General features: G+C 41.4%; 13 protein-coding genes, 1 long non-coding RNA gene, 9 other non-coding genes and 2 pseudogenes across 46 annotated transcripts; 14 read left to right on the top strand and 11 right to left on the bottom strand.

Annotated features, from left to right (window-relative positions):
- Positions 1–1634: 1634 nt before the first annotated feature.
- TMEM53 (transmembrane protein 53) lies at positions 1635–18650 on the bottom strand. The gene is made up of 3 exons (XM_006200559.4): positions 18465–18650; positions 7265–7386; positions 1635–2353 (listed from the first exon to the last, which is right to left on the bottom strand). The coding sequence occupies exons 1-3, from the start codon at positions 18541–18543 to the stop codon at positions 1700–1702; spliced, it is 855 nt and encodes a 284-aa protein (XP_006200621.2). The 5' UTR covers positions 18544–18650; the 3' UTR covers positions 1635–1699.
- Positions 18651–18787: 137 nt separating this feature from the next.
- ARMH1 (armadillo like helical domain containing 1) lies at positions 18788–72827 on the top strand. 10 transcript variants are annotated; one of them, XM_072974563.1, is made up of 15 exons: positions 18930–19008; positions 23125–23237; positions 31987–32138; positions 36911–36979; positions 38962–39128; positions 40222–40418; positions 42801–42885; positions 54390–54458; positions 60761–60883; positions 60983–61055; positions 61175–61304; positions 61387–61464; positions 61742–61823; positions 61903–62034; positions 72617–72827. In XM_072974563.1, exons 2-14 carry the CDS (start codon positions 23160–23162, stop codon positions 62019–62021), a joined length of 1422 nt encoding a protein of 473 aa, XP_072830664.1. In that variant the 5' UTR covers positions 18930–19008; positions 23125–23159; the 3' UTR covers positions 62022–62034; positions 72617–72827. The 10 variants fall into 10 exon arrangements, with proteins under 10 accessions (XP_072830674.1, XP_072830669.1, XP_072830665.1 ...); XM_072974572.1 differs by lacking the exon at positions 23125–23237 and adding an exon at positions 29099–29428 and having other exon boundaries at positions 18932–19008; XM_072974566.1 differs by lacking the exon at positions 23125–23237 and adding an exon at positions 29099–29428 and having other exon boundaries at positions 18932–19008; positions 31921–32138.
- LOC116283141 (U4 spliceosomal RNA) lies at positions 53019–53158 on the top strand. Its single transcript, XR_004192693.1, has one exon. It is a non-coding gene; the product is annotated as a U4 spliceosomal RNA (small nuclear RNA).
- LOC140700668 (uncharacterized) lies at positions 55811–100997 on the bottom strand. 2 transcript variants are annotated; one of them, XR_012079152.1, is made up of 7 exons: positions 100949–100997; positions 90558–90734; positions 84101–85316; positions 78843–78940; positions 75617–75643; positions 57628–57743; positions 55811–56122 (listed from the first exon to the last, which is right to left on the bottom strand). It is a non-coding gene; the product is annotated as an uncharacterized lncRNA (long non-coding RNA). The 2 variants fall into 2 exon arrangements; XR_012079153.1 differs by lacking the exons at positions 90558–90734; positions 100949–100997 and adding an exon at positions 85721–86168.
- Positions 66167–66284, bottom strand: LOC116283142 (U5 spliceosomal RNA). Its single transcript, XR_004192694.1, has one exon. It is a non-coding gene; the product is annotated as a U5 spliceosomal RNA (small nuclear RNA).
- Positions 76168–76274, bottom strand: LOC116283128 (U6 spliceosomal RNA). The gene has a single exon (XR_004192680.2). It is a non-coding gene; the product is annotated as a U6 spliceosomal RNA (small nuclear RNA).
- KIF2C (kinesin family member 2C) lies at positions 81041–98574 on the top strand. 2 transcript variants are annotated; one of them, XM_006200396.3, is made up of 21 exons: positions 81041–81217; positions 82103–82197; positions 84817–84918; positions 85098–85146; positions 87524–87646; positions 88993–89115; positions 89289–89389; positions 90015–90110; positions 90595–90649; positions 90741–90903; positions 92028–92118; positions 92373–92436; positions 92514–92605; positions 93386–93528; positions 94325–94529; positions 94634–94744; positions 95566–95633; positions 95973–96078; positions 96173–96286; positions 97688–97811; positions 97921–98574. In XM_006200396.3, the coding sequence occupies exons 1-21, from the start codon at positions 81154–81156 to the stop codon at positions 98001–98003; spliced, it is 2172 nt and encodes a 723-aa protein (XP_006200458.1). In that variant the 5' UTR covers positions 81041–81153; the 3' UTR covers positions 98004–98574. The 2 variants fall into 2 exon arrangements, with proteins under 2 accessions (XP_006200458.1, XP_072830663.1); XM_072974562.1 differs by lacking the exons at positions 81041–81217; positions 82103–82197 and adding an exon at positions 84566–84655.
- Positions 100998–101004: 7 nt separating the features above from the next.
- Positions 101005–103784, top strand: RPS8 (ribosomal protein S8). The gene is made up of 6 exons (XM_006200395.4): positions 101005–101112; positions 101516–101622; positions 102039–102138; positions 102672–102847; positions 103073–103202; positions 103635–103784. The coding sequence occupies exons 1-6, from the start codon at positions 101109–101111 to the stop codon at positions 103742–103744; spliced, it is 627 nt and encodes a 208-aa protein (XP_006200457.1). The 5' UTR covers positions 101005–101108; the 3' UTR covers positions 103745–103784.
- Positions 101352–101431, top strand: LOC116283134 (small nucleolar RNA SNORD55/SNORD39). Its single transcript, XR_004192686.1, has one exon. It is a non-coding gene; the product is annotated as a small nucleolar RNA SNORD55/SNORD39 (small nucleolar RNA).
- LOC116283139 (small nucleolar RNA SNORD46) lies at positions 101857–101960 on the top strand. The gene has a single exon (XR_004192691.1). It is a non-coding gene; the product is annotated as a small nucleolar RNA SNORD46 (small nucleolar RNA).
- LOC116283137 (small nucleolar RNA SNORD38) lies at positions 102910–102975 on the top strand. The gene has a single exon (XR_004192689.1). It is a non-coding gene; the product is annotated as a small nucleolar RNA SNORD38 (small nucleolar RNA).
- LOC116283136 (small nucleolar RNA SNORD38) lies at positions 103450–103518 on the top strand. The gene has a single exon (XR_004192688.1). It is a non-coding gene; the product is annotated as a small nucleolar RNA SNORD38 (small nucleolar RNA).
- Positions 103785–106492: 2708 nt separating the features above from the next.
- Positions 106493–110039, bottom strand: BEST4 (bestrophin 4). Its single transcript, XM_006200394.3, has 9 exons — positions 109888–110039; positions 109701–109795; positions 108886–109119; positions 108558–108712; positions 108082–108159; positions 107609–107794; positions 107427–107507; positions 107162–107316; positions 106493–106996 (listed from the first exon to the last, which is right to left on the bottom strand). The coding sequence occupies exons 1-9, from the start codon at positions 110037–110039 to the stop codon at positions 106723–106725; spliced, it is 1410 nt and encodes a 469-aa protein (XP_006200456.1). The 3' UTR covers positions 106493–106722.
- A 6794-nt stretch (positions 110040–116833) lies between these two features.
- On the top strand, positions 116834–122107 carry PLK3 (polo like kinase 3). Its single transcript, XM_031684109.2, has 15 exons — positions 116834–117484; positions 117644–117751; positions 117846–117962; positions 118102–118231; positions 118314–118401; positions 119201–119296; positions 119386–119584; positions 119688–119814; positions 120012–120103; positions 120344–120437; positions 120575–120658; positions 120752–120914; positions 121057–121186; positions 121360–121473; positions 121591–122107. The coding sequence occupies exons 1-15, from the start codon at positions 117263–117265 to the stop codon at positions 121780–121782; spliced, it is 1956 nt and encodes a 651-aa protein (XP_031539969.2). The 5' UTR covers positions 116834–117262; the 3' UTR covers positions 121783–122107.
- Positions 121949–123422, bottom strand: DYNLT4 (dynein light chain Tctex-type 4). Of its 2 annotated transcripts, XM_072974578.1 has the most exons (3): positions 123338–123422; positions 122870–122941; positions 121949–122804 (listed from the first exon to the last, which is right to left on the bottom strand). In XM_072974578.1, exon 3 carries the CDS (start codon positions 122778–122780, stop codon positions 122121–122123), a length of 660 nt encoding a protein of 219 aa, XP_072830679.1. In that variant the 5' UTR covers positions 122781–122804; positions 122870–122941; positions 123338–123422; the 3' UTR covers positions 121949–122120. The 2 variants fall into 2 exon arrangements, with proteins under 2 accessions (XP_072830679.1, XP_072830678.1); XM_072974577.1 differs by having other exon boundaries at positions 121949–122941.
- Positions 123423–124026: 604 nt separating this feature from the next.
- BTBD19 (BTB domain containing 19) lies at positions 124027–131159 on the top strand. 5 transcript variants are annotated; one of them, XR_012079150.1, is made up of 9 exons: positions 124030–125010; positions 126287–126500; positions 126589–126642; positions 127799–127858; positions 127959–128027; positions 128105–128236; positions 128361–128486; positions 128619–128903; positions 131018–131159. XR_012079150.1 is itself a non-coding variant. In XM_072974561.1 (8 exons), the coding sequence occupies exons 1-8, from the start codon at positions 124925–124927 to the stop codon at positions 128751–128753; spliced, it is 957 nt and encodes a 318-aa protein (XP_072830662.1). In that variant the 5' UTR covers positions 124027–124924; the 3' UTR covers positions 128754–130768. The 5 variants fall into 5 exon arrangements, 4 of the variants coding, with proteins under 4 accessions (XP_072830662.1, XP_072830660.1, XP_072830661.1 ...); XM_072974561.1 differs by lacking the exons at positions 126589–126642; positions 131018–131159 and adding an exon at positions 126661–126758 and having other exon boundaries at positions 124027–125010; positions 126287–126519; positions 127781–127858; positions 128619–130768; XM_031684185.2 differs by lacking the exon at positions 131018–131159 and having other exon boundaries at positions 128619–130768.
- Positions 131160–132593: 1434 nt separating this feature from the next.
- On the bottom strand, positions 132594–132713 carry LOC116283143 (U5 spliceosomal RNA). The gene has a single exon (XR_004192695.1). It is a non-coding gene; the product is annotated as a U5 spliceosomal RNA (small nuclear RNA).
- A 2400-nt stretch (positions 132714–135113) lies between these two features.
- PTCH2 (patched 2) lies at positions 135114–149653 on the bottom strand. 5 transcript variants are annotated; one of them, XM_006200403.4, is made up of 22 exons: positions 149029–149644; positions 148400–148592; positions 143265–143454; positions 143087–143156; positions 142801–142892; positions 142045–142240; positions 141322–141443; positions 141026–141173; positions 140817–140948; positions 140574–140729; positions 140398–140490; positions 139957–140082; positions 139744–139862; positions 139291–139639; positions 138830–139142; positions 138571–138713; positions 138304–138484; positions 137902–138182; positions 137674–137811; positions 136492–136634; positions 136305–136404; positions 135114–135901 (listed from the first exon to the last, which is right to left on the bottom strand). In XM_006200403.4, exons 1-22 carry the CDS (start codon positions 149098–149100, stop codon positions 135638–135640), a joined length of 3621 nt encoding a protein of 1206 aa, XP_006200465.1. In that variant the 5' UTR covers positions 149101–149644; the 3' UTR covers positions 135114–135637. The 5 variants fall into 5 exon arrangements, 4 of the variants coding, with proteins under 4 accessions (XP_006200465.1, XP_072830657.1, XP_072830658.1 ...); XM_072974556.1 differs by having other exon boundaries at positions 143286–143454; XM_072974557.1 differs by having other exon boundaries at positions 148400–148541.
- A 5682-nt stretch (positions 149654–155335) lies between these two features.
- On the bottom strand, positions 155336–260515 carry EIF2B3 (eukaryotic translation initiation factor 2B subunit gamma). 3 transcript variants are annotated; one of them, XM_006200404.4, is made up of 12 exons: positions 260359–260515; positions 257522–257678; positions 253266–253411; positions 225640–225799; positions 214673–214784; positions 192821–192910; positions 179342–179469; positions 178054–178244; positions 175925–176002; positions 175270–175418; positions 162882–162985; positions 155336–155558 (listed from the first exon to the last, which is right to left on the bottom strand). In XM_006200404.4, the coding sequence occupies exons 2-12, from the start codon at positions 257667–257669 to the stop codon at positions 155506–155508; spliced, it is 1359 nt and encodes a 452-aa protein (XP_006200466.1). In that variant the 5' UTR covers positions 257670–257678; positions 260359–260515; the 3' UTR covers positions 155336–155505. The 3 variants fall into 3 exon arrangements, with proteins under 3 accessions (XP_006200466.1, XP_072830656.1, XP_072830655.1); XM_072974555.1 differs by having other exon boundaries at positions 260307–260419; XM_072974554.1 differs by lacking the exon at positions 260359–260515 and adding an exon at positions 259891–259958.
- TRNAT-UGU (transfer RNA threonine (anticodon UGU)) lies at positions 169984–170055 on the top strand. The gene has a single exon. It is a non-coding gene; the product is annotated as a tRNA-Thr (tRNA).
- A 9650-nt stretch (positions 260516–270165) lies between the features above and the next one.
- Positions 270166–278326, bottom strand: HECTD3 (HECT domain E3 ubiquitin protein ligase 3). 2 transcript variants are annotated; one of them, XM_031684187.2, is made up of 21 exons: positions 277830–278326; positions 277507–277667; positions 277181–277273; positions 276966–277101; positions 276579–276694; positions 276383–276496; positions 276165–276247; positions 275552–275717; positions 275249–275330; positions 274430–274612; positions 274225–274277; positions 273979–274043; positions 273730–273833; positions 273352–273471; positions 273152–273241; positions 271969–272175; positions 271562–271691; positions 271405–271479; positions 271198–271279; positions 270990–271061; positions 270166–270819 (listed from the first exon to the last, which is right to left on the bottom strand). In XM_031684187.2, exons 1-21 carry the CDS (start codon positions 278196–278198, stop codon positions 270735–270737), a joined length of 2586 nt encoding a protein of 861 aa, XP_031540047.1. In that variant the 5' UTR covers positions 278199–278326; the 3' UTR covers positions 270166–270734. The 2 variants fall into 2 exon arrangements, with proteins under 2 accessions (XP_031540047.1, XP_072830654.1); XM_072974553.1 differs by lacking the exon at positions 271405–271479 and having other exon boundaries at positions 270565–270819; positions 277830–278322.
- A 2124-nt stretch (positions 278327–280450) lies between these two features.
- UROD (uroporphyrinogen decarboxylase) lies at positions 280451–283999 on the top strand. The gene is made up of 10 exons (XM_006200407.3): positions 280451–280615; positions 281234–281346; positions 281466–281545; positions 281622–281684; positions 281907–282104; positions 282231–282392; positions 282741–282878; positions 283033–283133; positions 283215–283281; positions 283758–283999. The coding sequence occupies exons 1-10, from the start codon at positions 280596–280598 to the stop codon at positions 283917–283919; spliced, it is 1104 nt and encodes a 367-aa protein (XP_006200469.1). The 5' UTR covers positions 280451–280595; the 3' UTR covers positions 283920–283999.
- Positions 284000–284783: 784 nt separating this feature from the next.
- ZSWIM5 (zinc finger SWIM-type containing 5) lies at positions 284784–421377 on the bottom strand. Its single transcript, XM_006200408.3, has 14 exons — positions 420524–421377; positions 335981–336337; positions 326286–326434; positions 324871–325021; positions 319454–319633; positions 314374–314550; positions 311089–311235; positions 310442–310579; positions 308820–309080; positions 308469–308604; positions 307478–307635; positions 288952–289115; positions 288371–288452; positions 284784–287642 (listed from the first exon to the last, which is right to left on the bottom strand). Exons 1-14 carry the CDS (start codon positions 421119–421121, stop codon positions 286780–286782), a joined length of 3561 nt encoding a protein of 1186 aa, XP_006200470.3. The 5' UTR covers positions 421122–421377; the 3' UTR covers positions 284784–286779.
- Positions 402722–403099, top strand: LOC140700842 (large ribosomal subunit protein eL31-like; annotated as a pseudogene).
- An 11133-nt stretch (positions 421378–432510) lies between the features above and the next one.
- On the top strand, positions 432511–433091 carry LOC102530681 (large ribosomal subunit protein eL19-like; annotated as a pseudogene).
- The last annotated feature ends 7552 nt before the right edge of the window (positions 433092–440643 follow it).

Genomic DNA, 440643 nt, shown 5'->3' with positions numbered 1-440643 from the left:
GGGTGCTCAGGCAGGTGCTCAAAGCTGCAGGTGAGTCCTCACCCAACACACAAAGCCGTTTTGAAAAAACAGGATTCTGCTAAAATTAAGACCCCAGAATATCTTCGTAACTCCAGACTCCTTTCCTTCACACATTTGCACACACCAGGCCCACCCTCCATCTTCCCAAATGTTAGACACCCATCTCTTGGATACCACAGCAGTAAATATTACAGAATCGGGTCCAGCTGGCAGCTCCTGTCCCTCCCTGCACCCAGATAAATCACCTTGGTTGGAGTCCAGCGAAGGCCCTTCAGAGCCCCAGGATCCTCGGACCCAAGATTCTAGGGGATGTATGTGGCCTGTCGACATAGGGCAGCCCTGGTGGTGGCTGAGGGTTTGGAAGAAAAGGTAATGCCCAGTTCCCATCGAGCTGGCTCCTTTCGGATTGCCACTGTCCCCTCTCCTTGCCTTAGACTCAGTGGCTGGTTACTTCCACCCTGGGGGCCATATGCTGTCTAATAGGAGACATTAACCCAGAGTGAAGGGTATGAAACTTGCCCGACTCGGATCCTTCAGCTCCCTCGCATGGCAGAGGCAGCACTGCCACCTGTTGGTCATGGCTAGGAATGCAGCCACAGCACAAGAATTGGCTGCCAAGGTAGCAGGGAAGTCCCAGAGGGCGGAGGCAATGTGGGGAGAGCTTGGCTCTGGAGGACAGAGGGTCCATCAGCCCTGAGACTATCAGGGGTCAGCTCCTACCCAGAGCTTCTCCAGCCATCTCCTCTGCTGCCTGTCCAACTTTCAAAGTCTATCCCTGCCCCCCAAGTCCCTTGATCACAACAGTAAGCTCATTCAATCAACAAGTATTTATTGAATACCTACTATGTGCCAGCATTGTGCAGCAGTGATTTGTAAACGACAGCTGATACAGAAATCTAAGGCTGAAGCCACCTCTCTTGCCTGGAGAGGATCTGAGTGGGTCTCCCTCAAGGAAATGAAGTTTGTTTCAGGCAAATGGTGCTCGTTCTGACTCAGCTTATCCCAGCTCTCGTATGGCACTGCCATCTTTCTGCTTCCCACTCCATCTGCCCGTTATACATGCATCTTGCAACTTTCATGGATCCAGTGGCTTCCTGGCACTGTGTGGTGGACCCTGGCAGGCCTCCCACCTCTGCATCCTCTGCTCTCTTCTGGCTTCCACCTCTGACTCCCTGGCAATGAGGAGCCTCTCTGAGTGAACTGCCAAGCGGGATCCATGGGGATGGTGCTCCAGGCTGTGGGGCTTTGCCCTTCTGGGACCTGGGAGCAGAGATCACAATCCAGCCTGACCCTACCCTCTGGCACCTCCCTGTAAAGCTCACCTTCCATTCAAGGAATCAAAGATCAACGCTGGGGCTCATCTGCACCCCCACTAATCTTTTACAGCCTAAACACCACAGAAAGCAGCAAGCCTGATTGCTGCACTTGTCCAAACACAACCACTACAAGGTTCCTGCAGAGCCCGGGCACTCCTGCCTGCTGGGATCCTGGGATGAGCAGAGACCACCACAATCCCCCAGGACAGAGGATCATGGGAATTCTCTACTTGGAGGACCACAGAGTCCCAGAGGGCGTTGGGGAGTTGAACCAGAAGAGGACGCCACCCATGGATGTAGGTTGTGGGGAGCTGCCAGGCATTTATTTCTGTAACAGAGATGAGGTGGGTAGGGCAAGGAGCTCAGCAGTGGACACAGCTGTGCATAAAGTTGACACAGAGGCTCGTGTAATAAGTAGGGTAATCACGAAGGTGGCTGACATGTGCAGATGACACAAAGTCCACAGAGCGCACTGGGACCCGGTGTGCCAGGCGTGCTTCCACCATGCGCTCCACATCCCTGGCTAGGACCACCTCGTCGGCCCTTGAGTAGAGGTAGAGCTCAGGCCAGCAAGAGGCTGCATCGAGCAGCCTGTCATAGAAGTGGGTGTGGAAGAGGGCAGTGAGTGGAGCGAGCAGGATGTGGAACAGGATTGCCACCAGGGCAAAGGCCACCAGGAGCAGCAGGCGCAGCGCAGCAGGCCGGTGCTCCAGGATGACCGCCAGGGCCCGCAGAGACCCTACCAGATTCCTGTCACCAGGACCGCTGTCAAAGATGGTGCCCACCACACGCAGGTGGCAGAAGCGCCGGTGGGTCTGCAGGAGCTCCAGCACGTATCGGTACAGCATGACGCCGGCGTTGCTGAAGACGTGGAAGAGCAGGGGCTCCTTCTCCACTTCGTAATCAAAGAGCAGCTCAAGGAGCTTCTGGGCCAAGACACGAAGTGAAGGGATGCCCAGGGACTCAGAGAAGAAGACCATGTGCCATGGGGCTGTGTATCGGATCACGATGCAGCCCTGGGGAGAGGAGAGAGGCCTGGTCGGTCCTCAGGGGTGCGGTGGGGAGGTGGAGACAAGCTAAGGGCAGAAGGGCAACAGCTCCAACTTCCATAAACCTGGCAGCACTCCAGGCCCCGCTGCAGCCTGGGCACCAGCTCACCACTCACAAGTCATGGGTGCCTCCCAGAGGCGAAGATTCCTCCATTTGTCGGGTAATCACTTCATGCTGGCCAAGCCCCCTCAGCCTGGGATGGTCTGTGAAGCCTGGAGCCCAGAGCTCATCTGGAGACATCTGGGCTCACCAAAAGGAAGTCTCACTCTGTCCAGTCCACTCCCTGTCTCCCTCCCATCCCAACCTTGCACCGTCATCTGCTCAACTCTGCCACAAGTAAGGCCTCACTGCTTGCCTACACCCTGCTGCAGCGACTCCGCTCTGCACTGTCTCCAAGCAGGTATCCCTCCTGCCCCTGGACCCTTCCCACAAGACCCAACACCCAAGACATAGCCTGCAGGCCCAGCCTTGACCACCAGAGGCCACTCGTGAGCCAGGCCCACAGCATGTCGGTCTCTGGCCACTGCCACCTTCCTGCAGGACCCTGAGAGCAGAGTCCATAATCTCTGGCATCAGGGGCTTGGCACCCAGATGTCTGGTTCCAAGTCCTGGGATCTTTCTTCCCACTGGCCTGGAAATTCCAAATACAGTAAACACTGTTTTTCCTCAAATTCTGAAATCTTCACTGAACTCTAGGCCTTTGTACCCCTCAATGCCTGGGTCAAGTACATCTCAAGAACACCTAGAAGAACCCCTTCTAGGCTAGTTAGAAAAGGCAGCCAAAGCCACCCTGAGTCCTACTCTTCTCTCATTAACATGTGCCAGAGACAAGGGACCCTTTGTCAGGGGAACCTGAATTAGGCCAGCTCAGGGGTCAGACAGTTCCGGCCTCAATTTCTAGCACCACCACTTACTTATTAACAGTGTGGATGGATAAAGAGCAACTTACTTCATCTTTTTGAGTCTGTGTCCCCATCTATAAGTTGGGATGACATCCATCTCATAGGATTATGGTGAAAATTAAATGAAAAATGCGCCCAAAACAGCATTTGGTACAAAGTTCTCAACTGAGAGTAGCAGTAATTAGTGGTGGTAGGGTACTAGCAGGAGGAAATGAAATGGGCACAGTACTTGAATGACCCACAGCCAAACTGGGGTGGTCAGCCGAGGGAACCCTGCCATTAGCTCCCTGACTTCGTCCTCTCCCTCAGACTCCCCTGTGACCTCTGCCCCAACTCCTCCTGGCTCTGCTCTTACCAGGGCCCTAGTGGACCTAAGCACCCCTCCCAAGACTCAGCAGAGTGGGTAACTGATGCCACCTGGCCCCTCAGCTCTGGCAAATTTCACAAAGGGCTCCACTCTAACTCCCCAGTGGGATATGAAATGTCTTTCTACCCTCCCTCCACCTACACGCAGCACTGCCCACGAACACACACACACTCCACGTCACCCCCCCACACATACACACACACAATTCCTTGAACTAAACACAGCCTGTCCACCTCACACCTCTCAGATGCCGATGCCCACGGCACCTACCACTCACTAGGGTACCCACTGCACCATCTGCTAAGTGCACTAAAGACCACATCCACAAGGACACATACCACTGCAGGTACAACCTCCCAGAGTGCATGTATGCACACACATACACACACTCCTCCCCATGGAGTTCCCATGCAGAACCACCTGCTGGTGCAGACATAAACTCAGCAATTCCTGTGAGCTCACCACCTCTGGGGGCCCGGGGCCTCTACCTCCACATCACATGTGAGTGCATCCAAAGAAATCACCTTGTGAACAGCCAGCATTCCCCGTGAAGCTCCTCTGGGCCTCACTTTTTTTTTTTTTAACATTTTTTATTGATGTATAATCATTTTACAATGTTGTGTCAAATTCCAGTGTAGAGCACAATTCTTCATTTATACATGAACATATATATATTCATTGTCACATTCTTCCTCTGTGAGCTACCATAAGATCTTGTGTATATTTCCCTGTGCTATACAGTATAATCTTGTTTATCTATTGTACAATTTTGAAATCCCGTCTATTGAGGTTTCCAAGGTGCCTGTTGCCACCTCTGCAGTCAGATGCCCCTAGAAGCCCCTGCGCCAAGGACCAGGGTCTCACTGCCTGGCAGATCCTTGTCTCCTCTCTCTCCCCAGAAGCCAACCATCTCTCCATCTCCGCACATGCCTGGTCCCAGCCTGCTCCGCCCATCCTCGCCTCACTCTCCTGTATTCTCAGTCTCTTTCTCGCTCCAGATTCCTGCTCAAACCAATCTCACTTTTAAAAAATGGGGGGGTATAGCTCAGTGGTAGAGCACATGCTTAGCATGCATGAGGTCATGAGTTCCATCCTCAGTACCTCCATTAAATAAATATATCTAATTACCTCCCTTACCCCTCCAAAAACAAAAAAAAGCCTCTGCCTTTACACCATGTTCCCCGCTAACTCTGTCCCACCCTTTCTTCACCTTCCTAGACAAACACTGGCACCCGCCCTCCCCACCTGATGGCCTCCCGCTGACTCCACTCTGACAGCTGAGCTGCTCTTACCAGGCTCTTTCCAATTCTCCCAAGTGGCCAAATCCCATGACACCTCTCAGTCCCCATCATACTTTCCTCCCAACAGCATTTGGGATCACGCATTCCTAGAAATACTCTCCAGTAGCCCTGGCACCAGATAGTATCCGGGAAAAAATGGACTGTTCTAGATTTAAAAGAGGCTTAAGGGACAAAATAGGTAGGTGCAACAGGTGATCCTGGACTGGATTCTGGTTCAGGAAAATCAGCTATAAAGGAGACTTTGGCACCTATTAGAGACTCTCAATAAGGACTGGCAACTAGATGAGATTAAAAATGTATTAACATGGGACGGTGGAAATCATAGTCTGAAAAATAAAGCAGGGCATAAAATAGTGTACTCAATAGATCTTATTTAGGTAAAAAAAAGAGATGCACACACAGAAAAAAATTGCTAAAAGGATATATATTAACATGGAAATAGAGGTAATATCTAGGTGGTAGAACACAGTACTTTTATTTTCTTTTAAATGATAAAGTATTAAGAGTCCGGAATTAGAAAAATCTTTTCTCCACCCTCATCTTATCCTCCTGACCAGAGGGTAAAGGCACCCTTTCCTTTTCCAGACAAACCCTACCCCCACCAGCCCTGCCACCTCAACCCCTCTGCCTGCCCGGGGGTGACTTCCTCCCCCGACTCCACCACTTCCTCCCCGTGCCTTCTGCCCCAAGAACATCTTTCCTGTCTCCCCTACAGCAGCCCATTTCCCTAAGACTTCCTGTGGACTCTGTCACACTCCCCTAGGTTTTCTGGTCCATCTGCAGCCACTCCGCGTGGGACCCTCTTCGTCTTCTTTAAGTTTGGGTTCTGTCCTGGGCCTCTTCTCCCTGCCTTCTACACACTCCCTGGGGGCACCTCATCCACCCTAGAGCCCATGGCTTCTCTTCTAGTGCTCCTTGTTTCAAAGAACACACCCGCCTCTACCCAGGATCTGCTGCAGCCAGAAACCTGGCATTACCCTGGTCCCCTCCCTATCCCTGCACCCACACCCAATCTCTCATCAAACTACCACTCTGCCTCCTGATAAGCTTCTTATCCATCAACTTCCCTTCACCGGCACCACTAGCCCCAAGGTCCTGACCACCACCACAAACGCACTTCCTGGCCCGCAGTCCTGGCCCCCCGACACTTTCCCCACCCTGCAGCGAGGGACTTGCAGAAGCACAAGTCAAACGTCACACCCCTGCTTAAATCCCCTCAGGACCCTCCCCAGCCTCATTTCTTTTGACACCTGCCCTTTCTTTCACCCTCTGTTCTAGCCACACTCACCCACTCCTAGTCCTCTGCCTGCCCTCCTGGATCTTCATCTTTGAAGCCAGACAAGCTAGCCTAGCCCAGTGAGTGGAGTTCAGCAGCAGCTGAAACTCCTTAAGGAGTAAGGCAATCTGTAAAAAGCGATGCCAGAGGACCAGGCTTGTCAGCTGAGGGGAGGCCTCAGGCTGAGAACTACACTAGTTCCTCTCCCACTGCAGGGCCACCACACGCCTGGGGCACAGAGCAGACGGGGGTCAGGGGAGGGAGGCTTGGCGGGGGGCACCAGCTGGCCTTTCTCCCAGGTGACTGCCATCCCTCCTGCATCCAGAGCTGGCAGCTGGCAGCTGGCAGCTGGGGGTCTGTACTGACACCTCCCTGCTTTGGGAGTTCTGGGCTGAGGAGGGCAGGGCAGGGCCAGGCCAGTGGCCAAGGCCATGAAAGAGGCTTCCAAGATATAACCACACCCTCCCCAGGCTCTTTCCAATTACCACAACCTCGACATCCAACTCTTGATGCGACCTGAGATGAAGCAAGGGACCCTCAGGCTTGAATCTCTCTTCCAAGAGGCCCTTCTAGTCTGGAAACATGAAGGTGCCAATGTCAACCCTAAGACAGAAACTCACCTGGTCAGAAATGGAGAAAGTCCTACGAGTCCAGACTATGCCCAGCACCCCGGCCCAGGCTCTTGCTGCCCAGAGAGGCAGCACCGGCCAACGAGACCTGAGGTCTGGGCTGACTCCACAGCAGGGAGCACATCTGGGATGGGCTGCCCACTGCGGGGCTTGGGGAGGAAGGAAGAGGAAGCAGGTCGGGGGCTGAAGGGGACAGATCAGGCCACAGAGATGGCAGCCAAGGAGGGTAATCCTACCCAGTCCCCACGGGCCCAGCATCTTCCTCGCAGGCCATTCATAGTGCCAGTCCCAGGCCTGTCACACTGGTGGTAGGTCAGCCGGGAGAGGAGGGCAGCCAAGGCTGGGAGAGCCCCTACAGAGCGGCCCCAGCCAGCTGGCTGTCCTCATGCCTGCAGTACTCACCCTTTTGTGGTAGATGGCGCTGTACTTGGCCAGGTTCTTGTCAGTGCAGCCACCCCAGCCCAAGAGAATCACCAAAGGCTGCCGAGTCCCCGCATCCTTCCCACCTTGGTTGGGGCTGTTCTCTGAAACACAAACAGTGGGACTGTCAGCCCCGACTTGGGGTGAGGGGTGGGGGTGACTGGCCAATCCAGAGCCAGCCCCACGCTGGCCGCAGGCGCCAGGCCCAAGCATCCCACCAGCCCCCGAACCTCAGGTTCCCACCGGGCGCCCTCCCCTGTCGGCTTCAGACAGCTTTTAGGCTTCTCAGGAGGCACTACAGGGTAGCTGCAAAAACCCACGTGAGGGCCCCTTTCTTTAATGATTCCAAGACAGAGCCCAGGTGAGAAAAGTGAATAAATACTTCCTCCATGCAATTTCACCTTCTAATCCAGGGATCAGCAAACTATAAGCCATGGGCCAAACTCCGCCCATGATCTGTTTTCATATGACCTTCAAGCTAAAAATAAAAATGTTTTTTACTTTTTAAAATAGTAAGAAAAAGAAAGAAAAATCAAAAAAAGAATATTTTGTGAAAACCATATGAAATTTAAATTTGAGTATCCACAAATAAAGTTTTATTGGAACACAGCCAAGCTGCTTGCATACTAAAACACCAGAGCTGAGTAGCTGCAACAGGGACCATATGGTTCACAAAGCCTAAGGCACATAGTGGCCCTTTACAGAAAACGTCTGCCAGCTCCTGTTCTAACTCTATGAGCAGATGGAAGAAGAGGGTTTTAAAAGAAGGAACAGATAGGACAGTGTAAGCAGGACAGTGAAGCAGACGGACTCTGAGGGCCCCTATAAACCACCCACCTCATTCGGACAGAGAATAGTAACGGCTAGTATTTACTGAGGTTTAACCCTCACAACAACACTACCAGGAATAGTATTACAGATGAGGAAATTGAGGGGTTAAGGCACAGAGTGGTTAAGTCATTTGCCTCAAGTCACACAGGAAGTATAGAGCTGAGAATCTGGTCCCCGTTCCCCATCCTAACTAAGCCACTTGAGACCTTCTGTGCCACCAGCCCACAACTAGAAGCATGTCCTTCGGTGACGTGCCAGGGCACAAGCCAGCTGCCTCTTCCAGGGCTGCTTTAGGAGGCTTCCCTGCAATCTTGTTGGTTAGACCTCCTCTCATTTCCCCTGCCAAATCAGTACCCACCCCCTGAGGGCGACTTCTGTGCAGGGACCGTCTGTTGCTAGTTATCTGCCCTCTGGAAAGAACCAGGATGTACCCTTCCAAGAATAAAGCCACTTGGCTACGCTCAGCTGCCACCCCAAGATTTATGTATGCTGCTGGTGACCTGGCAACAGTAAATTTCAAGGCTAGTTAAGAGGATGGTAAATATAAATCACTAACCTTTGGACAAAAGGAAGACAACAATTTCCTGTGGAAATTAATGTGATTGAAAAGTTCAATGTTCCTGCTCTCCAGCAGTGGCGACTCTGGCCTTTGGAGATTAACTGCCCGCACCCATGGGGATCCCATGCTGGGTTGCTACTCAGCCTGGAGCAGGAACTGCCAGCACCTCAGTCCCTTGCTGACACCTGCCAGCCCTCCCAGGCTCCCCTGATGCTGGCCTTAGCCTCTGATGAGGGGGACAGTCCCACAGTCTAACTCAGGCCACTCCAAATATTCTCACCACCTTTCTTTGCCTGGTGGCCCCCTGTCCTTGGCCAGGGCAGCTCTTTGCCTGCATTGGCCCTTCTAGTGGAGAGGTTCTATCTGGGATTCACTGGGGCCCCACCTTGCTGGGGGTGACTACCCCTGAAGTTCGGGCCTTGGCTGCCTCATGGGTGGTAATCAACAGCTACTGTTTGGATCTAATTTGACCCTCTGAGGTCCAGCAGCTGGATTTCTGCCCCAGGGAGGCTCCTTACCTCTGTGTGGCTGCCTGAGCATAGGCTCCCCTCCTCCAGCCCACAGTGCTCCCCTCCACGTGCCATAACCAAGACACCAGCAAAGGGTTTGGGGATTTATTTCAGAACCAGAGAAGGCATCCAAGGGAGGTCACATCCCCTGGAGGCCACCCCGATCAGCAGTAGGGGTGCATTCCCAGTCAGGGAAGGTTCAGACCCTTCTGCTGGGCCTCTGAGCTGCCCCACCCCTACGGCTGGGATCTGTAACACCATGTTGCCCCACTGCAGGTTTTCCTGGTGCCCTTGGCTTCACCAACTCAGGTAGGAATGACTCTTCACCAAATAAGCATCTCCAGGAAGAAATTCAGAATACGGACACCCTGGACACCCTGCCTCTTCCCAGAGCCCAGGCTTTCCGTAATGTTCCTAAAAGGAGGGAACTGGTCCTACTCCAGCCAGGCACTGGAGGCAGCCCCACTCTGAGCCACAGAGTGCTCCTCCTATCCACAAGCATCTCCCAGGGCCCTCCTCCCCGTGCCCACTCCTAACTCGCAGCCTTCAGCATCACCTCCTCCCCCTGGAGCTACGCTGCCCATTCTGATTCTCGACATGAAGAGCTATAATCCACAAAAGCCCAAGGTGCTCTGGGAACAGGGCTGAGAGAGTGAGGGTGACCAGGAAAGGCCTCCCAAAAGAAGACATGCTTGCTGCACTGGCCCTGAAGGACCAATAGGAGCCATGCCAGGTGGAGAGAAGGTATAAGCAGGGCAGGGAGCGATGGAGATAATAAGTCGGTCTGGGGCACAGCAAGCAGTCCTGGGTGGCTGGAAGCCTGGGTGAGGGAGCAGCGGTGAGCAGGAGAGCTGCCGAGGGTGGGACTGGGGACTGATCCTGCAAGGCCTCCAAGCCATGCCTAGGAGGCAGGATTTTATCCCAAGCAGAGGAGAGCAAATGAAGATTCTGGAACTCAGGGAGTGCCAGGATCCAATCTGTATTGCACAATTATTTGTCTAACCTCTGGTTCTGTCTGTGTCTTCCCTCAGCCACAGGCTCCATGAAGGCAGGACGGGGTTTGTCACATTGATCGCCACCTCCCTGATGCCCAGCACCGAGGCTGGCCCATCCAGGCACTAGCAGAAATGTGCTGAATGAATGAACACGTGGCTGCAAAGTGAAGGATGGATACCATTGCCCTCTCCAGAGTAATAAAAGTAATGGCTAAAGCTATTGTTATTTATTGCCACATCCAGATCATGATTCCTCCCTCCTCTGTAAAAAAAAAAGCCCCTGCTCCTTTTATGCTCAGTCCACTGGTCATCACCCTCTCCCCTTCCCACTGCTGACATCTCCCAGCTCTGGCCACTGCCCCTCGGGCACTGAAGACCAGGGTGCTGGCTCAGTCTCCCACTTGTACTCTGGGGTGGACCATGGCCCTGCGCAGACAATCAAACCCACCTTGGTCCTAAACCATCACAAACCTCTCTGAATTCCACATCTCCTTTGGCTCCTACCTCCCTCTTTCCCATCACCCAGAAAAACAGTAACAATATCAACAAAAGGAGCATTGTGGCAGGCACTGTTCTAAGCACTTTACATATCAACTCATTTCATCTTCACAACAATACTATGAACAAGGTTCTGTTACTATTCTCATTTTACTGATAAAAACTAAGCCACAGGGAGAGTAAATCATTTGCTCAAGGTTACAGAACTAATAAGTAGTGAAGCTGGGATCCAGGTAGTCTGACCCTTAGGGACCAGCTCATCACCACTCTCCCAGCTGGCTCCCTGGGAAAAAACCTTAAGCACCTGGTCTTAACCAAATCTCTACTGGCTCAGCTCCAAACCTGGACACATGGCTAACTCAGTATATCAACAGATCCAACACTGACCTCTTCCACCTGCTCCTCCTCAGGGACTGGCACCAGAGCCAGAACCTCAACTTATGCTGCCTCTGTCCACAACCATCCTAGGAGTCAGGTGCTATCGCTATCTCCATTTTACAGATGAGAAAACAAAAACACAGAGAGGGCAAGTCCCTTTCCCCAAGAAGACCTAGCCAGGAAGTGGCAGAGCCAGCATCCATCTCTGGTCCACCATGCCACACTGCCCCGCCTCCAGGACCTTGATCACGCTCCTCACTCCCAGCCCAGGACACTGATGCTCCATGTTTATGCTTTGCTAATGCCCACTCCACCTGCTGAGTCAGCTCACTGTCCACGTCCAGGAAGTCCTCCCTGATGCCCTTCCCAACCCCTTCTCGCCCTTCCCACCCCAAATCACCAGACTAGGTTAGATGCCCCTCCTCTGTGCTGTCACAGCATCGCCATCACCGTGCCCCTGCGCTTACCCACTACACCAAATGGGTCCATTAGGAACAGGTCGGAGACTGCTGTAACATGCAAGGCTAGCAGGGGCAAAGGCCTGAGCCAGAGCAGTGGGAGACAGGTAGGAGCAGGGAGGGAGATGATAAGGAGGAGAGAGTCACAACAATTTTGGTACATGTATCAAAAGCCTCAAAAACATGCAACTTTTGACTTAGTAATTCTACTTCTATGGAATAAAAATGTTTATCATACGGAAATACTCAGTAATACATCAAGCAGGTCATGGACATAAAGATAAGAGTTAAAATTATAAAACCCTTAGAAGAAAATCTAAGAGCAAATCTTTGTGACCTAGGATTAGGGAATGTTTCCTTAGTCATGATCAAAAGTACAAGGAATAAAAGAAAAAGTAGATAAATTGGGACTTCATTAAAATTGAAAACTTTTGTACATCAAAGGAGACCATCAAAAAGCGAAGAAACCCACAGAATGGGAGGAAATATTTGCAAATCACATATCTGATAAGGGGTTTGTATCCAGGGTATATTGAAAAAAACTTGTCACAATTCAACAATAAAAAGACAAATAACCCAAATGTAAAACGGGCAAAGGATCTGAATAGACATTTCTCCAAAGAAGATGTACAAATGGCCAATAAGAACATGAAAAGATGCTCAACATCACAGTCATCACGGAAATGAAAAAACCACAATGAGACAGCACATTATACCCACTCAGATGGCTATAATCAAAAAGTCAGATGATAACAAGTGTTGATGAGGATGTGGAGAATTCAGAACCCTCATACACTGCTGGTGAGTATGCCAAAAGTTGCAGCCACTTTGGAAAATAGTTTGGCAGTTCCTCAAAAAAAATTAAACATGGAACTACCATATGACCAAGCACTACCACTCTTGGGTAGACATCCAAAAGAACTGAAAACATATATCCACACAAAAACTGGTACACAAATGTTCACTGCAGCATTATTCATGACAGCCAAAAAGTTGAAACAATCCAAATGTCTACCACCTGTAAATGGACAAATAAAATGTGGTATATCTATTCAATGGAACATTATTTGGTCACAAAAAAGAATGAAGCACTGATACAGGCTACAATATGGATGAACCTTGAAAACATATGCTAAGTGAAAGAAGCCAGATGTTAAAGACCATATGTTGTATGATTCCATTTATATGAAATGCCCAGAAGAGGCAAATCCATGGGGCAGAAAGTAAATTAGTGGCTGCCAGGAGCTGGAGGGAAGGGGCAATGGGAAGTGACTGCTAATGGCTCAGGGTTTCCTTCTGAGGTGATGAAAATGTTCAGACATTAGATAATGGTGATGGTTGTACATTTCTGTGAATATACTAAAAATCAATGAATTGTACATTTTAAAAGGGTGAATTTTATAGTATATGAATTATATATCAATAATGTGATTATTTTGAAAATTAATAGTAACACATTAAGCAAAAAAGTGAGCTGCAAAGCAGTATATATAACAGAACACCTATCTACACATATACACATATATTTATGCATAGAAAAATATATGTCAAATATTAATATAGCAATTGTTTCTGGGATTAGAGGCAATTTCTTTTTCATGAATATTTTTACTCATTTTCTAAAATCCGTATGTGTCACATTTGCAGTGAGAGTTAAAAATGTTATTTTTTTAAAAGGCGGGGGGCCGGGAAGATGTCTAGCAGTGTCAACAGCAGCTGAGACATCAAAGAGATTATGGATGCCCAGAAGCCCCTCGGCAAGGCAGAAGAGTTCTTTTCAAACCTAGCACTTACTGAGTACCCTATAAAACAATTTAATCTCACGGACTCTCTGTCATCTGGACTTTTCTCAACAAACAACGCTGACATCGATAACACAAGAATTACAGATATATACTTTATCGTACAACAGTTCAAGTCATAAAAGTAAAGCATAAATTAGATTGTGTATATCCCAGGAGCATATGGGGAAGACAAAGGAAGGCATAAGGATCTGTGGAACAATACGTGCTTTTCATCTGCAAGCCAGAATCAAAATACAAAGAACGTATGTTTTCTTCTAAAAATGCGAAGAAGAAAAGGATCCTCACTTTCCTCTACTCCCAAGAAATACTATCTAGTCTCACAGTTTCTATATTTAGAGACTTTTTTTCCTTCTTTTTCACTTTTCGGAATCACGGCATAGGCAAGTAGCATGGTATCGAAGAGTACATACTGTATAAAATCATATCTGGGTTCAAATCTCCAGCTCTGCCACTAATTACTATGAAACAGACCTTAAGCCAGTTCTCTAAGCTCCAATTTCCTTATCTATGAAATGGGGATAATAATTCAAATGATTAAATAAGCTAGTGACTACTGAAGGCCTAGCATGTTACCCTGGCACAAAGAAAGAGTTCAATGCATTGAGGTTATTATTACTTCATGAGGAATACATGCTCACTGTAGAAAAAATAGAAAATGAATATCTCATAAAACTGAAATCAGACTGTTTTGTAATCTGCTTTATTCCATTTAGCAATATATTGTGAACATCTCTCCCTGTCAGTTTGTATATTTCTACACCATTCTTTGCAGTGGCTGCAGAGTGGCTATAGAGTATTTCATAATTTATGGTGACCAAGTTCCCAGTATTGGACATGATACTGTTTCCAATCTTTTGCTGTTATAGAAATATTTTAATGGACACCTCCTTCTTCATGCATGTCCTTAACTGGATCTGTATTCGGGCAGCACTTCCTAATGGCACCTGAAATCTGCATTGCACAAGCTTCAGAGTGAGGTTACCAAGTTGAAATCTGGGATAACTTGGAGCCAGATGCTTCACCTCCTCATAAGAGTACTCCCCACTTCACAAGACGGTCGTGAGTAGTAATAAAATCACGCGAGGCGCTTTGGCCTCCCTGGCGTGTGAGCAGGGCATGGTCTACAGTGTAAGCGCGACAGAAACCCCGGAGACCTCAGACAAAGGGGGCCTGCAGAGGGCCCTTCAGGTCTAGAGCTCAGATACAGGGCCCAGCAGAGCACCTGCTATAAAGCAGACAATCTAGGAAGAACTTTTGCTAATGCATGAGAAAAAAGAAATCACGATTCAAAAAATAAACAAAACTCCTGTTTTTTGTTTTTTGTTTTTTAAAAAAAGCACCTCTGGGGTCCCCACAGACAAAAATAGGGTCTAGTTAAAGTCACTCTTCATCTGGTATCTGAGGCCTCTCTGGTGTGAAGGCTCTTGAGGTTTTATCTCACTCCCGGCTCCTGGAAGCACACTGGCCTCTGACCAGGGCCCCGCTCTCTCCGTCCACTCTCAGTCCTCGTGGCCCCCTTACTTCTGCACTTCCTGCTGCTCCCCAGCACCTGTAAGCCCTCCGAAGAAGCTCCAGGTCTAGCTCAGGTCACTCTTCTCCAGGAAGCCAGACGACCCCTGGGGCCACCATGGTGGTCCAGACTGTGGTCCACTCCAGACTGTTTCCCCAGTGCCACAGAAAACCTCCTGGGGGTTAAGATGATGTCTACATTTCTTTGACCCCAGTCAGTGCTCAGCAGAAGAGCAGACTGGCAATTAAGCCTGGGTTCACAATAAACTCATCACTTCCCTTCTCTGTGACCCCTGGAAGGCTTTCTTTGTACTCTAAAAACATGCCCATTGTCCCAGCCCCATTAATTTCTGTGAATCAGTTATTTCTAAAAATGTTTACTGAACATGAGAGCAACAGGGTGCCTTTAAGAAGGCCTGCTGGCCGGCCAGCGAGCCGCAGAGGGGCCCTGGGGCGGGACTTGGCTGACCCTGCTCTGGCTGGGAGGAGGGGCAACACAGCCCTGGCCTGGAGGGCAGAGCAGCTCGGCTCCAGCCCACAGCGCTGTGCCACCAAGTGATTCCTTTCAGCTCATTTGGCACTTCATCCTTGCCAAGCACCAGCAACAGTGAGCAAAATCCTCAAAACAACACGACAGGGATCCCTGCTGCGGGAGCCCCGAGAACAGAAGCGTCCCCCAGGAAATGAGATGAGTCAGGTATTAGGAGAGTGAGGGGATCACTGATCAAAGAAGAGTGGGTGAGGTGGCGGGAAATGCCAGGTCAAGCATCGGCTTCAGCAAAGGACCAGGTGGATGACCCTCGTTCGTCACAGACAGCCATGGATTCTTGAGGGTGGGAATCCCAGCAGCAGGATCCTGGGCTCTGAATGACCCCAGATCTGTAGCTGCCTTCCAGCAAACTCATGTGCCAGCAGCAGCTGCTCGCCTCTCTATCAACGCACAGGAGTGCTGGGCTCTGCGGCTTCAATGTTCAAATATGGGGGAAAAGCAATTCCAGAAACCAAATGTGACTGTCCTACACACTTCTCCACCATTAAACAGTAACTGCAAAAGAGAGACAATCTCTGGGGCCCCCAAAGATCGCCACTCTGTGAGGTCATGTCAGCCTGGAGGGGAGCTCTCCACAGACAGGAAGCAAACAGATCCAGGGGATCCCAGTGCTGTCACCTCCTTCTGGAGTTCCTGCAGCCTCCAGTTCAGCTCCAGGGTATGCATTTTGAGAGCGAAAAGCATGACAAACCAGTGCGGAGGAGCAATCAGAAGGAGAAGGTTATGAGAACTGCACCAGACGGGGAGGAGCCGAAGGCCCTGGAGGTACTTTTCCTGGAGAAGAGATGAAGCTGTCCTCTTGAAAAGAGAGAAAGAAGGATTACCTTGTTCTGTGTTGTACCCACAACCCCCTAGCCCTGCAATTACCACATCGTTGTGAAACCACCTGCTTCTAAGCCCTCAGCCCTCCCCAGAACCACAGCTCCTTGAAGGGAGCCTGTGTGTGAGTCACTTCTGAGGCACAGGCAACCAGTCCGTGGCCAGGACACAGCAAATGCTGAACTGAAAGCAGAAATGGCAGGAAGGCCTATTGTGGCTCAAGAAAGGGAAATGCTTTCTAACAATCCGAGTGTCCTCTAACAAGCCAGAGTATTTGGGAGGGAGCGTCCTGTCAAGGGAGGATCTGGTAGCAACAGAACGCTCTCATGCTAGTAGAAGGATACAGCACAGAATGGCACCCTGAGATTTCTTCCAATTCCAGGACCCTGAAGCAGGGAGGGGAGCCACTTGGGGTGGAAATACACCAACAGAGCACCTGTTCCATGCCAGGCACACCCGTCCAGCCACTGTCTTGTTAACATTCACAATCCTGTGCAGAGGCACTCTTATTACTCCTACTTTGTGGTGGAAGAATCTGAGGCTCAGGGAGGTTGGATAACTTGCCAAAGCCACAGAACAGTAGGAGGTGGAGCTGAAATGCAAACCAACACCACTAGGCTGCCCGTCTGGTCTAAGGGAGAACTTTGTCTTTCCCACCATGCAGAAGGCAGCTCCAGCCCTTTGCAGCTGCAGGCTCTCCAAGGGCAAAAATATTAACTGGCTTCATCTCCCGCTGAGGCCAAAACTTTTCAAAAGCATTTCTACATCTATAAGCCCAAGAGTCCTCGACTAACAGATCTAGCTCTAGGGAGATACAGCTGGCCTAAAGCCAGCTGTTCTATGAGGGCCTAGGGACTGCCCTTCCATCCCAGACCCCACCCACGGAACACAAGGTGCTACAGGAGGGGTCTAGGAAGGCTCTCCTGAAGGAGGTAACATCTGAGCTAAGCCTTAAATGATGAACCAGACAAGCTAGGGGACAGTGTGGGGCAGCAGAGGGGAAAGGGCATTCCAGACAAGACAAAACAGCAGGAACAAAGGCAGAGAAGCAAGAAGTGTGTGGAGAATCACAAGTAGCCTGGGGTTGCCAGAGCATAAAACTCAAATTGAACAGTGGAAGGACATAGTGATCAACGAGGTAAGCAGGGGCTGCTAAATTATGAAGAACTTTGAATGCCAGGCTAAGGAATCTGGACTTGATTTATCCTGAAGGCAATAAGGAGCCACTGAAGGGTTTAACACAGAACAGTGATAGGAGACTTTGCATTAGGAAGATTGCTGTGCTGGCAATGTAAGAGGTTGAACTGCTGCTGGCAGTGAGACTGGACATGTGAAGGCAAAGTGGCGTAATGCAGGCAAGACATGCAGCCCAAGCTAGGGTGTACTTCAAGGCTCCTCCTCTACCATACCTCCCAATCAGGACAAAACTTTCCAACCTCTGGGCCCCCGATTCTATTTATACTGCCAAGGATCCAGACCTGCTCTACAGGCTACTAATTTTGTGGGGCCTCCCACACACCTTTTTGCTAATGATATGACTATAGGGATGAAAACAGTGCTAATCACTAAACTCATTCATTTCCAGGCACTAGGCTGGATCCTTTACACAAACAATCTCAGCTGTGCAACCAACAACTCTGTGAGGAAGGTTACTATTGGTACCCCAGTTTTGCAGATGAGAAAACAGAAGTTCAGAGTTGGAAGTCTCTGCCAAAGGTCATCCAGCTACTAAGGGGAGAAGTCAGGATTTGAACTGACTTCTATCTCATAGCAGCAACTGCTCTGTTAACCACTGCCAAGGAGAGTGGAGAGGAGGCATGAAGGTTCTGTGTCCCAGGCTTCTGCAAGGGCCCCAGGGAAAATAGTGGGTCGGACCCCCTAACCACAACCACCGAAGAAAGGCTAGCAGTGGGAAGCCTGGCCCCAAACAAAGGAATCAGGAGGGCCCCTGCCCTCGACAGCCTTCAGCTACCAGTAGAGAAACAGGGGGATGGACTCCAGAACTCCAGCTAAAGAGGCAGAAAAAAAGGCCCCCAACCTCGGTTGGGGGTGGGAGGAGACGCGGGGGGGCGGGGCTCGAACCGGGAGAGCGCTCTGGGGGCGGGGCCTACCGGGGGCGGGCCTCTCCGGGCCTGACCAGGACCAGGAGCTGCGGGACCCTAAAGGGGCCGCGAGAGGGCGGGGCCGTGAGGGGGCGGGGCCACAGCTGCGCTTGCGACACAGACTCGTTAGGTCACCTCCCCACGACTGGACCCAACCCTTGTTCCATACCCTGGCTCCGGCAGGACTGATCCGGGATCTCGATAGTGTAGTCCAGCTGGGCCGAGGCCATGGTGAAAGCGCCTGCCATCTGTACGGGCCTCCTGCAGGAACTCCCGCTTGCGCGCCCGCTCCTCGCCCGAGCGACTCCTGGGCACCGCCCAATCACCACCCACCTCCCTCGACGCTGCCCAATCCGGGAGCCGCACTCCGTGACCGCCCGCCCTAGCAACCACCGAGTCTCTCTCCGAGCCTCTCGGCGCACCCCACTAGCTCGGCCGTAGCAACCATGCCCCGCCCCGCTCTATCTCTGGCCCTCAGCCATTGGATAACTTGTTTGATCTGGGTCAGTTATTGGCCAGCCAAGACGCCGGTCAAGAAGAGTCCCCACCTTCCTGTGTAGGTAAGAGGGTCTGCGAGAGTTGTATTCTCGGGATGAGGAGGGTCTCCCTTCCCAAAGGCGTCTTATTCTACCTAGTGGACAGCAATGCTCTTTGATTTACATCGTCTAGCTACCTCTACCATCCTCTACCAACCGCAGCTCCGAAGGCTGGAGGTAGAAAATCCGTATAAAACGGCCAAGGGGGTGCTTGCCGGCCCATCCTCCGCCCAGTGGGTTGAGGCGTCTTCTGGCTGGTGGGATGGGTGGGAGGCAGAGGAGGTGTTGTTTTATGGGGGGAACTTTAGAGAATGCCCTGTTCGCGCGGGACATAAAGGGGTTAGGGGTTTATCCACGCATTTAACGTATATTTACTGAGCACCTGTTATGTAGGTGGACTCTAGTGAGGATTAAGTTTTTGACTCTGACTTCCATAAGTCTTAAAACGAGAGGGAGGGGAACCATGCATTAACCAACTCTAATTCTATGCAAGGGATAAATACTACAGAAGAGCAGGCCGTAAGGATTTTAGGAGCTCAGAATCAGAAGGGACATTTATGGCAGTGCGATGGCTCTTGTGCTGGGCTTTGAAAGACTTGTAGTGACATGGGGCTTTGCAGGGCTCAGAGAGGGGAAGTAAAGGGTTAGTGTCAGAAATTAGGAGCATCTTCTGGCCAGAGGAGAGACTAATGGGAGAGCAACCTTGGAAGAATAGATAGACCCAGATCCTGGAGGGTCTTTGATGTCTAGGTCAGCTCTGATCTTATGTAGTAGTAGATCTTACTGATGGAAAAATTTTCCAGTGCATTTTACACCAATGAGTGCAAGAGCTTAGTCCTAATCCTGAGGACAATATGGAGTCATTGGCAGGGCTTTAAGCAAAGGAGTAACAAGCAGATTTGTGTTTTAAGATCAGTGAAGAGAATGGATTGGGGATTGGGAGGAGGGAGACCAGTTAGAAAGTTGTTTCAGTAATGAGGAAGAATTATGGAGGCCTGAAGCCTGGAGAGGTAACAGGAATGAAGAGGAGAGGATGGATTCCTTAGACACGAGTTTAAAAGAACTGGACTTGGTGACTGGTTGGATATGGGGCAAGTAGGAGAAATGAAGAATGACTTCCAAATTCCTGGCTTGGGCAAACAGGAGAGTTTTTAGTAGAGGGTCAGCTCTGGGCATGGAGAGTTTGAGGTGCCAGCGGGACATCATCTAAGTGGAGGTTTCAAGGAGGCAGTTAAATATGCCTGACTGGAGTTTGCTAGATAAGTCTAAACTGGAAATTAAAATGTGTAGTCTGTAGTGCCTTACAGATGGCAGCCACATTAGTGGATTGATTTGTCCAGTTTGCTCAGAGAGTCCATGTAGAATACGAAGAAAAGAAGGCCTAGCTCAGAGCCTGGGAAGCACCTAAGTTTGAGGTTCTGGCAAAGGAGGATGAATCTGCAAAGGTGATTGAGATGAAGGGTCTAGAATGGTTAAATAATCAGTAGTAGAACGTGGTTTTCCACAAACCAAGGGAGGAAAGTGTTGAAGGCTGATGACTAATAAAATAAGGTCTGAAAAAGTCCACGGCTTTAGAAACAAGGAAGTGGTTGATGACCTTTGCAAAGGCAGTTTCAGTGGAGTGGTGGAAACGGAGGTCAAATTACAGTGAGTTGAGAAGTGGGTGGGAAGGTGAAGAAGAGAAGACTATACGTTTAAGGAGTGTGGGGTAGGGGAAGGAATAGCTCAGTGGTAGAGTGCATGCCTAGCATGCATGAGGTCCTGGGTTCAATCCCCAGTACTGCCACCAAAAAAATAAATAAATCTAATTACTTCCCCCCCTGAAAACAAAGGTTTGGCTCTTTAGGAGAAAAATAAGGGAAAGCAATAGCTAGAAGGAGACAGAGGTTTTTATTCAGATGGGAGAAAGGCTGTTGGCATGAATCCAGCAAAGAGGGAAAATATACTACTATAGGGAGAAGGAGATAACAGAGTGGAGCCCCCAGGAAAAGAATAAAGTAGGGGATCCAACGCATTGGTGGAGAAATTCACTTAGAGGGACATTTGCACTGTGACAAAAAAGAAGCATGTGAGGTTAGTACATTAGTAGATTCGGTGGCAGGAAGTCGAGAGAATTCTTGTTTGGTAGTTTCTATTTTTTCTTTGAAATAGGGACATGACATCAGCCAGTGAGAGAGAGATTGGAGATGGTGTGCAAGGTTTGAGACAAGCAGAGGAGGGATGAAGTAGCTGCAATGGAAAATGGGAGGAAGATGACTGAGTAGCATTTCTGGGCAGTTATGAGACCTGTTGTGGATGGTGACCATCAGTTTGTAGTAGCAGCGGTGTGCATGGTTGTGTGCTGTGTATTTTCCCCTCATATTCAGCCATCTGAATGGTGCAGAGAGGTGGATTGAATTGATCTAGGTTTGAATTTTATCAGGTGGATGAAATGGAAGGACAAAGGACAAGAAAGTTGAGGATCCTGGCAAAAGAGTGGTTGAGATGATGGACCTTCAACCCTAAACTGCGTAGGAGAGGGTAAAAGTGTCATGGACCAGGGGTCCCAGTGAAGTCTGAGAACCCATGTCTTAGAAGTAGTTGAATGAGAGAGTTATGATCAAAAAGTGGAGTAATGAAGTTTGAGTAGTTCTAGCTGATGACAAGGCCCAGGGTATGGCCACAGGAGTGGGTGGCCAAAGTGGAGTACAGAAGACAGCCAAGATGTTGACCTGGCCGTTGAAATCCCCCCAGCCGAGGGCAGGACTTGAGGAGGGAAAAGGGAAAGAGGATGTTTGTGACCTAGATACCCAGGTCCTTGATGAGTGAAGCAGGTTGTTCTGGAGTCTGTAGGTGACAGCAGGAGGAGGGGCAAAAGTCAATATAGCTGAATGGCATGACCCTAAAGTATCAAGGGTTTTTACAAGGAGGAAGTGGAATAAGGGACTGGTTGGGCTTTGGTGAGGAGACACTAGCCCCTCTCCCAGCCCTGAGATCCCTGGGGTTTACGAGTACAAGCCACCTCCAGTGGGGTTGGCTATGCAGAAGTGGTGCCCTGAGGTAGAGCCAGCCTTTGGTGCAGGCTGGAGGTGGGCAGAGCAGGTGTGGAGACGAGACTTTGATGATCAGGAACAAAGGTTTTCCAGGGCAGAGTAATAAAACTGGGAAGGAAGGGCAGGAAATCAGGTCAAGGAAGATGAGGCACAGAGCAGTGAAGCAGTGAGGAGAATGTGGGTAGAGAGATGAGGGTTGACTTAGTTACATTTTGCGGGGAGAGCGTGAGGGCAGGCCTGTGGAGTGGAGCTGGGGGCAGAAGTGAGTCTAGGGAGAGGAAAAGGGGCTCTGTGGGTAGAGAATGAGGATCAGTCTGGGGAGGTGGTGAAGGCAGTGGGTTCTGCGGGAAGGAGGTGGGGAGCAATGGTATATGGAGAGAGTATGTGAGGAAAAGATGGTGGCAGATGGAGTCTGTGGGGAACTGATGGGTGGTAGGAGGGGTCTGTGAGGAGGATATGATAAAATAGATAAATAATAAAGGCCTACTGTTTAGCACAGGGAGCTGTATTCAATATCCTGTAATAACCTATAATGGTAAAGAATATATATATACGTATGTATATATATATATATGTTTAACCAAATCACTGTGCTGTACACCAGAAACTAACAGAGCATTGTAAATCAACTAAAAAAAAAAAACCCACAATGATGAGATGTTGTGCCCTGGAGGTCTCTATTTCCAGGGTGACTTAAAGCAAAAAATTTTTTTAAAAAGGAAGGTATGAGTGGGGAGCAGAAAGGACATCTATGAGAACTGTGACAAATTGTAGTGCATATGGCCCTGAGGTGGAAGTAATGGCCAGGTTGCCCTCTTTGGCTGGGCCTGAAGTTTGGAAGGAGAGTGTTTCTCTCTCGGCCTCTCTCTTCTCCCCCTCTCCCTCCCCCTCTCCCTCTGTCTCTGACTGAGGAGCTGAAAGTGAGGAGTAAGGTTGGGAGAAGACGTCAGTCCCATTCTGCAGGTGGAACCAGCAGGAACAGGAGACAGTGACTGCCTTGTTGTCTCTGAGGCCATGTGGGGACAGTGAGCCCAGTGAGCCAGCAGGCAGCCCATACCCTGGAGGCTTCTTGCTTTTAGAAACGTGTCTGAATATAGGGAGAAAAAAAGCCCTCTGAGAAATTTTATTTAGAAACAAGACCTAGTGACCTTTTCATTTTTAATACCTCTTCTCACTTGCTCCTCATTGCTAAGGACCTTTGGCTCAGTACAAGAGCTGGGGTTTTTTGAGATTTTTGTTATTTTCATTTCCCGGCATGAAGAAGAACCATTTGGCTGCTATAGAAGTGATTTGTGGATGAGTCCAGATTTATTAATCACCTCTGAAGATGGAGAGGAAATTAAAAACAAAGAGTCACTCTGGGCCGGAGACAAAGTAGGTTTGTCATCCTTGCAGAAGACCTTGCCAAGGTTAGAAGGCCACAAACAAACCAATTTGGACTGGGATTCCTAATCTGGAATTTAATTTCATGTGCTTTGATTTTTTCAGACCATTTTCTCTCCAAGGTAAAGTAATGGCAATTTTAATTGGCTGCCACTTACAGAAAGATTCCAATAAGCATGATGGCATAAGTATATTTTTCTCTGGCATTCCGGGTGTGCTCTGCTTCTTATGATCAAGCTGGTGAAACTGACTTTTACTGCATGCTGCAAGCCACGATCAGTTGATTATAAATTAAATCCCCTTTTCCAAAAGCCATTTTCCATTAGTGCTAATTTGTTTGCTTCTCATTTCTACTGATCATTAGAGTCTCTGGTTGTGAGCACCAAATTGGAAATAATTTCTTTGACATTTCAAAAAATTTCCTCCCCTCCTTGAATGCCATTTGGCTGCAGCTAAAGCACATTATGGTTTGCAGAGGAACAGTTCACTCCAATTACAATTTAACTGACCGTTCATGGCGCTGAATCCCTGTCCTTAGTGTCCAAAGATGACACCGCCGCTGACATTGCTATTTCCTGGCACAGCTGTAAAATGCCTCATAGACTCTGCACTGGCCTTCTTGGATGGAGATTCTGCCACTCCGCACATGGCAGCTTTGGGAAGTTGGTAGTTTTATGGACCTACATATCATGGACATTCAGATATAACCATCGAAACAGGCACTGGCTGTTTTCTTCACTCATTCACCCAGTGAGCATTTATTAAACATCTATTTTGTGCCAGGCATTATGCCAGGCCCTACGGACACTGAGATAGGGAAGACCAACCCCTGCCGGGGAGGAACTCACACTCTAGTGGGAGGGGTGGTGGCGTTTTACAGCACAGCAGGGGAAGAGGTGGCATGGAGGGGACCGTAGAACCGAGAACTCCTAGTTGTCCTGGGGAATTAACAAAGGGCAAAAAGGGGGCTGGCCATTCCTGATGGCAGAGCAGGGTTGAGATACAGGAGGGCCCTGGAAGAGTCTGGGGAGTTGAGAAGTCGAGGTCTGTTGTAATGTGGAAGTGACTGCAGATAAGGTGAGGCTGGGGCCAGGTTTTGAAGGACCTTGTATGCTCCACTGAGTTCAGACTTTATCCTGTAGGGCAGAGGGAGAAGTTTGGAGGTGGAGAGGGAGGAAGTGCTGATGTGGGGAGGTTAAGAATGGTGGGGAAAGAAGAGACTTGCGCCCGATGGGCCTGTTTTCTCTGTGAAGTAGGAAGCGAGGTTATCTGGGCATCCTCCTTGACTGGGCGCCCTTCCATCCTCCACAACCAGACAGTCACCAGGTCCTGTTGCTTCTCCCTATGAGGCATTTCTACTTCTCTCCAGCCCTAGTGGCATCAGCATCTTTTGCCAAGATTATGGGAACAGCTTCCTAACTGGTGTCCCACCTCTATTCTTGCCCCCTTCTGATCACCCTTCTGCACTGCAGTCAAGATGATATTTCTAGAACAAACTCTTTCCTTGTCACTCTTGACTTAAAAGCCCCCAATACCCTTGCGTTGCCCTCAAGGTAGAGTGCAGACCCTGCCGCAGAGCATCAAGGCCCTGCGTTCTCTGGCCTCTACCCCTTTCCCCAGCCTCATCTCCTGCCCCTTCCAGCTGCATACTGTGCTCTAGCCATTCTGAACAATCTCAGCCATGAAAATAAGACCTAAGCTTTACTGAGGATTTTCTGTATAGTTTGTTGACCCTTGTGAGGTATTACTGTCACCTCTTCTCAGGTAAGAGAACGGAAACCTGGAGAGATTAAATAATTTGCATAATGTCACACAGCTGGGAGGGATAAGCGCCTCCAACTCCAGTGTCTGTGTGTCTAACCACTACACTGCACTGCCTTCCACTTGCAATTCTTTAAATACACCTTACACTCTCACACTCTGAGCCTCTGCGTATTTTATTCCCTCTACCTGGAATACAGCCTCCTCACCTCTTCACCTGGCTAGCTGCAGATGCCTTTCAGCTGGGATGGCATCTCCTCCAGAAATCTTCCATAACAGCCGCCACTCCAACTAAGGCTGGGTTGGGTGTCCCTTGCTCACATTTCCAAAGTATCCCGTGCTTGCCCCATCCTAGCACTTACCACACCATGAGACTTAAAAAAAAATTGCTTATTTACAAGGCTCTGTGCCACCCCCAAACCATACCCCTTGAGGGCAGGAACTGTCTTTTGGAGGGGGGGTAATTAGGTTTATTTATTTTAATGGCGGTACTGCGGATTGAATCCAGGACCGCAGGCATGCTAAGCATGCACTCTACCACTGAGCTATACCCTCCCCCTTGGGAACTGTGTCTGTTTCACAGTTATCCCTAGAGGCCCAGCACAAGGATGGGACACACTTGTCTCACTATTTGTTGAATTTCACGTTGAATGGAATTGCTGATGGAGAGGTTTGTAGGGGGAGCGGGGTTGGGGGTGCTCCTAGTCTTATCCGAGACCATTTTCTGAGGATTTACCTACAGTGTGACAGATGCTGGAGACTGAAATGTGGGGCGGCAGCCAGGGATGCAGGCTGTCCAAGAGAAGATGTCAGGGTGGAGAGGCATCAGGAAAGAAAGCCTGTTGAGCCGGTGGGATGGTCAGTGATGTTGTTGCAGCAACAGGATAAGTGAGCGAAGGACTAAGATGTCCTCATTGAATTGGGCAATTAGGAGGTTATCAGACACATGGCTAAAGTGTGCAAGTGAGGGGGTGGGGGTGACAGAGAAGCGGAATTGCAGTGGGTTGAGGAGTGAACTGTCAGTGGAGGAACAGAGAAGGGCATGTAGACTGTTTTTAAGAAGCTTTGCTGTGAAGTGAGAAAACCAGAGAGGTGGCTGGAGGGGGACAGGAGGTTGAAGTCAGTGGCTTTTGTTTTCATTTTTGCTCATCTTTGCTTTAGGATAGGCAAGAATTAAGTAAGTTAAGGAAATGCCTAATTAAAGAAATATGTTGAGGATCCAAGGGAAGAGGCACTCATGGTTGGGGATGGGTGGATGTGTAGCTCTGGTAAAGGGGTAGAGGTGGAGAAGAGAAGGACGGGCGTGGATACATGTAACATGGGCGGAATGAAGAGACAGTGAGGACGTTCTTTCCACTGGCCTTTAACTTTTTTGTTAAGCCCAAAAGTAGATCTCCTGAGAGCAGAGGGAGGGTAAGGAGCTTGGAACTGTAGACTTCATAAGCTATTCACAAAGTTTAGTGTGTAAGGCGAACGTGCTGACCACTACACTACGGAAGCACTACAAAGTTTAGTGTGGGTCATGAGTGTGAATGCTAGGTTGGTTGGAGGTTCCTGAAGTCTAGATTTTGTGCCTCTCCTATGAGCCCCAACAGATCCTTTTCGCTTTTCATTAAAATCACCTGGTTACCTTTAGGTCCCACAGTCTGTAAGCACCTCGAGGGCAAAGAATATATTTGTTACATTAACCAATTCCAGTTCCAGTGCTTGGCTAGGAGTGGCCCCCAGGACATCTGTTTAATTACTGTGTGGAGTTAAGGAAATTAAAGAGCTCATTATGAGCACAGTGTGTTGGATGTCAGTTTAAACAACACTTGTTGGATACCCATTGTGTGCCAGGACGATACTGGCCAAATGACGAAGATGGAATGTGTTGTTGAAACTGCCTAGCAGCTGGTAAGTAAACAGGAAGACTTAGGTACAGGAGGGAGTGGCCAGTAAATCAGCACCAGGACGAGGGAGAGGGGAAAGGACAGGAGGACCTCAGAGGAAAAGAAGTGATCGAGAAACTGTGAGAAGGTATGAGGACTTTAGAGAATGTTTTGTGAATTGAGGGGAAGCTGGCAGCTTCCTCTTAATTCCCACTGGAGGCAGTGGCATGGCAAGGCTGTGCGGATGAGAGGGACAGTCAGATTTCAGTTTTGGCAAAATTTAGATGGAAGCTGTTTGGCTTGAGATGTTTGAAACTTTATCTTGTGGGTAATGGGAAACAACTGAAGAGTTTTAAGCAGGGAAATCTGCCTGATTTGCATTTTTAAAAGAATCTCACATCACTACACAAGAAGTATAGCCAATGTTTTGTAATAACTGTAAATGGGGTGTAACCTTTAAAAATTGCATTAAAAATTTAAAAATAAAGCACGTTTTATTTTAATGATTCAAAAAAAAGGATCTCACATCACTGTGGAGATTAGGATGGGATAAACCAGAAGATCAGTTAGCAGGCAGTTGCAGTGACCCATGTGAGGGTTGAGGGGGAAACTGAAATCATAGCAGTGGAGGTGAAGATAGACTGAGCTGAGGGAGACTGAGGTGGTGTAATTGGCAGAACCCAGCAACAGTTCAGGTAAGGAGGGCAAGGGAGAGGAATACATCGAAGCTAGCCCTTGAGTGACTAGGAGGGTGGGAACAGTCACTGCAATAGGACCAACACAGGGAAAGGAGCAGGTGTGAGGGCCTGATGAGTTCACTGCAGGACTTACTGATTAGAGGAGTGTGTGAAACATACCCAGGAAGATGTCTGTAGTCACTTAGTCATATTCTCAGCCTGGAGGGAGGCCCAGGCTGAAAATATGGATTTGGGAGTCATAAAGCCTGCAGGTGTAATGTGAACTCTTGAAATTGACACATTTCCCCCCTTTTCCCACCGTTCTCCTCTTTAAATTCTTTTTAAAATTATACTTATTGGTTGTTTGGTTTTTGTTTTTGTCCAATCATCATCAAATCTTATTTTGAAGAGAAGTTGAGATTAAAAAAAAATAAGTGGCTGGAGTCTCTTGATTAAACGTGACTGCCCCAGTTTATTTCCCCCTTACCTCTCAGAACCTCACTGGCTTAACATTGAAGAAATGTATTAGATAGAAAAGATATCAAGTCACAAAAGCTCAGAGAAGGAGGCAACAGCAGATGAAAGTCAACCAGTATTTGGAAGGTAGAAGGCAGGTGGGGGAGTGTCACCTGGCTTGAAACATCCTAAGAAATTACTAACCAAGTGCCAACCAGGGTCGATTACCAACAAGAAGCAAGTAGGTTCATCAAGTTTGACCTCCAAGAGGCTTGATGCCTTGGAAGCACAAGTTACCCTAGAAGGTCAGGAATGAGGTATAGGGCTAAACGTGGCGGACTGGCTGAGTCTGTCTGCCGATCACTCCCTGCCTCTCCCCACCTCCATCCCCCACTCCATCCCAGAGCTCTGCTCTCAAAAGCCAAACAACTACTCTAAACTCTCTTACTGCATCAGGAGGAACGCTGGAGGCCTCCATACTCCGGGACCTCAGGCAGGGTTTGAAGGGCAGGGAAGAGATACAGGAAGGAAAACTGAGGGATGGAGGGAAGATCTATACACATTGCATGTGGCAGCCCCCGCTCCTCCCCACCCCACCCCCAGAGGCCAGCAGCCAGGCATTGAGCACCCCCACCCTCTCACCCTCCCTGCGAGGGTGGAAGACTCATCTCCAGAGGCCCTGAGAACCCCAAGTGGGAAAATTTTAAAACCACTGCCTGTCGTTTATGAGTTCCTCAATGAAAAGTCTAGCCTGATAAAGAAATTTCCAAAAACTGAAGGACACAGCATCTGATTAAAAGAGCCCACCAAAGGCACAGTATAATCACTGAAAAGGACCTGCCCCAAGGCATGCCATCATACAATTTCAGAACAGGTTTTAAAGCCTCAAGAGTGAAAAAACCAGCCACAGACAAAGGCCCAGGAATCAGAATGACTTGGGACTTCTCAACAGCCACCCTGGGGAGGCTCAGCTGAGGGAAGCTTATTTCTAACCTGGACTTATACACCCAGCCAATCTAACATGAGGTCGAAATACTTGCAGACTTTCAGAAACACAGGGAAAAAAACATGTTTTTTCACTTCTTAGAAAGCTGCTGGAGAATGTGCTTCAACAAAACGAGTCAGTAAACAGAGGAGAATGAGGTGGATCCAGGAAATAGGGCGATGGACTTAGAAGACTAGCCAAAGGAAACCTGAGGACAACATTTGTGCACCAGGCATAGCAAGCAGCCAGTCTGACCTGCAGCAGAAAGACAGAGGTCTGTGGACAGAGGTCTCCAGGGAGAAGATGGCCCTGAGCAGTTAGGGGCTGAACCTTTGGGAAAATCGTTGCTATGTATTTGGAATATTTGGAAGAAAAGAGCTCTAGTACTTAGAAAATTAAACAATTGGAAAAAGAAACAATTATGAACTCCAGGTAAAACCAACTTGTAAGAGAAGGAAAATGTAATAGTAGTTTACAGCTTGAGTGAACAGTGTTTATTCACTTGGTCAATAATGTAAGCAACTAACTATTGATTTAACCATAAATTGTGGAAAACCATATTGTGAGAACGAGGAGAGAAAATGGGGGTTAGAAAGGGGCAAGAGGACTGATTCCTCAGAATTAGAAATAAATATTGCCTAAAACTGATCAGTCGAGTAATAGTAATGTATTAGTCTGCTCAGGCTACCATGACAAAGGGCCACAGACCAGGTGGCTTAAACAACAAATTTATTATCTCACAGTTCTGCAGGCCTCTGACCAAGGTGTCCAAGGTCAAGATGTATCAGGGTTGGTTTCTTCCGAGGCCCCCCTCCTTGGCTTGCAGATGGCCACCTTCTGGTGTCTCACACAGCCTCCCTCTGTATGTGTCCATATCCTGATCTCCACTGATAAGGATACCGGTTATACTGGATGGGGGCCCACCCTGATGACTTCATTTTAACTCAGTTACCTCTTTAAAGACCCTATCTCCAGAGTCGCATTCTAAGGCACTGGGGATTAGTGCTTCTGCACATGAATTTGTTGGATTTAGTCCATAGCATGTAGTATAAATTCATTATTTGGACATATAGAGGTAACACCAGACAAAAAGTCAAAAGAGTTGAAAGTGGTTACCTCTGGACTAAGACTGGAGGGTGGCAAAGGGGAAGCCAGGTACTATTACTTTTTCACTTTTACTGGATAGTAAGTGGGCAGCTGGGCCTTGAGCCCAGTCGGCCTGTAAACCCCATGTTCTTCCACTCCACGGGGCGATCCGGAGCTCCTCCAGGCCGGGCCATGCTGTGGACCCCTCCACATCTCCCCCCAGCACCTTGCCCAGCACTGATTTATGGCTGTGTCACTATGACCGTTAAGGCTGCCATTTGTCAATTTTCTTTTCCTGGTTTAAATGAAAAGAAGCTGATAGGGAAAGACTGAGATCCAAAGAAACCTCGAGGGGCTATAATATGGAGTTTCCCACCCTTGGTAATCCAGAATCGCTGGGCGCCTTTCTGACAGCACTTTGAGTTTTGATCCTAGAAAGGGTCCATCCACTGCAGGGGATAGGCACAGGGTGCTTTCCTGCTCATGGTGGTGTCTCAGCCCCTCCTTCCTGGGGTCTAGAACAGCCCACTCATCCCCATTTTCTTGAGACCAGTTTGGCTGTTAAAGGCCATGGCCTCTGTAAGTTATTCTTGGACTGAGGGCTGTAATGTCATTCACAGTGATTGATGCCTGACCCCTTGAGGGGGTGGGGTCGTTTTTGTGTTCAGGTTGATCCACAGTTATTCACCTGGCTGTTAAGGCTGACAGGGTTTCGTGGTTGTCTGCATCCCTGAGGCTGCGTGGCCGCCCTTCCTGGGAGCACACACCCAGTGTCCTCTGGGAGCAGAGGAGGTTGGTGTGTATGTATGTCTGTCTTAGCATGCCTCAGATTATTGCTTACTAATAAAATTCTGATAGCGGGGCCCCATCAATATCTCAAATACATGTGAGGAAACGTTAATTTAGAATCAATTTTAGGATGTTTCAGACTGTAAAGTCCTTTTAACTAGATCTCTGGCGAAGATGTAGAAGCACTTTATGGGACTGTAAATTTCATGTTGAACAGTCTTCATGAAATACACATCCCCCCTACACGCAAGCTGTTCTCTCCATATCAATCATGGCCCTGCAAGTAATGTTTCACAAATATTCTGTAAATCACAGAAAACCCCATGATAATGTGAAATATGACTTTCACTTGTCTGTTAGACAAAAGAATCACACATGCCTCTCTCCCATCAGCACCAACATTTGTTATGGATAATAACACTTTCAATCACAACTATTTTTGGAAAACGGGTTTATTTTAAACCTTCCCTCCCCCACTGAAAACACTCTCCCAAGGACACACACTCCTACAAACCACAGCCCATTAATCCAACTATGGAATGAGAACTTTTTCTTCCCACTAACTTTCTTTTTTTAAGGTGTTTTTAAGAGAGTTAGTCCAAAAGTCCAAGGTACAAGACTACTGGACCATTTTACCTTGGCTGATTGGCCTGAGCGGGGGCTGGGTCTCTAAAGACCTGATCTCTGATGCTGTGAGGTGAGGGGGGAGACAGGACCAGGTTTTTAGCCAGCATCATCATTTCAGGTGGAGCCTGTGGTCCTTTTAGTTGCCAGCACCAGCAGAGAAGCTAAAGGGCTAAAAATTTAGCTCCTAAGCATGGATATTCTTAATTCCATGACAACAGAGCTAGGTCTTCCCCGTTCGAGTAGCAGGTGACCAGTCCAAAAGGAGTATTCTGAACGTCACTACATCCACATGGGTGACAGAGGCTCACCCTGCCTCCAGATGATTGCTGGCAAAAGAAAACCCATAGAGTGAGTACATGCGTTATGTGCTTCTGAATGCTTTGGTAACCTGTTTGTTTTCCCTCCTCTGTACCCAACTTCAGGACTGATTGATCATGACTTCTATAAAGGAGCAGGCAGCAATTAGCCGGCTCTTGAGTTTCTTACAGGACTGGGACAATGCTGGCACAGTTGCAAGGAGTCACATCCTCAACAATTTCATTGAAACCAACCAAGGCAAGACTGCCCCTGAACTGGAACAGGAGTTTTCCCAGGGAGCCAGCTTGTTCCTGGTCCGCTTGACCACCTGGCTTCGACTCACGTATCCTTTACTGAACAGAAAAACAATTAGGCAATCTTCAAAAGAAAAAAGGGATGAAGATGGTCAAGGGAGCTCTTCTCTTGAGTCTAAGATTTTTGAACAGAACATCTGGTGATTGAAATATCATCCCTGAAGTCAAGAACTCCCTCAACTTCCTGTCTTCCCAACCTGTAAATGTATCTTCATTCTCACTCCTAACCTCCTTTGCCCCCATCAGAATTAAAGTAGGTATTCCAGATAGACTGATCCTGTAATCTGCACTGCACTTGAATCCTCTCCCAGCTCCCTAAGGACTTTGTTCATTCTGTCCTACAGTCTTCACTTTTGCCTCATTACCAGTTTTTTCATCAGTATTTACATATGCTCAAATCTCTTCTACCTTAAAACTTTTTATTAAATCCTTGTCTGGAACCTGTATCCCACCTTGCTCCTGCCCTTCACGTTGAAGCTTGTTGCAAAGGCTGTTGACCTTCCCTGTTTCCACCTCCCCGCCTCCCCTTCTCCTCCACCCACTGCACTCTGACTTCTGTCCCTTCCGCACCACTGATGCAGGTCTCACCAAGGTTACCAATGATTTTCTAATTGTGAAACCCAGTGACCGCATCCTCAGTCCTTATACATGACCTCTCAGTGGCATGTGTCAACCAATCAATTCTCACTTCTCAAAACAATCTTCCCTGAAACTGTATAATGTTGTTTGGTAATTATACCTCAACAAAAGAAAAAAAGAAAGGAAAGAAAAAGAAGACCATAGACCAAACACACACACACTCTTCTCTTGGTTTCTGTGATACCAGTTCTCTTGGTTTTCTCCTTTCTTTCTGTCCATCCTGCTGTTCTTCCGTCATCCCTTAGATGTTAGTGTTTCTTGGGACTCTAGCCACAGCCCTCTTCTCTGCTCACTCTCACATTCTCCAAGTGATCTAACCATTGTCATATGTCCACACCACTCCCACATAACGACTCTCAAATGTGTACTCCTGCCCACATTTCTCTCTGGAATCTGAGTTCCATGCCTGTTAACCCATCTACCACCTCCACTTGTCCCCCACAGAAGGTCTCTCACGTTTTTGGCTTGGGAAACTAGGCAAATGGGGTGTTGTTAAGTGGGAAAAGTGTACAAGAAAAGGAGCAAATTTGGGGGTAGACGAGTTTGATTGGGGACATGTCTTATTTAAGGCACCTGAGCCCCTGGGGGCAGACTGGAGATGAAGACAGATTTGGTGACCATCAAGATACTAGTTTGAGTTGTGGGTGGATTTGAAGATATTCCTGTTCCATAAGCCCATAGCACTCTATGGAGTCATCTCAGACCCTTTTATTACTATTTTTCTCTGCCTAAACCCTCTCCCCTTCCTGAAACCTCCTCTTTATTTGACTAAGTCAAACTCCATTATTCAGGACTCAATTCAAGCATCACTTCCTCAGGAAGCCTTTCTCTGAGCCTCAGGCTGGCTTAGATTCCCCTGTTAAAGAACTCATAGCACTTCCTCTATCTGAATAGTCTTAACATTTTATTGTTATTGCCTGCTTAATCTCTCTCTCTTCCCCTACTGATTGTAAGCTCTGTGAGGACAGGAATTACATCTGTTCTGCCCATCTCTGTATTTCTAACACCTGGCACATACTGGGTGCTCAGTACATGTTTGTTGAACAAGGAATGAAAGGAATGAATGAAGCAGAGGGTCTGCAGCTGGTAGACCTAAACGCTTAAGTAAACACAGCTCTCTTTTTCTTATGATTAATCATTGATAAAATTATTAATCAGACTCAGGCCTAGAATACAGACCAAAGGGAATCCACTGAATAAATCTCTAGGTTAACCCCAACATTCTCAGACATTAACTGTGCAAAAAAAGAGTTTTAAAATGCAGATAAGCAGTCTACTTCCCCACCTCACCCCCAGGATTTTGCTTTAGTAAATTAAAGGTGGGTCCCTTGTCTGTACTCTTCACAAGAATCCGGGTGACTCTAATGCTGGCAGTCCACAGGTGATACTTTGAAAAACATCAGCGCCTATAATCTGGCCTTGTCCCCACAACTCATGACACTTATTGACACCACCAAGGTTGTCATTAACTTGGCAAAAGTTTCCAATCAACCACAGGGTGATGTGAGTGAGGTAGGGTCATACACATGCAGGGTCAGATCCTGCCTTTGTTTAAAGCTTTGGTATTTTATTCATCACGGATTTTTTTGTTTGTTGGTTTGGGGGTTTTTTGGGGGGACAGTAAATTTATTTATTTATTTATGTAACCAGGTATACTGGGGATCGAACCCAGGACCTTGTACATGCTAAGCAGACACTCTACCACTGAGCTATACCCTCCCCCTCATCATGGACTTTTATATTAATTTTTCTTTTTTATTAGTGCAGGAAATATTATTTAGTTACTGAGTTTTTTGGTGCCCCCTTAAATACCAGGAAGCAAGTGAGTCACTCACCTCACCCCAGCCCCGGCCGTGCTTGACCACAGCCCCTTCTAAAGCTCTCGTCTCCCCTTCCTTCTCCCATGGTTGTTCCTCTGACACTGTTGCACCCACCCCTTAAACGTTAGTGTTCCCAAAAATTCTGTATTCAGCCCTCTTCTCTTATGACTCAGTCACTGCACTTGTTAACCGAGCCATTGTCTGTTCTTCTCCATGTCCTGAGTGCCAATCAGAGGGCCCAGCACTTAGTGGACACTCAGTCAGTGCTCACTGAATGAACCATGCTTTTAATATACAGTGGTATAGGCAGCCTCTCCCCCTGAAATTATTCATAACTCCCTAACCTTTTGTGACCTTGTCATACAACAGAGAAAACAGACTGGCTGAAGGGACAGAGCACTTTGAATCAGGGAGCCCCACATCTCCTCCCCAGCCCTCCAGTTACGGTGGATTTTGAAGGGAAACCAATATAGCATCATTATGTTTGGTAAAATTGCCAAACCTAATCCCACATTAGCTTCAAACTCCTTTTTTAAACTTGAACTTTCAGAATGGATCAGTAAACCTAAGGATTTATATATTATAGTGAAAAAATTATCAGTTACCATATATCACATCTTTTTATGCTCTAGGCACTGAACTCTATGTACTATACAAATATCTCATTTGAGCCTAACACCAAACCTAACAGGCGATTGGTATTGTCCCATTTTATAGATGAGAAAGATGAGCCTTGAAAAGGCTGAGTTTACTAGTAGGTGCAGAGATAGGGAATGAAACGGGGGTCTGGCCCAAAGCCGAAACGCCATCCACTCTACTTCGGTGTCTCCCTGGCACAGTCCCACCTCCTACCCCATATAAGGAGACCATCTGCATCAGTGGCCCACTCCCTCTGCTTTTCTATAGGCAGGAAGGCCTGCCTGTAAGAACTTGGACGCTGAGTTAGGCTGCCTAGGTGCAAACCCAAGTACTATCACTTTACATGGGGACCTTGAACAGGCCATTAATAAAACTGTCTGAGATTGTTTCCTTATGAAGTAAGCGGAAATACTAACAGCACCCACTGCGGGGTGCAGTGAGGATTAAATGAGACAAAGCAAACAAAGCACAGCGCAGTGCCTGGCACACAGTAAATGCTTGGTATTTTTGGCTACTCTGATGTTGTGGCAAACTTCTGGAACTAACTGCTGGAAATAATAGACTAGAAATATATATCGTGAGTGGCTATGAGAAAAAGGCTAGCCTGGGACAGAGGAAAAAAAAGGTAACAAAAGTGGGTCAGCCTCACCAGTAACTGAAGAAGAGGCACTGAGGAGGCACTGAGGCAGGAAGGGAGCTGGGGTTCGGGGGGAGCAGAATGGTAGGCTGATGGCCTGGCCCCGGCTCTAACGGCAACAGGCAGGGGAGCCTGGCTCCAGAGCAAACACTGCTCTTGCAGTAAAGAGCCTTTCCTAATGAGCCAATCTGTCTCTACTTCTATTGGCATCCTGGGAACCAGGGTGCAGCCGAGATAATTTGCCTCATGCACCCTCCCCCTCAACAAAGCACCATTACCTCCAACCCATTACATTAGCCTTTATCAGTCTTGGAAGCTCTCAGTCATCCTCCATGAGCTACAATAATTTCAGCTAATTTCTTAAGTGTTCTAAGAGCCTGTGATGTGTTATGAGCCTAGTAATTGTTGACTGGTTCCTTTTCTGTTGTGGCTTGATTTCATACCTTGTATCTAAGCTGATGCGTGCTCTGGGTGCTTTATTACAATGAAGCTTTTTGCAAAAGCTCACATTAAAAAAAATAAATAACACTAAATACTGAGGTTGTTTTAAATCAGAGTTTAATTTTTCCACCATCCCCTGTTCTTATGAGGAAGACACACGATTCTTCATAAAGATAGTGACCTCCAGTATAAAGCTTTGAGCAAGACAAAATTGAGAATTAATGATGAAGCTGATTGTTTTTAGAGAATTCCAAGAGTGAGGCAGAAAATAATGAACTGTGCTGAGACCTAAGGGCAATGGTCTTGGCATAGAGAGGCTTGGAAAACTGACCCCTAGCTTCCTTTGTGCACCTTTTATTCATCAGAGCCTCTTACTCTCTAGAGAGCTTGTTGGAGTCAGTGGCTGAACTACCCCAGAAGAGCTTCCTAGGAAACCATGACATGCCTCCCAGCACCTCCCCCCCACCCCCCCACCCCCGTGTGTGTGTTGTCCCTTCCCCTCCAATCTAGCGGCCCCTCTCAGGTAAAGGACATGCAGTTGGTCATCCTGGGCCGTAAGTGGTATGAGGGATCAGACACAGGATGGAAAACCACCCTGAAATTCACTCTTTAACTTGTCGTTCAGCTATATGACTGGCTCGTGTTTAGATAAGCTGCTAAGGTCCATTGGCGTCTTTTTATCGGCCGTCAGCAGGTGAGTTCTGTTCTAGAGAGGTTCTGGGATCTCGGTTGCCCACTGGGCTCATGGTGTTCTTGGCATTCATACCACATGGGTCTTTTTTTGACTTCTAGTTGTCAGTGGGTACCTAGTAGCCCTCAGGATGGACCCAGAGGTAGTGGCAGCTGTAGTCCTGGTCTAGTTTCTCCTCCATACCATGTTCTCCATTGACACATTGTTAGCAGCCTCTTGGTTATGAATTACAGAAAACCAACTCATACTGAACAAGTGAAAAGTGGAAATTATTAGCCTACTTAACTGAAATGCCCTGAAGGTGGAAATCCATATTACAGGCCTGACTAGATCCAGGGGCTCAAAAAATGTCATCAGTCCTTGGTGTCTCCCTCTTTTTCTCCATTTCTCAGCTCTGCTCTCCCTTGTACTTGTAGGCCTCCGTGTGCTGTGGTCCTCAGAAGCCCAAGACATGCGTCTTTCTAGCTCAGTCAAACCAAAAAGGGAGCACGTCTTTCCCAGGGTTCCCAAGAAAGTCCTGGGTTTTGAGCTTCATTGGACCAACTTAGGTCACATGCCTGGCCCCACACCAACTACTGCATTCGGAAGGATGACACACTCTGTCCCCTGCTCACCCTACCAAAACCACATGGCTCGTGAGTGGTGGAGGGGTGAATCCCCAAGGGACAGTTAAGGTGCTCTTTCAAGAAGAAGAAATACACTTTTTGAATTAATGTTTTTGTTTTTCTGGGGTGTATGCCCAGGAGTGGAATTGCTGAGCCATATAGTGATTATGTTTGGGGGGTTTTAAGAAACCTCCATATTGTCTTCCATGGTGGCTGCACCAATTAACATACCCATCGACAGTGTGCACGGATTCCCTTTTCTCCACACCCTTGCCAACATTTGTTATTTGTGTTCTTTTTGATGATGGCTATTCTGACAAATGTGAGATGGTGTCTCATTGTGATTTTGATTTGCATTTCCCTGATATTGGTGATGTTGAGCAGCTTTTCATATGCCTGTTGGCCATGTGCATTTCCTCTTTTGGAAAAATATCTGTTCAGTTCTTCTGCCCATATTTTAAATGGGTTGTTTGTTTGTTTGTTTGCTCTTTAATTGAAGTATGGTTGATTTAAAATGTTGTATTAGTTACAGCATGGATGGACTTGGAGGGCATGATGCTAAGTGAAGTAAGTCAGACAGAGAAAGACAAACACTGTAAGATACCACTTACATGTGGAATCAAAAAAAAAAAAACAAGAAACTAGTGAATATAGGAAATATACACAAAATGTTATGATAACTCACAGAGAAAAAAATGTGACAATGAGTGTGTATATGTCCATGAATGACTGAAAAATTGTGCTGAACACTGGAATTTGACACAACATTGTAAAATGATTATAAATCAATAAAAAAAGTTAAAAAAAAAAAAGAAACTAGTGAATATAACAGAAAAGAGACTCACAAATATGGAGAAGGAATTAGTGATTATCAGTGGGGAGAGGGTGGGGGAGGGGCAAGATGAAAGGGGAGGATTAAGAGGTGCAAACTATCAGGTATAAAATAAGCTACAAGGATGTGCTGTACAACATGGGGAATACAGCCCATATTTTATAATAACAATAAATGGAGTATAACCTTTAAAAATTGTGAATCACTATATTGTATACATGTGACATATAATATTGTACTTCAACTATACTTCAATTTTAAAAATATGATACTGTAGAATAAATACATAAATGAAGTTAATAAAAAATAAAAATAAATTTAAAAAAGAAGAGATACAGATGCTAGAAAGCCAAGCACAAGAAATGTCCATTGTATTCAACTTTTGCATTTCCTGCTGGGAGGAAGAATTTCCAAACTACCGTGTCACATTACCCATGAATATTTCCTGGATAGGAGAAATATATGAAGATCCTTGAGATCCCTTAGAAAGGTTAGTGCCAAGGAACTTGACAAGTGTCTTATTTCTACTTTTCTATCCCTCCGAACAGTAATCACTACCTTATAGAGTTTCTTGAGGTTGGAGGTGTCCTAACACTCTTGGAAATACTTGCATTGGAGAAGATCAAGGAGGAGGGCAAGAAGGAGTCCATCAGGCTACTTCAGGTTATTGCAAACTCCGGCAGGAAGTACAAGGAGCTCATCTGTGAAAGCTACGGTGGGTACCGTAGATGGCAAGGGTGTCAATTCCCACATCTCCCTCCAGGCCTGGGTGAAAGGGGGGCTGCACCCAGCACTGCTGTAGGGAAACGCGTTGTGGAACTGGTTGCACCGGAAGCATTTTGTAGAGTGGGCTTAATTAGCTCCTGTCTGACTCACCACCAGCAGACCCAGATTTATGATTTTCCTAATTCATCATTTGCTCAAATCTTGCCATGGTGGTTTTGGAAATACCTGTTCATTTTAAATATATCCTCTTTCATGCATCCATTCAAGAAAAATTTATTGAGCCGTTGGTGAATAACTCTAGAACTGAAATTGAAGTAAAATCATTGACTATGTGGTCTAGGTGTACGCTACGGTCCTGGGAATACAAAGATGAATAAAATACAATCCTTGTCCTCAAAGAGCTTACAGTGTGGTGAGAAAAGTAAATAATCCAGTAATTTCAGTATGTCCTATCAAGGGCTCCGATGGAGGCATGTACAGGAGATGCCATCCCCCACACATCCTCTTTGAAGCCCCTCCCTCACTGCTTTTTCATCATGGTTCTTCTATCTGTCTCCTCCTTGGCCTCTCTGAGCCTCAGTGTATTTATCCATAAAATGGGACTAACACCTCCCTCTCAGTGTAGTTTCCAGGACTAAAGGAGGTAGTATTTGTCAAAACATATAGTGCTAAGTGCTATCCATGTATTATCATACAGCAATCAAAAATGCGTGTTCACTGAAAAGAATCTGAAAAAACACATATGTCTAACTGAATCAATTTGCTATACACCTGAAACAGAATATTGTAAATCAACTACTCTTCAATTTTTTTAAATGCTTGTTTGTGCATTTGGCAGAGCCACTTTGAATTTTAAAACAGATTTTGACAAACTGACATGCCTATGTTGAAACAAAATCCTCCGGCCACACAGCCACGAGGCGGAAAAGACCGCAAGGCAGCATGAGACCAAAGCCTCGCTTTTGCTTTGAATGGGCTTGGTTCAATACATCTTAATCCTATGACCTCATATTACGTAACCTTGAATGAGGACTGGTTCACAATTCCCTTCCAGCTTAGCATTTCCTCTCTCCTCTGCTCAGGTGTACGATCCATAGCAGAATTTTTGGCAAAGTCTAAGTCAGAAGAGACCCAAGAAGAAGTGCAGGTTCTGCTGGATTCTCTGGTCCACGGCAATCCCAAGTACCAGAATCAAGTGTACAAAGGTCTAATAGCGTTGCTGCCCTGTGCATCCCCGAAAGCTCAGCAGCTGTCCCTGCAGACTCTCAGGACTGCCCAGGTGAGCCCGGGCTGCGTGCTCCTGTGCGGCTGATCCCAGAGCGGTAATCTGACAATTACCTTCCGCAGTCACACTGCACGCAGGCATGAGAAACAGGGCTCTGCTCCCACTGCACGTCTGCTGTTCAATCAGCGTTAACTTCCAGAAGGCCAAGGCAGGGCAGAGTTCACATCTCCCAGCAGAGTGATTTGTCCTGTTTACTTAAGGATCAGAAAGATGCTGGCAGATTTAAAAGTGGTTGAGACAAGCAACAAGGATGATGAAAGGACTGTAGGAAAGATGAAAGGAGTCAATTTGATAGGGAAAGAATCATGGGGCATTTGTGGACAGCATGTAAAGTGAAGAAGCCAGATCTCCAATGCTTGGGAAAGCTCCGTTTCTCTCACTGGCTTCTGCCTTCCTCTCGGAGCCCTAGACTGCGGCAAAGACAGCTTCGAGGCGTGGTGTCCACACAAAGACACTATGCCTAGTCAGGAGGGAATAAAGGCTCCAAGAGTGGTTTTGAGATGAACCATCAAAAGCTCTCAAAACAGCTCAGGGACAATAAAAAACAATTAAAAGATCAAAGAGATGATACAGCCTGAACAGTGGGAATCGAGGTGACCAGGTGACAGACATTTCGGAGGCAAAGTGCATGGGACTTGGGGCAGTAAAAGAAAAGGAGTCAAGAAGACACCCAGCTTTGGACTCAGGCAACGGAGTGAGTTGTGTGCCACGTGAGAGAGCAGGAGCAATGATCTGACTTGGGAGGAGTTAGGTTTTGACCCAGTACACCTGGATCTCAGTGGCTCCCGAGTGCCCATCAGAGGAACAGGCCAAGCTGGTTGCGGAATATGGAGACGGATCACTTGTGCAAAAAATGCTGAATCCTGAACTCTCCCTTCTATAGAATCTGACCGCCTTCAAGTGGCCATTAAGCTCCCCAGGCAGTTCTGATTCCTAGCCTGATTGAGGAATCACTGCTCAGGACCCCTTGAAGAGATGCCCACTGGACAATAGACAGTAAGTCTGAGGCTCCAGAGAGAGACCCCAGGTGAAGATGGCAGTTTGGATTTCATGAGCAGAGAAGTAATATCCTAAACAGTGAGAGTAAATAAGATCACCCAGGTAGAATGTACCAAGGAAGTTGAGAAGAACACTGCCAGTATCTAAGAGGTGAGCTGAAAAAGAAGGGCAGCAAAGCAGATCTGATTATCATCATTATTTCCAGTTTCCACTTACTAAGTGCCTCCTACTTGCCAGGCACTGTGCTGGGGGCGTGCTTACACTATCTCTCTTAGTCTTCACAATGGCTGGTGGAGGCATGTGCTATCAACCCATTTTAAACATAATGGGGAGGGTATAGCTCAGCGGTACAGCACATGCTTAGCACGCACAAGGTCCTGGGTTCAATCCCCAGTACCTCCATTAAAAAATACATTAAAAACCCCTAATGACCTCCCCCCCCCAAAAAAATAATAAAAATAAAAATAAATGAAGATGGTGGAACTGAGCCTTAGGAAGGTGTCTGGTGACTTATTCAAGGCCACACACCAAGCAGAAGATATTTACTAGGCACACTGAACTCCACCTCTAAGTCCAGAGTCCTTACTCTTTCCATATTCCACCGTTCTGCCTCTTTGAAAATGAATGATGAAAGACAGAAAAGGAGAACAGGAAAGAAGAGGACCATGAAAATGAAGGGAAAAGAGTTTCAGCACGGAGGGCATGATCAGCTGGGTCAAATACAGCAGAGAGATTGAGGATGGATAGAACAGAAAGCTGGGCCCAGTGGGAAAAGTTTTGGTGAATTAGGGGACTGTTCTATGGCAGACCATCAAAGGATGCACAGAGGATGAAGACAGGGCTTCCCCCGGGAGGCTTAGGTGTAAAGGGGGAAAAGTAGTAGCCAGAGAAGACGAAATTGAAGGACAACTGTGTTCAACCTGGGTGAGCGTGAGGACGTCGAATGCTGAAGGACAGGAGCCAGTGCTCGGGTGGAGGCAGAAGATGCAGACAGGGGGCTTTGCCTGATTGGGTGAGGTCCTGTGAGAGAGAAGATTCAGGCTCTTGGATGAGTTTCACTCTCCCCAGCCTGTGCCCATCCAACCCCCAGCCAAGATAACCAACCTGTTGTACCCACCTCTAGCAGTGGCCGCCTGGCCTTGACTGAGCGCTTCCTGAGCCAGAAGGTTCAGTGGCAACCTCAGCAGATCCTCAGTCTGGTTCCTGGCTGCCCCTGCCCCTCCACCCCTCCTCTCCAGAAGAAATTTACCTCTGGGTTTGGGGGCCAAGGCTCAGGGACTCACCACTGCCCTCCCTCTCCCCATTCAGCTTTTCACTTGTCCTAGGTGAACTAAACCAAAAGAGTAACCACCTTGTCCCTTTTGTCTGTCTTGCCAGTCGATCGTCAGGACCACACACCCCAGCATCGTGGACAACGTGCTCAAGGTGCTGAGCACCATGCACCTGGAAGTCCAGTATGAAGGTAGGGGAGAAAGCCGGGACTGCTCCAGATCACAGAAGGTGGCGATGAGAATTGGGCAGATTCACTCGGAAACATTTTCTTTTACTCACAAAGAGCCTTGTGGAGTGTTCTGGATGTAGATAGCCTCGGCAGATGGAAGGTGTTGGCTCAGTATTGATGGGCAAGTTATTCAGAAAATGACAGTCATGTTCTGTGCCTGGAATCAGCCACATGGTGCTCTCACAGTTGTTAGAGTCTGCCTGGGTCCAGAGCTGGCTCTGGTTCTCAGTCCTATGTGGTGATTTCCCTCCAGACAGAAATCACCCTGAGGACTGTTCTTCTTAGAAACTAGATTGGACAATGGTAGCATGAATCAGTTTTCATTTACAAGTACACCTGTGTGCCAGCCACTTTCCATGCATCATTCCATTTAATTTCCAAAAAACCCACAAGACTACAGATTCTGGCACATATTAGCTATTCAAATGTTCAAATGAATGAATGCTGGGGATCAGCATTTTTGTGTTTTTCAGGCTACAGCACTGAAGCACCAACAGATTAAGTGTGCTTCCCACGGCTACACAGCTAACTAAACTCAAACCAGAGCTGTCTGACTCCAGAGCCTGTGCTTTTAACATGCAGCACGTGGCAGGTGCTTCCAGGATGTTACATCCTTCCCTGCTCCTACGGTGATTCAGAGATGGGAGAACCTGTTTGCAACAGGAAAGATCAAGGAAGGGTTTGCTGAGGAGGTGGTGTTTGAGCTGAGCCTTGGAGAATGGGAAGGACTTGGGAAGGTAGAAAGTGGAGGAAGGCATTCTGGAGAGGGAGATGGTATAAATGAAGACCCAGACATAGGGAAGTACAAGATGTGTCTGGAGAATCACAGGGAGATCATTTGGTGGAGGTTTGGTAGAGGTCTCCATCCAGGAAGACCTAGAAAGGTAGGCTAGGACCAGATGGCAGAGCACCCTGAACGCCAGATGGAGTGGTGGGCACTCCTTCCAGTAGGCGGTGTGGGGCCATTGGAAAGTGACCCAGGAACAGGCGAATGGGAAAAGGAAAGCCCCGCCTCTGGAAGACTGCCCCGGGACTAGGGTGCTGGGCGGGCCAGAGCCACAGGGAGGCTTGAGGCCGGAGGCCAGCTGGGAGGCCCTTAGGGTTGTTCAGACAACAGAATGGAATGTGCTGATCCAGCTGGATAGAGAGGCCCCAGAAAGAGAGAAAAGGGACGGGACTAGGAACCCCCTGGGTGTGGAGAGTGGGATGGCACATGGCAGGGTGCACAGGCCCACCGAGGAGGCCAGAGCAGAGAGGCCCAGCAAGCAAGATGGGTCTGGGTGTCACTACATATGGTGACTCCTGTGTCCCGGATTGCAGGCTGAGCTCCAGGTCCAGGAAGCCTGGGAGAGGCCAAAGGAGGAGGCAGGTACAGGGTTAAGGTACACAAGCGAGATTCTGAGGAAGATCACCAAGGGCCTGGAGGCTCACTCCCAGTCTGGATTGTTTTTTTGAAGGCAGTGTTGAAATTGAAAGCCAGCCTTATCTTTCCTTATCTTTCCTGTCAACTTTGTATTTGTTTGACCCCTGCAGGGGGTACGTGGCCAGCCATGTTGAGAAGTTGTTGGAATTGATTTCCAGTGGGAACAATGCCTCCTAGCTGGGGAGGAGTCGCCTGTGAGGGGATGGAGTGTTGGAGGCACCTAAGTCAAGGTCAGGCCCAGCTGCCGAGTTGTTACTGGCATTGGAGTAGGGGGTGACCTGGTGGTGGAATCATGTCAGAGACTTAAACAAACAACCCAGAGGAGACTGGATTGGATGGCGCCGAGACCTCCAGCCCCTCGCCCCACCTCCACGTGACAAAGTGAGCATTCCTTCTCATCATCACACCTCAGTGTCAGCATTTCTTCTCTAAGTCCATCCCCGACCTGACTTCAACCCTTGCCCAAATACCAGCCTCCTTCCCTTGGTACCTCCTCCTGCGCCCTCCTCCCCTCCAGTAGCTCCTTCCACTGGAGCCATCATCTCCAGCATAGTAACCTCCCTGCATGCAGACTGTGCACAGTTAGGGTGCAGCTCTCATAGTTTTGTAACTTGTGTCCCCAGCACAGTGCCCAGCATGGGTTAAGTCCCCGGTACGTGTTTGTTGAGTGAGGGAGGGAGGGATGGAAGGAGTGAGGACCGCACATACATGCTGTATTAGTGACCACTTGCCTAAATGCCTTTCCCTCTGAGCAGCTCCAGGGCAGCAACTGGGTCTGTCTGATTCATCTTTTTGCAGTTCAGGGCGTGGCATATAAAGGGCAGTGCTCAGTAGAAGGTTGTTGAAGAGATTTATGAAAAAATGCCTCAGCCTCAGTTTTGCTGATGAACCCTTCCAGAGTTGAACGGGCTCAGCGTCCTCCCACATCGGGTCCAATCCCCTCTGCGTTTTACATAACAACCAGCACTGGCAGAGGCGGCAGGAGCATGAAGCTTTGTCTCTTCCTTTTTGGCTTAATGTCTCTGGTGTGATAACCGTGAAACTGTGCACCTTAAAGTCATTTCAGATATGCCAGATTCATAACAGGTGTTCAGGAAATGTCTGTTGAATGAAAGAAATTCGTTCTTACCAGGCGCTTCAAAATAGTCTCCGTGTGACTGGGAATATAGAGCATGCATATGCAGCGATCGTCCACTAGGGGAGACTATTTCACACGATCGGTGGAGTGAAAGTGAAGGGCGGGAATACGGGGCTCAGTTTCCACTGAATCTGCTCCAAAGGCGGGGGAGGGAAGGTCTCACAGCTCTTAGATGTCCTAATGGGGGTGACCGGAGAGAATTAGAGATGAATTTCTCTGAGTCTGAGGACACCAAATTGCAAGACCAAAGTGAAGCCCCCAACCCCCAGGACGATGGCAACAGTCAGGGGCAGCGGGTGATATAACGGAAGGGACTGATTCTACAGGCGGAGTTGGTTTGTTTTTTTAAAAACAAATACTGATTGAACAGCTGTGGTGTGCCAAGTACTATGCCTAGTCCTGGAGTTTTGTCTGTGTTTGCGTTTGAAGAGAAAAAGGAATGGTTTGGAAGGAGGAAGGTACGGAGGCTGTGCCCTCTACCCCTCAGGCTGCGTGTGTGTGGTGGTGGTGCTGGTGGGGGTGGGCTGTTGTCCTTCCCCTGAGAAGGATGCAGGGAAAGTGCGACCTTCAGGGGCAGTCTGGGGGAAATAGGCGGCAGAGAGTCTCGGCAGCCCTGGCGACCCTTCCCCTTGCAGTGGGGCTTGTGGTTGGAGGAGCCAGGAGACGACCCCACCTCCTTTTTTATGGAGAACTCCTTCCTACCTCCAAATGCCACCCTGCCCGACGTCACCTACGTCCTCTGCCCTCTTTCCCATTACAGCGCAGTGTCCCTGCTCCTGGCACAACCACCTCCTCTACTTCTGCTTATCCTCCGAAGTTCGCTCCCGCAGACCTCCCGCTCCCTCCTTCTCTGGTGATTCATCTCCGCTGACATGCAAATATGCTCCATATCTCCCAGCTTCAAAAAGAGCCCCTCTTTGGTCATGTTATGGATTAAAAGAGATTTAAAAGACTGTCCCCCTCAAAAAACATAAAAGTAAATTACAGTGTTTAGGCATGCACAGCCCTCCTTGACCCCAAGTTCCCCTCCAGCACCTCATTTTCCCACTTTCTCCCTACGTGATCTCTCAGCTGCTTTTGTCCCAGTTGGTCAAAAAGCAACTCGCTCTCTTCTCTTGCTTCTGTGACACCGCTTCTGGTGTTCCTCCTACCGGCTGGTGTTGCCATGCCTCCTTTACTGGTTTCTCTTATTTCTCCACCACACTGTGGAGTCAGCCTATGTCCTGTCTCCTTATCACCTTCTCCCTGGGTGATTTCGTCTAGCCGCATTGCTTCCCATTCCACATGTGTGTCACAGATTCAGCTGCCAAGTCTGTTTCTCTAGTCTTGCTATTTCCATAAATGTCTAATAGGCATCTGAAATTTCTAGCCGAAAACAGACTATTTGATTTTCTTTCCGAAACGTGTTCTTTCTCCTATTTTCAGTAAAAGGTACCACCGCCAACTCAATTGCTCAAGTAAAAAGCGTAAGACTGATACCAGACGACCTGCTTTCTCTCACCTCCCACCCCATCCCATCCTTACCAAGTCCTCTAGGCTCTACCCTCACTGTGACCACCCTAAACTAATCCACCCTCCTGTCCTGTCTCCTAATTTATCTTTCCGCTTCTACTCTGGGTCCCTGTAATCCACTCTCCCATGGCAGCTAGAATGATCATTTTTGAAATACAAACTAGACGTCACTCCTTAGCTTCCCAGTGCACCTAGACTGAAATCTAAACACCTGCTATGGCCTGCTTCTAGAAGGTGCTTCCCCCAGACCTCGGGTTGATGGTTAACTTCTCAAATTTCAAGTGTCAGCTCAGACATCACCTCTGAGAGAGGCCTTCCAACCACTCTCTATAAAGCTTCCCTGTCCCTCCCACCACCCTCCCAGGTCTCCCACCATCACATCACATCATGACACTTACCTCCTTCGGAAATTACCTTATTTATTTGTTTATTGTCTGTCCTCTGTTAGAAAGTCAGCTCCAGGAGAGCTGAGAAGTCATCTTCTTTGTTCGCCATTGTATCCCTAATGCCTAAAGAACACTGGCAAAAGGAGGCTCTTAAATATTTGTTGAATGAATAAATTGGGATGACTGAATTATATGTACCCTAATTTGTACTGACAGTCATCATATTGGGAATAAAATTTAAAATATCATGTTTTACGGGGGTGGGGGTGGTATAGCTTGTGTGAGGTCTTGGGTTCAACCCCCAGTACTTCCATTAAAAAAAAAAATCTAAAAAAATCCCTACAAACCTAGTTTTTCAGCCCAGATGGCCAAGTGGAGGCTGTGTGTCTTAAATGACTGTTTATTTCCTGAGCGTTCTTAGGGCCAAGGCAGAGGGTTCAGAGGAGGAGGGAAAAGAGAAGCAAAGTAGGAGATGGTAAAGCCTCTCGAGCAGAGGGTGGGCGTTCTGGTTACCTATTGCTTATAACAAACCACCCGAATCAAAACTCATAAAACTGCCACTGCTTTACTCACATAGTATGTCGTTCAGGAATTTGAATAGGACACAGCAAAGATGGATTATCTCTGCTCCAAGATGCCTGGGGCCTCCCCTGGAAGACAGCAGGGGCCACAGCGGGAGCAGAGGGAGGCTAGTGAGGATCACTCTTACTGACTTTTCTTTTTGTCTCAGGCTTCAGTGTAGCTCCACGTGGCACTCTGACTGATCCTGTTCGTATTTAGCATTTTGATAGGTTGTTCATCATGAATATTTTTTGCATTCGGTTTTTAAATTGCATTAAAATGTATCCATCTCAATTACTGAATTTCTTGGCCCCTTCATTAAATTTTGCATCAGGGGTAAACGCCCCACCCAGGCGCCCGCCTTGAGCAGCACAAGGCAGCTGGAATCATCTGGGTCTTGAAGGTGGGACTCACAGCTGGGACTGTGAGCTGCAGCACCTACCCGTGCCCTCTCCCTGTCACTTAGGCTTCTCTCAGCTCCGTGGCCGGATTCTGAAACCGGGCAGCTGAGAGCGAACTCCCAAGACATTCCAGACCAAAGCTGCAGGGCCTTTTTTGATCTACCCTCAGAAGTTACAGCATCACTTCCTGCCCAGATTCAAGGGAAGCACGTAGACCCTGCATCTCGATGGTGGGGAGGGTCAAGTAATTTTGTGGCCAAGTTTTAAACCCACTACAGTGGGGCGTGTGTGCAGCAGTGGCTCTGTGTCTGTCTAAGTAAGATAAGCTTCTCTTTCTTCCTTTTTCTCCCCTGTCTCAATGTTTTCATGCAGTTACCTGAAATATGTTTGCCTGCCAGAGCTGGGTTTCCTAACATGACACCTCCTGCACACCCATGCAGGTGGCCCTGGAAGAGGGGTGGGTCAGGGAGCCCCACGTCAAAGATCGTGGGGAACGCCTGCCCTTCCAGCTTCTTAAAAAAGAGTGGAAGAGGAAACCATGGCCAAGTAATGACTTTCTAGTCCCCACTGCGGCAGAAAGGGTTTTGAGGCCTACGTCTGCAAATTTCTGAGGGTTTTGTTGTGTGTTTTATTTTCATAGACTTAAGATTTCAGAATTTCTTTTAATGATGATCCCATTTAACCTAAAAGAGTCAAAATTAAAAGTAAAGGAGGACTTCTCCAAAGTGATCCTGCCTGGAATTTATCTCCATTTATAATTGCTGTGAAGTGAAAAATGGCAGTTTCCTCCCAGGGAGGACTGCTGTTCCAGGAATTAGTGGCAGGCAGGGACTTAATCATGACAAGCAGTCTAAAGCCACAGAAGTATTCACTTACTGCTCTCCCTCCCCGGAGGAAAGAAATGTCAAAGTCACAAAGTTTTTTGAAAGGAGAAATTAGTTCTGATGGGAATTTGAAATACGTGTGTGTGTGTGTGTGTGTGTGTAAATATGTTAGTATCTGTTACGAATTACTACCTTAGGAACATAAAAATTACTATGTATGACAATTAGAAGCAGGCTAATCATTGTAAATTAATTTGCCAAATGTATGCGTGCCAAAAATCAAGTGGCTGAATGACCAATTTGCTGAGTGCCCAATTCGCCAAATTACCAATTTACTGAAAATGTTTCCTTTAAAAACTTAAGTGTATGCAGTTCCTCTTGGTTGTATTGGTAGGGCCTAGGAGAGCTGGGAGAAGCTACAACTTCAGCATCCTCAGGGATATCAGCCTCTCTCTGCCCCTCAGTACCCACTTTCTGCCCTTCGTTGGCCCCCTTTTCTGGCCCTTACCCTCCCTTTCTCTGCCCCACCCCCTCCCCATCCCCTCCTCCCAAGGATGGGTAGGCGGTCTAGGCCACGCAGGACCAGAACCCCCTCCTTGCTCCCACTCCCACCCCGGCAGCTACAGACAGCTTGGGCAGAGATAAATGAAGATTCCTTAAAATGCTATGAAGACAAAAATGAAAGCCATTATATTCAAACTTTGCAGAAATCTACAAAAGCAGTTAAATCAGTCCATCTATATTCATTACCTATTGCTTATAACAAATTACCCTAAAACCTAGTGGCTAAAAAAAATAAACATTTATTATCTCCCCCAGTTTTTGTGGGTCAGGACTCTGGGAGCAGCTTAACAGAGTGCTTCTGGCTCAGGGCCACCCATTTGTGTCATGAGGTTGCAGTCAAGTGGTCAGCTGGGGCTGTGGGCATCTGAAGGCGTGGCCGGGCCTGGAGGACCCACTTCCAGGGCAGCTCATTCACCCGCCTGGCAAGTTAATGCTGAGTATTGACAGGAAGCTTCAGTTCTTCCCCACGTGGACCTCTCTGCAGGTCTGCTTGAGTGTCCTCACAACATGGCTGTGGGCTTATCCCAGGGTGAGTGATCCAAGAGCGAGCAAAGGGAGCTCAATATCTTTTATAATCGAATCCCAGAAGTTGCACTTGTCACTTCTGTTTCATTGTGTTCTTTAGAAGCTGGTCACTGAGCCCACATTCAAGGGGAGGAGAGAATTGGGCTCCACCTCTCGAAAGGAAACCTCCTAAAAACTTTGTGGACATATTTTAAAACCCCTGTACCATCCAATAAACATTGCTGAAAATTTAACAAATAGGTATACAAAACAATTTTATGGTAAAATGAAAATGTGAATTTGGAAAAATGGTCATTTGGAGACTAATTTTTTTTTCTAATGGACCTAGAACCTATGATTAACTTGACTTGCTCATGAAATGATCGTGTTTCCTATTGTGAAGTTGGAAGTGTGGCTTATCAGGCATGAAGCACCACAGCAGGATTAATGGCTGAGCAAACTGCATTCACTCATGTGGTGGAATCCACTAGAAATGTTAGTGCAGGGAAACAGTGGCCCTAAGTGACCAAACAGTACACACACTGACAAGTCTTTGAATGTGTGACGTCTTTTCCCCTGTCCCCCAGAGACCTGGAGAGACGCGCAGTGGGCACGAACATCATTGTTAATTCTCCTGAGGCTGTTGGATCTGTGAAGTTATGTAGATTCCTACTATTAAGAAATATGATTTATTTAGAAATTGATCACAGATTCGGTTTACTTCTTTTTTTTTAATCATTTTTTATTGAGTTATAGTCATTTTACAATGTTGTGTCAAATTCCAGTGTAGAGCACAATTTTTCAGTTATCCATGAACATACATACATTCATTGTCACATTCTCTTTCACTGTGAGCCACCACAAGATCCTGTATATATTTCCCTGTGCTACACAGTACAATCTTGCTTATCTGTTCTACATTTTGAAATCCCAGTCTTTCCCTTCCCACCCCCTCCCCCTCTGGCAACCACAAGTTTGTATTCTATGCCTATGAGTCTGTTTCTGTTTGTATTTATGGTTTTTTTTTTAGATTGGTTTACTTCTTTTTTCTTCACAAAAGCATTTTTCAATTGAGGTGAGAGTCATATAACATAAAATTAACCATTTTAAAATAAACAATTCAGTGGCATTTAGTATACATTCACAGTGATGTGTAACTACCACCTCTGTGTATCTCTAAAACATTTTTGTTACCCCCAGAGGATACTCTGTACCATTAAACATTTGCTCACCGTCCCCTCCCCTCCGCCCCTAGAAACCACCAATCTTGTCTCACTGGATTCACCTATTCTAGATACTTCAGATAAATGGAGTCATACAGTATGTGACCTTTTGTATCTGGCTTCTTTTGCTTAGTCTGTTTTTGAGGTTCATCTATGTGTAGCATGTATCAGTACTTCATTCTTTTTGTGGGTGAATAATATTCCATTGTATGCATATATCACAATTTGTCTCTCCACTCATCTGCTGGTGGACATTTGGGCTATTTCCCTCTTTTGCCTATTGTGAATAGTGCTGCTATGAACATACATGTCCATGTATTTCAGTGCCTGTTTGCACTCTTTGAGATGGAATTGCCAAGTCATATGGTAATTCTGTTTAACCTTTTGAGGAACTGTCAAACTGTTTCCATAGCAGCTGAACCATTTTACATTCCCACTGGAAATGTATGAGGGTTCCAGTCTCTCCACATCCTTGCCCATACTTGTTATCGTCCTTTTTTCATATATTTATAGCCACCCTAGTTGGTATGGAGTGATGGTACCTCATTGCGGGTTTAATTTACATTTCCCAAATGACTAAAGATGTTGAACATCTTCTCATGTGCTTGTTGGCCATTTATGTTTCCTTCTTGGAGAAATATCTATTCAAGTCCCATGCCCATTTTAAAAATTGAGTTGTTTGTCTTTTTGCTGTTGAACTGTGAAGAGTTCTTTATATATTTTGGATACTGGAATGGTTTCTCCCATTCTGTTGTTTTCTTTTCCCTTTTTTGATAATTGTCTTTGTTGGTTTACTTTTAAATTATTTAAGTTTTTAACTTATTCATTTACTTATTCGACAGAAGCAGGCACGGGGCTGGGCACTGAGTATATAGTGACAAATGAAACTAATTCCATGCCGTCCTAGAGCTTTGTTCCAGCACCAATAATACTAGTAATAATAACTAGTAACCACTACCAGTGACTGATGCTGACTATGTGCCAGGCACTATTCTCAGCTATTCATCATCTCCTGGGATTCTCAGAACAATTCTGAGAAGTAGGTACTATTATCATCCCCAGTTTGCAGATGAGGAAATTAAGGCATGGAGCAATTAAATAACCTGTCCAAAGTCTCAAAGATGCTAAGTGGGAAAGTTATGGATCACACCCAAGCATTCTGACTGCTGCTCCCATCTCCTCACTACCACACTATCCTGTCTCTCCAGTGTTACGAGAACAAGACTCTCTTAGTTTTTACCAGTTTCGTGCAGCAGTCAAAACCTGAAGTTACACAACATCATTATTAATACAATAAAATATATTTTTAAAAATTATGTTTTCTCAGCTTCATGCCCTTCACAGAGTCAAGAAAATACTACAATATCTCATTTTTAAACCTACAGCTTTTCCCCCTAGAACTTTGTGCCTTTGCTTTCCTCCTCTGCGCTGCCATGAGTGGTCTCAGCTGTCCCTCCTGTGGAAGAGGCACAGGTCCTGGGTAACTTCACTGCACAACAGTCGCAAGGCTCAGACACCAAAGGATAGTCTCACATAAAAATTTACTGAATTTTTTTTTAGCTTTGCGCAGTGGCAGTATCATGGCCAATGAGGTTTATCCGAGCGCGATTATTGCTAATTGAAAATTTTTCCTAATACCCCACCATGATGATTTCTAATAGAGTCGGCACTGGCAATTTTTGACAGTCTCTACAGAGACTGAAAAAAAAGAAGAAAAGAAATTTACTGAATATTTTTAAAAGATACATTTCCCCAAAATTATATGAGCCCTTCAACCCCAACACTCTATTTAGCATTTATAAGCTTTATTATACAGCCATCCAGAGTTTTGTTTTTTTTTAAAATACCAAGTCCTGGAGGGAGGGTATAGTTCAGTGGCAGAGTGTGTGCTTAGCAGGCACCAAGATCCTGGGTTCAATCCCCAGCACCTCCATTAAAAGTAAATAAATAAATAAACCTAATTACCTCCCCCCAAAACAAGCAAACAATTAAAAACATTTTTTAATACAAAGTCCTTGGGAAAAACTTGTTTCTTTTTTTTTTTTTTAAGTGAAAGCAAGTTTATTTAGAGAGATACACATTCCACAGACAGAATGTGGTTTTCCTCAGAAGGGAGAGCAGCCAGGAGCAACTTGTTTCTAATTGTCTCATTTGCCTGGCCCTAAACACCTGTGTCTGCCCGGGGCCTGATACTGTCCCCCCACGCCCCACCCTTGCACCTGGTACAGAGGTGTTCCAACTCTGGTGACAGGAACACTTTCAAGCGCTGGCACACAGGCTAATTGGACTTGGTGAGACTGGCCCAGAAGAGCAGATACCAGAGGAAGACACACCCTAGTAATCATTGATTCAGCAACACTTATACCACCATAGCACATAACATTAACTGCTTTGTTGCCTGGCTTTTTAAAATAAAATATATTTGTAACGTTTCAACATTGGGCTTTGAATAGGATTTGGTAAAAAGAGGTGACAGAATGTACAGGAATCAGAGACAGAATGTGGTTGGTCAGGAAGATGCCTGACTGGTCTTTTCCTCACCACATGTGACTTGCCCAACTTACTTATACTACAACTCTAGAAAAGCAAGCAAAACTGTGTATGGACGGTACTGAGGCACACTTATCATCTGTGGCCAGCAGGTGACAGTCTTGTCTGGATGTGAACAGAAAGAACAGGGACACTGGTTTTCCCAGGCTCTAGGAGCAGAGAATTGTGAAACAAACCTGGTGAGTGCTGAGCGTCCTGGAAATGGCTGCATGACAAAACCACAGTTCCCAGGTGCAGCGCCATTTCTGAGGCATGTCTGAATACTAAGCCAGCTGCTGCTGCTCCGTCTCCTATTCTCTGCAATTCCCTGGGCAGTCTTCATGCTGGGTTTCCTCATTGTTAGACACGTGATCATGGAGCTTTCTCCCTGTGCTGACAGGCTGTGGGCTCCCTGGTTCCTCTTCAGACGGGAGGACTCTTTCCGCTTGCACTGCAGTTTCCATCGCGGGTCAGTGGCCCGCTCCTGGCATCTGTTTTGTTTACTGCTGTCTCAGTCGGCACCAGCACTGCAGCCTTACAAGTACCCAATGGATATTTGTCCAATGAACGGGCGCCAAGCTGCTTCTCAGCCTCACTGGTCGTGAACTCTCACCTGCAAACCCGCCTGATCACACTCTCCTCCCTGAATACTCTGGTCCTGTCCTTCCCAGACCCCACATTCTCTCCTGGCTTCCTCCTCTCTCTCTGGAAGCTACTCCTCAGCCCTTTGTTCATTCCTAGTCCTCCACCAGTCCCTCATCCACTCCCAGGGTTTTAATTACCACCTATGATGCTAGAAACAACAAATGCCCACCTTTATAGAGTATGGACTGTATGCTAAGTACTGCTCTAGCTCTTTACTCATTTAATCCTCACAATCAGCTGATTAAGTGGGCACCGTTATTACTCCCATTTTGTGGATGAAGGGCAGAGTGGCTGAGTGACTGCGCTGCAGCTCAGACCTCTCTCCTGAGCCTAAAAGCCTGACCCTGACATCCATTTGCCTTCTAAACATCTCCCTTTGGATGTAACTGGACATGTTCAGAATTAGGCTCCTGATATCCCTGCTCCAAGCCTTTCATTCTCCGAGGTCCCAATCTCAGCAAAAAGCAGCTAATCACCCAGGAGAGACATGTAGGTAATCATCACTGCTTCCTGCTTCCCACCTTCAGCCAACTTCTAACAAGACCAGTCAACCCTGCCTCCTTAACATTACTCAGATCTGTCCCCACCACTCCATTCTGTCTCCACCACTATAATTCGGATCTTTGTATTTCTCACCTCGATACCCACCTCCATCTCTCCAGCATGATGCCCACACAGTCTGTCTCCTAGTCCTCCCCCAGACTGGAGGCAGTAGAGCTCATTCTAGTGGTGAAGAATATGAGTTTTGGAATCCAACAGAATTATTCCTCTACTTAGCTGTTTGACCTTGGGCAAGCTAGTCAACCTTTCTGAGCCTTTGTTTTCTCTGAAAAGAAAGATGAGAAAACATCTGCTCTGTAGGGTAGTTAACAGAAGGGTAGAAGCCAGAAGCTGCGGCTGGCCCACCTCCACAGGCTTAGCTCTCACTCCATGACCCACCACCCTGTGTCCCAGCCGACTCCCTGCTTGCCTGGCCACAATGGGGCACACACTATTCAACATGGCACTCGCCACATTCTTCATTCCAGTCCCTCTCGTCTCCCCATGGCTTTGCCAGTTCACGTGCCACCATCTCCAAGGAAGCCTTCTCCGGATTCGCCACCCCCACCCCCTCAACTTGCCCTCACCCCAGCCTAGCTTCCTTCGAGTTCCCGTGGTTCTTTCAACACTACTTCGTACACACCACTTTGTTTACTGGTAATCCCCATTAGACACTGTCATCCCGAAGGGGCAGGGATTGTATCTTCGTCTTCCTCATAGCCCTAGCACAGGGATCTGGCACAGAGAAGATGCTCACTAACTATGATGCTAACGAATGAATCAATCAATAAATAAATCAGTGACTGCTTCCATTTAGGACGGTTGCGGGTTGTCAGCATCACAGGCTTCAGGCAAAGCTGCCAAAGGTGGCAGTCTCCTTTGCTTTCTGAATGAGTCCACTCACTGAGTAACTAGGGCAGTGCAGAGAGCTGGCGCTGGCTGTGGTTCCTGTGGAGACATTTGGGCAGGGACTAGCACTTCTGCTTTGGGTGTAAACAGTGACAGCTGTGAATTTTAAAACTCGATCAAAAGTGACTCTGTGAGTAAATTTTCATTTTTCCAAGGACCCCCATACATAATCAAGGAGCAGGCAAATAATCAATGAAGGCTCAAGTATTTAGGACAGTGTGAATACGCAGAACCAGATATTTGTCTCCTGGAGCACTTGGTCCCATGTGGGCAGAGAATGCCATTGGTGGTCAGGGAAATTTCATTAAAATACCTACATCCATTCATTTTTACTCTGAATGTTCACCAACTCACTTTCTGCTGCAGGCATTTTCCCCAGGGCATCCTGGCACTAAGGTACTGCCAGCTTGTGCCTGGGAAGAGCCCAGCTACTACTGAGAGCTGTGCGGCAGCTGACCGGGCCCCTATAGTCAGATATGAGGAGGAACCAATCACTCAGACCCCAAAATCAAGCGGCACTAATTCAAGAAAAAGGAAGAAAAGGTTTCACAACCAAACAATAAGAGAACAAGTAAGAAAGACTTGGAGGTTGCAGGCACCAGGCTATGGCTGCCAAGTGCCAGAGACACCTTAGGCTGCATTTTTGTCCAGGTGGGAGTGTTTGGGGGAAGCCAGGGAGGCTCAGTGTGCTGGTCCCTTTCCCTCCAGAATGTTGCTGGCTCTGTGATTCCAAATTAGAACCATACCTGAGCAATCAGAGGTTGGGGTGGGTAGCTGGGATTGCAAGGGCTACCCGGGAAGATGTGGATGAATGAGAAGCAGTGGCCCAGAAGCACTAGCCAATTGTTTCTGAATCAGACTGGTCCACAGAGGAAAGGGGCTCCCCCAGGAGGCCTGTCCCCAAAGTGCCAAGCACCAGAAGGGGTAGCACCAGGATCTTTCTCCTGGGAGAGTGACTCTGATTCTGTGATTGGGAAGAACAGGCTGAGACCAAGTAGGCTCATTCCAGGAATGCAAGGCTGGATCGATTTCCAAAAATCACTCAATTTAATCCACCAAATTAACAGGCTAAAGAAGAAAAATCACATTATTATATCAATCAGTGCAGAAAATTCCTGTGTCAAAATTCAACACCTGCTCATGATTACAAATTCCCAGAAAAATAGGTCTAGAGAAGAACCTCCCCAGCCTGATAAAAAGCATCCACACACACACACAAATCTACAGCTAACATTATATATTAACACTATTATATAATATTATTAACAATATTATACAATTAACAATATAGCAACAGACTGAATGAATGCTTTCCCCCTAAATTTAAGAACAAAGCAAGAATGTCTGCTAAAGGATTACCTCTAACAAAAGAAAGATAATCCTAAGACACAGTTCTCTATAGGTCGCTCACATTTCTGCCTGTCTTGTAAATGAAATACTAACTGCTTTTTGTTTCAGACTATCTTTTCAAAAATGTTTTTAGCAAACAGCTTCAGAAAATAAAGGTCGTTTTTCCCTTTACAGCAAAGGGTAGGCATGCTTACTGACTACTATGTAACATTCAGGTTCTCTGAAATCAGGGCTCCTCTTCATAATGCAATCCACTGCATAAACAGGTATCCATCTGTGTTACTCTCATGGGATTTGGATGCAAATGGAACTGATACAAAAACAAAAAAAGCCATATAATCAATATGAAGAATATAAAAGGAGACATTATAGATGCTAATTCATTAAAATGATTTTTTAAATGATTTTTACATGATATAATGAAAACTTTTTCAGTATGTTTGAAAGTTTAGATGAAAACTGCTAGAAAATATAATTTACCAAAATAGACTCAAGAAGTAGAAAACTGAAATAGTCCTCTAAGCATTAAACAAATGAATCAATAATTTTTCCCATAAGATCAGAAGCTTCAGAGAAGTCTATCAAACATTCAAGAAAAAATTCTAGTCTTACACAAGCTCTCTCAGAGATTAGGAGAAGAGAGTACACACCCCAATGTATTTTCTAAGGTTAGTGTAATCTTTTTTTTTTAACCTTTTTTTTATTGGGTAATAGTCATTTTACAATGTTGTGTCAAATTCCAGTGTAGAGCACAATTTTTCAGTTATATGTGAACATATATATATTCATTGTCACATTTTTTCCACTGTGAGCTACCACAAGATCTTGTATATATTTCTCTGTGCTATACACTATAATCTTGTTTATCTATTCTACATTTTGAAATCCCTTCCCACACCCACCCCCTTGGCAACCACAAGTTTGTATTCTATGTCTATGAGTCTGTTTCTGTTTTGTATTTTTTTTTTTTTAGATTCGACATATGAGTGATCTCATATGGTATTTTTCTTTCTCTTTCTGGCTTACTTCACTTAGAATGACATTCTCCAGGAACATCCATGTTGCTGCAAGTGGTGTTATGTTGTCGGCTGTGTTATGGCTGAATAGTATTCCATTGTATAAATATACCACATCTTCTTTATCCATTCATCTGTTGATGGACATTTAGGCTGTTTCCATGTCTTGGCTATTGTAAATAGTGCTGCTATGAACATTGGGGTGCAGGTGTCTTTTTGAAGTAGGGTTCCTTCTGGATATATGCCCAGGAGCAGGATTGCTGGGTCATATGGTAAGTCTGTTCCTAGTCTTTTGAGGAATCTCCATACTGTTTTCCACAGTGGCTGCACCAAACTGCATTCCCACCAGCAGCGTAGGAGGAAGGTTAGTGTAATCTTAATATCAGTGACAGCATGCCAACGAGAAACCAATCTTATTCATGAACATAGATGCAAAAATTCTATACTAAATATTAGCAAACTGAATCTACCAGTATATAAAAAGAAAAATGTGCCATCTAGGAATGCACATATATTATCTTAATAGGAAAAAAGTTTGAAACATTGAATCTCAATCTGATAAGAGCTAGCTATAAAAAAAACTATAGCAAACTGGAAACTTTCCCTTTTAGATGAGAAATAAGGTAACCTCACACATATTCCTCTCCTTGAAATGTAAAAGGCAAAAGACGTGAGATCTGAAGAGAAACCAGAGTACACTTGGCTATGTTTGCCACTCTTTCCTTAACTGACTGCAACGGTCCAAGGCTGCTGCTGTCTATTCCTGTGCTACGGCCCCTCTGCCAGAAAATCTGTGAAAGGGATTTTTGGAAGAATGTACATTTACCCCAGGAAACAGGGAAACATGCAGTTTTAAACTGAAGTGAAGTGTTGAGTGCAGCGCCCTGCAGGGATGCCCACGAACCTTCGAGCCTTCAAAACTTCGCTTAGTGCATCAGTAAAAAGGTTAGCTGCCCCAGTATCCTGTCCCCAGCCACGCCTCTGACTGGGAGCAGATCCAAAACAACCTCTCTTAAGGTGTCATCCAACTCTGGGAGACCTAGAGGATGGACCAATGTGCCATGCAGGCTCTCCTAGCTTTGCGGTGGTAAAGTACCCGGGGCAGGGTAGGAGGAAAAATGACCAACTGAACTTCCCCAATTTGATAAGAAACACCTAAAAAAAAAAGTCTATAGCTTACATTACACTTAACAAGAACTCTTTCAAAAAAATATAAGTTGGCCATAACTATTACTTCCTAGTTAGGGACCCATTTGTATTTTTACACACAAGAAACCTCTTTGAAAAAATCAAACATTTAGCTCTACATAAGGCCTCAAAAAAATTCACTACCAATTTTTAAGTGTTTCTTCTCCATGGAAACTTTTGCTAAAATATAAAAGATTTCAACAAATTGGATAGAAACTCAGATGTGCAGTCCTTCTGTGCCCATCTTCCCAGGTACTGGTGGATCTCCCAACACTTGCAATGCCTTTGTAACTACCAACAAAAGCTTTCCTTCCGTTATAGAGAATTACCCCTAAACATGTTCTTACTGGGGAAAATCACCTGACATGAAAATAAAAGGTTCATTTTCGTTGTTCAAACAGGTAATACTGTTAATATTTCTAATGTAATCTACTTTGCATTCTGGTATGCAGATGATCTAGTCAGGGAAACATCTTGCCCTCGGAGTGAGTGTAGATGGGCGGCCTTGACTCTCCAGCTGGGGAACAACTGGTTTCTAAGTTCTGCCTTTCAGTGTAGCAGTGTGTTTAGAACAATATTTACCCCGGTGTGCCATCTCCTTACCATCTGATCCTGCCCTCTTCTAGCTCTGCCTCTCTGTGTTTCCTTTCTCTTTACACCGGGGTAAATGTTGTTCTGAGCACACTGTTTGCTACACTGAATTGCAAGTGTTGGGAGATCCACCAGTATCTGGGAAGATGGGCACAGAAGGACTGCACATCTGAGTTTCTATGCAATTTGTTGAAATCTTTTATATTTTAGCAAAAGTTTCCATGGAGAAGAAACACTTGAAAATTGGTAGTGAATTTTTTTGAGGCCTTATGTAGAGCTAAATGTTTGATTTTTTCAAAGAGGTTTCTTGTGTGTAAAAATACAAATGGGCCTCTAATTAGGAAGTAATTGTTATGGCCCTCCCGTTTAACCACAAGCTTCAGGAGAGCAGGGCTGAGGTGCCACCAGCCCAGCTCCCCCCACGCCTGGCACAGTAAGAGGTGCTAAGAAAGGTCGAGGAAGAGGACAGGGATAAACGGCAGCAGTTGGTTCAAGGGGCTCTTCGCTTCCTTGCGCTCTCTGCCCTCCCCAGCCATCGAGCTGATCAAGGACCTGGTCAACTACGACGTGTGCCCGGCGCTGCTCAAGGGCCTCGTGGCGCTGCTGATACCGTCCTTCAAGGAGACCAGCAAACTGCAGCCCAAGATCCTCAACGGTAGGGATCCGCCGGGATTGGAGGTGAGCCCTGGGCGGGAAGGCGGGGGAGGGGAGGGGAGGGGGCCTCGGGCTTCACGACAGCCGCTCCCTCCGCCAGACACGTCGGCCCTTCAGCTCACGGCCCACCTGCCCGTGTTCCTGCAGCAGGCCGCGGCCGCCAAGGCCATAGGGTAAGCGGGCAGCGGGGATTGGGCGGAGACGGCTAGCCCGCGGGTCCCGGGTGTCCTTCGGGCGCCAGAGGGTCCCACGGGGCCTCCGCAGCCCAACCCCCCGCTCCCTGCCCACGCAGGATCCTGGCGCACCGCAACAGGAGCCTCGCGGAGGAGATGCTGCACCTGCGCGTGGTGCACAGCCTGCTGGCCGCCATGGGCAACACGGACCACAGCAACAGCCAGCGGCAGGCCAGCCTCACGCTGAAGGTGCGCGGGGCGGCGGGCGGCGGGCGGCGCCGCGGGCACCGCGCGAGGGCGCAGCAGTCACGCTCCCGCCGATTCGCCGCAGTGCTTCGTGCAGCTGTTCCCGGTGGTGGAGGAGCACGTGCGCAAGTCCATGGGGGAGGAACTCTACAAGCTCTTCTTCGTGAGTGCTCCCGCCCCGCCACGTCCTTCTGAGCTGCGGGCCGGAATAGAACGGTGCCCCTGCGCCCCGCCTCGCCCCTGGTATCCCCCCTCAAGATCTGGCCTGACGGCCACCGGCAAAAAACTACCAGACTGGGGCCTTTCCACCTGGCGTCTTTCCTGCCCTTCCAGTCAGGCTGAGAGCCCGATCCCAGCCTACCACCTCCCTTTGCCCACGCCCAACTCCAAGTGCAGACCGCCCTGGCATCCAGCCGGGTTCCCCTTGCTCCTGTCCTCAGAGCAACGCCGGGGACCTGTATATGAAAATAGATAGCATTCAGGCGGACATCTTGGCGGCCAACAAAGTCAATGTCACCAAAGGTGAGTGGGGAGTGAGGGAGCCTGGAGTGGAGGTGCGGCGGGCACCCAGACTCAAGCCCATCTCTCTCCCTGCCCTCAGCCCTGTACCTCAGTGACCTCTCCCACAGCAACGTGAGCTTTTACTTTGGCCATCGTAATCAGGATCCTGTGGCCTACAACACACACTTCCAGAAGGAGGATGTGGAAGGCAAGGAGTAACAGAGCCTCTGAGGCAAGCCGGGAAGCCAAGGCTGTGTGGCAGGAGAGTCTGGCAGAAGGAAGGAGCCTGCGGCCAAGCTCAGGGCAGCTCTTCTTGGCCCTTGGTGGGAGGCTAGGGGTTCCCCAGGCCAGTGGGGAAGAGGGAGAGCTGACTGTGAAGGGTTCAATAAGCAGTCTTACTGTCTATCTGGTGTCTATGTGTGGAGGGCAGAGGGAGATGGAATGAGACCTATGATGATGCGCTGGGGGGCCTCTGCTCACCAAGGGAAAAAGCTGATCTGAAGGGAAGGGCCACCAACATCCTGGAGGATTCAAGAGCGTAGCCTGAGGAGAGGGTCTCACCTCAGCTCCCTGCTGGCTCCTGCCCTCTCCCCTCCAGGACATGGAACCTGCCTGTTTTTTCTCCGACTCCTTGGTTGCTTCCTCTCACTCCTTTTTCCTGATTCCTCCTCTTCAACCCAGCTTTTTTAAAGTTGGAGTGAGGAAGGACTCTGACCTTGAGCCTCCTCTCTACCTTTACACCCTGGTGATCTCATCCTGTCTCAGAGCCTTAAGTACCACGGATCTGCAGTGACTCCCACATTTCTATTTCTGACTAAACATTTTTACTTTATTGTGTTGCCGATGAATAAATTAGTCAGTCTAAGAAAGAAATGGAAGATTTTATTCGAGCCAAATTGAGGATTATAACCTAGGAACAGCCTTTCAGAAAGTAGTCAGAGCAAAGTTATATAAGTTTTTGAGACGGAGGCTGTACATTAAATGACATACACAGTGACATTCACACAATCCATATCTACAGGTACAAAGCAGTTACTAGTCGTGGCCACTTACAAGATTAAGAAGGAAGGTTATCTCCTAAAGAGTTAATCTTGCTAATGCTAGAAGAATACTGCTCTTCATGGTTGAGCAGGAATTTGCCTATCGGGAAGTTTGGATGACGCATAATGCAGATACACAGTGCACAGGAGAGGGGAGAGAGGAGGTCAAAGGGCAGAGGAAATTTTTTATGTTCACATTTTCCTTGACTTGCCTTAGAATATGGATTTTTATTTCATCTGTGTCCAAAACTGAACTGAGGGTCCCATGCCATCATCCCCAACTCAACTGATTACAACTCATCCTTCCTACCACTCAGAATAAAATAGTGGAGTTCTCCTTGATGTCTCTCTTTAACATCTGGATCCATTCTGTCTGTTGAGTCTACCTTCCAAATATATCCGGAATCCAACCATATCTCACTTCCTCCTTTGCTAATACTCTGATCTGAACCAGCATCATCTCTCCTCTAGGTGACTCTGCTTTCTGCTTTCACTACAGCAGCCAGAGTGGTTCTTGTAAACTTCAGATTCTGTCACTCGGCTCAGAACCTTGCAGGGTTCTCCATTTCACTGAGAGTAAAGCTCAAGCTCTTATTATTACAGCCCCCAGGGCCCTAGGTGATCTAGTCTCCCATGACTTCAGAATGCTCTCCTACTTCTCTGTCTGTCCTTCACTGGGCTCCAGACACATTGGCTGTGTGTTTCTTGAAATTGACAAACAAGCTCTTGCTTTAGGGCTTTTGAACAGACCTTTTGCTTCTAGGTTGTGTTCCTAGAAGCTCTCAGCCCAGATATCTGCATGGCTAACCCCCTCACCTCCTTTCAGCGCTTTACACAAAAGTCACCTTTTCAATAAGGGTTACTTTTTTAAGTCACAACCCACACTACTATTTCTTGTACTCTGACACACACCCCCCACGCAGTCCCCCCACACTGCTGTTTTTTCCATAGCACTTATTTATGTGTTATTTATTTATTGTCTGTTTCTCCACAAGAATGTAAGCTCTGGGGAGGGATATTTGTGTTCATTACTGATATAGCCCAAACACAAGGTCTGGCACACAGGAATGAATGAATTATTGTGAGGGAATTGTCCCTTCTAGTGGGAAAAAAAGTCAGATGGCAGTAATTCTCCAGACTGCCACAAGAGGGCATCACCAGCCCTGATACTGATGGTCAAAGGCAGCCCAAACTGGGATTTTAAGCCTCAACTTTCCTCTAGTGTGGCAGAGGGAGGAGAGAAAAGTTAACAAAATATTGGCATGTTTTCCATAAAACTAAATGGATTTCCTATTCTAAATAAGTGTCCTGTCCTTTGGTGTCAAGTAATTCTTACTGTTTTTAGTCTTGAAATGGCTTCTCTTTTTGCAGAATTACAATTTTTTAAAAAATAGTACCTTAGAAATTTTTTGGAAAATTTAATTGAAAAATCCAAAAATCTGGAAACCACTGATCTAAGATGATCATAGTTTAACAACAGTGGAGCTTTTAAAATGAAATCTTAAGTATAATACAAATATCTAAAACAAATACACATTACATAGAATTTATTAACATATATTTATTTTCCTCCAACTTTTTATTTTCAAAAGTTCAAAGCTACAGAAGAGTTGAAATAATACAATGACTATCTATATACCTATACCCTTTGACACATTTGCTTTCTGTTTACTGAGCTATTTGAAAGTTTCAGATATCATGACATTTCACTTCTAAATACTTCATATTATCTTTTTACTAAAAATGAGGACATTCTCACACATATTTATGATATCATGATTGTGGTAGTCTGAGTAATTGGCCTCCAAATATGTCCACATCCTAATCACAGGGACCAATATATATGTTACCTCACAAGGTAAAAGGGATTTTGCAGGTGTGGTTAAGGATCTTGGGATGGGGAGATTCTCCTGGATTATGTAGCTGGGCCCGAAGTAATCACAAGGGTCCTTATAAGAGGGAGGTAGGAGGATCCAGAGTTAGCAACAGGAGATAACGAGATGACAAGACAGAAGCAAGAGGGTTGGAGTGATGCAGGCAAGGGCTCAGGAGCCAAGGAATAAAGTTGTCTTTTTGGAAGCTGAAAAAGGCAAGGAAACAGATTCCCCCCACCCTGAAGCCTTTAGAAAGAGTGCAGCCTTGATTTTAGACTTCTGGCCTCCAGAACTGTGAGAAGAATAAATCTATGTTGTTTCAAGTCACTAAATGGGTAGTAATTTGTTACAGAAGAAATAAAATACAATTATCAATTCAATAATATCTCAAAGAGAATACATATTAAAAATTCCACAAAGGTATCGAAAACATACCTTGTTTTCTTCCTGTCTTCCTTTTTTTTGGTATGTTTTTGGGTTTTGATTAGTATCCAGTTAAGGTTTGCATACTGCTCTTGATTGTTATGTAGTATAAGTTTATTTTTAAAGTTCAAATTTATAACAATTGGTTGCTGTCTTAATATAACATAAAAATTGGAAATCACAGATACAACCTATTTTTAACAGTTCTAGTTTTCAGGCTAAGTTACCTCATAAAGAAAATACGTATATAAATGTGTGATACAAAAAGCAGCCAACTATACTTTGATTTTTAAAGTTTTTTTTAAAAAGCCAAGTTACCCGACTGCACTGAGAACCAGAGCCCCAGAGAGATGCACCTTTCCTGAACTGCTCAGGTACTGCCTTGAAAAATGTCTGTAAACAGATATATATGCCCAAGTCTGAACTTTAAAAGTTTAATTCAAGACCTAAAAACAAAAACAGGTTAACGGGATAGTCCACAGGTAACAAACACCTGTTGTTGCCAAGCACAGGAGGCAGTTCAGAATTTTATGCTTGGTGGTCCCCAATGTGTGAGCATAAAATCGAAGCCCTGGGGACAAAGTGTATCCACCTCCTCTGTGAATGTACTTGAATTTCTAATAACGGCTTGGTTCCTGAGAGTAAGAGGCCAATGGCGCCCTTCCCTGAACTGGCTCCTATCTCCTTGAGGAGAGTGCAGGTCCACTCTTCCTCCACCATGCCACCCACTGTGACCCTCCAGATACAAGTATTTCACACACGTTAGTTAAATTTATGAAAACAGAACAGAAAGGACTACCCAAGCTCACTTTGAAGGTCTCTCAACTCACTCTAAATAACACACAAAAGAATAAACCAGCACAAACTACACAATGGCCAAAAAAAGACAAAAAAATAACAAAGCAGTAAGTTGACAAGTTCAGTGGTACATTCTATCAAAACAACTTGGGATTATAAACCCCTTCTGAAAACACTCCAAACAGAATCCCGTATAACACTTAAGATCTATTCTTTTAACTTCTTTAATAGCCTTGCTTAAAAGCAAGGCCTCAAAAAATTGGGTAAAAACTCAGAATTGTTCCTCTCCACGGAAATCTTTAGTAAAAGGCGAAAGATTTATACGATCTGAAGAGAAACCAGAGTATGCTACCGTGACGGCTCACATAGTTCTCGGATAACTGTCACTCCTAGATCAGCAATGGTAACTATTTATCCCAAACAGCTAGTGAGTTCTGCCTTTATCGCTGACAATTCTCTGAAAATATTCTCATTATCGGGGGGGGGGGGGGGAGTCAAAATAAAAAGAAGAATCTAGCTGTTTTAAAGTAAGAACAATCCTGTGTGCAATGCCTTGTGGGTATGTAAATAAAGGCGTCCTCCACCTCCGGTTTCGGAAATACCTTAAAAGGATCCTTAGTTTTCCTGCTAAGCCTAGAGCCACCACCAGGGGACGGAGCAAAAGCCAGACTGGCAGGAATAGACAGCAGACCAACTAGAAAGTGTGATTTTGTTTTGTTTTGTTTATGTAATATATTTTATTTACAATATTATGTTAATTTCAGGTGTATGGCAGAGTGATTCAGTATTTTTGCAGATTATACTCCGTATAGGTTATTACAAGATAATGACTGTAATTCCCATTGTGCTATACGGTATAACTTTGCTGCTTATGTTTCATATGATTTTATTTTGGAGTCCCAATTAGGACTCCAAATTAAAATTTCTCTTGAACTAAAAATTGTAAATTGAATTTTTTTTAAAAAGGCTTGAACATACTTGTCTTCATACATTCCTTCAACAAAATATATTGAACACTGTGTCAAACCCTGTGCTAGGCCCTAGGAGACAGGTATGTGTGTTGAGCACTGATCTGAATGTTCAGTGAAGTGTAGGCAGAGCATTAAAGGCTTCATAGAAGAAGGGTGATGACGGTGTTCCAGGCAGAGAGGAACAGTGTCAGTCTGAGTGGTGAAAGGGCAAGTGGCTAAGTAGTGGTGACCAGATTTTGATGGGTCTTCAGGGCCAAACTAAGACCTTAGATTTACCTTGAGAGCAATGGGGAGCCACTGAAAAGCTTTAAAGGAGAATAATATGATCAGATTAGTGTTTTGAAGCAGCATTAGCATTACCTGCTGTTATTGGTATTATGAGTTGAATGGTGTCCCCTTCTCCTCCAAAATCATATGCTGAAGTGCTAACTCCTCCCCAATACCTTAGAATGAGACTTCATTTGGAAATAAAGTCATTGCAGATGTAATTAGTTAAAATGAGGCCTCCAGAGCTGTGAGACAATAAACTTAAGTCACCCCATTTGTGGTACTTTGTTATGGTACCCTAGAAAACACACCTAATCTACCCATGTACTGCTTAGAAATGCAAATAATTAGGCTCCATCCCTGACCTACTGATTCAGAAACTCCCAGTGGGACCCAGGTGTCTGAGTCTAGTTTTAACGAGCCTCCGAGTGATTCTTATGCACGCTAAGCTGAAAGCCACTGGAAAGCCATTCTTGCTAAAGTATGGAGACTGTATGCCCAACAGGAAGTTTGGGAGATGATTTAGGACTCTGAGCAGCAAAGCCAGAGAGAAATAAATGGTGGCCTGGAGCAAGAGATGCCCTGGCTTGCCAAGAAGAAAGAGCACACAGTGAGGAGAGAAAAGACATCTAGGATAGGTCCCTAGAGAACAGTGGCCTTAGGGAGGGGCACGGCAGAAGGAGCAGTGAAATTAGGAAGGTCAGAGGAACAAGAGCAGTGTGGACAGCACAGATATCAAGGGCAGAAAAGAAGTTTCCAGCAGGGAGCAGTCAGTTCTGTCAAATGAGTGATCAAGTGAGGTGGGAACTGCGAAGTCCATTGGATTCAACAACAGGGCAGTTGTTGGTGACCTCGGCCTGAGCCATTTCCAACGAGTAGGGGGTGATGGAAGCCCAACTGCAGGGAACTGGGAGGGAGGTGGGAGGTAAAGACTGCAGGCAACTATTTCGAGACGTTTGGTCCTGAAAAAACCAAATAAGGAAACATTGTAGCTGGAAGGGTTGTGGGAGTAAACGCAGCCTCCCTCTGCCCCCTTTGTTAAAATTGGGAGAGTTAAAATTAGGAGAGTGTCAAACATGCTTAAACACCACTGGTAGAAGCCATTACAGGTGGAGAGAGTGACCATACAGGTATCCAGGAGAGAGGAATTAAAGTACAGATGAAGGGGGCTGGGGAGTGGGAGGGGAGGAGGATGGGGGTCCAGTTAGGTAAGAGGAAGGACCCGGGCTCCGACTCCGTGATGGTGGGAGAAAGACGCGGGAGATGGTGCGGTAGAAACTCCCCCACAGTGAGGACTGTGGGGCAACCTATCCTCCACTCTGTCACTCCTCGGCAGTTTCTCTCTTGCCCTCCATCTTCCTCTCCCTTTTCAGCATCTGCCCTGTAGCAGCTGAACTGCTGGAGAAAACAGACATCTGACCAAACCTTATGACTAAGGCCCCGCTATCACTTGATCGGCTCTTGCGGGCTCTGCTGCCCACTCTGGGGGCACCCACTTTGTACCTTCTTCTCTCACCGAAACCATCCCACTCCTCCCCAACTCTCACTCTCAGCAGATAACGTCACAATAGATTTCGCTGAGAAAGCAGAGCCATTTCCTTCTCTTCCCACCTCCCAACCTCGCAGCCCCCTAGCATCTGCCCCCTCCTCTGCCCTCCTCCCATCAAAGGCCATCCCTCCACTGCCGGGTGCCGCTCAGTGCCCCTTCATCCCTGCAGACCAAGTAGCCTCCATTGTCTCCCAAGTGAAAAAGAAAGGGAGAGAGTGGGAGGAAGAAAAGGGAGGGGAGACAGGGGAAGAACTCTCTAGACCTACACCACCCTGCAGCCGCGGGCTCCTTATGGAATATGGTGATCAACCACAACAAAGAAAAAACTTCACTTCGCATTTTTGTTTCAGGAAAAATATTCTCACAGAGATCTCCTTATTAAAAACAAACTTTCCTACAACCGCAAGGGAACAAATGAAACTTTCGTTCTAAACAATTAGTTTCCACTGAGCGTCACCTCTAGGTTTGTGGGCCAACCGGTACAATTTGGAATTAATTTTCATACTAAACTTTTCAAAATGACTTTTGTAATTGTATAAACAAGGCTTCGCAAACCTTGAAATTGATTCAAACAACAGAGACTTCAGGATATATTTTTTATGAAGTGAAACAACTCCTATAGTAAAAGAATTCTTAGTTTTCTCCTTATCTCTACTTCCTCACTTCCCATTCCTTATTATTTTCAAAATTCATCATGAACTATTTCTAACTCCACAGAAAAGTCTAGAGGACAAAAACACATCTGATACTCAGGCTTAATAGATATGAACATTTCTTGAGATGTGCTTTAGTTAAGCTCAAAAAGTAAGCAAAACCTTCTACAGCTCCCTTTCTTCCATTTTGGAGCCTATGGAGGCCTGCTGGAAATAGGACTTTAAAATAGTAAATGTATCTGGAATCAGAGGGAGCACAAAGCTCTTCTGAAAACCGGAGGTATTTATGCTTGTGACGAAACTGAATTCTACCCAGACAAGAGAGGTGTTTATGCAAACAGAGCAAAGAACAACACAGTGACTTCTGGTGGTAAACCAAATAAGAGGAGAGTAATCTGGGGAAAGGTAATTCGTGCCCACGGAAAGAGTGGCATGGTTCCCGCCAAATTCAGAAGCAGCCTTCCTGCTAAGGCCATTGGACTTAGATTCTGTGTGGTGCTATACCCCTCAAGGATTTAAACTTATTAAAAAGTAAATAAATAAAAATATGGTTGTTCTTTTGTTAAAAACAAAACAAAAATAAAAGCCTTATATATACAGTTGTAGCCAGTATTTGTCCCCCCAATCCCATTTGCTCCCACTCTGTCCAGTGATACCCACTATTCTGAAGTTGGTATGTCCTCCAATCACCGACAGTATCAGTCATGTGTTTTTTGGTTTTGTCTTTTTTTTTTTTTTTTTGCTGGGGAGGGGGTATAATTAGGTTTACTTATCTATTTTTTTTTTTAATGGAGGTACTGAGGATTGAACCCAGGACCCTGTGCATGCTAAGCACGTGTTCTACCACTGAGCTATACTCTCTTCCCCTCAGTCATGTGCTTTTAAAATGTATATAAATATCATACCTTATCCATCCATCTGTAATTCCTTTTTTATTCAACATTACATTTCAAGATTAATTTGTGTTCGTATCTGTAAATCTAGTTTCAGTTCATCCATTTTATTTTCTGCACAATAGTCCATCATTTGAGCGTACCACAGTGCCGGGGATGTAAAAACCATCTGGGACATCCAACAAAGGGGTATAAAACTAAAACAAAAACAGAAAAACCAAAAAAGCAAAACTCTCCAATTCCCATCTATTTATTTATTTTAAGCTTTCTCAGCTCTTTCATTTGTAGAAACAAAAATAGGAATAGAATTGGCAACAAACTGTTTCACTCTATGTAAACCAATTGAAAAATAAAAATGCGTCCATCTCATTAGGAGATGCATTTCTAATAAATTTTTACTTTTTAGGTTGAAAATTCTTACCTTGTTTTGACTGATCATGTACTTAGAATGATAATTATTCAGCCCAGAAGATGTGTTTTAACACTCAGAGACTTAAGGTAACATCAGACAGATTACCTAACCAGCGCTGATCAGGCGATTCCTGATTGGCTGGTTTAAGATTCCATTTCTGGGAGGGCTGAAACTAGTTAAGCCTCCACTCTGTGAAGTGGGGCTTAGCATAAGCAACTCTATTTGTGGTTTTTCAAGCTTCTCAACATGACAGATGAGGATGTTTTCTCCTTCACACCCTCTCTTCCCTATTTCATTGTATTTCAATATTGTTTGAGCCAAGCCAAGTAGAATTCTATGATTTCCTTTCCTATCATGTAAAACTTTTCTTTTCCTGGAGTTAAAGTGCCACGTCTTAAAAACCTTCTTATTTCTTTATTTTAAAATTTATGTATTTCATACATAAAAGAGTATATGGGTGGAGGGTATGGCTCAGTGGTAAAGTGCATACTTAGCATGCATGAGGTCCTGGGTTCAATCCTGAGTATTTTCGTTTAAATAAATAAATAAATAAACCTAAGTACCTCCCCACCCCCCCAAAAAAAATTTTTAAGAGTATATGGAATGTAATTTTTTTAAAAAATAGCTAAATATCCCAAATCCAATTAAGAAACAGAACTTGACTTGTTCTCTTAGCATTATTCCCTGAGCACTCCTCTCCAAACTGCCTCCCGGGCCCCAGAAGGAATCACTATCCTGAAGTTGAATTTTCCTGTCCAGTGTCACCCTGTTTTAATTAATGTGTCTTTCTTAATCTTTTTTTCTCCTATTTACACAGATATTCATGGATCTTATTTCTCCATGTAAATATTGAAATAACTTTATGAAGTTCCTTAAAAGATTCTGCTGGAATTTGGATGGAAATTGCATTCAATTGTTGGAAATATTTAGAGAGAAATAACATCTTTACCATGTTACTACTATCCATCAATATGTATTTTATACCATTTGCTCGATCTCTTTAAGTCCTTAAGAGAATTTAATTATTTTTCCTCTATAAAGGTCACTTTTTTAGGTTGGTTTCTAAGTACTCTATAGTTTTGTTGTTATTATATCTTACTTTTGCTATTACTAGTTGGTTATTATTGGTGGCGAGGAATACTAATTTGCATATTGATTTCATTTGGAGCAATCTTGCAGAACTCTTTTTTAGTTTATTTATATATTGGCGTTGATTCTCTTAGCTTTTTCTATATAGGGAACCACATCATCAGCAAATACTGAGTTTTGTCTCATTCTTTGTGTTAGTGTTGAGTTTCTCAGTGAGTGACAAAGACTCCCCAAAGAGAACCTTTAACAAGCAAGAAGTTTACTTTCCTTCACATGAAGGAAACCAGGAGCAAGGAAATGCAGTTATTATTGAAGCTCAATGGCAGTCAAAGACCCAGAATGCTTTTGTGGCTGCACACAGATACCAGTGCAGGGCCACCACCCCGGGGTACCAGGGCATGGCCCGAGCCAGCTACTTCATGGGTGCATCTCTTCCCACCTCCATCCTCAGTGACTTCAAGGTAGTAGCCTGAAACCAGCCACAGTGGGGATATTTACACCACAGAAATCAGCAAGTGCTACAAATCATGGCTTCCCCCAACCCCTCCACCTCCAGAGAACTTCTTAAACACCAACCTCTGCTTCTGAGATAGGAAGACAAGCGTACAACCATTTTGGAAAAGGACTGGGGAACGGCCTTGGGCAAAACAGTCCTTGCACACTAAAGAACAAAGAGGGCCTGAGTCCCAGAGACCGAAAAACAGGCTTAAAAGATTAACTTTATCTCTGTTACACTAACAAGTATAATACTTGCCACAAGACAAGAAGCTCAACTATACGTTTTAACCTTATCTATTTCTGTGCTTTCTTGCAGAAAATTCTCATACATTTCTTTCCCCTCACAGAAGCACTCCCTATTCCTGATGGCCACCATGGAGCCACCTGCTGCTGATCAAAGAAGTTTGAGGATTTCTGGAAATTATCAGTGATCATGAGACAAACCCTCCCTATGTTATAAAAGCAAGTCACCCCTTCTCCTGAGGAACTGGCACTTTTATTCCGCCTTTTCCTTTGTGCACAAGCTCTTTTAATAAAAAGCTTTGGTTGTTTGCCTAAGAGTCTTGTGGAAGCGATTTTCATTTCTATGGTATGGCTGTCCAAGAATCTGGAAAGGGCCCAGTAACACTTCCATTCTCACACAAGGATGGTTGCTGGGGCTACAGCCATCATCTCCACATTCTGGCAGCAGGAAAGGGAAAAGGGGATGGAGAAAGTTGCTGCTCCATCCTTTTTAAAGAGAAGTCTCAGAAGTAATTTATACAGGCTTAGGATACTTTCATGTACATGTACTTGTACTATTTCCACTTCTACTTCAACTTGAACTTAGTCACATGGCCATACCGAGCATCAAGAGAGGCTGGGAAATGCAGTCTTTCAGCTGGCGGCCATGCTCAGGCAAAAAAACGGAGGAAACACTACAGGTAGGCAATTAGCTGTCCCTAAACACTGATTTCAGTTCCAGGTTCAACAGCAGTGGGGACAGTGGCAATCCTTTTCTCTGATCTTAAACAGTATGTGTCTTTAAGTACGATGTTTGCTGTAAGTTTTTGGCATGTAGCCTGTATTATGCTAAGGAAGTTCTCTTCCATCACCAGTTTCCTGAGTTTTTATCAAAAACAGGGGCTGAACTTTCTATCAAGTGCTTTTCTGATTCTATTGAGATAATCATATTATTTTTTCCCTTTAGTCCACCAATATGGTGAATTATAATTGCTAGATTTTTGTGTGTTAATCATCTTTACATTCCTGAGTGAAGCCCTATTTTAGCCATGATATATTTTTATTTGGTTTTACTTTTTAAATCATGTAAAAGATTTATGAGATTCAAAAATCAAAACTATAAAAATACATAAACTCAGAGAATTCTTACTTTTGTCCTTTTCCTCTGCACCTCATCCCCCAACCCGACCCTGTGCTCATTAGTTTCTGGTTTAATCTTTCTGTGTTTCTTTTTGCCAAAAAAAATCATCATCAGCAGCATATGTTTTATTTCCCTCAACAAAAGTAACATACACTTTACTTATTTCACTTAACAATATATTCTGGAAATAGCACCATATCAGTTTATAGAGATCTTCCTCATTCTTCTGTGGCTGCATAGTTCTCCATTGTGTTGATCTAGTCAGTCCCTATAGGTGGGAATTTAAGTTGTTTACAGAACTTTGCTATAACAGATAATACTGCACTAATAGTTTTGGGCATTTTTTTCCCATATTTGTGAGTATGTACTTTGGGTGAATTATTGGATCAAAGAGTAAATTCATATGTAGTTTTGTTAAATATTGCCAAATTACAGGTTTTACACAACATGTGCAACCTATGAGGGTGTCCTCCACAGCTTTGCCAACAGGATGTTGTCAAGTTTTAAAATTTCTACCCATCTAAACGGTGAAAAACAGCAGGGAGGATACAGCTCAGTGGTGGAGCACGTGCTTAGCATGCATGAGGTCCTGGGTTCAATCCCTAGTGCCTCCCTTAAAATGAATGAGTAAGTAAATAAACCTAGGTAGGAGGTAATTACTGCCCCCGAGCAAAAAATGTTGAAAAATAGTGTTTCAGTGTAGTTTTAACTTGCGTTTCTCTTTTTTATTTTGTAAGTAGAGTATTTTTTCATATGTTTAAGGGCCATTTTTGTATTCTTTGTGTGTGCATTTTTCTGTTTACATCTTTTGTCCATTTTTCAGTTGGGTTTTTGCTCTTTCCCTATCCCCTCAATTTCCTCTGGAAACCTGCATTGCCACCTTTCAACCATGCATCAGAGAAAGAAAAAGTTTCCTTCAGTTTTAAAGAGCTCTTGATCTGCCATGTAAGTTGCTAATATTTTCTCCCAGTTTTTCATCTTGCCAAGTAAAAAGTTTTTTTTAATGGAGTCAAAATCATAAATCTTCTATTTCTTCTCGATTTTGAGTCATAGTTCAAAAGGTTTTCTTCAATGCGTATTATTAGGAAAAACTCACTCATGTTTCCTACTACTACTTCCTGTAGTTTCATTTTTTTACATTTGAGATCCCTGGTCTGTTTGAAGTTTATTCTGGTATATGGTGTCACCTATACATCTAATTTTGTTTTCCCAAATGGCTGAAACTACTGGTATAAGATAGGAGTTAATTACTTCTGGAAAGCTTCGCAAAACTTACCTATAACCACTTCAGCTTGGAGCTTTGGAGATGGAAGATTTCTTATAATTTCAATTTCTTTATTGCCTATTGGCCTATTCAAGTTTTTCTTTTTTTTTTTTTTCCTTGTGCCAGTTTGGATATTTTACCTTTTTAGACTTTATCTATTTTATCTAAGCTTTTAAACTTGTTGATGTAAAGTTGTTCATTAAATTTTGAACATATTTTTTACCCATGTTTTGTCTGTATTTATTTCCCACTTCCCCTTTTCATTCTGCATCTTTTTCATTTGCGTATTTAAAAAATCACTCTCACCAGGTTTGTCTAGCTTATTAAGATTTTTAAACAACTAACTTTTAAAAATTCTTTTTAAAATCCCTTTTTCACTGATTACTCCCTTACCCCCTTTCTCTTATTTCTTTGAATCTCAACTCTGTAGCTTTTTCCAAATTATTGAACAGGGCAAAGCATCAGTTAGGAATATTTTAGTTATGAATGTTTTCAGTTGCTAGTTAAAGAAAACATGAATAAAGGTGGCTTGAATAAACAAGTGGGTTTTTGTTTTGCTTCGTTTTGTTTTGTATTTCCACAACGAGGAGCCTGAATGTAGGTGTTTGCTGGCATTAGTTCAACTGTTAAGCCACCAAGAACCTACTTGGGCTCTTCCTACCTTCCTACTGGCTGTCCTGAGTGTGTTGGACTTTATTGATCTGATGTCTATCAACCTACCTCATGATCACAAGACAGCTGTCATAGCTCCAGAGAAAACATCCATGTCCAAAGGAAGAAAAAAATAAGGAGATATTATAAGCAAAGGATCCTCATACAATTTCCCTTCTATTAGAAAACAACACATCCTCCCAGAATCCCCCCAGAACAGTCCTGTTTATATCTCGTTGGCCAGAACTGTGTCACATGGCCAGCTCCAATTGCTTGGGGATCTTGAAAAGCAAGTGCTTAGGTTTTTCAGCCTCCAATGTGGAGATGAGTAAGGAAAAAGGGGGCTGGGAATTGTTGTAGGATTAGCCACCAACAGTGTGTGTCACAAACAACTAGCTCATTTGTTTTCAGTCTTCCTTGTTTTCTTTATCCCTTCCTGATGCCTCTTAGATGACTGCTCGCTCTGGTCTTATTGCTCACTGTTTCATTTTGGCTGTAACCATTCTGCTATTGAATCCATGTATGGATTTCAACTGTTAAATTGTTCATAGCCAGTATTTCCAACTTACTCTTTTTTAATTTTTTAAAAAAATTTTTCTGTTGAAGTATAGTTTTTTTTTTAAAATATGGAACACTTCACGAATTTGCGTGTCATCCTTGCGCAGGGGCCATGCTAATCTTCTCTGTATCGTTCCAATTTTAGTATATGTGCTGCCGAAGCGAGCACTGAAGTATAGTTGATTTACAATGTTTCAAGAGTACAGCAAAGTGATTCACACACACACACACGCATACATATAAATATTCTTTTTCAGATTCTTTTCCATTATAGGTTATTACAAATTATTGAATGTAGTTCCCTGTGCTATACAGAAAGTCCTTGTTTATCTGTTTTATATATAGTAGTGTATTTCTGTTAATCCCAAATCCCTAATTTATCCTTCCCCTCCTCCAACTGATTCTTCTTATTTGTTCCTACCTTAGGTTAACAATATCCTCCCTTATCTTTTGAGGATATTTATTATACTTATTTTAAACTTGAACAGGTCTGCTAAGTCAGCTTCATGTAATATTAGTTTCTCAGCCTGTTGTTTTTCTTTTATTGAAAATATGTTCCCTTTTGAGTTCCTATTACTTTAAGGGTGTCAGTGAATTTTGGGGAATGCTGAAGCCCAGACTCTGGCATATGAAGAAGGAAGTGGGGAAGTAATGTTTAAGGTCCCCTGGTCTAGCCCTACCTACTCAGGCTGGAGTGCTGGGATGGTTTACAGCCTTGTGAGGCAATGGGATAGGTAATGATCCACCCAGGGCCCTGGAGAGTGGGAGTGAGGAGGGCAGAGACACTGGTGAGCACAGCTGAAATATCTAGCCTCATTCTATCTCAAGGCAACTGACCCTCTTCCACTCTGGCTATAGTCAAAGTCTCCCCACAACTGACCCCCAACTACCTTCTGTCTCCTCACAGATTTCTCTGTTTTTACTTTAGTTTCTCAAATCCTTAGTCTCACTTCATTTCTTCTTTGTTGTTGTTAAACAGAAAATTTCAAGCAAACAAAAGTTGAATGCAAGGACATCGTTTCCCATCACCCTGAACCCACTATCATCAATTCATGGCCATGGTTATTTCCCGTTTCACCCTCACCACTGGCCCATTGGATTAGTGGATTATTTTAAAACAAATCTCATTTCTAGATATGAAAAGTTTTAGGGATTTATTTCTAATTTACTTAGGTATTATCATAATACTGTAATTATGTGGGAGAATGTTCTTATTCTTGGAAGATTAATGCTGAAATACTTTGAGCTAAAGAGTCAAGATGTTTGCAACTGTTAAAGAGAAAAACCACAGGCCCAAAATGGAATCACTTGTTAAAGCCCATGATACCAATCCTAGATTTAATACCTAGCCTACTGCAGTTTCCACCTTCACCAGAAATGTAATCTTAGCAGCATTATATACAGTAGCCAAGACATGCAAGCAACCTAAATGTCCATCAACAGATGACTGAATAAAGAAGTTGTATATTTATACAATGGAATGCTACCCAGCCATAAAACAGAAAAAAATAATGCCATTTGCAGCAACATGGACGGACCTAGAGATCATCATTCTAAGTGAAGTATGCCAGAAAGAGAAACAAAAATACCATATGATATCACTCATATGTGAAATCTAAAAATAGAGGGAAAAAAGGACACTATGAACTCATCTACAAAACAGAGACAAACTCGCTGACATAGTAAATAATCTTATGGTTATCAGGGAAAGGGGGTGGGAAGGGATAAATTTGGGAGTTTGAGATTTACCAATGTTAGCCACTATTTATAAAAATAGATTTAAAAAAAGTTTCTTCTGTATAGCACAGGGAACTATGTTCAATATCTTACAATAACCTTTAATGAAAAGAATATGAAAATGAATATATGTATGTATATGCATGACTGGGACATTGTGCTGTATACCAGAAACTGACACATTGTAACTGACTGTACTTCAATTAAAAAAAAAGAAGAAATGTAATCTTAATCAATCAATCTGGAATTTTCTGGTCAGCACCAATGAGGTAATATGCCATCTGGGCCCTCATCATTCCCCAGAGGAAAAAGAGGCAATCTGTGTAATAAATCTTTCCTGGTCCCTTCCCCTCCCCAAAAAGATGTCCTGGCCTAAAAATAATCCTTTCTTCTCTTTGGCTGATGGCTCCCTTGCCCCACCTCCTTCCTACAAGAGATATTATATTGTACAAGCCCTTAGAGCGAGCGCCTTTCTAGTTGCTAGATGGGATGGTGCCCCATTCATGAATCACCTAATAAAACCAATTAAATCTTCACATTTACTCAGTTAAATTTTTTTTTAACACAACTTGCAAGTAGTTCAGAAAAAAATAATGAAGAAAACCTAAGTCTAGTGGTTGGACTGGATTTAGGTTACAGTGAGTTTTGGCAAATCTCATTTCTGAGGCATCTCTAGGGTCTGGAGGAAGGAGCTACCACTATCAGTCTAGATTAGTTCACTGTCTTATCTGATTCATTTAGTAATTTCCCCAACTTTATAATGAAAAATTTCAAACATACCATAAGGTTGAAGGACTAGTACAACAACCACCTGGTATGTAGACCCGGGTTCAATATATCTCAACATTGTGCCATCTTTTCTTTTTAACTTATATTTGCATGTGTCTGTGTGTGTTATTGGAGGGGAGGAAAAACCTTTATTTTGTCTACCTTTCTAGGTTCTCAGCTGGGAATCTGTAACAAAAGACAGATTAACAAGAGAAAAAAAGAAGTTCATTACCATGTGTATCTTCTATATAAATAGGAGAAGCTCAGGGATGAGTAACTCAAAGGCTAAAACTTAGGCTTATGCAGCATCTTCAACAAAGAATGATACATCTGTAGAGAAATGAGGACAAAACAGGTTTAGGCTTCTAGTCATCTTGCCTGTCCTCTCTGCAGCTCTCCAGAGTTACCTCCTCCTTCACTCCTTCCTCTGCTTCCACTCTCTGGTTTTCCTCATCCTTTCAAACCACTCTAATCTCGTCTCCTTTGCTCCCTCTCCTCTGCCTTATCTCAAAATGCTGGCATGCCCTTTGGCTCAGTTATGGTTCTTCTCATCTCCATCTAGACTCTCTCCCTAGGAGATCAAATTTAGTTTCAGGACTCTGAATACACCTACCTTAAAGACCGCCAAATCCCTATCTCTGGCCTGGATCTCTCTCTGAGCTCCTAACTTGCATATCCAACTGCTCACTTGAAGTCTTGTAGATATCTCAGACTCAACATGGCCAAAGTGAAACTTTTGACCTAACCTTTCCAATCTGTTTCCTTCATAACCCCACTACCCTATTTCAGGAAATGGTCCACCACCCACCCAGCTGCTCTAGCCAGAAACCAGGAGTCATCCATGTTACACTTTCTCCTTAACTCCTACATCAAACCTGTCAACCAAAATAGAGGTAAACCAAGGCAAACTCAAATTACCAGAAATTGAGTTGCAATTTGAGAAAGATCTGCTGTAGCAAGGTACAGGTAAGTCCACTGAGGGTTTTGGTGAGTTGTATTTATGGGCAAGGAGTACAAAGAGGGGGAAGTCTGGACAGAGTCCAGAAGTAGTACTTTCATAGGCTTGAGGATGGGGAGTAATTCTTGGTGGATATTCACAGGTCGTAAGTCTCAGTTTTCTGTTAACTAGGCAATTACGGGAAATCAGTCTTTAAGTTCTTAAGATCCATTCTTTGGAGGGGGTGCATGTGAGATTCTTCATTTCATATCCTCCTGTTTCATTTTAGACTGAAATCCTTTCATAAACCCATCAGCAAGAACCATTCACTTCATCTTTCCACCTCTGAAACAAGGTACACCTTAATCCATCCTCTTAGCCACATTTCCAGTGGACCCATCCTAGGCCAGCAAAACCTCTTACCTACTAAATGGTCACCTCACTTCTTCAGTCTTGCCCCCTTCAAATCAGTCCTCCACACAGCAGCAAGCCCGATAAACATAAAACCAAACCTAATTCAGATCTTATGACTCTTCTGCTTAAAGTTCTTCAATGATTTCTCATTAGAATAAAAGCCAAAATTATTACTATGGGCTAAAAGATGCTAAATGGTCTCATTCCTGTCTCTCACCTTCTGCCTTCCAGCCACACTGGCTTCTTTCAGTTCTTCAAGACCAAGTTCTTTCCTACCCCAGGGCCTTTGCACATACCAGTCTTAGATCTTAGTCTGGAAGTCTCTCCACCTCCCTGCCCTTCATTTTGACATTCCTCCTTGTTCTCTAGACTCAGGTTAAGTATCACTTCAAAGATTTCTCCCCTGGCCACTTTATCCAAAATAGGTTCCTCCATTATTGTCTATTCCAGTTCTTAGTTTCCCTCAGAGCATTTACCACAGTTTGTAATTTGCTTGTTGTTTACTTCTTTTTGTCGCCTGTTCACATTAGAAACGTTAGATCGAGAGCAACAACTACGTGTCTTGTTCACTATCTCTGGCATCCAGTACTATGCCTAGCACGTGGTAGACACTCAATAAGAATCTAATGAATCTGATCTTCCATGCACTGTAAACAAAGTCCCTCATTTAAATTTAGCAATAATTCCGCGAGAGAGGAAACACGCTTCTCATTATGCAAAGAAGCAAACCAAGTCAGGTTTCTAACTTCTCAGAGGTCGCTGAATAGGCAACTGAAGAAGCTGGGACTGGAACCTAGGACTGTAGGACCCCAGACCCCTCACTCTCAGACACAATCCTGAAGCTTCTTAGTTCAGGGAACCCCAGCAGTACTGGAATCTTCCCACTGGATGCCTGGAACCTGGCATCCCAGGTCCTCGAAACTCCCAACAAGCCCTGCGCTCGGGGGTGTGGCCAGACGAGTGGGAGGTCCCAGGCGCCGGAAGACCCGCAGGAGACTACGTATCCCAAAAGGCCACGCAGGGCGCCGCTGATTGGCGGAAGCGAGACCGGCGACTGCGTGATGACGTTCAGGGACGCTGGCGCGCGGGATTTAAACTGCGGCGGTTTACGCGGCGTTAAGACTTCCTAGGGTTAGCAGAGTTGTGTTTTCTTGGTGTTTTGCGTTTCTCTTCCCGGCGCTCTTGCCTGCCCATGGACTCGTCGCTTCAGGCTCGCCTGTTTCCCGGTCTCGCTATCAAGATCCAGCGCAGTAATGGTGAGGGGCGGGATCTCCAGACCTAGGGGACCCGGGGCCTGAGACAGCGGAAATTACCGTCCCTCCCCAAACGGCAGGGCCTGAAACTCTGTTGGGGATTCCCTCCCACCCCCCCAGGTCCAGGTCTCCGCATTGGCAGTCAGTCTTCCCTACCCAGGGCCAGGGGCCTCTGTACTGGCAATGGGTCTCCACGCCATCCTCCAGGAGTGGGCGGGGCTCCTCTATGTCAGCGGACCTCTCCAGGAAGTCGGGGTTGCTGGATTCACTTCCCCTCCAAAATTCTCCCCTGAAACTGCCCTGCTCTTGCAGGGACCTCGGCTTCCTGGCCCCTCTACTCACCTATAAACACTGCGCACTTGCAGTATGTCAGGCAGTGGGATTCAGGGTAACCAGAGAGACGAAGTCCCTGTTCTTCAGGAGCTTGCAATTCTCCCGTCTGTCTCTCTCTCTCTTTTTTAAGTAGCTACCTCAGCTCTGGCAGGTCTAATACCCGTATCATTAGAATGGTCAGACATAAAAGTCAAGAGTGAGATAGGGAAACCCGAGGATGCTAGAACCTCAGTGCTGTGTTGAGGAACAGTTTACCTAAGCAGTAGAGTGATTCCCTTGCCTAAACATATCTTCACCCCGCAGTAGGCTCTCTTTTGAGTCCTTATCCCCTACAGCTCAGTTTTAAGACCTGTTCCCTGCCTATGTCACTGTGGAATATTCTATGGATGAAGTGCCAGGAGGTTTGTCTCTTGGTGTTAGAAAAAAAGTCAGGTGTCCCTTCCTTCCGGGGGTCCCTTCTTTCAACCTGTCCCTTCTTTCAACCCTACATTAAGAGAGTGTCTGTGGGATCCTAAAAGTGAAAAATATCGGTAATCAGGCCTTTTCATACTATAGGCTTAATTCACAGTGCCAATGTAAGGACTGTGAATCCAGAGAGATCCTGCGTTTCAGTGGAATGGACAGAAGGAGGAGCCACAAAAGGCAAAGAGGTAGGTTTTGTGAGTATGCCTCTACCACATTGAATAACTTCCTATCTAAAAGATGTGTGTGGAAATGGAACTTGTGCCAGCCCTTGTTTTTGATGCTAACTTGTCCTCCCTAATCTTAAATGTGGTCTTCTTTGGATGTATTGGGATTTTATTTAGTCAGGCCTGTTCTAAATTGAAGCAATCAACAGTTCCTGGTGTGTTTGTAGAAAGCAAACTGCATTCTAAAACCATGCTCACCCAAGCTAGCTTCTGAGTGCATATTACCTATAATATTGATTTGGGGAGCAAAATTGATAATCTAGTTGAGGAAACAAAGTATGTTTATGAAACACCAAATAAGAGAAGGTAACTAGAGATGAATAGTGCTAGAGCAGCTTGGAGGCAGAAACTCATTGAGGATGAGAGGATGAGCTGGGCTTGTGGAGGTAGGGCTGGGGACAGGCTGGAACAGATTAGCAGAAACAGTGATATGGCCCTGATGGGGACTGGTGAAGAAGCTGGCTCCAACAGCGCAGAAGGCTAAGGATGCTTGGCAGCAGCAAAAAGGCTGAAAGAGAAGACTAGAGGGTCTTTACCTCTGGCACTAAGATGTTTAAGATTTTATTCTGTAGGCAGTGGGGTGCCTTGGAAGGATTTTGGGAAGAGGAGGGTGTGTGTAAGACATTTATATTTTAGACACATTGTGATGTGGTGTGGTGAAGAGGTCACCAGGCTAGGAGTGTGAACACCCCAATTCTAGAGTCTGGCTCTGCCACCACTTAATGTGTTCTCAGGCATGTTTCTGCCCCTCTTAGAAACTCAGTTTCCTCATTTATAAAATGAGGATGATAATAATATCTACTCATAGGGTTATTTTGAGGATTTATTCAACATATCCTTTTATGCTGGTTCCAAAATGCCAGATGCCAAATGGTGCTGGGGATATAGAGGTGAATAAGGCAGGCCTGGATCCTCTTTTGTGGAGCTTAATGAGACAATGCATATATAAGTCTTGCTTAGCATAGTGCCTTTGGTAGGTATGCAGGTATTTAGGTGGTATATTTGAAAAATAGAAGGACTGAATTCTTTACATCTGTCCTTGAATTAAGAGGTTCCTAAAATTCCTTTCAACCATCTATTAGCAGTTCCTTGCGATTTATTTTTGTTTTTGTTGTTTGTTTAGAAATACAGCTCTTGTTGGGTCTCACTCCAGCTCTAACTCTTGTTCCTTCCTCCTGAATCATCAATGTGAGAATCAGTTAATGTCAGAACTCAGGTTAGAACACTCTGGTCTCCTGTATTGCTTATGCTCTCTGTAGTTTAGGGATTGGGACTGGGAGGAGAAGAGGTAGTAGTAAGAGTCCGTAGCCGTCCAAGAAAAGTGAATAGAAGTGTGGTTACTAAAGAACTTCCCAGCTTTTGCACTGAGTGATTCTGTCCTCTTCCTCTATCCCGTGCTTCAGTTTCTAGCCCTTTGTGCATATGGCTTCTCCCCCAACTTGAATGTGAGTTCACTGAAGGCAAGGGCAACACATCTTTTTTTTTTTTTTTAACTTTTTTTATTGAGTTATAATCATTTTACAATGTTGTGTCAAATTCCAGTGTAGAGCACAATTTTTCAGTTATACATGAACATACGTATATTCATTGTCACAATTTTTTTCACTGTGAGCTACCACAAGATCTTGTATATATTTCCCTGTGCTATACAGTATAATCTTGTTTATCTATTCTACATTTTGAAATCCCAGTCTGTCCCTTCCCACCCTCCGCCCAACACGTCTTAATTCATATTTGAATACCTTCCCCCTACTGTCTTACTCATGCCTGATAGGTGTTTGAATGAGCTGGTTAATACATACAGGTTGCACATATAAGAGGCAAAGCTCAAAAAAAAAAAAAAAAAGAGAGGCAAAGCTCTTACCTTGGAGTACCTTCTTCAGCTCTGTCACATTCTGAAACACAAATAACCAAGTTGGTACTATTTTCCTGTGTTTGAACCTGCTGTGAAGTATGCTGATGAAGTCTGAGTTGTACCTAGAGGGTTTCAGGACTCTGGTGATGTAAACCTAGAATTGTGACTTCATTGCAGGCATGAGCAGGAAGTAGGGAAGGCATGAGCAGGACACTGTGACTGGGGAAGTAGTTTCCGGGCCCAGTAGAAAATGTAGGTAGATTTAGGATTAGGTAGCAGCTCTTGGGAACTTGTCCCTGCCTATAAGATCCTAGGGCCCTCCATTTGACTATCAGCGGGACAGTTAGAACTTGTTTCCTCCTCTGTGTCAGCCAGCAAGAGGTGCCCAGGGGGCTGTCCTCAGCAGGACCCCACTGCCTTGTAGAACAGTAAAGGAGCCGAGTGGCCTAGATCTACTGTGGACTACCTGACTGTTTGCCTGCCTGTCTGCCTTCCTCGTCACTTATTCTCATCACTGACATCTACCATTGGCTTGGAAATCAGAAACCAGTATTCATCTAGATGGTAAAACATGACTAGAGAATAAATATTTGTTTATAGCTATTAGGACTTGGTGGAACTTAAAGTTTATAAAGTCTTAATCTAGGGGTGGCCTTGTTTGCAGAGATGCAATTGGATTAAACAAGCTATGTTGTTCCACAGAAACTTTTATTTGCTCCTTGCAGATTGATTTTGATGATGTGGCTGCAATAAACCCAGAACTCTTACAGCTTCTTCCCTTACACCCAAAGGACAATCTGCCCCTGCAGGAGAATGTAGCGGTTCAGGTAGGTGCCTGTCATCTGGCGCAGCCAGTGCCCCAGAGGATTCTCTTGGCTATTTGGTTCTCTGCTGTTTTGTTTTCTGGGACTGCTTAGGACTTCAGCACAGCACATAGATTGGCCCAAGATAGGCCTTTAAGAATTGATAAGAGCCATATATTGTGGTGGTTTGTTTTGTTTTTCAGAAACAAAAACGCCGATCAGTCAACTCCAAAATTCCCGCTCCAAAGGAAGGTAAATGGATTTCTACTGGCTTACTGTCATGGGTTTGTGCCAGGAGTGATGTTCCTGGGGCTCAGGAAGCTGAGAAGCAGACTCATTGCTCCAGTTTAGCAGGCAGCTTCTGTGTTAGCTGAGTCCTGTCCTGTCTTCCAAGTGTCTTTCTCAGTGACAAAGAATCCAACCTACAGGGAGGAGAAAATGGGGAGGTGTTGGTCAAAGGGTATAAAGTTTCAGTTATGCAATATAAAGAATTTCTGGAGATCTAATGTACAACATAGGGCTTGTGATTAATAATACTGTATTGTACACTTAGAAATTTATGATGAGCGTAGCTCTTATGTTAAGTGTTCTTACCACAAAAGGCAAACAACAAAATACAAAATGAAGGGAGCAAGAGAAAACTTTTGGAGGTGATCGGTTAAGTTTATAGCACTGGTTGTGGTGATGCTTCTGTGGGTCTATACTTTTCTCCAAACCCATCAAGTTGTACACGTTAAATATCTACAGCTTTTTGTGTGTCAATCATACCTCAGTAAAACAGTTTAAAAGCAAAAAAAAAAAAAAAGGATTCAACCATCCAACTCACAGCTCTTATGTCAACCTCTCAGGAACCTGGTGTATTTGGGAAATTTGCTGACTGGACTGGAAGCCTTTCTTGTGGAATCCAGAGCAGTTATGAGCCATTGTGGGCTTGTTTTCTCTCCCCAGGGGAACAACCTTGGGGTGAGTGGTAAGCAGGCTGTGAAAGAAGTTAGGTTGGGCCATTTAGAAGCAGAGCTGATGATGCTGTGGGATCTGGAAGAATAACAGCAATGCCTCGCACTCTAAAAGGAGATTGGGCTTTTTCTGCAGAAGGAGTCAGCATAAACCTACTTTGACACAATAGTCTGTGACCATAGTGGGTCACTGTAAGCACAAACTGCCCAAGAATCCCAGCTTATGACTCAGAGCCAGCAATACCTCACAACCTGCACAGCCTACCCCAGTCCAGAGGGTAGCACTGCCTCAACATAATCCAGCTACCTCTGGCCCAGAGCCTGTGTGGCTGGAGCTTCAGGTTCCTGGGGGCCCAGGGTGAAAGGTGGTAGACTTTCAAGCTTGAGCTGGGCATGAGTGGTGTGGTGCTGGCCCTTTTGCTGGCTGTACCACCATAAGGGCTTGCAGGAGAGATGGGAGTGGCAGTGGGCTCACTCCACGTGCATAACCTGAAAGGCTATTGCCACTGCTCCTTTCAATGGAAAAAAAAAATCTTAAAATGAATGTGCATATTAAACAGTAGACATGAAACACAAGATTATAAATCTTTTGAGAAATAGAAAAAGTATAATAATTCATTGCTCTTTATGAAAAATTTGGATTATATACAACCATCAGATCAGCTTAAACTTAGGAAATTCAGAAATTCTGTACAAGTTGATATATACCTATATGACATCAGTGGTTTTTTGTTTTCATTTTGTTTGTTTGTTTTGTGGGGTTTTTAGGGGTGGGTAATTAGGTTTATATTAATTATTTTTTTTTAATGGAGGTACTGGGGATTGAACCCAGAACCTTGTGTGTTCTAGGCATGTACTGTGCCACCGAGCTATATCCTCCCCCTAACACCAGTGTTTTATTTCCAAATTTATTACCTTTATTTTATAGGTGAATTTTTTTTTCTTATGGAGGGAAACTATATAGATGGGTAGAAATTGACAAGAGTTCAAGTATAACTCAGTTGTTTCTCTCAGTTAAGCATTCTTTTAAGATTCCAGAAAATTAATGTAGCTGATCCCATGGTTTCTGGATGATGTGGCCCAAGCCTGGCTCTAAAAAGGATCTTGGAGCAGTGGGAAAAGCCCAGACCTTGGAATCTGTCAGTCTGGGATTCACATCCTGGCTCTGATGCTTACTAGTTGAGTGACATTGGGCAAGTTGCTTAATTTCTATGTGCCTTAATGTCCCCTTCCAACCATTGGGAATACTGATATTACCCTATAATGCTGTTTTGAGGTATGGGAAGATTATAGAATAGTAGGTGCTACTACTAAGATTAATAATGCTTTTTTTCAGGGATTAAGTCTGTGTCTCCAGAAATGATTTCAGATTTGCTGTAGGTTCCTCCATTTACTCAAAATAGATGCTCTTGTGAGAGATATCCTTGCCCTCAGGAGTTCTCAGATTGCAGAATATGAACAAATTAGTTTTGGGGCCACTAGTACTTGGCCTTTCTAATTTTTCCTCTCCTTGGTTGGAAGGAATGGGAAGTTGGTGGGCTCCTTTACTGGTGATCAGGACCCATCTCACCCTGTATAGAATCTTGGAGGGTTGCCCCCCCTGCCCCCTCTATCATGCCCTTTGGCTCTCCTGATCATGCTGCACTGACTGGCTGCTGCCCTTGGTTCTTCAGGTCTCCGAGGCCGCTCCACTCGCATGTCCACAGTCTCAGAGCTTCGCATCACCACTCAGGAGAATGATATGGAGGTGGAGCTACCTGCATCTGCAAATTCTCGCAAGCAGTTTTCAGTTCCCAGTGAGTAATGAATCTGTTCTCCCTGTTTGAGACCCTAGAATAGCTCCTCATGCATTGTCCTGAACCTGTCCTGGAATATCCTAGGATTCTTATACTCTCTGGTTTTTGTCCTGTTCTGCTCCTGCCCCACTGCTCCCTTATCTGGAAACCATCTCACTTTACTTTTTAAACATTATTTAAACAAAATATATATACAGAAAAGTAAACATATCATTGACTGTATAGTTAACAAAGTGAACACATTCATGTAACTAACAACCAGATCAAACGGAGCGTTACCAGCATCCCCAAAATCCCCCCTCAGGCCCTCTCTCAGTTCCTCAGCCCCCAAAGATACCTGTAATCCTGATTTCTGATAGCATAAATTAACTTTTTCTCTTTTTAGACTTTATATAAGTGGAATTTTAAAAATATTTTAATTGTCAACTTTTATTAGTTATTAGTATATAAATAGGCACAGATTTTGTAATCATATTTTATGTGTATCAACAGCTCTAATAAAGTGAAAGTAAGCACAACATTGTAAGTCAACTATACTTCAATTAAAAAATTAGGGAGAGGGTATAGCTCAAGTGAGAGCTTGCTTAGCATGTGTAAGGTCCTGGATTCAATCCCCATTATCTCCTCCAAAAATAAATAAATAAGCCTAATTCTCCCTCCCACAAAAAAAAGCAAAAACAAATTAAGGGGAAAAAAATCAAAAATGGGGAGTAGGGTATAGCTCAAGTGGTAGAGCACACGCTTAGCATGCACAAGGTCCTTGGTTCAATTTCCAGTACCTCCTCTAAAAGTAAATAAACCTTAAAAAATAATAATAATAAATAAATAGAAAGTAAACAAAAGGGTCACTACCAGGTATGGGAAGTGATGAGTCGCCGTGGGTTGTGCCTTTCTGGGTTGAATCAGTATGGTTGGTTGTTGCTCAGATTCCCGCTATTCCTGACTTTCAGTCCTTGTTCCTGTTAACCACCTGGGTTCTGAAGTTGGAAATTTCTCCCAAATGAGTAGACAGGCCCAGCCTGGACTGAGAATCCATGCTTGGTTAAACCTAAACAGTTCAGGCCTTTAAAGGCTTTTCCCTTTATGGCAAAGCCCATTCTGAGCTACTCACATACTCTTTAAGATTTCTTGACCCCAGGAGCCAGCCACTGTGGGGGAGATATGTTGGGTTCAGGGTCTGGGTCGAGATGAAGGGAAAAAGCCCAAGCTCTGCTCACATGGTAGGAGCCTGAGCCTTTACTGAGCTGGCAGTCAGTAGCCCTCCTGGCCTGTGACCCACTAGGGCTGAGATGAACATAGGTGCCGTGTGCCTGCCTGCTTCTCAAATGACTCTTGTTCCCCTACAGCCGGCCCCCCTAGGCCCTCCTGCCCTGCAGTAGCTGAAATACCATTGACGATGGTCAGTGAGGAGGTGGAAGAGCAAGTCCATTCGATCCGAGGCAGCTCTTCTGCAAACCCTGTGAACTCAGGTAGACACACTGAGTTGTCTGCTGCCCTGCTCCTAGTGCACAATACGTAGTTACATCCTGCCCCAAACCTGGCCTAGTCCTGGGAAATGCCCAGGACTCAATACAAAAGCCAGAGAGGAGCAAGCTGGCCTAGACCAGTAAAGAGAGGGCTTCTTTTTTTTTTTTCTCCCTAGTTCGGAGGAAATCATGTATTGTAAAGGAAATGGAAAAAATGAAGAACAAGCGAGAAGAGAAGAGGGCCCAGAACTCTGAAATGAGAATAAAGCGAGCTCAGGTATTTTTCTTGGGAAGTGAAGGTAAGGGTTTTTGCACAGATATCCCTAACTGCAGCCTTGCCTGCAACGGAGATATGGTTCGGCCCCAGCGTTTCTGAGGCTCCAGTTCTGATATCCAAGAAGTTTAACTGGTTTCTCATCAGGATTCAGAGGACAAATAATTAAGATGTTTTTCTGACGGCCTCAGATGAGGAATATTTAATGCTGATTGTCCAAATGGGCACCCCCATCACACTGTGCAATGGCCAGTGGGCTTCTGGGCAGAGTTGCCTGCTTCCCCCAACCTCCTAGCTGTGTGTATGTGGAGGTGCCCCAGTGGAGTTCCAGTTTGGATTATTTCCCTTTAGTTAGGTTACTGGCATGGGGGAATCCTAGCCTACTGGGCTCTTAAAATGTGGGACAGTGCCTCTTGCTCCAGTACCTAGAGTGGGTGATGCATGCCTAGGTGCCCCACCAATCTCTGTTCCCATGACTTTGTTCCTGGGTTCTCGGCCCAGAGCCAGGGTTGGTGGGAATGAGACCGTGTTGGGGGCTTTGGCAGCAGTGCGTGCACATGAAGAGCTGTTGTTGCTGCTGAGAGCACTTGCATCTTAATTGGTCCTTCTTTGCTCTTACCCCAAACAGGAGTATGACAACAGCTTTCCAAACTGGGAATTTGCCCGGATGATTAAAGAATTTCGGGCTACTATGGAATGTCATCCACTTACTGTGACTGATCCTGTAAGTAATCCCAAAGGCTTCTACCTGTGTAGGTGCACAATTGAAAGAAAGAAAACCTGAAAGAAAGAAAACCTCTTAAGGGAATGAGAGCCTGCAGGAATCTTAAATTACCCTCAAGGGGTTTTTTAATACCTTTTGGCAGCCTGGATCTACTGAGTCCTGGATGGGAGAGTCTGATCTTTATAAACTCCTTCCACCCCCTATTCCTACCCTCCCTGCTTTGATGGGTTGGCTAGATTCTTATCACTAATCATGAAAGTGTGCTGAAACCTCCTGTAGGGATCAGAGTGAGAAAACTGGGAATAAAATTCAGAGCTACCTTCTTGTGCTCTAGAGTAACTGTGGCCACGGTGGGTCCTAGTGTTAAATCTTGACCCCTGACTGGGCCAGGCACAGTGTTAGAAGAGGAGGGGTTCTGGACACGCTTTCTTTCAATATTGCTCTGACCTTTTGCTGATGGTTGTCTTCTCTCATCCTCTTAAAGATCGAAGAGCACAGGATATGCGTCTGTGTGAGGAAACGCCCGCTAAACAAACAAGGTAAGCCCCGTTCAGTCAGAATGAGGCTTTGGACTGACTGAGGGTTCCTCCATGTCCGGGGAGCATCCTCTGAAACACTCTCCTTCTGCAGAATTGGCCAAGAAAGAAATTGATGTGATTTCCGTTCCTAGCAAGTGTGTCCTCTTGGTGCACGAGCCCAAATTAAAAGTGGATTTAACAAAGTATCTGGAGAACCAAGCATTCTGCTTTGACTTCGCATTTGATGAAATGGCTTCAAATGAAGTTGTCTACAGGTTAGTCCCTTTCCTCTTTGTTTCCCATCCTTCCCCCCACACTTTCCTCTTTTCGATGTGGGACATTGTGGTAATATTCACTCACAGATATGCTGACTCTGAAGCCTTTCCTGGCTTCCTCTTGTGTTTTCTTTGGATCAGCCATGACCCAGAGCTGGCTCTGGCTCCCAGCACCAGGAAAGCCCTGTTGGGGCTGTCTCATCCCATTTTGCAGCTTTAGGAGCCCATGCTTGAATGGGCAGAAGTGAGATATTACCCATTGTGCTCTCTGAGGCTGGGCTGGGCAGGCTAGGCTCTGGGGGTTCTTCCTGTGTCCTGTGCAGCCACTCATTACCCACTGGGCTTAGCCGACTCAGCAAACTTTAGAACTGTTCTGTCCAGTGCTGTACCCACTAGCCTCAAGTGACTGTTTAAATAAAAGTTAAATAAAATTAAAAAGTCCGTTCTTCAGTTACACTAGCCACATTTCAAATGTTCAGTAGCCACGTGTGGCAGTGGCTACTGTTGGACAACACAGATAGAGAACATCTTCTGTATCCATCATCATAGAAAGTTCTAATGGACAGCATTTTTTGAACCAGAGGTTGATAAACTATAGCCCATGGGCCAAATTTGGCTTGCAATCTCTTTATATATGGCTCTCCAATTAAGAATGGATTTTGTGTTTTTAAAGAATCAATAAACATATGTAGGTATAATTATTTATATATATATGTAAATATATTTATGTATATATGTGTGTATGTATATATATATGGCAGAGACCTATGGGGCCCACAAAACCTACGATAGTTTAGGCTTTGATCTTTGTAGTGTATCTTATGCTGAAAGTTGGCTGCTAAGCTTGGGCTTTCATCTTGTGTCGCCAGGGTAGAAGAGGTACTGATGGCTCAGTTAGTGTGGGCCATCAGCCTGCTCCTGGCAGGCAGGTCCAGCCGTCCCCAAGTGGCTAGGAGAATTTCAGATTTGTGAGTGGGGCTGGGGTCAGGTAGGACTACTTTGCTTGAGAGCAGTAGTCATGCTTGGAAGGAGGTCCTCTGGAGTCCTGCAGTGGAAAGCAGCAGGACCATGTTCCGGGAAGTGTTTGAAGAGAGATATACACTCTTCGGTATCCTTTCTTCTAGGTTCACAGCAAGGCCACTGGTACAGACTATCTTTGAAGGGGGAAAAGCAACCTGTTTTGCATATGGCCAGACGGGAAGTGGCAAGACTCATGTGAGTATTCAGGCCTGGCAGAGAGTGAGCCTGCCCATAGAACAACTGTGGGTCTCTGAGAAGGAGGACAATGAGTTTCTTACAGAAAGCCCCCTCGGTGCAGGTGCTCTTGCTGTGCCAGGTACAGGAAGGGTCCTGAGCAGGCCCAGCCTCCCCTCTCGGCTTTGGTGCGGCCCACTGCAGTGGGGGAGCCATGGGTGCTCTGATCTCAGCCAGGGGCCCTTCACCACAGCCTCTGTCCCTTCCCTTTGCAGACAATGGGTGGAGACCTCTATGGGAAAGCCCAGAACGCATCCAAAGGGATCTACACGATGGCCTGTAAGTAGTGTGACCTCCCGCAGTGGGGTTGGCACAGAAAGGCAGGTTGCTTACTTAATCCAGGCTCTCCCCCACAGCCCGGGATGTCTTCCTCCTGAAGAATCAGCCCCGCTACCGGAACCTGGGCCTGGAAGTCTATGTGACATTCTTCGAGATCTATAATGGAAAGGTAGCTGACACGGAGCCCTCAGTTTATGCTGTTGCGGCCCCTGAACTTTCTAAAACCTTGAGGTCGGCTAGAAATTGCAGAAGCCAAACAGCCTGTGGGTTGTCAAGCCTTTGGGCCACTCTGTCCTGACATGTGTGGGAGGTTTCATCTGATGGTGGGATGGTACCCAGGTTCAACAAGTGTGGCAGGAGTATGCCCCCGGGCTCACTCCCAGGTGGGAGGTCTGCTTGTGTGTGCCCTGTCCTCCCTCTACCCACCTCCCTCATCACTCCCTCTCTTCTTCCCTGGGTCGTGCACATTCATTCTCATACTCCTATTCTTTCTATGTGTCTATATCTAGGTATCTTTCTACCTCTCTGTTTTTGTAGAGTCTCCTTCCCTGGAGCAGGATCTAGATAATGATAATAATAACTGATGTTGCTTATTAGTATGTTACTAGGTGCTAAGTGCTATTCTAAACACTTTACTCGTCTCAACTCATCACCACAACCCTACTAGGGAGTATTACGATCACTGCTGTACAGATGAGAAACAAGGCTGGGGGGCTAAGTACTTGACCAGGCTCACACGGCTAGTGAAGTAGCAGTCACACCAAACTGAGGCAGCCTGGTTCAGCTCCCAGATGGACTGCCTGTTGCTAGTCTGACGTAACCCAGCTCAGCCTCCTGCCTTTCCTGCTCCCAGCCCCTGCCTAAGCTGGGACAGGTCCTGAAGGAGGGAAGAGTCAGGTGGGGTGCCTGGCACCTGAAGGCCTTATCCTTGTTCCCCTGCCTGGCACAGCTGTTCGACCTGCTCAACAAGAAGGCCAAGCTGCGCGTGCTGGAGGATGGCAAGCAGCAGGTGCAGGTGGTAGGGCTGCAGGAGCACCTGGTGAGCAGTGCTGACGATGTCATCAAGATGATCGACATAGGCAGTGCCTGCAGGTCAGAGTTCCGGCGAGGGGTGGGGGCCACCTTCTAATGCCCGGTTCAGGTGAAGAGACTAGCACCAAGCCCTTTGCAGTTTTCACAGAGCTCTGCTCCTCCCAGTTTGGTGAAGGCTCTGAATTCCTCTGCCTTAAGTGGTCTCAGTGGGGCAGATGACCCAGGCCCAGGGGCTCATGAGGAAATCAGGGTGTCTTGAATCTGACCAAGGCAGGCTTTATTCCCAGGCTCTTACCCAAAGGCATGCTTCCTGACTGCTCTAGGTTTCTCCTTGCTGTTCCCTCCCTCTGTGGTGAGAGACAAGAGCCCTGGGTTTGCTCTAGGCTGGAAGTGATGGAGCCTAGACCCTGTAGAGACAGGGATGTGCGCTTCTACCAGGGCCCTAGGCGTGGTACGGTGGGTGCCAGGCAGCTTATGGAGGCCCAGGGAGGGGTGCCTTCCCCAGGGCCTTCAAGTTGCAGCAAGTGGTTCATGACAGCTCTTCCTTCCCTTCGTGCCCTGCAGCACAGGCACCTCATGCTTCCCCATGTCCTGTGGGTCCCCCAGGTCTGGCCAAGGCCCTTGCACAGAATCTAGTACTTTGGCTGCCTGGAAGATCTACTAGGTCCACAGCTGGAGAGAGAGCTGCTGCCCAGGCAGACAGGACAGAAGTCTGGGACAGGATGACACAGGACTTCTTAAGAGTCCTGACCTGTGTCCCTCTCCTACCAGAGAACTGACAGCTGTGGACCCAGGGGTGCCATGGTGGTTGGTAACCCTGGGAGCTCATAGCCCTTCTTTGTCCCCTTTGCCACAGGACCTCTGGGCAGACATTTGCCAACTCCAACTCTTCCCGCTCCCACGCCTGCTTCCAGATTCTTCTTAGAGCCAAAGGGAGAGTGCATGGCAAATTCTCTTTGGTCGATCTGGCAGGGAACGAGCGAGGTGCAGACACTGCCAGTGCTGACCGGCAGACCCGCATGGAGGGTGCAGAAATCAACAAGAGTCTCCTGGCTCTGAAGGTAGTGGAACCAAGATAGAGGGGGTTGGCCTGGAGGGCTTCTGGGGGAAGGAGGGAGTGGCATTGTGAGAAGGAGGAGACCTCAGTTGCCCCGCTGCCTCACAGGAGTGCATCAGGGCCCTGGGACAGAACAAGGCTCACACTCCGTTCCGCGAGAGCAAGCTGACACAGGTGCTGAGGGACTCCTTTATCGGGGAGAACTCGAGGACCTGCATGGTGAGTAGGGTCGCTTTGGAGGGATGCAGTCCTCTCCCTGGGCAGGTGGCTTGGTGCTCTTGGCCACCTGAGTGTCCAGGCTCTCACTTGAGTGGGCTTCACCCCCTGCCTTTGGGCTCCTCTGTCTACCCAAGAGGGGAGTAAAGGATCTCCCCTTTTACTGTATGGCCATGTAGCTTTTGGTTTGGGGGAGGTCATTCCTCCCATACCTGGTGAAAGGGGGCCCCAGAATTCAGGAGGAGGACCTCTGGGAAGGAGAGGGCAGTCTTCATCACTTCTGTGGCTTCCCTCAGGGTTCACGGACTCCCAGCCTAAGAAATAGGAAAGGGCTACAGCCTTTAAGGACTTCTGTCCTCTTGTTTTATCCATAAGCGCTTCTAGCTCAGATCTGCCCTCCTTCCTCTCCGGGGAATATCCTCTCCCTTGCCTGCTGGGGTGGGTGGGAATTTCTGACAAAGCTCTACACTCCTCTCCCTGAGGCAGTATCCCTAAGCCTGGGTGCACTGAAGTTTCCAGCGGGAATCACAGAACCGTGAGATGTGACCTTGGTGAGAGGAATGGGTCAGTAAAGAGATAAAGCAGCAGGATTGGAATTAGATGTTCCTCCAAAGGCAGGGAACCAATTTTTAAGGTGCCTTAATTTGCAGGACCCATGGGGCAAGTTGCCTGGCACAGAGCGGGTGCTTAGTGAGCTCTCCCCCCAATTCCATGTGGGGATCAGCGCCCTGAAGAGGCTCCTCCCAGCAGCCTCTCCAGACAGATGGTCTAGCACCCTTACTCCATGACCTTTAACCTTTAGCTGCCTGTTCCCCCTTTTGCAGATTGCCATGATTTCACCAGGCATAAGCTCCTGTGAATATACTTTAAATACACTACGATATGCAGACAGGTAATAGTACCTATACCAGATGGGATGGGGTGTGGGCTGACAAGGGGGGAGGGAATGGCAGCTGTGAGGGAGGGGAGGAGGCTTTGGGGCCTCAGTGCCTGTTGTCTACTTTTCAGTGACTCGGGGAATCTGAGGCTTGGGGGTTCACATATAATGCTACAAGGTTTTTCTCGATCCCTTTCAGGCCATGGTGGGGAGGCCACGAGTATGAGGGTCTTCTCCTAGGCCAAAGCAAAGCTGCCACTCCATCTCCTTGAAGCCTTGCAGTCTGAGTGGTGCTGCACTCTTGTGAGTGCCAAGGAGGCTGCTGTGGGATCTGAAACCTTCTTGTTTTCTCAGGGTCAAGGAGCTAAGTCCCCCCAGTGGGCCCAGTGGGGAACAGCCAACTCAGATGGAAACAGAAGAGATGGAAGCCAGCTCTAACGGGGCCCTGAGCGCAGGCAATGTAAGGAGCAGGGTGGGACCAGGCAAGATAGAAACGAGGCCTGCTGAGATGGGAACTGGGCCACACTATTGTGTCTCTCCTTTGGCCCCCCTAGTTCTCCAGGGAGGAGGAGGAAATGTCTTCCCAGATGTCCAGCTTCAATGAAGCCATGACTCAGATCAGGGAGCTGGAGGAGAGGGCCATGGAAGAACTCAAGGAGATTATACAGGTGGGGAGCTGGCCCTGGCCAGGGAGGGACTAGGTATCCTTCTTAGCACAGGCCCTCAGTGGCTCTCAGTGCCCTTCCTTGAACATGGCCCCAGCTTTGCTCATATGGGTCTTCAGGCTGGGATGGCAAGAGGCAACCCTCTATAACAGCATTCCTCATTTCTCACTTATTTATCCAGTACTGCACCTCCTCTAGCTGGCACACACAGGCTTCCCTCCATCTTCCTAGCTGGAGCTAGTTTCTCTCCTCCATGCTCCTGACGGATGGTCTGGAGGGTAACCTTGTCATGTGTGTTCAGTGAGTACTCTGCCTGCTCAGGGCCAAAAACATGACGTATGGATAATAGGCCCTAAAGTAAGACTTGATCAATCCTGACTCTTCTATTTATAAACCAATTTCCTTGTGAAAGACATTGAGTCTCATTAGGACTGTTTCTTCATCTCTAAAATGAGCAAGACAAGATGGGTACATGTGAGGATTAAGTGATAAATGCTTTTAAAGCACTCAGCTATACACAGCATGTGGTTAGTGTTTGGTAGTGGTAGATGCTGCCACTGCTGTGGAGAGGCAGGTGGGGGAGAGGCCTGAACAGGCATTCTAACAATAGTGCGCTCAGGGCAGAGCAGAAGGGAAGAGCTTGGGGCACTTAGAACTGAGGAGGGAGTGTGCAGGATAAGTGCTTACGCACGTCTGCCCTTCCTGGAGGGTACCAATTTTTGAAAGGATGTGGTACTTTGAGCAAGAGTGAGAGGTTCCCTCTGGTCAAAGCAAAATGTGAGACCAGATGAAGCAGGGAGATCAAGGCTGTGGACAGGCCAGCGCGGACCTGATGCTAAAGGGCCTTATGGTTCACACCAAAGGCCCAGACTTTGTTTTGAGGGCAGTGGATGCCTTTGAAGGAAGTAAAGCAGAGTGGTGACCAGGTCACATCAGAGCTTTAGGTACATGAGTGTGGAGCCTGGTTTTGGGGTGTGGGGAGAGCATGAGTAGAGGTGCTTAGGAGTTAGAGCAGTCAGGAGAGTGTTGGAAAGAGTTCAAGAGAGATGTTGGTGCAACTGTGACTGTGGCCATGGGATTGCAGTGAGGGCATGAGATTCAAGAACCACTTAGTGGGGGAATTGCTAGGGCTGGGGGACAAGCAGGGTGAACAAATAAAAGTTCTTGCTCAGATTTCTGGCTTGGGCATCAAGACAGATGCTAACATTCGACATAAGGGACAGGGACAAGTTTGGAGTTGGGAAGAGGATGAATTTAAGCTGAGAATTTCTGGGAGAAGGTCAAGAGGCAGGCCATGGCTAGAGGAATGGGCATCTGCACTGCAGATGGTAGAGCCCTAGGAATGATTTGCTAAATTGGTTTAGTCATTACTGACCTGACAAGGTCCTCCCTGTGTTACTGCAGCAAGGGCCAGACTGGCTGGAGCTCTCCGAGATGACTGAGCAGCCGGACTATGACCTGGAGACCTTTGTGAATAAAGCGGAGTGTGCCCTGGCCCAGCAAGCCAAGCACTTCTCAGCCTTGCGAGGTGGGTGCGGCTGGAGGATGGGGCCTCTGTGGACAATGACAGCTCTGCCTTAGGGAACGGAGCTTCTGAGAGACCCACTAACCCCAAGTGCACCACCCCTTCCTTCCAGATGTCATCAAGGCCTTGCGTCTGGCCATGCAGCTGGAAGAGCAGGCCAGCAAACAAATCAGCAGCAAGAAACGGCCCCAGTGACGACTACAAATAAAGATCTGTTTGGTGTCACACCCAGCCTTTCCCCCTCCCCCTCCCTCTTCAGCCAATTCTGGGCACCTAGTGGGTCTTGTCTGAGCTGGGACAGGCTTTGGTAAATGACAGGGAGGGAGGCATCTGGGCCTGGGGAAGCTGGGGAGGGGTCAGAGTGCATGGGACACTACTTTCCTTTTCCTCAATTATAGCCCTGAAGAGAACAAAGATGGAAGGAGGGAGCTTTTAGTTCTCCTGTGCGCTGCCCTTCTCTCCAGGAGGGGAAGGCTCTCTGGTGTAGAGTTTTCCCTCGGGCAGCACTCTGCCCATGTGGACTGGCTGCTGGTGGAGGGCTCCCTGGGGTTGTCCTGGCTCTGGGGAGAGGGAAGGAGCCTTTAGTTCAGCTCTGCTGGCCCTGGCCAGCTTTCCACACCCTTGGTGGGGCACCAATATGTCTTGTACTTTAAAAAATGTTTCTGGGACCTCTTTCTTAATGTTATTTGAGGCACAAGAGGATCCCTGCTGTTTTCTGTATTTATACATTGTGTCTAATAATAAAGAGAAAAATTCAGCCTGTTGAGTGGTGTGTGGGAAGAGCCTGGAATGTGTCTGAGCCTTCTGGGACTTAGGACACAACTGCACCTTGGAGTAGTGTTTCTCTGCTCTGCACAGGAGGGCAAATCCACACCTACAGTTTCAGTGACATAGTGAAGACCTCTGCCTTGTTCAGTGCTGACAAGGTCCCAGGCCCCCTCCTGGGCACAGGAGCTAGAAGCAGGAAGGAGATGGTATTCTGTCAACTACAGTCTGCTTAAGGCATGTTGAAAGATTCTGTGGGAACACTGACAAGAAAGCACTTCCTTGCTAGACAGGGAAGATTTGAGTACCATTCAAATATTTATTGTTTCTTAAATGCCAGGCATTATGCTAGCTGTTGGAAATACAGTAGTGCACAACACAGTTCCTACTCTCATGCTTAGTATATTTTAGTGGGGAAGACACATAATGAGCATGTAAAAACAATGTTAGCATTGAGTGGATAGAGAAAGACAAGGGTTGCTACTTTAGAAAGCAGTCTCGGAAAAGGCCTCCCAGCGTGTGTGTGATGGGGGAGAACAGTGTGTGCATGTGAGATTTTAAGCAGAGACTTGAAGTGAGGGAGGAAGCCATGCTAAGACCTAGGAGAGGAGTATTTTCTCTGAGCATGGAAGCCTGAGGCAGGAACAGCAGGGTCTGAGTGCCTGGAGTTGAGTGAGTGGGATAGGTAGGAGTTAAGAGGTCAAGTTGATAAATCAAAGAGATAAGCAGAGGTCTGACATTCCTGGGTCTTCTAGGCCATAAGGAATTCATACATATATTTTAAAGCAACTTGTTGCATTTGTTTTATGATGTATCAAATGGGCTTTATAAACATTTAAAAACATTTTAATTCCGTAATCTGTAGGCTATTTAACAATCACAAACATCTCCAATGTTACACTGGATTCATGAGACAGGAGACATTCCCACCTTATTCTTCGAAAAAGTTTGTGTAAAATTGATATAATAGTCTTAAATGTTTTTAAGAATTCACTAGTGAAGCCATGTGGACATGAAGTGATTTTTGTTTGTTTTTCTGCCAAAAGGAATTTAAGATTTTTACTCTGAATATGCTGGGAAGCCAGTGGAGCGTTGAAAGCACAGCAGAAAGGATAATGTTGGGAGAATCCTTTCCCAGGGATCGGAAAGGATCTGGAGCCAAGGGGGAAAGGGTCTATCCATGAGGCAGTTCACTTCTTTAAAAAACTGCCCCCTGCTTTGAGTTTCTCACCAGCCACCAGGCTAACTCCTCTCTAAAGTCAGACTTCTCAAAGATTATCTACACATACAGTATCTTATCTTTTTAACTTCCCTTCCTGTTTAAAATTTTTGAAAAAACTAACCCAGTTTTTGCCTATTCCACTGCACAGAAATTGCTGTTACCAATGCCACTCAATAATCCAATAACCACTTTTCAGTCCTCCTTTTAATTAGACTTTTGTCACAGTGAGCATTAAATTATGCCATCACCCTGTGCTGGCCTTCCTTCAGCCACTAATTGCTCCCTCTGGCTCTTTATCTTACCATTGCTCAAACCTTGGTCCTAGGCCCTCTTGTATTTCTTTGTGCCAGGGTTTGGCACACTACTGCATGCTTATGGGGCCCGTGAACTAAAGAATGGTTTTCATGTTTTAAATATTTGAAAAAAAATCAAATTCATGTTTCATGACAGATGAATCCCAGTATCCATAAAATTTTACTGACATACAGCCTCAGTCAATTGTTTACTATTGTCTATGGCTGTGTTCACACTACAGCAGCAAAACTGAGTGGTTGTGGCACAAACCCTACAGCCCACAAAGGCTAAAGTATTAACTTACCCTATGCAAGAAAATGGTCCCTAGGTTCTGTTCATTCGGGTAGCTTCGATTACCATTTATATGACAACGATTACCAAGGTCACAACGGCCGCCCAGATCCATTCTCAGGATAAGCATCCAGCTGCCTGTCATCCCCACGTGCAAGTCACCAAGAGCTCAAAATGAACACGTCCAGAGCAGCTCCCACCTTAGCCTACCCCATCTCACTAAATGGCGCAGATAGGCATCCAACGGATCCCGGATCCCGAGAGGAATTTGGAATACTTCACACACCTCCCTCTCCCGAAAACAAACCCCAAGTCTACCACACGTTTCCACCTCTACTGCCTTCCACCCTTCTCCAACGCACTCGCATACACAACTCTCATCCTGGGCTACTGCAGCAGCATCTAAAACAGGTCTTTTCAGAACGTAAACAAAGCTGGACACCCACCCGTCCCCGCCCACGGGGTGCTCTAGAGCCCGCACTTCTCCGGGAGGCCAGCACCGGGCCTGACTCCGCTAGACCCTCGCCCGGCCCCTCGCCCCGGAGCTTCCGCGCGCTCAGGAACCTACCAGGCCCGAGGCTTCGGCGCCGCGTAAAAACGTCAGCACCGCCGTCCTCCAACCCCAGGACGCTCTCCGGGCGCCCGGAAGATACGTAAAGGGGCGGGGCTGCGTTTTACAAACCGAGCCGTGACGCGCCGTGTTTTCTCTTTCTAGCCAGCGCCGAGCGATGGGTGAGTGGCACCCTGCGTCGGGGCCGGGGCCGGGGAGCGAGCTCAATCCGGCGCCATCCTGCCTTGCGGCCCAGCAGGGAGTGCGGGCGCCCGGCTCCCGGGCAGCGAGCCGCAGTGAAGAGGGTGATGCTCGGGCTTGGGCCGCCCGGGCCGCTCCGGAGGCCGCAGGGTTCGGGGCCGCGAGCCCCACCGTCATGGCTGCCGCGGGCCGGGACGGGAAGGGGCCGGGCCGGGCCGCACGTGCATGATGACACTTAAGAAATGCTGTGATCACCCGAGTGCGCAGTGGGGGAACCAACCTTGGAGAGCTGAGCGTGCGGTCGCCGGCGCGGGGCGCTGGGCTGGCGGTGCCCTGGCTCCGGGTGCCCTGGCTCAGGCTTCCACCCTCTGCTCGCACACGTAGGCATCTCTCGGGACAACTGGCACAAGCGCCGCAAGACCGGGGGTAAGAGAAAGCCCTACCACAAGAAGCGGAAGTATGAACTGGGACGCCCCGCAGCCAATACCAAGGTGCGTGCGGGGGCGATTGGATCTTTGCGGGGCTCTGCGTTTTGTTGTAGGGACTGCGTAGCCTCTTCACCTTTTCGTGTTGACTAAATACTAAGACTGCACGGACACAGCCTCTTTGTCCTGGTAGCAGCTGAAGGCGCCTGAGGGGAATGGGCTCAGAATAGAAACCTGGTATTCTTGTTGCACGGAGACTTAATTTTCAGCGTTTGGAATCAGGCTTTTCCTCTTAGAGGTAACTGGAGTGATGAAGAAGTATCCTTAGGCGTGGTTGTGGCCGTCTTGGTCACTTGTGTGCCACTTGCCAATGCTAGGACTTGTCATAGTTACACTGACTGTTACCTCCATCCAGCCCGGTTTCCTTCCCTCTCATCTTGCTCTCTCTGATAACCTAGTTCCCGTCTCCTTGTGTTTTCTAGATTGGCCCTCGCCGCATACACACAGTCCGTGTGCGGGGAGGCAACAAGAAGTACCGGGCCTTGAGGCTGGACGTGGGGAACTTCTCCTGGGGCTCCGAGTGTGAGTGAGCCCCTCCAGGCTTGGGTGGGAACTCAGCACCTAAACCTTTCTAAGCTTCAGTAAGTCTTCAGTAAGTGCTTTTAGCAGGAAGTCCATGGCCTGGATACTGAAGTTTCTTCTGCGGAAAGACCTTGAGGTTGTGGAGAGTTCTCTCCATCCTGTCCTGCCTCTTAACTCTTGTAGCCTCAGGGATTGGGGCTGAATCTAGAGAATGTGGTTGCCAGTCACCTCTGGAAAGATGGGTTTATGGAAGATGAGCTGATTCCCCATGGCTGGGTAAAGGCTTAGAGTTTCTTTCTCCTTAGGTCCTACTAGGGTGAGGGCGGTGGGCAGCTGGCCTCTGGTCTACATGACTTCATTCTGGGGGGAGGGTATAGCTCAAGTGGTAGAGTGCATGCTTAGCATGCATCCCCAGTATCTCCTCCAAAAATAAACCTAATTACCTTCCCCCTGTCGAAATAATTTAGTAATACAATAAAATGTAGAAAAATTAAGATGAATACATGACTTCATTTTGAGTTTCTCTTGAGCAGGCTGTACACGCAAGACAAGGATTATAGATGTTGTCTACAATGCATCCAACAATGAGCTGGTCCGCACCAAGACCCTGGTGAAGAACTGCATTGTGCTCATTGACAGCACACCGTACCGACAGTGGTACGAGTCCCACTATGCACTGCCCCTGGGCCGCAAGAAGGGGGCCAAGCTGGTGCGTGCTTGGGAAGCCAACTTCCCTGTTGGGGTGGGGGGAGGCCGACCTGATTCCAGCCTTCTTGTGATGAAAACTGTCCAGTTCTGCTACTGAAGGGAGAGATGAAAGCCTTTAGTGCTGAGGAAGGCGGCAGGGAGTTGGGGTGTGCAGGGTTTGACATTCCTTCCCTGAGCTAGGGTTTGGGGGAGCCCTTGCTTACCTGTCTGTATTTCTTTTATTCAGACTCCTGAGGAGGAAGAGATCTTAAACAAAAAACGATCAAAGAAAATTCAAAAGAAATATGATGAACGGAAAAAGAATGCCAAAATCAGCAGTCTTCTAGAGGAGCAGTTCCAGCAGGGCAAGCTTCTTGGTGAGATGGCTTTTGCATTTAGGGGAGTGGGGTGGGAGGGTCCCAAGATACGATGTGCCCTCAGTGGTGTAGTGGGTTCACTAGGAGGATTTGATAGCAGCATACAAGCACAAATCAGAATGTTTGATCATCCTGTTAGTATGAAGCCAAAATGTAAAATAGGCAGGAGCCCATGGGCTGGGGCTTAGCCTCTGCCTCTGAGTTTTCAGGAGTATTTTGATTAGTCTGGGTCCAGGCTGAGGGGTTGTCTCAGTGATGAAAACTTTGTCCAGTTCTGCTACTGACTTTCAGTGACGATAAAGTATATCTGAGCAGACAGTGGGCTTCATGCCTGCCCCCAGGATACCTGGACCAACATAGACACTTCAAGGGATACATAGATGTGGGTAAGGCCACACTGTCCTTTTGCTAAGAACCCACCCTCTCTTGCAGCATGCATCGCTTCAAGACCGGGCCAGTGTGGCCGAGCAGATGGCTATGTGCTAGAGGGCAAGGAGCTGGAGTTCTATCTGAGGAAGATCAAGGCCCGGAAAGGCAAATAAATCCTCCCTTAACCCCTGTAATAAAGGTGTTTATTCTGTGTCCTGTGTTTGTGTTCTTGGTAATATTTGATTGCCTGGCACACTAGAGTGCCCCAGTTCCCTCTCACTGAAGGTCAGGTCTATTACGTGGGGACTATTTCGGTAGCAGGAGAAACATTTCTCTCCCCAAAGGCTGGGTTTCATTGGCAACAGATGTAGTATGAGGGCTGAGCAGAGGGTATATGAGGGAGGTGTCCCCAGCACAGGTAACCCCAACTGTATTGGGTGTTGACTAGACCATGATTGGAACCAGAAGCCATGCTTCCTCTGTAAAGCTCTCTTGGGGTTCTTGTATGTGTTTCCTCTGTAGACCTTGGTTTTAAGGTTTAGTAATGTTTTCAACATGGGTTCATGGATGGCCTAGAAAGAAACATTGAAATTGTGTTCCAAATTTCTTCATTGTTGAGAGCAAGTTAAACATACATACCTGTACCTTGTCTGCTTTTGAATGGCTTTCTGAAGTTAATTTTTTCTTGAGCCCTATTCCCTAACCCTCTAACTAAAATGTAAGATTACCACTGTTGTGTTGCTTAATCTCTTAAGGATCAGCTGTCTTCATACCACTGCTTAAATCAGTTTGCTCTTGGGTCATCTTGATTCTTTTAACTCCCACATCTAACATCACCAAATCTGAGTTTGACTTTTACTACCGTCTCTATACTGTTCTGGTCCCTTTTTTTGCCTATTTCCTCTCCCTGCTACTTCTGTTGACCCTAACACAAAGTTATAAGTGATCATTTTAGAAGGTCAGATTTTTTTGACACCATCCCATCCCAAAATTTTTACCAGGTGCTGTGACTCTCAATAGGACCTGGTCCCTTCTATAGTGACTACCATCTTGGCCTTGCTAACATATATACTTGTTACTCCCTTTGTTGGGAACACTTTCCTTCATATATATATATATATACACACACACATACATATATATTCACACACATACACAAAAACACACACACGGCTTACTAAGGTCTTTGCTGTCAAGCCTAGTGTGTTCTTCCCTAGTCAATATTTTTTTCATCTGATCACAGAATTTTAAATTGCATTCCCTTCCATGCCACAACCTTTGCCCCTGTTTTTTCTCCTTATCCCTTAATCTAGCATAAATTTTGCTCATTTTATTTGCTTTTTTGCCTCCTTTTAGAATATATCTCCAAGAAAACAGGGATACTTGTTTCCTCCTTTATCTGGGAAAAGAATATGGTAATATACCAGGCACTCATGTGCTAAATGAGTTCTCAAAAATTTTAACCAGTTTAGAGTTGTACATGTCTTAAGAGCTAAAGAAGTACAAAATCCAATTTGTTTAGTTTGGCTAAATTGTAGACTGAATAAGCAATTGGGAAAGGTAAATGAGATAAACCTTTTCTAGTACAAAACCTTAAGGACAGACATATTAGCCCAACCCTCTGAAACCTTGTAATTGGCTCTGGGGAGACCTAGCCTCCATGTTTCTACCCAGTGATGTTCCTGTACCACCTGAACATTAGGTAATGTTTGCTGAGAGCTGTGTGTTGGGCTTGCCAAGTAACACTGCCTTTATTTTCTAATTTGAGATCTGCAAGGTGTTGATCTTTATTCCTTTCCTCCATAACTTCACCCCTACTCAATCCATAGGACCAGTGGGTTCTTTAAAGATCCTTGAATCCATCCACTGTCACTACTGCCCTAACAAATGACCATTCTTACCCTGGAGCAAGGCTACCTTCCCTGTAATCTTTTTTTCCCTTGGGAGAGGTAATTGGGTTTATTTATTTTACTGAAGGTACTGGGGATTGAACCCAGGACCTCGTGCATGTTAAATACACACCCTACCACCCCTCTGTAAACTCAGCAGAACACCTCAGGTCCATTCAGAATGGATGGCCATCACCAGGCGCTTTCACATTGTAGATCTGTCAGTAGTGCCAGAGGCTGCGTGTCCTCTCGACCTCTACCTCTGCTCTTTCATGCCTCCCTTCCGAGTTCTGGCATTTGTCTTCCTTTGGCCCTCACATTCAGTTTTGGCATTCACCAATTTCTTTAGCAGAGGCTGAGGAAGAATCTTAGAGAAACTTGAGTTTAGCAACAACTCCAATCTAGAGCTCTGTGGGGCTGTCTTCCACAAGGCCCCTCTCACCACCATGGAGACGGACCTGCAATTTTCACCCCTTAAATTGTCCTTTCTCCGTGTTTGGTGGAAGCAGAGAAGTGTTTGCTCCAAATGCTGGAAGTCCAGGCTGGGTAGTGTATGACTGCTTTCACATCTCAGTTTAATCAGCTTCCAGGGCAGACTCCTAAACCTCATCTTTATCCCACTGCAGAGCATGCCAGTCCAGTTTTAAGCAATTTTAATTGCATAAGTAGTAAATGAATATATTCTCATTGTAAACAAAAACTTGAACATGACAGATCAAGCAAAAGTCCCCCAGCACACACTTTGACCCCTCTTCAGAGTGAGGTTATCAGAATTATCCTAAACATCTTTTTATGTATGACTCAAAAATTGTGATCCCTGAACCAGCAGCAGCACAGCCTGGGGACTTAATAGAAATGCACGTTCTTGACCTCCATCCCAGATCTAATGAATCAGAAACACTGGGAGTGGTACCCACCCAAAACTTTTCAACCAGCCCTTCAGTGATACTGATGTTCTCTCAAGTTTAAGAACTGGCCTGGACCCCATTGTGGAGAAAATTAACGATGCACCTGGGCTCTAATCCTCTATGCTTCGCCCTTGTATCCTAGCTTCACCTACCCCAAGCCGAAGTGGACGCATTCCCAGCCCTGGCTCAGGCCCTTCCTGCCATCCCAGGGGCTGTCCCTAAATGCTCCCGCTCAGAGCACATGGAAGTGCTGCTCTAAACAGCTCCAGAAGGCCCGGAAAGGGCGGGGGCGGGAGTGGGTGGCCAGGCGGGCCTGGAGAAGGCAGCAGGATGGCCAGGCCCGGTTCCCTCTGCTCAGGGTTCCTGGGCTTCATCCCCTGACCCCGATGCCTCTTCATCGATGCGGTCCGCGGCCTCAAGGTCGCCGCCCTCCTCCGCCCGGAAGCGCAGCAGATGAGGGGTCCGAGGGGGTCCCCGTATGCGGCCGAAGTTCCGGAGGCTGATGGCAGGAGAGGGCGCTCCAACTCCCAGGAAGCGGCCGAGCAGCGGGGTCTGCGCGGCAGGAACCGGCCGGGCGGGCCCGGGGGACACCTCCACCTGCAGATTCTGCTCTGGGTCGTCGCTCATGCTGTGGGCCGGCAGAGGGCGGCATGAGCGGGCCTCCAGCGGCCGGTGGACCAGCGCTCCAGATCCAGGCGTGAGGGACCGAGTCCTCGGTGCCCCACAGGGTGAGCAGGGACCTGGGGCCCGCGTGCCAGGTTAGGTCCTGCCTCGGCCTGAGTGGGCCACTCACCGCAGGTTGAAGGTGGAGCCCAGGAAGGAGGGCCGCATCGACTCGCCCACCGTGGCCACAGTGTAGGGTGGCTGCGCCGAGTCTTCGTCCCAGTACAGGTCCTTCTCTGCGGGAGGTAGGTTCTGGTACATGTCGTCCACAGACAGCAGGGACACCTGGGGCGGGCAGCAGTTCACCAGGATCCCCCTCTCCTCTGCATACATACCTGGGCTGAGAGCTGGCAGGAAGGGAGAGCCGGAGGAGCTGCCCCCAGACCTCAGCTTACCTGCAAGTTACGATCTATGAGCTGGTTGGTTTCAAAGTCGTCATCATCCTCACCAAAGGGATTGATGATCTGTTCCGCCACCTGCAGGTGGTAGGAGAGTTTTCTGGACTCAGAGTCCAATTTTCTATCCCCAGAGTCTGGGTGGACCCTGGGCCCATATCTCCATCACTCAAAATGCCCACCTTGAGCCAGCCAGCGTAGAAGAAGAACTGCAGCAGAGTGGTGAGAGGCACATACATGTCCAGGTCCCCCAGGGTGGTCCCTGGCTCCAGAGGCTCCTGAGGTTTGGCAGCCCCTGCCTCTGGCTCCACAAACTGGCGGCCAACCAGGGAAAGGGCAAAGAAGGAATACACTGCTATGGTCACCACCTGGAGAAGGGGAAGCTGGGCTGAGTGGGACGGGGAGAAATGCTGTCCCTGCCCCGAGGGCTGGTGGCAGATCTGACAAGTAGTTAAAACATTGTAGCAAGGTGTCCAGCATCAGAAGAGATGGGGTCATCTAAATGGGGATCTAGGGAGGCTTTCAAGATGAGCCCTTGGCTGTTCAGTGTCTCATTGGACCGAACTGCCCCAGAGCAGGTACCATCTCTAAATCTTCTCAGTGTCACATACAGCACACAGCATACAGTGGGACTGGGGAGGTGAGAGGCAGTTACTTGGGTGTAGACGAGGGGGATGCTGATCCAGTCATAGTGGAACAGCATGCTGCACTTGGCCCGGTACTTGTTCAGCTCCTGGTGGAACAGCAGGAAGAGAAAGTCAGTGGAGGTGAGGGAGGAAGGCTGCGGAGAGAACAGGGGAGCCCAGCACACACTAGGCCTGGGCCAGGTCTGCAGATTCATTCTGCTTTCAGAGGTGTTGTCAGGCTGGGATGCCTGTGATGGAAAGCAGTTTAGCAAAGTAGCTGCAAGGACAGACCCTGGAGCCAGAAGGTCTGAGAATGAATCCCAGCTCTACTAACAAGCCGTGTGACTTGGCAAGTTTCTTTTTCACTCTGTGCCTCAGTTTCCTCACACTTGCAACGGTGCGGCACATAATTGGCACCATGTAAGTGTTAAGGCCTACAATTATTATTCCAGTTTGCAAAACTAGGGAGAGGAGGGCAGATGGGCCTGCTCCCAGGCCGACTCACTTCCAGGAGCAGGCAGAGAGCAATATCATCACGGATTCTCCCATCCCTCCGGGCCTGGGCTGCCAGGTTGGTGAACCAGACGCAGGGGACCCAGTACTTGTTGAAGTCAGATTTCAGGCTCTCAAACTTTTTCCTCTCTTCCTGCGACATGAAACCTGCGGGAATAAAGTGGGTAGGGTGCAGACGCATCCCGGGCCCCTAGGACTCACCGCCATGGGGCCCTGGAGCTCACCCTGATGGTCAGACCTCCCCTCCCAGGAGGCCGTGGGGCAGGTCCGGTCACCGCCCCAGGGGTCCCCCAGCGCGCCACCTGCTGTGGACCGCGCACCTGCATCCACCACGTGCTCCATGGTGGGGAAGCGCTTGAGCACGCGGGTGCTGACCGAGCGCAGCACCAGCACCGACGCCAGGTTGGCGTAGCGGATGAGGGTGCGGCGCAGCAGGCGGCCGCGCTGGTCCACGCCGTGCACACTGGCCGAGATGACGCACATCAGCTGGTCCGGCAGTGGAATACTTGTGTACTGGGCCCACCAGCGGTTCACCACCAAGGTCACGTAGAAACCTGGTCGCCGCCATGGGTAGAGGGAAGGAGAGGGAAGACAGAGGGCTCAGAGTCAGTGTGCCCTCTCCCCCAAAGCCCTTCCTGCCAGAGCGCCTGGTCCAGGTCAGGTTGAACCAAGGCAAGGGGAGGGACATATTGGCTCCAGCATCCTGCCTCACTGTCAGGCGGACAGCCACTTCCTCTGGTCTCAGCCTGACGTGCCAGACCAGGCAGGGAGGAAGGAAGAGTGCAAACCTCAGGTAGAGGAGGAGTGATGGTCCAAGGTCAGGCAATGGTAAACTCAGCCCTGCTTCCTGTGAGGGTGGGGAGGGAGGTGTCACCTCTCTCCAGTTCCCCTCCAGTACCCAGAGGCTAGCAGGTGGCTTGGGCCTTGTTTAAAGTGAGGGTCCAGCACGTGATAGGCAAGGCCTAGCCCTGTGGAAATCCTGGACCCCACACAGCTCCCATGCCTGCTGAGCCTGCACTGGCTGACCTCCAGGCTGTGTCGCTGGGGTGATTCTGACCCTCCGAGCTATCAACTCAACCCAAAGGTCAGGGGAGATGGTAAGGAGGATACCAGGGAGAACTAGAGGGAGACTTACCCAGTACAAAAGACAAGGGGATGAGGTCTGCAGAGCGGTTGCAGTATCGGGCCACCTGAGCATAGACATGCCTCTGCTCCTGGGTCAGCAGCAACCTGGGGAAGGTTAGGTAGAGGCCTGGGTTAGAGGGAGGTGGGCAGCCTAGTTCCCCCAGGCCAGCCCTGAGACCCTGCCCTCCCCCTCGCACCGGTAGGTGATGCTGAGCAGAGCATACAGGGCGATGAACAGGAGGAACTCCTTGTAGAGGAGCTTGTAGATGCTTCCCCTCCAGCGGAGAAGCAGGCCCGAGAAGCCTCCAAAGCGGGCCTCCGCCACTTTGAGGGTGTATGAAACCGTCATGGTGCTGGGGGCCTGGGGCAGAAGGTCACAAAAGCTGCCCCCAGAGCTGTCCCTCTCCCCCAGCAAGGCTTCTCCTTAGCCAGCCTGCTCATCACCAACCTTAGATCCCCAAGCTTAGATCCTTCAGCTCTGGTCACACACATAACCCCGCTCCAGCCTTCGCCCTGTGTCCGCAGACAAAGGGGAGGAAGCTGCCGAGCAGACAAAGCACATCCCCTCCCCCTAGAACCCAGGGGTGCATGAGTCAAGTCAGGATAGGGGGTGGGGAGCTGAGATCTACACCCTCTCATGCAGGAGGCTTCTGCTAGCAGGGCTAGGAGTCACCGGGTCCTGAACTGTTGAGGACAGGAGCTCCAGCTCTAGCCCAGACCCACCCACCTTGGGGTTTGACCCTCAAGGCTGATAGCTGGTCTCCGGAGGCCCAGGGCACTCTCTCCCCTCCCCACCTGCCTACCTGCTCTGGGCAGCAGCCTGTGCTGAGGAAGGGGAACTGGGCTAGACTTCACCCACAACACTTAAGTACCTTCTGGGCCCATAAAGGTTGGCTGGACTGAGGTTATCATTGATGGATTGAGGCTGTCACCCAGCTTCCCCTGGTCCTGGGAACTGGATGTGTCTCCCTTCGCCTGTAGGGCTGGGCTGGCCTGTGAGTGGCAGAAATGCCATCTGCATTGACCCCATCACTCACACCATGTCCTTGAAGCCAGGGTGACAGAGATTACTGTCCCACGATCCAGATGAAAATACAGTTGCATGATGAAGTGTTATAACAGCTGCTGATCACAGAGTCCTGACTAAGTGACAGGCACTGTGCCAGAGCACCACTGTTTCACCCTCTGACCCATCTTGGGAAGCTCCTTCCTCCACACTGTGAGCTGGTTCTCAGGAAGAGTATTTCCTGAAGCGAGAAGGCATGGAGCAGTGGTTAGGAGCGCAAGGCTGAGAGTCAGACATCCTGGGTTTCAATTCTCGCTCTCTGTAACCTTGTCTAAGTTACCTAATCTCTCCAAACCTCAGTTTTCCCTCTGCAAAAGAATATCAATAGCTCCTTCCTCACAGGGCAGTTGGGGGAATGCAGAGAAAATGCCTGGAGCCCGGAGTATCCAGGCATTTCTCCTGGGCTGCTGTTACCAGGAAAAGCCAAGTCTGCTCCTTTTGGTTTCCACCTACTGTCCACTGTTGCATCCCAGAAGCAGGCAATCCTTCAGAGATTAAGAGGCTGAGACCCTTCCCTTGAGGCCTTGCCTGCTTGTCTCCAAGCCAGATATTGTCAGATCCTGGCTTTTAAGCTGGATCCAAGACCCTCTGACTCCCCACGTCCCCCAGCCATCAACAGCCTCTGGCCTAGCTCCTTTTCATTGCTCCTTCAACATCCTCTCTCGCAGTGTTTTGGCGTTGTTTTTTTTTTTAACACCTTTATTGTGGTATGGTTCCTGTACAGTAAACTACACATATTTCAAATGTACAATTTGATGAATTTTGATAGATGTATTCACCAATGAAGCCACTACCACAATCAAGATAGCTAACATTTCCATCACTCCCCAAGAGGTATAAATTTCAAATTCCCAATTTGTCCCTTCCTACCCCCTCTACCCGCTGGTAACCATAAGTTTATTCTCTATGCCTGTGAGTCTGTTTCTGTTTTGTAGATAAGTTCATTTGTGTCCCTTTTTTAGATTCCACATATAAGCATTATCATATGACATTTTTCTTTGTCTTTCTGGCTTATATCAGTTAGAATGACGATCTCCAGGTCCATCCATGTTGCTGCAAATGGCACTATTTTGTTCTTTCTCATGGCTGAGTAATATTCCATTATATATACATATATACATACATATGCACACATACACACACACACCCCACAACTTCTTTATCCAGTCATCTGTTGCTGGACATTTGGGTTGTTTCCATGTCTTGGCTATTGTAAATGGTGCTCGCAGCAGTTAATCATACTGGCCTATGATCTGTTTACAAAGAGATCTCCCTACAGCCCATGAGACCCTTGGGGACAGACTGCATCTGATTCATTTCAATAAAGCTAGAGAGGACTTGAAACAGGCAGGCTTTTCTCTCCTTTTCTCTTTCTTTCTTTTCTTTATTTGTATTTTTTGTCTCTTTTAACCTGAAAGACACCAGGTCCCCCTCCCCACTTTTTGTAAGAAACTCCCCAGATGAGCAAGATCTCGAAACCAACTCATGTCTGACAAGTTATGTTCTCCTTCCAGGGCCCAGGTGAGATGTCAATATGAGGAAAGAACAGGACTCTGAGGATGTGTCCTGAGGTCAGGAAGACCCAGGGCCTGACCTGGGGAGGGCAAGATACCAGCTCTGGGCCTCAGCCCACACAGCCATGCAACCCCTTCCCAGGCTCCAATCTGTGGCTTACCTAGAGCATTCTGGGCTGCTTACAACTTAAAGAGTTTCTTGTACCTGGAAAGCCAGACCCTGGTTCTGGAGGAGCTCAGGCCCTGAGGTCCTGGGAGCTTCTCTCTGACGCTGCTCCCTGAGCTCCCAGCTGGCCACACTTCAGTCCTCAGCCCCCATCCCCATCTATGGTCCTCTCACATCTGCCTGTTACCAACTCTCTGGATCCCTGGGCTGTGAATTTCCCACAGAGCCATGGGTAAAGGTACAGGACATGAAGCCTTGCACCAGGAGGGAGCAGTCCCCAGGCCCCACCCAGCCCCTCCTTCCTGAGTCATTTTATCTCCCTTCCCAGCTGCTGACAGGTCCCTTTGGTTTATGGTCCAGGAGAGGGAACCACTCCACCTGTAAATCATTTTCCCCACCCTTCTTTATCCTCCTCTAGCTCTTGCCTCTCTCTCTGTTCTGATCCTAACCACCAGTGCCCTCTCCCCTTCTCACAGGTGAGAGCTGGATATATGGCTTGGCTGTTTATAGCATGGAGTCTGGAGCCAGACTGCCTAGATTTTAAAATCCAGACTCCACTGTAAACTACCTTCATGACCTTGAACAAACTGTTTAACCACTCTGTCCTTAATTTCCCCATGGGGAAACAGAATGATAATACCTATCTCACAGAGTTAGTGGTGAATATTAAGTGAATTAATATTTATAAAGTGCTCTGTAAGCATGAAATGCTACTGTAGTTATTCGCATCGCTATTCTCTCTGGTTCAGCTCTTGTACTTCCTCCTCTGTCCCCACCAAGGACACCTGAGATCTCCTTACTGCTGAATCCAATAGGGCCCTCCTGAGTCCTAACCTTATTTGGCATCTCTCATTCTTGAAAGACTCCCCTGATGCCTGTGACCTGACATTGTCTACAGATTCTGATTCTGAGCTGCCAAGGGGACAAGGAGTGTGGAATATGTGCTCAACTTGTAGCAGGGGCCTGTTGGCATCCTGGATAGAGACCCAGAGAGCTCAGAAAAACCTCAGCTTGAGCAGAGGCTGTGAGAGTCCTGGAGGGAGAAGAAAGGGCACTAGTGAGAGAGACAGGAAGACACAGAGCAGTGTAGGAGGACAAATACATGGACAGAGAACTAGCGACCCCCAGAAAAGTCAGGCAGTAGTAAATAGCGGAGTCAGACATCTTGGGTTCAGATCTTGTCTCTGCCCCTTGGTAGCCATATGACTTTGGGCAAGAGGCTTAGCCCCAAGAGCCTCAGTTTCCCCATCTGTGAAATGGGATAATCACATCCACATCATAAGGTTGCTGTAAGCAGTCCATAAGATAAATGACCAGTGGGGGAGGGTATAGCTCAGTGGTAGTGTGTGCTCAACACGTGTGAGGTCCTGGGTTCAATCCCCAGTACCTCCATTAATAAACAAACAAACAAACAAACAAACCTAATTACCTCCCCATAAATAAATGAATAAAATAAATTGTAAAAAAAAAAAAGATAAATGACTGGTGTGTGGCAGGTGCATAAGACCCATTAATGGCAGCATATGTTACACTGAGGGAGAAGGCAGAACAGGCTGCCAGGCCCTTCAGTTACAGCATCCAGGAGGACCTACTCCTGATGTCCCGGCTCCCAGAGAAGGCTCAAGAACTTTGTTAACCTCCCAAGGGGAGAAGACAGTGGTATATTGATTATTTTCAGCTGTAGGCACTTGAAAAACAGCAAATGCAGGGAGAGGCTTTCTTTGAACTCCCCTTGTCTGCCTAAAGACAGATCCTCCAAAAGGAACTCAACGGTCATAAAGCCCTTTCCTGGGAGTTTCATCTCATATCACAGGCAAGGAAATTAGAATTGTGTATGACATCCAGACAGACTTTGTCATAAACCATCATACCTCCCATCCATTCTTCTAAGGTCCCATTCGTCTTTTCCAGAAATTATTTACTCTCCCTTAAGAGGCCTACATTCCCCTCCCACTTTCTCTATTCAGGTTGGATTTAAGCCTCAATTCTAAGCCACATGGGAGAGTTACTCATTTTTCCTCAGTATCTCCCATGTACACATAAGCTATACATGTTGATAAACTTCTTTATTTTCTGTATTTGTTGTTATTGTTAATCTCTTTGTCGAAAAGTCCTGTATGGGTTAATTTGACGAGGGAATCCAATTTTAGATAGTGTGGTTGGGGAGACCTTTCTGAGGAGGTGACATGTGAGTTAAGCCAGAAAAGATGAGAATGAACGAGTAATAAGTAAAGACGTGGGGGAAAGTATTCCAGGCAGAGGGAATAAATGTGCAAAGGCCCAGAGGCAGGAACAGTTCTGTTCTGTGTGAGGAAGAGAGGAGGCCTCTCTGGCTGGAGCAAAGTGTGCAAGAGGAAATTGCTTGGAGTGGTAGGCAGGGCCTGATCATGCAGAACTCTGTAGACCATCACAAGGATTCTGGATTTCATTCTCAGAGCAATGGGAAACCACTGAAAGTTACTTGTAAGAAATGTAAGGTACTAACATAAGATGATAATAATAGGGGAAACTGTGTCTATGTGTGTGTGTAGTGGTGGGGGAGAGTATATGGGAACTCTGTATTATCTGTTCAGTTTGTCTAAAACATCTAAAACTGTTCTAAAAAATAAAGCCTACTGATAAAAAACATAAAGCTGGAGAAAAAAAAAAATAGAGTCCTATATGAATGCCTAAGATGGGTGGAGTTTTGACTCCTCTACAAAGTCCTAACCCCCAGTACCTTAGAATGTGACTATATTTGGAGATAGAACCTTTAAAGAGGTAGTTAAGATGAGGGCCTGAGGTAGGCCCTAATCTGATCTGACTAATGTCTTTAAGGGAAGAAGTGATTAGGACACACTGGGGAAAAGATCATGTGAACTCAGAGGGAAAAGACCTCCATTTACAAACTACGAGAGAGGCCTTGGAAGAAAGCAACCTTGTCAATACCTTGATCTTGACTTTCCAGCTTCCAAAACTGTGAGAAAATTAATTTCTGATGTTTAAGCCACCTAGTCTGTAGTATTTTTTATGACAACCCTAGCAAACTCATACAAAGACATTTTGCTTTATTTTACAAATATAAAATGTCAGTATGAAACATGCCTTATCAAACTATACACGCCTCAGTCCCATTTCCCCTGTGGATATGTTTTTTCTGGCCTTACCCCTACCATGTTCCCTCTGGAAAACTGTTGACCTGCAGGATAAAGACCAAAGTCCTAAGTATGGCATATAAGGCCTTCCTGCCCATCCCCCACCTCCCCTTGCTCATCAGAGCTACTAGTATTTCTCCACAGCTCAGGCGGGTTTTGTTCTCCCTTCAGGGCACATGGAGGGCAAAGTTGGAGACTGGGCCTGATGAGGCATGGGGTGGGATGGTCATATGGCACAAGAATGAAATGGAGTTGAGACTAAGGGCAAGGAGACCAGGAAGGTGCTGTAGCAATAATCCCAACCTGACAGACAGTGACCTGGATTAGAGTGCTCAGGGAAGATGGAGCGAAGTGGATAGATCTCAGAGATGTTTGGACATAAAACTGACAGGAATTGGGTACTCAATAAATTGTATTATTTGTTGACTTTCCTGGCTACTCTTTCTAAAGTAGGCTCTTTGGTTACTTTTCTATTTACTTCCTTCTAGCCCTTTTCACAGCCTTCAATTACCTTGTTTATATCCTTGTCTATTGCCTTGTTTCCATCAAGCAGAATGTAAACTAAATAAAGGCTGCAATTTGACCAGTCTTACACAGACAGTGCTTGGCGCTTACCAAGTGCTCTCAAATCTTTGAGGACTGAAGAGCTTAATAATTTGACTAGATAGTACAGAGTGAGCACAAAGAGGTGAGAAGGCCAAGACCAGGAGGAAGCCTGTGACCCTGGGATCCAGAGGGGTTAAAACCCCACCTCTCTCTGTCTCTGGCCCTGGGAAGGGTAGGCATGGACCAGAGGTCTAGGGGTTCAGATGGCCCAGGGACCACCTCTTCAATTGTCCATTGCTAGATTTGAGAAAATAGAATTCTAATTCTTCACTTTCTGGCCTCTGGCTGCAGACTCCGGGCAATGGATATTTTCAGGGAAAGGGAATAGGCACTCCGCCAGAACCTGAGATCTACCCCTGAAAGGTGTGGAAGTGGGTAGCGGAAGACGTGACCTGGCTCATGGCAAATGCCTCTAATGCCCCAAAACTCAGCATGAGAGCCCTGGTCTTCCTCATTCCCCAAGTCCGGCTCGAGAGTCTGCAATTCCTCCCAGGCCCTAAAGGGGGCAGCACTGGCCAGAGCCCTCAGGCGTGGGATGAGCGCAAAGTCCCGCGCACTTAAAGGGGTTTGGTAGTGACGTGCCCAGGCAAAAGCGAGCGCCGCCCCTGCCCCTTCCTTTCCAGCTAGAACGCTGGTCCATCTAGTTGTGGGGAAGACTCCCCAGATGTCCAGGACCCTCGAACTTCAGCATAAGCCCCCAAGGATGGGGAAAAAAAGGACCCTCATTAGCGGGATTCTCAGTCACCAGGGCGGAGTAGGGGGGCGGGAACAAGGCTGGCCCCTACGTCCCGGTGGCATCCGCAAGATGACTAGCAGTAAGCCTGGGCCTCGGGGTGCGTGAGTGGGAGGAAGAGCTTCTTGTTTACGTAAGTCCTGAGGAGGGGCGTGGCTTTTCGGTGTCTCGCCCCTAAGGAGGGGGCGGGCTCTTAATGACGAGACGCTGGGGAGGGGACAGGCGTTCATTGATAAAAACGCCGGGCTCCCTCGGGCGCGAGTGCCGCGTAGCAAATCCAGGCAGTGCCACGCGCGGCCGGGGCCGGGCGGAACCAAGAACAAGCAGCGCCCGCGCTGCGACGCACTGCCCGCATGGAGCCTGCCGCCGGCTTCCTGTCTCCGCGCCCCTTCCCGCGTGCGGCCGCCCCGCCAGCGCCCCCCGCCGGGCCCGGGCCGCCCGAGAGTGCCATGCCGGGACCTGAGCCGCGACCCGAACCGGAGGTGCTGGCTGGGCCGCCGGCGCCGGACCCTGGGCGCCTCATCATGGATCCGCGCACGGGCCGCACCTACTTCAAAGGCCGCCTGTTGGGCAAGGTGAGCTGGAGGGTGGTGCCAGCGAGCGTGGAAGGGGCCCTGCCCGCCTCTTTGCCTGCCCAGGGCGGGACGGGGGAGGGCCTGGCCTCGGCTGGGGGATGTCTGCGGGCCAGACCCGGCCTCCCCTGGAGCACCCTACCTGATGTCCTCTCCTCACAGGGGGGCTTTGCTCGCTGCTATGAGGCCACTGACACAGAGACCGGCAATGCCTACGCGGTCAAAGTCATCTCGCAGAGCCGCATTACCAAGCCGCATCAGCGAGAGAAGGTGGGCCCGTGCCCAGGCCCAGCTGACGACAGGTGGGGTGGGGACAGTGGCGTGGGAGTCCTTGATGGATGATAACCACGCGCCCTCATTGCAGATCCTAAATGAGATTGAACTGCACCGTGGCCTACAGCACCGCCACATCGTGCGTTTCTCGCACCACTTTGAGGATGCTGACAACATATACATTTTCCTGGAGCTCTGCAGCCGAAAGGTGAGGGATGGTGGTGGAGGTGGGGAAGGGAATAGGGACCTTAAGACCCAAAGTCAGAGCCCTGTTCTTACTCAGCAAGCACAAATGGAGGGAGGGTCAGCGAGGGTGTACCAGGGGCTGAGGCAGTGGCTCTTTGCAGTCCCTGGCCCACGTCTGGAAGGCCCGGCATACCCTGTTGGAGCCAGAGGTACGTTACTACCTTCGGCAGATCCTTTCGGGACTCAAGTACTTGCACCAGCGGGGCATCTTGCACCGAGACCTCAAGTTGGGTGAGACTCCTAGGCCAGCAGGATGCGGGGTTGGGGAGGCAGTGAAAGGCATCTGACACACCTCTCTACTGCCCCCGTCCAGGAAATTTTTTTATCACTGAGAACATGGAACTGAAGATGGGGGATTTTGGGCTGGCAACCCGGTTGGAGCCCCCGGAGCATAGGAAGAAGTGAGTGTTTGAGGAGGGGGGTGGCCACAGCCTGTGTGACACAGATGATTTGGGTGACAGACACTGAGTATGTATGTGGGAGGCGCGATGACTACCTGATGTGTGTATGAGATAGATGGGGAAGGGATGGTGGGCTGTGTGTGTCTGTGTGTATGTATTTGTGTGTGTGTGTGTGTGTGAAGGTGGTGGTGGCAGCCTGGGTTACAGAGACTGGTGGAGAGGCTATGTGTGTCTGAGTCCCTGAGTAAGAATTCTTGGAGGTGTATGACTGATCCTGTGTGTGAATGTGGAAGGTGAATAAGCAGTGTGTGTGTGTGAGACAGACTGAGAGTGTGGGAATGGTGGGACACCCTGTGTGTATGTGTGTGTGTGTAAGAAGACCCTGCTATGGCCACAAAGACTGGGTGTGTAACACAGCATGTGTGGCACATAAGTGTTTATGGGGGATGTGACAGCTGGTGTTGGTGTGTGTGGCACAGACCATAGGAGGTGACAGCCTGTATGGGTGTCTGACAGACACGGTTGGGGTAAGGAGGAAGGGATCAGTGATGTACCCTCTGTTGACCCTGGGGGAGGTGTCAGGGCCTCCCCCTGTCCTGCAGAGCAGCTGAGCAGCTGGGCCAGGCGGGTGGGTGGGGATTCAGCTGCCATCCCCTCCATCCATTGTCCCAGGACAAGCAGGAGTTCTCTGGCCTTTGGTGACAGGCAGCTGCTTTGTCTGGACTCACAGTGGGGGCAGGGACAAGGCGCCGGCCAGGCTGCATCTGAACCTTGCCCTTTTCTCCCCACCCCCTTTCAGGACCATCTGTGGCACCCCCAACTATGTGGCTCCAGAAGTGCTGCAGAGGCAGGGCCATGGCCCTGAGGCAGATGTGTGGTCCCTGGGCTGTGTCATGTGAGTCCTGGGGTCATGCTCACACAGAGGTGCCACAGGGGGGGCATCCATTCCACTTTACTCCTGACCCCCTTTTCTCTGTCTGACAGGTACACACTGCTATGTGGCAGCCCCCCTTTTGAGACAGTTGACCTGAAAGAGACATACCGCTGCATCAAACAGGTTCACTACACTCTGCCTGCCAGCCTCTCATTGCCTGCCCGGCAGCTCCTGGCCGCCATCCTTCGAGCCTCACCCCAAGACCGTCCCTCAATTGACCAGATCCTGCGCCATGACTTTTTTACCAAGGTCGGTAGCTCATCAGACACCCACGTCCAGGCTGCGTGTTTCCAGGGGATTGACTGGGGGCAGGTGACAGGCTCTTCTCTGCTCACATGGCTTCTCCCCTCAGGGCTACACTCCTGACCGGCTCCCTGTCAGCAGCTGTGTGACAGTCCCAGACCTGACACCCCTTAACCCAGCTAAGATTCTATTTGTCAAAGTTACCAAGAGCCTCTTTGGGAGGAAGAAGAACAAGAGTGAGTCTGGGATGTCAGTGGTTTTGAGGGTGGAGAGCGACAGGGGGGCTTGTCACATGAAAGTGGAAGTGTATGAGTCCCTCTGAACCTCTAGGGAGAGTATGTGTTACACAGGCACTTGGGTGTGCCTATCTGTCATCCCTGCGGGAAGCAGGGGGGCTGGGCAGCATCCTGAGGGCTCTATCTCCCCCACCCAGATAAGAACCATCCCGAGGAGCGGGATGAGGTCTCCTGTTTGGTGAATGGCCTCACTCGGACGTCCATTGGTCATCAGGATGCCAGGCCCGAGGTGAGGTGCTCATGTGGACAGTGTTCCCCTGACTCACCCCCACCCTAGCAGCTGTGGGAAGCCGGGGATAAAAGAGGCTGCTGAAGCATCTAGCCTCGTGGTGGCCTAATTGGCTGTGTCTCATCAGCTGGGCGGGGCTGACCTGGGTTGCCCCGGGTGCCAGGACAGGACTGGGCCATGGACTCTCAAGGATTTGGGTCTTGGGCCTGTTTCATTCCCTTTCCCTACCCAACCCTCCAGGCTCCAGCAGCTTCAGGCCCAGCACCCCCAAGCCTGGTAGAGACACCACCTGAAGACAGTTCACCCCGTGGGACACTGGCGAGTAGTGGAGATGGTGAGCAGCCAGGAGGATGAGGGGTGCTGAATGTTGCTGGGGCTGAGACCAGGGCTCAGAGGAAACGAATGGGCGCAGGGTTACTCTCTAGGTCTTGGGGGCCTGTTGCCTAATTCCCAGTGCCCTGTTCCCTTCAGGGTTTGAAGAAGGTCTGACTGTGGCCACAGTGGTGGAGTCAGCCCTCTGTGCTCTGAGAAACTGCCTGGCCTTCATGCCCCCAGGTGAGGCTGGGGTCTGGTTTGTGTGAATGGTGGTGGGAGTTCTTTGGCTGGGAGGCTGAGAACAGATCCACATTCCTTCCTCTTCCACAATAGCTGAACAGAACCCAGCTCCCCTGGCACAGCCAGAGCCTCTGGTGTGGGTCAGCAAGTGGGTTGACTACTCCAACAAGTTTGGCTTTGGATATCAGCTGTCTAGCCGCCGTGTGGCTGTGCTCTTCAATAATGGCACACATATGGCCCTGTCAGCCAACAGAAAGTAAGTGCTGTTATGGGGCTGATATACCCAGCAGGGCTGCACCTTGGTGTGTGCTTATGGGCTTGGGGGCCTGGGGTCTCTTAGGGGAGGGATGTGGGTACAGGTCTCCCTCTGACCTCTGTCTACATCTCCTCCCCTCCAGGACTGTGCACTACAACCCTACCAGCACTAAGCACTTCTCCTTCTCTGTGGGTGCTGTACCTCGGGCCCTGCAGCCTCAGCTGGGTGTTCTGCGGTATTTCGCTTCCTACATGGAGCAGCGCCTCATGAAGGTTTGTCGACTGCGGTGGGGCACATTGAGGACTAACACATCCTGATCCCTTCCTATTCCCCTTTGGGACAGGTTGGGGGCAGGGGGTTTGAATCTAAAATCTGAACCTCTAAGGGAGACATGAATGGGGAGAGGCCTGACTCATGTCAGACAAGTGACCTGCCCTGCTCCTAGGGTGGAGATCTGCCCAGTGTGGAAGAGGTAGAGGTGCCTGTCCCCCCACTCCTGCTGCAGTGGGTCAAGACTGATCAGGCCCTACTCATGCTGTTTAGTGATGGCACCGTCCAGGTAAGAGCTCCACCTGGAATTTTGGGGGAAGATCTAGGGGGTGAGGAGAGTCCAAGGTGCTGGGGAAAAAATGATCTGGCGCCTAGGCCTTGATCAATGCCATCTTCCTGTGCACAGGTGAACTTCTATGGAGACCACACCAAGCTGATCCTCAGTGGCTGGGAGCCCCTACTTGTGACTTTTGTGGCCCGCAATCGCAGTGCTTGTACTTACCTCGCTTCCCACCTTCGGCAGCTAGGCTGCTCCCCAGACCTGCGGCAGCGGCTCTGCTATGCTCTGCGCCTGCTCCGGGACCGCTGCCCAGTCTAAGCCCCAGCCTGCAGGGCTGGCCACCACTCAACCACTTGGGCCTGAGGCCCATGCCTATAAGGCTTTGGTCCTTGCCTTTGTGGCCCTCCCTGTTCCTTTGGTGCCTCACTGGGGGCTCTGGGCCGAATCCTCCTGGGAATCAGGGACCAGCTTTACCGGGGTTGGAGGCTGCCTCCTACCCCTTCTCCAAGAAAAGCCTGAGCCTTAGCCCCCAGCTAGGGGGTGTTATTTATGGACCACTTTTATTTATTGACATACTTTTATTTATTGGGATGTGAGCCCCAGGGAGGGTCTCCTCCGGGGATAATAAACCATTTTTGTAGAATTTGGAGGCCTCTTCACTCACAGTAGAGTCCGTGGACCGTGGCCACGGCAAACAGCGAGGCGTTGGTGACGACTGCCGAGGCCAGTCCATCGTGCTCCGCGTCCCAAAGCGCGCGGCTGACCACAAGCACGCCTTGGCCAGCGCGCGGCCCCACCACCACGCTGCACACCAACTTGTAGCGCGGCGGGCTCAGCTCGCGCACGCGCACGCGCACTAGCTCGCACAGCTCCCGCGCCAGCCGCCCGGCCTCCGCGCCCACGTAGCACGCATCGCGCAGCCCCTCTGCCAGCGCCGCCTCCAGGGTCCGCTGAGTGCGCGCGGCCTGCCAGTGCTCCCCCGGCGCAGGCTCCGTGCGGTACGAGGGCACTGCCCGGCAGGCAGGCACCGGGGGCAAGCCCGAGAAGCTGACTCGTGAGCCTAGAAGAGGCGTTGGGCCCAGGGATGGGCGCCGACCCCCAGGACCCACGCCTGGTCCGGCCAGCGAGTTGCAGCGTGAAAAGGACGAGGCTGGACCCAGCACAGAGCCACGGCGGGAGGCTGGGCCGGGGCCGGCTGGTCGGGTCTCATCAATGCTGGGCAGGCGGCCTAGAGGCCGCGCCGGTGCTAGTTTCAGCCCAGGGTCTTTGGCAGTCTCTTCCTCCTGGCTTCCGGGAGGCACAGGCCTGCCAGCCATGTACCTGCGGCTAGAAGACCCACACTTGGGATGGCCTTACGCACTTCTTACTAAGTGATAAAGGTTTTTATCCCCAGACCCCTTATTACCTGTGTTTTTGGGACAGGTGAATCAAATAGTCCGGGGCTGTGTGGATTCCTGGGTGCTTAGAGGGTTAAGGGCTGTTAGGGACACAATAAGGGAAGAGATGCTGCTCAGTCTGTCATCTTGGGCTATCCCTGCCTCCTAAGCTCCACTTTCCCTGGGCACTATGGAGGTTAGCTAAGTGAACTTGAAGTACGCCTCCTTTTCTCCCTTCCACTGACTCCCGTAGCAGAAGAAGTGGGAGAGGTATCTGCCCTCCACTTCAGCCTAGATAATGGGGCCTCCACCCCCTAATCAGAGGGAAGAACAGACAGAAACAACTCCTTACAGTCCTGTGGGTCTTGAATCCACACCTCCTCCACCCCTACCTGCTCTTAGGGTGGCTGGCACAAAGATTCCCACAACTGGCCGAGGCTGGGGCCAGCTGATTCAGAATGGTCCTTCCACCCTCTGCTTTTCTCTTCTGGCCATACCTCCAGAAACAGTTTTGGGACAGCTGCGCTCTTCTCCCGAAACTCCTCAGGCACCTGAGTCACCTGCAGCCTTTGGCCTCCAAGCTGTCTCCTAATAGCCCTTGCCCAGCTGGCCTGACTGGCAGGCGGGAGGGTAAGGGCCCCTTGTCTGTGTTGTGGAGTTGCCATGGGTTGCTGGGCAAGCACTCCTCTCTTCCTGGTTCCCTCCCTCCAGTCCTAGCTCTGGCTTAACCTGGAAGTGTTACTACTATAAGCACGTGCTGAGTGCGAGGTGCCTGAGTCATCGGAGAGAGGGGACAACAGGGGCTTAGAGCCTAAGGGCATACAAGTATGACTGAAAGGGCAGATGTAGAGAGGGGCTCTGGTCACAAAGGTGTCCTGCTATCCCAGGACTCTTGAGCTATCCCAGGGCTCTTGAGCCAATTTCTCCCCTTGTGAAGACTGGCTCTCCATTTGTGAACAAGTCACAGAGGCTTGGCATATGGGGAAATCTTGAGACTGTGGGGGTGGGTGGCTGCTTAGGAATCAAGACATGGGCCTACAGGAAGGAGCACGTCATGGCCCTGTCGTCATGGCTCTATCATCTCCCCATCAGCCTCAAGAAGGACAAACATTTCCGTTCCCTCTGCAGAGCTAGGGTGTGTCTTGGATGACTTCCTCAGTTCAGGGCTGGGAGGCGGGGGGAGACCCATCAGGACCCAGACCTGATGCAATAGTGGTGACTCCATTTGGCAGTGAACCCTGCTGACCTAAGTGCCCTGGGGCTTGTCCCCAGCTGTCGGCACCTCTTGTGTGCTCTAGTGTCCAGATTGTGCCTGCTCTACCCCTCCCCACCACTGCGGTTGCATTTCAGGGATGCCAGAGACCACAATGCCTCTGTCAGAGCTGAAACCTCCTCACCTGACCCCTCTTTGGGAGGGACAGGGCTGCCTCCTCCCAGACAACCCAGCTCTGGACCCTGAAAACGATCCATGGGGGCAAAGACTTTTTCCATGAAGGGGGGTTCCCCAGGCCTGGTCCTGACCCTGTGTGCACAAAGGGGGAGGGTCGGGGGGCAGGGAGTTTGAATTCTGACAGACGGACAAGCAGGAGCCAGGGTGCTAGGACCCTCTAACTCTGCTTAGGGCCCCTCTGAGGGCTGAAGTTCTCCCTGGGCCTGTGGGAGGTGGGCGGGGCCTCCTCTCAGGCCTGGCTCTAGTTTCTGTGGAAACCCACAGGCTTCCCACCCCAGCGCTGCCTGGGCAGGCTCCCAGCTGGGGCCTCATCGGCAGCCAGCCTCTCCGCCCCAGTCCAGTCTGCTCCACCTCGGCGTCTGTTGGTCCCCTCCCTGAGTCCCCATCCCTAAGCTGAGCCTCTGGCCTTCTCCGCTGGCCTCTGATGCCTTCAGGAACCTGGGCATTCCATTCCAAAACTTTTAGCTTTTCAGCAAACAGGCCTCCCAAGCTCCTGTTCCTCCCTCTCAGGCCTTTCTAGCTCCTCACCAGCTCAAGGGCCTGACCAGGCCTCCTGCCCCTTCCACCTACCGCCTCCCACAGACAACAGGCCTCCCAAGCTACTCCTCCTGCCTACTCCTGCCCCAGCCCACCCATGGAGACGCCAGGACTGGTTGTGCACGGGGAGGCTGCATCCTTCTCCACAGCACTCCGAAGCCTCGTCAACAACCCTCTATACAGGTGAGGGAGTGGGCCCTGTCTGTGGGGTTTCCCTAGCGGGCTCTGCTGTGCCCGATGACTCTGGGGAAGCCCTGGGTTCGGAAGAGGTGGGGAATTAGGACTTCACCCTCCTCCCTGGTAAACTCAGTCTGGGGAAGTCAAGTGGAAAGGATGGCTACTCGTCACTTAGTGTCTACGATGTCCTGAGAGCCAGAGAGGTGGGGGCTGTGGGGACTTTGGGGGCTGGAGCTCAGAGCGGCTATGTGACCTCAGGGAAAGGCCTTCCTTTTTTGGATCTTGAGTTTCTGGCAGAGAAAAGCCCTCTGCCTTCTAGATCCTGAGAAATAGGATGTAACTTGAGTACCTCCCTGGGGAGGCAGAGGAGCAGATGACTGTTCTGGGAACTGGGGACTCACAAGAGGAACAAAGCTTAAGAGATTGAGCCAGAGTAGGCTGCAGACAGGAAGTAGTTCAAGGGTGCTGCCTAGGGCACACTGCCTGCCCAGGATGCGGGCGGTGTCTGAAACCAGGGATAGAGAGAGTATGGGGGCAGGGCTGGTCAGGAGCACTAGAATGCAGCTTTCTGTCCCCACTGCTGCAGAGCTAGGCTCCTCCCCAAGGATCAGTCACTCCCATTACCCTACTTTGAGCATCACAGTCTGGTCTGAGCAATGGGAACCCCCAGGCCTTGGACCTGGGACTAGGAGGTTCCAGGATGCTCAAGCTTCATCTCCTGCTTCCTACCCACTATGCTGTTCGGCAGCTCAGCGGCTGGGGCCGGAAGTGATCACGAAGATGGAAAATGTGGTCTGGCCTCATGATGGTGCATCACTGACTTGTCTGTTTGTAGCCAGTACACTCTGCAACCCACCACACCCCTATCCCTCCTGTCTGGAGGAGGTTGAAGAAGCTGAATTTACAGTCTGTGGAGGAGAAACCAAGAAAGGCTTCCCCTCCCACCAAGACTCAGGCTGGGAGGAGAGCGGTATTGGGATCAACCGTGCATCAGTCCTGTTGCCCCCTCAGTGATCAAACAACCTCCTAGGGTTTGGGATTGACATCCCGTTTCAGGGGTGAAAAACCTGAGAGTCAACGGGTAGGAAAGTCTCTTGCCTGAGGCACTATAAGGTGGAACTGGGATTAGAACCCAGGCCTGTGTGGCCCAGACCTTCAGCTGGAGGGACTGTCTCTTATATAGCTGATAAGGAAATAGAGGCCCAGAGTGGGCAAAGGCAAAGCCTAGAGTGGCACTGAGACTCTAGCCTCTTCTCCCTGCTCTCTTCCATCTCTTCCATAGTGATGTTCGCTTTGTGGTTGGTCAAGAACGGCAGGAGGTGTTTGCCCACCGATGCTTGTTGGCATGTAGATGCAACTTCTTCCAGCGACTTTTGGGCTCAGAGCTGGGCCCTGGGGTGACTAGCCCCGTGGTGCTAAGCGCAGTGCCAGCTGAGGCCTTCCTGGCAGTACTGGAGTTCCTGTACACCAACAGTGCCCAGCTGCACCGCCACTCTGTGAGCCCACTGGGCAGGGGTCTGGGCGGGAACGGGGCAGATGGGTGGGTGAGACTCCCTTCCACTCCCCCAACCACCCACTCTGCAGGTGTTGGAGGTGCTGACAGCAGCTGTGGAGTATGGGCTGGAGGAACTGCGAGAGGTGAGTTTATGTGACAAGCCCCTGTCTCGTTTCCCCTGCCTCTTATGGGCTCAGTTCACACACTGTTTCACATACCCACTAGCCCAGAGAGGAATGTGCACCAATACAGAAAGAATATGGGTGTCTCTGTGTAAACAGGCATATATGTGTGAAAGGATATGTGCACACCCTGTGTGTGCTGGGGGTGGGGGACGTATGGGGTGTGTATGGCTGGTGCTGTAGATACCAGGATAAGTCAGCCTTGATCCCTGTTCTTCAAAGAGAGAGAGACACGATAAAACTCTTAACCCTGTGGCATAAGAAGTGTGAGAAATGAGGGCAAATGGTGCTGAGACAGTATGGAGGGTCTCTCTAGTCTCACCACCAGGGAGAGAGAAGGGAAGACTTCCTGGAGGGAACATTTGTGCTAGATCAGGTAGAATGGGTAGGAGTTTGTTCAGAGTGGGAGAGGAAAGATGGCATTCTAATTACAGAGGTACAAAAGAGCTGGTGAGACATTTAGCATGGCTGGACCAAAAGTGAGAGAGGAGAGAGATGAGAACAGGGTTCCTGCAGGACCTTCAAGAATTTGGGTTTCTTTTACCCAGAGAGCTGTAGAGATTCATGGGAGGTTTCAGGTAAAGGAGTAAGGATATGGAAGCTACGGAGAGAAAGGATTGGGCGGGATGAGAAGGGTTCACCAGTCAGGTAGGGATGAGGGTGGGAGTGGGAGCCCAACAGAGAGGTGCATGGCTTTGAGAGAAGTGGAAGCATGACCCAGTGCTTTTCTCAATGTGGGGGTGAGAGGGAGATGAAATTCAAGTTTATGGTTAAAACAGAAGTGTGTTTTAATCAGGATGGGGACACGTGGAGAAAGATAAGCATCCTGAGAGAAAGGGAGAGTGGAATTTTCACATGGCTCTTAACTAGTCTGATTAGTGGGGAATGTACTAAAAGGTAGGTTGCTGGGCTTGGCTTTGCCAATTCCTAGTCCCTTCAGGCTTGCCAAGTCTCAGGCCCTGGTGATTCTCTGCCTCCCTTGGCCTGGGAGGTCTACATGGGCCCAGGGCTGCTAGAAGCCTGGGTGGCTCACTGCTCCAAGCCTGCTTACTGCTTCTGGGGTGGGGTCTTAGAACAGAGACACTTTGGCACAACCCACATTAATTTCTGTTCCCAGCTATGCCTAGAGTTTGTGGTGAAGGTGCTGGATGTGGAGCTGGTTTGTGAGGCCCTGCAGGTGGGTATTGCTGGTCAGGCTTGCAGGTAGTCCCGATGTAGAGGGCCGGGCTCCATGGCCTCTTGAGTCTCCAACCTGACCTCCCTCACTCTGCTCCCAGGTTGCCGTAACCTTTGGCCTGGGACCGTTGCAGGAGCGTTGTGTAGCCTTCATAGAGGCTCACAGCCAGGTACAGCTCCCCAGCTCCATACTCCCAACCCCACACGCTTCATCCTGCTCCACCTTGACCCAATCGCCGGCCCACAGGAGACCCTCCGCACCCGCGGTTTCCTGGAGCTGTCGCCGCCCGCATTGCTGCCTCTGCTGCGTAGCGACAAGCTCTGCGTGGACGAGGCCGAGCTGGTCCTGGCAGCCCGGAGTTGGGCGCGCGTGGGCGCGGTGAGCCGGGACAGAGGGGAGAGAGGGATGGGGGCGCTGACGGGGGCTCAGGCCGCAGGAACCCGGCGAGCAGACGGCTGGACAGGTGCCCTCGCCCGCCCGGGCTCAATGCTGGTGTCTGCAGGCGGTGCTGGAGCGGCCTGTGGCCGAGGTGGCTGCCCCGGTGGTGCGGGAGCTGAGACTGGCCTTGCTGGCCCCGGCAGAGCTGAGCGCCCTGGAAGAGCAGAACCGCCAGGAGCCTCTCATCCCGGTGCGGACGCGGGGGACGAGGCTCAGATCCCCTCCGCGGCGTGGGAGGAAGCACGCGGGTGGGGGCGCGGCCCAGGGTCCGCGGGGTGAGGTGAGCATTGAGGGACTCCGCGGTGACCAGCCTCTCCCGCAGGTGGAGCAGATCGTAGAGGCGTGGAAGTGCCACGCTCTGCGGAGAGGAGATGCGGCTCCGGGCGCCCCGTGCCGCCGCCGGAGGGGCACTCTGCCCCGGGAGCATCACCGCTTTCTGGACCTGCCCTTTAAGTGACCAAAGGCCGCGCGACTTGCGAGGAATTTTGAGCCCCGCCCAAACTACAAATCCCGATACGCTGTGCGCTCGGAGCGGACTTCCGCTCCCAGAATGCCCGGCGAGCGGGTCGCTGGAGGGATGGCTGTGGGCCACGCGCAGGCGCTGTGGGTGAGGCTCCGGGGGAGGGCGGGCCAGAGTGGCGTGGTGTTGTGCTGGGTCTTGTCCTGCAGGCTCGCGCAAAACCCCAAAGCGGCTTCTTTCACGCGGTGCTCTGGCTCTACAGCGGGTCCCTAGGCACTCTCGCCCGCCCGGTTTACTCTCGTAACCCCCACATAACTTTTCTGCTCGTCCGCTCTTTAATTCCAGACCTGCCTTTTGGAGATCTCTCTCTCTCTAAATGCCTCACAGACACCTCAGACTCAGTCCAGAATTGACCCCCTCTTCATCTCTCCCCAGTTCTGTCCCCATCGTGTTTCTCATCTCCTTGGGTGCCCAAGCCAGAAAGCGAGAGTTCATCCTTGCTTTATTCCTCTTCTTCATGTCTGCCTCCCGTGGTTTCTAGTTTTTAAGAGACTGAAAGGTAGCAAAATATGCCACCACAACGTGTGCCTTTATGGCATAGGATTATTTTAAACTGGTTATTTTGAGAAAAAGGAGAAGCTCTTAAAGCAGAGAGCTTTTAAACCTCTTTTGTAAGGGAAATTTTATAAAGGAAATCTCCATTTGTAAGGGTGTCTCCTTCTCTGTACCAGGAGAAGGATGACTAAACTCTCAGGAAAATCTTAAGGTGAAGTCACCCACTGAGATCTGCTTAATAAACCTTACCCTTGCTTTCGGTGCTTTTTCCTGAGGGCCTTCCCATAACTGGCCTCCCCACGCTTTCCTCTCTTTTGTCTTTAGCTGAAGGTGGTATTTAAGCAGGTATTTTAGGCCATCTCAGGGAATTACTAATTTTCCCCTGGGTATCCCCCATGTATACATGAGACATACATTTTAATAAACTTTTTTTTTTCTTGTTAATCTGTTTTATTACAGAGGTCCCAGCCAAGAGCTTAGAGGGTAGAGGGAGAATTATTTTTCCTCCCCTACAAAATCCTCCCACTTGGTTCAGTTCTCTCAGCCCGCTTCAGCCAGTCCTATCTGTGGCAGGAATTACTGCAGCAGGCTCTTAATAGTCTTCCTGCCTTTGCTTCAGAGGCACCCCTCCCAACTATTTGACCATTCCCACACTGCTGCTACACTTGCCTAAGATTGTTAGCCTTACTCTTGTTAAATTCTTCAACATCCCCACTGCCCTCAGGAAGAAATATAGTCGATTTCACTTTCAGGGTACTCAAGATTACTAGTGGTTCCAAACATTAGCAACTCTTCTCCCAACTACTACCTTTGCATAAATTTACTGGTCCTGAAGGCAATGGTCCTCTAGCTTGGATTTACACTCTTGGCTATTGAAGACTCCCCATGTTCCCTCTTTCATTTGTTATGCGTTTTGTTTTCCTGAGGATCTGAATGTCCCTGGAGAAAGATCTGTGGGTCCTGGAGTGGTGCCTTATTCGTTTCTGCTTTCCCAGTCCCTGTCACATGATCAGTGCTCTGTAAATGTTCAGTGACGACTTTATTTATTTATTTTTTCTTTTAAATGTTATTGAGTAGTAGCGAATGCATGAATAATGAGCACTTTAGTTTCCTTTTTTTAGAGGGGGAGTTAATTAGGTTTATTAATTTTGTTTTTCAATGGAGGCACTGGGGATTGAACCACTGAGCTATACCCTCCTCCCTGTTTTCTTTTTCTTTTTCATTTAAGTATAGTCAGTTACAATGTATGAATTTCTGGTGTACAGTTTTATTTAAATGCTATCTTATTTTGTAAAGAGTTTAAAGGAGCTGTAAAACAAGATACTATCAATGTAAAATTAGGGACAACTATTTGAAAAAAATAGTTATTCTTCTGTCTCAGGGGTTTTATGCAAAAATATGTTACACATGGATTAAAGATAGTTATTTGGCATTATCTCTCAAGACTGAAAATGTGATTACCCTCAGTACCACGTTATGACAGCTTTGTTTGGATAATGAAAATTGAAAACAAACTAGATGTCCTAGAGGACTGGTTTAACCTAGAGGATTGGTTAAATTAACTATGGTATATGCCCATGGTGATATTAAAAAAAAAAACTGTGATCTTTGGTGAAAAAAGCACAATGCAGACCAAATAGAGCATGATTCCTTTTGTTAAAAGAAAAAATAATGTTTCGAGGAAGACGTTTCCTTCCTCCTCTTAGAGTCCCTGGCTGGGCCCGAAGATTAAATTGACAAAGAAAGAGTGACAGAAGAAATGCATACATTTTACGTTACACTGGAGACTTCAAAAGGAAATGAAGACTGGAAGAAACAGTTAAACCCGAGAATTTTTATTCCAGGTTAGAGTATGAGGTAAATGTGGTAACCTGGGGGGATTTAGCAAGGTTTATTCCTTGGAATTCTTCTCAGAGTCTCTGTCCTTGGAGAAAGGTTGCTCCTTCCCTCCTGATATAGGAAGGGCACCTCTCACAGGTGCCTATTTTATGACCTGTTTCATGGAAGAGGGGAGGGGATTGGGGGAAGGTCAGAATGACTTTCCTGTTTTCTCAGATTCCTTCAGTTTAAAATATTCAGTTTGTCAAGATGCCATACTTTGGGGTAGAAGTCCTGAACCCCACCAATAGCACAGTGATTAAGAGTATGTCTCTTCTGGAGCCAGGCTGCCTGGGTTTGAATCTCAGCTCCACCACTTTCTGGCTTTGTGACTTGAGTAGGGCTATTTAACTTTCTATGAGTTTCCTTATTTATAAAATGGAGATAATAATAGAATGTATTTTGTAGAGTTCTTAGGGAGATTAAGTTAATTTTGTAAAGTGCTTAGAAATGTAGTGGGACAGATTAAATACTGCACGTGTGTTTAGGAAACACAGGGAGTGGTTTGCGCGCTGAAGAAAAATAAAGCATGTTAAACAGATAAACAGAGTGGTGGCAGTGGGACTGTTTCACACAAAGTGGTGAGTGTAGACCTCTGACAACAGTGGACTAGAGACCTGAAGGAGGAGGGGCATGAGCCATGTCCTAGGGAAAGGCAACTGGAGGTGTTTGTGTAGGAGAGTGGTGTGTATGATGTGATTTACATTTTAAAAAATTATTTGGCCTTTATGTGGAGGATTGAGACATAGGGGGAGGATGGTCTAGGGAGACCAGTTAGGGAGGGGCTATTCCAAGAATCCAGGGAGAGCTCTTGGACCAACATGGGAGCAGTGGAGAAGGTAAAATGTGATTGGATGAAGCATATGCTTTGAATACAGGAGTCAGTGGGACCTGCTGATAGCTGTGAATTTGGAGGTCACTATTGAACTAGATGAGCTCTCCCACGGAAAGAATGCAGATTTAAGACCCAGGGACAAGACGGTTCAGTAGCTACCCCTGGCCTTTTCATTATGCTCTTTCTGCAGGGCACTTCTCCCTGAGATTGTGTATTTTCTAGGGCTCCAAGTCAGGCTCCTTGAGGGAAGGAACCTTGTATTTTCAGCATGAAAAACTGGTGTTAAGCGGGGAACGATCAGAGGGGGAGTCACACCAGACTACCTCAGCAAGCCTTTCGCTTTTTGCTCGTTTCTCTCCACGTCCGGCAAAAAAGAACATGCAGAAAATGGGAAAAACCCGCGTTTGCAACGTGGGAGTGATAGTCAGGAGAACACACTTACTTAAACCCAAAACTGACCACACTTTCTATCCCCAGAATTTCTCAAGACCATTGGGTAACCGCAAAAGAAAAAAAAAAAAAAGCAGCAATAACAGAAAAACTAGTTTCTACACTTTAACTTTGAAAATAGCCCCGAAGAAATAACCGAGGCCTCAAAAAATTGGCTAAAAACTCATAACTGTTTCTCTCCACGGAAATCTTTAGTAAAAGGCGAAAGATTTATACGGTTTGAAGAGAAACCAGAGTATATTTGCTTATTTCCGCTTGGATCCTCCCAGAGTGATGTAACGCTTAGCACACTCATGGTTGCTCAGCTCCTGCGCGGTTTGCACTCCCTGCGTGGAATTTACACAGCCCATATATTTCTGACAGGCACTCTGCCCTCCATCAGTGGATAGACCCCCGTGGGGCTAGAACTCAAGCATTGTGAAACTGGCTTCCGTGGTGCACCATGGGTATGTAAATCACAAACGACTCTGGGCCAGTAGGTGACACCAGCGGCGCGGCTCGGGTGGGTGGGGCGGCGGCGCTGTGAGGATCTCCTGGACCGCAATTCTCTCCTCTCTGCGCGTCCGCCAGGGAACCGGCCCCCGGTTTGGCCGGAGAGGTAAGGGAGCTTCCCGCTGATGCCGAATGCCGAGTCCCTTACCCGGGGTTAAGTGTTAGTCCCAGTCGCTGTGGTTCTGTCCTATCATTTCATACCCACAGGGACGCCTCCCCCTCGCCCCCCATTCTAGGGACAGAAGCGGAAACGGTGGGGCACAGACACTCAGGGACCTTGGGACTATGTAGGAGGCACATCACCACCCCCCCGGAGGAGGTGTCATCCAGTTTATCTGGAAGGATGTTTTGGTCAAGAGGAGGCGGAAACGTGTTCTGAGCAGATGGAATGTCCTATGTGAAACTATGGGAGGGGAACACCCAAAGTAATTTACCCTGTTTGGAGTGGAGTGTGGTGTGTCTGAATGAGGGTGTGAGTCTGGCAGGTCGCTGTCCCCCAGAGAACTGAGGTGATTGGTGGAGCTACATTGAGTTAGTCCTGGAAAGGGCTTGGCTTTTATTTTGTCAGTGATGGGGAGTGGTGAAAGGATGTTGAAGTCAGAGGGCTGAGTAGTGTGTGGTGCCACACAGGGTGGGCTGCCCTGCAAATACTGGGGCTTGTCCCCAAGACTGGATGTGGTCAGTGCCCCGGGATTGACCATTCCTGGGGTGGACCAGCTCCAACTGGCTGGAATTCTTCAGTTGCTGCCACACCACAACACCGTTCAGTGTTTTAGGGTTATTTCTTAAGCATGCAATCAGCAGACTTTCAGCATAGCTAACAACTTATAAACTACACAGAGAGAGCACCTATGAGATGCCAAGTCATTTCTTACATATTTCATTTAAAATTCTGAAAGGAAAAACTCACACCTTACAAGATAGGCTCTAATCTTCTCAATTCACAGCTGAAATCATTGAGGTTCAGTGAGGTTGGCTGACTTTTCCAAGTCACTCCACTGGTAAGTGGCACGGTGGGCACTCTTGCACTATTCCAGGCCAGTGAGCTCTCCTGCTCTACCCCAAAGCCCCTGCATAGTGACCCAAACACTCCTGGACCCAAATCCAGCATGCATCCCTTAGGCATTCTGGCTGCACCCCCTACTCAAGGTTCCAAGCCAACTGCCTGCTTATCTTAAGTCTTCTTAAGCAATATAGTGTTGCTTCCGCTGCATTAGACTTTTTTCCCCCTTTTTGGTCAGAACATGATTTTCTGGCTTTTGTCCTGGTGGGGTGGGGTGGTTTGTAAGAAGGCAATGCTCTGGGGGTGGGATCATTCCTGGTGAGTGGGTGACTGGAACCCAGGGTATGTATGAACCCTGGGATAACTTGGGAAGGGCAATAAGAGACCTCCCCCTCCCCATCTGTCAGGTGAGACTCTATACCCAGAGGTGTGGCCAGAATCTTCCAGGCCTCTGTACAGTGGGGCTGTCCAACTTTCGCAGAATAAGCAGCTTAAATACAGCACCTCACTGGTTGCTAGCGCAACCTGTTTCTGGAGATTGCCTCCACCGATCCCCTAGCCGTCTGGTCAGAGATACCTCTGCGACATCAGGCTGACTGCTGACTTGCAGAAGCCTCTGTCTTGGAGGGCACAAAACTAAAACATCTCTCCAGACCCTGCTGTTCCCATCTCTGTTCAACTGGTCACTTTCTCTGCTTCCACTTCACCTCCCACCTATTGTATGGCTGTGTCCCTCTGCCCATCGCCCCCGCATGCCACTGAAACAGGAATGTGGGAGATGAGTCTGGAGAGGTGCACAGGGCTGGATCATGATGGCTCTGAAAGCCACACAGTGGGGTTTGACACCAAAAAAGTTTGTATCATTTTGTGTACTAAACACTTAACCCAGACTCTGTTATCAAGTACGTGACCAACGTATTTGCTGAACATCTTCTTCACTTGCCAGATGAATAAACAGACCAAGGACTAGAGGCCCTCAGGCCCTGACACCTCTACTTGCAAACTTACAACTCTGTCCCAAAGAAAAGCACCAAAGTGGGTGGGAATAGCTCAGTGGTAGAGAGCTCCTGCTTAGTACGCACAAGGTCCTGGCTTCAATTCCCAGTCCCTCCATTAAAAAAAAAAAAAGGTGCCAAAGTAATTTGAAATGAATTCATATAGAATATATTTTACTCTTTAAAAATAAAACTTTCAGCATAGCTAACATCTATACAAACTACAAAAATAAACATCTTCATATAAATAATTTATGTGGTGGGAGGTAAGCAGGTATAGAGAACCTACCCAGGAGTCACCAAGCAGTGGGGGACCAGGACCTGCAAAGGGTGCTGCAGGATCCCTCAGGCTTGGTCTGCTGGGGGCAGCAGTCTGGGCTGGGGTGGGGGGAGTACAGGGCTGCACTGCAGCCTGAAGTGCTGGCTTTTACCCCACCCAGACACAGGCACAGAGGACCCAGGGGTGCAAGGTTGCTCACAGCCTAGAGGGTGGTGGTTTTGCATGGATATCAGGGAGGTCTGTGATGGCCGGTGGTGGGGGGAGGGGATGCAGGCAGGCAGCAGGATCAGCAGGGCTCTTCAGGAGTCCACCCTACATTCAATAACCCACCCATGGTTTCCCAGTGACTTCATTTGGCCCAAACAAGGTCTCCATGCTTCAGCTGCTGTTTCATCAGGTGGCTGGACATTGTCCCCTAGAACTGAGGTTGCTGGAGCCATTGCCAGCTGGTGTGGCAGCAGGGGACCAAGTAGGCTCATCAGAGGCTGGGTGGATGTAGGCACCAGGCAGTGGGGGTGGGTGGAAGGCCACGGTCATAGAGGTAGTCACTCTGGCAAAGCTTCGGGGCTGGGTGGGGGATACCGACCATCTGAGCCCTCCTCCCTGTGGAGCTGGGGGGCTCAGGACCTCTGGGCTCTCCTTGTACATCTGTACCACCTGGGGGGAGACACAAGCCCCAGTGAGCTCCGCCCCCTTCAGCACCTCCCTGGTGCAGCACCATGACTGGTGGGAAGCTGGGGTCCTTGTTGGTCTCTAGCAGGACATGAGAGCTGACGTGGGACAGGATGTCGAGCCCTGAGACAAACCCTGCACCTTGTCCTGGACCCTAAAAGGCTAAGGTGGGTCCCATGAAGAAGTCAGGAGGGCTGAGGGGCAGGGAAGTTAACGTCTGGGCAAAGGGGGAGGTTGCCACCTTCAGTTGGTGGCACCTCATCTAGAGGGGTCCTTGTAAGTTAAGCCCTGTCTGTTGACCACTGAGGGCATTTTGTCCTGGCTCTGTCCTTCCCTTGCCTGTCCCACCCAGTCCCCTGGGCTGGGAGTAGAAGGAGGGTGTGGTCACCTCTGGTGGGGGGCCCAGGATGGACAGCAGCACAGGCAGCAGCACGAGCCCGTGGAGGAGGCCCACAAGTGTCAGTACTGTCAGTACCACGAAGAAGTACCTGGGGGTATGTGGGGGTGGTCAGCCCTGGCAGGTCCTGTGGACAGCGCAGGCCAGCCCCACTTCCTTGCCCCAAGCCTCCTCCTACCTTACAATGAAGTCAAAGTTGGAACCAGCAAGCATGAGCAGACCCAGCAATGTGGAGACGGCCCCATCAGTCACCGGGGCAAATGTGTGCTCTAAGGCCCGGGCAGCCCGCAGGTTCCGGCTACCCTGGGCGGTCAGGAAGCCCTGGGGGAACAAAGTGGTCCTGGAGCTACTCTCTGCCAACCATGGCCAACTCATCTGTGTCCCCAGGGCTCACCCATGCTTCGGCCCACAGAAGGCCAGGTGAACTGAGTTCCTGGAAACCATCCAGGACGCAAGCACAAGTCCATATAGGTAACACGGCATAGATGTGTCTGGTGAGACACAGAGAAATGTCTTGAATAGGCTGGCAAACTAGACTGTTGCATGTGTTTTGTACATGTTTTGTCATAACACAGCCACACTCATTCATGCAGATATTATCTACAATTATGCTACAATGGCAGGGCTGCCACAGAGACGATGTGGCCTGCCAATCCTGAAATACTTGCCATCTGGTCCCTTATAAAAAAAATTTGTCAACCCCTGGTCTGGAAGGATGGACACCAAAAGTTCTAGTTTATGTCTCAGGGGTGGCATTTCAGAGAATTTCTAATTCTTTCTTGGTACTTTTCTGTATGTTGACTTTTTTTGGTCTCCCAAGCAGTATATACTGTTCTTATAATCAGAAAAATAATAAGGCTTTTATGGGGGAAAAAAGAAGGGAGCTGTTTGTGGGGTCTGATCAATGGCCTCCACCCAACCCTCCTCTTCTCCTCTGCCAGAGAACACCAGGCTGTGGGAGAGGCCTGCCTGCCTGTGTTTGGCTGTCTCTGTCTTGGTAGAATCTCTCCTTTATCCACCACACAGCATCCAGCTGCCACCCCATTTCTTTGATCCCCTTCACAGTAAATCCGTCCAAAAAACATTGTTGGTTCCCATTTTCTCACCTTCCATTCTGTCCTCACCTCATTCTGGTCAGGGCTTTGTCCCTCCTTTCTACTGAATTGGCTGCTTACTTGTTTGTTTACTTGTTTACTGTTGATCTCTATACTCTAGGATAAAATCCTTGAGGATAAGGCCTGTTTGTATTGCTATTATCTCCCCAGCTCTTAAACAGTACCCAGCACATAGTAGGTGCTTAATCAATATTTGTTGAAGACTGAATCAGCTGGCCCACCCCTCCCCCAGTGCCTGTGCTCACCAGAGCCACGTGGACGGTGAACTCGACACCAATTCCCACAGAGGCCACAAGGATCACCACGGGGATGGCGCTCAGCTTGATGCCCAGGAAGCCCATGATGCCAAAGAGCTCCACAGTCATCACTGCCAGGACCAGCACCTGGGGAGGGCAGGGATCACCCAGGGCTCCTGGGAGCCGCAAGGTGTGAGAGTGATGGATCTCTCCAGCCCCACCCCTGCAAGGACTCACTATAAGGACTGCTGTCCAGGGGTTGAGCAGCAGTAGGGCACAGACGAGGAAAGTGCACACCAACAGGATGCAGACCGCCAGCAGGAAGCAGCGCCGCAGGCCCAGATACTGCTCCCAGAAGAGGAAGGGGGAGCCGCTGGGGTAGGCACGTACCCCAGCCTGGCCTGCCTCGGCACACGCTGCCCGGGCCCCCTCGATGGCCTCCATGAAGTCTGCAGTCTTCTGGAGGCCGTGCAGTAGAAAGGGGAACTGGGCAAACTCCAGGGGCTGGGCCGCCGGGACTGTGGAGAGGAGGGGGTGAGGGGGAGGGTGGCCAGTGAGCACAGCAAGGAGTGGGCAGGGCCTTAGGGTGGGGCCTGTGTGGGCCCAGGCCTAGGCTTTTTGGGCTCCCCTGGGACTCACTGCGAAGGTTCTCCCCGGTGGTGTCGTACTTGTCATGCAGCCACTCGGGAGGTGGTGGGTAGAAGTTGGCCTGTGAGGCTGCCAGACCCAGGGGGTCACTGCTCACCCACACAGTCAGCCCTATGTAGAAGAGCTCAGGTGGAATCAGCCCCTCCTTGTCCACCAGCTTCCTTGTGGTCAGCTGCAGAGGCAGAGAGGGCTGAAGGCCTGGGCCTGTGAGGCCTGGAGCCGCTCTGTGCTCCCTGACCCTTCCAGTCCTCTCCCAACCTGGCTGAAATCCAGAGGCTCCTGGGCATCCCCGGTCTGGATGAGCAGCTTATAGGCCAGGGCTCCATCCTCAGAGCCATTGCGGTACGAGTGGCGGGTGATGCGTCCAGAAGCCCAGTCCTGGTCAAACGCCGCCTGGATTCCTGGGAGAGAACATGGTTGGGTAGGGTACGGTTGGCCTGGGTAGGGTATGGTTGGCCTGGGGCTCTGGGGGCTTCTGCCGGCAGCAGCCCTCCCTGCCAGTCTCCTTGCCTCTCACCCTGTAGCCAATTGCGGTAATAGTGCAGCCAGGTGCGGGGCGCCTGGGTGGCTGGTGGGGGCAGCACGGCCTTGAGGGAACTGAAGCGCTGGTGCAGATCAAAGAGGGCGCGTTGGGAGTGGGCGTAGTCAAAGCCACCCTGTGTCACCAGGGCCACCTCGTACAGAGAGAAGTACCTGAGCTGGGCGCTCAGGAAGGCATGCTCCTTGGTGCCCCGAGGCACAACATCTGTCAGGGCCAGCCCATCTTGCACCAAGGTCGCTCCATAGAGGCTCAAGCCCAGAAGAGCCCCAAAAAGTACCAGTACCATGGCCTGTGGGAAACAGCAATTAAGCTGGAGGCCCAGGGATACCTCCAGGCCCTCAGGTGGTGGGCCAGGCCTCTGCCCTTCTTCGGGCCCAGAGACACCTAAGAAGCCTCTGCCCTGTCCCACCTTGACTTGCCCGGGCCTGGAGCCTTACCTTGGTGTGGGACTGGAGCAGAAATGGTGCAAACTGAGAGCGGGCAAAATGGGCAAGATTCCAGCGGGCACAGGGCAGGGACCTGCAGACTGCCTTCTGCCTTGTACCCTCCTCCTGGCCTAGAAGGTCCCGTGTAGACCCTCCTGGGCTGAAGAGCTCAGAGCCCAGTGGGTCAGAAGGTGGGGGCACCAAGTGGGCTTGGGGAGGCAGGATGGTGACCACATGCTGGCTGCTGGCTTCACAGTGGGCAAAGGCTTGAACCGTGGCAGTCAGGTGGGCAATGCCCACTGGAACTGTCCTATCCCCCAGCTCCTGGGGCAGAATTTGAATCACACGAGCAGAACAGGGGCTGGAAAAGGCAGAGAGAGGGGTGACAGGTTGTGCCTGGAAATGCTGCTGACAGGACAGGATGGGATGGGGCCGAGGGAGGATGGCCTGGTGGGGTAGGGGTACCTAGAGAAGCAGCAGAGCACATCAAGGCGCTGGCAGTGGCGCCGGTGCAGGTCCAGGCTGAGGACCGCTGGGAAGACAAGCATCACGGCTGCAAAGTTGCAGCCAACCACTATGGCCGCCTGGGGGATGGACAGGAGGGGCACAGAGCCTGGATGAAGCCTGTCCCCGGCTCCATGCCCACCCTGAGCCCAGACCCTACTCGTGAGGCCTCACTTGCAAGGAGAAGGCCCGCAGTGCAGGGATGGGAACCACAGCGGCCATGAAGAAGGCGACCATGTTGTTGATGGATGTGAGTGCGACGCTGGTGCCTGTGCGCTGCAGACACTCTCCTGTGCGCTCCTGCCAGGACAAGGTAGAGTGAAGGGGAGGCTCGGGAACTTGGGACAGCATAGGAGCGACAGGAACAACACAGCAGGTAACGTTTGCTGAGTACCCGTATGTGTCATGCACTGTTCTAAGCACTGGACTTGAATCACCTCACTGAGCCTCACAACAACCCTTATGACACAAGCACTACTATTACCCCTGTTCATAGATGAGGAAACTGAGGCACAGAGAGGTTAATTACCAGCCCAAGATCACTCAAACCAAGAGGCTCTTAACCCCTATGCAGAACTGCCTCAGATGAGCCCAGATCGGAGGATGAGGCCTCACCTGGAGAGGGGTGCCAGGTGGAGCCTCTGTGAAGGCATGTGCCATCAGGAATATGTCATCCACACCAATGCCCAGTGCCAAGAAGGGCAGCACCTGGAGGGGCACAGGGGTGGACAGCTGGAGGAGCTGAGCAGCCTGGGTGGCTGGCACCCATCTGCCCTGCAGTGCTGGTGTACCTGGGTAGTGGCGGCATTGAAGGCTATGCCAAGCAGGGCGCAGAGCCCGAGGCCCGAGGCCACTGCCAGGGCCACCAGCAGCACCCCGGCAAGGCCCACAGCACCCTGGGACTGGGCACAGTCCCATCGCAGCATCGTCACGCAGGCGTAGGCTAGCTGTGGGGAGAAAGGGCAGTCTCGGGTAGGGGCTCCTAGGGTGGGCTCCAGTGGAGGTGGGGGCAAGGCACATGGAGGAGGACCCACCATGAGCAGGTAGCCTCCCACCACACGAGCAGTGCTGACTTCAGAGAAAGCATGCAGGATGTCATCCAGGGTGGTGGAGGAGAAGGCGTGGATCTGTTGGGACGCATTCTCAGGCAGGGCCTCCTGGGCCAGCTGGAGAGATGGGGTAGTGTGAGAGGCAGGAGGAGGGAGTGGCCGCAGGGCACCACCCTCACCATCTCCACACTGACCTGCACGAAGCGCCGCTGCCAAGCCTGCAGCACTGTGCCGGCCTGCTCCTCGCTCCAGCCGATGTCGTGTGTCTGGTAGTCGCCCCGGAAGTGCTCATACAGCTGACGGGGACTCATCAGCAGGAAGGTGCTCTGCAGGGCCTCTGCCCTGGCGGGGGTACAGGAGAGCTGGGGGTCAGTGCTGGCCTGAACACCCAGGAGGGGGTGTGCAAGGGGCTTTTGCTAGAGCTGCATGGACCCAGGGTGTGTATCCCCACATGTGGGGTGCCCTTGCCAACCCCTAGGGGAGGCCCTACCTCAGCAGCTGTCCTTGGGAGTCTCTGGCCATGCCTCCCAGCAGTAGCTCCTCCTGCCAGTGCATGAACTTGTGGGAGAAGCCGTGACAGCCCCCCCTCAACTCCTGAGCCACATTGGGAGCCTGGAGGGGGAAAGGGGAGGGGTTTATTACCTAAGGTCCTGGTTGTGGATAACTGGGTGTCTCTGGGCTGATACCTCCAGGAACCACGCTTGCCACAGAGCTCTGTAGGCCTGAAGTGTAGATAACTATTTTCCTGAACCTCTTACCTATTCTGTAAGGGAACAGCTGGTGTCCTGCAGAGAGGAGGCCACAAGAGGGAGCAGAGGCCTAGCAACAGGCCGCTGGGAGGAGCTGGCATAACTGGTGGTTTTGGAAAAAGGGCCACACTCACAGGACCACACAGAGACTTAGCAAACTAGGTAAGATACCATGCTTAGCTAATTTGTCCTGTTTCCCTGTGCATGTTTATCTGATGAAGTCCAGCCTTTCTGGGCTTAGAAAACGACAAAGAGATCCACATACCACTTAAGGGTCACTTAGGAGAACTGAATGTGAATGGAACACTGTGGGTGTCCAGCACAGTGGGGGCAGAGTAACAGTGTCAAGGAAATGGGGGGCAGAGCACAGAGCACAGTCTACTCTCTCCTAGAACAGGGGAACATACCAGGAGGGGAAAGGGAAGGAAAATAGCCTTCCTCTGGCAGATCTGGCTGGAACCCACCTGCCTGCTGTGATGGTTAGGAGCACTAGGTGGGCAATGGAGGTCGTCTGGGTGCAGACAGGGCCGCCCCACGTAGGCCTGGCCCACCTGTGCCTTGTCTAGCAGCTCCCGGAAGCCCTCAAGGGAGGCAAAGGGGCCCAGCTCCTCCAGCAGCTGCTCTGGATCCAGGTTGGTCCATTGGATGTCGGGGCGGCCCCTGCAGGGAGTCCATGGTTAATGAGGATCAGGGATCAATTCTAACTTTCTAAACTAATGCAGTGGGACCGAGGTGGTACCCCACCCTTCTCCTAGCTCCTCATCTGTCCCTCTATATGGACAGTATGCAAGGCTCAGCCCATCAGGCTGCTGCAGTGAGCTGTGGACAGATATAAGGGACTGAGATGGGGACAAGAGGACAGACGGTACATAACAGAAGGAAAAGACCCCGAAAAGCCTCACTGCGTCCCTTTTCAAGTCATCTACCCTCGGTTCTGATACATACCCATACAGGTACCTGCCCGTAAAAGGTTTTCTTCTGGCCTGGGCAACAGCTGAGCTGACACCTAGCTAACTCTCCCTGGCAAAGTCTCTCTCTGGGGATCTCCTTTGTTCAGATCTTACAGATCTTTGTGTTTTATTTTGTCTATATAAGACAGGTCTGCCTTTCCTTCTGAGGTGAGGATTTGATCATCATCTTTACTCCCACCCCTCTTTTCTGCTGGGGAAGTCCCAGCAGGGGATGAAGCAGGGCCCGGGAGCAGCTGTGGTGGCACTCACGGCAAGTAGGCAGAGCCCCCTTGGAGTTTGGCTCCCTCCCAGAAGCAGTCGAGGGGGGTGAGGATCACGCACGGAAACAGCTTCTCAATCATCTGCCAGGGACACCCCAGGCCACATCAGTCCTGTCCCTGGGCTCTTTTCTCCATGGACTTTGTAAGATGCCCTCTGCAACATCCTCACCCCACAACTTTTAGCAACCCCCGACCCTGAGTCTCTCCAAGTCCTCCCCTACTGCAGAAAAGGTCCCACCTCTACCTAGTCTCAGGGGACAGCTTGAGATACTCACCCGCTCAATCATTCCATTCTCAATTAGGGGAACTCCTGACTTGTAGCAGATTTTGTTCAGATCCCAGGACCTGCAATGGCCAGGGGCACAGGAGATCAGCAGAAGAGGGGGATTCCTGCTCCAGCCCTGCTGCAGCACATCTCACCCTCCAGCTGCTCAGGGGCTCAGCCAGACTCACTTTCCATAGAGTGATACTTGCACTTTACTGGCCGTGAGGGCTGCCTGGAGGTGGAGGCCAAGCGCCTCAGGTGTGAGGACATTCTCCCCCTCCCGGCGCGGAGTCTGTATCAACATCTGGGAGGTATATGCAGCCTCCTCTCCCAGCTTCTCCTTGGTGTACTGCAGCTCCTGGCTCACCCGGCTGCCTGCTGCCAGAGCAGAGAGAGAAAGCTTGAGGGGAAGAGCCTCAGTGGATCAGAGCTCTGGGGGACGTGAGACCCTAACCCACAGAGGCCTCCCAGGACAAGTGGAAGAAGTGCTGCTGAGAGGAGCCCCTGCTTTCTCCCTGCTGGCCACGCGGACTCCCCACACTCCTGGACCTCTGCTCTGAATCTGGAGTGGAGGCCTCACCTGTGTGGCCCTATGCAATTCTTGTGCGACCTAAGGTTTAAGCATGAACTTGGTTGCCTGGGTTTGAAGCAAATGACTTAAAAATGAGAGATCAGCATGAGCCGGGCCAGACTGGGGTTATGGGAGTGTCCTGGTAAGGGAGCCCTCACCCAGTCCCTCTCTCCTCTGGTGAGGAGAACAAGGAAAGACAAAGGGGCCGACAGGGAGGCTGCCATTGGAGGGTCTCCTAAAAGAACAGATCCAGCGCGGGGGCTGGTTCCTAGTTCATGTTGTCCCAGGCAGCGGTTTATATCCATACACCGTTTTGCAGTCCACTCTGCTGAAGGGGTAGGGAGTGGGGTGCCTGGTGATGATGGCTCAGTGGTGGCACAGGTAAGGGGGAAGGTCAGATGGTCTTTCAGTGTGATGCTGTCAACATACTGCCTCCGCTAATGGAACTAGCTCATGTACCCTGGCAGAGGTGCCATCAAAGTGGATGGGGGGAAGAAGACCCCTTGCATCAGTCTCACTGTCCAGACAACGGGGAACGCCAACGCCAGGCCTGCCTTCATCTCATTGATCAAGTCCTGTATTACACTGGCTACAGAGGCCAGCTCTGTAACTGGGGTCTGGGGAGGCCAGAATGCTGTGAGGGATGCTGTGACCTGACTATGGTTTGGAGGAGGTGAGGGCCAGGGCGAAACCATCCCAGAGGCTTTGTGGACTTGGTCTGTTCTTAGATCCAGTCCTGCTTCCACCTGTCTGGGGTATCTTCCTGTAGGTCAGTGCCATCCCTGGGGCCCACATGTACTGCTTCTCTGAGACTCCAATCCCACCTCAGATCATCATGCTCCCCAATCTCTTTTTCAAACCCACATAATCTCCTCACTCATGAGAGCCCTGAACCCTTGGTAACCCCCTAAAACAGATTCACCCATATGCTCACATCCCCCAATCCAAGACACATTCCTGGCCCACCTATCATGAATACAGTCTCACACAGCCATCCTGCCTCCTCCACTGTCAATTTTACCTACTCTTTTTCTTTCTTTCCTGACTCCTCACTCCTTCCGCAGGCCTGTACTGCCATGTTTATTTCACCAGGCTTAGGCTAGAGCTGCCACAAGGAGGGACAGAGGGGAGGGCAGAGATCAATTACCCACAGTAAGTGAGTTTGCCAAGGGGAAGGAGGCATGGGAGAAAGAAGGAACCCACATAGAGCTAACACAAAAGCAAGAGAAACAAACACACAATTTAAAATATAACATCAAAGAGAATAAAGAATCCTCAGAGAAAATGAGGAAGACAAAAGATAAGTCGCAGCTGACAGCAATGATGACAGGTATGAGGACAGGTGAACTGGGATGTATCGTGCAGGTAGAAGAGATAGCAGGGGTAGGGGAGAGCATGAAGGCTCTATACAGACCCGGCTTTGAGTCTTGGCTCTGATGCTTAGTCTGTGCTTGGGGCAAATTACTTAGTCTCTCTGACCCTCGATTTCCTCATCTGTGAAATAGGGACAATGCCTACCTTGGTAGAATTAGAATCAAAACAAGCAAAGTACTTAGGAAGTTGTCCAGCACATAGTAGGTACAATAGTTGCCAGGAGAGAAATGATGTGACAGAAAAATGAGAAAGAATTGGAGAAAAAAGAGACAGTGAGTGAGTGAGGAAGACGTAAGAGACATCACAATCATCACATTGGTTAAAAACTTTACAAAAGGGAGAATATACCTAGCTAGCCAGCATGGGAAAAGAGTCCACTTTATAGGTCATCTGCTAAATACAAATTAAAAACAGTAATAAATTACCATCTTTCAAATTAGCAAAAATTAAGAAACTGGTAGCACTCATTCCTGGCTTACAGGAGCGCACTGTAACCCACCTACAATAGATGGTTAATGTGGTAAAATATTTGGAGGAAAGCAATACTGCAATATGTTTCAGGACCCTCAGAAATATTCATATTTAGTCCAGAAAGTTCACATGTAAGGACCTGTAAGCTACTGTAAGGGCTCAGGCTGTCTGTGTGAAATGGCAGCCATGGTACATTTTGAACAGAGAAGTGAGATAACCTGACTTTTTCATCACCTAATGATATATTCTGGAACTGAGTTGTGAATGATGAATAGGAGTTGGCCAGGGGAAGAAATTGGGAAAAAGGGATGTCAAAGGCTCAGCACTGCTGGGCTGCTAAGAGTGAGGCAGAGACAGTGCTGGAGAAGCAGCCTAGAGTGTGCTAAGGAGCTTGAACATGTTTCTGGAGACTCCCCAGAACCTAGTAGAGTGGTGGAAGGGCTCTAAGCAGGGGACTGACTTGGCCAGATTTAGATACACCACGGGAGGGCAGTGTGGAGGCAGATTTGAAGGTGAGGGAGAAAGATCAGTTACCTTATGGACCTTGATGTCCTCGGTGGTTCTCTGAAAGGCATTGTGATTTAGGGCAGCTGGGCCCCTCCCCAGACTCAGGAGATAAAATTTAATTAGTCTAAGAAGTCAATCACAGTAATTCCACTGTCCTTGCCAAATGAAGGCTTTAGGTATAGGATGCTACACAGTTCTTGCCCAAGTAACCAAATGGGAAGTTGGTGGGGGTGGAGGGGTGTCTGGTAAATTATTCTTCACTTTCAAAAAGGGATGCAAGACAGGGATGACTTCCCTTTTCTGCCACTGCAGCAGCCACCTTGGGAGAAGGTGATAAGCCTGAGGATAAAACCTCAACATGCAGAAGAAGGCAGAGGAGACAGAAGGAATCTAGGTCCTTGCTGATGTCCTTAGGTTTCTGAATTATCCATCCATGAACTTTTCTCTGTGTACTGCAGGCTTCCTGTTATGGGGGGATAATAAATCAATCTTCCTTCCTTCCTCCCTCTTTCCCTTTCTCTCTCTTTCAAGTAGCTGAAAGTATTCTAAATGATACAATTGGGCCTCAACTAGAGCAGCGGACACAAGGGTGGAAAGAAGGGGTGTGTTGCGAGAGGTTGAGAAGGAAGAATTTGCTGGTTTAGTAACCAATCAGATGAGCAAGAACCGAGGCTGACTCCCAAGGTTTCAGCCTTGGGTTTCAGAGTGAATAGTGGTTTCACCAATTGATATGTGGCTGTCCCCCACCTTCTAGATAGAACAATTTATCTCTGAGTCCTTTAGCTTTAAAATTGATCAGAAAGGAGAAGTCACATTCCAAATCTCACCATGGGAAAGCTGGAGAGGACCCTGGACTCTGGTCCAGAACTCTGATAGCTAATGCCTTGCTTCTTTCTTTGCTTTCTGTACTAGCAAAACAGGAAAGGAACAGAGAATACTCCCTCAGTCCTCACCTTGATCAGCTCCTCATTGCCTAGGGCATTTCTGGAAGAAGCCTCAACTACAAATGTACAGACAAAAGATCAGGTCAAGAGCAGTGGTTTTACAACACCCACAGCCCTGGCCAGCACAAGACAAGAGTGATATTCTGAAATAAAAAGAAAAGACCTAGGAATTGATTATTACCCTCGCACATCACCCTCCCACAAACAGCAGCAAAAATTCAGTGGGATCTAGCCTGCCCTGTGCTGGAGTGTAGGAGAGAGTATGAGGAAACATGGAGGTTCAAGCAGTGTTTAGATGGAGAAGATCTGGGGAATGGAGAAGGAGGAAGAGGGGGGAGACAGCCTCCATTGTGGCAGGAAATCCAAGAGTCATTTGGGACCACCCAGGCAGCAGTGGTGTGGGTGGGGGTATGTGTACGTGCGTGTATGCACATGTGTGTCCTGGGGCTGGGGGCAGGCAGGCACAGAGAAACATCTGCTCTGGACCCCAGGGCTGGCCTAGAGTGTGTATATATGTGAGAGTCTGCAGAAGGCTGGGGGTAGGGTGGGGATGGGGTGTGGGAGCCCAACAGGCAGGCAGGCAGGCAGGCTCCAAGAAACATCTGCTCTGGATCCCAGGACTTGCCAGCATTTGAAATTACTCAAGGGTGTGAGACTCTAACCTGGGCCTTGCCTTTGGGTGTGGGCCAGGGCTGGGGGAGGTTTGGAGAAGCCCACAAATGCAAATTTCCCAGGAAAGAAAAGAGGGGAGTTTGACTCTGTTAAAGGTTGCCATGTGAAACCAGGCCTCAGGAAAGGAGGGTTATGTCAAAACTATTAATAAGACATCATTTTAATCCAATGCTTCCATTAGGAAGTGAAGATTTGGTCCCATCTGACTCTGCTGTTGTCTCAAAATGCAGATTCTGCGCTGCTTTTCCAGTAAATGGTTGCAGGGGGCCTTGGTGTATGGGACCTCTCCTTGGAGACTTGCCAGATGATTTATTCGGTTTCCCTAGCCTTCCAGGTCTAACTTTTCTGATTCTCTTGGTCAGATGTGATCTCTCCGTGCCTTCTCTTATACAACATAATCATTTTCTGCTTTGTATTATATTGTATATTATATCTCAGTATATATTTTACTTCCCTTGCTAGTGAAAGATGAATCTTGTTTTAGTTGCCTTTTCAAACCCTGCAGTGCAGTCAAATACACATAAAGACTGGCAGTAAATGCTAAGTACATTCACCCACTGACAGATAACTGTTCCATATACCTATTCACTGGGCTCCACCAACTGCAGATGTCCATTTATGGGTGTGGGAGGGAGCAGTGCCTCTAGAAGCCCAAGCACTGGTGGGCAGCTGCCCCCTCCAGACCCAGAGCCAGGCCCACTAGAACTCAGTAGCCAGCTCTGCACCCTGTTCTTGTCTTGGGCTCACCATACTCGAGCAGCTATGGCCAGTGTCCACAACTCACCTTCCACCCAGAGCTGTTCTAGGTCTGTCTCAATGATGGCCACGCGGAGACCCAGTGCTAGGGCCCCAAAGGCCAGAAGTCCCAGGAAGAGCACTTTGCCGCAGTGTCTCTGGATCCCGCAGCCCAGAGAGAAGAGCAGGCCCTGGAAGTAAGCACGAAGCCAGAGTGGAGCCTTCAGGCTCCCAGCTAGGATCTGGGGTGGAAAGAGAAGGGTCAGCCAGGTGTTACTGCAACAACACATGAAACAGTTCCCTTTTCTCCCTATTACACCCTCTGCCAAGACCTAGCTTCTTGGTTTCTGGATGCAAGACAGGGAGGACCTACAAAGACCCAGGCCCAAACTTGGAAAAAGATTTAACTCCATTCCCTACTTACCACCCAAAACACACCCGAGGAAGGCATAAACTCGTTTTCTGAGATTGGATACCTATATGCACACCTGTTCTCAGGTGGATAGGGGTGGACGCACAGACACACTCTCACTGGCCAGATGCCGAGGAGACACAGACACATACACAGGGCAAGTAGTAACACATGGCACTAAGAGACATTACACCTTGCAAAGAGACAGACCTGGGGTCTCTAGACCTGGTGCCAATCTTCCTTCCTCCGGCTTCCCCTCCACTCACCTGGGGTGCTGCGGATCGAGCTGGGGATGTGTAGCCCGGGGGCAGCTCCCCGAGGGGTGGAGGCCGGGCCATGCTGGTGGGGATCGGGGTGCGTGGGCACCCCCAACCCGCGTTATCTGGGAGCCCCCATAGGCTTGCCCGGTCCGACGTAGCGCGGGGCCCCGCGTTGGGACTCAGTGGAGACGCTTAGGCGCGGATGCAAGTGGGCAGCGGCGGCTGTGAGTCGGCCTGCAGGGCGGTGCGTGCCCGGGGAGCGGAGTCGGAGTCGGAGTGGATGCAGCTGCAGGAACAGCTACCAGCCCGCACCCGCGTTGCGGCTCGAGGTGGCGACCGCAGTGCCGAAGAGGCGTCTGTAGTCGCAGAAAAAGGGAGCGGGCCGGGACTACGCCCTCCCATTGGCTGAGCAGCCCGCAAATTACCCGGAGCCGTGCGGCCGGATCCGCTGCTAGGCAACGGCGCCGCGGGGGGCGGGGCAGGAGACCACCCAGGCAGGGCCACCCCTTGCCTCCCTTCCCCGCCCTCCCGCAGGGCCTTCGGGGAGAAGGTGGGAAGGAGATCCCGGAGAGGCGATACTTTCGCCAAATAAAAGTCAGGAGAGACCAATACTGAGAAAAGGTATCAGCTGATCGACCCAGTCAAAACCCAAAGACTTCTTTTCACAAATCTCTGCCTCCATTCTCTCTCTCCCCCTTCAGTCCACTCTCTCCACTGAGACCAAGAGTCATCTCTCTAAAATGCAAATCCGACGGTAGCTCCAACATACAAAGCCCACTTGGAGCACAGGGCCCTGCGTGATCTAGCCAAAGTCTTCGCCCCATAGTTCCTTCACACCCACTCAGCATTCCTTCCAGCCCTGCAGAGCCACATGTAATTTCCTAAATCCAGCGTGTTATTCCATGCGTTTCTGCCTTTGTACATGTTGTGGCCCTTTTGTTTTGGCAGACCACCTTCAAAACTGAACATGAATCAATCACCCGCCTTTGAGGCCTTCCTTGGGTCACACCTCGCTCCTGACAGATAGTTGCTTCTTTGTGTTCCTGACAACATTCAATTTATATATTTATTATTTGCGTTTATGATACAATTAATGTACTTGAAAGTCAGCCTCCCTCACTAGGACAGTAAGTAGGTGCTCAATTGTTGAGTGAGTCATTTGAGAGTTACAGAAACCAGTCTTGGAATGGACTGGAAACGGAATAGTCTTTATTAAACGTTCATCAGTGATTCCATCTGAGTGTGCTGTTTCTGCCAGGTTCCTGACTGACTAACCCTGAGTGGCAGATGAGGGTAAAAATCAAGCTACTATCAAAGTTTGGGAAAGAGAAAAAGTATCTCTGACGAATTCATTACTCTATAACACAAGTATTCTCTCTGGCCAATTTCTTGGTCGATTCTTCCAGACTTGTTTGTGATTACATCATAAACATTTCATGTTACTGCATAGTCTTTGTATCAATCATTTAGAGAATGTCCTTAGGACAGATTCCCAGAAGTGGGGGTGTTGGGTCAAAAAGTATGAACCTTTTTATGGCTCTTGCTACATATCACCAAACTGCTTTTTGAAAACTTACGTCAGTCAACACCAACTCCAGCTCCTCAGTCCTGGGGAAAGGGGAACTTTAGGGCAAAGGGGTGAACATCTACTCTCAGTGGTCCATTCATCCACCAAAATGCCTGTGGAGGAACTAATACATGTATGATGCTGTTGGCCAAGTAGTGACTATACATTAAAAGCAGCATATGTGCATAGCACTTTGTTCTTTCCTGTCATAGAAGAGAGGGTCCTGTTGTGGATATAGAAAGTGGAATTCAGCAATTCTCTGGAAATAGAAATAGCCTATAAACTAGGCTGTATGGACTCCTGGATTGCTCTTGCAGCTACTTCAAAAAATGAGTATGGCTGGGTATCATCAGGACTGGAAGTACAGAGGCTTTGTTATAAGTAGCCTTTGAGACCTCCTTCTTTCTTGCTAGATTTAAAAGACATAAGGTCCATGAAGAAATGTTCTAATCACCTGGGCTTTGGGACTCTGTTTCCACAGCAGACCCACCATTGCTAACAACCGTGGTAAGGTCCAGCATTTTTATGGATGCTTTCAGGGCAGAGCCTGTCTGCTGAGAAAATTTCTTGCCTTGTAAAGTCCAAAGACCAGGGTGGGAGAAACTGGTCTGCAGTTCCAACCATTCCAGCCCAGGGCCTAGTGCCCTCTGCTGCTCTGAACTCCAAAGTGTCCTTTCTTCTTTCCCAGCAAAGTGAGTTTCTGAGTGCACCTGAGCTCAACTGGGGCGAGTTAAGGCCACAGACCCTAGGGAACAGGAAGGGCAGCAGAAGCTCGTTTTTCTCTCTACAAGCAGCCTGCTTCACCGTGGAATAGCCTGGTTAACAGGCCACTTCTGCCGGACCTGGGAATGTGTTTTGGGTCCAAACCAGAGAAGTTCTCCAAAGGAATTCTAAAAGGAAAAAGTCAATCACTCATTATCACCAAGGAGTAAATCTACTGATTAATGAGACAAATATTTCTCAAGGTCTTTTATGGATCCACTCCTTTGCTAAGCTTTAGGGTTGTAGGGTACCTGCTTTTTAGAAGTTCATAGCCTAAGAGGGAACACAGAGACCAGAGGGGAAACCACTGTGACGTGGGATACTCAGGGAGGTTTCCAGAAGTGAGAGGAACTGGATGGGAGAGGTGGGAGGGTGACAGAATCTAAAAGAAGACAAGGTTCAAGGTCTTTCACTTACTTGCTATGAGATCTTGGACAAGTCACACACACACACACACACTTGGGGAAAGTGACCAGCCTCACACACACACACACACACAGTTGGGGAAAGTGACCAGCCTCTCTCTCTCTCTCTGTCTCACACACACACACACACACACACACACACACAGTTGGGGAAAGTGACCAGCCTCTCTCTCTCTCTCTCACACACACACACACACACACACACACACACGGGGAAAGTGACCAGCCTCTCTCTCTCTCACACACACACACACACACACACACACACACACACACACACACACACACTTGGGGAAAGTGACCAGCCTGGCTTCAGGGTAGGGTCCATCTGGGAGGAGCCAGGGCAGGCCTTCTTTCCCTAGCATTCCCTAAACTACTCATTCACCATGCTTTGGGCTGGATATGTTATCCGGTCCAGGCAAAATCAATGACCCTGAAATGTGAAGGAGGGAAGCAGAGGCCCTGGCAGCCTCCGACTACCACCCAGTATGGTTAGGGGCCAAGCCTGGGAAGGCATGCCCCTTCTTTCAAGGCAGCTTTAGGCCAAAATCACCTAGTCTCTAGTGCCAGAGGCAGCTACCAGAGATCAGAGAATGGCTTTTTGCCTTCATGGTGGGGGAAGGAGAGAAGATAAGAATCAAAGCAGAATTTCCCCATTTATCCCTGACAGAAAAGCCCCTGATGCAATCATCCTGGGTGGTGGCAGATGGCTCAGGTTGAGGACAGGTCATCCTGACCTCCAACAGAATGTGTTCTCCTGCCCAGCCATCAGGGCTGAGCTTTCTGGACCTTCTATCTGGGTGGTCCTCCCCACACCCCCTTCCCCTTTCCTCAGACACATTTAACTATTTAGAAAGCAGCATACAAAGACCTGGCGGTACATAAGTACCTCCTTAGGTGTAGGGATGCCTGTGGATTAAAAAAAGTGTACTCTTTCCAATTCTCTGGAATTAGAAACAGCTTCTAAACTAGCTTGCGCAGACCACTAGATTTCTCTTGAAGATCCAACTAAACAGAGTTCCCGTTCTTTCCACTGTAGGTGGGAGTGGGATAGCAAGAGTAATGGGGAGAACTGGGAAGAAGTGCAGCCTCCAGCCTTGGGAAAAAGCTTGGAGGGCAGTCTTGGCAGTCAGCCCCCTTACAGGCTCAGGGAGCTCTTGCTAGCAGGTAGGGGAGAGGTATTACTGAGGGAGGGGTTCGTGGAGCAGAAGCCATCAAATTTTGTCTGATTTGGCAAGTTCTCAGAACCCTGTTCCTCAACACCTCCCCAGTCCTCCCTGATTTGGCACTGAAGGCCCCCTTCCTCCTCTCCTCCACTTCCCTCATGGAGCATCACTGGGAGAGGAAGGGCAGATTCTGTTAACTCTTCTGCCTGCCTGGCTCTTCTGGCTTCTGTCCCATGGAGAGGTGGCTGGCCAGTGGACATTCAGTTGCTCACTAGATTTCAAACCTCTGTAGATGCTGCCAAAAGAAAACGAAAACTGTCCCTGCCTTCTGGCAAACAAATAGAGCAAAGAGAAGAGAAACCAAAGCATCTTGGGCACCTAGCCAGTTCTGGAGTTGTTGGAGACTATAGTAGCAGTGTCCTGAGCTGGCTGCTCCCAGCTGGGACTCAAACTCAGCAAGGCCTTCCCCTGGGGAAACTTCACCTTGTCTGTTTTCTCCAGCTCCTTTCTTCTCTTGGAGCAGGAACTGTTCATGGGTTTGTGCAAAGGAAGGCAGAGAGGCTTTTCCTCTACCTTACTACTGTCAGGGTTCCAGGGGCTCAGTGTGGAAGATCATAAAGGGGTATGGGAAGGCTCTGGGACAGTTTAATCAACCCCTTCTCTTCCCCCACCTCACCGTCCCTCCAAACCCATCCACCTCCACTCCCTTTCTGTGGTCAAGGAGCAGTCTTCTGGCCTCTTGGGCTACCCAGAACCCAAGAGTCAGAAAGCTCTGAGAGAGGGGAATAAAATCTAGAAACAGGAAGGGCTTTTAAATGTCACCAAGTCCAACTTTCCCATTTTGCAGATGTGGAAGCTTAGGGACAAAGGACAGACAGGATTGGCCAAAGCCAAACATTACAGAAGGTAGGTCTTCTTCCAATCAGGCCAAAACTGTCTCCAGCATCATCTGAGCCCCACAAATTTAATTTCAGTTCCAAAAGAGATCATCTTGGAGGAGGGTATAGCTCATAGTGGTAGACTGCATGCTTAGCATGAACAAGGTCGCGGGTTCAATCCCCTGTACCTCCTCTTAAAAAAGTAAATAAATAAGCATAATTACCAAAAGAGATCATCTTGGGCACCACTACACCCCTTTACTCCCACCTCCCCTGTGGTCCTGTTGATTTCAGCCATTCTGTGGGCCATTTCAGCTCCTGTCTGATTAGTGCAAACTTTCAGCAACCTTGTCCTGACCAGGGGGAGGAACGTGGAACTCTAGAGCAACCAAGAAGGCTGGTGGAGGTGGAGATCCCCCAGGGTAGGAATGCTCATCTAGTCTCTCACAAGTTCAATGAGAGCAACTAAGATTCAGGAAAGATCACTCAAATGAACTTGAGAGACTTCAGATTTTTGAAGCAATGTAGAAACCAGTATTTCAAATCACTCTTTATAATTACTGCCACCCACAGTGGGCACATCAAGAGAAACCTTTACTTTGATAATTCTAGGGGGTGAAATCTCACCCCAGGAACCACTTTCATCTTCCACCAAACACCTGCAGGTTGTAAAAGCAGTGTAGGGAGAGGCAAGAGCAGAATGTACATGTATTTGAGAGTGGGGGTGGCAAAGGGAAGGTAGACAGGGCTCCAGAAGAGCTCTGAGTATTGAAATCTCATTTCTCAATTATCTGATGCAGGAGAGTCTGTATAGTCAGGATAGAAAGGAGTGCAGCTAGAGAAGAGTCAGAAAAAATTTCTAATGACGATGTAGTTGGTTCCTGGCTCTTCCATACCAGGTTGGGCAGACCTCACTAAGGGAAGGTAAAAAGGAGTCTGGCTTCTCTCAAACCATGGCTTCCTTTTATTGTTCTTGCCTCCTCTAGAACCTTGGGGATAGGCTTGTTGGCTGGGCAGGGGCTGCCTCCTGCTTGCTTTAAGGGTCTCTAAGTGACAATAGTTGAGCTAGAGAAATTGGTCAGAGACTGGAAGGGTGGGAATTGAATGGCAGGGGTTAGAGGGTGAGGCTGGGCGTGGGGTGGTGGTAGCGGCCAGGAATCTGTGTGGCAGGTATGGGGGCAGAGTAGGAAGTCTTCGGTTGAAGCTCAGAGGCCAGGCTGTCCAAACTGGCAGCTGTAGATAGGGAGCATCACATGCAGAGGCAGCAATGCCAGCAGCTAGGCCTATGGGTCTAAAAGCCTGATTAGGGTCAGGGACTGAAGTATGCCCAGGTCCTTTCAGGTGGGAGATGCTTTTACGGCCTAGGCTAGGCCAGCCAGTCAGAAAGGAGCCCTCCTAGAAGCTTTACCATTTGATGGCTGCAGCCTGATAACCTAGTGCACAAGAGCTAGGCCACTGTGTACTATCCTGTTCTATACGCTGGCTCTAGATGGTCTCTACAACATGAACACACACTGTGATCCCTGGAGCCCACCTGATGTGGAGCGTGGGACTACTCCCCAAGTCTCCAGTATGCCTTTGTGAGCCCTTCTTTTATTGGAAAATAAATACAGAGTCAAACAGGTGGGCCAGCCAACATCTGTAGTTCTGAGGGCCAAGAGGACGGAATCTGACTTGCTCAGAACTCATATCTCCATAAGCTGGTCATTCCCCACGATCACCTCATTCACTCGTTTGGCTACAAAAGAAAAAAGAAAAGGCTGTTTGAGAATTGGCAGCAAAAGATATCATTTCAAACCCAATTACTTCTGATTCTGTGTTCATAAACATTTAGTCCTCTCTGATGTGGCTCTGTGCTCTTGAGAAGCTCTTGGGAATACAACTTGTCAAAAGGACTATGGGACCCAACACCTTCCCACACAGGAGGAGGGGACTGATTCTCTACACACCTGGCTTTCAGGAGATGTCACATAGGAAGGGAACTGGAACTGATTCTTAAAGGATGAATAGGGTTTTTTCAGACAGTAAATCAAAGGGAAGGCATTCCAGGCTGTCAGAACACCATGAGCAAAGACATAAAGATGTAAGAAAGGGGAATGTGAAAAACTGTTGTGTGACCAGAGGATAGGGAATGGGGGAAAAGAGTGAGAAGAAGCGAGACTAAACAGTTGAATGGAGATATCTGAAGGAGAAAGGGAGATGTCATATGTAAATAATACCACATAGTTTATAGGGATGTTGTGAGGTTTCAATGAGGTAAAGAATCATTGAGTGCTTGATAAATAGTGGCATTATTTTTATAAAATCCAAACCAACGAGGCCCTCCATGACCTGACCCTTCTCTACCTCTCCAGCTTCATCTTCCATCATTCTCCATTAATACCTATAAGCCATACTATTTATAGCTCTAGACCTTAGTACATGCTGTTCCCTCTGCCTAGAATGCTTTTCTTCCCCTCCTCCCTAAATGCCCCAATCAAGCAGCTCCACTATATATGACGCCTTCCCTTCCAAACTGTTCACTTCCTGCTCTGTGAAAATACTCTACTTAACATGTATCTCTGTCTACATCATTGTATCATTCTCTTCCACTTCACTGTAAGAATCTCAATGGCAGAGGCAGTGGATTTATGATCATACCCTAGTGTCTAGCACACCTACTGGCACATGAAAGATTTCAGACGTTTGGGGTAATAACAAGCATAGAGTATGCTTATGTAAATGGAGAGCTGAAGTCGCAAGGAAGTGAAGACTGGTAGAGTGGAGCGGTTCAAGGAATTGTGAAGCAGAGGGGTTGGCAAGTTTACTGATGAACACGTTTAAGTTGTCCAAGATGTCTGGAAAAAGAGAAGGAGGAAAGAGGAAGACTGTGAACCCTCAATATATTTAGGGGAGTGCCCTGGAAGCTGACCAGTAATGGGGAGAAAGATAAGAAGAGGGTTAGCTTTTAAGGAATAAGAGCTACAGAAAGGAGGCAGTGAACCAATGGTCTGGAAGGGGTAGGGGAAACCAGAGGCATGCTGCCTACTTCTTACAGGGGCTAGGAGAGTTTTCAGTCTTCTGTTGGCTCAGACAGAAAAGGCTGACCAGCTGGCTAAAAGTGGATTCTCTCTAGGTTATCTTGGCCTCTAAAGGTTCAACAGCTTTCTTGCCACATTTGGGGGCTTGGGTGTGACCCTGATAGGTGTGGCAGAACCTCTGACTTTCCTGAGGCTCTGCTTCAGCCTCAGAAGGGTTTGATGCAGCAAAATCAAGATCCTTGATGACAGGGCCAAAGCTGATAGTATGAGATATTTTGGTTTCTTCATACTGCGCATAGCCTGGAGCCTACTTCTTCTCTGTCAGTAGAAAGGGGGTTTCTGATGGAAGCTTTGGAGACCTTTAGATTTCAGACATGTTTTCTGTTCCACCCATCTTTTCAGCTTTGTTTCTTGCTATATCTCCCTTGTATACTATATTCTAGATTTTCCAAATGATGTCATAGTTCCCAGCACTTGCTTTTTGCCTTCAAATGCTTGCTTACATGGTTCCCCTTTGCTTGAGACGTTCTTCCCTTCTGTATATTTGGTAAACTTTAATTCCTTTCATTTCTTCCTTCGAGATGGTATTTCCAGTCCTTATGCCAACTGACCAATTTCTCTTTTATGTCCTTAATTAACCCCGACAGTCTTCTACCCTCATATCTACAAAACTTTATAGTACTCATCTGTGCATCTATAATAGACTATGAGTAGCTGGACAGCAAGAGGCAAGTCTTATTCATTTTTATACCCCCAGCTTACCAGAGCCTAGAATATAGTAGGCGGTAATTGTTCGTTGAAAGTGTGTGTGTTTGGGGGCTTATGTGAGGGTACAGATGTAGGAAAAGGAGCAAATATAGAAGGCCTCTGATCCTCTTATCAAAGAGAATATAATAATTGACACATCTGGTGCATTACAGCAGGAGTGCTTGGGGATCCAGAGTACCTTCAGGCCTATTTCTCTAAAGTTCTCTAGGACGAAGAAAAACCTAGGTCTAGGCCTTTCACAAAGTTTGTTGCTATGGCACTATATTTGACAGAGGCAATCTCTTGCAAGAATAAAAGGTGACAATGCAGGAAAGGAGAGCTCTGAGCCATAAAGATTTGAATCCTAATTTGACTTTGAGCAGATTACTTCATGTCTTTGGGCATGAGATGTTTCATGGGATTCAATAGATGTAAAGAGCCTTGATAAGTATTAAACAGAAGTTACAGAATGGTGCTGGGTCTGGCCTGCGGACTCCTGCTCTAGGAGGTGCCCCTCTTTATACTTTACAGCCACCTGCTCCCTTCAGTGAGAAGAATGGGAGGGAGGCCCAGACAGTGTTCAGGCTGCTAAATTCCCAGGGCTGGGGCTGGTCCTGGAGTGTGACTGTCAATTGGGCCCCACCTTGGAGGTAAGACTGACCAGAAAAGAACAAAGGAAATGCTTCCCTGGCTAGCTTGCCAGGGCATGTCCAAAAGCTCATCTTTGCCATGAGTGGGTCTCCGCTTGTATCTAGACTCTGATGTTTGCTCTTCTTTCATCCAGTCTCTTCCTAGTTTCCAGGGACACTGGGATGTTTTGAAGACAGTTACAATTTCATTTAATACTCTTCTTGGTCCTCAGTGCTCCAGACCAGTGGGGCAAATGAGGTGTCCTTTTTCTGCTCTGCTAGGCTCCAAATAAAATACCTGCACCTTCTCTGGCTTGCCCTCCTTACTCTCCCCTCTGCCCCCTGGTCTGCTGTTGGCCTGGGGGTGGGAGAAGACTTGCTCACCATGATTTAGGGGAGAAAGATTATATCAGGCATTTTGGGGGAAGATGAATTTTCATGGAGATTCAGTAAAGTGGAAGAAACCTGAAGAGGAAGAACAAGCAGTACTAGTTCTGCTTGGCAGGGTTGGAAGTAGACTCCAACAAACACACTGGAAAATTTCTGCCACTGGAATCAGGTCGGGAAAGATCCTAAGGGGAAGAGTACAGGGGAGGAAAGTAAGTTGGAGGAAAAACCAGTGAGATAGAAGGGAGCGACAAGTCACACATGATAAGCTGCACTTTTGGGAAGCAAGGAAGGATTCCTGCTAGCCAGGACTTGACCTAGGTACCCACTAGGTCTACTTTCATGGCCAAAGACTGATCACTGTGGTCACAGGGGAGAGATCCAAGTTCTCTCAGTGACAGTAAAAAGAGACTCAGATGAAAAGTCCAATTAATCTCCCAGGTTTTGACTTTGTTGGCTATGGCTTTTTGGCTGGCTTGAGCAGGAGGTCAAACTTGGCTGCCAGGATATTTTCCAGAGATAATCTCATTAACTGAGCATGATGGTGGGGCGAGTAAAGCCAGAACCATTAGAAAATGCCTTGTTCTCCCAGTAGTGCTAGTTAAGGGCAGAGGGGCCAACACTAGTTCCATTTTTGGTGTAGAAGACTGTTATAGATGTGGTGACTATGTGGCATGCAAATGACTGGAATTTGGAGAGGAGACAGCATTACTTCTGAGGATGAATGTTTTTTCCTGAAATCCTTCCATGGGAGGGACACTGACTGGGGATTTTGCCATCCACTGATTTTCCAGTGAGGACCTCAAATGATGTCTGTCTGGGTCTTTCACAGTAACAGGTATTGATTGCTACACTGACGGCTAGGAATTTGCTTTCTAAGTATGGCTTAGTCTCAAAGAAAAGTGATAATGGGAACAGGTGACTGGCTAGAAATACCTGTGGCAGGAAGGCACTGACTACTATGCTGGATGCACTAGTCCCTCAAGCACAGAGGACAGAGCAAGAAATGTTTAAAATCCAGATCACTTCCCTAGCTACCTCTCCTTCAGGACCATTAAGGAGAGGGCACACAGTGTTAAACAGAGCCAGAAAGCCTAGGAGACGCTGCAGTCTGTGACATCTGAGGGGTCTGGCTAGCGCAACTCTATGCCTCCCTGATGGAAGATGATGTGCCTCAAACCCTCAATATCTGGCATTCAGTTCTCATTCATGCATTCTGCACACAGAATGAAAAGGGGTTCTTGCCAAGTAAAAGGAGCACCATTACTTCGTTGGAAGTGGGAAAAACAAACAGAAACTGTGAGGTTCCAGGCTCCTGCAACACAAGAAAGGAGGGTCCCTCTAGGGCAGTGGCAAATGGAGTTCATTCATTCAAATATGCCTGTAAAAACAACAAAAGGAAGCAGCTCCTGGCTCCAGGAGGGACTGAAAGAAACCACTAGGGGATGTTTCTACTTTTTGCTGAGCAGGAGATAATTTACAAAGACAAAGAGAAAGGAAGGAGGTGGAAGAAACACTGTGTTGGGCCACAAACCCAAATAGAAGAGAACAAAGAAGGACAGAGAAATGCAACGAAGAGAGGGGAGGGGACAGGATAAGAAAGCAGCCCCACAGACCAGCTGAGCAGCTGCTTTTGAAGCTCTGAGGATCCCTTCCAAGGCCTTTCATGGAGTCAGAAAAAAGGCTGGGGTTCTGAATCCTGTTTTTAAGAACTACCAACAGGCCCCAGACGCTCAAGAAACAAGTTTCTCTGCAAGCCAAGGTATGCCTGGGTGAACTGGTATGTGGAGCAGGAGAAAGAGCTAAGATCTGAGGTCCCTCAGGACCAGAAAAAGCCAGGATATGGAGGCCAGATACATTTTCCCTACTGGTCTGAGAAAGATGGACTAAAGACATAAAAAGGTTATTACTGATCAAATTTTGCTAGGCAAGCCAGGAGTGGCTTCTCCCTCTGGTCTTTTTGGAGGCTGTTTGGCAATAATTCAGGCTAAAGACCCAGTTTTGTCATGTACTAGCTATGTACCTTGGGTAAATTGCAACTTTTCAAAGTCTCAGTTTCCACTTCACCATGTGTCAATATTGAATCCCTACCTCAGAGGGCTTTTTTGAGAATCCAATAGGACAGTGCATGTGAGAACATTTTAAAGCTGTAAACAATAGCTGTAAACCAACGGCATTCTTGGAGGGCAGTGCCATCCATGCCTCCTGTGTTGGAGTTTAAGCTGGTGTCCCAGCCCTCTCACCTAGGCTCATACCCTCAGCCTGCACGTGATCAAAGCAGAAAGGACCAGTAGCTAGAGCACTGCTGCTAACCAACACTCCTGCTCAAAGGTTCCCTGGTGAGACACTGGGTGGAGTCTGTCTGCCACTAGCTGAACTGAAAATGCTAAATAAAAATGCCAGGCTTCCCTACAGCTAGGGCATGGGCATATGACCTAGATTTGATCTATTAATGCAGCAACTTCAAATTTTGGGCTGGGAACTAATGATACAAAGAAGTAGGAATCAGAGAGAATCCACTTTGGGATTGCTGGGTGGTTGGAGTTGCAGTGCAAGCTGTGATATCCAGTGTTCAGTGAAGATGGCAGCAGAGTCCTCACCAGAATGATTTGAAGTATAAATCTTGGCTGTAACACATTTTCTAAGCTTGATTCTGCAGCCACCGTCGAACTGTGAGCTACTCAGTATCTTTTTAATGAATTCTTTATCAGCTTAAATCAGCCAGAGCTAGTTTATGATGCTTATAACAAAGAATCTCATTGGTAAACTAGTGACACCCAGGAAAGATTTCCTGGAAATGGCAATTCTCACACGTAGAGGAAGAAAGTACTTGAAATGTGAGAAGAAAGGCAATGAGGAGGAAGAACTGCATCTAGTTTCAAGAGAAGAAATAAGGTTGAAGGGTGGTTTCAGGCCAAGGCCACATCTTTCCAGTTCATTTATCAGTGGTGCCTGTGGTCACCATAAATTTAGGAAAAAAGCCAGAAGAGATCTCATGATAACTTCAACCATATCACAAATGCCTTTCCTGGAACCCTAATTCTCTGCCCTGAAATGCCCCCAAATTTGCCGTATGGATCCAAAATTCATTCACTCATCTCTCCTCTTCCCACCATCTACTTATAAACTAGGATCTGTTCTGAGAGCCAGGGATACATATTGAAATATCCAATCCTTGGCCTGAGAATCTCAGTCTAGTAGGGAAGGTAGATTCATAGATAATCTAATTGCTGTAACTTGTGTACATATTTTAATAAAGGTATTGACGAAGGTGTAGAGGAGGAAGGAATGCTCAGTGTGGCTGTGGGGAGTCATGGGAAGAGTCATGGAAGATTCTACAGAGAAAACACTTGGGCAGAGTCATCAAGAACTCCAGAGAGGGAGAGTGTGCAAAGGTACAGACACAACAGCACGGTGTGTACTGGAGTGCTAGGTCCCTTGGTGTGCCCCAGGAGTTGTGTGTACTTCTCACAACATTTAACTCTATCTAATTCTCACAACTACACTCTGAGATAGGTACTTATTGTCTCAAGTTTTCTGGTTTCAAAAATCTGAGGTCTAGAAATTAAAAACCTAACCTGGTACACATCCAGTGAGTTGCAGAGCTGAGATCTGAACCCAGGTCGTTTTGAGTCTAAAGCTCACAAGGGAGGTATATGACTTAAAAAAGGGAAGGAGAAAAAACTGAAGAAGGCCTCTGCTTACTGAGAAGAAAAATGATGTGGCTTCTACCAATTCAGAATTGGTGGGGTTAGTTCCTTCAGCACCTCCCCTACCCAACCCTATTTTATGTTTAAGAAAAATCTCAAAGCACCATGTCTAAGCAGTTGAGAATGACTCTGGGAGAATGGCTTCTGAAGAAGCTAACCTTCTTTCAGGCTAAAAATCTACGGGACTACCTCCCTTAAATATCAACTTAGATGAGGCACTCAAGGACTGCAGGAGGCCAGAGCTAGTTCCAGAGCCCTTCTCTCTCATGCCTAACAGCCACTGTAAAGTATTGGTGCCAGTCTGAGTCTTTCAAACTTTCTGCTATGTTTTAAATTTGATAGTAAGGCTGCATAAATATAGATGAGAAAAATTCCTAAAAATAGAAGTCAAAGTCAAAAAATTTGACAGTGGTGTCAATCCCCCTCCTAAAATGGCTTTATCAGTTTATGTTCTTACCTGCAGTGTATGCATATGCTTGATCCCCAATTCTCACCAAGTAAGCATTATCTGTGCTAGTGTGACTCCTAAAAACTGATATCTGTGATTTTAATTTGGGTTCTGATTTACCTTTGGCTTCAATCCGCTGGCCATTTCCAATTAGGCAGTCCTTGATGTCTGCTCCTTTCTCGATTACAGCATTGTTGCAGATGACGCTGCCCTGGATGTTGCTTCTGTAACACAGGAGCCAAGTTAGAGTGCCCACAGCTCTTATCACCATCCTCATCACTACGGGTTAGGGGTTCTGGCTCCTCCATAGGTTAGGAATAGCTGGCCATTCCAGTTAATGGCTACATGCTTATCACTAGAAGACAGAATGGCTCAGCTGGGCCAAGGGAGGACTGGGCTTTAGAGAAGTCCAGAATTTATATATGTTCATAATGACACTCCCCCAAAGCCTGAAAAGAGTAAACAGTTTGATTTCAGTTCTTTAGGCACTCTAGGCCTGGAGGTCTAAATTCCATCCAATCTCTCTTCCTCTGCTCTGGGGATAGAAGCTGGCGCTGGTCCCTGGGGCTGACCCATTACTCCTGTTTCTCATCTGGGAATATATACCAAAATTCATTTGAGGCTTAAATCCCATGAATCGTCTTAGGACATCAGCTATGGAAACAATGGGTGCCCCATAGCTCTCACCACAGACCCTGTTAATCAAAACCATACTTGTTTAGAGAAACCAGTGTTTTTAAAACCAACTCCATGCTAAGTAAAAGACTACTCTAGACCCTAAAGCCATACTCTCAAAAGTAGCATTGCTGGCTCTTAGCATTTCAGTGTGTTTAAAAAGCATCTTCTTGGCTTCTGAGGACTGGTGGGTAGGGGGAAGTTCCTTTTGAAAATCTTCACTAGCATTTACTGTACACCTACTACAGGCCAGGCACTGTACTAAATATTCTATGTACATTACAGGAGTGACTTGCAAATCTAGCCATTTCATCAGAAAAACCATCTGGAACATTCCTAGATGATTCTGGAAATATAATTTTTATCTCTGATGCAGTAAAAATAACAACCATGTTTTGCAGATGAGATAACAGATTTAGAGAAGTAAAACCATTTACCTAAAACCACATAACTTCCAGGCAGCAGTTTCAAAACTAGGTCTGCCTGTCTCCAGAATCCATACATTTAATCCTAATGCCAAACAAAGAAATTAAGGGGAGAAAAGTCGGGAGAAGCTTGGACTACTGAGTTGTTTTTCTGAGTCAAGATGGCTCTGTGAAAGGAGCTCTGTCCTAACAAGGAAATATTCACTACCCTAAAGAGTCAGAAGTGGGCAGCTGGAGGGGAGAAGGAGGTGAGCAGGAAGGGTGTGAGTATCCAGTTAAATGAAACAAAACCAAACAAAACACCAATGAAGGAAAAATCCTCAAGCAACACAGGAGGCATGGGGGATGGGAAAGAGGCCATTCCAAGGACTGACACTACCTTGCACAGGCCATTAAAAAAATTCTTCCCAAATGTCAAACTTCAGTAAAATGCAAAAAGGGGATTCTAGCACTTTATGGTATTCCAGAGACCTCTTTATCTCTATTCTTTCTAGCAGGTTAAAGCTTTTGGGAAACCAGCAAAAGGCCAAAGCCACAGTCCCTCTGTGTTATAGGCTAGAGATGGGCAGAGATAGTATGAGTTTTTTTTTTGGCTCAAACTCACGATATACTCAATGGGTGGGCATTAAGGTATCTTCTGGCACTTTCCAGCTTGCCCTCTGCCTTAGCAGTCCAGTCAACAGGTAGGGTGGTTCCTGCTCTTGGGAGGAAATTCACCCCAAGAGTGGTATGGAAGTATAGAAAGCCTCAGTTACAGAGGCTCCTGAGATAGAGGAGACTTAAAACTGGCTACTAGTTTGTCACTGAAATCTCATTTCTTTTTCCAAGGTGAGAGTAGGGGGGATGCTTCGTACTCAGTAGAGCCTGAGAATGCACACTCTGGAGCTAGGCAAGGGGTAAACATAGTCAGCAAACAAGAAACAGCCATCAGGAACTCAAGCAGCCATAATTACAGAGTACTAAATGGCTATTTTGGAATCTGGGAAATAAGTGGGAACCATTTCTGAAGGAAGAGTCTGAAGTGACTGAGGTCAGATTTCTACAGCAATGGATAGCCTGGGTTCTCCTTATGTTTAATGGGTCTGATTGAGGGCCTCAGGAACCTCCCATATGGCTTTACGGCCTGTCTTATCCAGTTTGTGTTCACCTCCCTCTGGGACACATAAACTATCACTAGAGAGTCTGCAGATGTGATAGGGAAAAAATGGGTTGATTGATGGGAAGCTGGGGGCTCTTCTGGAGCTCTTGGTCAGTGGATCTGTGGATGGCTTTGAGATGAACATCTGACAAAATGCTTAATCAACATGAAACTCTTTTACTATACTTGTTTCTTCAGTTGTTTCCCATGATCACTGCTATAGTCACAAGTCACCTTCATTAGCAAGGCTGAGGTACTCTGGAAAAATTTCAAGCCAACATAGCTTTCCCCCATCCAGAAAGAAACTCCATGGTTAAGGATTTTACTGTAAATGTGTGTGTTTGTTCATGCTGGAGGGGAAGGACAGACACTACCATTTCAAACAAGCCCTCTCCAGGTTGCCAATCCATAGTGAACACTTTGCATTTTCTTCTCAGTGCTTAAAGCAGGAAGGGAGGTGACCTCCTACACCACTCAAGAAAAGACCTGGCCCCAGCGCCAGAACTACAGTTTCTGTATCCTAGTTTTAACTCTCAGCTTGGTACTAAGGACTCTGCTGGGCTGATGCCTGGCTGTGTTCTCTAAGAAGCTGCTCAGAGATGGCTAAGATTAATGGGCTTTTGGTCCTCATTTCTCCTTGGTGTGGTCAAATTTTAAGCAAAGTTGCAGGTCTTAGGAAATTACCCTGAAAACCCTAATGCTCAGTGGAGAAGAGGTCATGAGAAAAATACAGAGGCCTACAGGTAAGATCACTGCTTGGTCAGGCATGCCATGCCATACCATGTTGTGGCAGATGACATGAGGAAGAAGCCCTCACCTGGGAAGCAGGAGAGCCTCCAAATTCTCATTCCTCTTCTGGCTTTAGTTAGGATTTTCTTCAGTTCATTCCAGGAGGGAAGGGAACCCACATAAATCTAATGTCTAATACATCTCAGTCATTTCACAAAGCACTTTATATTTATTATGTCGCTTAATCCTTTTAGCAAACCTGCAGGAATGGTGGCATTTATTCCAATTTTTACAGAGAAAATTGGGGCTCACAGAGGTTCAGCAACGTGCCTAAATCTATGCAGTGTTGAGTGACTCTCCACTGTGTTGTGGGCTTCTGCCTCGGCTGCTGACTGTAGAGTGTTTGGCAAAGAGCCATGAAACTTCTTAGTAACTCTGAGGACAGGCAGGTTTTTCTCTGGGGATTATCTAGCAGGCTTTCTAATCTTACGCATAACCTTAGGGGAGAAAAGAGTTTGGAAGTGGAGATACATGTAGCTATTCTAGGTGTGTGACTCAAGGTTTGCTTTAGGCCAACTAACTACTCCAGCCCAAAATTATGGCTGAGTTACCCACGTCTCTCCAGACACCAGAGCCTCCTAACCTTGTCTCAGGGGATCCTGGTTCAGGTGTTCCTCTAGATGAAGAACCATGTATTATTTTTGATAAGATATTTCAGGCAGAGAGAAAAGTCTAGAGAATATAAAGAACACATATGTACCCACCAGACAGCTCAAGGAAAAAAATACAACCTGCTATATACTTTTCTTTAATTATATTCCTCTACTTTTCTTCCCAGAGGCAACTATAATTTGACTTTGGTATTTATTATTCTTAAGCATTTTTACTACATACATTAGTAGACAATATATAATATTCTTCTGCAGAGTTTAAAAATTTTATATACATGCTATTATTCTCTATGTATCCATCTGCAACTTGCTTTTTTCCTCTTCAGCATCATATATGTGAGATTTATCCAGGTTAATTCATGTAATGAGATATAATACTTGAAGAAATACCTCACTTTTTTCCTATCTCTGGTCACCCTTGCTCTTGGGCCCTCTAGATTAAAATGTACTGGCTTGGGTGAGCAGGCTGAACATTTCTTCCTTTTTTTCCCCCCCTTAAGTGGAGATATTGGGGATTGAATCTAGGACCCTGTGCATGCTAAACATGCACTCTACTGAGATATACCCACCCTTCCCCCAGCATTTCTTCCTTTTAGTTCTTTGTGCTTCCCTTCACTATACAAAGGTTTAGTGGTGAAAAATGTCTCCCTTCTAAGAAATCTAATTATATTCTCTAAGCAGAGGCTAAGAAAAAGAAGGGTTTGGGGGAATCAAAGTAAAGCTGTAACAATTTTAAAAGAAATAAGCTGTAGTATTCTCCATCTCAGAAGATAGGTTTAGTGTAAATGGTTCAAAAGTAGGGAATGAATCAAAAGTCCTAAGGAGCCATTTAAGTCCAGCGGATCCTGCCAAGTTTTATAATTTGGTGTTTTTAAGAGTGTGACTGAAAAAACATGGACGAAATTCCTTTTAACAATTATGATCTTTTTGGAACTCTAATTGCCAAAGGCTTAATTTTATTTTTAAGGGAATTTTATTTTCACTTTTTAAGATAGGTTCACAACCTACCCATTTGTCAGTATTTTGTTTCACTTCTTGCTTGGCTACATTATGTCTTCAAGTAGAGTTTTCCAAAGGGTTCATGGGTGACATATATCCTAAGCCCTGGAGTATTTCTGATGATTTTATATTTCAACCATAACTTTACTAGCTATAGGATTCTTAGGTCACAACTGTTTTCTCTCCAAATTTTCTAAATGTTGTTTTATTGTCTTTGGTTCTTAAATGTTATCATAGAAAAGTCTGAGGCCAGGCTGATTTTCTCCCTTCTAGGTGCTTTGATGTTTTTTTCTTTCAGTTCTATGTGCCTTGACATTTTGTAAAAGTGGTGTTTGCCATTTCTCCTTTGGATCGCCCATGCCCCTATTTCTTACGCTGGCAGAATCTTAGTGTTCTTGTTGGATTTGACATAAATTTCATTGTGTCTGGCAGATACTCTTTAGTCTGTATGTAGGTATGTAGCAGTTACCTAGTTTTATTATAGATGAAGCTTCCTTTTCTTTGGCTCTGCTTGTTTTCATTTTGGTAAGTTACAAGGAGTAAAGCACTTAACTTACTCCATTTTTTTCTAGGATTACACAGGGTTCTCTTGACAGATATTCAGCCAATTATAGTAGGAGGGCTTAAATCAGGGATCTCTATTTTTCATTTTTCATTCAGTAAATAGTTACATGGCATCTAGCATATAAAAAGTACAGTATTAGGAGTTAAGGGATACAAAGACATATGAGAAGTACTTCTGTATTCAAGGAATTTATAGTCTAGTTGAGGAAAAAAGAAAGATGAAGTAAGTCCCATATGAGCATAAGTAAAGTGATGGAGGCACAGGGAATATGGAGGTGACAGAGATAATTCCTGGTTAGGACGATTCAAGAAAGCTGCATGGAGGAGCTGGAACATGTACTGGACCTTGGAAAACAGGTAGGATTTCTACAGGAAAAAAATCTCTAGAGAGAGGCAAGTCAGGCGGAGTGAATGTCAGGAATAAAAGGGACTGGAAAAGTAAGTGGGCAGGGAAGTGATTTGAGTGCTGAAGAGGACATTCAGGGTAACAATGAGAAGCAGCAAATCTTGTTTGGCTTTGATGGCTACATGTGATGCCTGCAGAAAATCCAGGTGAAATCTGGGTTCCTCAGCCTGCCTGAATATGAAGGTGTCTAGACTGCTGCTTGGGTCACTGACTTTGGAGCAGGAGGAAATGTAGGAGATATTACTCAGGACCAGAGGCCCACAGACGCAGAACACAGGACTGATATTGAAGCCCTGACAATGGCATTTTCACTACACTTTGGATTGCTAAGCATCAGTTGTCATATAATTTGGAAGTGGTAAAAAATAAGACAGGCAGGAGCCTTCTCTGCATAGTCTCACCCACACCTTCCCCAAGGTGATCCTTTTAGCATCCCTCAAGCCCGGAGGACCTTGGGCAGGTGTACAAGTCACTGTCCAGAAAGCCTTAGCGTCTCATCACTGTTGGCAGAGACAAGCAGACCAAAAATATGAGAAACTCCCTTCTAGACAAATTCATGCTCCTACTCTGCCACTCAGTCCAGATGTAATAGCATCAGGGTAATCAAGTCTCACATGATTACAACTTAATCACTTTTCTCAAATTTACTATGTCACTAAATAACTTGAAAATAATGAGAAAGAGTTCATATGGGATGCAAGATGTCTGATCTTATCACCAGGAACTAATCTGCAGGGTTGGGTAATCTCTAATGATCTTCCTAGTCATCAGACCCATGTGGGCTGCCTATAGCTTTATCTCAACTTTTCATTTGGAAAAACAGCAGCAATCACCATCTAAACCTTTACTGTTTCCCCAGCTAGAAACCTTATTAGGCCATTCAAGATTGTAACTCCTCTAAAACAGCGATTGACTCTGGGATGCTAGGCCTTTTCTATAAGCTTTTTTCATATAAATAAGCTAGAGTTTCTTAGGGAGCCTTGGTTTCCTTACCAATTCTCTTTATGTCAATTCAGGACACTAACAGTGGGCCTTTAAGAGAGATGATCTTTTGTCTGCCCAACCACAGGAGAGGAGGGAGATGTTACTAATTAGAGCAAATGAGAAAGTTATGGCACTGTCTTCCTTGGAAGGTATATGGCAAGATGAGATAGAGAGTGGAAGTTACAAAGCCTCATGAGCTACTCTAGAAGCAGGTGATCAAATGCACAAAGGGGAGTGTAGGTCTGGTTTTCAAGAGTGACGCCTGTCAAGCTTATGCAGGAATCTGGAATGGGACATGGAGTATCATGTGTGCTATAAGAAAGAAGTCTGGATTGCCACAATTTATTCATGTATAAAAATGCTGAAGTTGAGCTGAATGACTTTTAAGGCCCCATCTCACTCTAATATTCCAGGACTCAGTGTTGGAGCTGGATCTTGAGAAACACAAGAAACTTTTAAGTTAAAACTTTACTTTAAAGGTAATGGGAAGAGGGAAGGGTATAGCTAAGTGGTAGTGTGTGTGCTTAGCATGCATGAGGTCCTGGGTTCAATCCCCAGTACCTCAATTAAAAATAAATAAATAAATCTAATTAACCCCATTGCCCCTAAAAAAAGGTAATGGGGATGGGTAGGAGGTATAGCTCAGTGGTAAAGCGCATGCTTTGTGTGCATGAGGTCCTGGGTTCAATCCTCAATGCCTCTGTTAAGGGAAAAAACCCCAAAAAACAAAACAAAACAAAAAGTGCAAAAAAAAAAAAAAGGTAATGGGGAGTCTTCAAATGTTTTTGAATAGAATAGGGATATGATCAGAGATATTCTTTAGGAAGACAACACTGGCAACATGCCCCCTCTGTGAGATGAGATAATGTAACAATGAAGATAAAGAAGAAGATGATGATGTTAACAGCTAACATTCTTTGTACCAAGCACTGTTCTTAGTGCCTTATGTCTATTAATTCATTTAGTACTCCCAATAAAGCAATCCAGTTTTTACTCCATTTCATAGTGAGAAAATCAGGCACAAAGAGGTAAAGTTAGTTTCCTAAGTGACTTATAAGTGACAGACCCAGGATTCAGTCTGGCAGTCTGGCCCAAAAGCTCATGCTCTAATCCATAGGAGCAATGGTAGAAGGATGGATTTGAAGAGAAAGAAAAATAGAGACAGGAAAACAAATTAGAAAACACTGATTCAGGAAGAGGTCTCTTGGTCTGATCTTTTTTCCTAACTTCTACCTACAAACTGGCTACTAGGTACCTCCACACCTGGATGTCCTACAGGTACTTCCAACCTCATGTGCCCTATACAAGCCTTGTCTCCCCACAAATCTGCTTCTCCCTTAACTTTTCTCATCTCGGTGAGTACACCACCGCCTACCCTGTTTACCCAACGAGAAACCTGGGCTTCACCAACCAACTGTCCTTCCTCCTACCCCTATATCACTTCTTTGCTCATTCCTTGTCAGTCTCCTTAGATTCCTTTTCTTATGTCTAAAATTGCCAACGTTCCCCCAGGTTTTGTCTTGGTTTCTTTTCTTTCAAGGCCACACACTTTCCCTGGGTGATCTCATCTGCGTCCACAGCTTCAGTTACCACCTCTATGCTGACTGCTCCTACATCTGAACTTCAAGAACAGGTTTGGTTCCTGAGCTCCAGTTCTATACATCAAGTGCTGCATAACAAGGCCGCCTGTCACGAACTCAACTTGTCACAAATAGTACGCATCACTCCCCTGCCTCCCACCCTGCAAATCTTACTCTGTCTCTAGTGACTTCCATCCTTGTGAAGAGCACAACAGAAACATTATCACTCAAGCAAGAAATCTAAGAGCTTTCCTTAATTTCTTTTTCACCTCACATATCCAAGCAGTCACCACGTTTTATAGTTTTTTATCACCTTATTACTTCTCCTCTCCATTTCTACTGCTATTGCCTTAGTTTAGGACCAGGATTATTTCAGTATTTTTCCTGCCTCCATGTTTATCCTCTTCAGATCATTCTTCTTTCATTGTAGCCAAAACGATCTTCATAAAATGGGAATTTAATCATACTATTCCTTTCTTTTAAACTCTTAAATTACTGTTACCTATTAAACTCCTTAGGGGATAGTCCATGATTTGGCCTTTGTTCATCTATATGGCCTTGTCTTCTATCACACCCATTCCTCTTTGAATTCTATACTGTGGTCATCATGAATTGTTTAACCATTCTTTCATACAACAAATATTTATTGACTTCCTGTAGGTGTTTAGGATATAACAGCAAGACAGAAAGATAGGTACTTACATTCTCAAACAAACATATTCTTGTGAGAGACAGCTAAACAAGACAAGGCCAGACAGTGATAGTGTTATGATGAAGAAAACAAAACAGGCTAATGTAATGGGGAGTACTGGGACAGGTTGCTTCTGACAGCAGTTAGTGAAGCTTCTTTTTAAGTGGTGAAATTTGAGCTAAGTTCAAAATGAGATGTTTCTGACATAGGCTATGCTCTCTCACACTTCACATTCTTAATGTATCTAAAACACTCCTTTCTCTGGCCCTGGGAGCTCTACTCATTTTTCAAGATTAAGTTCAGGGGTCATTTCCTTACTTAAGTCTTTCCTGGACCTTTCCTCTTCTGTGGCCATACAGATTTCTATCACAGCACTTAAAACTTCATGTTGCATATAGCCTATGAGTTCCTTGAGGGAAGAGATTGAGTCTTATGTAGTTTCATGTCTTCATCTGCCTAGCACAGTCTTCAGCATAGAGTGGGTCCTTCAGTGTTTGATCAAAGAGTGAAATACTTGGGACAGGTCTCTATCACCGGTGCTGTGACAGAGCCATCTTGTTCTGCTTGAAAGAGCTGATGGGTAGCATCTCTTTCCCCTGAGTGTTCACTCATATCACTGGTCCTAGTGGGAGATTTTACACCATAGGAATTGGCAAATGCTACAAATCAGGCCACTGATTTTTCCCTTTGGAGAACTGGTTGTTAACAATTTATCAGCACACTACTGGTAACAGTGTACCAAAAAATTCTGGCTTTTTGTTTGTTTGTTTTTTGTTATACATGCATGCAGTTGAAAGCAAATTGTTCTGTAGGTTTTATTATGAAAAACAGCAGTTCCCTATTTCCTCTAGTCATTTCCTTCTTCGCAGAGACAATTCTTTGACTTCTTTTTGTTGAGTATTTCAGTATTTACTTCTGTGTCTCTAGATAATAACATGCTTATATTACTACTCGATTTGTCAGTTTTGTCAATAGACTTTCCACAGTGGAAGATGAGGATTTAGTGCTCTTTTCACCCCCCACCCCCTGCTCCCTTTTCCCCTTCCTACCCTTCATCCTTTCAATATAGTTATAATTTTGGTCAATGATCAGTTATTATAACTACATAAATTCTATTTCATAGTTAAGCCACACAGCAAACTATGATGCTTTTTCCTTTCTTGCACAACTTTTTTTTTCAACAGTTAATAACTGTTTTGTTTTTGTTAGATAGTGTTCTGTTATTACTAATTCAACCCCAACTTTTAGCCAATTGTCTAAATCTTTCAAGATGTTTATATGTATCTGGCATTTTATCAGTTTCATCTTCCTGAGTGTTTCCTGGATTCCTCTCTGGACTAACTGCTCCCTTTATGCTTATGCACAGTTATCATTCTTGGATCTGCCTTCACTATCATCCCATGGATTCTTTTTGCCTTTTTCTGAGTTGGGTCTCTTGCTTCCCATATAACTCCTTTTTGGTTTACTCTTCATTTTGGTGGAACACACCTTTTCATGTCTGAAAATGTCTTTATTCTGTTGTCATCCTTGATTACCACGTAGCTTAAGTACAGAATTCTAGGTTGAAATTAATTTTCCTTCAGAATTTTGAAAGCATTGTTCTATTATCTTCTAGTTTCCATTGCTGCTACCAATAAGTCCAAAGCCATTCTGGTTTCTGAATAGTTGTATATGACCTATTATTTCTCTTTGTAAGTCTGTAGCATTCTTTGTCTCTGATGTTCTGAAATTTCACAATTATGTGGGTTTATTTTTATCACTGTGCTGGGCCCTTTCATTCTGTAAATTCATATCTTTCAGTTCTGGGAAATTTTCTTATATTATTCCGTAGATAATTTCCTCTTCTGGTTTCTCAACTTTCTTTCTATGGAACTCCTATTCAGATGCTGGACATCCTGGATTAGTCCTCTCATTTTCTATCATTTCTCTTCTACATTCTATCTCTATCTTTTTGCTCTACTTTCTGGGAAGTTTCAAACTTATCTTCCAATTCTTTTATTTAAGGTTTCCTTTCTGTTATTATGTTTTAAATTTCCTTGAGTTTGTTTTTTGTTCTTTGAGCAGTCTTTATTTTTTTATTTGTTTATTTTTTAATGGAGGTGCTGGGGGTTGAACCCAGGACCTCGTGCATGCTAAGTGTATGCTCTACCACTGAGCTACACCCCCACTGCTGCTTTTTGTTCTCTGAAATAACGTTGTTTGAAAGTCATTTTCTCCCTCTGCATAATCTCTTCAAAGTTGCTTTTTCTATTTGTTTGATTTGGTCTCTATCTTTCAAAATAGAAGCTTTCTTTAGATTTCTGGTAATCTTTGATTATCTCTTCATATTTAGGAAAGGATTCTAAAAAAGCATATGAATAGAAATTGTCATCCACAATTTTCACTATAAGGTGATTTGACTGGGCCATTAGAAATCTCTAATGTAAATAAATTCAGGTTCTTCTTCTTGGGCTGGTCAGATTCTCTAGTAAAGAGTCTTCCACACTTCTGACTGAAGGCTTTAGGCCTATTTTCCAGGGTTCTGGAAGTTGTCAGGAAGTGGGCTTAGGGGAGGATAGATCTTGGTGGCTAATATCCCCATGGTCTTCAACTTTCCTGTTTTTTTATTATGGCACTTCTTCCCTCCATCCTGCCTATTGTCTTCCACCAGTCACTCTTCCTAAAGAGCAAAGGCTTAACCTTAGGTTCTACCCCTAGGCAGCTCTTCTCCCTAAAATGCTTCCCTCAGTCCCTCAAGGGCAGTTGTGAGAGGTATTTCAGCTTTTACTGGGCTTGCAGTCTTCCCCTATCCTTCTCACCCATCAGTTCCTGGACAGAGAAATCAACAGATATCAGAGCTAAAATCAATCTCAGACTGATCTAGCCCAGTGATTTTCAAAATTTGTTTTACAGATCAGTTTTCACATCCTATAGGAAGGATAAGTGCCCCTTCCCCACTGTGTTCTAAACATCTATGTTTTTATCAGTTTTAAACAATGAGTTCTGCATAACATTTACCTTAAGAAAAATTTCCTTTCTAAAAAGTCTGAAAACCATTGGTTTGGTATTATCCTTCCTTTCTTCTCTTCATTTTATACAAGGAAAAACCCAAGGTCTATACAGAGGAAGATAATTAAGCATCATTCAAGTATTCTTACTCCAAGTTCAGGCTGTTCATAGCTAAGATTTTAGGGTGTTCTAAAGTGTCTTAAAATGGGGGAAGAGTCTCTATAACTTGTAACAGAGAAGCTCTCCCTTAAAAACAGAACTTGCCTTATATTGCACTCCTCCTAAGCCTCTGCTTTCTTCAGAGCTGCTCTGGGATACTAAGATAGGGGAAGGTGACCCTTAGACATTGGTACAGTGTCATTCCAGCCTTGCCAGTTGCTCACTACTGTGGTCATCTCATCAAGCAGAATATCAGAGCAAGAGAAGGCAGCTTCTCCTGGGACCACAACTGCCATTAAGTGTGAGAAGGCCACTGGAAATCCTTTCAGACACTATGTTATTATGGAACCAAAACCAAGGCCTAGGCACTATTCCTTCCTTCATTCTTTTCCCTTTCTTCCCCTCCCCAGGCTGATCCGTTTCCTAGGCTGGTGTGGCCCTCAAAGCCTCCCAGGGGTACCATGGGCCTTGCCTCAAGTGATTATAAGGGGAAACATACCCTTCCTCCACAGTAACTGAGTTCATGAGAAGGCAATTGGTGATAGTCACTCTATCTCTTATGATGCAGGATGAACCAATGACTGAGTGCTTAATGGATGACTTCTCTCCAACCTGTGTATCTGGCCCAATGAGGCTGTCAACTCCAACCTGCAAAAGGCAAATATAAAACTTTGTCCACCCATTTCAACCAACTGCAAACCAACCCTCCAGATCCCTTGGGGTCTAATGGAATCTTTCCCTAGACACTTCAGCAAGAGGGACCATCATCAGTATTCCTCAGGGCCACAAGGTCACATATCTCTGAAACCAATTCAAACTTACACAATCATGCACCTGTGTAGATAGCTGTGCGCTCTTGAAGAGAGTACTCAAAACAAGGTAAGAAAAGGGACTGAGACGGAAAGCTCCCATGTCTGAGTCCCACGACTATAATGGACCTTCCTTACAGGGTTTGTGTGGCTGGGCTCAGCACCTCTCCTGGCAGTCTTCTTGAGTGCCTGCGCTAGAAAGTAAGATTTTATAACCAGAACTCAGTTGTGATTTCCCTGGGGCCAATGAAGTTCAGAGCTTTAGAGCCCCAGTCCGGCTTCTCAAGGATAAGCCTCAGTGCACGCAGAAACTGTCCCATATCTGCTTCCCAAGCTAGCACTTACCAGGTGTTTACTGGCAATCTGGGCTGATGAATGCACCAGTGATTCTTCTGGACAGATAACAGGTAGCAATTTGGGCACCTTGAGAAAAGAGCTTTGGTCACTAAAGTAAGACCAGAAAAGACCTGAAAATACCTTAGGAAGAACCCAGTGTCCAGTTAGAGATGTGAGGGATTTTCAGCTACAGCTTCCTGTCTGGGTGAGGTAGAGCAGGAGGCTGATGCATTTCCCCTAGGACAAGGATTGTTTATGCAGCAGCTTCTAGATAGTCTTATCCTCAGTTTCCCGGCTGCAAGTCTCCTCCCAGAAAGTAATGCCACATCCTTCAGCATGGAGGTTGAGAGACAAGCCTTTGAGATACCCAGGCAGCTCTTGGGAGAGAAGGTCTAAAGAGAGCAAGGAGCATCCTGAGGCTTGACCAAAGTCATCCTAGGTTCCTGTTCATCTCCTGGACCACTGGGACCATGCATGAGGTGAGGATGGGAGTAATGTTAGACAACTCCATAAGCAATACAAACACTGAGAAGGCACCCATGTCCTCCACCAGCCAAAATAAAATGTTGAGAAGGAAATTCACACTAGCCTCTTTCCAGTATGAGAAAACTGAAGAGGTTAGGGGTATAGAGAGTTTTAGTTCTGGATCCATTAGGAAGGCACAGACAGTGTATCTATTTGTGCTTCTCCAGCATGAGCACAATGCTGGTCGGAGCACTGTGTGTGGTAGCTACACTAGCTGAGGGAGGCCTTGCTAGACTGGCTACACTGGCAATCTAAAGGCTAATCCCTCAGTCCCCATCCCTGGGGTCTCCTCTATTACACTTCAACCAAGGCCATTCAGACCCGTCTGCGGCACAGCTCCTGCTTGCACTTCAGAAGATACTTCTCTGACCTCAGGCTATCCATGGACTTGCTTCCAGACCAGCCGGACAGATTCTAGTCATATAATTGAAGAAAGAGAACTAAAAGTCAAATTAAGGAAGCTTTCTGTAACTCTGACCCTAAACTGGGGCTAATTTTACTCAGAATTGCCCTGGGTAAACATGGGACTAGTTGTGATTTCTCATAAACTCTCTAGTTTGGATTTCCTTAGATCTATAACCATCTCAGGTTGAGGCCAGCTTGAGGTCTGCGGCTGGGACTGTATCTACCATCTGTTGTGGGTCCTGAAGATTCTTGATTCTTCACGGATTTAAACCCAATCCCAGTTTTTCCTTCCTTCTGTGCCTGCTACACAATAAAAAGCTCCTGCATACCCTTAGCCTCTTCATTGTCCTCCTCTTCACCCCTTGCCTTAACTAAACCTGCCCTGGATTTTAGGGCACTGCTTCCCCTTCAACAGAAGCTACTCATTCTCCATATCTCACAAACCTTAGGGTTAAAAGGAAGGGTTAGCTAGACCCTTTACTTTTTCTTTTTTAACTTTTTTTTATTGAGTAATAGTCATTTTACAATGTTGTGTCAAATTCCAGTGTAGAGCACAATTTTTCAGTTATACATGAACATACATATATTCATTGTCATTTTTTTCGCTGTGAGCTACCATAAGATCTTGTATATTTCTCTGTGCTATACAGTATAATCTTGTTTATCTATTCTACATTTTGAAATCCCAATCTGTTCCTTCCCACCCCCTGACCCCTTACTTTCTAATGTCATTTTCCAGACACTTCTCTCTCACAGAAATGTCTTCCTGATGCTTTGCCATCTGGTTACTCTATACTCCTTCACCTTCTTAGGAAAGCCTTCCCTGTATGTCAGTGTTTACCTCATCATCGTAATGGTCACACAGTATTTATCTGCTTGTTTATGAAGTGCTGTAGACGTGTCCATGCTGAGCAGAACAGGAGAAACCTGTTGAACTCAGAGGCCAGGAGTTAAGCCTTCCTGGAGATATTGGCCTTTCTTTGGAGCCACAGAGGTTCTGCCTCTATGGACCAAGCCCTCCACTTCTCCTTTTGCTGTATTTGGGTACCCCCCAAATTTTCCCTGATATGCCAGGTCTTGCTCAACCATAGGAATGAAAGGGATTCTGAACCAGTCACTGTGTACCTAACGAAGAAATAAGACAAAAGGCTCAGTCTGTCCCTGGGACAGGAAGTCCCATGATTTCTTTTCTAAACCCATCCTCTTACCTGTCTGTTTGCTTCCACATAGAGTCCTAGGGTGCTCACTCGAGAGCAGAGCCCCTCTTTCATGATATGGACGTAGCAGCGCAGCTGTGATCTAGACAAATCTTCCCAATTGTCTCCTCGACAGGCATTCCAGCAGGCATCATTGGGAGCAAAGGTCAATGTATTCGCTTCTTTTATAAAACTGTAAATATCTTCAGAACAAATACCCAAATCGAGCAAGTACATGAGGGAGGTAACAGAAAGGATACAGACTCAGTCAAATTTTGAGAGGGAACAGCTCACACCTTTTCCCCTGGAACTCACCCATGCAGCAGGAACCTTGGCGAAATCCCACTAAAGCCTAAAAGACTAAGTCAAATTAAAAGAGGCAATGTGCTTTCCTATACATTTGAAACATTGTATGATACAAAAATGCTTAAAAAGGGATCCTACAAGCAAGTTTGACTGATAATCAAACACTACTAGGGAAAATAAAATAGATGACTCTTGTACACCATGAAGTAACAAAAGCAAGTGTCCAGGCTTTAGTGACCAACCATGTTGTGCTGCTAGCTTCTATTATGGTATCAGGTACCTGAGCCCGTTTTTTAATACTCACAACAATCATTTGAGATCTTGTATTTTATGATAAGAAAACTGGGGCTCAGAAGACTGCCCTAATCTCAGGTCATAAAGCTAATAAAAGGCAGAGTCAAATTTCAAACCCAGGTCTGAGATGCCAAGCCCTGATATCTTAACCATCATGCTATACCGTCTCCATTTATTCTTCTAATAAATATATGTTTTGGAATACCTACAATGAGCTAGGGACTAGGCAAGGATATGAGAGCAAACAAGACTGACCTCACACCCCTACATCCTGGGAAGGAGACAGACTGTTGGCTCTGGTTGGACTGTCACTGTATACCCCTTCACCTTTCTTTCCTTGACAGGAGAGGCTGAGTTTAGTCAGGAGTGGGGCTTCTTAGAGCCTAGAGAACAGGGGAACTGAGAAGTCGTGGGCAGAGTTTAAAGTTGAAAAGGTCGAGTGAAGAACACAGCCAAACCAGAGCTGTTAACCAGAGAGTGGATCTGAGGTATGATTAGCCTGCTCCTGAAGAGTATAGTGACAGGCTCTGCTTGAGCAAGCTGACCCAGAGCTCAGGGAGTGGCATCAGCTAGCCTGTGCAGCCTGTTGGCTAGACAAGAATCTGTTGCCTTGAGACAGGCATCTTGGGCTAAGGTGTCCAGCCACTTTTTCCAAAGGTGTTGCTTACCCCTACCTTGCCACACCAACTCAAGCACTGACCTAAGGACTTTGGCTCCTTTTTCTTTAGATCCTCCTCTTTTTCTTCTTGTCCTTGTTGTGATGAAGCTGAGGAGAACTGTTTTCTTACTAGGTATGGAATCAGTTCACTCCGGATGGAAGTGATTGACCTAGGAAGAAAGAGTGGTCAAATATGAGAAATCTGACTGTCTGGATCCAATTAGAATCAAAAACTGCGCATTCAAAAGAAAAGACAAATTCTTTCCCGTCATGCCACCTTGGGACTGACAGAAATCAGAAATGACAAGGATCTGGCAGTTCTGGAGAAGCAGAGAGTCTAAGTTCTTTATCAGCTTCAGGCTGGGGGTAGGAGGGCATTATACTGAATCTGAGAACCTTTCCCCTGATCTATACAGAAACCAGTCTTTTAAAACATCCCATCTGCAAAGTGTGTGCCTGCATGTTTGTACATGTGGGTGTGTGAAAGTGTATGTTAACATGGTGCCTTGACTTTTAACTGGCAATACACATGAGAAAGCAGAATGCTCTGGTCTTTTGAAAAAAAGTTGTTAAAAAATTGTAAAAAATTACTCCATAAAGGCCTTGTGTATTTTCTGTTAGATTAATCCTGAGTTACTTATTTTTTTTAGTATTATAAGTGGTATCTTTTAAACAATTATTTTCTTGTTGATTTATAAAAATCCAACTCCCTCTATATTTTGATCTTGTAGCCAATTGTTAAATAATCTTAGTACTAATACTTTATCTGTAGATTCTGATAATCATACCAACTATGTAAACAACAACTTTCTTCCTTTCTAATCCTTATTTTTCATTCACCTTACCTTTTCATTGGCTAAGGTCTCCAACATACTAATGCTGAATAAAAGCACTAGTATCAGTCATCCTTTATTCTTCTTTTTGTCTTTTACAAGTTATTTTAATTACTAGCTAAGAGTCATTTGTAATTAGTCAAGTGTGCAAACATAACAATACATGCCCTTGCTTACAAAGCAATTACTTGCATGAAAATAAAGACTTTTAAATTTACATCCTTACTTATTCTTGATTTTAAAGGGATTTTTTCTATTTTATCATTTAGACTGACAGTTTTTTACAGTTTTTCCCTCCCCATCATCAGAGTTACTGTTTACTGACTGTCTTCTTTGTGTAGATATGGGGCTACACGGTTCACAGCCAATAGTTGGCACACGTTATTGGTTTTTTAGATACCCTTTATTACGTTAAGGAAGTCCTCTTCTATTCCTAACTTGTACGAACTTTCATCAATGAATGGGCGTATCTTATTTAAAAAATTTTTTTGCATCTATGGAGCTCATTATATTTTTTCTTCTTTAATCTGTTATAGTAATGAATTAAAAAATTTCAATACTAACAGTTTGAATAACACTATTCAAAGACTATATTCATGATTTTTACTCTATACTAGAGGAATTACAGGTGATTCTTCTATTCTTTATGCAAATTATCACATTTTACAATTTTAGGCCATTTTTTAAGTTTCTTATCTTTCATTTTCTCATAGCTTCTATGGTACTCCTTTCCTGATTTGATTCACACTCTGCAAATTTAAAATCCATTCTAATGACTAAGTATTTTCCAAGCAGAGTTCAGCCTCCCTTCTACTTAAGGGTGGGCTCCCTGATGTAATAGTTGTACTTACTTAGCAACGGCTATCACAACAAAGTTAACTTTCACGTAATTAGATCAGTCTAGGACAGTACTTGCAGAAAGAAACTCAGACCAAGGATTTGATGTGTAGAAGAACTTACTGAAGGCAAAAAAATTCCTGCACTATTTTATATCACTCAGACACAAGCAGTAAGCAACCCTGGCCAAGAGCTTTGGAGCTCTCTTTCATCTGGCCTCTCCGGGTCCCAGGAGGAACAGTGCTTCCTGATGGGTATCAAGTCAGGATGTTGGGTCTAAATGACCAGGAATCTGTAAGGGAAGAAGGGTCCTGATCTTTAGTACAGTGAGTATGTTTCTGATTTATATTTAGCAAAGGAAATTAAAGACTAGCATATGATTTTTAGTTTTCTCTCTCTGTGACCTTGTTTAGACTTTTAAATCACTAACTAATTAACTTAGCATTTGACAAGAATCTAGTAATATGCCATTCCCTGTGTTAGGCCTTGGAAATACACTGTTTCTGACTTTACAGAATTCATAATCCAGTGGACAGTCGCCTGACTATGGATTTAAGGAGATGAGTAGGAAATGAGGCTGATTAAGGAGGCAATGGAGTCAGATAATGAAAGCATTCTGTGGCAGTCTAGAAAGTCTGGACTGAGACAAGCTAGTGGTAGTTTTTAAGCAGGAAAGTAACAAGATCAGTTTTGTTTCTTATTAAGGTAATTCTGGTAGCAGTGAAAATAGGCTTGGGATAAGGAGAATAAAAAACAGGGAGACCAGTTAGTTACAAGACTCTGAAAGATGAGATAATGTAGCCTGAGAGAAGGGATAATGCATAAGCAGCCCTATAGACCAGACTGCTGCCTCATACTTCCCTCTCTTCCCCCAGCCCCCACTCAAAGAAGCTCTGCAGGCTGACAGGACCACACAGATGGAGTGTAGGTAGGAAGGCAAGAAAGAGGTGGAGGCTGAGGGGGGTAAGCAAAACTATGAACCCTGGAGCTACACAGTTCATGGTTTTTGTCATTTTTAAAGGATCAAGTCAAATGTCTTTGAAAAATTCTATGTAAGCTGGAAGCTCTCGTATTGAATTTCAATGTGATTTTCTTCGGATCCTTTGATGGAGATTAAAAATTTCCATATGAATACAAAGAATGAAACAACACTTACGCTTAGCTCTTTTCTCCCCTTTTAATGTGCCAAACCAGTGTGGGTAGCAAATGTTCCTTGGCCCCCTCTGGTGGAAAACAAATCAGTTCCCTTTGAAGAAATGACAAAGCATGGACAGCTGGGGGATTTCAGAGCCATGATATTTACATTATAGGCCAAACAGAACTGTCACTGCAAGAGGCAAGCAAACAAGCCTTGGCACATAGTCCCTTCAGGCAGAGATCTTTAAGGAGATCAGACAACGATGTGAGGAGAGGACAAGAAGCAGTCCTGTCAGATCCCACCTGCCACTGCTGGTGCTCAGCAATCAGGTCAGTTCCCATAATGTAGTTGGCTCAGCAATGTAATGGAGGACAAAATTCTCTTCTTGCTTCCTATTCAAAGCAGAGGTAGCTCAAAACCATGCCAAGAAGTGGGACAGGCCACTGTGAACCACTGTGGACATCCTGACCTTGGGGCTGAAGACTAGCAGCTGAATCCACTGCTCTGGGACTCGGCAACCTTACTTTTTCCCTTCCCTCTTACACACAGCCTTCCCAGAAACACTTGCCTCATCTCATGAAATTATAAGCTTCAAAAAAATTAGAAATCACAAAGGAAAACAAAAGATTTGACTACTAGCTGCAAATAAACAACTCCACCAAGCTAAAAAACAAAATAATTGCTACAAACAGGACAAAAGATTATTATTCTTAATATATAAATGGATATAAGTGTTCAAAAATATACAAAAATATTTTAAAAGAAATAAATATTAAAACAAGATGCAATTTCTCCTGCAATTTAGTAGATTTAAAATAATTCTCATTACTCATAAAGATGCTTTGAGACTGTTACTTTCATACAATGAATAAACTGGTAAAATCTTTCCTGAAAAGCAATTGGCAATACATAACAAAAGTCTTGAAGATATTCATATTACTTTACCCTGTAATTATATTTCTGTAAATCTATCCTAAGGAAAATATATTACACTCAATAAATATTTACTGAATAAATGAAATAATCAGATTACAAAAAAGGATCTTTGAACAAAAAGGCATTTCTCTTCAATGTTATTTATAAAAATAGAGAAACACCAAATATCCAACAATAGAAGAATAGTAGTATACATATATAATAGAATATCATATGGGCAAAACTCTGTAAAGAACTTTTTAATGACACAGAAAAATGTTCAAGAAGTAACACTGAATAAAGAAAGCAGAAGAAAAAATAGGAAAAAAAGCAGAAAGCAGTTTACAGCATGATCTCAAGAGGGTATATACAAAAATAAAATAATGGAAATAAATATATTAAAATGTTCACAATTATCTCATAGTAGTAGAATTATAGGTAATATTTAAAAATATTTTTTGAATCTTCCAAATTTCACAGTCATAGGCCATTCTTCCCTAACTTCCTGTGGCATCACTCTCTTGATCTGTTCATATTTCTGATACTTCTTTGTCTCCCCTAAAATACTGGGTGTTTCTCAGGTTTTTTCTTTTTTGCCTGTATTTTTCTCAAGCTATTTGTTTCCTTGAGGTAGATCATCACTTGGTGGTTTCTTTGCTGCTCATTCCCAATGTAGACCCATACACAAGACTTCTTTCCTTTACTTTAGTCTCATATTTTCAACGGCCTGATGGACCCTGCCATTTAGATGAACCACAGGTATCTTAAACTCAATGTGTAAAACTGAACCCACCATCTTTCTCTCAAACCTCCCTGAACCAACACTGGTTACCCTGCTCAGGTATATGGATACTCATTTAGTCACCCACACTAGAAATGTGGTAATCATCTTGACTCCTCCTCCTTCTTCCACTCCTCACATACAACCAGTCACCAAACACTGCTGATTTTATCCCGTAAAGGTCTTTCAAAACTGTCAACTTCTATCTCTACTGCTACTGACTAGTCCAAGCCACTGTCATTATTTGTCTGGATTCCTTCAGCTGCTTTTAATTGGTCTCTCTTCCTTCAGTCTTACCTCTGAAATCTACCCTTCATATTGTAGACAGAATACTCTTCCCAAAGCACAATCTGACCATGTCTCCTCTTCCTTCAATCTACCCTCTATGTTGCAGGCACAGTGACTTTTCTAAACTACAAATCTGATCTTATCTTCTTAAATTTATTGAATGCTCAGGATAGTGGTTATTTTGTGTGCTGGGGGGATAGTTACTTCCTAGGGGGTAGTTTGAAGGGAGGTTCTGGAAACTGGGTGACGTTCTATTTTTTGACCTGAACAGTAGTTACAAGAGAGTGTTCACTTGGTGAAAATTTACTGAGCTGTGAGAGAGTTTTCAAATATCATCTCTCCTCAAAAGCCTTTCATAACACTTGTAGGTTTCTGTGCTCTCATAGCAAAGACAATTACATGTTATTGTTTTTGAATTCATATCATGTGTGAGTTCCATGCTAGGAAAGTAATATACATTATCTAAAATTCTTACAGCAATCCTTATGGTAGGTATTATTGTCCTTATTTTATAAGTGAGGAAATCAAGGCTTAGAAAAGTTAGTTATCTCGCTTAAGGGTAACACAGCTTTTATAACTAGCAGCGCTGAAACTTACTCCACATTTATCTCAAAGCGCATGATTCTTTCCACTATACCATATTAGCTAATATCCTGTGTTTTCTGCAACCACAGCACTTTCCACAGGACTTAAAATTTTCTTGCTGTCCCTCTACCAATAAACATCCTATCAGTGCTAAATAAATATTTATTTGAATAAATGAATGAGTGAATGTGTGAATGATTGAGTGTAAGCCCTCTGGGCCAGACAGCTGGCAATAATTTCCCCTTCTGATTTTTAGATATAGAATGCAGAGCTTTCCTAATTCAGTTTCTTTATTATTAATATTACTAGCATTAAAAATCCAACATTTGAAAAAACACATGATTATTAGTTCTGCTTAAATCTGAAATTTTTAGCATTTTGCCTTGATCTGTGATTAGGTCCTCCTTATGGCTACAAGCTTCCAGGGAAAGTCTAAAAATGATGTCCATGGTAAAGGGAAAAATCTGGCTACTTTTGCATTCTGGTTTTTCTGTTTTTATAAACAAGTCAAAAGAGGCTCGAAATCCTCTACATGTCTTCCACTTCAAGTTGGTCCTTCAAAATATTAGTTAGGAACAAGATAGAACAGAAAACCTACTTTCCTTTTCTTTCTTTTTTTTATTGAAGTACAATAGAAAACCTACTTTTAAAAGGCCTAGAACTCAAGTCTGCAGGGCAGAATACTAAAGGCTTGGGTTTTCTCACCTCTTCTCTCAGTAGAGCTGTAATTGAGACGAAAAGGTGATTGCTAAGTTAACCCTATGCTTTGTTTTCAGGCTTTTTTTTTTTTTTTTTTTTGCCTTCAAAGAAAGTAGATATAATCTGGAATAGTAAACAGGAAATAATTTTAGATTAAAAGGTACTGATTTTAGAGACAGGTAGCTGGTGTACAGTATTCTATGATACCCATTTTCCCTTTTTTAACGTAATACTGAAAGCTCATTTAAGAATACATTTTCAATGGTGGTGCATATGGCTTGAGTGAAAAACATTCAGATTCTATAGGCTGGAGGGACCGCTTGGACTTAGGGGAATTCAATGAACATTTTATTCATTCGAATTTACTGAGTACCCAAAGTGTGCCAGGCATATTCTAGAGAGTGGAGATATAATAGTGAACAAAATAGGTAAATGCATGCCCTCATACGAAGTTGATGGTTTGGTTGACTTTATATTTACTGAACATCTACTGTATGTCACAGATGAATCAGAGGTGGTGTCTGCCCTCAAGGAGTTCAAAAAAGTAGAAAGGACAGACATGCACATTTAATTTAATAGGATGCATGTAATGATTGAAAATTATACAAGATCAGAAGAGAGAATGATTTTATTTATTCACTTCTCCTAATGGAGATAAGCACAAAATATTATGCAGCAGAAGTATCAATTCTAAGTGGAGGTGATGGGAAAAAAATTGAGAGAAAGGTTCCTACAGGAGTAACATCTAGGTAAATTTTAATGGATATTTAGGAATTTGTCAGAGAAGGAAGCAAGAAGGAAAGTACACCAGTTAAGTACACCTAATTGATTTTGAAGCGTTCTTTGTACTGTAAGGAAACTAATGTTTGGGCTGTCCTAGTAATGCAAATATCCCTCCCCTCTTTGTTGTTTATTTTTATACTATGTTCATCAGTTAACTTATATGGGAATTATTTTTAAATCCTCTCCAAACTAAACACATCTTTTCCTCTGGTTTTAGACTTTCTGGTTCCATATGATTCTTCTTCCTAGGAGTGCTTTAATTACAATATTATGACATTTTAAAAGTCCTCTTTAAAAAGGTTATCTTTCCTATCATATCGTGGCCCCCTGTGATAGCATAGGCAAGGCTCAACAGGAAACTCATTTTTAAGTTAACTTTAAGTCAATACAGTATGCTGCTAGGCTTTTGTCCCTTTCTTAGCATTGAGTTATTTCCAGAAGCTCCAGAGATAAAAATGAATGTAACCAAGAAGTCCAGAAGAGATCATTCTGGTTTATTCTTGGTAGCACCTATATCTTCAGATGTCGGTATACAGCCACCACATAAGAACTGCAGTTAGAACAAATTCTTAGCTTAATTTTGTTCTGTTAAGTAAAGGATACCTCATGCAATCTCCAGGACAGCTAAGGACAGGAAATCAAGTACAGCTAAGTCATATGGTTCTGGCTTATCTCCCATGGCTACATGGTCCTTCAACTGTTTCTTAACTCTTCTCTGCCTTCCTATGGTGACTCATGGCTTTCCAGCTAGTCTATAACTTTGTCTCACATGTGGCTTTAATTATCACCCTGATTCTGACCTGGTAGCATGACTGCCCATCCCCAATTCCTGACTTCAGTTTGTGGGGCCCATCCTTACTCCTCTGCATCCCCATGTAGCTAAGACTAGGAAGTTGTGACTGCTCTCCCAGGTATGTGTGCACGTGACTGTCTGTAACAGAGAGATATCTCATATAGGTGGTAGACGCTGCTAGCAATTAATTCATCAACAGTGACAGATTTTGTTGGGTCTCTGACTGTATGACATTTAGCACATGACTAAGCCTCATTTTCCACGTCTATAATATGAGGATAATACCTAAATGAGAGAACTACTTTAAGGACTGAATGAACTGAAGTGTGAAAAGTACCCAGAATAGTGTCTGGTACATGGTTGGTGCTCTTAGAGGTAATTTTCGTCTCTCTTTCTCTCCTCTTGCTCTGAAGGCCAAACCCTAAGACTAAATGTCCTACACAGATGGATCAGGTTCTAACACTAGAAGAGGTTGATTATAACTTTGGATTCATCTGGACAGGAAGGAAGTATTCAGCTTTAATTCTTTCTTTTAGTAAGATTAATCTCCTCGTCTCTTAAAATGGCTAGCAAGCCTAGTGGGTTAGGAAAAGGAGATAAAGACAATTTTTTCTGGGTTTCTGTACTAAAAGGAAACCAGAGCTAATTCTGGTATAAACTACCTGTCTTCCAAGGCTCAGAAAGCCAGTATATTGTTTGAGTCCTTCATAGGGTCAGTCTCCTTTTGGAGCAACTCCTACTAAGCCAAACAAAAAGCTCCTAAGAAGCCAGCTTCCTTAGGCTTAGATCAGCTAACATTGTAAAAGAAGAGAAACTTTTAGCTCACCACTCAGCATCAAGAGGCATCACAGTTAGAACACTCAGGCTAAGCTCTGCTCTGGCTGTGGACATAAAATCCAAAACATTCTGAATTAAAATTTTCAAGACAGTCTTTGGAACATCCGTCATACTGCATTGAGAAATGGATAAACATATACATGCATATCTTTTTTTAAAAGCAAAAAATAGAATCATATTACACTGAAAATATATACTAATACTGCAACTTGCTTTTTAAAACATATCTTAGAAATCGTTCCATATTGCCACAGTCATATTTCATTCTTTTAACAGTTGCACTATAATGTAACTAATTACCCTGTTTAAATTTTTATAACTTTTCCTTATTATGAACAATGCTGCAAAAAATATTTTGCAATGAATATTTTCATATGTTTAAGTAAAGAAAAAGTATTTCCATACTTTTAAGTAAATATTTCTGTGAGATAGATTCTTTGAAGAGGAACTGCTTAGTCAGAGTATACAATTTTAAGTTTCGACAGGTATCAACTACCTTGCCAAAAGTTTATATAGAATAGTATAAGAGAACTTCTCTACAGTTTTGCTAGCTTCATTACAAAATTTAAAAATCTTTACCATACAAAGAAGATAGTATCCTAAAACTGTTTAACATGTATTTTCATTTATGAGAGTAGGCATCTTTTCATAAGTGTACTAGCTTTTCCTACGAACCAACTACCTATAAGTTTTGCCCATCTCCTATTGAGTCATTAGTCTTTTCCTAATTGATTTTAAAGTGTTCTTAGTACGGTATGGAAACTAGTGTTTGAGCTATTCTGGTAATGCAAATATCCCCTCCCCTCTTTGTTGTTGTTTATTTTTACACAATGTTCATCAATTTATTTTTTCCCCCACAACACAAAATTTTAAAAATTGTTATTAGTCAAACTTACCAATCTTTTTTTTTAATGGCTTCTAATATTTACTTGATACTTAGAAAGCTTGAGTTAGTTCTAAGATCACATACTTGACAAAGCTAAGTGCCTCAGTGCACATGTAGACTAGCAGACATTCAGCAAAAGATACCAGCATCCAAGCCAAATAGTGGCATCCCTAAGGCAACTCCTGCCATATTCTTATTACCCCAGGTACTACTTCCTGGGCCCATGCACTTTCACTGGTGTATGTTTGGAACATGGCAACACTAGTCAAATAGGTAATGATGCAGACAGATTTGCAATTTAGAAAGCCCTTTGGTAGTTTTCTGGAGAATGGATTAAAAGAGGAGAGTCTGGAGGCAAAAGACTAGCAAGGAGAATGCTTTATTAAACCAGCTGAGAGATAATTCACCATTAGCTAAAAATCAATATTGAAATACATTAGGTTATGAAATTCTAGTGATGGATTCTGTCACTAAAGTTAATCTGATTCACTGATGTTACTTCAGCCCAATAACCCTTCAATCCCTCCCTCCCTCCCCCTGCTACTGGAGCATCTTTCTAAAGCATAGCTGTCATGACACTTTTGCTACCTGAAGTGCTCTTTCCCATTTTAGTAAGACTAGGGATATCTGACTCATTTTTTCCCCTCTTGTTTCATAACATAATTTTCTCAAAGGTAATGGCCTATAAGACTTTGTATTCACCTTGGTATCCTCAGCCCCCCAACATAGCAATTAGAATATATTTAGGTATTTATCAAATGTCTGTTGTTTTGAATTAAAAAAATTGTGGTTAAGTCCAATTCATTTTTTAAGCTTTAAAAATCATTTTTTTTTAAAATTTAATTTACATATAATAAAATGCACTTATTTTAAACATACAGTTCAATGAGTTTTGTCAAATGTACACTACTGTAAACACTACTTCAAATCATGACAGAGTACTTTCACCTCCCCCATTCCCTTGTGCTTCTATTATACTACTCTCATATTACTTACCACATTTTACTGTAACAATTTAACATGTCCCCTGTCACTAAACTGTGAGCAACTTGAATACAGAAGCTCCATCTTTTTATCTTTAGAATTTAACAACACAGTACTTGACACACAGTAGGTGATCAATGAAAAGTTCTTACTATGCACCACCTACTGCCTTGAGCTCTTTACAAGTATTTTTCCCAACCACCATATGGGTCAGGTACTATTCGTCCAATGTGCAGTGGAGGGAAGTACAGAAAGGAAGACACCTGTCCAGGGTCACACAGCTTAGTTACTAAACTGTGAAATAGAGTACTGGTTTTCTTCTCTCCACAGCTTTCCCTATAGCTTTTGTAGTTAGTCAACTGCAGAAATACTCCCCTCTTGTTTAACTACTGATGTATTAAGTAACTTCTGCTGTCTGAGTTGTCACCACATCTCCTTTCCTACCATTCACCAAGCATATACTGAATGCCTTACCAATCCAGGTAGGTATCTAATCTCAAGGAATTTTGGTGGAAGACATTAACATGTAAACAACTGAAAAAACATACAGGGCAGAATTTTAACTTTCACAGGTGAAAGATACAAGATTGCTAAAGCACTCCTTTCTTAAAACTGTGTCTCTTAGGTTTACTTTTTCCTTTCCATCCCTAAAGGAGTCATCATTTCATACCCAAATTCTTATAAATGCATCCTACTTACCTTGACTCTCTTTCCCATTCAGAATGGTCTATATTCCCCTGCCAGGTCACATCACTGCTCATCCCTTACGGGACTATTCTGTTTAAAGACCTGTAACTCCCTGCTCAGCTCTCAAGGCATTCTACATGCCGCTCCCACCAACTAATCAATCCCATCTCCCATAACTGAGACAAAACCTCCATGATTCCAGCCAGGAATAAAGAATCTCCTTCGAGTATCATTTTAATTTGTCCTGCTGTGCCTTCTTAATTTCCTAATACTGTACTGAAATTTATCAATTTTCAATATAATGCCTTTAAGCTGAACATTTCTGAGAGGTAGAGGGTAGATGGGGGAAGAAAGAAGTAAGTGTGTCTTTAACAGACCTTGAGATGGGGAGGTAGTTTGAGGTGAGGCTCAGTATCCTTTTCTACTGCAGCAAGCTCTGGGAAAGTTCCATTTGGCAGAGCTTCTGGCTGGGAGCCACAAAATCACCACCCCATTTAGGCTTATCCTCAAGGCACATAACCACTGCACAACACTTGCCAGGTGTGGGAACTGCTACTGGTGGCCAAATGAGCTAAAAAGGAGCTGTAGCAGCCAGGATGAGGTTAGCTTTGTTGCAAAAATGCCTGCATATCCAAACACCAAAAGCTATAATCCCATTTGGTAGTATTAAGGAAGTGTTGGGTTTTGCTTTTTTTTCAAGTATGATAATGGTACTGAGGTATTTGTTTATGTTTTAGGGATATGTACTGAAATATTTATAGTTACAACTGAAATAATTACAGATGAAGTTATATAATAATGACCTGCTTTAAAATAATCTGATGTGACAGTGGGAAGATTGATGGCAGCAAATATAAGAGACTGGCCGTAAACTGATAACTGTTGAAGCTGTATGATGGATACATGGGAGCTCACTACATCACCTTTTCTCCTTTTGTATCTGTGTGAAATTTTCCATAGGAAATAGCTTTTTAAAAAAAATCATGATCTCTACTATTACTGTATCCCCTCTCAGCATATCACGGTCAGGACCTATTTCACAGGGCTCATATCCATTTGGGAATAAAACATAAACCCTTTAATGGTGAAGTGTTAACTTCATTTTTAGAATATGGATAGCCCAGACTGGTAACTGGAAAATGAGTCCTGGATCACTCTAATCTAGGTAGCAAATTTCCTTGCTGTTTAAAAAGCATAGTGTCTACAATCCACCATGGCACTAAGGCTGTAGGTTCCATGAGGGCCCGTGTCTGCTTATTACTGATTCTATAATTAATCTAGCGCGACGCCTGCCTCATAGCACGCGCTTAATAAATATCTGATCGAATGAAAGAACAGTGAGTCAGAGGGAAGCAGGACAAAAGTGTCCTGGCGAGAGAAAACAGGGAAACAACAATCCCTGGGAAAGCTTTCCAGGAGTTCAAATGGCTTGTTTCACCATTGACTCTGTATAGGCCTTTCTGTAGAGGTTTAGCAGGTAATGTAGATTGGTGAGGGTTAGGATGCTGCAAGAAATATCATGCTGGGTACAGAGGAAAAATTCTCTTTCTCCTGAATATTCCTGTATATATCCAAGTCCATCAGTCAAGGGCATGCTTAACACTTAAACTCAGGTTCACAGAATTCCTTCCCCAGATGGTCTGAGGGAACTTGCTGCTATGGTACCAGCCTGCTTGCCTTCCAGTCTACCAGTACTATGCAAGGCAGGAACTTACCCAGCAGCCATCAAGGAAGACTAGCCGCTCCTCTTCTTAACCATGCAATTACTAAATCTTTGCCTACCTTTTCCTCTGAGGACTCTAGTCGCATTTCCTATCAAAAATCCTTGATTAAAGAATAAAAAATAATAAGTAAAAAAAAAATCCTTGAAATCAACCACAAAACTAAGTTTTCTCTCTGGAAACCCATGTACTGTGATCTGCCAGATCTAAGGCCCATAGTTCTGTTCTCAAAGCAACATCTGAGAAAATATCAAATTTTGTTTCTTTGCATTCATGAAATTTCACTCAGTTAAAGTCTATGAAGACTTCTTTTCTAAAATTGGAGGGCAACTTGCTCTTCTTTCTTTCCTCCTCTTGGTAAGTGTCTGACCCTTTGCTAAGAGGGCCCATCCGTAGGATAACTGCTTAGACAAAGGACATGTGCTTGGAGGCAAATAGCACTAGAGCTGGGGAGCTCACCCTTGTGGAATGAAGTAAGAAGAGCCTGAAACTATGCAGAAAGAAGCTTCATAAACTACTATTAGTTTTACAAAAATAATTTGCTTGGTTTATCATAGCACAGGCCCCTAAAGTATAAGCAGGAGACTTTGGCATAGACCAAGTAACAGTATGCTGATAACATGATTTCATTTCTATAACAAACTGTGTTATTTATGTCAACTGATTATCTAACATTGTCAAGGTTTAAAACTGTTAGCTAAGTCATAGGGTAGCTTAAACACTGTGGGTTTGAGTCTATCTCTTTCCTTCTTACTTATTTTCCATTAGGAAGTCCACAACGTATTTTTTCAAGCAGTAGAGATGGGCATCCACAAGGCCTGTGTGGAAATGTATTCTAGGGTGCCTGGAAAAAAGAGAGAGAAGAGGGTCACAATCAATTAACATGAGTTCTACCCTATTATTAGGTAGCAGGCATTAGAAAGTGTATAAAGGTCAGAACCATGGGGCCTACAACCACCCTGGGGAGAACGAGAAGGTGGGTATCAGCTCTGACTTTACCATAGAAAAGGTCTTCTCTTTAGAGAAGCCCTATCTCACACTTCATGAGGTCTTTAGGCTTCCAAAGATACTACACCAAAATTGGTGAGCCATCAAGTCACCGACAAGTCAGCTTCTTCTATTCTACCACAAACTCCTACCCACAATTCTTATAACTAACATTTTCCTGCTTCTACTCCAACTGCCCCACTTCCTGCTTACCATACTTTAGCCATGCTTCCCTCCAGTATTTGGCATGTATTACTCCATTTTCATAGAAGATGAAATAAAATTCTATGAGTACTTCCTAACTCCCTACTCTTATTTATCAGAACTTCCCTAGATATACTTCCTCCAGGAAGCCTCCTCTGACAACCCAAGTTTGTGTTCCCATAACACTTGGTGCCCCCCTCTACCAGATAACTTATCATACAGGGAGGTAACAGTCTACTTACTTGTGCTCTCTCTCACTAGACCAGAAGTTTCCTGAGGGCAGAGATTTATTTTTACAGTCTTAGCCTTAGCATTGTATCTCACACAGAATAAATGTTTAACAGATAGTTGTTGAATAGACAGATGAATAAACTAGGTCAAATTAAGGCATTTGCCTAGTTGCTATCTATTTTAGTTTGCCGTCTTTGGTTTCAGCCTTAAATGCCATGCTTATAATGTTCAGGGTCAATGTATTTAATAAAAACTGCTGAGGGAGGAGGGAAGAAGTAGGGTAGAAAAATGTCAATTCCAATCACAGCTGCCTGGTTGTCCTCTTTCTTCTACTCTGTGTTTCTTTGCTTTGACTATATAATTTTAAGGAAAATTACTCTCATGGGATCTAAATACCCTAGAAGTAGTTTATTAAATAGATTAAGGTACTTTCACTCTTTTGGGAGAAGGGGAACAAAATGTTTCCAAAATAGCAAGAGAGGAGTCAGACTTCGGATCTCACATCCACCACACAAACACACACACACACACACACCCTCACGAGCCAATTAATGTATACAATGAGGATAAAGAAAAAAGTAGAAAGTATATCCTAGTTCTAACTCTGAGATTCTTGGGTTCTGAGAAATTCTTCAGGAACAGATTTTACATGAATGTTGTTACTTACCTTGTGGTGCCCGGGTTTTATCTGAAGTCCCTCCCTGATAATTCTCTCCTAGATTTAACCAATTTGGAAAGTTGTACTCTCCTGTTCAGGCCCTTGGTTTACAAATTCCTTGAATCATTCAGCATACTCTACTTAACGTTATTTCATCCTCACAACTACCTCATGTATTACCTCACATTTTTACAGCTAAGTTTTAAGTCAACTTGTATTATACAGCCAGGAAAGGAATAACTTAAAAGTTTAAATAATCATCTTCTAAACTTTTATCAACCCTTAGCACATATGGCACTAACATTCATGCAGCATTTTATAGTTTATAAATATTTTTTCAGCTTTTTACTCTCATCCCATAAAGTAGGTAAAACAAAAAAATTCTTCCATTAAAAAAAAAGTTCCAAAAATTTAGCTGGTATATTCAAGGCTAGAGATTTAGCTACAAATTTTGAAAACAATGAAGGAACAGAGATAGGCAATTCAGAGATGGTTTTTTCTTTCAGATTAAATTTATACTGATTGTAAATTTTGGGAGGAGATTAATGCCTTTTAAATTATCAAAAAGGTTATTGACTTCTCTTTTCTCCCATTTTATTGTTTCTAAATGATATTAGAAATAAGAATTGATATTTTAAAATAAAATAAACAAGTAAAACCAAAAAAATCTCAGTAAAATCTGGGTAACTGGTTGATTGCTCTGGGCCAGGAAGATGTTTTGGATTTGTATAAAATACAGTAAGAAATCAGTAAATTGAAATGATAAGGCATCTAGAAATAGTTATAATTTTTATGTTTTAAAAATAATTGAAAACAATTTTCCAACCATAGGAAAAGTTCACTGCAATAAAAAAATATGTAAAAAACTTTTGGGAATTCTTTCAATGATGAAAGCTCAGAGAAGGGTATAAAAATTTTAATCTTCAAAGTCTATAAGATCTTTGAAAAGCTCCCACAGGTTTCTTCTCTTAGTCTAAAGAAAGAATTTTAAAAATGTTTCTAAAAAATCTATTATAAAAAAGAAAAGGCATGTGGAGAAGAAAAGATCTTAGGAAAGTAAAACAAATAATGGACAAAAATACAAAAGTCTAAGAAATTTAGGACAATATAAGCCATCAAGATTATTTTTACAGACCTATTTTTAAAATAGTAAGTTGTATATTTCAGAATTTAAGTTTGTAATGTTTAAAATTTTGAGGGAAGTAAAGCCTCTTTTGATGATCTTAAAAGCAGGAATACCAGTTTTTAAAGCAAGAAGCAAAACCAAAAGGTGAAATAATTATAACAATCATTAATAATTATTTTAGAATAAATGAGGAACATATACATGAAATAAAAGCTGGGAAAGATGCAAGGATAAGCATTTACTTCCACAAAGGTCAATGACTTTTAAAATATCTTCATGAAAGTCCTTAGATGGTCTGCATAATTTACCGTTTTAACCATTTTCAAGTGTATAGTTCTGTGGCATTAAGCACATTCACACTGTAGTGCAAATATCACCAACATCCATCTCCAGCACCTTTTCATCTTCCCCAGTTGAAACTCTGTACCCATTAAACACTAACTCCTCATTTCCTTCTTCTCCCTAGCCCCTGGCAACCACCATTCTACTTTATGTCTTTATGATTCTGACTACTCTGGGCACCTCATATAAGAAAAATCATATAAAATTTGTCCTTTTTGAGACTGGCTTAGTTCACTCAGCATAATGTCTTTACGGTTCATCCATGCTGTAGTGTGTGTCAAAATTTTCATCCTTTTAAACTCTGAATAATATTCCATTGTATGTGTTTTCTTTATCTATTCATCTGCCTATGGGCACTTAAGCTTCCACATTTAGGCTATTATGAATAATGTTGCTATGAATATGAGCATATGAATATCAATTTAAATCTCTGCCTTCACACACATTTCTTAAATTTTTATTATGGAAAATTTCAAATATATACAAAATAAGAGAAAAACATAATAAATTCCCATGTACCCATCAGATAATTTCAACAATTATCAACATTTTTTAATCCTTTAAAACTTTTTTGCTTTAGCATTTATTATGAGTTGAATTGTGTCCCCTCAAAAGATGATGAAGTCCTAGCCCCCAGTACCTGTGAATATGACCTTATTTGGAAATAGGATGGCTGTAAATGATCAAGTTAAGATGAAGTCAATCAGGAGGCCAAATCCAATGACTGTATCCTTATAAAGGGGAAATTTGAATACAGAGACAGACTTGCAAAGAGGGAAGACAATATGAAGACATGGGGAGAATGCCAGAATGCCATCTATAAGACAAGAATGCCTGAGGTTATTAGAAGCCAGCAGAGAGAGACAGATTATACCTCATAGACCACAGAAGGAACCAACCCTGTCAGTACCTTGATTTCAGACTTCTAGTCTCGAGAACTGTAAGACAATAAACTTCTGTTGTTCTAGGCCACCCAGTTTGTGGTGCTTTGATATGACAACCTTAGCAAACTAATATAGTATTTTAAAGCAATTCCTATTAGCAAATACTAACATAGTATTTTAAACATAATATCAGTTTACTATAAATATTCTAGTATGTTTAGTATGAATTTCTAACTGATAAGGACTGTGAAATATAATCACTATGTCACTACTATACCTAATAAAATTATCAGCAACTTCATAATGTCATCTAATAACCAATTCAAATTCAGATTTGTCTTTTTACAGTTAATCTGTCTGAATCAAGATTCAGTCAAAGCCTCACAATGTATTTAGCAATTTCATTAAAAAAAAGGTCCCCTTCCTTATCCCCACGACAAACCATTATTATAATTAGAGAGAGTGGGTCCCCTGTCTTGTAAAACACTCCATGTTCTAAATTTGGCTGGTTGCTTTGTCGGAGTGTCTTTCTTTTCTTTTTTTTAAACAGCTTTATTGATGTATAAATATATGCCATAAAATTCACCTGTCTAAGGTGTACAATTGAATGATTTTTAGAAAATTCACAGAGGTATACAACTATCACCACAATCCAGTTATAGAACATTTCTATCCCCCAAATAAAATCTCACATAACTTCAACCAATGAATCCCCAAATTAAAACATCCTTTTCCAAAACCTTCCTTCTTTCCCCTTCAGTTCTGTCCCTCTCCTATCCTTAACAGCCAAATTTCTCAAAAGAATAGTCAATATGCCATCACCATTTAACATTTTCCATTCTACCCACTTCAATAAAGTCATTAATGACTTCCATTTTAGTGAAATACAGTGATTATTTAAAAATTATCATCTTACCTAACCTCACAGCCATATTCAACACTACTACTACTTTCTTCCTCTGGCTTATGTGACATTATGTTCTCCTGGGTTTCCTTTTCTCTTTCTCTCTCTGCTCTCAGTTTCCTTTGGAAGCTCATGATCCTTGAGCTGGCCTAAGCCTGTTTCTAACCTCCTTTTCTCCTCATTCTATGCTCTCTTCCTGGGTGATTTTATCCATGTCCATATCTTTAGTCATCTTCTATATGATTATAAATTTTCATCTCAGGCATAGTCCTATCCTCTGAGCTCCAAGTATATATATTTGTATAACTTCCTTCTTTACCCAGATGTCTTAAAAGCACCTCAAATTCAGCATACTCCAAAATGTGGAAGGTCTTACTTGGCTCTGTTCATAAAAACTCTATGCCAGAGTACATTCAAATACAAGATGACACTCTGGCTCCATTCATGTTCTCTTCCAACACATTTATTGGGTTTCTACTTGTGTTAGGCCATGTACTAGATCCTAGGGTTAAAAGACAAATAAAATACAATTGTCATCCTCATGTAACTTATAGTCCAGAGCAATAAAGAGTTATAGATGTTATCAAGAAATTTGTATAGTATATAGAAGAGCACAGAGGAAGAAGGGTCAATTCTGTCTAGTGAAAAGAGGGTCAGAAAAAGCTTCAAAGAGAAGTGATATTTGAGCTGAATCTTGAAAGAAGAGCAGATATTTAGCTAGGGAGAGAAAGGTAACTTTGGTTAAATGAGTGGCAGGAATGAAGAGAGAAAAAGGACAGAGGCATAAAAAGAAATGCATAAGTCAGAGAAGTAAAAGTAACTCTCCATAGCTATACGATGGAGTGTTGAATATGGGACTGTACTGGGGGAATGTTATCTATAGTGATGCCAGTTTACAACACTGCATAATAGTCCTCCCGAAGACTTTAATATAACAGATATAGGAGTAGACAAAGTAGATGTTAGAGTAATCCAAAACTGAGGGTTAGGAGGTCAGTTACAGCAAAAGAACAATGAGTTGAGGATATGGATGGAAATGCCTACAGTAATATACCATAGGGTCTAGACTGGATGAAGAAGGAAATGAGGGAGGGAAAGAGGAAAAAGAGAAAGACAGAGGGAGGATGGATGGGAGGAAAGGATGGTAAGCGACTAAGATACAATGAGGCTGAAATGAAGTAAACAGGAGACAGGTAAAGATGGCCGATTAAACACAGGCATTAAATCCTATCCCTTTTGAAAGCTCATTAAAGTGACAGTGAAGGGTTTTTTGTTTTTGAAGGCATAACCCCAAAGGACAAAGATTGGGAGAGGACAGTAACAAAATTTTGGAAGCTGGAAAGAAGGACAGTGGTAACAGATTTAGCATACCTAAGAAAGCTGAATCCTAAACCAGCCATAAGGAAAGCTGAGAAGTGACCTCACTTGTACTGCAGAAGCCCTGAAATGATAGGAACTGGCAGCACAGCTTTTACCCACCTAGGAAGGAGATTGGAAGATTTTTCTCTGAAGTCTGTAGCCAGTCCAAAAGAAAAGCCTTAAGCATACTGACAGGGGGGTTCTCTTACAAATTACTCTATATCACTTTATAGAAGTGAGAGTTAAAAGTACAGAGGAGTAAAAGTCTTAGTGCCTATACTGGACAAGATACCTTGGGAAAGGTCCTTAATCCTGACTGCACACCTCTCTCCCCAAAATTGCAAATTAGAGAAGTACTTTAGGGATCATAGCTGGTTACTGGCAATGGGGAATACTAATTTATATAAACAGTACATATTTCAAGACTTTCCATACCATCGGGAAAATAATGAAGAGTGTAGACCCATTTCCCATCATCTATAGTCCCAGAAATAGAAACCCAGACATGATTTTTGAGGCTTTGACTTAAGTTCTTGTCTTCTCACATATAAATGTCTAAACTTTCCAAGGTGAACATGTGAACATTTTATTCCATTTTAAAACATATCCTTTAGAAACTTGTTTTAAAATTTTCATTATCCTTCCAGTAAAAAATTTTGACTAGTATTCAAAAGAAAACAACGTAACACTGGAGAAAAGCTACATGATTTTCTTATTAAATATTTGGCATAAATACCTTTACTTATGAATTATTAAAAACACATGTCTTTCAGAAGTAAAACAGAAATTTTAGAGCTGGAGGGAAGATCTTTAAAGAACAACTAATAATTTCAGCAGGGTAAACTGTCGCTTAGAGAAGCAAAGTGATTTGCTCAAGGTCATATAGCTTTTGCCTCAAGGCTAAATTCTAAATTCTCTGGACTTGAATTTCTAGTATCATGCTCTTTCTACCAGAACATTCTTTTCCACTACATATAATGCCGCTCCATGTCAGTAATGCAACAATTCGACAAGTGGAAAAAGTGTGCTTTCTCCAAATCCACCAAGGTAGTAAGAATTTGGGTCCATTGGAGTAAAGTTACCAGTATTGCCTGATGACAGAGGGAGAATTCTCTGTACCTGACCACAGCTTAGCAGGACTTCTACTCCAAGTGTCTCACACTATCTCATCTTCAAGGACCAAATATGCCTGACAAAACAGAACACACTCACTTTGCAATCAAGCAAACATTGCATCCTTTCTCGGAAAGGGAGAAAACAGATGGGATGTACATTCCACCATCATTGTCCTTTACTTCTACAATGACATATATAAAAGAAAACTTTAAAACAAGAGGTTTCTGACTCTCTTATATACACAAATGCCTTTTCCAAGATAACTTTGGTGTTTGCCCAGTAGGAACTAGCCCTCATCTTTGAAAATTCAGTTTGAAAAGAAAGATGGGAAGTATTGTATTCTCATATTCAAAAAGTGCTTGAAAATCTGAATCTAATTAACTTTTCCACCATCTCACTGAGGCCAGGAGGAGCCATAGAAATAGGGTCATAGGAATGGGGTGAACATTTTTATTGCTCATTTATCCAGCCAGCTGCCATATTACAACTACACACCAAAGATCCTGAATCACTGGGGTGTAGACTACAAGTCAGAAAAATGGAATGGAAAGAAAAAGTTTGCCGGCAACCAAATGTACAACCTAGCCTTAGGAAACTGGTAGAAGATCTAGCGTTAATGGTCCCAGCATTTACCCAAGGCCCTGAGCTCAACAGGTATAATGGAAAAATATCCTCCATCTGCTCTTCATTTTCACCTTATCTCTTGGTTATGTCCATCTTCTTTGCTCCTTTCATGCCCAAACCTTGCTCTCTTTGGCAGGGACCACTGGGACTAAGGCATATACTAAAGAGTTCACTGTATGGAGCAATAAACTAGTTCCCAGAGAGGCTAAAGAGAAAGGAGACAATATCCACCCTCCAGTTATAACTACAGAAACATATGATTTTGGCTTCTAGGAACTTAATGTCCAAACTTGCCAACTCTAATGTGGCATAAACATCAGGGCTTGAAAGAAGCATAAATGAATCAGGTTGCTTTACATAACAATAGATGACCACAAGTAGTTCTTTCTGCATTCCAGAGGACATAATCTCTTTACTCTTTGGAATTTTGGGAATTTAGCAATGCAAACGTTGCAAAACTTTTCAGGTCTTATACTTTAGATCTATCCTGCATACTGCTATCAGATTACCTTTCCAGAATCCAGAACTGAAAGCATTATTTCTTTCCTCAAAATGTCTCTAATAATTCTCCAGAATTCAAGGTCTTCTGTTTTTGTACCAACTTAACCTCCCAGTCTTATCTCCTAGTGCTCTCCAATAGGGATCTTCCATTTGGGCCAAACTGTTCCTAAGCAAGTCTTGCATACCCTGCCTCCACATCTTTACTCTTGCATTCTGCCCACACAGGATTCAGTTTCCCATGTTCCTTTCCATATCTGATCCAAATCCATCCTTCATCCAAATTATTCTATTACATTTTTCTGACCACCTCAGCCCCTAGGGATTGATACTTCCTTTGAATTCTTAGCACACTGTTGGATGTAATTGTTCAGTATCTAATATTATTTGCTATTGTTTGTTAACCTTTATATGTAAAATCTTACCTTCCACTAAGGCTAATGAACTCTTTGAGATGGTCTCCTGCCTTTTTACTAAAACAGCTGTTTAACAAGAGGAGGAAACTCAATAAACATTTGCCAGTTGAACAGTGTGTTCCTGAAAAGTAGAAAGCATAAACTAATGCAAAAGGCCCAGCTCTGACTCTAATCAGATAAATGATATGGAACAAGTCCTTCTTTCTCTGGCTTTCAGCATCATTATCTGAAACACAGGAACTGGACTATATGATCTCTAACTGTGACAGTCTATGATTCTAAAATATCTACAAATAAGATCATATTTTCAATACATTAAGAGATATCATTTAATTACATCTTATGGTAAGCTCTTCTAAAATATACAGAAACCTCCCTCTGTTTCCTAAAATTTGATTTTGATAAATAGATTTAGAAAAAAAAAATCTGTTTTTTTACAAACCCCTTACTTCTTTCTTCACAGAAAGAATTCCAGATCCAGTCAGCTATATCCTGACTGTTGTAAGAAACAAGCTGTGTTAACAAGGCCCCATCATATACTCTTTATATAGAGAGAGAAAAAAAGAACTCTATTCGGGCTGGTAAACTACAGTTTGCCAGTTAAATGGCCCTGCTGCCTATTTGTGTGGATAAAGTTTTATTGGAATACAGCCAACTCAACTGTTACATACCTATGGATGCTTTTGTGCTATAACAGCAGAGCTGAATAAATGCAACAGAGACAATATGACCTGCAAAATCTAAAACATTTACTAACTGCCCTTATAGAAAAAGTCTGCCTATCCTTGTTCTATATCCAAACATTCATCACAGAGTACCAAAGCCCTAGATTACAGACCCTTAATCATAGCTGGTCACTAGGTGATTTCCCACTCATTCATTCAACAAATATTTACTGAGATTTCTTATTTCTAACTAATCCTCATTCATTTCCTCATCTGTAAAATGTCATATAATAGTACTTATTTCATAGGGTTACTGTAAAAAAGCATTTAACACAATGCCTGGCACAAAATTTCAAAAACCATAGTTGCTATCATCATCATCACCACCATCACCATCACCACCACCATCATCCTTTCCTGATGTCCTACGAAAAGCAGGCTCTCTCTGATAGACATGACCACCTAAGTGAAAGACGAGAACCCTAGTATCTCTGATGCTTGACTTCATACTTGGGAAAGAGCTATGTGTTGACAGCACTGAGACTAAACTGCAAGAATACAGGAAATATCCTTTTGATATGAAATGGCAGTTGACCTTACAGTCCTACACCAGAAATATAAAAACTCAGTATCTTTTCCAGAGTTTATCAGGAAAATAAATATGATCTGAATTTATGAACACTTCTCTTGAGGACTTAGAGCTTGCTTGCAGCCCCAAATTCCAGTAACAATATTAAAAGTCAATGTGAAATTAAATGAGTCCACTGAATTATTACTATCTCCCAAATCAACCATCTACCCAGATTTGGTAACAAACAAATTTGCTCACTTATTGTGAGAACTATGATTTTTAAGAAGTCCACGAGCTATGATTTTTAAAAGTCTGAAATATGTACATAGTATTTTCTAGTTCAATCTAACAAGTAAATGGTGGGCATCTACTATTTCTCACCACAGAGTTGGTCATGTCTCTTTAACATGCATAGAAGTTGTCTGAGGAAATAAGTATGCTTTATGCTCTTTGGGGGATCCTTCAAAATTCTGGATAATGAAATCTCAAACGATTCATTGGTAGAATAAAAGATATTTAAAATCAAGTGCCAACATCAACTGATAAATAATGGATAACTCATATGTGATATATCCATACAATAAAATATTATTCAATAATAAGAAGGAATGAAGTATTTTTAACACCTTTATTGTGGGATGATTCCTGTACAGTAAACTACACATATTTCAGACGTACAATTTGATGAATTTTGATAGATGCATACACCAATGAAACCACTACCACAATCAAGATAGCTAACATTTCCATCACTCTCTAAGAGGTGCAAATTTTGAATTCCCAATTTATCCCTTCCCACCTCCTTTACCTGCTGGTAACCATAAGTTTATTCTCTATGTCTGTGAGTCTGTTTTGTAGGTAAGTTCATTTGTGTCCTTTTAAAAAATTCTACATATAAGTGATATCATAGGGTATTTTTCTTGCTCTGACTTCCCTTAGAATGACAATCTCCAGGTCCATCCATGTTGCTGCACATGGCATTGTTTTATTCTTTTTTATGGCTGAGTAGTATCGATGTAAGCTCCAACGTAGATGAACCTTCAAAATATTAGGCTAAGTGAAAGGAGCAAATCACAAAAAGACACATATTGTATGGTTGCATTTCTGTGAAATGTTCAGAATTGGCAAATATATATAGACAGAAAGTAGATTAGTGGTTGCCTAGGGTAGGAGGGGAGGACTGGGTAGAAATAGGTAGTGACTTAATGGGTACCAGGTTTCTTTTGTGGGTAGCAAAAATGCTTTAAAAATTTATTGTGGTAATGGGTACACAACCTGGTGAATATATTAAAAACCATGGAATTGTACGCTTTAAATGGGTGAACTGTATGTTTTGTGAATTATATCTCAATAAAACTGTTATAGAAAGAAAGAAAGAAAGAAAGAAAGAAAGAAAGAAAGAAAGGAAGGAAGGAAGGAAGGAAGGAAGGAAGGAAGGAAGGAAGGAAGGAAAGGAAAGGAAAGGAAAGGAAAGGAAAGGAAAGGAAAGGAAAGGAAAGGAAAGGAAAGGAAAGGAAAGGATAGGAAAGGAAAGGAAAGGAAAGGAAAATCAAATGCTGGGACTTCTGTCCTCCATCTAAGATTTAAAAAGCTGGAAAGAGTTGCTCTCATCTTAACAACAACAACAAACTAAATAATCTATAAAACCATAACTTCTCTTGAGCTTATCACAGGGCAACCAAGTAGTCAGAAATCTAAGGAAAGACAAGAGCCTCCAAGGAGATATGAGACTATCAACACCAGCTCACATATGTATGGCTCAGCAGGGAAGGAAGACAGGGCTGTCATACAATCGAGTAAGAATTCAGTTTAAATTCTTAACACATTTCTAAAGATTGAGTGTGAACTAGCATGAGAGGACACCATCCCAGGAACCACAGACATATGAGGTATTTGTACCTACTTTTCTCAAATACACAGAACTGTATACTACAAAGAGTAAAGCTTACTGTATATAAATGATGGCCCAATAAACCTAACTTAAAAAATCTAGTGCCAGGTATTTAGAAATGATCCAAATGCCCAAAATACTGGATATGGTTAAATAAATGATGGTATGTATTCATATGACAGATACAAGAAGACTGTGATAGTCAGGATAAGGGCACCTCAAAGATGTCCACTTCCTCTACTATTCAACATAGTCTTGGAAGTCCTAGCCACAGCAATCAGGCAAGAGAGAGAAATAAAAGGGATCCACACTGGAAAAGAAGAGGTAAAAGTGTCACTATATGCAGATGACACGATACTATATATAGAAAACCCTAAAAGGGCCACACAAAAATTACTAGAACTAATCGAAGAATTCAGCCAGGTAGCAGGTTACAAGATTAACGTACAAAAATCAGTTGCATTTTTTTACACTAATGATGAATCAACAGGAAAAAATAAAGAAACAATCCCCTTTAAAATAGCACCCAAAGTAATAAAATACCTAGGAATAAGTCTAACCAAGGAGGTGAAAGACTTATACATAAAGAACTATAAAACATTGATTAAGGAAATTAAAGAAGACTTAAAAAAATGGAAAGATATCCCATGCTCCTGGATTGGAAGAATCAATATTGTTAAAATGATCATACTGCCCAAGGCAATCTACAGATTTAATGTGATCCCTATCAAATTATCCAGGACATATTTCACAGAACTAGAACAAATCATAATAAAATTTATATGGAACCACAAAAGACCTAGAATTGCCAAACCATTACCGAAGAAAAAGAGGCTGGAGGAATAACTCTCCCAGACTTCAGACAATACTGTAGAGCTACAGTCATCAAAACAGCACTATACTGGTACAAAAACAGACATATGGACCAATGGAACAGAATAGAGAGCCCAAAAATGAACCCACAAACTTTTGGTCAACTAATCTTTGACAAAGGAGGCAAGAATATACAATGGAATAAAGAGTCTCTTCAGCAAATGGTGTTGGGAAAACTGGACAGCAGCATGTAAGTCAATGAAGCTAGAACACTTCCTTACACCATATACAAAAATAAACTCAAAATGGATCAAAGACTTAAACATAAGACAAGATACAATAAACCTCCTAGAAGAAAACATAGGCAAAACATTATCTCACATACTTCTCAAAAATGTTCTCCTAGGGCAGTCTACCCAAGCAATAGAAATAAAAGCAAGAATAAACAAATGAGACCTAATGAAACTTACAAGCTTCTGCACAGCAAAGGAAACCATAAGCAAAACAAAACGACAACATACAGAATGGGAGAAAATTTTTGCAAAAGATGAAACCGACAAAGGCTTGATCTCCAGAATATATAAGCAGCTCATATGACTTACTAAGAAAAAAACAAACAACCCAATCCAAAAATGGGCAGAAGACCTAAACAAGCAATTCTCCAAGGAAGACATATAAATGATCAATAGGCACATGAAAAAATGCTCAATATCACTAATTATCAGAGAAATGCAAATCAAAACTACAAGGTATCACCTCACATCAGCCAGAATGGCCATAATTCAAAAGTCCACAAAAGACAAATGCTGGAGAGTCTGTGGAGAAAAGGGAACCTTCCTACACTGCTGGCGGGAATGCAGTTTGGTGTAGCCACTGTGAAAAACAGTATGGAGATTCCTCAAAAGACTAGGAATAGACTTACCATATGACCCAGGAATCCCACTCCTGGGCATATATCCAGAAGGAACCCTACTTCAAAAAGACACCTGCACCCCAATGTTCATAGCAGCACTATTTATAATACCCAAGACATGAAAACAGCCTAAATGTCCATCAACAGATGACTGGATAAAGAAGTTTTGGTATATTTATACAATGGAATACTATTCATCCATAAAAAACGACAACATAACGCCACTTGCAGCAACATGGATGTCCCCGGAGAATGTCATTCTAAGTGAAGCCAGAAAGAGAAAGAAAAATACCATATGAGATTGCTCATATGTGGAATCTAAAAAACCAACCAACAAACAAAAGAACATAAATACAAAACAGAAACACACTCATAGACATAGAATACAAACTTGTGGTTGCCAGTGGGGAGATGGGTGGGAAAGGACAGACCGGGAGTTCAAAATTTATAGATACTGACAGGCATATGTAGAATAGATAAACAAAATTATACTGTATAGCACAGGGAAATATATACAAGATCTTGTGGTAGCTCACAGCAAAAAAGAATATGACAACAAATATAAGTATGTTCATGTATAACTGAAAAATTGTTCTCTACACTGGAAATTGACACAACATTGTAAACTGACTATAACTCAATTAAAAAAAATGACTGTCTCTTTATCAAATATTAATAGAGTAGCACAACTGGGCCACAAACTCTGGTAAATTGAACAGTGACCAGTACAGTGGTTTTCAACATTGCACATTAGAATCACCCAAGGAACTTAAAAAAAACACAAAACCCATACTATGCCAGACCATTTAAATAATAACCTCTAGGGGTGGGTCTCAGACACCAGCATTTTAAAATATGCTCCCTAGGGTTGAGAACTATTGGTCTTGTAAAAAGGACAGACAAGAAATCAACGCTTATAGGAGTGTGAGGCTGGAAAGACTGACTGAATAGATATATGGGTTTTGATACATGTTCAATTGGGAGTTTTAAGAGGCACAAATATTATTAGATAACATTCATCATGGTTTTTATACATGCAGAGGCCAATGCAACAGGTTTGCTTTTAGAGAAACAAAACAGCTTAATTACTCAGGCAGTTTAATTCTACAACTGAAAGAATGATTACTCCAAGAGTGAGAAAACTTGCTTTACCAGGCAGTGGCAAACCACAGGGAAAACTATGTCACTGTGTGTTGAAGACTGGATTTTCTAGAAGCGATGCTGAAGCAGAATGTGGGATGCAAGATGTTTATTAGGGATCAACACTTGAGTAAGGAAGGGAGGAAGCAAGATTGGGCGGGGGAAAAACTAACGGAGGTGCCAGTTCTACAAAATGTTGGCCAATCCAGCAGAGAGTTCTGAAGCAAGTATTGCCTGTCAAAATGGCCGAGCCTTTATATGCCCTCCTCATTCAATCATGGGATTCAGATTGCCCCAGCAAGGGCATGACTTCAGCCAATGTGGTTCTTTATAGATAAGACTGATCCTGAAGCTAATGACAGATAGAGGCTGTCTGCTGACTACACTCCCTGTAGCTAAGTAACGAGTCCTTCCTTAAAGGGGGACCTAGGTAGCGTATCTCTATGTCTATTATATGGCACTACAGCAATGGATACCATGGGCCAAGAGGTAGTTCTTTTCCGCAGGAATTTATTCTAACCCAGGCCTCCCCCACTCTCTAGGAACACAAGATAGAAAAATTGGGACTATTTGTTGACAATATTTAAACACAAAAGCCTCAAAGTTTAGCAACACCATAGGATGAGTGTCCATTGTCTTTATGTTTTCGATGGAGCCAGTGGTTTGTCCAAGATCTTAGCAAAGGCATCCAGCTGAGGCAGGATGCATCCCACATGGAGCTACCTGACTTTCCCTTCTTTCAAGGATATGTGAGGAGCAACTTAAGGCTGAAAGATAAGGAACTGTGCTATATGAGCACATCCTATCCCCAGCCCCCACATGTCTTTCAACTTCATTGTTTCTAAGAAACTCTTAATTCAAAGCTTAGATATTTAGGATTTTATTGGTCATCTATAGTTGTATAATAAATTGCCTCAAACTCAGAGGCTTAAAATAACAAACATTTATTAGTCAGTTTCTGGAATTGAGGAGTGATTGAGCTTGGTGGTTCTGACTCAGGTTCTCTCATGCAGTTGCAGTCAAGCTGTTGGCCAGGACTATAGTCATCTCAAGGCTCTACTGGAGAACAATCTGCTTTCAACATGCCTGTTGACAGGTCTCAGAATATCTGCTTCCAAGCTCACTTATATGGTTGTTGGCAGTGCTCAGCTCCTCATCACATGGGTTTCTACCTGAACATCCTCATGATATGGCAGCTAGCCATTTTCCTAGAGCTGTGTCATGACACAGCATCTGATTTCCCCACAGTAAGTGATTAAAGACAGAGCAAGAGAGCATGAGTGGGCACCAAAGACAGAAGCTGCAGTCTTTTTATAACTTAAATTTTGGAAGTGACATTCATCACTTCTGCCATATTCTATTCAGTAAAACAAGTCCAGCTTACACTCTAGGGGAGTTTTCTTCAGAAGAGTTGTTCAAAGGATTTATAAATATATCTTTAAAACTACCACAAAAACTAAACAGAATAGAAAGGTTAGGAGTTCAGTTAGGTTTGTGTTTGCAATTGAGTAAGAAGAAATAAACAATTCAACAAAAGCCATTAGCTATGTCCACTGTAGAAAGCGTTCTAGGTAACCTGGCTTCATCCAACAAAAGCAAAGACTCCCCAGCTGGAATACTGTCCAGCAGGCATATATGCCATGGCTACTAAACCAAGAAAGGTCATGTCCCCAAAGCAAGAGTAAAATACAGAAATGTCTTCATTCATTGGAATGTATCTTTAGAAATAACACTACCCTTAATCCTCCTCACTCTGGATCCTTAGGCTTCTTAGTCTCCAAGGGGGTACATATCTTTCTTGTTTTTAATAATTTTTAAATTGGAGAAATGAAGAATTTCAGTCTTCCATTCCCTTTCTTCCCCATTTTCTGTTCCCCAGAAACACCTTCTTTCAATTCTTTCAGTGCATCCATTTAATATTTCTATTCAAATTTCTAACAACATTCTAATATTGATATTTCTAGGTTTTCCAATTCAGATATTATCTGCTGACTTCCCACTATGTAAGACGAGGATTTAGCTTTCTTTCATCATCAGTCCTGCCCCCACCACATATACCCGTACTTCTTGTATCTTCTACCTTTCCAATATAATTGTTTTATTATTTTAGTTAGCTCAATAATCAATGTTTAAGTTATTATGACTCCAGCCTTAGGTATTAGCTATTAACTACGAAAGAGGAAGTTTATCTCTCTTTTCTTCTCTCATGTCTCCAATACACTAACCTTCCCTCTCATTATTCCAACGAAATTATATCATAATTTTGGCAAGAGTCGGTGATTACCTTATTATGCATATATAACATTAGTTACACCTGAGCCATTAGCAACTAATGATTTTTTTTCCTGAACATTTTTGTTGTTTGCCTTGGCACTTTTTTGGGGGTGTGCTTTGGAGGTTGGCATTACTTAATTGTCTTATTTCTTAGTTGTCTAGATACTTACCAATAATTTAACCCAAAACTAACCACCAGGTGCTCAGAACTCCTCTCAAAATGTTGACACACAAGTATTTTACCATATCCATCAGAAGAAATATGAACATCTTGAAGAAATTTTTCTTAAAGCTTTCTGACCTATTCTAATCTGGTCTGGTTGCCATCCATCCTGAGTACACAGGTCTTATCCTGATATCTCCCTTCATCATTATGCTAGGGATCCTTTTTCCTACATCCTATGTCTTTTTCTTAGCTTATGCCAGGGTTTTGGTGTTACATACACTCTTGCAACTTTCTGAAATAGATGCATGGAAAGCATCCTGAAAGGTTCTTACTCTACTCCCATATTTGTTAGTTTGACTAGATATAGATTTAAGAATTTTGAAAGCATTCTTCCACTTTTTTAGAGTTTCTAGTGTTGCTGTTAAGAAACTGAAAGCTATTTTAATTCTTTTATAGATGATATCCCTCTCCTCTCTGGAAGCTTGTAGGATTTTCTCTTTGTCATCAGAGTTATAACATTTCACAAGGACAACTTTACATGTTTATTTTTTTTTTCATGCATTTTGCTGGACACTGTTTCCTTTCAGTCTAGAAACCCAGCTTCTTACACTTGGAGAAAATTTTTTTGTATCATTTCATTCATGATTTCTTCCTCCTTCATTTTCTGTTTTTTCTTTCTGGAACTCCTAATATTCAAATATTGGACCTTTTTGGCTGTCCCTTTAATATTCTTATCATTTCTCTATTTTCCATCAATTTGTTGTTTTATTCTGCTTTGTGAAAAATTTTTCAAAGAAAATTTCCCGACTTTTCTATTAAATTTTTCACCTTAGTATCAGTACATGTTCTCTAAATGTTCCTTTTTAAGTATAGCATCCTGCTTTTAAGTTCATGAATACAATATTCTCTCATTTCTCAATGAGGGGAAGGATTTTAGTGTATTTTGTTCACTGCTGTATCTCTAGCTCCTAGAATAGTGGCACTCAGCTGCTCAAATATTAACAAATGTTATCTTTTTTGAATTTTTCTTCTTTCTGCATAATTTGTTTCCTTCAAGTTGATCTATTGTTCCCCCCACCCCACCCCATTAATTTGTTCTGACCTCTAGATCTGGTAATCCTTGCATTTTTTTGGCCCAGATTTTAAGATTGGCACAGTAAATATCTGGTTGGGAGCACTGAATATGTAGTTGGCTTCGTCAACTCTAAAATTTAATGTAGGTTGATCCGAGAAGTGGGTTATCTGTTGGGAACTCCCGATGACAGTATCTTTCTTTGGTTTATCCTCTTGGACTCTGCTCCCACAGAGAAAAGTCTTCTAATGTCTTTGCTTGACAGGTGCAAGCCTGGCTGCTAGTATTTAGGAGCCAAGTGGAAGAAGAAAGCTGAGGACCTCAGAACGTACATTCACTTAATCCTCACTTTCTGCATAGTATCTCCAACCTCATCTATGCCTGGTGCCCCAACTGAGAGATCCTCTATTTATCCTTTTCTGAGAATAACTCTCCGGTCTCATGCTAGAGTTGTGACATTTAGGAGAGGAAATCTGAGGATCTACTTTTGGACAAACTTTCAAGTAATCCTGTTTTTACCCTCACTACTACATGTACTTGGGACTGTTGAATCTTAACTCTTTTGAGAGCTTTGTAGTGCAAATCAGTTTGCATCTCAGCTTCCCCACTTCTGGCTTAGCATTCAGCTTTCTCAGGTATGCTAAACTGTCCTGCTTTTCTGTTTCCCAATTTTTGTCGTTGCTATTTTCTTTAGCCTTCTGGATTTACAGCTTTCTAAAATTCCTTTACTGTTACTTTAGTGAGTATTTACATATTTACCCAGTCCTTATATATTTATATTAAAATATTTAAATTAAATTACTTTACCAAGAAGTCCTTATATTTTTGAGTGCATCTTTCAGTCACCTGCTCAGTTCTCTGTATATTGAATCATCTTTGTCTTTTATTTCTGTTAGATTCTAATTTCAATCATTTTGTTTTCAAAAAAGTTATTGAATATCTTAAAACTTTCATCCATATATATAATTTGATTTTCAGTGGTGTCAATTCTATTCTTTGCTGTTTTTTAGTTAATTATATAATTAAGTTATTTGGTCCTCAATTTATTTTCTTAGTTCTGTATCTTCTTTTATCTCATTTTGTTGTTTTATCATCTCATCATTGAACTCTTATTTATTACATTTACATTCTATTTAGTTGTTTTGCACTTGTAGAATTGTATATTTGCAAGGAAATTCTTTCTATTCATTGAGTTATGTTTTTCAGAGGATAGGTTTTTGTCTTTTGGTGGGGCATTTTTCTTTGCTTTCATTTTTGCTGTATGTTTGCATAGCTACACACTGATTCTTGTGGTCTTCCTCACACTCGTTTTACTTATTTTGATATAATACGGATGAATTCTTATCTCTCATCCTCCTATATCTAAGACTGGCTACCATGTGAGTGCTGGTTATTTTGTATTCTATGGCTTCAGTGAATGATGTAAGTGGGAGGGATGGAAAGGGTATAGGGAACACACAAAGGTACTGTAGAGTCTTTGTTCAATTATTTCTCTTTCCTGAGATTCTGTTAAGTATTCTTGTCTCATTCCACATACATATGAGGTATACACCATTCTATGAAAGGACTGTCTCCAGTTTCATATTATTCATTTGATTTCACCTATTCTTTGTTTAGGCTTAGATGTTTTGTTTCTGTTAGAGTCAACCTCGTTAATCATTTTCCCTGTTTCATCATTTATTCCCCAGCAGTTGTTCCCACTGCTTCTCAGACAGAAGGTAAATGCACAGATATGTACTCAGTTTGCTTCTTTCCAGATTTGGAGCTATTAGTGAGAATTTGCAGGATTTCATTAACACATCAATATGGCTTCTGGAGAGTGGTGATAGGGTGGAGTTGGGAGCCTAACTTTATTCCCTTCTATTCCTTACCAGAATCTTGTTTCTTTCCTTGTCACCAATTTTTAAATTTTAATACGTTTAATTATCCTATTTTGCTGCTGTTGAAGTTTCTACCAGTTTTTTAAATTAATTTTTCACATTTAAGTAGAAACTAGTAGGAAGTTCTGTGATGCAATCAGAACCAGGCATTTTAATCCAGAAGTTATACTACGCATGTGTTTTTCAAGAATTGTTTATTTATAGGTGGTGTCTACTATGTTTTGGTCACTCACTGTGTAACAGGCATTGTGCTAAATGTTTTACATACATTTATTCCCCACAACAGCCCTATTATTATTAAACCCATTTTTACAGATGAGACAACCAAGGCTCTTATACAGAACTCTTATCCACAGGGGTAAGTAATTGGGCCAACTGATACTAGAGTTTAATTTCACTTTCATTAAAATATTAAATATGTCTCCTACCTCTGTTGAGCTGGATAGCAAAAAAAAAAATTTTTTTTTACATTTTTTATTGATTCATAATCATTTTACAGTGTTGTGTCAAATTCCAGTGTTCAGCACAATTTTTCAGTCATTCATGGACATATACACACTCATTGTCACATTTTTTTCTCTGTGATTTATCATAACATTTTGTGTATATTTCCCTGTGCTATACAGTGTAATCTTGTTTATCTATTCTACAATTTTGAAATCCCAGTCTATCCCTTCCCACCCTCTACCCCCCCCAAAAAATTTTTTTTTAATTTCCCAATTTATTCCTCTCACATTCATCTCATCCAGCTCCAAACATTTACTAAGCATTCCTATGTATTGGCATCAGGTAGTAAAACTCTGAGTATAGTGGTTTCTGAAGTCCAAGCTGAGCAAGCAGTCAATAAAATGCTGTCTGAAGAAAATGTGAGTAGGTTGCCTATGTGTAGCCATTGGATGACTACTATCAAAAAAAACCCAAAAAACAAAAAACAAGTGTTGGTTAGGATGTGGAGAAATTAGAACCCTTATGCACTGTTGGTGGGATCATAAAATGGAAAATAGTATGGAGGTTACTCAAAAAATGAAAAATAGGAACTATCAAATAATCCAGCAATCCCACAGCCAGGTATATATCCAGAATTCAAAGCAGGACCTCGAAGGGGTATTTGCACACCCATGTTCACTGCAGCATTATTCACAATAGTCAAGAGGTAGAAGCAACCCAAATGTCCATTGACAGGTGAACAGATAAACAAAATGTGGTATATACATGCAATGGAATAGTATGCAGCCTTAAAAAGGAAGGAAATTCTGACACATGCTACAATGTGGATAAACCCTGAGGACATTACACTAAGTGAAATAAGCCAGTAACAAAAAGATAAATCCTGTATGATTTTACTTATAAGTGGTACTTAAAGTAGTCAAATTCAGAGAAACAGAAATCAAACGGTGATTGCCAGGGGCTGGGGAGAGGAGATAAAGGAAAGTTGTTGTGCAATGAATAAAGAGCTTCAGGTTTGCAAGATAAAAGGTTCTGGAGATCAGTTTCACAGCAATATGAATATACTACAAAGTTATACACTTAATTAAGGTGGTAAATTTTGTGCTTTGTGTTTACCATAATTTAAAAATAGGAAGTTCTATAACACTGTCAGAAAGATAGTCCTATTCTCTGTTCTCCCCACAGCTGTTTTGCCCCACTCTTATACAGGATTTGACTCTACCTTGGCAGGAAAAGACATAAGGAAAAGCTAAGTTTGTGTGGTGAAGAAAAGCTTCCATTCTATCTCATGGGAAAACATTCACATACTTTTGTCAATTTCACACAGTATAATCTAGTTTTCATTCCCTCTTTCCCATCCACTGGGTGGTTTTATTTTGTTTTAAGACGAGGAAAATTGCCAAAAAGAAAAACCCCAGGGCTTACTTCTGCAGGATGGATCCCTTAATGACCAGCTCCTCATCCAAGTCTGCTTCATTAGCCATGAAGAGCAGCCTCTTTCCTGTGCTGTCCACTCCAACGAAGTCTCGCTGCTCCACTGAATCACACAAAAAAAGGAAAATCAAACAAAGCCATTTGCCCTAACTGCATGACTAAGTCAGAGGATAGGGCACCTGCTTACATTGCTCTTGGAACCAAATATAAGAGTGAGTGTTATATAACACATACTCACCACAGTAATTAAAATTTTTTTTTGTATTGCTCTAAAGAATATTATTAGGTTAACTGGTGAAGTCTGAACAAGGTTTGTAGATTAAAGTATTGCAGCAATGTAATTCCCTGTTTTAAGAGACTGTCCTTTTGGGGTGTGGGGAAAAATACACATTGATATACTAAAGGCAAAGAGAATCATACCTACAATTTATTCTCAAACAGCTCAGAAAAGTAATAATTACATATATAATATATTATATATACATCTGACATATACTGAATACATAAGAGGGAAACTGGGAGAATAAGAGAACAAATGTTAACATCTAGGGAATCTGGGTAAAGGATATACGAGTTCTTTGTACTACTCCTGTAACCTTTCTGTAAATGCAAAATTATTTCAAAAATAAAAAGTTAAGGAGGTGATGGAATGTTAATTAGTTTGAATGTCATAACCATTTCACAATGTCTACATATATCAAAATATCACACTCTATATCTTAAATATACATAGTTTTTATTTGTCAAAATTAAAATTAAAAATTAAAAGTAAAAAAAAAAAAAAAGAGAGGCAGTCAAGATATTGCTTAGCCAACAGGGAAATATACACAAAAATGTTATGATAAATCACAGAGAAAAAAATGTGACAATGAGTGTGTATATGTCCATGAATGACTGAAAAATTGTGCTGAACACTGGAATTTGACACAACATTGTAAAATGATTATAAATCAATAAAAAATGTTAAAAAAAAAGCAAATTAAAAAAAAAAAAGATATTGCTTAGCCAAACTAAACAGATTAATCACAAGTCCACTGCAAGGCACAGAAAGACAGTGAACAAGGAATTGTTTCTCTACAAATAACAACCGAAGTCTGCTCACTGTGAAAATGCAAATAGCATTTAAGGACATCCACATTTAACCAACATTAACTATATGTTTATTACGTACTAGATTTTATGCTGTGTATGGGAGCATTTAAAGAAAATAAGGTGACTATTTACTAGACGTGGAAAGTTCTCTAGTAGACAATGATTTTATAGGCTGCCATATTATTGCTGTCTTCTGTGTTATATTTCTTTCCCCCAACAAGATTACAAACTCTTCAAAGCCGACTTATGATTTCTTTATACCTCCCATAACATCTAGTATAGTGCTGAACACAATAAAATCTACTAACATCTATATAGTATCTATTTAAGCTTACAAAAGCATTTTCAAGGGGGGAGGGTATAGCTCAAGTGGTAGAGCGCATGTTTAGTACACACAAGGTCCTGGGTTCAATCACCAGTACCTCCTCTAAAAATAAATAAAATAAGTAAACCTAATTACCTCCCTCCTAAAATTTTTTTTTTAATTTTAAAAACTAAAAAAAAAAAAAAAAAAAAAAGCATTTTCCCATAAAGGCAACATAGCATAATGATTCAGGAGAGAGCCTCTGAAGCTAGACTACCTGGTTATGAATCCCACTTACTAGTTGTATGTTTTTGAGCAAGATACTAAAACTATTCCTCAGTTTCATCTGTAAAATGGGAGTAACAGTGCCTACACCTACCTCACAGGATTGTTACGAAGACTAAGTGAGTTAATATTTGTAAAGCTCTTATAATACTGCTATTAACTAAAACATTAAATAAAATGTTTAAATTTTAAAAATGAAACAAAACATATGGTCTCATTCGATCCTCACAACAATCAAATAAAACAATGACTTGATACTTTGAAAGGGAGAAACTGAAAGTTGAGCTCTAGGAAAAATGGTATCTCTAAAGATGAATTTGTCTACCTCCAATTGACAGACAACGGCTACTGTATAACTGAACATGCTTCCCTGTTGGCCGCAGCTGCCTATGTACCCAGAACCAAATGTTTTACTCAAGTGTATAATGTGTTCAGCTCAGGTGCTTGAAAGCATTCATTCTTTCAGATGGTTTCTGGTTATCTTACATGCAGTGTTTTAATCTGAATAGGGAGAAACTATCATAAAGAGATACATTTTTTTCAATAATCAAAATGAGTGAACTCCAAAGAAAGAAGGATGAATAATATCAATTTCAAGATAAGTTTTACAGAGAATTTCAATTGAAGCTAAATTTTTCAAAGAATTTCAAATGCCACACAGCAACTTTGACATATATCAATTCATCTATTACATGGAAACTTGAGAATATAACAAAGTCTGCAAAGGTCTGATTACAAGCCAACATTTTTAAAAAGAAATAATACAGAGATGTTATTTTTGGATATAATTTGGAGTGCTTACCCTATCCAACTCCTTAGGGCCACAAAAACCTTGAATTACTGAATGTCCTGGGAGCAATAATATTCAACAAGTCAATTTTTCAGCTATGTTTCACTCCAGTCACATGTCCCTCACTCTCAGGCGCCCCTCTTCCTTGTATTTGCTTCTTTGTAGCTACCATAGTAACTGGGACCTCAGAATATGATACAAATTACAGAAACTTGGACAGGTTTCTTTCTGTTCTGCTTTAACAAAGTGAATTCCACTTGGGGAGCAGAGCAGGAACTTTAGAATGTCCATCCTATGAGATCAACATAAATAAGGTTAAAAAGGCAGTTAAAACTATGAACTTCCATTTTGAAAAATTCTGTCACAATCAACTATTTATGTATTTTTTCAGTTTTTTTTACTTCTCTGATCCTTCTGTCGCCTCTATAATTTATCCATCCATTCATTCAACTAATAAATAGATTTGTTGTTAATATTAAAAACATTTTTTTTTCTTTCTCTTTACTTTTTCTTGGCAGGAAGGCAGTTAGGTTTATTTATTTACTTATTTTTGGAGGAGGTACTGGGGATTGAACCCAGGTTGTGTATGTGCATGCTAAGCATGCACTCTACCACTTGAGCTATACCTTTCCCTCCAATAAATACATTTGTACACCATCCCTGTGACAGGTATTATGTTTGGAGTGGGGAATTTCATCTCATTTTATGAGGCCAGCATAATTCTGATGCCAAAACCAGACAAAGATATGAGAAAGGAAAATTACAGGCAAATTCACTCATTATATAAATATAAGAATCCTGAAAAAAAATTAGCAAATCAAAACTAATAGTGTATGTAGTATATTTAAAAGGGTCATAAATTTGTTGTAGCTCTTCTCATCAGGAAATAAAGTCTAGAATGTAAAATAGTAGTCACTGTGGAAAACATCACGGTGGTTCCTCGAGAAATTAAAAATGGAATTGTCATATGATCCAGCAATTCCACTTCTGGGTAGTTTACCCCCTAAAATTAAAAGGTCTTAAAAAATACTTGTATACCCATGTTCATAGCAGCATTACTCACAATAGCTAAAATATAGACGAAACCCAAATGTCCATCAAAAGATTAAATAGATAAGCAAAATGTGGTATACACATATAAGAGAATATTATTCAGCCTTAAAAAGTAAGGAAATTCTGTAATATGCTGCAACACGGAAGACTCTTGAGGACATTATATTAAGTGAAATAAGCCAATGACAAAAAGACGAATACTGTATGATTCCACTTATATATGGTACTTAAAGTAGTCAAAATCATACAGACAGAAAGTAGATAGTATCTGCCAGGGGCTGGGAGGAGGGGGAAATGAGAAATTATGTTTAATGGTTATAAAGTTTCAGTTTTGCAAGATGAGAAGAGTTATGGAGATGGATGGTGGTGATGGTTGCACAGCATTATAAATGTATTTAATACCACTGAACTATACATTTAAACAGAAATGGTAAATTTTACGTTCTGTGTTTTTTTACCACACAAAAAAATTTTTTGAAGAAATAAAAGTGCTCACAAGAAAAAAAAAATGAAGTAAGCCTAGTTCTCCATCGTTTATATCTAGGCTGGCCTAGTGACTAGCTTTGACTAACAAGAGTGCAGAGGAAGTGACACAATGTGAGTTCTGAGTTTAGATCTCAAGAAACCTTGTAGCTTCTTCTCTCATTCTCTTAGAACCTGCTGCTGCCGCCATGTGAGCAAACCTGGGCTAGACTACTGTATGATGAGAGACTAAGTGGAAAGAGAAACTCGGCTGTCACAGCTAAGGCCTTAGACATATTAGTGAGTCCAGCTGTGGTACTCAGGCTCTAAGAGGATAACTGCTTCCTGGCATTTAAACCCTTCTGTATCTCCTCCCTTTCAGTATGGGCTCGCCTAGCGACTTGCTTCTAACCAACAAAAAGTGGCAAAAGTAATGTGATGTTACTTTTCTGATTAGGTTACATAAGTCTGTAACATGTCTTCTAGAAGATTATCTCCCTTTCTCCTTGGAGAATGGAGGATCTCTTTAATAAAAGGAGCAAGGAAAAAGGGTCATCTATATGGAAAAAGAGATTAAACTGGATGCCAACCTTACACGATACATAAAACACAACTCTAGGTGGATCAAGAAATTATGTGTCAAGTATAAAATTTTAAAATTTTCAATAGAAAATATAAGTTAATATTGTTCAGAACTTGTAGAAGGAAGGGAGCTCTTTAACAAGACACAAAAAGTGTTTTTAAGATTTTGATAAATCTGATTATATGATTCAGAACTTTTGTTCATTAGCAGACATTTTAAAGGGAGAAAAGTTTTTCCATTTTATTTTGGGAAAATGTACTTGCAGCACATCCAACTGACAAAGGATTGGTACAAATACAAATCAGTAAGAAAAGTGCGAATAACTCATTGAAAACTGGACAAAATATAAAAACAGGCATTTCACAGAAGAGAAAATAAATACGACCAGTGAACAAATGGAGATAGCCTCAACAGATCAAGGAAATGTACATAAAGATCAAAATGAGATAAGATACCATTTTACTCCTGTTCAATTGACACAAAGAGTCTGGAAATAGCAAGTGCTAGAGAGCAGATGGAGCAATAAATCCTTTTAAATTGCTGATTTAGTTGAGTAAACTGATATAACCATTTTGGGAAGGAGTAAAACAGTTTAGCACTACCCTCAAAAGTGAACATTCATATATTCTACAACCTGGTAATTCTATTAAGAAACTCTTACATGTGCCCACTATCCAACATGTACACAAATATTCATAACAGCACTGGTCATAAAAGCAAAAATTTGGAATCAATCTAAACCCCCACTGTTCGGAAAGTGAATAAATAAACCACAGTGTATTTATACAGCACAATTTTGTATAGCACTCAAAATGAAGAAACTATAGCTGCATATAACAATAAGGATGAATCTTGGTAATATAATATTGAGGAAAAAAATAAGTCCCAGAAGATTATATCCATCATGCTATCTTTTTTTATAAAATTAGAAGCAACTAAAATATATGCATATATTTTTAGAATACACAAAGCTGAGATAAAGGAAAACAACCAAAAAAAAAAAAAAAGAAGAAGAAGAAGAAAGAAAAATAAACAGGATTCAGCAAGGTAATTACCTTAGATGGGGACAATAGTGAGTTGGCAGGGGATAAGACTACCCAAGAGTAGAACTGCTGGATCATATGGTAGCTCTATTTTTAGTTTTTTGAGGAACCTCCATACTGTTTTCCAGTGGCTGCATCAAGTTACATTTCCACCAGTAGTTCACAAGGGTTCCCTTTTCTCAACAAAAAACACTTGTTATTTGTGATCTTTTTTAAGATAGTCATCCTGATAGATATGAAGTGATATCTTATTGTGGTTTTGATTTGCATTTCCATAAAGATACATGCATCCCAATGTTCATAGCGTTATTTACAATAATGAAGATATGGAAACAACCTAAGTACCCATCAATAGATGATAAAGAAGATGTGATATATGTGTGTGTGCATGTGCATGGTGGGAGCAGAGGGCATGCTAAAATAGAAATAAATATTTAAATTCCATAGTAGGAAGTAAACTGAGAATTCCTAAAACTAAAAATACCAAGACGTAGCAAACAAAAGCATGTTATTTGAGATGTGGGGTTAAATGCAAAAAAAAAAAATCAGTTGAAAATGTTTTTAAAAAGTGGCTGTCTCTGAGTGAAATGAGGATAAATAGAGCGGGAGCTGCCATTTATTATAATATACTTTGGATAAATGTATCACTTTTTAAATTATAGGCATAGGAATCTTGATCAAAATAAGAAACTAAATTTAAAAAAAGAAAGAAAGAAAAAGAGAACCTAGGCTATAGAGTCAGAAGGCAAGGCTTCAAGTTCTGATTCTACCACTTACCACTGATGTGATCTTGAACAACTGTCCATATTAGGCTATGCAGATGGATATAAAAACTTGGTAAACATAAAACTACCTAGCCTTATTTATTGGATTTTACCTTGAGAGCAAATCCTGATTATTTTTGTTTCCCACATAGGGCTTAGTATAGATTTTATGTATAGTATGTCCTAAATTCAATGACCACATCAAAATTTAATGCATTTGTTAGTCAGGGATCTGATTTCATACCAACTACCTTGTCTGCACATAAATAAATTGCTCATCTCCTTCTTTTCTTTTTTTTTTAAATTAGTCCTTTTTTTGGCGGTGATAATTAGGTTTATTTATCTATTTATTTAATGGAGGTACTGGGGCTTGAAACCAGAACCTCATGCATGCTCTACCACTGAGCTACACCCTCCTCTCTCTTTCTTTTCAAATATCATGCCTTTAAACATATTTCCCTGTAACTGAGACATTAAATTGCTCCCTGTATTTTGCACATGCTCCTATTATTGTACTTGTCACATTGTGATTTACAAATTCTAGCATATTTGAACTTATTTCTGTATACTGTTCCCTCAATCACAAGAATTTCAGTTTTGAGTATCCAGGGATTTCAAGTCACTTGTTGGATATATTTAAGAAAAAGGTGGGGGTAGTGGACAGAAAGAATGGGAATTGAGAAGAAAAAATAGATAAAGCAGAAGCCCAGGCAGGAGTGGAAAGTTGTTTTTTTTTTCTTTTTTTTTTTCTTTTTTTGCAATAGAGCTTTGAGAGAAATAAAGGAACCTGAAGCAAAAGAAATACAGACTCAGACCTGCTGGCCAACATGTGTTAGTGCAGAGATAGCTAAGCTGATTGAGAGGTGACAACCAAGTGACAGCTTTCACTTCTGAGATTCTGAAGCACACTGATACATACTGATTCTTGTCTAGATCAATGCTCTATGTACCTCTGATAACTAGGGAGGAGTTTGAGAAATACTTCAGTGAACCGGATAGGTTAAGAACAATTATAAAATTTTCCCAGAACTTTTTCCATTTCAAATATCCCAAGAGGCATGGTGGAACTGTAGAGATGACAGTTAATAATTTATGCCACAAAATCTTAATAGCATTAAACATTTGCACAGAGGAATGCCCAGGAAAAAAAGGCCCCTTAATAACCATGTTATCTGTAATAAAGCAAAATAAATATACTATGTTCTCATCAAAATTGAGAAAGGAGGAAATTTTGTATTTTCTAACAAGCAAGGGACGGTAAATGTAAATTATCTTTACACAACCTGTTGGTTGAATCCACATTACAAAACCTGGATACAGAGGGCCAACTGTACTCTTTCAAGCAGTAGATTGCATGCTTTACAAACATCTCATTTAATTCTCACACAAAAATTCTCAAAGGATTCAGTCTCACTTTTACAGCTAAAGAAAATGAAGTTCAGGTTGGTCAGTTAGATAATTTGCTGAAGACCATATAGTTATTGGAGGGGGAGAGGGGGCAAGAAGGGGGAGGTAATTAGGTTTATTTTTTTAATGGAGGTACTGGGGATTGAACCCAGGACCTCGTGCACACTAAGCATGTGCTCTACTACTGAGCTATACCCTCCCTTGAAGACCACACATTCTTTGAGCACTGAAGCCCTCACAGTCTGAACTCTAGAACCTGTGCTTTTAACAACCATGCTACAGCAGTAGCTATTTATTTAAAAATTTTGAAAACATTTCTAAACACAAATTAATAGACAGTGTAGTGTTAGTGTGCTAAAGCTATATTGCTGAAATCATTATAAACTCAGCTTCTTATAATGTCCATTCATGAGTTCAACTACACCTCAGACTCAAATTTTTAAGATTTAAACAACTATAAACTTGAGTTTACTTTCTCTTATCTGGGGGGCAATAAGTCTTTATAGGCAGGCCCCTCAACCATTCAATAATATCTACTGACTGTGCACCATGGGCCATAATTGAGCCAGGTGCTGGTGATAAGGAGAATAAAATAGATATGACCCCTGCTCTCATGGAGTTTATAGTCTAGTAGAAGAGAGAGTAAATAAGAGAGAGTAGGGCTGCCTACACTTAGGCAAACAACGGGCTGTAATTTCATATTAGAGGGTCAAGGAAAGCCTCTCTCAGCAACTAACTTGAAGGCTAAGCTAGATGTAGAATGCACGTGTTGCAGGGAAGGGAGGTGGGGAGCATTTCTTGCAGAGAACATCACATGTAAAGGTTTGAAGGAGGAAAAAACAGTCCAAAGAATCCACACATAAATTTGATCCTGCCATCCTCAGTATCTATTAGAAGGAAGTGGCAGGGGGAGAAAGATGGCTCCTGAAACATCTAGCCATTAGCCATTCTCCTATAAGCCTGTAAGGGCACCATTTGGGAAACTTGGACCTAAGGGATCTAGACTATTAAATAGTATCTGAGACCGAGGACTGCTGCCTGTTCTGGCACACAAGAGCAACCAAGAGGTAGACCAAATACACAATCTGAGAAGGTTAGGATTCTTTTAAAAAATGCTTATCATTTAAATGCATAGCATTCCATGGGAAGAATTTAAAACTCAATCATTTAGGTGAAACTTAGCCCTCAATATAACAAAATATAAATACTGAGGAGTTCAAAATTTCATGTTAAGAATAAAAAAAACTTAAAAAAAAACACAAATCCAATTATGACATTCTCTTGTTTAAAATTCCTCAAACAACTTCCCACTATTCTGGGCATAGAGTTCAAACTCTTTATTCTCTCCAGTACCATTTCCTGCTTCCTTACCCTCCAAACTCACACTCTTATCTATGTAACTGTAGTGTATGATATACACTGGTAACTTGCTACAGTCACTAGTGTACATCATACTTTTTCAAAGAGAATAGAAGAGCCAGCTTAAAGGAACTTCCACTAGCCACACTCTGACAATTTAAGTGTCAAAACATTTTAAAATGGGTGTTTAGATAATACTTACAGTTAATTTAAAATAAAATTGTGAAAAGCTATGCATTTATAATGATACTTAAGAGACAAAAGGTAATATGCAATGTACTAAAAAGTTATAATACCAAGAAGAGTAACTATAATAGAGTATTTGATATTTTAAATCATTATAAATAGAAGAGTATAAAAAAAGAAACAAAATACTAATATTTATAAAACATCTGTTTATAAAGATGTTTCTGTGTAGGTAGTAAAGGCTGAATACGGGGATTGTGAGTAAACAAAACAGACCTCACAGAAGTAGAAACTATATCAAGAACAAAAGGACTATATGTTCAATATCTTGTAATAACCTTTAATAAAGAATATGAAAATGAATATATGTATGTATATGCATGACTGGGACATTGTGTTGTACACCAGAAATTGACACATTGTAACTGATGGTACTTCAATAAAAATAAGTTAAAAAAAGCACAAAAAGACTGATCCACATGAGAAGCATACATAATAACAGAGGACCCAACAATTAATCTGCAACAGTGATCACTTGAACACAAAAAGCAACTAGAAACAAGTTTCAGTGCTATAATCCAAAATTATAAGTCAACCAAATATCCTGAATAAGACAGCTAAAACTATAAACTACATTACTCAGATCCTAGGAATGAACATTCTAGGTGGCTCCATTACTAGTAGTCAGATAGTAATAAGCCAGACATAGCTTCAATAGTTGTAACAGACTATGTCAATATATAATGACAGGACAATGGATTATGTAATGCTGGCTAAGCAAAACTTAAAGAACACATCATTTCAGGAAGAAACTCCAGAGAAAAAACACATCATTCTAGGGAAAACTAAAACCTATGTGAAAAGTATGATCTAATAAAGCTTTTTCGTCATAAGTTCAGTTATTAAAAGTAGGCCAGTCACAGAATCAGTGACTGAGGTTCAAAATACTCTGCGAAAAGCAATCACTAACTGTACCTTGACTGAAAATCAGTAAAAAAGGTCAATAACCCAAATTCTATAACGCTGGCTGGACTAGAGTATTCTATCTTTTCTTTTTGGTCTGGTAAAGATTACTATAACTCTTTGAAAATTAAAAAAAAATAGTAATAACCTACTACTAGACTCCTAGGAAAATATCAAGATAAGTATGTTTTAATCCTAAGAAGACAAAACATGATTAATGACTATTTTGTTTATTGGCTATTTAGGATGACTGGAGTATTCAAAAGAATCAACCATACTAAAATTTGTAATAGAAATTTTAATTGTTTAAAGACATCTAATTTAATTTGTAATCAAAGATTAAAGATTTTTTAAAAATTGATTTTAAATTAGATTTTTTGTTTCTTAGGTATATGTATTCAATTACTTGAGCCTTAAACACAATGCAAACACTTCCGAGTGTTCCCCTCTGCAGACAAAAGTCTCTTGGACAGTACAGAATCTAATCAATAGTTATAAACTTCTTTAAGTCAAGGACTGTGTCTTATTTGACTTTATGCCATCAACCCCTAGTATAGTGTCTACCGTGCGGTCAATTCTCAATAAGTATTTCTTAAGTGAAAGTATGAATGATAATAATAATAATAAAAACCCGACAAACAAATACACCAAACTCTAGCCTGCTTACCTGCTTTTTTTTTCCCTTTTTGACCTGGAACTGGCTGTAAGCCATCTTGGCCTTTTCTCATTAACATGGCGAGTGATGCATCATGAGCTCTGAATAGGTCCACAACCTCATGTAATGCAACATCTGTTATCAGATCACAGCTCAGGACTAGAATGTCTGTCTGTCAAACGGAAAAGGGGAAAGTCAGTGTCACAAAGGACAATGAATCACACGAATCATCACAGGATAAACTTACAATGTCTTAGAAGAACACACAAACTAGATACTTGTTCTCAAATCTTTTTTATAACAGCAGAATAAGTAAAATAAATGGGGGTTGTTCTAATTGAACTGCATTGGGAGAAGGTCTGGAATTTCTACCCCTCTTTTGTGTGTGCCTTACTGCTGCTGTCTCTGAGATACCTCTGGAAGCCTGGGCTGTAAGGAACAGAGTATGAAAACCACCATATTGCCTATTTCTATGACTATGGAATTAATGATCTTAAATTTACATATCCCTTTACAGTTCAAAAAGTACTTTCGCATAGTTTGATGATTCAATATGGTTATGAAATACCTTATTTTAAAGCACTCACTTTGCTACAATACTAGGAAATAACAGGATGAATATATTATAATGTACCCCTCTTTGGGAAATCAGTTTAGCTAATAAACAATCACACTACAACCTCACGTATGTATAAAAGGACTCATTTAATCCTCATAACAGTACAGATTCTGCTATTTTTAAAAGTCTGAAAAATACTGGACTAAATTATTCCAGATTTAAGAATAAACTGATTATTTCTATGGAAATTTTTGTAAGCGGATCCAACTTTTCCAAGATTTTAATTTAAATGAAGATTCCTGCTTTGGGTGGGAAAATGGATAATTTCAACTCACATTCTAGAAAAGCAAAGAATCACATCTGCTCAGAAAGTAGGGCTCAACCATCAGAATGTCTTATCTTACTGCATGAAATTTCTTATTCTGAATACAGAATCTGTACCAGAACCATCATTTCTTTTTCTACATATAACTCATTATTTATAGCCTAAACAATTCCTTTTGAAGGCATCTTACGTTTAAGAAGTTCAAATTTGGATTTTTTTCTACTCTTCTGCTTAAGGCTCTCTTAGCTCTTTCTGGATCTTAACTCTGAGCTAAAAAAAAAAAGTTCCTATAAACATCTTCTTTTTAGGAAAAAAAATTCCTAAGCCTGCAACTCACCATCCAGCAACCACCAAACATTAACAAATCAGCCCACATACATGCAAGTGAAGGAAGAAACAGCCTGCAGAATCCTCCTTCTTTTAATAATGCTTAGAAAGGCACATGTTACTACAGCAGAACAGAAGTTGTCCCATTTCATTATAATGAAAGTGACAGTTTGTTGAAGAAAAAAAAAAACCTCCTTTTTATTTTTCTAAGTTTCTCTAGTAAGATGACTGATTTTTGCAAGCTGACTTGTTCCACAATAAATTGAATTATTAAGTGTACTCAGTTAAGAAAATGACCCCAATGCAGATGCCTCTGAAGTGGTGACAATGTTGTCTTAGAAAGTAAATGCTGTTATCATTCAATATCTGCAAAAAAAATAAATCTGTCAGCACAGTGAATGCCAAACAAGTCCTGCATAATTGTGAACAGTCTGCAGCCTCATTTTTATCTTTGCTTTTAGATGACTTTTTGCTAAACTGAATGCAAAATCCCCAAGGAGCGCAAGGAACAGAGCCCTCCCTCTAATGTCTGGTTGCCATCTGTTCTCAGTGTGAAAAGAAAAGCGTCAGTCTCAAAGGGCAGGCCTTGGGATACAGACGGAGGTGCTATTCTGTCAGGCCCTCTTCCAGCCTCTGTTCCCAGAGAATACACCACTCTCCCTGAAACCAAACACATTCCTGTCCTCTTTGCAACTCCACTTCCAAAGGGAAGCCTTTGCTGGCTGATCAACATACTTTGTTTCCAAAGCTGGAAATCCTGGAAGAAGAAACAAAAGTCTAAAAGGAAAATTAAATCATCCTTACATCTTCATGATACTGTTTTTCTTTCCGTTTGAATACTAGTTGTAATAGTAAGAAAATAAAAAGCTATTCTTTTCATTTATATTCTAAAAATGTAAAACATTATAGAAATGCAAATGTTTTTCTACTAACTGGAGCCCAGAGAAAGTAGAAAAACTGTTAAGAGCCAGAAGTATTTCTGATCACGTGTGACCACAAACTATGAATAAACATAGGCTGGACTATAAAGAAACTGTGTATCTGAAATGCAATTAACCTGAAAGTTTCTGGGACACACCAACCCTCATGTTTGGGGCAACCATGTGTTTCAGGCAACCTTGTGTTTCGGATGACCAGTTCTTTTCTAACACCACAGTATGCCTCATCTTCTGCAGAGACCAACTGACATCTCCACAGACCTCCCTATTCACTATTCTAACAGTCCTCAGCTGGCCTTATCTCAAGCCTGCTCCTCTAGAGGAACCAGGGCAAACTCAAGGGTAAAAAGCACTGCTCTAAAGTACAGCAAATGTGTGCATTTTTGACCAAGTGGAAACATTCAAGGTCTTCAAGGAAAGGTGGAAGACAGCAGTTGAGTATATGGGGAGGAATCAAAATAGCTGGGAATTCAAAACTCAAACTGCTGCCAGTTAGTCTTGGCTAAAGCAAACAAACAAAGCCTAGAATACCCAATTACCAAGCCATGGCAAAGCCCAGAAATCTGTCATTATAAGAACATTTTCAATCAAGCCAAAACCACTGAGTAAAACTTGAAGGAAAAAACAAAACCGGATGTATGTTTGTGTGGTGGTAATGGTGGGTGGGAGGTGGGGACAGCTACTGGGAATAGCCTCTTTTCTTTTCCTGGCAGCTGTTCCAGGACAGATTGCTATAAATAACACAGTCTGGCAAACAACTTCCGAAGGCAAGGAGAAATAAAAATACACTTACTCCGCTGGAAAAAAACTGTCAGGGCAAGGTAACTACCATGTTTTTACCCACTCAGCACTTCCACAAAAATGGCTATGATCCAAATCAGCACCCTGCACTTCACCTCTGCACATAGGGAACTAATGAACTAATCTAGCTGGTGTGACTGTGAATGGTCACAATTTACATTTTTGTATGTGGTCCAATCCCAATCCAACCCCCAAGAGTAGTATGGTGCTTTAATAAATACCAATGGCTAACTGCAATGGAGACCTCACTATGCTCAACTTTTGTTGAAAATGCTCGGAAAAAATCCCCAGTCTGCAGTCCCCAAAGTGTTCAGCAAAGGGCAAACTGTCCCTTTGTTTTTACTAAGATTGGACCAATAGCTGCATGAAGGAATGACTAATTCAGTAGGTAAATGTGATAATCCTTAGGCTTAGAACTAAATATCCTTCCTTTGTTCTTTAGCTTAATCATAGTGTCATCACCACCCAGGAACTGAAATCAGAAAGCTGGCCATAGTCTAGGACTGAAGTTCTCTCTCTCCTGCCGAGTTCCCCTTCCCTACATCCCACTGGTCCCCAAGTCTTCCTTTTTTATCTCCACTGTACTGCCTTAGTTCAGGCCTCAAAATATTTTTCTAGTCTTTTTACTGGTTTCTCTCACTCTAGTTTTCCCATATGCTAATCCATACTCCAATTTCCAGTGCTTATTTAATTTCTCTGCTTAAAGACATCCTAAAATAGTGTTATTCAAACCAAAAAATAAATACATAAATAAAACCCTTATCTACTTACTCCCACTTTAAAAATTTATTTAAAAATATACAAATCACTATGTATGATATAATATGCTCTTTCTATAACATACACAAAAACAGATACTTTTAAAAGAAGAGATAAAATTAAAAGAATTAGAGATTCTAATATTTTCTTCTGGGACTCCATCCTATACACCCCCTGGCTTTGAGAACACTCTATTTTGGAAATCACTGCTCTACAGGATTGAATTCAAATTCCTTAGTATGACATTAAGTGTCTTCAAAATATAACTCCACCTACCTAATTCAGCCTTCTCTACCACAATTCCCCCTACACATAGCTAATGTTAATTTGTTACAGTGAACTGCCAAGAATGCATTCCCTATTCTCTCTTCCCACCCAATCCATCAAGCTTCAGGTCTCAGCTATTAGAAAGGGCAGAGTCAAAATATCACCTCTTCTAGAGATGAAATCATCTCTGATCTACTACCGACCTAAAATCACTAAACTGGATTACATTTTTTTTCCCATCGAGACTTTGAGCTTCGTAAGGAGCTCTTTCATCTTCATATCCCCAGAGTTCAAACTAGTATTGGCAAACAAAAGCATCACTAAATGTTGCCACTCTTTCTGTTAGCTCCTTCTCCTTGTTTATGCTGACTTAAAGATGAAAATATCCAATTTAATTTAATTTTTTTAAATTGAAGTATAGTCAGTTTACAATGTTGTGTCAATTTCTGGTGTAAGCATAATGCTGTAGTCATATATATAGATACATATATTCATTTTTATATTCTTTTTCATTATAGGTTACTAGAAGATATTGAATATAGTTCCCTGTGCAGTAGAAACTTGTTGTTTATCTATTTTACATATAGCAGTTAGTATCTGCAAATCTCAGACTCCGAATTTATCCCTCTCCACCCCATTTCCCCCAATTAACGATGTTTGTTTTCTATGTCTGTGAGTCTGTTTCTGTTTTGTAAATAAGTTCATTTTTTAAGATTCCACATATAAATGATACCATATGGTATTTTTCTTTCTCTTTCTGGCTTACTACACTTAGTATGATGATCTCCAGGTCTATCTATGTTGCTGCAAATGACATTATTTTATTCCTTTTCATGGCTGCGTAGTATTCCATTATGTATATTATCACAACCTCTTTATCCAGTCATCTGTAGATGAACATTTAGGTTCTTTCCATGTCTTGGCTATTGTAAATAGTGCTGCTATGAACATTGGGGTGCACGTATCTTTTTGAATTAGAGCTTCCTCTGGATGTATGCCCAGGAATGCATTGCTGGGTCAAATGGTAAGTCTATTTTTAGTTTTTTAAGGAATCTCCAAAATGTTTACCATAATGGCTGCACCAAACTGCATTCCCACCAACAGTGTAGGAAGGTTCCCTTTTCTCCATATCCTCTCCAGCATTTATCATTTGTGAACTTTTTAATTATGGCCATTCTGACTGGTGTGAGGTGATATCTCGTTGTAGTTTTGATTTGCATTTCTCTGATAATTAGTGATATTGAGCATTTTTCATGTGCCTATTGGCCATTTGTATGTCTTCACTGGAGAATTGCTTGTTTAGGTCTTCTGCCATTTTTGGATTGGGTTTTTTTTGTTGTTGTTGTTATTAAGTTGTATGAGCTATCTATATATTCTGGAAATTAAGCCCTTGTCAGTCACATCACTTGCAAATATTTTCTCCCATTCTGTAGGTTGTCTCTTTGTTTTGTTTACAGTTTCCTTTGCTGTGCAAAGCTTTTAAGTTTAATTAGGTACCACTTGTTTATTTTTGCTTTTATTTCTATTGCCTGGGTAGACTGGCCTAGGAAAACACTGCTAAGATTTATGTCGGAGAATGTTTGCCTATGTTTTCTTCAAGGAGGTTTATAGTGTCTCATCTTATGTAAAACGTCCAATTTTAGATGTTTAGAAACATCATACTTTCTGACAGAGCTGAGTGCCCCTCTGTAGAGCCTATAACTGTTCAAAGTTAGGACAGGAATCACAGAGGTAATTGGCAGCTTCCTAAAGCAGTGAGGTAGGGAACAAACCTACTGCCTCCAAAGAATTCTGGCAGAGATATCTGAAAGGAAAGATGTCCGATGCTGCTGTACTAGATGGCACGGCTAGAGGGTGATATGCTAGATTTATAGTTTTAAAATGGAGGTTCAACATTTATAGTTCTAATATTTATAGTTCATGCACCTTCCTACAGTAAATTTTCCTCTTCAGGTTAAGAAAAATAGAAGAATTCTATTTATCTTTCCCATGTGTAGCTAAAAACAGAGAATGTATTAATTCTATTAAATAAGTTCTCTATAAAAATGCTAATCACTTCTCTTCCAGGATTTATATAGCTGTAATTTAATTTTAATCTCCAAATGCAGTGATATTAATAGAGAAATAACAAAGGCTTTTTGGTCTCTCAGATAAAATCTTTACCTTGAAATAATTTATTATTTTTAATTTACATTAAATAATTTCATTATTTTTCTTTGGTCAAACACAAATACTCCACAGGATAAAAATATCATTGCCTCATTTCAAGACAATGGAATATGCTCTGTAACTTAAATATTAACTTTATCCTAAGGTATATGACAGAAATAAATAGTGCCCAGTTTACTTAGAAACCAGAAAGCTTAGAAGATCAGCAGAGGGTTGTGATAAAGGGGAGTTTATAACAGTATGAGAAAAAGACAACTAACAAGTTAGAAAAAAAAAGAAAGAAACTAAAATCAGGATTTTATCATCCCCAAAAAGTTACTTCTGAGATTAGGTATTTTTTCTTTTCCTATTAATTCCACATATGACTTTGAATAAGTTATTCCCTCACTGGGCCTCTGTTTCCTCATCCATAAGATGAGAGGGCTGCTCCAACTCTGAAGTCCTTCACAGCACAAAACTGTATGATTACAAGGGTCGAGCTAGTCTCAAGTCTTTATCTGAGCTATGCTCTGGGTTCAATGGCCTTAATAATGGTGGTGACCTGAAAGTCTTGAGTTTCTAATCCACTTTGGGAATCATCACGAAAGATTAAATTATATAAGTCTAATTTTGAGGCTTGGTACATTTAATTAAACTTGAATTCTTTCTGTACAACATGGGGATTACATTGTAATATTTTATAGTATCTATAAATGCAGTATAAACTTTAAAAATCATGACTCACTATATTGTACACCTATAACTTATATTTATATCAACTATACTTCAATTAAAAATAAATTTAAAAAAATAAATAAACTTGAATTCTTTCAAAAGCAATAATCCATGTACTGCATGTATGGCAATTCTCAGTTAATCAGAGAAGTCAATAGGCACAAATCTCCTTAACCAGCGAACTATTCTGCTAAAGAAAAAGTTACTATCTGAGTTTATTCATTAAAGGATGTATCTCTGAACACCTTCTCAGCAATATCCTGACTAATCACAAGATTTCAGAATTCCAATCCATAAAGATTCCAGTTTGGAAACTGGTTATGCTCTACCTGCTACCATCAGTTCAACTGATTCTAGAAGGCTACACTGTCTTTAAGTTGATGGCAAAAACAAGTAACTTCAAACTGGATAGCACTTTACCTCTTACAAAGCTCTTACACATACTTTATTTCATTTAATTCTCATGTAATTCTAAAATATCAATATAGTTAAACCCATTTTATAGACAAAAAAATTGACTCAAAAATACTATGTGATCCACCCCTTTGCCATCACATTGCCTTCCAAAATGCGCATGCACACACACATACACACACACCCTAACAATACTTCTGGCACTAAATGAATCTATGCCCTCTTTAAAAACACTTAAGTCACATTTAAACTTGGTCAGGCATCTTGCTATTTGAAACTAAATCACAGTTGATGAAAACTAGAAGATGGGTTATATTTCAAAATAACTTATATATGATACTTGAAAATTATAAAGTACTGTATGATTGTAAGACTTTTTTTTTATGAAATGAATGGCCATAATTTATTTTTGGCAGAAATATGTCTCAAAAATACACCCAAGGACTTTGCAGGGATAAAGACTGTGTGTACTGAAAAAGGTTTTACATTGGCATGTAGTTAAAATTGGAAAAACATGATCAGTATAATAAATTGTGGAAGACAAAATGGACAAACTTAATGTTATCTGTAAGATTTTGCTTTTATTGAAATTAATTAATTAAATATGTGCTGATCATTTTTAATGTATAAAAACATCAAATCACTGTTATACACCTGAAACTAATACAATATTGTAAGTCAATTATACTTCAATTAAAAATTTAATAACTCTCTTATAATAATGACCTCCAGAACAGAGAATGTAAATATCACTATGACCTGCACTGTTCAAACCACATTTCTGAACATCACATTTTGAAAGAGACACTAACAAATCAGAGAGGTCAGAGGAAGTTGCAAGGATGGATGCTGGAAGGTCTGAAAATCATGGGAACTAGCAATCCTTAAACAGAAGAGAAGAACTGAAAGGCTGCCACTGGAAGAGGAAGGTCATGTGTTTTGATTGTTCAAGGACAGAATATGAAGAAAAAGTAGAAATTTAAGAGGAGTACTGATAAGTTCAACATTATTAAAAACTTTCTAAGATCTAGAACCTCATGAGAAATACTCATTGGAGATTTTCAAACACAGCCTAGTATAATGACATGGGAAATGCTCAAGAATAAATTCTTATGGAGGGTAAAAGATTAGATTAGATGTCTTTGTAAGTCTTCTCTAATTCTAAGGTCTTAAGAATCTATCACTCTTCAGCCTCAATGTCCATCAACAGGTGACTGGATAAAGAAGATGTGGTATATTTATACAATGGAATACTACTCAGTCATAAAAACCGACAACATAATGCCATTTGCAGCAACATGGATGCTCCTGGAGAATGTCATTCTAAGTGAAGTAAGCCAGAAAGAGAAAGAAAAATACCATATGAGATCGCTCATATGTGGAATCTAAAAAACAAAAACAAACAAACAAAAACAAAGCATAAATACAGGACAGAAATAGACTCACAGACAGAGAATACAGACTTGTGGTTGCCAAGGGGGTGGAAGGTGGGAAGGGATAGACTGGGATTTCAAAATTGTAGAATAGATAAACAAGATTACACTGTATAGCACAGGGAAATATACACAAAATATTATGATAACTCACAGAAAAAAAAATGTGACAATGAGTGTGTATATGTCCATGAATGACTGAAAAATTGTGCTGAACACTGGAATTTGACAAAACATTGTAAAATGATTATAAATCAATAAAAAATTTTAAAAAAAAGAATCTATCACTCTTGACTATAAAAGCAACAAAGGAACTGTTTAGGACATTCCTCTGTCTTTCATTCTGTCCTCCAACCAAAAGGTTCAGAAGTAGAGTAGGTAAACTCCTTAGTCATTACCATTTCCAGGCCATTTCTCTCACTCCATTACCTCAGCTCATGACATGAACATGACGACAGACAAAATCACCTACCCCTACTTGTTGCAGTCAGCTATTGTACTCCCTTGTCAGCTCTTTTCCTTCTTTAGAGACTGTGAAAGTTTTAGGTAAAGATGATAGATTGAAAAGGCACAACTTTATTTTCCTTTCCCAAAACATCAATGAAATAATATAATAGGATTTTTCAAATGGACATAAATGCACAAAAACAGGAAAAATGGGAGACGAGACAACATCGAAAAAAAGACTCCTAAGTCAGTTGTAGAAAACTGAGAACCAACTCAATTTACACCCAAAAGGCTCAGAAGCTGATATAGGTAGAAAGCGGGGAAGATAGGAGTTAAAATAAGGAAGGCCTTTTGAAGGATCCCTCTTTTCTACTCTGCATAACCTAACTACTACACAGGTCTGACCACGGCAGAGGGCTGAAGAGAATAAAACAGAGGATACCTGGACTAAAAAAGCATAATCACAGCTGGCATTAATGAGCAGGGATACATCTTAGAGAAAGCGGGGATTTAAAAAAGAATGTATACCAGATTCTGAGACACCCACGTCCCCTCCTGCCCCAACCCCAACCCTGATCCTCATTCATTTCCTAGAACGCCAGCAGCCAGGTCTTTTACCTTCAGGCAGGAGAATTTAATAGTTAACTCTGGGAAATCTGAGTAATCTAAGAGAAAAAAACTTAAAGATACAGATAAAAGAGATTCCCCTGAAAGAGCCCAGCCATATCACCATACAACCCTATAGTAAGGCTCACAGTCAACATGCCCTATCCATATACAAAACTTGAGCAAAAAAATAAAGAAATGAAAAATATGAGAGAAAAGATAAGAAAATTAGAGTACCAGTCTAAGAGATCCATTATCAGAATAATAAGTTTCCAGGAGAAAAAAAAAAAAGAACAGAAAAAAAGAGAAGAATCATCAACAAAATGATTTTTTAAAAAGTTCCCCTAAACTGAAGGACATGAATATCCGAGTTGAATGGTTTCACTGAGTGGGGGACTCACATGGATAAAAAAGATTCACACAAAAGCACATTATCATGAAATTTCAGAACATTTGGGACAAAGAAAAGATGTTCAAATTTCCCGAGGAAAATGTCGATCAGATTCAAAAGATTAGTAATTACAAAAGCTTAGAGCCTCTCAACAACACTGGAAGGTAAAGACAATGGAGCAAAACCTTCAAAATTCTTAAGGAACTTGCATTAAGCAACACCTCTGGTCTACAATCAATGAAACTCATTCACTCAGGCTTAGGCCCACATAAACATCTGTGTCTATATTAAAGGAATAAGAAACTTGTTCCAAATGTTAACAAAGAGCTTACCTCTATCTGTCATTCATTTATTTAACAAATATTGAACATCCTCTCTATGACAGGTTCAGATATGGTTCTTATCCCACCATCTAGAGCAGGGAGACAATATAACAGATAATTTAAATCCTCTATGCAATTATGGACAAGTGGCAGCTAATTCAGTCTTAGAAAGTCAGGGAAAGCTTGTTGGAACAGATGATGCCTAAGGTAGGAACTGGAAAAAGGTTGGGTAACTACAGGCTAGCTCAAGTGAACTCCCTGGTCATGATGACAGAATGCTTATCGACTTTCTTCAAACTGTACATATGGGTCCATTTCTCTAGTCAGGCTATGGTGTCACCTTATGATTCAGAGCAGGATAGGTGGCCGTTCCAAGAGTTTCCAAAAATCTAAGCCATGTAGGCTGCTTGTTACCCAAAGATAAACAGAGTTTATGATGACAGCCTGGAACTTCTATCATGGTTCTAGCTATTACACTTCTGCCCTACTCTACAGCCCCCATTCCATGAAACTTTCCCTAGAGAAGGAAAGAGACACAGGAGTCAAGCTCACATAAAGCTTGCAAGTTTTCTGGCTACCAAACGCAGTACAGGGCTGCAGAAATCCCATCCTACAGACCAGAGTTTCAATAAGGGTAAGACGAAAACATTTCAAGCTTGTGGAGACACATATAAATTAGTACAGTAAGGAAAAAAGTTCCATCAAGATTTCCTGGGGGGAAAAAAGGTTCAGAAATTCCCTCATCTAATTCTTTAACTTGTTTCTGTCATAATTTCTGTCATAACTATGCCACCAGCAGGCTCAATGAAGGAATCATCAGGGACATAAGGCCCTCCCAGGGAACCTCAGCCCACCAAAGCAGTCACAAGAAGGAAAGTTGCCACTTAAAAAAGTCTTCAAGCAAGTTGGGGCCAAGTTCTCAGATCTTTCCCTGACCAAATTGTACTCATTCTTTTCAAGCAGATAGAAATCTGCCAAAAACAAATCCTTGGGCAAAATGAAAGGTTCCAGGAAAGAATAACAGAGATTTGTAATTTGATAAAGACATCAAACATTCAACTGAAAATAACTTGCACTTAGCCTTCTGAACATCTAAAAATAGCACATATGTTCAATCTTTCTAATAAGCTGTCTCTAGGATGGGGATTTCATCAGCATAGTTTCTTCTTTGTTGTAGCATGTTAGCTGTTTCATAAGACATGTAACAATAGTTCTTTTTCTACATCAAAGGACTTAAGTAACAAAGCCTCTAAGCAGTGTGCTAGAATCATTATCCCTGTTTTCTTGGTTGTGAAACTGAGGCAGAGGGTAAACGAGGCTTGCCTGAGGCCAAAGATTCCTGACTAGATTAAACAGAAAATTATCAGCTTTGCAATCTCTAAATTAAAAGAAGCCATGATAACTACAATATAAGTGCTTTAAACACAGGCTACAGAACTCCACTTTGGATTTAGTCGGCCTAAGGCCTCTTAAATATACTTCACTGAACTATTCTCAAAACATGTACCTAAGGAATAATAGCATTGTTTCTAAAATACAAAGACGGCACCAGAGGCCAATTACTTCAATCAGAGGAGCATCTAATGTAAGGCTCAACGTCCAAGGAGTCAGCCAGCTTTGCTTTACGTGCTGATCACAGACTGCATCCTTACTTCCTGCCCAAGAGATAGAGCTCTTCTTGCTCAAGAAGAGCTACGCTTCTTGCTCATATGATCTAGACAGGACAGAAAGTCTTCCTACAACACTGGGTCTCCCTCCACTTAGAGAAAGATACACACAGCAACCATGGCACTCTTAGAAGACAGGGATACTACATAGTTCCCGTGAGTCTTGTTAGGAGATTTTTAAATGTTTTACACAAAAATATTTATTTAAGAGTTCTATACATACTAAGAACCACTGAATTGCATACTTTAAAAGAGTTCCATATATAAAAACAACTACCAATCCCACAGACCCAAAAAGAGGAAATGTAATTTTGAAAATACCAGACCAAATTCGTCCTGAAGCCAAGAGTCATGAGTTAGAGTAGGTATAAAGACAACTGATGCTTGTCTTTTGGAAGCAATATGACAGAGTGAAAAAAACAGCAGCATTTGAGATGCATAATTGCATCTCAAAACCCAGGACTCGGTTCTAGCTCTGGCTCAGCACCTAACCATGAGTGGGATATGCGGCAGGTTATTTAAGCTATCTGAGTATCAAGTTTCTCAAATGCAAAAATAATAATACCATATACCTTTCATGGTGGCTGTGGGGATCAGAAATCCACAAAGTCAGATACACGCAGTAAATATGAAAGATCTCCCTTGCAATCTTCAGAGCAAACGTTCTATGTAACTCAAAGGAAAATAAAATTTACATCCTCATATTTAGCTAATAAATCAACTTCCACTTTAGGGTGTCTCTAAAAACAGAAACCAGGGTTCTGAAGTAAATTAATTAATTTCTCAAATGCAGTCATTTATAAAGCTTTAGCAAATTTAACTATCCTCGAAAGTGCTCAACTGGCTACAGATAAGAGATCTTGTATGAATAATGAGCTGTTTCTGCAAAGCAGGCCCCTGTTGCTTCTCAGCTACAATTTTTATCTGCTTTTCTGTTCTCTCCCAAATTGTTCAACTTTTTAAGAAAAGGATCAAATTAACCTCAAATGTATATAATTCAGGCTGCCACCCAGAGAGAAAACTACCAATTAAGATACTTAATTGATGTGTTTGCTTTTTTAGTATAGCTCAAAAAATTATAGATTTGGGTATAAATTGAAAGGTAAATGCTTAACACTGAGAAAGGCCTTTAGATCACACAATTTGGAGCTAAAAATAACCCCTCATATCTCAGCTTTGTAGTAATTCTTCAATAAAATCTACCAACATTTTCATGTTTTTTTCTGGAACTATTCTAGCGTCTCCCTCCACACTGGGAAAATCTATCCCTCCTCACCACCTCACTATCACAAATTCCTGTTCTTCAGTTAGACTCAACTAGAAAGTGATATTCATGAAGCATTCCCTCTTTGATAAGCAGATCCAAATAGTGTTTCCTGATACTACTGTAGAGGGCGCAGAGTACTCTTCTAACTCTACCATGTCCCTAATCCACTCCACTACTGCACCCGCGAATAAAAATTCAATTTCCACTGAAGTTAAGTGCCATCTGACTGTACCTAGCAGACATTATCCTAGTAATCCCTTGACTACTCAGTGCATGTACGGAGACTATGGCACCTAATGCAGAGTCTTCTTTCCACCTGAACTTTAGGCAAGTTATTCAACCTCTCTGAGCCCTACTTTTCTCATCTGCAAAATGGGGAGAAAGATAGCATCTACCTCAGAGTATAGCTGGAGGAGCAGATGAAATAATGCATGTTAAATGTTTAGCATGGAGGCTTCTGGTGTTGGAAAACTGGTGGACTAGGAACCTCAAAATTGTTACAAACACCTAAAATTTTTGGAAAAGACAATGACAAATAAATTACTTCAAATATATTCAAACTTACAAGAAAGAATAAGAAAATACCAAGAGCCAGACTTGAAGAAGGAAATGAAAACTACGTTGAAACCTTGGCTGCCCTAACTGGGTTATTAAATGTTACACTGGGCCAAAAGATGTAGCTTGAAGCTGATAAGAAAGCAGGGAGTTTGAACTGAGGCACTGCATAAATGGGACCTCAGTGAAATGGTAAACTCTGGAGAAAAAAAAATTTACCTATAGCACAGGAAGTCATCAAAGTAGTTTGTCTGTCTGGTCTTGGGACAAAAAATTCTGAGAGAATATTATTTCTAAACTAGAATTCTATACAAAGGTAAGTTATCATTCAAGAGTAAGAATGAAACAAACATTATCAAACATGCAAGTTCTCAAAATATTTACCTTCTATGTTCTCTTTTAAAAAGCCAATAAGGATTGGGTTCCTTTAAAATGAGGCAGTAAACCAAGAAAGTGGAAAACATGCGATCTAGGAACCAGGACATCCAACACAGGAGAGATAAGGGAATTCCCAGAATGTTGATGAAGAGAAGTCCCACGATGACAGATCTACAGCAGGCTTAGATAAGAGCAACCAGTGGAAATTTGAAGAGAGAATGGATGGCTTCCAGGAGGGTTATCTCAAAGGGAAAAAAAAAGAGTAATTGACAGAATACCTGATGTATTTAAACATACTGATACATTTATGTTCCTTTTAAAGGATCTGGGGATAAATTAGTGATAGAAACAGAAAACTAAGTAAATTAAAAAGTTTAAGAAAAACAAAACACTGTATGAAAAAAAGGAAGTAGAAACTTGGAAGAGATGACAAAATTCTTCTTCCATATGTTGACTGTGGTAGTAGTTATACCATCACAATACATTTGTCAAAACTCAGTACACTAAAAAGGCTGAATTTTACTGTAGTAACTCATACTTTTATAAACCTGACTTCAAAAAAAATCAAACTGTACACTTAAAGTGGGTGTATTTTATCATATATAAATTATAAAGATTTTTTAAAATGTAATATAACACTATATGGCTAAACTATAAATAAGTCCTCATAACTGACTTAATAAAAATTATGATGTTACTATATTGGAAAGATTAGGGTAAGGGAACTTGCATATGTACATGGCGGCGGAGAGCAGACAGGGTGTTAAATGAGTCAAATCTTTACTTTCTGGGCGGGAGGGTATAGCTCAGTGGTAGAGTGCTTGCCTAGCATGCACAAGGTCCTGGATTCAATCCCCAGTACCTCCCCTAAAGATAAATAAGTGAATAAAACCTAGTTACCTCCCCCCAAATAATAAAAAATAAAAAAAAAAGCTTTACAAAATCATTTACAAAATCCTTGTTCTCCATACTAGAAATTCAATAGATACTGTCTAAAAACTTTTAAAAAGTAGTATAAATATGTTACTTAGAAATATTAAGGATATTATCAGAAGAAAGAAAAAAAAGAGTGGAAAGCAATTGCCTCTGAAGAGCAGAAATAATGAATGAGTAAGGACACTGCAGGAAACCCTTGTCCTTCACTCTAAGTCTTGTAAAACTATTTTTTAAGTTACATACATAATATTTACATTTACAATATACATACTAATAAAAAGAGAGGATGAAAACACAATCTGGGATCAAATCTAACAAAAGAGAAATAAGATTTTTATGAAGAAAATTACAAAACTTTATTGAGATTTATTTAAAAAGACTGAACTAAATGGAGAGATCATAAGTGACTTAGAGACTGAAATGTGAAAAGCAAGACTAAAACTTTTATAAGAGATAATAAGAAAATATCTTTAAGACCTCAGAATACGGAAGAATTTCTATAACAAGGCACAGAAATCACCAACTATAAAAGAAAAGACTGAAAAATCAATTACAATAAGATTTAAAAGCTTCTATTTCTCCTAGAGCTCAGACTATAGACCATAAACATCATGTTCCACAAAAAGAAACCAGGGCTTTCCTTTTTAAACCATTTTATTGAGGAATGACTGACATGTCAAAGGCTATACATAAGAAAATCAAGGCTTTTTAAAGAAATGTCTGATTTCAGATATAGATATAATGTAATATGAAGTATACATATGAAATATTACTACCAAAAAAGTTGAAACTGAATCTAATCAACATTTAGATCCAAATTCCAGTTTACAAGAAAATACTGAAAAAGATAAACAAATTAGCTAATGTTCATTGCAGCATTATTTACAATTGTCAAGATATGGAAGCAACTGGTGTCCGTTGACAGATGAACAGATAAAGAAAATGGGGTCTATATATATATATATAAATAATACATACAATGGAATATTATTCAGCCATAAAAAAGAAAGAAATCTTGACATTTGCAACAACATGGGTGGACCTCAAAGGCATTATACTAAATGAAATAAGTCAAACAGAGAAAGACAAATACTGTATGATCTCACTTATATATGGAGTCTAAAAACAACAAAAAAGCCAAGCTTATAGATACAGAGAACAGATTGGTAGCTACCAGAGGTAGGGGAAATAGGTAAAGGGAGTCAAAAGGTACAAACTTTCAGTTCTAAAATAAATAAATCATGGAGATACAACGCACAGCATGGTGACTATAGTTAATGATATTGTATTGCATATTTGAAAGTTACTAAGGTGGGGGATACCTTAGTGATAGAGTGCATGCTTACCACCCCCCAGGTCCTGGGCTCAATTCCCAGTACCTGCACTAAAAACAAAAGCAAAAACTTTCTTGAAAAGAAAAGAAAAGAAAAGAAAAGAAAAGAAAAGAAAAGAAAAGAAAAGAAAAGAAAAGAAAAGAAAGCTGCTAAGAGTAGATCTTTAAAGTTCTCATCACAGGAAAAAAAAATTCTGTAACTATGTATGGTGACAAATGTTAACTAGACTTATTATGATCATCTCACAATATATACAAATATGGAATCATTATACTGTATACCTGAAACTAATATAATATTTCATGTCAATTATACCTCAATTTAAAAAAAAAACAAAATGTTAATCAAAAAAAAATTAAATGACATCAGTAGAAAGCAATTAGACACACCAGGGATGGGGACTCTATAGGATAAATAACTTGTTTTAATTTGATAAGTCAATGGCATAAGGAAAAAATCAAGTGGAGAGGAGACTGTTCTAAAGTAAAAGAAACTAAAAAGATATAACCAAATATAATGTGTGGACCTTTAAAAAAAATACCATGTTTAAAAAAAAAAGAAAAAAATACCATTTGCAATAACAACACTAGAAAGCATCTACCAATAAATTCAACAGAAGATATGTAAGACATTTTTATAGTAAACTATCAAACTTTACTTAAAAAACACAAAAGTATTCTTAATAAAGAGAAATATATTATGGGCAAGGAATAGAAAAACTCAGTATTAAAAAATGCCAACTCTCTCAAATTAATCTGAAAATCACTGTAATTCCAATTAAACACCAAGAGAAGATTTTTCATGGCTGATACTAAAATTCATGTCAAAAGTGAAGAATAGCCAAGACAACTTTAAAGAAAAATTATAATAAGGTGAGGTAGAGAAGTCATCCTACTAGACAGAATTTCTATAAAGCTATGGTAATTCAAACAATAGGGTACTGGTGAAGGAAAAGACAACTAGACTAGTGGAACAGAAGAGAAAGCTTAGAAGTAGTCCCATGCATATGTGGAGCTTGGTATTAATCAGGGAGAGAAAGATTATTCAACAAATTGTGCTGAGATAACCAACTATTCATTTGGAAAAAAAGATAAATTTAGCTATGTATTTCAAGTCATATGCAAATATAAATACTGGTTTAAAAATCAAAATATGAAAAGCAAAATTGTAAAGTTTTAGATGGCAGGAGTCTATTAAGACAGACACAAAAAGCACTGACCATAATGGAAAAGACTGATCTAGGTAACCACAAAAAATGCTTAAGACTTCTGTATGACAAAAGATACTATAAACAACGAGAAAATAGAGGTGACACAGACTGGGGGGAAATTGCCCATATAACCCATATAACTGGTAGAGGATTAATATACAGAACATAGTGAGTATATACAAATCAGTAAGAAAAAGAAAACAACCCAAACAAAAAGTGGGCAAATGATATGAACAAGAAATTCACTGAAAAGGAAAGTACCCAATATACCTAGCAAAAAACTCTCAAGTAATCAATGAAATTTCAAAGTTAAACCAACAGTGAGGTATCATTTCACACCCATCATATTATTAAAAACTTAAGTCTGAGAATACCAGTTGTTAGTGAGGAGAAGGAGAAACCAGAACTCTAATTCATACTACTGGTGGGAATGTAAAATAGTATGACTACTTTGGAGAACACTTTGCCAATATCTAGTAAAGCTGGACATGCACATAACTTACAACCCACACATTAACTTCAGGTGTCTATCATCACAACAAGAGCACAAAGAAATTGGTGCAAGGATGTCCACTGTAGCAGTGTACATAGTTAAAGAAATGAAAGCAAACTAGCTACCCCACAGAAAAGGAATGGATTAAACTCTCACCCAGGACTCAGATCCAATCTGGAGGAACTGGCTCTGGGAGGAAAGTTTCTGCCAAGTTCATGCCATAAAGAGAAAGAAGGCCTTTGTCTATTGAGCCCTTAGCCAAATCTCATTTTTCCCAGTCTCAGTTTTCTACTCTCTCCAGTGGGTACAAATGCTGGCCTTTCCCATATCCCAGATCAATTCAAACATGTCTTCTCCTCTATACCTAGACACCTGGTGAGGGGGAGGGGGCAAAGAAAGAAAGAAAAAAACCCACAACTGTGTTAACTGCAGTAACTGTAAATGTATATTCTTCAACCTCAGTTACACCCCTGATATAACTAGTCACTGATGTAACTCAGTGTCCCTAGTAGCCCTCTTCCATTTTCAAGTGGCAATTCTAAAACTTCATTACTCCCAGGTCCCAATCCCATCACCTTCCTCTTCTCACATTCTCAACAGACAACTCTTCCTCCTATTTTATCAAGAATATAGAGGCCTCAGGAGTAAATTATTTTAACTTCTGTTCTCCTTCCTGATCTGCATTTGAGGCTTCTCTTCTCTCCTTTCCTCTCATGTCAGGGGAAGATGTAGCCTTCCTCCTGCCCAAAACTATACCATTATTCCTTCTTGTCTCCTTGGGGACTTGATTCATCATTACCTCCTTTCTTCTGTACTTCTGTACTGTCCCTTTTACTCTCATATAAACACGTTCAAGTTGCTGCCATCCTAAAAACACCCTCAAAGTATAAGAAACTTACACTGTATAGCACAGGGAAATATACACAAAATGTTATGATAAATCACAGAGAAAAAAATGTGACAATGAGTGTGTATATGTCCATGAATGACTGAAAAATTGTGCTGAACACTGGAATTTGACACAACATTGTAAAATGATTATAAATCAATAAAAAATGTTAAAAAAAAAAAGAAACTAGTAACAGTGACTGCTAATATGCAGATCTGGGTGGTTGGTAGATAGGGAAGAAAGGAAAGCATTTTACCATAATCCTTTTTACACCTTTAAAAATTTCTGAACCACATGTGTGTATTAGTTATTATTTATCTATTATTTTAAAACATCCACAATCACGAGTGTCTCTCTTAACTCTTTCAGAGGGTTTTCTTCTTCTACCTATCTATTAAGTATTGGTATTTCCTTAGGCCTTCTGTACTCTGTCTTTTCTTTATTTACTCTACTCATTCTTGTGGGAAAGATGGTTTACTTCATGCCTTCAGCTATCACTTAGAAGCTGATGACTCTTGACCTATATCTCTAGCTCAGATCTTCTCCCTGAATTCTACATAAGTTTATCAACTATCTGCTAGATATCCCAGTAGAATCTAACTCTTAACAGGTCTAAAACTGAACTTTTATTTTTTTATCCATCAATTCATTCATTCATTCAGTCATCATACATTGATTCACCCATTCAAAAAAAAATTGTATTTTGACCAGTAATAAGTGCCAAACTTTGCACTGGGCACTGTAGATTCTAGAGTTAATAAGGTAAAATTCCAACCATCTAGGTCCTTATAGCCTTTAATATTTAAAGTGGATGGTCTAATCCTTTACTATCCTTTAGCTTCTCTCATTTGAAATAAGAAAATTGTTCCCTTGGACTCTAATTCTATCCCAATCTATCAAGAGATAGGAAGAGAGGGAAACAGATAATAGGAATTATAGCACTGTTTTATATTAAAATGTTATATAATAAGGATAACAGGGTGCTTAGGGAACAATTAAGAGGGGCAATTAATTTATCTTTGGAGGCTGAGGAAGGCTTCCAGGGCAAGGAAGTTTAAGTCAAACCCTGAAAGATGAGTAAGACATCTCTTATGATCCGTCTCACATTCTGTGGGTCCATCTTTTTATTCCAGCCATTGCTCTGGCCATCAGCTATGTAACCTGACAGCATCTTACTTTGTGCACCAGTCATCTCTCACTTTCTGCTGAGAGATTTCCAGCAACCACCATGTGGGATACTTGTGGGAACCCACTCAGTCATTCTGGCACACATGCAAATCTTGAAGTGTGAGGAAATGTATATCCATGGGGCAAGCTTTGACTAATGGGTAAAGAAAGCCAGTGAATAAATACTCCTCTTTTCCAAGTCTTGGGCAATTATTCTGAGGTATATTTCACATGGCCCCTCAGAAGGTCTCCAGTAGAAGCCTCAGTTGCCCACAGTGGTAACCAAATCCATAACAAACAATTAGATTGGCTTTCCCTTTTCCCCTATATAACTCTTTCCAAATCCCACTCCTGTTCCTTGAGATCACATCTCAAAATAAACTACCCATACACATACCCTTATCTTAGGCTCTGTTTTGGGGGGGAAATCCAGGTTAAGACAGATCATCAGGAATTAGTTATTTAGGTAGGGATAAAGGGAACTGAAGTGTTCCAGGTAGATATGCAAATATCCATTTATGAAATTGCAAAGGCAGAGTATATTTAGTAAGCTAAATGCAGTTACACAGCATATTATCCCTATAAACTTATTCCTTGCCCTGTAGCCTCTAAATTTGTGAATGTCACCACCATACATCCAGTTACTCTTGCTTGAAACCTGGGAGTCACGCTTGACCCCGCCTTCATTAATCTCCCATACCCAATTAGTCTTAAAAATTCTAAATATTCCCCAATTTGTCCCCAACTCTCCATTACCACTGCCAATGCCTTGGTTTGGTCCTTCCTCAGTTCTTACCAGACTGCTGCAATAGCCTCCCAGTGGTCTCTCTGGCTCTCCTCACTCATGCAGTGATATTTCTAAAATATTAACCTGATAATGATCCTTCAAAGTATCCCTACAGGATAAAGTACATATTCTATTCTTACCTTTAACCCAGACTATATGGCACAGTATACTAGTTAAGAGCTTAGGCTCTGAAGAGACTAAGATTCAATCACTAATTCTTCCACTGAACTCTCCTAAGACAGTCCCCTTATCTATTCTCAGTAAGGTTTGAAGGGGTTGGTGCAGTCTTGGCCCTATGAATTCTTGAAACTAATGAACCAATATTCACTTTCAACATGAAGCCCTGCACTGAGAATAAATCACTGGGAACAGAATCCAAATTGAGCAGGACAAGAAGAATCAGTGCAAAGGAAAGAGAAAGGCCAGATAAAATGAAGATAACAGAGCAGAGGAGGAAGATCTCAAAAGAGGGGTCTCCAGAGCTATGAAACTAGAAGAGCTATCCTGACTCACCCTTCCCTTCTAAAAATTTAGGCAAACTAATCTCAGGTTAAAATTAGTGATAAAAAAGGATTACAGTCAAACCCTATACAAGGTTATTATTGAAAAAGATAAAAAGGAAATGATAGAAGATGTGAAAGAACAGTATGTAAATCTAAATTAGAAAAGTTAGAAATGAAATGACAGAACTCAAGAATGAATTAGAAATAAAAGAAAAAAATCACTTCAAAATAACAGCTAAATTAGGAAGAAAGCAAGAGTGAATAAAACACAACTCATAATGCCTTAAAGGAAACAGAATGTGAAAAAGGAAAAAAATCTTAAAGTTAAAAAAATAAGTAAATAAAAAGGATTTGAGGCAAAGTAGCTGAAAGAGAAGATAAGCAACAAAGATCTAGCATATATATAAGAGTCTCAAAGACTAAAACCAAAGCAATAGAACAGAACAAATGCCTGAAACTATAATTCTACAGAACTTCTCTGAAATAATAAAAAAGGCTAAAACATCACAGGAAAAGGACATATGACATATCTAGAAAACATGATTTGGAACATCAGTGGGTTTTTGTAGTAAAACCACAACATTTTAAAGAAAAATAAAAATTCCTTTGGGAATTCAGACAAAAGGATGAAGTTACTCATAAGGGAAAGAAAAGCAGATTTTCACTTGGACTGTTTTGACAATAACATTTTATAATAGAAGATAATGAGAGAATATACTTAAGATATTTAAGAAAACAATGTGAGTCAAGGATTTTATATCCATATAAATTGGCTTATAAATATAAAGGCTACAGATAATCTATTGAACACTGATTACATGAGCACTTCTTAAGCAATCTACTAGAAATAAGCTTCAGATAGCCAAATGACTGGAGAGACAAGGACTACAGACTGGTGGTAATGATCACTGACAGACACTAATGCCAAAAAAAAGAGACAATCAGAAATTATGTGCCTCCAGACAGAACATACCACCATCTATGAAATAGTCTTGCCAAAAAATCCAAACAGGAATTTGATTTAGCCTCTAGGTTCAACCACCAATTTATAGAAAATATAGAGAGAGGAACCCTTTTTAAACACCACCACAGGGTGGCAATCAGTACAATGCGGACTATGGGAAACTCTACAAGAAAAATACCCAGTTCCTTCAACATATAGATTGTAAGGGGAAAAAAAGAGATAAAGGGAAAATCTATATATTAAAAGAGACATTTTAATCAATTATAATATGCAGTCCTTATTTGCTTCCTGATTTAAACACACTAAAAACTCTATGAGGCAACTGGAAACTCATACACTGGATACTTGATGAAACTAATGAATTATTATTAATTTTTAGGTGAAATAATGGCATTATACTTTTTTATGTTTTTAAAAAGTCCTCATCTTAGCAATATTCTGAAATATATATAGATGAAATAATATGATATACGAGGTTTGCTTCAAAAGAACATGAGAGAGAGCAAGTTGGGTGGGAATATAGACGAAATAAAATTTGCCATGGGTTGGTAACTGTTGAAGCTGGGTGACAGATACATGAGCAATGTTCTATGTACTTCCGTACATGTTTGAAATTTTCCATAGTAAAAAGTTAAAAAAATAACTGTCTGGTCCACAATTGGTGTTTAATAAATAGCAATTTTAATCATTATTATTAATTGCCTCTGAATAAATATTTGCCAAATGAATGAGTTCAGACGTAGATAAGATTGAATCATTCGTCAATATGAAATACTATTATGAAGCAAATATAAAATCTAAGAACTTCTATATTATCAACACCAGTTATAAGAATGGAGCTCACTCACCCAGGGCCTGGGAAAATGAATGAGCCAATAATCTCACTTGATAAGTCAAGGAAAGAGGTTTAGGCAGCTGAAACAAAAAGTGAGAAGCCAGTAAATCAGCAAAATTGTGGGATGAGATAAGGCAAAATGAGGTAGAAAACAGTGCCAGAAGAATAAAACCAAATGAAAGAAGATGAAAAAACATAACACAGCAAATATGATGTCAGCTCCAAGAGTCTATAAGCACACATGACAGAAGTCTCCACGTACAAATAGGATTGCAATACATTTAGCAAATGCAATGCAAACGACAAAGATAAATTTAAATGGCAAAATACATTTTAAACAAAGAAGCCAAATAAAGCTAACATACTATTGTGCTCTTCTTCTGAGAAAGGCAGAAGCCACATGGGATAAGCTCACAGTAATATTTGGGGAACTCAAGCTGGAGGAGGTCAGTAAAGATAAAAGAACCAAAAGCAATAAACCCAAAACTCTCAAAGGGAATATTCTTATTGTCCCTAAAATCTTACTGAAAACCAACCAAAAGAGTTTCCTAATGTTTAGGAAGTTGCTTTGTGGGCACAGGGAAAGAGAAATAAATTGGCTCAAAGTGGCACTGCTTTTAAACCATGGCAGAGTCTAGGGGTACAACTTTCTCCCTTGGGAGGTACCCTACATCCCTTAGCAAACACTGAGAAACTGCCTCCTCAGGCTGTCTCACTTTTTTTTTTTAACTGTTTACACATATTTTCATTGTGCTTCCTACAAATTTATGCTGATCCCAACCAGACGTTCTGAATTTTGGCTCAGGTTTTACTCTGTTCTTAATGGCTATTCAGGAGTCTACTTATGCTCCTCCACAGGTTAGCTTTTTGCCTTCTACTCCAGGTTAGAATGTAAGCTGATGTGAAGCCAGGATTTCAGAAGCCATTGGTAGGAGAAACAAAGTAGAGATAGCAAAGAGAGCAGAAACTTGCTAGCCAAAGTCAAGCCAAAGCTTGAGAAGAAAGCTCAGAGGTAGGATTACATGTAAGGGATGCTGTGTAAATGATGTGGAAACAAAGGGGTAAGGGAGGAAAAGAAATGAGACTGTACAGAATGACTTATTAAGGATCCTGATCTTAGGTGCAAGAGGAAGCCCTATAATAAGGAGTAAGTGATCAAAACCATAAGAAGTAGTAACTTGGGAGTAAAATGTCCTTTCGGCAATTACTTTACTCTTCTCCTCATGCCCTCTCCTATTAATAGTTGCCACTGTTATCTTTCAAGCCTCTAAGAGTTGTAAGAACTCATTTGCATGAAACTCCCAGGATCTCCAGTTCCAGGCTAGGGCAAAAATAACATTTCTAAGATTTATAGATTAGAGAGCAAAGAAAGTTTAGTTTATACCTCCATTCTAAACTTTTAGACAATAACTAAAACAGCCCCTGGGAAGACCACTAAACACCCTTAGTTTCTTGATAAACCTGGCATCTGTCCCTGTGAAAAAACAGAGTTCTCTTCTCATTATTCTAGTGAAATTTTCCATATCTTCCCTAAAGAAATAAGCAGCTGCACTCCAGAATGCAACACACTCAACATTATGGTATTGGAAATCACTGCTGCAATCAGAAGCACCAAGGCCTCCTTGGGTGGAAGGAAAGAAAGACAAAAAAGAAGGCCAAAAAGGAAAAGGAAATGCCTATATACATTGCACTGTAGGCCCTGACCAGGACAATAAGATAATAAAAAAAAAAGAAAAGGCATTAAGATTAAAAAGAAAGATGTAATACTGTTTTTATTTGCAGGCAACATGATGATGTATTAGAAAGTCTTAAAGGATCTACAATTTAACAGAGCCGCAGGGCACAAGGTCAATATACAAAGACCAGTAGTATGCCTATACACAAGCAATAAACAATTGGAAAATAGAATACTAGTTACAATATCAAATTAAACAGAAATGAAATAAGAAAAAAATTATTGAACGATGTTCAAAACCTCTACACTGAAAATGCCAAAACACTATTGAGAGAAATTACAGGAAATCTAAATAAACAGATGTTCAAGGATTGGAAGATTGAACATTAATATGTCAATTCACCCCAAATTGATCTATAGATTCAATGCAATTCCAATCAAAATCCCAGAAAGCTTTTTTTTGTAAAAACTGGCAAACTGATTCTAAAATTTATATGGAAATGCAAAGGATCAAGAATAACCAAGGCAATTTTAAGGAAAAGGAACAATGTTAGCAGACTTTACACTATCTGATTTCAAGACTTACTATGTAAAGTTAAAGTAATCAAGACTTTATTCAATGTGGTAGAGACAGACAAATAGACCAATGGAACAAAGTAGAGAGAACAGAAGTAGAACACACATAAATGGTCAATTGATTTTCAGGCACCAGTGCAATTCAATGGAGAAAGGAAAGTCTTTTTAACAAATGATGCTGGAACAACTGAATATCCATATAGAAAAAAATAATCTTTATATCCATAACATTTCTAGAAGTAAACACAAAAGAATATCTTTATAAGCTTGGGGTAAGCAAAAACTTCTTAGGAAACAAAAAGCACTAACCCTAAAAGAAAAAATCAGTAATCTGGATTTCATCAACATTTAAAACTTCTAGTCATCAAAGTCACCATTAAGAATGTAACAAGGCAAGTGACGGACTGGCAGAAAATATTCACAACACATATCTGACAAAAGGTTTGCATCTATAATATATAAAGTATTTCTATAATCAATAATATAAAGGCAAACTAAAAACATAGACAAATGCCTTAAACAGACATTCTGTGAAGATATACAAATGGTCAATAACTACATGAAAAGGTGATCAGCATCATACTATCAAGGAAATGCAAGTTAAAACCACAATGAGATGGCATGACATAACATCCACTAGAATTTAGAACTAAAAGACTGACAATACTAAGTGTTGCTAAAGATGTAAAGCAAATGCAGTTCTCACACATTGTTGAGGGAAGTGTAAAATGTACAATCACTTAGAAAACTATCTGGCAGTTTGTAATAAAGTAAGCCCTATAACTCAGAATATTTTTACAAAAAGAGTTGCAGAACAATGCTCATAGCAGCTTGATTCATAATACCTAAAAATGAGAAACAATCCAAATGACCCTCAACAGAAAAGTGTGTAAATAGTGGTATATTTATTCAATGGAATACTACTCAGCAATAAAAAAGAACTAGTTATACCTGCAATAATATGAATGAATCTGAGAAGTGTTGTTGAACAAAAGAAACCAGAATAAAATTATATGATTCTATTTATACTGAGTTCATGAACAAGCAAAATTAACATATGGTGATAGAAATCAGAATAGCAGTTGTCTCTAAAGGTGGGGGACTGACTTAAATGAAGCACAAAGGAACTTTCAGAGGTGATGGAAATGCTCTAGATTTGGGTAATGATAACCTCATAGAACTATATAGTTGATAACTGTGTATTTTACTGTGTGTAAACTATTTTCAATAAAGGGGGACAGCCATGTACATATCTGCATTAATTTTTTGTTCTTTAGTGCATAGGTAGGTTGAAACTATTAATACATATATTTGCAGTCACCAATAATAGCAGGAGAAATTCTGCTCCCTAATTCAAACAAGATGGCAACATTATTACACAGAATGAATTTTTCCAAAGGACATCAATTTTAGAACAATGTACAGTGGATCTCTCTCAGTTCATGGGCCACAGACCAGTTAAGAGACTATCTCCTCATATCCATATGCCTGTGTTAATTTCTTAATCAAAGGAGACTAAACATTCAGACATTATCATATGGGGGATCTGAAATTTTTAAAACTTCCTTTGTACTTCTTTCCAGTCAATCTCTCATCTGCAGAGTCAGCTGCTGCTCTGACTTCTATCACTATGTATTAATTTTGCTTATTCATAAACTTCATATAAATGGAATCTTTTGAAGTACATCTGAAGTTTATCTTTTTTATAAAGATGTACTATGACTGAAAAATAGTGGAAACTAGTGACTATGACAACAAAGTGTCTAAATGTTGACTAGTAAGCAAACTAAAAAGCAGTTAAAACATAGGCAACAAAGTATGTGATGCAAGAGCATATTTTTAAAAAAGCATTGTAAACTGCAATGCACTGGGAACACACGATGATATTTATCTTCAATAAACAATAAAAATCAAGAAACAGTTTTTCACCTTAAGTTTCTGATATATGTGGCGCAGAGAATCTGCAGTTCCCATGTCAGCTTCATCAGGAATACATACAATATCTAGCTTCATTTTCATCTTAAAGTCTGCACATAGAGCCTTTTGGACATCTCTGGTTGTAATGACAATGACTTCTATAGCATGAAAGAAGAAAAGAAGGAAAAGTGCAAAAACTTTCATTCATTTAGATAGTGGTTACACTATTTCAATCAGATTTGGTCTACTTCTAGATTTAATAACAGCTAATACTTTTGAGACTTTTCAACATATTTTACATGCAATCTCTCAATTCTTACAGCAATCTCATTTTACAAGTGAGGAAACTTGGACTAAAAGATATGAAGTGACTTTATTCAGGGTACATTAAACTATTAAAGCAACGGATCTAAGATAAAACTAAGGTCCATATGATTAAAGCCCAAACTTTAATGTATTACACATCACTTCTTCCTAATGTAAAGAATTCAGAAGAGCATTTATCAAAGCATATACAAATGGGATTACATTTTAAATCTTCTTTCAATACAAAGAGGTACCACAACTTCCCACCAGATAGCCATTAGTGCTTCACAGAGGATCACAATGAACCCACTAACAGGAATTTCCACATAATAGATGTCTTCACCTTATTCACATAGCTATCAACCAATGACAGAAAATTTGGGGTTCTGTTATGATCTTTGGCTGGGTAATGTAATCCACTGTAGCATAACATGTGTTGCTGATATCTGAAGATCAGATTTTAGCATCTCTAAAGTGCAACAATTTCCACTACTTGTTCCATGATAGTGCTCAATTATCTTTTCCTTTCACTGTACTCATTATTTTGTCTATTTTCTTCCCTTTTCTTTCTTCCTTTCTTTCTCTTTCAAATCATTTAACCTTCCTCCTTCCTTCTTTCTTTCTTCCTTTCTCCACTTGACTTTCTTTTAGTCACTAACTCACTCATTTAACCAATAAATACAAATACACTTAATATGTAAAGGACAAAAGACACGGAGAACTCAGAAATGAATTAAACATGGTTCCTATTCTTAAGAAACTTAAAATGGAGAAATTGGACATGGAAATGATTAATTAAGGAAGGTTCACGGAAGGGATGGCCTTTGAAGTAGGCCATGATGAATTCAAGTCCAATAAAAATTTTTTTAGTATATACTGTATGTAAAATGCTGCTGTTACAAAGATGAATGAGACACAGTACCTGTTCTCAGGAAGATCAGTCTCCCATGCCACTTACTACAGCATAAAGCGGGACTTGCGTGGTACTGAGAGAAAAACAAAGTATGATAAAAGCATAGAGGACAGGGTGATATACTGTTTGGGATTTCAAAGAGAAGGTGACATTTCCATAGGTTGAAGAGGACATTTTAGACAGAGTGAAGGGAGTAATTGTAAATATGAGGCAGTGAGTCTAATAACTGGACGAGGACTCTTCTGTGTGGAGAGAGACTACTGCTAAGTAGAGCTATGTTAACTTCTCTAAAATCATGAACAACATGAACAGAGTGAACATAGACTTGACTGTTCAACTCCAGAATCTTATGTTTAGGAGACACTCCAAATTCTGAGTGAGCCTCAGTGAGAGGGAATTTTCTATATAATGGGTATTAAATATACCACAAAAGGCTTCCCTCCCAAGCATAACTAAAGAAATAGCAAAAAGAAAAAGAAAGTTATAGATGACAAGTCCATAAGAACTTCTTAAAATAGGATATTTCAAAGTGTATTAAGATGTGTCCTTCACCTGTGAGACTGAACTCTAAAAAGATATGTTATAAAACATATTTTAACATCAATGTTATACAGACTATTGCATAGAAATATTCACAGGTTTTCTCAAGAAGGCATGAATGGAATGAACACTGGATCACAAGCCTGGGGCCCAGGATCTTGCACCACCTCAATCTGGTATTAGTATTCTGATCTGTTATATCTAACTATAGGACACCTCAAACTCATTCTGGCCAAAGCCAAACTCACTTGTCTTTGCTCAAACCTGTTCCTTATATTCCCTTTCCTAGTTACTGGCATCACCATCTACCTAGTTACTTAAGCAAAAAGTAGAAGGAACTCTTCCCTGTTTTTCTAGTTTCCTCTTTTTCTATGACCTCTCCCCATTAATCATCAACTTTCTCAAATGTTCCCACTTCTCCATCCTTATTGCTGAAGCTTTACCTCAGGCCCTCTTCATTGCTGGTGTGGACTTTTGTATTAGTCTCCTAACTCATCTCCCTGCTTACGGTCTTGACTTCCTCAAACTGATTCCTTACACAGCTTCCAAAGCAATTTTTTAAAAATGCAAATCTGAGCTGTCAAATCTATTACCATAAAGTTGTTAACAATATTAGCTTATTATCTTTGAATGTCTGTAGGATCTGTAGTGATGTCCCCGCTCTCCTTTCTATTATTATTTGTGTCTTCTCTGCTTTTTCTGATCAGTCCAGCCAGAGATTTAACAATTTTATTGATTTTTTTCAAAGAATCATCTTTTGGTTTTACTGATTTTCTCTAATGCTTTTGGTTTCTATTTCATTTATTTCTGCTCTTATCATTTTTGTCTCCTTTTTTCTACTTACTTGGGTTTCAACTGCTCTTCTTTTTCTAGTTTGTCAAAGTAGAAGCTTAGATGATAATTCAAGACATTTCTTGTTTTCTCATGGAATACTTAATGCTATAAAATTTCTTCTAAACACTGCATGAGCAGTGTTTCTCTTGTGATTTCTTCTTTGAGTTATGTAGAAGTATGTGGTTTAACTGCCAAATACCTAGGGGTTCTCTTGATATCTTTCTGTTATTGATTTTTAATGTAACCCTACTGTGGTCAGAGAATATATTCTGTATGATTTTAATCCTTATAAACTTATTCAGACCTATTTTATTTCCAAAAATATGTCCTATCTTGGTAAAAGCTCTTCACACTTGAAAAGGATGTGCATTCTGCTTCACTGAGTGTAATGTTCTATGTCAATTAGGTCAAATTGTAGAAAATCCTAAGGAATCTATAAAAAGCTACAAGAATTAATAAGTATATTTAGCAAAGCTACAGGAGGCAAGATCAGGATAAAAAATGTATTTTTATGTTCTAGCATTAAACAACAGGTAACTGGAATTTATTACCATTTATGATAGCACAAAAATATCAACTACTTAAAAATAAATCTAACAAAATATGTGTAAATCCTTATATATTGAAAACTATAAAACACTATTGAGATAAATTACAAAAGACCTAAATAAATGGAGACATATACTGTGCTGCTGGATCAGATGATTCAATATTGTTAAGATGTGAATTCTGTTCCTATTGATCTATGGATTCAATGCAATCTCAGTCAAAATTCCAACAATGCTTTTTTGTAGAAATTGATAAGCTGATTCTAAAATTTATATAAAGATGCAAAGGACTTAGAATAGCTAAAATATAAATCTACCTTGGTTTAAACTTTTCATTGGTTTCCCATTGCTTTCAGGAAAAAATCTAAATTCCTCAGCATGTAACACAAGGCCCTTCATAGCATGACTCCTGTTTATCTCTCTCATTGTATCTTCTCCTCCTCCTTACACTTGATATTATAGACACATAAAATGAAAAGTAGCTGCCAGAACATGCTATGATGATCATGACTCTATCTCTGCATATGTATTACTTCTGTATGGAATGCTCTCTCCACACTGGTCAGTCTGGTAATCTATTTTTCCAGACTCAATTCAAGGGTCAGCTACTCTGTAAAGCATTCTCTGAATCTCTCAAGTAGAAACAGCAATTCCCGTCTAAGAAGCACTTCTAATGTGCGTCTGTTACAACATTTATCACATTACACAATGATAATCTATTTACATGTGGATCTCTCCACTAGACTTTAAGGTTCTAGAAATCTAGGCCTAAGTTATCTTTTCAATTCTGTACTTCAGTGCCTAATATATTACCTGGTACATACAGGTTCTCAGTAAGTACTGACTATAAGGCACCTAGATTCCTCATATCATGTCCTGACATCCTTTCAGGGTTCATCTTGGATCACTGTTGAGACCAACTCTAAAAGAGCAACACTTAGCACTATCTTCTCAACCTTTTTCACACAACAGTGGAGTACTCCTAAACTCCTGAAGAGGCCAGTCTCCAGCCAACGATGAGACCTAGTATTCTTTCAATAATCCTCTCTCACTGTTGTAAAGCTGATAAATCATTGGGATTAAACACCCTAAAAGTTTTATGAGTACATCTCATTGCCATAACTCACCTTCAAATCCTACACGCTCAAGCAGGTTTAATGGGTACCAAATTAAAGGTCTGTTACCAACTGGAAGCAGAGGTTTAGGAATGCTGGAAGTCAGGTCTGTCATCCGAGATCCCCCTCCAACTGCCATTACTATTGCTTGAAATTCCATTTTTACAAACTGCAATCACAGAGAAAAACAACAGAAAAAAGTAACAAAAATCAAAGCACAAATAGTATTAACACTATTTTTATTTAGTTTATTGATACCTACTTAGGTCAAATACGTCACTTCCAACTCCAATAACCAGAATAAGAAAGACTCCTTAGCTGCAGTATAAACATCACATTTATCCTATTCTCTTACTCACTGATATATACTCTCAGCTCCAGCCTGGGGTGATGGGCTGGAAGATGGATGTGAATTTTTTAAAAAATCTGGTCTTTGCCCTTGGGTTGCTCACAATTAAGTGAATACAAATGCAGTAAATTACAATATACTATCATTAATGTCATGGAAGAAATATGTCCAGGATACAGTAAGTATACATAGTGATGGTAACACTTCAGTCTTCCTAGAAAAGACAAGAACGTTTTATAGGAAAGTAATGCATGAGCTGACTCTTAAAGGAGTAAGAGTTTACCAATATATGTAAGTTCTGATATGTGAGTTCATATTCCTTGAAAAAAATTAAAACTTCTGACTAGAATTAACAGTACAAATACAAGCACATTAGCTCTCTGAAAAGTATGAAATGACTTAAGATTCTTCTAATAATCCAGCCAACTGCTCCCATCTTCTCATTACTACCAACCTGAAAGATATCATTATAAACACAAATGTAGGCTTGTATCTTAACCTAGATTTGCAGAGCCCAACTGCAGAAACAAACCAAATTAATTCCTTTTTCAGGCTCAAGGTAATAAATGAAACTTTTGACATTCAAAAAAATCTCTTTCTGGCAAAAAATCTCTTTATAGAAGAGAGGCACATTAAAAGGTCATAAATACTTACTGATTTAAAATAAAAGTATGCTTTGACTTAACAACAAATGATGCAACCTTTTAAATACAAGTGTGAAATTCAATGTTTAGAAAAAAATTATTTAACACCAAACTAGCAAATAACGTTGTGCCTTTGCCATAATTATGATCAGTCCTGGGCTGCTCACATCAGTATCTAAACTGCAACACTTACACCCAGTATACCCAAGCACAAAGTGAGGCTCTTGCATAACATCCACACTTAAAAGATACGGTAATTTCAATTCCAGCAAGCATTCCCTCAGACTAAAATTTAACTTCAGTTTTGCACTATATAACTTCCACCACATCTGATGTTACTATAAAAAGAGCACTGGACCCTTAAGAGTTAAAAGTCCTGAGTTTGAGTTCTAGTTCCACCACTTGCAAGTGATGTAACCAGGTGCCTGACATTTAAAACTCTTCAGCTTCCTCAGTTTCTAGAAGGCAGACTGGTGGTTAAGTTCACAGACCTTTGAGCCAGACTGCCTGGGTTTGAATTCTAGCTCTACCATGAATCAGCTGTGTGAACCAGGGCTGGCTATAACTATTTCAAGCCTCAGTTTTCCTCATTTTCTACTTCAGAGTCATTGTGAATATTAAATGAGTTAATCTGTGTAAAGCACACAAAATAATGTCAATCCCGTGACAAGCACAAGTGTTTGATATTATTAGAGCTTAGATCATGGAAGCCTTCCGTGCCAAACAAACCATGCTGTTGTGTAATTCTGGTTTCTGTATGGCTATCCTTGCTTCCTAAGTTACCTTTCTCCTGTGCCTCGTATGTAACCCCTATTAAACTTTTGACTCAGTTCAAGAATCACCTTGCCTAAAAAGCCATTCCTAACCCTTCCCACCCTCCTGATAGAAGTAACTCCTTTCCTGTTAGGTGCTTCCACTCTACTATGTACAGATCATCTCTGCCTTTATAGGTTTTATTGTGCAGTTATTTAAATGTCTATTTCCTGTGAGTTCCTTAACTGTCACCGCTGTATTCCCAGTATCCGACACAATTCCAGTCAGATGGCGGGTACTCAATCAGTGGACTGAGCATCTGTCAACCTCACAGCAACCCCGTGTAAGAGTCAAGCTCAAACATGTGCAGAAGGGACATTCGAACCCAGGTCACTAGGATCTGAGGTTCCTACACTCAGTGAGGCTCCAGGTGACAATCACGAACACTCCATGATATCAGCCAATATGTCAAATGTCTCAATGCCACTGCCACGACTCTGGGTGATGGGAATCAAGGCACAGACTCGTTGGTCTCTCAGGCTTATAGTGGGTGTTCACGGCATCTTAGCCCTGCCTCTGTCATAGCATACTCATTGCCTTCTCCCTTTGTAAACTGATAAGATAAAATACCGTACCATAATTGATCTCTCAGCCAGACCTTATTGTATTCCTCCTTGTATTTCACTGTCCTGAACCTACACAACTAAAAACAGAATAAATGAATGAAAGACTTAGGTGGAAAGAGTTCAGACACTGTGCTCAGGTCGCCCAGCCCTGGGTCTGGTGCTCACTCGCTGTGACTTCTAGCAGATCCTTCCCTCCCTGAAACTCCGTTTTCTCCATCTGTTGCCCCAAGGTGGTTGGCTCCGATTCTTCCAGAGCTCCCTTCTAGTTCGGGCACTCGGCCCCGCGGCCGGGTCCGGCAGGCACTCAACCTGGCGACCCGGGGCTCTGCACCCCCGCCACCCACTCAGGCCCTCCCAGGCCAGGCTCGAGGGGCCCTCCTCCCCCTGGTGAAGTAGGGCCCAGCAGCCTCCACCGCGTGGCTCACCCCCGCCAGCTAGCTCGCGCGCGGCCTGGCAGCTCAGAAGCCGCAGGTTTACCTCAAGCCCCAGCGCGCCGCTACGGCTCCCTGCGCTCCTCACGCCGCGGCCGACTGACAGCAGAAAAGGCGCAGGCGCGAGATAGCCGAGCAGATCGATGGGACGCGCTGGGCAGGCCCGCGGAGAAGGGACGAGAGCCGAGTGATAGATGACGGCCAAGAAGTGCGCGGCTCCCCAGAGGAGAGGAGCCGGGGCCGCCTGTGCCTTTTCGTTCATTCACCAATCACCAACGCCCAATGAGCGTCCCTCATGGCGCAGGGGAGCTGAAACCCAGATTGGGACGTCACGATCTTTTCCTTCTGGCAGTTCTTCTACGACCTAGCCCCAACTACCGCTCTGCGAAAAGAGAGCTCATTGGGAGCAGCTATTGGGGGCTAGCCAGTGGGGAAATCACCAAATGCCTTTGAAGGCCAAGGATTGCTAAGGTTTTCTAACTCCAGTGGTGTCTAATGGGGCGACTCAACGTTGGCTTTCTGAACCAAACAATTATGATATGGAAAGCATCCATTTTAGCCATCAAAACAGCTGGGGGTGTGGGATTAGGGAAGGTCTCAGGGAGATGGTGACACTGAACAATGGCTTGAAGAGAGTGAGTCAGCTGAGTATCTTGGGTAAGAGCTTTCCAAGTAGACTAGCCAGCAAGTGCAAAGGCCCAGAAGAGAGAGGGCAAGTTCAAAAAACAGCAAAGAGGACAATGTGGCTGAAGTAAGCTAGGGAGAGAATGAATGATGGCAGGGGACGTCAGAGGCAATGAGGGAGAGGGTGGAGAATTAAGATCCTGTGGATCTTGCAGGCCGTTGTGAGGACTTTGAATTAAGTAGAGGAGCAGTCATATGACAGATTTTAAAAGGATCACTCTGGTTGCTGTGTTGATAATAGATTCCCTGGAAGCTGGAAGACCACTTAAGAGGCTGCAACTGTGTGAGAGAACACAAACACCTGAGCCTAGACAACTATGTGAGAGAAAATAATAAAATAATTTTTTGTTTTAAGCAGTAAGTTTTGGGGTGGTTCATTAAGCTACAGGAGATAATGGGAACAATGGCCATGCTCTTCCCACACATTACTGCAATTTCCTCATCTTCTGGAAGTTTCCTCATTTTCTATCCTCTCTTAAACCTTAATTGCTTTGGCTCCCTGCCAGTTAAGAGACAGAGTATTTCTGCAATAAAAATAAAGGAGTTTTACTTGATTCAACAGTATTTATTGAGTGCCTAATATGTGCCAACCAATGTCTTAGATGCTAGATGCTGAGGATACAGCAATCAATGAGGATAGGACTTGTAATTTTTCCTAGACTTTCAGCCAGAAAAGTAGGAGCTCAGCTTAGAACCTACTAAAAAAAAAAAAGTCCTGAGGCCACAACCATAAAACCAGCTTATCCCTGCCCTGCCTCTCCTTCACTTTAGAATCCTGGTGATGAGTTATTGGATAACTATTTATTTTAACTCAAAATAAAACACTGAATGTGTTGGTAAAAGGGAGCCATGGAGTGATTGATTTGGCCACAAGAGACCTGAAACTTTCCTTCTGCAGCAAGATTCTTTCTCTCCTTGGTATTAGCTCAAACAGACAGAAGCCCTGAGAATTACAGCATAGTTTTGAGATAAGAACCAGTTATGAAGTCTTCCATTTTAAATGCTCATGTTCAAACTAGCAAATGTTTTCTGCGAACTAGAGGACTTTCTTTTCTAGTTGAGTAAAGTTGCTGAGGGATTGCTTCAGTTCAAACTCACTTTAGGGTGGAAAGGGATAAATCTGGGAGTTTGAGATTTGCAAATGTTAACCACTATATATAAAAACAGATAAAAAAAACAAATTTCTTCTGTATAGCACAGGGAACTATATTCAATATCTTATAATAATCTTTAATGAAAAACAAATATATGTGTGTGTATATGTTTGTGTGTGTGTGTGTGTGTATGCATGACTGGGACATTATGCTGTACACCAGAAACTGACACATTGTAACTAAGTATACTTCAAAAAAAAATTATTCCCTTAGGGCAGCAGTTCCCAAACTTTTTGGTCTTTAGACCCTTTACACTCTTGAAAATTAGTGGAGGTCCTAAAGAACTTTCGTTTTTGTAGACTGTATCTTATGACATCCACTATATTAAAATTTTAAACTGAGAAAATTTTAAAACATTAATTCATTAAAAAATAAAAATAGTAAAACTGTTACATGGTAACATAAATAACATTTTAGTGAAGCCATAATTATGTTTTCAAAACGAATAATTTAGTGAGACGAATGCTATAGTTTCACCTTTTTGCAGATCTCTTTAATGTCTGGCTTAATAGAGAACAGCTGAGTTCTCCCATCAGTTGTGATGTATTGTTTTGGGTGATGAAAACCTGACCTCACACACACAGTTGGAAAAGGGAGAGATATTGTAACAGCCTTTGTCAGATAATTGTGGGTATTCTTTGATATTATACCAAAACTCAATAATAAGTGGTGGTTTGTTAAAGATTAGTTGCAATGTAGAATCATTTATTTCAGTGAACATTTTGTACTCATAGTACGTGCACTTTGAATGAAATTTTACCCACACATGATTTTGCAACTTGATGCATCAATCATTTGTAAAATGTTGGTTCACTAAGTTATGTAGATCTACCCAATGTTGACTCATTCATTATATGATACTTTAAAAATCACATTAGTTAATATCACCATCAACCTCATTAGAGAAGTCCTTGAGAAAGATAGCAAGCTTGTGATGACAAATACCAGTTTTCCAAACTTCTGATTTTCTCTTGAAAGCTCAAGTATTATCATTGTTAGTGATTTTCTTTGAAGTGACTGGCTTGTTTCACTCATTTTGATAAGTTTTTTCCATAGTTTGTCAGTTGTTCCTTCAAGTAAATAATTGTGTTGTGTGAAAAAAGCAGTTGTTCACAAAACAAATAATTGCACAGGTCCTTTTCCTGGAGACAGCCATCATGCTTCTTTCATATGTGCAGAAGTGTTACACATGTACTTCCTATTTCACATATAGAATATTAAAAAGATGTGTACTCAAGGACAAAGATTTAATAAAATTATTTTATTTCTTCATCAAAGATGTTCTTAAGTGAAACTTACTTTGTTTTATTATTTTTTAATTTTTATTTTTATTGCAAGTGTGTGGCAGTGAAGAATATAATGACTATTAGTACAGTTTGGTATCACTGTTTTGATTGCAGTTTTATCGACCATTGCTTTTGTACCATCAGTGTAAATATCAATACAATGAAAGAAGCAGTGCTTTAGTATTATGAAGATATCCTGAAAGGGTCTTGGGGACTCCCTGAGTTCTAAAGAGCATACTTTAAGAACTGCTGCCTCATGGATTCCTTCTTTCTGGCTCCCACTGCTTCTAGTATTTAGATTGTGGCACTCACCACAAAGGATTGTCATCTTTTTCAAGTCTTCTGTATCACACTGGGAGCCATTTGAGGACAAAGGCTGTATCTTATTTGCTCCTCTCTCTGCAGGGCCTAGCGTAGGATCTGGGACATGTTAAGTAAATAATATTGAACTAATTAGAACTTTCTCATAAATTTTCCCTTGTCCTCCCATTTGGTGGTAAGAAAACTGAGCTAGGGGATTGGGTCACTGACAACATCTCTTCTCCTGAACATTCCTTTTCACTAAATCAATCCATATTATTAACCCTCATGCCTAGCCTCATGCTTATTATTTATTTTTAATTATTAATTAAATGGGAATATTTAATAAATGCTTGTTGAATATAGGCTGTTCCATGTAATGTTTGTTTCCTGTTCACATTTCTTTCCCAAGGGACATTTATGTGTATGTGTTTGTATTTGGTGGGGAAACAGTTTAAGAAGGTCAAGCTCTCAAGTTCTCTTTGAACTGTGGAAGACAAAGGAAATCTTTCAAAAGTTGAGCCTTGGCTCAGAAATACTCTTCCCACGGTCTGCAAGAGATCTCTCTTTGGGAATTTACTGGCCACATCACAATATTCATCTACTCCATCTGGCTGAGGACTTGTCAGTAGGGCAGGGAATTATTATTTTTAGAGTGCTGAGTGAAAGATAAAAATGAAAAGAGAAACTCTACTTTGGCAACCAATTGCAGGTCCTAAAATATTTGTGTTTTATTTTTGTACATAAGGCCAGCAGTTGCCCAATAGATTCATGATAAGTTAGAGAGCAAATGATGCTACAGTGTTTATATAAAGAGCTTGGAAAGAAACTTCACTAATTAGGGTTCCAATATTTTCTTTCAAGCACGCAGAATTTTCATTGTTAGTGGTTTTGAAAGTCAGAATCTGGACATTTATGCTCTAAACTGATGGGTCAACTTCAAAAACGGGTGATTTAATCAATTTGGTGATTTTTTCCCCCTCCTTTATTGAAAAAAACTTTTCAGATGGCTGATTTTCCTTGTTTTTAAATTGGAAAGTATTGTTTACAGGCCACAGTTCATTTGTTTATTGAACAATTTATTGAGTGACTACTGTATGCCAAAGATAGTTTTGAGCTCTTAGGATATATTAGTGAACAAAAAAGAATCCAGACTTCATCCTAGCAGGGATAGGCAGCATAAATTAGAAGGAAGTTTAAATAATAAATGAGTAAACTGTATCATATATTAAAAGGTGCTAAGTACTTTGGAAATAAGAAAAAGTTAGGCAGGGAGGAGGGACAGGGAGAGGGAGAACACCATATTGACAACATAAAGTCTTAGAGTTTTATAGAGGTTATTGAAATTTGGGAACTGGTGTCTCATTTAAGTCTTTCTAAAACTTTCCATCTAATAAATTTAGAAGCAGATACAAAAGGAATAGATGACATCAGTAAAAATGGTTAAGTTCCTCCAAAAATTCTCTCCTCCATAAAAGCAATTAGACTACTGCCAAAAGTCATCAAAATCAATTTGGATCATGATGGATGTGCACCATGAGTGAACAATCATGTCACTTTTTTCAGTCTGTTGGTGATTAGTCACTGCACACCTCTTATTCAATTCATTCACAGACAGCAAACAATATAGTTGTGTTGCTTCCTTGTCTCCCAGTGATAAACCCATGGGACATTTTTAAAAAATGGATAATTGAGAATTGGCCAACAAAATGAAAGTGCAGCAAAGAGATGAAAATTAATAATGCTGGAAGTAAAATTCAAATTGAGCATAAACGTAGTTATATCAAAGCAAAGTTAACACTTCTGTTGTGAAAGAGTATGGATACACAGCCAGAGGGACTTAGTGAAGGCAACCTTATCTACATAAATGAGGAAAATAGTTGTGACAAAAAGGATGAAGATGTCCCAGAGGAAGTGATGTCAGCAATAAAATTCACATTAAAGGAATTCTCAGAGATATTTCATGAGATTGAAAGTACAAAGAATAAAATGTTGGAAGCTGATCGAAACCTAGAAAGGAGTATGGCAATTCACCAAGATTTAGAGAAGATGCTTCCTCCATATTATAAGGCAAGAAGAAAGAGCCAAGCACTATTCAAATTACTTTTGTAAGTGTTTTACAAAGGAAACTATTTAATTCTCAAATCTTCTAAATGCTTTAGATTTCAGAGTACTAAATAAATATTAATTTTACTATTTTTTCATTTCCTTATACATTTATAATTGACAGGAAGATAGTTTTTAATTTTTTTAACTTTAAAAAAATTGGGGGGACAGGTAATTAGATTTATTTATTTATTTTAATGGAGGTACATTAATACTATATACAAAAATAAACTCAAAATGGATTAAGGACCTAAATTTAAGACTAGACACTATAAAACTCCTAGAGGAAACATAGGCAGAACACTCTTTGACATAAATTTCAGCAATATTTTTTTTGAACCAGCTCCTAGAGTGATGGAAATTAAAGCAAAAATAAATAAATGTGAACTAATTAAATTTAAAAGCTTTTGCACAGCAAAGGAAACCATAAATAAAATGAAAAGATAACCTACAGACTGGGAGAAGATATTTTCAAATGATATGACCAACAAGGGACTAATTTCCAAAATATACAAACAGCTCATATAGCTTAATATCAAAAAAACAAACAACCCAAACAAAAAATGGGCAGAAGACCTAAATAGACATTTCTCCAAAGAAGACATCCAGGTGGGCAACAGGCACATGAAAAAGATACTCAATATTGCTAATTATTAGAGAAATGGAAATAAAAACTACAATGAGGTATCACCTCACACCAGTCAGAATTGCCATCATCAAAAAGTCTACAAATAATAAACACTGGAGAGTGTGTGGAGAAAAAGGAACCCTCCTACATTGTTGGTGGGAATGTAAATTGGTGCAGCCACTATGGAGGTTCCTTAAAAAATTAAAAATAGAGTTACCATATGATCCAAAATTCCCACTCCTAGGCATATATTTGGAGAAAACTCTAATTCAAAAAGATACATGCACCCCAATGTTCATAGCAGCATTTTTTACAATAGCCAAGACATGGAAACAACCTAAATGTCCACCAACAGACTGATGACTGGATAAAGAAGATGTGGTATATAAATACAAAGGAATATTACTCACCCATTGATTATTAAGATCTCTTTGCTTGGTTTCAAAGTGCAGGGCAATTTTTATCATCTGGCACTACTGTGCAAAATGAGGATTTCTTATATATCAAAATTTAGCATACAGTAGTGATGAGCATGTGAAAACAGCATTCAAGTCAATGCTAAAGGATAAATACTTCAAACAAGGAAGCTGAGGAAACTGGTTAAGGACTTGGAAAACCCTTAGCTGTTGTCCATTGTCAACGGCTAGAACGTGGTGAAGCCAGGATATGAATACAGGCAAGTGAACTCTAGAGAATGTACTCCTGACTAATGTACAATATTGCCTTCCTGTGGTATGAATCTAATACATGGTTTCTTTCATAAAGAAAAAGATTTTTCATCCACAAAACTTTTACATATTGTACATTAGGAAAGAATATATATGAAATTAAGTGGCAAGTACAGACCGGAAAAACGTATTTATAACACCTGACACAGCAAAGGTGTTAATATACAGAATATAGCACCTTAGTTACCACATCAGCAGGTTTTTAGGCTGGCAGACCACCATCCAAATACTACCTTTATTGCTTACTGCTTACGTGACCCTGGGCAAGTTAATTAATCTTTGCTCTAGGTTTCTTGTCTAGAAATAGTACTTAATTTATAGGGTTGTTGAGAAGATAAGACAAGATAAAAGATGTACAAGCCAGGGAGGGTACAGCTCAGTGGAAGAGTGCCTGCTTAGCATGGAGAAGGTCCTAGGCTCAATCCCCAGTACCTCCATTAAAAATAAATAAGTAAACCTTATTACTTCCCCCTCCAAAACAAAACAAGATGTACAGCACTTAGCAGGTACCTTGCTGTGCTTATTATCTGCTTACTACACAAAGATTGTTATAAATCAATAAGAAAAGTGTAATGAAACATACAGAAAAATGGACAAAAATACATAAAGGGCAGTTCATAAAGAAGAAAAACAATTGCTCAATATAGTAAATAACCAAAGCAATGCAAATTGAAGTAACAATCATACTATTTTTCTGCACATTAAACTCAATGCCCAAAGTTGGTAAGAATTTAGGAAATAGACACTACAGGGAGTGACAATTGATACATTCTTCCTAGAGGACAATTTGGCAGTTTGATGATGTAATTTTAGGAAGTTATTCTAAGAAAATAAATAGGTATGCAAGGATATATGTATGAGGATGTTTATTATAACATTTGTAGTTTTCAATATAGAAAATTTGTAAACAACCTTAATGTCCATCCATAGAGAGTTTTAAATAAATAAAAGTTTTGAAATTCCTTACAGTGTAATACAATGAAGCCAATAAAAATAATGGTTAAAATGAGTGTCCCAGTGACCATCATTTCCTGCTTGGATTCCTTCTTGCCTCCAGTCTCCCCCTTTCAACTCATTTTCTACACAGCTGCCAAAGGCGCTTAACCCCCTTGTGGTTACTCAATCCAACCCCCTAAAACAAGTCTCCAAGGCTGGAGTCTCATCTCTCTCTTCCCTTCACGCTCCAGTAACACAGGACTCAACGTGCTTCTCAGCTGGCCTTTGTGCCCTTATTCTCCCTAAGGACTTAGCATTTCACTGGTTAAAGTCATCCTGTTCTGTGTTCTAACAAAACCCTTCATTTCTCCCTTGGAGCTCTTACACAAATGTTACTAAATGTTGTTAATTTGATTATCTGCGTGATGTCTCTTCTATTAAAGGTTAAATCTCAAGAGGGCAAATGTTATCTGTTTAGCCGTCATTTTACCTATTGCACCTTGTGTGGCGCCTGACACAGATGCTCCATGCAGGCACTGAATGAATGAATGAATGAATAAGAAGCAAGCTACAAAATACAGTGTGGGTCCCATTTGGTAAAAGGGACCAAAGAGGATCACGTGGCCAGTACCAGACAGAAACAGATTACCTCCTGCAGAGGCGTGCTGGCCAGGCCCTTCCCTGAGGAGGAGAGCAGGGGACGGGCGGGACAAGGGGCGGGAGCTTGCCGGGAAGAGCGGAGCTGGGCGGGAGCAGCGGCCTCTGGCCTTCCTTCGCCTCCAGCTCCCTGGGTGGGAAGGGGCTGCTGGAGGAAGGGGCATGTCTCCAGTGGACCACCCACGGCGCAAGGGTCGGGGAGCCGAAAGGTGAGGGCTGCCGGGGAGGTTCATCTGGGGCATTAGACTCCGAGTTAGGGCGAGACGGACCTCGGGGTGCGCAGAGCCCTGGGGATCCGGACTCAAGGCCAAGGTGATTTGCCCGCTAAGGCAGCATCAGGGCGCCCCTTAGAGGACGGTATGGGGAAGCAATGCGAGAGCGAGATTTCTCTACGGAACGCCGTTGGGGGCGACTGCATCCGCAAGGTCTTCCAGGGAGAACTTACTCTTAAAGACCACACCTTAGCTGCTACAATTGGAGGCAGCGTGGGGGTAAGTCTAGGTCGGCAGTAATGCTGCTGCCTCTTCTGTCAAATCCTGACCTGGTGGTTTATCAGCCAATGCAAGGCTATGTCCTCTAGGATGTCAATTTTTTTTTCTTTTCTTTTTTTTTTTTTTGGCCAACTGTAGAAACCACCTACACCCAGAACACTTTATTAAGACCTTATTGCTTACACGGTTAGATACTGTTAAGTTATACAAGTTTCCCTGTGCCTGCAGATTCTTCTGCTCACTTGATTTCTGAAGATGTACCCTTCCAAATTGCCACAGCCATCCTGGAAGATGCCAGGCCAGCTTCCCCCACCCCCCGACCCCCACCCAATCCCTCTTCTGACTGCTGGAGTCTTTATCTCCCTGCTCAACTCCAGATTTAATAATTTCCCAAGGAGAAGCCCCACCACTCCCACTTGACACACCATCTCCTTGGCTCACAGCAGGACCCTGAAGTTCCTGGAACAACCTTTTTTAACATCCCTCAGGAGTCCAATAAACACACTCCTAAGGAATGAATTCCTCATTTATTCAACTTTCCCATGTGCAGAAGCTTCTCTGATGGAGTGTCATGGAGGCCCTTAAGGAAGGGAGGGCCAGGACAGGAACGTGCGTAAGGCCTGGGAGCAGGTTTAAAGTCTAGGCCTCATTTTAGAGTTGGGCAAAGAGGAGCTATTTAAGATTTCAGAGAGGGCATAACTGGCCTTAACCTGTGCAAAATCTTGGGGGTAAGACAGCAGACAATCTTTGGAGTCAGGCTGGAGGTGATGCAGAAATGATGAATATGGGGTGGCAGTGGTAGGAAGGTTTAATGTTGAGTAGATGTAGGTTCTGAGCCAGGGAATGTGGTGGTACTTTGTTGGTTGAGACTGAGTTGGAGAAAGAAAATCAGAGTTCACACCTTGGGTATGGAGGAAGGGGAGGAAAAGACCAGTATGTGAGGGAGAGATGTTCAGCTGTTGCTTCATTCCTGGTTCAGGAGACCAAGGAGGAAGGCCATCACTCCCTAGTCATCCCTGGAGCCTTATTTGGGGAGAAGCCCCCACCCCCACAGTTTTTGGTTTTGAGCCCAGGCTGAAGCCAGAGGAAAACAAAGAGAAAAAGAAAAAAGAGTGGAAAACTGAAGCAAAGTCCATAGGGTGGGGAGCTAGAAGGCCCCCTTCAAGTAGCTCAGGCCTGGCAGCTTGTGCTGGGCTTGGGGAAGATCCCTCTCACAGAGGCAACGTAACTCTGGGAGCAAACCCAAGCACGCGTAGGGCTTGAGGGGCTGCGGGGCTGGGCCACCCGTGTCAACTGCTGCTCCCACTCCAACCGCACACAGGGCCGGAGTGCGCTGGCTTTTCCTGCCCAGACCCCAGCTGGTCCGGCGAAAGTGTCTTCGCCCTGGGCGAGGCCCAGGGGGACCCACGCAGACCCAGTCCTGGCGGCCTGCGGCTGCCCCCTGGCGCCAACTCACTCCTCCCAAGGGCTCATGTCGGTGTCGATGGCCACACAGTTGTATGCTGCATAACGGAGCTTCTCCTCACACACCTTGGCACTGCGGGAGGGCATGGAGTTGGCCACTGCCAGGTATAGAGGCCCCTCCATCACGACAAGGGGCTTTGGGGGTCCAACTGGTGCACTGCAGTACCTGAAGCCCTCTTCCATCCTAGGATGCCACCTGTACCCCTACTCCCCACGCCCCAAGCTGGAGCCAAGGAAACCCACCTGGCATAGTGTGGTAGGAATAGGGTGCTGGAGCAGGTAGAAGACTCAGGCAGCGCATCTGTGGTCTCGTAGCTGGGGACACAGAGGGACACAGATCAGGAAGAATCACAGGGGCACAGGGTGAGGGGCTGACGTGACTATGTGTGTTGTGGGGAGGGCAGAGGCCAGCTACAGCCTCTTTGGACCTGCCGCCCTCCTCTGCACTCACCCCAGCTTGTCCGGGTAGATGTAGATTCGCGCCGGCAGGCGGCTGCGCCCCGTGACAAAGCGCAGGAAGCGGCTCCGGTCCTCTGGATGGAGGAGAATGAAATCAGTGCCCATGTGCTGATGGTGGAGGAGGTTCTACAGCTTCCACCCTGTCTCTATATCCCAGGGGTTGTCCGAACCCAGGCATTACTCTGTCCTTTCCACTGACCATTGGTGAAGTTGTTCAGCGCCTCCCAGAAATACTGCACCCGTGTGTCAGATGGCTCAAAGTCCTCAAATCGGGCTGGTGGGGCCAAAACCAGACAGAATTCATTCTTAGGTCCTTAAGCCCACCCCCAGACTGTGCTGCCCCACCCCACACTCACTGAGCTTGCGCAGAGCATCCACAGTGACCTCTGGATCCCCGCACACCTTCTTCTCCAACTCTTGCCAGGTCAACAAGTCTAGCACGGCCTGTGGGACCACCTTCAGAAGACCTGCCTGCATGGCTGCCACCTGGGGAGGAGGGAAAAGGCCTGTCTGGAGAAGAGGGCACAACTCCCAGCTCAGTGTGTGGTGGGGACACTTGGCTTCCACTCACAGAGATAATGGGGGAAATGATCGTTGCTCAGCGCTGGGGGTATCTCTGTACCTCACTGATCAGCAAGGATGTGGGGCAGAGGGATGATGGGGGCCAGAGTTCTTGGCATTGGGTACTGGTGGCCTGTCAGGCTGGGCCCTGGCTACAAGGAATGGCACAAAGCCCTCTGTTCTGCTGGCTTTGGGGTAGTACCTGCTCCTTGCTCTCCTCTAGCCGTGCCTTCTGCACCAGCTGAATGAAACGGGAACGGTCCTCATATCCCACCACGATGCTGGCACCCCCGGGGATCAGCTCCACCATCTGCTGGTCACTCAGCACAGTGGTGAATGTTAGCTCCTTCCCAAATTTGAACTCAAATGTCTCCTTGTCCATTCCTTCCATCACTTCCAGGAGCTTCACCTGGGGGTTGAAAAGAAGCAGGAAGGGCAGCTTTTTATTGTGCAAACAGTCCTTGTTTTAACTCAAGAAGCTCACCAGCGAGCTGGAGAGGCAGCCAGGCAAGGCAGTCCTCACGCAGGGAATGAGGACAGTGGGTTAGTACAAGGGCTGTGAGAGCATCAGAATGGTGCCCAACCAGGCCTGGAGTCCAGGAGAATCAGCCTGGAGAAGTGAAATATAAACTGAGACCCAATGATAGCTGGGAATTGGCTGGACCACCAGGAAGTCAGGAGAGAGAACAGCTTGGAAAAAGGTAGAAAGAGCAAAAAGCCTGAGGAATTTGTCTGGCGGGAGCCTGATCATGAACCTACTGCCCAGAGATACAGGGGTCATATAAGGCCTTGTCAGATTTTACATTTTATGCTACAGCCAGCATGGAGCCATTGAAGTGTTTAAACAACAAGAGTGAAATTAATTACTCTGGCTGCTGGAGATTTGATGGGTAAGAACAGAGACAAGGACATCAGCTTTTGCAGTCAGTAGTTGAGTCAGAAAGGAAGGTGGCCTGAACCAGAGAGATAGTAATGAGATGACTGAAGTGGACAGATTCCAGAGGAAGATGTGACAGAATGTGTGAGGTGAGGGAGAAGGAGGAGTGAATGACCATGAGGGGCTTGGCAAGGGGTGGGGGTGGGTGCCACTCTGAGACAGAGGGCTCTAGGGGGTGGTAGGCTGCAGAGAGGATGAAGAGTGGGCTGAGCTGGTCTTGGGACGGAGGTCCAGCAGGCAGATGCATACAGGAACCCAGGCTCAGGAGAGAGGCTGGCGCTGGAGGTGAGGAAGTAGGGGTCACCAGGATAGTGATAAGAGTTGAAGCCCTGGGATTAGGTGGGATTGGAGAGGGAAAAAGTATGTAAGAAAAGGTTCAGGACAGCTTCAGGGAGCAGCAACCTTGGGGGTGGAGCAGAGGAAACACTGGCTCCAGGCCCTAACTCACCAGCACGGAGTCCACAGCTGGGAAGTCCTTGCTCCAGCTCACCTCCTCACCAGAGAGCTGCTTCCACACAAAGCCAGGCAGAGCTAGGACCTATAGGACAAATATATTGTCTTCTCACCCTGAGCTGCCCAGGTTGGGTCGGCTCTTCTTCCTTCCAAGAACCAGAACCAACCTGGTGGGGTGCAGATTAGACTACTCACCAGGAACTCCTTACCCCGAAGGGCAGCCCCCATCAGCTGTCCGATCCATTCGTACTTGGCAAAGTCTCGGCAGGAGGGGTTGGGCACATACATATCCCGGGCCTCACCTGTGCCATTGCCCTGCCCCCGAGACAGAGCTGTCAGCATGGCATGGGGTGGCCCCCACCTAGTTGCCCCAGACGCCCAAAGACTTCCCCGAACACCTTTCACTGGGGGCCCTGAATCACCCCTCTGAATGTACAACAGTTCCTCCTTCCCTGTCTACCCAGAGGCTACCCTGAGCCACTCAATCTTGCCTCTGCCTCTTAGCCTGGTACCTGGGAGGTTTGTAGAGACAGAACAGCAGAAACAACTTGGGAGGTAGGAGTGGGAGATTACCTGGTTGGCCGTGCGTACAAAGAAGGGCAGGGGCACAGGGGTGTCTGCCGAGCTAGGGCACAGTTCTTCTGACATGTCTGCCAGGCTGTCCCGGAAACCACCCCCTGAAATGACAGATAGATGCCCTCAGCTGGGGCATTACCCATAATGGGGTAATACACAGGTCCTCTCTCTGGTTAGTTGGTGATCCCAGAAGCGTCTGCCACTCTAAATAAGGCAGGACCCCATTGACTTCCCTCAGGGCCTCACCTTGGTCAATGATGCCTTCTGCAATGAATTTACACTCCCACCACTGGTCATAGCGCATGGGCCACCTGTAAATAGGGGTGGGTCTCTGTCATCAAGCTTGGCCAGGGCTCAGGATGATCCACCAGCCCAGAGACCAGCCAGGAGTAGGGGCTACAGAGGGATAATGGTGAGGGGTGCCAGAGGGAGTGTGTGGGTGCACATATGTACTCATGTGCCCTGAACAAGTCCCTCATCCCCATGCCGTACCTGTAGTCCAGGGGCTTTTCATACTTGTCAGAGGGCTTGAGGCCTTCGTAAACCTGGGGGCAGGGGAAAGAGGAGGGAGTTGTGGGAAAGTCTGTGTCAAGACCTGGCCCCACTCTTGCCCTAAGACCTTGCTCAGGTCCCTCTTGGCCCAGTCCCCTCGGCCCCTTACCGCCCCTCCCTTGCTCCGATCCCCGGTGATCCAGACCTGGGTGAAGACTGCGTTCTTGCAGGCTGGGTCCTTGGAGGGGCAAGCGCGGTGCTCCATGGCGAGGCGCCGGTTGATGTACAGGCGCGGCATGAAGCTGGGCTTGCTGCTCTCTGAGTCACGCAGGCACTGGGCCACCAGGCCTGGCCGCTGACGTGATAGCAGCAGAAACTGCTTTACTTGCTGGTGAGGAGAGGTGGCCAGAGCAGGACCGGCAGGCTGTCAGCCACTGTCCAGGCCCTGGAACCCTTCTCTATTCCTGGATCCAATCTTATGGTTCCAGTTCAAGCCTAGTCCACCCCTGGTCCTTGCTTCCAATCCCCAGTCCAGCCACCAGGGTGAGCTTTCTAAAACAAAAAATCCAACCTTGTCATTACCTTACATAAAAACTTTTCAATGGCTCCACGGACCAGGGACCAAGTCCCTGCTTCATAGCCTGGCCCCAGAGCCCTCTGCTACCAGGGTCTGCTTCCTGCCCACCCCCTCCCAGCCTCATCTTCACAGCACACTCACGTCTACTGGCAGGCTTCTCTCAAGTCATCTTGAGCTGCTGGTAACTCCCAGTATGCACCTTTTATGCCACCTGCCCTGTCCATGCTGTCACCTCACCCCCTCCAGCTCTTGTGTATGTCACACACTCTCTGGGGTAACAGCACCCCAAACACTAAATTTTGACTATTTGTGTCTGGCTTTCTTTCTGTGTTCCCAGAGCCCAGCAAAGGGCCAGGCCTAGTGTAGTTTAAGAACTCTCTGATGAAGAGTGAATGATTGCATGAGCAGAAAGGGGGTGCCCACTGCCAAGAGCAGCACTAGGCTCACCTTAATCTCGCTGAAGGTGCCCAGCGTGTGGTCCCAGGCAGGTACCAGGTGGTGTAGGACGCTGTCTAGGATCTTTATGAATCTGGGGTGGGTGGAAAGATAACTGCAGCTGAAGAGTTTGGTGTGGATGCAAGACCCCCCAACACACAGGGACAGGAGAAGGCAGGGCCCAGGGGCTGCTCTGATGCTTGAAGTGGAACAGGTTATAGTAAAAGACCTTGGAGACCTTTTCCACACAGACATACAAGGTTCGGGAAGGGGGTCAGGGAAGAAAGGGCCTGACAGACCCAGGACCACAGCCACCTCTGCAGCAGAACAGCTCTGCGGTACAGTACTTCTGGGTCAGTGCCTTCCAGGCGTGGGTATCGCACCAGGCTGGTGGGCTGGAACAGGTCTGCATTCAACCCTAGCTCCCGCTGTCTAGATGACTTGATCTTGACCCCTCGAAGACGCACATCAATCCCATCATCTGGGGGAAGGCGTCAGAGTGAGATCACTTACTGTGCCTGCTGCCTCCTTGGCCTTCAGAACTAAGAATGGTTCCTTCATGCACAGCCTTTTGTCACTCTTAGGCCCCAGAAACTTGGGACCTTTGGATTCCCCTTCTATTCACCTGATTCTGATTAGTATATTCTTTGCTGGCTCCTCCATCCAGCACTGTAATTTTGGGATGCCTGAGGGTGGCCCCAACTCAGTCCCTCTTCCAGGTGAGCCCAACTACCTCTGTGGCTTTAAGGCAGGCCTATACCTGGCACCTTCCACCTGGCTTGGGCCCCATAGCTTCAGATCCTAGACTTAATTCACCTATAACATTTATCCCAACTCCAAGCCCATCTCCTTCTCTCCATACTCACTGCCAGCTGGCTCCTATCTACACACTGGGGGCCCCTTTCCCTCCCTACATCCTTAAGCCCACCTCGACACTCCACGATGCGGATCTCGATGATTGGGAGGTGGACAGTCATGTCCTCCAGGACACAGACGTCTCCAATCAGCGTCCTGAGGGCATTAACACGAGGCACTTTGGAGACTCCTTGCCTTCAGGGATTGCTGTGGTCTCACTTTATGCTTCCAAGCCAGGCCAGGTCCTGCTAGGATCACTTCCCACCTCCCACCCCAGGCCAGCTTGCTCACTCGTCAATGCTCACGTCACTCAGTTTCTTCAGGTTGTCCCCTTCGCCCCCATAGACCACCACACGCTTGGGCATAAAGTTGTCATCTGTGGTATCCACTGTGAGTAGCAGCTTCCTGAGGGTTGAGTTTGTACGTGGGTGTTGTACACTGACTGGTACGTGGCTCACCCACCCTGTCCTACTCAGAGCCCACTCACTTGACAATGGTGCCCTTTTTCATGGTAAGCCGTACCCAGTGCTGGCACTGGGACCCATCGCTCTCCCAGTAGGTGTCTGCATTGCTGTCTGTCAGGCAGGACACATTGAACTCCTCCTAGGGAGGGGTAGAGAGGTGGAATCAGCATTTCCCCCCAATCCCTACACTGGGGGTGTGCTTTGGGCCAGGGAACACAGGAGAGAAAGCCCAGTGGAGCTGGGTTAAAAGCACATCTGGTACGGGTGGAGGCGTCTAGGAGTTCATATAGGATTTCTCAGGTGGGGGGCTTGGGCCAAGTCTGCTCTGCAGGGATTCAGGTTTGGCCCTGGCCTAGAGGTGAGGATTCTGGATCTATCTTGCTTGGGGTGGGAGGAGTCCCAGCACCCACCGTGTAGGAGGAAACGTCTATGCTCTCCACATACTGCTTCACGCTACCCAAGTTCTCATCCTCCTTGCCCAGGTGGTCGTACAAGAAGTGGATCAGGTCCTCGTCGCACTCGTAGGTCCACGTCGGGGGCACATAGCTAAGCAACCCCAAGTCCCTAATTAGGTCCAGCCCAGACCTGGTGCTCCTTCCTCCCCATCCCATCCCAGGTCACTCACAGTAGCCTTTGTACAGCTTCTGTGTATGCCTCGGCCGGCTGAGGCCTAGATCCCAGGCGATGTGAGTATGTGAGGTCCACCACCTGCTCCCATCTGTGCACACAGAATGGGGGACAGTACAGGGACACATCAGCGAGCAGCAGGCGACCCTGGAGCCTTCTCCAGAGCTCTAGCTCCTCTAAACTACGCCTCCAGAAGCCTAGCTCCCTTCAGGTCTTGCCCCTTCCTGTTCTAAATCCGGCCTTCGCTCCAGAACCCACCACCCGAGCAGTGCCAGATCCCGCCGGGCCATCAGACAGCAAGCCCCGCCCCTCCCAGTGCAGGACCTGAGCACTGGGCGGTAGTCCACTCCGAAGAGCTGCTGCTGCCGCTGGAGGTGGTCTGGAGTGTCGATGGGTACGAGGCGGGCCCCGCCCTCCGCTGGACGGCACACCAACAGCCAGCCTTCGTCCAGTCCGCAGTCACCCAGGTGTTCTGCCAGCTGCTCCTGCCGGGACGTACCAGATGGGGACAGCCGTCAGGGAGCTGCCCAGAGGCCCGCCCAGCCCAGGGCAAAGGGCACCGAACGTAAAGCCAGTCGGCTCGGTATGGGGGAGGGAAAGGGAAGGGGAACAGCCAGGGGCTTCCCTGGCCCTGGGGTCATTTGCACCTTGGTCAGCTTCACCCAGAGCCCGTGGCCGTTGCACAGCTCCTCGCCTGTGGTGCGCACGCAGGCGCCCCGCCGGAGCTCAATGCTATCGCGGGCAGCGCGGAGGGGCCCGGAGCCGGTACCGGGGGCCGGGCCCGCGGCTCCCACACGCAGCCCCAGGCCCTCGGCCTCCCACACTGGCAACAGCACGCGCGAGGGTCCCGCCGGGTCCTTGTAAAGCTTGTAGAGCACCTCGCGGGGCACGAAAGCCAGCGCCGCCGGCAGCGGCCGCCCGGCACGGAGGCTCTTCGCGGCCTCTGCCAGGAATCGCACGCGGCCCAGCAGCTGCCGCGGGGACTCCAGCGCCGCGCCGGGACTGGGACCCGCCATGGCGAAGTAGTCCAGGGAAGCCCAGGGGCGATTCGACCCCAGGCACAGCGGCCGGGAAGCCTGACCGAGCTTCCCACCACGCTCAGCCCCGCCTTCGGCCAGCCGTCGCCGTATGTTCTGGACTAAGCGCACCTCACGTTCCCGCCGTATTGCCCCGTGTACTCGGATACTCCATAGTGTTATCTACTGCTGTGCCTCCCACTCAGCCAACCAGATCCAAGTTCCGTAGTTTCTACGTGATCAATCTCTCCCTTACCATCTTCATTGCTGCTACCATTTTAGCCCCACTGCTACTATCTTTGTTCAAACCACCATCCTACCTAGCCTGGATCATTGTAAACAGCCATTTCTCAGATCCCCCAGCCTCTTGTTTTGCCTCCCCGTCTCCAGTGAGTCACACTACAACCAGAAGAATCTTTAAAAATCTGTTAGACATCCTCTCAGGCTCCCCAGCCTAGGGGCAGTGTGACTGAAATGGGGAAACAGTCTCCTCTCCAGCCCTGCTGCTGAAGGGAGTCTTGAATCATTCAGGCTTGACCCTGGTGGTTCAAGGACACTGGTGATCATTCTCCAGTTTCTCCCAGGAATTTTGAGCCAGATTAGAGGAAAAGCCGAGGTGGGAAAAGGGGACGCAACCCCCCCCCCCCAACAAACAAAAAAACAAAACATGGACAGGAGCTGTTGGTGAAGTACAACCATGGAGGAAGAGGAAACTGTCCTTTTGCCCCACCCCACCCCGCCCTGTTTTTTAAAAGTTTACTGAGATATAACTCATACCATATATGTATATATTTTAGTTATTTTGGTAGGGGGAGGAGGTAGTTAGGTTTATTTATTTATTTACGACAGGTTCTGGGGACTGAAGAACCACACACTGCGTTTGGTTATATTTCTTTCTTCTTCTTCTTCTTTTTTTTTTTTTTTTTGGTAGAGGTACTGGGGATTGAACCCAGGACCTTGTGCATGCTGTGCATGTTAAGCACCGCACTCTAACTCTGAGCTATATACCTCCCCAGCTCATACCATATAATTATAACTCATACTATATAATTCAGCCATTTAAAGTGTACAATTCAATAGTTTTGATATGTTACATTAATTTAAAAAACTGGTAAAAATATATAACAAAAATTTCCATCTTAACCATTTTTAAAGTGTACAATTATCTATTTCCAAAACTCTTTCATTACCCCAAATAGAAACTTTGTACCCTTTAAGCAATAACTCCTCATTGCCCCCACTCCTCTGCCCCTGGTAAATTCTAATCTACTTTCTGCCTCTATGAATTTGCCTTTTCTAGATATTTCATACAAGTGGAACCATACAGTATTTGTTCTTTTGTTGCCTGTCCTACTTGACTCAGCATGTTACAACAATGTTGTAGCATATATCAGAACTTTATTTTTATGTCCGAATAATATTCCACTGATATATATACTACATTTTGTTTATCCATTCATTCGTTGATGGACACGGGTGGAAACTTTGTTTTGATATAGTTTTCAAATAATTGAAAGAAAGAATTAATAAATGAGCCCATGTAATTTTGACAGTTTTTCTTTTTATTCTCTATAGGAAGCTTGGAACACAGTGGCTCTCTTCCCTTCTCTCCAAGCTATTCGTATGCTATCACACTACTACAGGATAAAGTGAACAAGTACATCTAACAAGGGCCAGCATGATCTGGACTCTGTAGACATCTCTAGCCTCTTTAATTCCACCAGCTTGATCTGGTTCCCATAAAGCCATTTATTTGCTTTTTTGCGTCTTGTCTTTGCACATGTTTGGAACACCCCCATCTCTCTCCCCTATTAAATGGAGCCCTTGCTAGTTGCTTCTAGCTTTTTCCCATTAACACATTTACTATTGTGATTGCTGATTTCTCAGTTTCGGCATCAATCTGTAGCTCCTTAAAGGAAGGAGCTGTCTTGTTTACTACAATAATCTCTGCCCGCCTCTTACTAGATAATGTAAATATTTATTTCGGTTCCCTGTACAATTTGGTTACATACTTTACTGTATGCCTGGTTGGACATACAGTAAACGGAGAATCATGGAGAGTGGGAGTGAAAGTGAGATGTGGGCCGAGTCTTCGGGATTCCCAGGCCATGGAAGGAGAGCAAATCCCTTGTGCCACATAAAGTGTAGTTACAGCGAAGTCCTTTTCTGGGGGCGTTTGTTGTTGCGTCGCTACAGCAAACTTTACGGTGAAGAGAAATAAGAGGTCCTACCGGCAGCAGTCGGGACAGCCCGGGAGCCGTTGCCGGAGTCCGATCATGTGACTTTCAACATGGCTACGGCTTTGGCTCATCCCAGGAAGGGGAGGAGCCTGGGCAAGGGGCCGGCTCAGATTCAGGCTATACTGGGGAGGGTGCTTGCGTTTACTGACAGCTTATCATGGAGGCGAACGAGTTTGGGTGAGTTCCCTATTACCGTGCAGCGGGGCTTCTGACCTGAGTCTTTCCACTCAGGACTCTGTCCCTATACCCCTCTTCCCCAACCCTGGAGACCTCTCAACCTGAACCCAAGTCGCTGGAATCCCGAATTCTTCAGCCATGGATTCCTGAGACGTTCATCCCAGGGACTACTTATCTGGACTGCGTACCCCAGACTTTCGTTTAGGAGATGCCCCCTGAACTTTCTAGACCTTGACTAGCATCCCTATTTCAGACCATCATCTCTGATACCTGCATGGCTATACCTTAGCCTGGGGATCTTCCAGCCTCGGAACCAGCCCATTGGTACCCTGGTTCACTGGGCTTTGGTCCCCTCACCCCGACTCTCCCAGTTCCTCCAGTGGCTTTGAGCTTGGGGAAGCTGTGACTATGTGTAGGGTAGAGGCCCCAGCACTGGCCCCTCTAGTCCTGTGCACCACCTGATAGAGAAGAGGCAGAATCAGCAGGGAGCCACAGCTTGGTAACTGGCCTGGAGAGGGCAGATAGCGGTGCCGAACTGAATCTGCTTTAAGAACCCAAGCCTTGCCCAACCCTCAACCTAGTTTATTGACACCTACCCCAACCCTTCCTGATCTCCAGACCCCAGGGTTTTCCGGAGCTGAAGAATGACACCTTCCTGCGAGCAGCTTGGGGAGAAGAAACAGACTACACTCCCGTTTGGTGCATGCGGCAGGCAGGCCGCTACTTACCAGGTCAGGTCAGGGCCTCTGAGACTGGGTAAAACTCTGGAGAGCGAAAAGTTTTTGAGGGTCAAAGGAGGGCCCTAGAGGTTCCTCAAAGCTGAGCCCTGCCTTCCTTTTTCTGTCTGCAGAGTTTAGGGAGACTCGGGCTGCCCAGGACTTTTTCAGCACTTGTCGCTCCCCGGAGGCTTGCTGTGAACTGACTCTACAGGTAAGGCGTCCACAAAAGAGGGAGGATTGTATGCCCTCAGCTTGCCACCTAGCAACTTGTCTTCTGTTCCCTACAGCCACTGCGTCGCTTCCCTCTGGATGCTGCTATCATCTTCTCCGACATCCTTGTTGTACCCCAGGTACCTGCTCATACATGATTCTCGAATGGGTGAAAAAGGGAAAAGACAGTCAAGGCTCAAGATAAGCACTTAACCTCACTGGACAGAGTGAAAAACTTAGGCTGGAAGAGATGGAGTTTGGCTGACTTTTATTCTCCTTTTCCTCTTTTCTGGCATGGATTGAACAGAGCTCTTCCTCCTGGAGTTACAGGTTGGAGACCCAGATGTTTTCTCCCCCTCCAGGCACTGGGCATGGACGTGACCATGGTGCCTGGCAAAGGGCCCAGTTTCCCAGAGCCGTTAAGAGAAGAGCGGGACTTAGAGCGTCTCCGGGATCCAGCAACAGTGGCCTCTGAGCTGGGCTATGTGTTCCAGGCCATCACCCTCACTCGACAACGGCTGGCTGGGCGTGTGCCGTTGATCGGCTTTGCTGGTGCCCCGGTAATATGGAACAGAGCAGGGACTTGGGCTTGGAGAATTAACTCTGGCAGGTCTGGGTGTAGATAAGGGAAGGAGGTGTCAGTCTGGCTTCTACACCTGTGACATTCTCTCTGTATCCTTTTGCAGTGGACTCTGATGACATACATGGTTGAGGGTGGCGGCTCAAGCACCATGGCTCAGGCCAAGCGCTGGCTTTACCAGAGACCACAAGCCAGTCACCGGCTGCTTCACATCCTCACTGATGCTCTCGTCCCGTATCTGGTGGGACAAGTGTCTGCTGGTGCCCAAGTAAGTCCTGAATGAGAGACAAATAGGTTGGGGTTTAAGGACCGGAAGCAATACAGTTCCTTACACCCGAGAGGGTAGGTGTCTTAATGCTAGGCACTGAAAGAAGCTTGGCTGAAGTTAAGCCCAGACACTGGCAGGGGGGCTTAATGTTCTGTGTGTTAAAAGACCAAAGCTAGCACTGGGATCTGGAGAAGGCAAAACTTTTGGACTGGATCTGGGTTTACAAGCTTAGGCAGTGTCAGGGGTTGAAGTCACTTGGGGGAAAATTGGGGCACATTCTATGTGTGGGGCCAGAGATACTTCCTCTTTGTGTGTTATGCATTTCTCTTCACCACTGTCTAACTGTAGGCATTGCAGCTCTTTGAGTCCCATGCAGGGCATCTTGGCCCACAGCTCTTCAGTAAGTTTGCATTGCCTTACATCCGTGATGTGGCCAAGCGAGTGAAGGTTGGGCTGCAGGAGGCAGGCCTGGCACCAGTGCCCATGGTAAGGATGGGGATGGGGGAGTGAAGGTGGGCCTATGGCGCTTTCAGGGTCATGGACCTATGTGACCACTGGAGGGCAGCAGAAGTGCAACTGAGATACATTAGCAGGCATAGCAAGGCCCTTTGCAGTGTTAGAAATTTGCCCTTTCCCCTAGATCATCTTTGCTAAGGATGGACATTTTGCCCTGGAGGAGCTGGCCCAGGCTGGCTATGAGGTGGTTGGGCTTGACTGGACAGTGGCCCCAGAGAAAGCACGGTGAGTAAGGGAAGGTGAAGTGGAGGGGGTGTAGCTGCCATATGTGCAGCTGGCAGAACATGGCACTGACTCTGCTTCTAGGGAGCGTGTGGGGAAGACGGTGACCCTGCAGGGCAACCTGGACCCCTGTGCCCTGTATGCATCTAAGGTAACAACCAGGGTCCCTATGTGTGTTTGTGAGTTTGTCTCTGTACACTCCCATGATTGTGGATATGGTTGTGTTTATTACTATGTGTGTTTTTATTATCTGTTTATCCCTCTCCTCTCCTCTGTTCGTACCTTTTGAGCTCTTGGAAGGCAGGAATTTCTTCTTTGGCAGGGGGTAAGGTAATTAGGTTTATTTATTTACTTATTTATTTTAACGGAAGTACTGGGGATTGAACCCAGGACCTTGTTCTACCACTGAGCTATACCTTCCCTAATTGGATTTTCTTTTTATTGATTTTGTTCACTTGTGTTTTCTTAGTGTCTGGCCCATAATAGGCATCTGATAGTTTTTTTGCCTGACTGAATGAGTAACACTGAGTAGAAGAATGCCTACATGTATGTGCATCACTATTATGTATAGGGAGGGCAGACGCTTGCTGGTCCCCCCTGTAGCCAGTGCCCTGTTGGTCCCCCCAGGAGGAGATTGGGCAGATGGTGGAGCAGATGCTGAATGACTTTGGGCCACAGCACTACATTGCCAACCTGGGCCATGGACTTTACCCTGACATGGACCCAGAACATGTGGGGGCCTTCGTGGATGCCGTGCACAAACACTCACGTCTGCTTCGACAGAATTGAGCATACACCTTTTCCTTGAAGTACCGCTAACAAAAATGATTGTTTCCAGGAGAATAAAAAGTTCCAGAGTTGGAGTCTCACATGTGGTTTTGTGAAAGGTCTGTGCCCTCGGCCTCAGTTCCTTCTTAGCCTCTGTTCCTTCCCTGGGCCTCTCTCTGCACCCTCTCCCACAAATCATGGGAGATGATGTCAGTGAATATCTGTTGGACTTAATGTCAGAGCCCTTACCACTATCTTGCTCTCAGCTCTCCAAGCCCCAGAGCTACATGGGGTTGATTAGAGCTGTAACATTTGCAGAGAAATGGGGTCCCTACAGCATATGAGGCCAAACTGACAGGGCTTTGTGTCTGGGGAGGGAGGTTTAGATCAGAGAGGGCTAGAGTACTTTGGAAAGGCCTGTTGAGGAAGATGGAGTCTAGGTGAGCAGGGAGAAGCTGAGAGGCCTTCAGCTTTGACACTAAAAGATGGGAGGACATAAAAACTCAGAGCCAAGTTGCTTAGGATTAGAGCCTTAGACTTGCATCACTGAGGCAAGAGGGCTTCTGAAGCCAATAGGCCCCATGGCCCTCAGGGTTCTGCATCCTTTTCTGAGCACACCCTCTAGTTTTTTCAGTATCTTGGTGTTTCTGCCCATCATGGTGGTACGTACTTCTTGGGACCAGGCTCTGACATGTCTTTGAGCTCTGGAAAGGGGTCTGGTGTGGCAGGAAATCCTTCATTTGTCATTCCACATCTTAAACTATTAGGAACCCACTGTGCTATAGGCCCACCCAGCTCGCTGTCCCAGCCAGGGTGATGCAGGAGAGAGAGAAGGGCCCCATTTATTGAAAACACAATTTCTGATTTTAGAAAAAAGATCTTTTCTGTGATCCATGATTTATTCATAGAAAAGCACTGTGAGCTCACACACTTGCTAAAAAACAGCAACTGTGATACAGAAATGGGAGTGGCATTTTTTTTTTCAAACCAGCCTATTGGGCTGAGAAGTTGTAGGGCCCATGGCTGGACAGTAACACTTCAGTAGCCACAAACAGCAAACACAACTTAACTGGTTAGTGTGGAGGGGAAAAAAAAGTGACACAGTTTGTCAAAGAAAGGAAATAAAGCAGACAGAGAGGTCCTTAGTTCACACTCTAGCTATACCACTCTTTCCCTATCATACCCCACCCCCTACTTGGGAACTAAAACATGAAACAGTAAACCCCAAGACACTGGCATCTAAATGACTCTTCTGAATGCCCTTGCTACCTCCTATAACAATTCCAGGCTGAGCAGAGGGGTCAGGAAGGTAGCAGGAACATGACACACTGTGGAGGTCAGCCAGGGCTAAGACAGTGGTTGCCCATTAGGGCTAGAAACTAGTCAGAAGGGAGAAGGCCAAATGCATTCCAGCCCCAGCCTCCAAGTCAACGACCAATGGGGCTATGACAGAAGCAGGCAGAGAAAGCTTGAGGTAGAAAGGCAGGGGAGGAAAGCAAGTACAGGGTGAGAGGAGAAATGTGGCGTTGAAGGAGCCGCTCGGGGTAGACGGAGACTAGTGCTTAGAAGCTTGTGTGGTGAGACAACGGTGAATAAAGGAGGCACAGAGATGGAGAACGTGCTTAGCTGGTGAGAAAGAAAGGAACAGGGACGAGAGATCCAGCATAAAGAAAAGGGGCACATGCACGTAGACCGTCAAACATGAATTCACTAACACGTTGAAATATACCCAGTTATACATATAAAGACAAATACACACAACCATGTTTATATACACTCATATGTGCCCAGATACACACACACTAAATATGCATTGACAAACGTCAATACACACACAGGAGTGTATTATGTGTTCACAAACGTGCACAGCCTCACACACAAACCCACCATCCAGCAGATATATTCGCACACAGGCCTGACAAAGATACACATATATGTGCACATACAGGCATGCACAGATATATCTATGCACACAGACATACGGACTTCGCCATACAGATCTACACACACACATACAGAATGGGAGAGGAAACCAGACACTAACACAAAAGTGACCAGAACAGATGAACATTATGAGCTCAGTGGCCTCCCAGACCTTCACTTTCTCCCTGCTCTTGTTTCTCAGAAGCTCAGCAGGCTCTTAGAGAGCCTGTGTGAGGCCGGAGAAGAGCTTCGGCGTCCTCGTGGCTTCGTGAGGTGAAAGTCTAAGTCCAAACCAGGCTCTGCCCCTCGCCCGCCACTGGGCTATAGATGCCCACCTGCAGGCCCGGGTTTCTGCATAGACTAGACTCGGGATTTACTCTAATGGCTATTTTTCTCCTTGCCACCCCTGCTCTTCCACTGCCAATAGCATATACTCTGCAAGGGAAACCTGAGAAATGGTTGTGAGTCTCCTCAGAAAACAAGCCTATCTTCTCACCCACAGCTACTTCAAGTACCCATCAAATTAGAACCAGAATTATAAATAGTTACAACTTTACAATGTAATTGGCAACACATATACTATAGTATTTACAGTACCATAAATGCTTCTGTTTCTCTGGTTAAGCAATCCCTGAGACGGAACAGTGTTCTGTGTTTGCCAAGGGAGAGAGGGCCAATGCCCAGGACACGCAGGATACAGGGGCGTGAGGTGGCATGTTGTGGGTTTCTGATCGGTCTGCAGGGCCCAGATCCTTCAGGAATAGTGGGCTGTTGTGAGAACCTTGCCAAGGCAGGCTACTGGCTAGAGTTGGACTCTCCCCACGCTTTGCCCTGTGGTCCTTTGGCTTCAGCCACAGGTGCTCAGAGTCCTCTCAGGGTAGACAGATGTTTGTGTCCGTGGCCTGACCTGATGGTACCTCGGAGCCCAGGCTGCCCCAGTACTGAGCTGTCTGCTTTCTCAGCCAAAGCGCTCTCGCACCAGCAGCATCAGCTTCTTCTTGCCTTTGTAGATTTGTTTGAGGTTGTCGATGAACTGGGCAAACTGCAGGTGGCCATCCTGGGGCAGCAGGAAGGTCTCCCGGGCCTTGCTAAGAAACTCAATGAACTCTCCATAGTGGCGAGGGCTGATGTGTGTCAGGCGCGAGTGTGTGGTGTTGATATAGGCATTGATGGTGGCATCCAGCAGCTGGCGCAGGGGAGCTTTGTCAGTGGACATGAGCTTCCCTGAGCTGCGGCGGCCTGGGATGCCAGCCAGGCCAGGTGCAGTCACCGTGCAGCGCCGCAGGATGTCTGAAAGCACCGTGGCGCAGTGCACACTCTTCACCACAAGGGGTATCAGGGCTGCCAGCTCATTCTTGCCCAAGGAGTGGCTGAGGGCACACGCCCACAGCACATCGTTGATGGCTGGGTGGGTGTCCTGGTTGTAGGCCAGGTTGAGATGGCTCATGGCCAGTGAGGCCAGCTTGAAGGCACGTAGCGGGTAGCCACGGAGCTCCATGTAGCGGGCGATGGTGAACAGCTGTGAATGAGTCATGCCACCCGCAGCAGCATCGATGGCGATCTGGTAGGCTGCTTCAAAGGCGATGTGGTCCTTCTCACAGAGTGTAAGGGCCGACAGGGCACAGCTCTGTGGATCCTTCATAGCACACTGCAGGGCTAGTGTACGGGCACAGCTAGCCAGCTCCTCCCGCTGTGGGTAGTCAAGACTGAGGCGCAGAATAGTGGTGTGGGATACAGCTGTGGCAGCCACAATGCTGGTAGCCTCGGTTGGGGTGAAGAGTGTGTACCAGCTCTGCAAGATGCTCACCAGGGCCCGCACACCTGTCAGGGAGAGCCTGAGCTCAGCCGTGGCCATCCGGGTCCTGATCCAGGTCTGCCCAGATTACCATTTGGGGTTAGAACTTGGCCTGCAGAGATGAGTTCTCCCTCCTCCTCAGCAGCCTTGAGATGATTTGAGGCAACCAGGGCAAGGGGAGCATCCCAGATGGCCAGACCACTTTTGGGGTCTGTTCCCATCCCTTCCTTTCCCAGGTCAGAGGTTGAAGGTCTCTGCAGGTGCTCTTAGCCCCTCACAAGGATGGAGCAACAGAGCCTCTGTGGTTTGCCTGCCCCAAGGCAGAAGTCGCAAATCTGCCTGGGGGTTCTAGCTGAGGAGGGGCCTCTCAGGGTAGAGTCTTGTGCTGGGGCTTTGGGCTCTAGATGGGGTCCTGAGCTTCCAAATTGTTGGGGGTTTCTCAGAAGCATGGACAGGGACTGGGACCAACCACTGGGCCAACTACCTCCCAAGGGTGCACTTGAGAATTGGTGGCGGAATTCATTCTCAGAATGTCTCTGATCAGAGGGTCAAGGTGCTGCTGACATCAGGGTATGGTCCAAGCAGTGAGGGCAGAGCTTGGTCAGGATGAACAGAGCATCTTCTATCAGCAGCCTCATCCTTTCCTAGGCCATCAGTAATAGGAATATGAGAGCTCTAAGGATTCATTGTCCTGTCCCAAGGGTAGGGCCTAGGAATCCTTTCCCCTGGGGGTAGAGGGAGGTGGGAGACTCACCCACTTCTGTAGCACATGTCACCAACCACCGCACCATCTCCCGGCGCCTCCAATTAAGGGTTGATAAGGTCATCCTCATCACCTGGGCGAAAAAGAGACATTCCCAGTGGGCTAAGCGTAACTGCTATAACTTCCCCCTCCCCACTTCCCTTTGCCATTCATTTATGCAACAAGTATTTATTGGTGCTTTAAACAGCTATCTCTCCTCTGATAAATACAGAGACAAGTTTGTTTAATTTCTGCACTACCCCTCCCACCAGATAGAAGATTTCTCTGATGACCTGTAATGACTAAAGCCCTTATTACCATACACTGCTTGACTTGGAGGAATGGGGGTGTGGTAGGGAGAAGACGGGGACCCTGTGGAGCCTAAAGCTACACTGCTTAACTTAACTGGCCTTAACTTCAAAACAGAGTCCCAAATTGAGTCCTTACCTTCTGTCTAGCCTAGAAGTTGTGTTCTGGGGACACAGAAGGAACCAGACCTGACCCTGCCCAGTCCAGTTCCCTGGGATCTTATCTTCTACCAATTGTTACTGCCCAGAAGACTAAAGTGGGGATGGCCCACTCCTCTTTCATACCTGTAACCCCAGCTCCAGGGCCACATTGAGCAGGGTGCTGTCTGTACTACTGTCTGTGGGAGTAGCAATCTTGAATGCATCTTGGGCCAGTTTGAAGATGAGGGAGGAAGAATGGATGTGCTTCTGTATTGCTTCCAGGATTGTTCGGAGCCTCAGAGTGTCCCCTACAGGTGCCAAGACAAGGGGCAGGAGCAAGGTCTTCTTTAAAATTTCCCTGAACAGTCAGCTGATCACAACAGGTACTGGTTGAACTGGCTGCTATCAGTGCAATGAATGCTTCTGAATGCTACCATCCCTTTGGGGTGGTCAAGCTGTCTCCACTGAACCTGCTGAAGGCTCCTTCCTTTCCCAGGCACCCACGTGAATTCACTTCTTTCCACCTTTTCATTTTCCTCCACCCTTCACCCTCTTTTCCCTCAGGATCTTTAGGTCCCAGAAATAATCTCCTTGAACACCTGGGTTTTGAGAGCTACTTATAGAGGAGAAGGAAGCCATATTATTGCCAAAAAAAGGATGCCAGTCCCATAGTTTGCCTCTCAGCACAGCTCCCTGGAGCAAAAGGAGTTGGCCCCCACTTCCTATTCAGTAGGCAAGTATGAGTGCACAGAGTTAAGGAATACACTGCAGGAATGCCACATATACCATATGAAGTGAAGGTCACTGCATGAAGGCAGAAGAGTATGTGAGAGACTGGTGTATCTTATGAAGGAGTAAAATGTGAAATAGAGATAGAACAAAGAATAGCTCTTATGTTTTACAAAGAGATGCAGTGGTAAGAGCACACAGGCTCTGGAGTAAAATACATCGGGAACTGACCCAGTTCAGCCAGCTGCCAGATCAGTTACTTAGGCTATAAAATGGAAACAATAACCTTCTAAGGTGGTTGTGAGAATTATAAACAATTTGTGTACAGTCAATATTCTATGATTCTACTTTTATATATAAAAAGATAAGTAGCAGTGTGTGTACAGCATATGTGTGCGCACATCTATGAACGGAAAATATCCAGGAATATTTGTAACACTGTCTTAGCAGTAGTAATCTTTGAGTATCAGGATTATGAGAAAGATTACCTCTGTCATCTTTAAAAACAACTAAAAAAATTAATAGACTTTGTTCTTAAAGTGGTTTTAGGTTTACAGAAGATTGCGCAGGTAGTACAGAGAGTTCTCATATACTCACTGTCTCCTCTTCCGGTTTCCTCTACTATTAACGTCTTACACTGGTGTGGTCCATATGATGAACTAATGCTGATAATTATTACTAACTAAAGTCCATAGTTCACTCTATGGGTTTTTTTTTCTTTTTTAGTTAAGTAAAAGGAGATTTATTCAGAGAGGTGTACACTCCATAGACAGAGTGCAGGCCATCTCAGAAGGTGAGAGAGAGCGACTGTGAGGTGCGGTGCTGCTAGTTTTCATATGCTGACAAGTGGGAGGATAATTCCAACTACTTTGGGGAAGGGGCGGGGATTCCCAGGAATGGGGCCTCCGCCCTCTTCTAGGGGTTTTGACAAATGCATAGTATCATGGATTCACTATTACTGTATCATACAAAATAGATTCATTGCTCTATAAACTTCCTGTGCTCCACGTTTTCATCCCTCTCCTCATTCCTCCCAAGACTGCTGATCCTTTTACTGTCTATAGTTTAGCCTTTTGCACAATGTCACAGATTTGGAATCACAGTATGCAACCTTTACAGAATGGCTTCCTTCACTGAACAAAATACATTTAAGGTTCCTTCATATCTTTCTGAGGCTTGGTAGCTCATTTCTTTTTTTTTTCTTATTGAGGTATAGTTCATGTACAATATTACATAAGTTTCAGGTGTACAACACAGTGATTCACAATTTTTAAAGGTTATAGTCCATTTATAGTTGTTATAAAATATTGGCTATATTCCTACAATACATCCTTGTAGCTTATTTACTTTATACACGGTAGTTTGTACCTCTTAATCCCCTCCCTTTATCGTGCCGCTCCCTGCTCCCCTCTGGTAAATGCAAGTTTGTTCTCTATATCTGTTTCTTTTTTGTTATATTCATTAGTTATATTTCTTAGATTCCACATGTAAGAGGTATCATACAGTATTTGTTTTCCTCTGTCTGACTTAATTTACTTAGCATAACTAAGATCCTCCATATCCATCCATGTTGTTGCAAATGGCAAAATTTCATTTTTTATGGCTGAGAACTATTCCATTGTGTGTATACAGCATATCTTCTTTATCCAGTCATTTGTTGATGGACACTTAAGTTGATTCCATATCTTCATTATGAACAGTGCTGCTATGGACATCGGGGTGCATGTATCTTTTTGAATTAGTGTTTTAGTATTTTTTGGATATATATCTAGGAGTGGAATTCTATCTATAGTTCTTTGAGATACCTCTATACTGTTTTCCAGTGGCTGCACCACTTTCATTTGTGTTCTCACCAACAGGGAATGAGGGTTCCCTTTTCTCCAAATCCTTATCAACATTTATTAGTTGTATTCTTTTTCATGATAGTTATTCTGACAGGTGTGAGGTGATATCTCACTGTGGTTTTAATTTGCATTTCTCTGATGATTAATGATGATGTGTATCTTTTCATGTGCCTGTTGACCACCTGTATTTCTTTTTTGGAAAAATGTCTATTCAGGTCTTCTATCCATTTTTAAGTTTTTTTTTGATGTTACGTTGTAAGAGCTGTTCATATACTTTGGATTTAACCCCTACGGGTCATATTATTTGCAAATATTTTCTCCCATTCAGCACGCTGTCTTTTTGTTTTGTTGATAGATTCCTGTGCTGTGCAAAAATTTTAAGTTTAATTAGGTCCCATTTGCTTATTTGTACTTTTATTTCCTTTACTTTAGGAGACAGATCCAAAAAAATACTGTTACAAGTTATGTCAAAGAATGTTCTGCCTACATTTTCTTCAAGGAGTTTTATGGTTTCTGGTTTTACATTTAGGTCTTTAATCCATTTTGAGTTTATTTTTGTATATAGTGTTAGAGAATGTTCTAATTTCACTCCTTTGTATGAGTTGCTCAGTTTTCCTAGAACCAATTATTGAAGGGTAGCTCATTTTTGACTGGTAAATAATATTCCACTGTATCGACTACCTTTGTATTTTTTTTATCCATTTACCTACTGCAGGGCATCTTGGTTGCTTCCAGTTTTTGGCAATTACAAATAAAGCTGCTATAAACATTTGTGTGCTGGTTATTGTGTGGACATGAGTTTCCAACTCATTGGCGGAAATACCTAGGAACATGATTGCTGGATCATATGGTTACACTATGTTTGGCTTTGCAAAAAAACTGCCAAACTGTCTTCCAAAGTGGCTAGACCTTTTGCAGTCTCATCAGGAATGAATGAGAGTCCCTGTTGCTCCACACCCTCACCAATGTTTGGTGTTGTCAGTGTTTTGGATTTTAGCCATTCCAATAGATACGTAGTGGTATCTAGCTTTTGTTTTAATTTGCATTTCCCTAATGACATATCATGCTAAGTGTCTTTTTATATGCTTGTTTGCTATCCATATATCTTCTTTGGTGAGGGATAAGTTCAGGTCTTTAGTGCATTTTAAATTCCAGTTGTTTGTTTCCTTATTGCTGAGTTTTAAGAGTTATTTGTATACTTGGGATACAAGTCCTTTATTAGATGTGTTTTGCAAATATTTTCTCCCAGTCTATGGCTTGTCTTCAATTTCTTAACAGTGCTTTTCACATAAGTTTTAAAATTTAGCCAAGTCCTACTTATCAATTTTTCTTTCATGGATTGTGATTTTGGTGTTGTATTTTAAAAAGTAATTGCCAAACCCAAGGTCACCTAGATTTTTCTCCTATGTTATCTTCTAGAAGTTGTATAGTTTTGTGTTTTACCTTTATGTCTATTTTCCATTTTGAATTAATTTTTGTAAAAGGTGTAAGATCAATGTCTATAATCATTTTTTATAATGTGGATGTACAGTTCTTCCAGTACCATTTGTTGAAAAGACTATCCTTTGCTCCTCCGCCAAAGATCAGCATGTGGGTCTGTTTCTGAGCTCTCTGTTCTGTTCCACTGAACTACTTGTTTGTTCTTTTGCCAATACCACAGTTTGATTACTATAGCTTTATTGTAAGTCTTGAAGTCAGCTACTGTTAGTTCTCTGACTTTATTGAGACATAATTGACATATAATATTCTGTTAGTTTAAGTTGTATAATGTGATTTGATATATTTATTGCAAATGATTACCAAAATAGGGTTACTTAACATATTTATCACCTCACATAGTTACCTTTTTTTTTTCATTGAGGTGAGAACATTTAAGATCTATTCTCTTAGCAAATTTCAAGTATACAATAAAATTAACTATAGTCACCATGCTGTACATCAGATCTCCAGAACTTATCTATCCTATAACTGGAAGTTTGTATCCTTTGGCCAACATCACCTCATTTCTTCCATCTCCTTCCCCTGGAAGCCACCAATCTACTCTGTTTCTACAGTTTAGCTTTTTTTAGATTCCACATATGTGAGATCATACATTTGTCTTTCTCTGACTTATTTTACTTTGCATAGTGCCCCCAAGATTCATCTATATTGTTGCAAATGATTGATTTCCTTATTTATTGCTGAATAGTATTTCATTATATGTGCATCTGTGTGTATGTGTGTGTATGTATACTACACTTCCTTTATCCATTCATCTGTCAATGGACACTTAATGTTGTTTCCAAATCTTGGCTATTTGAATAATGCTGCAATGTAATGAACATGGGAATGCAGATATCTCTTTGAGATAGTGATTTCATTTCCTTTGGATACATGTCCAGATGTAGGATTGCTGGATCATACATGGTAGTTCTACTTTTATTTTTTTGAGGAACCTCCATACTATTTTCCATAGTGGCTATACCAATTTACATTCCCACCAACAGTGCACTCCATATCTCTTGTCTTTTTGATAACAGCCATTCTAACAGGTGTGAGGTTATAGATTATTCGTATTAAATCTTTCTTTTCTAACATATGCATTTAATGCTACAAAATTTCCCTCCAAGCACTGCTTTCTCTGCATCCTATACTTTTGACCAGTTGTATTTTAATGTTCATTTAGTTCAAAATATTTAAAAATTTCTCTTGAGACTTTGTCTTTGACATGCGTGTTACTTAGAAGTATGTTGTTTAAACTCCACATATTTGGGGATTTTCTAGTTTTCCTTCCATTATTAATTTCTAGTTTAATTCCACTGTGATCTGAGAGCATACTTTGTATGATTTCTATTCTTCTAAATTTATTGAGGTGTGTTTTATGGTTCAGAATGTGGTCTATCTTGGTGAATGTTCAGTGTGAGCTCGAAAAGAATGTGTATTCTGATGGTCGTTTGATGAAGTACTTTGTAAATGTTAATTAGATCCAGTTAATTGATAGTGCTGTTCAGTTCAAGTATACCTTACTGATTTTCTGCATGCTGGATCTATCAATTACTGATAAAGATATTTTGAATTTTCCAACTATAAAAATTGATTTGTCCATTTCTCCTTGCAGTTCTATCAGTTTTTGCCTCACATATTTTGATGCTTTGTTGTCAGATGCATATACATTAAAGATTATTATGACTTCTCAGAGAATTGACGTATCTACCACTATGTAATGCTCCTCTTTATTCCTGATAATTTTCCAGGTATTGAAGTGTACTTTGTCTGAAATTAATACAGGTACTCCAGGTTTCTCTTGAATTGTGTTAACATGTATACCTTTCTCCCTTTATTGTTGTTGAAGGAATCTGTGGTTAAGAGACAATTTTAGAGATGAAAATAACAAACCGGCTCAATTAGTATGCATGCTTTCCGGGGAGAGTATCTTTTCCAGAGTCTTTCTGCTTTCAGTGCAGTTAGTTTGGTAGTGAGTCCACAGGGTAAGGAGAGTGAGGGCAAGAGTGTTTAGAACACCTAATATGTGTGGTTTGTTTGTTTTTAAGCCCTGGCCTCTGTTTTTAGTAGAAAATATATGGAAAGATAAAGCATAGAAACTCAATTATAGAAGAGTTAAGTATCTGCCTAAAGGTACTGGGATAAAAATGAAGCCCAGTGCTATTTAGTGTTTGCATTTAGAGTCTATTAGCTTGTTTTAACACTGCCTCTTTATTAGTTCCTTTATCTATCTAGTAATTAATTATAGTAAAAATATACAATAAAACTTGCTATTTCAACCATTTTAAGTGTATAAGTGAGTGGTATTAATCACATTCACAATGTTGTGTAAATATCAGCACTATCTATTTCCAAAACTTTTTCACCACACTAAACAAACTCTGTACCCATTGTCATTAATTCACCATTGCCTCTCCATTTAGCCCCTGGTAACTTGTATTCTACTTTCTGTCTTTATTAATTTGCTTATATAAGTGGAATATAATTTGCCTATATAAGTAGAATCATACGATAATTATTCTTTTGTATCTAGATTATTTCCTTTAGCATAATGTCTTCAAGGTTCCTCCATGTTGTAGCATGTTATCAGAACATCATTTTTTATGACTTGATAATAATGTTCCACTGTATGTATATACCACTTTGTTTATCCATTCACATGTTGATGGCCACTTGGGTTGTTTCCAACTTTTGGCTATTGTGAATAATGCTGCAATGAATACTGGCATATAAAGTACCTGTTTGAGTCCTTGTTTTTAATTCTTTTGGGTATATACCTAGGAGTGTAATTGCTGGATCACATGTTAATTTTGTTTAAAATTTTCAGGAACCATCACACTATTTTCCACAGTGCTGCACCACTTTACACTCCCACCAGCAATGTACAAGGATTCCAATTTCTCCACATTTTCATCAACACTTATTTAAAAAAAATTAAAAAAAAAATAATAGCTGTCTTAGTGGGTGTGAAGTGGTATCTCATTGTGGTCTTAACTTTCATTTCCCTAACGACTAATGATGTTGACCTTTCTTTCACGTGCTTATTAGCCATTTGTATATCTTCTTTGGAGAACAGCCTCTTCAAGTCTTTTGCCTATTTTTAAATTCAGTTGTTTGTCTTTTTGTTTTTGAGTTGTAGTTCGTAATATATTCTGTATATTAAACCCTTACCACATATACAGTTTATAAATACATTGTTGTCTTTTCACTTTCTTGATAATGTCCTTTGATGAACAAAAGTTTTTAATTTTGATGAGGTCCGATTTATTCTTTTCTTTTGGTGCTCATGCTTTTGGTGTTATATCTAAGAATTCATTGCCAAATCCGAGGACATGAAGATTTACTCCTGTTTTCTCTTATGAAATTTATGGCTTTAGCTCTTATATTAAGGTCATCGATCCTCTCCCTTTTACTTTCAATCTATCTATGTCTTTATATTTAAAGTGGGTTTCTTGTAGACAATATATAGTTGGGTCTTTTTTTTTTTTAAATCCACTCAGTCTCTATCTTTTAATTGGCGTATTTAGACAATTCACATTTAAAGTGATTATTGATACACTTTGATTAATATCTACCACATTTGTAATTGTCCTATACTCATTGCATTTTTTGTTTCTTGATTTAAAAAAAAACTTTCACTTTTTCTGACTTACCTGGTTTAAACTGAGGATTTTACATGATACAGTTTTCTCTTCTCGCGATTTTATTTCTTTAAAAGATTATTTGAGTGTTTGCCTTGGAGTTGTAGTATATATTTACAACTAATCTATTTTCAAGTAAGTATACCACTTCATAAGGTACCTTATAATAGTATTCTCACTTCTCCCCTCTGTAACATCATTGCTTTCACTGACTTCATTTATCTTTAAGCTGTAGTAACCCAATACATTGCTATTATTATTTTGAACAAGCAGTTATCTATTAGTTCAATTAAGAATTAAAAAATAACCCAAATGATTTATTTTACCTTCATTTATTCCTTTCTAACACTCTTCCTTTTTTTACATAGATCTGAGTCTCAGATCTATATCATTTTCCTTCCCTCTGAAGGACTTCTTGCAAGTACTTTATTGTCTCTGGCAATAGATTCCCTCAAGTTTTTGTCTGAGACAGTCTTTATTTCTCCTTCACTTTTGAAGGATAATTTACTTATCGATACTGAATTCTAGGTTGGTGGTTTTTTCTTACAACATTTTAAGTATTTCACTTCACTCCCCCTTGCTTACATGGTTTGTAAAGTGAAGGTGATATAATTCTTATCCTTATTTCTCTATAGGTAAGGTGATCTTGTTCTCTGGCTTCTTTCAAGATTTTCTTTTTGGTCTGTGATTCTTTGCAGTTTGAACAGGGTATGCCTAGGAGAAAATTTTTTGGTATTCATCCTGCTTGGCGTTGTTTGAGCTTTCTAGATCTGTGCTCTGGTTTCTGTTACTAATTTTGGAAAATTCTAGCCATTATTACTTCAGATCTTTCTTCTCTCTTTTCATTCTTCTCCTGGTATTGCAGAATATACTGTATATGTTATATATCTTTCATAATTGCCTCATAGTTCTCAGATATTCTGTTCTGGACCTCCCTGCCCTCGTTCTTTTTTCTCATTTCATTTCTCATTTTTGCATTTCAGTTTGAGATGATTCTTTTCACATTTATAATTCTAAATTTTGGAAATAGTCACATGGCTCAATGTAGAAAAGATACAAAAGGTAAATAATGAAAAACTATTTCTCCCCTTTACCTCTGACCCTCATTCACCCAACTCTAATCTTATAAGCAACCAATATTATCAGTTTTTGTTTTACCTTCCAGGATATTCTATGCATAATAAGGAAATACTTTATTTCCTCTCTCTTAAAAAAAAACTCCATAAGTGGTAGCATGGTATATACAGATTTGCATGTCATTTTCCCCCTACATATCAGAATATCTTGGAGATTATTCCACATCAGGACATAAAGAGCTTCTTGTTCTTTTTTTAAAATAAATGGCTACAGAGTATCCCATTTATGTACGTATAGGTCCACAACTGCTTATTCAAAACCCCTGGGTTCTGAATGCATTCGAAATTCATTATTTTTAAAATTACATAAAGATAATTTGTGCATATACTATATATGATACCCACAGAGGGTCTGGGGCAGCATCCCATAATTAAACATATTACTATTTGTGCAGTGAAAGTATGAACATTCACAATAGGTAGGACAAATAGTAAAATTAATATTGTAGTTTTGACATAGTAATAAACTGATAAATGAAATAGTGTGATATAGACCACAAATACTTGGTATTCTTTATTCATAAGGAAAACATTCAATAAAACCTCAAATCAAGCTAAGTATCTATACACAAGCATACAATAAATACTTCTTCTATCTGGTTTCTTGAGGATCTTGGACAAAAGGCTTCATTCTTATTGCTATCACTGTCACCAAAGATTAGAGCTGGGTATTTAATGATGGGCCAGGAAAGTGATTCTTTAATGATGATACAACACTACAATAGAAAGCCTTAAAAAAGGTGTAGTTCTAGCATAATGTCTCTCATTAATACAGATTTCTAAATAAGCAGTCTCTTCCAATTAAGTGAGCAGCCATAATCCCTTTTTACTAATAAATGAGCATACATTTCCCCCATACTGTCTATGGAAATATTTTTTCATCTGTGTTACATCTCACATCTCATCATTCTCATCATTACTAGATTCATGCTTCTTTGGGTTAATACTATTTTAGCAATTTTTCTATCTTTCAGGGAATGTACAACAGGTATGTAACTTATAATATTCAGTATTTTTCAGTATCAGCTTGTTCTCACTCAGTGCTTCTACAACCTTAGTAGGCATGGAAAATCGTCTGAAGAATTTGTTCAAACATAAGATTCTTGGGCTACACCCACAGAGATTCTGATTTAGTAGGTCTGAAGTTGGGTCTGGGAATTTGCATTTCTAACAAGCTTCCAAGTCATGTTGATGTTGCTTGTCCACTGACCACACTTTGAGTAGCAAGGCTTTGACTTATTTAGACTTTAAGCAAATTTTAGTATAAGTAGTGAGACTATATATCTTCTCATTAGTGACACAAAAACCTTCAAAATCCTTATCTACAAGTTTACTTTCAAACATTATTGTAAGCCAAAGTCTGTGCCAAATATTTATCGATGGTATTCCAAGTATCAGCAAACGTGTAAATGGCATCATTAAGGTATACCTGATCAAGCTTATGCAGTAATTCTTTTAGGAAGACTCGGAAGTTACCCACTGCAAGTACACAGTATGAAAATAAAAAAATAAATATTTATATTTGCTCTTCATTGGGAGTAAAATTTCTCGGTCACAAGAAGTTCATGAGGTGTATGGGAAGCAGTGGTCCAGAAATGACTATATATTTGTCTCCCATTCCAGATTGTGAGCTCATGCCTTTGGTACAGATTATTGAGCCAGGTAGAAAATATTTCTTTGATTATCCATGCTTTTTTGTTTACATACTAAGGATAAATTGTGAACAACTTTTGAAACATCAAACTGTCAAGATAATTTTCATCTACTTCATGAAAAGAAGCTTTTTCATCATGGTTGTCCAGCTATTTTATACAGTAATACTTCTGAAATTTCTGCAGCCAATCTTCTCATATTATATACTCACCTTAAAGGTTCAGTCTTTCATGGCATAATCTAGCTTGTTTCATGAATAACAAACCAGTCAGTGGCATATTCATGGTGCTTCACTGTTGAATGCATTTAGTCATGGTCATGTCAACATCTTCAATTTCTGCCCTCCAAAAAATTTTCTATTCTTCATTAGTTCTGGTCATTGTTGTCCCTGTAAAACTTCAACACTTTGTCTTTCTATTATTTCAAGTCCTATGTGGTGTTAATTCCCACAACTTATTCTTTAGTACTTACACTTTGCAATTGCAAATAAGGTTGGAGTGAATAACTTTGTACAAACATCATTTCATATTTGTCCAAATATATTTGTAAGATAAAATTCAGGATGTGAAATTGTTGGATCAAAGGCTATGTACATTGTAAGTTTGATGGATATGACACATTGCCCTCCACAAAAGATTACCAATCTATACTCCCACTCTACACCTTTGCAAACACAATGTTTTATCAAAATGCTTTCTTTTATTTTGAAATAATTTCAAACTTACAAAGAAGTTTCAAGAATACTACAAGCATCATCTTTTCTCCCCCCAACTCCCCGAACCACTTGAAAGTAACCGATTTGATACCCCATCACTCCTGAATATTGCAGTCTATTTCTGGCAAGCAAGGATACTCTTCTACATACTCTTCTGCAACATAACCATCAAAATCACAAAATTTGCACTGATAGATTAGTATCACCTAAAGAGACATGACAAATTAAACATAATGTGATCTTGTATAAGTGTGTATAAGATTTTGTACAAAATTACGATTTACGTTTAGTTTGTCATATCTTTTCAGTCTTTGACAATTTGGAAAAACTTCTCAGTCTTCCTTTGACATTCATGACCTTGACACTTCTGCAGATTAGACCACTAATTTTGTAGAATGTCCTTGAATTTGGGTATGCGTGATGTTTCCTCATGATTAGATGGAGGTTTGCATTTTTGGCGTAATATCAAAGAAGTGATGCTGAATTCTTACTGCTTCTTGTCAGGTAATATATGATTTTGACTTGACCCATAACTGATATTAACTGTGATCACTTGATTAAAGCAATGTATGCCAGGTTTCTCTAAAGTTACACATTTTTTCTTTATGATTGACAAGTATTTTGTGGAGATATACTTTGATACTACGTAAATATCCCCCATCAAATGTTCACCCACTAGTTTTAATATCTACTGATGTTTCTAGGCTGAATTAAGTATTATATGGTTGCCAAATTGTATATTCTTATTTCATCATTCCTTCCATAATCATCATTTGGCATTCCACTCCACTCATCTATTATTCATATCAGTATAAAACTCATGAGTATCTATTTTATTCAATGGGCTATAATCAGTTGCTATCATTACTTATTAATATTATTCACAGCTTTATTGAGGTATAATTGACATACAATAATCAACATATATTTAAAATGTACAATTTGATAAACTTTGATAAATGTATGCCCTAAGAAACCATCCCCACATCAATATAATGAATATATCCATTGCCCCCAAATTTCCTTGTGGCCCTTGGTAACCCCTTCTTCCCTTCCATCCTATCCCACACCAGCTCCCATTCCCAGGAAACCACTCATCTTTTTTCTCTCACTACAGTGGGCATTTCTAGAATTTTATATAAATGGAATAATACAGTATGTACTGTTTTCCTTTGGTTTGGCTTCTTTCACTTAGCATAATTATTTTGAGATTCATCCAGTAGTAGGTAGTATGTATCAATAGTACATTCCTTTTCGTTACTGAATAGAAGCCACTGTATGGTTAGTATCCATTCATCTGTTAATGAAAATTTGGATTGTTTTCAGTTTTGAGTTAAAAATAAAGCTGCTCTGAACATTCACATTGAAGTCTTTGTATGGATATATGCTTTCATTTCTTTTGCGTCCTGGAATGCCAGGATCATATCTGTAGGTGTCTAACTTTTAAAGAAACTGCCAAATGGTTTACCAAAGTGCTTCTTCAGCTTATATTGCTGCCTTCAATGTATAAGAGCTCCAGCTGCACTACATCCTTGCTAGTATTTGCTACAGTCTTTGCCATGGTTGCTTTTTGTTTTTAAAATTTTAGCCTTTCTTTTATTGTGGTTTTACTTTGCATCTCCCTAAGGACTAGTGATAGTCAGCACGTTTTCATTTACCAGCAGAGTATTTTCTTTGGTGGAGTGTATCTTTGGTTATTTGTCCATTAAAAGAAAAAAGAGTTGTTCATTTTCTTTCTATTGCGTTTTGAGAGTTCTTTATGAGGTATGTGATTTGCAAATATTTCTCCCAGGCTGTGGCTCATCTTTTCATTCTCAATAGTGACTTTCACAGAGCAGAAGTTCTTAATTTCTGTAAGTCCAATTTGCCAATTTTTTCTTTTATAGATTGTGCTTTTAGTGTTTTATCTAAGAAATCTTTGCCCAACTAAAAATGAAAATGATTTTGTCCTGTGTTTTTGTCTAAAAGCTTTATAGTTTTAGCTTTTACATTTAGGTCCTTGATCCATCATAAGCAATTTTTGTATATGTTGTACCATTTGTTGAAAGACTATTCTTTTCCTCAACTGAATTGTCTTTGCCCCTTTATTGAAATAAAGTGATCCCATATGTGTGGGTCTATTTTGGGACTCTATTTTCTTTCACTGATCTATTTGTCTATCATTATACCTATAACTCTTTATTGATTATTATAGCTTTATAATAAGTCTTGAAATCAGGTGGTGTTAGTCTTCCCACTTTGTTTTTCTTTTGCAAAGTTATTTTTGGCTATTCTAGGTCCTCTGAATTTTAGAATCAGATTATCAATTTCTACCCAAAAAAGCCTGTTAGGATTTTGGTAGGGATTGCATTAAATATATACATCAATTTGTAAAGAATCAACATTTTTTTTTGAGAATCAACATCTTAATAATACTGAGTCTTCCAATCCATGAGTGCAATGTCTTTAGGTCTTTAATTTCTTCAGCAATGTTTTATAATTTTTATTGTATAGGTCTTATAATCTTTTGTTAAGTTTATTCTCAAGTATTTCATGTTTTCTTGGTGTTATTACAATGATAATTTAAAAAATTTCAATTTCTGATTGTTCATTGCTGGTATATTGAAATACCATTGATTTCTGTATATTGATCTTGAATCCTGAACATTGTTAAACTCATTGTTAGTTCTAATGGTTTTTTTCCTAACAGTTTTTTGCAGATTCCATAGGATTTTTTACATAGACAACCATATCATCAGAGAATCAGAGAATAAAGACAGTTTTACTTCTTTCTTTCTAATCTGGGTATCTTTTACTTCTTCTTATTGTCTTATTGCAATATGGCTAGAACTGTCAGTATGATATTGAAATAGAAGAAGTAAAAGCAACCATCTTTGCCTTGTTCTTGATGTTACGAAGAAAACATTCAATCTCTTACTATTAAGTATAAGGGTAGCTGTATCATAGATGCCCTCTATCACTCTGAGAAAGTTCCCTTCTATTCCTAGTTTGTTGAGAGTTTTAATTGTTTTTACTAGGAATAAATGTTGGATTTTATCAAATGCTTTTTCTGTATTACTGAGATGGTCATATGAGTATTCTTTTTTATTCTGTTAGTATGGTGAAATACGGTCATTGATTTTTGAATGTTAAACCAACCTGGCATTCTTAGGGTAAATCTTACTTGATTATAATAAGGTTATGCTGTATTTTCCTGTTTTACATTATTGGAGACACTCTGTTAAATTTTTTATTAAGAATTTTTGCACCTCTGCTCATGAGAGTTATTAGTCTGAGTTTGCTTTTTTATAATAATTTTTGTCTGATTTTGGTATCAGGATAGTGCTGGTTTTATAGACTTGAGATTTCCTCCTTTTCGATTTTCTGCAAGAGTTACAGAATTGTTATATTTTCCTTAAGTGTTTGGTAGAATTTACCAGTGAAGCCATTTAGGCCTGGATTTTCTTTGTGGAAAGGTTTTTAACTATGAATTCAATTTCTTTAAAATTCATTTCTACTTATTCTTTTTACTGTAGTAAAATACACATAATATGAAATATACCATTATAACCATTTAAGGGTATAATTTAGTGACATTAAATACATTCACAATATTGTGCAACCATAACCACTATCCATTTCCAGAACTTTTTCATCATCCCAAATATAAACTCTATACCCATTAAATATAATTCCTCCTATCCCTGGCCTCTCTATTCCACTTTCTGTCTCTATGAATTTCTCTTCTATTTTACATTCTGACTCTATGAGTTCATGATATTAACTGTGACCACTTTGTTAAAGTGATGTCTGCCAGGTTTATTTACTCTCTTATAGAGTTATACTTTTCCCCTTTATGACTGATAAATATTATGTACAGAGATACTTTGAGATTATGTAAATATCCTGTTCCTCATCAAATGTTCAACCACTAGCTTAGTATCAACTGATGTTTCTTCACTGTGGCTATTTTAGATATTTCATATAAGTGGAATCATACAGTGTTCATCTTTTTATGCCTGGCTTCTTTCACTTAGCATAGTGTTTTCAAGGCTCATCCATGTTGTAGCATGTATCAGAATTTCATTCCTTTTTATGGCTAAATAATATTCCTGTGTCTGTGTGTGTGTGTGTGTGTGTGTGTGTGTGTGTATCTATATGTGTATATACATGCACACATATACTACATTTTGTTTATCCATTCATCTGTTGATGGATACTTGAGTCATTTCCAACTTCTGGCTACTATGAATAATGCTAAAAACACTGGTATACAAATATATGTTTGAGTCCATGTTTTAAATTCTTTTGGGTATATACTAAGCTCATTCTTATTTATTATTTTTTTAACATTTTTTATTGATTTATAATCATTTTACAATGTTGTGTCAAATTCCAGTGTTCAGCACAATTTTTCAGTCATTCATGGACATATACACACTCATTGTCACATTTTTTTCTCTGTGATTTATCGTAACATTTTGTGTATATTTCCCTGTGCTATACAGTGTAATCTTGTTTATCTATTCTACAGTTTTGAAATCCCAGTCTATCCCTTCCCACCCTCTACCCCCCTGGTAACCACAAGTCTGTATTCTCTGTCCATGAGTCTATTTCTGTCCTGTATTTATGCTTTGTTTTTGTTTGTTTGTTTGTTTTTGTTTTTTAGATTCCACATATGAGCGATCTCATATGGTATTTTTCTTTCTCTTTCTGGCTTACTTCACTTAGAATGACATTCTCCAGGAACATCCATGTTGCTTCAAATGGCGTTATGTTGTCGGTTTTTAAGGCTGAATAGTATTCCATTGTATAAATATACCACATCTTCTTTATCCAGTCATCTGTTGATGGACATTTAAGCTGTTTCCATGTCTTGGGTATTGTAAATAGTGGTGCTATGAACATTGGGGTGCAGGTGTCATCCTGAAGTAGGGTTCGTTCTAGATATAAGCCCAGGAGCGGGATTCCTGGGTCATACGGTAAGTCTATTCCTAGTCTTTTGAGGAATCACCATACTGTTTTCCATAGTGGCTGCACCAAACTGCATTCCCACCAGCAATGTAGGAGGGTTCCCCTTTCTTCACAGCCTCTCCAGCACTTGTCATTTGTGGATTTTTGAATGATGGCCATTCTGACTGGTGTGAGGTGATACCTCATTGTAGTTTTGATTTGCATTTCTCTGATAATTAGTGATATTGAGCATTTTTTCATGTGCTTATTGATCATTTGTATGTCTTCCTTGAAGAATTGCTTGTTCAGATCTTTTGCCCATCTTTGGATTGGGTTGTTTGGTTGTTTCTTATTAAATCGTATGAGATACTTATATATTGTGGAGATCAAGCCTTTGTCGGTTTCATTTGCAAAGATTTTCTCCCATTCTGTAGGTTGTCTTTTTGTTTTACTTATGGTTTCCTTTGCTGTGCAGAAGCTTGTAAGTTTCATTAGGTCCCATTTGTTTATTCTAGAACTAGCTTTTTGTTTCACTGATTTTTCTGTTTTTCTATCCTCTATTTCATTGATTTCTGCTCTCATTTCTATTACTTCCTTTCTTTTGCTTACTTTGGGTTTCATTTTTTCTTCTTTTTCTGGTTTATTTTCTTTCTTTCTTTTTTATTTTTTTGAGTAAAAGCAGATTTATTTAGAGAGATGTACACTCCAAAGACAGAGTGCAGGCTGTCTCAGAAGGCAAGAAAAGGCCAAGAGGTGTGGTTTTGGGTGTTCAGTTTAAAGTAAAAGATACACACTCCACAGACAGAGTGTGTGTACCGTCTTGGAAGGTGAGGGAGCAAGAGAAGCCCTTTTTCTGGTTTCTTACAGTAGAATCTGAGATCAATGATTTGAACCTTTTCTTCTTTTCAAATAAAGGCATTAAGTACTAAAAATTTCCTTCTAAGTAAGGCTTTAGGTCCAATCCACAAATTTTTATATGTTGTGCTTTCATTTTCATTCCCTTTAACACATTTTCTAATTTTCTTGTGTTTTTTTCCCCTTTGTCCAGTGAGTTATGTGGAAGTGTGTTGTTTAATATCGAAAACTTTGGTGGATTTGCCACATATCTTTTATCATTGATTTCTAATTCAACTGTGGTTTTCTGAAAAAGATTTTTATTTAACCTTTGTTTTTGAAAGATATTTTTACTGGTATAGAAGTCGAGGTCAAAAGTTTTCTTCAAAGTATTTTAAAGATTTTTCTCTACTCTCTTCTGGCTTACACTGCTTCTATGAGAAATCTGCTCTCATACTTATCTTCTGTTCTTTGTATGTAATATATCTTTTTTTCCTCTAGTTGCTTTTAAGAAAGATTTTTTTCTTTTACCACTGGTTATAAGCAATTTGATTATGATATGCTTTGGTATATTCATCTTCATATTTCTTGTACTTGAGGTTATTTGAGCATCTTGGATGTGAAGTCATCCTTACCCAGCTTGAGATCTGACACTCCATATCAGGCCAGTGCCACCTCCACTTCCCACATGGTTGTTTGTTATCAAATTTATTATTTTTGCCAATAAGATTGGTGAAACATGTTATCTCAGAGTAATTTTAATTTGTATTTCTCAAGTGAGGGCAGGCATTTTAATTGTTTAAAAGTCCTATGTTATCTTCTTTTCTGTGACCTGTCTGATCATGTTCTTTGTTCAATTTTTATATTAGTTTATTGATCATTTTTATATTGATTTATCTGTCTTTTATCTTTTCTACAATAAGCATGCATTTTTTTGCAATAAGAATATACAACATTAAGTTATTTTAAATTTTAAAAATGCTTGAAAAATCCATGTAGTTTCCTGGTATCAGAAAAATACTCACAGTGCATGGTAGCTAGTATCCTATTGTATCTTCTCTGGGGTTTATTTTCACTTGTTTGTGATGAAACCTACATCGCTAAGTGAAGTATGGGAGGTCAAAAGCCTGAGTCACTTTGGACTGCCTATCTTTTGACCAAGGCCCTGGAAAAATTATACACTCTCATTATCTGTAAAGAGATCTGGAGCTCCATCTTAGTCATCACTTCACTGAATTTTTCAGTGGCCCTGGGAAGCTGACAGGTTCACTAACAATGATCCCCATTTTATAGATTTTGAACTGGAGGCTTAGAAAAGTAGTGACTTTATCATATGGGAGGTTAGATTGAGAAGTTAACTTAAGTGGAGAGGGTGCCTAGCATGCAGGAGGTCCTGAGTTCAATCCCCAGTACCTCTATTAAAATAAATAAATAAATAAACTGAATTACCTCCCCTCATTAAAAAAAAAAAGTTACCTTAAAGATGATTTCATTCCGAGTCCTACAGTTAGTAACAGGGCAAAACTCTGGCTTAGACCCAGGTGTTCATTCTAATAGCAGCAATCAAAGTGAGGATCCCTGTCACTCTGACTAGTTAAGGGAGGATGAATAGCTTCTTCAGGAGACTGCAGGCTAAGCCTTTGATAGGCCATGACCAGGCAGGCGTAGCGGGGGAGCTGGAGCCTAAGGTCTGTCTGTGCTCACCTTTGGCAGCAGTCAGCATGGTGGAGGCCAGTTCACACTGCTGTGATTCCAAGTGTCCGAGGGTGAACCAGCGAGGGTAACGGCTGGGCACCACAGATACCATATGGTGAGGGTGGGAAGTGTCACCTGCAGAAGTTGAGTTTTCTAGAACAGGTAACCTAGAAGATCCAGGAAGAATCATCAGTTACCACCCAGACCCTTGCCATTTTGAGCCACCTTAAGGAAGCTTGTTTTCTGTTGGGGAGGAACCGGGCAGGAAAGGGTTAAAGAAGAATTTTGACAGTTGTAAAATCTATACTGTACTTTATATGAGGTGAGTGCCTGGTCACTTGTAGAACTCAAGCTGAATAGTCCTTACTGCAAATGGGTTTGGAAGGCAGCTCAAAAGTCGTAAGATTATTTTTAAAAGTATAGAAAGTATATGCCAAGTAATCCTGAGCAGTCCTTTGTGGTTAAGCTGAGGAGCTCTCTCAGCCTCATGGTTTAACAAAAATTCTTCTGTATGGTCTGCTGCACCCTGGAGGCCCGCCTGCCTGAACCAAGGATCCTATTCCAGTTTGGAAACAGGATGCCCATAGCTCATTGTTCTCAAGTCTTGATATAGATTAGTTTTATTTCTGCTTCCTCAGATGAATCTGGTGATCTATGTCTGGGAGCCATGATTTAATTAAGTATGAAAGGGCTACAACTCCAAACTGGCCCCAAAACAGAGAGACTCAGGTCTTGGGTATTCTATATCTGTTAAAACTCAGGGGCTTCCTCAGACAATCCACTGAGAGTATAGCCAGGGAGCAAGTGCGTCCCCAGCAAGGCATCCCAGATAGGAATTCTAGATCATATGAAAATATCTGAGCCATTTTAGGGCAGGCCAGTGGCAGATCCAATAAAATAGAAAAGGAGGGAAAGAAAAGAAAGTGAGGTAAACAAAGAAAAAGAGCATTGATGACTTCTGCTTCGGTCGAAGTAACTGGGCTAGGAAAGGGCTACCCACCTCATGGCACGTAAAGCTAATTTATATGACAGGTCTGGATCATGAGGCAGCAGAGCTGAGAACAAATACTTGGCAAAGGTATGCATGGGAACACTCTCTCGGTGGATGACTTCTCCCAGACCGCTGAAGGGGCCTCCTGCAGGAAGAAGATAAGCCAGCCAGTTACTTCTCTGTGTGCTTTTATTTGCCTGCATGGACTTGAGCCTTAGGATCCCACACGTGTTTGCTAGCCATGGTAATGTTTACTGCACTCTAATGTCAGAAATGTTGCTGTACCTGTGCTCTGTTAAGAGAGGAGAACCCATAGTCAAAGGCCAAAGACTCTGTGACAACAGCCCCTCCTCTACTTACCTTCCAATAGTAAGACGCACTGTTTCTGCAGTGTTTGCACTAGCGCATCATCCAGCTGCAGCTCCTGGAGTCGACTCAGGAGCTGCTCCTCATTACGGCACACCTTGTCCTGTGCGTAGAGGCCTTCAGGCATCACCCTCTGTTGACCCATCCCCATCAGAGCAACTTCCAGGGCCAATGACAGGTAGGACTCATGGCTGTTTGGGCACCCTGAAGCCACAGGCACATGCTGGTACACAGGAGGTCTGCTTTCACTCATATCTGAGGACAACAGGGCACCAGATTCCTTAGGTCAGGCCCCATGTATTCTTCTGATTCTCTCCCTCCCACTTTAGGATACAGCTTGGTCAGTAGCTAACACAGGAAAGCTGAGTCAAACACTAGAGCAGTAAGAAAAATATACTGGAAAAAGATTACACAGGGTTGCTCCTTCCTGATACAAGAACTGGCTAGGCCAGCTGGGGAAGTATAGAATGCTACTAATCTTTTGCTAGAATGTTAAGTAATACTATAATTATCTATTTTTGTGTCTGTCTCTTTCACTAGAATGTAAGAATCTTAAAGGAAGGAGACTTTATCTTATTGCCCTAGGTACCTCCAGGGCCTGGTATATGGCAGAAGCTAAGCGTTATGTCTGTGGTGAAAAAATCTCAAGTACAACCTCAGGTTTTCAAGATGTTAACTGTCACTGTGCAGATAAAACAGACCAAATACAATGATTCCCTTTTCAGGGGATCAGAAGGAAGATAGGGTAGCCCTAACTTGGACTGGGGCCACTCCTTGTAGAGAAAGCCGAATCCATTCAGGTAAAACTATCACTTTCAATTTCTATGCTATTATTACTTTATATGTTCCACCTCTGGGTTCAAAGTTTCAAGAAGAGAGCACAGGTTTAAAAATCAGAGTCTTAATTTCTTTCCTTTTCCCCTTCATTCATGTGAAAAATATTTATGGAAGACTATTAAATGGGAGGCATTGGATTAAGTGCTGGGATCATAGCTAAGTCACAATTTTTGCTTTCAGGGACCTGACATCTAGTAAGAGATAATCACTTATACACAGAGTGTTAAATACTATAATACTATAATATGTATACAATATAGTGATGATATAAAGGAAGGAGAATCAATTCTGTCTCAAGTCCCTGATGCTTTGATACTTTACTAAATTACTTCCCTTTTATTTCTCATTTGTAAAATTGGTACAAAACTACCAGGAGGAAGAACGTTCAAGGGAAACATGAGAGTACTATGTAACTGCAAGGGATATGCACACTCCTGATGGAAGTTCCTTCCTACTTAGACTGCTCTGAGGACTTGGCCTCTGACTCCTCTAATCCCTCTAGCCCTTCTTATTCCCCTTGGATCACTCTTTAGGAATTCATGGTAGGGAAGTGAGAGGAGCAAAGGAAGGCTGGCAAGCTAAAATGAGTGGGTAGGACAGGGCCAGTCCACAAGGTGGGAAAGGAAGGTGGGAGAGAGAAAAAGACCTTGGAAACCTCTCAGGGGAGGTCCAGTATGGAAAAGAGGAAAAAAAGGCTGCAGAAAGGGTAAAACAGACTCTGTCAGGGAGGAGAGGGCTCCTAAGGGTAGTTTCCTCTTGTCTCAGGCTGACCCCTGTACCTGACACTTCCAGGTAGCCATCATCATTCACGCGGCAGGCCTCAGTCAAAGTGAGAAACAGGCAGCCAATGGGATCCAGGGGGTGGCCAACCCAGCCTTCCAGGTTTGTGATGGTTGTAGTTCCTCTCTGTAACAGTTCTAGAAACAAGCAGGTCAAAGTTTTAGAGAGTGGCAGAGACACATGCCGTCTGTCCCACCCTGGTCTCTTCCTCAGTCTCTTTCAGACGCTGGCCCTGAGACTCAAAATAAAGCTTTCCTCATTGTCTTGCTGAGGTTGATAAGACTGGTCAAGCTTATCAGCCAGCTATAAGGCCACGAGGTATGCATTTAGGTTGCCTGCCGGTAGCACACATATGTAGATACAGCTTTAAGGTTTAAAAAGGGTCTTCTTATACCAGATTTTAGTGGGTTCGATCACCCTGTGAGAGAGGCAGGACAGCATTATTATTCCCATTTTACAGATAAGAAAACTGAGATTCACAGAGTTGTAAATGGAGGCATTCCACAAAGCAGGTAGAATGACCTAGAATCCCCCAGCCCCTGCCACACTATGAAACTTAGTGAAAATTAAGTACTCAGCCTTGCAGCCTCTGAGGATCCTTATCAGTCTCAGCCTAAGGAGTTAAGTTAGCTCCTGATCACTATACCTTTCTTCTGATGCTTGTAGATTTCCAGCTGCCGTTGCTGCTGCAACCTCAAAGTATTGATAATGGCCACCGTGAGTCTGAGGGCCTCTTTTGGGTAACCATGGGAACGCAGGGCATCAACCCGAGCACAGGCTGTAGGCACATGCTCTACCAGATGAAAAGAAAATATTTTGGTTGAGTTAAAATTTCAAGTCAGGAAAATCCATGCTTGACAAAGGGAGACTGTGTTTAGTTCAATTCCTCAGATTCAACCTGGTGTCTACTGTGTACCATATTTTATCTTTTAGTGATATATGGTTGAATAAGTCACCACCTCCAAGGAGATACCTTGTAGCCTCAGTGTAGTGGTTTGGTGTAAAAAGGGACATACAACTTAGATAATAAAATGTACCCTTTTATGAACATGTACTATGGGAACTCAATGTAGCAACTAACTACCTTTACAAAGGGAAAGGCCTCATTTATTTATTTATCTTATGTTTCCTGAGAACCTACTATATGCCAGGTAGTATACTTGGCAAAGGAAATACAAAGATGAATAAGAGATGGTCATTTCCTTCAAAGAGCTCACAAATGATACATAAGCAGATCATTATAAAATAGTTAAAAAGAAATGACATGATAGAAATACACCCAGAAAGAAAATAATATTTGAGCTATATGCTTTGTAAGGCAAGCAAGATTTAACACAGGTAGACAAACAGGGAAAAGCATTCCCCTGGCAAAGGGAACATATAAACAAAGGCATATAAGTAAATCATAGAAAGTATTTTATGTAGCATCTTCAGAGTATGGCAAGTAGTTCTGTGTAGAGTTGGGTTATGTGGCTAGAGACAGGGTGAAAAGGTAGAGTCTGCAATGTTAAGAGATTTGAATGCCATACTGAGAAGTCTGGATTTACCTTAGGCATAAAAGAGGGCTACCAACGGCTTATAAATGGGGAAGTGATTATAATGAGATTTATGGTTTATTTTGTGACTTCTTTTAAGAAACATTAAAAATTATAGAAATAATTGCAGAAATCTTGAAAATACAGAGGAACAAAATAGAAAAAAAATCAGAGATAATGATTATTTCCATTTTCATATATTTTTATGAACTATATATATCTATCTACAGATTTTTCTATTCCATTTTAATAAAAATGAGATATTATTTTTACATTTAACTTTAATTTTTTAATTAATTATTTTTTTTAATTGAAGTATAGTCAGTTTACAATGTGTCAGTTTCTGGTGTACAGCATAATAGTTCAGTCATATATATACATACATATATTCATTTTCATATTCTTTTCCATTATAGGTTACTACAAGATACTGAATACAGTTCCCTGTGCTATACAGTAGCAACTTGTTGTTTATCTATTTTATATATAGTAGTTAGTATCTGCAAATTTCGAACTCCCAATTTATCCCTTCCCATTCCCTTCCTCCCTATCCTGGTAACAATAAGTCTGTTCTCTACGTCTGTGAGTCTGTTTCTGTTCTGTAAATAAATTCATTTGTCTTTTTTTGGATTCCACATATAAGTGATACATGGTATTTTTCTTTCTGTTTCTGGTTTACTTCACTTAGAATAACAATCTCCAGGTCCATCCATGTTGCTGCAAAAGGCATTATTTTATTATTTTTTATGGCTCAGTAGTATTCCATTGTATAAATATACCACAACTTTTAAAAAATTAGGTTATGATATAATTATTGTAACTTCATTTTTCCACTTAATAACACGTTGTAAGTATTTTCCCATATCATCAGATATACTTCTGTAACATTAAAAATGATTATGTATCATTCCACTAAATATGTATACTATCCGAGTCAATCAATCTCCTATTATTGGGCATTTAGATTGTTTCCAATTTTTCTCATCTGTACGTTATTTATATCCATACTTGAATAAACCCCATAACTTTATGCATTTTTAAGTTAATTATAACTCAGAATAAATTCCTAAATGTAGAATTCCTGGATCAAAGGGTAGGAATGTCGGGGGGGGGGGTGGAGGGTGGGAGGGGATGGACTGGGATTTTGGGGTTGTGGAGTGGATAGACAGGATTGCACTGTGTGGCACAGGGAGGTGTACACAGAATGTTATGATGAATCACGGAGAAGGAGATGTGATGGTGAGTGTGTGTATGTCCATGAATGACTGAGGGATTGTGCTGAACACTGGAATTTGACACAACACTGTAGGATGATTATGAATCAATAAAAAATATAAACAAAACAAAACAAACTGACACTGTAAAAAAAAAAGGGTAGGAATGTATTTTAAAGGCTTCTGATAAGTGTTGTTGAAATGCTGTTAAGCGTTTACATTCCTACCTGTCATTATGCAACCTCTCTGGCACCAAAACCCAATTATCTTTATTTTAAAAATCCCTTACCATTTGACAATCAAAACATGATAATTTAGTGTTGTTTTGATATATAACTTTATTAATGAGGTATATTTTTTCCACATTTTTGTTAGATTTATGTTTTAGAAGTGCTGGATCAGAGAAGAGGAAATATAATCAAAGGGAATTTCAGGTAGTGATCCACAGTGAGTTTGGTCAAGGCTTTCAAGAGACAGACAGGCACATACCCAGATCCAGCAAGATATTGTGAAAGACAAAGGTATGGGGTAAGGGATGGAGGTAGGGAATTGGGAGATGGTAATAAAAACATATAACATTGTTGTAAGACTCAGAAAGTGAATATTAACAAAAAATGTCTAGTTTGGAATGGGCATTCTGTGGTAAAGTCAAGAAGAGACTGACAGAAGGCCAGAGGAGGGTCCACAATGGAACAGCTCTATCCTGTTACGATCAAGGAAGGAATGAGGAAAGGGAGACAGCTTGGTGACAAATGCAGACAGTGCCTTAGCTACTAGTACAGGGTAATTTAAGTTTCAAAGTTCGTGCTTTTTCAGCAAAACATGTAATTTCAGAGTAGATTATAATGCTGCTCAGTTAACTGCTGGCTAAGAGAGCCTGTGAACTGATGTCTATTGGTTGTCTTAGTACTCTGAGATTTATTAACTCCTTTCCCCTCCCCAAACTTAGGAAACAGAATACAAATCCTTCTATTTGAGGTTACTGTACCTCAGCTGAGTACATATACAAATGGCTCAAGCTTCACATAAATATCCTGAGGCCCTAGTCAAGGCCCCAAAAGATCTGTATGAAGCTGTCCAAATTGTAGTTGCATTGCTGGTACCCAAACAGATGGCTCATGCAGGCCTGGCATGAGGTGAGACTGGGCTCTGAAATTCTTAGAGTAGGAAAGGTACACTTACCAAGCCACAGTGGCTGACCCTGGGAATTAAAGAGTAGTCTCTCGCTTTCCTGCTGGCAGGCAGGAGCTATATATACATCACTGCTGATTATTCGTTGTAAGTGGCTGTCCTGCCAGTGCAGTTCACGGCCCTCAATGGCTCTAGTGAACACTGTCCGTCTTGGTCTGGATAAAGAATCTGGGGAAGAAAGAAATGCAGCAGTTCAAGATGGGTAATCTGAAGCTCTAAGCATGGTGTCTTCTTCAGGGTGGGAGGACGGACAGCAGAATAGTGTGTGGTTAGTGAGAGCAGCCACTCTGCCAACTGTCTGGGTGTTTGCTGTGTTGCATCTTTATTGGATAGCTTTTAGTGTGTCTGTGCCCTCTATGAGAAGAACCTTTCTACATAGTTCTATGACTCCCTTTCTACTTCTATAGAAGGCCAGTTTCTCCTAGGATGCAGAGCCACATGAAAGAGAGGAGGGACAGTGATGCTCAACCACTCAGTTATGAGGATACAAACTGCTTACATAGAAGCCAGAGGAAAAGAGAAGCCGCTAGGTAACTTCCCCGGCCAACCCATAACCTATCTTATTCACAGCATAACCCTTCTCACACTACATACCTCTGTGACATCGATGTAATAGCTGAAAAAGAGCTGAAGCCCTGTGTACTCTGGTACCTTTATCACACTAACATCTGCAGGCTTACAACCTTGTTCTCTAATAAGAAAAACTGATGCTGACAAAGACTAATTGTTTTCTCATTGGAGTCTTACCATGTCATCTCTCTTCAGGAAAAGGGCTGCAGGGAAACAGCAGACAAAGTAGGCTCAATTCTTTAGGGTGGTGTGTAGGAAGACCAAATGGAAGATACAATCATAAAATTGAATATAGAAGGACTCATGGAAATGGCATTTAAGGAAATTAAAGGAAAAAAAAAGGATCATTTAACTGACTCTCTGCCAGATTAAGAACAGTTGAAATTATTTTGGGATCAAGACCTGAAGTACTACACAGGTATTTCTAGTGATGCCCAAATGAGCTGCGCATCTACTGAGCCTGTGCAAAAATACCAGGAGGGAAAGTCAGAGGATTCAGACTGTACTTGAAAGAAATGAACAAATTCATCCACTAAGCAAATGTCCTTGGATTCTAGTCATTTCTTTAGAAGTTGATACATTCCTTAGAGTACAGGCCAGGGGGATTAAATCATAATAGCACTGATGATGTTTACTGAAATGCTCTTCCATCATGTTGTGCCTCAGTAGAAGCACAATGACCCTTCTACTGGCTGTAATCGAAGCCCTTCTCCTGCTGAACTGAGAATCCACGTGGGTCTGCTCAGCCCACAGTGGGGATTAGGCTCCCAAAATGTTTTGAAATCAGCAAATAATGAGTGTCTACTAATGGCAGGTACTGTCCTTGGTACTGAGGATATAAGAAGTCCCTGCCTTCATGGATCTCTACATTTAAATGGGGTGAGATAGTTGAATGAACATATAATACAGCAAATATATCAGATGGTTATTAGGGCTATGGAAAAAACTAAAGCAAAGTTAGGGAGAAAGGCGAGCTGGTGTTGGGTAGGAGTTACTGTTTTATATAGCATGGTCTTTAATAAGGTAAATGTTTGGGCAAGAGACTTGAAGGAACTGAAGAGCAAGCCTTAGACATAACTGAGGGAAGAGTATTCCAGGCAAAAGGAACACCACGTACTAAGATCCTGAGGTGCGAACACATTTAGAGTGAGGCAGTGAGGAGGCCAGTGCACCTCAGAATGGAATGAGCAAGCAGGAAAGTCGTAAGAGATGAAGTCAGAGAGATACTAGGGAACCAGATCATGGAGGGCCTTCTAGGCCATGAGGGAAAGATGAGAAGCTACTGGAGGGCTTTGAGCAGTTATTTGCATTTAAAAGGAAAACTGACAGCAGTATGGAGAACAGACTATAAAGTGAAGAGCAGAAGCAGGAGAAGCAGTTAGGAGGCAACTGAAATAATCTGTGAAAGATGATGGTAATCAGAGTAATAAGCAGTGGAGGTGATAAGAATAAACAAACTCTACATATATTCTGAAGGTAAAGGTAACAGGATCTGCTCATAGATTAGACCTGGGGTGACAAAGAGAAGAATCAAGAATGGCTCCAAGGTTTTAGCATAGACTTGCCATATATGGAGACAGGGAAGACTGCAGGAGGAGGAGGTTTGGGTGGGGCTTGAGGGGTAAGAAATCCTACTGAGATGCCTATTAATATCTAAGTGGAGATACTGAAAAGGTGGTTGAACATACAAGTCTGGAGTTGAGAGGAAAAATCTGAGTAAGAGATGTAAGTTTGGGTGTTGATAGTATATAGGTGATTATTGAAACAATGCACTTAGCAAGGGAGTGAATATAGAAGGAGAAGTGGTTTGACGACCGAGCCCTGAGCACTCTAACATTTTAGGTTGGGACATAGTGGCAAGGGGAGACAGTAAAGGAGACTGAGAAGGAGGAGTCAGTGAAGAGGAGAACCAAGACAGTAGTGTCTTGAAAATAAGATGAAAAAGGCATTTCAAGGAGAGTGATCGATTGTGACAAATATTGCTGATAGGTCAAGTAAGGTTCTGACTGAGAACTAGATTTAGCACTGATTAGCATTAGTGACCAGTACAAGAGCTGTTTCAGTAGTAGAGGGATGACAGCCTGACTGAAGTGAGTTCAAGGGAGAATAAGAGCAGAAGAAATAAAGATACACACATATGCACTATTCTTTTGAGCATTTTCTTAATTCTACCACTTATTTCTACTACCTCAGAGAAACAGGGTGGTAGCCAGAGAGGCATGTGGGGTCAACAAGAATGTTTTTTGTTTTATTTCATTTTGGGATGAAAGATAAAACAATGTGCTTTTATACTAAGAGGAATAATCCACAAAAACTTGTGATGCAGGAGAAAGAGGAGATAATTCCTGGAGTGATGCCCTGGATAAAAGAGAAGGAATAGGATCTCAAGAATAAGTGGAGGGCTTGGACTTAGACAGAAGCACAAACAAAAAGAGGAGAAGAGATAGAGTAGATGGACATAGACAGAGGCCGGTGTGGTGGTATAGTTTTAAAAATTCTCTTCTGATTGCTTCTATATTCTTAGGAACAAGCAGCAAGGCTGTAGGCTAAAAGTGAGGAAGGGGAGAAAGTATAGAAAGTTTTAGGGGAAAGATGGTGTGAAATAGTAATTTAGAAGAGTGAAAGAAGGCATAGACCAGGGAAATGGAGTTGATGTCTGGACAGTAATATGGATCCACTTGAGATTATTGGTCATAAACTTAAAATAAGACCAGTTATCATGGTGGTGTTTCTCTCCACTACATTCAGCTGTGCACGTGTGAACACTGAGTAATGAGAGTTAGAACTAGTAAGGTTAGGGTTTTGCTATATGAGTGTAACAAAGAGAAAGAGAGGGTTGAGTGTGTATGCAAGGTAGTGATTATAATGATGCACCAAGGAATCTAACCTGAATAAGGAGGAAAATGAGGCTTCCAAGAGAATGAAAAAGAATCAAAATACCTACTGGAATTGGGATACTAGATAAAATAACCTAGTAAGGCTGATGGTGGTAATTAGAGCCGCTTGAAATTACATTTGTGAAGAAGATGCAGTTATTGGTAATGACAAGGTTTAGGGTATGATCTTGGGATTGCATGGGTAAGTTATGGTAGAAGATGAGACTATTATAAGAGAGGAGGTCAAAGAATTGAGAGGCTAGAATACTGGAAGGATCATATATATGGATATTGAAATGATCAAGAATTAGGACAGAAGTAGTGACAGAGTAGTGTTAGTGGGTGAATAGCCAAAAATCTTCAAGGAATGAAGGGGATTGATCCAGAGGTCTACAAATGACCAAACCACCAGAGTAGCAGACAGTATATTTGACAGCGTTAACTTTAAAGCTGGGGGTATTTTAGGAAGGAGAGAGGGACAATGATGTAGAAATGGCAATAAAGAATAAGCACGATGCCTGTTGCTCCATCAGGCCCAAAAGTAAAGAAATGTGAGAGATAAATTAGCCACAACTTGAGAAGACTTAAGAGGGAACAACATCCTCAAATGAGAACCAGTAACAATGAATAACCAATACATCATGACAAGGAAGAAACTGCCAGTCTGGAGGCATGTGTTTATATGCATTTGACTTTCTTTATGTCAATCCAAAGCCAATACTAGAAGAATGGGTTCCTGGGCTGTGAAGATTAGAAGAATGCCAATAAAGGGTAGCTTCAAGAAGTGACAAAGCTGTAGGATTTTCATCTCCCGTTACCTTGGTTGCCTTAAATACACTGACAGTCAATTATGGTACAATAGATGAAGAACAAGCAACAACAATAATTTAAGTGATTTCCTCCTTGAAGTTAAAAATGTCACTAGATTTATCACTTAAAATAAAAGGCAGTGCTGTCTGATAAAATCTAACAATAAAGTATCCCAATGGGCTAAAAAGCAATCAATTGCCAATAGCAAATGGCCTGAGTTAATAAACTATAACTGATGTGAATGCTTATGCTCGTGGTATCTGGTCAGTGAGCTCAAAAGGCAGAGGGTACAGTATCACTGTACTGGATCTGTTTTACAGTGAGGCAAGAGTCCTAGCTGTATCTTAGAAGGATGCCCCTTCCTAGCTATCTGTTGTATAAAAATTTAAGAAAAACAGAAAAAAGTAAGAAAGGTGATTTTCAGGACATTTTAAAAAGTTTTTATTTTGTGGGTCTTCCACCCTTCCCTTGAAGTAGGTCTTCTGAGCTAAAAACCAACCCCATCTGAGGCCAAGATCCATTAGTCATGAAGAACTTGAAGGGTAAAGAGGATTCATGCAGAGCGCTCTAGAAATTTTTGCTGGGCATATAAAGACACTCTTGATGTGGAAAAAGACAGCATTCCCAATGACAAAGATAAAAGCTTATTCTTATTTAAGGTTTGGCATTTCAAGACAAACAAAAGGACAGGCTTTTCTTATTTAGGATGACAATTCTGACAGTCAAAAGGTTGTCCAGTCACCTTTGCTCGAGGGCTTTACCTTCCAACTTTTGGAGTTCCAGGCACAGAGACCCTAAAAAGGTATCTGGCTCACCTGAGCTGTGACTGGCATTCTGGGGAAGTGCATTGGTGATGTTGGGCAGCTCATGTCCATAGTTCCCATCCTCAAGGGGACAGACATCCAGGTCATTCCACTTCTGCAGTTGCTGCAGCCAACAGGATTTTTCCTCCAGTTTGCAATGTGGATTCAAAATGATGCATACCCATAAGGCCCCTGGAAAATAGAGCAACCCACATGCTTGACATCTCTCCTTTGATGTATGGCTAAGCCCTAATTTTTCAGTTTACTCTTTTCTTCCATTTCAAGTTGGTAAGAAAAGTTTTCAAAACATCAGCTTTTCTCAATATAAAAAGCCAGATCTGCTAAAGTTTTCATAAATGCTTATTTTTCCTCCCCAAAGGTTTCTTACAGCAGAGTGACTATCTTAATATCTGGATGTGTGCCTATGATGATGAACAAGACAGATTTGGGTTTAAATTCTGAACTCAAATCTCAGGCCAAAACATTTATTGTGAGCTTTCTTGTTTAGAGCCCTGTACTGGAGAATAAGACACTGTTCCTACTCTTGAGGAGCTGTCCAGTGGGGGAGATAGATAAATAAACACAATGTCACTTGACTATGATAAGTGTTAAGATAAAGATATGTTCAGGGTACAACAATAGCACTGAGGAAGGGCATTTAGTGCAAGAAGGGAGGTGCTCAGAAAAGGTACCAACTTTTGGTTAGTTGACCTTGGACTTTCTGAACTTAAAATCCCTCAACTGCAAAGCTGAGATCATAAAAACAACTACTTTGTAGGGATATTATGAGAATTAAATGAGATAATATTTATAAAGGGTTTAACATATTACTTGGCATATAGTAGAATTTAGTATTTCCTTTTTCCAGGAAAAATAGTTTATTTGGACTTGGATTTTGATACTGTTCATCAGCTGTGATGCCTTAAAACTGTTACATTCTTGGATCTTCTCTGTTGTGATAGCAAAGTATCATATATTCTATATAAACAATGAGTACTGTTTCTTTGACCACATTGCCCTTCACTTCAAGCAAACCTGCTTTTTCTTTGCAAGGCTGGCTATGGGGCTGAGCCAGAAATATTCTTAGTCTCAAGTTAACAATAAGTCTAGCTGTAGAGTGTCTTAAGTTAAACATCCTTTGGGATGGAGCTATATTTATGGATGGAGGTATATTCAGACACTATTTCAAGGTTCCTCAGAGTCAAATAGGAAGGCTTTTTAAATGGTCTTTTAAAGATACTAACTGGAGATGATGAAAATTTGTTTCTATTGCTCAATTCAATTTTTCAAATAAACAATGAAAAACCATATCATATAATGTAACAGTATTATATAATGATGGTTTTCAAGGAGATTATAGTTAGGAGTCACCCAAATAATAATTGTAATAAAGCACAGTAAATGCTATTATAGACATATATAAAGTTTTATGAGAATATGTACGCTGGAACAATTAACTCTGCACGTGGGGTCAGGAAAAGTTATAACATTCGAGTTCATCCTTGAAGAATAAACATGAGTTAAGTCTAGTAAAAAATGGCTAACTAAACAGATAAGTTTATCTGTTATCACCACTCCTTCCTGATACTTCACTAAAATGAAAGTAGAGGGATAAAAACAGGCATAAGCTAACACAGACACAGGGAATGGGAGAGATGAAAGAGAACAGCCACAAAATTTTGGAAACTGGCAAGTATGTGGATGAGTGATAGCTGACTTCACGGAACAGAATAAGTTGAAATCTCCATCAACAGTTAGGAAAGCCCAGAAGCAGACTGATTCATGCTGCAGAGCCCCACTGAAAGTGGGGCTGAAAATAGTAGAATTCGTTAGAAGTTTGTCAAAGATCTCAGGCTCACAGATTTCCTCCTCTATTCAAGGTAGCTTAGTGCCTGCTCATTCCCTCTCCTGGAAGAAAATCAGAGTTTTACTCACTGGAAAGGTTGATTCAGAGAAGCTCTGGATTGGGAATACTACTTACAGTTGAGGACGGGGTTTCCATACTAAAAACTAAGGGGTTAAGGAAAAAATTTATATTGAACAAATGGACACTTCCTGCCCCTACTGCTGCCAACCTTATTTCCCCACTTGGTTCTGAGAAGACTGTGACAGGCTTATAATCCACAACAACAGACTGGAGGATTCATCTCTGGGGGACGAATCAGTCCAAGGGGGAAAAAACACTGCATATTCTGATAACTGGGGTTCTCCCATGAAAAAGCCCAGCCAGATCATCCTTAGTTAAGCTGACTAGTTGTGAAGGACACCCACACCCACTCACACATACACAAAGGACTTCCTTTTAGCTTTTAAGTGTCTTACTACTTAAATAGAAATGGACAGCTAAGGAACATTAGATATATAAAGAAAGTATCTTACATAAAGGGCAGAGAACAAAGCAAAGGGAAAAAAAATTGAAGGAAATACAAACAAGGCAGAGAGCAGAGAAAATTAAAGAAAAAAACTCTGTAACTTGATACCCTCAAGATGAGAAGATACAGCATCCATGAAACAAGTGCAGGATGCAACAACAATAAAAAAGGGCTCCTGGAAATTAAAAAATATGATAACAAAACATATATTAAAATTAATAAGATGCTTGAAAGATAAAGGTGAGAAAATCTCCCTGAAGATAAAAGATAAAAAAAGAGAAAAGATACAGAAACAAAGAGAGAAAAAATTAATAAAACTAGAGGATCAATCTCCATTTAATATGTTCAGTCACATCAAATAACCTATCAATTTTATTATCTTCTTAGAGACATCCCTTCTGGAACCCTCTATTTTCTTATCCCTGGTCTACAGTGTCCTTTAAGCCTGTTGCATAGTACCTAGAAGCTAATATTCAAATAGCAGGAGTCATTCCAGACAAAGAGAGAAAATAAGAGTGAGGAAATGAAAAAAAATTTTCAAGAAAGCATCTCAAACTAAAAGCCATAAGCATCCCACTTAAGAAGGCCTACCAAGTATTAAGCAGATCAATTTTTTAAAAACACTGAAAAGACCAACAGCAAATATCATTCTGAAATTTCAGATTAATGAGGACAAAGAGAAAATACAAGGTTCCCCAGAGAAAAAACAGGACATTCTCCTGAACCAGAATGGTCTGGTACTTCATGATGGGAAGACAGAAGACAACGGAGAAATGTCTCCAAAATTCTAAGGGAAAATGACAATATTTCCAACCTAAAATTCTACACCCAAACTATTGATCAAAAATGGGGGTGAAATACAAACATCCAGCAATGCAAAATTTATCCTGAATTGTGGGAAATTCACCTCCCATGCATGCTGTCCTAGGAAGGTACTGGAAGATGTACTTCACCAAACAAGAGAGTAAACCCAGAGAGAGGAAGATGTGGATCCAGAAGACAGGGGGTCCAACACAGCAAAAAGGAAAAGGGAAGTCCTAGAATGTCAGTGACGGGCAATATCTGCATGGTTACTGTGAAGCTCTCTACAGGTGTAGAGAGAAAAGAATCTAGATCAGGGATGGGAAAAAGGTTCCAGAAGGGATGTCTCTAAGAAGATAATAAAACTGATAAATTATTTGATGTGACCAAATATACTGAATGAAGATTTTACATAACAAGATGGAATTGAGGGAGATGTTGCAGAAGTATGGTAGATTTGGAGTCAGACAGGTCAGGGTTCCAGTTAGAGCCGCCACTTACAAGAGCGTGACCTTGAACAAAATACTTAACTTTTCTGAGCTCATTTTTCTCACCTAAAAATATGCAAATGCCAATATCTTACCCTAGAAGGAAGTCCATGCCTACAATCCCTTCTGAGGAAAGAGTCTAGAAGTTGCTCCCAAGTTGCCATGCATTGTGTCATGTGACCCTGGTCACAACTAGTTGGACAAGTAAATTCAGATGAATAGTTCAACATTCTTGTACTCCAGAAAGTGTGACTGTGTCATGGCAGAGACAGTTTTCTACAATTCTTTATTTTATTCCATATCCAGAAGTAACCAGAGCTGTCTCTGCTTCTTGGCAATAAACACGTAATTACCTCATAGGTTTGTTGTAAGAATTAAACAAAACAATGTTGAGCACAATCTTTAACACAGAGACTGGCACATAACACTCAATAATGTAGCTATTCATTATTAATGAGAACTCCAAAGCCATTAGTGCCTCAGGTGATATCAAAAAGCCTCAGCACCCAAACTAAACCCAACACTTACCAGCCCCAAAATAACCAAGTACAGTCCCAGAATCATTAAGCCTCATTCCCCAAGGCTTTTAGCCTTAAGACTATAATGTACATGTTTTGAGGGAATTCACTATAATTCCTAAGCTGTAGTTTTTTTCTTGTGCTATTCTGTATGAGTGGAAGGTTTGTTGTTGCTTTCTTGGGTGGAAAAAGTATGGAAGAGCTATATCAGAACTTCTAGAATATGCCATATAGAACTTTACCAGTATAACCCCAAAGTGGGGCCATGACTGGATGAGTTCAGGGTATGGAGGATTCTGCAAAAAGGGAGGGGAGCTGTGTATCAGCACTGCAAAACTAGCCCTGGAACAGGGGAGCAGTAAAGAGAAATAATGACCAAAGATGATAGCGCTGATATAGAGAATCCAGAACAGAGAGACCATTCAGGAGGCTACAGGTCTAATTTAATCTGTAAGTCCCAAGGCCTCAACCAGACCAATGGTGATGGGAAGTAAAAAGTGTGAATGAACACTAAATTGAATTTTGAAGGTCGAGGAATCAAATTAACTTGATGACTGGATGTAGGGAATGAAAGAAAAATGAGTCCTTGACAGTAAGTTTGGCAGAGTAAGAAATGGTGGTGCCAACGCCAGGTTCAGGGAGATCATTTTTGCAGAAGGCCTTATTTCATTTTTGAATTTCTCAAGTTTGAGGTGATCAGGAGATCTTTCGGTAGAAATGGTCATAGGGCAGCTGCTAATATGAGACTAGAACTCAGATAAGTGGAAAGAAGATGAGGATGAGATCACCATACAGGTAACTTGGAAGCCATGATATTTAAAAAAAAAAAGAAAGAAAGTATAGAGAAAGAAGAATAGACGTCTAAGCCCAAGTGTTGGGAACTGCCTTATGTCTAAGGGGTCTGTCTGGGAGTGATCACGAAGAGCACACCCAGGGAGAGTGAGAAAAGTGAGGCTGGTGAGTATTTGGAGAGCCAGGCTAATGCCATCCGACAGAAGCTAAGGGAAAAGTTTTTCTCCCATCAAAGGCTTCTATCTGGTAACATCTGGGAACAGAATGCTGATGTCAATAAGAAAGCACAATGCTGTGGAAGAAGACAAGTGAGTTCAGAATTACTCTGGGTGGCCTCTGTAGAGCCTAAATCTTCCACCAGTTGGGCTAAAGTTCACTTAGCGAGATCCATGTAATGACTGTTGCCAGGGGCAAGCTGGTAGGATAGACATAGCACTTTTCTGAGACATGGGACTTACCTAGCTCGTCCCAGAGCTGCCTGCACTTATCTGTCATGCTTGTTCCTTGCTGCCTCCAGAGTGTGAGTCGTGGGTCAGCCATAAACTGCTCAGTTATTAGCGTCAGCATCCTGGCTCCATTGGAATCTCTCATCCGCAGCATCTCTCGAACCTGACACATAAGGAGGGGCAAGGGCTTGGTGACTGCACATCATAAAAAAGTAGGAGGAGAAGGAAGGGGAGGGGGAGGAGGAGATGAGGTATCTAAGCACAGCATATGCAAAGAGCCCTCTTGTTCTGAGAGCAAGTCCTTTGCATGTATTAAGAAAGCCTGCTGTGCACAATGAGATACCACTTCACACTCACGAGGATGACTAGAATCAAAAAGTCAGATAACAACAAGTGTTGACAAGAATACAGAGAAATCAGAACCCTCACACATCGTTGGTGGGAATGTGGAATGATGCAGCCACTTTGGAAATCAGTCTAGAAGTTCCTTAAGTGATTAAACACAGAGCTACCATAAGACCTATGAATTCTACTCCCAGAAAGAAATGAACACATATATGTTCACACAGAAACACTGTACAAGAATGTTTACAGCAGCAATATTTATAATAGCTAAAAGGTAGAAACAATCCAAATGCCCATCAACAGACAAATGGATAAACAAAATGTGTGGGATCCATACAATGGAATATTATTTGGCCATAAAAATGAATGAAGTACTGACACATGATACAACATGGATGTATGTATTTAAATACTTTAAAATACTATACTAAGTGAAAGAAGCCAGTCACAAAAGACTACAATGCTATGTGATTCCATTCCTATCAAACCAGAATAGGGAAATCTGAAGAGATATAAAGTAGATTAGTGGTTGCTTAGAGCTAGGGGAAGGGGACATAGGAAAAAGGTAAGTGATAGGTAAAGGGTGTGGGGTTTCTTTCTAAGGTTATGAAAATGTTCTAAAGCTGACTATGGTGATGGAGGTATATATCTGTGGATATACTAAAAACCACTGAATTGTACACTTTAAATGGGTGAATTTTATGACATGTGAATTATATTTCACTATAGATGTTAAGAGAAAAAACCAAGAAAACCTGCTGTGAGAGCCCCCAGTTCCAAAATACTAAGTTCCCTTAAGGCCCATTGGGCAGCCTTGGGTTCAAAGTAGAGGGAAGGTAGCTTCATGATTAACACTCCCAGCAATGCTATCTCATTTAGAGATTGGGGCAGAAGGAAGAGGACTACCAGGGTGAGGTAGCAGAGCTCCCTGGATGCAACCTGATCAGCTGCTCTGCTCACCCCCTCCCATTAGTTTTGAAGCACTCCATACAGCTAGGTCAAGTGAGCTAGCTACAATGCATGAAGCTAGAAGTGTGGTGAGCCCAATTTACTTAAGGAAAAAAAGCCTTTTCACATCTTACCTTGGCAAACATTGAATTGAGTTGCTTTCCAGAGCCATAGTAACCACCCTGGGAGAGAAAGAGCTTTACTTGTTCTTTCACCTGCTCTTCATCTAGATGCCAACAGTTCTCATCATCGATGCTGGCCCCAGCTGTGGGGTCAGGGGCACCTGTGAGGAACAGGAATGGTGAAATGAATCCCTTGAGTTCCTGTGCTATACATTCAGCATGAACGGCACTCTGAGTATATTCAGAAACAGATGGGTATTCTGCCTTAATCTGGGTTTTGCCAACTGTGTGGTCCTAAATAAATGTAAGAGATCTAACGCCAGTTTCATGTCCACTTAGGTCTCAGCTGTATCCTCTTCCAAGGTTTACAAATACTATCCTGGGGGGAAAAGCCCAGAAGGAAATAGACAAACATGAAATAGTGATGTATTTTTTTTTCCTAGGAGAATGACATTTCTTTTCTTCTTTTTTGTCCTTCTATGAAGTTCAAATAAATCTTAAAGTACATGTATTATTTTAAAACTAAAAAAGTACTTTAAGAAAATAAAATTTTCTCTTTTTAAAGCTCAGTATAAAATTGGAGCTTCTCAAGTAGAACCAACACTTCTAAATTTGTAGCAACTTGCCCCTAAAGCAAAGTCAGAGTTATATACAGAGTGATATAATTTTATAAATTTATACCCAAAATATCTTTCCTACTTGGGCTCACCTACCTCAACAACCTCTTAAAACAAAGTTTTAATTATTTATGCATCCCTCTCCCCTAGCAGCCTATTAGTCCCTTGCTCACAGTTGAATAACCTTTAGCACAGTGCTGGTAATGTGACAGGCACAGGAAATATTTGTGGAATGAAAACTAAATCTTCTCTTACTCTGTCAAAGACAGAGTTCTGTGATATGTTTTTAGAAACCTGCCTCCAAGTGACAAGAGACTGTAAGTCAATACTATTTAGGTGTGGTCATGCAATTGGTTACAAATTCATGTCATGTTTCATCAGTCAATCTACCTTTTTTCTTGTCTCCTTATATAAAAGCCCTGCTTAAATGAAATCCAGGTCTGCAGAGAAAAGCTGCTCTTCTACTAAATTTTAGTGCATCTTATTCTCCAGGTAATCAGGAGGACACACACATTCATTTATTCTATAAATACTAATTAACACTATTAACTTCCAGTTTATGGTATCAACTATATGAGACTTTTCCTCAAATGTATTATTCTAAACGCAGTCTGATCATATCACTTCCCTGCTTAGAAGTTTTCAGTAACATACTATTCTTAATAAACTAAGTCCAAATGTCTTAGCTTGGCATTCAAGGCCCTCCCTACTCAGCCCCTTTTGTTTCTAGCCTTGTACTTCCTATACGTACACTATGTTTCAGCTAGAAACTTAAGTGTTCCCAGAGGTCAACCACATTTCCTTATGACTTTACTTATGCTTTTCCCTTTACTTCCACCCTCCCCTCCGCCCCCGCCCAACCTGTTCTTTGGCCAAAAATAGTACTTCTCATTGTCAATATTGCCTCAGCTCTATAGTCAGGGCGGCAATGAGAAATGGAAACCATAAAGTATACAGAGAGGCTAACATTGCCAAAATTCATGTGCTGCTTAGTTCACTTGGTAGGACAGGCTACTTTTTATACCCTCACTGAATTAGCCATATACCCCACTGCCACCTGTAAAAAGTATGCCCACCTTACGCTTATATGCGTATAAAGGCAGTAACATTCTTCTTAGTACTTTATTACTACTTCCCTTAAAGACCTGTTGCGTTTTGTTTTACATTGGAATTATGCATTTCTCAGATATTCCCAACTAAATTGGAAGTTTTTTTAGGAGTGGGGATTCATTTTTATACCTCATGATGCCTGGCTCATTATTGCACTGAGTTAATATTTATAGAATGAACAAATATATGTCTTATTGACCATCTAGATTTAAGCTCCAAGTGGGCAAAAAATATATCCTACACTTCTTCTGTAAGCTGAAAGTGGCAAAGCAAAACAAATACACTTCTCATCCTTACATCTTTATTAATAACATCCATTTACTGAGTGCTTCCTACATGCCAGAGTAAGCACTTTTTATACATATCCCCACTAGAATGTATGCTCCTTGAGGGCATAAACTGTTTTATTTGCTGGTATATTTGTAACACATAGAACAATGCCTGGCACATAGTAGGTGCTCAGTGAATATCTGTTGGGTAAATTCCATTGAATTCCCCTAACAACTCTATGGTGGTATTATTATCCTAATTTTAAAATGAAAGCAACTAAAGCTTATACAGGTAAGTAATGTAACAGATGAAAAGTATGAGTCAGGATCTGTATGTTGGTCTCTCTCTCTCTCTCTCTCTTCTTTTGACACTCAAGCTGATCTTTTAATTCTCTTGCAAGTGCAAGTCATTTCAGAAAAAAAAAACAGTAAGAGGCTGACACAATTTTTAAGATTACCTAACAAGCTTTAGGAAAACTAAAAATTTCCAAAGAAAGTTATCTCCCAGAAGCTCAGATAAAAGACAAAGTCATTTACATAGTTTGTGTTTGCATATTAAGATACATTGCATAGCATAAGGAATTATAGCCACTATCTTGTAATAACTTTTAATGGAGTATATAATCTGTAAAAATATGGAACCACTATGTTGTACACTTGAAACTAATATAATACTGTAAAGCAACTATAATTAAATTAAAAATAATAAAAAAGGTTAATATATGTTGATCTCTCTTCAAAGTCTGTGTTCTTCCCTGCAAGGCTATACTTTGGCCTCCAGCCTCATTAGCTGTGACCTACCACCTGGTTTTAGGACCTGAATGTAAGCTGGGTGGTGTGTCTGAAAATAGCCAAATCCTTTCTTGGTCTATTCTACCACATAGGATATAGGATAAGTCAGAATAATGCATTTTCCTCACAGTGGAATAATAAGAGTTCTCACCAATACAGTGATTCTCAAATGTTAATTACTTGGAGTTTGTGTTAAAAATGTAGATTATAGAGTCTCACTTCTGATTCTGGTTTTCAGTAGCTCTACAGAGACAGAACTGAGATAAAATGAGATAAACTAGGCATAAACCAAGGATTGGGCCTCTGAGTACCTTGTTAATGAGGAAAGAACAGCAATAGTGCTCCAAAAGCAAGGGGCAGAAATGGTTTGAATAACAGTGCTGACTCTTGGGTGGTTCAATTAGAATATGAAAAATCAGGAGCACGACCCAGTCTCCCAAGGGAACTGGCCTTAGTCAACTGGTTGGAGGTGTGCAGTGACACCCCTCTAAGGATCTGGAGGGGTATGGAGAGTACTGGTGAATCTTTGGCCCAGGTGGTGGTGGTGGTAGCAGCTGCAGAGGAAATAAGGCACAGTTTATTAATGTCTAGTGTACAGACAATGTAAAACTGCTGGGATAGGGCCAGGTTAAGGCAAAGCCTAGACAATTACTAACAGTAAAATTTCACCTAAAATGTCAAAAGGGTTTGCTTATCTGATAGGAAAGAAAGGAAGGTAAACTGTGTAATGTTTTCTGGTCTACAAGGAACCCAGGAGATGAGAAATGGGTGCCAAAAAAGGATGGTTGCAGAATAAAAGGAAAGTAAGTCAATATTTGAGGCATCCAGGTAACAAACTACAAGGAGCTGGTGTGACTGTTGAAGAAACCCAAGTCATCTGGGTGAGCATGAACTGGTAAGAGGCCCAAGGAGGATTTTCTAAGACCTCTTCATTCATTCAATGTTTATTAGAGCCTCCTATGTGCCAGCACCTGTGCCAAATACTGGCTATATAGTGTTAAACAAGCAGATACAGTCCCTATCCTTGTAGAGCTGACAGGCCGGTTGGGGAAAGGTATGTCAAGCAAATGATCACACACATGTACATATTTGTGTGTAAAGAAAGACAAGTCAAATGAGTTTTCCCTGAGAAAGTGACATTTAAGTGAACACCTGAGGAATGAATAAGAGTTAGCCTGGCAGAGAGTGGAGGAAATACTGTGTGTATTTTTTGCTCAAAAAAGCAAGAAGCCATAAATTACTATGGTAATTAAGTACACGTATGATAAGGGAGAGAGAATAGGAAAAGTATTCCAAGCAGAGGGAATATCATGTAAAAATGAAGGCAAAAGCCAGATCATGCAAGGCTTTGTAGGCCATATGAAATTTGGATTTTATCCTAAGAGCAATAGGATTTTAAACAAGAAATGACATGACAAAATCTGTTGTTATAGAAAACTTACTTTGGATGGCTATGTGGAGAATGGAACAGAAGGGAGTAACTATGGATATGGAAAGATCAGTTAGAAGGCTATAGGAGCAATTTAGGTGGGAGATTAATTACAGTGGTTTTATTTGGGGTGATGGCAGTATCAACAAAGAGAAGTGGAAAATGATGAAACATTGGGAGATAAACTTAACAGGTCTTGCACTGGAACGCATGTGGATTATGAGAAAAACATGTTAGAGATGACCACATGATTTCTATCATAATTTGGTGGCTAGATGGTGGTGCTATTTACTGAGCAAGTTGGAGGAAGAAGATAAATTCATGTTTGGCTATGTTGATCTTGAGATGTCTCTTTGATATGGACTAATCAGTTGGATATAGGAGAAATAAACCTGTGAGTCAGTATACACATGACATTAAGGTTAAGGATATAGCTGAGATTGCCTAAAGAATCATGTAGAATAAGAGGAGAAAACTTAGGATCAATCTTTAAGAAATATCAACATTAAAGGTCAGGTAGTAGACAAAAGAACAGCTTTTAGGAATGAATCAATAAGAGCACAGATTATTTTAAATAGATAAACCAGGCCTAGAGTTCACAACCAGCTTCTCGAGATGTCTCTCATTCCCAGGCAAAATCTTAAAAAAAATTGATAAAAGTATCCCTATACGTGTTCATGGGTTAGAACATTTTTAGTCTTTTTATGAAAAGAGATGAGTATGAAACAAATTGCCCTCAGTGGTAAAGTGGACCCAGTCAATATAATTAACACTTTAACATTTTCATGTGAAAAATTCCACAGGATTATAAGGAAAATGGTAACAAGTGGAGATAAAATAGAAAGGATGTCTTCTATAAATAATTATGAAACAAACTATCATATGGTTGAGGCTCCAAGTTAGCACTGAGGCCGCAACAATGAGACCGGTCCTGAGGGAACTAGTAAGTCTGTGGAACCAATTTTTCTTTCATTCTTAAACCTCCTTTATTAAATTATAAAAAAGAATACATGCTTATTGTAGAAAATATACTAAAGCATAAAGACAATAAAAATCCACCTATAATGCCTCCAGCCATAAGTTACCTTTGTTAATATTATGGTATATTTTCTTCCAGTCTTTTTGCCCTGTACATATGCATGCATATATGCTTTTTAAATTAAATTAAAAATTCTAATTGAAATATAAGTTATAAAAAGTGCACAAATATTAATTTTAAAGCCTGATGAATTATCACATAGTGATTATATTAGTGTAATTATCACTGAAGTCAAGAAATAGAAGCAGCAGCCTAGCCTTTCCTCTTTTCTCAAATGAACCACTATCCTTTCTTCTAAAACTAAGGACTTGTTTTTGAACTATACATAAATGGAATCATACAAGATTTATTCTTTGGTGTCTGGCTTCTTTCACTCAACATAGTGTCTGTTAAGACTCCTATTTTTGTGTTTAGTGATACTTTATTTTCATTGATGTTTAGTATTCCATTATATGAACATATTAATTTATTAAGCAATTCTACTGTTGATGGACATTTGGACTGTTTCTATTTCAGGCTATTACAAATTATGCTACTTATTTCCATTGGGTAGATATCTAGGAGAAGAATTTCTGGGTCATAGGGTACGCACAGGTTCAACTTTAGTTAGATGATGCCCAACAGTTTCCCAAAGTGACTATAACAATTTACACTCCTACCTGCAATTAGTTTCAGCTGCTCAATATGCTCACCAATACTTGATATGGATAGTTTTTAAAAAATTAGCCATTTTGGTGAATATGTACTGGTATCTCACTGTGGTTTTAATTTGCATTTTTGATTACTAATTAGTTAAAGTGCCTTTTTAATACGTTTATTAGTCATTTGGATATCCTTTTTGCCAACTGCCTTTTTGTGTTTCTTGTCCATTTTACTATTTTTAAGGGTCCTTTACGTATTTAGGATATAAGCCCTTTGTCAGTTATATGTACTGTAAATATCTTTTCCCACTACTTGCTTGCTTTTTTAGTATCTTAATGGTGCCTTTTGAGAAACAGAAGTTTAAAATTTTTAATTTAGTCCAATTTATCAATCTTCTACTTAAGACATTTTTTTCTACCTCAAGAACACGAAAATATTTTCTCATGTTATCTCCTATATGCTTTACTGTTTTACTTTTCACATTTATATCTGCAATTCATTGGCAACTGATTTTTCTGTATGGCATGAGTAGGAATCAAGTCTTTTTTCTCCCTGCATGAATTTCCAATTGATCCAGGATCATTTATTCATAAAATTCTTTTCCCATTGCTGGGCATTTAGTATCATTCTTCTGCTTTGGAAACTTACATGTTTTTGTTGTAGGAAATTTTCTTCAGTTATTTCATTGATGAATTCTTTACCTCTGTTTTGTATTTCTGGGACCCCTGCTTTTCACACATTGGAATTCCAGGACTCATTCTTTTAATGTTTGATATTTTTTTCCTTCTGTTTTTCATCTCTTTGTCTTCTTTTTTAAAAAAATCTATCTTTCTGCTCTACTTTATAGGAATTTCTCCTTACCTTTATTTTCCATCATTTCCATCATTCAGTTTTATAATTTTTTACCATTATATATGTCATATTCATTAGTTCTTTCTGTTCTGTAAATTGGTTTTTTATACTATCCAGTTTTTATATCATGGTTACAATATCTTATTTTATTCCTATGATGATAATATTAATAATTTTTGAAGGTTTTCTTCCCTCTGCATAGTTCCTATTTCCTCCAAATTGCTGTTCTATGTTTGTTAGTTCTGGTCTGCATCTTCCACAATATTCAGCACTGCTGACCATTCACTTCTTAAAACTCACTTTAATATTGACTTTGGTAATAATTACTTGATAGCTTTTTCTCATTTCTCATTCTACTTTGCTAATTCCTACACTGACCCTTGTTTCATCACCTGTGATATGTATGGCTATATTCATTCAACAAATCTATATTGTTGTCTAGGTACCATGCTTGGTGATGGAGACTCAGAAATTTGTAAGACATGGTTCTCGACCTGACTCCTCAAGTTATCTTAATTTTCTCTTGGTATCCAATCTCTCTTTATGGATTAGCAGCAACTTAAGTCTTGGCCAGGATGCTGTATGCTGGAGAATCTCAGGGTATGGAGTTACCAGAGCAAATCACTAACAGAGCATAGAGCAATGCTGGATGAAGAGTTGGAAAGATAGTCCAAATTGGATCATCAGTACAAAGGGGATAAGGGCAGTCTAGCTAAAACCACTTACAGCAATTAATAAAAGACAAGGTTTCAGGGATGTGAGGAGCAGAGCAATACCTGGATCCATTCCAGAAATTAAAAGCAGGCAGCTAGCAGTTTTAGAAATCTTATTCCTGCTTTTTAAGTCTGTTTTGGTGAGGAGTAGGGCTTGACGGAGGGGAGAAGGAAGCTGTTCTAAGTGTTTAAAGGTTTAGTAGGGAATAGAAATATGATTTCAAGGATCATCTCTACGCTACTAACTCCAAAATTCTGACTTTTGTCCTCAGTTCCATATCCTTATGTCCAACTGTGTATCAGAAATCTTTACCTAAATGTTCTGCAAGTACCTCAAACTTAAACTGAAGTTCATCTTCCTTCTAAATTTATTCCTTCCTTTATGTTCCCTAAGTGAATGGCAACATTATTACCAAATCCAGCCATCCTAGAGGGACATTTTGAAACTTAGTTTTCTCCCGTCCTCCTCTTCTTCATTTCCAACTCATCCTACATATCTGGATTTTGAATCCAGTCCACATTGCCTTGAAATATCTCCATTCCTCCCTCCCCACTATTTTCAGTATTATTGCCTATATCAGCACTGGTTGTTAGAAATATATTTGGAAAGACTTTGTGGAATACTAGGGAACCTGGGGTAGAAAGCTAATGTTAGTCTGGGATAAACACACGTACCAAAGTAGTAGTTCCTGGGAAGGTTGAGAATAACATCTCAAGTTCACTGTGACAATTTAAGCCTAATTTCAGACAAACAATAAGATACTGGGATGAGAGGTGTAACGAGGGATAAAGGTTGCTTTAGCACAGTGGTAGAAGAGGGAAGAGGGTTGCCTTGGTAACAATGGTGGTGGACAAGGCAGGTGCAAAACAGATCCTGAACCAAGGTGGTTAGTTCAAGAAAAGGCAAGTGAGCTCTGATACAGGCAAAAATTCTGAGAAAGAGCTAGTGAAATGAGACACAAAAGCAGGCCATAGCCCAGCTGTGGTGCTACAGGCCTAGGGATACAGCAGAACTCAGGTCCCTAAGAACTCTATACCAAGGAATCCCAGAAAAATAGAACAGCTTCCCTACGTGGGATAAGAAGATATATGTAAAGCCACTCTTTAACAGTATCTCTCAAATAGAGTTCAGTTATCATGTAAACACTACAACTTTGAGGCTAAAGCAATAGAAGACTATTTCTACTAGCTAGCAAGGGTTCCTGGAAGCCTACCTATCCTTGTTTCTGAGGAGTGGTGAGATTGTGTGTAGGACTTCATTAGCTCTATTGGACTACTGGGAAAGGCAGGCCCTTTGGCACATAGACTATAGTATTACACAGGTCATCCACCTGGTCTCATTGTGTTGTTTACATTAATATCAAAGTTATCTTCTAAAAATAGGGAGATAGTATAGAGAAGCATAAAAAACTTGAGTTCTGAAGTCAGGTGAGCCTACGTTATAAACAATTTCCTTATTTATAAAATGGAAATGGTTATAATACCTATCTTACAGTATAGTTATGAAAACTAAATAAACATATATAAAATTCCTTGCATGAGATACCTGGAAAATAGTAGGAACTAACAAACGAAATGAAAAATTGGCTCATGTAGCTCATCTTCTCAAAATTCTTCAATGGTTTCCTATGATTAAGTATCTACAACCTGTCTTCATAATAAAAGTTAGCATTTATTTCAGACTTGTCTGTCTCTTCGGTTATTAGCTACTTGAAGGCAGAAACCATATCTGTTTTATGTCCTCAACAATTAGCACTGTCACTTGCACATATACTTGTTGAATGAATACGTGAACATAGTATCTTTCTCCATCCACGCACCCTCCCATTTTATAGCTCATAAGCACAATGCTCACAGATGCTCTTTAGAATAACCCTGATAATGGTATGCAGGATCCTGAAATGTTAAGGAATTCTCATATCCATCTCATTTCACTGAATGACACTAGTTATTCTATGCTTTCTCTCACTCCTGAATATTCCAGGCTCCTGGAGGTAGGGATTGTAAGGACAAATAAAGTCCATAAACTAGATCAGTATGTAACTCTAATATTCTAAGTCTTTTTTTTGCCAAACCTTTATGAGGCAGACAATTAGACTGCTTTAAGAAACACAGTTAATAGATAGTGTGGATAGAATGAACTGATTAAGGTTAACTGATTACAACTGCAAAAGTATCCCAACCTCTAAACATGCAATAAAGCAACAAAATAGATTTTTAGCAACAAAAATGTTGTACAATTACCATTTACTTGGTTGATTTCGGAGTTGGAGGATAGAATCTCATCTGCCAGTTTCTGTGCAGTAGGAAGAACTTCAGTGTGGTGTGCCGTGATTAAATACTGAATAAACTTTTGTAGCTGGTCCCTATTCATCTGGAAAAGGGTTTCTGAGATAGGAAGACGCAATTTGACTTGGTCTGGTTTACGGATCCTGTAGAGTGACAGTGCTACCACATGAGCACAGTAGAATATGTCTTTGTTCCCACAGCCACATGTCACTGAAGTGATTTTGCATCGATCAAAACTGATGGCAACTTTGTAAGTCACTGCTGGTTCAGATGCAGTGGGCGGCTCAGTTACTGTGCCACTGAGATGGAAGCCTAAGGAAACAAAGAAGATGTGTTTAGAGATTCTTAGTAAGAAACTTGAAGATTTTCATTCTGCATTTCAATTCATCAGTTCAGAAACTATTTCTGAGTATCTCCTACATACATGGTAGGCTATATCAAAGGTCAATGAAACTCAGGTACTGCTCTTAAGGAACACACAGTCTAGAAAAAGAGTCCTTATCCTGGAGTCCATGAACCTCCTGAAATAATAAGAAAACTTTTGTTTGTACAGATGTTTATTCTTCTGGGGTGGAGGGGCATTTCATATCTTTCATCATACTCTGAAAAAGGTTAATCAAGAACCTCAAATAAGTTAAGAACCTCACTAGTAGAATTTAAGCTCTTCGTGGCCAAAGACAAGTCTACAAATAACATCAGTACAATTTAGAGTAAGGTGAGAGCTATAAATGAAAGAAACCAAAAGAATGCCACAAGGAAGATAATAACAACACTCTTCCTCAAAACAAACACTTCCAAAATGGTAACCATGGGAAATACCTAAAAGGCAAGAAGCCTCCAAAGACATGGAAACCAGAGAGCTTAGTGCAGTGAGACTATGCAGTGTTACACCTCCACTCACTAGCATGCAGCACCAATAATTTTGAAATGTAGAGAAAATACATTTTAAGTTACAATTAAATTTTAAAAAGTCAAATTCAATACCAAATTCCTTCTATAAAACAGTTTATTCTTTACTCTATGATTCTTCTCCCTTGACAAAATATATACTCAAACAACCATTTAACAAAAGTTTAATAAGACTTTAAGTATCAGACTGCTAGACCTAGAAAAAGGAGAGGAATATTGAATATTTATAAAGCACCTACTATGTAGTAGAACTGTGTTGGGTGCATTTAGTAATTTATCATAACAACCCTATGAAGCTGATATTATTTTCCTTATTTTAAAGGTATGTAAACTGAGGTTCAGAGGTTAAGTAATTTGTCCAAGGCCCCTTAGCTAGCAAGTGACAGACCTAGGATTTGGAACCAGGTCTGACTGACTCCAAAGGTTTTTTTTTTTTTCCAATTTATATTACACCACCTCTGAAAGATGCCATGACAAAGTGCTTATCCTCAAAAATCACAGACACATAAATAAATAATTACAATATGATGTACCAAATGGTATAGTATAGACAGGAACAAAGGTGAGGCTAGTTTCAGAGACTTTCCTGCTTAATTGCACCACACACTGTGAGTAGGAAAGCAATTTAAAATAATCTTATATTTGTTGAAGAAATATTTGCCAAATAATAAAATGTGCATGCATAAGTTTCAGAGCTATCATTGTGACCTGGCAGAATTAAAAAATGCAGAAAAAACAATGTTCCTAAGTTCAAGTTTTAATTATGGCTAACTAAAGTAAGAATAAGAGCTACATTTATAAGCATACTCATGAAATTTAGCAAAATTAACACTACTAAAGGCACATTTAGGTCCAATCCAAAGAAAGGTACACATTACTGAAAAAGTTAAGATTAATTTCTAAAGCAAGAAAAATATAAAAATTAATTAGGTAACTTCATTGCCTCCAGGTATGTTTTTTAAACTTCACAGAGGCTTTTTCTCAGCTAAACTTAGCTGCAGATTTAAAAATACTCATTGTCAAAAAAAATTTGTCACTTGTTTAAAGCAAAGTAAAAAAGTTACATTCAAATATAATTAAGTATGGATAAGAGTGCCTTCAGTCTAGAACTAAGGAAGAGAACTGTGGGGCTGAGAAGGAGCTCCTCTCCAGATTTCTATCGCCCAGACATGGCCAGCGGAGGAACACAACAGGGAGCACATTACACTAGGGAATAGGCAGCCAGGATCTGCTACTTACTGTGTAGTTTCCAGAGACTCACTTTACAACTCTGAGCCTAAGCGTCTTCCTCAGTTGTTCTGCCTGTCTCTTGAAAGTGCTTTGTAAAACCGTAAAATGTCCTACAGATTTATTATTCATACTTTTATGCAGTTTTTGTTAATGGGTCTCCATGTCAAGGGGATCAGTGACAACTTGGCCAAGTTTCACAGAGGTTAAAAAACAGGTGTTAAGAAAGTACATTTTTGATTTCCCTGGCCCACAGGAGTCCTTAGTATATTCTTGAGAAATGACTTAAGTCCTGACAAAAAGAGACCCCATAGAAGGACTACTTTAAAGTTTCAAAATAAGATAATGATGTTGATGTGGGAAAAACCTAGGTTGCAAGCTTCTGAAAGGTATAAACATTTCTACTTGCTCAGGGACACCTGGCGTGTAGCACAGTCTCGGAATTCAAATCTCTCATTCCCTTCCTGTAAAAAAAGGAATAAGAATATTGGTTGGAGTTGGGACAGAAACAATGGGTATTTTATTAAGACGTAAGCCCCATGAGGGCAGGGATTTCTCTGTGTATTATTCATCACTATAAAAAAGCAAAATAATTCTGGCTGTAATATGAAAAACAGATTGGACCTCAGCTTCCATATTTTTAAGATGAGAGGCTGGTCTAGAAGACTTCCAAAGTTCACTCTAGCACAGATATATTATGATTTCATAGTCAGTATCCTGAATCTATTATTATTATCTTTTCTAGAACCAAAGTACTTCTGGGATTTAAAGAATACATAATAATAGTTAACTTGTATGAATGCCTCCTATGTGTTAGGCTCTAAATGCTTTACATGCATTAATTCATTAAATTTTCAAATTTTTATGAATTTGATAGTAGGGGTGATGGTAAGCTTTATGTGTTGATTTGTCTACGCTAAGAACCCAGTTATTCAATCAAATAGTTAATCTGGGTATTGCTGTGGAGGTGTTCTGTAGATGTGGTTAACATCTACAATCAGCTGACTTTAACTAAAGGAAATTATCCTTAATAATATGGGTGGGCCTCATCAAATCAGTTGAAAGTCTTTACAGCCAAAACTGAGGTTTCTCTGTGAAAGAAGAAATCCTGCCTTAAGACCATAGCATGAGATCCTTCCCAAGAATTTCCAGCCTGATAGCCCACCCTACAGATTTCAGACTTGCCAGTTCCCATAGTCGTGTAGGTCGATTCCTTGAAATAAATTTTATATATATTTTATATATATATTATATATATATATTCATGTGTATGTGGGTATATGTATGTATATACAAAATCTCCTACTGATCCAGTTTCTCTGGAAAACCATGACTGATTACTATTATTATTCGCATTCTATGTATGAGGAAGCATAAGCACAGAGAGGTTAAGTAGCTTGCTCAAAGTCAATATGTTAGTAAGTGGCAAAGCCAAGATTCACACCCAGGTAGTCTGGCTCAAAAGCCCATACTCTTTACTGTTACACTATAGTGCCTCTGTATAATATTGTGTTGTATGGTAATCAGTACCACATTTATATAAACTATAAAACAACACAACTAAAATAGCTATTAGAAAATAACATTCATGTTTATGGAAATTCTACAATTTCAGTTTTTATCACATTGGTAATGGTTTGAATCCTCTAGGTTAATTTGAAATTAGAGACAAAATATCAAGTATCAATTTAAACATTAGAGGTCAGTGTTGAAACTACTGACAAACTCTCTACAAAATATTTTTCAAAAGCTAGTCAGACATGACTCCCTAGAGGCTTTGGTTAAGGTCCATGATGCTCTGAGGAACCTGTTAATTTGAGCTGGGTAAGTCTTTGGGCTCCATTAGCTGTATTAACATTGGTATATATAGTTCATGATCCAGGGCTGGGCCCATTTGAAAGGTAGAAGGTTCTGGGTGGCTCTGTGTAAGTTTCTTTGCTGGAAGTTCCTTTTTCCCTTCATATCTTTTACAATGTAAACTGGAAGTCAGTTTTAAATATTGGTACTTCTTGCCTTACTGTAACCCAGGAACATTTTTTTCAAGTTTAATTACTCCTGAGAATAAAGCTTCATAGAAGAGATTCAATGTAGTGTTTCTTTCCCATTGCAAACCTAACTGCCATAAGCATGTCCATTAATAATCTGCTGATTTAAGCAAAGATGTAGAAGCCTAATTTTAAAAAAATTTTTTGTATAGTATGTATTTACTGAATACATACTGTGTGTTCTTTTTACCTTTTAACTCTTTTATTTGGACATTTTCAAATAAAGAAGTAGAAAGAGTGCTGTATAATAAGTCCCCATCTATCCATCACTCAGCTTCAACAATTATCAACACAATGATAAATTGGTTTAATCTTTACCCTTTCTCAACTCCTTCCCTGCCATCCTCAATGAATTATATTGAAGTAAATCCCAGAAATATAATTTCATTCGTAAATACCTCTATGTATTTCTAAAAGATAAGAATTTAAAATTAATAATAATTCCTTAATATCAAATATCCATTGTTCAGATTGCCACAACTGAATTCAAAAACAAAACAAAAAATAGGAATGAGCTGTTCAAATTAGGAAACAAACAAGGTCCAGATACTACATTTGGTTGATGTGTCTCTTAGGCGACAAGTTCCCTCTCCTTCCTTTTCCCCCTCATCTATTTACTGAAAAATAATATTCGCTCTAGAGAAACTTGACCATTCAGCTTTTTGATAAAATTACTTCACAGGCTGTGTTGCATACTTTCTAATACATCACATCAGGAGACATACAATGCCCGATGGTCTTTCTTATGTGCTGTTACGATTGAGCACCGGGTTCACATGTTGTTTACCTGCTCCATCCATTATAAAGTTCCTTATCAACTTTTCATCTAGTAGTTTTAGTGGTCATTGATGATCATTGTCTCAATCTACTATTTCATTAGGGTGGGTTTATTTTTTATTTAAAATTCAGCTTTCTCACTTTTTCTGACTCTTAACATCTTCATCTATAAAATAAGGAAAAAACAGCACCTGAAGCATGGTGAATTTTTAACAAAAAAAGTGACAGAAACAACCACAAAAATGGCTTAGAATTCATGGACAAACAACTACTTTACAGACAAAGTTTTCCTGAATGTCTTATTTGTGATGACACTTCATTCACATTTTCCTAAAATACAAAAAAGAAAACACATATTGTGAAATCATTCTGCTGATTAAAATGTCCAAGACTTTTAAAACAGTCTAGTTTATCAGTTGTAAGTCTTGAGATGATTAAGATAATGAATGGATTTGTGGGAGAGGGAGTAAGCAGGCATACAGGGAAACAACATATGTTTGCTTTACCAGTGGCTCCAGTTGGCCATAAAGGTCAAATGCCCATATTTCCTGCTTTTGTACAGCATGTCTTTTTGGGGCAAAGCAGTCAGGGATGGTGGGTCTGGTTAAGGACCTGACTTTTTGAAGAAAATAGTCAAACAGGCAGCTGTTCCTCTTGTGGCTTTATCACTTCATACACAAGGAGGGAAAGAAAACCAACTCTCAAATGCTTTTAATACTGAGTAAGCCCTGAATACACCAAATACTTTCAAGGAGTTCCTGTTTAGTTTGGCAAGGAATGCTTCCCTCCAACTCACCCTCAAATCACAAAGCTAGCTTTGCCCTGAGAAAAAGAGATACTTCATTTCAACTTTCTGTTCTTTGTCTGAGGCACCTTCCCTACCTGGCCTCTACATTGTTTAGAAATTTAAGAATGAAATTGTACCACAGCCCCTTCTGCATTACTTATCACAATGGTCTGACATCTTGGCTTCCAGGAAAATCACCAACCTCCTATAAACGCCTGTTATGGGATAAGCCCCTACCAGCATGTTACCCTATAAATGTGCCATGTTTTCCTTGCCTTCAACATGCTCCAAGTGCCGTTTAGGAATGGGGCAAGATTCAAAAAGTACGCAGAAATGGCCTCAGAGGCCCCAAACAATCAAGTTTTTTGCAGGTGGTCCTTGCTAGAGCTTGTCATGCTTAAAAGTGCAACAAGAGCTCTGAGAACTTCAGGATTAGTAAGAAATTGTGAAAAATCCACGAGTAGCTCATGGCTTAAAGAGTTTTTATTCTCTTGCCTTCCGAACTAAATAGTGGCACAAGAGGAAATGGAAATGATTGACATTGTTTACTAAACAGAAATTACCAAGGGCCAGTTTTACACTTGTGTAAGATATAAACCAAATTTCTCTCCCCCAAATAAGGAAATCCTATGTTCTTCATGGTTTAGCTCAAATATTACCTCCATATGAAACTATATGGTGTCCCAGTTGCTGAACCAAATCATGTTAAATGAAAAAGCTTTAACATTTGTGCCTATGCAGCTTATAGTCTAGTTCACAAGAGAGAAATTTTACCCAGAGTCAACTAATACAGGAGCTAAGAGATAAGAATTTCACAGATGAGGAACAGGCTCAGAGAAGTTATACAATTTGTTCTAACTTTATTGAAGTTATGATTACAAACATAACAGAAATTAAAATGACTGTAAATTCACATACTGAAACATCTTGGGCTTTAACAACTAGGAAAAATACATTTGTAAAGAGTTTCCTTCAAATTAATATACTTCCTGAATACAGCCAAACTGCTTTTGATTAAAAAAGAAAATGAATAATTTTTTATCACTAACAGTTTTTAAGCACTTAGCATGTGTTCCTTTACAAACATATTACATCATTAATCCTCATCACAATGTTATGTGTTTAGTACTATTATTTCTATTTTTTTTTGTAGGTAAAGAAACTGAGGCTTAGAGAAATTAATTAACTTGTCTAAGTTTACACAGCTTGTAAGTGGCTGAGCTAGGATTTGAATCCAGGCAGTCTGGCTTCAGAGTCTAAGCTCCTAACAAGCATATTTCATTTCTATTCTAATGTTTCCCAAACATCAAGTTCATTTTCCTAGCTTAGGAAAATCAGAGTGATGTTTAGTACTGCTTCTTTTTTTTTTTAAATTTTTTATTTACGTGTAGTTGATATACAATGTTAGTTTCAGGTGTATAGCAAAGTGATTCCATTATACATATACATACATGTATATTTTTTCTTTTCAGATTCTTTTCTATTATATGTTACTACAAGAAATTAAATACAGTTCCCTTGCTATACAGTCATGGTACTGCTTCTTAAAGTTTTTTTTTAATTAGGACATTGCTAAATCATACTAACTTAATTTTCATCCTTTATTTAAATACTGTCATCTATTATGATACTTAATTACCAAACTAATAGAAAAATGGAATCCTAACTGGGACAAATGTTAGAAAATATTCAGTATGTGGTCTCCTTGGTCAGATTCAATCTGGTAACCAAAAAGTTACAGTACATGTCTTCCTGGTAGAGACTACAAGAAATTCCAAGAGCCAAAACATATAAAGATACTAGTTTTTCTCCTTTTAAAATTATCTTAAATCAAGGTTAATTCATTCATTCAACTAATAATTATTTAACATCTACTATGTTAGGTCCCAAGGATATATCTGTGAAAAGACTAAAAGATCCCCAACTTCATGGTACTCATATTCTAGCTGGGGAGACAGATATTAAACAACTAAGTCCACAGGTAATTATTTAATTTTAATTGTGAAGAAGTACAGAATGATAGGATAGTATATGATATAGAAGATCTGACCTGGTTTAGGGACAAGATGGGCTTCTTGAGGAAATAATATTTTGAGCAGAATTTTATAGAATAAATCAGAATTAACTAGGTGAAAGGATAGGGAATGGCAGAGTAGTGGTAAAGAGGCCTCTAGGTAGAAAAAAGGCACACATGTGGAGGGGGAAAAAAGGCTATGTAGAAGTGCTAAGGCCCAGAGGAACATGGAATGTTCAAAGAATGGGAAGAAGACCAGCAACTGGAAAGCCACCAGGAAGTGGGGTAAAGCAGCATGTGATGAGGCTGGAGAAGCAGGCAGGAGCCGTGGCTCTGGGATTCATCCTAGCTCCTCTGCCTGATCCACAGCTAAGAGTGTGGATTCACTAAATCCTGTGGATTCTGTCTCCTGAATATTACTCCATTCTGGTCCCTCCCCTTTAACTCCCCTAACATTGCCTCAACCCAAAATCATTATAATCCCCTGCCTGGATTAACTAATCCTCCCATCTCTTATTCCCTCTATCCACCTTCCACAACATGAACAGGATGATCTTTCTAAAACAAATGAATCATTTCATTCCTACTAAACTGTGACCTATTCCTTTTATAGTCTCGGTACCTAACACAGACAGAGTCTGGTGTAGAAAAACATTATAAAAGTGTCTGCTGAACTGAACTGCTTAAAATCTTCCAAATGGTTCCTCATTGACTATAGGGTAAAGTTCGAACCTATGATGTGACCTCTTTTTATGTCTTCAGACTCGATTCCCACCACTTCTCAACACACTGAACAGACTAAAGTACTTGCAGATTCCTGACTATGCTGTGTTTTCTTAGCATTTATGGCCAGGTGTGACCTTCTCACCTCCTTATCCTTAATTGTCTACTCAAATGATATCTACTCTGGGAAATCTTCCCTGATCTCCTAGGAGAATTAAATGCTGCTTTTTGAGCTCTCATTTTTTCATCAGTCGTGTCTCTTACAGCACTTGATATCAGTGTAATTACTGGTTTTTATATTTGTCTTTTTCCTTTAGACTGTGAACTCATTGAAAGCAGGGGTTATATCCTTTTCATCTCTATATTTTCATCTCAGGCACATTGTAAGGGTTTAGTAAGTGTTTGTTTATAGATGAACAAATAAATGAACACTAAACTGAATCTTTAATTTATATATACACATTCATGATTCACAGAGAATTAAGCATGTTTATAAAACTCCTGATTTTATGATTAAAATAAAATCAGCCAATAATTAAACAATTTTACTAGGATGGTGAGCAAGTAACAATAATTTGTACACCAGCTAATAATAGTGAAGCACCAAGATTCTTTTCCATATTCATATTTATGACTCAAATGGACAGCTGTTATGCTTCTGCCAATTTTCAACTTGTTTTTTAAAATATAAAAGATGAGCAGTTTCTGAAAAAACAATGGATCAATGAGGAAATCAAAGCTGAAATTAAAAAATACCTTGAGACAAATGATAATGAAAGCACAACCACTCAAAACCTATGGGACACAGCAAAGGCAGTGCTAAGAGGGAAGTTTATAGCGATACAGGCCTTCCTCAAAAAAGAAGAACAATCTCAAATAAACAAGTTAACCCACCACCTGAATCAATTAGAAAAAGAAGAACAAAAAGCCCCAAAAAGCAGCAGAAGGAAGGAAATAATAAAGATCAGAGAGGAATTAAATACAATAGAGATTAACAAGACCATAGAAAAAAATCAACCAAACCAAAAGCTGGTTTTTTGAAAAAGTAAATAAAATCGACAAACCTCTGGCCAAACTCACAAAGAAGAAAAAAGAGAGAGCACAAATTAGCAAAATAAGAAAGGAAAATGGAGAAATTACAACAAACAAAATAGAAATACAGAATATCATACGAGAATATTATGAAAAACTATATGGAACCAAACTGGATAACCTAGAGGAGATGGACAAGTTTCTGGAAACATACTGTCCACCAAAACTGAATCAAGAAGAAACTGAACACTTAAACAATCCGATCACTAGAAAGGAAATAGAAATAGCAATTAAAAACCTCCCTACAAATAAAAGTCCAGGACCGGATGGCTTCACCGGGGAATTCTACCAAACATACAAAGAACTCATACCAGTCCTTCTCAAACTCTTCCAGACGACTGAAAAGGAGGGAATACTCCCAAACTCATTCTATGAAGCCACCATCACCCTGATACCAAAACCAGGCAAAGACACTACAAAAAAAGAGAATTATAGGCCAATATCACTGATGAACATAGACGCCAAAATCCTCACCAAAATTTTAGCAAATAGAATCCAACAACACATAAAAAAGATTATACATCATGACCAAGTGGGGTTCATCCCAGGGACACAAGGCTGGTTCAACATACACAAATCAATCAATGCAATACATCACATCAACAAGAGAAAGGACAAAAACCACATGATCATCTCAATCGATGCAGAAAAAGCATTTGATAAAATTCAACACCCATTTATGATAAAAACTCTCGCCAAAGTGGGTATAGAGGGAACGGTGAAAAACTCAAAAGCTTCCCACTAAAATCTGGGACAAGACAAGGATGCCCACTATCACCACTCCTATTCAACATAGTCCTGGAAGTCCTAGCCACAGCAATCAGGCAAGAGAAAGAAATAAAAGGGATCCAAATTGGAAAAGAAGAGGTAAAAGTGTCATTATATGCTGACGACATGTTACTATATATAGAAAACCCTAAAAGGTCCACACAAAAGCTACTAGAGCTGATTGAAGAATTCAGCAAGGTAGCAGGTTACAAAATTAATGTTCAAAAATCAGTTGCCTTTCTTTACACTAACGATAAATCAACAGAAAAAGAAAGTAAAGAAACAATCCCCTTTAAAATAGCACCCAAAGTAATAAAATATCTGGGAATAAATCTAACCAAGGAGGCGAAAGAATTATACACAGAAAACTATAAACCATTGATGAAGGAAATTAAAGAAGACTTTAAAAAATGGAAAGATATTCCATGCTCTTGGATTGGAAGAATCAATATTGTTAAAATGGTCACACTGCCCAAGGCAATCTACAGATTTAATGCAATCCCTATACAATTACCCAGGACATATTTCACAGAACTAGAACAAATCATAATAAAATTTATATGGAGCCATCAAAGACCTAGAATTGCTAAAGCATTACTGAAGGGAAAGAAAGAGGCTGGAAGAATAACTCTCCCAGACTTCAGACAATACTATAGAGCTACAGTCATCAAGACAGCATGGTATTGGTACCAAAACAGACATATAGACCAATGGAACAGAATAGAGAGCCCAGAAATGAACCCACAAACTTTTGGTCAACTCATCTTCAACAAAGGAGGCAAGAATATACAATGGAATAAAGACAGTCTCTTCAGCAAATGGTGTTGGGAAAACTGGACAGCAGCATGTAAAACAATGAAGCTAGAACACACCCTTACACCATATACAAAAATCAACTCAAAATGGATTAAAGACTTAAACATAAGACAAGATACAATAAACCTCCTAGAGGAAAACATAGGCAAAACATTATCTGACATACATTTAAAAAATTTTCTCCTAGAAGAAATAAAAGCAAGAATAAACAAATGGGACCTAATGAAACTTACAAGCTTCTGCAGAGCAAAGGAAACCAGAAATAAAACAAGAAGAAAACCTATGAAATGGGAGAAAATTTTTGCAAGTGAAACCGACAAAGGCTTGATCTCCAAAATATATAAGCAGCTCATACGACTCAATAAGAAAAAAATAAACAACCCAATCCAAAAATGGGCAGAAGACCTAAACAAGCAATTCTCCAAGGAAGACATACAAATGATCAAAAAGCACATGAAAAAATGTTCAATATCACTAATTATCAGAGAAATGCAAATCAAAACTACAATGAGGTATCACCTCACACCAGTCAGAATGGCCGTCATTCAAAAATCCAAAAATGACTAATGCTGGAGAGGCTGTGGAGAAAGGGGAACCCTCCTACACCGCTGGTGGGAATGCAGTTTGGTGTAGCCACTATGGAAAACAGTGTGGAGATTCCTCAAAAGACTAGGAATAGACTTACCATATGACCCAGGAATCCCACTCCTGGGCTTGTACCTAGAAGGAAATCTACTTCAGGATGACACCTGCACCCCAATGTTCATAGCAGCACTATTTACAATAGCCAAAACATGGAAACAGCCTAAATGTCCATCAACAGGTGACTGGATAAAGAAGATGTGGTATATTTATACAATGGAATACTACTCAGCCATAAAAACCGACAACATAATGCCATTTGCAGCAACATGGATGCTCCTAGAGAATGTCATTCTAAGTGAAGTAAGCCAGAAAGAGAAAGAAAAATACCATATGAGATCGCTCATATGTGGAATCTAAAAAACAAAAACAAACAAACAAACAAAAACAAAGCATAAATACAGGACAGAAATAGACTCATGGACAGAGAATACAGACTTGTGGTTACGGGAGGGGTAGAGGGTGGGAAGTGATAGACTGGGATTTCAAAATTGTAGAATAGATAAACAAGATTATACTGTATAGCACAGGGAAATATACACAAAATGTTATGACAAATCACAGAGAAAAAAATGTGACAATGAGTGTGTATATGTCCATGAATGACTGAAAAATTGTGAACACTGGAATTTGACACAACACTGTAAAATGATTATGAATCAATAAAAAATGTAACCCCCCCCCCAAAAAAAGATGAGCAGTTTCATTAGCTAACAGTTATTGGATACTTACTATGAGCCAGAGAGTGTTCTAAGTATTTCCCACTTATTAACTAATAAAATATTTAATTAGTTAACTAATTAAATAATTCACAATAACCCTAAAAGATAAGTTTGTTTATTATTCTCCTTTTTCAGATGAGGAAACTGAGGCTCAGAGAGGTACAGAAGCTTGTCTAAGATCAATCACATAGCCTGTAGAAGGTAAGGTTGGGATTTGAACCAGGTAGTCTGGCTTCAGAGCCTGCGCTTTTAACTACAATGATATACTGAATACGATTATGCAGTTTAAATTATGTATACAAAATTTTATAAAAGTAATTAGCAAGCACAGTTCTACAAAGATGTACTAATGACAAGTCAGTAAACTCTGATATTTGCCTGGTTTCCTGGGCAATTGTTGTACGCAACTGAAACTGACAAGTGCTCTGGAATGTTCTCACAGTTGGAATGAAGATGGGCTCGTGAACTCACGTGTACAAGACAATGTCTCAACAGAGTGAGTGAATCATCTGAAAGTTCTAAAGGAAAGCACTTCTCAGTACAGCCCTCTGACACCATTCAAAGTCTTTTGTGTTTCTGAGTGCAAGAAAGCCTCTAGAAGAGCGTGAGCAGTTAAAACCACTTTGCTCATTGCTCTTTTGATTCAACAGACCCCTGAGCAGGTGCTAATGCATGAAAATGAATGCAGTTTCAGCCAATGGCAGGGAAAAGGAGAACTGTGGTTTACAAAAAAGAATAACTTTTCTCATGGTCAGCTTAAGTGTATACACAGAGAGAGAGATGTAAACTAGGAAATCCCTTTGAATGAGAAAGCTTTACTTTTGAATAAATTTGGTTTTGATGAAACTATATATTGTAAAGTAGAACTTCTCACTTAATTCCTGTCTCCGGGAAGGTCAGAGCAGTATACCAGCAGCCACTCTTTTTCCTTTCCATCACTTAAAAAAACTGCAGCCACAAAAGGCTTAAAACATCCTCAAAACAACGAATTTCCTTTCCAGAAAGCCTTATTCAAAAGCTGGATAACTACTGCCTATACAAGAACATTGGAATGGCTCGGTGGACTCACGCCATGATATACAGAGCTGAGGAATCAGGGTGCTTGAATTCTAACACCAGTGCCCCTCAATTCCTCTTTGCTTCAGTTTCTTAACTATACAAATAGACGTAATAATACTTATATGCCTATCAGACTTGTGTAAGTAATCTATAAAGAATATACTTCTCGGAGGTATCATGCAATAGCAATCCCAACTGGCCAGATCCAGAGCCCACGTAAGTTCACAAGAAGCAGATGGCGTCCACATACTGGGTGAGAGTGCAAGAGATTGCAAAGTGAGGAGCAGTATTGTTATTCGGGAATACAAATGATGCTGCCCATTACCCTGAGAGCTACTTGGTTTGTTTGTATTAGAGAGGTCACCCTAAGCTTCTCCGAGCAGCTGAGTAAGCTAGAGGGCCCTTCTTGTGGCCATCTGCTCCCCTCCCAGAATCCTTTGGCAAATCAAGAGGTTTTCCTTGTATTAACCTCTGAAGAGCAGCCACAGGCCCTTCTCAGCACCAGCTTCAGCAGGCAAGGGTCTCTGCTCTCCATCTGTGCCCTCAGCCACGGTTAAAGAACAATAAGGCTTCCCAAGCTCAGGCATTCATTTAGAGATACCCTTACATTACCTAGTTTTCCAGTACTTTTTCACTTGGATCTCTATTAAGGGAATCAGGTGCATACTTTAAAAGACTGAATTTTGTTGTTGTTGTTGTTATTTTGGAAACATTTTTTAAGAAAAAAATAAAATGGGAAGATTTGTCTGGAAAATTCATTTTAACATCTAGTATGCATAAAACATAATCACTTTAAAAATGATAAATTCATTCCCTCCACCCCCAACCACTCTGTGGAGCACAGACTTATAGAACAAGTTGTCTTGTATGCTGATGGATAACCAATTTATTCAGAACTGCAGATCAAATGCCTGCTCCTTACTACATAGATTTGAATACAGATTGGAAAAAAAATTCCACACTCCTTAAGCAGTTCTCTGCAGAAACTATGCGCACATATACAAGGTACACATGTTGCCAAAATGAATGTTAACATATAAGGGCACATATAATTGTAAAATGATTTCTGAAATCACCCTACTCCATTTAGTAGTCTACATCAGTGGGGGAAAATAAAAACTAAACAATAAACTGCTTTTCAAAAGGAAAAGGATACACATAGCTGTTTTTGATCAACCACAATATTGAGTGATCAAATGTCTTCAAAATAGCATTCAGATTTATATTAAAGCAGTAAAAATTACCCAGATACCCTTTTTCAAGAGGAGAAACTTCTGACTACTTCTTTGAGACTACATACACTGAATCAAGTCATCAAAATATACTGAAATTATAGTAAAATGACTTTATATATATATATGTATACACACACACATATATATATAACTTAGAATAGTGGCTGGCATACCAAGTAAATACTCAAAAAATGTTGTTATTATGTTAGTATTCCAACTATAACTGCAGTTAACTCTTTTATTCCAATATCTAAAGACCCCTTCATTTTGAGAAGAGCCCTAACCTCAAATGATTTAAAGAAAAATGCATATGTATAAATAGCATATGAACTATAATCAAATTCTTAGAGCAATCAAATGACTAATTTTCAGACAATCTTAATCCTCATTTTTGCTAACTCCATGACATTTTATTTTCAACATGGCCTTTTCAATATGGAGATGAATGCATATCCCACATAACATTCTTTATTTAAAGGTTTCATATGCAAGTAATAACACCATTCCTAACATTTACAGCATTTTGGTCAAGGCCTTGTGTTACCCTCTAGCTTTATTCTTTTGTTCCATGTTGCAATGTGACCTGTGTGGGGCAGCAAGAATGTCAAAACAAGTTCAATTAGGACAATGCTTTTCATTTTTAAAAAAGAAACTGGAGCAAAACCATTTTTCCATATTCTACAGTAACCCGATTCCATACAAACACCAATCAAATAGAAGAAATTCTCATTAAGTCTTCACTCAGGGTTCTAAATGCATTCACATCACACCCACTTGATCCAAGGAGCAGTTCTTCATTAGAAAAACCTCTGCAGTCAGAATCTCTTCTGAATCAAAATTACATTCTTACTGTACAATCCCATCAATAGGCCAGCATTTCCTTGTGCCCACTGTTCTTATATGGCTTTTAACTCCTTTGCTCATGTATACTTTAGAAAGATTCTCTGAATATCTTTGGAATATCTTAATTGTGAATTATGCATTTATAGGTTCTCATGTTCTGACTTAATTTATTTTTCTTGTCTTTAAACTCAGTTCAAATTTGTTTATAAACAGTCATGATCTGAGCTAAAGTTCAATTTACTCTGGCCTAGTCTCAGAGTTACAGCACACTAGAACTTAGAAGGTATAGATATCATGAAAAGAAAAGCTTCCTTCTGTGAGTCGTAAGAAGCAAACTTGCTTACTGAGGAGCCTGTAGGAGAAACAAAAAAGCTAGATGAAGTTTTCTCCCAGATAACCCAGGTCTAGATTCAAGAGATCCTCTGTGGTTCATATAGGGACTCTCAAGACCAAGAATACAGTGAAGAAGAAGGCATGGAAGTGCAAAGTCCTGGAAGGTGAATGGAAATACTCATCCTGAGATACAGCTAAAAGATAAAAACCTAGAAGGTCCACAAAGAACAAGAGCCAAAGAAATTTCTGTGGCTCAAAGGTCTTGGACCATACAGTGGAATCCCAATCTGCACTAAAATGTTATGCCAGATAAAATATTCGATTTTTTTCTCATGCGAAATTGGAGGGGAAAAAGAATTAGGCTATTATCTAGGGAAATAGTGCTAAAATTTAATGATCATTTGAGACAATGAATGCTGAAAGGGATAAACCTCAGATCAGCAGGGTTACCATATTCTTGACGGTGGCCACAGTGAGCTACTTTTCATACTCTGAAGAAAAAAATTAATTTTCAGCCTCAAGATGAATATAATATTCCAAGAACAATTCTAAGTGACAAATCATTGATTCATTGATCCAACATTATTTAATCTCTTACTATGTGCTAGGTACTAGGCTGGGTACCAAGGATACTAAGGTGAGAAGGAACAGTGTCTAATGGGAGAGCAGACAAGTAAACATTTATAACTGAGAGGGTAAATGTTATGACAAAGATCAGCAAGTGCTATTATACGAAAACAGAGCAGGAATTCCTAGTCCAAGCTGAGGGGCTGGGGTTCAGGAAAGAATCCAGGCAGTAGTAACATGTGAGTTAACTCTTGAAAGGTGAGTAGGAGATAGACAGGTAGTTAAGATCTACATTATCTGACATGCATAATGAGAAGTATGATAGAATAAGACAGAAACACAGAGGTGAAACAACCAATCTAGACTGTAGAGGGGAGCCAGAAAAGGGCTTCCAGAAATGGGGAAAGGAGGCAGAATGTTACATGCAGAAGCAAACCAGCAATGTGGGGAGGCCTGGCAGCAAGAAGTACAGTATAATATGACATGCAGTATAGTATAGTGATTGTATCAAGTTTCCTATTGCTGCTGTAGCAAATTACCATAAACTTGGTGGCTTAAAATAACACAAACTTATTATCTTATAGGTCTGGAAGCCGGAAGTCCAAAATGGGTCTCACTGAATTAAAATCAGTGTCTGCAAGGTTGTATCCCTTCTGGAGGTTCCAGGGGAAAATTCATATCCTTGCCTTTTCCAGCTTTTCCTTGGCTTTTGGCCTCTTCCTCCATCTTCAGTATTAGTAACGGCTGTACCTCCACTTTATCAAATTGACACTGTATCTCCTGTCTCCCTCTTTTACTTATAAGGACCCCTGTGGTTGCACTGGGACCACCTGGATAATCCAGGATAATCTCCCCTTCTCAAGGTCAGCTAATTAGTAAATATAAATCCTTCTGTAATCTTAATTCTCCCTTGCCACATAAGACAACATAGTCATAGGGTCTGGTGATTGGAATGTGGATATCTTGGAAAGCTATTATTTTGCTTAACACAATGAATGAGAAAGTGTACATGCTGGAGCAATACTGCCTAGGTTCATGTTCTACCATCTTTATTAATGTTGTGTGACTATGAGGAGGTTGCATAATTTCTCTGTACCTAAGTTTCCTTATCTGTAAAAAGGGATAATAATATCAACTACTTAATTTTGTTGTAGTGAGGAATAAATGGGTTAATGTGTGTGTGTAAAGGGTTAACAAATTTTTTTTCCTTTCTTCATGAATTTTTGACCTTTGATTAAAATTTTAACTATGTTCCACTGAAAACCTGATAAAGGTAGAATGTCAGCTATCTTCCTAAGCAATATTATGCTAAATGCTATGTTAAAATGACACCTGATTGGTTAGAACTGGAAGAACTATAAATATCTTATTGTAAGCCAAATCTTTGAGCCCCCTTAAGTGGTGACTCTTGTAACTTGGCAGAACCCTTATGGGGACTATGAACATTATGCCTGTGGAACTGTTTTAAGAGATACAGACTTCTGTGGGACATGAGCCTTTTAAGTCAGGGCAACTCCTAGACCTGTCCAATGTGGATCTCATTTCTCTATACTTGAGCATCACCTAGAGGAATGGGGGCAAAGAGTAGCTCTGGACAGTTATGTAGACAGCACTATAAAGTGCTGCTACAAGCTCTTACTGAAGAACGCCTGATACTGCCTTGATGGAAAGCTTTGGATCCTATCCTATATACTTTTTCTTTTTTTTATTGTGTGAAAATACATCATAGCATTACCATCTCAGCCATTTTTAAGTGGCGTTAAATACATTCACTCTGTTGTGCAGGCATCACCACCATCCATTCCCATAATTTGTTTCATCTTGTAAAACTGAAACTCTATATCTATTAAACAGTAACTCTCCATTCTTCTCTCTCTCCAGGCCCTGGCAACCACCATTCTACTTTGTGTCTCTACAATTTTAATTAGTCTAAGTACCTCATATAAGTGGAATCAAATAGTATTTGTCTTCTGGGGACTGGCTTATTTCACTTAGCGTAATGCCCTCGAAGTTCATTCACATTGTAGCATATTGTAGAATTTTCTTCCTTTTTAAGGCTGAATAATATTCCACTTTATGTATTAATTACTACATTTTGCTTATCCATTTATCCATTGATGAACACTTGGGCTGCTTCCACATTTTAACTATTGTGAATGATCCTGCTATGAACATGGGTGTACAAATATCTCTTTGAGACCCTACTTGCAATTCTTTTGGGTATATCCTGAGAAGTGGAACTGTTGGGTCATATGGTAATTCTATTTTTAATTCTTTAAAGGAAACTCCATGCTGTAATCCATAGCAGCTGTACCATTTTACATTCCCACCAACAGTATACTAGGATTCCAATTTCTCCACATTCATGTCAACACTTGTGGTTTTTTTTTTTAATAGCCATACTACTGAGTGTGAGGTGATATCTCATTAGTTTTGATTTGCATTCATTTCCCCAGTGATTGGTAATGTTGAGTATCTTTTCATGTGCTCATTAGCTATTCACATATCTTCTTGGGAGAAATGTCTATTCAACTCCTTTAGCCCATTTTTAAAATTGAGGTATAACTGATTTACAGTGTTGTGTTAGTTTCTGCTGTACAGCATAGTGATTCATTTATACAGATCTCTTTTTATAGTCTTTGGCATTATAGGCCATTACAAGGTATTGAATAGAGTTCCCTGTGCTATAATGTAGGACCTTGTTGTTTATCTATTTTATATATCACAGTTAGTATCTACAAATCCCAAACTCCCAATTTATTTCTCCCCATCCCCTCTCCCCCTTTTCCTCCTGGTAACCATAAGTTTGCTTTCTATGTCTCTGAGTCTGTCTGTGTTTTATAAATAAGTTCATTTGTATTTTTTTTTTTAGATTCCACATATAAATGATATCATACAGTATTTTTCTTCCTCTTTCTGGCTTACTTCACTTAGTATGACAATTTCCAGGTCCATCCACGTTGCTGCAAGTGGCATTATTTTATTCTTTTTCATCACTGAGTAGTATTCCACTGTGTGTATGTATATGTATGTGTATATATATACCACAACTTTATCCAGTCATCAGTTGATGGACATTTAGGTTGTTTTCATGTCTTGGCTATTGTAAATAGTGCTGCTGTGCACATTGATGTGTGTGTATCTTTTCAAATCAGAGTTCCCTCTGGATACATGCCCAGGAGTGGGATTGCTGGATCATAGGGTTTTTTAAGGAATCTCCATATTGTTTTCCAATATTTGTTTACAAGAAGATGTGTGTGTATATGAATGTAAGTAGTAAGTAGCAAGTAAATAATATAAACATAAATAATAATAGAAACCCAGGGAAAATTAACTTTAAAAATAGTACGAAGACCATCTTGAAGACAGAAAGAAAAGGTAGTTTAGGACTCTTCTGGTTGAAAGTGACAGACATTCAACTCAAATACTTAAATGAAAAAGGGAGTGTCTTAGCTCACGTAACCGGGAAGTTCAAGTGGGTGACTATCTACAGCCATGGCTGGATGCAGTGATTCAAATGATGTCATGGAAAATCTATCTTGACTCTGCTTTCATTATGACAAAAACAGATCATTCACACCAACATAATAACCTGATGTAACTTTTCCCATCTTTAAAAACAGGAGCACCTCCTATTGACTCTGCTTTCCCTGCTATCCACCATCCCATTTCTCTGCTCCCTTTGCAACAAGACTAGAGTTGTTCATAGTCTCCAATTCTCCTTCCATTCTTTCTGAACCCATTCCAATCAGGGGCCCCCACCTCTCCAGTGAAAACGATTTCATCTAAGTCACCAACGACCTCCACATTGCTAAGAAATAGGCATTTCTCAGTCCTTTTCTTACATTTGACACAATTAACAGTTCCCTCATCTTTGATACACTTTGTTCATTGGTTTCTAGGATATCACAGTGTCTTGGTTTTCCTTCTATCTTATTGGGCTCCCCTTTTTAATATTCCTTGCTGGTTCCTTCTCTTGTCCCCAACTCTTTTTTTTTTTTTTTTTTTGTCTCCAGCTCTTAATGTTAGAATACTCCAGTGTTCAGTCCTTGGTCCCTTTCTCTAGTTATACTTACTCCCTTGACTATTCCGATTAGTGCCTTTGCTTTAAATAACATCCATATGCCAATGACTCTCAATGGTCTCAGATAAAGACCTCTCTCCCAAACTCCAGATTCATACATCCAACTCCTGATTTGGAGGTCCACAAAACAGTTGGAAGTCTTAATAAACATCCCAAACTTAACAAATACAAAACGTGTTTCACCTGTAGCCTTTCCCATCACAAGTGATGGCAAACTTCATCTTTCCACATGCTCAGGCCAAAAACTGTCGAGTCATCCTTGATCCAACACGCAATCCATCAGGAAGTCATACTTTTTCTATTTATAAGATATTTCCAAAAGCTGATCACTTCTCAACATTTCCACTATTTCTAATCTGGTACAAGCCTGGATTATTTCACTAGCTTTCTAACAGGTCTACCTGCTCTACCTTTCCACTCCTTTGAATCTGTTCTCCATATAGCTGTAAAAGAGATCCTTTAAAAATCTGTCAGATCCCATAAACAAGATTATACTGTAAAGCACAGGGAAATACACACAAGATCTTATGGTAGCTCACAGAGAAAAAAATGTGACAATGAATATATATATGTTCATGTATAACTGAAAAATTGTGCTCTACACTGGAATTTGACACAACATTGTAAAATTATTATAAATCAATAAAAAATGTTAAAAAAAAAAAAAGAAAATTAAGATTAAGAAGATTAGAAAACCAAAAAAGAAAAAATCTGTCAGACCCTGACACTCCATCTACTCAGAAACTTCCAGTGGTTTCCCATTTCATTCAAAGTTGAGACTCTTACAATGGCCTACATAGGCTCTCTGTGATCTGGCTCCCATTAACTTCTCTGACTTCTTTTTCTTACTACTCTGCCCCTTACAATCCTTGTTGCTCTTCAAACACTAGGCAAAGTCCTACCATAAGAACTTTGTTTTAGCTGTTCCCTCCAAATATCTGCTTGGCCAATATTCTTCCCTCCTTTAAGTCTCCTCAGATGTTACTTTATCACTGAGGTCTATCCAGCTCACCCCATTAAATACTGTAACTGTTCCATCTCCCCACTGCCACTCCAGCATTCCAAATGCCTTCAAATCCTATTCTACCATTACTTTTTTTTCTACAGCACTTACTTGCTAACACACTATGTAATTTATTTATTATGTTTATCAATGTCTCCCTCTGCTATGATGTAAGCCTCCACAAGGCCAGGGATCTTTGCTTTGTTCATTAATGTATCTTATGTGCCTAGAATGCTTGGAATTCAGAAAACATTTGCTAAATGTGGAATAGCCACTGGCTACTTCAAATTTGTGGAACCCTTATGACTAACACTACCAGCCAAAAGCACACACATGTGACTGAATCCTGAGTCAATCATCTGGCTAGGAGGTGGGGTATTCAATCAGCCAACCCTCTCATGTACCCTTACATGTAGTAAGAAGAGAAGTGGTCAACCCTACCTGAACCATTGGAATGATTTCCTCACAAGAATGAAGGATGACATTACCAAAAGAGGTAAGGGAAAGCATGCTAGGCAGGCAAAAAAGCAGAACTGGAGGGATGTATAGTATAGTAGTTAGGGTGGTTAAGGGACAGACTCCAGAATCAGGAAGCTGAAATTGATTCCAGCCTTGTACTTGCCAGCTGTGGGACCCTGGGGAAATTATTTATGCTTCTGTGCCTCAGTTTCTTCATCTGTAAAATGGGGATAAAACTAATAACTACCTCATAGAGTTGTTAAAAGTATTAAATTAGTTTCAATGCATATAAAAACAGTATAGGGCCTGGCTACAATAAGCATGATAGAAATATTAGCCACTGAAATTATTATTATTAACTGGAGCAAAGTATTATTCCTCATTACAGCAACTGTATCACAGCACTTGAGACTTGGTGAGATACAGCAAAGAATAAGAACTGCAGGGTGGCTTGCTTAATCATCCACACATTCACTAAATGCATACTCTGTGTCTGACATTTGGCCAGTCCTGGTCTTTAAGGAAGGCACAGTCTACTGTGGGGAGACATTTAGCAGATAAAAGCAATCAAGTTTTGTAGGTGCTATTTTAGTTCCATTCTTCCTATAAACTCTCACTTTCTATTCTAAGAACCCAAGTTGGACACTAAGCTCTCAGAAGTCAGAGATGTCTTCTGCATTACATCATTATTAAGCGTTCTCTAAATTTTTAATAATTATCATAATTCTAGGTCTAGGGGAATCTCTTGACCCTAAGCCTCACTGTCATACTATAACAAAGTGTCTCACATTTCTGTAGCAGCAGATGACTAGTTGACCTGTTCAGTTTTTGGTTTATGATCAACTGCTACACAGATGGTTCTTATTTTCTTCACGTTGCCTTCTACCTAAACTGTGGACTTTCTCATAATCAACTTTTTGGGTATAAGAAGATGATTGACAGTCTTGAAGTTGTAAGAAGATAATGCGTAAATCTTATAATATTTCACTTGGACACTAATGGATCACTACTTCATCATTTGAAATGTCAGACTGAGAGAATGAAATAGTTGGTTGCCTTTTATTCAATTACCTTAAAAGATAAAAAGCTCATTGGAGATATTAAAGAAAATGTGAAAACTCGTTTTATTCATTTCAATCATTCATTTGCATGCAATGTTCAGGGCTTAGTGTTAAAAACAGTGTTGAGTAAAGTATAATTTCTAGCATTGATCTCAGTGCTTAGTAGTTGAAGAGGATACAGTAAGTACAGATTAGTAAGTGAGATTTTTTTAACTATATGATAAAGTTCATTTTCTATTCATTAATTCATTTAAATTACATTATTGGTTGTTTACTCTGTGCCAGACACTGTAGGAATGTAGTAGTAAAGAAGACAAGAACAATTCCTACTCTTAGCATTGATGCTGATGGGGCTGGTTTAGATGACTTCCAAAATTTCTTCTAAATTGGGGGTCTTTTATTCCCCTGTAAATCAATGGGTGATAAATGACAGTCAAGCCAGAGACTGAACTGATGGCTACTACCCACAACCATAGGTTGGAAAGAGGTTAGAAAGTATATAAAAGAGAAAAGAGAACAAAAAAAGGCAAGGCAGATAAAGAAGAAGGGAACTAACATAATAAGAGCTTGCACTGTTATTTTTATTTTTATCTCACAAACGAAAAAAACTAAGGTTTACGGAGATTAAAGAACTTCCCTGGGGTCACACAGTTAGTAAGTGGCAGAGCCAGAATGTTAACTTGGTCTAGCACTGTTTCCTCTCCATCTTGTAGACACAGAAGGAAAAAAATTTAAAGTAAAGGTGAACAACGGACATTAGAGAAAGCAGGCTAAAGGAGCTCTGGATGATGGATGGCCACTCAGAAATAGAATAAAACTCAAGACTTGTTGAATTAGTAATTTAAAAACTCCCAGCAAACAAAAGACAAGGACCAGACAGCTTCACAGGGGAATTCTACTAAACATATAAAGAAGAGCTAATACCTATCCTTCTCAAACTACTCAAAAAATTGGAGAGGAGGGAACACTTCTAAATATATTCTATGAGGCCATCATTAGCCTGATTCCAAAGCCAGACAAAGACACTACAAAAAAAAAAAAGGGAAAATTACAGGCCAATATCACTGAAGAATACAGATGCAAAAATCATCAACAAAATATTAGCAAAAAGAGTTCAACAATATGTAAATACACACACCACGATCAAGTGAAATTTATTCCAAGGATGCAAGGATGGTTCAACATCCACAATCAATGTGATACATCACATTAACAAAAAGAAGGATCAAAATCACATGATCATCTTGACAGATGCAGAAAAAGCATTTGACAAAATTCAACATCCATTCATGATAAAAATTCTCATCAAAGTTGGTATGGAGGGAACATATCTCAACATAACAAAGACCATTTATGATACCCACAGCTAACATCATACTCACTGGTGGAAAGCTGAAAGCTTTCCCCCTAAAATCAGGAATAAGAAAGGGTGCCTACTCTTTAAACATTTTTTTAGAAAATTTAAAATTTTTTATATATTTTTAAAAGTTACTTTCCATTTACAATTATTATGAAATATTGGCTCTACTCCCCATGTTGTACAATACATCCTTGAGCCTACCTTCCACCCAATAGTTTGCACCTCACGTTCCCCCACCAAGTAACCAGTTTGTTCTTTATATCTGTGAGTCTACTTTTTCTGTTGTCGTATTCACTAGTTTGTTGTATTTTGTATATTCCACATATAAGTGATGTCATTCAGTACGTGTCTTTCTCTGTCTGACTTATTTCATTTAGCACAATGCCCTCCAAGTCCATCTATGTTGCTGCAAATGGCAAAATTTCATTCTTTTTTATGGCTGAGTAGTAATCCATTGTATATACATACCACATCTTCTTTATCTAGTCATCTGTTGATGGACACTTAGGTTGTTTCCATATCTTGGGAATCGCAAATAATGCTGCTATGAACATTTGAGTGCACGTATCTTTTCAAATTAGTGTTTTGTTTTGGATGTATACCCAGAAGTGGAATTGCTGGGTCATATGGTAGTTCTATTTTTAGTTTTTTGACAAAACTCCACACTGTCTCCATAGTGGCTGCATCAATTTATGTTTCCACCAACAGTGTAGAAGGGTTCCCTTTTCTCCACAGCCTTGCCAACATTTGTTATTTGTGTTCTTTTTGATGACAGCCATTCTGACAGATTTGAGGGATATCTCACTGTGGTTTTGATTTGCACTTCCCTGATGATTAGGGATGTTGACCGTCTGATTTCCTCTTTAGAAAAATGTCTGTTCAGTTATTCTGCCTATTTTTTAAATGGGTTGTTTGCTTTTTTGATGTTGAGTTGTATGAGCTGCTTATGTACATTGGATATTAGTCCCTTATCAGTCATATCATTTGCAAATATTTTCTCCCCTTTAGTAGATTGTCTTTTTATTTTGTTGATCGCTTCCTTTGCTATGCAAAAGCTTTTAAAGTTTAATTAGGTTCCATTTGTTTCTTTTTGTTTTCTTTTCCTTTACTTTAGGAGACAAATCCAAAAAAAAATATTGCTGAAATTTATGTCAAAGAGTGTTCTGCCTATGTTTTCCTATAGAAGTTTTATGGTATATGGTCTTACACTAAGGTCTTTAATTCACTTTGAGTTTATTTTTGTATGTGATGTTAGGGAATGTTCTAATTTCATTCTTTTACATGTAGCTGTCCAGTTTTCCTGGTACCACTTATTGAAGAGACTGTCTTTTCTCCATTGTATATTTTTGCCTCCTTTGTTGTAGATTAACTGACTTTAAGTGAATAGGTTTATTTCTGGGCTCTGTATCCTGTTCTAGTGACCTATGTGTGTGTTTTTGTGCTAGTACCATACTGTTTTGATTACTATCGCTTTGTAGTATAGTTTGAAGTCAGGGAGCGTGATTCGTCCAGCTCTGTTTTTCCAAAATGAACTGATATGAAAACTATATCTCTAATATGACTGGTTGAAACTTTAAAAAAAATCATTGACTTGTGGTTTATTTTTCTATAAAATAAGACTGTTAAATATTCATTGACAAATAAAGGGTTTACTCCAGACAAAAAGACTTACATAGCTAAGACTAGATATCAGTTAAGGCCAAATTATTCATATAGAGGACTTTTCTATGTTAGGTGATTTTCATAATACTAAACATTTGGTTTAGTACATTCTTAAAGCTACTGCAGAACAAGAGAACAAGAAAGTCTCAGAAAGCAAATGATAATTACCTAAAATATGTTGGTACACCTTACAATGTATTTTTTCAAGGTCTTCAACATTTTAATCAAGGGGGACTGTCTGAACTCATTTTATTATTAACCTGAAATGAACTTTTACTTTTTTAAATTTTTTATTTTTTTAAACATTTTTTATTGAGTTATAATCATTTTACAATGTTGTGTCAAATTTCAGTGTAGAGCACAATTTTTCAGTTATCCATGAACATACATACATTCATTGTCACATTCTCTTTCACTGTGAGCCACCACAAGATCCTGTATATATTTCCCTGTGCTACACAGTATAATCTTGGTTATCTATTCTACATTTTGAAATCCCAGTCTGTCCCTTCCTACCCCCTGTCCCCCTGGCAACCACAAGTTTGTATTCTGTGTCTATGAGTCTGTTTCTGTTATTTATTTATTTATTTATTTATTTATTTATTTAGATTCCGCATATGAGAGATCTCATATGGTATTTTTCTTTCTCTTTCTGGCTTACTACACTTAGAATTGAAATAAACTTTTTCAATATCATGAGCAAACTTCAGGAGATCTGATTTCTTATTCAAGCTTTGCCACCAATTAGCTGAGTGATCTCAGAAAAGTCACAACTGAGTTCCCTCATCAGTAAGAGAAGTCATAACTAGTCACAATTAAGTTTGATAATAGTTTATTTAACTTCCTCTCTTTGCATTTTTAATTCTATAGTGGAGAAGAGAGAATTATGTCAACATATAGTTCCTGGTCAACTATCACTTTTCATTAATCTTTGACTGAAGAACAGTGACTCAACCAGAATTAGTAGGTCAATAAGTATTCATTTAGTATTACTTTCTTTTCAAAGTTTTTGACTTCCATAAATACTTCAAGAGCTGCCAAGCTGCCAAATATGCCTCCATCTTTGTTATTTTTCCTCAAGATTGGAATTGCCTTGGCAATTCTAGGTCTTTTGCAGCTCCACATAAATTTTAGGATTATTTGTTCTAGTTCTGTGGAAAATGTCATAGGTATTTTTACAGGGATTGTCTGACCACTTTAACAATATTAATTTTCCCAATCCAAGAGCATGGGATGTCTTTCCATTTTTAAAAATCACCTTCAATTTCCTTTACCAATGTTTTATAATTCTCAGAATACAGGTTTTCATCTCCTTGGTTAGGTTTATTCCTAGGTATCATTTTTACACAATTTTAAACAGGATTTTTATTTTTTTCTAATATTTCATTGTTGTGTAAAGAAATGCAACAGATTTCTATATATTAATCCTGCATCCTGATACCATGCTAAATTCATTTATTAGTTCTAACAGTTTTTGTGTGGAGTCTTTAGGATTTTCTATTTCTATACTGAGTATCATGTTATCTGCATATAATGACAATTTTATCTCTTCCCTTCCCATATGGATACCTTTAACTTCTTTTTCTTGTCTGATTGCTGTGGTTAGGGCCTCCAAAACTGTGTTGAACAGAAGTGGTGAAAATGGGCATCCTTGTCCTGTTTCAGAATTCAGCAGAAAGGCTCCTAGCTTTTCACTGTTGAGTATTATGTTAACTAAGGGTTTGTCATAAATGGCTTTTATAGTATTATGTATTATATATATATAATATATATTGAGATATGTCCCCTCTAATAAACATGGGGGGAAGCATGTATCCTTCTGAGTTAATGTTTTCATTTTCTTTGGATAAATACCCAGAAGTGGTATTGCTGGATATTTGGTAGTTCTATTTTTAATTTTTTGAGGAGCCTCCATACTACTTTCCATAGTGACTGCACCAATTTATGTTCCCACCAATAGTGCACAAGGGTCCCCTTTTCTTCATTTACCAATACTTATTATTCCTTGTTTTTTTGATAAGAGTTATTCTAACAGATGGAGGTGATATCTCACTGTGGTTTTGAATTTCATTTTCTTGATGATTAGTGAAGTTAAGCATCTTTTAATGTACTTCTTGGCCATCTACTTGTCTTCTTTAGAAAAATATTCAGATCCTCTGGTTTTTAAATCAGATTGTTTTCATTTTCTGTTATTGAGTTTTATGAGTTCTTTATATATTTTAGATATTAACCTCTTATCAGATATATTATTCACAAATATTTTCTCTCATTTAGTAGGTTGCCTTTCCATTCTGCTGATGGTTTTCTTTGTTGTTTATAAGCTTTTAGTGTGATGTGGTCCTACTGGTTTGTTTTTGCTTTTGTTGTCTTTTCTTTTGGTGTCAAATCCAAAGAATTATCACCAAGACAATTATCAAGGACCTTAATGCCTGTTTTCTTCTAGGAGTTAAGTGGTTTCAAGTTTTATGTTAAGTCTTTAATCCATTTTGAGTTATTTTTGTGTATTGTGTAAGAAAGTGGCCCAACTGGTCAAATTAAGGAAGAATGATCATCTTGCTAGCATCCTTCTGCCCCCTATAAACAAAAACTTGCTCATTTCTATCTTTGTGTTTTTGATCATACTAAAATAATTCTTGTCTTCCTCTGTCAATCCAAATTCTATTTACCTCTCTTGACCAGTTCAAATCCCATTACCTCCAAGGTCTTCTTTTTTTTAAATTTTTATTATTATATTATTTATTTTTTAAATTTTGGCTGGTATTTAGGTTCATTTATTTTTAGAGGAGGGATTGGGAATTGACCCATCACCTCATGCATACTAAGCATGCACTCTACCAACAATACCCTTCCCCCATCCAAGGTCTTCTTTGATGACATCAAATTATACTGATTTCTCCCTTTGCTAACTTGTTTAGCATTTATTAATTTGTATTACACACTTCATTACATTCTATCTTATTTATTAATTGTACTTAAATTTTTGTGAATAATATCAGTATATGAGGCTTGAGCCCAGAGAAACAGTATTGCAAAGCATTAAAAGAAAACATGCTGTGGAATCAGACCTGGGTTCAAATGCTAGCTCTGTTGGTTAGAGCCAATTTGTTTTACATGTTTTATTACACAAAACTTGTGTGTTAAGATAGCTGCTTGGAAAAAAAAAAGAAAGAAAGCTGCTTGACCTTTCAATATCTCAGCTTCTTCATCTATAAAATGGTAATAATCATATTTCATATGGTTATTTGAAGATTAAATAAGTAAATATATGCAAAAACCTAGACTAGTTCTTAGCATATAGTAACCACTCAATGACAAATTATAATAGTTAAAACTTTCATAACAGCCACTTACAGCTTCTTCTAGTAGAAGATGGACTAGATATAATTTTCCTTATTTTTCCCATGAAGTACAACAAAACCCCTAGATATTATACATAAAACAAACATAAAAAGACTGAAAGGTGAAGGGGCAGACTGGCTAGGGATGTTGGAACCCAAGGAATGACATGGTATTGAGTTCCCTGGATTTTCTTTTTGATTCATATACCCCAGAGTTGGAGCTGAAGAAGCCAGCAACCCAGAAATGCCAATGGATATAGAGGGAAAAGGCCACAACAAGTCTGCTCTCTTTAGCCAAAGGAACAGAAAAAGGGCAGCCTAGTAAGACAAAACACTTTAGACAATAACTGGTCTACTGCAGACAAACACCACAGAGAAAACACTGACCCTACCTCCACCAATGCCAGTACAGGCTGAGGCTACCAATGCCACCCATCAGGCTGTAACAAGATGTCCCCATTCCTGCCATGCCCTCCTCTCCCTGCTGGAGTGCTATCAGATAAAGTATAGTGGAGAGTCAGGCTTTAACCACAATCCAATGTGACATGACCACCAACTCTCCACCTCAGTAGATGCCATGTAGGGTACAGTAATGGGGCATTCCTAATCCTCTATGCCAGCACGGTAACAGTGGAGGCCAAATGGGAAACTTCTACTCCCATCTGGCAGTGATGAAGCAGCTCCCTTCTTACCACTACCACAGCAGGGTCAGAAGTTAGCTAAAACAGAAAGGTTTAAATAAAATCCAGTCTTATAACACAACAAATGTCCAGGTTTCAACTGAAAATTACTCACAATACCAAGAACAAAGAGAACTTCAATTTGAATGAAAAAAGACAGTCAATAGGCACCAACACCAAAATGACAGTGATACTAAATTATTTGACTTTCTTAAAGCAGCCAACATAAAAATGTTTCAATAAAACAGATATAAACAATTATAAATTTGCCCTTGAAACAAATTTTAAGAATACAAACTCTCAGCAAAGAAATAGAAGACATAAAGAAGAGCTGAATGGAAATTTTAGAACTGGAAAATACAACTGAAATTAAAAACCTTAACTGATAGACTCAACTGCAGAACGGAGGGAAGAGAGAAAATAACCAGGACTTGAAGATATAATAATGTAAATCACCCAATCTGTAAAACAGAAAAAATGAACAAAACAAAAAACAAACTCCAACACACCAAACAGTCTCAGGTAACTGCTGGACTATCACAAATGATGTAACATCACTGGAGTTCCATAAGGAGAGAAAAGAGAGTAGGGCTTGAAGAAATAATATCTGAAAATGTCCTGAATTTGGCTAAAGACATATACCTATAGATTCAAGAAATTGAGCAAACACCAAACCAGATTATATCCAAACACATCCACATCAAGATATATCAGAATCAGACTTCTTTAAAAAAAAAATCTTACAAGCAGTGAGAGAAACAACACCTTATCTATAGGGGGAAAACAACTCAAATGACAGCAAATTCTCATCAGAAACCATGGAGGCCAGCAGGATGTGGCACAACATTTTTCTGCTGTTGAAAGGAAATGACTGTAAACCCAGAATTCTACGTACAGTAAAAATATCCTTCAAGAATGAAGGGGAAATCAAGACATTCTTAGATGAAGCAAAACTAGAGAATCTATAACCAGCAGACTTATTCTAAAATAATACCTAAAGGAAGTTGTCTAAAGACAAAGGAAATGATAAAAGAAGGAAATTTGGAATGTCAAGAATAAGACAGCAAACAAAAACATGGGCATCATTCTTCTGTTGAGTTTTCTAAATTATATTTGATGCTTGAAGAAAAAATGACAACAGTCTGATGTGCTTCTAAATGTATGAAGAAGAAACATTTAAGGCAACTATGATATAAATGGGGACTGTAAGAGACGTAAAGAGAAGTAAGGTTGTTCCACTTCACTCCAATGTTGATGGGAACGTAGTTTGTTGCAGCCGCTATGGAAAATACTATGGAGTTTCCTTAAAAAACTAAAAATAGACTTACCATATGATTTAGCAATCCTACTCCTGGGCATATATCCAAAGGGAACCTTAATTCAAAAAGATACATGCACTCCAATGTTCACAGTAGCACTACTGACATAGCCAAGACATGATAACAACCTAAATATCCATCAACAGATGACTGGATAAAGAAGCTGTGGTATATTTATTTAATGGAATATCACTCAGCTATAAAAAAAGAATAAAATAATGCCATTTGCAGCAACATGGATGGACCTGGAGACTGTCATTCTAAGTGAAGTAAGTCAGAAAGAGAAAGAAAAATACCATATGATATCACTTAAATGTGGAATCTACAAAAAAAAAAAAAAGACAAATGAACTTATTTACAAAAAGAAACAGACTCACAGACATAGAAAACAAACTTATGGTTGCCAGGAGGGAAAGAGGTTAGGAAGGGATGAATTGAGAGTTTGAGATTTGTAAATACTATCACATATAAAATAGATAAACAAGTTTCTATTATATAGCACAGGGAGCTACATTCAATATCTTGTAGTAACTTATGGTGAAAAAGACTAAGACTATGAATACGAAAATGAATACATGTATGTTCATGCATGACTGAAGTATTATGCTGTACACCAGAAATTAACACAACATTGTAAACTGACTATAGTTCAATAAAATATATACATATATACAAAGTAAAAAAAAAAACTGTATTGTAAACATTAAGCACGCTAAGAGATTGGATTTTAATTGTTCCCACCACAAGAAGAAATAATTACGTGAAGCCATAAAGATGTTATCTAGCTCTACAATGGCAATTATAATGCAATATAGATATATCAAATCAATATGCTGTATATCTTATACTTATACAATGTTATGTGTCAATTATATCTCAATAAAAATTTTGAATACAGAAGAAAAAGAGAACAAAATACAAATGGGACAAATGGAAAACAAATAGTATTGGGTAGATTTAATCACAACCATATCAATAATCGTCAATAAATGATCTAAATACCCCAATAAAAAGGCACATATTATTAGGTTGGATAAAAAAGCAAGACCCAACCATATGATTCCTACAAAACACCCATTTAAAATATAAAGACATAAATAGGTTAAAACAAAGTGATCAGCATTTTGGAGCTAGGTAAGATGGAGTAACACTTCACTCTATCTCTCCTATGGAAGCTTTAAAACCTAGACAGAGGCAGGAGGGTATCTCAGTGGTAGAGTGCATGCTCAGTATGCATGAGTCCTAGGTTCAATCCCCAGTACCTCCATTATAAACAAACAGACAAACCAACCAACCTACCCCCTACAAAAAAATCCCATAAAAATAAATAAATAAATAAAACCTAGACAGAATGCATGGAGTAGTATTTGAGGACCCTCAGAAGTCATTATTAGCAGGCAGACTGGGGAAGACCAAAATTCAAAGTTAGCCTTCTCTCCCCTCTAGTACCCTACAGCCTGAATTCAACACATCAAAAAAGCTATCAGTGAGTACTGGGGTGCATAGAGAGAGAGCTCCAAAAGAAGCCCTCATGTTCTGGCTCAGACAGTGATAAAGGAACTCCTAACTCTCAGACACAGAGTGAAAATCCCTTATTTTTTCTTTCTTTTCTCCATTCTCTCTCACCCCAACCCCCAGGTAATCCTACAGTGATGGCAGTGAAGGCAGCAGCAGCAACCCTAGTGGTAATGGGAATCAACAGAATCTAAAACTCTAAAATGAAGGAACTTCCTCTCCCTTTAATGAAGCTGTAGTTCAAAGAAGGTGAGACCAACCCCCACTGTTTTCCTACTTTTTCTGTTCTCACACTGCTTGGACAGAGGAGGAACACCAGAGAACCAGAAAGTACTTGGAAGATCAAGGAGATGGAGGAACTCAGGAGAGGAACTCCATATTTTATGTTGTCTATGAACTTGTGGGCTCAGCCCAAGCTAAAAATGTATAGACCCTATTCCACTATGCATACCAAAGACTATGAGAACTGAACTAACAGAAAGAACCCTATCCAAGTTCCAGGTGGTCACTGAATGGCACATATATTGGCTTTAAAAGTGGAACTGACATTAGAATCACTGTCAAATGATTCCAGAGAATCCTGGTTGGAAATTGGGGTGTGAATCTAACCAGGTTAGGCTATCAATATTCTCTATAAGATTTAAACAAGATCCAGCTGACTATAAGAAACTCAATTCAAATATAAGGACACACGAAGATTAAAAGTAAAAGAATGGAAAATATATATACCATGCAAACACTAATCAAACTAAACCTGGAATGGCTATTGTAATATAAGACAAAGTAGACTCTGGACAAAGATAGTACCACAAATAATGAATGAAGAATATTATGTAATAATGAAAGGGTAAACTCACCAAGAAAATAACAATCCTAAATGTACATTCACCAAACAACAGTGCTTCAAAATTCACAAAGCAAAAAATACAGAGATATACACACATTCACAATTTGATTATAAGCATAGACTTCCACATTCTTCTATCAATAATAAATAGAGCTAGTAGAGAGAATGGACAAAGATATAGAAAATCAAACAACACCATCAACCAACCAGTAGAACTGAGATTTACAGAATACCACCCAACAATAGCAAAACACATTTGTTTCAAATGCATGTGAAACATTCAGAAAGATAATGCATATCCAGGGTCATAAAATAAATCTTAACAATTTTTAAAGAATTAAATTACACTAAGTATATCCTCAGATAATGATAGGCTTAAATTAGAAATCAATAATAGAAAGATAAGGAAAATCTCCAAACTCTTGGCAAATCTGAAAACAGAAAAACAATAGAGAAAAATCAATAAAGCCAAAAGCTGGTTCTCTGGAAGATTTTTCAAAAGGGTAAATTGCTACCATCACTGAAAAAGAAAAAAACACACACACAAATTACCAATTTCAGGAATAACAGAGGGGATTATCACAAAGACCATGCAGACATTAAAAGGATAAAAAGAATGATTAGGGATAATTCTACACACACAAATTCAACAAATTTGATTAAATGAATGAATCTCTCAAAAATTCAGACTACCAAAACTCAACAAAGATTTAACAGGTAACACTTATAGTCCTATATTTATTAGAGAAATTGAATGTACAGTTAAAAATCTTCTGAAAAATAAGTCTCCCAGAATAGATGGTTCCACAGACAAATTCTTCCAAATATTTAAAGAAGAAATAACACCAGATTTATACAATTTCTTCCAGAAAATAGAAGAGGGAAGAATACTTCCAAACTCATTTTATGAGGCCAGCATTATTACCCTGGTACTAAAACCAAACAAAATCAAAGAAAGGAAGGTAAGAAAAAGGGAGGGAAGAAAACCACAGACCAATATCCTTCATGAACATAGACACAAAAATTCTCATCATAATCTTAGCATATTAAATACAGAAGAATAATATACCACAACAAAGTGGGCTTTATCCTGGGAATGCAAGACTGGTTCAATACTGAAAATTAACCCATGTAATTCTCCATATTAACAAACTAGTTTTTTTTTTAATGATCATATCAACTAATACAGAAAAAAGCATCTGACAAAATACAACATCCATTCATGATTAAAAAATAGAATAAAAGAAAACTCTCAGCAAACTAGGAATAGAAGGAAATTTTCTTAACCTGATAAAGGCTATTATTTCCAAAAATCCTCCAGCTAGAATCATACTAAATGATGAAAGATTCAATGCCTTCCTCCTAAAATCCACAACAAGGCAAGAATGTATACTCTTACCACTGCTATCCAAAATCATACTGGAAGTCTTAGCTGGTGCGACATGCAAGAAAAAGTGATAAAAATTGTACATATTGTGGGAAGGGATAGACTGGGATTTCAAAATTGTAGAATAGATAAACAAGATTACACTGTATAGCACAGGGAAATATACACAAAATGTTATGATAAATCACAGAGAAAAAAATGTGACAATGAGTGTGTATATGTCCATGAATGACTGAAAAATTGTGCTGAACACTGGAATTTGACACAACATTGTAAAATGATCATAAATCAATAAAAAATGTTAAAAAAAGTGTACATATTGGAAAAGACCAACAGGCTATGTGAAAAGACGCTCAACATCATTAATCATTGTGGAAATGCAAATCAAAACCACAATGAGATATCACCTCACACCTGTCAGAATGGCTACTGTCAAAAAGACAAGAAATAGCAAGTGTTGATGAGGATGTGGAGAAAAGGGAATCCTCATGCATTACTGATGGAAATGTAAACTGGTGCAGCCACTACAGACAATAGTATGGAGATTCCCCCCCAAATTAAAAATAGAACCACCATATGATCCAGCAATTCCACTCCTGGGTTTTTATCCAAAGAAAACAAAAAGACTAATTAGAAAAGACATATGCACTTCTATGTTCACTGCAGCATTATTTACAACAGCCAAGATATGGAAGCAACCCAAGTGCCCATCAATAGAGGAATGGATAAAGCAGATACGGGGTGTGTGTGTGTGTGTGTGTGTATAAAATAGAATACTTCTCAAACATAAAAAAGAATGAAATCTTGCCATTTGCAACAACATAGATGGACCAAGAGGGTATCATGCTAAGTGAAATAAGTCAGAGTGTAAGACAAATACTGTATGATTTCATGTATATGAACAATCTACAAAAACAAAACAAATGAACAATTGTAATAAAACAGAAACAGAGTTATAGACACAGAGAACAAACAGGTGGTTATCTGGGGGTGGGGAGAATAGGCGAGGGAGATTAAGAGGTACAAACTTCCAGCTGCAAAACAAATGAGTTACAGGTATGAAATGACCAGTGTGGGGAATATAGTCAGTAACCAAGTACTATCTTTGTAGGGTTACATATCATAACTAGACTTATCTGGTGACCATTTTGAAATGTATAGGAAAAAAAAATCACTATGTTATATAACAGGAACTAACATAGTGTTGCAGGTTAATTATACTCCAAAAACAAACAAATATACCAACAAACTCACAAAAACAAAGATCAGATTTGTAGACACCAGAGGCAGGGAGCAGGCTGAAAGGGAACTGGATGAAAGCAATCAAGATATACAAACTTCCAGTTATAGGACAAGATAAGTACTAGGAATGTGATGTATAACATGATAAATATGATTAACACTGCTGTATGTTATATATAAAAGTTAGGGGAGTAAATTGTAAGATTTCTTATCACAAAAAATTGTTTACTATTTCCTTAATTTTGTATCTATATGAAATGATGGCTATTCACTAAACTTACTGTGATAATCATTTCATGATATCTGTAAGTCAAATCATTATGCTATATATCTTAAATTTATACAGTGCTGTATGTCAATCATATCTCAACAAAACTGGAAGAAAAAAAGCATACATATTGAAAAGGAAGAAATAAAACCATTCGAAGACATGACTGTAGAAACTCCCATGGAATTTACAAAAAAAATCTCCTAGAAGTAATAAGTGCATTTAGGAAGGACTTGGATACAGGTCAACATACAAAAATCAGTCAAATTACTTCATACTAGCAGTGTACAAATGGAAGTTAAAATTCTTTAAATATCCAATTATAACTTCAAAAAAGTAAAATATGTAGTTATAAGTCTAACAAAACATGTACAGGATTTATATGCTGAAAACTACAAAAGAGTGATGAAAGAAATCCAGGAAGACCTAAAAAAACAGAGATACTTGCTATGTTCACAGATTAAAGATTCACCATAGTAAAGATTTCAATTTTCCCAAAGTTTATATACAGGCTTAATATAATGCCAATCAAAGTATCAGCAGAATTTAAATAGATAAATAGATAGATAAACAAACAGATAGACAGACAGACGAGCTGATTCAAAGAGAAACTGGAATGGTTAAAACAATTTTGAAAGATAAGAATAAAGTTAGAAGACTCACATTAACTGATTTTAAGACCTACTATAAAGCCACAGTAATAGACTGTGTAATAGTAGGGATAAACACATAAGTCAATGAAACAGAACAGAAAGTCTAGAAATGGATCCATGCAAATATGACCAATTTTTTTTGACAAAATGCAAAAGCAATTCAATGGAGAAAAGAAAGTCTTTTCAACATATAGGGTTAGATACTGAACATCTATATGCAAAAGGAAGGAAGGAAGGAAGGAAAGAAAGAAAGAGAAGAAAGAAAGAGAAGAAAGAAAGAACCATAACCTAAACCTCATACTTTGTACAAAAATTAACTCAAAATGGACTACAGACTACATAAACATAGAAAATAAACTTGTTACTGGGGGGAGAGGAGGGGTGGAGGAATAAATTGTTTCTGGGAGGAGAGGAAGGGTGGAGAGATAAATTGGGAGTTTGGGATTTGCAGATACTAACATTTATATATAAAATAAACAGCAAGGTCACATTGTATAGCACAGGGAACTATATTCAATACCTTGTAATAGATTATAATGAAAAAGAGTATGAAAAGGAACATATATATATGTATAACTGAATCACTAAGCTATACAGCAGAAATTAACACAACATTGTGAACTGACTATGCTTCAGTTTTTAAAAATTTGTTTTAAACGGATTACAGACTAAATGTAAAATGTAAAAATAAAAAATGTGAGAATAAAACATAGCATAAAATCTTTGTAACCTGCAGTTAGATAAGGAGTTTTTAGACATGTCAGCAAAAGCACCATCCACAGAAGAAAAAACTGGTAAGTTGAACTTCATTAATACTAAAAACCTTTGCTCTACCAAAGATACTATTAAAAGGATAGAAAAACAAGCAAAAGATTGGGAGAAGATATCTGCAAAGCACATACCTAACAAAGAAATTGTATCCAGAATATATAAGGAACTTTCAAAAGTCAAAATAAGACAACAAAGAACTGGATTTAATACTAGGCAAAAGATTTGGACACCTCTCCAAAGAGAACATGCAAACAGGAAGTAAGTAGCCCATAGGGAAATGGAAATGCAAATTAAAATATGAGATACATACTTATGAGAATAAATAAAATAAAAAATATTGACAATACCAAGTGCTGATGAGGAAGCACAACTGGTATTTTCATACATTGCTGGTGGGAATGCAAAATGGTACAGGCATTTGGCAGTTTCTTATAAACCTATACTTTCCATATTACCCAGAAATCCCACTCTGAGGATTTCTCCCAAAAGAAATGAAAATTTATGTTACACAAAAACCTGATTATCAATGTTTATAACAGTTCTGTTCATAATTGCCAGAAACAATTCAAACTTGAAACAACCCAAATGTCCTTTACACAAGGTGAAAGGATAAACAATTTGTGGTACATTCATACAAAGGACACTTTTCAGCAGTAAGAAGGGAGAAACAAAAGATACAGGCAACAATTTCGAGGAAGATCAAAGGCATTATCCTGAGTAAAAGCAAGCCTAGAAAAGTTACATACTGCACAGTTCCGTTTAGATGACACTCTCTCAAAGACAAAACTATAATGATGGAGAAGTACAGTGGTTTTCAAGTGATAAAGGTGTGTCTATAAAGAGATGATATGAGAGAGAGAGAATTTTTCTGAATCCTGATTATGGTACTGGTCACACAAATCTATATGTGAAATAAGTGTTAAATTTCATAGAACGGTATACATCAAAAGGAAGTGCAGTCTTTGTTTTTGCTGTGTGATTTTTAAATACTTTTTTAAAGTTGAGGGACAAAAGAGAAGAGGAAGAACAAGCAAAAGAGACTGAGAAGGAAATATCAATGAGGTTAGAGAAAAGCTAAGAGAGTGCTGTATCCTAGAAACCCTGTGAAGAAAATAAACCCAGGATGAGGAAGTAATCAACTGTATCAAATATTACTGATAGTCAAGTTAGACAAGGACTGAGAAATGACAATTAGCAATGTGGAGGTCATCAGTCACTCTGATGAGGACAGTTCTGGAATAGAATGGTCAACACTGGCTGAAGTGGGTTCAAGAGAAAATGGGAGGAGAGAAATTGGAGTTAACAAGTACAGAGGATAAGAAAGAAATAGAACAATAGCTGACAGAAGTTAGTAAAGAGAAAAAAAATTTTAAGAAGGAAGAAATAAAAGTCTGTTTATATACCAACAGGAATATCCAAAAGAGAATGAAAAGTTGATGTAGCCAAGATTATTTTGTATACAGCTTTGTCTCAGCACTTACACTGTAACTGTACATGCACACATGCACACATGCACACACACATTCTATAACGTAAGCATAAATTCCTGAAACATAGGCAAATATATCTTTGATCAAGGACTTCTTGGATCTTAAATATATATATATATATATATATATGATTCCTGACTTTATCATATACATACAGTTGCAAAAATGCATCCTCATAGTGACTGTAAGTCATTGAGGACAACTGTTATGTCTTACTCATCTTTGCAGACTTAGTATCTGGGAAGGTATATGGAACACAGTCAGTATTCAATTAAAAAATATTTGCTGAATGGCTATAGTATACATTAAGTCAGTCAGACTTAAAAAAAAAAGGATTCAATTCTATTGGCTAGCTCTGTAATAAATCAACTTATTTCCCCATGAATATCCAACATAGCAAAATTAACTCCCTGATCACTCTGATCAATCCTGATCCACATGACTATCCTTGGTCCTACAGTACTCACATTTCTTGTATTAACTATGAGCTTAGCCAAATTCTTCTGAGTTTTTACTGCTGCAAAATAAAGTCCTTTTATTATGAATGTTCTATAGTTTCCTCATGTCTCAATGGGCACAAATGACAAGTTCTAGATAACAGGTGAGATTATCTTCAATAAAAAAAGATAAACATTATCAATTTCAAAAAGGGCTAAATATTATACATTACACCTAAAAACCTAAATTCTGAAGGTGAGAAATCCTTATTCAAAAAGTGACTAGATTTCCATGTAGATACAAGTTTAAATGAAATGTCATAACAATTCAAGAGACAATTTTCCTATATAAAACCCCTTCCAATTACCACAAAGAAAAGGGGGGAACTATATACACGTATACATATTGCAACTTGCCAGCCTTACTAGGAAATGCACAATTATCATCATAGGAGAGACTTCTGCTTTGCAGAACTCTACTGTGCATTCAAAAACAGTTCTAAGAAAGGCCTCTAATCTCTTCCATTGTTAGTCAAGTGGTTTACACACACAGAAAAAAAAAAAAAGAAAAGAAAATCAGCTAGATGTATATAATATGGAAAGAAAAAAATGAAAGAAATCACCTCACCAACTCTTACTTTTCTCCTTTCCAAAAATCCCTTATTATTATTACCTCTTTTTCTCATTCCTTCCTCCCAAAAGAAAAAAAAAAAAAAAAAAGCCAGGATCCTTGCCAAACCCCACAAAAACCCTTAGGCCTCTCTCAAGCATGCAAATGTAATTTTCTACCCAGACAACACACTCCCTTTTTAATGAACTCCAAAAACAATCTGTGAATGCCCACAGAAAAGAGGAAAATTGCAATGAAAGAAAATACAAACAGAGAGATGTGGGGGAGGGTCAAGATAGATACGGCAAGTCCAGAGTTTAAATAGACATAAAAGATAATGAAGGTGAAGGGATTGTAATCAAACAAAACGGTCTGCAGGCTGTCATTTCATACAAATTAGAGTCAGAAATATATGAATATTCACTTGAATAAAAATCATTCATTATAGGAGTGGTCCTTCAAGTAAAAGGATCCCTGTCAAGGCCCAATGTGGCTGTCATTCTTTGTTCCATTTTGTAACTAAAAAGCAAAAACAAAAATAATTATGTATAGATGAAAAAGAAAAAATAATTTTACATACGCACCCACCTCTGAGACAGTCAAGAGCAGGAGCAAGTTTCTTCATGATACAGCCAAATACTATGTCAAAATTAGATATTCAAAGAATGTTAATAAATGACAAGAGACACTTCAGTCACATGATTCAGGATCCCTCCAGATGCACAGCATGATTCACATTTGAACAGCGAACAGAGTAGGCCACAGGGTAGGGTGGGAGGACTTGAAGAAAAACACAATGCAGGAAAGGTTGTCAAAATGAAAACTGTCTTCCTGCCACGAAATTTGAAGAAAAGTTTTATTGAAAAAAAAAAGCTTTAAACCAGTTTAGGCTGAAATAATTACAACATTTTACAATCTAACCTCTTAATGATGAATAGATTCTTTTCCCTGCTTAAGGATCAAATTGGTTGAGCTCTACACTTGTCTGGCAACATGCTGTGGGCTATTTCCTTTAATATGTAACCAATCAAAGATGTATTCAGGCTTTTGTGAGATCCAAAGCTTTGCTAACTACATATCCTAGAGCATCATGAAGTTTCCCTAAAAGGAGCAGACAAAGTTACATACAGTGAGTGATAGCCTCCCTTGGATAGGTAATACTTAGTAGCCTCTTGTTTTCTCAAAGGTAGACACTGAAACCTCTTATAATACAACAAATAGACAATTTTTCTTATACATTTATACTAATATTTCCTCCCTTCAATTTGTATAACACATCACAAGATCACAGCTGCTTAGGGGAGTGACAAGAGAAAAACTCTTCAAAATATGTTAACAGTTATAAACACAACAACCGATAAGTACTAACTGAAAACTAGTACTACTTTATCAGGCTTAATGATAAATGTCATCAACTAAAAATACAATTTAGCATAAACCTTTATACAGTGCTCATATAAGGCATACATAAACATAAATTTATGATTTGTTGGTGACAGTAATTTTACACATTGGCACATGTTACATAGCAATATCTATATAAAAAGAGGCTGAATATATGGCCTTTTAAAACTTTCCTAACAAAATGTATTGAGGTAACCAAATTAAATCAAGAATTTAAGGATGAAAGGACATATAAAACAGTATTATAGGAGCTGAACTTGCCCTTATTTATTTATAACAATTGTTATTACTCAGGGCACCCACATGAGGGTACAGAAAATGAACAGAATTAAATATTTGTTTATATTGAAAAATGACATAGATCTTTGGAATAAATCTATTTCAAGTTTATCACATTCTTTATAAAACAGTATTTTGTTCATTTTTCCATATAAAGCATGTTAAAACACAAATTAATGATATAATAACTTTTAGACTACCATAGAAAAGCTGCTATGAAGAAAATATACAAATGACCAACAGCTCATAAAAAGCTGTTTAACATCATTGATCATCAAGAAAATGTAAATCAAAACACAGTGAGATACCACTTCATACCTACCACGGTGGCTATAATCAAAACAATGGAAGATAACAAGTGCTGACAAAGATGTGGAGAAACAGGAACCCCTGTATGTGGTTGGTGGGAATATAAAATGGTGTAGCCGCTGTAGAAAACAATTTGGCATTTCCTTAAAAAGTAGAAAACAGAATTACCATATGACCCAGCAATTCCACTCCTAGGTGTGTACCCAAGAGAAATGAAAACATATGTCCACCCAGAAGCTTGTACACAAATGTTTATATCAGCGTTATACACAATAGCTAAAAGTGAAAACAATCCAACATCTATCAACTAATGAACAGATAAACTGTGATATATCAATACAATGTACTGTTATTCAGCCATAAAAAGGCACAATGCTACAACTTAGATGAATGCTGAAAACATTAAGAGAAAGAAGCCAGACATAAAAGGTCACATGTCATATGATTTCACTTATATTAAGTATCCAAAATAAGCAAATCCACAGAGACAAAGAGGATATTAGAGGTTTCCAAAGGATGAGAGAGACAAGTTAATTAGTACAAGGTATTCTTCTGAGGTGATGAAAGTTTTGAAACAAGAGTTAGTAGCTACACAAAATTGCGGATGCACCAAATGCCACCAAACGTATACTTCAAGATAGTTATTTGTGTAAATTTCATCTCATTAAAAAAGGAAAATCTTCTGATTTAAAAAATTAGGACTTAAAATAGTATATAAATGTTATAGGTTATGAGAGGAGAAAGAAGAGAAAAAGTGGAAAGTAAAATAAGATCATTAAGTATTGTAAAGGTAACTGTGAGATTCAAAGGATACCATTTAAAATGGACAAACCAAAAAGTAAAAGGTTCAGTTAAAAAAAGATGATTGTGGTCACGGTAAAAAGTATAAACATAAAAATAACCACCAGAACAAAAACTAAGACCTTCCCATATGCCAAAAGAAATCTTAAAAGAGTAACAAAAACATAGAAAAACTCCCAGGAAATATAACAAAGAAGTAATTAAAACATTATATAATAATACAACAGCACTGAGACCAAGCATGTCAGTTACATAAATAAATAGAAATTTATTTCAAAAAAAGATTTTTAATTGTCTCATAAGAAAATCTAAATCTAAATCTATTTTGAATGATGGCCATTCTGACTGGTGTAAGGTGATACCTCATTGTAGTTTTGATTTGCATTTCTCTGACAATTAGTGATACTGAGCATTTTTTCATGTGTCTATTGGCCATTTGTATGTCTTCAATGGAGAATTTCTTGTTTAGGTCTTCTGCTCATTTTTGGATTGGGTTGTTCGTTTTGTTCTTATTAAGTTGTATGAGCTATTTATATAATCTGGAAATTAAGCTCTTGTCAGGCTCATTTTTTGCAAATATTTTCTCCCATTCCATAGGTTTTTTTTTTTGTTTTTTGCTTATGGTTTCCTTTGCTGTGCAAAAGCTTGTAAGTTTAATTAGGTCCCATTTGTTTATTTACATTCTTTTGAATAAAGCTTCTTTTACTTATCAATGTTTTTTGAGATTCATCCATGTTGTCATGTATATCAGCAGTTCGCTCTTTTTATTGCTAAATAATGGTCCATTGTATGAATATAATCATAGTTTTAGTTATTCTATTGATATTTCATGTTTCTGATGATAGTTCCAATTTTGTGCTATTATGAATAAAGCTGCTGTTAACATCTGTACACAAGGTTTTTTGTTGATATGTTTTCATTTCTCTCAGTATATACCTGTAAGTGCTGAGTCATAAGGAGGTACATACTCTGTAGTTTCATAAGAAACCGCCAGACCTTTTTCCAAAGTGGTTTGTACCATTTCCAACAACAATGTGTGAGAGGAGAGGTCTAGCTGTTTCATATCCTCACAATTGGTGTTGTCATCTCTGTACTATTCTTACAAGTTTGCTATGTTTGAGATTATTTCAAATAAAGAGTTAAAATAGTATTTATTTGCGTTTACTTTCTGACAGTTCCACCCTAATAGTATGTAATAGGTACTGCTGTTATTCTCATTTTAGAGCAACATACCCAAGGTCACACAGAAAAGTGTTGGTATTATCCATCAATTTGGTCTCTCCATCTATTAAAAAATTTGATACTGACCCACAATCTTCCATTCTTCTAGAATGAGAGCCATTATGCTGTTTGTCTTCAGTATCCATGTTAATTAGCAGATTGAAAACTTGCCTCTTAAATTTCTTTAATTTTCACATATCCAGTGGTCTTATCCTACACTTCATTTCAGCTTCACACGCCTGCGCCCACGCTTCAGATCTTACCATCACCCCAAACTACTTCGCCTCTGAAATCACTGAGTCATATGTCCCTTTTTCTTTTAACTCCTTTCTTTCTTGAGTGTTCACTCAATTATCCCATTATAGTTATTCTTACACCTTACTTGAATTTCCAGTCCATTAACTAGTCCATTAATTTTCTCTACCTATTCCTCACTCCTCTCCTGGGTGCCTGGAACATAGTAAGCACTCAATAAATAAAGATAAATGAAATTATCATTATCATCCAGCCTAGATTCCTTGGTCCATTATTTCAATAATTCTTTTGTCAATATCCTAAAACTATCTTTATCTGACAACTATCTTTATCTTTATCTGACAACTATCTGACAACTACCTGGCAAAACCTTAATCCTAGAACTACTCACCTTCTCCATACCTGCACCCAGACTGACAGGTATTGTTGATCAAAAATCACACAATCAGGTTGATTAGTGCTATTGAAAGTTCAGGTTCACCGATTCTCTTTTCTTTCCCTCTTTTTTTTTTTTTAACATTTTTTATTGATTTATAATCATTTTACAATGTTGTGTCAAATTCGTGTAGAGCACAATTTTTCAGTTATACATGAACATATATATATTCATTGTCACATTTTTTCTCTGTGAGCTACCATAAGATCTTGTGTATATTTCCCTGTGCTATACAGTATAATCGTGTTTATCTATTCTACGATTTTGAAATCCCGTCTATCCCTTCCCACCCTCCACCCCCTTGGCAACCACAAGTTTGTATTCTATGTCTCTGAGTCTATTTCTGTTTTGTATTTATGCTTTGTTTGTTTTTTGGTTTTTGGTTTTTTTAGATTCCACATATGAGTGATCTCATATGGTATTTTTCTTTCTCTTTCTGGCTTACTTCACTTAGAATGACATTCTTCGGGAGCATCCATGTTGCTGCAAATGGCGTTATGTTGTCGGTTTTTGTGGCTGAGTAGTATTCCATTGTATAAATATACCACATCTTCTTTATCCAGTCATCTGTTGATGGACATTTAGGCTGTTTCCATGTCTTGGCTATTGTAAATAGTGCTGCTATGAACATTGGGGTGCAGGTGTCATTTTGAAGTAGGGTTCCTTCTGGATATATGCCCAGGAGCGGGATTCCTGGGTCATACAGTAAGTCTATTCCTAAGGTTCACTGATTCTATTTGGGCCCACAACATTGTCAGGCATTCTTATTAGGTTTTTTTCATCAGTTTGCTCTCTCATTCTCAATATCAAATCTCTTCTTCTTTCTTCAAAACTCTACTTGTTATCTACACTGGAATGTCTCATAGATATTCAAATTCAACATGTTGAAGGCTGAACCTTCCAACACTGCCCTCAACCATCCAAATACTTTCCCTCCCTTCTCCAGCCCCCTTACCTTGGTATTGGCATGACCATAAGACCAGAAACCTGGTAGTCATCCTTGTCTCCTATTATTGCCTTACTAGCAATCCTCCCAATATCTAATCAATTATCAAATCATGTTAATTACTTTCCATACATGTCTAGAATCCAACCACTTTTTTCATGGGTTCCACTAGCCCAGATAAACATTATTTTCTAACAGCTTATAGTTTTTTTAAAACCCACTCTCCCTGCCTCTACTCTTATCCTAATTCTAATTCTTTCTCCAAACAGCAGTTAGCTTTCTAATTAGCTTAAGACTTTTACAAGGTCCTCTTTGTTCTGACCCTAGCCAAACTCTTCAACTTTACTAAATTTCTTTTAGTCTCAAACATGTCACTCTCTCACCTCTAGGACTTTGTATACACTGTTCTCTCTACTTGACATACTTTACTTATACCTCTTAATCTGGCTAAGTCTTATTCAAACTTCAGGTTTCAAACATCATTTACTCTAGGTTCTATCTTATTTCCCAGAATAGTTAAGAGCCTGCTGTCATTTGTTCCCTATACTGTACTGTTCCTGCCTTCAATGAATTTATAATCGAATGTAAACAAACACATAAGAAAGGAGTCTATTTTTTTCTACCCAGGAGTCCCAGAGAAGGTGACATCTGAATAGTTTTAAAGGATGGTGAGAGGTCTGGCATAATGATGAGGATACTACCTCTCTCCTCCCCCAAAAACACACACACAGGAAGGGAAAGATGTGAAAGAATGGCGTCCAAACATACATATGAGCATGTGTATCTGCAAGGCATGAGGAACGCTTGAAGGAGGGAGGTCAGGGACAAGTAAATCTGTATCATAGTTGCATCAAGTACAAAAGTGTGAGGGAGAGTATTCAGTATTTCCCAAAGGTGGCCTACAGAGCATCTGCTTCAGAATCACCAGGCATTTGTTAAAATATGCTGATCTCTAGGCCTTATATCAGATTTAATCAATCAGAATTTCTAGAGTTGGGAGCCCAGTAATATAAAATTTGGGGCAACAACCCAAAAGACCTTACACACATCAAAGTTTAAGAATTGTAGGTGATCATTTTTTATAGAGAGAAACTAATCTTTGTCCTAAAAAGTATCACTTAAGTAGTTTAATTTTTTATGCAAATACAAAGAAAGATTTGTTTAGTGATAGGAATTTAGCAAATTATCTTGAGACTCAATAATAGATACCACACTCTAGTTCCCTTCATCCCTGGTTACCAGGGAGGATTAATTGGCTTAAACAAATCAAGACTTTCTGGGAAGGACTCAATATGAAGCCTTTTGCATTTGGATGGTAGGGGGAAAAATTGCTTATCTCATGAGGGATTCTCATAAAAAGACACTGATTATGGGCTCTGCATTGAGAGGATACTCAAACTCAGCTAAGCATAAATTATTTTGACAGCAGTGCCTCATAAAAGAATGGCTTGTGTTGTATGCCTGAAAGGATTGGGAACTAAAAGTGTATAAAGAGGGATACTCTAGGTCAACTGGAGCACTGAGAGGGTAAATTTGTTCATGGGCTCACTGTCATCTGAAAGGACCTTACGCTAGTTTTTGCCAAAAGCTTCTGTCAGTGAAATTTTGCTGTTTGTGTACCAGCAGTACCATACTATGGAAGTGAGAATTTGACCACCTAGTAACAAAGAACAACAGTAACCAAACTGACAGTCGTCAAGATTCCTCCCTGCTCAGAAGCGGGAATCAGATACACTTCTGTTTAGAATGAACAAACCCTTTGAAGCTTTCAGACAATACAGGGGAAAGGGAAATGTCTGTATTTCAGACATTACATAGGAAATGATACTGATTTTCTGCTAAATATAGCACATAGGGACTTAGGTTGGCTTTAGATTAGAGAATAAGGGATAGACTGCATTCTCACTTTGAATTTTATGAAGGAGATCATTCCAGTTGTATAATGTATGTAAAAGATTTAGCAGAGTCTGGATCACTGCAATTAATCAATAAATGGTAGTCGTTGTGGCTGTTACTATTTTAGAAGGAAAGAAAAACAAAAGTGGTTATAAGGTCTGAACATTGAGGAGAATGATCACAAACAAGAAAATTAGGAGAAAGATCTGAGTTTGTGGGAAATAACTGGCTTTACACACACTTTGAGTTTGAGATAGAAGACAGGCATCCAAACAGAGATGTTCATTTGCTTAAGATACACCTCCTATCATTTCTGCTGGTTGAAATCTTGTCCTTCCTCTATCTCATTTTACCTTCCAGCTCCCTTTCTTCCCCAACACTGTTTGCAATTATCTTCCCCTTCTTCAATCCTTTAGTACATTTACATTTCTGCTATTACTCTTACTATATTCTATTTTATATCATAATTATTTTTCTACATTTACGTCTTATCAATTAGATTGTGAATTCCTTGAGAACAGGGAGAGTTTAAAGCCAGGCAGATTTTTTTTTCCCCACAGTATCTTATCGGTGGCTGGTACTTTACAAATCTATCAGCAGCAATCAAGGGGAACACCCAGCACGCTATGTGCTCTAGATAAAACACCTTAACTTCCACATCCGCATTCACAGGATGAATAGAAGGAACCCAGGACTCTGTGTGATCCTAGCAGTCTTGTATTCTGATCCTCCATGGCACAAAACTCACAGCTTCAACTGCCTTGAGACCTTCAGGACTAATCTCATAATGCCCTTTATGCTCCACCACTCCAAGGAGTCCAGAGCTCCTACGTCATTGCTCAATGCCCAGATTCTAATCCCTATATGTCTCTACGGGCAATGAGACAAATTCTTCATATGCTTGGAACCACTTATTCCCCCTCCCTGCTTTACTTTTCGCCATAGCATTTACCACTGCCTGACTATTTAATTTAACCACCTGTCAGTGTCCTGACTTTTAAATATCAGTTCAGAAAACACAACTGCAGAGATTATTATTTTTGGTTTGTTTTGTTCAGTGCTGTAACTCCAGAACCTAGAATAGAACCTCATTCCTGGTAAGGCTCTATGGATATATGCAGAATAAATGGATACACATTTTATTAATTTAGTCAACAAATATTTGAGTGCTTATAATACATCCCTAGGATACATCAGTGAATAAGAAAGGCATGGTCCCAATTTTCATGAAGCTTATAGTTTGGGGCGGGGGGAATGACATTAAACAAATATCATATGATTATGAGAAATACTCTGAAAGAAATTATAGGATATGTAATAGGGAGAACTAATCTAGTGGAATACGAAGGGGGATTCCAAGCTAGATCCTGAGTAAATACACTTAAGCAAAGACTAAAGAATAGGTAGAACTTATGTGAGCAAAGAAGAACAAAAGATTCCAAACAAAAGGAATGTGCCAAAACCCTAAAAAGGAACACAGATGTTTGTTTAGCAGCTTTATTGAGAAAAAATTGATGTGCAATATACATGCATTTGAAATGTTAAATTTGACATAAGTTTTGACATACATGCATAAAGCCATCATCACAATTAAGATAATAAACATATCCATCTCCACCTTGGCACATAATCTGTATTTACTCAATTAATATTTATTGGTACCGAATCATGTGTCAGGCCCTGGGTATACATTTGTATATGAACCCTGCCCTTTTGGCACTTAAAGTTCAATAGGTGTCTAGTTCAAGGAAGCAAAAGAAAGCCAGTGTAAACAATGCCTGGGAAGGTAGGCAGGGGCCATACCTGCAGGGCTTTGCAGACCCATATTTTGATCGTTATACAAAGAGCAATGGGAAGCAAGCAGGCAAGGACTCAAGACATGCTGTAGTTGAACAGGAAGCCATCAGAATGTTTTAAGTAGGGCAGTGACATGATCACATCTGTCTTTTCAGAAAGATCATGCTGACAGAAATGTGAAGAACAGGTAAGAGAAAGTCAAGAGTAGCTTCTGGAGGAACAAGTTAAGCAAGTGCAATAATCCTGGAAAGAGATGATGGTAGTTTAACCAAGGGTAGTGGTAGCAGAAAGGATAAGTTTTAGAATGATTCAAGAGATATTCAGGAAGCAGAAGCATCAGAATTTAGTGGTGGATTAGATATGATGGGTAAGGAAAATGGAGAAGTCAAGAATGATTCTCAGTTTTCTGGCTGAATAATTAGTTGGATGTGATGTCATTATCAAGACAGGGGACTCTAGAGGAGAAGGACTTTGATAGAAAAGATGAGTTCAGTCCTGGACATAGTGAGTTTGATGATCTAAAGAGATATATAAGTGGAGATATTCATAAGGCAGCTAATTACACCAAGATTGGATAGAATAAAAACAGACTGCAAAGCTCACTAAGAAAGGGCAACTCAGCAAGGAAAAATATTAAAGGCATCCAAACTGGAAGAGAAGAAATAAAACTGCTCTCTATTCACAGACAGCATGATCTTATATATAGAAAATCCTAAGGAATCTACATGAAATCTATTAGAGATAAATAAACATGTTCAGCAAGGTTCCGAGATCAATATACAAAAGTCAGTTGTACTTAACATGCACTTTCAATGAACAATGAAATTTTAAAAAGCAATCAGAGATATAGAACCTTACCATTACCCCAGAAAGTTTTCTCATGCCCCTTACCAGTCAATTCTCTCCAGAGGCAACAACAATACTGGTTTTTTTTTTAATGATTTATTGATTTTACCTATTCTACAACTTCCTATAATGAAATCAAACAACATGTACTCTTTGGAGTTTCTTGTTTCATATAGCATGGTATTTTTGAAATGTATTCATGCTGTTGCATGTATCAGTAGTTTACTCCTTTTTATTGCTAAATGAAGGTAACAGTTTATTTAGCCATTCTTCTGTTCATGTACAACTAGGCTGTTTCTAGTTTGGGACTATTATGACTAGAGCTGCTACGAACATTCTTGTACACAGTTTTTTGTTGACATTGTTGAAATATGCTTTTATTTATCTTGAGTAAATACTTGAGTAGAATTTCTGGATCATAGGAAAGATGTATGTGTAGACTGTTTTCCAAAGTGGTTATACCATTTCATATTCCCAACAATATCATATAAGACTTCTGATAGTTCCAAGTCCTTGCCAACATTTGGCTTTATAATTTTAGCTGTTCTGGTAGTAATGTAGTAATACTATCTCATTGTGGGTTTAATTTACATTTCCCTGATGACTAATAATGTTGAGTGCTTTTGAATATGTTTATTACCCATCTGTACAGCATAATTTTTTGTGATATGTTTGATTACATCTTTTGCCCATACTATATTGGGTTGCTTCTCTTGTTACTATTGAGTTGCAAGAATTTTTTATATATTTTAGATACCAATCTTTAGTCAAACATATGTTTGGCAAATATGATTCCAATTGACAAATATTTATTGACTGAATTTTTTTTAAACCTTTATTATGGTATGGTTCCTGTACAGTAAACTACACATATTTCAGATGTACAATTTGATGAATTTTGATAGATGTATACACCAGTGAAATAACCAACAAAATCAACATAGGTAGCATTTCCATCACTCCCCAAGAGGGGTAAATTTTAAATTCCCAATTCCCAATGTATCCCTTCCCACCTCCTTTACCCACTGGTAACCATAAGTTCGTTCTCTATGTGTGTGAAACTGTTTCTGTTTTGTATAAAGATCATTTATGTCCTTTTTTTTTAGATTCCACATAAAAGCATTATCATATAGTATTTTTCTTTCTCTTCCTGACTTCACTTAGAATGACAATCTACAGGTCCATCCATGTTGCTGAAGATGGCATTATTTTATTCTTTTTTATGGCTAAGTAGTATTCTATTATATATATATTCTATTATTATATATATATATATATATATATATATATATATATATATATACACACACACACACACACACACCATATCTTCTTTATTCAGTCATCTGTAGATGGACATTTGGGTTGTTTTCATGTCTTAGCTATTGTAAACAGTGCTGCTGTGTCTTTTTGAATTCTATATTCCTTCCGACATAAGCCCAGGAGTGGGACTGCTGGATCACATGGTAACTCTATTTTTAGTCTTTTGAGGGATCTCCATACTATCCTCCATAGTGGCTGCACCAATGTACATTCCCACCAACAGTGTAGGAAAGGTCTTTTTTCTCCACAGCTTCACCAGTATTTATTGTTTGTGGACTTTTTAATGATGGCCATTCTGACTTGTATAAAGTGATATTTTATTGTAGTTTCCATTTGCATTTCTCTAACAATTAGTGATGTTGAGCATCTTTTTATGTGTTTGGTGGCCATCTGGCTTACAGTTTTTAAGTAATGTTACAGAACTTCTCTCTTTGAAATCAAACAGATTTGGATTTAAATCCTGGCTCTATCTATAACAGCTGTAGGAATTTGAGCAAGATACTTAACTTTGGGGCATTTTCCCCCATCTGTAAAACTGAGATAACACTTACCTTTATAGGGTTATTGTGATGATTCAGACAATGGATTTTTGACATATCTGGCATATAAAAGATTAGTTCTGTTCTTTTCTGATTTTAGTTCTATGATAATATGGCAGTCGCTGCCTTAAATAACCGAACTGCAATTCTTACACTATGAAACTCTATAAAAATTTGAACTTTCACAATGGTAAAAATCATTGCAATAGTGGAGACCACAAAAAATTACGGCTCCTGGGAAGTGAGTAATGTATTTTTCTTTCAATCTGGTTCAGTAACATATTCATAATAAGGCTGAACCTAAAAGTAGACAAATCAAATGAAATTCATCTGGAGATGAAAATGAAAAGAAAAAGGTGAAAAATTCAAATTGTGTTATGCTAACAGTCATCTGTTACAACACATGGAAAATTTAAATGACATGCTATTGCAAATACAATTGTACTGAATCCTGTCTATACCAGAGTTAGTTGTATTTCACCCCTTATAGAAATTCACATAAAAAATAGGATTAACCCAAAATCATTTTTAGGGAATAACTTCAACATGTTAACATTTTGAGTATGAGTTATGATAATAACTTACTACAAATAAATTAGTGTAAGTTGTAGTAATTACTATAATTGTTATTATACAGTACAGAACTTCTTTATTATTTTCAGTTCCTATATTTATTTGTTACTATAAAAAATTTCAGGTTCTGGACCTGAATTCTGTCCCTTTAATTTACTAGTCAATTTAGTTAACTCTTTTAAATCTCATTTCTTTCATTTGTAAAATGGAGATAATAATATTATCTATCTTATATCATTGCTATAAGGATTAAATGAGATAGGTTTATAAAGCCCTTAGCACAGAATAATTTTAGCATATAGAGAGTGATCAGTAAATATTAGTTATTTGTTACTGTTGTCACACTATGTTAGTCAAGTTTTTTTTTAAAGTTTCTGTGACTAGTCTGGGCTTCACATTTTCCAATTTGGAGGGGTAACTGAGATATGATTATGACTCATCTGTCAAACTAATTGGAAAACATTGACAGATTATATATTTTGCATTCCTCATATCTCAGCCTATGTGTCACTTTCTTGGAGAGACCTACTCTCCAAAACAGGTCCTTCATTTAAAATTTAACTTTTATTATGGAAATTTTGATAGATATGCCCCATATAAACAAATACTCTTTGGGAGGCCTCAGTAATTTTTAACAATGTAAAGGGGTCCTGAGACCAAAATGTTTGAGACTGATATAATGAATTGATTAGAAAATGTGTATCAGAATTCTCCTGATTCAAAGTATATTATTGTCTGTCAAATTTCTGAGTGATTTGTTTTCCCTCTTTTGGTTAGTTTAATTTGAGTAGAAATTAAGAACTGTACAAATTCACTTTTCCCTATTGTAGTTATACTTACTAGGTTACAAAAGCTAATTACAGTTTCAGGCTTAGGGTTTTTTTGTTTTGTTTTGTTTACTATGAACTAGAATGGCATCAACTTAATGCAGTATGCATAGTCACCTTATGTCTACTGGAACTTACAATCAGCAATTAAAATTTTATGGTAATGTGATTACTAATAAATATAGCTTGCTTGCAAGAAGTAAATCTTTGCAAACAGTAAATCCACAGTGGTCCATGAAAATGAAAATACTGGGAAGCAATGCACTGAAATGATCTCTTCAATTCTCCCACTCCTACTTCCAGCCCTATGCCACTGCCTAAAGCTAGCCACTCCCTCTTCTCTCACTTTTTCTATCTATTACAACAGCTATTCTATGTTCATTCTTTATTCTCACTAATCCAATATCCACATTGAGGCAAGAATGATCTACCTCAAAATCAAACCTGGCAATGTCACTACCCTTGTTATTAAAAAGCTTGTATGGCTTCCCAGTTATCTACAGCAGAGGCTATAAACTGATAGCCTATGTGTTAAGCGAAGAATAAAGGTGAAGGGTTTTTTTTTCCCTCACACATAGGTGCTTTGAAAATACAAAGATTTCACACAAAAATATGGATATACAACAAATCTGAAAATTTGGCAACACTGGGTCCAAATTTCCACATAGCAAAACTCTACTGGAGCGGAGGAGAGGACACCTAGGTAAGACAGGGCATATGTTATTTGTCATTTCCAGTTTACCACCATCCTTATCCAGTCCAATTCACTCAATTACTTTACCTGTCTGGCTCCCCATAAACAATTAAATTTGTGCTACCTGCTTTACAGGTGATAGCCCAAACTCCTTAGAAAGACAGATCCCTTGACAATCTGGGTTCAGGTTAAATTCCCACCTTTAATTCCCATCTCTCTTATGTTTTTCCTTCACTCACATGTTATGCTCATCATTTCTCAGACACATCACATTTTTTTACACTTGCAAGGTGTTTATCTAGTTCCTTCTTCTTGGAATGCCCTTCCCATATTCGTTTCCCCACCACTCCAGCATGTGAAGAATTCTTCTACTCCTCCTTCAAAAATATAATCTCATATAAATGAGATAATGCATGTAGCACAGAGGCTGGCATATAGTAACCTCTCTTTAAAAGTCCTTACAACAATTCTAAGAGGTAGGTATTATGACCCATATTAGAGACAAGGATGTTGTTGCTTAAAGAAGATAAGCAATTTAACCAAGACCAAGGAGCTAGTAAGTGACACAGTTGGATTGTGAACCCTAATCTAATCCCTCTAATTCTAAGGCCCACGCTATTATCACCAGGCTATACTGTCTCTTTTTATTTGACTCAAATGACGCAGAACTGCCAGATTAACTTTCCTAATGTATTTCACCCTGTCACTTTTCTAATTAGGTACCTCGAAGAGTTCCCTATTATTAACAAATTCAAATCATTCTATCCTTTACCCCTAACTGCCTATCACAGTTCAGCCTACAATACAAGTTTAATATATAGTCTCAACTAATTCAACTCATATTATTGAATGATGAATAAATAGATGAGAAAACTTCTATTGTGTTGATAATCTATATTAGATGGTAAGATCTTAATACTTTCTTTAGTATTTCCCACATCACCTATCTTAATGCATAGCATACACTGAATAAAAAACACTTATTAAAACCTGTAATATACATATAAGCACTATCAGCTTTTAATCTCCCCACAGATAACATTATGCCTCTAGGCCAAAGGAATATTAAAACTCAGCAACGTCTATGTGTGTGTATGTAAAATACTTTATTTCATTTTAAAGATGAAAGAACTAAAACATCTTAAAGGTTGCACATATTATATAAGCCCATTTATATAAAATTGTATGTATGTATCTCTGTGTTTATATACTGAGAAAGCTGTCTAGAAAGATGTTCAGATGACTTTTACTTTTTTGTCTGAACTTTTCATTTTGTTGTAACTAATTAGTATGTAATTTTTTAAAATAACAAAGCTACTTAAGCTACTGTAAGAAATAATTCTTTTTGAATCCTCAACAGAAAAGGGATTAATCAAACAAGTAACTGTTATGTCATTTACTGAAAAATTCTGCCAACAGAACAACTGTTCCATGCTGGCTTCCAGAATGGCCCATGTTCCTCCATATACATTTCTAATTCCCCAAAATCAAGCTTTCTAAAAAAATAATAAAATGTCAAATACCCTCCTCCAATGTCTTTTTAAACAAGCTCTAGGACTATACCACAGCAACCGAGACTCAAAAAATTAATTTTAAATTGAAAAGTTCTATGGTATTTTCTTGTCCTCAGGTCAGAAAGTCAACTGCATCTGAATTGTCTACAATGGCATGTATCTGACAAAGATTAATTTAAAACAGATGTCTCTGAAACCAATCCATTGAACAGTTTTACATCCCATCAGCTATGTGAAAGCATCTCTTGCTGCAGCTCTGCTGACTATTACACTTTTTTCAGAAATAGTTCAGTCTATTTTTGTAAGATAGAAGGCCATATTATTATATTCTATAACCCCATAAGGATCACGAAAGTGCAAAATTATAATTATAAAGAAATAAAGCACTGATTGAAGGGGCTTTATAAGAACGAACATTAACCAATACTACCAGGAAAAATGCTGAGGGGATAATGTATGGAAAATATCACCATAACCAATTTTTGTTAATTATGAATAATTCAACAAATACACTTTAAAAGAAATTTAACCAACTATCTAGCAAATAATTTAAGCAAAATTTCTGCACAACTAAAAGAAATTATAATTGTTTCCATAACACAAAAAAGTAAAAGATATTTGGGAGTTAAATGAGGCTATTCAAGTAACACTACCTTCTTCACTCACCTGCTGCTTCAAAGAATCATAAATTTCATTATACGAATTTTTCAGCCTAAAATTTATTTCCAAAATCTGCCCAAATTTATAATATCCAAAATGCAGGGGAACATCTATTCATATTATAAAATACTTGTATGTGTGTATTCAGATTTAATATATTCAAATTAAAGGAAAGATGATCCATTCAACTTGAAGCCAAAATGTAACCCAAATAGCTGTGAAAATGAACAAACAGGATTCTGTTTGGGGGCTACCCTATACTATGTTTTAACTATATTTGTTGAGCAAATATTAATAGTTGTACTTCCCTCTCAAAAAAGTTAATCAGTCCAAAAAAGGAGATAACATGCCAACTTCAGTTGTAATAAACAGCAAATATGTTGGCTAAAAGCAACATTATAATAACTGAAGGACCCAGCACCAAACTAGTATTACAAATATATTCTTAGTGTAGTGAGCTTAAATGAACAAAATACGTTCTTTAAAAAATTAAATATTTTACTATGCAGAACACTGGGGAAAAAAAGCTAATTTACAGTTCTGTAGCAAATTTACGACATGTGATCTTAGACAAGTCACTACTAACATCAGTGCAGAACTTTATACTTCAGCAAGCACTTCAGATACATTACTTCCTGCAGCTGAACTGGGGGAAAATATCCTCCCATAAAATGAGCTACAAAAATTGCTGCCCACCTTCTTCTCCCACAGCATGCCCTTAAAATCTTCCCAGAACCTCCATGAGCACAGGGTTTAGAGCAGTTAGCAAATGAACCACATACCTAGATTACAATCATAAAGGAAACCATTCTCAAAATGAGTTTTATAAACCATTCATCAATAAAAACTTCAAAATGTTCTGACTTTTTTCTTCCTTCTACTGCTTTTCCAACAAATTCCATAATATAATGAAAACTGAAAATATCTAAATTGCTACTCGTAAATCATAAAGGCAATTAAAAATACGGCGAATAAAATCAACAATATATTCCCCATTTATGAAGTTACCTGTTTTGTTTTTCTATCTATTACTGCAAAATGAATTATTTCCTTGGTTTAAATCGCTAATTTAAACCATTATATATTACTGGAGAAAAAGCTAATCTTATAAGACTATATAATAGGTTCATGATATTAATTTAATATACTAGGCTCAACAATAATTATTGTTCTAGTACAGCACTAGCTAGATAGCTTTTTTTAAGTCTATGTATTAAAGATGTGAGATAATGTAGAAGGCAAGAATGGGTGTTATTAAAAGCAATAAAGATTTCTCATAGTCTACATACAAAACCTATGTCTTGAATTTTCTTACTTATGGACAGGAAAGGAAAAATAATTTCAGTATATAATGTCTTCATTTAACTGATTTGATTGCCCTTCTTTTGGACTTAAGTTGTCCATTTTATTTTTCACTATGCATAACTGAATCTAGAATAATGATTAAGATTTTGGACACAGGTACCAGATTGCCTGGGTTCTAAACTCAGCGCTGCTACTTAACTAGTTATGTGAACTTGGACAAATTTCTTGGGTAGGTATCATTTCTTCATCTGTAAAACTGGAATAATAAAAGCACATACCTCAAAAGACTGTTGTAAGAATTAAATAAGTTAAAACATGTTGAATATTTAGCACAGTGCTGGCACACAGTAAATGCTTACTATATACATATTAGCTATTAATATTACTGTCATTGCCATTGTTATACAAAATAAGTGAGATTATATTAAACACCAATATTTACAAAGCTTTAAAAATCAGAAGACTGTAAGTTTATAGAACCAAGAAAGACATATTTTTATTTCAAAACTTTAGCTTGTCATTTGAATAATAACCAAGTATCATTTAAAATAAATGATGATTATGTTTGTACTATTGATAATTTAACCTTTAAATGAACCTGAAATAAAATTAAAATATTAAAATGATTCTTATTCAAGTAACTTTGGAGATTTGAAATGTAAGCTAAGAAACGAAAAATATTCTTAAACGGCTCAAAGTAGATAAGTACTAGGGAACTGTCACTGTTAAATAAACTTTGTACAAGACTAAATATCATATTTATTCCTTGTTATTTTGAAATAATTCCAAACTTGCAAAACAGTTACAATGACAATTCAAATAACTTTTTGGATGGGGAAATATTTTCTAATTTTTTCCCAACTTTATTGAAGTATAATTGACAAATAAAAATTATGTATATTTAGACAACCTGATGATTTAATACACACATACATTGTGAAATGCTCACCACAATCTAGCTAATTAACGTATCTATCACCTTGCATAGTACTATCTGTGCGCACACACGTGTGTGTATGTGTGCGTGTGCATATGTATGGTAATAACACTTAAGGTCTACTGCCTTAGCAAATTTAATAATGGTTTACTAATGGTTAATAATAGAGTATTATTAACCGTAATCACTATGCTGTATATTAGGTCCCTAAAACTTACTCATTCTGTAACTGAAAGTTTGTATCCCTTGATCAACATCTCCATGTTCCCTCATTCCCTAGACTCTGGTTTTATGAGCCTGACTTTTTTAGACTCCCAAATAATCCATGGGGCCATCTGAGAGTAAGTTGCTGGGCTCTAACACTCCCTTTAGACTTGGTGCTGCTAGTTTCCCTACTTTCCTGTCTCACTTCCTTTTCTCTCTTGCTTCTTGAAGGTCTGGACTGAATTTTTCAGGAAAGGGAGGCAGAAGAGAGAGATGATTAAAGTTTCAGAGACTAGAGAGAAGAAGAAAGTGGAAGAGCAAATATCATTTTATGATATCTTACAATCAGCTATTTTGCTATACTACAATTCCTTATGTTCCCCCAAACTATCCTGAAAATAGAAAATAAAGAGTACAGAAAAATAATAGGAAAGAAAAAGGAATATGACACTGGATAAGAAAAAAAACATTTTTTTAAATGTATTAAATCTTTGTTCTTACTTTACTTTATGCTTCCAGCCATTAAGAGTTGTCATAGACTATAACAAAGCTATGGACTATGGCTAACCTCTTTTTCTCATTTTATAATCGAAAAAACCATATCATGCACCTGGGGATTTTAAGGTACTTAAGTTTGGAGGCTATGTAGAACAGCAACAGCAAAAGAAAACTCCTATAATCCTACAATCCCTACAACCCAGACTGTAAAATCAATGTTTAAAGTTCAAGAGGGATATGCAAAATATACCTTGAATAGCAAAACACTTCCCAGTTCTGAACTAGTTAAATGAGAAATAGGAGCCAGAGGCTATTCTCCTGGCCCTTTCTATAAGGCAATTTAGGGAGACTGAGCAATCAGTTGCCACTGGATGCTAAATGGTAACCAGCTCTATAACACACCTTTATATTACCTCTCCCTCGTTTCCTATCTCACTTCCTTTTCTTTCACTTTTGCTTCCCTAGGACTGCATTCCCTAACAGCACAATTTAATAGCACATTAAAAATCCTTTCCAAGTTCAATGAAAAGCAGGAAATCTCCCTTAGTCCAATGCATTCTATGGCACAAACAACCCTGAGTTTTGTGACTTGCAAAAATGAGGATGACAGGTTCCAGACCGGAAAGGAAAAAGAAAAACTATCTCTATTGACAGAACTAACAAATGAGTTCAACAAGGTTAGAGGTATAAGATCAATATACAAAAATCAATTGTATTTAAATACACTAGCAATGAACAATCTGGAAATGAAATTAAGAAAAGAATTCCATTTATGATAGGATGAAAGTGAATAAAATACTTAGGAGTAAATTCAACTAAGCAAGTATAGAATCTGTACTTAGAAAACTAAAAAACACTGTTGAAAGAAATTAAAGAGGACCAAAATAAACAGGAAAGTATCCCAAGATATTGTTAAAATGGTATGGTAGACAGAATAATGCCCCCCAAATAAGCTACATCCTGATTCCCCAAACTTAGCAAAAGAGACTTTGTAGATGTGATTAAATTAAGGTTCTGGAGATGTAGAGATTGTCCGGACTATCTGAATGGGCCCAATGTAACCACAAGGTCCTTATAAGAGGGAGGCAAGAGGCTTAAAGCCAGAGATTGGAAATGTGACAATGAAAGCAGAGGTTGGAGTGACATGACAGGAAAATGGAGGAGGGAGCCAGGAGCCACAAAATATAGGTGTGGTTTCTGGAAGATGGAAAAAGGCATGGAAAGAGAGTTTCCCCTGGAGCCTCCAAATGGAACAAAGCTCTGCTGACAATTTGATTTTTGCACAGAAAGACCGATCTCAGAGTTTTGACTTCCAAAACTGTAAGACATTAAATACGTTTGGTTTTAAGCCGCAGAATGTGTGGTTCTTGTTACAGTAGCAACAGAAAACTAATACAAATGGCGATATTGATTTGTACAAATTAATCTACAGATTCAATTCAATCCCTATCAAAATCCCAGCTGGCTTTTTTGCAAAAGTGGACAAGCTGATTCAAAAATTCATACAGAAACTCAAGGGAACCAAATAGCCAAAACAATCTTGAAAAAGAATAACAAGAATAATCAAAACAATATGGTACTGGTACTGGCATTAAAACAGACATACAGGCCAATGGAACTGGATCAAAAGCCCAGAAATAAATCCATGGTCAACTAATATTTAACAAGGGAGCCAAGAATACTCAATGGGAAAAGGATAGTTTCCTCAATAAATTGTACTGGGAAAACTGGATATCCACACGCAAAAGAAAAACTGGGATCCCCACCTTAACAGCACTCACAAAAATTAACTCAAGATGGATTAAGTTTAAGACCTAAACTATAAAACTCCTAAAAGAAAATACAAGGGAAAAACTCCTTGATCTGGGTCTTGGCAATAATTTTTTGAATATGACACCAAAAGCACAAGCAACAAAAGCAAAAATAAACAAGGAGGACTACATCAAACCAAAAAAACCAAAAAACCAAAAAAAAACTTCTGTACAGCAGAAGAAATAATCAACAAATTGAAAAGGCAACCTATGGAATGGGAGAAAATATTTGCAAACCCTATATTGGATAAGAGGTCAATATCCAAAATGTGTAAGGAACTCATACAACTCAATGGCAAAAATATAAACAATCCAATTTAAAAAATGCATGGAGGACTTGAATAAACATTTTTCCAAAAAAGACATAGAAATGGCCAACAAGTACATGAAAAGGTGTTCAACATCATCAGGGAAATGCAAATCAAAACAAAGAGATATCACCTCCTACCTATTAGAATGGCTACTATCAAAATATGAGATAATAAGTGCTCTCCAGGATGTGGAGAATGGGGAACTCTGGTGCATTGTTGGTACGAATGTAAATTGGTACAGCCACTATAGGAAAACAGTATGGCAGTTCCTCAACAAAAATGAACTACCACATGACCCAGCAATTCCAATTCTCTATATATATTCAAAGGAGTGAAATCACTATCTCAAAGAGGTATCAGCACTCCCATGTTCATGGCAGCATTATTTATAATGCCAAAACATGGAAATAACCTAAGTGTCCATCAAGGGATGAATGGATAAAGAAAATGTGGGGTGTGTGTGTGTGTGTGTGTGTGTGTATACATATACATATATATAATGAAATATTATTCAGTTATATAAAAGAAGGAAATCCTGCCATCTGTGATCACATGGATGGACCTTGAGGGCATTATGCTAAGTGAAATAAGTCAGACAGAAAAAGACAAATACTGTGTGATTTCATTTATATACGGTCTCTAAAAACATCAGACTCATAGAAGCAGAGAATAGAATGATGGTTGCCAAAGGCTGAGTGATGGAAGAAAAGGAGATATGTTAGCCAAACTTTTAATTATAAGATGAATAAGTTCCAAGAATCTAATGTACAGCATGATGACTATAGTCAGTAATACTGTACTATATACTTGAAAGTTGCTATGAAAGTAGAGCTTTAAGGTTCTCACCACTATCACAACAAAATCGTAATTATGTGTGGTGAAGGATGTGTTAATTACGTGGAGAAAAAAAGCTTCACAATATAGATGCATATCACATCATCACACTGTATACCCTAAACTTACATATATGTACACATCAATTATCTCCATAAAACTGGAAAAGGAAAAAGAAATAAAATGACAAAGTTCACAACTCATACTTTCCAATTTCAAAGTTTACTAGAGAGCAACAGAAATCAGGAGGGTGTGTTACTGACATAAGGACAGACATACAGATCAATGGAAAAGAATTGAGAATCCAGAAATAAGTATAATTAATTTTCAACAAGAATGCCAAGACCATTCAATGAGGGAAGAACAGTCGTTTATACAAATAATGCTGTGACAACTGAATAGCCACGTGCACAAGAATAAGGTTGGAGACCTTTCTGTCACTATACACAAAAATCAACTCAAAATTGAATATAGAAATAAGTAGAAGAGCTAAAACTATAAAACTCATAGAAGAAAACATAGGAGTAAATCTCCATGTTCCTGTGCTAGCAATGATTTCTTAGAAATGTTATAAAAAAAAAAGCAACAAAGGAAAGATAAACTGTACTTCATCAAAATTAAAAACTTTTGTGCTTCCAAGGATATACTGACAAAGTGAAAATACAACCTACAAAGTGGAAGAGTAGGTTTGCAAATCATGTATCTGATAAAAGACTACTATCTAGAATAAATAAATAACTCTTTTACAACTCAATAAAAAGACAACCCAATTTAAAAATGGGCAAAGGATCTGAATAGTTATTTCTCCAAAGAAGATATGCAAATGACCAACAAGCACAAGAAAAGATGCTCAACACCATTAGCCATCAGAGAAATGCAAATCAGAATCAACCACAATGAGATACTGCTTCACTCCCCCCAGCATGGCAATAATAAAAAAAGATAGATAAGTGCTGACAAGGATGTATAGAAATTGAAACCCTTATACATTGCTGGTGGGATTATAAATGGTATAGCCACTTTAGAAAATACTTTGGCAGTTACTCAAAAAGTTAAACATAGTTATCATATGACCCAACAATTTTATTCCCAAAAGAAATGAAAATGCATGTCCATACAAAAGTCTGTTCATGACAGCATTATTCATAACCAAGAGCGAAACAACTCAAAAGTCCGACAACTAACAAACAAATAAACAAAATGTAGTATATCCATACAAAGGAATATTATTCAGCCATAAAAAAGAATGGAGTACTGATGCATGCTACATCACAGATGAACCTTGAAAACATTATGCTAAGTGAAAGAAGCCAGTCACAAAAGATAACATAAGATTCCATTTATTTGAAATGTCCAGAATAGGTATAGAGACAGAAATTAGTGGTTGCTTAGGGATAGAGGGGATGGTAGGATTGGGGAGTGATATTAAAGGGTACAGTGTTTCTTTTGAGATGATAAAAATGTTCTAAAATTGACTATGGTGATAGCTGCCCATATCTGTGAATACACTAAAAACCATTTAATTGTACACTTTCAATGGGTGAGTTGTGTGGTATGTAAATCATATCTTACTAAAAATATTAAGAAAAAGCAAGCAAGCAAGCCAGCCAGCCTAAGAGAGCCCCCAGTTCCAAAATACTAAGTCTCTTCAGGGACACTGCTGACACGCTCATCTTCAAGGACTTATCAAGCAGCGTTGGTCTCAAAGCACAAGGAAGGTTCCTTACTAAAACCTCCCAGTAATGCTAACTTGTGTTGGTAGTTTGCTAAATGACATAATTATCACACAGCTATATGACTGCAGTAAATTAAAATCCAACTCCTTAATTTTTCAATTCTAATCTCTAAGTGAATAAGCAATGGGGAGTAGGTGCTAAAAAGTTCTAAAATAAAGTTCTAAATAAAACTATATCTAAATAATAGAAATAAAACCATAAGATTTTAGTTAACTGACTTTTTTTGTTGCTAATTATCCTGATGATATATTAATAATATTTGCAAGGGACAACAAAGAGGTGACAATCTACAAAGCTCTGCAATTAGCACCCACATAATGTATCAAAAAACATTAATAAAGCAAGTTCAATTAGGTTATATTTTATCTTTAAGCCACAAATAATAGACCTGCTTTTAATGTCACATAATGTGCTACCTTAGCAACATATGGCATTCATGAAACAAAGGAGATTTACCAACACAAAGAAAAGTGACATCAGGAAGTAGATGACATTTAACATTGAGGTTATCACTGGGACAGCCCTTGATACTCCCTTGCCCAATGTCGGCAGTAAATGAACAAGTACACTGGCCAAGTCCTAAAAAGGGCATGATAACCAGGCTCAGACTCCTCAGTCATGACAGTCACCCCATCCAGTAAGCCTTCTAGACAAGTAGAGATTCTGGCCAAGAATCTAGACTAGAGATTAGAGGAGGGAGACAGTGAATACCAGTTGTGATTACGAGCTGTAGTGGCAGAAGCGGTAATTCGCCAACTAATCTTACTCTTGTAAATTCCCCAGATTTTTTAAGAGACCAAACAGAATGCTGGAGAAGTTGTTCCTATATAGGGTGAAATTACTATATGAAATGAACCCAAGAGGCACAAGGAGTACAGTGACTAGATATTCCCTTCAGGACCAAGGCATTCATTTCTCTAACTTCAGAAGAGTTGGCTGCTAGCAGCTCACAGCCAAGTCCTCTTCCACAAACTGCCCTCAATCAAAGTATTATGGGTGTGTTCTCTGAAAACAGAAACTGAAATTGGATTTGGGATGCAAGATACTCATTAAAAATCAACACCTGTAAAGGACAGGCAGCAGAAGCAGGACTGAGAAGAGAAAGAAGTCAAACTGTGATGCAGGCCTGACAAGCAGATACGGTTCTCTGCAGCAAGTGTTACCTGTCAAGAGTTCCATCTTGGGCCAAAAGAGCTGAGTTTTATACCACCATCTTGCTCAGCCATTTGCAAGCTGCCCCTAGAAAACTGTGACCTCAGGTGAAGCAGTTCTCTGTAGCTGAAGCAGACAGACCCTGAACCAGTTGGCAGTTGGAAGCCATTTGCTGAAAGCACTTTCTGCAGCTGAGAAGGTGAACTCTGCAGTTACATCTCTATCACAGAAAGAAACTGCCTACCCAAGGTCAGCCCACATCTAATTCCAGATAGCTCAAGTGTCATCCTAGCTCCAGAGTTCCCAAAAGGATTGACTAAAGTCTCTGTTGCAACTGCATCAGTTCAATCTCTCTGCCCTCCTAATCTTGCTTCCCTCACTCCATTACAAATGTCGTTCCTCAATAAACCTGCAAGCATATCTCCATCCCAGAGTCTATTTCCCAGGGAACATAACCTAAAAAAATTGATTGCATAGGAAGATTCAATAAAATAGTTATGACCTACTCTATTCAGTAACTTCCTAAGACAGTACTTTATTTCAGCTAGTACAAATCATTAAAACTTTACTGTCTATGGCACAGTAGTGTCAAGCTGTCATTCTGTTGAAACAAACAAAGGAACTTTTACAGCAGTATTTAGATAAGCAGCAAAACAGGATAAATACACCAGAGATGGCAAAACTGAAATATTTTACTAATAGAAACAGCAAATAATTGAGCGGTGTTAACCTTTAAGTAAATAAAGTAACTATTCTAATCATAACCTGAAAATGGGTAGAATAAAAAAATTAATGAATCCCCACAATCCCTTGCACCCTTCCTTTCCAACCCGGGACGGCAGAATGGCTCCCACAAAGAAGGGTGGCGAGAAGAAGAGCCAGTCTGCCATCAACGAGGTGGTGACCAGAGAATAAACTATCAACATTCACAAGTGCATACATGGAGTGGGTTTCAAGAAGCGTATGCCTCGGGTACTCAAATAAATCTGGAAATTTGCCATGAAAAAGATGGGAATTCCAGATGTGCGCATTGACACCAGGCTCAACCAAGCAGTCTGGGTCACAGGAAAAAGGAACATCCCGTATCGAATCCATGTGCGACTGTCCAGAAAACGTAATGAAGATGAAGATTCACCAGACAAGCTCTATATATTGCTTACCTATGTACCTGTCACCGCTTTCAAAAATCTACAGACAGTTAATGTGAATGAGAACTGCTGACTGTCTATAAATAAAGTTCTAGAACTGCCAAAAAAAAAAAATTTAACGAATCACATCTACCCATATTACATATATCAAGACTCAAAGGCAACAAAGGAACTTATTGCAGAATTTTTACCAAATAAAGCAGATTCTTCTACATAAATTAGCGATTCCTGAACTTTTTGAGTCATGGTCCTTTTGAATTTCAAATGAAAGTTACAGACTATCTTATCTGAAATGTTCATGTGCATTTGTAAAATCTAAAAATAATTTCAGGAGTTTGTGGATCCCAGAAAGTCATTTTACAGGTGCCAGGTTAAGAACTCCTTACTCCTAAATCATGTTTATAAAGGTAAAGTGACATCTCTCCAACCCACGTTAACTTAAAAGACAAAAGAAGCTGAACAGAAATGCAGCTGAATAAACCATCTAGTCTTTAATTTATTTTAATTATATTATTATACAAGAAATACATAAGTTTTCACTATTAAATAATTCACACAATACAGATTAAATTAAATTTCCTCTTGGTCACCACCCATTCCCCTTTCTCTTCACAGAGATTATCAGTTTGATGTAAATCCTCCTAGACTTTTTCAATGCTTTTTCAAAAATGTATGTATCTATTACAATGTAGAGAATTATTCTGGATAAACTATGTTAAGAACTAGCATTTTAAAATAACATAGTGATAGATACTAGTGATTTTCCTAATATCAGCAAATTGTCGCGTTACTGAGATTAATGAAATTTTCATACAACTCTTCCCTAAAACCAGTCTATCCATTTAATTGAACTTGACCCACAAATTCCAAATCTGGTTTGGAAAAAGCTAGTGTACAAATCAATCAATAAATCAATTCAACCAACATCTACTAAGCACATTCTATGTAAATCACTGTGCTAATGCTACAGAATAGTGGATCCCAAACATTTAAATCTGGAGAGCTTGTCAAAGACATAGATTCCCAAGCCTCATTCCAATCTTAGTTAACCAGAATTTCCAAAGGTGGAGCCCTAGAATCTATCTTATCAAAGCTCCTTAAGTGACTTGAGCAAAGTATAAAGCAGCAGTGCTAGGAATCACTATTATGAAAATCATAGAAATGAGTGAGACAATGTTTTCAATTCATTTCTACAAAGACCTCTTTAAAGTCCATTATGAAACCTGACAGGTATTGTGCTGGATGCTGAATATATTACAGGACACAGTCCTTGCCCTGGAAGTGCATATAGACTGGAAGCAAAGATAATATCTAATAACAAAAATGATAACACAAGCTGAAAGTAGAAAATGCTATCTGTCCTCTCACTAAAATGAATGCTCCATGAAAAGAGGAACTTTGTTTTACTCACTGCCACATCTCCAGTGGCTAGGCCACAACCTAACACATAACAGGTACTCAATAAACAACTGCTGAATAATGCATAGGATTAAAATAGAAGAAAAGTTTGATTTCAACTAAGTACATAAGGAAATGGCACTTTTAAGAATAGATGCATGGACTGTTAAGAGGCAGAAAAGGTTAAAAGAAAGAAAACTAATATTCACAGTACCCTTACAATGTGTAAGAAATTCCAAGTTGTCTTTGAATACATTATCTCATTTAACTACCATTCTGAGATGGTATTGTGTCTCCGTTTCAGAGATGAAGAAATTGAGGCACAAAGAGGTTAAGTAACTTCTCATTCAAGGTTACAGAGCAAGAAAGCAGCAGAACTGAGATTTGAACCCCAGTGTCCAAAAATAAGGCTTAGAAATTTGGATCTCGTTTTCTAAGAAACAGAATATCTTTGAAGGTTTTCTTTTTTCTATTTGGAAATCTGCTTTTTTAATAATAGCTTTATTGTGATATAATTCATACATCATAAAACTCACCATTTAAAGTGTATAATTCAGTGGTATTTAGTGTATTCACAGATTTGTACAATCATCACCATTATCTAATTTTAAAATATTTCATCACCCCAAAAGGAAACTCCATACACATTAGCAATTGCTTCCCCTATTTCCAGGTTCTGGAAACCAGTAATCTACTTTCTGTCTTAAAGATTTGCCTATTCTGAACATTTCATATAAGTCATATCATATGATATATAACTCTTATTTTAACACATTTTTTCCTTGTGGTAAAATATAATTAAGATTTACTATTTAACTGTTTTAAGTGTACAGTTCACTGGCATTAAGTACATTCACACTGCTGTGCAACCATCTCCACTATCCATCTCTAGAACTTTTTCATTATCCCATAATAAAACTCTGTGCATCCATTAAATAACTTACCATTCCTCTCTCCTCGCAGCCTCTGGTAACCTCTATTTTACTTTCTCTCTCTATGAATTTGCCTATTTTAGGTAGCTCTTATAAGTGGAATCATAAAATTGTTCCCTTTTGTGTCTGGCTTATTTCACTTAGCATCATGTCTTCAAAGTTTATCCATGCTGTAGCATGTATCATGATTTCCTTCCTCTTTAGGGCTGAATAATATTCCATTGCATGTGTATACCAAATTTGATTATCTGTTCATCTGTCAATGGACACTTGGATTGCTTGCACCTTTTGGCTATGGTGACTAAGGCTAAGGTGTACAAATAACTGTTTGAGTTCCTGCTTTCAATTCTTTTGGTTATATACCCAGAAGTGGAATTGCTGGATAATATGGTAATTTTACATTTAGTTTTTTGAGGAACTGCCATACCATTTTCCACAGAAGCTGCACCATTTTATATTCCCACTAGCAACACACAAGGGTTCCAAATTCTCCATATCCTCACCAACACTTGTTCTTTTATTTGGTTTTTTTATACCAGCCATCTTAATGGGTATGAAGTGATATACTATTGTGGTTTTGATTTGCATTATCAATGCTATCACTAATGATTAGTGATGCTGAGCATCTTTTCATGTGCTTATTGGCAATCTGCTTATCTTCTTTGTAGAAGTGTTTATTCAAGTCCTTTGCCCATTCTGGGGGAGAGGGTTGGGGGAGACATAATTAAGTCTATTTACTTAATTATTATTATTATTTTTGATGGAGGTACTGGGGATTGAACCCAGGACCTCCTGCATGCTAAGTATGCATTCTACCACTTGAGCTATACTCTCCCCCACTCCTTTGCCCATTTTTCGTTTTGTTTGTTTTATTTTTATTGAAGTACAGTTGATTTACAATGTTGTGTTAATTTCTGCTGTACAGCATAGTGATTCAGTTATACATATATATTCATCTTCATTATAGGTTATTACAAGCTATTGAATATAGTTCCCTGTGCTACACAGTAGGATCTTATTATCTATTCTGTATATGGTAGTTAATATCTGCTAATCCCAAACTCCTAATTTATCCCTTCCCCACTTCCCTCTTTGGTAACCATAAATCTGTTTTCTATGTCTGTGAGTCTGTTTCTGTTTTGTAAATAAGTTCATTTGTATCATTTTTTAAGAATCCACATATAAGTGATAAGTTATATATGTCTTTCTCTGTCCGAATTATTATCAGATTATCAGATCCATCCATATTGCTACAAAAGGCATTATTTCATTCTTTTGTGGCTGAGTAATATTTCAGTGGGTGTGTATGTGTGTGTGCGTGTGTGTGTGTCTCACTTTCCTTTTTTTCCCCAGTTTTGTAGATTTCTACTAGATTTTTTAAAAATTATAGTCAGTTTACAATGTTGTTTTAATTTCTGGTATACAGCACAGTGATTCAATTATACATACATATATATAACTTTTCTTATTTTTTATTATAGGCTATTACAAGGTATTGAATATAGTTCCCTGTGCTATTCAGCAGGACCCTGTAGTTTCTATTTTATATATAGTAGTGTCTACAAACCCCAAACTCCCAGTTTATCCCTTCCCACCCCCTCTTTCCTCCTTGGTAACTATAAGTTTGTTTTCTGTGTCTGTGAGTCTGTTTCTGTTTTATTAATCAGATCATTTGTTTCCTTTTTTTCCCAAAGACTCCACATATAAGTGATATCACATGGTATCTTTCTCTTTCTGGCTTACTTCACTTAGTATAATGATCTCCAGGTCCATCCATGTTGCTGCAAATGGCATTATTTTATTCCTTTTTATACCTGAGTAGTATTCCATTGTGTATATAAACACATATTCCATTGTGTGTATACAACTTCTTTATCCAATCATCTGTCAATGAATATTTAGGTTAATTCCATGCATTGGCTATTGTAAATAGTGCTGCTATGAACAGTGCGGTACATGTATCTTTTCAAATTAGTTTTCTGTGGATATATATACCCAGGCATGGGATTGCTGGATCATGTGGTAACTCTGTTTTTAGTTTTTTAAAGAAACTGCATACCATTTTCCATAGTGGCTGCACCAAATTACATTCCCACCAACAATGTAGGAGGGTTCCCTTTTCTCCACACCCTCTCCAGCATTTATAGTTTGAGGACTTTTTAATGATGGTCATTCTGACCGGTGTGAGGTAATACCTCATTGTAGCTTTGATTTGCATTTCTCTGATAATTATTGATGTTGAGCATCTTTTCACGTGTCTATCGGCCATCTGTATGTCTTCACTGGAGAAATGTCTATTTAGTTCTTCTGCCCATTTTTGACTGGGTTGTTTGTTTTATGTTATTGAATTGTATGAGCTATCTGTATATTCTAGAAGTTAAGCCCTTGTCAGTTGCTTCATTTGCAAGTATTTCTCCCAGCCCATAGGTTGTCCTTCCATTTTGTTTATGGTTTCCTTTGCTGTGCAAAAGCTTATACGTTTAATTAGGTCCCATTCATTTATTTTTGCTTTTATTTCTATCGCCTTGGTAGACTGCCCAAGGAGAACATTGCTAAGATTTATGGTAGAGAATGTTTTGCTTATGCTCTCTTCTAGGAGATTTATGGTGTCCTATCCTATGTTTAAATTTTTCAGTCATTTTGAGTTTATTTTTGTATATGGTGTGAGGGAGTTTTCTAACTTCACTGATTTACATGCAGCTGTCCAGCTTTCCCAAGATCACTTACCAAACAGACTATCTTTTCTACATCGTATATTCTTGCCTCCTTTGTCGAAGATTGACTGTAGGTGTGTGGTTTTATTTCTGAGCTCTCTATTCTGTTCCATTGATCCATATATCTGTTTTTGTGCCAATATCTCACTGTCTTAATTACTGTAGCTTTGCAGTATTATCTGAAGTCTGGCAGTGTTATGTCTCCAGGTTTGCTTTTTTTCTTCAGTACTGCTTTGGCAATTCTGGGTCTTTTGTGATTCCATATAAATTTTAGGATTATTTGTTCTACTTCTGTGAAAAACGTCCTGGGTAATTTGATAGGGATCAAATTCTGTAGATTCCTCTGGGTAGTATAGCCATTTTAACAATATTAATTCTTTCAATCCAAGAGCATAGAATACCTTTCCATTTCCTTAAATCATCTGTAATTTCCTTTATCAATGTTTTATAGTTCTTAACGTATAAGTCTTTCACCACCTTGGGTTTTTTTTTTTGATGCTATTTTAAAAAGGGTTGTTTTTAAATAAATGAGTCATGTAAATAAAATGTACAGCATGTGAATATATTCAGTAACATTAAAATAACTTTATATGGTGACAGATAGTACTATATTTATTGTGGTAATCACTCTGTAATGTATAGAAATATTGGATTACTATGCTGTGCATCTGGAACTAATATAGTGTTGCAGGTCGATTTTACTTTAATTAAAAAAGATTTTTAAAGTAAATGGAAAAAAGGGAGGTTTTTTTTACTTTCCTTTTCTGATGTTTCATTGTTAGTGTAAAGAAATGCAACAGATTTCTGTATGTTAATCTTGTAACCTGCTACTTTACTAAATTCGCTTATCAGCTCTAGTAGTTTCTGTATGGAGTCTCTAGGGTTTTCTATATATAGTATCATATCATCTGCATATAGTGACGATTTTACCTCTTCCCTTTCAACTTCTGTGCCCATTTTTAAATCAAGTTGTTTGCTTTCTGATGTTGAGTTGTAGAAGTTCTTTATATATTCTGGCCATTAATCCCTTATCAGACATGCTGATTTTGAGTGGCTAGTTGGGTATCCACTTAGAAATATCTAGTAAGCAAATATACATGCTGATCTTGCATTCAAGAGGGAGAATCAAAGATGTAGACTTAACAGTCACATTATCTGCATGGTTACATGTATAAAGTACTTTCATATATATTAGTTCATTTAGAATCTCACAAAAATCCTGACACTTTTACATAGGAGAGAACTCAGGCAGATCTCCTGACTCCAATCCCAAGATTAGGATTATTTGAAAGTGCTTCAGAGATCAAAAGGAAGAAACTGATCAAGATGACTGAGTTCTGGGTTCATCCCAATTTCCAAAACAGTTCAAATCCTTCTGCTGCAAAAACTGGAATATCATCTAAGATTTCATTTGAAGATAAGTAGAGTTGCTTTAAAAAACTTTGAAACATTATATGATGCTCTCTTATGTTTGGAAAACAGTAACTGACACTAAGAAGTAAGTAAGATTACTAAACTAGAAAACGTGGGGCAAGAAGGGGTAAAAGAATAAAGAAGGAAGGGAGAAAGAAAACAGGAACAGTGAAGAAAAACAAAAATCTAGGAAGAAGCATTTCAAGAGGAAGGTTCAGTAGACTACAGAAAACTCTAAACAGAGGTCATGAAGGATGAGGAGTAGAAAAAGGGTACTGTGTTTGGTAATCATGAGGTCACCGGTGACCTTTAAGAAATCAATTTTAACATAGTAAGTGAAAGCAGAAGTCAGATTGAAAAGGCTTCAGAGGTAGGGAAAAGGTTGAAGATGGAAAGGTGACAAATATGGAATACTCTCAACAATTTTGGTATAATAATAATAGTGAATATTTACATAGCACCTAATAACTGCTAGGCCCTCTTCTAAATACTTAACATATTAATTAATTTATCCTCAAAATAACTGCTGATGCCATCATTCTGTCCATTTACAGTGACAAAACAGACACAGTGAGGAACCAGAATTCTGAGGCTACCTGCTGCACAGTCCCTACATATATGTGATAACACATAACATAATCATGTTATATTATTTTATATATCATATTACATTACATACAATATGTGATAACATATGGTAGATACATGCAAATGTATATGACAGTAAAGAGTTCAATAATATTGAGACTGTAATCTATAAAAAAGTGACTCACTGAAACTAATATAAAACTATAAATCAACTAAAACTTAAAAAATAATAATAATATAATATTAAGTGAGAGAAAAGATTAGCAAGATTATTTTTTCACAATAGGGAATCATAACAGGTATTTTATACTGCTTATATCAATGTATGTTGGTGATGCCTGACAGTCATGTGAGTTTATCAGGTATTGATAGATTTAAGCAAAATAAAAACAGACTGGCTTTTCCTGAACGTATTAATGTTGCAGGCTTCCATTCAATAAAACTATGAATGAATATGGAAAAATGTAATTATTTCCAAAGGCTTTCAAAGGCGTAATACATTCTCCTGTTGCTTACAGAATGCAAAATAATGAATGGATAGATGGACCAAAATCTACTTTATTGATTAGCTCTATCATATACCTCTGTACTTTAAAAAAGCAACAATTAAAAAAAAAGGATTCTGTGAAGATATAACAAAGTTATTCTAAAGACAGAAATCTGTAAAATTTATTCTGAGAAGAAAAGAATATCTGGCAGTATCTTTGTCATCTTCTTGGCTGCCAGTTTTACCCCTTTGAATCAACTATGGACTAGAGTATTACAAGGCATGGAAATGTCAATACAGAAAGAACTTCATGAAGGATTAATTCAACTTGTAAGCAATAATGTTTTCAATCTTTATTGTAATATTAGACATAATTTTAATATTTCTTATAATTGGAACTATATTAAAACAGAGCAATTTATCCAGGTGTTCCCAAATTTCCAGGCAATCACTTTCTACTTTTTGCCTCCATAGTAACTACCCTTATTATTACAAAACATTGTGTTAAATGCTATTTTAATGTATATCCTAAACTGTATATTCCTTAAATGTAGAAATTATGTTCTATTTTGTACAGTATATTTTAAAATGGTAAATATAAATTTTATAAATGAATGAATGAACAAACATGAAAAAAGTAATACATTAAATTTATACAAGTGTCTTTTGATGGTGACAATGACAAAGAATTTATAAATTTTGCATAAGGCCTCTTCAAAACACAGACACACTTTTCTAAGTGGTAGGGGAATAATTTTCCTTGCGAACCATTAATAGTCCTAAAGATAGATAAAAAGAGAATAGATTGAAGTAGAAAAAAAAAGTTAACATTGTCCATAGCATTTGTGTAATAAATATTACATAATGTTTTGATTGCCTACAGTAAATTTAAAAATATTGACAACACTAATAAAGGTGACCATTTTTCTTTTAACAGTGTTTCTCAACATTGGTTGCATGTAAAACAACCTAAGAGCTTTTTTAAAATTCTGAAGTTCATGGTGAGGGGAGGGTATAGCTCAGTGGTAGAGCATGTGCTTAGCATGCACAAGTTCTGAGTTCAATCCCCAGTACCTCCATTAAAATAAATTAATAAACCTAATTATCTGCCTTGCCTCAATTTTTTTTTAAATTTTAAATTCTGAAGTTCAGTCTTCATTATCAACAGATTCTGATTTAATACAATCTCCTATCCTCATAAAGATGGCAACATAATGTAGTTCTCTGAAGCACAGGCTTTAGTGTCCAACTTGCATTTGTGTTCTAAAGAAGGAAAATACAAAGTATTTTGGAATGATTTCCACCCATAATAAGTAAACAATTATTTACTGAGCTTTACTCAAAACAAGTGACTAAATGTTCAAAGAATGAATCAAGGACTAGTTAATAATAAACTTCAATGGTATTTTTTAATCTATATAATGTTTTAAAAATCAGGAAAATGTAGAAATTACAAAATGCCAGGATATCACCTAGGTTCCAATTACATATAAATCAATGAAGAGAGATGTCTATACTACAAAAATATTTGAAAAATTATATAACTGTTTACTCATTCATTCAATAAGCATTTGCTGAGCACCAACTTAGGTCATATCACACTATACATTCTAAGAGGGAGAACAATTTTGCTTAATACTGAGAACAAAAAATTAATCAGATGGTTATATATGATTATGAAAAGTATCAGAGTAATTTAGCATATGATATTCTAATACAAAAGCTAATATTAAAATGAGTGTGATTTCCTTGGCAGACTAGCTCCATGATAGGCTAAAAGTGGCCAAGAAGGAAAGAATGCTGCCTATATGAGGAAAGAAATAAGTCTATAAATAAACCATAAAGTAGAAAATTCACATAAAAGTAATCTGAAATGGACTATAGCCTATTTCTAATATCAAATACAATTCCACACCATATTAACCTGGGGTTTGGAAACAGGTTAAGGCATAGTTAGTATGCTTTCAGGTTTACCCTTTTTTTCCCCTTACATCTAAATGTATTTCTTTACAAATTAAAGATGCATTGCCATAAGCAAAACAAAAAGACAACCTACGGAATGGGAGAAAATATTTGCAAAAGATGAGACTGACAAGGGCTTAATTTCCAGAATATATAAACAGCTCATACAACTTAATAAGAAAAAAACAAACAATCCAATCCAAAAACGGGCAGAAGACCTAAACAAGAAATTCTCCAATGAAGACTTACAGATGGCCAATAGGTACATGAAAAAATGTTCAATATCGCTAAGTATCAGAGAAATGCAAATCAAAACTACAATGAGGTATCACCTCACACCAGTAAGAATGGCTATCGTTCAAAAGTCCACAAACAATAAATGCTGGAGAGGCTGTGGAGAAAAGGGAACCCTCCCCTACACTGTTGGTGAGAATGTAGTTTGGTGCAGCCGTTATGGAAAACAGTATGGAGATTCCTCAAAAGACTAAAAATAGGCTTACCATATGATCCAGCAATCCCACTCCTGGGCATATACCCAAAGGGAACCTTAATTCATAAAGATACATGCACCCAATGTTCATAGCACCACTATTTACAATAGCCAAGACATGGAAACAACCTAAAAATCCATTGAGAGATGACTGGATAAAGAAGCTGTGGTTTATTTATACAACGGAATATTAACTCAGCCATAAAAAAGAGTAAAATAATGCCATTTGCAGCAACATGGATGGACCTGGAGATTGTCATTCTAAGTGAAGTAAGCCAGAAAGAGAAAGAAGAATACCATATGATTAAAAGAAAAAAGATACACTGAAAAATAAACCAATGAAGAGAAATGAGAGGTCCAGAGTAGGGGCATCCCAGGCTGGGAGCAGACGAGCCTGGCCACAATCAAACCTAGCATTTGTCCAGTCTCAGTCAGTTCGAGCTGAAAGAACTGTCACCCACTCTGTCAATACCAAAGCCCAAGAGATGTCCTAGCAGGAGGGACCAGCTCCAGCCACCTCTGCCTCTCTCCCCGATACCCTCCAACTTGGAGAAGCAGTGTTTTCAGTAGGAACTCAGAGTGGGATGTGAGCTGGCTTTGTGAGCTACTGTAAGTTGATGATCAGGCCCTGTACAGAACCAGTCAACTGGTGGGGCCTCTCCAACTGGAAAGGGGCTGGTATCTTTCCAAGGTCTTAATATTTTGCAACTCAGTTCCCAGGTTTATTCATCTCTGACAATGTGCTCTATCCATGGAGTGATCACCAATCATTGTAGGAGAGAGAAAGAACAGTGGAAGCAGAGAGAGAAAGCTAATCAACTGTCCTCAATAACTTTGATGTGGCTGCTGACTTCCAGGCCCAAGAAGGCCTGACCATGTTTCTCTCCACCACCTATATGGTCTATATCCCAGCTCTTGTGCACATGTATGTTTCATTCCTAATATAAGAAGTTGTTGCTGACAATGAGCTGTATTAGCAGCCCCTCCCCAAGTAGTAACCCTAGGATTCCCACTCTTTCCTGCCTGCCCCACTTTCTTGGAGGCTGGTCCAAAGGGATACATAATATTAACAGGATCTGGGTGCCTCCAAATTCCAAATTATATAAAGTGAACTGAGAAACTACATTCATTACCACAGGATTTGCAAAAAAAAAGGAGGATAAAGTGAGGGGATACAGGCACCTTCCATTAGCAGGATATGACAGAGCAGGAGGATACTTGAGCTCAGAAAGTAAGTATTTCCTTATAACTTCACCTCCCAGCAAAGAGATTGAGGTCAGCTTACATGACTTATAAGATATGCAACTGTCCTAATTTCTCTGCTCTCCTGGGGTACTTTCTGGAAGCTGGCCTGGAACCCTATGCTGTTTACTCACTTGCTCTAGCTCAGTAGCTGCCAAACTTCCTTGTGCATATGACAGAGAAAGTCCATTCAGGATGCCCCCTGCTCAGGCTCTTGTCTTCCACCAGGATGTACTTGAACAGCATCTCCAGCCTGTCCTCTGTTTCTCCATGATAAACCTCATGCACTGCGATCTCTGTGCCCTTAAGCTGTCAATGAAGCCTCATACCTTCCTGTATAGTGGATTATGCAGAACTGGCAGAACTCTCAAGCCACTACTGATCTGACTGAAGGAGATGCTGAAGAGGCTCTGGACAACAGGGTTACCTATTTCTATAGATGAGCTACAAATGCATAAATAAAAGACCCAGAGTAATCTGTTCATCCATGCATGTATATCCTGGGTGCTATACTGTACGGTCATCATTTTTATAAAGAACAATGACAGGTTTAACCTTTAAATGACCACTTATTTGTAAAAAAAAAAAGTTACACATGTATTAAAAAACATTAAATAATCATGCAAATTGAATCAATTAAATTGAAATCATGCTTACCTAATAAAGAGAATGTGGTAATTTCTAATTTAAGCCATATCAAATGTGTAAAAGTTTAAAATTCACATGAAACTCTGTTATACAAGTAACAAGTATGAGAAGCTGTTATGAGTTGAACTGTGCCCTTCCAAGATTGTTATGAAGTCCTAACTGCTCCAGTACTTCGGAACATTTGGAAGTAGGGTTGTTGCACGTGTAATTAGTTAAAATGAGGTCATACTGGAGCAGGGTGGGCTCCTAATCCAATATGACTGCTGTCCTTATAAAATGGTCATGTGTAGACAGGGACACATAGGAAGCATGCCATGTGACAATGAAGGCAGAGATTGGAGTTATGCAGTTGTATGCCAAGGAATGCCAAAGACTCCTGGCAAGTCACCAAAAGCTAGGAAGAGGCAAGAAAGGATTCCCCTATAGGTTTCAGAGGGAGCATAGCCCTGTTGATACCTTGATTTCAGACTTCTACCCTCCAGAACTTCAGGACAGTAAATTCCTGTTGTTGTAAGCCACCCAGTTTCCAGCAGTTTGTTACAGCAGCCATGGGAAACTAACACAGAATTTTCAGTCTCTCTTGTACATTAATTTACTGACATATTCATGTCTTGATTTTTAAAAATTATTTTCTAAAATAATACAGTAAATTTGACTTTTTTGGGTCAAATATATAGTTTTATATATTTTAACACATGTGTATATATATATTAACATGACCATCAACCATAAGATATTGATGGTTAATGTCTTGATTTTTAATAGTCATTGTTGAAATAAGAACAGTAAAACTGTTTCATATAGGCATAAGTAAATTTCCAGCCCTTTCTCTTCAAAATTTAGATTTTCTACTCACATTTCAATAATACATTTTTTAATTCCTAAATAAAGATAGCCTCTAAAAATCTACTATCTTTGGTTTATTAACTTTAAAATCTAAAGCTCTACCCTTGAGAAAATCACCTTCAATAAGAATTCATCTAGCTCTGATTTGAAGAAATTGATATATCAACATTCTTCACACAAAATAGTCAACATAAAAGATAAACACGTGTAACACTCATACAACTTACTGCTATCAGCTTATTAAATGCACAAGTTTGGAGATTTTCCCGTATCTTCTAACACTACACACATTATAAAAATTAAGTATCTTTCTCTCTCTCTCTCCCTCCCTCTCTTAGTTTTAGAACACTGAGAAGTCCACTAAACATTCACTATTCAACAAACATTTATGGAATATTAAGATGTGTGAGTGATGTACTGGAGTGGAGGGAGCAGACAACTCATTGCTTAAAAAGAAAGAGCAATGTGATTTTAAAACTTGGTAAGTTTTGTGGGGAGGGTGGTAGAGAGCTTGATTAGCATGCATGAGGTCCTGAGTTCAATCCCCAGTACCTTATTAAAAAGATAAATAAATAAATAAATAAACCTAATTAACTCCCCCCTAAACAAATTTAAAAATTTTTTTAAAAAGAGGCAACAATATTTAGGAATCCTTGCAGCAAAGCAAGATAATTAGCAGGAAGAATTCAAAAGGGAAGAAAACAGTAACTGCCTTCAAATTTGTTAAAACTTGGTAAGTTTCTACTCTAAAAAATATTACCACTTATCCCTTAAAGGTATGCAGCAGCTTTCTGTGCTGGAATATCTATATATAAATTAAACCATTTTTCCCCACATGGAAATTTTATTTTTTTTTATTTTTTTCTCTGTGATTTATCATAACATTTTGTGTATATTTCCCTGTGCTATACAGTGTAATCTTGTTTATCTATTCTACAATTTTTATTTTTATATTTTATAAATTTTTAATTTATTTTTATTTATATTAATTATAAAAATTTATAAATTTTATTATGATTTTATATCTATTGTAACTCACACACAATGCCAAAAAGCTTTTTAGGTCAGGATATCTTTCATTCCCCCAAATGTACAGATTAAAAACAAATTACTTATAAAAATCAGCAACTGTAATACTTGTTAACTGCTGCATTTCACAAAAGTTGTACTATAGAAAAATTCCACAGATGTTTATTGATAATATACAAGTGCTCATAATTTAAACTTACTACTTAATGTTTAAGCTGTGGGTAACTTCCTGAAATGGACCTTTTTATTATCATTGACTTTTTAATTATACTTCTTCCACATAAGGTAGTACTTAGCATTGTGGCTCTAGTCTTGAAGACTATCTACATACAAATTATGTGTTTATTAGAAAATCTGTAGGCTAAAAATATGGGGCTTTGTTGAAGTCAGGTATCAGAATCTATAATAATAATTTCTGGATAAAAACTTACATACTTAAGATATACCAAAACTGTAGGCCCCTGTATGCTTTCCCCAATTTTTGAAAATCTAAATATTCAAATAAATATAATATTTCTGCATTTACAAGAGAAAAATGTTAATGCTTCTTTTACCTCATTCAATTCAGATTTCCCTGAGAAGGCACAAGCCTCCTTTAAGTTTTACCAGAGAGAAGTTAACTTAAAACATAATGGATAGCAAAAAAGGTTCAACATCTTAAAATTATTAGTAAATTATAGTTGTCCATTCTTATATCATCTGCAGACTCCTGAGTAAGTATTTTCCCAAGGTTTATACTACCACGATTCCCATGGGCTTCTTAAACAGGTTAAAAATGCAGGTGCTAAAACATCTGAACTCTATTACCTTCATAATACTGACAGATCAGACTGTAATTCTATTCATAGAGCCTCAAACTTATAGATGTCCATGAAAAGACTAATTTACAATTTTCCCCTTTTGAAAGGAACAATACTTCTGATTCAGTACTGTCATTTAAAAGAAATGTATCCTTTGAGCATAACAACCTAGAGTTCTCCCATTTGTTCACACCAAGCTGGGAAAGTTTTAGTTCTGATTCAAAATCTGATGTTTTCTATACAGCATTTGCTTTTCAACTAGTCCCTGACTTCCCATTACCAGATTCCATGTGGAAAGTACTCAGAAGTTACCAAATTTACCGCTCTTTGTGTAAGTTTTTCTTGTTTTTGTCTAATTTACTTTCCATCGAGGTTTTTTTGGGGGGGGTAGAATTAGAAAAGAACAGCTTTACTGCTGTGCCAGGCAAATGGAGTCACAGAAGGCTAATGCCTTAAAGACTCTGAACCCCTATTTTCCTTCAAATTTTTTATTTTATGTTGTGCTGTTTTATTTCTAAATTTATTTATTTATTTTCATTGTAAGATCATCTTTTCTTCATTTAAATCACCTTACAAATCTTTTCTTTAAAAGGATGTTGTTACAGAAATACTTTAACCTCCTTTCCTTCCTAAAGCATCAGCCTTTGAAATCTCCCAATTCTGAGGTTATAATGTATATAATGTATATAATAAGGAAATACATAAAATTTTTCATAGTACCAGTGAGTAATTAAACTGAGTTTGAAGTGAAGTGAAGTGAAGTGAAGTGAAGTGAAGAACATGCTTACTATCTTGCTATATACAAATCACTTTCTCACTCATCTCTTAGCAATCCTATCATCCTATCATCTAGATTAAGTCACATACGCTCATTATAAGTTTAAGAGATGAAGGATAGGTCTCTAACTTTACATACTAAAAGATGGTTCATGCCAAGATACAGAACTCAGAATGATACAGAATGTAATATTCTTCTTTTCCACATTTATTAGCATAAATTAAGGTCAGAAAAATAAAGATTACACAACTCATGGTTCTCAAATAGCATTACTTATAAGTGATTAATTCATTCTTTTACCTTTATATATGAAATCCAAAGTAAGAATCAGAAAATATGCTTATGTGTCCTTTCTCCAATCCCCAAAACTATCATACAAGAGCTCATCACCCTAATAAGCTCACCAACTACCATATTATGAAAGAAAAATACCTGATTTAAACATGACCTGGCTCACCCACCAAATCTGATTTCATCTGTAACTTGACATTATAGTCACTTTCAAAATATACGTCCTTAAAATTCTTCCTCTTCCTCATTTGCCCCCTTAAAGTTTGAAAATTCTTTCGAATTCAGTATCTCTTATCAAAAAATTACTACTTAAATTAATACTTTTCAATTCAAAATATTTTAAACAAGAATCTAAAAGTTAAGTGATGTAAACTCACACAAAGAACAAGGTTTACAGACTAACAAAGAAATGCCAATATTTATTTTCATGTTTTCAGTGTTTCAGTGTTAAAGCTATATACCTGAATTATCTGATTATTCAATTCATCATTTCAAAAATACACACAAATACATAAAGGATTAGCCTCGGATAAACCAAACTTTCTCAATCCACTGTCACTGTATTTTGACACAGGATAAATTCATATAAATTTATATTTCACATTTGCAAAACAAGTTGTGGTATACAGTTGTTGTAAAAAGAAACAGGATTCAATGATTCTTAATAATCAGAAGTAGATTACTTTAGATGAAACACCACAATGTACTACTCTTCAAAAGAAAAGAAATTTCAAATATCTCAGTTTTACCTGAGGAGAAGACAGCTAGATGTTTGGGGTTTGTGTGTATGTGTGTTCCTGGGCTTAATTCTAAAAACAACCTCTGTCCAACTCCTTTCAAAAATCAGTATTTTTCAATAAATATGAACATATACAGTACAATAAAATGCATAAAGATAATGTGCACCTCCAGAATGCTATAATAACTCAAATAGAAAAAAAAAATCAGTGTTTTAATTTCCCACATAGCAAGTCAATGTTAAACAATGTCATTTTTTTCCCTTTCTCCCTAACCATTCCACACATCAGGAGTACTGTATTTGTATATTTAATAAGATGAACAAACTGACTAGATGCTCTAGAGGAGTAAAAGAAAAAGAAATCTTTTTCATCTTATCACAAAAAGATAAAACAAAAGCAAATACGAAGACTTGTTAAATGAGAAGCATTTGAAAAACCCAACGTGACCAGCTTTTGATTTACCCCTGTCTGACAAGGAAGACAGACCCCACCCCCACTCCAGATTGTGTGCCTTTTTTTTTCCTTGGGTGGGGGTGTGGAGAAGAGAAGCTGTCACATTTTCATCTTCGGTTATTGTTAAGTCCACAGCCTAGATTCCCAAGTATCACTGGTCCGGGTGGGAAATATTAAAGCAGATAATTAAAACTGTCTGAAATGCACACTATTTTGTTGATCTTTTTTCCATTTTTAAAGTTAATTATACCAGCTTCAATCTGCAGAGACTAAATTGCCTCTGACAGCCTGCCCCTCAAACATTCCTCCTAAGATCGCTTGCTCCAGATTCACTAACAATTCTCTCCTCTCTAAAGTTCAATCAGAAAAAAGCATTTCAGAAATTATTACATCCCAAAAGGCACACCTCTCCATCCTTTTCGGTTTGGTGCGGAGTGCAGAATGAAGAGTGAAGAGACCTATTCGTTCTTCAAACAAAAAGAAGTGGGGGTAGAAGGCTAGTGGGGGAAAGAGCAGCAGTGGACCTGAACAAAATGTTGAGAAAAGTTTTTTATGTGACTAGTTTGTCCTTCGGCAGGGGAAGAGGAGTTGGGCAGAAAGCCGGGGTCTCAGCAGGGCTCGTGCAAAGAGACCGTACCTGCGGAACAGGAGGACTGGGACTCGAGAGGAGCCGAGCGAGCACCTACCGACTTGCAGCACATTCTCCACGGAGCCGCTGTCCAGCAGACGGATGCCCCGGCGGAACGGGAGCCCCTCGCCGCCACCGCCACCGGCCGCTCCGACCCCTGAGCCCAGCCCGGGGGAAGCCCCCGTCGCGGCGGCTCCGGGGGCGGAGCCGGCCGGAGCGGCGGCCCCGGGGGGTGGCGACGGCCCCTCCTCGGCCGGCGAAGCCCCCGCGGCGCCGCCAGCCGCGCCGGCGCCAGGGCTGCCGCGGTACTGGAAGCTGGAGTACATGCAGATCTCCCGCTCATTCCGCGGGAAGGACCAGTAGACGATGCGGCGCTGCACGGGCTCCGGGATCCGCTCGAAGCGCTCCTCCACCCGCTCGTACGCCCACTTTTCCGCCACCGTCTTGGCGGCGCAGTCCAGCAAGGACTCGGGCTGCAGGTGGGGGCGGGCCCCTGGGGGCAGGCAGCTGCCGCCGACGCCCCCAACCCCGCCGCTGGTCGCCCCCGGCGAACCGCGAGGGTGGTGAGCCTGCGGGCTGGGCCACGAGCACAGGCGCTTGGCCGGAGAGACCGGCGGCGGCGAGAGCAGGTCCTCTCGCTCACCTCCTTCCGCCATTGCTGGGGACTGACTGACTGAGGCGGCGGCAGCGACGGCGGCACCGGCTGCGGCGGAGACCCCAGCCACGGCCACGCGCCCCGCGCAAGCGCCCAGCTGCGGCGCCTGGGGGGCGGGGCGAGTAAACCCGCGAGCCGGCCGGCCCGAGTGGGGAGCCTGGGCCCGGCCGGTGCGCGCGCCGCGAGGGCCGACGGGGGCGGGCGGAGATACGAGCAGGAGGCGGCGCGCGCTGTCCCAGCAGCCGCGAACGCGAGGAGGGACGGGAGCGAGCGCAGGCCGGGGCGCGCGCCGGGCGCAGATGACCCAGAACGCGCGCCGAGCGCTTGCGCTGGGCCGACAGCTACCTAGGGGCCACCTAGGGGCAAGGAGCGCCGGACACCCTCGCCATCCCGCGTGCCTGCAGCCCACCTGCCGCTTGGCAGGTGAGGGGTGGACTGTGCGGCCAAGTGCGTGAGCTAGGCAAGGAGCCGCGGTGGAGTGCTAGGCTTGCGGGGCAGGGAAACAGAAAACTCAAAATCAGGCTCCTTCGGTAGAGGAGACTGGAGGCGGTCACAGCCGAGCGGGGGACCTGACAGAAAGACGTTAGGAAGACACTAGGAAAAAACTGGAAAGTTCCAGTGATGAAAACTACTTACGCCACAGCAATGTGGAATTAAGTTGGCGATTCCCTCCAGAGCCAGGCGGAGTAGCACCAGCCGCTGACTTGACAATGAGGCGCCAGGGTCTCACTGCCACGGTGGCTGCAGCTTTGTAGGGTTTTGGATGCACCTTGCATCCTAGGAAACAAACACCCTTCGTGTAGTTTTTGGTAGAATTCTCTGATCCCCTGCCTTCAGTCTAAATTAGGCCTTTTATATTTTTCCAAAGGAGACATACAGATAGCCAATAGGAACATGAAAAGATGCTCAACAGAGAAATGCAAGTCAAAACTGCAATTAGGTATCACCTCACACCGGTCAGAAGGCCCATCATCAGAAAGTCCACAAATAATGCTGGAGACGGTGTGGAGAAAAGGGAACCCTCCTACACTGTTGGTGAGAATGTAAATTGGTGGAGCCACTATGGAAAACAATGTGAAAGCTCCTTTAAAAAATAAAAATAGAATTATCATATCATCCAGCAATCCCACTTCTGGACATATATCCTGAGAAAACTCTAATTTGAAAAGGTACGTGCACCCCCAAGGTTCATAGCAGCACTATTTACATCAGCCAACACATAGAAGCAAACTAAGTGTCCATCAACAGATGAATGGATAAAGAAGATGTGAAATATAGATATAGATATAATGGAATGTTACTCAGCCAGAAAAAAGAATGAAATAATGCCATTTGCAGCAACATGGATGGACACAGAGATTATCATACTAAGTGAAGTAAATCAGACAAAGTCAAATATATGATATCACTTATATGTGGAAACTTAAAAAATGATACAATTAACTTTATTTACAAACAGAAACAAACTCACACAGAAAACAAACTTATGGTTACCAAAGGGGAAGGTGAGGGTGGGATAAATTAGGAGTTTGGGATTAGCAGATACTACTGTACATTAAAGAGATAAACAGCAAGGTCCTATTGTATAGCACAAGGAACTATAGTCAATATCTTGTAATAAAATAATAGAAAAGAATCTGAAAAAGAATATATATATGTATATATATATATCTGAATCACTTTGCTATATACCAGAAACTAACACAACATTGTAAATCAACTATACTTCAATAAAAAGAATTAAAACAAAAATTAAAAATTAGGGGTTTTTTTTGTTTTCCTTACCTGACCTAGTCTTTCTACATCTTCATATTAGTTTAACAAGTTGCACACATATTTTTTACATTTGTGTAAAATCTGACTGCCCAATTGACTATCAACTCTGTGAGGGCAAGGATCATGCCTATTTTCTTCTCCATAATTTATCCTTCCCTGACATACAGTGGATGCTCAAGAATGGCAATTTCACCACTGACTCCTCCATAAACAACAGAGTTGTAAGCGACAGTCTTCTGCTCAGACAAGAAAACTTATTATTTCAAATCTGCTGATAAACTAATTTCTAAAAGTTTAAAATGTTCCAAGAATTGTATTAAGAGAGTTCCTTCATTTGCATTCTCCCTTCAAAATCAGCAAGTTCTAGATTATAGTACAAAATAAGAATAAGAAGCAAAGAATAAGAATCTAGTAAATGGTTGGAGATGGACAGGAGCCAAAGTAGTTTGATTTTGCTATAATCTCAGAAGGATCATAGGCTATAGAATCAGAATTGGATGTGAATCACACTTGCTACTTGTGTGACGCTAATCATGACTCAAGTCATTTGTAAAAGGGGGCTAGCAATAATACCTATAATATAATTTATTAGAAATAATTAAAATTTAATCCTTATTCAGTATAGTAGGTACTCGATGAATGTTTATATCTGTAAGTGGATTTCTATCTGTAAAAATCTAAATGGATTATTGTGAAATAGCATAATCCCTACTCCCCCTTAAATCTGGTACCACAATTCTAGACTTTCACAGCACATATTCTTTTCCTTCCTAGAACTTATCAGAGTTTATTTTGGGGGTGAGTATTCCTTTAATGCCTTTCTCCCTGACTAGTCAGATTACGAGCTATGTAAGGGCAGAAAATATTTCTATGTTATGACTTATCTGTAACACTTGCCATAATGCATGCACGTAGAAGATGCTCAAAAAAATTTGCTTTCTGTATCAATGAATATGTTACTCTGAAGATGCTGGAGAGGGTGTGTGTAAAAAGGAACACTCCTACACTGTTGGTGGGAATATAAATTGGTGCAGCCACTATGGACGACAGTATGGAGGTTCCTTAGAAAACTAAAAATAGACTTAACATATGATCTAACAATCCTACTCCTGGGCATATACTGGGAGAAAAATATAATTCAAAAAGACACATGCACCCCAATGTTCACAGCAGCACTATTTATAATAGCCAAGACATGGAAACAACCTAAATGTCCATTGACAGATGAATGGATAAAGATGTGGTATATAGATAGATACATATGGGTATGATGGACTATTACTCAGCCATAAAAAAGAATGAAATAATGTCATTTGCAGCAACATGGATGGATCTAGAGATTATCATATTGAGTAAAATAAGTCAGACAGAGAAAGACAAATATCATATGATGTCGCTTACATGTGGAATCTAAAAAAATAAAAATACAAATTTTATTTACAAACTGGAAATAGACTCACAGACATAGAAAACAAACTATGGTTACCAGCAGCGAAGAGGGGAAGGGATAGATGAGAAGTCTGGGATTAACAGATATACATTACTATATATAAAACAGATAAACAACAGGGACCTACTGTATGGCACAGGGAACTATACTCAATTTCTTGTAATGAGTTGTAATGGAAAAGAATCTGAAAAAATATGTACATGTATGACTGAACTACTGCTGTACACCTGAAATTAACATTATAAATTGACTACATTTTAATAAAAAAATAAGAATTAAAAAATTGCTTTCTGAATCAATGAATATGTTACTCTGATTTACTCAACTGCTGGAAAATATGGTTAATAGAGGTTGGGACATAGGAAAAAATGTTACTTAAACATATTTATTGAGACAAATTTCTTTCTCATGAGTTTGATTTAACTAGGTGCTTTTTCCTTATTTTGAGGATACTAAACTTTACAGAAAAGTGACCTATACCCATATACTCACCACTCAGCCTTAATAATTACCACTTAATATATCAGTATATCAGAAGTCCACTTTTACCACCTCTGTATAGCATCCCGGGGAGCAAGTACAATCTGAATTTGGAGTCTATTTTTAAATTATGTGTATGTGCATATGTAACATTGTTTTGTATATATTTTATTTAATTACATGGTATCCCAGCTGCCTACCATCATATTGGTATCTTTCTTTTTCCTGTGCATACTGATACACAATAATCATTTCTTTTAAGTGGTACAAAATATTCCATTTTAAGAATATATCACATTTTCTTTTAAAGCCTAGCACTTGTTAGCTATATAAAGAAGTGACTTAAACCCTCTATGCTTCAGCTTTCTAATTTATAAAATGAGGATAGTAAGAGTTTTTACTTAATTAGGTTGTTTTGGAATTAATGTATGTGAATTGCATGGAATAGTACCTAGCATGTAATTAAGTACTCAATAAATATTAGTGGTTATTTACATATTTATGTATTTATTTATCTCACTAATGATGGACATTTAGGTTGTTTCCAATATTTTTAATTATTGCAAACAGTACTTCAATGAACACTCAGTACTATAATGAACATCTTTGTCTGGATCTCCTTGTGTATTTATTTTAGAATTTCTCCTTGGGACATAGCCAGAATGGAATTACTGATATAAGATATTAATACTTCTGGTTTTGCTAAATGCTGACAATTTATGTTCCAATGTAGCTATCCCAGTGTATTGGTCATTTTTTTAATTTTAAAAAATACTTTATTTAATTTAGAATATTAAAAATATAATTTTAATTTAAAATACAAAAATATTAAACATGTTACTTGTTTAACAAACAATTTCACCTCTGGTAGCTTAACATCTAGTTAGTGAGATAAGATGAAACATGTGAAAAGTTAAATAACAAAAAAGACTGAAATAATACAAAAAAAATAATTGCTTCAGAGGATTGTCAAGTAATTTGAAAAAGCAGTAATTATTTGGGGAATCAGAAGAAAGACTTCTTTGAGTAGAAATTGTGAGAAGAAACTACTGTAGTCTTATTTCATTTAGATCTTGGAGAATGAGTAGGAATAAAACATTCATGGAACAGTTAAAAATAAATCTGTTTGGCTACAAAAATGAGAAATAAAGATTAGAAAGATCTTTTAAAGCCAACTTATGGATAATATTAAATGCTGGGTTAAGGAATTTGAAGTTGAGTTTACAGAACAGGCAATGGGGAACCAAGACAGTGAAGGTTGTTAGACATCTATATAGTGTGATAATACTGAATATAACCTATGTGTTTTATATCTTTTCCCCCATTAGTATGTGCTTTGTACTTAGCACTTAATAGAGTCTCAATAAATGTTTCATGAATGAATGAATAATCTGGCTGTGATGTGGAGAATCCATTCAAAGGGGAGAAAAGGAAACATAGAAACCTCTTAAGTACCTATCCCAATAATCTGGTTATGAGTTGTAGTGGCCTCAATTCAGATGAAAGTAGGCAAAGAGAAATTTCTCTGAATAAAGTGCTTCTGCCCTAGTGTTCCTTAAAAATGATACAATTAATATTTAATTACATCCCTATGGTACCTTAAAGTAGCAGGGTGATTTTTTTTTTGATAGGCCATGAAGCTACATTTTGTGTTTTATGGTATATCTACCATTTTTAAACAAATATAAGATAAATAATATAAATAAATAAGCTACTATTTGTGAGGCATTATAAGTTAAATATAATGAAGGATATTAGGCTGCTTAAGATAGTCTGAGCATTAAGAATTAAAGAAACCATATGTGAACCTGAGCTGGGACCAGGAATTGATACAGAGGAAATTATAGGAAGATAAGGAGGTAAGGACATCTAATAATAATAATTATACTTAAAATTGATACAGTGCTTTACAGTTTTCAGCTAGGAAATAAAGCATTGCTGAAGAAAATTTACTGAATCGTGCTGCCCAAGAATACTAATTTCATTCTAATTCCATGTGGGCCCTAAGTGCTGCTTGGTAACTCTATTATTCATCCCCAATTGGCAAGAATCTTTATCCCTACTTTATCTATGAAGAAATGCTCAGAAAAATTGTCTTGATCAAAGTCAGTAGCAAGTGAGTGACAGAATCAGAACTCAAATTCATGTTGTTGAATTCTGAGTCCCAGTGAAGCTTCCTTTTTACACCATAGTTGTCTCACCAAAGTATTTTGTAAGAATAGAATCAAAGTGACCATATATGTTCTCTCTCCTGGACAGGGACTCAAATTTGGCCTGAAAGGGACTATTGATTCATTAACTTAGAAAGGAATAAGCAATTAGATTTCTCAGTAAAGCATGAGAATTAGTCCATTGGCTTTAGTCAAACAATGAAATTTAAGAAAAGAAGGAAAAAGATGGCAAGAACAAGAGGAAGGTGAAGGAGTAGAAAGATGAAAAGGGAAAGCAGCAGTGACTTGTGTTAAGAAAGAAACCATAACACACTGGAAATATCAGCACGTGGAATAATAATGAGACCCAAAATCAGGCCAGGTTGATATGCGGCTTGTGTGGAGTAAATACAGAGGTTCGTAGTGTTATTGAGAGCTCTGTGGGACCACTGTTGACATCTGCCGGCTCTTTTCAAGATTATCCTAAACATTGGTTCTGATTAAAATAATACTGGTTTGTTGATGTTAGCATTATTGTTCCAATACTTTAAATACAAAAGTCAACATACAATGTGGAGCTCACAGTCTAGTTTGGGAAACAGACATTAAACAAATAAACATATAAATATATAAATACAGATGGTAATAACATGGCGTATAAGACTTTGGGGAATATGTAAAATGTGGTTGGGAAGAGCAAGCACTTCAAAAACTGCCAGAGAGAGACTGTGGTGAGAAGTAGCAGGAAAAGACTATAGAGGAGACTTGAGGGACATTGGGAAAAGCTTTACACTACTGACCTCAGGAATCTGAGTTCTCTTAGGCATAAAGGTGTTTTGAGCAGGTGAGTAACATTATAAAAGGCAGTGTTTTAGGAAGATTAATTGGACAGATGTGTGCAGGGTCAGTGGAGAGGAGAATAAGAGTCTGGAGGCAGAGGATGAGTTAGAAGGCTTCGGCAACATGTGAGAAGGAGGTGGTAAAGTCCTGCAGAGGACATATGACAACCATGCATGGGGCAGAAATCCAGCTTGCACTCCATCTGCTTAGCCCTGCACCTAAAGGGTTGCATTTGGGTGCCTTTCTAATTCTCACCAATGTACCATATGGGCAGTGACTCTAGGCCTGTATTACCCTGTTTGATCTCTCTCCTCTGGTGAGAGAATTGACCCATTTCAAAGAGACTGAAGTCTAAAGATACTTCTTTTATAGCATTGCAATGTCCAGGGTGAAAACACAAATACCAAAATTAATGACCAGGAAGAATACATGACATTTTACGACAGCTCTTTTGATGTCAGGGAAACTGTGAGCCAGCCTTGAAAACAAATCTTTAAAATTGCATTTGTGGAACATCCTCAACCCCTCAGGAATGGAACAAAAATCAGTGGTGAGATGGGGGTGAGAGATACAGTGAGACTCGGAGATGAGGATTTAGGCATCATTTGACAAATAAACTATATGCAACCCATATTCATTTATTTAATAATGGACTTTATTCCGGTTTCCATTTCAAAATATAGATGATGTACACCACTGCTCGATGATAATGCTAACTTTGGGTATACATCAAATACTGGATGAACTGGGGATGGGAAAGATATTTGGGAAATGCAAAGGAAAACCAAGATTAAAACAATATTGAATTGATTGGACCTATTACCCAACTCTGCCATATTTCTTATAGTACAGAGCTACCATAAAATTAGAGGAATTTAGCTCCAAGGGTAAGCCCCAACTTGTCTAATGGATTGTAGTAATCCCTCACCTCATTTTAAAGTGATTCATTCAGGGATACGCAGTTGTAAGTCATTCAGTATATGGCATTTCCCTTGTCATAGGGATTGGTTCAGGAATGGGCATAACCCATTAGGCCAATGAGACATGTGGCTTGCTGGCACCATCCAGGAAAGAATGTTCTCATTCTTTGAAGAGAGCTTGTGGAGGTTATTTTCTGAGTGCTCTGACACAGAAAAGGAGATTGTTGGTAGCATGCGATGAATACACGCGTAAGCCAAGCTTGAATTGAAGCTGACACACTAGAAGTCTTATGGGAAAGATGGAAAATAACTAGATTTTTGATGGCATTGTTGAACAGCTGAATCAAACCTACTTAACATTCTCTATGCCTATCAACATCCACTTACATGAACCAATAAATCTCCTTTACTATTTTTTGGTACTTTATGAGGTATAATTTACATGCATTAAAATGCACAAATCCTAAGTGTACAGCTTAATGACTCTTTACATACATACACACCCATGAAGCCACCACACATATCAAAATATAGAATATTTCTGTCATTCCATAAAGTTCCTTTGTATCCTTTTCCAGTCAATGTGCATCCCCCTAGAGATACACATTACTCATTTAAAAGAGTCATATAGTATGAATTATCTGTCTTTTGTCACTAAGCATGTTTCTAAGAGTCATCTATGTTATTCCCACATATCAGCAGTTTGTTCTGTTTTAATCCTGAGTAGTATTCCATTATACAAATGAACCACATGTCCATTCTCTCTTTATCCATTCTCCCTTTGATGGACATTTGGGGTGTATGTTAGTAAAGAAGGATTCGATGTATAAGAGCTTTATTAGAAGTTATGCTTGATAAGGAACGTGGGGAGGGAGCTATGAACTAGGGAAGACTGTGAGAACCATCAGAACTCTATGCAGGTGAAGGAAAAAGGAAAGGAAGGAAGGTTGATTGAAGAGTCTTAGGCTGCAGTGCAGTTCTAAGAAAGTTAGACAAACCATGTCACCCATGAGAAGAGTCCTGCATCTCCCAGGAGCAGGCCTGCCTCAGTTCCCCTTCCACACTCAGTCAGGAGAGCACCCTGTGGAAACTATGGCCTCTGGGTGGATGCAGGGATGGATTTTAGAGCACAGCAGTCAAGATGGTCAATAAAATGCGATCTGAGAAGAGCATTTTGATGGTTGCCACAGTCCACTCTTTTGCCTCACAGATGTACTTCTCCGTGCAGGATCAGGGAACAGATCTTCCACAGTTCTCTTTCTGAGGGGAAACTCAGAACAGGAAAGTTGGTGGGGTGAACTATGACCTTCATTGCTACAACTGATCCTGGGGGCACAAGTAGCATTTCTCTTCTTCCTCCTCCACTCATTTGTTCTGAATTCGCCCCACCCTCTGCTGTCACCGCAGAGCTTGCTTAGTGGTGTGACCCAAACCTTCAGTCCCTAGGGTTCTGAGCCCTTGGTAATAATTTTTCTCAGGTCAGGATTGTTTCATGTGTCTGTTCACAGCTACAGTGGGACAAGGGAGTTCTATGAGGCCTGAAATAGATTTCTTGGGTTCTACGTGTTTCTCCCTGGCCCCACTGTGTAAAAGGAACACTACCTCCTTCTGCTAAAGGGTTAGTGACTCCTCACCTGCTAGTCTCTGGGCATAAGAAGTCTCTGGTGCCCTGGCAGCAGCTGTAGTTTGCAGCATAGGGGACCAGGACCTTTAATCCTGCAGAACCTAGTATTGTGGAGACAGGAAGCACAAAATCCCCCATAAGGTCACTAGAAATGATGGTAAGTGTGACCACTCCTGCTTCTATTCCTTGGCTTCAGGACCTATGTCTCCTTCCTAACTGAGGCACAGCACTATATAGAAGTCCTTAATTTGATGCACACACAGCATCTTGAAGGATGGCACTCATCTCTTCAGAATGTTATCTCTGAGATGACCACTTCAAATGCTCCTACAAAAGGCCTTTCCAGCATTCTGTGAGGCTGCCTGCTTCCAGATGATGTGTTATCTGATATAACCAGTGGATTCCACAATCACTCCAGATAATTCTGATACATCTTTTGCTATGAAATGGGGCTCCTGGTTAGGTGCTATTCTGTGTGAAATTCCAAGCTGTGTTTCAGGGATTCCATAAGCCCCTGAGTAGTAATGCTGGCTGAGGTCTGTGGACAGGACAGACAAACCCATTAGAATAGGGTAGAACAGGTACCCAGCCCTTTGAGAACAAACTTCTGACCCTTCCAGAATGGAAGGGGCTTTATGTGTTTGGTCTGCCTCCAGAGACCAGTTGGTGTCTGAGGAACAGTGCCATATCAAGCGCTTAGTTGTTCATCTTGGTTACCAACAGGTTGGACATCCAAAGAAGCAACAGCTATTTGCATAAATTAACACATTAAGTCTGGAATCCCTAGGAAGTGGCCCCATATCAATGAATTCTTTCTGGTCTAGGTAAATTTTGCCTTCTTTGGACTGATATCCTTAGAATCTACTCCTAAACATGTTCCCAGTTTTCTGCTATACTCTATATATGAAATAAACCTTGTAATAATTTGTTTGATATACTAGCTATTCCTTTCTGGGTCACATTGTATACCAGACTCCCTACAGTAGACTGAGATTTGACCCTACTTATGGTTCTAGTGGCAGCCAAGTATGATCATGGTGGTTCTTGCAGAGGATGCACATTCCTTTGCTAGGCATCTGACCCCAGTCAGGTTATTTCCTGGTTTTCGAACAAAACAAGGCTAGTTATCTCTGAGTTCTGCTATTTGGAGGTGACAGATATGTTTATGGCATTGATTGAGCAATGATTTCATGGATATATATCTCTATCTATCTATCTATCTATCTATCTATCTATATATATATATTTGTCTCCAAACTCATCAAGTTGTATACTTTAACGATGTACAGTTTTTTGTATATCAGTCACTTTTTTAACTCAATTAAGAGGCTCAAAAAGGGGAAATTTTTAATTAAAAAAAAGAAGGGAGGAGGGTATAGCTCAGTGGTAGAGCCTGTGCTTAGCATGCAGGAGGTCCTGAGTTCAATCCCCAGTATCTCTATTAAAATAATTTTTAAAAATTAAAAATAAAACTATGATTTTAAAAAAAGAATTTCATTGCCTGAGGACGAAGGGGATGGTAGGACACTGACCACTGCTCAGGAAGTTCTCGCCTCTAGTCCTTCCTTCTGGGCTGCTGGCACCACCTACAGCTGGTAGGTGGCATGAAGCAGTATCCCACTGTCACTAACACACACTGCCCACTCTTGCCACTTGTCCGCATAAGTGTTGTATCACACTTTCCCAAGTCAATATGACTTTTCTAAATGCTGAAATTATAAGGGGACAAAGAATTTATTTGAGGAGACAGAACCCAATAGGTTTTAACTGATCTCAGTTGCCCCATTTAGGAAGAACACTCTGATTTTGGACTCATGGCTAAAATCTGGGAGAGAGGAGTTTAAAGAAAAGACAGCTATTGAGATTCACCAACAACCATTCTTAGTGATAAGTAGCAGAGGCTTAGGTCCAAATAGAAATGGAGAACTAGTGCTATGGGAAAAGCAGCATTAGAAACATAATCAAGGTGTGTGAAATTTCTAGGAATGATCATGTATTTTCAGTAAGCTTTTGATTCTTCTTGGGCTACAATGAGAAGTCTGAAGAGGGAAAAATAGACGAGTAACATATTGATCAAAGAATATATAAAAAACTTCTGAGTAAAAAGTGCGTCTGGCTTTCCTTTTGCCGCTGAGACCACAGCCACGAGTATGCTCAGGCTTCAGAAGAGGCTTATCTCCAGTGTCCTCTGCTGTGGCGAAAAAAGGCCGATTGGACCCCAGTGAGACCAATGAAATCGCCAATGCCAACTCCTGTCAGCACATCCGGAAGCTGATCAAAGATGGGCTGATCATCCAGAAGCCTGTGACTGTCCATTTCCAGGCTCGGTGCCAGAAAAGCACCGTGGCCCCCTGGAAAGCAGGCATTTGGGCACAGGTAGGGGAAAGGGTACTGCCAATGCTCGAATGTCTGAGAACATAACCCTGAATGAGGATGAAGAGAAATTCTGTGCCAGCTGCTCAAAAGATATCATAAATCTAAGAAGATTGACCACCATGAGTATCACAGACGTATCTGAAAGTGAAGGGTAATATTTTCAAAAACAAGCAGATTGTCATGGAACACATCTGGAAGCTGAAAACAGACAAGACTCGCAAGAAGCTTCTGGCTGACCAGGCTGAGGCCCGAAGGTCTAAGACCATGGAAGCATGCAAGCTCTGTGAAGAGCAGCTCCAGGCCAAGAAGGAGGAAATCATTGACTCTGCCTAAGGAGGAAGAGACCAAGAAATAAAGTTCTCCCCATCTCGTCTGTGCATGGTGGCCTCAGCAATTACCTAGATCACTCATTCAATAAAATAAGCCTTTATCTGCCTTAAAAAAAAATGCATCTGTATCTGTGAACTGAATATGTTCATACCTTTTTTTTGGCTAATGTTACACACGCTATGATTTACACATTAAAGGATGCATCTTTTCTGGGCCCCTTAACCATGTTATTTAGCTCCCCACATTAATCTATAACTAAATTATGAATTCGTTACCCTTCATAAGTTCAAACCATAACTCTCTCACATTTACCCATGCAGATGCCCTTTCAACATGTTATCCACATGGCGTAGAGTGCTGACCATGAGGACATCAATATTCCTCACTAGAAAATACCTAGCCAGCTAATTTCTTTGTTGTTAAATGCAGTTGCTTTTTGCTTGTGGCCAAAAGTTCTATGAGAATCAACATTTTAAAATACAGGTTGAAGACATATTCAGTCCTAGAAAAAGAATTACTATCTCTTACCTCCCAGGAACAAAAGCTAAGAGCAGGTAAGAATCCAGAAAGTTACCGATCAGTGCAGAAGAATAGGCATAGAGTCTTTGCTGCCAGAGTTCTGCTGATTTCAGCATAAAGGCATCCTTCAGTTGAGAGTCCCTGCCACTCATCGGTGATGTTCACTTTGGTTAATTAGAAATACTAAAATAACATGGGAATAATTTTGCTAGCCTAAAAGAGCATGAATAATTTATGTAAAAGCCATGAGTAAACAGAACACTCACATTAGCCTTTCATAATGGTTCCTATCTCAACTTCACAGACTTAAAAAAGTCTCCGAAGTTCAATGTGATAGAAAGTCAGAATAAGACTCACCTGGGCCCAACCACACATGAGCTACATAACTAATTCTTGTGCAACAGATGGCATGCTGCAGGTGTAAGGAATCACTTTCCCTGAAATGTACTTGGGCTATACTATCATGTGTACTTAAATAGAAATAAGGGGTAAATTTTTGACCAAGGATGAAGCGTGGCCTTGGAATAAATGATTTTACTACAATGACCCATATCAGAGTCTTTGTTGGTGGTAGTGGTGGGAAACAATAGTGAACTACCCTTCTCTCAAGCCACAGAAAGATACAGTGTGTGCTGGTTCTTGCTAGAATGAATGGTATCACAATAGGAGAGAACTCCCCTGATATGCTGTTTCTCTCCTACTCTATGGGGGACAACCATGCCCCTGATCAGAGCTGTCCCTAGGGAGTTCGGGGTACTGAAAAAAATTTTTTTACAGGGACCCTGTCTCTAGAGGCAATTTACTTCACCCAAAACCAGCATATCCACACTATTCTAGTGACCCAGTTTTATGCAATGCCATGTTCCAATGGGTTCCAATCTGCAGGCCACTTTCCTGGAATTAGGACTCAGTCATGGGGCCCTGGAACAACCCCATAGTGAGAATCTCACAGTCCTTCATAATACCTGATCAATTCCATGCATGTGATAGAAATAAGTAATTGGAAAATGAATTTTAAAATAATTTTCAGCAGCATCAAAAAATCATGAAATATTCAGGTTTAAATTTAACAATGCATGTGCAAAACCTGTAACCTGAAAACTACAAAACATTTCTGAGAGAAATTAAAGCAGAGCTAAATAAATGGAGAGCTATACCTTGTTCATGGATCAGAAGACTCAGTATAGTTAAGATACCAATTCTCCCAACACTGGTCTATGGATTCATCAGTTTAGGGAGGGTTTTGGTGTTGGTGGTGTTTAAAAATGGAGAAGCAGTTTCATAAATGTATATGGAAATGCAAAAGACCTAGAATGGACCAAATAATCCTGAAAAAGGAAATAAGCTTGACGACTTAGACTATCTGATTTCAAGAACTACTTGAAAAATATAGTAATAAGGCAGTGTGGTACAGGCATATAGACATATATGAATATGCCAGAAATCTGGGCATCCTTGAATTTTATCTCACCATCTGCATCCAATAAAATACCAAATTTTGGAGGTTCTACTTTTTAAACATCTATCAAATCTTTATTGTCTCTGATTCATCCTAGTCTAAGCTACCACTCCCTCTTCTTAGACACAAGTAATAGCTTGCCTATTGACCTCTTTGTCTTCTGTCTCACAGTCTTCCAGCCCTTCTTACACACAACAGCAGGAGTGGTCATTCTAAATTTACATTTGATCATTTTCCCCACTACTCCTCAATCTGCTTGAAAACATGCAGTGACTTCCAACTGCTCTAACAGTAAAGTGAAAAACACTTAGCATGGCCTATAAGCCCTGCATGTTCCAGCTTTGCTTACATCTACAGCCTGGTCTCATGCCTCTCCCCTTCCGTCTCTATCTTCCAGCCACACCAAGACAAATGTGGTAGCTGAATCTTTCAGGAAGTATATGCTGAGATGGAGTCAGGAAGGCAAAGGTTTGTTAGGGAGTTAAACCCATGAAAGGAAAGGGGAGGAAGCAGGATGTGCACGGAGAGCCAAGAGAACCACGATATAGATCTGCCAAAATCTTTCCCAGTACAATGGGGAGCTCTGGAGCAAAGTCTTCACAATACAGGACCCCACACTGGATGGAAATGACCAGGTTCGTAACACCTGCAATCTTAGTCACTGGCTGGGGTCATCAGAGAAGAGTATAACCTCCTCTCAAAAGCTGAGGTGGAACTTAAGGAGTTAACAGCTGGAGGCTGTCAATTGACCGTCCTTCACCTAACAGTCCTTTTTTGAAGGGGGAGCAGCAATTTCAGTGTCTGACACAAGGAAGCATATAACAAAAGCTCCTACGGAAGCCTTCAGAATTAGGGACACTTCCTAAGGAAGTGACATTTAAACTGAGGTCTGTTGGACAGGATAAAATTGGCCAGGGAAGAGTGAGAGGATTATGGACCAGGGAACAGCATGTGGGAAGGCTCTATGTGGCAAGGGTTTGGGGCCCTTGAAAGAACTGAAAAAAGATTCACGTGGCTGAGCACAATGTTGGCTTCCAGCATACACCCTAGAAATCAATCTTCTTCAACCTGAATGTGTATAAGACTTTCTCTTTTGAGAATCTCTAATTAAAAATGCAGATCTCTGAATCCCACCCAAAGATTCTGATGCAATAGGTCTGATGCACAGCCCACTATGTTTTAATAAGTGCTTTGGAGGATTGTGATAAAAAGGAGTTGTTATTCTCTCTTTACTTGCCTGTCTCCCATAGACTGTGAGTTCTTCTCAGAGAGTTTCCTAGCACTGGGCGTAAAATGTGCGCTTGATAAACATTTGAGGAATGAATAAATGACAAATAAAAAATGGAGGCAGGGCCACATAATGAAAAAGGGATACCTAAAAGCCCCTTGTAAACTATAAATAAAGTGTTCTATACTGTGTAGAGTGACTTTCAAACTTTTTTGGCATTGTCCCACAATAAGAAATATATTTCACACTGCAACCCAGTACACACACACACATGCACACACACATACTCACTTAATTATAAAACAACAGATTCACATACCAATAGTTACCCTTATTGCAAATAAAGCATTCTGATATTTTCTATTACATCCTTTTTCAAAAAATATATTTTAATGACCCATTCATGGGTCTTGTGCAGTTTAAAAAACAATGAGTAAACAAGTTCATACTGTATAGCACAGGGAACTATATTCAATATCTTGTAGTAAATTATGGTGAAAGGGAATATGAAAACGAATATATGACTGAAGCATTGTGTTGTGCACCAGAAATTGACACAACATTGTAAACTGACCATACTTCAATTAAAGAAAGAAAGAGTAAAGTGCTATTTTTGCCACTACCCTTTGACCCATCCTGTCCCCACTCCCCCAGCTACGATTTGGCTTTGCTAAATTAGCAAAAAGTACCCAGGAGTTCTGTGAGCTTAATTCTCAAGTCTCATATATGCTGCTCCTTCCGACTAGGCCTTTCTCCCCTTCCTTGCTTGAGTAATTCCCATTTATTCTACCCTGTCCTGTGGCCTGGGAAGACTTCCCTCTCCTGGGCTAAGACAGCATTAGTGTTTCTATCTCTGTCCCTTTGTATGAAAACTGTCTGTTTACTTCTCCATATCCTTCAGCAGACATAAATACTTAGAAGTCAAGGATTGAATAAAAGGAACAATTAAAAAATGCTTGTCAAATACCTGAACAAAATCTTAAGTGCTGTTATGTGCTATTTTGAGAGGGAAAGTCTGGGTGTTGGAGGGGAGGCATGAGATAAATGATGTATGTTGTTAAATACATGAAATATATTGTTAAATACATGAAATGTCTATAAACAGACCAGGAAAAAATTCATATTTCCAGGTCCCTCCAAATTCTATGACCTACTAAAACTATTCTCTATTTTAGTCAGGTTTTAGTTCAAATAGAGTGCAGGTTTTTGCTGTGTGGTTTTTGTAGAGACTCTAAATATTTAAGACTTTCAACCATAAATATTTATAGAAATATCTGAGACATGATAAAGGCTTCGGTGCTAGAATCAAACCGAATGGGTGAAGCTCAACGATGTCACCTCAAAGTACCCAGGATGATGGTCATAAGTGAGGCAGACACAGCCCTCAGAGGCAGTAGAGTGGCTCTGCTGTTCAGCACATCCAGAGACACCTTGGCTAATGTCCACATACAAAGTGAGGGATTGAAATTAAGAGGTCTTGTCTTTTCTTCACTCCTAAGGTTACTTCTGTTAGTTGAACTTAATTTACACTGTATCTTGGGAACAGTGTTAACAAAATCCAATAACATTTCAAAGAAGCCTGTGTTGCCTTTATAAACTGTTTAGTCTTTGTAAAGACTTAAAAGTATTTTTGTCATTTGTTAGTGTCCTTCACTGTAAGCATTTCTTCTTAAAGAGGCTCTTGACACTTTCTACTTCTCTCTCAGTCCCTGGAGTCTTTCTTCCGTCTTGTATTCTCCCTCTTCTCCTGAGTAATCAGAAACCAAAAGAATCTTTGAAATGCAGCTCTCTGTTAGCTGAAGGAGGTAAGGGGCTACCTTGCATTATACTTCATAAAGGAGGACGCCAGAGAGTGAGGCTCAGCCCTTGACTCCTGGGAGCTGGGGCTGGTGTTCAGCGAGGCAGGGATCAGAGAGGAAAATGAAGAAGCATGGTTTCTTGTGAAATGTTTGTTGGGTAGTTGCATTCTATTCTTCTAGTGTACTGACACTAGGTAAAATTGATTAACCAAAATTTGTGCTTATAGTCTTTGTTTTTTCTATTAAGATTTGAAAAGGGCCACATACGAGGCCACTGGTAAGCTGTATATTCACTCTATGCACTTGCATGGCCTTGTGCAGTTTAAAAAACAATGAGTAAACAAGAGAGCGTGTGGTCTAACACTGAGCTCCCTACGTGTTCATGCTTAATACAGAAAAGAAATAAGAGAATTATCATAATATTTACATGAAGGCTATGTTGTAAATACACACATTTATAATACTATGCCTATTATGACTTTTTGGTCTTTTGAGATTTTTTTTAACACTTTTTATTGATTTATAATCATTTTACAATGTTGTGTCAAATTCCAGTGTTCAGCACAATTTTTCAGTCATTCATGGACATATACACACTCATTGTCACATTTTTTTCTCTGTGATTTATCATAACATTTTGTGTATATTTCCCTGTGCTATACAGTGTAATCTTGTTTATCTATTCTACAATTTTGAAATCCCAGTCTATCCCTTCCCACCCTCTACCCCCCTGGTAACCACAAGTCTGTATTCTCTGTCCATGAGTCTTTAGATTCCACATATGAGCAATCTCATACGGTATTTTTCTTTCTCTTTCTGGCTTACTTCACTTAGAATGACATTCTCTAGGAGCATCCATGTTGCTGCAAATGGCGTTATGTTGTCGGTTTTTATGGCTGAGTAGTATTCCATTGTATAAATATACCACTTCTTCTTTATCCAGTCACCTGTTGATGGACATTTAGGCTGTTTCCATGTTTTGGCTATTGTAAATAGTGCTGCTATGAACATTGGGGTGCAGGTGTCATCCTGAAGTAGATTTCCTTCTAGGTACAAGCCCAGGAGTGGGATTCCTGGGTCATACGGTAAGTCTATTCCTAGTCTTTTGAGGAATCTCCACACTGTTTTCCATAGTGGCTGCACCAAACTGCATTCCCACCAGCAGTGTAGGAGGGTTCCCCTTTCTCCACAGCCTCTCCAGCATTTGTCATTTGTGGATTTTTGAATGACGGCCATTCTGACTGGTGTGAGGTGATACCTCATTGTAGTTTTGATTTGCATTTCTCTGATAATTAGTGATATTGAGCATTTTTTCATGTGCTTTTTGATCATTTGTATGTCTTCCTTGGAGAATTGCTTGTTTAGGTCTTCTGCCCATTTTTGGATTGGGTTGTTTATTTTTTTCTTATTGAGTCGTATGAGCTGCTTATATATTTTGGAGATCAAGCCTTTGTCGGTTTCACTTGCAAAAATTTTCTCCCATTCCATAGGTTTTCTTCTTGTTTTATTTCTGGTTTCCCTTGCTCTGCAGAAGCTTGTAAGTTTCATTAGGTCCCATTTGTTTATTCTTGCTTTTATTTCTTCTAGGAGTAAATTTTTGAAATGTATGTCAGATAATGTTTTGCCTATGTTTTCCTCTAGGAGGTTTATTGTATCTTGTCTTATGTTTAAGTCTTTAATCCATTTTGAGTTGATTTTTGTATATGGTGTAAGGGTGTGTTCTAGCTTCATTGTTTTACATGCTGCTGTCCAGTTTTCCCAACACCATTTGCTGAAGAGACTGTCTTTATTCCATTGTATATTCTTGCCTCCTTTGTCGAAGATTAGTTGACCAAAGGTTTGTGGGTTCATTTCTGGGCTCTCTATTCTGTTCCATTGGTCCATATGTCTGTTTTGGGTCTTTTGAGATTTTTTTTCAACATCCCAAAACCTTTGTCAGTCATATAAATAAAATTAGTAGGAATCAAGGAAAGAAAAAATTTACTCTCAGTTCCACCACTGCAACAAATCAAAACTCTTGATTTTCCCATTCTTTTCAAGTCCTTGCCTGTATATCTGTTAGGCATTTCACTTGCAAATGACTAAACAATAAAGAACTTGCTGAAAAGTCTAGATGAGGCTTGATCCAGCAGCTTGAACTAAATCACCAGCTAAGTACCAAGTTTCTTTCGACCACCCTATTCTGCCTACAACTGTGTTGCTTTATCCTCAGGCTCCACATGGTGACCTTAGCAAGCTCCAGGCCCTCCCTGGAAACAGCTGCAGAAGTTCTAGATTCCACATTCTCACACCTTATCAAGCCCTAGCAGATGGGCTCTGACTGGGTTACCTGCCCACTCCTGAGCCAACGACTATGGCCAGAGAGGTGAAGTCCAGATTGACCTGAATTATCAGGATCTAACACATGGCTGAGAACTGGTGAGAAGTGGTCTGCTTCAAAACAAAACATGTGTGCTCTTAGGGAAAAAAGAGAAATGGATGCTAAGCAGCATAAACAATACATGCCTGTTATGTGTAAACCTGATTTGTTTTATCATTATAATCACTGCCTGGAAGTGATTTTATACTCTGC

Source organism: Vicugna pacos, chromosome 13 (assembly GCF_048564905.1).
Source record: "Vicugna pacos chromosome 13, VicPac4, whole genome shotgun sequence".
Taxonomy (NCBI): domain Eukaryota; kingdom Metazoa; phylum Chordata; class Mammalia; order Artiodactyla; family Camelidae; genus Vicugna; species Vicugna pacos.
This window is presented reverse-complemented; position numbering and strand designations above follow the sequence as displayed.

Bases quoted from the DNA above. Each gene is read 5' to 3' on its own strand.
- TMEM53 (XM_006200559.4), bottom strand. From the start codon at position 18,543: ATGGCAGGCGCTTTCACCATGGCCTCGGCCCAGCTGGACTACACTATC. The intron at 7,387-18,464 runs GTATGGAACAAG...TTTGTGTTTCAG, and splicing joins TCAGTCCTGCCGGAGCCAGG to AGAACAGCCCCAACCAAGGT. The intron at 2,354-7,264 runs GTGAGTACTGCA...TCCTCTCCCCAG, and splicing joins GCGCCATCTACCACAAAAGG to GGCTGCATCGTGATCCGATA.
- ARMH1 (XM_072974563.1), top strand. From the start codon at position 23,160: ATGAGTCCAGATTTATTAATCACCTCTGAAGATGGAGAGGAAATTAAA. The intron at 32,139-36,910 runs GTATCCTTTACT...CTTGTCGTTCAG, and splicing joins ACCACCTGGCTTCGACTCAC to CTATATGACTGGCTCGTGTT. The intron at 61,824-61,902 runs GTGAGTGGGGAG...CCCTGCCCTCAG, and splicing joins CAAAGTCAATGTCACCAAAG to CCCTGTACCTCAGTGACCTC.
- KIF2C (XM_006200396.3), top strand. From the start codon at position 81,154: ATGGACTCGTCGCTTCAGGCTCGCCTGTTTCCCGGTCTCGCTATCAAG. The intron at 92,606-93,385 runs GTAGCTGACACG...TGCCTGGCACAG, and splicing joins TCGAGATCTATAATGGAAAG to CTGTTCGACCTGCTCAACAA. The intron at 93,529-94,324 runs GTCAGAGTTCCG...CCTTTGCCACAG, and splicing joins GACATAGGCAGTGCCTGCAG to GACCTCTGGGCAGACATTTG.
- RPS8 (XM_006200395.4), top strand. The intron at 102,139-102,671 runs GTGAGTGAGCCC...TCTCTTGAGCAG, and splicing joins CTTCTCCTGGGGCTCCGAGT to GCTGTACACGCAAGACAAGG. The intron at 102,848-103,072 runs GTGCGTGCTTGG...TCTTTTATTCAG, and splicing joins GCAAGAAGGGGGCCAAGCTG to ACTCCTGAGGAGGAAGAGAT.
- BEST4 (XM_006200394.3), bottom strand. From the start codon at position 110,039: ATGACGGTTTCATACACCCTCAAAGTGGCGGAGGCCCGCTTTGGAGGC. The intron at 107,508-107,608 runs GTGGGCATTTTG...TACCACCTGCAG, and splicing joins TCTACGCTGGCTGGCTCAAG to GTGGCGGAACAGATCATCAA. The intron at 107,317-107,426 runs GTAAGCTGAGGT...TGCCCGCCCCAG, and splicing joins TCATAGATCGTAACTTGCAG to GTGTCCCTGCTGTCTGTGGA.
- PLK3 (XM_031684109.2), top strand. From the start codon at position 117,263: ATGGAGCCTGCCGCCGGCTTCCTGTCTCCGCGCCCCTTCCCGCGTGCG. The intron at 118,402-119,200 runs GTGAGTGTTTGA...ACCCCCTTTCAG, and splicing joins CCCCCGGAGCATAGGAAGAA to GACCATCTGTGGCACCCCCA. The intron at 121,474-121,590 runs GTAAGAGCTCCA...TCCTGTGCACAG, and splicing joins TTAGTGATGGCACCGTCCAG to GTGAACTTCTATGGAGACCA.
- DYNLT4 (XM_072974577.1), bottom strand. From the start codon at position 122,780: ATGGCTGGCAGGCCTGTGCCTCCCGGAAGCCAGGAGGAAGAGACTGCC.
- BTBD19 (XM_072974561.1), top strand. From the start codon at position 124,925: ATGGAGACGCCAGGACTGGTTGTGCACGGGGAGGCTGCATCCTTCTCC. The intron at 126,759-127,780 runs ATGGGTGTCTCT...GGCACAACCCAC, and splicing joins TGCACCAATACAGAAAGAAT to ATTAATTTCTGTTCCCAGCT. The intron at 127,859-127,958 runs GTGGGTATTGCT...CTCTGCTCCCAG, and splicing joins TGGTTTGTGAGGCCCTGCAG to GTTGCCGTAACCTTTGGCCT.
- PTCH2 (XM_006200403.4), bottom strand. From the start codon at position 149,100: ATGGCCCGGCCTCCACCCCTCGGGGAGCTGCCCCCGGGCTACACATCC. The intron at 138,485-138,570 runs GTTGGGAGAGGA...CTGCCTCTGCAG, and splicing joins AGCCTCTGGATTTCAGCCAG to CTGACCACAAGGAAGCTGGT. The intron at 136,635-137,673 runs GTGAGCACAGGC...TTGTTCCCCCAG, and splicing joins TCACCGTCCACGTGGCTCTG to GGCTTCCTGACCGCCCAGGG.
- EIF2B3 (XM_072974554.1), bottom strand. The intron at 225,800-253,265 runs GTGAAAAACTGT...TCCGTTTGACAG, and splicing joins ACATATATCAGAAACTTAAG to ACAGACATTCTAGTCCTGAG. The intron at 178,245-179,341 runs GTCAGTGCTTGA...TTTGTTCTGAAG, and splicing joins AAAGGAGCCAAAGTCCTTAG to ATATTTACAGTTTTATAAAA.
- HECTD3 (XM_031684187.2), bottom strand. From the start codon at position 278,198: ATGGCGGGTCCCAGTCCCGGCGCGGCGCTGGAGTCCCCGCGGCAGCTG. The intron at 275,331-275,551 runs GTGGCTGTGGTC...CACCCACCCCAG, and splicing joins AGAGCTGTTCTGCTGCAGAG to ATTCATAAAGATCCTAGACA. The intron at 270,820-270,989 runs GTGGGTTTCCTT...GCCCTCCCGCAG, and splicing joins TTCCTACCACACTATGCCAG to TGCCAAGGTGTGTGAGGAGA.
- UROD (XM_006200407.3), top strand. From the start codon at position 280,596: ATGGAGGCGAACGAGTTTGG. The intron at 281,347-281,465 runs GTCAGGTCAGGG...TTCTGTCTGCAG, and splicing joins GGCAGGCCGCTACTTACCAG to AGTTTAGGGAGACTCGGGCT. The intron at 282,105-282,230 runs GTAATATGGAAC...ATCCTTTTGCAG, and splicing joins TCGGCTTTGCTGGTGCCCCG to TGGACTCTGATGACATACAT.
- ZSWIM5 (XM_006200408.3), bottom strand. From the start codon at position 421,121: ATGGCGGAAGGAGGTGAGCGAGAGGACCTGCTCTCGCCGCCGCCGGTC. The intron at 319,634-324,870 runs GTAAGTCCCATG...TCTATTTTCCAG, and splicing joins GCAGCTCTGGGACGAGCTAG to GGGCCTTATGGGTATGCATC. The intron at 287,643-288,370 runs GTGAGTCTCCCA...TCTCCCTGACAG, and splicing joins GACATGTGCTACAGAAGTGG to GTGTGCGGGCCCTGGTGAGC.